General features: G+C 39.3%; 7 protein-coding genes, 4 long non-coding RNA genes and 1 pseudogene across 29 annotated transcripts; 7 read left to right on the top strand and 5 right to left on the bottom strand.

Annotated features, from left to right (window-relative positions):
* Positions 1-62,493: 62,493 nt before the first annotated feature.
* On the bottom strand, positions 62,494-166,870 carry LOC309625152. Its single transcript, XR_014242359.1, has 2 exons — positions 166,694-166,870; positions 62,494-63,471 (listed from the first exon to the last, which is right to left on the bottom strand). It is a non-coding gene; the product is annotated as an uncharacterized lncRNA (long non-coding RNA).
* On the top strand, positions 104,335-106,296 carry LOC309626885 (ferritin heavy chain pseudogene; annotated as a pseudogene). Its single transcript has one exon. The product of its transcript is annotated as a ferritin heavy chain pseudogene (transcript).
* On the top strand, positions 123,169-126,485 carry NFKBIA (NFKB inhibitor alpha). Its single transcript, XM_082384187.1, has 6 exons — positions 123,169-123,526; positions 124,123-124,231; positions 124,569-124,779; positions 125,065-125,153; positions 125,282-125,542; positions 125,906-126,485. Exons 1-6 carry the CDS (start codon positions 123,300-123,302, stop codon positions 125,951-125,953), a joined length of 945 nt encoding a protein of 314 aa, XP_082240313.1. The 5' UTR covers positions 123,169-123,299; the 3' UTR covers positions 125,954-126,485.
* A 5,042-nt stretch (positions 166,871-171,912) lies between the features above and the next one.
* On the top strand, positions 171,913-185,777 carry LOC309625129. The gene is made up of 3 exons (XR_014242337.1): positions 171,913-177,375; positions 178,932-179,024; positions 184,937-185,777. It is a non-coding gene; the product is annotated as an uncharacterized lncRNA (long non-coding RNA).
* An 84-nt stretch (positions 185,778-185,861) lies between these two features.
* On the bottom strand, positions 185,862-207,295 carry PSMA6 (proteasome 20S subunit alpha 6). 3 transcript variants are annotated; one of them, XM_082384244.1, is made up of 8 exons: positions 207,124-207,270; positions 205,043-205,102; positions 193,477-193,571; positions 192,935-193,016; positions 192,050-192,205; positions 189,279-189,457; positions 187,911-188,005; positions 185,862-186,086 (listed from the first exon to the last, which is right to left on the bottom strand). In XM_082384244.1, the coding sequence occupies exons 2-8, from the start codon at positions 205,071-205,073 to the stop codon at positions 186,029-186,031; spliced, it is 696 nt and encodes a 231-aa protein (XP_082240370.1). In that variant the 5' UTR covers positions 205,074-205,102; positions 207,124-207,270; the 3' UTR covers positions 185,862-186,028. The 3 variants fall into 3 exon arrangements, with proteins under 3 accessions (XP_082240370.1, XP_082240369.1, XP_082240371.1); XM_082384243.1 differs by lacking the exon at positions 205,043-205,102 and having other exon boundaries at positions 207,124-207,295; XM_082384245.1 differs by lacking the exons at positions 205,043-205,102; positions 207,124-207,270 and adding an exon at positions 206,866-206,886.
* A 16,706-nt stretch (positions 207,296-224,001) lies between these two features.
* Positions 224,002-343,406, bottom strand: PRORP (protein only RNase P catalytic subunit). Of its 3 annotated transcripts, none has more exons than XM_082384128.1 (8): positions 343,358-343,406; positions 341,744-343,026; positions 339,961-340,008; positions 339,344-339,476; positions 294,885-294,992; positions 229,037-229,185; positions 226,145-226,340; positions 224,002-224,320 (listed from the first exon to the last, which is right to left on the bottom strand). In XM_082384128.1, exons 2-8 carry the CDS (start codon positions 342,730-342,732, stop codon positions 224,189-224,191), a joined length of 1,755 nt encoding a protein of 584 aa, XP_082240254.1. In that variant the 5' UTR covers positions 342,733-343,026; positions 343,358-343,406; the 3' UTR covers positions 224,002-224,188. The 3 variants fall into 3 exon arrangements, with proteins under 3 accessions (XP_082240254.1, XP_082240255.1, XP_082240256.1); XM_082384129.1 differs by having other exon boundaries at positions 343,310-343,374; XM_082384130.1 differs by lacking the exon at positions 226,145-226,340 and having other exon boundaries at positions 341,744-343,366.
* On the top strand, positions 294,999-305,883 carry LOC309625148. The gene is made up of 2 exons (XR_014242355.1): positions 294,999-297,976; positions 305,626-305,883. It is a non-coding gene; the product is annotated as an uncharacterized lncRNA (long non-coding RNA).
* Positions 343,407-343,874: 468 nt separating the features above from the next.
* On the top strand, positions 343,875-368,392 carry PPP2R3C (protein phosphatase 2 regulatory subunit B''gamma). Of its 7 annotated transcripts, none has more exons than XM_082384165.1 (14): positions 343,957-344,068; positions 349,742-349,876; positions 350,307-350,434; positions 353,209-353,313; positions 354,034-354,146; positions 354,551-354,648; positions 355,501-355,571; positions 358,470-358,602; positions 360,142-360,197; positions 360,275-360,350; positions 361,162-361,298; positions 363,758-363,895; positions 366,068-366,127; positions 367,936-368,392. In XM_082384165.1, exons 3-14 carry the CDS (start codon positions 350,342-350,344, stop codon positions 368,122-368,124), a joined length of 1,269 nt encoding a protein of 422 aa, XP_082240291.1. In that variant the 5' UTR covers positions 343,957-344,068; positions 349,742-349,876; positions 350,307-350,341; the 3' UTR covers positions 368,125-368,392. The 7 variants fall into 7 exon arrangements, with proteins under 7 accessions (XP_082240289.1, XP_082240290.1, XP_082240294.1 ...); XM_082384166.1 differs by having other exon boundaries at positions 349,742-349,872; XM_082384167.1 differs by having other exon boundaries at positions 349,742-349,843.
* Positions 368,393-368,899: 507 nt separating this feature from the next.
* FAM177A1 (family with sequence similarity 177 member A1) lies at positions 368,900-390,983 on the bottom strand. Of its 2 annotated transcripts, XM_082384247.1 has the most exons (6): positions 390,856-390,983; positions 390,635-390,758; positions 384,860-385,033; positions 373,808-373,874; positions 372,609-372,706; positions 368,900-370,974 (listed from the first exon to the last, which is right to left on the bottom strand). In XM_082384247.1, exons 2-6 carry the CDS (start codon positions 390,728-390,730, stop codon positions 370,768-370,770), a joined length of 642 nt encoding a protein of 213 aa, XP_082240373.1. In that variant the 5' UTR covers positions 390,731-390,758; positions 390,856-390,983; the 3' UTR covers positions 368,900-370,767. The 2 variants fall into 2 exon arrangements, with proteins under 2 accessions (XP_082240373.1, XP_082240372.1); XM_082384246.1 differs by having other exon boundaries at positions 390,635-390,951.
* Positions 390,984-404,346: 13,363 nt separating this feature from the next.
* Positions 404,347-447,928, bottom strand: SRP54 (signal recognition particle 54). Of its 3 annotated transcripts, XM_082384157.1 has the most exons (18): positions 447,703-447,903; positions 446,646-446,759; positions 442,772-442,908; positions 438,519-438,629; positions 436,173-436,264; positions 435,117-435,201; positions 431,143-431,247; positions 430,275-430,341; positions 430,139-430,196; positions 420,224-420,374; positions 418,998-419,146; positions 418,616-418,716; positions 418,023-418,109; positions 414,426-414,499; positions 414,107-414,215; positions 409,471-409,641; positions 406,229-406,324; positions 404,347-405,356 (listed from the first exon to the last, which is right to left on the bottom strand). In XM_082384157.1, the coding sequence occupies exons 4-18, from the start codon at positions 438,594-438,596 to the stop codon at positions 405,265-405,267; spliced, it is 1,515 nt and encodes a 504-aa protein (XP_082240283.1). In that variant the 5' UTR covers positions 438,597-438,629; positions 442,772-442,908; positions 446,646-446,759; positions 447,703-447,903; the 3' UTR covers positions 404,347-405,264. The 3 variants fall into 3 exon arrangements, with proteins under 3 accessions (XP_082240283.1, XP_082240282.1, XP_082240284.1); XM_082384156.1 differs by lacking the exon at positions 442,772-442,908 and having other exon boundaries at positions 447,703-447,928; XM_082384158.1 differs by lacking the exons at positions 442,772-442,908; positions 446,646-446,759 and having other exon boundaries at positions 447,703-447,841.
* LOC309625142 lies at positions 421,236-429,187 on the top strand. Its single transcript, XR_014242349.1, has 2 exons — positions 421,236-427,314; positions 427,359-429,187. It is a non-coding gene; the product is annotated as an uncharacterized lncRNA (long non-coding RNA).
* Positions 447,929-448,277: 349 nt separating the features above from the next.
* Positions 448,278-497,067, top strand: LOC309625075 (uncharacterized protein). 5 transcript variants are annotated; one of them, XM_082384194.1, is made up of 8 exons: positions 448,278-448,480; positions 458,833-458,954; positions 460,569-460,707; positions 463,640-463,761; positions 465,667-465,777; positions 467,409-467,515; positions 482,477-482,578; positions 493,179-497,067. In XM_082384194.1, exons 1-7 carry the CDS (start codon positions 448,384-448,386, stop codon positions 482,571-482,573), a joined length of 795 nt encoding a protein of 264 aa, XP_082240320.1. In that variant the 5' UTR covers positions 448,278-448,383; the 3' UTR covers positions 482,574-482,578; positions 493,179-497,067. The 5 variants fall into 5 exon arrangements, with proteins under 5 accessions (XP_082240320.1, XP_082240317.1, XP_082240319.1 ...); XM_082384191.1 differs by lacking the exons at positions 482,477-482,578; positions 493,179-497,067 and adding exons at positions 471,008-471,098; positions 472,576-475,217; XM_082384193.1 differs by lacking the exon at positions 493,179-497,067 and having other exon boundaries at positions 482,477-488,347.
* The last annotated feature ends 29,332 nt before the right edge of the window (positions 497,068-526,399 follow it).

Genomic DNA, 526,399 nt, shown 5'->3' on the forward strand with positions numbered 1-526,399 from the left:
ATAATCATGGAAACGTAAAAAGTCAAAAGAGCAGTTATAAAGTGAGAATACTTAATGAAGTAATCAGCATAGAGCTGATATTCAATAAATATTTTTTGAATGAATGGTGCTAGTTATTAAATGGATAGCAAGTGTGTCCATCCATCTATCCACGCGTCCTTCCAGCCATCCTGGCTTCCAGACATCCTGTCTTCCATCTGTACAGCTATTCAATAAAATCAAATAATTGCTCTGTATTATTTCTGTGACAGTCCAGAAACACAGTGTTCAAGGAGTATCTTTATTTTCAGGAAAACAAATTTGTGTAGGAGAGGGCCTGGCCTGCGCCGAGCTGTTTTTATTCCTGCCCATCATTTTACAGAAATGTACCCTGAAATCTCTGGTTGACGCAAAGGACATCGACATCACCCTGGTTGCCAAAGGGTCCGCCCTCCTACCAGCTCTGCTTCATTCCTTCCTGAGGAAGGGCAGACCGTCGGGGGCGCTGCCATACTGTCGATGCAACTCCCCCTCCTCTGGGGGAAACGGCCACCTCCTTCCCACTCCATCCCCTTCCCAGAATGCCTCCTCTGATCTTTCCTCTCCTCATCACCTCGTTCCCTCAATATCCAGTGGATATCCGACCTCCATTAAAGGAGAGTTTCCTGAGTTTCACTGCACACGTTCATCTGCTATTCTCCATCCTCTGTAACACCGGTGTTGGCTACCCTGTAGGCTAATATTATCTAATATTGAGTTAGTATGATGTTACCACTATGAAACAGAGCAAAGAATGATTAGTATATAACAATGCACAGCCATTTCTCTTCTGTGTGTTCAAAAGTTTTAAAAGCATTATTATTTTAAAAAGAAGAAGAATTGCTATCAAATATTTTCTACAGATCCAATAGTTCTAATAGGCCTCCCTCACTTCCCCCCAAGTGTAACTTGATAACAACCTTTCTGGAAATCAGTGTAGCAATGAATATCAGAAGCTTTAAAAAATAGGTATACCCTTTAATTCACCAACTCCTCTTTTAGTAAATCATCCAAAAGAAGGGAAAAGATTTGTGCGCAAAGCTGTTTATCACTGTGTTATTTGTAATTGTACATAATCAGAAACTACCTTGAGTAAATCGTGGTGCAGCTATACTACAGATGATTACATAGCCATAGAAATGCAATGACTCTGACAAATATGTATGTCTTAATGTTAAGCAAGAACAGCAAGATGCAAGGTCACATGTATAATAAAGAGCTCAATTATGAAAATACAAAATGAATAAAACCCTGGAAGGAAATATGCCAGAATGTTGTTGGACTTGCTTCTAGTTAGTAGGGATTTTATTCTGTTATTTTTTAAAATTTTGTTTTGTTTTGTTTTTGCAATAAACACATAGCACTATGATAATCAAGGGAAAAAATAATGTACAAACTGCCTTAAATCCTTTCTGGTGTTAAATGTGGTGCCCCTCAATGACAGAGGGACATCAATGGGAATTGCACAGTTAAGTAGCATTCTCCAGAACTCAGGCCCTAGAATAGAGATGACAAGCCTCTATCATGACACAGGCCTTCCAGTTGAATAACACTTTGGGGAAGAGATTAAGAGTTAAATCAAAGGTAGAAAAAGGACTAAAAGGGAAGAGAAAGAATTTAGATGGATACTCTCCACTTAGCTGTAAACCCAGATAATCCTTCAAGATACGAACACTTCTTTCTCCATTTTCCCACTTAGAAATTATGATAAATACGGTAGTCCCTGGCAAGATTGTGAAATCTTTGCTTCTTTATCTACATCCTTTCTCCTGACAATGTCACTTTTTTTTTTCTTTTAGTGCTCAGGACCTTCATCTGCTCTGTTATACTTTGATAAAAACTCATAAACACTGAATTCTCTCTCAAGCTATTTGCATTTTAAGTTTCCTATTTCTAATTATGGAATAAATTACTTTGATTTAAATTCAGGAATTTTGAGATAATAGCAATCAGGAAATTTTCTGTATAGAGAGACTTCTTGCGCTGAAATCATAGTGTGTGTAAGACAAGCTCAGATAACTGACCTACTTTCTAGTCACTTGAATATCAGATGATTACTCAGAAGGAACTTTATTTCTTCTATTTCTCTGCTCCCTCACCTCAACATAGACATGCCCCTGTACAAGGTAAAAACCAGTGGCATCTACTAGGGGCCCCTTCTCCCCCAAGAACTTGGAAGTCAAACGGCCTCTCATACATCTAATGCAAAGCTCTTGATTTCTTTTCCTAAACCTAACCCTCATCTTGGTAAATGGCATCTCCATTCAATTAGCTGCCTAAACCAAATCCCAGAAACTTTTGGCTCAAGCCAAACATTCCAGGGACTTCCCTGGAGGTCCAGTGGTTAACACTTCGCCTTCCAATGCAGGGGGTGCAGGTTCGATCCCTGGTTGGGGAGCTAAGATCCCACATGCCTTGAGGCCAAAAACAAAAACATAAAACAAAAACAATACTGTAACAAGTTCAATAAAGACTTTAAAAATGGCCCACATCAAAAGAATCTTTAAAAAAAATTACAAACACTCCATATTCAATCCATGAGCAATTCTTGTCAGCTCTACCCTCAAGCATTTCCTGAGTCTGAAGACTTCTCAGATTCCCTCCCACTGTACTCTATTCAGTCTCTCTGCTTCCACTCTTGCCCCTCTGTAATGTATTCCTCATTCAGCAGCAAGATGGATCCCATTACAATCTAAACCTGATCACTTCACTCTTTTGCTCACAATCTTCAGATGACTCCCTACCATATTTGGAATAAAGTCCAAAGCTCTGACTGGGCCCTGCTATTCTTAAACCACATCTCCCACCATTCTCTTCCTCATTTTGTTCCATACACATTGATCTCCTTATTTTCCTCAAGCATGACATGTACACTTCCACCTCAAGGCCATTCATGTTACCAGAATGTTCGTTCTTCAGATATGCTCACGACTTGTTCCTTCACTTCATTCAGGTCTTTATTCAAAGAAGTCCACCTCAGAAGGATCTTCCCAGACCACCTTAACTGAAATGGCAGCCCCACACCCACCAGTACCCTTCATCATTTCCCATCCTTTTGCTCACCTTGCTTTATCTTCATAGAACTTATCACTATCTGTCACCACATTATATATGTATTTGTTTATTTGTTAATTGTCTGTTGTCCCCCGGTAAGCTGTAAGGTCCATGAAGACAAAGATTCTTTGTTTTGTTCACAGCTGTATATCCAGTATCTAGAACAATGCCTGGCATATCCATAAATGAATTGATGACTAAAATAGTGAGCCACTGGATTTTTAAAAAGCGTCTCTGTTTTTTATTACTGCAACCTACAGACCTAGAGCCCACCTTGAGCACAGAGGAGGGAAGGCAAAGTCATAAAGAGCCCCAGATTCTAGACATTTGGGAATCTTGGTGCAGAAAAAATGAGAGGAATAGAAAGGTCTTCCTTGAATTGTTATACCCTTGGAAGATCTTTTCTCCCCACTTCAGCCACTTGACCCATGGCTTGGATCACTCCCATTCCCTCCCTCTGAAGCCCTTCCCTACAAGGAAAATAAATCCCAGCTCATAACCAGAGTTTCTATCTTAAGCTGTTCAGTACCCAAGGAACTAGGAGAATGGGAGCAGAAAGAAGATTGTGAGCTACTTAGATGGAAAGACAAGACTTGCAAGATAAGACTGCCTGTGTGGAAAACAAGGAATTTCAGGCATAGGGCATGGAGGGTAGGATCCAGGTTATTGAGAAGTTTAATCTGGGAGCTTTATGGGGAGATGGCATAGTGTAGTCGTCAAGGGCACAGGCTATAAAGTGAGATGGTCTTGTGTTCAGGTCCAGCTCCACTACTAGCTGTTTCATCTCAAGCACCTTACTTAGCCTTTTGCAGCCTCAGTTTCCTCATCACACAATGGGAATGGTAACAATTATCTCAAAGAATGCTTTGATCATTAAATATTATTATGTATTTTAAAGGCTTAACACAATGTATTGCACACAGTGAGCCCTAAATGAATGGACGGTATTATCATTATTATTATTAAAGTGTCTGGGATGAAGGAAAACTATTGACACTAATGGCAACTATAAATTCTACAGAAATAACAGAATAATTTATGTGACTGGCTGATACGTTATACCCAATTAGGATGCAAGATAGCACTGATTGTGCATGGCATTTAGTATGCTCAAAATTAATTTTGTTTTATTGAAACAAGATTCATGGGACTTCCCTGGTGGCACAGTGGTTAAGAATCCACCTGCCAATGCAGGGGACATGGGTTCGATCCCTGGTCCGGGAAGATCCCACATGCCGCAAGGCAACTAAGCCCATGCGCCACAACTACTGAGCCTGTGCGCCACAACTACTGAGCCCACGTGCCACAACTACTGAAGCCTGCACACTCTAGGGCCCATGCTCCGCAACAAGAGAAGCCACCACAATGAGAAGCCTGCACCGCAACATAGAGTAGCTCCCGCTCGCCAAAACTAGAGAAAGCCCACATGCAGCAATGAAGACCCAACGCAGTCAAAAATAAATAAATAAATAAATAAATATGAAAAAATTTTTAAAAAGAAAAAGAAACAAGATTCACAAAACATACACAAGACGGAAGAAGTGTAGTTCACTGGATTAAGCCCATGATTTGGAGTCAGGCCTCAGTTTGAGTCCTTACTATGCCTGTATGACTTGGATAGGTTCTTTAACCTCTCTGGTCCCAGTTTGTTGTCACATGGGCACAACAGCACAGTATTCTCCACAAGTGAGCCATCAGTCTGATGTCCCTTGTGGTAAGGGATGTGGCGCAAAGTGGAGGAGCTGAGACTGGAAAGATAAGTCGGGGCCAGATTGCAAAGAACACTGTATACCACACTAAACTGAGTGTGGGTATTATTCAGAGAAAGCCACTGATTGTTTTTCTAAAGCATTGAAATGATATGATCAAACCTTTGTTTTGGAACACTAACTCTAATGGCTGTGTTGTTGTAAGGCTCTGGGGTTACGGTGAAGATGTGGAGAAGGTTAGGAGAGTGGGATGAGACCTGAGGTAGGGAGTTCAGCCAGGAGAATATTAAAGTAGTTGATATTTGAAAAGACACATGCACCCCAATGTTCATAGCAGCACTATTTACAGTAGCCAGGACATGGAAGCAACCTAAGTGTCCATTGACAGAGGAGTGGATAAAGATGTGGCACATATATACAATGGAATAATACTCAGCCATAAAAACAAGAATGAAATAATTCCATTTGCAGCAACATGGATGGATCTAGAGATTATCATACAGAGTGAAGTAAGTCAGACAGATAAAGACAAATATCATATAATATTGCTTTTATGTGGAAACCTAAAAAAAATGATACAATTGAACTTATATACAAAACAGAAATAGACCCACAGACATAGAAAACAAACTTATGGTTACCAAAGGGGAAAGGGGAGGGGAGGGATAAATTTGGAGTTTGGGATTAACATATACACACTACTACATATAAAATAGATAACCAACAAGGACCTACTGTATAGCACAGGGAACTATACTTAATATTTTGTAACAACCTATGAGGGAAAAGAATCTGAAAAAAATAGATATACATGTATAACTGAATCACTTTGCTATACACCTGAAACTAACACAACATTGTAAGTCAACTATACTTCGATGAAAGATAAATAAATAAATAAAAATTAAATTAAATTGAAAAATTAAAATTAAAAAAGTAGTTGACAGAAGATGAGGTGGCCTCAATTCAAATATTTTGAACTGTTGTCACATGGGCACAAGAGCACAGTATTTACATGATTGATTGATGAACTATATTATTATACAATCTCTATAAGTGCTTTTCTCCCCATGTTAAGCAGTGAAATAGATAGCTGACACATGCTAAAAACTGGAAAGTAGAAAGAAATTATAACTTGACTTTCACTTGGTCATGAAAGACTGCCTGTTGAAACTGGGATTCACTTCAGAAACTGTAAGCAATTGGAAAAGAGTGAGCTTGAGCTAGAAGAAAAGGATTTTCAATGGCATCAGGTGCTACAATGGAAAGGCATTTTAATTTCTGTTATTCAGGGAACATGACAGCACCATCTCGGTCTTCTAAGGTATTTCTCTCATCAAACTCTTTTAGCCACTTCTTTAGCTCAGTATATAACTCTCCTATACTGTAGACACTAAAACCTTTGTCAAGGCTGCACAAAGATTTCATCTTCGTAATTTTATAGAGATTCTTCTGTAAGAATACCTACCTCCTTACTTCCAGTTTGAAAAAAGTTAAGTATTTTCTGGAGCTGGTTCATTGTTCATAAAACGCGTAGATTTGAATTCTAACACTGTCATTTACTGAAGAGGTGATCTTAGAAAATTTACTTCATCTCTCTGAGTCTCAATTAATAATTTCTAAATTAGGTATAACAATACCTACATCATAGAATGAGAATTAAATTGAATGAGATGAACTAAAATCCTCAACTGCACTGGCTCTTACTCATGCTCACTGTTGGTATTTATGTACTTGGTGTTGCTTGTAAACTCAGATGGGTAGAGACTGACTATCTAACCAGCTTTTCACTACACAGAATAATGTGTTATGTGTCTCAATAAACATTCTGAAATGATAATGATGGTTGCCTACCTGGCTAGGGGGAAAAAAGCCTTATCAATCTTTATCTATATTTTAGATTAAATAAATTCCATTCATATGCTTGAAAAGAATGTATATGTATTTTGCAGTTGTACAAACCAAGTATTAATATATGCCTCCTCCCACATATATATGGTTAATTATGTTATTTCTCTTTGTAGTCTCTCAATTTTTGCTCTATATAGTTTGAGACTGTCATAGGTGCATATAAATTAAAAGCATTATCGGAACTTCCCTGGTGGTGCAGTGGTTAAGAATCTGCCTGCCAATGTAGGGGACACAGGTTCAAGCCCTGGTCCAGGAAGATCCCACATGCCGCGGAGCAACTAAGCCCGTGCGCCACAACTACTGAGCCTGCGCTCTAGAGCCCACAAGCCACAACTACTGAAGCCCACATGCCTAGAGCCTGTGCTCCGCAACAAGAGAAGCCACCGCAATGAGAAGCCTACGTACCGCAACGAAGAGCAGCCCTGCTCACCTCAACTAGAGAAAGCCCACGAGCAGCAACGAAGACCCAACGCAGCCAAATAAATAAATAAATTTATTAAGGAAAAAAGGATTATCTGTTCAGTTAATCGAATGTCTCATCAGTATAAAGTATCCCTCTTTATCTGTAGTAATGCTTTCTGACTAAAGTCTGTTTTGTCTGATGTTTTCCTCTAGACGCATCAACTATCATTTGATTGGCATTTACAAGGTATGAATTTTTCTTTTAATTTCAACCTTTCTTTATCATTATGTTTTAAATGAGTCTCCAGTTAACAGTAGCTGGATTTTTTAAACCAGTCAGATAATCTTTGACTTTTAATTGGAGGATTTAGTCCTTTACATTTGTGTAATTGCTACCATATTTGAAATGAAATCTACCATCTTCAAAAGTGTTTTCCATTTGTCTGATCTGTTACATTTCTTTTGCTTTTTTTACCTTTTAGATTGATTTCTGATTTTTATGTATCAAATTCCCCCTCTCTACTAATTCAAAATTATACTCTTTGCTTATATCCTCTTATTGATAATTTTAAAATTACATCACAAATTTTTAATTTATCAGTTTATTTTTATAATATTAAGGAAGTTAGAACACTTTAAATGCATTTACCCTTTCCTGACATATGCTACTATTGTTGTGTACTTTAATTTTGTATTTTAAAAAATCTACAAGACATCATTATTATTGTTTTTCACAGATAATATTCCTTAGAGTTACCCACAAGTTTTCCACTTTCTTGGCTCTTTCTTGTATCTCAGACATCCCATGTGGGATCATTTTTCTCCTGCCTGAAGTACATGCTTTAAAATTTCCTTCACTGTAGACTTGTTAGGAGCAAAATATCTTAGCTCCAGTGTGTCTTTATCCACGTATAGAGTTCTAGGTTGGTAATTATTTTCTTTTAGCACATTGAAAATAACATTCCACTGTCTTCTGTTTTCCGTTTTTTACTTGTGAAAAGTCAGCTGTCAGTATATTGTTGCTCTTTTGAAAGTAATTTATCTGTTTCTCTGGCTGCTTTTAATATCCGTTCTTTGTCTTTGGTCTTCAGACGTTTTATTTCAATGTGTTTGGGTATAGTTTTCTTTTCATTTATCATGCTTTCTGTTCACAAGACACCTTAAAATCAATGACTTGAAGTCTCGTCAATGTGGAAATTCCTCAGCAGTTAACTCTTCAAATAATTGTTTCATCTCATTCTCTTTCCTTTCCTTCTAGAAATGTGACTAAATCCATATTAGACATTCTCACTATATCTTCTGTGTCTTTTACCCCTCTTTCCCCCCCGCTCCAGGTTGCATTCTGGATCATTTCCCTTGATGTACCTTCAGGTTCATTAAATCTTAAACGCATGTCTAATCTACATTTAAAATCTTGTGTAAAATTTATAAATTTTACTCATAAAATTTATTTTGATTTACAAAATATACATATATTTATAAATTTTACTTAAAATAAAACAACAATACTTAAAATATTTTAAATCAGAATAATTTGGTTCTTTTTTCAAATTCAAACTTGCTGTTTACTGTCTGTAGTTTCCCATTCTCTACAGAGAACGGGAAACGGGTCTTTCATGTCTTTAAACATCACCATCATAATTGTTTTATAGTCCACACCTCATAATTCCAGTGTTTAAAGTCTTCATGGGTCTGTTTTTGTTGTTTGTTGACTCTTGTTCATTTAATGTGGTTTCCTTGTGTACCTGATTATCTATGAGAAGATAATACATTCTCATATTCTGCCAAATATGTGAATGTGCTGAACATCGTATTTGAAAATTTATTTATAGAAATTATTTAGGCCTATGATAAAAGTATCTTACTCAAGAGAGGGCCTGTATCTCCTTCTGCCAAGCGTCTGGAGGCACTGCCAATCCAGAATTATTTTAACCCAAGTTCAAGGCTTTGAGATTCACTGATCCAGGTGATTTGAACACAAGCAGTAAATACTCAAGGGCTTTGGAGTCCCAGTATCTTGTGGAGGAGGTTCTCCTATTAGACCTCCTGTAGTGCACAGCTGCTGGGTTTTGCTTTCTGTTTCCTTTGCACTGCAAGTCTATCAAGACAAATACTCTGATTTTTGCCAATCAGCAAATTCCCTCAGGGCAGAAAAGATCCATATTTGGATTCTCATTTCTCCTTCACCTTTAGTCTGGTAATTCCATACTATCTCTTCATACCCTTTTATGCTTGAAGAATAAATTTTAAATCTAGATCTTTTAGTTATTCTCACTGGAAGAATTGATCTAATTTAACCTAACACTACCAGAACCATTCAGTCAGACTAACATTTTAAATGTTTTTGACAAATATTAAGAAAATGTCCTTCAGAAAGGTTGTACCTGTTTATACTTCTATCAGCAGGCTTAGGAATGCCCTTTCTTTACCTTTTTCCCTTGACTATATATTCTGTCACTTATGAGAAAAAATATTTGCCAGTTAGATAAGTGAAAAGTATTATTTTTATTAAGTATCTGTACTTATTTAATTACCAATGAAGTTTAATGTTTTGTAATCTGTTTATGTAAATTATATTTCATTTTTTATAATTTAACCTATTCAAGATTTCTGTTTGTTATTTTTCTTAGGTCCTTTGGCTATTATAAAGCTGCTACCCACCAAAAAAGCTATATCAGGTATTAAAATATTAAACTACTTCTGTACCAATAAACAAATAGCCACTACCCTTCCAAGTGTTCTCCCCTTGGTTCCCCCAGATGTTACAACCTCTCACAAACGCCAATCACCTGCCCATTATCCATCAACTAAAGAGTTAATGTCCAACATACCAACAGGTCTTTAGGGCCCTGCCCTAGCTCTGCGGCCAATGTCAGTTCTGATTGGTTAGTAGCCATTTTGTAGATATTGTTAAACATTTTATTGCAACCCATGTGCATATATATTGAAAGTATTTTTTTGATGCGACCGACAAGGGCTTAATTTACAAAACATACAAACAGCTCATACAACTCAGTAACAAAAAAAAACCCAAAAAACAAAACAAAACAAAAAACCAACCCAATCGAAAAATGGGCAGAAGACCTAAATAAACATTTCTCCAAAGAAGACATAGAGATGGCCCACAAGCACATGAAAATATGCTCAACATCGCTAATTATTAGAGAAATGCAAATCAAAACTACAATGAGGTACCACCTCACACTGGTCAGAATGACCATCATTAAGTCTACAAATAAATGCTGGAGAAGGTGTGGAGAAAGGGAACCCTCCTACACTGTTGGTGGGAATGTAAGTTGGTGCAGCCACTATGGAAAACAGTGTGGAGGTTTCTTAAAAAACTAAAAATAGAGTTGCCATGTGATCCAGCAATCCCACTCCTGGGCATATATCCAGACGAAACTATAATTCAAAAAGATACATGCACCCCTATGTTCATAGCAGCATTATTCACATTAGCCAAGACATGGAAATAACCTAAATATCCATCGACAGATGAACAGATAAAGAAGATGTGGTACATATATACAATGGAATACTACTTAGTCATAAAAAAGAATGAAATAAAGATGGCGGAGGAGTAGGACGTGGAGATCACCTTCCTCCCCACAAATACATCAAAAATACATCTACATGTGGAACAACTCCTACAGAACACCTACTGAACGCTGGCAGAAGACCCCAGACTTCCCAAAAGGCAAGAAACTCCCCATGTACCTGGGTAGGGCAAAAGTAAAAAGAAAAAACAGAGGCAAAAGAATAGGGATGGGACCTGCACCTCTGGGAGGGAGCTGTGAAGGAGGAAAGGTTTCCACACACGAGGAAGCCCCTTCACTGGCGGAGACTGCGGGTGGCGGGGGAGAAACTTTGGAGCCACGGAGGAGAGTGCAGCAACAGGGGTGCAGAGGGCAAAGCGGAGAGATTCCCGCACAGAGGATGGGTGCTGACCTGTACTCACCAGCCCGAGAGGCTTGTCTGCTCACCCGCCGGGATGGGCGGGGGCTGGGAGCTGAGGCTCAGGTTTTGGAGGTCAGACCCCAGGGAGAGGACTGGGGTTGGCTGCGTGAACACAGCCTGAAGGGGAGTAGTGCGCCACAGCTAGCCTGGAGGGAGTCAGGGGAAAAGTCTGGACCTGCCCAAGAGGCAAGAGACCATTGTTTCATGGTGCGCGAGGAGAGGGGATTCAGAGCACCGCCTAAACAAGCTTCAGAGACGGGTGCGAGCCGTGGCTATCAGTGCGGACCCCAGAGACGGGCATGGGACACTAAGGCTGCTGCTGCAGCCACCAAGAAGCCTGTGTGCAAGCACAGGTCACTATCCACACCTCCCCTCCCAGGAGCCTGTGCAACCCGCCACTGCCAGGGTCCCATGATCCAGGGACAACTTCCCCAGGAGAACACACGGCGCGCCTCAGGCTGCTGCAACGTCACGCTGGCCGCTGCCGCCGCAGGCTCGCCCCGCCTCCTCCGTACCCCTCCCTCCCCCCGCCTGAGTGAGCCAGAGCCCCCGAAGCAGCTGCACCTTTAACCCCGTCCTGTCTGAGCGAAGAAAAGATGCCCTCAGGCGACCTACATGCAGAGGCGGGGCCAAATCCAAAGCTGAACCCTAGGAGCTGTGCAAACAAAGAAGAGAAAGGGAAATCTCTCCCAGCAGACTCAGGAGCAGCAGATTACATCTCCACAGTCAACTTGATGTACCCTGCATCTGTGGAATAACTGAATAGACAACGAATCATCCCAAAATTAAGGCAGTGGACTTTGGGAGCAACTGCAGATTTGGAGTTTGCTTTCTGCATCTACCTTGTTTCTGGTTTTATGTTTATTGTAATTTAGTATTTAGAGTTTATTATCATTGGTAGATTTGTTTATTGATTTGGTTGCTCTCTTCCTTTTTTTATATATATATAGATATATATTTTACTTTCCATTTTCTCTTTTTGTGTGTATATGTGTGTTTCTTTGTGTGGTTTTGTCTGTATAGTTTTGCTTTTACCATTTGTCCTAGGGTTCTGTCCATCCGTTTTTTTGTTTGTTTGTTTGTTTTTTAGTATAGTTTTTAGCGCTTGTTATCACTGGTGGATTTGCTTTTTGGTTTGGTTGCTCTCTTCTTTCTTTGTTTCTTTTTTATTACTTTTTAGTTTTTTTATTTTTAATAATTAAAAAAATTTTATTTTAATAACTTTTTATTGTATTTTATCTTTTCTTTCTTTCTTACTTTCTTTTTTTCTCCCTTTTCTTCTGAGCCATGTGGCTGAAAGGGTCTTGGTGCTCTGGCCAGGTGTCAAGCCTGTGCCTCTGAGAAGGGACAGCCGAGTTCAGGACATTTATCCACCAGAGACCTCCTGGCTCCATGTATCAAATGGTGAAAGCCCTCCCAGAGATCTCCATCTCAATGCTAAGACTCAGCTCCACTCAATGACCAGCAAGCTACAGTGCTGGACACCCCATGCCAAATAACTAGCAAGACAGAAACACAACCCCACCCATTAGCAGAGAGGCTGCCTAAAATCGTAATAAGCTCACAGAGACCTCAAAACACACCACCAGATGTGGTCCTGCGCACCAGAAAGACAAGATCCATCCTCATCCACCAGAACACAAGCACTAGTCCCCTCCACCAGGAAGCCTACACAACCCACTGAACCAACCTTACCCACTGGGGGCAGACACCAAAAACTACAGGAACTACGAACCTGCAGCCTGCGAAAAGGAGACCCCAAACACAGTAAGTTAAGCAAAATGAGAAGACAGAGAAACACACAGCAGATGAAGGAGCAAGGTAAAAACCCACCACACCTAACAAATAAAGAGGAAATAGGCAGTCTACCTGAAAAAGATTCAGAATAGTGATAGTCAACATGATCCAAAATCTTGGAAATAGAATGGAGAAAGTACAAGAAACATTTAACAAGGAACTAGAAGAACTAAAGAGCAAACAAACAATGGTGAACAACACAATAAATGAAAATAAAAATTCTCTAGAAGGAATCAATAGCAGAATAACTGAGGCAGAAGAACTGGTAAGTGACCTGGAAGACAAAATAATGGAAATAACTACTGCAGAGAAGAATAAAGAAAAAAGAATGAAAAGAATTGAGGACAGTCTCAGAGACCTCTGGGACAACATTAAAAGCACCAACATTCGAATTATAGGGGGTCCCAGAAGAAGAAGAGAAAAAGAAACGGACTGAGAAAATATTTGAAGAGATTATAGTTGAAAACTTTCCTAATATGGGAAAGGAAATAGTTAATCAAGTCCAGGCAGCACAGAGTCCCATACAGGATAAATCCAAGGAGAAACACACCAAGACACATATTAATCAAACTATCAAAAATTAAATATAAAGAAAACATATTAAAAGCAGCAAGGGAAAAACAACAAATAACACACAAGGGAATCCCCATAAGGTTAACAGCTGATCTTTCAGCAGAAAGTCTGCAAGCCAGAAGGGAGTGGCAGGACATATTTAAAGTGATGAAGGGGAAAAACCTACAACCAAGATTACTCTACCCAGCAAGGATTTCATTCAGATTTGACAGAGAAATTAAAACCTTTACAGACAAAAGCTAAGGGAATTCAGCACCACCAAACCAGCTTTACAACAAATGCTAAAGGAACTTCTCTAGGCAGGAAACACCAGACAAGGAAAACACCTACAATAACAAACCCAAAACAATTAAGAAAATGGTAACAGGAACATATATATCAATAATTACCTTAAATGTAAATGGATTAAATGCTCCAACCCAAAGACATGGACTGGCTGAATGGATACAAAACCAAGACCCATATATATGCTGTCTACAAGAGACCCACTTCAGACCTAGGGAAACATACTGACTGAAAGTGAGGGGGTGGAAAAAGATATTCCATGCAAATGGAAATCAAAAGAAAGCTGGAGTAGCAGTTCTCATATCAGACAAAATGGACTTTAAAACAAAGACTATTACAAGAGACAAAGAAGGACACTACATAATGATCAAGGGATCAATCCAAGAAGAAGATATAACAATTGTAAATATTTATGCACCCAACATAGGAGCACCTCAATACATAAGGCAAATACTAACACCCATAAAAGGGGAAATTGACAGTAACACAATCATAGTAGGGGACTTAGACAACCCATTTTCACCAACGGACAGATCATCCAAAATGAAAATAAATAAGGAAACACAAGCTTTAAATGATACATTAAACAAGATGGACTTAATTGATATTTATAGGACATTCCATCCAGAAACAACAGAATACACTTTCCTCTGAAGTGCTCATGGAACATTCTCCAGGATAGATCATATCTTGGGTCACAAATCAAGCCTTGGTAAATTTAAGAAAATTGAAATCATATCAAGTATCTTTTCTGACCACAACGCCATGAGACTACATATCAATTACAGGAAAAAGTCTGTAAAAAATACAAACACATGGAGGCTAAACAATACACTACTTAATAACCAAGAGATCACTGAAGAAATCAAAGAGGAAATCAAAAAATACCTAGAAACAAATGACAATGAAAACACGACGACCCAAAACCTATGGGATGCAACAAGAGCAGTTCTAAGAGGGAAGTTTATAGCAATACAATCCTACCTTAAGAAACAAGCAACATCTCAAATAAACAACCTAACATTACACCTAAAGCAATTAGAGAAAGAAGAACAAAAAAATCCCAAAGTTAGCAGAAGGAAAGAAATCATAAAGATCAGATCAGAAATAAATGAAAAAGAAATGAAGGAAACAATAGCAAAGATCAATAAAACTAAAAGCTGGTTCTTTGAGAAGATAAACAAAATTGATAAACCATTAGCCAGACTCATTAAGAAAAAAAGGGAGAAGACTCAAATCAACAGGATTAGAAATGAAAAAGGAGAAGTAACAACTGACACTGCAGAAATACAAAGGATCATGAGAGATTACTACAAGCAACTCTATGCCAATAAAATGGACAACCTGGAAGAAATGGACAAATTCTTAGAAATGCACAACCTTCCAAGACTGAACCAGGAAGAAACAGAAAATATGAACAGACCAATCACAAGCACTGAAATTGAGACTGTGATTAAAAATCTTCCAACAAACAAAAGCCCAGGACCAGACGAATTCTATCAAACATTTAGAGAAGAGCTAACACCTATCCTTCTCAAACTCTTCCAAAATATAGCAGAGGGAGGAACACTCCCAATCTCACTCTACGAGGCCACCCTCACCCTGATACCAAAGAAGATGTGGCACATATATACAATGGAATATTACTCAGCAATAAAATGAAACGAAATTGAGTTATCTGTAGTGAGGTGGATGGACCTAGAGTCTGTCATACAGAGTGAAGTAAGTCAGAAAGAGAAAAACAAATACCGTATGCTAACACATATATATGGAATCTAAAAAGAAAAAAAAAATGGTCTGAAGAACCTAGGGGCAGGACAGGAATAAAGACACAGATGTAGAGAATGGACTTGAGGACATGGGGAGGGGGAAGGGTAAGCTGGGACACAGTGAGAGAGCGGCATTGACATATATACACTACCAAATGTAAAACCGATAGCTAGTGGGAAGCAGCTGCATAGCACAGGGAGATCAGCTCGGTGCTTTGTGACCACCTAGAAGGGTGGGATAGGGAGTGTGGGAGGGAGACGCAAGAGGGAGGGGATATGGGGATATATGTATACGTATAGCTGATTCACTTTGTTATAAAGCAGAAATTAACCCACCATTGTAAAGCAATTATACTCCAATAAAGGTGTTTAAAAAAAAGTGAAATAATGCCATTTGCTGTAACACGGACGGACTTAGAGAATATCATCCTAAGTGAAAGAGAAAGACAAATATCATGTGATATCACTTATATGTGGAATCTAAAATATGACACAAATGAACTTACCTATGAAACAGACTCACAGACAGAGAACAGACTTGTGGTTGCCAATGGGGGCGGGTAGATATGGAGTAGGAGTTTTGGATTAACAGATACAAATTATTATATATAGAATGGATAAACAAGGTCCTACTGTATAGCATAGGGAACTATATTCAATATTCTGTGATAAACTATAATGAAAAAGTATATGAAAAAGTATGTATATATTTGTATAAATGAATCACTTTGCTTATAGCAGAAATTAACACAACATTGCAAATCAACTATACTTGAATAAAATAAATTTAAACAAATAATATAAAAAGAAGAAAGTCCATTTGACAGTAAGACTTTAAAACACATCATGCTGTATTCCTTTTTCCTTCCATATCCTTTCCTCAATTTTTATTTATAATTAGTTTCAGTTTCTCTCAAAATTATCACTATTACTGTAGCTATTTGCTTTTTTTTTTTTTTAATTTGCTTTATTCACAAAACAATTTGTATTGGAAGTTATTCAATATTATGACACATAGATCCATCTATTTCTTTTTTTGTTTGTTTTGTTTTGTATAATTGAAGTATAATTGATTTACAATGTTGTGTTAGTTTCAGGTGTACAGCAAAGTGATTCAGTTATACATATATACATATATACGTATGTAAGTTAGTGCAGCCACTATGGATTCTGTTCTCTTATAGGGTATTACAAAATATTGAATATAGTTCCCTGTGCTATACAGTAGGTCCATGTTGGTTATCTATTTTATATCACCTATTTCTTTTTTTAACTGCTGCATAATATTCCCTAGTGTGCATATGCCATTGTTTATTTTGCTGTTGCTCTGTGTTTACAGTTAACAAAATTCTATGATTAATACCCATGTCCCTGTGTCTCTGTATCTATTTAGGAGTGTTTCCTCTAGGGTAGATACAGAGTAGTAGAAATGCTACTACTACATTTGCTAATGCTACATTCTCAGAGAGAATGCGTGTTTTAAAACTTGCATCAGATGTTTAAAAATACATCCTCCAAAATATAGTTCCAGTTTACAAGCTGTGATATTGTGATTTATAATAAGAAATGTATATTCGGTCTTCCTCCTTATTCCTGGCACCTATAGCTATTTGCTTTTAAATGATCCTCAGCTCTTAAAAATCTATAAAGGAATTTAGTCACAAACCTATAAGATGTTTATCGGATTTTACTATGTTTTGAAAACCTATCAAGCTTATGATTATCTATTTTAATGCTTTTGGCAGATACCACAAATTATCAATTTTCTAAGTATCAGTAGAGGCCAGGATAAAGTAATAGTTCATTTTGGACAAAAAGTAAAGTATTTTGAACTAATTTTAATTTATGATCTGTTACTTCCTGAAGAAAGAGTAAATGAATTTTTGTGGACTAAATCATTTTCATACTTGCTTACAATATTGATCTATAAAGACACCAGCTCTTTTATGGTCTCCTGCCAAATATATCAATTAACTATTATGATCCATTTTTTATGATTACTCTGTTTTAAATCTGATAACCACATCGTTGCATTGTTATTCAGGCAACATCTTCCTAGCATTTCAATTATCTTAAATCTCATGCAGACCCACATCAAAAGCTTTTACAAACATTTAGATACATTGTTTGTCCATGGAGTTTTCTTTATCCACAAACTTGTTGAGTAATTTTATAAGACCAAATAAATCAGATTTGCCTGGCATTATCTGTCTTCATAAACAAATGCTGTCCGCTGCCCATCACATTGTTATCTAAATGATTTCAGATCAATTTGGTTTGCTCTAACTTGGGCAATTGCATTCTGCCAACCCCAAACTCCCTCTGTTTTTCAATTGGAGACATTATTCTTCCTTTCACTTAACAAAGTGTTCTGTAAAGCAAGCAGGCAAGTATCTGAACCAATAAAGCCTAGTTTCCTGAAGATTTGTGTCTGATAGGCTAACTGAAACTATGTATTATATCCATGCCATAGCTTTAACTGGTGACATTATTACCTAAATCATTGTACTAGATGTCATAGTAATATTTTGTGTTACATCAATACGAAAAGTAGGCAACACAAAGAATGTCTGCCTTTCATGTGTACCTCTAGGACATCCTAATGCTAGATTCCCTACAACATAATTAGATTTAGTTGAAATCAAGTTTTACATCAGAGGTTAATAATGAGATACACTGAATGTGATATGATTTCATTGAAAAACTTGTTATATATTGTACTAGGGCAGAATGATCATTGTGCTTTATCTAAGAAAAATGATAGCTCTACAGTTGGTCCTCCATATCCAAGGCTCTGCACCTACGGATTCAACCAATTGCGGATGGAAAATATTCAGGAAAAAAATTCCAGAAAGTTCCTAAATGTAAAACTTGAATTTGCCACACTCTGGCAGCTATTTATTTAGAATTTATATTGTATCAGGCATTATAAGTAATCTAGAGATGATTTAAAGTATACAGGAGGATGGGCGTAGGTTATATGCAAATACTATGCCATTTTATATAAGGGACTTGAGCATCTGTGGATTTTGGTATCCACAGGGGTCCTCGAGCCAATTCCCTTCAGATACCAAGGGTTGACTGTATATTTCAAGGTAAATGAACAAACTATTCATTACTCACCATTTCATTACATAAAATCTATAAATTTATTAATACTATTCCTCTTACATTTATACAATGCCCTTTGAAATCTGTGGCTTATCTCCTTTTGTGACATTCGCCTAAAACTATATGTTAATTTGGGGGCAATCGAAAGAGGCATTAGGCTAGCTTGCAGAGCATGTTTTCAGAAGAAGTAGAACCTTCAGCTTCCTTTGGTGTTCCTATACTTTAATTTCAACCAGGCTTAGCTTGAACTGACATGTACAGTTGTTTGTTTAAAACAAACAAACTCGGGGACTTCCCTGGCGGTCCAGTAGCTAAGACTTCCCCTTCCAATGCAGGGATTGCAGGTTCGATCCCTGGTTAGCGAGCTAGGATCCCACATGCCTTGTGGCCAAAAAACCAAAACATAAACACAGAAGCAATATTGTAACAAATTCAATAAAAACTTTTGAAATGGTCCACATCAAAAAAGTCTTTTAAAAATAAAATAAAATTAAACAAAACAAACGAACCCAGATTCCAAAATTCAGTCATAATGCCCAGGGAATAATTCACACGCTGGAAGCATGTGTGTGTAATTTTTTCCTTGGGGGCCCTTTTGATCAGCATTTGTAGCACCAAACCCACTGGCCCAAGAAGCAGTAATCTGGAAGAAGACACTAAAGGCAGAGTAGATAAAATAAACAGAAAAATTGTCATTATTTACTCACTAAAAGTATCTCCTTTACTAACAGAGTATAGTTAAAATTTCTCTATTCACTAATGAATTAATCAAAACCCAGGAGAAACATGAGTAAAGACTAAATATCTCTAAGATGAAATTATCGTATTCTCTTATCTTCATTGCTCTTATTGTTAAGTTGTTTTGTTTGTTTTGTTTTAACTTAAGAACATGATAGCTCATGAGATCAACTGTACTAACATCTTTCTTGGTTCTTGATTTTTCTATTGCTGAAATATCAACCACGCTTGTTTAATAGAAGACATTAAATACTGCGCGCGCGCGCGTGTGTGTGTGTGTGTGTGTGTGTGTTGGAAATGATTATTAAAGAAGACAGTATTATTGTGAGAGAACAGGCCAGAATGACTCAGGATTGGCTACATTTCCTTTACTTCCTTTCTATTTCTCTAAGGGACCTTCCATAGGGATAATTAGAATATTGGCCTGGCTGTTATCATCTAACAGAGCTGCCTGTCATTAATAAAACCTTACTTGCCTTCATACATTGTAACTACAGTGCTTGTATGTAAGGAGTGTTCTGCTTTCCAATAAAGCAGATTTTACCAAAGGCTTATTTGTCATTAATATTTTGCTGAGGAGGGGAGGTTGTTAAGAGAGGATAGAAATGCAAAGAAGACTAAATCAAGAAAACTTAGCATTTTCAACTAAGATTCCTCATCTGAACTACAGTACACAGAAAATTACTTGACTATTTTCTCAATTCTCCCAAGGATGGTACAAAGCTAGTGCTATTCTAGATGCACAGGAGAAAAGTTAATTTGTTACATATAATGGATGCCTTGGGGCATTAGGGCTTAATTCTCCCCTAAGCCAGGTGAGAAAGACTTACAGCTATATTTAAATATAATTCCTTGGGAGTTTGGGACCAGCAGATGCAAACTATTATATATGGAATGGATAAACAACAAGGTCTTACTGTATAGTACAGGGAACTATATTCAATATCCTGTGATAAACCATAATAGAAAAAAAGAGAATAGATATATATGTGTAACTGAATCACTTTGCTATATACCTAAACATTGTAAATTAACTACACTTCAATTAAAAAAATTTTAATTAAATATAATTCCTTAAATAGTCCATTTTAACTTCAAAATAAAGTTGAAACTCCTATATAAGCAGCTTTAATAATTTCAATCTATCGTGAACAAGGAGATTGATTTGTTCCCCCCAAAAGGTTAATTGTGCTTAATCCTTTGAAACTAGTTTAACAATGAAAGCAGCATTGTAACCTCAAATCTTTTATGGAACAAGACTTAGTGTGCTAGTTAATTAAAACAAGATCCACATAGTATATTCATGAGCACTAACTGCTTGAAAAGTCCTAACTTGGTGTCAAGATCAATAGGTTTTATTCCTAGTTTGGTCAGAAACTTACTGATAGACAACCTAACTGACAGACAAGCTAAGTTTCTAAATGTTTTCACTTCAAACACTCTATTGAAAAATATAAAAACAAATTACTATAAACACAAACTTTCCCACTGGGAATGTTGAGACAGTCTTTACATAAAGGAAATCAATATGTATTTATATCTTTTGTATACATTTTATAAATAAGAAACTAGGACTGCAATATTTATTCATAGTGAGTTACTGTATCTGTTGTCCCTGGGCAAAACTCTTTAAAGAAATTTCCAAAATGAAAGAGAACACAGAAAAAGCAATATATAAAAAGGCAAGGATGGGAAGGAAAAGAAACATGTGAACAAATACACAGTGGAGCCAAAACGTATTAGATACTCATTGGTATATTTTCAGAGTCTACACAACGCCCATAATTATTTAACATTTCAACTGAGAAAGTTTGTATACATATATTCTATAGATATATAGTGTACAACTAGGAATATATTTTGAAAATTTATGTGTGAAATCCTCCTCATGACCATTTTCACTGAACAACTATACTATGAGTGGAGGATTTTCTGAAACTGAAATTGCTATTTGCACGATGTGGTGCATTGAAGCAATTCAAGGCTTTCATTCCACTTCACTGGAAATGAAGATTCACTATATTAATGTTCTCTAGGCACTTATGTGGTGTGAAATTATGCCCCTCAATTACAAATTCTTCCAGCCTTCTCTCTCTTGGCTTCTCTATTTTCAAGTTTTATTTCAAATACTCCACAAAACATTTGGCCTCACTTGGCATAAAAGAAGCAAACCTCTGTGCCGTCTTTTCCCCACCTTTCTATGGAGATAATAACACTTGCCTGTCTCATAAAGATACTGTGAAGCATAATATTTTGTAAAGCACTTTTAAAAACTTAGCTATGAGGGCTAATGGAAATAAAAACTGTATTGTCATCTATTCCTCCATTTCCTCTCAAGTTGGCCATTTTCTTTTTGTTTTTGTTTGTTCGTTTGAAAGTTAAGAAGAAATATTGTTTGGCTATTGAATATTGAAGCATAGTTTTATTTCCTTCAACTTCTTTCCCTTTCGATTTCTTTGTGACCTCTTCTGGTTTCACTGCCATCAAATCAGAGATTGCTTCCAAGAACCCACCTAGAACTGACTCAGATGTTATCTGTTTTATAGCTAAAGCACCTGTAACACGGTCTAATCTCACAACCAAGGATCCTCCCAAATACTAATTCAGGACTCAAGGCTTCATATCGGCCTGGTTACTGGACACTAGCGCCACTACACGACCTTCTATTCATGCTCTGTATCCACCAGACCTATGTTTGTATTCACTGAATAGATTCTCCCTCTCATGACATAAACGCCCTTGAGGGAAGGGACTGAGTCTATCTACAAAGTACCTAGCACAATGGTCTACTCACAGTATTTTAAAAATGAGTTAAAATAATTAAATAACACTACATTTTATACTTCCTAAGCTGGCTAAGCGGCAGAAGTCTTTGGAGCCAAACTGGACTGAGCCTAGAGGCGCTGCTGCCTATTATTTCCAAACCCAAAGTAACCCAGGTGTGGAGAACTTTTTGACAAGCCTCCAGGGGTCCATCTGGATGGTTTTCATGTCTCTGCAAGCCAAATCCTGACTGAACTCTTCTCTCTGGAGCTGCTGATAGAGGACTCCATTGTAAGATTTAAAGATATGAGGCCCTTTTCTATCTACTCTACAGCCATGTCTTCAGAAATGTACTCTTAGAATGCATCGAAGTACGTGATGAAGGAACACTATAAAAAATGAATTGAGGAGTACATAAAGTACACAATAAAAGGATGATGTTGAGTAAGTTACTTTGCTAGAGAGGCCTTGAAGTTGGACAGGCCCAAGTTCCTGCCCTGGCTCTGCAACTTGCTAGCTGTGTTACATCGAACAACTTACTTAACTTCTCTGAACCTCTGTTTCCTCATCCTTAAAATATTACTTCCCTTGGAGAGTTGTGAAGATAGTTTTACTGTAAATAATATGAACACATACCTGACCCAATGTAGAAGCTCAATAAATGGCATTATCATTATTATTAGAAAACACACCATGGAAAATTATGAAAAGAGTCACCTTAACCGAAGTAACAACGAAACACGTACTTCTGAAAACAGCCCCAGAGAAAGCCTAGTAGAACAAGAGGGAGGTTTTTTCAGTGACTAGGCAGGAAGTCACAACTTTCTCTGTTCTAGCTCACTCTTAGGTGGGTTCAGAGGATGAAAAAATTACAAATCAAGAATGTAAAACCACTGAGTTTGAATAAAATGATTTCCAATTTTCCCATAGGGTCGCTCCCTGAGAAGGAGGAGCTCTAAATATCACAAAGTCTTCGATTACCTATCCAGTTTCAATAAAACGGGAAAGAAGGAGTGTGATGCAGCAAACATTTCAACAGATATAAAGTTCCACGTCTTATTCCTGAGGTTCTCTGCAGGAAGCAGGACTAAATGCTGGGCTCCACATTACAGTAATGTTGTCTTCCAGAATCCTGGGAAAAGGGGCGTTTCCCAGCCACAGAGAAAAGGAGGCATAGTCACTCTCCCTCTTCCGCTCCCAGATTCTTTTTCAGGAAAATAGATTGGAGGAATAGCAAAGAATACATTTTAGATGCAGCTGTTCAGGTATCTCAGAAAAACATGATCTTAAATGTCTGGAAAATATGATCCCAAATCTCAGTAGGAGGAGATCATGTAGCTGCTGCTTCCCTCTAAACTGCACAAAGAACAAAATCACAGAAGACATCTTAGAAAAGTTAAAGATACAGACAGACAGCTAGATAGATAGGTAGTAATAGATTGACAGACAGGAATTACTGTTAGTGAAATCCCATCATAGGAGGGCTCTCCAGGGTGAACGATGTTAAACTTAATGCTTCAAAAGAGATTAAAAACATATTTGAAGTGACAGTTCTTGATCGATCAGTCAGATAAACAGGTGATGATTCGCCAGTGGGGAGAAACATAAAGTCTTTTAGTTTGTTTCAATCTACCTGAGCTAATACAAATAACTGCAGCTGACCCCTAAACAACACGTGGGAGTCTACTTATCCACAGATTTTTTTCAACAGTAAATACTGCAGTACTACCACACAATCCAATCTGATACTGGTTGGTTGAAACCGCAAATGCAGAACCACCTATTGGGAGGAACTGCATATAGGGAGAGCAGACTAAAAATTATGTGCAGATTTTCCACTGTGGGAGGGTTGGCACCCCTAACCCCCATGTTGTTCAAGAGTCAACTGTATTATGTTTTCCAACAGAAGCAGTGACAACTTCAAATTCTAAGATTACATAACCCATTAAGAAAAGAGATGGATGTCCACCGACAGATGAATGGATAAAGAAGATGTGGTACATATACACAATGGAATATTACTCAGCCATAAAAAAGAATGAAATAATGCCATTTGCAGCAACATGGATGGACCTAGAGATTATCACATTAAGTGAAGTACGCCAGACAGAAAAAGACAAATATCATATGATATCACTTATATGCAGAATCTAAAAAAAAAAAAAAGATACAAATGAATTTATTTACAAAACAGAAATAGACTCACAGACATAGAAGTAAACTTATGGTTACCAAAGGGGAAAGGGGGGTGGATAAATTAGGACTTTGGGATTAACATATACACACTATTACATATAAAATAGATAACCAACAAGGACCTACTGTAGAGCACAGGGAACTGTACTCAGTATTTTGTGATAACCTATAAGGAAAAAGAATCTGAAAAAGAATATGTATATATATTATATATGATATATATATACATGCATAACTGAATCACTGTGCTGTACATCTGAAACTAACACAACATTGTAAATTAACTATACTTCAATATAAAGAAAAGAAATTGGACAAGTAAATGGGGCAAGAAAGCACATAGTTCAGAACACAGTGCCATTTTTTATTACATGTAGGTTAAGCAGCTGACAATGTGGACATTTGGAAGAAACTGTGACACGAGCTAAATGTTTTGGGAAGTCCTAATCACTAGCATTGCACGAAGCTTTCCTTCTAGTTTTATGCTTAGTGTGTTGCTGAAATTCAAGATGTCATAGGTAGAAAAAGAATTATTTGGCTGGTAGATTATAAACAATGGATATATTGTGGGCTGACTAGTTTTTCTCTCCCTTTTTGTGAATGTATATGTAATGCGAGGATATTGGGAGGAGAGAGAATTTCTAGGCTGTTGTAAAAACAATCAGCTCATTTAGCCTCAAAATTTATTGTGCGGTGTGATATTTGGAAAGTACTTGGAAAATACATTCAATTTTTAACATCTCTATAAAAAAGCAAAACAGTATTCATAGGTCTTTCTGTATTGCTTAATTCTGGAATAGTAAAATTTTAATTCTCTTAAACTATATTTCTCATCAAGGGAATTAAGCAACTCAAATGCAAACTTCCCCATTATTTGAGCTCTTCTCTGATTTTCTACAAAATTTATAAATTTGCACTTTAGCTTCTGCTTGAATACATTCTGGATTGTGTTTTTCTCTTGTTTGTTATTGCTATTGCTTTGCTTTCTTTTTCTTTGTGTGTTGTGGTGGATAGAAGATGATAAACTTCTGTGACTATGACGACCCGTATCTTTCACATTCTGCTATCACCCACAGCCTCTAAAGCAGTTCAGTATTTACTGCATATTCATTGGCTTAAATTGAATAACATGTCTAAAAAGGACTTTAGGGTCCTATGTCCATTTCTCTGCTTTCAGGACCCTACTTCAATCTAGGGAGATAAAATCAGTCCTTTTGTTAAACCCCAGGAAAAAGTGTTTACCACCGCTTATAAAGGCAATCCTGCCTAATGTCAAAATTATTTACCAAAAGGAAATTCTTCATATATGTGAAGACATATACAGAGAGATAGGTAGATACAAAAATCCTTTATCTTTGTTTCACCCAAAAAGCTACAATTGGCATTTGCTACATCAATATTATGTAAGAATGCACCTTATAAGGTTTCTTTCTGCAAAATATCAGAGAAAAATCGAGATAATTAGTGAACAGAAGGTGGAAAATATTCATGAAGCTAGAAGGCAGGAACAGCTATTAAGAATAACATTTTAATTCCTGTCATGAGATTTTAAAGCCCAACATACCAAGTTAATTCCTCTTTCGATACTGTGTTTTTAGTTTAGCAACACCTTTTCACTGAAAAACAAAACTGTGTACCTCAGAGTACATCTTAAATGTTCTCACCACACACACAAAAAAAGGTAACTATGTGAGGTGATAGATGTGTTAACTAACCGCATTGTGGTAATCATTTCACAAGTTATATGTATATCAAATAATGCATACCTTACACATACACAATGTTATATGTCAATTCTGTCTCAATGAAGCTGCGGAAAAAACTGTGTACCTCAAAGTAAATGAAATTGGGGTTCAAGGAGACTTCAGGTAACTCAAAACATGAAGATGCACAGTGACTAAATTACTAAAATTCTAGCAATCTGTCTCTTTTCCTGACATCTGATCAAAGTTTTATCATATATTAATTATTGTTTTGAGCAAAGGCCCTGAATTTCTTTGAGTTCACTAGCTCTAGACACCTACAAATATGTTTTGCTATAAATTACTGGCACTGTTTCTGTTGATATTCAGTATAATCAAACATTTGTAAGCATGCTGTCTTTTCAATCTGTTCAGCTGATGCACTTTACCTGATCTTTCATTAAAGTAATCAAAACACTTGCTGTGTCGCATCTAATGAATGTTGCATGTATGATTAAGTGCTTTCATTCATATTGCAAGTTTGATTTAATGTAATCTGCCTTTCAGACAGCCATTAGCCTAGCTCCAACGTGAATTTGATTAATTGGCTGAATTCTTCCAGATGTCCATTAGGCATTACAGGAATTTCTATGTAGAAACAGCAGGGACTGTCTAGCACAGAACCAAACAATGAAATGTTATATTGCTGCCATGACTTACAAAAAGCTGGATTCATTTTCATTAATAAAACATCTGTACTCCTGCACAGCTATGCATTGAGATGCATTTATTTTATATGTTTATTTCTCTTATGACTGTAAATAGATAGTTAAATAGAAGCACATTTATTGATATTATGTGGGCCCAGGGTTTAGCAGATGCTGATTGACAAAACAGATCAATTTTGAAAGTTTACAGAAGGTCCTAAATAGAAAAAATAACAGACACCTGTTTGAAACAGAGTTAAAGACTGTCTGGGATTACAGCAATAGAAATAAGAGTGTTAAAATGACATGAGAGACTTATTTTGAAAATGGTTTGATTGTCCTACATAGTCCAAACCATTGGATTTCTTTAAGAAAAAATGGCAAATGTGGCTCTTGCTGGGATGACTTACACTGTTGTTTGGAATAGCTTTCTTTTGCTTTAAGTTTTGTATTCTTAGTTCTTGAAGAGCAGGGAGAGATTTAGCCTTGTGCAGATCCTATCTCAGTGTATTTTACCACTTAATAAATGTTATTACCCATCATTTGGGAGGTTTACCACAACAAAGAATTGAAACAAAAGGTAAATTTCAAACAAAGCCAGTATTAGGGACGATCAAACACTCTCTAAAACCAAATATTCATCTTAAAATTAAGAGATTACCACAAAAATGATGTTTTGTGTCTCTTTTACAAGGATCTAAAAACTGATTTTAGCAACTGAAGTTGAAACTCTTTTCTTATGCCTAAAACTGTATGAAATGACTATTTTGTGACTATATATCATCCCTGCTATAAAGACATATAGTGTTTGAACTTTAAGACTAAATGCCTTTTGGGGACTTCCCTGGTGGTCCAGTGGTTAAGACTTAGCCTTCCAATGCAGAGGGTGCAGATTCAATACCTGGTCAGGGAGCTAAGATCCCACATGCCTCGTGGCCAAAAAACCGAAACATAAAACAGAAGCAATATTGTAACAAATTCAGTAGAGACTTTAAAAATGGTCCACATTAAAAAAAAAGACTAAATGCCTTTTATCCTTTCTTTGCACAATTAGACAAAGTATATAAACTTGGTAGGGTGTGGAGAAAAGGGGACCCTCCTACACTGTGGGTGAGAATGTAATTGGTACAACCACTATGGAGAACGGTAAGGAAGCTCCTTAAAAAACTAAAAATAGAACTACCATATGATCCAGCAATCTTACTCCAGGCATATATCAGGAGAAAACCATACTTCGGAAAGATACATGCACCCCAATATTCATTGCAGCACTATTTACAATAGCCAAGACATGGAAGCAACCTAAATGTCCATTGACAGAGGAGTGGATAAAGAAGGTGTGGTACATATATACAGTGGAATATTACTCAGCCATAAAAAAGAATGAAATAATGCCATTTGCAGCAACATGGATGGACCTACAGATTATCATACTAAGTGAAGTCAGAGAAAAACAAATATCATAAAATATCACTCATATGTAGAATCTAATTTTTAAAAAATGATACAAATGAACTTATTTACAAAACAAAAACAGGCTCACAGATTTCAAAAACAAACTTACGGTTACTGAAGGGGAAATGTGGCAGGGAGGGATAAATTAGGCATTTGGGATTAACAGACACACACTACTGTATATAAAATAGATAACCAAAAAGGACCCACTGTATAGCACAGGGAACTCTACTCAATATTCTGTAATAACCTATATGGGTAAAGAATCTGAAAAAGAATGAATATATATATATGTATAACTGAATCATTTTGCCATACACCTGAAATTAACACAACATTGTAACTCAAATATACTACAATAACTTTTTTTAAGGGAAAAAAAAGTATGTAAACTTGGAGAGAAGAAGAAAAAGCAATCTTCTCATAATAAAATAGACATGCAAATCATTAATCATAATACAATTTTTTTCTAAAGTAACTGAACTTTGAAATTTTAAGTTTTACCTGAAATAGCTTCCCTATTAGTAGCTTCTACTTCATTGGGGCTTTTTAAAAAGTGACTCTTTATTTCCTAATAGTTTATTTTAATTATGATCAGGTGAAATTATATTAACTGGAAGAGGGTATCTTTTAGGAATCAGATCGTCAGTCATATGTGCCATGTTAATAAGATGATGTCAACAGGATTTCAAAAATGGGGCTTGAACAGCTAATATCTGCCTTGACCAGAAGTTTGTTGGCAAATTTTTGGAGTATAGAAAATCCTATAAGGGAAAATAATTGATAGTCTTCTTATTGATCTTGGTGCTAAAATGCACACTTAAAAATACTAATTTAAATATATTTATATTATTTATATAATATTATAATAATATAAACTAATATAATATTTATATAATACATAATATTATAGAAGTATAATAGTTTAAATATATGTTTATTAGTTATATTATAATAGAATATATGATAATATAATATTGTTTATATAATACATAGTATTATAAAAGAATACTAATTTAAATATATTTGAGTTTACCATCTTCTTCACAGTCATTCAGCAAAAATTCATCGAACACCTACTATGGAAAAGTAAAGACATACAACCCACAGTCCCTGCACTCACAAGGGAAGCCATGTAAGTATATTCCATGACAAGGACCATAATAAAATTTGTTCAAAGTCCTATGACAGCATAAAAGGAGTGTTCCCCTCAATTCCCTCAAGTTTTACAGAGGAGTTAACATTTGAGCTGCATCTTGAAAGATGAGTGGAGTAAAGCATTCAAAATAAGGGGAGGGAGTAGGGAGCAATACGGTACCTCAGGCACCAAGAACAGTCATATTGTCAGGGGGAGCATTTGCCCCCAACGCCTGATGTCTTCTTTCGTGTCAAGGGACATCTTTTAGAGTGACATTCCTGGACTCTTTCTTTTTCCTCATTCACTCATTCCTCACTAGGGGAAGAGGAATGATGTCATTTGATTAGTGAGTTAGGGACCGGAACTTGGTATGCTTAGCTCAGCCATCTTCTTCCTCTCTCTTCTTTCTGATCAACCTGGTCTGCTCTTGGCCTTACCCAAGCATGGAAGTAATTGGTTGCCCCTGAGAGAAGGGGCCAGTAGTTATCCATTTCTTCCTGGGCAGGATGGGTAAGTGTGTCTAATTCTGGCGTTCAGAATTAAGAAGCCCCTTATTTTCTACATGTAAGCCACATTCTCCAACCTAGCCATCATTAGGAATAAAACTGTGATTTTCCTCTCAAACTGCCTCCTTTATCTTTCTCAGTTGGTTTAGAACTCAGGTCGGAAATTAGGATGCTATTTATTGTCCCCCCCCACCCCGCCAAAAAAAACCCTCCAGACACGTACAAGCATAGAGCCATGAAATTCTCCTATTCAGAGTGTTGAAGCACAAAGGATTGAGAGGAGAAGTGAGAAATGAGACTGGAAAGTAAAGAGGTCAGATTGGGAAAGCCACCAAGCCTGTACAACAATTTGCTAAAATACTTTGTTGTAATTATAAAGATGAAGATGTTACCTAGGAAAAGGGCTAAATGCCCTAATAGAGCTTCACTGGTGGTGATCCTGGGCTTCTCAGGCAGTGACCCTCAAGCTTTACTATGCATTGGGATCATTTGGGGACTTCAGTAAAATGCAGACCTGGAGCCCCATTCTCAAAGATTCTGATTCAGTAATGAGCACAATATGGGTCCAGGAATCTGTGTGTTTAGCAAAGCCCCTGAGTTAGGTGACTCTCATGCCAGAAAATTTATATAGCAGTCTATATATAAACAAGATTGTTTGGGACTTGCCTGGTGGTTCAGTGGCTAAGACTCCATGCTCCCAATGGAGAGGGCCCGGGTTCGATCAATTGTCAGGGAACTAGATCCCACATGGCACAACTAAGTGTTCGCATTCCGCAACTAAGACTCAGTGCAGCCAAATAAAAAAATAAATATTTTAAAAATAAATAAATAAACAAGATTGTTTTAAGTTGCTGGTCTTTTCATTTCAAATGCATTTCCAATATCTTGCATTTGTACTCTCCTCTTCTCACAATTTCTGGTTTTGATATCATAGTTGTGTGCAGATGATTTCCTACATTTACTGTATGCTTGCCTTTACCAGTGAGATTTTCCATTCATAATTTTCTTGTTTCTAGTTGTGGCCTTTTCTTTTCCACCTAGGGAATTTCCTTTAGCATTTGGTTCAAAGCTGGTCTGGTGGTGCTGAATTCTTTTAGCTTTTCATTCTGTAAAGCTTTTGATTTCTCCATCGAATCTGACTGAGAGCCTTGCTGGGTAGAGTATTCTTGGTTGTAGGTTCTTCCTTTTCATCACTTTAAATATTATCGTGCCACTCCCTTCTGGCCTGCAGAGTTTCTGCTGAAAAATCAGCTGATAACCTTATGGGAGTTCCCTGGTTAGTTATTTGTTGCTTTTCCCTCATGCCAGAAGATTTAAAACCACCCTTGGAGAAACACTATTTGAGGGTCTAAGCTTCAGTTTTACAGTTCTAGAAATCCAACTTCATCAGAATACCCAAAGATGTTCAGATTCATGATAACCGAATTCCCAAGATATTTGAATACAAACCAGAACGCTGCTTTATATATAGTGAGAACTCTAACATTAAAAAGACTGGAGTACTTGGGAATGTAGAGAGCACATTCTCTCCCTGTAAGAAACCCCATATGGGCACCCACATTACACCAGAAGGTTGCTTGATCACCTTGGAATCATAGTAGTGGAAGTTAGTTGGGTGACCTTTACTAATGGCATCAAGCTAGTCTGATGTTTCCATCTCCATCATCAAGGTTGACTTGCAAAGGGAACTGGAAGCTGCTATCAGAGGCCCCCTGCCCAGGGCGCTGAAGACATACTGGCAAATTCCTACTCTTGATTTCCCCTTTTTCTAGGCATCTCAACATATTCTTCAGGTAAGATTAAATATAATTGATAAGATTACAGATTTAGATATACCTATATTGAAAATCTATGGATGTTACCTTGATAGAGTTCAAGTGTTCCCAAAATTCACCTCCCCATTTACAGAGTATTGTTTAGGGCAGAATATTTCTACAAAGGAATACAAGCTTCATGAGGTCTGGGATCTTGACTTTCTGTTCATCACTTCATCCCGAGTGCTTAAAATAATGCCTGACATAAAAGAGTAGTCAACAAATATATTTTGAATGAATAAAGGATTATTCTCATGTATTACATGACCATTCTTTTTCTTTTTGATTCTCATAGGGAAAACATAATTCCAAGATCTGCATCCTACAAATTAGTCACACATCTCAACAAAATGCTGAAAGCAAAACTCCATTGCTTTTGTTACACTGTGTCAGAATTTGCTTTGATTTCTAGCGTCAGTCTCCGGGGAGTTCATGTCTGTGAGTTCCCAACTGGTTAAAAGGAATGGGAAATCTCTGCTTGCTCAAGAATAAAAGAGAGAGCTTCCCTGGGGGTGCAGTGGTTAAGAATCAGCCTGCCACCGTCATCAAAAATCTTACAAACAATAGATGCTGGAGAGGGTGTGGAACCCTCTTGCACTGTTGGTGGGAATGTAAATTGATACAGCCACTATGGAGAACAGTACGGAGGGGCCTTAAAAAACTAAAAATAGAACTACCATATGACCCAGCAATCCCACTACTGGGCATATACCCTGAGAAAACCATAATTCAAAAAGAGTCATGCACCACAATGTTCATTGCAGCTCTATTTACAATAGCCAGGACTTGGAAGCAACCTAAGTGTCCATCGACAGATGAATGGATAAAGAAGATGTGACACATATATACAATGGAATATTACTCAGCCATAAAAAGAAATGAAATTGAGTTATTTGTAGTGAGGTGGATGGACCTAGAGTCTGTCATACAGAGTGAAGTAAGTCAGAAAGAGAAAAACAAATACCGTATGCTAACACATATATATGGAATCTAAAAAAAAAAAAGAATCAGCCTGCCAATGCAGGGGACAAGGGTTCAAGCCCTGGTCCAGGAAGATCCCACATGCTGTAGAGCAACTAAGCCCATGTGCCACAACTACTGAGCCTGTGCTCTAGAGCCCGCGAGCCACAACTACTGAACCCACATGCCACAACTACTGAAGCCCACGCACCTAAAGCCCGTGCTCCATAACAAGAGAAGCCACTGCAATGAGAATCCTGCTCACCTCAAGAAGAGTAGCCCCTGCTCACCACAACTATAGAAAGCCCACATGCAGCAACGAAGACCCAACTCAGCCAAATATAAATAAATTAAATTAATTAATTTTTTTAAAAAAGAATAAAAGAGAATAGGAATGGAGCTGACTAAATACCGTTTCTCTTCATGTTTGGAATGGACAGCTAAGCCTAAGAACTTTCTCCTGGGTGTGTAAGTGAATGTCACCCAATACTCCCTCTACCCTCTTTACAACGAATGTGAGGAGGAAGTTCCTTAGCTTCTGAGCTTAAGAAACATTAAAAAATATTGTGACGATCCAGCTAATTAAAAATGAAATGCAGCCAGCTAAGCTCCATCCATTTTTAATTTACAATATTGCTTTGCTTCTGAGGCAAATGTGGACAAGTCACAACTTCTTTGGATGCCTGAGGGATCGAAAAAATTAGATCAGCAGGATTGGCTATTGATGTTTTCTAGCAAATGTTTTGAAATCTCTGCCTTTCATCCATCTTGCAGGAAAACAGGATTGCTTTGTGAGCATTCAAAGATATTAATTCCTTTAATAAATCCTGATTTGTATGTTGAAAACTTCCAACCGTTAGGTTTCTGTAGCAATCTCTACATCAGGGGTAAATGTTGCCCGCAGGCAGACTCCCAATTTTCTTCCAAGTATCATCGCTCTTAGTCTGAAACTGGGGCTAACCAACACCACAACAGATTAAACACACCTTCTGTTCAGCCTCTTTTCATGAGATTTCTTTGTTATATTGTTTGCAAGGCAAATTTCATGACAGCCTGTTTGCTTTCCTGGTGATCAGCACTTAATGAGATAAAGCACAAACATAAGCAGTGACTGTCCCAGTTCTGTGCTTTGATCCCTGCCCTTCTAACCAATGTGAAGAAAAGATGGGGCACAACTTGAGATTCTAAAAATGTAGTGAATATTTGTTATAGAGTAAGCCAATTGGAGCTCCATCTAATAAAAACAATAAAAATCAAGTGTAGCAAGTTAAAGCACAAATACGTAGAGGAAATGCCACGTGTGCATGCATGAAAGGTGGGTTTGAGGGCAGAAGAAAGTTGACTCTGTTGTGAAAATTCTAGCATAGCATCTATTTCTCCAGTAATTTCACCACAGTGATTATCCAAATATAGTAGAAATGAGAAGACAGCAACAAAACTATCAGATGACCCTCTTGAGGACAGCATTATTTTAGGGGGGGTTCTTTTATTAAAAGGAAGCATTCATGACATTGGTTTAAAATGTTCTGAGGCCTTCTCCTTGAAATTCCTCCTTAAGGGAGCAAATAGTAATGTGTCTCTACTGGAAAAAAGAATAAAGTTTTCTCTTTTTTTGTCCAAGCCATTAAAAAAAAGAAAAGAAAAAAAAGAATGACACAGGGAACTATATTCAATAACCTGTGATAAACCATAATGGAAAAGAATATGAAAAAGAATGTATATATATGCATAACTGAATCACTTTGCTGTATAGTAAAAATTAACACAACATTGTAAATCGACTATACTTCAATAAAATTAAGTAATTTTTTTTTAAAGAATGATAAATAGACTGGCTCCTGTGGGAGAGAGAGAGAGAGAGAGAGGCTGAATAGCGATAAATGAGCCAACACCTTTCCCCTGGAGACTAAATTAAAGAGGGAGGGTCTAGATAGCGCTTGACTTTAGAAAGGGAGCTGACCAAAAGAACACTAGTGCAGAGAGCAGTGTCAGGAAGGTTTTGAGGGACAATTGAGAGCCTGTGACTCAGTAGGGTCTGGTGTCTCTCTTCTAGAAGAATATTTATCATTTTGAATTAATGATTTACTTTAGCCTATTTCCTGAAAGTAAAAAGTCCTAAGCACATTAACCATACATAAATAAATAATATTTTCACAATACTGCTGGCTGTAGAACTATACATTTAGAGATATATTTTTTAAAGTTTTCTTTGTTTAGTCAACAATGAATTTTTATATTACACGTTTCTTAGCCACCGATTGATTTTTTTCTGTAAATTGTCTTTTTTATTGAAGTATAATTGATTTACAATGTTGTGTTAATTTCTGCTGTACAGCAAAGTGATTCAGTTACATATATATATATATATATATATATATATATATATATATATATATATGTATACATTCTTCTTAAAATTCTTTTTCCATTATGGTTTATCACAGGATATTGAATATAGTTCCCTGTGCTATATAGTGGGATCTTGTTGTTTATCCATCCTATACATAATGGTTTGCAACCGCTAACCCCAAACTCCCAATCCTTCCCTCCCCTACCTCCCTCCCCCTTGGCAACCACAAGTCTGTTCTCTGTGTCTGTGAATCTGTTTCTGTTTCGTAGACAGGTTCATCTGTGTCATACTTTAGATTCTACATGTAACTGATATCATACGGTGTTTGTGTTTCTCTTTCTGACTTACTTCACTTAGTATGATAATTAGAGATACATTTTATTGTTCCTTTTTTCCAATCAAGGTATAATAATGAAAAATTAAACATTACATTAAACACTTTAAAGATTCTATCTTTTAAAATAACTACCTAATTATGTATGTGTATAAATAGAAATAGACATACATACATATATGTAATAAGTACACAATTAGAAAAATTAATTCAGCTGTGTATTGATACATTAATTTTGTCAAAGTTAATCATTGGTTAACTTTAAATAGTATGTTCTGCCTTTATTGAAGCAAAATATTTAAGAATAAAAATGTTAGATTTTCCAGAAGTAAATTTTTAATTTCATTATTCAAGAATGAACTATACTTACACTTTACAGGCATACCTCATTTTACTGGCTTCAGAGATACTGCGTTTTTTTACAAATTAAAAGTTTGTGGCAACCCTGCATCGAGCAAGTCTATCGGTGCCATTTTTCCAACAGCATTTGTTCACTTTGTGTCTCTGTATCACATTTTCATAATTCTCAGAATATTCAAACATTTTCTTTGTTGTTGCATTTGTTACAGTGATCTGTGATCAGTGATCTTTGATGTTACTATTGTAATTGTTCTGGGGCACCACAAATCGTTCCCATATAAGACAGCGAACTTAACCCATAAATGCTGTGTGGGTTCTGACTGCTCCACCAACCGGCCGTTCCCCTGCCTCTCTCCCTCTCCTCAGGCCTCCCTATTCCCTGGGACACAACAATTTTGAAATTAAGCCAATTAATAACCCTACAATGGCCACTAAGTGTTTAAGTGAAAGGAAGAGTCGCATGTCTCTCACTTTAAATCAAAAGCTAGAAATGATTAAGCTTAGTGAGACAGGCACTTCCAAAGCCAAGAAAGGCCAAAAGCTAGGCCTCTTGTGCCAAACAGTTAGCCAAGTTGTGAATGAAAAGGAAAAGTTCTTGAAGGAAATTAAAAGTGCTGCTCCAGTGAACAGATGAATGATAGGAAAGCCAAACAGCCTATGGTTGATAAAGAGAAAGTTTTAGTGGTCTGGATAGATCAAACCAGTCACAACATTCCCTTAAGTCAAGGCCTAATCCAGAGCAAGGCCCTACCTCTCTTCAATTCTAGGAAGGCTGAGAGAGGTGCGGAAGCTACAGAAGAAATGTTTGAAGCTAGCAGAGTTGGTTCATGAGGTTTAAGAAACATTAAAGTGCAAGGTGAAGCAGCAAGTGCTGATGTAGAAGCTGCAGCAAGTTATCCAGAAGATCTAGCTAAGATAATGAATGAAGGTGGCTACACTACACAACAGATTTTCAAAGCAGGCAAAACAGTCTTCTATTGGAAGAAGGTGCCATCAAGAACTTTCATAGCTAGAGAAGAGAAGAGAATGCCTGGCTTCAAAGCTTCAAAGAACAGGCTGACTCTCTTGTTAGGGGCTAATGCACCTGGGGACTTGACATTAAAGCCAATGCTCATTTATCATTCTGAAAATTCTATGGATTAAGAATTACAGTAAATCTACTCTGCCTGTGCTCCATCAATGGAACTACAAAGCCTGGATGGCAGCACATCTGTTTGCAACATGGTTTACTGAATATTTTAAGCCCACTGTTGAGACCAACTGCTCAGAAAAAAAGATTCCTTTCAAAATATTACCACTCATTGACAATGTATCTGGTCACCCAAGAGCTCTGATGGAGATGGACAGTGAGATTCACATTGTTTTCATGTCTGCCAACACAACATTCATTTTGCAGCCCATGAATCAAGGAGTAATTTTGACTTTCAAGTCTTATTCTTTAAGATACATTTCATAAGGCTATAGCTGCCACAGATGGTGATTCCTGTGATGAATCTGGGCAAAGTACATTGAAAACCTGGAAACAAGAAAACCGTTCTAGATGCCATTAAGAACAACGTGATTCATGGGAAGAGGTCAAAATATCAACACTAAGAGGAGTTTGGAAGTTGACTCCAAATCTCATGGATGACTGTGAAGGGTTCAAGTCTTCACTGGAGGAAGTCACTGCAGATGTGGCAGAAATAGCAAGAGAGCTAGAATTCGAAGTGGAGCCTGAAGATGTGACTGAGTTGCTGCAATCTCATGATAAAACTTTAATGGATGAGGAGTTGCTTCTTATGGATGAGCAAAGAAAGGGGTCTCTTGAGATGGAAACTACTCCTTGTGAAGATGCTGTACAGATTGTTGAAATGACAACAAAGGATTTAGAATATTCCATAAACTTAGTTGGTAAAGCAGCGACAGAGTTTGAGAGGATTGACTCCAATTTTGAAAGAAATTCTACTGTTGGTAAAATGCTATCAAACATCATTGAATGCTACAGAAAGACCATTTGTGAAAGGAAGAGTCAATTGAAGAAGGAAACTTCACTGTGGTCTTATTTGAAGGAACTGCTACAATCACTCCAACATTTAGCAACCACCGCCTTGATCAGGCAGCAGCCATCAATATCGAGGCAAGGCCCCCTGCCAGAAAAAAAGTTATAATTCGCTGAAGGCTCAGATGATGCTTAACATTTTTTAGCAATAAACTGTTTTTTAATTAAGGTACGTGCATTGTTTCTTTATACATAATGCTATTGCACACTTAATAAACTATGGTTTAGTGTAAATATAACTTTTATATGCACTGGGAAACCAAAAAATTTGTGTGACTTGCTTTATTGCATATCCGCTTTATTGTGGTGGTCTGGAACAGAACCTGCGATTATCTCTGAGGTGTGCCTGTATTATAGTGATGTTCATAGTGCTTTACTACATGTTAAAATATATATATATTATTATCCTTCCCAATGAGACTCTGAAGAGAACCCTAGTTGAGTTTATTCACTTTGCTACTCGCCCTCAGAGTTTCAGATTTTCCAAGTCTGAGGAGGATTCTGAGCATCTCTGCTTTTTAAAAACTCCATAGGTGGGCTTCCCTGGTGGCGCAGCGGTTGAGAATCTGCCTGCCAATGCAGGGGGCATGGGTTCGAGCCCTGGTCTGGGAAGATCCCACATGCTGCGGAGCAACTAGGCCTGTGAGCCACAACTACTGAGCCTGCATGTCTGGAGCCTGTGCTCCGCAACAAGAGAGGCCGCGATAGTGAGAGGCCCGCGCACCGCGATGAAGAGTGGCCCCCGCTTGCCGAAACTAGAGAAAGCCCTCGCACAGAAACGAAGACCCAACAAAGTCAAAAATAAATAAATAAATAAATAAATTTTTTTTTAAAGTGCGTTGTTAGGTAAACTACCTCATTTGAAGATTTCTAATTTATAAAAAACAAAACAAAACTCCGTAGACAAGTATAATGTGCAGCCAGGGTTGAGAATGACTGACTTATAGGAGCTTAAATGTAGAAATTATGGTCATAAATATCATATGATATTGCTTATATGTGGAATCTATAAAAGGGTACAAATGAACTTATCTACAAAGCAGAGTTACAAACGTAGAAAACAAACTTATGGTTACCAGGGGGTAAGGGGTGGGGAGGGATAAACTGGGAGATTGGGACTGACACATACACACTACTATATATAAAATAGATAACTAATAAGGACCTACTGTATAGCACAGGGAACCCTACTCAATACTCTGTAATGGCTTATATGGGAAAAGAATCGAAAAAAGAGTAGAGATATGTATATGTGTAACTGAATCACTTTGTTGCACACCTGAAACTAACACAACATTGTAAATCAACCATATTCCAATAAAAAAATTTTAATTAATAAATAAATAAGAAGTTGTCATAATTGGTAACAACATCTTTCATTAAGAGTAGAAATAAAGTGGACAAATAAATAAGTCTCAAATTACTCCACAAACAGACTCACTACAGAAATTAGAGGTGCTCTGTAAACCAAAAATTCTAATGCATTACATGCTAATGATGATGATGTTGTCTGAATGGTGGAGTAGACAGTTCCAAGTTCTCGTTCCCCCACTAGAATATTGAAAAATAAACGGAAATTGTCAGCACCAACTTTGACAGAACTCTGGAAAACAATCAAAGGTTTACAGCAACCAAACGAATGCCTAACCAAGAAAAAGACGACTTGAAAACTAAGAAAGCTTTGTGGCCTTTTTACTTGCACTTGCCTCACCCCACCCTGGCACGGTGGCAGTGTTGAAACAGCACAGCCCGTGCTCCTAGTGTGGACCCTGGTCCTTGGTTCCAGAGGAAGCAGAGCAAACCTTATTTGCAAATTATTGTATATGTCTATTCTAACCTGTGTAAGGCTACCTGAAGGGCCGACTCAAGTGCTTGTCTATTCTTGGACTGAGAACTCAGGCCAGAAAAGCTGAATATATTAGCTGCAAGGCATCCTAGTAACCCACAGATGCCTGAGGTAAAAGAATAGGGTCCAGACATACCACAGACCACCTAAGGCCTGGGAGGAAAAACTGAGAGATTCTTTGGGAAATTAGGACATTCAAAAGTAGCCACGTAGGTGAGGAGCTTCAAGATGGCGGAAGAGTAAGACGTGGAGATCACCTTCCTCCCCACAGATACATCAGAAATACATCTACATGTGGAACAACTCCTACTGAACGCTGAACACCTACTGAACACCTACTGAACACTGGCAGAAGACCTCAGACCTCCCAAAAGGCAAGAAACTCCCCATGTACCTGGGAAGAGCAAAAGAAAAAAGAAATAACAGAGACAAAAGAATAGGGACGGGACCTGCACCTATGGGAGGGAGCCATGAAGGAGGAGAGGTTTCCACACACTAGGAAGCCCCTTCCCGGGCGGAGACGGGGTGTGACTGGGGGAAGCTTCGGAGCCACGGAGGAGAGCACAGCCACAGGGGTGTGGAGGGCAAAGCGGAGAGATTCCCGCACAGAGGCTCGGCGCCGAGCAGCACTCACCAGCCCGAGAGGCTTGTCTGCTCCCCCGCCAGGGTGGGCGGGGACTGGGAGCTGAGGCTCGGGCTTCACTCTGATGCAGGGAGAGGACTGGGGTTGGCGGCGTGAACACAGCCTGAAGGGGTTTGCGCACCACAGCTAGCCGGGAGGGAGTCCAGGAAAAAGTCTGGAGCTGCCGAAGAGGCAAGACACTTTCTCTTGCCTCTTTGTTTACTGGTGCGCAAGGACAGGGGATTAAGAGCGCTGCTTAAAGGAGCTCCAGAGATGGGCACGAGCCGCAGCTATCAGCACGGACCCCAGAGACGGGCATGGGACGCTAAGGCTGCTGCTGCCGCCACCAAGAAGCCTGTGAGCGAGCAAAGGTCACTCTCCACACCTCCCCTCCCGGAAGCCTGGGCAGCCCGCCACTGCCAGGCTCCCGTGATCCAGGGACAACTTCCCCGGGAGAACACATGGCACGCCTCAGGCTGCTGCAACGTCACGCCGGCCTCTGACGCCGCAGGCTCGCCCCACCTCCTCCGTACCCCTCCCTCCCGCCGGCCTGAATGAGCCAGAGCCCCCGAATCAGCTGCTCCTTTAACCCCGTCCTGTCTGGGCGGGGAACAGACCTCCTCAGGTGACCTACACACAGAGGCGGGGCCAAATCCAAAGCTGAACCCCGGGAGCTGTGCAAACAAAGAAGAGAAAAGGAAATCTCTCCCAGTAGCCTCAAGAGCAGAGGATTAAATCTCCACAATCAATTTGATGTACCCTGCATCTGTGGAATACCTGAAGAGAAAACGAATCATCCCAAATTGAGGAGGTGGACTTTGGGAGCAACGATATATATATATATATATATTTTTTTTTTTTTCCCCTTTTTCTCTTTTTGTGAGTGTGTACGTGTATGTGTATGCTTTTGTGTGTGATTTTGTCTGTATACCTTTGCTTTTACCATCTGTCCTAGGGTTCTGTCTGTCTGGGTTTTTTTTTTTTTTTTTAGTATAGTTTTTAGTGCTTGTTATCATTGGTGGATTTGTTTTTTGGTTTAGTGACTCTCTTCTTTCTTTCTTTCTTTTTTTGTTACTTTCTAAATTTTTTTAATAATTATTCTTTATTTGTTATTTTAATAACTTTATTTTATTTTATTTCATTTTATTTTATTTTACCTTTTTCTTTCTTTCTTTTTTTCTCCCTTTTATTCTGAGCCGTGTGGATGACAGGCTCTTGGTGCTCCAGCCAGGCATCAGGGCTGTGCCTCTGAGGTGGGAGAGACAAGTTCAGGACATTGGTCCACCAGAGAGCTCCCAGCTCCATGTAATATCAAACAGCAAAAATCTCCCTGAGATTTCCATCTCAACACCAAGACCCAACTCCACTCAACGACTAGCAAGCTACAGTGCTGGACACCCTATGCCAAACAACTAGCAAGACAGGAACACAACACCACCCATTAGCAGAGAGGCTGCCTAAAATCATAATAAGGTCACAGACACCCCAAAACACACCACCAGATGCGGTCCTGCGCACCAGAAAGACAAGATCCAGCCTCATCCACCAGAACACAGGCACTAGTCCCCTCCACCAGGAAGCCGACACAACGCACTGAACCAACCTTACCCACTGGGGGCAGACAGCAAAAACAACAGGAACTATGAACGTGCAGCCTGTGAAAAGGACACCCCAAACACAGTAAGTTAAGCAAAATGAGAACAGAGAAACACACAGCAGATGAAGGAGCGAGGTAAAAACCCACCAGACCAAACAAATGAAGACGAAATACACAGTCTACCTGAAAAAGAATTCAGAGTAATGATAGTAAAGATGATCCAAAATCTTGGAAATAGAATGGAGAAAATAGAAGAAACGTTTAACAAGGGTCTAGAAGAACTAAAGAGCAACCAAACAGTGATGAACAACACAATAAATAAAATTAAAAATTCTCTAGAAGGGATCAATAGCAGAACACCTGAGGCAGAAGAACGGATAAGTGACCTGGAAGATAAAATAGTGGAAATAACTACTGCAGAGCAGAATAAAGAAAAAAGAATGAAAAGAATTGAGGACAGTCTCAGAGACCTTTGTGACAACATAAAACGCACCAACATTCGAATTATAGGTGCACCAGAAGAAGAAGACAAAAAGAAAGGGACTGAGAAAATATTTGAAGAGATTATAGTTGAAAACTTCCCTAATATGTGAAAGGAAATAGTTAATCAAGTCCAGGAAGCACAGAGAGTCCCATACAGCATAAATCCAAGGAGAAACACGCCAAGACATATATTGATCAAACTATAAAAATTAAATACAAAGAAAAAATATTAAAAGCAGCAAGAGAAAAACAGCAGATAACATACAAGGGAATCCCCATAAGGTTAACAGCTGATCTTTCAGCAGAAACTCTGCAAGCCAGAAGGGAGTGGCAAGACATATTTAAAGTGATGAAAGGGAAGAACTTACAACCAAGATTACTCTACCCAGCAAGGATCTCATTCACATTTGATGGAGAAATTAAAACCTTTACAGAGAGCAAAAGCTAAGAGAATTCAGCACCACCAAAGCAGCTTTACAACAAATGCCAAAGGAACTTCTTTAGGCAGGAAACACAAGAGAAGGAAAAGACCTACAATAACAAACTCAAAACAATTAAGAAAATGGTCATAGGAACATACATATCAATAATTACCTTAAATGTAAATGGATTAAATGCTCCAACCAAAAGACACAGGCTGGCTGAATGGATACAAAAATAAGACCCATATATATGCTGTCTACAAGAGACCCATTTCATACCTAGGGACACATACAGACTGAAAGTGAGGGGATGGAAAAAGATATTCCATGCAAATGGAAATCAAAAGAAAGCTGGAGTAGCAATTCTCATATCAGACAAAGTAGACTTTAAAACAAAGACTATTACAAGAGACAAAGAAGGACACTACATAATGATCAAGGGATCAATCCAAGAAGAAGATATAACAATTGTAAATATTTATGCACCCAACATAGGAGCACCTCAATACATAAGGCAAATACTAACAGCCATAAAAGGGGAAATCGACAGTAACACAGTCATAGTAGGGGACTTAGACAACCCACTTTCACCAATGGACAGATCATTCAAAATGAAAATAAATAAGGAAACACAAGCTTTAAATGATACATTAAACAAGATAGGCTTAATTAATATTTATAGGACATTCAATCCAAATACAACAGAATACACTTTCTTCTCAAGTGCGCACGGAACATTCTCCAGGATAGATCACATCTTGGGTCACAAATCAAGCCTCGGTAAATTTAAGAAAATTGAAATCATATCGAGCATCTTTTCTGACCACAAGGCTATGAGATTAGAAATGAATTACAGGGAAAAAAACGTGAAAAGTACAAACACATGGAGACTAAACAATACGTTACTAAATAACCAAGAGATCACTGAAGAAATCAAAGAGGAAATCAAAAAATACCTAGAGACAAATGACAATGAAAACACGACTATTCCAAACCTATGGGATGCAGCAAAAGCAGTTCTAAGAGGGAAGTTTATAGTTATACAAGCCTACCTAAAGAAACAAGAAAAATCTCTAGTAAACAATCTAACCTTACACCTAAAGCAATTAGAGAAAGAAGAACCAAAAAAACCCCAAAGCTAGCAGAAGGAAAGAAATAATAAAGATCAGATCAGAAATAAATGAAAAAGAAATGAAGGAAACAATAGCAAAGATCAATAAACCTAAAATCTGGTTCTTTGAGAAGATAAAAAAAATTGATAAACCATTAGCCAGACTCTTCAAGAAAAATGGGAGAGACTCAAATCAATAGAATTAGATATGAAGAAGGAGAAGTAACAAGTGACACTGCAGAAACACAAAGGATCATGAGAGATTACTACAAGCAACTATATGCCAATAACATGGACAACCTGGAAGAAATGGACAAATTCTTAGTAATGCACAGCCTTCCGAGACTGAATCAGGAAGAAATAGAAAATATTAACAGACCAATCACAAGCACTGAAATTGAAACTGTGATTAAAAATCTTTCCACAAACAAAAACCCAGGACCAGATGGCTTCACAGGCAAATTCTATCAAACATTTAGAGAAGAGCTAACACCTATCCTTCTCAAACTCTTCCAAAATATAGCAGAGGGAGGAACACTCACAAACTCATTCTATGAGGCCACCATCACCCTGATACCAAAACCAGACAAAGATGTCACAAAAAAAGAAAACTACAGGCCAATATCACTGATGAACATAGATGCAAAAATCCTCAACAAAATACTACCAAACAGAATCCAACAGCACATTAAAAGGATCATACACCATGATCAAGTGGGGTTTATCCCAGGAATGCAAGGATTCTTCAATATACGCAAATCAATCAGTGTGATACACCACATTAACAAATCGAAGGAGAAAAACCATATGATCTTCTCAATAGATGCAGAGAAAGCTTTTGACAAAATTCAACACCCATTTATGATAAAAACCCTCCAGAAAGTAGGCCTAGAGGGAACTTACCTCAACATAATAAAGGCCATACATGACAAACCCACAGCCAACATCATCCTCAATGGAGAAAAACTGAAACCATTTCCACTAAGATCAGGAACAAGACAAGGTTGCCCACTCTCACCACTATTATTCAACATAGTTTTGGAAGTGTTAGCCACAGCAATCAGAGAAGACAAAGAAATAAAAGGAATCCAAATTGGAAAAGAAGAAGTAAAGCTGTCACTGTTTGCAGATGACATGATACTATACATAGAGAATCCTAAAGAGGCTACCAGAAAACTACTAGAGTTAATCAATGAATTTGGTAAAGTAGCAGCATACAAAATTAATGCACAGAAATCTCTTGCATTCCTATACACTAATGATGAAAAATCTGAAAGTGAAATTAAGAAAACACTCCCATTTACCATTGCAACAAAAAGAATAAAATACCTAGGAATAAACCTACCTAAGGAGACAAAAGACCTGTATACAGAACATTATGAGACACTGATGAAAGAAATTAAAGATGATACAAATAGATGGAGAGATATACTATGTTCTTGGATTGGAAGAATCGACATTGTGAAAATGACTATACTACCCAAAGCAATCTACAGATTCAATGCAATCCCTATCAAACTACCACTGGCATTTTTCACAGAACTAGAACAAAAAATTTCACAATTTGCCTGGAAACACAAAAGACCTTGAATAGCCAAAGCAATCTTAAGAAAAATGGAGCTGGAGGAATCAGGCTCCCTGACTTCAGACTATACTACAAAGCTACAGTAATCAAGACAGTATGGTACTGGCACAAAAACAGAAATATACATCAATGGAACAGGATAGAAAGCCCAGAGATAAACCCACGCACATATGGTCACCTTAACTTTGATAAAGGAAGGAAGAATATACAATGGAGAAAAGACAGCCTCTTCAATAAGTGGTGCTGGGAAAACTGGGCAGCTACATGTAAAAGTTGAAATTAGAACACTCCTTAACACCATACACAAAAATAAACTCAAAATGGATTAAAGACCTAAATGTAAGGCCAGACACTATAAAATTTAGAGGAAAACATAGGCAGAACACTCTATGACATAAATCAGAGCAAGATCCTTTTTGACCCACCTCCTAGAGAAATGGAAATAAAAACAAACATAAACAAATGGGACCTAATGAAACTTAAAAGCTTTTGCACAGCAAAGGAAACCATAAACAAGATGAAAAGACAACCCGCAGAATGGGAGAAAATATTTGCAAATGAAGCAACTGACAAAGTATTAATCTCCAACATTTACAAGCAGCTCATGCAGCTTAATATCAAAAAAACAAACAATGCAATCCAAAAATGGGCCAAATACCTAAAAAGACATTTCTCCAAAGAAGATATACAGATTGCCAACAAACACATGAAAGAATGCTCAACATCATTAATCATTAGAGAAATGCAAATCAAAACTACAGTGAGATATCATCTCACACTGGTCAGAATGGCCATCACCAAAAAATCTAGAAACAATAAATGCTGGAGAGGGTGTGGAGAAAAGGGAACCCTCTTGCACTGTTGGTGGGAATGTAAATTGATACAGCCACTATGGAGAACAGTATGGAGGGTCCTTAAAAAACTAAAAATAGAACTACCATATGACCCAGCAATCCCACTACTGGGCATATACCCTGAGAAAAACCATAATTCAAAAAGAGTCATGTACCACAGTGTTCATTGCAGCTCTATTTACAATAGCCAGGACATGGAAGCAACCTAACTGTCCATTGACAGATGAATGGATAAAGAAGATGTGGCACATACATACAATGGAATATTATTCAGCCATAGAAAGAAACGAAGTTGAGTTATTTGTAGTGAGGTGGATGGGCCTAGAGTCTGTCATACAGAGTGAAGTAAGTCAGAAAGAGAAAAACAAATACCGTATGCTAACACATATATATCTAAATATGGAATCTAAAAAAAAAAAAAATGTTCATGAAGAACCTAGGGGCAAGACGGGAATAAAGATGCAGACCTACTAGAGAATGGACTTGAGGACACAGGGCGGGGGAAGGGTAAGCTGGGACACAGTGAGAGAGTGGCACGGACATATATACACTGCCAAATGTAAAATAGATAGCTAGTGGGAGGGAGCCACACAGCACAGGGAGATCAGCTCGGTGCTTTGTGACCACCTAGAGGGGTGGGATAGGGAGGGTGGGAGGGAGGGAGACACAAGTGGGAAGAGATATGGGGATATATGTATATGTATAACTGATTCACTTTGTTATAAAGCAGAAACTAACACACCATTGTAAAGCAATTATACTCCAATAAAGATGTTCAAAAAGAAAAAAAAGTACCCACGTATACAAGGAATATTCATAGGAATTGAGAAAGCCACATACATGTCCAGGGCAAGACATACGCTCAGAAAATATTTGCGAGAACCCTAAATTTTCATCTCAGGCTGATCCCCAAACTCAAGGCGAGCCTGGGTAAGTGTTGGAGTGCCCCAGTACAGAGCCAGTCTGCAAAGACTGGGAGAGATGTTTGGTGTGTTTTTTTGGTCTGTTTTTCCTTTCTGTTTTTTTTCTGGGTGGGGGGGGGGGTATAATTTTTAAAATTTATTTTATTTTATTTCCTGGCCTTCAAAGAAATCTCTGAAGGAACAGAGACTTCAAGGACCACAGATGACAATATATATAGTCTTTGCAAAAAATAGTCTGGAAAAGTCACTAAACCATAGAGTACCATAGCCTTCAATAGTCAAAAAATAAGAAACAACAAATGCTAGAGAAGGCATAAAAGCTGATTTCCAGAGTTATCACATTATAATATTCAAATATCCAGTTTTCAACAAACATCACAAGGCATACAAAGAAACAGAAAATTATGGCCCATTCAAAGGAATAAAATAACTTGACCAAAATCAGCCTTGAGGAAGCCCAGACATTGGACTCCCTAGACAAAGACTTTAAAACAGCTATCTTAAATATACTCAAATCACTAAAGGAAAGCATGGACAAAGAACTAAAGGAAATGAGGAAAACAACACATGAATAAAATGAGAATATCAATAAAGAGAAAAATTATAAAAAGGAAACAAATGTATTCTAGAACTTAAAAGTACAATAACTGAAGTGAAAATTCACTAGAGGGGTTCAATAGCAAACCTGAGCAGACAAAAGAAAAAATTAGTGAACCTGAAGACAGAATAACTCAAATTATCAAGTCTGAGGAACAGAAAGGAAAAAAAAAATGAAGAAAACTGAACAGAGTCTAAGGGACATGTGGGATACCATCAAGCTGACTAACATATTCATTATGGAAATTCTAGAGGGAGAAGAGAGAAAGAAAGGGGCAGAAAGATTATTTGAAGAAATAATGGCAGAAAACTTCCCAAATATGATAAAAGACAAAGAAAAGTCCATATGGCTTCACTGGTGAATTCTACCAAACATTAAAAGAAAAAAGAAAAAAAAAAGAGCACCGGGCTTTCCTGGTGGCACAGTGGTTGAGAGTCTGCCTGCCAATGCAGGGGACATGGGTTCGAACCCTGGTCTGGAAAGATCCCACATGCCACAGAGCAGCTGGGCCCATGAGCCACAGTTACTGAGCCTGCGCGTCTGGAGCCTGTGGTCCGCAACAAGTGAGGCCGCGGTGGTGAGAGCCCCACGCACCGCGATGAAGAGTGGCCCCTGCTTGCCACAACTAGAGAAAGCCCTCGCACAGAAACGAAGACCCAACACAGCCATAAATAAATAAATAAAATTTAAAAAAAAAAAGCACCATTTCTTCACAAACTCTACCAAAAAACTGAAGAGGAAGAAACACTTCAAAATTCATTCTATGAGGGACTTCCCTGGTGGTGCAGTGGTTAAGAATCCACCTGCCAATGCAGGGGACATGGGTTCAAGCCCTGGTCCAGGAAGATCCCACATGCCGCAGAGCAGCTAAGCCCATGCGCCACAACTAATGAGCTGTGCTCTAGAACCCGTGAGCCACAACTACTGAGCCCACATGCCACAACTACTGAAGCTGTGCGCTCTAGGGCCCGTGCTCTGCAACAAGAGAAGCCACCACAATGAGAAGCCTGTGCATCGCAATGAAGAGTAGCCCCCACTCACCACAACTAGAGAAAGCCCATGCACAGCAACGAAGACCCAACACAGCCAAAAATAAATAAATTTTAAAAATTAAAAATAAAATTCATTCTATGAGTCAACCATTATCTAGATACTAATGCCAGATAAAGACATAACAGGAAAAGAAAATTACAGACCAAAATTCCTTTTGAATATAGATGCAAAACTCCTCAACAAAACATAAGAAACCTAATCCAACAGCATATTAAAATGATTCTGCACTGCGACCAAGTGGGATTTATCTTAGGAATGCAATAGTGATTCAACATAAGAAAATCAGTCAATGTGATACATCACATAAATAGTATGAAGGAAAAAAATGATTATCTCAATTTATGCAGAAAAGGCATTTAACACTTTTTCATGATAAAATCTAACACTCTTTCATAATTTTTTTTAAAAACTCAGAAATGTAGGAATAGAAGGGAATTTCCTCAACATGGTAAAGGGCATTTATTTAAAAAAAAAAACAAAAAACAAAAAACATAGCTAACATCTCACTCAATGGTAAAAGATTGAAAACTTTCTCCATAAGATCAGGAACAAGATAAGAACGTCCACTTTCATCGCTGCTATTCAATATTTTACTGGAAGTTCTAGCCAGAGCAAATAGACAAGAAAAAGAAAAAAAGACATCTAGATTGGAATGAAAAAAAAGAGTAAAATTATCTCTATTTGCAGATAACATGGTCCTATATATAGAAAATCCCAAGTAATTCACAAGAAAGCTACCAGAGCTCTAATTAAGGAATTCAGCAAATTTGCAGGGTAAAAGATCAATACACAAAAGCCAGTTGTGTTTCTGTATATGTGTAATGAACAATCCAAAAAGGAAATTAAGAAAGCAATTACTGGGACTTCCCTGGTGGTCCAGTGGTTAAGACTCCGTGCTCCCAATGCAGGGGCTTAGGGAACTAGATCCTGCATGCCACAACTAAGAGCCTGCATGCTGCAACTAAAGATCCCACATGCCACAACGAAGATGCCACGTGCCACAACTGAGAGCCAGCACAGCCAAATATAAGTAAATAAATAAACATTTTTAAAAACCCATAACTCTCAACATTAAAACAAAAAAGCAATTACATTTACAGTAGCATCCAAAAGAATGAAATACCTAGGAATAACTCGTACACTGAAGAACTATAAAACACTGCTGAAGGAAATGGTAGAAGAGCCAAATAAATGGAAATACATGTTTTTAGGTAAGAATACTTTATTACTATTAAAATGTCAGTACTACCCAAAGTGATCTACAGATTCAATGTAACCACTGTGAAAATTTCAACATCCTTTTTTGCAGATATGGAAACACTGATCTTCAAATTTATATAGAATTGCAACGGACCCTGAATAGCCAATTGAGAAGAAAGCTGAAGAGCTAAAAGAATCTTGAAAAAGAAGAACAACGTTGGAAGACTCACACATCCCAATTTCAAAGCTACAGGAATCAAAACAATGTGATACTGGCATAAGGATAGGTATATGGACCAATGGAATAGAACTGAGACTCCATAAGTAAACCCATACACTTATGACCAATTTTTTACAAGGGTATCAAGTCCATTCAATGAGGAAAGAATAGTCTTTTCAACAGATGGTGTTGGGACAATTCGATTTCCACATAATGTTGGACCTTTATCTCACATCATATATAAAAATTAACTCAAAATGAATCAATGACCTAAAATAAATATAAGAGCTAAAACCATAAAACTCTTACATGAAAACATAGGAGTAAATTTTTACAACCTTAGATTTGTCAATGGCATAAAAACCTGAACAACAAAAGAAAAAATATTTACGACTTCATCAAAATTCAAAAATTTTGTGCATCAAAGGACATTAAAGGAAGTAAAAAGACAACCTACTGCATGGTAGAAAATATTTGCAAATCATATGTTTGATCAGGAATTATTATCCATAATACATAACTCAACAACAAAAATACAACCCAATTCAAAAATGGACAGAAGACTTGAGTAGGTATTTCTCTAAAGAAGATACACATATAGCCAATAAGTTGCTCCATATCATTAGTCATTAGAGAAATGCAAACCAAAGCCACAATGAAATACCATTTCATATACCTACCAGGATGGCTATAATTTTCTTAATGAAAAATAGCGAGTATTGGCAAGGATATGAAAAACTCAGAACACTTGCATTGTTGGTGGGAATGCAAAATGGTGCAGTTGCGATGGAAAACAGTTTGACAGTTCCTCAGAAAGCTAAACATACAATTACCATATGGCACACCAATGTCATTCCTAGGCATACATGTAAAAGAATTGAAAATAGGGATTCAAACATACCTGTATGCCAATATTCATTGCAGCATTATTCACATGAGCCAAAAGATGGAAACAACACCAGTTTTATCAACAGATTAATGGATAAACAAAATGTGATACATACATGCAATGGAATGTTATTCAGCCTTAAAAAGGAATGAAGTTCTGAAACATGCTGCAACATCATGGATGGACCTTGGAAACATTACGCTAAGTGAAATAAGCAAGACACAAAATGTTGTAAGATTTCACTTATATAACATAATTAAATAGCCAACAGGTACATGAAAAGGTGCTAGACATCACTAATCATCACAGAAATCCAAATCAACACCACAATGAGCTACCACCTCGCACATGTTAGAATGGCTATTATCAAAAAGACAAGTGATAACAAGCGTTTGTGAGGATGTGGAGAAAAGGGAACCTTTGTGTGCTGTTGGTGGGAATGTAAACTGGTGCAGCCACTATGGAGAACAACATGGAGGTTCCTCAAAAAATTAAAAATATTAACTACAATATGATTCAGCAATCACATTTCTGGGTATTTATCTGAAGAAAATAAAATTGCTAACTTGAGGAGGTATCTACACCCCAATGTTCATTGCAGCATTATTTACAATAGCCAAGAACAGAAACAACCTAAGTGTCCATCGATGGATGAATGGATAAAGAAAATGTGGTCTAAAGAGACAACAAATGCTGGCATGAATGTGGAGAAAAGAAAACCCTTGTGCACTGTTGGTGGGATTGTAAACTGGTACAGCCACTATGGAAAACGGTATAGAGCATCCTCAAAAAATTAAAAACAGAACTACCACATGATCCAGCAATCCCACTTCCGGGAATATATCCAAAGGAAATGAAAATACTAACTGGAAAAGATATCTGCACCCCCATGCTCATAGCAGCATTATTTACAGTAGCTTATACATGGAAACAAACTAAGTGTCCATCAATGGATGAATGAATAAAGAAGTTGTGGTATGTGTGTGTGTGTGTGTATATATATATATATATATATATATATATATATATATATATACACACACACACACACACAATGGATTATTGTTCTGCCATTAAAAAATGTGGAAATCCTATCATTTGCAACAACATGGATGGACCTTGAAGACGTTATGCTAACTGAAATAAGTCAGACAGAGAAAGACAAATACTGTATGATCTCACTTATTTGTGGAATCTACAAAAAACAAACAAACATAACAAACAAACATAAAAAAAGAACTCAAAGAAAAAGAGATGAGACTTGTGGTTAGCAGAGGTGAGAGTCAGGGGAGGAAGAACTGGAGGAAGGTGGTCAAAAGGTACAAACTTCTAGTTACAAGATAAGTAAGTACTAGGGATGTAATGTACAACATGATGACTATAGCTAACACTGCTGTGTGATATATAGGAAAGTTGTTGACAGTAAACCCTAAGAGTTCTCATCACAAGAAGAAAACATTTTTTTGTTTTTTTCTCCATTCTTTTCTTTATGCTTTATCTATATGAGATGATGGACGTTAGCTGAACCTATTGTGTTAATCATTTCACAACAAACCTGAATCAACCATCATGCTGTATGCTTTAAACTTATTCAGTGATATATGTCAATTACTTCTCAATAAAACTGGGGAGGGAGAAAGAAAATATGGTATGTATGTAGGTATGTATATACATGTATATGTGTATGTATATATGTATATACATGTATAAATACATGTGTGTGTGTGTACATATATATATATATATATATATATATATATATATGAATATTATTCAGCCATAGAAACAAGGAGGACTTCCCTGGTGGCGCAGTGGTTAAGAATCCGCCTGCCATACTCTGTTTTCTCTGGGGTGCAGTAAGCCACCCCACCCTGGAGGGGGAGGAGGATGTAAAATTCTAATAAGATGCTTTTTTTTTTTTTAAGAGGACATGGGCTTTCCACTTAGCCTGAGAAGAAATCCAGGGCTAATGACGATCTAAAACCTGGGTTTGCAAGACATACTCATTAAAAAGAATTAATATTATTTAGTGGGGGGTGGAGACAGGAAAAAGAAGGTGATCTAAAGAAAACTACTGCAATTGAGCGCAAAATACAGCCAAAGTCCAAGAGTGAAAATGGGGTTAGTTCTCAAATCTAACATAAGGAAGCGTACCACTGCATCTGGGAAAGAAAAAAAAAGGCAGTTCTTCAATTTTGAGAGCAATTTATCAAATGCGTCTTTATATAAAGGACATTGAACAATATATCAGACATTCTTTCCAAAAGAAGTTTTAATAAAAGATAAAGAAAGAAAATAAAAAAGAATCCGCCTGCCAATGCAGGTGATACAGGTTCGATCCCTGGTCCGGGAAGATCCCACATGCCGCAGAGCAGCTAAATCCATGCACCACAACTACAGAGCCTGTGCTCTAGAGCCCGCAAGCCACGACTACTGATGCCCACGTGCCTAGAGCCCGTGCTCCGCAACAAGAGAAGCCACAGCAATGAGAAGCCCGCGCACCACAACGAAGAGTAACCCCGCTCACCGAAACTAGAGAAAGCCTGCGTACAACAACGAAGAGCCAACACAGCCAAAAAATAAAATTAAAAAAAAAAATACGGATCTTTATATTAAAAAAAAAGTTCTCATCACAGTAAAAAAATGTGTAACTGTGAGATGATGGATATTAACTAAATAGGCAAATTCTTAGAGACAGAAAGTAGCGCTTTCCTCTTTATAGGGAAAGGAAGGGGACACAACTGGGGAGAGGGTCATCGGGGTGATTGTTAATGTTCTATTTATTAATTGTATGATAGGTACATGGATATTTTCAGTATATTTTTATACTTCTATTATATATTACATATTTATAATAAAAGCACAGTGTTATAGAAGCAGTGTTATGGAAGGTGTACTTAAGCCCAAACTGACAATCAGATAAAGATTCTCAGAGAAGCCTAGACACAACATACAACACTATACAATACGTTCCAAGAGGTTAAAACCTCTGTACCAATCTGGCAATAGTAGGTGTTCAATACCTGCTGAATTTTTTTAAAAAGCTCATGGCTACCACTGGAAGAAAATTTAATATCTAAGAAGACCTGGATTCAGATACAAAAATCTAGGAGGTGATACTCACTTTATAAAATATTTCACAATAGAACTCCTGTATAAAACAAGCTCTTCCGGTGAATTTAAGTTTTGATGTGATATGTAAAGATATAATTTGCTTCAACTTTGAATAATAAACCTACATCATAGAATAAAATATAGGATAAGAGTTAAAGCCCTGAACTTTGGAATCCCACAGCCCTAAAATTGATTTCCAGTCGTGTTACTTAGAAGTTATTTGACCTTGAGCAAATCCTTGACCTCTCCTGGTTGGCTTATATGTAAAACAGGGATGATAATAGCACGTATTTCACTGAGTTGTTATGAGTATTAAATTAGATAACGAATGTTAAGCCACTAGTCTTGTGCTTAGTAAGTGGTTTCTCTAAAAAAGTAAAAAAAAGAAAAAAAAAAGTATTACCAAAGGAATAATGTCTTACCACTCATTATTCAACTCTTTCACTCTCTGTATATAACACATTGTATGACCAGGAGTCATACAATGTGACTCTTGGTCATACAATACATAACACATTGTATGACCAGGAGTCATTGTATGACCAGGAGTCATATACAGGAGTGTATGTTTAAGAAACGGCTGGCTAGGATTAATGCTGCAGTCTATAATGGATAGGATAAGGATAACTAACCACCTCTGGAAGCCCTGCCCTAACAGCCCATCTGGGCTTCCTACAAATTTTGAATTGACCATGAGTTTTGACTTTAAGGAATAAGATTGCTCCATGAGTTCGAGAATTCATGGGGCTCTGCTCTCAAGTTTTTTAAAATTAAAAGTAAGCAAGATCCAGAACCCAGAGATGGGACCAACGAGCGCCCAAAGCCCATGGTTGTCAGCGTCCACGCTGTTTCCAAACAACCGGAGCTAAAGAATTTTAAGAGAAGACGACCTGTGGGCACATCAGTGTAGCAGAACCATTTTGAGTCAGTGTGGATGATGGGCACAACCCTAGATATATTTCATTCATCTTGTTTAAATCCCTAAAAAGTAAATTCTTTTTTATGGAGAAAGAAACGTGTGACACTGAAGGAGGTCACTGGGTGTGACATGCAGAGTATGGTAGCGGGTCATGTAAGCAGATTTCTCGGTCCAGGGCTTTTCCCAGTGCTTTCTAAATCGGCTTGCTGAGAATTCCCTCTGTCTTCCCAACTAGATAAATGAGGATCATAATGCATTAGGATTGTGAGAATTAACAGAAGGCTGTATTTGGCGATTTGACTACTGAGCAGCAAACTAGGCTAGAAGTACCATTAGTAACACTGAGTTGAGAAAAGACGTAATAAACCGCAGAGTCCTACTCAGAATGTGGGAATGAAGTTTTGCCTCTTTTTCCCTACTGTTTGGTGTTGTATTCCCATAAGAAGGTTAACTGTTTTAATAGCAGTTACACCCACAGGGGAAAACAGAACTGAATGGTGGATGCTCTGATAACCTCTGTATGAAAAAAAGGGCCACAGCCTCTGCTAAAGGAGTCGCCAGTCATTCAGGAGGGAGGCAGCTGTGGAGGAAACAGTCTTGTCTCTAGGACACACCAACTATCAGGATAATCTGAGGGTTACTGCTGTCTGCAGCTGAGTGCTTGTGAAGTTGACAAATAGCCTGTGTGTGTGCTGCTTGTGTGACTGAAAAGAGACAAGACGGTAAAGTCATAAGCGCCAAGAGTGACCCTTCCCAAGACACCCATTATTACGCAAGGCCATTATCAGCCCAATGATTCCCACACATACAGTAAAATTCACTGTTTTATTAACACAGTGGATTTTATGAAATCCTAACAGAGTAGTGAGGAAAGTAGATTTCCTTTTGTTTTCCTCTTGTACCTGTCATCATCTCTGCAAAAACAACTGTGCCTGCCATTGTGATGGTAAGACCATCAGAATACCTGCAGGTACTAATCTTGCCTTTTTTGGAAATAGAAGCAGTTGCTATATTATGCAGAATAGGTAGAAGCCTATCTGGAAAGGGCACTTGGAAAGAACAAATTTTTACTTTCCTTGCTGAGGACGACATAATAGTACAATAGTTAAAATTTGTAGAGCGTTTTACAATTTTAAAAGCATTTTTCTTAAACATTATTTCATCTAATCTTCAAAATATTTCTCTTCTGTGTAACTGGTGCCAAGTTCCTTAACTCTCAGAAGTTCAGTTCCCTCATCACAGAATTGTTTTGAGGACAGAAAAGGAAGAGTGCATGCATGTAAAGTGTTTAGCCCCATGCCTGCGGTGAAATATCACTGAATCCTAGTTCTCAGCCCTTCGCCACACCAGCCTTCAACATGAAGTCACTCAGCTCCTGAGGACCAGATCTTGGTCCAGAACCCGAGTCTTCAGACTGCCCTGTTGTGCAAAGGAAAGCAAAAGAGAAGGGAGAGCGCTCTACACCCGTCATGCGCATATGCTTGATCTCATGCCCATGCTTCATTGGATCCAACTGGTCAAACAGTAATTAGGATTGACACAATTTAAAGAAAAAGAAGTTCATCTTAGTTCATCTCTCTTTACATCCCCAACCTTCTCACAGCTTGCCTGTAAGTTTCCTTTATTCCAGTTTGGGGTCTAAAACATTAAATGAAATGAAAAATAGTTCCGCATTAGACTCTCAACTGGAGAGAGATTATCTTTAAAGCATTCACATAAAGAAAGGGACTATGAGATAGCCAACTCTGTAATTGAAATGAGAACAAATCACATTAAAACAAAAATTATTATTATTGACTGGGTTTTATTCTTAACACCAGCTAAGTAACTATGTGCAAGGTACAAAACCTTCATTTGTTGATATCTAAGATTAAAATCAATAAAATTGTCTATAATTTATACTTCTCAGGTTTGCCTCTCCATAGTAGATCAAACAGGAGTAATTAGGTTTCTACCTGACTAGCAGGAGGAGAAAACTGTTTCATTTGGGATCAAAATCTTCCTAGTGGATGGATTACACTTTCTTCCTTTACCTATCAGCATGGAGCAATTGCTTCTGTGTTTTATTTGGTTCAAAGTATCAAAATATCATCCTACAATTTTCAGTAGAAGGCTGTCACCAGAGTTAAAGTTTGATTCTAATTCTAGATTTAAGGCCTATTCTTCCCATTTCACTTTCTTCCATAGTTCTCTGCTGGATATCACATTTTATATGAGATAATATCAATCCTCCTAATTGTTGATGGCAGTTTTGCTTATTTTAATAACACATTGATAAGAATAGTAACTACACCTGCACCTGCACTTAAGAGTTTAGAAAATGTTTTCACACACATCATTTCATCTGATCCTTACAATTCAGTGAAGTAGAGAGTGCAGATGTTAATTTTACAAAAGAGGAAGGTGAGATTCAGAAAGGCCAAGTAACTTGCCTAAGATTTCCCAGTCAAATAGACCTAGAACTGTCATTACTACATTGAATCATGTCATTTCATGGTAATAAAACTCTTTAGCAGAGTACTGCAGGGCAAGACATCCTGTGTTATCTGGTCATGAAATTATAGCAACACACAAAGAAGTGCTTGAGCATGCCCCAAAATGCATATGTGTTACTTAGGTGACCAAAAGATGGCATTGATTGTTATCTTGCATATGCATTTATGCAATTCGCATATTAAATAGTGTATGCTATGAACTATCTTGATATTTTTTTAGTGATGGCTGCAATTTAATTTTTAATAAAAATAGCTTTTTTTCTGATTCTAAAAATGATACATGCTTCCTCCCCTTCTAATAAGACAGAAAAAAATAAAAAAATATAATATACCTGAAATTCCAGCACCTAGAGTAAACTTCTGCTCCTTTTAGAATCTCTCAAAGTGTGTGCGTATGCTTGTGTGTGCATGCACACACACACACACACACACAAACACAGTGCTTTATACAGCTTTATATAAACAGCACTATGTAAAAAGCTACCTGACATTTTTTTATTCAACATCCTAAATATTTTTCCATGTCAATACGTGAGCTCTACTTAACCATTTTTAACTGTTGAGAGTATACAATGTAGAGATGTATCCTTTTTTTTTAATCTAACCCTCTATTAATGAACTTTAAAGCTATTTCCATTCTTTAATTTGCTATTACAAACTACACTGTGATGAAAATTTAGGATACATTCCTGAAAGTATTACTAAATCAGAGGGTATTCCAATTTAAAATTATGATACATATTGCCCTCTTGCCTTCTAGAAATGTTTCAACTTGTGCTCACATTGACAATGATTGAGGGCAAATTTCCCCACACTTTTTCACTGATGTCAGGTTTTGCCAAATAATTTTTATCTTTTCCAATCTGAATAATGAAAAATACCTCGTTATTGTCATTTGCATAATTTTGATAACTAGTGATGTCAAACATATTTAATATGTTTCTGTCCTATTTAATTTCTTCATTTTGACTTCCCTTTTTGGCTCTTTTTCTGTTTTTTATAGTTATATTTGTATTTATTAATTTATAGAAATATCTTATAATTAAAAAGTCAACCCTTTTATATGTTTCAGGTATTTTATCTTTATTTGTCTAACAATCTAGAATTTACTTTATTTTTTTTTAACAATCTGGAATCAACTTATTATTTTTTGCAGAGTTGCCAACTTGGAAAATGTTGTCATAAGGCCATTTATTAAATATGCCACTTTATCACATATTAAATTCACATATATTCCTATATCTAATTTAGATTTTCTCTTCTGAACCACTGATCCTTCTATACCTTCTATATCAATATCACACTACTATAATTTTTACGGAAGTTATATATTTACTATTTGGTAGTCACATACTCCCTTATCGTTTTTGTTTTATATAAATTTCCTGTATTAAGTTCATTTTGTCACCTCACATTCATTTCATTGAATTTCTGAATTGTTAGGGAATTGTTGAACCTAGAAAACACTTAAATATTTATCAGTAGGGAGTGGTTATATAAATTACATTCATCTGTACTTACAGAATTATATATACAGCCATAGTAGTTGCATGGAAGAATCAATAAGATATAATTTAGTTTTTTAAAACAGGTCTCAGGATTTCTGCTTCTGATCAAATGGAATAGTCATACTTAACGCTATTCCTCTGAGTACAACTGAAAACCCTGAGCATTATAAATATATAAACAAACATAAGAAGACTCTGAAAGGCAGAGAGAAGGCAAACTGTCTAGAGACCTTGACATACATGGTATGCAGTCCCTGGATTTTCTTTTGCCTCATGTCCCGTACTCGGACATGAAGAAGGTGGCAACCTGGAAATGCCAACGGGTGCAGACAAAAAAAGACCCAGCAAAAGCCTTTTCTCTAACTAGAGTACCAGAAACACAGCAGACACAGAAATCTTTTAGACAGTAATTGCTCTACTCTAGCCAAACACGACAGAAAAAATTGCGATCCCACCTCCACTGACGCCAACCAGGTGCTAATAGGAAGCCTAGATTTCCACTCTTGAAATTGGAAATAACAGTGTGAGGTTTTCTCTGAGATTCAAACAAATCTCACTTAACTCTGAGAAGACAGAAAATATTCAACTATATTTCAGTGAAAACGAAGTACAACTATTATCATTTTCAATATTTCTTTCCCCAAAATGTTTGGGGGAAAGGAATGTAGTCTGTTAGCATTGTTATTGCTTCCTGTTTGGCTCTGTAAAGTTACTAGCAATTTAAAACAAAAAGAAAAAAAGGACAAAGATTTTAATAAGCTATAATTTTTTAAAACTTAAAAAGGATTGGGAGATTGGAATTGACATATACACAGTAGTATATGTAAATAGATAACCAACAAGGACCTACTGTATATCACAGGGAATACTACTCAATACTCTATAATGGCCTATATGGGAAAAGAATCTAAAAAAGAGTGGATGTATGTATATGTATAACTGACTCACTTTGCTGTACACCTGAGACGAACACAACATTGTAAATCAACCATACTCCAATAAAATTTTTTTTAAAAAAAGTATACAGGAATTTGTATGCTTACTTCTAAAACAATTCAGTGGAGGAAATTTTCAAAAACTTTATCCTGCTTCATAGCACTCTTGATAGAAAAAGGAATTCTTCTGGGATTGTATGTGGTGGAATTTAGAAACTAGATCACATCAATGCACAATGTAAGAGAAAGGGTAAACAAACAACTGACCCAGGACTCAGGAAGTGGCCCCTAAAATTTGACTGTCAAGATGCCCTATGATTCCTCTGAGGCACTTATGATCTTTGGGAGGCAAAACTCCACACATAAAATTGGATAGTAAACACACACACACACACACACACACACACACACACACACACACAAAGAAAGCTACTTAGAGTATGAAGGAAATGCAAAGGCATGCATCTTAAGCCCTTAAAAATAAAAGTGAATTGAAGGAAATAAAACAAGATTATTATTATTCTATTCTATATACAATACAGTATACTATTATTCTAGGAGGTGATATTATGGGTAACTTTTTTCTTTCTGCTTTTATGTATTTTGTAAATTTTCTATAATGAATATGGAACATGTATTACATTTACAACAAAAAACTATTTTAAAACATGTAAAAAAGACACATAAGAAAAATTCCATGGGAAATATTGTATGAGATAACAGAGATGTATCTGTATGAAGAAGGTAGAAGATCAGCCTGACTGAAGTCCAAGGGCAATATAGCTGAGAAGTATATATAATAGAAAACGGTGGACTAATGTAGATTCTTGAACAGGGAGTATGTATCATAACGATGCTATAGGAGAGGCAGACTCTTCTGATAGAGATTAGAATACAGAGGAATAAAAACAAAAGGACTAAACAACATGGACCTACTGTATAGCACAGGGAACTATATTCAATACCTTGTAATAACATATAATGGAAAAGAATCTGAAAAGAATATGTGTGTGTGTGTGTGTGTGTGTGTGTGTGTGTGTGTGTGTGTGTGTGTGAATCTCTTTGCTGTACACCTGAAACACTGTAAATCAACTATACTTCAATAAAAAATAAAATAAAATAATAATTTTAAAAGTACACTTGATCAGTGTATGCCTAAAAAAAAAAAAGCAAAAGGACTAGCCACAGAATCTAATGTAATAATATGGATATAATATAAGAGAGACTAAGGATGAGAAGGATACCTTGAGAATTGAAAAACAATAAGGAAAAAGAAAGAGAATAAAATGTAAGACACAGAGAAAGAACCATTTGATGCATTTGAATTTGATGCATGACTGAATATGGGAGGCTAAAGAAAAGGATGAGTTGCAAACAATCACAGGACTATAATCCTAGGCAACCCGGAGAGCGGTGAGGCTAGGAAGGCTCTCACGATGTACACAATAGAAAAAAGTCCCGTTTTTGACAAACAAATACTTTGGTGCTGGCATAATATACAAGTAGAGATACTATATGGACAGCTAGTTATCTAAAGGTATACAACTTACAGTTTGTAAGGCACAAAAACTAGTATTTGAAGCCATGAGAGTAGATAACATTTTCTAGAAATATCTGCCCTGTGAGGACCAAAGTCTGAGTCTTTAAAGAACCACAGATGCAGGTCAGGTAGCATAAGAGCTAAAGAGAAACAATTGACAAACATAAGGATCCAAATGAGCGTCTTTTATTTTGGCTTTAAGAATAGGACAGTCAATGATGGCGAAAGCAGAAGAAAAGTTCAAGGTTTTAAAATACTATCACACAAAAATCTGTACGTGAAAGCCTGTAGAAGCTTTATTCATAATAGCCAGACACTGGAAACCACCCAAATGTCCTTCAGCTTGTGAACGGTTGAACAACTTACGGTACATTCATAGCATGGAATATTACTCAGCAATAAAAAGGAATGATCTAGTGATACAGGCAACAACCTGGATGGATCACAGAGAATTACACTGAGTGACCAAAGCCAATCTCAAATAATTACATACTTACACTATTCCATTTATATCAAAATGATAAAATTATGGAGGTTGGGAGCATAATAGTTACTGGGGATGTGGAAAGGGAAGGAGGTAGAAATAACTATAAAGGGGTAACATAAGGGATCTTTGTGCTGATGGAATTGTTCTGCAGCTTGATTGTGGTCGTGGTTACACAAAGCAACAAATGTGATAGAATTGCATAGAACTATATATACACAAACACACATAAATAGCTGCACCTAAAATGGTGAAATCTCAGTTTCATTATGCAAGATGACCTAAGGTATCATTATATAAGATGTTACTATTGGAGGGAAACTGGGTAAAATGCACGTGGGACCTCTCTCTATTGCTTTTTGCCACTTCTTGTGATTATTCCTTCCTATAATTATTTTGAAATAAAATGAAAAAAAAGCTGGGCCAAGAAAAAGAAAAAAAAAGACTGTTAGGTTTAACCAGGAGCAGTTCATTTTTTCCAGCTTTATTGAGGTATAATTAAAAAATTAAATTTTAGGATCTTCAAAGTGTACAATATGATGATTTGATATACATATACATGGTGAAAGAATTCCCACCATCAAGTTAATTAACACATCCAACACCTCACATATCGACCTTTTTTTTTTCTTTTTTTTTTTTAATGAGAACATTTAAGTTCTACTCTCTAAGCAAATTTCAATTACACAATAGTGTTATCAACTATGGTCACCATGTTATAAATTAGGTCCTCAGACATTATTCATCGTGTAACTGTATGTTTTTACCCTATTACCAGCCCTATCACTATTTCTCCCAACACTCAGCCCCTGACAAACACTTTTCTTCTCTCTGTTTCTATGAGTTTGACCTTTTTAAAAAAAGATTCCACATATAATTGATATCATGCAATATTTGTCTTTCTCAGTCAGGCTTATTTCACTGAGCATAATGCCCTCCAGTTTCATCCATGTTGTTGTAAATGACAGGGTCTCCTTCTTTTTTAAGGTTAAATAATTTTCCTTTGTGTATCTATACCACATTTGCTTTATTCATTCATCTGTTGATGGACACTTTGATTGTTTCCATACCTTGGCTGTTGTAATACTGCTATGATCATGGGAGTACAGATATCTCTTCAGGATATTGATTTTGTTTCTTTTGGATATATATCCAGAAATGAGAGGGCTGGATCATATGGTAGTTCTGTTTTAAATTTCTTGAGGCACTTCCATACTTCATACTTTTTTCATAGTGGCTACACCAGTTCACATTCCTACCAACAGTACACGAGGGTTCCCTTTTCTCTACATCCTCACCAACACTTATCTCTTGCCTTTTTGCTAATGGCCATCTAACAGGTAGAGGGTGATACTTCATTGTGGTTTTGATTTGCATTTCCCTGATGATTAGAGATGTCAAGATCCTTTTTATGTACCTATTGGCCAAAAAATATCTATTCGGGTCCTTTGCCCATTTTAAAATTGGATTCTTTGGGGGGTTTGCTACTGAATGTGTGAGTTCCTTGTATATTTTGGATATTAGCCCCTTATCAGATTTGTGGTCTACAAGCCAGACGCAGTTAATTTTAGAATATTTGCTGTAGAGTGGTGAAAACAAAAGCCAAAAAAAATAAGATTAAAGAAGGAAATGCTATATATACACAATGGAATATTATTCAGCCATAAAGGAGAATGAAAACTTGCCATTTGTGACAACATGGATGAACCATGAGGGCATTATGCTAAGTGAAATAAGTCATACAGAGAAAGACAAATACCGTATGACCTCACTTATATGTATAATCGAAAAACAGAAAACAAAACCCAAGCTCATAGATGCAGAGAACAGATTAGCAGTTGTCAGAGGCAGGAGGTTGGGGGTGGCAAAATGTGTGAAACGGGTCAAAAAGTACAAATTTCCAGTTATTATATAAGTAAGTCATGGGGATGTAATGTACAGCATGATGACTATAGTTAATAACACTGTGTTGCATATTTGAAAGTAGCTAAGAGAGTAGTTACAAGTTCTCATCACAAGAAGAAAAAACTAGAACTACGCATGGTGTCAGATGTTAACTAGACTTACGGTTGTGATCGTTTTGCAATATATACAAATATCAAATCACTACGTTGTACACCTGAAACTAGTATAACATTATTTGTCAACTATTCCTCAATTTTTGAAAAGAAGGAAATGCATGGTGAATAGTCTCTTCTTCCAACTAAACCCAAATAATCCACAGTATTTTTTTAACATTATAATCTATACCAATCAAAATAGAAAAGGTTTTTGGAATAAAGGGGGGAAAAGGAAGGGTTCTTTAGGCTGTAACAAACAAAAGCAAACACAGTCTGAGGAGATTTTGGAGGTGCTACATACCTTAATGTCTGATTTGTCGAAACTGATTGCAAGAGGAGTATAAATAGAAGATTCTCTGCCTTTTTCTAACTCACTGTCCTCCAGGAGAATTAGTTTTTCAACCAGGAATCAACATCCTGCAAAGCCAGGACTGGGGGCTATCAAGGACTTACTACCAAACGGATTATTATTACTGAGCAGAGCCTTATAATTATTATGGCAAACAGCTACAGTTTTTGCTTTCTGGTCCCTTCACGTTGTACTCAGGGTTAGTACTATAAGAAAATAGGAGAGTCCTTTGCAGAATAACTTATGTGATATGAATTCACTAGTATATTTGCAGCTCAGCATGTGGGACCAAAGCAGTTCAACTCACTGCCTGATCTAAAAATAATCACCCTGGATGCAGAATCCTGTTAGGTTCAGAAATGTAATATATAAGACAAAATGTTTCTATTTATCTTAGACGTCCCTACAGTAAAACCTTATATCTGCAGATCTTAATGCCTAAAATCTAATTCATCTCTCTCCAACTCTTCCTTCCCATGTACTCCTTGAAGAAAGAATATGTATATATATATATATTCTCCAAACCTCTAAACCTCCTTCTCCAAATCTAATTATGACCAATTAACTGCTTCTTTTAGCACCGCTCAAGAATGGTTTGCTTCCAATTTCATGATAGAAAGATTTCCTTTGCCTTTTGATAACAGCCGTAACATTTCATGAATAAATGCACTTTATTACTAACTTGGGGGAAAATCTTGCTCATTTGTTTTGTTTCCATATAAATCAGGATTGGTGTTTTGGAATAAAAATAGAATCTTAAGACTTTAGAACTGGAAGGGACCTTAAAAGATTCTCTATCCAACCCCCTTATTTTACAGATAAAGAAACCAAGGCACACAGATAATGAAAGCAACTTCTCAAGTTCATGAAAACAGTGAAGTTAGACAAGAAGTCTGTCTAATGATTTCATCACTATTGTTAGAAGCTGGAATCTGGTCTCTGACACTTTGCCCAAAAAATGCCAAATCTACCACACTACTAACTACTATTTTCACTACTATAAACAATGCAGAAGTGAATATTCTTCCACCTGTCTCTGTGCACATGTGCAAGGGTTTCTTGGGGCCTAGCTCTAGAAATAGAATTGCTGTAAATATTGACAAATTGAAATTGAATTATTAGATACTGACAAACTGCTCTCTAACGTGGTTGTCTGATTTTCACTCCCACCAGAGTTGGAGTTCCCATTTGGACAAGTCAAACATTTCAATTTTGGTCAATCTGATGGGTATGGGTGGAATCTTATGTTTTGAGCTAAATTTCCCTGATTACTAGTTATATTGAACATCTATTCATATGATCATTGCCCATATTGAATTTCCTGTCACTTGTCTATTTTTATTCTTATCCAATTTCTCTCAAAGGTTCATCAGAGGTAGTTCTTTATATAGTCTACATTTACTAATCTTTCGTTGTTTTTACGCATTGTAGGTATCTTCTCTCAGTGAGGCCTTGTCTTATTCATTTCCAGCAAACAGTAGAGTACCTGAAAAGACCTAGAATATAGAAAAATGTTCAGAATGTTTTTAAAGCTAAAAAGAGAGAGAGGGAAGGAGAAAAAGAGTAATTCTACACCTTGTTTTGACTAAGGTATAGGCATTTGAAGAAGGTTCCACAACAGATTAGATAGGACTAACCATCAAACCATTTTAGTTCAAAATATCTGATTAATTGATTTATTAAAATTTTTAAAATCATAAGTTCAGGGCATTCTGTGTTGTTGCTGGTGGCAGTGATGAGGGTAGTGGCTTTTTATTTTATGTGTTGTTTTTGGTCCATCTGGGCACCTATTTTTTAACCAAAAGTGATTTTTTTGGCCCACTTTTTAGCAAGTCACTATAGTTGAAAAAGGCTCATAAGTAAGTTAGTAAGTGTTAGCCTATGATCTCCTAAGATTGTTTCATTGCTGGTTTTTCTTCCCCCACCACTGCGCCTTTTATTCTAGAAGGCACCGGTACATAAAAGATACACGTAGTCCACACTTGCTTGGCTCAGGCATAGGAATTATACGGGGCTATTTCCGTACAGGCAGTGTTCTCCTAGACCTTCTCTATAGATGCCAATTAGAAGATTAGTGTCTTTTCTCTCTCCCTCTTTGCTATTAAATAGTCACACAAAAGCTGAGCTGACAAATTACTCTCTCCATGGTGCTCGACAAAGACAGACAATAGATCATCATCATTTACTATACTCAAATCCTATTAATCACAGATTAATGAGAACATGTCTAGTGGGGAAGAAATTACCAGAATGTGGGCCTATTGGCTTGTTACTCATGTAACATCTGCTCTGCCTTTACCTTTGGTGTCATGTCATCTTTTATCATATTGAAATAATGTTTGCTCCAGAAACATAATTAAGATAATGGAGCAGATTCAGAGCCCTTCCCTTAATAATTAAAGAACTGGGGTTATATTTCTTAGTCCGATGGCTTTTAAAAACCTAATTTTCCTCTGTTCTTGATTATTTCCTTTTTCTTTTGCTCATAATGATCTATCAAGTCTTGTTTTTTCCCCCCTCTCTGTAAACTATGTGATTAATATTCATACCCAAAACTAGGACAAAGTCAGAGTTTGAGTGCCTTTTTCTGTTGAGATAAAATTCACGTAACATAAAATTCACCATTGAAACCATGTTAAAGTATATAATTCAGAGGAGTTCCTTTTTATAATCTGAAATAGTCTAAATTTTAATTAACATTTAGATGATTCTGTAAAACTTGTGAAGAGCATCAAGTACTGTATTTGCTTTCCTTAACCCTCTTCTACAGTGTGTTGTTTTAATTTTTAAGTCAAATACTTTTATTTTTTAAATGTGTGGTTTCACCAATGTTTTAGTCTTTTATTCTTGAGCCAATTTTCTGCTTTACTTTAAAGCATAAAAGCTGAAATTTAGGTTCAAATATTTAATATTCTTGGCGGTCTCCTATTGTCCTCTTGTCCCAACACGGGGCAGAACTGGGGGAACAAACACAAAGATAAGTTTCTTTAAGAAAGGCAATGGCATCTGCAATCAGCTGATAAAGAGGAAAGAAGAATCACAATTTATGATTACAAAATTGAAGAAAGTAATTGCTTGTGTTATTAAAATCTAGAATACGCACTTGTCACTCTTGGAAGGCCGAGGTGATTAGTGCTCAGGGCTGGGTAAGCTGTGATCTAAGGCTTTATGATTAAGCTGTGATTCAGCACCACAGGAATAAAAACAGCTCCACAACCTAGAGCTGGCAAGCACCAGTTGAGGGAGGGGGGAGGAGGATTGCAAAGAGCGTCTTAATTAAATTTTAATTATTGCTAATTAGAACTACTGTTTTTTATATCCCCAACAAGGAAGACAAGAGTGATCTTGCCTTTTTATTACTCTGCTAATTAGTTTCCCAAGGAGAGGTTTGAAAGGGCAGCCTCTGCTTTGACAGTATCCAAGTTGTTAGCTGAACTCAGATCTGCAGGTAGACCCCATCCTAAAACTTGAGCTTTAATATTTCTAGGTAGTTCTTTTCCAAGTCTCAGATTTTATTCCAGACACCTCAGGAAATGAACTATTCCTATCCACTATGTGAAGAAATTCATGAATTAGCTTTCCTTTTGCTTATCCTATCTACCTTATCTTCATACAAGCCTCAAATATTTTTGCTTAATTATTAAAATGGTGAAGCCTCTACATACTATTAATGTACTCATGTAAACTTTATGCTTTTGTGAATTGTTAAATGTTAGAGATGATCTCTGCTGGATTTGAAAGATTAAGCAAATATGCACATGAAAATTGACTGCTAGTTTTCTCTAGCCGTGAACTTAGTGCTTTGCAATAGGTAGCAACAAGAACTCCCACGTTCTATTAAATACTATTTAAGATGAAATGCTCCAGGTAAACCACACTTGAGATTGCAAAGGAGAAACCCTAAATGCAAATTGAGGACATAATCCCAGAAGGTTCCCAAGATCCATTAGCATTATAAACCCTCTGCAAAGCATTAATCCTATTTTATAAGTGCATACATTTCACAAGTCTTCTCCCAAGATAATAAAGTTAAGAGTTCTGAGTTGGTGCAGCTCCCTGTGTTAATTACAGTAAAATCCATCAAATGAAATTACATTTCTGGAATCAACAGCATTTGGCCAAGCACACACACATGCCTTGACAGCCTTCCTATACAGTTGGAGTTACATTAACACATGTGTTTGTTTCCTCACCTTTTACAGACACAAGAGTCTTGTGATATGTTAATTCACACCAAATTCCAATCCTCTCCCTTGTCTTTATCTCCTCAACTCAATGATATAATGTGTCAACACCTTCCATATTGGGAAGAAAAAGTGCTTAGACAAGATTTTGCTTTACTCACTTTAATTAAAATTACAGAAACTAGAATACAAAGAGTAAATAAATTAAATCTGCCTTTCAGTGCCATTCACCATCTGCCCTGTCAATATCCACTCTGATCTGAATTATTCTAAAAAGTCATCTGGGTCTTTCCTACTCTGATTAGTCAATTAGCCACATCTCACACTGGTTTGAAATGTGTTTTTTCAGGTCAGTGAGTTACCCTCACAACCTTAGAGTAGTTGACATACCAATAAATAAAGACTTCTGAGATTTTCCATTAGTACTCAAAGATCTCTGTTGCTTTATTTAGCTTATTCAATATTTGAAAGCTCTCTAATACGTATATCTTTTTTCTTCTAAAATTGTAAACATTACATTATCATGTTTTATTTGTCTTTATTGTATATTTTATGTTAGATATGGAGCAGATTACTATTAACCCTATTTTTACAGGTAAAGAAAGTCCACCAGAATATTATCCAACTCATTACGCTCCTTTTAGAGCTTGCGTGTTATGCTGTTATTACTTCTTCCACAATCACATCCATTAGTCAGCAAGAACTGGTTTTTGTAAGAGATACTTATACTATTCCAACCTCAATGGGTGACCATGGGGAAATCCTCTAGATTGGGTGCCTTTGAAGAGAATGGGGGTGAGATAGGGAATGAAGGGGATAAATAACAAAATAAAATAGGAGAGAGACCTTGCAATAGAGTCATCATTGTGTGCCAAGAACTGAGGAGTCTGATTAATTCAATTCTGTGCACCTGAGCACCTGCCCACCCCACCCTACCTCTCCGCCCCCAACCAAAACAAAACGAAACAAAAAGAAAACCTGTGGCCCAGGTGCACTCAAGGACAACTTGATACATGTAGTTCACAGGCTGGATCCAAGTTCATGACTTCCTAAAAGCTGTAATTCTCTAATCTTTTATTTTAAATTTTGGCAGGTTCAGTGAGTTATAAAATACATTACAAGATACAACACTTACTGCATACCTAAATTAAAGCATATGTAGTGGGCATGATCAAAAATTCAGAAAGCAAGAAATATTGCTTTATTTTATATAAAAACTTAATTTCTGGCTCCAGCCCCCTAATCACTTAGACTAGCAGAAAAATTAAGATTAGTTCTTTCTAAAGCCTTTCCTTCATCTCTTCTGAGTTGTGTCAAGATTCTGATCTTTTGCCTGCTGGGGTGGGACTGGTTCTACAAATCGATCACTTCTGTCACAGGTTACCACTGAGTCTTCCATGGTCTTGTCTAAATGGCACCTTTAGTGGTTCTCCTCTATTTCATCAACATATTCGGGACTTGGAATCTTCCTCAGTACTGACTAAATCCCATATACCTAAAGCTCTGGAGAAGCCTCACTTTCCACCCCACTTTTCCAGCACATTCTAGCTCTACCTGAAACTCTCCTTGTCCTTTTTTCTTTCTCCACAAACTCTCTAAATTTTTCCAAGAGCTTAAGCTTTGGAAACTAAAGCCAAAAAGTCTTGTATAATACTCCTGCTTTCTGCCCTATAGAGACCCTGAGTAGGGTATTTACCTGAAACAGAGGAAATAAAAAAGAAAATTCATAAATATAAAAACAAGGTAATATTACAAAATATTATCCATACCTCATACTAGGAATATTCCAAATAGATCACAGATGGAAGGAAGGAAGGAAAGAAGGAAGGGGGGAAGGAAGGAAGGGGGAAGGGAAGGAAGGGGAGGGAGGGAGGGAGGGAGGAAAGGGGGTGTGGAAGGAAGGGCCAGCCAGCCATAAAAGTGTAAAAAAGTGTAAAAAGTGTAAAAAGAAAGGAGAATTCCTTTATAACTTTGGCTTAGGGAAGGATCTTTCTAACTATGACTTGAAAGCCAGATGTCATTAAAGAAAATATGGATAAATGTAACTACCTAAAAATAGTTTTTAAATTCAGCATGGCAAAAATAAAAAACCAAAACTATATGTGATATCAAAAGACAAATTACAAATTGGAGGGAAATGTTTGTAGTAATTCTTGCCACAGAAAAAAGGCAAATATCCCTTATCCAGGAGGTCCTATAAACAAAAATAGGAAACAGACCATTGACCCAATTCAACAGTGAATGAGCTAAAGATAGGAACAGTTCACAGAAAAGGAAATTAAAATGTTTTTTGCACACAGGAGAAGATATATAATCTCACTCATAATAAGAGAAATGCAAATTAAAAGTATCCTGAGATATCATTTCTCAGCTATTAAATTGGCAAAAATCCAAACATTTGAGAATGCACAGTGTTGGCAAAACTGTAGAGAAACAGGCGCTTTCATACACGGCTGGTGGAAGTGTAAATTAACACAACTGCTATGGAGGGCAATTTGTACTACCTATCCAAATGACAAATGTGTATGTCCTTCAACTGAGCAAATCCACTGCTGGGAATTTATCCTATAGATATATTTGCATAGGTTATTCACTAAAACATTGTAATAGCAAAAGATAGGAAAACAATCTAAGTGTCTATTAATAGGAAATGAGATAACTAAATTATGGTACAACTATATATTGGAATATTTTGCAGATACACAAAAACAATGAGAAAACTCTATATATTGATATGGGAAAATATCTCCAGGATACTTAAAAATTTTAAGTATAGAACAGTGCTATCTTTTATGTAAAAAAGAAGGGGGGGAACATATATTCTACTTGTATATGTTGAAAACTCTGGAAAGATTCAGAGGAAACTAACAACAGCGATTGGTGGTAGGGGTTGGGAACCAGGCAGATGGGGCCACATATGACAGCTGTACTCGTATCTCTATAATGGAACTCTTTAATGTGTACTTTTTTTTTTAATATAAATTTATTTATTTATTTTTGGCTGCATTGGGTCTTTGTTGCTACACGCGGGCTTTCTCTAGTTGTGGCGAGCGGGGGCTACTCTTTGTTGCGGTGCGCAGGCTTCTCACTGCTGTGGCTTCTCTTGTTGCAGAGCACGGGCTCTAGGGCACGCAGGCTTCAGTAGTTGTGGCACACGGGCTCTAGAGCACAGGCTCAGTAGTTGTGGCTCACAGGCTAAGTTGCCTCACGGCATGTGGGATCCTCCTGGACCAGGGCTCTAACCTGTGTCCCTGCACTGGCAGGAGGATTCTTAACCATTGTGCCACCAGGGAAGTCCCTTTGATGTGTACCTTTTAATCTTCAGCCATATGTTCTCTGTGATCTTTCTACCATTTAACTATGAGTCATAAATTATAATAGATTCCAATGATATTTTATCCATTTATTTATAAATTTTGATTCTTAAAATTTTAATCCAAAATAATTGTTTATTTTTCAAATTTTTAAGGTTTCTAGGCTTAAAAAACTCTATTTTTAAAAAATCACATTAGAGTACATACCATAATGCTGAACAGTTTGGTCTTTAAAAAAAAATAGTGTAGGTAACTGTAATCAGATTTTCAAAAAAAGTTTATTAGAGTACAAGTAAATTTTTTTGGTAAATATTGTTACGGTATAATTCATACAGTCAAATTCCACTACAGGAAATTCCAAGAGACTTCTAACTATTTTATTATACTTTCTGTACCAAGAGTGTGTAATGAATAAGCCAACAACTGAAGCTTGAAATATTTGATCAGAAAGAAATTTTTGTTTTAATATTATTTGTGCTACCTGATTTGATCCATATTATTAGTATTAGCACAATGTATTTTTCCCCAGACTTGGACCACACAACTGAGTAGAGAGGTCAAAAGCATGGGCTCTAGGCTCAGACTGTCTGGGTTCACATTCTGACTCTACCACTTACTAATTGCATGACCTTAGGTGAGTTACCTCACTTCTGAGTGCCTCTGTTTCTTCATCCTAAAATGGGGATAATAATAGTACCTACCTAAAGGGTGATTCCGAGAATTAAATCATTTAGTGCCTGCAAATGGAAAGTCCCCAATAAGCTCTAAGTATTATCATTATAAATAAATATATATATATAAAGGGGGAAAAATATCACCTGATTTTCTGGCATAGACTTGAAGGAAGAATATAAAAACACAATGGCATTTTTTCACAGAAATAGAATAACCCTAAAATTTTTATGGAACCAAAAGAAGACCCCAAATAGCCAAAGCAATCCTGAGAACAAACAAAGTTGGGGGCATCATGCTTCCTGATTTCAAAGCCATAACAAAACAATATGGTACTGGCATAAAAACAGACACATAGATCAATGGAACAGAATAGAGAAACCAGAAATAAACCCACATACATATGGTCAGTTAACTTACAACAAAGGAGCCAAGAATATATAACGGAGAAAGGACAGTCTCTTCAATAAACGGTGTTGGGAAAACTGAATATCCACATGAAAAAGGATGAAAGTGGACACTATCTTACACCATACGCAAAAAGTCAACTCAAAATGGATGAAAGATTTGAACATGGGACTTCTCTGGTGGTCCAGTGGTTAAGAATCTGCTTTCCAATGTAGGGGATGTAGGTGCGATCCCTAGACTGGGAACTAAGATCCCACATGCCACGAGGCAACTAAGCCCACGCACCGCAACTACTGAGCCTGTGTGCTCTAGAGCTCATGTGCCACAATAAAAGAGCACGCACGCTGCAACTACTGAGCCCACACGCTCTGGAGCCTGCGCACCACAACTAGAAAGAAGCCCGCATGCTGCAACGAAGAGCCCGCTTGCCGCAATGCAAGATCCCACATGCCGCAACTAAGACCCGATGCAGCCAAATAAATAAATAAATAAAAAGATTTGAACATAAGACCTGAAACCATAAAACTCCTAGGAAAAAACATAGGCAGTAAGCTCCTTGACATTGATCTTGACACTGATTTTCTTTGGATTTGACAACAAAAGCAAAGGCAATAAATGCAAAAATAACGGCATTACATCAAACTAAAAGGCTTCTGCACAGCAAAGGATATCATCAACAAAATGAAAAGGCAACCTTCAGAATGAAGAAAATATTTGCAAATCATGTATCTGAGAAGGGGTTAACATCCAAAATATATAAAGAACTCATACAACTCAATAGCAAAACAACACCCAATTAAAAAATGGGCAGAGGATCTGAATAGGCATTTTTCCAAAGAAGACATAACAGATGAACAACAAGTACATGAAAAGGTACTCAACATTACTAATCATCAGGGAAATGCAGATCAAACTACAATGAGATATCACCTCTCACCTATTAGAATGGTTACTGTCAAAAAGACAAGAAATTACAAGTGTTGGTGAGTGTACACTGTTGGTGGAAATGTAAATTGGTGCAGCCACTACGGGAAACAGTATGGAGGTTCCTCAAAAAATTAAAAATAGAACTACCATATGATCCAGCAGTTCCACTTCTGGGTTTTTATCCAAAGTGGGAAAAAAAGCACTAACTTGAAAAGATATATGGGGGACTTCCCTAGTGGCACCGTGGTTAAGAATCCACCTGCCAATGCAGGGGACACAGGTTCAAGCCCTGGTCCAGGAAGATCCCACATGCCACGGAGCAACTAAGCCCGTGTGCCACAACTACTGAGCCTGCGCTCTAGAGCCCGCGTGCCACAACTACTGAAGCCCGTGCGCCTAGAGCCTGTGCTCTGCAACAAAAGAAGCCACTGCGATGAGAAGCCTGCGCACCGCAACGAAGAGTAGCCCCCGCTTGCTGCAACCAGAGAAAGCCTGCACACAGCAACGAAGACCCAACGCAGCCAAAAATAAATAAATAAATAAAATTTATTAAAAAAAAAGAAGATATATGCACCCCCATGTTCATTGCAGTATTATTTATAAAAGCCAAGATATGAAATCAACCTATGTGTCCATCGATGTATGAATGGATAAAGAAAATGTGTGTGTGTGTGTATATGTGTGTGTATATACATATATAGGAATATTAGCCATAAAAAAGAAGGAAATCTTGCCATTTGTGACAACATAGATGGACCCTTGAGGGTATTATGCTAAGTGAAATAAGTCAGAGAAAGACAAGTACTGTGTGGTCTCACTTATATGAGGAATCCAAAAAACAAACAAAACCCTGAACTCATAGATACAAAGAACAGATTGGTGGTTACCAGAGGCCTGGGGCAAGGGTGATGAGGGAGTGGGGGGGGGGGCAAGTGGATGAAGGGGGTCAAAACACTTTGGGGGCCCTGTCTTCTGCTTCAAATACTTTGCAAAGAAAATTTGTATTTAAAAAGATTCTAATGCTAGCTCTCAAGAGAATAATAAACCTTATCTTGTAATAAGAGTACAGATAAGAAAAGTAACACATGTATTTAAAGATACATTCTAAAAACTTAGTTATTCTACAAACTTCCAGTTATAAAATAAATAAGTCCCGGGATGTAATGTACAGCATGGTGACTATAGTTTGTTTTGTTTTTAAATAAATTTATTTATTTATTTTTGGCTGTGTTGGGTCTTCGTTGCTGCGCGCAGGCTTTCTCTAGTTGTGGTGAGCGGGGCTACTCTTTGTTACAGTGCATGGGCTTCTCACTGTGGTGGCCTCTCCCGTTGTGGAGCACGGGCTCTAGGATGTGGGCTTCAGCAGTTGTGGCACACGGGCTCAGCAGTTGTGGCCCACAGGCTCCAGAGCACAGGCTCAGCAGCTGTGGCGCACGGGCCCAGTTACTCCGCGGCACGTGGGATCCTCCCGGACCAGGGCTCGAACCCATGTCCCCTGCATTGGCAGGCAGATTCCCAGCCACTGTGCCACCAGGGAAGTCCCGATATAGTTAATAACACTGTATTGTATGTTTGAAAGTTGCTAAGAGAGTAAATCTTAAAAGTTCTCAAAGAAAATTGCAACTACATGTGGTGATCAATATTAACTAGATTTATGGTAGTGATTATTTCACAATATATACAACTATTGGATCATTATGTTGTATACCTGAAACTAATATGTTATATGTCAATTACATTTCAATAAAAAATTAAAAAGAAAAATATATAACAATAGAAGTTTTGTCTATATGTCATACACAAACAAACACACTCAAAAACAAAAGAAAAAGTTTCTTCAGGCCAGTATTTTCTTCTGAGAAGTATCTTGGAAAACTTATCATCATTTTAGGGTATGGAGGGCTAGCAAGGAAGAGCAGCACATCTAATTTGAAAACACTGAATTAACTATAGTATAATTTTATATCCAAGAGAAAACAACCTATTGTCCACATAATGGAAACAAAGAAAGTAAAGCTCAAGAAAATTATTTTGTCTGGTGGTGACACAGAAGATACAGTGCTTCCCAACAAGGGGCATGCCAATTCATATTGGAATGTGGGGACAGGCTGTAGGAGAGATGGGATGAGACAGTTACCTTTAACAAAGGGGCTTGAGTTGGACAGGAATTAAAGAAACACTGCTTTAAAATAAAGTAAAACTGGTCAAACTATCAGAAGAAGGAGATCACTTATCAAAAAGAAGAAAGTTTCAGCTTAAAAAAGAAATCATCGTTGGCTTGCATTTCCACCATCCTGTCCCCTCTCATGCAGATGGATTTCCGTTGGCTGTTTGTTTTGAGGCTGAGGAATAATAATTAATCAGAAGGGTAGGCATTTATCTTTCCTTCCCCAGGGGGTGAATTGGAACCCAATCTTCCATCTTCCCAGGCTTCCTATTGCAATAATGAAATTCCATTACATTGAAAATGATGTAATTCCCCCTGGGGTTGGTTGTAATCAGACTTGACCTATATGGATATGGTGGTGATGAGAACCAAAGGATAGAGAAATTAACAGAAAGAAAGGGACAGTACTTAGATTTGCTCTGCTGGCTTTACTTTGCTTTAATTCAGTTATACATGTCTATTGAATACTTGCTTTATTTCTGATGAGAAAAAATAATGCAAAAGAATAAAGTGTCACACAGCTTCAGAATCCAGTGTTCTCTGAGCAGTTATCAGGGTTTGTTCTTCCTCCCTCCATCTCCACCCCTCCTCCCACCACCACCATTGATCAATTCTCATTATTAGCTCTCAGAAAAGCAGACAATCCCTGGGACAAGCCTGGCTTCAGATCAGAGAGTCAATATTCTACTGTAACAGTCTGCCAAAAAACGCAATTCAGGCACATTTAAAGTGTGTTTCCCCAGAGGAAAGCAAGAAACAGAGGCCACTGAGAGGGGCCTCACTCTTTATTTTGATTCAACCACAGCTGCCTCTGACATTTCTAAGCCAGTCAGGGTTATCATCAGAAAATGCGAGTGAGCAAATGCAGAGTGACAGCAGACCACAGCACAAAGTCTGCCTGGTTCAGGACGTTTATCCAACTCCCCTCACCATCCGCCCCTCCCTCTGTCCCCACACCCCCACCTCATATGAAGGGCTGAGTTCATGATGAGGAGGACTCCCAGTGAGTGCCAGCCAGGAGGGCAACATGTGAGAGGAGGTGTAGCAGTAGCGTCACTTAGAAAGTCATTTATGTGGCACAGGGTGAGTAACAGATGAAGAATGCTTCTCTTGAAGAAGATTTGGAGTTGCAAGACACAGGACAAACACTAAATGTGTGTGTGTGTGTGCGTGTGTATGAAATTGTCATTTTTGTAGTCAAAAACGGTCAAGCATCTGCAATTTTATATTGTTCAACCATATATACTTACATTTGACAAATATAACATGTACATAATCAAAAACAGAATAGGATAGAAATGATCTTGGAGAGATAAACTGTTAAGAAACCAGAGGTGAGTAGAGAATAAATGGCTTATTCAGATATTGTTAAATGATTAAAAATCCACCTTTGATTAGTATGATTTAATTATATTTAGTACTTAAATCATCTATATAAAAATTACATTTGTAAAGACTATTTAAGTGTTAGTGATATAGTAGTAAAAAAAAAGGATGCAAACTATGGGATAGAATTCCAATTCTATTTTTTAGATATACAGAAAAAGACTGTAGAATGTATATAAAACATTAACAACACTTCTGGATTCTTAGATTAGATGTAGTCTAAACTTTCCTATACTTTCAAAAATTTTGATCATTTACAGATTTTTCCTTCCTCTTCTTCTCCAACATGCAAACATTGATCGTTGACCCCAAAGAATAAGCAAAATTATTCTGTAATCAAAAATATCTTTTAAAAAAAAATCTTTATATACATACATTACTTTTCTTATCTGTACTCTTATTACAAAATAAGGTTTATTATTCTCTTGAGAGCTAGCATTAGAATCTTTTTTAATACAAACTTTCTTTGCAAAGTATTTGAAGTAGAAGACGGGGCCGCCAGGGTATCAGAAAAAGAGGTAAAAATACCTTGCGTGAGACTGAGTGAGGAATTTGTTGTTCTGGAGAGGAAAAGTAAGGAGGGGAAGCAGTGAAGAACTATTAAGTAGAAAAGAAAACAGAATGCATAAATACAAAGCTATTTATATTATCAATAACTGTTAATCCCACAGATGCACTTGTGCACATAAGAGGTGGGAAAAACAACAGTGGATTATCTTTTCTGCAGATTATTTTTTCCTTCATGATTTACTGTGTTTTTCAAATTATCTATGGTAAACATAGATTAATTTTATAATCAGAATAAAAGTTATTCTAAAAACCAGAAGAGTTCAGATAGATTAAGAAACAGGGAGGGGGCTTTCCAAGTGTATGGAAGGCTTTGAGTGAAGCCATTGGGGTGGGGGGGCATAGCTTTAATATAGCATCATAGGTTAGACATGATCTTGGTGCAATAACTGAGCCAGCCTGACTGATACCAAGAGTTCTCATGGGAGATTGATGGGAGAGAAACTTAGAAAGGTAAACTAGGATCTGATGAAGGCCTTGGATGCCAGTTTAACCCAGGACCTGGTTTCCTGAGACTGGAGTAGAATGGGGGAAAGCCTAGGATGCTGAGCTGCCCTAGACAAGTTTGCTTCTGACAGTAAATCCTAGCCAGGCTGCCCGGCCAAGCCAAAGTAATGGAATATCAGAAGGCCCCATGCAAGTCATAGTGGATGAAGGCCACGAGTCAGAGAATCTATGCAGTCCAGATGCCAGGCTGCTAAAGCATCAGGGAAGTCAGAATGATAAAGCAAGGGAATTATTATGAGGCGGCCAGGCAGGGCTGAGTCCGTAGCCAGGCTACCCTAAATCTCAAATTGAGGTCACAGATTCCTCTAAAGCAAGAATTCTTGACCAGAACATCTAAATCACTTCTGAAGCTTTTAAAAATACAAACAAAGGCCTTCTTCTATCCCCTCTGGATGACAAATTTACTCTCCAGAACTGACCTTATATAAACCCTCAGTTGACACCACCCAGGGCTGTTCCTTCTGGGAATACACACTCAAAGAAATAATTAGAGGAATCTATTGAGATCAAGATCTTAGGGTTTACTGTCTCCTAGTCCAAGAAGTTTAGATGATTGATCCCCATGAAAATCTCCACAATCCTACAGTGGCATCCCTCTTCCCAGTTCAATAAGGACGCTCCTTGGGTTCACTCCACATTTCATCAGTGTGACTACCCTGTTGATGAATCTGTTCTAGGAGGACTATTATCCATGCAGTTCCTGGATGGATAAATCCAAGCTACTCAGCAAATTAAAGAGACTTCACCCATGCTACAGTGCCAACCTCCTTCAGCCTCACAATGCCTGTTCCCGGAAGAATCCAACACTTCTGAACTCTGTCAGGGCTCTTTTTTTCACAAATGAACCTGACACCGGTGATTTCCAAGCCTCCTGGAGGATAAGAACATCAGGTTCCTGGGCCCAAACCTAGATCAACAATTACAACTTCCAGGGAAGAGATCTAGTAATCTGCTCTAGACAAATGCTTTTAGAGCTGAAACATACATCTTCTGTAAATGCATATCTTTGTCTAACCCCTAAGCCCAGCTCATTTGGGTGAAAGAGCTCCTACAGTGATGACTGCCTTCAACACGACCTGGAAGAGGTCTGGCACCTGTAACATCTGAGACATCACCACCGATTGTGGCCTTCCTGCAAGTTGGGTCAAAACAGGCACAACTGTCTCCGTTCTTCCAGTAATCCACATCTAATGCAGTCTCAAATCTTTTTCTGAAGGAAGCAGTCAGTCAGGCAATTGGGTCCTCCTCCAGAAGTGGATTACAGAACAGAATAGCAGGGATCTCAGCACCTGCATCACCTAGCTGGAGATTTCACAGGAATGTGGCCCCATATGGCTCTATTGGCATTTACCCAGCAGGCTTCTCCAGCCATTTTACCTACTATGGTTCTGAGGGCAGCCATTAAGGCCTCCTGTAGCAGCAATATTGTTTTTTATGTACTACTCATTAAAGTCCAGCCTCCAGTCCGGACTTGGGTTAGGGGGGCATACTTGGTCCACCAGTCCTTTCAGTAACCCTACATATTTCACAATATTCTACCCATTGCAGGGTCTATACACATGTGCCCAGATGAAATACACAGACAAGAATGGATAGATCCCCGAGGGTAATGCCTAGGAGACCTGCAGCCTGCCTTACACATATTCCTAATTTTTTGGTAGGCTTCACTTGAATGAAGTTGGAGACACCCAGAATCCACCCCAATTCACAGTGAAGACTGAAAGGAGAGACCAGGAGTGAGACCCCTGGAAGCAAAGACCAAATATAAAAACATGCTACAATTAGGACTTGGCATCCATTACATGCAATCCTATTATGGATCACACCCTTCTCGGCCTGCTTCAAGCTTGATTCTGCCGGTAAATACCATAATTGCTTTAGCATAAAGTGCCTGAACCACCTTAACCAGGCTTTGAATATCTCCCACCATTTTAACCTCCTAGGCCACATTTCACCTACTTCTTGGCTTAATACATCTAGACCAACCACACAGAAACAGACCTCTGCCTTATTTCAGGACTTTCCTCTTGGAAGGTGATTCCAGGATTAAACCAAATGGGGAGTGCTTAGCACACTCAGAAGTTCCCCAGTCTAATGAAAGACCCTAAAGAAAGTATCAGGAGATTTTGAGCAAGAGAGTGGCATCATGAAATTCCGGCTTTAAGAAGGTTAATTTGGCATCTGCAGGATGGATTTGAAGGTAGAACTTACTGAATTCCTGGGAGGGTTATTATAATTATCAAATGTGAGGGTCTAAAAGTCTAAGTTTGCATGATGGTAATGTAAACAAAGATACATATATTAGAGACATCAGAAAGGAAAAAAATCAATGAATTTAGTGAATGAAAGTTTTGCTCAGAAAAAAGAAGGCCTAAGATTATTAGTGAGACTGCCATGACTTAAACATAGAGGCAGAGCAGAAGAAAATTAGAAAAAAAAATTTAAGAATAGGTATTTGTGAATTCACCTATTCTCTAAAATTTATTTGTAACCCCAAAATCAATCATTGCAGTGCTTTTTGTGGTCATTTGTGGACTTGCACAAAGTTGCAAAAAATTTGAGTTGCTCAATGAGCACATTCCCAGCTGAGGTCCAACAAGGTGACAACTGCCTTCTTGTTTCATCTCAACTGTAAATAAGTGTCTTTTCCACAGTCTATTTACTGCCATGTATCTCACATTTTTCGGCTTTTTGTTGGTGATTTCACTGTTTAAAATGGCCCCCCAGGGTAGCACTGAAGTGCTACCCAGTGTTCCCAAGTCAAGAACACTGTGATGTGCCTCACAGAGAAAATACGTGTATTAAATAAGGTTCATTCAGGCATGAGTTTTAGTGTGTTGGCCATGAGTTCAATGTGAATGAATTAACAATATGTATTAAATAAATTGTCTTCAAACAGAAACACATAAAACAGGGCTATGTGTTGATCGATTATGAAAATGTTTCGACCAGAGGCTCAACAGGAACCTAACCCAGTACTTTTCCTAGGAGCAATGGTTCAATACTCCCTAATACATTGTTTGCAGTAACTACAGAACATAACTACCACAAATAATGAGAACTGTATATGTATATACAACATGGAAAGATATATATCAAGATATTGATAGTGGTTGTCTTTAAGAATGTGGTTGATTTTGATTTTTTTTATAGTACTTTGCTATATTTGCCACATTTTTTTTATCAGCAATGTGTGAATATATACAATTGAGGGAAAGTTAGTTATACAATAAACAAATGTAAGACCATGAGAAATAGATTACACCAGTTATAGACCTTAATAACTCAGGAAGCCATTAAGGGTGGGCACTCATGTTTCTAAAGGTGCCAGTGGCGTAAGTAACCATTTTAAAAAACCCACGTAGGTGAGTACACAGGCTCTCCCTTTGGAATGGTAAGTAGGGGCTAGTAAGGAAAGATGACAATAATATTGTGCTTCCTCATAAAAAACAAAATAGAACAAAACTTCATTCTATTCATTGTCAAAGGCATGGAAGGGAAAATTCTTGTTGGCTTGCCTCTTTCAGCCCATCTCCAAACAAAGCTTATTTATGAGCTGGGAGCTGAAAAGGACCTAGAATCCCTGATTTGTTTTCACACTAATGCTTGGTGGTAGAGATAATAAAGCTGCTGCGGGTGGGCTTTGCATAACCAACCCATCCTGCATCATGCCGTGGTCAGGCTGGGCTTTAAGTGAATGTGTTATTCAAAAATCAATGCTAAGACCGTAAAAAAGCATTGCAGTATTGTGACTGTTCTCACCCTCCAAGTTTTCTCTGGGGATCCGTGTGTTATCAACACTTCACCCTCACATTACTCACAGGCAATAGCAGCTGTGGCAGCATTTTCTCGTCCTTAGTTTGTTTGAACTCCCCTGAGAACCATATAGAATACACCTCCCGTTTATGCCAACTTTTCCTTTGTGAAGGATCCCACAAGGCTTCATTAATTTCTCAAGCTAGCCCCAGAGGTCACTGCTGCCGCTTCTGGGGCAAAGCAGTACCTGATAGCACACAGAAACCCAGGATAGCCGTTTGAATTAAGAAACAGAAAAGCATTCCCACTGCAGGGAGTTCAGGGAAATTACGTATGACCAGTTTACCAGGGATTTAGGTATTCTTACCCTGACAAAGAAATAATGGCTGTCACTGGTTCTGAGGTGAGGTCCTCACCCTGGGAGTCCAAAAACCATTTAGAACAGGTGGACTCCGAAGAACAAAGTTTCCATCAAAGGGTACTCTTTGGTTGAGACAAAAATTTGACACATCTTGAGAGGAATACTGATGCAATGGAGCTTCCTTATATAATACACTCAAAACTCCAAAGGAATTAAGTTTCCTCTAATATAATGCAGCTGGATATTAGCAAGAAAGAACTACATGAAAAACCTAAGGTTGAATGCATCAAGCAGGGAGAACACAAAGCAATTAATGTGAGAGAAAGAGAAGACGTTGGCTCTAAAGGAAACGGAAACCGGCTATTATCATCCTTTTGATGATTACAGACGAAGCCCTCTTCAGCAGGGAAAGGTTTCATTAACTAAATGGCCTGGAAGCTCTTAACCACAGATGAATCAGAGAATGTGTTTCCAGGGTAGGGAAGGAAAAAAGTCTATTTAAAATGAGAATCCAAAAGATCTTTCAAAACAAAAATTTCTTATTAACTACCTAAAAATCAATAAGGAAAAGAAAAACACCTCAACAGAACTATGGGCAAAGAGCATGAACAGGCAAGTCACACACACAAATATTGCTAATGAACATGAAAAGCTGCTCGACTTCCTTTATGATTAATCAAATAAAATTTAAAACAATAATGTGGGGGGGCTTCCCTGGTGGCGCAGTGGTTGAGAATCTGCCTGCTAATGCAGGGGACACAGGTTCGAGCTCTGGTCTGGGAAGATCCCACATGCCGCGGAGCAACTAAGCCCGTGCGGCACAACTACTGAGCCTGCGCGTCTGGAGCCTGTGCTCAGCAATAAGAGAGGCCGCGATAGTGAGACGCCCGCGCACCGCGATGAAGAGTGGCCCCCGCTTGCCGCAACTAGAGAAAGCCCTCGCACAGAAACGAAGATCCAACACAGCCATAAATAAATAAATAAATAAATAAAATTTAAAAAAAGAAAAAACAATAAGGTGATTATTTTTACCTACCAGATTGCCAAAGATGCACAAATTGATGATACTTGTTGTTGGCAAGAAGGTAGGAAAACATAAATGGAAAAATACTCTTGTTGGAATTGTATGACTCTATCAGAGGGGGATGTAGCAATTTATATTACATTTTATTTAATTTTTTAACAGCTTTATTGAGATGCAATTCGTATGCCATAAAATTCAGTTCTGTAAAGTGTAAAATTCAGTCATTTTTAGTCCAGTGCCAGAGTTGTGTGGCCATCACCACTATCTAATTTTAGGACATTTTTATCACTGCTTAAAGAAACCTGGTTCCCATCAGCAGTCACTCTCCACCCCCCAGTCCCTGTCCGCTTTCTGTCTCTGTGGATTTGCCTATTCTGGACATTTCATATACACAGAATCATAACAATACACGGCCTTTTGTAACTGGCTTCTCTCGCTTAACATGTTTTCAAGGTTCATCCACAGTGTATGACAAACCCACAGCAAACATTATTCTCAATGGTGAAAAACTGAAAGCATTTCCTCTAAAATCAGGAACAAGACAAGGGTGCCCACTCTCGCCACTACTGTTCAACATAGTTTCGGAAGTTCCAGCCACAGCAATCAGAGAAGAAAAAGAAATAAAAGGAATCCAAATTGGCAAAGAAGAAGTAAAACTGTCACTGCTTTCAGATGACATGATACTATACATAGAAAATCCTAAAGATGCCACCAGAAAACTACTAGAGCGAATCAATGAATTTAGTAAAGTCACAAGATACAAAATTAATACACACAGAGAACATGCCGTATAGCACAGGGAACTCCACTTCCCTGTACAGTAGAAACTAACACAACATTGTAAAACAACTATACCCCAATTTAAAAAAAATTAATACACAGAAATCTCTTGCATTCCTATACACTAACAATGAAAGATCAGAAAGAGAAATGAAGGAAACAATCCCATTTACCATTGCAACAAAAGGAATAAAATACCTAGGAATAAACCTACCGAAGGAGGTAAAAGACTTGTATGCAGAAAACTATAAGATACTGATGAAATAAATCAAACACAATACAAACAGATGGAGAGTTATACCATGTTTTTGGATTGGAAGAATCAATATTGTGAAAATGACTATACTACCCAAAGCAATCTACAGATTCAGTGCAATCCCTATCAAATTACCAATGGCATTTTTCACAGAACTAGAACAAAAAATTTTACAATTTGCATGGAAACACAAAAGACCTCAAGTAACAAAAGCAATCTTGAGGAAAAAAAAAAAAAAGAGCTGGAGGAATCAGTTTCTCTGACTTCAGACTATATAACATTTTAAATATTCATCTCCTTTGACTCAACATTTCTATTTCTAGTAATTTGTCTCACAGAAGTGGTCAAGGGTATTCAGTATAGCATTGTTTATAATATTTTTAAAATCTAGTATAACCCAACTGTCCATTCATTGAGGTTGGTTAAATAACTACTGTACTTATAATGGAATACTATAAAGCTATTAAGAAGAATGAGACATATCTTTACACAGTAGGATGCATTAAATAAAACAACAAGCTGCAAAACACAATGAACAGGGTACAGGGTTTCTTTATGGGATGATTAAGATGTTCTGAAGTTACTGTAAAAATAAAAATATTATTTGGGGTAAAAAAATGTTCCGAAATTAGATAGTGATGATTGTTGTACAACATTGTGAAAGTACTAAAAGCTACTAAGTTGAAAGCCACTAAATGATTGAAATAGGTGAGGAAAATTAAGAGGTGCAAACTTCTAATTATAAAATAAATGAGTCATGGGAGTTCCCACTGCTGTGGCCTGGGTTCAATCCCTGGTTGGGGAACTATGATCCCACAAGCCATGTAGCGTGCCCAAAAATTAATTAATTAATTTAATTAAATAAATGAGTCACGGAATGAAGTATAATATATAGTGTGGGGACTATAGTCAGTAATTATATAGTACCCTTGTATGGTGACAGATGGTAACTAGACTTATTGTGGTGATCATTTTGTAATATATAGAAATATCAAATCACTATGTTGTGCAATAGGAACTATCATAGTGTTGTAGGTCAATTATACTTCAAAAAACAGACAGACAAACAAACTTATAGAAAAAGAGATCAGATTTGTGGCTACCAGAGGTGGGGTTAGGGTGGAGGAGGTCAAATTGGATGAAGATGGTCACTAAATTGAATGCTCAAAAATGGTTAAAATGGTGAATTTTTATGTTATGGGAATTTTACCTCAATTTGAAAAAATAATATGAATAACATGATCCCGTTTTTTGTGAGGAAAGCAATAACATCTATTAGTATGTACATAGACAAAAATCTGGAGAGGGATGTACTAAATAATTGATAGTTGTCTATGGTCATACCATCCTGAATATGCCCGATCTCATCTAATTAATTGATAGTGATTACCTCTGAGGGTGACAGACATGGAGTATTGTCAATATCCATGTTGCATATGTCTCTAATGTTTGAATATTTAGTAAAAAAAAAAAAAAAGCATGTATAACTTTCATATTCAGAAGAAAATATATTAGGGCTTCCCTGGTAGTGCAGTGGTTAAGAATCTGCCTGCCAGTGCACGGGGACACAGGTTCATGCCCTGGTCCAGGAAGATTCCACATGCCGCAGAGCAACTAAGCCCGTACACCACAACTACTGAGCCTGCGCTCTGAAGCCTGCAAGCCACAACTACTGAGCTTGCGTGCTGCAACTACTGAAGCCCGCACACCTAGAGCCGGTGCTCCACAACAAGAGAAGCCACTGCAATGAGCAATCCGCACACCCAATGAAGAGTAGCTCCCGCTCGCCACAACTAGAGAAAGCCCGCCTGCAGCAATGAAGATCCAACACAGCCAAAATTAATTAATTAATTAAATAGGAAAAAAAAATTTTTTTAAAGAAAAAAATATATTAAATCACTTGAAAAATACACCCTTTTCTAGAGAACAAAGGTCTGATTATTTGAGAACAAATAATTGAACTCGTAAAAAATTCCTTTTATCAAAGATATTTCAAGATATCTGTTTCAGTGGTATGAGGTTTAGAACATGCTACCCCTAAATATGGCATCTTGGCATATTAAATATCTTAAGCTGAAGGAATTTTAAAAAACAGCAGAAGCAGGAAGTTCACTTTGACCTCCCCACCCCTCACTCCTTTTCCCTGAAACAAGTCATAAAATTCCCATGTGAAAGGTGTCTTCCTGGACTTCCCTGGTGGTGCAGTCGTTAAAAATCTGCCTGCCAATACAGGGGACATGGGTTCAAGCCCTGGTCCGGGAAGATCCCATATGCCACAGAGCAACTAAGCCAGTGCACCACAACTACTGAGCCTGTGCTCTAGAGCCCACGAGCCACAACTACTGAGCCCACCTGCCACAACTACTGAAGTCCACCCACCTAGAGCCCATGCTCCGCAACAAGAGAAGCCCGTGCACTGCAGCAAAGAGTAGCCCCTGCTCGCTGCAACTAGAGAAAGCCCGCACACAGCAACAAAGACCCAACACAGCCAAAAATAATAAATAAATAAATAATAATAAAAAATTTATAAAATGAAAGGTGTCTTCCTTGTGCTGGGAAGAAAGAAGACATTCTTATCACTAGAGACAGAGAATTTGAGGCCAAGAAGGCTGTATAAACAAACATTGTTAAACTAACCCTTAACTTCCTAGTTACTCCTTCACCATTTACTACCCCTAGCCCAAACCTCTTTGTCTTGTCAATTCTTCACAAATTCATTGTTTCTTTGTCTAAAATGTATTAAAGCTTCCTACTCTGGTCACTTCTGCAGGCCTTTAGTCTCCTGTGAAGGCTCCATATACATGTAAAAATCCAATAACATTTGTATGTTTTTCTCCTGTTAATCTGTCTTTGTCATTTTAATTTTCAGACCCAGCCAGGGACCCTAAGAGAGTCAAGGAAAACTTTTTTCATCCCCTTTAGTGGGAACTGTATTATTTCAGATTTCTGAGACTGTAAAGATTTTGTTGTTTTGCATCTCCTTATTCAATAAAGAAGGAGAACATGTACAAAAAGCATTTGTTCACTATAGTTAGATGCTAAAATCTAACCTTTGAGACTGAAATATAAACACTCATTTGTCTAGAAGAAATTGGGTACTAAGGGCTATGTACCCAGCTTTATGCCTCTGTTTCCAACCAAAGCATTTGCTGGGTCCTGACCTTCAGACAATAAAAGGAAGTAGAAGATTCAGGGTCAGAAGACCGGGATTCCGGTTCCAGTTCAACCACTAATTTGCTATGTGAACAAAGGCAAATCCTTTAACCTGTCTAGGGCTCCATTTCTTCATATCTAAAAATGGGGAGTTGATACTAAATAATTAGAGTGGTGAAATTATGTGATTATGTAAGAAATCAATAAGCCAAACAAACACTATACTCAAAAAAATTCCATTTAGGGCAGTGCATATTATTTTATGTAATCTTAAGAGAATCTGTTAAGGCAACTAAGCAAAGAGCTATGGCTAAATACACATGTTTGTGCAGATGGCCAATAGACTGTGTGCTTAAAAGCCTGGAAGTGAGGTAGCTATCAAAGGGTGCCTATGAGTGCAGAGAAGTCCTTCTCTAAAGAAACGTTTGAGCCTTCTAAGAAGAAAAGTTCATTCTCATTAAACTAATCTAATGTTCTTCTAGCTCTACAGATGCATGATTTTGCAGACAAGAGAAAAGAATTGTATTCCTTGCTGCCCCCTTGTGAGTTTTAAGGAAACTGTTCCTTGGTTTATTGAATTCGTTTTTTAAATTCAGCAAACATTTATTAAGTACTTATTTTGTGCCAGGCACTTTGCTGGTGATGAGAACACAAAAATTAAATAAGACGTGATGCCTACTCTTAAGGAACTCACAAATTAATAAAGGCTATCCGTGGCCAAATATTTATACTTCAGTGTGACAGAGACAAGTTCAAGGATTTACTGGACCACTTACATCAGCCAGTTGTTTTTTGGGAGGTAGGGTGGGGCACTCAAGGAAGACTCCCCAAGGAGTGAAAGGAGAGGTGAGTTGTTTCCAGAAGATATTTAGGTAGTAGAGTTTATGAGACTTGCTTATATGGTGGCATGAAGACATGGTGATAGGAATCAAGGAAATAGAGTCTAGAATAACAACTACGTCTATATGGCCAAACCTGGACTTAACGCTACATGGAAATAAAAGAGACTTTAAAATGGTCAATCTTTTCATTCTTTCAGCTTAGTCTCTGTGAATTATTTCCTGTCAGTATCTCAGCCACATTTCATTTTTAATTTATTCTACTTCTAATCTCAGCTCTTCTCATTTAGTACTTTTCAGGATTTTATTTGGGTATTATTATCATCATTTTATGTTTGATAACTGTAGACTAAGGCCAGGTAATATGCAAACCATAATAACACAAACACTAGTCTCATGGAATAATTTTTCACAATAAACAAAAGCATAGGCCGTGTCAGGAAACAAATTAACAAATTGTTTTTGAATTTCTCACTTTTGTAATCTCCAGGGCCATCATGGGACCTGGCACATGGTTGGCTGGTTGAAATAATAAATTTGAATGAATGACTAAAGAGTAAAGGGATTTGAATGAATAAGTGATTTTGAAATCAGCCTGTGAAGAAAGGGTAAGACTTGGATCACTAGAAAGGATGGAGAAGAATTATTTGAGAAAGGGAGAGCCATATAAACTAAGAGCATTTATCAAAGAAAACATGATAGCAAGTACATGGGTTAATTAATAATTAGTGCTGACTAATTTAGGGGGCTATTTGAGGACACAAGTATCCAGATATAGACACAATCAGACATGGGTCTTTTCCCTGAGCCTCAAGGGATTGTTTACTGTACATCTATTCTCTGCAATATGAAGAGGTTGAAACAGAGTGGAGTGTGAAGGCTTAGGCTGAGACCTCTCTCCACCACTTCCTCCCAAAACGTTGGCCTGTGAATCCCTCAGCTTCAACCACTCCTTTTCAAGAGCTAGATATAAATCTTGTTCAATAAGACAGTTAGCAGAAGAGAGAACATTCAACAGCTGTAATTACCTAAATGTCCCACCATTACCCATTCGAATGACTAAATCCTCTGTATCGATCATTTCAACAAATGATAATTAAACCCAAATAACCTCTAGGCTTATTTGATTTCTACAGTGACAAAACTGAACCTCTAGGCATTATATTGCAAGGCCCTGAATCGAGGCGGGCAGAGCAAAACAAAGCACAAAGGGAACTGGGTGGAAAGGGGCTGGTGCGCTGGAGTGGGAGGAAGGCAGCAGACCACCGTAGCAAATGCTTGTCGGTTACCAGTAGATGGAAGCACCCCCCACTCCCACCCCACCAGTAAAGAAAATTCTTAAATTCTTCCCGGCTTTGTACTGTGTACTGGTGTAGTTACAGTAATAATTGCTTCCCACTATTTCCTACGTGGCCAACCAACATGCAGCTCATTTTTGCCCTCTGAAACATTGCTTCCCTCGCTGTTGAATCATTTACCCAATTCGAGAAGGCCTGCTAGGAATATTATGTGCTTGTCGGCTTAGGTATATGGTTGAGGATTTCTACCTTGTTAGATCTAAGGTAAGAAATTTTGCAGGGCATTTCCTCCAGCCCCAAAAGATATTAGGGACAGACTAAAATCAGACTGACTTTGTTTGCCATAACAGAGAGGGGATATCATCTTGAATACGTTAAAGCAGGGACTGTGTCATACTCACCACTATGTCCTTAGAGGTTAGTGCAGCATGCAGTCAGTTCACAAAAATATTTTTTTTCAACTGAACCTGATACCGAGCAGGACCCTGTGGGGCTCCTTAGCACAAAAGCCTTCCTGTGTCCCCCATTTCTTTGATTACAGGAAACGGGCTTCATTCAGCCTCCATGACCTTCCCTGAGTTCCAAAGGGCAGATTCAAGCAGTTGTTAATTAGGGAAGGGAGGGGATGCGAGACAAAGGAGGAGCAAACAATCAAGAGAAACAATAGTGCAGCCTTGGAGCCAGGTCCTGGTTCCCCATCAAGGGATACACACAACAATATCTTTGAGCTGTTTTGCAGAGACTGAAACCCACACCAGGTGGGAGAAGTTAACTGTTAATGATGGTGTGCTGCCCACAAGCAAGGAGACCCCAGACCCGTTGGAACCAGAAGGCTGATGATGCTGACTCCCACTTACCTCACCGCCAGCCAGTCGGAAGGATGTCCACGAGCTGATCACACCCTCTTTGAACCTTACTCTAAAACTTCTCTTGTAAAGCAATTATACTCCAATAAAGATGTTAAAAAAAAAAAAAAAAAAAACTTCTCACTACCCCCTCCAGGTTGGGACACACAGTTTTGAGGGCACTAGCCTGCTGTGGCCCCCTTTGCCTGGCAAAGCAATAAAGCTGTTCTTTTCTACTTTACCCAAAACTCTGTCTCCGAGATTTAATTCAACGTTGGGGTACAGAGGCCGGATTCAGCTTCAAACTTAACACAAAGTAATTTAAATTAAAATCCAGGGGGCTTCCCTGGTGGCGCAGTGGTTGAGAATCTGCCTGCCAATGCAGGGGACACGGGTTCGAGCCCTGGTCTGGGAAGATCCCACATGCCGCGGAGCAACTGGGCCCGTGAGCCACAATTACTGAGCCTGCGCGTCTGGAGCCTGTGCTCGGCAACAAGAGAGGGCGCAACAGTGAGAGGCCCGCGCACCGCGATGAAGAGTGGCCCCCACTTGCCGCAACTAGAGAAAGCCCTCGCACAGAAACGAAGACCCAACACAGCCAAAAATAAATAAATAAATAAAATTTAAAAAAAAAAATCCAGGCTAGGCCTAACAATATTAATGTATAAATCATACACTAATAAATCTTTCCAAAGCACCATATTTGTTGAGATTTTTAAATACTTAAAACGGCAGGTGAGCAGCCTCCTAACTAGTAGTTCTATGGTGTATGTAAATAGTATTATCTAAGCTTTTCTTCTGCAGGACAAGCACTGCTAGGAAGAAGTAAGAGAGAGACAAAAACTTTGGGTAGTTCAGCACTTTCTGTAACCCATCAGTGGGTTTAGAAAGCATTAACTGTGTGCTAAGCACTGTTCCAGGCCCTGGGATTTTAATGGGGAGTCATGTGGGGTCAGCTAAAAGTATTGGAAGACTCTTCGGACAAAACTATAATTCAAAAAGATACATGCACCCCAATGTTCACAGCAGCACTATTCACAATAGCCAAAACATGGAAACAACCTAAATGTCCATCAGATGAATGGATAAACATGTGGTAAATATATACAATGGAATACTACTCAGCCATAAAAAAGAATGAAATAATGCCATTTGCAGCAACATGGATGGACTTAGAGATTATCATACTAAGTGAAGTAAGTCAGAGAGAGAAAGACAAATACCATATGATATCACTTATATGTGGAATCTAAAATACGACATAAATGAACTTATCTGCAAAACAGAAACAGACTCACAGACGTGGAAAACAGACCTGTGGTTGCTGAGGGGGGTGGGAGAGGGATGGAGTGGGAGTTTGGGATTAGCAGATGCAAACTAGTATATGCAGAATGGATAAACAACAAGGTCCTACTGTATAGCACAGGGAACTATATTCAATACTCTGTGATAAGTCATAATGGAAAAGAATATAAAAAAGTATGCATATATATATATGCATATATAACTGAATCACTTTGCTGTACAGCAGAAATTAACACAACATTGCAAATCAACTATACTTCAATAAAATAAATAAACAAAATAAAATAAGTCTGATTTCTATCAGAAAAAAGAAAGTATTGGAAGATTCTTTCCCAATTAACTACAAATTACCTCCAAATCCTATCTTCTTGGAATTTGTACGAAGAACCTCATATCAAAGAATGCATAAATACCAAGTTCATGCATTCATTATTAATTAGTGCTGATTAATTTAGGGGACACTTGAGGGCCTAAGAATCCAAATGCAGACAAAAAGCAATGTAATATTTTAAAATAGTGTAATTTTCACAGCTTGTGTGTGTTTTTAACAGGACCCCATATACAATGGCATCTATGATGCATGAAAACAAATAAGCTCAAGAAATGCACAGCACTATAAATAAAATAATCGTAGAAAACACAGTGCCAACTTCTCCCTTTGTGATCTTAAATTCAAATAAATCTGTGTTTTTCATTAGAGCAAACCCCTTGGCTCTTTACATTTTTTTTTTTTTTTTTTACCATGTACATGTATTCTCCACACCGCCCTCCACCCCACCCCCATCAAATTTCTACCTATAATGATACTTTTACCTTTGAGGCAACTATTCAGATTTTTTTAAGTTGGCAAAAGCCCTATTTCTTCAGCACATGCAGGCAGAAGAAAGCACCACTATTTTTAAATTAATTTCAGAAAGTTTAAAGGTCTAAATGGGAAAAGTAAAAATTTTAAATGATCAGATGACCATTTAGGAAACTATGACATCCAGACACAAACAAGACCAAAACCACAAAACATAAAGAAAAATTCTGATAAATTCAACTACATTACAATGTAAAGCTTCTGTATGACAACAGTTATCATTTTTTTTAAAAAGTTATGAAAAGCTACAGACTGTGAGATGATATTTAGGAATGTAAATTAGCACAATTACTTTCAAGGCAATTTGCCTAAATCTCACAAATTTGGAAATACACATATCCTATAACCCAGCAATTCTACTGTAAAATGTATATCTAGAGCAGTAATTCTCAAACTTTAGCTTGAACCAGAATAACTGGAAAGCCTGTTAAAGTACAGTCTGCTGGGCCCCACCCCCAGGTTCTGATTTAGTAAACATGGGCGAAGGCCCTGGAATCTGGATTTCTAACAAGTCCCAGGTGGTCCTGATGATGATGTTGCTGATTCAGGCACTACATTTTGAGAGTTACTGCCTCAGAGAAACCATCATGCACGTACCTAAGAGGACACGTACAAAAAATGTTCACCATAGTATTGTCTGCAATTGTGAAAAACTAGAAACCACCAATAAGGAAATGGATGAATAAATGTAGAACATTCAAGCAATGCAGTTACATGAATGAACAACATGTATCAATATGAATAAATCTCAAATCATAATGATGAGTGAAAAAGCGAGTTGCAACAGAATACATTCAATATGCCATTTATGTAAATCTTAAACAATAGTCTCTACTGTTTATGGATACATTCTTATGTATCAAAATTATGAAAACAGGGATAAGAAGGATACATATGAGTGAGGGAGTAGGGAACTGAGACTGAGAAATGGTTCAAAAGAAGCTTCAATGTATCCATAATATTTTGTTTCTTTAAAACTGACCTCAGGGCTTCCCTGGTGGCGCAGTGGTTAAGAATCTGCCTGCCAATGCAGGGGACATGGGTTTGATCCCTGGTCCGGGAAGATCCCACATGCCATGGAGCAACTAGGCCCATGCACCACAACTACTGAGCCTGGGCTCTTGAGCCCATGAGCCACAACTACTGAGCCCACGTGCTGCAACTACTGAAGCCTGTGGGCTCTAGAGCCCGTGCTCTGTAACAAGAGAAGCCACTGCAATGAGAAGCCCATGCACTGCAATGAAGAGCAGCCCCAACTCTACATAACTAGAGAAAGCCTGGGTGCAGCAACAAAGACCCAACGCAGCCAAGAAAAAAAAACAAAACAAAACACTATGATCTTCCTTCTTTTTGTTAAAAGCAGGAGATGCAATTCCTATATGAAAGAGGTCCTCCCTGTGTCCTCCTCATCTTATCACCAAGGATGAGAAATTGAAACCAAGAAAATTCTGTACACTTAGACTCTGTTAAAATTATTCTTCTCTTCCTTTGGCCTCCTCACGGAGGTCAGTCACTTTTCCACACTTGCCTCTCTGTGTTCAAACTAATATAAACGTAAATAGGTACTGCCATTTCTTTGGGTCTTCATTCGTTATGAGGGCTCTGGTGTCACATAAACAATATAAATTTGTATGCTTTCCTCTTGTTAATCTCTCCTCTGTCAGTTTAATACTCAAGCCCAGCTGAAAAACCCTAAGAGGGTAGAGGTAAAAATATGCCTCCCCTACAAATGTATACAATGTCTCTGACAACTTCCTCTGAAATTGGCTCAATTCTTACCTTCCTACGACCTCAGCTCACCAGGAACTTCAAAAGCTATCACCTCCTTGAAGAAGTCTTCCTGGACTTCCCTGGTGGCGCAGTGGTTAAGAATCCACCTGCCAGTGCAGCAGACACGGGTTCGAGCCCTGGTCCGGGAGGATCCCACATGCCGTGGAGCAACTAAGCCCGTGCACCACAACTACTGAGCCCGCATGCCACAACTACTGAAGCCCGCGCGCCTGGAGCCTGTGCTCCGCAACAAGAGAGGCCACCGCAATGAGAAGCCCACACACCGTGGAGAAGAGTGGCCCCCACTCGGCACAACTGGAGGGGGCCTGTGTGCAGCAACGAAGACCCAATGCAGAAATAAATAAATAAATAAATAAATAAATAAATAAATAAATAAATAAATAAATAAGCTTAAAAAAAAAAAAAAAAAAAAGGAAGGCTTCCTGACTATACATTCTGAAAGAGCATCTCCAGTCTCTCTCCAATTCCTTCCCTGGAATTCTCTTTCCAGTTCTTTTATGTTTGTTAATAGCATTTATCACTACCTGACATTATCTTATATATTAACTTGTTTACTGTGTTGCACTCTCTCTAGCATATAAGCTTCATAATTCAGGGACCCTGTCTGGTAGCAAACATCACTGGTGTATCTAGGGTCTTGACTAATGCGTGGCAAAAAGCAGGGGCCCAGTAAATGTTTGTTGGATGTATGAACAAATGAATCTGCCTTTCTCTCTCTGTTCATCTTTCTTACTTTTAATATTCCCTCCACTAACTGTGGGTATGCTCCAGAAGCTGGTGCACTGCCCATGTCCCGAGATATTTCAATCTTTTGTTTTTAATTCAATCCCACATTTCCACCGTCTGAAAGACTGCCCCAGAGTCTCAATGTTTGTTTATCTAACAAACATTATTTTATTTTCTTCAAAAGAAAAAGCCCAAAACTGGGTCCGCTCTTCCCATCCCATCTGCCACCAACTCTTACCACATCTTCTCCTGTTTTTTTTTTTCAGCCTTTTGTCACTGTTTATCAGTATTAATACAACTCACAGTAATATACTTTAAGCTTAAATTGAGCATTGCCATTTACAAGGTATGTTAACGTTAATGATCTTACTTAACCCTTAAAACCTTATAAAACTGGGTATTTATCTTAGAGAAATGAAGCTATGTTCATAAAAACTTATACATGAATCTTATACAGCCATACCTCATTTTATTGCTTTGCTTTATTGTGCTTCACAGATAATTGCATTTTTTACAAATTGAAGGTTTGTGACAACCCTGAGTCAAGCAAGTCTATCAGCACCATTTTTCCAACAGCATTGGCTCACTTCATGTGTCTACATCACGTTTTGGTAATTCTCGCAATATTTCAAACTTTTTCATTATTATTATATTTGTTACGATGACCTGTGATCAGTGATCACTGATGTTACTACCAGGACTCACTGAAGGCTCAGATGACGGTTAGCATCTTTTAGCTAAATAGCATTTTTAGCTAAAATAAAGTATATTTTAAATTAAGATATACACAGTATTCTTTTAGACAATGCTACTGCACATTTAATAGACCACAGTATAGTATAAACATAACTTTTATACATACTGGAAAACCAAAAAATTCATGTGACTTTCTTTATTGCAATATTCACTTTATTGTGGTGTCCTGGAATGGAACCTGCAGTATCTCCCAGGTATGCCTGTAACAGTTTTATTTATAAGAGCAAAAGACTTGAAACCCAAATATCCTTCATTATGTGGATGGATGAACTGCAGTACACCCATATAATGGAATATTACTCATTAATAAAAAGGAACATACTACAATATTAACGAATGCAACAACCTGGATGGGTCTCAAGGGCTTTATACTGAATGGAACAAAGCCAATCTCAAAAGTTTCCATAGAGCATAATTCCATTTATATAACATTCTAGAAATGACAAAATTACAGTGATGGAGGACAGATCAGTCATTGCCTGGGGTTGGTGACAGGAGGGAGGTATGACAATAAGGGGTAGTACAAGGGCGTTTCTTTGTGGCAATGGAACAGTTCTATAACATGATTGTGGCAGTGGTTACACAAATCTATACAATTTTATAAAATTTCATAGAGCTGTACAGCAAAAAAACAAAAAACCAGTACCTGTAGGAACTGTGAAATCTGAGAAAACACCGTAGTTTTTGTTAGCATAGTACCAGCGTCAATTGGCTGATTTTGATAATGCTATCATTGGAGGAAGCTGAGTGAAAGGTACATGGGAATTCTCTCTACTACTTTTGCAACTCTTGTGAGCACACAATTATTTCAAGTAAAAAGTTCAGATTATGTGTAATTGCACAAATTGTATACACAATACAAAATGACTGACTTTAATTAGAAGAGCTATTAGGTAAAAAATTTACATTGGGAAGATCCTCATTGCAAACACTAGAGCCATGTTTAATATCTTACAGATCTACATGTTCTGAATCATTCCAAAAACTTAACAAAAGAGCAACACTCTAACTTGGTACCTGATCATCATGATTAATAAGAAGCAAATTTAATTTTACTAACCTGGAGCTGTAGTCACCAATCAGGGTTTCAAGAATAAATGCTTCCCCTGAAATGCTCTGGTTTTCCTCTCTGGAAGGCAAAGCCTGCCATCTGCTATGCAGCAGTCATCTCGCCTGAAATGGGATTAGAGGGGGGTGGGTTTAATTGAATGCTCATTTAAATAAAACCTCATTATAACAAAATTGTAATGTAATTTTAATCTGTATCACTTCATATGGAAAGTGAATTTTGGCTAAATATGTATATGTTATACAGATAATTTTGTAAATAAACACTGAATCACTGAAAAGAAAAAAGACATAAAAGCTGTGAGCGTAGCAGTGTCAGCAGCAACAGAGACTCATATTATGAGGGCTTACCAAAGGCACTGTGCTAAGGGCTTACATAGATTGCCTCATTTCATCCTCACAACAGCCATGTAAGGAAGTGTTATTACTATTCCTTGATCAAGATATAGAGACACAGAGAGGCTAAGTAACTTGATCTGGGTCACACAGGTGGAAACTGGCAGAACTGAGAACCTCAACTGCTCTTCTAATTCATGTCTACTGCTTTTGTTCCTACATAATAGTGCCTTGATCTTTACTTGCCTCCTCACCTTCAGCTTCCCTTCTCGTCAGTCCATTTTTAGTTTTCCTATTGCTGCCATGACAAATTACCACAAGTTTAGTGGCTTAAACAATACAAATGTATTATCTAACAGTTCTGGAAGTCAGAAGTCCAAAATGAGTCTCCCTGGGCTAAAATCAAGGAGTTGGCAGGGCTGTGTTCATTGTGAAGACCCTAGAGGAGAATCCATTTCCTCACCTCTTTCCAGCTTCCAGAGGCTACCTTTATTCCTTGGCTTATGGCTTCATTCCTCTACCCTCAAAGCCAGCAACAAGCCTGAGTACCTTTTCATGCTGCCATTTCTCTGGTTCTCTCTCTTCTGCCTCCCGCTTCCATTTATAAGGAACCCTGTGATTACATTAGGTCCACCTGGGTAATCCAGGATCATCTCCCCATCTGAAGATCGTTTGGTTAGCAACCTTAATTCCACCTGAAAACTTAATTTCCCTTTACCATGTAACCTCACATTTTCACAGGATCTGGAAATTAGGACATGGACATCGTGGGGGAGGAGAGGGCATTGTTCCACCTACCACAAACCATAATGCTGGCATTGAAATAATTTTTTATTGTCATTTCAGGTGACCTTTCTTTTCCTTTCCTACCAATTCCAAACTTTTTCATTTATATTTTTATGCTCCTGTCTTGTTCTTAAAATTTTGGTGTGATTTCAGAATACGTACTATGGGATAGAAAATTGCAATTTAAAAAAATCAAAGCTGAAGAGAGAATTCTGGGAAGATAGTAGATAAGAAGCACCAGGAATCTTTCTCCCTACCTGGACAGCAATTGCTCAGGCAGAATCTGTCTGATGTAACTATTTTGTAACTCTAGAGTCCATTGAAGGTTTGTAACTTCCAGGAAGCTATGTTGGTCGACTTCAGCTCTCAGCATAGCACAGACTGCTTATCCCCCATTCTGGGAACCAGACATTAAACACCAGGACATTCAAAAGCAACTGTATATACAGCAGAAATCAGAAAGTCACCTTGGACTTTCCTGGTGGCGCAGTGGTTAAGACTCTGCACTCGCAATGCAGGGGGCCCAGGTTCACCTGGTCGGGGAACTAGATCCCACATGCATGCTGCAACTAAGGAGCCCACATGCCTCAACTAAGGAGCTGGTGAGCTGCAACTAAGGAGCCCTCAAGCCACAACTAAAGGAGCCTGCCTGCCACAACTAAGGAGCCTGCCTGCCACAACTAGGACCCAGCTCAACCAAATAAATAAATAAATATTTTTTTAAAAAAAGAAAGTCACCTGACATGCCCAGGGAAAGGCAAGGACTAAAAAAGACCTGAGAATTGGCATAACCTATAAGGGAAAAGAATCTAAAAAGGGATATATATGTCTGAATCACTTTGCTATACACCTGAAACTAACACAACATTGTAAATCAACTATACTTCAATTTTAAAAAATTAAAAAAAATTTTTTTTAATTATACCATGAGAAAAAATTTTTTAAAAAGACCTGAGAAGACCATAAGTCTATATCTCAGGCTGATCTTTGGCAGAGGCAGCCTATAGCAATTTTTAAAAAAGCAAACCAAAACAAAACCAAAAGCCATCAAACCTTGGGGAAGAGAGAGAATCTGATTTCCATAGTTACCATATCATTAGATTCAAATGTTCATGTTTTCAACAACAACAACAAAAATCACAAGGCATACAAAGAAACAGGAATGTTCACCCACTCAAAGAAAAATAACACACCACCAGAACTGTCCCAGAGAAAAACCAGATGGTGGACCTACTATACAATGACTGTTTAAAAACTATCATAAAGATGCTCAAAGAACTAAAAGAAGACATGGAGAATTTCAATTAGGAGATAGAAAACCTAAAAAGAAACCCAAAAGAAACTCCAGAGCTACAAAGTGTAATAACTAAAATGAAAATTTCAAAGGCAGATTTGAGCAGGCAGAAGAAAGAATCAGCAAGCTTGAAGATAGGATGATGGAAATGATCAAGTCTGAGGAATGGAAAAAAAAAAAGATTAAAGAAAAGTTAACAGAACTTAAGGGAACTGTGGGACACCATTAAGTAAAGCACCATACACACATTATAAGAGTTTCAAAAGAAGGGAAAGAGATTATTTGAAGAAATAATGGCTGAAAACTTCTCAAGTTTGATTTAAAAAAAAAAACATGAATATAAACAACCAGGAAGATCAGTGAATTCCAACTGGATAAACTCAAAGAGACCCACACCAAGGGACACTGTGATCAAACTGTTGAAAGACAAAGATAGAATCTTGAAAGCAGCAGTAGAGAAGAAATATATCACATACAAGTGATCCTCAATAAGATTATGTACAGATTTCTCATCAGAAATCTTGAAGTCCAGAAGGCAGTGGACTGATACAGTCAAAGTGCTAAAAGAAAAAACTGTCAAGCAGGAATCCTATACCTGACAAAAGTAACCTTCAAAAGTGAGAGAGAAATTAAGACATTCCCAGATAAACAAAATCTGAGGGAGTTTGTTACCACTAGTCCTGCCCTGCAGGAAATGCTAAAGGCAGTCCTGCAGGTCGAAATGAAAGGACACTGGACCGTAACTCAAAGCCATACAAAGAAATAAAGATCTCAGTGAAGGTAAATACATGGGCTAGTATTATTATAAAAGTGGTTTGTAACTCCATTTTTAGGTTTTCTACATGATTTAAGAGAGTAATACATTTTTAAAAAACAATTATTAGTCTAAAAGCTAGTATTATTATAACTTTGCTTTGTAACTCCACATTTTGTTTCCTATGGAACTTAAGTGACTAATGAATTATAAATAACAATTATTGGGGACTTCCCTGGTGGCGCAGTGGATAAGAATCTGCCTGCCAATGCAGGGGACACAGGTTCGATCCCTGATCCAGGAAGAAGCCACATGCCGTGGAGCAACTAAGCCCATGTGCCACAACTATTGAGCCTGTGCTCTAGAGCCCACAAGCCACAACTACTGAACCCACGTGCCACAACTACTAAAGCCTGTGCACCTAGAGCCCGTGCTCCGCAACAAGAGAAGCCACCGCAATGAGAAGCTCGCGCACCACAACGAAGAATAGCCCCCGCTCGACGCAACTAAAGAAAGCCCCCGTGCAGCAACAAAGACCCAACACAGCCAAAAATAAATAAATAAAATAAGTAAACTAAAAAAATAAAAAATAAAAAAATAACAATTATTAGTTACTGGTTATGAACACACAATGTAAAAAGATATAATTTTGTGACATTAATAACTGAAAAGAATGGGGACCGAGCTGTATAGAAAAAGAGTTTTGTATGTTACTGAAGTTGAACTGGTATAAATTCAAATTAGAATGTTATAATTTAGGTTATCAAATGTAATCTCCATGGTAACCACAAGGAAAATAGTTTTAAAATATACACAAAAGGAAAAGAGAAGGGAATTAAGATGTTTTACTACAAAAAAAAAATCAGCTAAACACAAAAGAAGACAGCAATGTGGGAAATAAGGGACAAAAAAAGTATAAGGCATATAGAAAACAAATAGCAAAATAATTCTATCAGTTATTACTTTGAATGTAAATAGATTAAACTCTCCAATTAAAAGACAGAGATTGAGAGAATAGATTTAAAATAATGATCCAACTATATGCTGTCTACAAGAGACTCACTTTAGATCCAAAGCCACAAAAGGTTGAAAGTAAAAGGATGGAAAAAGACATTCCATTCAAATAGTGACCAAAAGAGAGCAGAGGTAGAAATATTAATATCAGACAAAATAGACTTTAAATCAAAAAAGTTTGCAAGAGTCAAAGAAGGACATTGTATATTAATAAATGGTTGAATACATCAAGAAGATATAACAATTATAATGTTTTAGGCACCTAATAACAGAGCATCAAAATATGTAAAGAAGAACTGACAGAATGGAAGGGGAAAATAGTTCCATAATAATAGTTGAAGACTTCAATACTCCTCTCTCAATAACTGATAGAACAAATAGTTGAAGATAAGTAAGGAGAGGACTTGAACAACACAATAAACCAACTAGATCCAACAGATATATACAGAACACTCTACCCAACAACAACAGAAAACACATTCTTCTCAAGTGCACAAAGGACATTCTCCAGGATAAATCATATGTTAGGCCACAAATTAAGTCTCAATAGACTAAAAAAGATAGATATTATATAAAATATCTTCTCCTACCACAAGGTAAAGTTCAAAATCAATAAGAGAAGGAAAACTGGAAAATTAATAAATGTGTAGAAATCAAACAACACACTCTTAAAAAAAATGAATCAAAAAAGAAATCACAAGGGACATTAGAAAATACTTAGAAACTAATGAAAACAAAAACACAACATACCAAAACTTATGGAACACAACAAAAGCGGTGCTAAGGGTGAAATTTATAACTATTAGCACTTACATTAAAAAACAAGAAAGATCTCAGATCAATAATCTAACTTTACAACTTACAAAACTAGAAGAAGAAAAAACAAATAAATCCAAAGCTAGCAGAAGAAAGGAAGTGATAAAGATTAGAGTGGAGATAACTGTAATAAAGGGTAGAAAACAATAGGGAAAAATCAATGAAACCAAAAATCAGTTTTTTGAAGCATCAACAAAATTTGCAAACCTTTAGCTAGAATGACTAGGAAAAAGGAAAGAAGACACAAATTACTAAAATAAAATAAATGAAAGTGGGGACATTACTAGTGAGTCTACATAAATAAAAAGAATTATAAGAAAGTACTATGAACAACTGTATGCCAAAAACTTGGATAACCTAGATGAAATGGACAAATTCCTAGAAACACAAAACCTACCAAGTCTGAATCATAAAGGAATAGAAAATCTGAACAGACCTAAAATAGTAAGGAGATTAAATCAGTAGTCAAACCTCCCCTCCCAAAATATAAAAGCCCTGGACCTGATGGCTCAGTGGTGAATGCTACCAAACATTTAAAGAAGAACTAATACCAATGATTCTTAAACTTTTCAAAAAATTGACAAGGAGTGAATACTTCCAAACTCATTCTATGACACCAGCATTACTCCAATACCAAAGTCAGACAAAGACACTGCAAGAAAACTACAGACCAATATCCCTTATGAACACTGATGCAAAAATCATCAATAAAATACTAGCAAACCAAATTCAGCAGCATATTGAAAGTATTATACAGCATGACCAAGTGGAATTTATTCCTGGAATACAAGGAGGGTTCAACATATGAAAAATTGATCAATGTAAATATAGCACATTAACAGAATGAAGAAAAAAAAAACCTTCATGATCATCTCAATGATGCAGAAAAAAGTATTTGACAAATTCAACACCCTTTCATTATTTAAAAAAAAAAAAACTCTCAACAAACTAGGAATAGAAAGAAAATAAATAAATAAAAGGTATCCAAATCAGAAAGGAAGAAGTAAAATTATCTTTGTTCACAGATGATATGATCTTGTATGTAGACAACCCTTAGAGTGTTCAAAAAAAAACTGTTAGAACTAATAAATGAATTCAGCAAATAGCAGGATACAAAGCCAACACAGAAAAATCAGTTGCATTTCTCAACGCTAATAATGAACAAACTGAAAAGGAAATTGTAAAAACAGTTCCACTTATAACAGCATCAAAAAGAATAAAATATTTAGGAATTAACTTACCTAAGGAGGTTAAAGACATACAATGAAAACTACAAAACATTTCTGAAAGAAATTAAAGAAGCCATAAATAAATGGAAACACATCCCATGTTTATGAATTAGAAGACTAGATATTATTAAAATGCCCATTGTATTCAAAAAGGTCTACAGAGACAATGCAATCCCTATCAAAATCTCAATGCCATTTTTTTTTCAGAAATAGAAAAAAGCCATCCTAAAATTCATATGGAATCTCAAGGGACCCAGAAGAGCCAACACCATCTTGAAAAAGAAGAACAAAGCTGGAGGTCCCATACTTCCTGATTTCAGAACTTACTGCAAAGCTATAGAAATCAAACAGTGGTGCTGGCATAAAGATAGACATATAGATCAAAGGAGTAGAATAGAGACCTGGAAATTAACCCTTGCATATATGGTCAATTGATTTTCAACAAGGGTGCCAAGACCATTCAATGGGGAAAGGACAGTCTTTTCAACTAGTGGTGCTGGGAAAACTGGATAGCCACATGTAAAAGAATGAAGTTGGACTCTTACCTGACAAAAATTAACTCGATATGGATCATAGAACTAAACCTAAGACCTAAACCATAAAACTCTTAGAAGAAGACAGCAAAAGCTTTACAACATTGGATTTGGCAATGGTTTATTGGATATGACACCAAAGACACAGGCAACAAAAGAAAAAAATAGACATATTGGACTTCATGAAAATTGAAAACTTTTGTGCATCAAAGGACACTTTCAACCAACTATGGTTTCCTTCTTCAACTGTGCTTGGATGGAACAGGCGTTAATCCAGCCCTCCGCCCCCTCCTCACAGTGCTCTCAGACTGCCCCACGGCCCCCCGCTGCTGCCCCAGCACAGGGCAGCCATCACCGTCTCTCCTCGCCACCTGCCCTGACCACCGAGGTCCCTCACTGGTGGGCCAGAACTACCACCAGGACTCAGAGGCCACCATCAACTGCCAGATCAACCTGGAGCCCTAAGCTTCCTACCTCTACCTATCCATGTCTTATTACTTCGACTGCAATAATGTAGCTTTGAAGAACTTTGCCAAATAGTTTCTTCACCAATCTCATGAGGGGTTTCTCATCAGCTGAGAAACTGATGAAACTGCAGAACCAATGAGGTGACCACATCTTCCTCCAGGATATCAAGAAACCAGACCATGAGGACCGGGAGAATGAGGTGAATGCAATGGAGTGTGTATTACACTTGGGAAGCATGAATCAGTTGCTACTGGAGCTGCACAAACTGGCCACTGCACAAACAACCCCCACTTGTTGACTTCATTGAGAGTCATTACCTGAAAGAGCAGGTGTAATCCAAAGAACTGGGCGACCACAAAACCGATCTGCACAAGATGGGGCCCCCAAATCTGGCATGGAAGAGTATCTCTTTGACAAGCACACTCAGGGAGACAATGATAACAAGAGCTAAGGCTGAGACCAGCTTCCCATACCCACTGAGTGATTTCCCTGGTCACCAAGGCAGTGCATGCATATTGGTAAAGGGGTTAACTTTACCTTTTCTCTAGGTTGTACCAAAACATCTACTTAGTTCTTTTGTACCATTCCTTCAAATAAAGCAATTTGGTAACACACCCCACCAAAAAAAAGAAACTTTCAACAGAGTGAAAATGCAACCCATGAAAGGGAGAAAATATTTGCAAATCATATATCGATAAGGGATTAATATCAAGAGTATATAGAGAACTCCTAAAACTAAACAACAACAGAAAAACAAATAACCTGATTCAAAAATGGGCAAAAGACTTGAATAGACATCTCTTCAAAGAAGATATTCGAATGGCCAATAAGCACATGAAAAGATGCGCAACCTCACTAATCATTATGTAAATGCAAATCAAAACTACAGTAAGATACCCCCTCACACCCATTAGCATAGCTACTATCAAAAAATCCAAAATAATAAATGTTGGCAATGATGTGGAGAAATTAGAACCCTTGTGCACTACTGGTGTGAATGTAACATGATACAGCCACTGTGGAAAACAGTATGGTGGTTCCCCAAAAAATTAAAAATAGGCTTAGCAAATGACCCAACAATTCCACTTCTTGGTATATGCCCAAAAGAATTAAAAGCAGGGTCTCAAAGATATATTTATGCACCCACATTCACAGCAGCATTATTTGCAATAGCTAAGTTTTGGAAGCAACCCAAGGGTCCATGAACAGGTGAATGAATAAGCAAAATGTGGTATATGCATACAGGGGAACATTTCTCCGTCTTAAAAAGGAAGGAAATTCTGACATATTCACAACATGGATGAACCTTGAGGATGTTATGCTAAGTGAACTAAGTCAGTCACACAAAGACTAATACCGTATGGTTCCATTTGTATGAGGTACCTGGAGTAGTCAAAATCATAGAGACAGAAAGTAGAATTGTGGTTGCCAGGGGCTGGGGGGAGAGGGAAATAAGGGGTCATTGTTTAATGGGTGTGGAGTTTCAGTTTTGCAAGATGAAAAGAGTTCTGGAGGTGGATGGTGGTGATCGGTGATCATTGCTCAACAATACAAATGTAATTAATACCACTGAACTGTTACTCAAACATGATTAAGATGGTAATGTTCATGTTATGTGTATTTCACAATTTTAAAAGTTTGAAAAAAATCAGGGCTAATTCAGGCCAAATCCAGTATGCAGATATACAGGCCTTAAGTTTCTATGCAGTTAGTAAATTAAGCAACAAATTTGACTTACCATCCCTCTACTACCTCTCAGATTCCTGGGGCATATATTTTACAGTCAAGTTTCCCTAGGCATTCACCAAGTGAGAGAAAAGTATACTTTATTTAGCCAAACTGTCTCAAGCATGAGTGTAGATTAAAGGCATTTCATACATGCAAAGCCTCAAAAAATTTACATCCAACTTGTGGTTACCAAAGGGGATAGCAAGGGGGGGGCAGGGATAAATTAGGAGTTTGGGATTAACATGTACACACTACTATATATAAAATAGGTAAACAACAAAGACCTACTGTATAGCACAGGGAACTATACTCAGTATCTTGTGATAACCTATAATGGAAAAGAATCTGAAAAAGAATATATATATATATATACATACATATATATGTGTGTATATATATATATAACTGAATCACTTTGCTGTATGCTTAAAACTATCACAACATTGTAAATTAAATACACTTCAATTAAAAAAATTTACATCCCAAGCATTGTTTCTTAGCAGACTACTGTATGACAAAAGTCAGTCCTTAATTGCTACCGTGTATTTTTCTCTAATCTCTTCACAGATCTGATCGTAAACTCTCTGAGGAAGGGATCGCATTTTATACTTCTATTACTCAACGGGATTTTGAGACTGTATTCATACCACAGTAGAGATTCCATACATGTTATTTATTCCAGAGGTAGTACAAACAGTACGTGAATCTTCCGTTAGCAGAGAGGAGGGGAGGAACGGAGTCAGCTGGGACATGGGGAGTGTTAAGGCTCATTTCTCCAGCCATTCACCCAGCGGCACTCCGTTATCTGGTCTCACATAGTCCAGCCAACTTTAGTTCTTGCCAACATACACCCTCCCAGAAATAATCATTATTAATATTCTCCATGATCACTAGTCATATTTAATCACAGAATTACAAATGTGGGGAGTTTTTCTTGCTTAGTTTTCAGAAAACCTCTTGGATTAGGACAAGCAGCTGCGCCCCACTTCCAAGCAAAGATTGTCTCTGCAGTTCCACTAAGTCCCGGTAGGTGGCGCTGGCACAGTACAAAACAGTTCGAATTTGATCCCTGTTTATTGAAAGAATCCAGCTCCTTTTGCCACTAAGGTTATAAAATTTATTTTTAGTGTGACTTGATGGGCCTTGTCTGAAATTTAACAATATTGGAATCAAATTCTGATACCTAATCACACGGATGTAAGCTCTATTAGATTTCAATTAGCATTCACTCTGATTTGATTATAAGGCTTCAACCATTAAAATGGCTAATAGGGAGACATTTAGATAATTGCAGCTGCCTGGGGTTATTACATTTGCTATCATTTCCACAGAGTGATTCATGTAAAGACTGGGCCATAAAATTTGTTTTTGTTGGTGGAGACAAGGAACGAGGGCTTATTGGGGTGGAGGCACTATGAAGCCTTTTCCTGGTGTGGTCTGGCATTTGGGACTGTTTTTCTTTTTTTTTCTTTTTGTGGGATTGTTTTTTAATTAGGAGGGAAATATGAGTGTAGGGCGCTTGCCATTTAGCTCTTTTCCAAAAAGATATTGTTGATTCTCCATCTACAATACTGTTTCATTTGGCAAAAGAAAAGCGGCATTAGCCAAGTTTCCTTTTCCTCTTTTTTAATTGAACTGACTTACATTTGAACTGAGAAGATTAACCACATCAAAACTCACCTCCTGCACAAAGGCCTTCCTCAGTAAATGGAACTGGGTCTCCTCTATCACCTAATACCATTCCTAGGTGCAAATGCTAGAGGTGTCTTACCAAAGTTGCCAGACCGCTTGGTGAGGATATTGAGACATGCTTTAAACGTAAAAGGAATAGTTGGACAAACTGACCTTCAAGGTCACTTCAGCCCCCACTATCTAAGATTCTAGGGATCAATGAAAAAATGTCCCTGCCCCAAAGAGCCCCCAGACTCTAGGAGCAGGACCAGTCACCTAGGGTCTTAGAGCAGCCCGCACACGGTATATTTTTCTGGGTGGGACAGCAGAGCTGTTCCAAAAAGGTGAGGAAACTCACCTCCAGAAACTCACCCTCTACTCTATGGGGGTCACTAAGAGCCTGAAATTCAAGTCTGGAAAGAAAGAAGTCATTGGTGAAAACTCATCTGTTTTTAAATCCAATACTTTATCATTTTTACCCACAGATAACTTGATAATTTGCCATTAGGGCTTCAAAACTATATTCCACTCAAGGAAACAGATGTAGTGTCTGAAGACTCAAAACCAGTTTGTGAGGGAAGCTTAGAATTCTCTTTTGTTCTGCTAGAAAATATTTCTCGCATACTGTACCAACATGAAAACATTAATTCTCATAAATACCTCTCCAGTCTCAGAGGCCTAGGATATAACCCCTTAGAGCCCAGGACTGCATCTTTTTAGTCCTATGTTTTGGGGCAGGACCTAGCCCAAGACTCTACAGACAACAGTCAAACACTTTGCTGTGCAAAAGATCCAGTTCTATTCCAGACTATGTGTGTGAGAACATAAGAAAATGCAAAACTTTCTTAGAACAATGATCCATCAAGCCTAGTAGTCTGCCTTCTATATGTTTGAATATAAGTTCAGTAATCTTCCAAAAAGACAAACATCCTAGGCTGTCCTATAATGCACTGGGTCTTTTCTTTCCCCAGTACAGGTGGTTGTGAGGTGGGCCGGGACCGAAAAGTCCTGACCATAAAAAGAATGCAGGCGGACAAGCTGAAGGTCTGAGCCACTGCCCACGGCTCATGTGGGTGGGGTCCATTTTTCCCAGAAGTGCAGACAATGTCATTTGTAATTCAGAAAAAATGTGGCAGACATTGCCAGGGCAATTCTCTCAGCATTGAGTGAAGAGGAGGGGGTGGGGACGGGGCGTGGACGAGGAAGGGGAGATGGGGCAGTGCACAGATACCCAGACAAGGTGGTCAGAGAAACACGTTTCCTCCTAGGACTGTCTCTGCAGACCGGTCTGTATTCAACTGTTTGGGGAAAACAAGCAGCTGAGCAAGCTCCTTAGCCACTCTGTGGAGGGAACGTCTATAACCCTTCAGTGCTGGGAGAGCCACAGCTCAAGTTTTGGGACCTAATATCCCCTCAGAAGTAGATAGTACAGTTTAGTATAAGAGAAATGGAGCAACAGTTTATGGAGGGATTTCCTAAACGTGAAAAAGCCATTCCTGAGATCCCGGCATCGATCTGGCCTTCTGAGATCTCTGACTTCATTTCCTATTACTCTTCCCATGACTCACCCCGCTTCACCCACACTAACCTCCTGCAGTCCAAGAGCACCCACCTCAGGGCCTTTGCACTCACCGAACGCGGTTCTCCCCCTCAGCAGCCACCCAGCTCACTCCCTCCCTTCCTTCAGATCTTTACTTCACTGTTTGCCCTCTCATCTTCCCAGCCACCCTGCTTAAAATTTCAACATGTCCTCCTGCCCTGACATTTCTACCCCTTTCTCTGACTTATTGTTCTCCTAAGCACTCTCACCAGTATATTCTGTATTTTACTTATTTATCTAGTACATTTCTGTCTCCTGCACGAGGTAAGCTCCCTGAGGGCAGAGTTTTGGACTGTTATCTCCCATGCCTAGAAGAGTGTCTAGAACAGCGTGGGCACTCAGAACAGAACTTTGAATGAATCAAGTTCAGCTCCGTATTCATACTTTCCAGAAGGACACCCTGACTCACATGAAGAAAGTATTCTTTCTAAGCAAATTAATATTCTAAGGAGGGTTTCTTAGAGAATGGTTAAGCATCCAGAAACCTAGCTGCTTTCTAGAATCCTTAGTACTTTTAAATGTTAGAGATGAAGAGGCCTCTAGAGCAGTGGTTCTCAAAGTGTGGTCCCCGGCCAGAAGCAATAGAAGACCTGGAACTTGGAAGAAAGGCACTTTCGAGCCCCACCTAGGACCTGCTGAATGAAGATCTCCAGGGGTGGCGCTCAGCAATCCGTGTTTTAAAAGTCCTCTGGAGACTCTAACACAAGCTGCAGTTTGAGAACAAATCACTGATGTAGAGGAAAGAGCAGAGGGCTAAATTATCTAGAGATGTAGATTCTAGTCCTGGTATATTTAATTGCGCGACCTTGGTTACACCCCTTAACCTCATCTACCTCCCTCTCTTCACTTACAAAATGAAAGAGCTGCTAAATTTTTCTTACATGCTTTTTTTTTTTAATATCTGTAAGGTTTTTTTTTTTTAATTTATTTTTTTATTTATGGCTGTGTTGGGTCTTCGTTTCTGTGCAAGGGCTTTCTCTAGTTGCGGCAAGCAGGGGCCACTCTTCATCGCGGCGCGCGGGCTTCTCACTATCGCAGCCTCTCTTGTTGCGGAGCACAGGCTCCAGACGCGCAGGCTCAGCAATTGTGGCTCACGGGCCTAGTCGCTCCGTGGCATGTGGGATCTTCCCAGACCAGGGCTCGAACCCGTGTCCCCTGCATTGGCAGGCAGATTGTCAACCACTGCACCACCAGGGAAGCCCCTCTTACATGCTTTTAATGTACTAATGGTAAATCTTGCAATCACAGCCCTGAAGGACCCCTTTCGTTAGGCTTGTAACTGTATATTAGCGAGTAATTCAACAACCTATCTTAAGTAAAACTTTCTTTTCTTTCAGTCTGGGCTTTCTTTTCTCAAGTTTCCTGAATTGGTGAGCAGTTTGCACAGACACACAATCTTGCCACACGGGACACTTCTTCCAATGACCATATTCTTGTACCTCACACCTTTTTCAGCTTCTGGGACAGCCCTCTATTCTGGTTTCCCTCCCATCTCTTTGGCTGTTCTTAGTTTCTTCTGCTGGCTTCTTAGCCTCAGCTCACTCCTTAAACTCTGGTGTTCCCATCTTGGTTCTTAAAATCTACACACAATTCCGGGTGGCTTTGTCCTCACCCTGACTTTAGCTATTTCTCAAATAAGCCGATGACTCCCAAATATTTCATTCTCTTAGAAATCCCCACATTCAATCACCTGTTATGTAACCCCTAGACCCCCTCAAATTAACACGTCCAAGAGAGAACTCATCACCTTCCGCCACCCCACTCTTCCTCCGATTTTGCCACTAAGTAGCCCAGGTCAGAAACTGAGAGCTCGTAGATGCCTCCCTCTCTCCTTCCCTCTCATCCAGTCAGGCACCAAGACCTGTAGATCCTTCCTCTTGGATCTCGTCAGCCATCTCTCTTCCTCACTTTCCAGTCACTGCCTTTAACTGGTCACCAGCTTCATGCCTAACCCACTTCAGTCTATTTGCCACACAGTCTTCCAAAGCACACTGATGGCCGCCACCATGGAAAACACCCAGGGGCTTCCCTGGTGGTCCAGTAGCTAGGACTCTGCCCTTCCATTGCAGGGGGCCCGGGTTCAATCCCTGGTCGGGAAACTAAGATCCCACAGGCCACGCGGGGCGGCCAAAAAAAGAAAATAAAATTTTAAAAAAATAAAATAAAATCCCCCAGTGGCTCTCCATGGCTTTCAAGGTGCTGTCCCAGCTTCTCTGCTTGGTCACGTGGCCCTGCCCCATCTCCTTCCTGCCTGACACTCTCATCTCTCCCCCCACACACCAAGCCACGTACAACTGCTTGTTTCACACCTCCATGATTTGCCACAGACTTTCCCTTCTCCTGGCACGTCCTTCTCCCTCCTTTTCTAACTAATTCCTACTTGTTCCTTAAAAGCCGTCCTTTATCACCCACACCTGTCAGAATGGCCATCATCAAAAAGAACACAAATAACAAATGCTGGCAAGGATGTGGAGAAAAGGGAACACCTGTACACTGTTGGTAGGAACGTAAATTGGTGCAGACACTGTGGAAAACAGTATGGAGGTTCCTCAAAAAACTAAAAATAGCTACCATATGACCCAGCAATTCCACTCCTGGGTATATATCCGAAAGGAATGAGAACACTAATTTGAAAAGATACTTGCACCCCAATGTGCACCGCAGCATCATTTACAATTGCCAAGATATGGAAGCAACCTAAGTGTCCATATGAATGAATAAAGAAGATGTGATACACACACACACACACACACACACACACACACACACACACACAGAATGGAATACTACTCAGCCAGAAAAAAGAATGAAATTTTGCCATTTGCAACAACATGGATGGACTTGGAGGGTAATATGCTAAGTGAAATAAGTCAGACAGAGAAAGACACATGCCACGGAGCAACTAAGCACGTGCGCCACAACTACTGAGCCTGCGCTCTAGAGCCCACAAGCCAAAACTACTGAGCCTGCACGCTGCAACTACTGAAGCCCACATGCTCTAGGGCCCGTGTGCCGCAACTACTGAGTCCACGTGCTGCAACTACTGAAGCCCGTGTGCCTAGCACCCATGCTCCACAACAAGAGAAGCCACCACAATGAGAAGCCCGCGCACCGCAACAAAGAGTAGCCCCTGCTCACCGCAACTAGAGAAAGCCTGCGCACAGCAACAAAGACCCAACGCAGCCAAAAATAAAATTAAATTAAAATTAAAAAGAAGAAAAAGAAACAGACTCACAGATACAGAGAACAAACTAGTGGTTACAGTGGGGAGAGGGAAGCGGGGAGGGGCAATATAGTGGTAGGGGATTAAGAGGTCCAAACTACTATGTATAAAATAAATAAGCTACAAGGATATATCATACAACACAGGGAATAGAGGCAATATTTTGTAATAACTATAAATGGAGCATAACTTTTAAAAATTGTGAATCACTATATTTTACACCTGTAACTTATACAATATTGTACATCACCTATACTTCAATTAAAAAAAAAAAAGCTGTCCTTGACCAACCCTCCCAGCCCGCCTTAGCGTCCCCAATTCTATACTCCCAGAGCACTTTGTTCACATCTCAAAGTGAGCCTCCTTACTAAAATCACTCCTGTACCTGATTATCTCCCCACCAGCCTATAAGTTCCCTAAGAGCCAAGAGCCTATTTTCTTTTCTTTGTACCTTCAGACCCCAACAGTGCCTGGCACAAAAGTGCTTAATAAAATGCTTGACAAATTAATGTTTATTTTTTTCTCTATATATAATACATTTTTCTCTAGAGATTTCTTTTTTCATATTAGCCAAGTGTGTCAATATGTCACATTTCCTTTAGCTTAACCAGTCCTTTGACTAAACATAGCTACAGGTAGTTAGGGACAGACGTCTGTGCTTGATCCTGGAGCAGGAACTAAGAAAGTGAATTTACGCAGAGGGAAAGCCTCTGATCGGAAGTCTGGGGTGGGAAGGAAGGGCAGCCTGTCTGTGGGAGCCGTGACATTTTGAAAGCACCAAATTCACTGTCACCTCGAGCTTCTCCTGTGGGGCAAAAGGGATGACAGAGGCGGGGGCTTTTGTCCTCTCTTGTGGGCAGATTTCCCCAGTTAGTTTTCCTTTTGTGGTGCCTGTGGCCATGAAGGAGCCTTCCCCAGGAACCCCCCACCTATTTTTAGCCTCAGTTCAACACCCTACAGACAGCACCCCTCCCATATATCTCTGTGTTAATTTTCAATCCTGCTGTTACCAATATGAATCACCTGACATATGAATCTGGCCTGACAAATTGCTAGACCTGAAGTGAGAATAAAGACTTGAAGTGAAAAGGTAAAACCTTTAACAGTGGAAAGTTGCAAAGATGCCCTGACAGCTAACGCATCTAATAGCCTCCCTGTGCTACTTTTATAAAACTATTTCGTGGATGTTCACATGTAGTGTTATTTGAATGAAGTTCTCTGTGATCAGAGATTTAGAGCCTGCACTGGATAACCTAAACTCCTCTCTAGGATTTCCTCTTTAAGGAAGACTCATCTGGGAAATGAATTGTTGTAGATGTTACCTGAGTCAGATAGACTACACACCATATATCATTCTTAGTACAGGCATTTTGTTTTAAGCACTGATTATGTTATAGTTGGTGCATGCTTTGTGAAACTAGGTCAAGCTCTTGAGGTATGATATTTTGTGTTGAAAATGCTGCTGCCTCTGAAAGATCATCCTGGAATGACAGTTACCCCTCCACTGGGTCCAGACAACCATGTGTCCATGGGCCTTCAGCCTTGCCATCCATTGATGGGAGTTCTGATGAGGCATTGCCCTGCTGGGAAACCTCTTAGTCAACCAGATTGATTCCCATTCCGCCTCCTTCCCCTCATCCTACGTCCCTGAAGGATTTTTGCCACAGGGGATACTCTAGGCAAGTGCTTATTGATTCCTCTAAGCTAGAGCTTCTGTCTCAACTTACTTTTCGATCTCTTGGCCTGGGCCTCCAGGACCTCATCTATCTCTGTACTGAAGGTTTTGAGGAGAAGTCATCTGCCTTCTTATCCTGGGTCCCACCCTAGGGGTTACTCTCAGGCTGTAGAGAAGAAAGAAGAGAAGTGGGGCACAATCTAAGTCTATTTGTAATATCTTCACTCCTCTTATTAATGCTCCGGATGGGCTGAGTTCTATGATGGCTCTGTTTGGCCTTCTGTCCTCCTAGTAGCCTTTCTCCCACAATGCCTCCTTCCTCTGTAAAATGAGATTGATAACACCTCACTCCAAGGCAGAAGCTGGACCAGATGAGCTCTTGAGATAATTTCCAGATAGAGAAGTGTTGATTGGATGAAAAGTGAGGTATTAACAGAGAAGAAGAGTCAAAGAACAATTATGTTAGGTCTGAAGAAAAGAGGATACTCATGCCTTAGACAATGGACCGGACAAGAAAGACGCAGAAGAAATGAATTTTCTCCACCCCTCCCAGCAGTGCCCATTCCACCCCATATCCTTGCATCAAGCTAGAGTCAAAAGGGGACACTGAACAATAACTAAGCAGTACAAGGCAACGTGTGACCTCAGGCCCTATGTGCAAGCCAGGCCATAAGAAGTAGAAGGATTCAAAAGAGGGCAGAGTACTCCAGGGAGAGGAAGAGAAGGAAGAGCTCTTGGAAAGGGTAGGTCCTGACAAGGAAGTGGGAAGAAGTTGGTCCTTGGGCAGGGAGGGACGGCCGAGGACGTATCCCGGAGCAGGCCAGAGCCCCTGGAGCGGAGTGTTGGTGCAGGGGAGAAACGGGGACTGGGGTGGCCAAGCTGGGCGGGCTCTGACTCTGGAGGGCTGTAAATGCTGCCTGAGGAATTCAGACTCTGTCCTGCCGGTCATGGTAGGTCACTAGAGGTCCTGTTACAGGAAATAACAGGACAAAAATGTGTGTTTGCAAAAGGAGATTTAATCGTATCGCTGTAACCCTTTGATATTACTTGAATTTTTAACCACTTTTTCAACCACGTGCAAGTGCTACGTCTATGTTTTTTTAATACTACAGAAAATACAACATATAATTTGTGCCAATACCTTTGAAAAACTTTTAAATAGGAACAGTCAAGCCACACTGTTAGAGTGTGGAGAGGAACAATGGGAGGGGTAGCATGGGGTGATGGATTTAAATGCTGGCTTTGGCTTTCTGGTTGAGTGACTTAACCTTTCTGAGCCTCAAATTCCTTTCAAAACAGATAATGATCTCCATCTAAGAGAATGGTTGTGAAGATTAAATAGGATAAAGTATATCAAGTGCCAGCCATGGTAAGTGTTCAGTAAATGTATAAATAACAATTTGAGAGGCTACTACGGTAAAACAGGGGGTGCACTAATGTGGGGAGAGTGGAAATGGAAAGGGGATGGGCTGAAGTCATTTTTTTTTTTTTAATTTAATTTATTAATTTATTTATTTTTGGCTGTGTTGGGTCTTCGTTTCTGTGCGAGGGCTTTCCCTAGTTGCAGTGAGCAGGGGCCACTCCTCATCGCGGTGCGCGGGCCTCTCACTATCGCGGCCTCTCTTGTTACGGAGCACAGGCTCCAGACGCGCAGGCTCAGTAGTTGTGGCTCATGGGCCTAGTTGCTCCGCGGCATGTGGGATCTTCCCAGACCAGGGCTCGAACCCGTGTCCCCTGCATTGGCAGGCAGATTCTCAACCACTGTCCCACCAGGGAAGCCCCTGGAGTCATTTCAAAAGTAGGATAAACTGAACGGATCAGCTCTAGGGATTTCAGGAGAGGGGACACTCACAGCTCTCCCCAGGGCTGTGATAAATGATGCACCATAGTCACACCTAAATACCCAGTCTCAGAGCACATCCTCCAGCCATCTTTCCTGAAATCCCCTCCTTAAGAAAATGTGGGAACTTCCCTGGTGGTGCAGTGGTAAAGAATCCGCCTTCCAATGCAGGGGACACAGATTTGATCCCTGGTCAGGGCATCTAAGCCCGCGTGCCACAACTACTGAGCTCGCGCGCCTCAACTAGAGAGCCCGCGAGCCGCAAACTACAGAGCTCACAGGCTCCGGAGGCCGTGTGCCACAACTACAGAGAGAGAAAACCTGCACGCCACAACTAGAGAGAAGCCCGCGCGCCTCAACGAAGACCCGAAGCAGCCAAATAAATAAATAGTTTAAAAAAAAAAAAAATGTGATTCCTCGGAGAACAGTTATTCCACAGACAACCTGAAGATGTCGCTGCAGGCAGTACCATCCATACTGCGCTCTTATCTTGCCTGGATTCTGCCATTCGTGAAAGAAAATTCCACTGTGGCTCCCTATCTAACCCCCCTTACTCCATGCTCCTGCCCTGTCTGTAGCCTCCTCTTTCTCCTGTGAACACTCATCCTTCTCTCTACCTCCTGCCCTGATGCCCTGGCCACCTGGGGGTGAATCTGAGCCCTTCAAGGCAGCCGAGCCAACGTTGTGACCAGGTTGTACGAGTGCTTCCCTGCCCTTTCTCCATCATCGTGTTCATGTAGATTATTTACCAAGACCTGCACGTACACTCTTACCCCCACCCCATTCCCCTAGCCTCTTGAGTTTCAGTCAATGAAGGTAGGGGCACCCCTATTCCCTATCTCCCATGCTCTTCAACTTCTCTTCTAAATGGCCCAATTTTCAAATATTAGCATTAAAGATTTGATGATGCATTAATCTACCTCATTTTCTGAAAATGTCAGTGTTCTTGGTAAAATAATCCCTGAACCATGGCCTATATAAACAGCTGTGGGAAATAGGAAATGATGAGCATTTCGGAGCCAAGCTGAGTGACTTAGCCAGAGGGAATATGTGACAGTCATGGGACTGGACTCTGACAGCTGAGACCCAGTAACAAAGGAAAAATGTTCCAGGCCAATTTCCCCCTTTCTCTCAGCTCATGGCTTCTGTTTGTGACCCTTCCTCTTACTCTCTCATTTGCTTTCAGCATTTAAAGATCAGCCTAAGAGTGTGGGATTAACAGATACACACTACTATATATAAAATAGATAAGCAACAAGGATTTGCTGTGTAGCACAGGAAACTTATTCAGTATCTTGTAGTAACCTATAATAGAAAATAATCTGAAATATATATATACATATATACATGAATCACTTTGCTGTACACCTGAAACTAACACAATATTGTAAATCAGCTATACTTCAACTGAAAAAATAAAAATAAAAAGCCTAAGAATAACTTTCAGAATCGATTTTTTTTATAGGTATCCCCCATTAACAGCCTCAGAGATAAGACTCCAAGACACATCTCAATTTTTCATATTTATCCAAGTAATCTGGGGCTCTACTCCAGCGAACAGAGGGTCTAAAAGGAGGTTTGGGAAAGACATTATCTTGGTGATTACAAGAAAGGGCTGAGAATCAAGGTTCCTAAGTCTTCACTCTGTTTATAAACTGAAGCGAATCTATGATTCCTCTCTGATTATCTGTGATGCAGCTATGATTCTGTTTACCTTTGTCCTACACCATTCCCAAGACCTTAGACCACAGAGGGGAAGAAATAGCCACATCCCCGTATAGTTTCTGGTGGTGCTTTTGCCTCTGATGCTGAAAGGGATCATGAGCTTCTCCCTTGCTTATGGTGCCCAAGGGCAGGGACCTCCTCTCACGTAGGTGCCCAATCCTGCAGAGTACCAGGCCTTTGTGTCGGAGTGCCCTGGCGCTAAGTCTCCTCCTACCCTGACTGAACTCAGAGTGAATTTACACCCAAGACAAAATAGCAAACGTACTGGCATGCAGAGGGAGTAGTGGGTTCTTAAGCCTCCATCCCCTTCCTAATCCAACTACTCCTCTCTGAACACAACAGAACACGAATCACCCTCACACCTTTAGCGACCACGTGGTTACTGCCGACAAACGGCGAAAAGGGAGAGCCAGGAATTGGGGCCACAGGTGACACCTGCAGGCCCCCCTCCCTCCCCGGCAGCTGCCGGTTACCCAACTGGCAGGGGGCACAAGGTTGAGGCACCAGCCTAGCAGGAACACCTCAAGGAGATGTTTATTGAAAGCATTTGAGTGTTTAAAAAAACCTAAGTAATCTTTGTAAGAAAAATCAGAACTTTGTTGAACTTGTTACCCTTATTTTACAGGATAGGGTTGAAACGTTTTTTGGGGGAGGGTGAACTCTCTTTTCCAGGCTTAGTGATTCCAGCCCCGCCTGCAGGAGCAGATGGAACTTCCTGGACAGGCACACTCTACCCCCAGCCTCCGGTTACAGTTACACGGAGGAGCAGAGATCCCATGATGCCAAGGGAGGGGAAGGCGGGTGCCTTCCCCCAAAGCACCACGAAAACATCGTACCTTGGCTGAAAAAAGAGGTTCTACACTCAGGGCCTGCAGGCTCGATTTAGCCAAAAGATGCAGAAATGCATTTTGTTTGGGTTTTTTTTTACAATGCTTTAAGATTTGAAATTTTTCACATCAAAATCCATTTTCCGATTTTTTTTAACAACAGAATATCAGTGCTGAACTCCAGGTGCTGCTTGGCAAAAATTGTCTGAGCTGAGCGTGAGGGATATACTCTCTCAGTCAGAGATGCCACCACGCCCTCTTGGACTCACATGGCCGGCTTCGCTCATCTGCGAAAACTGCCTGGCCCCTATAGGAAGGTATTTGAGAATGAGACCCTTTAAAACTTTGACCCCCCCTTTAAATTGCAGGATTTACTGCAGCAAAAGAAACCCCTGAAGGCTTTGACAGTCTTATTTTCAGGTCACCACAAATGAAAGTCCTGACAGCTGTTTTTCTGTGGGGAAAGCTCCAGAGCTTGGGAGCCCCAGGTTCTGACGGGGGTGGACGGATGCAGTTGCTAACCACCACAAGAGGAAAGAAAACTAAGCCTGGGATTGGAGGCAAAATATAAATTCAGCATTTCACAGTGGGGCGTCCATCAGCAGCGTGCCTGACTCGCTTGCCCTCTAGGGCTCTGTCGTGGCTCCTCTCTCTTCCAGCCTTGCTGCAGTGAGCCACGGGCAGCCTTCTTCAGGAGTGTGGTTTGCTGGGGCTAAAACAGTTTTTAGCAACTGACACAGGACACCCTGCCCACGATGTTTAAGAAAAGCCAAATATGTTGGACCACCTGGTTGAACTTATAGAAAAATCTCCATGCTGCCAGGCCACTGGGCACCCCAGGCAGAAGGTTCAGTCCACGCTGTGCATCTCCCACCCGGGAAGAGTGCACAAGGTGCCTGCAGTCACACCAGGCCTTGATGGTGCTCCTTTTCCCACAGGGGTGCTCCTGCCCCCACTGAAGCAGGTGAGCATCTCTGGCCATCCTGTCCTTCCCTATGGCTGTATCCTGTGCAGCTTCAAGGTTAACTTATTCATTCTTTTGCCTTTTGCATTTAAGAAGAAAAAAAAAAAAAGGGAATTCCCTGTCGGTCCAGTGGTTAGGACTCCGAGTTTTCACTGCCAGGGCCCGGGTTCGATCCCTGGTCCAGGAACTAAGATCCCGCAAGCCGCATGGCGTGGCCAAAAACAAACCCAAAAAAAGCCAAATGACATTAAAAGGCTTTAACATCTTTAAAATGGTCAAGATTAGCTAAAATGCTTGACAATGAGGTAGGGAGAACTCTAAGTGTGCAAAGGTCTTTCTAAACCAAAAATCAGTTTTGCTGTCTTCTGCTCCATCTGTTTTCTGATTTCCAAGTATGTTCTCTACCACCCAAGCTGTAATGTTTGTTGATTTAAACCATATAGAGCATATGATAGAGGGAAAACCTGTTGGGTCATGTTATTCAAAACTGTCTCCCAGGTTGCAGAAAAACAAAAGGAACCTCCCTGGGAATCCCCACCCCAGGGACAGGTCATCAAGGCTCAGCACCTCCCAAAATTTCCAAAGCACCATGATAAATCAGAGAACGCCTGGACCTGACTCTTACCACTAGGTGTCACACTAAACAATCAGGAATAAAGACCACCAATTGCCCAAGGCCTTCAGCTACAGAAAGCCATCACAGCAGGTGCAAAGAAAACTTATTCCTGAGATACTTTTGACTTAGGCATGATTTTTTTTTCAATGATCATTTTTAAACCTGCAGCTAATAATCCTCTTCTAAGGTATCCTTTGTAAGTGGGAATTTAGAGTTTGATATTTCTGTACCTTTTTTATAGGTGTGAATATCCCCAGATGGGGAAACATCTACCCTCTATTTTACCTAACAACTGGAGTAGAAAATACTTTGCATATCTTCCAAATTACAGTGTATTCAGTCTCATTTTCACAAGGTGTTTTCAAAAGTGTTAATACCATGACTGCTTTGGCCAAATGATTACTATGTTGGGATAGAAATTAGATAAACTGCCATGGGATGCCTAGGTAAATTTCTCTGCATTTCAGTTTCCTTTTAGGAAAGTAGGAACAATAGTTTTTACAAGATTAGTTCTGAGAATTAACAATGTGTTGCAGAAAGTGTTGGAGCCCTTCAAAAATTTATACTGTGATATTTCTAAGAGACACGGTCGGGCTTCCCTGGTGGCGCAGTGGTTGAGAATCTGCCTGCCAATGCAGGGAACACGGGTTCGAGCCCTGGTCTGGGAAGATCCCACATGCCGCGGAGCAACTAGGCCCGTGAGCCACAATTACTGAGCCTGCGCGTCTGGAGCCTGTGCTCCGTAACAAGAGAGGCCGCGATAGTGAGAGGCCCGCGCACCGCGATGAAGAGTGGCCCCCGCTCGCCGCAACTAGAGAAAGCCCTCGCACAGAAACGAAGACCCAACACAGCCAAAAATAAATAAATAAATAAGAGACACGGTCACCCTTAGCAAAGTTACACAAGCATTTGTGGTCAAGTAATACAATTTTTAATCTGGGGAAAAAATCTAAACAGCATTAAATCCAATCTTTTTATTATAAAAGCAGGTATCCCATAGCAAAGGTAGCTAATCTCTCCAACTAATATGCAGTTAATTAGAGGTAGAGCTGGAAATTGAGATCTCCTACTTAAGAGTTCTCGTTCCGCCTTGCCTAATAATTATGCATTTGTATATCACATGCCTGCAGACATACGGTGTCTATCCCTGGGAAGTTTTCATTTTAGTATGTGACCATTACTGCCCTGAAGGTTTATTTCTTGATTTTACTTTTTTTCCCCTCATATTTTGTCTCTCACCCCCATTGGCACAGATTTCCTACATTCAGATATTGAGGGTAGGGGAGTGGGGAAAGGGGAGATGAGGAGAGGTGAAGGGTTGGTTAGTACATGGCCAGTCAAGTTGAAGATGTTTGCAATAATCACCAGAAATCTCTGCAAAACTATAGAGGCTTCCTAGGGCGCATTCTGAAGAACTCTGACCCAAGTTGCTTTATTTTGCCTGGACCAGTTCTAGAAACAGATGAATGCATTCCTCTCATTGGCTAGGAGATGGGGGTGGGGCAGAGGGCATAAGTTCTATTTCTGCAGATGAGACCCGAGGATGGTGAGCCTGGAGTGCCTACCCATATGGCATGGATAGGTCCAGCTGCTGTCCTCCCCCAGGCAGGAGAGCAAGCAGCCAGCAGGGGCAGGATGAAGGCCGTGCTGGGGCTGCCTTGAGCTCCTGCAGTCTGCCTGGCAGTTACTTTCTTAGCCAACCTTAAGGCCCAGTCTTGGATAAGGCACGACTCAACCCATTCTTCAGCCACCTTCTCCAAATGCTTCTGGAAAGTCACCCAGCTGGGCACCCAGAAGTAGGTTAAAGATCTGTTCTCTGCAGCAGCACAGTGCAAATCAGGGAAAATGACCTCAATAATTATTTTGTTATTGCAAGGTGTCTACAACTCTACTACAAAGATTAACACCTCGCTTTCCTTGAAAAATATTATGGTCATATTCAGCATTTTCCCGCATACGGTGCAGAGTGCTTGCCCCTCCCCCAGTCAGCAGGATTGTTAATCCCGAGGAAATGATTTGAGGGTTCTCCAAGCATTTAGGTTTTCAACGCCAAAACTTTCACAACTTCTACCTGAGTGGGGGGCTGGGGGGCTACACGTCCCTGCACTGCCAAGAGCCTGGTATGGGCAGGAACGCAGAGGCAGGCGGCGACCTTCCACCCGCCAGTGCGTCCTTCCTGCAGAGAGGTTTGGGGAAGTGAATCCCTATACCCAGCCAACATTTCCACTCGCGTCTTCAGAAGATCAAAGAAAAAATTTTTTAAAAACCGGAAAAGACCTGCAGCTCTGCAAACCCCAATGGAGAACCGCCCTGCAGGCCTACGTCCTTGGGATCTCAGGAGCAGACGACCCCAAATCAAATCGATCATGGGAAACCCCAGGGAAAGAAGGTTTCTTGCAGAGGGTCAGGATTACTGAGTGCAGGCTTCAGGGAAGTACCGGGGGAGGGGGCCCGGTCGGGAGGACTTTCCAGCCACTCAGGGTTCATCAAAAAGTTCCCTGTACATGACCCCAGTGGCTCATCGCAGGGAGTTTCTCTGATGAACCCGGGCGCGGGGTTTAGGCTTCTTTTTCCCCCTAGCAGAGGACGAGGCCAGTTCTCTTTTCTGGTCTGACTGGCTTGGAAATTCCCCGCGCCTGACCCCGCCCCGGAGAAATCCCCTGCCAGCGTTTATAGGGCGCCGCGGCGGCGCTGCAGAGCCCACAACAGTCCGAACTCGCCGTCCCGTCGGTCCGCGACACCGCGAGCAGTCAGCGCGCCGCGCAGCCCTTGGCCCGCGCACCTGGGGAGCAGCGCCCGAGCCCTCACCGCGCCATGTTCCAGCCCGCGGAGCCCGGCCAGGAGTGGGCCATGGAGGGCCCCCGGGACGCGCTCAAGAAGGAGCGGCTGCTGGACGACCGCCACGACAGCGGCCTGGACTCCATGAAGGACGAGGAGTACGAGCAGATGGTGAAAGAGCTGCGGGAGATCCGCCTCGAGCCTCAGGAGGCGCCGCGCGGCGCCGAGCCTTGGAAGCAGCAGCTCACCGAGGACGGAGACTCGTAAGTGTCGCGGGCCCGGGTGGCGGGGCCGGGCGGGGGCGCCGGGCCTGCAGCCCGAGGCGCGGGGCCTGCGCTGCGGCGGCGGACCGGGGTCCGTGCACCGACCCGGAGGCCGTGCAAAGGTGCACGGCTGCGCGCGGGGACCGGGGAATCGGGGATCGGGGCGGGTTCCCGGGGCCGTGGTCCAGCAGCTCTGCCTTGCAGCCGCGCATACACACCCCCCCACCACCCCCCGTGCGGGTCCCCTCGGCCGGGGGCGGGGCTGCGGCGGGGACGCGAAGTCCCCGCTTGCATAAGGGGGGCGGGAGTTTCTGCCCCGCTGGCAGGCGCCAAGCGGCCGGGAGGGGAAGTACAGGGCGTTCCGGCCCGGCGAGAGGGCGGGGCGGTCTGGCCGGCGCCCGCCGCCTAAGCGGGGGGGCCCGGAAAGTCCCTGGGCGCCTGCCAGGAACACTCAGCTCATAATAACCTCGCGGAAAACACCGCGGCCTCGGCCTCCAGAAACCCCGACCTTGCGCAATCCCCCGCGGGCCGCGCCTCCCTGGGCCTCGCGCAGCGCACTCACCAGCCCTGCGGGGTTTTCCCTCTCTTCCCCTCAGATTCCTGCACTTGGCCATCATCCATGAAGAGAAGGTGCTGACCATGGAAGTGGTCCGCCAAGTGAAGGGAGACCTGGCGTTTCTCAACTTCCAGAACAACCTGCAGCAGGTGCGCTGCTCGCCCGGCCCCGGGCCTCTCTGACCCCGTCATAAAGCTGGATCTAGCTCAGTTCCTCCCAATGATTTCTAAATTAACAATTCCTGGTCATTATCTGACCTGACCTTTTACATCTGAATCAGCCAACATCCTAGAGAGGACAGAAAATTCCACTGATTGGGGAGGCCTTTATGAAGCCCACCTGGGGCCTCTGGTATTTTGCCTTTTGCCCCTTGTACCTGCCTGGGAGGAGCAGTACCCACCACCAGGATTTCTCTTGGGCTTCAAGGGAACACAGACTGTAGGTTGGATCCATGGCTTATACTTTCTGTCCCTCTTCTCTCTGTAGACTCCTCTCCACTTGGCGGTGATCACCAACCAGCCAGAAATCGCTGGGGCACTTCTGGAAGCTGGCTGTGATCCTGAGCTCCGAGACTTTCGAGGAAATACCCCCCTACACCTTGCCTGTGAGCAGGGCTGCCTGGCCAGTGTGGGAGTCCTGACTCAGCCCCGCGGGACCCAGCACCTCCACTCCGTCCTGCAAGCCACCAACTACAATGGTACGTCTGGCTGCCCTGCCCATCAGAGGGCAGGTGACGTGGGGAAGGGAGAGGTGGGCCGACTTAAGGAGTCCAAGCAAGGTTTAAACTCTCAACGTGTGAAAAGTTGAGAACACGTGTATTCATAAAGGCCTACTTGATGCCTTACTAAAGTCCATTCAGAACCCAGATTCTGGGTTCTTCAAATTCAGAAGAATTTGTCCCTTAAAAGAATAGGTAAAAGGTTCTGCTTGAGAAGTGAGGGTTGAAACAAGGGGTTATATTTTCTTACTTTTGGTCCCCTAGGTCACACGTGTCTGCACTTGGCCTCTATTCATGGCTACCTGGGCATCGTGGAGCTGTTGGTGTCCTTGGGTGCTGATGTCAACGCACAGGTGAGTGCCTCACACCTTCAGATGGAGTGCATCAGGCTCCCAGCCCTCTACCATATGATCCCGTGCTTTTGTTGCAAGCAGAAACCCCACACTCAGCCGTAAGCATCTCAAATTCTTTTTGGTTTCAGGAGCCCTGCAATGGCCGAACTGCCCTCCATCTCGCGGTTGACCTGCAGAATCCCGACCTGGTGTCGCTCTTGTTGAAGTGTGGGGCCGACGTCAACAGGGTCACCTACCAGGGCTACTCCCCGTACCAGCTCACCTGGGGCCGCCCAAGCACCCGGATACAGCAGCAGCTGGGCCAGCTGACCCTAGAGAACCTTCAGATGCTGCCCGAGAGCGAGGATGAGGAGAGCTATGACACGGAGTCAGAGTTCACAGAGGATGAGGTGAGTTCCGATTAACTTGTTCGTGGCTCTGCAAAAAGGAAGAAGAGTGGCCATTCTCCCTCTACCTTCTCAGGCCCCCAGAGCGCCTCCTTATTCTGAGGGTCTCAACATAATGAGGCTGTCAAACTTGAGTGTCCCTAAGCAGTATCCCAAGAGTATGTCTTTTTTTTGTTTTTTTTTTTGCTCTTTCTGAAGGAGAGGATCCTTAAAGGAAAACACCCTCAGCCCAGGCAGTTAATTTATATTCAGGTTCTACAGGGAGTCTAAGAATACTTGAGTTATTTCCAGTAGCAGCCCTCACCATCATCCCAGTACCCTTGGCAAAGCTCTGGAAGTTTAACCTACCTTTTTTTCTCTTTTTAGCTGCCCTATGATGACTGTGTGCTTGGAGGCCAGCGCCTGACGTTATGAGCTTTGGAAAGTGTCTAAAAGAACATGGACTTGTATATTTGTACAAAAAAAGAGTTTTATTTTTCTAAAAAAAAAGAAAAAAGGAAAAAAAAAAAAAAAGGATATACTTATAACCACACTGCACACTGCCTGGCCCAGAACATTTTACTTTGGTGGATTAGCCCTCATTTTGTTATTTTCATGAACTTTGGAAGAGGGGCAAGAAGGATGATTGGAATTCAGAGAAAACCTCTTTTAAATGTCACCTTTGGTGGAGTTTTGAGGAAAAGTTATTCAAAATTTGATGAAAGGACTATATTTTATTTATTGTGCTTTTCGGTTGAATCACCATGGATTCAATGGCTGGGCCCAGTTGTATGGAGTAACGTGTAACAGGTGTGTTGTTAAACCTGTCAGTGGGGTGGGGTTAAAAGTCGCTACCTGTCAAGGTTTGTGTTACCCTCCTGTAAATAGTGCACATAGTGTATTTTGTTGGTAATTATTTTGGTACTTTTAAGATGTATATTTATTAAACAGATTTTTACAAACAGCATTATCGTGATCACTTGCTCCTTGCTCTTGCTTGGGCTGCTGTCGGCCTCCTACGCTGAGAGTCATTCGATCCCCGGGTGGAGGCGGAGAGTTGCGTGGGAGAACTCACCGCGGGCAGCCACGGAACCCTTTCAGAGAGCAGCTTCTCCCACTGTCTACATCAGCCTCCCAGCCAGGCTTTGCAGGCGGCCGGGGCCCGGTGCGTGGGCGGGAAGGCTGTTGCATGGTTATAGGAAACACCATTTTCGGGCCACTTGGTCTACAGCTGGAAGGTTCTTTATTGTCACCTGCTTTCATCTTCTTGATTTAAACTATTCCAGGACCAGACTTCTGCTTTAGGAAATTATTTTGGCCAAGAGGAGTATGCTGAATCCACATTTTCTAGAGCTGAGAAAGATCTCCCCTCTGATACTGGAAGTTCCTGAAGACATGGGCTTAGGAATAGGACTGCACTGACAAGTGTTAGCAGGTGCCCACCTCTGAGTCTCTGTTTCCTCGTTTATAAACTGGGCTGTCTGAAAAGTTGCACAAAACTACCCACGTAAAAAGTATAGCAGAGCGCCAGGCCCACAGTACTAAAGAAAAATACAAGCCGTTGCACAACGTTCTGTATTTCACATGGGAAGGAACCAGTCCAGAGAGAATGTCCTGTTCAGGGTTACCTTGCAGGACAGGCAGGTGGTTAACTTAGTTGATAGACTCTTGTCTTCAGGTGGTTAACAGCTTTTAAACGCCATCCACCTGCAAATCAACCTCTCTTACTGTTGAAGTATAAATTTGATAATAAAGGCTGGAAGAGTCTTTTCATCAGCTCAGTCTAATTCTACTGAATGATTCTACAGAAGCAGATGATTTCACAAGACATCAGTAACTTGTGAAGTTTGGGTTTAGGTGCTTTCAAAGTTTTTATCCCTAAAATGCATCTCTTGCCTAGATAGAAAGAGGAGTACAGGGAAGTTTATGGCATTCTGTAAAACGCAGAATGGGGTATCAATACAACTCATGTACTTTGGCTCACGCCTAAGAAAACATTGCCATTATGTTATCCTTTTCCTGACCCACAAAATGATGTCAAAGTCAAGTGAATATGATGATCACCTTCCTCTCAGACCAAGAAGGAGCCAATACCTCGTGGGTCTTTCATCTATGAAGAGTATCACTGTAGACTGAACTGTCTGGTCAAAGCCAGTTCTGTCCCCCTCCTGCAGCTCAGTCATCTGGAGCTGAGCACTGTGGTGGGCCCCTACCAGTCTTGTCTTCTCTCAGGTGCTCCAGGACCCTCACTAAAATTCCTTGTCCCTCTCAGAGCACCTGCACACAGGTGTTACATGACCTAACGCATGAATGTCAGGTTCAGCTCTCCACTGACACACGGAAGAGGCAAGAGGAGTAAGGGGAGGGATATCCACCTCCGATCTCAAAGAACAAAGATTGGAAATTGGCTCCCAATTTTGGAATGACGTGTCTTAATGCACCTCAGTCAGACATGCCTCTTTTTCCCCCTGTAATGGTGTTGAATGTACAAGTCACTCCAGTTCTGTGCTTGGAGGTTGGAGAAACAGGACAAAGGGATGTGACCCACTCTTCCTCGGCCTCCTTGGGGACCGGCTTTTGTGTAGAGGTGTCACCTTCCATGCTCACAGAGGGGCCTCTTCTGACCCATTTGGCCCCAGCCTCCCACCTTGCCAGTCTTCATTCAGCTTTTCTGATCTTCTGGACCCCAACCCTCAGGGTGGATTCCATCGTCTGCTTAAACCTGGAGGTAGCTGGCCCCAGTTTCTTTACTCTCTGGATTGTCTTCCTGTTTCTCCATCTCCTTTCTTTTTTTTTTAAACCTACCCTCTTTCTTTCATGCCATTGGTTGGGTGGCTGGAGCCTGGAGTTCCCTAAAGAAAAAGTTTAGAATTAAAACAAACATTCTAATCCATGGAAAGTCTTCCTTAGACTTTCTTCCTTTCAAATTTCTAAGCAAATGAGAACCAAAGTTTTCAAAGAAAACAGCTCAGCAGACCAGGAACCTTTTATGCACTTTGATTTTCTCCAAGAAGCTAAAGGTCCTGTCAGGACAGGTAGAAGTAAGGGAGTCTTGGGAAAGAGGGAAGTGGCACAAGGGGGAAATAAAAGTCACATCAGCAACTTCCTTGAATTTAGTTCCTTGATTGCTTCTGCCTGCCTCATCCTCAGGATAAATTTCCTTTATAGGTACGTGTACCAAAGTCATTTCCAGAAGGAAGGGTTTTTCTTTAAAGAGGGAATAAATTCCAGTCTGAGCAATCTGAAGACCTTCACAAGGGGCCTGAAGATGTCAAAACTGGATGCTTGGGGGCATTTGCATTGAAAGTTCAATTGCTACTGGAAGTGATTAAGTGGTGACAGAACTGAGTCAGTGAGATGGGTTCTTCCTTCACCCCCTTTCCTCCTGATTTTCATCAGCTCACCCTAGGTGTAGTTGAAATTTCATTTGGCAAGAAAGGTCAGAGTGGAACTGTAGTCAGAAACATACCCAAGAACCATTCCCCAACCTCTGGGACCTGGACAAGAATATCCCAGGTCGTTTCCCCATTTTAAGGGAGCATCACAGAAACTGAAGCTGGATATCCTGTGTGTGTTTCCCTTCTAGAGAAGTGGCTCTGTCTCATTCATTCAATCGCATGATGAAGCACTATTATTCTCCAGCCCCTGTGCCAGGTCCTAGAGACACAAAGAGGAACCAGTCATGGCCTCTGCCTCAAAGAGCTCCTTGCTCAGGTGGAGAAGAAGACAAGCACTTAGAAGACAGGATGGGAAGCCGAAGCGCAGACGTGATGTGAGTTCAAATCAGAGGCCCCCAATGCAGAATGCGGCAGGGGAGGGGGACCAAGAGATTACACCCTAGTTAGCTATTTGCCCACCAGACCAGAACTCTTATCTCATATCCCAAGTGACCCATGGCCCCCTTTCAACAAGTGACAAGAAACAAAACTGTGCTCAGAATAAAACTAACTTCTGGGCTGGGATTAAACCAAGCACCCACAGCATGCTGTGCTGTTCATTTTTGCATCTCTGTATGCTCCTAGATTCCAGAGCTGAGCCTGAAAGCAACTGAATTAATGACAAATGATGTACATGCCTTAGTTCAGAGCTTCTCAAACTCAGCGTGCACTTGAATGTGCACTTGCGTGGCCTGGAGATCTTGCTGAAATGCAGGTTCTGATTCAGTTGGTCTGGGGCTAGCATGACACTCACATTCCTAACAAGATCCTAGACAAGGCCTGTGCTGCTGGCCTGGGGACAACACTAAGGAGCATTTTGAAGAGAATGTTATGTTGGCTATTTATTTAAGGCCAGCATTCTCTGCCATCCCCCTCGGTACCACTGACAAACCTGGACAAGAGTTGCTGCAGCCACTCCTGAGGATGATCCAGCATCAGGCAATGCGAGTCTTTTGAAAAGTAGGGCTGGATTCTGAGGACTGACGTTAAATAGGGGCCAGGCCAAAAACCCTGCCATCAAACCCGGTAAGTGTTATAAGGAAAGCAGCTGACACAATGCAAGGCCAAAAGCGTTATCACCTGAGGTCCAAGAAAAGGACAAAAATCATGAAGGAAATGCATTTGAAGGAAAATTCACTAAGAAGAAAAGCTGGTTTTAAAATGAGGTTATTCCTCCCTTTTATGGAGTTGCTGTGGCGTGTGGGAGGGGCCCTGACCAGGCCTCCACCTGGAAGGAGGGGAGAGGGGTCGGCTTCCCAATGACAAAGTCCCCACTATATCCTTATCAGAATATGAGAAGCCTTAACAAGAAAAAAAAAAAAAATCAAAAAACAAACAAACCCACCCAAAAAAACAGAAAAAAAAAAGAAAAGAAGAGAGAATGTGAGAAGCCTTAACAAGCGCTGACTAAAATGCATCAGGGAAGACCTTAAATAAAGAATAACTTCCCCTTAAATGTTGCCAGCATTTCATGTTTCCTAATTTTAGAAATTTATTGAATATAGTCTATATGGAAAATATTCACCTGTTTAAAGGTAAATTTTTGAAAAGCTTTTAAGTTGCCATATTTTTTTTTTTCTTTTTGGCCTCACTGCCTAGCATGTGGGATCTTAGTTCCCTGACCAGGGATAGAATCCATGATCCCTGATTGAACCCGAGCCCCCTGCAGTGGAAGCGTGGCGTCTTAACCACTGGACCGCCAGGGAAGTCCCTAAGTTACCACATTTTCATTTTGTACAATATATCTTTTTAAAGATTTATTTATTATTTATTTATTTTATTTTATTTTGGCTGCGTCGGGTCTTAGTTGCGGCACGCAGGATCTTTGTTGAAGCATGCGGGATCTTTCGTTGCAGCGCACAGGCTCTTCCTTGCAACGAGCGGGCTTCTCTCTAGTTGTGGCATGTGGGTTTTCTCTCTCTAGTTGAGGCGCAAGAGCTCAGTAGTTGTGGCACGCGGACTTTGTTGCCCCGCCGCATGTGGGAATCTTAGTTCCCTGACCGGGGATCGAACCTGCGTTCCCTACATTGTAAGGTTGATTCTTTACCATTCGACCACCAGGGAAGTCCCTGCATTTTGTACAATATTTTATTCAAAATGTCTTTTAACTGATCTATGATACTATATAACATAGGATAAAATAATAGAATAAATTTACTTTTTATGTATTTCACATGTGCGTAGTGCTTGCTATGTGCCAGACATTATTCTAAGTAGTTTACAAATATTAACTCTGGGGATCCTCAAACCACCCTGTGAGGTAGGTATAATACTATTATTATTTTCATATCTTTTGTAAGGAAGCTGAGGCACAGCCATGTTAAGAAACTCAGCCCAGGTCACACACCCAGTAAATGCCAGTTCTGGCCTTGGGTGGGCTCCGGGTTCAGGTTCCCAATCTGTGGTATAAAGCAGCTTCCAATGTGCGTGGCGATTCCCACTAACTAAAATGACTTCAAGTCATCGATTCTGAATCTGTTTCTTACACATTTGCTACTGATATCCTTCCAAATTGGATAAATATTACTAAGGATGGTTTGAATTTCTGACGGGCTGCTTAATGGAAGACTGTCTGGTAGAAACTACATAATAATGCAGAGCATGCAAGATGTAAGACCTTAGGAAACCTCAGTAAACCAAACAATAGCGTGGGACCCAGGCAGATTTGGACCCGAATCCTAATTCATCTCCTCTGGATGTTCAGTGTCAAGTTTCATATGATTCTAAATAAAAGGAAGTGAGGCATGTCTCTCTTTCCAGGAGTTTCCAGTTGTGTGGTCTATGTTTGCTTCTGACTGAGGCTAGGTCTACCCAAAGTCACCACATTAAACATTTGGTCAGACTTTTTAAAACTTTGCAGTATTTAATATTCATCTCTGGGGAAGCCCAAAACAAACAAGCAAATGCAACTTTTACAGATTAATGAATGACCTTCTTTCAGGTGAAATGCTCTAGTGTTGATTCACTGTTAAGTTGGTTTTTAAAGTTCTCCTTTGAACACCTTCCCACCCCCATCCTTGGGAGGCGACTCTCCAGGGCAGGACCTCGCCACGTGGCCCGCCACGTGTGGCCTAGCCAAGGAGGTAGCCTGGGCTCCAGAAACCTTTCTGTGTATTTGCACTTAATTCAGTTATTCTCTTCCGCAAAACACAGAGTAAACCTCTAGTTTGGCGAGGCCTAAACTATAGATATGTAAACATCATGTAATTTTACAAGTCAAATGGAATAGATAGCTTTCACCTCTTTGAGGCTAGAACTAGGAATCTACCACTGGCAGATTCACCACGGAAGGGTCTGTCTGGGGTCTATGCAGTACTCCCCTGGTCCAGCAGCGATGGTCCCCAGGGAATCTGTGCACTCGGCCCTCCACCCGTGGTCCCCACAGCACCCTGAGTGGGGAGGAGCAAGGTCATACATATCTCAATGAGAATTTCAAGTTTGGCTGAAAGTGGGTCTTTCAATTCAGGGGCTTGATTAGGATTGGGGCAGTTTCATGATATAGCAGTTTGGGGTTGGAAGCAGCAAGGTAAGCGTTTGAGGTGAGGGGTTTGAAGTATCTCAGGCGTGAATTGTCTGTTGATGCTTCCTATTAAGAGTTGATGGGTCTTTCAGGAAATTCCTGAAATGAACAACCAACTTATTTGCCTGGGCAAGAGTGTCCTGGCATGTCATTACTTATCGTAATGAACGATGGAAGAATAAAGTCATGTTAATGTAGACAGTAAACTAGGGGCAGGAGGGGGTAATTTTGGCCTCAATTGATTAGTCATTAGGCCTAGAGTAAGGTCCTGAGGAATATGAGGACACATGACAGGCACATTTTGATAAATTAAAAATCCAGGACATGAATCCATGAGCAATGACAGGTGGGGGGGGGGGGTGTAGGTGAGCTAACAGGGAGTTTACAGAGGAAACTGTACACAGGGAGTCCAGAGGAAGTGGAGGGGAGTCAAAAAGCAAGTTTTACACGTTCTATCACTTTACCCATGATTGGCAAGCCTTAGATACAGTCACAAATTCCCACTGCAAAGTATCCATGTAATCCAGCTACTGGTGACTAATAATAGTAGGTATAACTTCTCAAACAGTGGCTAAATGCCAGGCATTTTACATATGTGATCACTACGGGAGGTGGGGCGAGAGTGGCAGTGGAATTACTATCCCCGTTTTACAGATGAGGAAACTGAGGTTCAGAGTCTAGTAACTTGTCTGAGGTGATGCAACCAAGAACAGTGGCAGTGCTGAGACTCAAACTCTACCCCTTCTGCCTCCAAAGCTCTTTCTCACCAGGCTGGTCAGGGTGAGCCTCCTCATTTGCTGAAGATGTTCGAAGATCCTCAACCACCGCCATTGTCCACTGCTGCTGTTGTTAACCTCACGTAGCTCTAGCTGCCGCATAAACCCATTCTACTCTGCGAAGTCATTTGCTACTAGTACTTCTATTTTATAAAATGTCCTTACCGGAAAAGTTGGAAAGGTACCTTGTAGGACTGTTTGAAAAGTAACTGATGGAGTGCATAGGAAACTCACCCACAGCTGTGGATGCAGTCTTGGCATGCGGGCTTCAGTGCGAGAAGCTCCAGACACCTGATCCAGCTAAGGGGCTGTCCCAGGAGGATTCTTGAGAGCAAATAGGAGGAACCCACCAGCAAAGAAGAGAGAAAACTCCGCCTCCTCCTGGCCCGCTGGGAAACCCTGTTCAAGGCAGTTTGCGATTAAGTTTAGAACACATTTCCAGCTGACTCGGGGATGGAGATGGATACAGTGAGTGAACGTCTGTGGGGCCTGGGGGAGGGGGGCTTCAAGGAGCACTTTTCAAAGGACCAGCAGGCACCACCCTTGGTGGCTATCACAGCAGAGGCAGCCTCCAGAGTGACTGCCCAGCCATTTGAGGTTCATACCAACCCGGATCCCACCCTGCGCCCTGATCCGTACCATCGCATGACCCTGGGCTAGTGCTTAACCTCTCTGCTTCTGTTTCTCATCTATAAACTGGGGCGATGCAGCTGCCTCGCAGAGTTGCTGTGATGCTTAACTATCACTAACGGTGTCTGTAAAGCTCTGGCAAAGTGCCCCACGCGTGGCAGGGGCTCAGTAGCTGACAGCTCCTGCTATTAGGATTATCCTTATCAATAACATTAAGATGCCTACGGCGGGGCATCCCCTCCAAGCAGCACCCCTCCTTCCTCCGCCTCTCAGGGTCACCCAGGACCTGAGGAACCAGACCCTCTAAAGACAAACTGGGGCATCCAGTCTTCCCTGGTGCCCTTCCTGACCTTGTCCCTTGCCCCAGGGCTCCACCCTCACCCAGCCCATCTCATCCTCTGGACATGGCCCCTTGATGGGGGAGGGGAGCCGGTTCAGTGTAGACCTGACCCACAAGAGCCGCCACAAGGTTGGACTAGGAGACACCATCGATGAGGCACCTGACCGAAGGTGGGAAGCTAAAGGTTGCTATGGGCCCAGGCCTGGATGTGAGCTGGAGGCTCCCGACTTCTGGCAGCCCTGTGGAGCCATGGAAAGCGGCACCTCTGCTCCGGTAGTCATGAGTGGGCCAGGCTGCAGGCTGCTCGGGGCATAAGCACAACCTGTCCACAGAGCGTGAGGACCACCCCTCTCCTTGGGCCTTGCCAGAAGCCTCCTGTTGGGGGCGGGGGAGCTGATCAGGAGAACCCGCAGGCTGTCCAGGTCCCCACCCTGCCTCATTAAGAGGAAAGTGAGCCTTTATCATGGAGACCCTTTCTTTCCTTCCACCAGCCCACTTGTGCGAAAGGCAAGGAAGGAGAGAGCCCTTGCTCCTGTAGCAGCATGAACTGTGTTTGAGAAAATGAAGGAGGGAGGAGGTCTGTATACCCATAAGGACGCCTCCACACGCTGTTAAGTAGAAGAAGAGACCACCTTACAGAGCAGTTTGCACAGTAATCCTATCAATATGGAGAGTCAGAGAGAACAGCTGGTGAGCGCATCTCTACAGCCTGGGCCACTCCACTGGGGCCGGAACAGATTCCACACAATCCCTCCCATTATTAGCCTGTGATTCAAGGTCTAGGCATTTTTGCTCCAAGTTAGGGCATCCCCCAAACATTAGAAGTGAGTTCAGATGACAAGTTTGAGTGACAAATGTCCCAAGATGTTAATAGGGGTTCTCTCCGTGTGGTTGGATTCTAGGGTGGTTGGGTTTCTTGGGGTTTTCCGGTAACTTACGATGGAGAATTTCAAACATATACAAATGTTGAATATTAAAAGGAACCTCCATGTCCAGCTTCAGTTATCAGCTCATGGGCAAATTTGTTTTCATTTATGTTTCATTTCCTTCCCTCCATCTCATTAGAAGTAACACAGTCATCATAAGTCCACCCTTAAATACCTCAGTATTTATCCCTGAAAGATAAAGACTGTATTTATTTATTTATAAAAATATTTATTTATTTATTTGGCTGTGCCGGGTCTTAGTTGGGGCACGCGGAATCTTTGTTGCGGCACGCGGGATCTAGTTCCCTGACCAGGGATGGAACCCGGGCCCCCTGCATTGGGAGCACGGAGTCTTAACCACTGGACCACCAGGGAAGTCCCAAAGACTATATTTAAATGCATAACTTTAATGCCATTATCACACTTAAAAAACTAACAATAATCCAGAAAGATTTCTTTTACTCTCTACTTTGTGCATTTCTCTATTACTTTAATTATCAGGAAAAAAATATAAAGCTATTCCCATTTTTAATTTGTTTTCAAAAACATTAACCCACAGTTGAGCATGCCTCAAAAATCCAGTCCTGAGGAGAAAGGTGGGTCAGGGGATGCAAATATAAAACCCAGAGTGACCATGGGCATCGTCTGAGTCACAAATAACAGAAGCCCCTGGAGCGGGGGCTCTGGAGGCTCAGGAAGTGGTGAGGCCCGGGGGCCATCAGAAGTCACCTGGGTCAACACCTGTGCTCCTCTCGGAGGAGGAGCTTTGCCTCTTTTCTCTCTGTGTCACATAGCAGGAGAGCCTGCTTGGCTGTGGCTGCCAAGCTCACAGGTGACGGGCACAGAATGAAGACAAGCCTACCTCTCAATCAGCCCTCATCCCTCTCTCTCTCTCTTTCTCTCTCTCTCACACACACACACACACACACACACACACTCCCAGGGAAAGGACTCAGACGGGTCTAATTATATTCTGAGAAGCAGGGCATGTTTTTGACCTGTCTGACCCTGAGAGCCCTGCCCTGAACTCTGGAAGGGTCTATGAAGATCAAAGACGATGACCAGAAAGGAGGGCCATTGTGAGCTGGAGAGCCAGCCCAGTGGGTGCCCACCTCACACGAGTCTGTGCCGCCAGAGAGCTTGGTTTGGGGGAGAAGACCTGGGTGCTGACAACAGTTAGAAAACCATATGGAGAGGCACGACATAGGGTCAGGGTGGGGGAAGGTCCTGTGGGCTACAGCACCACCAAATCCCAGACTCTGCACAACGGACAGGTCTCGTCTCACGCGGCTGGAGTTCTCTGCCTTTCGTGGGCCTGGGATCAATGGCTGCATCCTTTTTTCTGAGGCCCAACAGCACAAGCCCAACTGTCCACTTGGCTCACAGGACTGTGATGACGAAGGAAGGGGGCAGAGAAAGCAGGGCCTTTGGGTGGTCCCTCAATGACCTCTACCGGGGCTGGGGCCTCAAGAAGGAAAGGGGTGAACAAAAGGGGCAGCAGAGGGGGCCTTGCATAGTATTGGTTCAGTCTGGAACTGTGAGGAACCACCAATGACCACCTGACCCATCCCAGGCCTTCTACAGAAGGAATGGCAGCAGCGGCCCCCAGGGAGGGTCAGGGACCACCCCAAACCCAGGCAACTTCCTGGGAGCACTGAATCAGATCCAGAGAGCCAACCCTCAGCCCCAAATTCTTGCCAGGGTTTGGACAGATGAGTAAGGACAAGGCTTTCCAGCAGCAGGACATGCCAAGGTGGATGTGCACCTGACGCCCCTCAAGGAAAACACAGGGCTCCTATTGTCAGATGGTATGGGCAGGACCAGATTACAGAAGGCTATGGACATCGGGACTCGACCTATGGGCAACAGGGAGCCACACTAGATCCCTGAGCAGGGAAGCCACATGATAAAGTGCAACAGTGCTACTTCGCAGAGCTTAGGGTGCAGACTGAGCTGTAAGGGAACCCAGCTAGGAAGCTGCTGTAGTTGCCCAGGAGTGAGGAAACACAGATCTGGATGGAGATCATCGGGGATGAATTAGGTATGAGATGTACCGTGAAGAGAGAAGGTGGGGCACTCTGGCTGGCTCCCGACTGCCGACTCATCGGATGAGTGGTTGACTCAAGCCCCATGCTTGCGTCCATGAGCCATTAACCAGCTCTTGCTAATTTTAAGCAAAGGAGAATTTAATGGAAGCCCACAGGGGATGAAGCGCTCACAAAACGGACAAGAGACTGGGAAGACCAGGCTCTGGAAATCAGGAATTGAGGGCTCTAGACAGCCAGAAGGTCACGGCCAGGACACCAAAGCTGCAGCCACCCCTGCTGTACCAGCTTTTGTAAATGACTTCTAACCACCCACTGTCCTCAGCTCACTGGCTCAGGATCTGAAGCCCTAGGCAAGAACATCCAATTGGCCAGGCAGAGGCCGTGTTGTCACCACTGGGCTGGGATGGGGGTGGAGCTGGAAGGATTTGGCCCCCTTGGCTCTTTTTGAGGGAAGTAGGGATGAGGCAATCTCCTAAAAGGAGGTCAGAGTGCTCTTACGATTGGGCACTGGACACCCCCAAAATGACACCTAGCTTCCACTTGGCCCACGTCTCCATCCCACTGATTCTGCAGTTTGCTGAGATCTCTGACCACCACTATTCCTCTCCTGATACTGCTTTCCCATGTGACTGCCCTATAAGGGTCTCCCAGGGATCTCTGTGCTCTGTGACTTTTGCGCTGGATTTGATGTTCTTGCAGATGACAGGGAGAGCCTGCCAGTGGCCAGGTGAGTGAGTGGTGGGCTGACCACTGAGCTTCTAGGACTCCTCAGGATGGTCCCTGGCTCCTTGGGTCCCTCCCTCCCCCCTCCCTAGTTCACCTTCATAAAGCCACAGAGTGAGCCTTCCAGCACCCTCGAGGTGAAGCTTAAGGTCTTTTGGTGCGCACAAGGCCCTTTATGAGCTGGCCCTGCCTGCCCAACCTCTCAGTCTCTCTGTGCACCCTTGCTTCTGCTGATCCCTCCACCCGAAAGGCCTCTGTCCCCCACCCACCAGCCCACACATCTGGCTGAGGCTGGCCAACTCCTCTTCAGCCTGCAGAACCCCTTCCCCACCCTCCCCAGGATTCCTAAGCACACCTCCTTTGATTCCATTACATTCGTACATCTCAGTCAAATCATTTCCCCTCCAGGAATATCACATTTTGTGATATTTACTTGCAGTACTTTTTTCCTTTCAGAAAGAAATGGGACTTTGGACGTAAAACAGAAATCCCCTTTAACTGACACCTCTGGCTCCCAAACCATTGTGCAACTTTCATATACTTATATGTAATATAACCAGCGCTTGGTACCAGTCTTTGGAAGAGTTGACTTCATTCTCATTTACATAAGGGTCATCATGCTCTAGGCATTGCTCCATACCTTCATTTCTCCTACTCAGAGTCATCGCAATCAGCAGACTGTGTGGCCTAATATTCAGTAAGTGAATATTGTAATTTACCTAACACATCTCTAATATTAGATATTTAATTTCCTTTTTTTTTAGTACTTGAAATAATGTTGAATATCGAGTGTCTTACGCATTTCAGGTTATATACTTGGGATGGTGTTTCAAAAGAGCATGTGCTAGGTCAAAGGGCATGTGCTTGCTAAGTTCTTACACATATTGCTGCATCAGTGCCCTTTCAGAGAGCAAGCCTCCCTCCCCCCAGGGAGTGGGCTAGTAAGAACACTTATTCTACAGCAGTACTTTGTTCTAATCCTGGATGTTATACATTTTTAAAGTCAGCTAATTTGATAGATGGAAAAGTATGTCTTCTTTTAAATGTGCATTTATTTGATTATTATCTATTTTTCAATTAGTTAACAATCAATTGTGCTTTTATTTGTGATTTGTCTACTCATATCTTTTATTTATCTTGACATAATATTGTTTTTCTTTTCCATTTAATGATACCATAAGAATTTTAATACATTGTCACCTTGTCTATCGACATCTTTTACCAGGTTTTCTTTGAATTTTTAAAAACTTTATAATCACAGCATCAGACTTAGTTGAATGTTTCGTCATGCTGTTCATTTCAGGCAAACCATGTGTATTCTCATGCTGGTTTCCAAGCAGAGTATATTTTGTCCTACATAGTACATACTACTTCTGTGATATTCCTGGGAACGGATTGCATCGCCTAGATTTCAATGGGATGTAGAGGCCATCGGCCTTTGTTTAGAGGTGTACTTCCCTCATTGCCACAGGAAATAGTCTTTACCCAGCTCGGTGTGGCTTAAAATATTTTCTAATCAGCTCTCGCAACCTTTTCTTACATAATTATTTCCCTTTTAAACTTAGAAAGTCTTTTCATCTCCAACGATTGTATTATTTTCTGTTTTGTTTTCCTTTAGATTTTATGGGGGGGTTGTTTGCTTATTTTTTAATATCTAACTCCAGTCCATCTGGAATGTATTTTGGTGGCATGGATCTAGGAACAGTTTGGAAATATGCAAAAAGAGCTGTATATATATACTTCCTGACCCACTTTAGAGAAATGTGGGTCAGGGAGTATAAATGTATTACCTTCAAGGAAATAATCCACAATAAAAGACCTGCAAAGATGTTTTAGCAGTACTATGTATAATAGCAACAGTGTAGAAAGCCCAGATGTTTACCTACTGAGGAAGAGTTAAGCAAACTGTGACATGGAATAGGAAAAAGAAAGGTGTGTATGATGAAGTTTTAAGAGAATACAAAATGTGCCTACCCTGTATTTACACTTACAATAAATCATGTAGGAGTATGACCACAGCCTGGGGAAAAAATACAAATGGCAAGGTTGTGAGTAAATCACTGAGTGCTGCTGGGCAGGTGAGTGGCCCCTGGCTATGTGTACCTTTCTCGAAAGGTATTCAGAAAGGCGATCTGGAGATGGGAGGGTTGCCCCTGGGTGAATTATTTTCCTTTTATATTTAAATTGTATTGATATCAGCAAAAGATTTATTTATTTATTATTGAAGTATAATTGATTTACAATACTATGTTAGTTTCAGGTGTACAGCAAAGTGATTCAGTTATATATATATACACACACACATATATACACTTTTTCAGATTCTTTTCCATTATAGATTATTATAAGATATTGAATATAGTTCTCTGTGCTACACAGTAAATCCTTGTTGTTTATCTATTCTATATATAGTAGTATATATCTGTTAATCCTATACTCCTAATTTATCCCTCCCCCCCAGCAAAAGATCTATTACATTAAGACAGTAGCCACATGACATTTGCAATGGATATGTTTCAAGACGTTTGCTAATCTCCAGATCTGCACGTTAGGAAATACCCAGTGCCTCACCCCCGGAATCATGTCGTCACAGAGAGCCCCTGTGTGTCTTGTGCTTATTCTTGCATCTTTTCAACCATCACTAGTTTTGTCTCTCACATGATGTCCTTTGTTGTTCCCCCACAAAGAAAAAGTATTGATTTCTCCCCCATAACTTGTAAAGTTGTGCCCCTCACAACTTTACCAGAGCTACCCTGTAGCCAAGATGACTGGAGGCCATCCAAGCCTTGGTAAGAGTCAGGTGCTCTGTAGATAGCCAGGCTCACTCACCAGTAAGTGATTCTCACTTCAGCACTAGCCTGGAGGCACAATTCTAATGTCATCCTTGCAAAATCACAATGCCAACTTCAGGTTTACTCTCAAATAATTGAGCCTGAAAATGTCAAATCCATAACTATTACTAGTCTTCTGGAAGAAGAAGGAAGTTGTGGTAGACTATTACATTGTGGTAGACTGTGCCCTCCCAGGAAGCCCGTCTCCTAGAATCTATGCCCTTGTGTAGTCCCACTCACATCCTCTCTGGCCTTGGCCATGTGCCTGACTTTGGCCAAGGAGACTTCAAGGAGGCATGATACAAGAGCAGCCTAGATAAGTGCTTGTGCTTTAGATTTGTCCTCTTGGAAGGCTCCCTCTCAGGACCCAGCTGCCATGCTTTAAGGAAGCCCTGAGTAGCCAGTGGGAGTAAGGAGACACCTGGAAGAAAGAGGCAGCTCAAAAAGAGGAACAGAGGTGCCCAGCTGAACTCCCAGCTGAATGCAGCCACCTGAGTAATACCACATGGAGCAGAAGAACCGCCCAGCCAACCCACAGGATCATGAGAAATAATAAATCAAGATTTTTTTAAGCCACTAAATGTTGGAGTAGTTCGTTACACAGTAACAAATAACTGAAACACATGGAAATGTATGCAGTGTATACTGTAGGATGTTAAGACAGAAAGTAAAATAAAAAAGAAACACAGGATCGAGTCTATATGAAAATACATGACTAGGGCTTCCCTGGTGGCGCAGTGGTTAAGAATCCACCTGCCAATGCAGGGGACACGGGTTCGAGCCCTGGTCTGGGAATATCCCACATGCCGTGGAGCAACTAAGCCTGTGCACCACAACTACTGCACCTGCACTCTAGAGCTCGCGAGCCACAACTAATGAACCCACATGCCACAACTACTGAAGCCCGTGCACCTAGAGCCCTGCGCACCGCAACGAAGGGTAGCCACTGCTCCCCGCAACTAAAGAAAGCCCACACGCAGCAACGAAGACCCAACGCAGCCAAAAATAAATAAATAAATAAATTTATTTTAAAAATACATGACTATATCATGAACCAAGATTGGGAGACACTTTAAAAGTATAGAAAATGTTTGGAGTTCCTTCAGTTACTTTTTTTTTTAATTAACTTATTCATTTATTTATTTATCCTTGGCTGCGTTGAGTCCTCATTGCTGCATGTGGGTCTCCTCTAGCTGCGGCGAGCGGGGGCCAATCTTCAATGTGGTGTGCGGGCTTCTCATCGCAGGGGACTCTCCCAGTTGCGGAGCACGGGCTCTAGGCACGTGGGCCTCAGCAGCTGTGGCACACAGGCTCAGCAGTCACGACTTGTGGGCACCAGAGCGCAGGCTCAGCAGTCGCAGCACACGGGCCTAGCTGCTCCGCGGCATGTGGGATCCTCCCGGACCAGGGATTGAACCCGTGTCCCCTGCATTGGCAGCTGGACCCCCAACCACTGCACCACCATGGAAGTCCCACCTTCAGTTACTTTTTAAGTATATATATTTTTTGAAAGTGTTGCAAGGAATTTCAAAAAGTCTATCGTGGCTCCTGTTCTCAAGAACTCCCAGCCCTTGGGAGAAGCAGTGCCAGGCAGTTCTTGGGAGCAATGCTTGTGACTCCCAGCCCAGAGGGGGACTGGCTGAATGGGAGAGTTTCTGGGGCCAGCTACAGGCCAGTATGGCTTCCAGGAGAAGCAACTGACATCCTCTTTTTACAGAAAGGTAGTTCTCAGTAAGGAAGTAGCTCCACTATCAAAACAAGTATGTATGTGTGCATGTGCGCGTACATGCAAGCAAGAAGTAATCCAGCCTTAGAAACCCTCACAGTCCTGAGTCCCCGGGGTTGCAGCAGGGCTGGGCTCAGTTCCCAGGCTAAGGGAGATTTGAGGGACTCACGGACAAGTCTTGAACTCTCTCAACTCTTCCAGTCAGCTCCAGACCAAACCATGCTGTGGCTGCCATCAGCAAGCAGGTGACATGACATGACATGTACAGCTGGGGTGTTCTAAAGTTGATTGAACTCTTGTTGGCTGCAATACACCATATGTGAGGCCTGTGCAAAATTAGGAAAATTACAGCACTGGTAAGGAGGGCATGACATCTGGGAAAGTACTTTTTAAAAATAAACAACTTGGGGCTTCCCTGGTGGCGCAGTGGTTGAGAATCTGCCTGCCAATGCACAGGACATGGGTTCGAGCCCTGGTCTGGGAGGATCCCACATGCCGCAGAGCAACTAGGCCCGTGAGCCACAACTACTGAGCCTGTGCGTCTGGAGCCTGTGCCCCCACAACAAGAGAGGCTGCGACAGTGAAAGGCCAGCGCACCGCAATGAAGAGTGGCCCCCGCTTGCCACAACTAGAGAAAGCCCTCGCACAGAAACGAAGACCCAACACAGCCAAAAATAAATAAATAAATTTATAAAAAAATAAAAATAAACAACTTAAGTAACTTCGCAAAACAAGCTACTACAGAAACATGAAACTCTTTCCACTCTTCTAATTTCTTGATGAATTATAGTTAATGTTCATATATGTTTTACAAAATACATTTATAAGAGCAAATGGATATTAGTGAATATACTAGAAAACCACTGATCATGCTGCCAGTAAAAGCTTTTTTTGGACACCTGCTTTTGATTGCGATTTCATGTCCTATTCACAGGCAAATTTTCTGTTGGCACTATTGCTTCCGGTCCGTGAAATGGATTCACATTGTTTCAACATTCTCTGGTGTTCCAGAAGAACACGCTGGCTACCAGGCCCGAATCAGTCTGTGATCCTCTGCTGAACCACATCGGGTCACTCAGCCATTCCAGACTCAATCATTTCTGAAAAGGTGAGCGCAATCTTCCTGCCAACCAAGAGTCTGTAACTAAGCCCAGGGCAAGCAGCAAAGAGTTTAGGTGTCACGTTCCTGGTTCAATCCCCCTATTTAGTGAGAACAACGTTGTATTTGTGAAACTTCTGGTTCCCTTTGTGAAATGAAGAAGTGCTGAGTCACCTTTCTGAGGTATTCCTGCAATGAGCTTCCTAGATTTCCCAAGACTTTTTCTATTTCATTTTTCCTAGATTAAGAAATTAGTACAATGAGTGGCCTAGTAAATGCCACAGAAGGTAGAAAGGCACAGGTGTTGACAGCTAGGGCTGCTTCAGGTTCAGGAAGTCTAAGGTGGACGTGCCCTTTCTGTGTGCTGTGAGCTCTACCCACAGACATAGGAAAGATTGCCCAGACCCTGCCCTGGGAAAGGTGGGGACTGCCTACACAGTGCTGACTTTCCTCCCAAATTGTCTCCTTCAACGGCTACTTTGAGTTTTAATTGGAATTTTTTGTTCTAGCTGCTCAGTGAACTGAGCCTCTGTGATCTTGATAAGGGAAGGCAGCTTTCCTATTTTTTCTGGCTTCCTAGCCCTGCATCTTGGCTTGGTTTCCAGCCTTATTGTTTTGCAGTCTGTTTGAATAACCAGGCTCTCTGGTGAGGGTTCCATGACCCCATCCCCCGACCTAGTAGGCAGCACCAGGGATGGGATGAGGGGGCGGCTGGGCGCATTTCCTCATGCTGTCCTCTTAATTCCGATCTTTCACTGCAGAGGCCCACTGGGCACCCAAGGGTATAGTTTGGGCAAGGACTTCTCACAGCTCAAGGGTCATGGAAAAGACACAACAAAGAAAAAACTTCTTGATCTTGGAACCTGCCTTGCCTGGGCAGCTTTTGTGACTTTCTGCTCAGAGGACCCCTCAATGCCCCATCAAGGGCAGGGAGGGCACAGTGGAATCACTTTGGGGGGAGGGGCAGTAGAGCACAGGAGTTAATGGAGGCCTCCTGGCCTCACCACTTGCCAGCCATGAGGCCTTGAGTACATCACTTAACCTTTCTGTGCCTCAGTTTTCTCATCTTTAAATTGGGGATTCTGGGGCTTCCCTGGTGGTGCAGTGGTTAAGAATCCACCTGCCAATGCAGGGGACATGGGTTCGAGCCCTGGTCTGGGAAGATCCCACATGCAACGGAGCAACTAAGCCTGTGCGCCACAACTACTGAGCCCGAGCTCTACAGCCCACGAGCCACAACTACTGAGCCCTTGGGCCACAACTACTGAAGCTCGTGCGCCTAGAGCCCGTGCTCTGCAACAGGAGAAGCCACCACAATGAGAAACCCGTGCATCGCAACAAAGAGTAGCCCCCGCTCGCCTCAACTAGAGAAAGCCCGTGCACAGCAACGAAGACCCAGCGCAGCCAAAAATAAATAAATAAATAAATATATTTTTAAAAAAATCTCTAGGAGCCAATCGGGGTAGTTTAAATAAATAAATAAATAAATAAACTGGGGGTTCTGGTAGTTCCAACCTATAGGGTTGAAAGAAGCAATCCAAATGCGTGATCATGGTAAGCTCTCAATAATATAATTATTAATATTAGTTGTAGGGTAGAGGGGAGAAGAGGAAGTCTTATCTGCCTTGCTTCAGAAAACAACCCTAATTAGCCCCTGTTAATCTGGCACCAACCTCCATCCCCGTCCCCACCCCCATCCCTGTCTGGGCTGTAGAAAGCCCTGTCCCAGGTGGGGTGGCCTGGGCATCGGGACTCAGATCTTCTTTAATCCCAGTCCTTGGATTTCTGTGGTTTCTGTCCTAGGATGACTATCCATCCAAATTCAACACACTCTCCTCAGGTTAGGTATGAAGGAGGATGGAAGGTGGCCTAGGAATCTGCATACTGTGCAAGAAGAAGGAGCACTGACATTACCCTGGAAATGGGGGTTGACATAGGTGAATGTTAACTTACAGTCTACTCTGGGAGATCCCGAGAAACAGAGGATTTCAGAAAAGGGAACAAACACTCCAACAGGGGTCATCAGGAAGGGCTTCAGGAGGCAGCATTTACTTTCCTTAATATGCCAGGATCATTCTCTCCCCAGCTTCTGAACAACCAGTTTTCAACAAAGCGTCTTTGACCTGAGCCTCCAGGCCTTCGGCAAGAGGTTTAGAAAAACTGCTCAGAAAAAAACCTCAGTGCCAGAAAACAGGGCTGGATGCAAGGGTGCTGCTGGGAGCTGGCATTCCCGGTTTCCAGCTTGACTCTGCAATCCAGGTCCCTTCCTTGTCTGTGAAACTAGGATGACTGGGGAGTTGGTCAGAAGTTTACCAATCCCTCCTCCCGCTTACAAAGTCTATGATCCTTTACTCTCCAATCCCTGCCCCACGGCCCCAGCCATACGTCTGTGCACCTGGGGGAGAAACCCCAACAGGATTCAGCTGACTCGTATTACCGTAACAGGATGCGTTTTATATTGCTTTCTGGACCTGGAAAAAACTGAGAGTGCCAAGGTTAGACCAGCCTGTGAGCGTTTCCTGTTTCTCCGAAAGCTGACAGGCCGGCGGTCAGCATCCCGGGAGCAGCGCATGCCAAAGAGGACAGCATCTCCTGGAGTCCCCCCACCTCCCGGCCTCCCCTGTTTCTTGTAGCGCTGGGCGTGGCCTCCGCGCGGCTCGTTGGTGGCTGACGTAGGAGCTGGGAGGCGTCATCCCCGTCCTCGCATTGGTAGAGCTGGTGAGGGGAGAGAAGGGGCTAGTTCGAAGCCTGGAAGCTCCTGAAGGTCGCGTGCGCTCTGCTGCTCGCAGCACAGGCTCTGACCAAGCGGAGGTCTCAGTCGGATCCGTGGGTGGCCGGACCGACCCCGGTGGCTCCGGGAGGATTGCGCTCCGCACAGCTGTCTGTCAGTTTCCTGCGGGACCTCCCCCCAGGATGTAACCAGGCTTCCAGACACCAGGCCCATCAGCTCCTTCACGTACAATGAGCTGGGATCTCCTGGGCTCTGGGCCCCTCAGAATGGAGGGCGGCGTTTGCGGAGGTCACTTTGATAGGATACAGTGGGAGTGAGGACTGGGTCCGAATATCTGTTGTGCACATCAGAAGTGTCACAGGCAGCAACCAGCTGTCACCGCGCAGTGGGTAATTGGAGAGAATTTCATAAAGGGGCTGTTTAGAAAGGCGAGGGCCAGGGCCTGGGCCTCGCAGTAGCCTCCGTGTCCCCTGAGGCCTGGTGGGGCAGGAGGACGGGTGGGGTGGTGGGACCTGAGCCCAGAGAGCCTGCAGAGGGGCAAGGGAATAGGCCGGGCCTCGCTCATCTCCCGCCGCGCATCTCCACCGTGTCCCCCTAGGCTGAGCCCAGCCTTGACCTCAACGGAGAAAAGGGCACTGGTGAGAGGAACCACGGGGGCAAATTTCCGGTGCTACAGTTTAGAAATAACTGTTAAAAAGAGCTGCACCCAGATGTCTCAAGAGTCAAACATAGTTACCCTAAAATGCCTGGCCTCATGCTGGGCTTGCATGTCCTCTGGCCATTCACTGAGATCACGGCCCCAAGGTCACCACCGCCCACAGCCCAAGCAGGCCGGGCCCTGTGTCCAGAAAAGCCCTGGATCACGCGTTCCACCGAGACTGCTGCTCAGTCATTGCCCCTTCTCCAGGACACTCTTGTGCAGAGTCCCAGCTGGTGCAAAGCATCAGTGGCTGCAAATTACTGAAAAATGAAAACAAACATACTTATCCCAACAGCATACAATATTAAAAGGAATTTTGCTTTTACAGAATCCAGTAAACTACCCTCAGTTGTACCTGCCAAGCAGAAGTGCGCCTTTGTAAGCAGAGGAATGAGGAAAGAGATTAGGGACACCTGACCTGATGTTCAGGGCACAGCTTTAGGGACCAGTTTCATTTTCTGCCATAGGAGTCCATAGTCTAAAAAGAGCTGAAGGAAAGTGACATTTATTGGATACTTCCTAGCTGTGTAACCTCAGACATGTTCCTTAACCTCTCTGTGCCTCCGTCCTTTTATCTGTAAAATGGGAATAATCAGACTGCCTTTTAGGGTTTTGTGAGGATTAAATGAGTCCATGTCTGGAAAGTATCTGAAACATGTGTGCGACACTGTAACATGGTCGTGTTACCTCAGTACCTGCTACGATCACGTGCCAACCCAGAGGCCATGCACAGTCTCTGTTTCCCACCCCAGCAGACCACAGCTTCCAGGCTTCCTCAACACCCAGAGCGAGCCAGCCATTTAGTGGACCCATGGATCGCCTGGTTTTTGTTCCCTGGGGAGAGATGTCCCAGAACGAGCCCTTCCTCCTCTAGCCCGCATGCCAGGCACCTGCCTCTGGGTACCTGGTGGTAGAAAGTGGCCCTGAGTTGGCATTCAGAAGACACCCAGAGTAGCAGCTGAGCGACCTTAATCTCTGGGCCTCAGAGTTCCTATCTGTAAATTAGAGATAATGATTGTCCTCCCCACGTACCCACATACAGGGTGTTCATAAAGATCAAATGTGGAATAACTACAAGTTTTTCCTCAGTGTAAACACCCATGCTTCCAACCCCAAACTGCATTCTAATGCTCCGCTGAGGATGGAATGGATTAAAATAAACCAGCCTCAATGGGTGTGCAAAGGCCCTAGAGTTGCTCCCTAGCCACGTGGAGTCGTGGGCTGCCCCCACCGCCAGGCTGCTGCAGGGAGGGGGCCATTAGCCCACGAGAACCCTTGAACTGCTGGAGACCTGGGATGAAGGGAGATGTCCCATCCCAGTTAGTTCCCAGGTTCCAGGAGGAAACAGGGATTCTGCTGAGATACCCTGAGTGCAGTGCCTAGCTCTGGCCCGGCACATAGCAGGTGCACAATGAATTTGCTCCCCTTACACACGTGTGAGCACATACACAACCGCGTTCGGCCTCACCACCAGACTTTCTGCAAACGCCAAGCACCCACTATGTGCTGGGCACTGCACAAGGTTCAGGGGACCAAGCACAAGAGCTGGCCTCAGCTTCTGGGAGCTCCAAGGCTGGTGGTTGAGGCAGCCCTGAGCGCAGGAGAGAAGTGGAGCCCTAACAGGCGTCCTGGGGAGGTGCTTCAGGGCCGGGCGTGTTGGTGGATGGGCCTCTGGGCTGATGGAAGAGCAGGCACAGCAGAAGGGGTCGGGAGCTCCAGGGTGGCTGTGGGAAGCAGGTTAGGAGGAGGCAGGGTCCTCGGGCAGCGTTTTCTTGTGCCACATCTGCTTGATTTATTCCTTTGGTACTTGCAGGAGAGGCAAGACCTTGGCTGCCCACCCCTGCAGGTCTCCCCATAACTGGCACATGGTAATCCCAGCATGGGGCCCCTGTCACGGAAGGAGAGGGCAGTGCAGCCCTTGCCCCAGCTGACAGCACAGGTGGGCTGGAAGAATCTATAAGAGAGTCCTGCCCTCTGGGTTCCAGGGGAACATTCTAACCCATCAGAGTCCTCATGGGGCTGAAGGTTCTTCCAGAGGTGGCTCCTAGGTCTAACTCCAGGTACGGGGCCTGGGGTGCCGCCCATCACTTCTTCCCTCCTGCTCTCCGGTCACCCTTCTCCTCCAGCTTTGGGGGTAGGTAGCCGGTCCCCCTCCACTCCAGAGCTCCCTGCACGATGGCCCTGGGGTGTCAGATCGGAGTGGACAAGGGGAGGGTGGAAAAGAACCCTCCTCAGTGGTCCGCCCGTTAGGGGAGTGTCTCAAGCTAGGCCACCCCTTCACGTTGCCCAGAAGAATCAGCTCCTCATTGATGATGATGAAGCTTCAGTCTCCTCAGGAGCCACACATTTGCATGAAGAGTTGGGAGTCTGGATATGGGGGAGGGGTAGCTCTGAGAGTTGAGCCCTGGGGGTTGGTGCCAATTTGAATTTTGCCTCAGAGCAGGCTTAGAACAAGGAACGTCTATTAGAGCACCAGCTACGTGCCTGGCACTGTGCCAGGCCCTTTGCATATATTCTCATCTAATCCTCACCACAACATTAAGAGGTAGGCATTCTAGGCCCATTTCACAGATGAGGAAACTGAGATACAGCGAGTTTAGTTACCCAGAGTCACACAGCCACCTGAGGGGAGTGGCCTCTGGTTCTACTGGAGGAACTGTCCTTTTCTGATTGAGGGTCCCTCAGCAAGCTCCTGGGGCCAGTGTAGATTCTGGCTGAATGACTGAGGCTGGACTGGGAGCTGCCACCCCAGGAACTGTGTGTGGAAGGCTGACTTGGGGAGTGTGGCAGCTCCGTCACAGGTGGGCTGGGGCTGTGGGTGTCCCGCCGCCAGTGGGGAGCTATGGAAGGGGTTTGCACTGGCCACCTGATTCCCGTAGTCACCAGGACTAACCTGAAGTTAGTGGGGGTCCCCAAGCCGAGCTCCCAGCGTGGGTGAAGGCTGCTTCCCAGTTGATGCACTTGGAAAAGCCCCTGCCTCTACCATGGCCACAGAGTGCTGTGTAATTTCCTCTGTGGGTCAGTCCGCCACCAGGCGCTGTGACAGGGCCATGAGTCAGGCTCAGCTTGTCACTGACAAGCCACCAGCTGCCTGGCTTCCAGCTGACTCGGTGAACACAAGCGGCTGCCCCCTGCTTTCTCCCATCTCTGTTCCATCCTGAAGAGGAGAGGCGGGGCCGCTCCAGGGATGGTCAGGCAGCCATCCACTGTGGGTCACACCAGACCCAGAGCATGTCAGGAGCTGGGAACAGTTCCGGGCTGTGGCTGGCATGGCGGTGACTGAGGCAGACCATCACCAGCTCCCGAACAGGTCAGCCACGAGCTTCCGGGATCAGGAATCGAGGTGCCCCCAGCAAGCTATTTGAACTGGGCCTGATTGCCCCACTCAACTCCCAAGTAAGGACATTCTCTACCTTCCCCTCAAGTTCAGGAGTCACACTGAGGAATTTACTCCTTTCAGAAAAAGGCACTTAGCTTAGGTAGTTTAAAAAAAATCAGTAGTTACTTCAGCTGCCTTCAAGGAATTCACCATGTCAGGACAAGGCCTTGAAACTCAACAGATGGCTTTTAGAAAACGAGAAGGATAATCTTTGGATCCCTTGTTCTGTGCTGACACTGGCTCAGCCCTTTGGGGTGAGGAGCACAGGCTGGGGTGCCAGTCATTCTCCTGCGTAATTTAAAGCCACGCGCTCTGTGTCACCAAGACTGTGATTCAACCTTGTGCTTGCCAAGGCTCATTCACAGAGGGTTGAAAATGCTCTGCAGGCACTTTTCAAAGTGAGGGCTCTCCGCCTCCTTGAGGGAAAACCAGGGTGCACAGGAGGTGGGCCTTTCCAGCTGCCCAGGGGAGGGGCCCTCAGAGCCAGGACTGGGAGGTGTTCGGCTCTGTATCTGTTAGATGACTAAATGAAGAACACAGAAAAATGAGGCGAACCTGGTACAAACCCTAAAGCCCATGCTTTCCCACGTAGGTACTCCCTGCTGTCTTGCTTCTTAGCAAAGAGGGGTGATGCTTGTGTGATCCTCATGAGGACGCCTGGACCTCCGCAGAGGGATCTGATGGTCAGCCGGGGACAAAGAGGTCCATGCACCCCAGGGGCTTGCCCTCCCTCTGCCTCCTTCCGAGAAGGTAGGGGGTGGCCTGGAACCACTTGAGGGAATACGGTCACTCTGTATCTGGGCTATTTCTGGAATGATAAAGTTTATGTTGGCTGAGACCCTCAAAAGAGTTCGTTTGTTTATTTTTAATGCTTTTTTTAACACCTTTATTGGAGTATAATTGCATTACAATGGTGTGTTAGTTTCTGCTGTGTAACAAAGTGAATCAGCTATATGTATACATATAGCCCCATATCCCCTCCCTCTTGCGTCTCCCTCCCACCCTCCCTATCCCACCCCTCTAGGTGGTCACAAAGCACCGTGCTATGCGGCTGCTTCCCGCTAGCTATCTTTTTTTTTTTAACATCTTTATTGGAGTATAATTGCATTACAATGGTGTGTTAGTTTCTGCTTTATAACAAAGTGAATCAGTTATACATATACATATGTTCCCATATCTCTTCCCTCTTGCGTCTCCCTCCCTCCCACCCTCCCTATCCCACCCCTCTAGGTGGTCACAAACCACCGAGCTGATCTCCCTGTGCTATGCGGCTGCTTCCCGCTAGCTATGTATTTTACGTTTGGTAGTGTATATATGTCCATGCCACTCTCTCACTTCGTCCCAGCTTACCCTTCCCCCTCCCCATGTCCTCAAGTCCATTCTCTAGTAGGTCTGCGTCTTTATTCCCTATTTTTAAATTATTGTGCTCTCTACAAAAAAACAGAAGCCTGCTGACAGGTGCTGAGAGCCCAGGCTAGACGAGCATGGTCGTGCCGCCCCGACAGAGCAGGCAGGCAGCTCCCCACACTGCGGGCTCCACCAGAGCCATGGCACCCTCTCCACGGCTCAGAATCTCCACCTTCAGTTGGGCCTGTGGGTCGGAGAGCAGTTGCCGACACAGTTCTTCCCCACTGCAAAGAGAGGACCCAGGCATCATGGCTTGGTTGGCTTTTTTTTTTTTTTTTTTTCCTTTCCTTTTCTCTTCCCTTTTCTTTTTTTGCCTTCTCCTTACTTAATCTAATTATCAGCCTGGCTGGTGGAGACCAGAAGCCAGAGAGGGTGCAGCACTGAACAGAGGCGTCCAATGGGGAGGAGGGCTCAGCGGTGAGGACTGGGTGAGGCCTGGCTCCTGGACCCGCCCACAACGCAGGCAGATCCCGCTTGTCTCCCTGGACACTTGGTTCCCGAGCATCCACCTGGGAGACACCTATAGGGCAGGAGAGAACAGAGGCAGAGGGGAGACACCAAGGGGTGGGTCCATGAGAGAAAAGAGTAGCAAGAACACCAACAGTGTATTAGACTGACAACATTCACGGCTAAAACCCCAGAGTTTGGTGGATCAGAAATATAGCAGAGCATTGGTGCCCAGCTGGAGGATTCAAGCTTGCTCCGTGCTTGGGGCCAGGGCGTCCCCATGGCGGGATTTTTTACTTGCTGGGACCTTCCACAGAAGTGCGTTTTTACCATTCTCTGCACCATAAACAAAAACTCTCATGGCAAACAGCTTTCAAAGACAGTTAACTTTAAAAGGAAATTGGGGCTTTATTTTCCCACAAGAAGTTCAAGGAATTGTGATTACTCAGAACTCCCTCTCGACATTCTTGTGAACATTTGAGAAATTCCCAGCGCCTCCTGTTGCCCCGAGTGCGGGAAGCCAGGGATATGCCGACTCACACACAGCTGCACAAGTGCTTTCGGGCTCACAACAACTGCATAAACCATTGCATAACTGCAATTGTGTGTGTGTGTGTGTGTGTATGTGTGTGTATTTACTTTGATAATGAGAGGAAATGCAAATAAAAAAGTAATGACTTCTGGTAAAATTATGCCTAGAAAATGACTTTCTACTCTCTATCCCTCCCATCCCCTCAGAAGTCCTCCTCTCAAGATCTCTCCTCCAGGAGCTTAGTTCCCAGAGCAGTTTACCAGGATTGCTAAGGGACATGTGACAATCTATGTCATTAGCTCCATGAGACCTCTACTTTGGGGCTCAAAGTTTCCCTCAGGCCCAGAAATGGATGCAGGGACTCTCCAGGCTAGAAGAGCCTCTGGCCACCAGCCAACTTTCAATGCAAAGTGCAACTCCAGTCACGAAAAAGACCTGGGAAGTCTTGCCAAATACTGAAGACTCTGCCAGAAAAGAATAAAGGGTCTGCATAAACCTGCCCCCATCTCCCCACGGAGAGAGCCAGCTCACCTTGGTTACCTACAACCACGGAGGATGAGCTTGTGGGGGCTGGATGTGTCCAGGGGAGTCTAATGAGGGGTCCAGGAGCCTAAAGAAGGTGTCTGCTCACATGTTTGCTACAGCATGCAGGAGGGAACAACCACTGGACAGCAGAGAATTCCCAGGATTTTCTGCTTAGGTGTATGTTGTAGGCAGGTAGACATATGTCTCAATTTCTTAAAAATGATCTGTTTTCAAAGAGAAAGGAAGGAAGAAAGAAAGAAAGAAAGAAGAAAGAAAGAAAGAAAGAAAGAAAGAAAGAAAGAAAGAAAGGAAGGAAGAAAGAAAGAAAGAAAAAGAAAAGATAGATAGAAAGAAAGAAAAGAATGGAAGGAAGGAAGAAAGGAAGGAAGGACCAGAGAAAGGGAGGGGAAGGGGGTGGGGAGGGGGAGGGAGGTAAGGAAGAAAGTGGGGGAAGGGATGGGAGAAGGAAAGAAAAGGAGACACATAAAAGTTCTAGATCTGTGCAGTTTGGTATGGTAACTTCTGCTCACATGTGACTATTGAGCACTTGACGTATGGCTGATCCAAATTGAGATACGCTATAAGCTGGATTTCAAAGATTTAATATGAAAAAAGAGTGTAAAATTTTTTAAAAAATGATTTTGATCAATTACATGCTGAAATGATAATATTTTGGAGATTTTGGATTAAGCAAAATATATTAAAATTAACGTCACTTATTTTTTACTCTTTTTTAATGTGGCTCCTAGAACATTTACATCCGTGGCCTGCACTCCACTTAGTTGCTCCCAGGGGGAACCATCCAGCGCAGTGCGGCCACAGCCCCACTCCTAGTTCCCATCAAACTGTCCAGGTCCTTCGCTCCGCCCCTTTCCCGGGACTGAACGTAACTAGCGCAGGTGTGTGGTGCCTTGATTCTTAGGTTTTCCAGGCGAGATCCAAGCATCTCCCTGGAAAATCCTTTCGTGTTTTAAGCAGCTGTTTTCTGACCTGCCTGACCTTTTAAAATCCTCTGCTTCATCTGAAGGCGCGCAGGGGCTTTCTCGCACTCTTGTTGGAGAGAGCCGGTAGGTGGCTGTGTGATAGTAATGGAAACTTTGAATAGAATGTGTGAGTCGTGGGTGGTTTTGGTTAGGCCTCAGTGGGGCTGAGGCATTGACAGACACTGTTCAAGTTAGAGTTCAGGTTCACCAGTAAATATTTAGGAGAGTTTTTAAAGTGGTACTGGAGAACATCACAGCAATATTAACAAAACATTCTTCCAAAACAAAAACATTCTTCTCTATGCCCGGGAGCTCACTAGGTGAGGAATTCAGCTGGCTGCAGTCGGACCTGAAGGAGGAAGGAAAGGCTGGGTGCGTGATGCAAGTGGGAAGGGTCCAGGTGCCAGCCGTGCAGCTGCTCAGTTTCCCAGGCCCCCGGCCCATGTGTGTGTGCTTCTATAAAGTCATAATTACAGTGGTACAGTTACATGTTTTGCTTTTATACTTCTTTCTCATAAGTGCTCATAAGCATTTTCCATGTTTGTCCTCATATCATACTTTTTAGTAATTAAATAATAGTCCACCAAGTGACTATCATTTTGTAAACTGCTATGGAACATTTAAATAGTTTCAGGTTTGCTCATTTAAATAAGATAGCAGCAAAACTGCTTTTCTCGCTGGTCTTTCTCTTGGATTTATTTTCCTTGTGATTAATTCTCAGAAAAGAAAGAAACTACCGCAAGGGTATGAATGTTTTTCTAGTTCTTGATAGATATTGCCAAGGTGCTGTCCAAAAAGCATGTATGAACTTATATTTCTCACAGGGATGGAGGCTTGTGCTAAAGTTTCTTGCAGCTTTGCCAGGATTGAAGTGTTACAGCACATGTATATTTTTTTCAGCATTTACATTTGTAAGTGTATATATTATATACATACGTATATATATTTGCAAATTTAAATGCTGTAAAAATGGCACCTCCTTGAGAGTTTTGAAGCTCTTCTAAGCAAAATATTTATAGACAAGTAATATACATATATATATTTACCCCCCTAAAAATGCCAAAGCATTGTCTTCCGCCTTTCTGGACTTTACATGAATTTCTGTTTTTAAATTGTTCTGCACAGAAGATACGTCTCTTATGCATTTATGAATTTATGAACTTATTTATTCAATCATTTATTTATATAAATATGGACTTGTTTTAGACTTTGGGTTATAGTCAATACTACTTTATTTATTGTACTGCTCAAAATTTTCCAGTTTAGCCACTGGGAACTCTTTCTGTTGGCTCCTATGCCCCTTTGACACTCCCCTATCCATGTGTTTGTGTTGTGAGCTCATCCTTATTTTCCAGCACTACAAGATGCTCCAGCTTCATCTTATACATTTCCCACCTCAGCCCTAGAATCAGACCATTCTCCAAGGAGCCCCGGTTCCTGTTATTAGAGAATGGTTCTAGAAACCAAGATCTGGGTGCTTGGTGTGCTCATTGCTACTAGGGTGTCGTGTCTCAGGTGACAGAGCAAAGACAAACATGTGTCTACTAGCCTGCCTGCCTGTATAGATACACGTCTATAACTATTTCTATATGTAACCATCTGTGTCTATATTAAGTTAAACATGAGTTCTTACTGTTGCCTCCAACTCTAATCCAGTACCGCATGGATCATTCTAGTCTTGCTTATCTTCCCACTCTGACTCGGCATGCATTAATAAAGACCTCATTTCAGGGAGGGCTGATCACCCCTTTTGAAGAATTCCCTTTCCAGAAGTATGTTGTCTGTGAAGGGGAAAAAAAAAAGTCGTGCCTAATTTCTATCAACAGAGAGAGGAAAATATCATCAATTGAGAAAAAGTTTTAATGTCCTTAAAGTTATCATTGGAATCTGCTGCTGATGGAAACTCAGCAGTCTGCATGGGTCTCCAAAGCACAAGGTCTACACAAGTGGTTCCTGGTCCAAGGCCCAGCTGACTTTGCTCCCAGCATCTCCCTATCGGCACTGAGTACCAGTGGCTCCTGACCAGAACCCACAGGAGGATCCCAAACACAACTGTCCATCTTCCAAAGTCATGTGCTCCTCAGTGTCTCCCTAGAAGAGCTCATGGGTCTCAGACCAGATGGGCTCCCCCTGCTTTGCTCAGTGACACTGGTCACCTCAAACTGCATCATGCCAGCATGATGTCCCACAGAAAGAACTGTCCACACCAGCCCAATGCTGCTCAGGGAGCAGGTCTTCTGTGCCTTCTTAGCCTGGCCTCCTGCCCTCCAGGTGAATCTCCTTTCAACACAAACATATACAGCAAGTTTGTCCCTCCCTTCTCAAGCCCTTGATTGGATAAGTTTGGCCTTGTTAGTGAGGGATTCTCCATCCAAGCAGGCACAGCCTACTTGTGAAACAAAGTTAATGTTTAATTACACAAGTAGTAATAATCGGAACACTTCCCAAGTGTCGGGCTCTGTTCCAAGCATTTTGCTTCTATGAGTTTAATCCTTATAACAAGCCATTATTAGCCCTATTTTCCTTAAAAAAAAAAAAAAAAGTGGGGCTCACTGAGATTTAGTTATGTGCCTCTTATACTCTTACACAGCTAATAACTAATAAAGCCAGTGTCTACACTAACCATGGTCATACATACTGCAGCTAAGCAATACATTAATCAAGGTTCATTGTCTAAAAATAAATAAATAAACAAAAATCCAAAAACACAGAAATGTCTGTAGTACAACTTATAGTCCCTCTTTGTCACCCCCTTCCAATTCTCCTTTCTCAGAGGTAACCAATCTGTGTATGGTATGTGTACATCCTTCTAGATCTGTTTTCCTTCCCCCTTTGGCCACACTGCGCAGCTTGTGGGATCTTAGTTCCCTGACCAGAGATCAAATCCCGGCCCCTTGCAGTGGAAGCTTGGAATTCTAACCAGTGGACCACCAGGGAATTCCCTAGACTTGTGTCTATGTATGATATGGTCTTAGGATTTGGGAAGGACTTTAAATACATAAATTACACTATATGTGCCATGCTTTTGACTTGTTAGTTTCACTTGTCAATATGCCTTAGAGGCCATGCCCTGTCAGTATATGTAAATCTGCTTCAGTCTTTCAAAGATTTTAAGGATTCCATGGTGTGGATGTACCATAAATTATTTATCTGGTCTCTGATTGATAGCCATTTAGGTTGTTTCTAACATTTTGCTTGAAAAACCACGGTGTGTTGAACATCCTTGTACATGCCTTTGTGAGAATGGCAGAGGGCAGAGTCCCAGAAGTGGAATTTCTAGATCAGGGTGAATCCACATTTAACTTGTTGCTACTGCCTAATTGTTCTCCAAAAAGATTGGGGTGATTTTCACTGCCCCCCACAGTGGTGCTTGAGAGCCCCTGTTTTTCCACATCCCCACCAATGCTACTGAATAGTAGCAATCCTTAACATTTTTACTAATCTGATGGATGGAGAGTGAGATCTCCCTGTTTGAATTTGAATTGACTTTGCTTGAATTTATGTTTCTAGTTCCCTCATTGCTCATCTATTACTAGGCTTTGGATTTCTTTTACCTTGTGCAACAATTGCACCCTTCCCAATAACAATCTAAAATGACTCTTTAAAACTCTTTGCTGATCTCACCTTTGAGCTTAGGTAGATTCTGCTAAGAATCCTTATCAGTCCTTCCCAGCCCTGCCTGGAGCCACTCCAGGGCTCCTTTCTCAAGGATAAACTGTTCTGGAACACGTCAGCAATGCCTGCCTTAGGAAGGTTGTGGACTTTTGTCACAGTTGTGACTCAGCCCCTGTCCCTGAAGTCTGAGGCCATCCACGTGGAAAACAACAATTCCCTACGCACAAACCCGCCGCCCACTCGGCCCTCAGCCAGCAGAAGGGCTTGCTCTGCCTTCTTCCCACCGCTCCTTTGCTCTTACCCGCCCCTTTACCTCATAATGCTGTTATAAAAATAAAACATCCACAGATGCTAAACCATTCAAACAGCACAAAATTATCCCATGAGAATATATGGATATTTGTTTAACCTCTGTGCCTCTTTAGAAATGTCTATGCATAAACATGCATATATTTGCATATAGATTCTTTTTTATTAATGCAACTGGAAGACAACTATACATAGTATTCTGCACCTGGCTTTCTTTTTTTTTTTTTTTTGATTAACAGTGTATCTCCAAGATTTTTCCATGTCAGCATACACAGATCTTTTTCATTTTGAATGGTCTCTTAGTATTTCATTGATGTGTCATGATTTGTTTATTTATCTAGTCCCCCATTAATAGACATTTGGGTTGTTTCCACTTTTTTGCCACTACAAACAACGTTACTGTGAACAACCTTGAACAAACATCCTTTTGGACATGTGAAGATGTACGTGCAAGGTAAATCCCTAGAACTGTAACTGCAGGGTCAAACAAAAGAAACGTGTATTTGAATTTTGATAGATTTGCCGTGCCAATTTACCCTCCCATCAAGAATCATGGAGAGAGGCTGTTTCCCTGTCCTCTCTCTCACTAGCATCAGGCTTTGTTAAGCTTATAAACCTTCTCCCATCTGATAGGTGAAAAATGGTATCTCATTATAATCTTAATTTGCATTTCTCTAATTATGACTTAGGAATATGTTTCAAATGCTAAGAAGTCATTTGTATTTCTTTTTCTGTAAACTGCCTATTTATACCCTTTATGAACTATCCTATTTGTTTATAGGAGTTCTTCATATATGAAGGAAATTAATATTTTTGTTATATATGGTGTAATAATTTCCCCCAGTTATTGTTTATCTTTTGTCTGTAGGCTTTTATTATATATAGGTTGCCCTTAGATTCTGGGTTTTCTGTCTTCTAGCAGGTTAGAATTTCACTGCACACATTTAGGTGTGCAAGGATTGATTGTTGTACTTCATCTTCAGTTCTACGTTTCAGTCCCCATTCCCCTGAGGTGGCAGACACTTCATCGTTACAATCCGGAGACTGGCTGGTCCCCTCATCCCCTCAAGGTTCCTGGGGTGGTCCTGAGTCCAGGTGGGCTTACACAGTGGGAGGAGCTCACTGGATCCTCCAGGCCCGCTGTCCATCTGGCATCCACTGGAATTGCCTGCCGGTCACGTCTTGTCCACAAGGCCCTTCCGAGGCTGCGCGCTCCTGCCCGGCCCCGCAGCACAGGCGGAGTGCACATGACTCCTGTGCCACCCGCAGGGGTGCAGAGACCCACCTGCCTGACACCCCACTCGGCCCTTCCTAACCTGGACCTTTGCCACCTCCTCTTGGCTCATGCCAGAAAACAGGGTCAGGGCCCCTTCCTCAGGATCCCACCAACATCTACGTACATCTCACGACACCCCAACTCTGCTCCCAAGCCCAGGGGCTCTGACAAGCCTCGCTATTCCTCCTCCAACAGCTCCCCAATCTGTTCCTGTGCCTTCCATTCCTCTGAGGAGTTGCAATTCTGGACTTCAGAGATCAGGAAGACTTTTTATATGTTTTTCTCCTCCTCTGTCATCACATCCCCAAAGCTCATCAGGAACTCCCAGGTGGAAAGCAGATGGGTGTTAAACCCTGTGCACTGCTCAGACCCGCACCCCTGGCTTCTCCAGACCTGTATCCTCTCAAGCCCCCAGCTGACACAGTCGGGGTTTCTGTGGTCTGAGTGCTGGCGGTGCCCCTTCTCTGGAAGCCCTTTGTGGGCGGGGGTGGCCCGTCTTACTCTCCTTGGTGTCATCCCGCCCCGTGGGCCTCACGCACCTGGGCACTTGGTCAGGTGCGCGGCGCTGAGGCACGGTTGTAACAGGCCAGGCTGTTGTTGTCCTGGGGGTTCTCCAAAAAGGCCAGATGGGTAGGGCACCAGTGAGGGGGGTACTTAGGGTGTCCCCCCAGATGGCCTCCTCGGCTTCTGCTTTCTCCCAAAGGCTTTCCTCAGCTGAGCTCCAAGGAACCAGGGGAAACAGGTTTTCTCCAGAGAGCTCTGTCTGCGGATAAGGCCTCCCCACTTGTTTGTCTCCCCAGCCTCCATCCCTGCTATGTTGGTGTTTCTTCAGGCCAGGGGGCTGGACAGTGTAAAGTGACCTCAGACCTGGGGTCCTCAGGAAGGGCAGCTGTAGGGGCGGAGCTGTAGGGAAGGTACCAGGCACCGAGCTTCATTGAACACAATTGACTTCACTCCTCATAGGGTTATCATCTCATCCCTACCACACCCCCGGCACCACCTTTCCTTTGCCTCCAGCCAAATCAAAGCTCCATCTATAAGCCTTCTGGTCATAAGGGACAAGGTCCTTTCTGCAAGGTCCCACATTTCCTGAAAGTGGAGATTGCAATAAAATCCAGCCACCTGCGCACGAGAGGGTCCTCCCCACCCAGGACCCCCTCTCCCTGCCCCTCTTTCTCTTTCCCGGGCAGGGCCGGCTCTCAGGACAGTGCAAACACGTCCTCAGTTGGTCTCCAGTCCTCCCGCCATTTCTACTTGTTCCCTCCAGCATCCTCCATGAGCTCAGCTGCAACCTGACCTAGTTTTGCTGGCTCCCTTACGCCACCTCAGTGCCGGTTACCCACCGAGGCCGAGGCCTTGCTGCCTGTAGATCTTTTATGTTAATTAATCCTCCCCTCAGTAACATCTCTTTTTTTCTTTGGCTGTGCCGCGCGACATGTAGGATCTTAGTTCCCCGACCAGGGATCAAAGCTGCGGCCCCTGCAATGGAAGTGCAGAGTCTTAACCACTGGACCGCCAGGGAAGTCCCTTGGTAGCATCTCTGAGCAGCACCATCCACCAGCATGCTTGTCGTAGGGCTGAAGGCCAGACTCAGCAGGAAATGCAGACATTAGGGGAGCCCCACCTCTGGAATTGACTGGATGGTCTCTTGACCTCCCTGGGCCTCTTTCTTCATCAGTAAAGTGGTGAAAAATACAGTACTTATCTCACAGGGTGGTGAGGGCTCCATGGGTGACACGTGGGTGTTTATAAAACACACGCTATTATTCATAGTATTTTGCGAAGAGCATTTTTCATTGTAAGTGATCTTGCCCCATCCATCTAGCATAAATCTTGAGTCATATTTTTTTTGGAGGGGAGGGGGGTTTTCTCTACATTTTCTTTTTCCTACAATTCTTTTTTAAAAATATTTATTTATTTATTTGGCTGCGCAGGGTCTTAGTTGTGGCACGTGGGATCTTTGTTGTGGCATGCGGGATCTTTTAGTTGCAGAGTGTGGGACCTTTTTTTTTTTTAGTTGCGGCATGCGGAATCTTTAGTTGCAGCATGTGAACACTTAGCTGCGGCCTGTGAGATCTAGTTCCCTGACCGGGAATGGAACCCGGGCCCCCTGCATTGGGAGTGCGGAGTCTTAGCCACTGGACCATGAGGGAAGTCCCCTACAACTCTTTATTTAATTAGAAGGTGGGGATAGTGGTGGCAGTGTTAGAGAGGAAACACAGTGTAGGGTATGTATGGAAAGATAAAAAGGCTATCGGGCAGCCTCGCCTCCCAAAGTAGATGCCAGCAAATTCAGCTGGGACTGAATAAAGTTTGGAAACCTAGTGCTGAGCTCCTGGCCTCTAAGGACATGGACACGAGCCAGGCCCCCAGCCCCGCAGGTGCAGTGTGGGCACTCCCCAGGAGCCTGCAGTAGGAAGGCACCCCCATGGACGCCATGGGGCCATCCATGCCCTCTTCCATTACCTTATGTCCCTGGTTTGTCACATCTGGAACACAGGCCACCAGGGAGGGTACTGGGCCCAGGAGACATGTGCTGGGGTCACGGCAGAGCCAGGGGTGAAGGATCAGGTAGTCTCCTGAGAGGGGACAGCAAGTCGGGAGCCCAGAGGACTGGAAAGCCCTGAAGTCACAGTGGTTGTTGGTTTCCCCGTGGGGAAGCAGAGCAGGAGATGCAAGCTCATGAATTGGGAGAGGAAACGGGAGGTTAGAAGCAAACCATAGCTATCGGTACCGCAAAAGATTGAAAACACCCTCAGTTTCCATCAGTGTGGAGAGGGCTAAACCCACAGGGAATATCCATACAAGGGAAGGCTGAGCAGAAAGATGAGAAATTGCATCATGTATCGATGTGAAATAATTTCCAAGATATATTATTAAGTGAAAAAAGCAAGATGCAGACAGTGTATAAAATAAGCTACCATTTGTGGTTTTATTTATATTATTTGCTTGACTATGCATAAAATGTCTCCGGAAGGAGTCACAAAAAAACATTTTAGGAAGTTTGTGTTTAATGGTGATGGGGTTCAGGGCAGGCCACCCCCAAATATGATACTTTGGCATATTGATTATTTTGAATTAAAGTTACTTAAGAAATAGCTGGTACAAGAAGGACAGGTGCTCTGACCTTCCTTTGTCCCTCTGAAAGCAGGAAAAAAAAATCTCCCATTTTGGAGATTTTATGCCTACTTTGGTCATTTCTTTGGGTCTCATATCTTTGGGGCCCTGGTACGTACAAAATTAAATTAAAGTAGTTTTTCTCCTGTTAATCTCTCTTTCATTAAAGAGGTGTCTCAGGACTTCCCTTGTGGCACAGTGGTTAAGAACCCACCTGCCAATGCAGGGAACACGGGTTCGAGCCCTGGTCCGGGAAGATCCCACATGCCGTGGAGCAACTAAGCCCATGCGCCGCAACTACTGAGCCTGTGCTCTAGAGCCCGCGAGCCACAACTACTGAGCCTGCATGCCACAACCACTGAAGCCCACGAGCCTAGAGCCCGTGCTCCGCAGCAAGAGAAGCCCACGCACTGCAACAAAGAGTAGCCCCCGCTCGCCGCAACTAGAGAAAGCCTGCGCGCAGCAACGATGACCCAATGCAGCCAAAAATAAATAAATTTTAAAAAAGAGGTGTCTCAGGCAAGAACCTGGAAGCGTAGAGGAAAAAATTATTTTCCTTCCTTACAATGGGTACAGAGTTTCAGATGGGGAAGATGAAAAAGTTCTGAAGATGCGTGGTGGTGATAATGTGAATGCACTTAATGCCACAGAACTGCAGTTTTAAGTGTACATACTTAAAAATGATTACAATGGTAAATTTTATATTACATTTAACCACAATTTTAAAAACCCCAAACATTTCATTAGTTGCCTGTGGGGAGAACTGGAGTGTTCAAGAAAGAGAGGAAGGGAGACTTCACTGTACATCCTTTTGTAACCATAGAAATCTTTTCAAAAAATAAGTAAGAAAGGAACTTCCTTGGTGGTCCAGTGGTTAAGACTCCCCACGTCCACTGCAGGGGACACTGGTTTGATCCCTGGTCCAGGGACTAAGATCCTGCATGCTGCGTGGTGCGGCCAAAAAAAAAAAGAAGAAGAAGAAAAAAATTAAAAATAAAAGAGGCAGCAAACTGATAGGGCCCAAGGGCAAGCTAAGCCTTGCAGAAGGGCTGGCTGAGAGGCAGTGCAGGGTGGTAGCTTGTTCATTGACAACGGAGCTATTTACAAAGATGTAACGGGAGAAGGAGAGCACCGGGGGTGGAGCAGCCCCTGGACTCAATAGCAGTGGTGCTCGGCGTTCGTACTACTTACTGGAATCAAGGAGAAAATCGGTGGAAGAGGCTGCCTGACAGAGGCTGTGACTTTCCTTCCAGGGTCACAGCCAGCGTGGGTGACATTGCAGGGAGGGCATCAGGGGAATTAATACAGATTTCTCTCTTCTCCCTCCCTTTGATCTCTCCTGGGCTCCCCACTGGCCAACACTGAAAGGCAGCCAGTGGGCAAGGGCGCTGGCCCGGGCAGGATTGGTCACAGGGGTCAGCCTCCTCCAGACACAGAACTGGGTGGAAAAGGGTGGGGAGAGCATCTGGAGGGACAAAGGGACAATCTCAGAGACAGCTTGCAAGCTGAGGAGACAGCCTGCCTGGGCATGTAGCCCAGCTACGTCATTCACTACCTGGGCATCACGAGGTAATAATCGTAGCGATCCTAGAAGCTGCTATGAGAATTAAATTTGTTAATATTGACGTCAAGTGCTTAGAACAGTGCCGGGCACAGGGTAAGCACTGTACACGTGAAGTGACTGTCACTTATTACAGCCTGCTGTGTGAGACCTAAAGCTTTCCCTGGCTCCTACCAAGGAAGGGTGCAATGGAGCAGGGCCGTTCTGGGGGGGCAGGAGGCGGAGCCAGCAGTGAGTGTCCGGGTGAGGCCGGCCTCTGGGAGTAACAGTAATACCGATTCATTGAGCACCTCTAACTGTCAGCACTGTGCCGGGCCTGCTGTGTCCACTGTCATGAAACCCTCACCACACGTGCCAGCTGGGTGCCAGCTGGGTGGAATCGTTGCTCCTTACAAAGGGGGGAAAACTAAAGCTTGGAGGGGAAGCCCCTGCCGAAGGGCTCACAGCTAATGAAAACCTTCCTCCCAGCTGGGCTCTCAGTGCTACACTCCTCCCAGCTGCTAAGTGTTCCTGTAGCAAATCAGTCCGTGAAAGATTTACAAGTTGTAATATCAGAATTTAGATCAGTGGGACTTCCCTGGCGGTCCAGTGGGTAAGACTCCACGCTCCCAATGCAGGGGGCCTGGGTTCCATCCCTGGTTGGGGAACTAGATCCCTCATGCATGCCACAACTAAGAGTTCGCATGCCGCAACAATGATCCTGCATGCTGCAACTAAGACCCGGCACAGCCAAAATAAATAAATAACTATTAAAAAAAAAAAAAAAAAAAAGAATTTAGAACAGCCACTATTTCCAGAATCTCTCTGAGCTTACCAGGCACTTATACAAAGGGTAAATTCTCGTTCAAAAATATTATGGTCAATTAAAAGAGTGGATGAAAAGTGTCTGAAATGTCAAATTTGTTAACTTTAAGATGAAAATTTAAAGAGGATTGCAGGCAATTTTATGAAAAATTAAAAATTATAAGCCCGTGTTGAAAGTAATGCATTTTTTCAGAAAACTACCAGTGGCATGGTATTTAGAGACAGATATAGTTAAAGTACAGGAATAATATTAAAGTGATGAAAGTACCAAGAATAATTTTTCTTTCGTTATTTTAAAATATTGGGATAACCAATATAAATAAGCTTTTTATTTGCTTGAATGTACATGTTATCTTTTAAAATAATTTTATTTTTGAAGTTTTAAAATACATTATTTTATAAACACACAAATATAATACACCCAATTTCTCAGTCAATACTTAACAAATTTTTAAAGTCCGAGGCCGCCTCACATGTGGATGGGTGTGTGGGTCCCTCCTTGCTCCCTGTCTCCACCACTTCACAAGAGGAAAGATGATTTTCATCCCTGTTCTTGGTAAACATAAATGAACGAATGAGTGGAGGGAAGATTGATATATTTGAAGGACAAACAGACCTAGGTAGAGTGGTGATGAGGTTGGGAAGACAGTTTGGGTTACGTGGGAAAGGCTTTGACGGGAGGCTGAAGAGAGGATTTTACCCAAGAGGCAGTACAGAGGCAGAAAAGTGATGTGACGCCACCAGACTGCAAGGAAGATTTATCTCACAGAGGGATGAGGAGAGGTTAGAGAAGGAACTGGTGTCAGGGTCACTATTTGGGGGCTCGAGGTGACAGAGGCTTTATTTTTTTTGTTTGTTTTTTGGCCACACCATGCGGCTAGTGGGATCTTAGTTCCCTGACCAGGGATAGAATCCAGGCCCTCTGCAGTGAGAGTGCAGAGTCCTAACCACTGGACCACCAGGGAATTCCTGACAGCGTCTTTAGAAGGGCCTAGAAAGGGAGGCAAGGAAGCCTGAGAGGTGGTAAGAGGACTGACAGGATCTGGTGGGTGCTCAAGTTGGCGGCCTGGGAGAGGGAGGGGTTGGGGGTAAGCCGGCCCCCTTGGCAGTACCAGGGAAGTCAGGATGTGGGGAGGAAGCCTTTTCTCTCTGCATTTCCGTTAAGCCACCTGCTTCCTGAGGGAGGGGGGCGGGTTGCGATTCACCCTCAGGTCACGTCTGAGGCCATCTGAGGCCTCACCCACATCTGAGGCCGACGTCTCCCCAGTGCCCAGAATGGGGGACACCAAGGCCACAGGACCATCACCTCCTCTGATCCTGGCCCTGTTTCCAGGGTGAGGTTCTGCCCCTCTTGAGATGGGGAGCAATTGAGCCCTTTCTTACAGTCCCAAGACTTCTCCCAAGCAGGCAGTCCCTGGCCAGAACGTCCGTCCAGATGTAGTTCTGTATCCATCAATGTATTTCCAGGATACCCCGTGCATAACTTCTCAAGCACCTGCGACCGTCCTGCTGTGCTGAATCCTCAGGGGCTGAGACAGCACTAGGAATCACCTAGAGATGATTCTAGATCATCTCGATCATCTCTCCCTTGCCCTCTCCAGTCCTGCCTTGAGTGTCAAAGTTCAAATAAAACTGGACATCAGGGAGAAGTAAGACAAACCATAGAGGAAGTGGCCGCCCCTCCCATTTGTGCACACGGAAGGCATGCTGGGAAAGAGGCCAAGGGACCGCACACCAGACACTTCTTTTTTTTTTAATTTATTTATTTATTTATTTTTGGCTGTGTTGGGTCTTCGTTTCTGTGCGAGGGCTTTCTCTAGTTGCGGCACGTGGGGGCCACTCTTCATCGCGGTGCGCGGGCCTCTCATTATCGCGGCCTCTCTTGTTGCGGAGCACAGGCTCCAGACGCGCAGGCTCAGCAAAGAATAATTTTATGTATTATTTTTGGCTGCACTGGGTCTTTGTTGCTGCGTGTGGGCTTTCTCTAGTTGTGGCGAGTGGGGACTGCTGTTCGTTGCGACGTGCGGGCTTCTCATTGCAGTGGCTTCTCTTGTTGAGGAGCGCGGGCTCTCGGCTCGCGGGCTCAGTAGTTGTGGCTCGTGGACTCTAGAGCGCAGGCTCAGTAGTTATGGCACATGGGCTTAGTTGCTCCGCGGCATGTGGGATCTTCCCGGACCAGGGCTCGAACCTGTGTCTCCTGCACTGGCAGGCGGATTCTTAACCACTGCGCCACCAGGGAAGTCCTTTTTTTTTTTTTTTAAAGTATTTATTTATTTATTTATGGCTGTGTTGGGTCTTTGTTTCTGTGCGAGGGCTTCCTCCAGTTGTGGCAAGCGGGGGCCACTCTTCATCGCGGTGCGCAGGCCTCTCACCATCGCGGCCTCTCTTGCTGTGGAGCACAAGCTCCAGACGCGCAGGCTCAGCAATTGTGGCTCACGGGCCTAGTTGCTCCGCGGCATGTGGGATCTTCCCAGACCAGGGCTCGAACCCGTGTCCCCTGCATTGGCAGGCAGACTCTCAACCACTGCGCCACCAGGGAAGCCCCTAAAGACACTTCTGTTTCTTGTCTGCAAGGCCAGTGCTGGGCAGATGGGATCTTTATCAGCAAGAATGTAGATCAAGTGGTCGGCAGCCCCTTCCAGCATCACGTGGATGATTTATGATACCTGTGAACATCAGGCTGCTCCTTAGGCCTCGGTAAGAGAAGGAAGGCCCAGGGGTCAAGCCCCTTGCCTGAGGCAGCCTCAGCAGAAATCTCAGGGAGCAGAACAGAAAAGGTCTCTGCCCTTCTGGAACTTACATTCCTGTGGTAGAAGATACATGGTAAACAAATATCTAAGATAATTTGAAATGGTGGTGTGTGCAATGACAGAAACGAAAAGCGTGCAAGGAGTCCTTAGAAATAATGGTCAAGGAATTAATATTTCACCTGAAGTAGACGGAGGCATCCGCCGTGTAAGAAACTAGGGAAAGTCATCCAGGCCGGGGGAACAGAGAGGGCAAAGGCCCTGAGGTGGGACGTAGGTTGGCTTGTTCAGGGACTATAACAGAGGCATTTGTGAACTGTGAGAAATACCTAGATTTCTAGCACCAAAGTTCCTAAATGAACGCTTGCAGGAAAGACCATTGTGTTAAGGGTTTATAAGAACATGGGGTCAAGAGTACCCAAAGCTCTGACCCTCCAAAGGGCCTTTGCTTTCAGGCTGGATGTTTGGGGAGGAGAAAGAAAATGGTGGTGGTTCCTCCTACCTCCTACCTGAAAACTCTGCCTGGGTGGGTTGTGGTGCCCTGGCTGTGGGTTAGGGGAGAACCAAGTGAGAACCAAGATGGACCCCGTGACCGCCCCCAGCTGCCCCAACAGCGAGAAGGGTTTGCTCCTCTTCCTTTCTGCATCAGCCCTGGAGTCACAAGCGAGGGGCCAGGGTTTCTCTAAGTAGGGCAGGGTCCTTGGGGGACACGTGAGGAGACGGCGTATGTTGGGGGCCTCTAGAGGCTTGGGTCATTGCTGGGGAGTGACAGGTTGTTGCTGGAGGCTTGGGCCTCAGAGTAACCCCTGGCTCTGCCCACCTTCCAGAGTTTCGACAGAGCCTGGAATCACTCTAGGGGCAAGGACCATGCATCTGCCAACATCCGTCCAGCTCTCCTCGGCCACAGGAGCCCAGGACCAGCAGCGAGGAGGTGGGAGCCAGGGGCGGGGTGGGGAATGGGGCCGTGGCCAGTGGAGGCCTTGGGACATGCATGGGGCAGGGGAGGCCCTTGAAGTCCCGGGGGAAGGTTCCTCAAAAGCAAAACCACTTGAAACACACCAGCTGGGACCGCTGAGGCCCCTGAGGCCAGCCCCCGACAGCCCCGGGGGCTTCTGCTGTAGAAACCCGTGGCCAGCGAGGGCAGCTGCCCACCCCTGCACAGGGCCCAGGATGGCTGAGGGCTTAGCGGTCGAGGGACGAGGGGGTGACTCGAGAGACAGCCACTCCAAGGCCTACCCTGGGCTCTGGGACCAGCCCCGAGCTCAGACCTCCCCATCTGGGCTCTGTTTCCCTCTTCTCCTGTTCGCGGCTCTGACTTTCCCCCCCGGGTGAAGGCAGGCTGGGAGGCTCGCCTGCCCTGAGTCGCGGCCAAGCTGTAGAAGGCAGGGCCTTGGCAAGCACACAGTGTCGCCGCTCTGGGAGCGGCGGGGCTAATTATACTCAGCTGGCGGCAGTGGCTTGGAGGTGGCCGGGAGTTTCCCAGCTCGCTGGCTCGCCCGGCCTCCTGTGTGGTAAACACGGCAGGGGGGCGTGGGGACAGAGGGCGGGGAGGTGCGGGCAGCAGCCCGAGCCAGGCCTTGAAGGGGAGCCAGGTGGGGCAGCCCGACCAGTCGCTGGCTCCAGCTAGGAATCTCACTTAGAATCCGTGGCCGTGGGGCAGGTCCAGCCCTCTCCAGGGTCCCGGGCCCAGGGTCCTCCTGCGGGGTGGGTGGCCCAAGATCCAGCCGGCTGGGATATGGTGGAGCAAGATGGGATGGAATGCTTGGGGAAGGCCCGGAGAAGGGGCCTGATGGAGAAGGCACTGTCCGCCTTTCCTCTTCCTGCCAATCTTGGGGACTTTCCTGGGGTCAGGGCTGCTGTGTACAGCCATGCAGGTGTGGGCTGATCCAGCCCGTGTTGGCTGTGACCATCTGGACAATGGGTCACCTTTGTCCGAAGCCCACAAGGGCCCTATGCAGGCCGGTACCTGGTGCCCACAGGCCAGGGTCAGAGGGGGGTCGAGCATCAGAGAGGGGCCCTGGGCACTGGGACAGCTGCTGGCCTGGGAGCCCTTCCCCTGAGGCTAGGGTGACACTTTCAGGACTGCACATCTGGCCTGGTCATCAGCGCTTTAGGGGTGAGCTCTCAGCCCAGGAGGTGAGTAGCAGGCTGGCAGAGTAGTCTGAGGGCCCTGGCTGAGGAAGCCCAGACCCCTCGCCTATTCCCCAGGCTGTTTGCTTCCACGTCCTCCCGTGCCTGGGGACTAGCCTCTGCCCCTGTGGCAGGTCACATCCAAACCAATTATATTTCATCCCGAGTGGCCTGAGTCACATAGAATTGGAAGGAGGGGTGAGCCCGTGGAAGTGAGATCAGAAGTCAGTGTGGTACCTGCATCTGACCCGAAAAATGTACACCACGAGGCTAAATTACCTGTCAGATGAGTCCACTGGGGCAGGACCAATGATTTTATGTCACACCTATCCTTACACAATTCACAAGCATGTTTAGATTTACAAACACGGATCTCGAAGCCCTATTCACTCAGTCAGCAAACATGTAGTGAACACTTCCTGGGTCTCACTCACCATCATGTCTGAAGACTCAGTAGGGAAGCAAATACACCCCGTCCTCACTCACATTCTAGACAAATCAAAAAACCAAGAAAGCAAGCAAAATAATTGCAGATGGCAATAAGCATCAGGGAGGAAATAGCCAAAGTGGAGGGCAGTGGGCCTACATGAAGTGTTGAAGGTGTGACTGAGCTGGTCTTGCTTCACCTCTGAGATGAAATAATAGAAAACCCACCCAAATCCTGTCAGAGGAAAAACAAGCCTTGAACCACCTCCAGACCACAAGCCCAACTGAGAACCCCCTTCCCCACACACCTACTCCCAGCTGCGGCTGCTCCCAGAGGCGAGGCCTGCAGGGCTGCTCTGCGGGCTGACGGGAGGCCCTGGGCGCGAGGGGCAGGAGGGTCGTGCCACCTCGCCACAGGAAGGGGACATCGGTGCTCCGTCGGGGTAGCACGACGATTCATAGAGAAGGTGAGGGAGCTGAGGCCGGTTTTGAAAGATGGATCCAAATTTTGCGGGAGTGCAGAGGAGGAAGCAGGAGGAGGTGGGTGCAATGGGATGGGGCGCCGCGGAAGGGCACCCCTAGGGGGAAGGCGCCCCCAGGGGAGGACGCGTGCCCAGCCCTCGGGGGCACCTCCCCTCCTCTGCAGCTCGCACGGGGCTTTCCCATGCCGTCAACCTGGCCAGAGGCCCGCGGGGCAGGGTCCAGGCAGGGCTATGAGCGTGGAAGTCTCTGCAGAGGGGCCCCTGCGAGGACAGGCTGCTTCTCGAGCCTGGCCACTCGTTCCTCTGCGGAGAGCTCCAGGAGAAATGCTGCTCTTCCTGAATATCTGGTCGTTAACACAGACGTCCAGGGGCGGGGAGCTGCTGGGGAAGAGGAAACGGACTCTCTGTACAGAGCCGCCCCCGGTCTGGCTCGGCCTGAGCACACAAGGAGATGATGGTTCCTAAATTGAGGGACAAGAGTCATCTGGGGCAGGGGGGCCTGTTAGCCACACTCCCTGTCCTTCTTCCTCTCCTAGAACGTCTAGGGTTGGACCCAGGATCGTGCAATTTTAACAAGCACCCAGGCGATTCTGGTGCAGGCAGCCGGTGGGTCCAGAGCCCTGGAAGTTGGGCCTACATGGCGCGGCAGCCAGGAGGAGGCTGGGATCCGGTGGCTTGCTGTGGGCCTGGCAGCTCCTGAGACCGCAGGACTTTTCCTTTGATCCATATCAGTTCCACACGCCGCTCTGCCACCAGATCTCAGAAGGGGCTCATCTTCTCCCTGGGATCCCCACCGGCTCCATCTGTGCTCCAACAGACAAACAAAGGCTACTCTAGTCTCGAGAGCCCCCCTCCCCCATACTCTCAGTAATGTTTTTTTCCACCAGGAAAAATGCCCCAACAGAGCACACATGAGCATCTGTGGTTCCCTCCGGTCTGAGAAGCCAAGGCTGAAATGCATTTTGCCTACACGTAAGTCCTCGGCCTCTCGGCACTCACAGCTGATGGAGATGTTGTCAGGACAAAGCTGAACATTCCAGAAGACAGGCTTGAAACCACCAGGCAACAGAGAAGGCACACAGCTGCTGCGAATCTGGAGGCATCAGGGCTTAACGCCTCTGCCCACCCCCATATTAGGCCACAGAGACGGCAGGCAGGGGTGAGTGGCACAGGTGGTGAGAAAAGTCAGAAGAGGATGGAGCGGTCCCAAGGGGGACCTTGGGCAGGTCAAGGATGTTGCCTTCAACCAGCCACCCTCTCCAGGGTCAGAGGCATGCAGCTCTTGTCTGGGGGCAGATGCGCCTCCTTTCACAAGCTTTCACGCCTCAATTAAGATTCATCCCCTCCTGTGGCCTGTCTCCTAGGTCGTGACCTGAAGCCCAGGGGTGGTCTGGGGTACGGGTGTCCCTTCTGTGGGGCTGCCCCAAGGCCCTCACTGAGGGGCTGGGCAGACGAGGCCTGTGTTAGGACTTGCCAAACTGCACCAGTATCTCAGCATCCTTTGTGGGAGACAGAGATTTTGCCCTGATAATTCCCTCCCCTTTCCAGCCCCAGTCCTAGCCCTGGCCTGTAGCCTTCCATCCCCTAAGAGCTGCTGTGGGGAGAGAGGAGGGACCGCACTTCTGAAGGGAGACAGGCCTACGGGCTCAGCCCCAGAGCCCTAAATCCTTCCCTGCTCTCTGGCTGGTGAGAGCCACAGAATGGGCCACATGAGTAAATGTAGCTGGATAATACCACCCAAAATGAGGCCAATTCTTCCTTGCAATCATAAGGCAAAGTTACTTTGGCTTGCCTTCTCATTAGGCCTTATACCTCATTTGGTCTGTGTCCTAATTTGGAGGCTTAATGTGAAAACGGGACAGCGTCACCTGCTCTATTATTCCTTTTTTAATGTTTTTGGCCACAACGTGTGGCTTGTGGCATCTTAGTTCTCCGACAAGGGACCGAACCCAGGCCCTCGGCAGTGAGAGCCCTGAGTCTTAACCACTGGACCGCTAGGGAATTCCCACGGCTCTATTATTCTTATCCAGTCAGTCCCAGGCCAATCCAGAAAGCTGAGCTTTCAAAGACCTGTGGTTTCTAGGGGCCTCAAGGGAGTCTCTGGGCTCCCATTTATAGGTGCAAAGACGCTATGGGACTTGGAGTTCGGCGCTGAGTGAGAATGTGGAGGTACCGGCTTTCTCAAGGCGAGGGCTGTGTATCCTGGTTGACAGCAGCCCCGTAAATGCGAAAGACCCCACAGCCATTGAATACCAAACACACCTGGCTTTGAATCACCACCTACCACTTGTGTGACCTCGGGAATCCCTCTGAGCCTCCATTCCTCTCCCGGGCAATCACGGCCCCATCACGGAGGCAGCGGCCGCAAGAGAGGAGGAGAGCCGGGGACGGGTCACGTTCTCCTCAGCCCCTCAGCCCCGGGACCCTGCGTGATGGTGAGGAGAGGGGTGGGGAGAGCTGAGAGGTTTCTGTCGTCACTCCAGCCTGCCTCGGACACTTCACACTGCCCTACCCCACCCCATTCTCCTGTGGAGGTGGCAGCCCTCACCCCAGCCTCCTGCCCTATGCCACTGGGGGTGCAGGGCATCAGGCCGCTATGACTGAGGGGCGTAGGTCAGGACCCAGCTCCCAGACGCCATACAGCCAGGATCAGCTGCTCTCCTCTGTCCCCGCATTCATCCCTCCCCAGGACTGTGGGCCTTGGAGGTGTTTGTCCCTGTGTCCTCCCTTTCTGTTCCAGGCAGGGCAAGGAGTTTGAATTAGATAAACAGAGATAAACAAATGCTACACACGAACACAAACTTTATCCAAACCATTTTTATATATTAAACACACACACACACACACACACACACACACACACACACAAAGGGTCTGGGAGTGTCTGAGGGTCTTGTGTGGCCTTTCTCTGGGTTGAACTTGGTTCCCTTAGACGACGTGCCAAGGCTTTGTCTGGCCCCGAGGCCCTGCTGTGGCTGCGGCCTGCTGTTGTCGGCTGGAGAGGGGGCACCGAGGGGCGCTGGCTGCCTCTTCCTTCCTCCCCAGGTCTCTGGGAGACAGAGATCGCTGCTGCTCGGGCGGGCAGCCGCAGGAGCACATTTGCATTATTTTGTGGCAACAAGCAAATTTCCTGGAGGGGGTTTTTGGAAGAGCTGGGAGCCGCCCAGAGGGAAAGCTGAAGGAAACAGGAGAGCAGGAGGCCAGGAGGAAACAGGCCTGGGCAGAGGCAGAATCTGAGGCTGCAGGCAGCCGGGGAAAACAAGGCCTTGGCCTGAGGTTGGGCTGAGGGGTATCTGGGGCCCTGACCCCCTCCTCTGTCCTTGCGAGTTCCAGAGAGGAAGCCCGGCCTGAGCACGTCCAGGCAGGGGTGCTACTGCCCGTGCTGACCTGCAGGAAAGCTTGCCCAGCCCAGCAAGCTTGTCGGTGGCAGGATAATGATCTGAGGAGGGGCCAAGCAGGCTGCATAGTCAGATGGAAAATTCCCACAGCGCTCCTGCACCTGAGCTGCGGCCGGGGTAGAGGCACCAGCTCCGGGCAGGCCCCGACTGCATGACGGTTGGCAGGGCAGACGCTGGGGGCAACGGCAGCTGAACAACTTCAGGGGAGGGGAATGGAGACTCGGTCTCTGACCTCTCTCTTTATTCTTGCATCTTGGGAACTGGCCTGACTATGGGCTTGGTTGGTGTGTTTATTGGGTAGGGATGGGGAGGCCATTAGGAAACGAAAGAAGACAGATCTGCTTTCTGCATATAAAGGAGGTCCCGCAACCCTCCAAAAACGGCTGAGAATCGGAAAAAATGGGCTGTGTTTGTTTAAACAAATCAAGCAGCATTCCACAAGCATATCCAGATCTTAAACTTAAGTCACTATTAAAGCTCAGGTGCAAACACTCTCAGGTTGGATTAATACTGATGAATATAAGCCTTTGCTGGGCCCGGGGCCTTGAGGAAGAACGTCCATGGGCACCTACTGTGTGCTGGCGCCTTCACATAGAGTCTCTTGTTTAGTCCTTGTTGGGAAGAGCCCCGCCAGCAGGACATACTTGATGCGGTATGAAGCCAGACTGGAACGTTCCTAACCAGTGTTCTCCCCCAGCTTCTCCCAGAAAGCCAGGCTAGAGCAGGCTGTTTCGAGGCCCTGGAGATGCAGGTGTTTCCCACTTAGTCTCCAGAGAAGGCGCCTCACATTCCCTGTGTCCCAGGAAGATGAGAAGGACCCAGGTGGCAGGAAGGGTATCCTCTGGACACGTGGCTGGGAGCCCAGCAGCCAGGGTGCCAGGTCCAGGAAGGCCTCCCCACCCCTGTGGGACCCAGTCAGAAGGAGGAAGGAAGGAAGCCATGCAAGATAGGATTTCCCCACCCCAGGCCTGCAGTCTTCCTGGCTCCAATCTCCTGATAAGCAAGCTCGTTTGTTAGTTGACCTGTGTCGTTTTCCACAGGTGACAAAAGCCACCGGCAAGTTGCAAAATTCTCCGGCACAGGTAGGCTTCAAGAGGCCACGGTTTTCCAACGAGGATATAAAGAGAAGGTGGAAGAGCCCTGGACGTTCTGTCGGAGCGACTTTCTTCAGGGTCCCCGACTGGGCCCAGAGCTACAGAGAGGAACTGGGCAGCGCAGGTTTCCATCTCTCCACCCCTTTCTGCTGCCCCAGGGCTCCTCCACGTCTGCCCCTCCCTCCCAGTTAGCCTTGACTCACGCTCCCTGGGTGCGGCACCTGCCCGCTGGCTCCCCTCCATTGACCCCGTCCCGGTCCCCAGGACACCCCGGCTGAGGAGCCTGGGGGAGGGCATGCTCCGGGAGCAGGCCAGGGGCCTCACAGCTCCGTGCCGCGGGGGTGGAGACAGGGTGGTGCAGCCCAGCTGAACCAGAGCACTAGGGCTCTTGAGGGCTCTGCAGGCCTCAGGAGGAGAGGGGAGTGGGAGCCCACCCGAGCCCAGGTTCCCCTCAGAGCTCCAGGAGGCTGTTTTGGTTCATGGCAGGGTCAGAAGCGGCTTGCTGTCCGATGCCATCTTCTCCAGCAAGAGAAGGCTTGAGCCAGGGCAGCCCTTGTCCTGAAGGCCAGGGACCCCATGAGGAAAGTTTGCAGCCTGTGTGCGTCATGGGCAAACGAGCAGTGGAGGGCCCAGGAAGGAACCTCTTCACCCAGAGAGAAGCAGGAATTTGGCTCGCAGGCTGAACCGCAAATTTGGTTTTGCAGGTTACCCAAGGCCACACCTGCTCAGCTCTGGCTGAGGAGGGAGGTTTTTTAACCTGTAGGCTGGCTTCTGCCTTGCTGACCCCATTACTTGGGTGACAATGTTCTCAGGAAGTCATATTTTGGAAGGTCAGGGTGCTTTCAAACCTTGAAAGCATTTAAGAGCCATTCTGAAAGAGCTCACCAGCTCCTGCTGAGAGACAGTAATACTGTTCTTTTCTGCACTTTAAATGTGTTATGTCATTTAATTCTCACTGCATCTCTTTGAGATGAATCCTATGATTATATCATTTTACAGAAGAGAAAACTGAGGCTGTAAAGTACTCAGCTGTGGATTGAGAATTGAGAGAGGCTCTTTGTTGGAGAGTTGAAGTCCCTGGCACTTGAATCAGGGATGGAAGCCTGGGGATGCAGGTGGCCCTTTCCCCACCTCTCTAGTCAATGTCTCTGTCACCTGGGTCTCCTTGAGGCCCAGTCTGAAATGGAGCAAACGCAGAGTTGGGACTCTGGTGCTGGTGTGCAGCCTTTGGGAGCTGTTGGCCGTGACCTTCTCAGCAGGAATCTCCCCAATCCTAGTTTTGCTGTATCGTCCAGTGTCCAAGCACCTGGACAGAGGTTCATGTGACTATTTCTCTCTCTCCCTGGAAAGCCCCTCCCTCCAAGGCCATCAGCCCCGCCCCCTCCCCCCCTACTTTGTGTCTTGGGACTGGGGTTTTTCAGAAATGGGAAATTAACAGTGAGCACCTGGAGCCCTTCCTGCTTTAGAAGAAGCCGCATTATACCCTGTTTTACAGTGACATTTTGTTTTTTAAGAACACGGAGAAGAAAAGAAAAGAGAAAAGAAAAGAAAAAACCAGAAAGGAACCGCCACGTAGTTTGTGGAAGGAAAGGAGCATATGACGTATATTAGAGTTTGGAGCTGTTAAAGGCATCCTCTCACTGGTCCTGGGCAGGTGGCTGCCCGTCCCTGGAGGTGCCCCTAACAGAGCTTGTCTGGAAGGAGGCCTGGAGGCTGGTTTTGCACAAGAGGCCTTCATGCCCAATCTGCTTCTGTGAAGGGGCAAACCCTCACCCTGCTGGATGCAGACAGGATGCAAAGCTGCCACAAATCTCTCTCAGCTCACTTGGAGGAGATACTCTGCAAGAGATGCAAAGGCCAAAATTCTTAGTCCCAGGAGAGACTTAGCCCGTGTTGCCTTGTTCATCACTGTGTCCCCAGGCCCCAAGGCAGGGTGTGACTTGTAGGCGGCCCCAAATTTTTGCTGATCAGTCAGAGCTAAGAGGACTTTCCCTACATTGACAGGAGATGATACAATCACATGGCCCTTGCACAACAGCACTCCTCCCTGAGTCCCTCTTGAAGCACATTTTCTCAGGTGGCTGCTGGACACAGAGGCGCAGAGAAGCTGGTGGCCTCCTCCAGGTCACCCTGCAACAGTGAGTCTCTACAGCCATTCTATCAGGATCAATGAGCTACTTTTTTGGAGGGGGGTGATTTTGTCTGATGTTGTGTTCATTCAAAACTTAGAGCTTAGGCTTCCCTGGTGGTGCAGTGGTTGGGAATCCGCCTGTCAATGCAGGGGACACGGGTTCGAGCCCTGGTCCGGGAAGATCCCACATGCCGCGGAGCAACTAAGCCCGAGCGCCACAACTACTGAGCCTGCGCTCTAGAGCCCGCAGGCCACAACTACTGAAGCCCACGCACCTAGATCCTGTGCTCCGCAACAAGAGAAGCCACCACAATGAGAAGCCCGCGCACCAAAGCGAAGAGTAGCCCCTGCTCGCTGCAACTAAAGCCCGCACGCACCAACGAAGACCCAACACAGCCAAAAATTAATTAATTAATTAATTAATTAATTTTTTTGAAAAAAAGAGTTTGACCCGTATCACTTAAGAGACACCAGCATGGGGCTTCCCTGGTGGCGCAGTGGTTGAGAGTCTGCCTGCCAATGCAGGGGACACGGGTTCGAGCCCTGGTCTGGGAGGATCCCGCGTGCCGCGGAGCAACTAGGCCCGTGAGCCACAGCTACTGAGCCTGCGCGTCTGGAGCCTGTGCCCCGCAACGGGAGGGGCCGCGATGGTGAGGGGCCCGCGCGCCGCGATGAGGAGTGGCCCCTGCTCGCCGCATCTGGAGAGGGCCCTCGCACAGAAACGAAGACCCAACACAGCCAAAAATAAATAAATAAATAAATTTATTAAAAAAAAAAAAAAGAGACACCAGCATGGCCATCTTCACAGAATTTTTTTTCCCTTTGGTCTTAGTGGGAACTTATGTAAGCTCCCAGAAACAAGTGTCCACCAGGCCCCTGGAGGCTGACTAAGGATTATGGCCCCAGTTATATGACCTAGGCAAAGCCGGCTCTGATGGGAGTTATCAACTAACCAGCTAGATCCAGTTGATAAGCGAGGTGCTGCTCTCAGCCTTATCCCTGGAAAACCCCAGCTTGGGCGGGCACTCTGAGGCTGTTAGCTGGGGCTCCCCCCAGTTCATCCCTACTCTGCCCAGGGAAACCAGATCTTTCCTGTTCTTCTTCTGCTTCTCCTTTTCACCCTCATTCCAGTGGCCAGTGGAGGTTTAATCACTACAATTGTCGGTAAAACCTATATGACTGGGTTAACTCCGAGGTTTGCATGTCGACTCCTGAATAAGTTTAGATGTTGATGTCTGTAATGCAGACTGTCTTCTTGTGGTAACTGCTCAAAAGAGGCATCAATAGCTTCAGCAAAGTTTCTGCAACACCATTTGCCATCTGGGACAATGGCACGTTCCCTTCTCCTACATGCACATTCCCCTGTGTTCCCTCCATGTCCCTCTGGATCTGGAGGAGTCCTCACATTGACGGGGGGCGGGGGGTGGTCTACAGAAAGCCCTGATGGAGCAGCATCAAGCCTTTGCAAGGGGCCCCCAGGATGAGGTTGCTACAAGCTGGGCTGCCGAGAGATGTTAATCATTGTTGGACATTTGCATTTTTTGTCCCCTGGACTGGCTTTAGGAGTCAAAGATGAGGTCAGCAAAGACACAGATGCCGAGAACCCAATGCATGGGGGTCAGTTCCTGGAAACCTGCTTGACTCCTCAGCACACCGGTAAGCGGCCCACTGACAAAATGAGGGGTAGAGGTGGGATGAGAGCCTCAAATACCCTTGACTGTGACCATGCCACCTGCAGTTACCTCCTACAGCAGCTGTCCCCAACCTTTTTGGCACCAGGGATGGGTTTTGTGGAAGACAATTTTTCCCCGGACACGATGGGGTGGGGGGGGGTGTGGAGGTATGGTTCAGGCGGTAATGCCAGCGATGGGGAGCGACAGATGAAGCTTCACCGGCTAGCCCGCCACTCACCTCCTGCTGTGTGGCTGGGTTCCTAACAGGCTGTGGACCAGTATCCGTCCGAGGCCCCCGGGGTTGGGACCCCTGTCTTACGGTGTTTCCTAAGGAGCAGCAAACACCAGACCTGACTGGGGAGCGCCCTCAAAATACACATGCCCAAAGCAGCATCCTGGGAGCCTGTGATGTGATAGATCAAGGCAGGGGGCCAGGACTCTGCACTTGGGAAAAGTTCCCCTGGTGGTTCTGATGTGAATCCCTGGCTAAGAACTGCCAGTCTAGCACATTTCAGTTTAAAATTCTTCACTGCTTACCCTCATGGGATGTGGGCATAGGAAAGTGGTATTACAGAGATTTCAAACCACACCGATCTCGGTGATTTCCTTCTTGCGTAGAGGGGTCATGGGGCAAATCATGCATATTGTTCCCCAGGAAGCTCTTTTTGAGTCAGAAGCAAACACCAACACCTGATGGTGTGCTTTCATTTAAGGCCAAGAGAGGCGGGTTCCTAGGGCTAGAGGGGGGGGCCGCTAAAATCTGAGGTCAGTCAGATGGATAACAGGTGAGTACGGTGAGATTGTGCAGCCAGGGAACTTTGGAGGCAGCTTTCCCCCTGTGGGGGCACCCTCGCTGTGGGTAGAGCCCAGGGCTCTGCCCCGGTAAATGGGAACGCACTTCACGCATGCGCAGAGTTTGGGCCACCTGGGTAGCGCTTCTCTGTGGTGTGGAACTGAGGAAAGCGACGCTCACGCGTAGGGTTTGCACGAGGAAGCTTGACCAGCACGTGACCAGCTGAGCAAGGCTCCTCTCCAGGTAATGCTAGGATGTGTGAACACTTCAAAAATGGGTAAGAATACCCGTACCTTCACTTCTGGTATTTTATTGGGAAAATTTGGGCCTGTTTCTCTTAAAAGGACTGAAAACTTTAATCAGATTTTTTTAAAAATTCGTGCTTTTCAGTGTAGTTTTTTAGAATTCAGGGCTTAATTTTTGCCTGGTTCTATGATTAATAACTGATCTATCGAAAAACACTTTGAAAATACATTTAAAAATAAGAAATGAGAAATTATTCATAACCAGTATGAACATTTTGCATTTAAAAAATTAATAGGCATTTTTTTTTTAGAATAGTTTCAGATTTACAGAAAAATCTAGCAGTAATTGTACTGAGTTCCCATTAACACCCACCTCCCCACACACACGTTTTCCCTATTATCAGTATCTTGCATTAGTGTGGTACATTTATTACAGTTAATGAATATTGATACATTAGTATGAACTAAAGTCCACAGTTTGTTCTAGGGTTCACCATTTGTGTTGTACCTTTCTTTTCTTTTTTTTTTGGTCGGGCCGCACAGGTTTTGACAAATGCATAATGCCCGGTATCCACCGTTACAGTATCAAATAATAGTTTCACTGCCCTAAACCTGTGCTCCACCGGTCATCGCTCCCCACTCTCCCTCAGTCCCCTTCCAAACTCCTGCCAACCACTGGTCTTTTTACTGTCTCTATAGTTTTGCCTTTTTCAGGATGTCTTATAGTTGGAATCATACAGTAGGTAGCCTTTCCAGACTGGCTTCTTTCACTTACAAGATGCATTTAAGTTTCCTCCATGTCTTCTGTGGCTTGATAGCTCATTTCTTTTTAGCACTGAATAATATTCCATTGCCTGGGTGTACCACAGTTTGTTTTTCGTTCACTTATTGAAGAATATCTTGGTTGCTTCCAGTTTGGGGCATCTATGGATAAAGCTGCTATAAACATTTGTGTGCAAGTTTTTGTGTGGGCATAGCTGGATCTTACGGTAAGAGTGTGTTTACCTTTGTAAGAAACTGCCAAACTGTCTTCCAAAGTTGTTGCATTTTGCATTCTCACCAGTTGCTGCTGCTCTGAAGCATCACCAACATTTGCTATTGTTGATTTCAAAAAAAAAAAAAAATTATCCATTCTAATAGATGTGTAGTGTGGTATCTCATTGTTTGCTTTTTTTTTTTTAAACATCTTTATTGAAGTATAATTGCCTTACAATGGTGTGTTAGCTTCTGCTTTATAACAAAGTGAATCAGTTATACATATACAATATGTTCCCATTTCTCTTCCCTCTTGCATCTCCCTCCCTCCCACCCTCCCCATCCCACCCCTCTAGGTGGTCACAAAGCACCTAGCTGATCTCCCTGTGCTATGCGGCTGCTTCCCACTAGTTATCTATTTTACATTTGGTAGTGTATATATGTCCATGCCACTCTCTTACCCTGTCACATCTCACCTCACCCCCTCCCCATATCCTCAAGTCCATTCTCTAGTAGGTCTGTGTCTTTATTCCCGTCTTGCCCCTAGGTTCTTCATGGCCTTTTTTTTTTTCCTTAGATTCCGTACATATGTGTTAGCATACTGTATTTGTTTTTCTCTTTCTGACTTACTTCATTCTGTATGACAGACTCTAACTCCATCCACCTCATTACAAATACCTCCATTTCGTTTCTTTTTATGGCTGAGTAATATTCCATTGTATATATGTGCCACATCTTCTTTATCCATTCATCTGTCGATGGACATTTAGGTTGCTTCCATGTCCTGGCTATTGTAAATAGAGCTGCAATGAACATTTTGGTACATGACTCTTTTTGACCTATGGTTTTCTCAGGGTATATGCCCAGTAGTGGGATTGCTGGGTCGTATGGTAGTTCTATTTGTAGTTTTTTAAGGAACCTCCATACTGTTCTCCCTCATTGTTTTAATGTGCAATTTATGAGGACATATGATGTTGGACGTTCTTTTCATACACTTATTTGCCATCTGTATATCTTCTTTGGTGAGCTGTTACGATCTTTTGCCCATTTTTAAATTGGGTGTTTCCTTATTGTTGAATTTTGAGAATTCTTTATAGCTAATATGCACACAAAGAATTCTTTATATATTGATATTTTGGATACTAGTCCTTGGTATCCTTTGGATACCAAACACATATGTTTGCAAATATTTCCTCCCAGTCTGTGGCTTGCCTTTTTAATTCTCTTACATGTCTTCACAGAGCAGAAGTTTTCAATTTTAATAAAATCTACTTTATCGATTTTTTCTTTCATGGATTGTGCTTTAGGCGTTGTATCTAAAAGCTCATTGCCAAACCCAAGATTACCTAGATGCTCTCTTATGTTATTGTCTAGAAGTCTTATAGTTCGGTGTTTTGCATTAAGTCTGTGATCCAATTTAAGTTACTCTTTGTGACAGGTGAAGATCTGTGTCTAGATTCATGTTTTTGCTTGTGGATATAGAGTTGTCACAGCGCCATTTGTCAAAAGACTATTCTTTCTCCAGTGAATTGCTATTTTTCCTTTTATCAAAGATCAGTTCATTATATGTGTGTGGGTCTACTTCTGGGATCTCTATTGTTTTATTTATTCTTTCAGCAATACCATACTGTCTTTACTGTAGGTTTGTAGCAAGTCTTGAAATCAGATAGTATCAGTCCTCTAAGTTTGTTTGTCTTCTTTAGTACTGTGTTGGCTATTCTGGGTCTTTTGCCTTTCCATATAAACCTTAGAATCAGCTTATCAATATCCACAAAGTAACTTGCTGCGATTTTAATTGGGATTGTGTGGAAGCTATAGATTAAGTTGGTAAGAATTATTATCTTGACAATATTGACTCTTCCTACCCATGAATATGAACTCTCTCTCCATTCATTTAGATCTTTGATTTCTTACAGCAGTTTAATTAGAGTTTTCCTCATTGAGATATAGTACACATTTTGTTAGATTTATATCTAAGTATTTCTTTTTTTTCCTTTTTTGAGTACTAACGTTAAGTGGTATTGTTGTGTTTTATTTTCAAATTCCAATTGTTCATTGCTGGTATGTGGCAAAGCAATTGACTTGTGTATTAACCTGTATCCTGCAACCTTCCTATAAACACTTAGTATTCCAGGAGCTTTTTTCTCCACGTATTGTTTACATTGTTGAGGTCATAGACTTCGTAAACAATCTTATATCCTGTTTTTTTCTCAATTATATCATAAGCCTTTTCAGTATCATTTAAAATTCTTTTAAAACATTTTTTTAGGGAATTTCTTGGTGGTCCAGTGGTTAGGACTCTGCACGTTCACTGCCTAGGGCCTGGGTTCAATCCCTGGTCAGGGAACTAAAATCCCACAAGCCGTGCAGTGAGGCCAAAAAACAGTTTTTTTTTTTAATGGCAGCAAAACATTCTATTGAGCTCTTAGTTAACACGTTAGCACATCCATCTTTACCGTCTTCATGCATATTCCTTATTGAAAATACAGAAGTGTATAAAGAAAAAAATTAAATATGCTCAAAACTCCACCATAAATAACCAAAATAATTTCTACAAGAAATAATCACTGTTCACATTCTACTGTTTTCATTCTACTCCTTCCTTTCTGCCAGTGGTTATTGGGAAATAGACTTCTTTGAATATCTGATGAAAGCTACGGGTCTCTCCCAGAAAATTAAGACATGCACTAATCTTTGAAGTTTCAGAGTTTTTAGGGGCCTCTATGGCCCATCCCAGAAATGCCCCACAAGAGGCTGGGACATTTATCCACCAGCTTTGGTTGACATTATTTACACCACACTTTCAGGTGCGTTAGGCTTGCACAGACTGAGCAGGCTTTCCTGGCTTTAGAGAAGGCCTGGGACTTCAGAGAAGCAGAGAAATCTACGAATTAGTTGGATATCCCAGAATGTAAAATAAATGGAGGTTAACAGTCATCTGGGATCGCTCCTTGTTTCAGTGGAAGTGCCATTATGATGTTAGCTGTTAAGACTTGTTTCTTATATTTTGGAAATGTAATAGATGATTGGAACATATTTAACCTTAGCATTTCTGACGCTTTAAGGGAAACCGTGAAGATCCTTAATGTAATAATTTGGTTGTGGTACAAATCTGAAAGTTGGATTTGGGGCTAGTGAGGGAGCTGAGCACCTGGTTTGTTGTTCACATATAATCTAAATGGTACAAAGCTGTTTCTTCATGTGGGTACCAAGAGGAGAGCCATGTGTCTACCCACAGGTCTTCACATTCACGAATGTCTCGAATGTCAGTATCAACTGTCATATCAAATGTCATATCCCTCTGAATGTCAGTATTCAACTGTGTATTTCTTACTAGGAGTTTATCAAAATGCCCTTTGGGTAAAGATATTTAAATTTTTACGATATTTTTCTTAGCATTTGTATAAGATTTCCATGTTAACTCTGTTAGCGATCCCAGACTGTGTTAAAAACAGATTTAGAGCATTTAGTGTTCGCATACTTAAATGGATCTCTTCTATTTCTTCCAGTTCTTTTAAGCATAAAATAACCAATTTAATATACTTACTCAAAACCCTTAATTCAGCTAGATTTTGCTTTATAATGTAAAAACTTATTTTCCTAACAAATGAGAAAATTTTCATTTTCTATCAATCACTCGAAGATATTTTCTTATAGAAAAATCCAGTTATTTGCTAGTCTCTCACCCATGATTCCAGAAGGATGAAGACAGACAGTCAAGGCCCTAAGGGTATAGGAGTGCAGAGTCTATTCAGGGGAGCAGCCCTTCATGCAGACCCCCCTTTCAAAATGAGAGCAGCACCTTTATAGAGCCTAGTGGATTTGGATGGGTAATCCCAGGGCAGCAGCCCCTGAATCGGAAGAACACTGCTTCCCTTTTAGGACACTTTACAACTCATGACTCAGCTCTGAAGAGGATGTGGTCGGTGAAGTTTCCTGCTTCTCGTGGTCCGAAGTTCACACGGCCTCCCCTTCTGCGGGCCTGGCGGCTACAGAAACCAGGACAACAGACTCCAGGGACTGGTATCAGACCAGCAGCCATGCTCACCTGCATGAGGTAACACCAACAGCACCAGTCTCACCCAGTGCAAATGAAATGTATTGGCCTTAGACATTCCAAGATTTTTGGATCCTCTATAACAATTAGTGGCTGAGGTCACCAGGGAACTACTCTGGGAAGTTTAAAACCTTAATTCTACACATTAAAAAAAAAAAAAAGATTACTCAGAATATAGTTTGCTCTTCTTTTTCCCCTAAGGTTGTTTATGGTGGTATCTCTACTTTACTATAGGCCAATTCCTTAAAGTCTGCTTTAAATAGTTAATCTCAAGGCAGCATAGAAAATACACATATTCTACAACTTTTCTAACCCTATTGTTTCCCAAAGGTAACTACAATTTCTGCTCTTAAAAATATTGGTTCTTATTGAGTATAGATTAAATGTGTATCTCAACTACTGAAGATCAATAATGCTAACCATTTTACTATAGTTAAAACCTCCAATGCAACTTGGAGTCCAGGTTCAGGAATGAATGAGGAATTGTAAAATAAAGAGGCCTTGCCTCACATGCCCACTTACTATAGTCAGAGCAAGTTTTGAAACCAGAGTTTTAGTTTGCAATTTATTAATTATGCCATATAGCTATAGTTTAAATCTCTGGCTAGTAAGTTCCTTAAGCCAAAGAAACTTGGATCTCTCAACAAAATGAATAAAGCTACAATGTGAAGATGGTGAACATTTATTTAACTGTCTGCATGTACCAAAGACTTAATAGTTAAAACTGGAGGTAAAAAAGACAGGATGCAATTATTTCCAAAAGCATTGTTTTTATTTATACAGAGTCCTAACCACTTCAGTGGCAGGAGGAGTGGGAGAGGTTCCTTTTTCAATTCAGGGGCCCACATAACGCTGGTCTGTTGTTACGAAACACACAGGCAAGTGGCGTCATGGACTTGGTAAACTAACTACAATGTTTAGTCTCTCTCTGCTAGAGCAACAAGGTGAACATCAATCTCTGCTTCTGTAAGAATCCTGGAAGGCAAAGGGAAAAAACCCCCACAACTATTTACTTTTTGAAAACTTTTTATTATGCAAAATTCAAAAAACACACAAAAGTAGGATAGTAATGAACTCCTGTGTACCTATCACCCAATTTCAACAATTATCAATTTATAGCTAATCTTTTAAAAATCAATACACCCACCACTCATCCCTTCAGATTATTTTGAAGGAATTCCCAGACATCATATCAACTTCATCTATACACACTAATGTTTACCTCTTTGACATCAGATCTAGAATTAGGTCTTTTGAAAGAAAAACCCTTTTGGTTGCAATTATGATAGCAACTATTTAAATTAAATATAAAACTAAACTATACATAATGTATTCTATCTTAGCTCCTATGTCAAAATGCTTTTATACCTACTATAACTCAAGTTTGTATCAGCCTAGAGACAAGAAGGCACTCCATGTTGAACATGTTATTTTCTAAATGATGTTTGCCCCAAAGAAATAAAAATTGCTTGGCAATCTTTAATGTGACCCATTACTGGTGAACTTTTTAAAAGTGAAATTTGTCGAAGTGACATTTTTTAGTGCAAACTGGGGCAATGTAAGTAGTTTATACAGTTGTGTATGCTTATGTCATATATTCTAGTTATTATTTAAGTATACTTACTATCACAGTATTTATAAATGATACAAGAGTTTTTCTGAAGACATACGATATTTGGTTTCTTACTTATTTAACTAGTAGATGGATATAAAGATTTTAAAGGTTATAGGAGGGTCTCAGAATAGAAAACAAGAACTATTTGTAGATCCTTTAGAGAGATTGTTCCTGCTGGAATTTTACTGCTTTAAGAAAATTTTTTTTAAAAAGGCAACCTTTTCCTATGGGGGACAGAAGGGAATTCATTTCTGTTTTTTAAAAAAATTCTATAAATTTTTCTTAAATCTTTCATGTTTACATCACTTGCCTGCAAGCAACAAAAAGAACAAATTAGAGAAGAAAAATGTACTAACAAAACTCTTCAAGGTCTGGTTAAGCTTAGTTTACTACCTTTTTTTCCCATCCCTAACAATGACCATGTGTCTTTATAACTGTGACCTAAGAGTAAATACACATAGTAGTCAACATGCGTTCCAGCAGGTTCCCTGAATCTGTGGATTTAACTGAAGCATTTTTTACTATTCACAGGAGTATTCAGGTTCATGGTAAAAGTCAATCACCACACAGGGTTGCTGGGAGGATTAAGTGAACTGATGTATGTTAAGCACCCAGTATAGATTTGACTCATGGAAGCTGTGAAGTTGATATGTGGGAGTTAGTCACTTAGTGAGTAAGAACAGACAAGGATCCAGCATCTGCAATTCAATTAGCTGTATGCAAAATTCAGGGGTTTCAAAGATATCCAAATAGGGTCTGAGGTACATCAGTATTTCATACTGCTCTTCAAAGCTCCACTTAAATAACCACTAAATAATCAAAGCTCCATCTGAAAACTACTAGTTTGGGAGCTGAATTTCTATTGGCCTTAAGCTAAAAAAAACACACAAACACTTATGCTTAGTTTACTTCTCAGATAAAGGAGGTTATTTTACATCATCTCTGGTATTAGATATAAAATAAATGAAATGAGAAGAAAAGCAGTTTATGTCTGTCTTAAGGAGACACCCAGTAAGTTTCAAAACAGATCTCTCAGGTGCTGGAAAAAAAAAAACCTAACTCTAGTTCAAAAAAGTGTTTTCCTCAAGTTACAGGACAAATGAACCAACACACCTCCACCTTTCTAGACTAGAATTTATCACTTGGCAAACTTCTTTAAGTACCTGGCCGACAATATAACTCACCTGAATTTAGGATTTTCAACTGTAACTACTCCAACTTCTATTTCTGAAGGTTTGAAATCAATTGATAGAACAGTAGACAGGCATGTAATTGCAGTCTGAAAAAAAGTATCAACATTAAAGTAATATAGTAGTTTTCAGAGATTCCAAGATTTTTCTCATTCCAAACTTACTCAAGTCATGAGTTAACCACAAGCTATTCATTTTTGCTCCATGTTTGAGGTGATGTAGTTCTACAGCCACACAGATTGCTTAATTCTAACATGTTGCCTGCCAATGACAAGAAACTTGTTTATACCAAGTCGAACTATAAACTAAAGGGCTCCAACAACAAAAATAGGGTGATTTACACAAAACAGTCTGTTTGCCTGGTGATTACTACATGCCAGGCAATATGCTTATTAGCACTTGGAGTGAGATGGGGAGAGGATAAAGATGAATGATAGTCTTCTTTCAAGGAATTTACAGTAATAACAATTTAAGAATGTTTTAAGTGGCTTTGTACCTGATGTGATTAATTACTTATGTAACTATGAATTGCAATTTAAAAAAAAAACCTTTAAGAAACATTTGAACAGTGCCTCCCAGATGAGAACTAGCTTATTTCCTGTTAGTGTATGATAATACTGCCAACCAAACACAAAGGTATTAGATGGTAATTTTTCCTTTCTCGTTTATCAGAATCATGTTGTTAGTCTTTAGAATTGCTGTATCCCAGACCCTCTTTTCCACAATCCACTAAAATTTTGTTTTTAACTTCTTGGCAGTAAATAAGAAACTTCTTTAGTCTAAGGTTACTAAATATTTGTGTAAGAATTTTGTCTTGTCCTGTCAATTTAAAACTTCCCAATCATAATGAACAATCCCCTCAAGAACCCTGAATAAAACAGCTCTACTTCTGTGTCCCAGATATAATTTCTCTGCCAAGTCATCCTGTGAGCATATTCTTTTACTGTGAAGATGTCTGCTTCCTTGAAAATTTGGTGTGTGGCTGCTTTTCCTTTAGGACCATAAGAGCAGCATTACTGACTCAACTTTTTCACTTCTGCTTCCAGTTGGCGTAAGCCTAATCTGAATCACAACCGTGCAGGTCTTTGGACCTGGTCTTGACTCCTATTCTTAGTTATAGTTTCCCATTTTATATGTGTTTTGTTGAAAGCAGTTTCAAATACATTATGAAATGAGATAGGGAATTAGATGAATAAAAACAGTCCTCACTGTTCCCATGTGACATCAATTTTACTATTAACCTGACAAACTTGGATATCATGACATAACCCAGGAATAGCCTATAGAGATTGTCAATTCTGCAATGATCCTCATTATTCTATATAGCATAAAAAAAAGGTCAGTTCCTTTCAGCTAACTTACTTCCACTGTCTGTTCAAATGTCCAATCAAATTTCTTCTTCACTTTTTTTTCAAGGAAGCTGGTTGACTCGGTTTGTTTAACTCCTGCTGCAGTGGCTTTAAACCCACAGTAGTAACCTGCAGGATCACACTTGTACACCTGAGGGCCTTGTTCTTCATCTATACCGATTAAAATCATACCTAAACAGAAAGAAAGACCCTCATTAAATATCTTATGCCTTTATACAACAAGATTTCTTCTCTCTTGGTATTGCCACATAGCTGTTGTTAATCATTACTCTGCCGTCTATTTTAGGATTTTTTTTTTTTTCCCCTGAGAACAGGTTTTTTAATGTGTGACAGTAAATGCTCAATAAATGTGGAAATTAAATGATGTTACAGAAAAGACAACTCATGAAAGCAAAGAAAATCAGGTTAGCCAATTTCACCGTTCTTTTAAAAGTATTTCTTTTTTTTTAAGTATTTGTTTATTTATTTATTTATGGCTGTGTTGGGTCTTCGTTTCTGTGCTAGGGCTTTCTCTAGTTGTGGCAAGCAGGGGCCACTCTTCATCACGGTGCGTGGGCCTCTCACTATCGCGGCCTCTCTTGTCGCGGAGCACAGGCTCCAGACGCGCAGGCTCAGTAATTGTGGCTCACGGGCCCAGCTGCTCTGCAGCACGTGGGATCTTCCCAGACCAGGGCTCGAACCCGTGTCCCCTGCATTGGCAGGCAGATTCTTAACCACTGTGCCACCAGGAAAGCCCTAAAAGTATTTTTTAAAGGATGTGTTTTGTTTTAAGAAAACTAATAACAAAACATAGGTTATCACCACAGATAAATTAGGTTAACAAATTTCTATTTTCCAAAAGGTTTTATCACGGATTTTTAAAAGGTTTTAATGATCACAAATGTAATTTACAATTCTCTAATCCTTGCTATTACCCAAAGCATGTTCCTTTGAACCCTAATGCCTCAAGACGTTAACTGGTCAAATAAATTTGGAAAATATACTTTTCACATACTTCTTTTAGAAAAAATAATATACAAAAGCATATTAAATGTTCTAAAATCTTCTGCTGTAGGTTGACCTACTTTAGCTCAGTAGTTCTTCGGTTTATTTGGCCAAGAAATACTTTTTCTTGTATAATTATGTTATTGTAATGACATACAATTAAAATAAACAACCACCACCAAACTTCTTTCTACTCAGCAGAGCAGGTAACAAAGTATTTAAAGAATAGCTTAACCCCATTTGAACCTTTTTTATATAGTGTCTTCTTACAAGATTTGGTATTATTCAATGACTTTATTCACATTTATAGATGTTTTATAGAGTCTAGTAATGAGGAATTTTGAACCTTATTTTATTGACAAACACTATGACAGTGATCAGCTATCCATTTTATTCTAATGTTATGTTACCCTGTAATTTTCTTTACATTTTATACTTGAGCTGTGATACAAAGTACAAGGGCACCACAAAAGAGAGATCCACTTACTTCTTTGGGGGGAAAAAAGAAACACTTCTTTACTTCAGGGTCTTGCAAAATGAGCAGGTTTAACAGATGATAAGGAAATCAAGGCAAAAGGAACATGCACAAAGGCACACGAAAGGTCAGGGCACACCCAGGGAATGACAAAAGATCCATGTATTACAGGAGCTTCAGGCGAAAGAGAAAGCAGAGCTTCAGGTCCAAGAGGCAACTTGGGAGTAAACTGTAAGGGGCCTTGCACATCATATTAACAACAAAACAACAAAATTTGATTTTAGAATGGTAACTCATGTAGGAATATGGAACAGACTAGGAAAGAGTAAGGAGGAAGAAAGGCAGTAAATTAGGTGGCAGAGGCAAGAGACAATGAAAAAGTGACAGAGGAGATGGAAGGGGCAGATATTCTAAGGTAAAGCTTGATGACTAAAGAGATGACCAGGGAAGGTGAGATGGGGGTAGAACAGAAGTTGAGGATGAGAGTAGGAAAATAGCAATGATTTCAAGTTTGAAGTATCTGTGGGACATGAAGGAAGAGACTGGACTAAAGCTAATGAGGGAGTGACTGGCATATAGGTAGTAAACGAAGCCATCAAAGTGGATGAGATCACCCAGAAGAACAAAGAGGAGAGAAGGACCAAGGAGAGAAACCCGATGAGCAACAACATTTAAGGGACCAGTAGAAGAGGATGAGCTGAGGAAACAGGAGGAGAAGAATATCATTGAAGAAATCAAGGGAGAATTTTTAAGTGACAGGTCAAAAATAGGGTCAGATGCTAAAGAAAAATCGTTACACTGACTGCTTTAATTCTCATAAATGAATGACACAATGTCAGAAACAAACATGTTGAATTTTTCAGGCTAATTTATTACATTAAATCTCAGAGCAGTAAAGCTTATTCCTCTCCCAATAAAATTTTACTTGTTTTTTAAAGAAATTTATTCTAAGTATATGAATCACAGGCATATATGTGTGAGCCTGATTCTTTAGGGTGGTCCAAAGAAACTACATTGTTAAGATGCCAAATTTAGGCATTTCCATCGAACTAGTAATCTGGAATTGCAGTAGAATCTCCATTACAAAAGCCTAATAGCATCTAAAGTTTAAAGGTAGTGCCTAAAATACTGTTGTGAAACCTATCCTTCCATCACTGATTTATTATAAAGATTTCTTCACCTTTTATAACTTCCAAACCACATGTTCCAAACCCAAGTGTTACTGAAATAACTTTCTTTACGCATGTTAGCTAAAAAGAAATCATAATTCATCAATTATTTGGGAGACTTCTTTGCATACTCACAACAACCAAGAGGCCTCATTTCAGCATTCTGTGTGTAGACCTGAGAAATATCAGCAATTCTTTTACACAGCATGTCCACAGGAATCTCGTAACCATACTTGTATTTCCAATTAGCTGCTTCATAGCGTGCCCTCTGTACCTGGGATCTGCTGTCAGCTTAGAGCATAAAAAACAAAGGTTTACTTCTTTAGAAGGAAAGAATGAACCTCAATTCAGATAATTTCCCCAATATATACATATATCTCCATTATAACTTAAGGAAAACAGAAGTGGTCCACTATGGCTTTTTCTCCCACCAACGTATAATGCATGACTCAGCAATAAGTATGTGACAAAAAAGGAAAAACGTTTAAAAAATGAAGTTCTATATCCAGCACTGTTCTTTTATGCTGAGCCCTTCATCAGCTGTCAAAATAGTTTCTAAAAGTATCTAATAACTCCCCAAAGAACAGGTTTTAAGGAAAGAAAATAATGTTTCTCTCAATCTTTTTTTTGTGGGCTTGAATTTTCCCTTGATTTCAGAAAATAAAAACCCAATGTTATTTTTATAATTCTCACCTACTTCTAACCAGTGTCACTATCACCAGGTTTGAGATATACTGACTTATGTCCCCTTAAATTACTAACCATATCTGAAATAAATCATCTATGAGAGGGGCCTCAGCTCAGTCTCCCTGACTGTAGCATAGAGATCTAATTCTATTATACTTATGGTTTCAAAAAAGCTCGCAATACTCTGAAGATATCGATACTAGCCTTGGAAGACTGCAAATCTACTCATATCACCTGAATATCCGACACTAAAGGAAGACTTTTAAAATTAATACAAAACTCAAAAATAATCTGAAGAAAATAACAAATCTAAGTAGGCATTAAGTCAATCACCTGTCATTCCTGTCATCACGCAGCCGATGTTTTCGGTTATCTTGAATAAGTGAGTCACTGTGCTGGAATCCAATAATTTGTCCTAAAGAAAAAAATAAATCAAGATAATTTAAAAAATCACAGGTCTCTGTGTAGTGACAAAAAAATATTATGGAATGATAACAATGAACTATATAATAAATGTCTTCTGCTCATTTTACAGTTAAAACCAATAAAAAATGGGGGCAGTGGCACGACTCTGTTTTCCTTTTTCAGATGATATGTTTCCTGTGGGCAAGAATTATAGCTCACCAAAGTGTGTTTTGAGGTCCCTGAAGACAAAAGACCTAGAAATCCCATTGTGCTTATAATCATACCACAAAGTTCAACATGTCAATTCTGTCTACTCAGTTAAATTGTCAATAAATTCTTCTTGGATGACAGACAGGAAAGCAGGGTCAAAGCAAAAATAATGTTAACATATATAATAATATACCCTTGTACAAACTCATGAAACATTCTTGCATTCTGCAACAACTGGCTATCTTGGCAGTACTACTTACAGGTACTTTCTTCTGTGTGACAATTACTGCACAGTCTTTCCCTCTGACAGCTACTGATGTAAGGCCACCCTGGTTAATAGCCTTAAAAGCATATTCTGGAAAACAGAAGTTTTTTTAAAGAGGTGAAATAAATGATCATAGATTCATACAATGGAATAATACATAGTTATTAAAAATAAAGAGCTTTATGAACTAACACGGAATGCCATCCAATACATGCAAAGTCAAAATAATAATGATAATAATAAATCGTAATTAAACCAACTCCACTTCTTTCCATTTTGATCATTTTCATCAGGTACAAATACCAAATTTCCAATAAACATTTAATTAATTTTTATTATAGCAAATCTTTATCAATTATGTTTTATCATTTAAAAAGTTTGTTTTGTAGCCATTATTTCTACCAAGTCTGGTTTCCCTGGGTCAAATTTTGATGATCTAATTTTCTCAAGATTTACTATTTCTGTTAACTTTTGGTCAATAACTAATTGACCGTATGCAGTTTTAACTGCTGTTAGATTACTTTGCCTTTTTATCCCCCCTCTACCAAGTTGAAATTTTCTGGATCATGTTTTTTGCAATTTTCATGTTACCTACACTATAAGATTCTTTAGTTTATCTATAACAAACTTCAGCTTGTGCACTTCTCTAGCTGCTGTCAAATCATTCCCATGTTAAAACAGCCGAATCAAAGTGACTTATAAAAACAAACTACTTTGGCACCATGTGGTTTAGCTGATAATGACTGCCTGTGGAGAGTAGAATTACAGATGAGACTAACCCTTTCTAGATTGTATATTTCTGTAATATTTAAACAATATAAACATATATTTTGTAATTAGGAAAAGAGCAACAAAAATTAATATATGCTCACTGTAGAAAATATAAAGGATAATGTAAAAGAAAAAAATTACTCACTACTCCAACTGTTATCTACATTTGATGCATAATAGATGCTTTTACTCTGTGCACCAGGTCTGAGGCCTGGTCTTATTTGGTTCAAAAAGCCACTGGTGATGAAGATCATCTGAGGAAGATACTACCTATGACACCAAAGAATTTCCTTTAATAGGAGCTGTGATAAAAATCCTTTGTCAAATATTTATAAATGGCCATATATTGAAGAGAACAAAAGAGTAAAAAGACTCTAGAAAAATCACCTCAAAGAAAATCCTCAGATCTAACTTACATTTAACTAGCTAATTACAACAGCTTGTTTTTACGATCCCATTACACCACAAACAACTTCTAAAATATAATGTTTCATAATGCTTCTCAGTTCTGTTTCTCATATGGTCAATAAAGCCTCTACCAGATCAACCCTCCATAGGTAAACTATAAACTCTAGACAAAACTACCCAAAGACACCAGAAAGAGGCCAAAAGAGGCATATTCCAGAGAGGGAGGCAATGCTTGAAGATGGCAATGGACTGGGGTGAGCTCCCCATTTTCATGACTTAAGCTTGCATGCAGGCCCCAGTCAAGGGTAAATACCCACAGTAAACTCTGTCCTTTTGGCCTGAAGAGCTAGAGAACAGCTTGGGGGAGTAACCACAGCTGCTGGAAAATGAGGGAGAGAAAGGAGAGAGCCAGAGAGGGAGAGCCCCAACTCCTATGTTGCCCAAATCCCTAGCTGATTCCATAACCACACACGCAAAAGACAGACTCCAAGCAGCCTAGCTAGGATAAAAGAATTGAGATTTAAGCTGCCACCCAAATTAACCACCTGCTAGAACAAATTAACGCTCTTTGGAGGAATATAACAGAATCCAGTCTTCACAACCTAACATTCACAAATGCCCAGGATATAAACCAGAATTACTCAACATAGCAAAAAAGAAAACAAACCAAACCAAACATAGTTAAACATGATCTACTTACAAGAGACCAACCCTGAGATGACCCAGATGTTGTATTAGCAGGCAAAGTTATTAAAACTATGTTCAATGACATAATGAAAAATATTAAAGATGAAATAAGAAATCTCAGTAAAGTACAAAAGAACCAAATAGAAATTACAGAACTGAAAAATACAATATCTGAAATTTATAAATTCACCAAGTGAACTTAACTGCAGAAAGGAGATATCTGAAAATGAATCAAACTATCCCCTTTTTTTTTTTTTTGGCCTTGCTGCACGGCATGCAGGATCTTAGTTCCCAGACCAGGGATCGAACCCAAGCCCCCTGCAGTAGAAGCACAGAGTCCTAACCACTGGACCACCAGGGAATTCCCTATCCAATTTTAAACAAGAGAAAACAGATTTAACAAAACAAGTCTGTGGGTCAACATCAAAAGGTATAATGTGTGTAACTGGAGTCCCATATGGAGAGGAAAGCACAAGACCAAAAAAAATCTTTAGAAATAATGGCTAAAATGCCCCAAATTTGGCAAAAGACATAAAATTTCATACTGAAGAACCAGCAAACTCCAAGCAGGATAAATACAAAGAAAACCACACCTGTGCTCATTATAGTCAAATTCCTGAAAACCAAAAGCAGAGAAAATTTTGAAAACAGAGAAAAAGAACAGATTATACACAAGAGAACAATGATTTGAATTCCATGATTGCACCTGAAGACAGTGGAACATCCTTAATGTGTGGAAAGAAAAATCATCAATTCAGAATTCTATATCCAACAAAAACATCCTTCAAGAATGAAAGTAAAATAAAGATACTTTCAGACTTGCAACAAAAATGCTAAAAGAAGTTCTTTGGGCTGAAGTAAATGATACCAAAAGAAAACTCCAATCTTTAGAAATGAGGAACATCAAAATATGGTAAATAGCTGGATAAATATAAAAGACTATTTTATTCTCTTTAATTCTTTAAAAATACCTAACAAGGGCTTCCCTGGTGGCGCAGTGGTTAAGAATCCACCTGCCAATGCAGGAGACAAGGTTCGAGCCCTGGTCCGGGAAGATCCCACATGCTGCGGAGCAACTAAGCCCATGCGCCACAACTACTGAGCCTGCGCTCTAGAGCCCACAAGCCGCAACTACTGAGCCCGCATGCCACAACTACTGAAGCCCATGTGCCTAGAGCCCATGCTCTGCAACAAGAGAAACCACCTCAATGAGAAGCCCACGCACTGCAATGAAGAGTAGCCCCTACATGCCCCAACTAGAGAAAAGCCCTCACGCAGCAATGAAGAACCAACACAGCCATAAATAAATAAATACATAGATAGATAGATAGATTTTATATATATATATATAAAATACCTAACAAAAGTTACAACGTTTGTGGAGTTTATATGTACATGTATTACTTATAAAAAAGAAAGGGAGTAAATGGACTTTCAATGTTTCAAGGCTTGCACATTTTATGTGAAATGAGAAATATTAACTCTAAGACTGGAAGAAGTTAAGCATGTATATTATAATCCTTAGAACAACACTAAAGGATGCTAAGAAGTAGCCAAAAGGCTAACAGATTAAAATGAAATTCTAAAAACTGCTCAAAAAATTGAAAAGGTGGCAAGGGAGGAGGTACTGGGGAACAAATAAACAAACAAACAAAACAAAGACAAACAGAAATAAATAAAATAGTAAGTTTAAATCTAACCATGTCAACAACTGCACTAAATGCTAATGGATGAGGGGACTTCCCTGGTGGCGCAGTGGTTAAGAATCTGCCTGCCAATGCAAGGGACACAGGTTCAAGCCCTGGTCTGGGAAGATCCCACATGTTGTGGAGCAACTATGCCCATGTGCCACAACTACTGAGCCCACGTGCCACAACTACTGAAGCCCGTGCGCCTAGAGTCCATGCTCCGCAACAAGAAAAGCCACCACAATGAGAAGCCTGCACACCGCAATGACTAATAGCCCCCACTCACCCCAACTAGAGAAAGCCCACGCGCAGCAACGAAGACCCAACGCAGCCAAAAATAAATAAATAAGTAAATAAATTTTTTAAAAATGCTAATGGATGAAATACTCCAATTAAAAGAAACTGACAGATGTAGAGAACAAATGCATGGACACCAAGCGGGAAAAGCAGAGGGGGGAGTGGTGGTGGTGGGATGAATTGGGAGATTGGGATTGACATACATATACTATTATGTATAAAATAGATAACTAATAAGAACCTGCTGTATAAAAAATACATAAAATTCAAATTAAAAAAATTTTAATTAAGATTAAAAAAAAAAGCAGAAACCGTCAGAATGGATAGAAAAGGAAGACTCAAATATATGCTGCCTACTGGAGACACACTTTAACAAATGGATGAAAAAACGTATACCATATAAAAGTAAGCATCAGAAAGTTGGAGGGACTATATTAATATCAGATAAAGTAGACTTCAAGACAAAGAGTATTATCAGAAATAAAGAGAAACATTTCAAAATGACAGAAGAAACAATTCATAAGAAAACATAACACTCATAAATGTATACACACCTTTTAAGACTACTTCAAAATACATGAAAGGAAGACTGACCAAGTTAAAAAAAGAAATGGACAATCACACCCAGTTAAAGATTTTAACACTGCCACTCAGCAACCGCTAGAAATAGACAAACACCAAATAAGTAGACATACATGATATGAACTACACCATCAACCACCCTGACCTAGGTGGTATCTGTAGAATACTATTGGCAATAACTGAAAAATATACAGGCACATGGTATTAACAGTACATGGTACATTTACCAAGACAGACCATATGTTAGGCCGTAAAACAAGTCTCAATTTTTAAAGTGCTGAAATCCCTACACTTAGGGAAAATTTTAAATGTGAAAATTTAAAACCACACTTCTAAATAATCCATGCGTCAAAGAAGTAATCACCAGGGAAATTTTTAAATATTTTGAACTGAATGGTAATAAAAATGTATCAAACTTGTAGGATGCAGCTAAAAGTGTTCAGAAGGAATTTTACTGCTATGGTGGACAGATCCTAAGGTGGCCTCCCCTCCACAATACATGCCTCCTGGTGTTCACATCTTTGTGTAATCCCCTCCCCTGAGTGTGGGCAAGATTTCTTAACTTCCTTCTAACAAACTAAATATGGCAAAGGTGATGGGATAGCACTCTACTGATTACATTATATAAGACTCCACCTTGCTAGCAGCCTCACTCTTAAGATTCTTCTTGCTGGCTTGATAAGTAGCTATGCGGCAAGAACCACTGGTGGCCTCTGGTAAACAGACAGAAGGTAGTTGGGGCCCTCAGTCCTACACTGCAAACCTAAGTTTCCACTTTAAGAAGCTAGAAAAGGGCAAAGTAAACCCAGATTAGAAGAAAAGAAATAATAAAGATCAGAAAGCAATGAAAAAGACAAAAAAGAGAACACGAGCAAAGTCAAAAATTGATTTTTTGAACAAAAAACAATAAACCAATGGGACTTCCCTGGCAGTCCAGTGGTTAAGACTCTGCGCTCCCAATGCGGGGGGCATGGGTTCAATCCCTGGTCAGGGAACTAAGATCTCACATACTGCAAGGCGCAGCCAAACAAAAAACCAAAAAAAAAAAAAACAAAATTATACACCTTTTGGTATGTTGAAAAACGGTCCCCAAATGATATCCAGGTCCTAATCCCTGGAACCTGCAAATACTACCATATATAGCCCAAAAAAAAAAAAAAAAAAGAGAGAGAGAGAGAGATCTTTGCACATGTGATTAAGTTAATCTTGAGATGGGGAGATTATCCTGGTGGGCCCTAAATGCATTCCTATTAAGAGACAAAGGGAAACTTTATACACACAGAGAAGGTGCTATGAAGAGGGAGCAGACAGATTTGAAAATGCTGGTCTTGAAGATTAGAGTGATGCAGCCGCAAGCCAAGAAATGCTGGCAGCCTCTTGAAGTGGACGAGACAAGGAATGCATTCTTCCCTAGAGCCTCCAGAGACAGCATGGCCCTGCTCGACAGCTAGATGTTGGTCCGGTGATACAGATTTCAGACTTCAGGCCTCCAGAACTGTGAGAGAATAAATTCTGTTGTGTTAAGCCTCCAAGTTTGTGGTGATTTGTTACAGCAGCCACAGGAAACTCATACAAACCTCTAGCCAGACTAAGAAAATAAGAGAATACAAATGACCAGTTATCAGGAATAAAAGATGGGTTATCACTATACATACTATAGAGATAAAGAAACATTAGGGACAATCAATTCTATACAGATATATATCTGGGTCACCATCCTTGATCTCACCTAATTTCAGTTCCACATTTTCAACTGCTTGCTGTCTGTTATTACCTGATTGTTCAGAACACAATTCTGGCCTAAAAAGTATTCCATCTATGGTTATACAGGGCTATTAGTTTGCAATTTTTACCATCTCTCCTCTTACACTGTACTTTTTGCTTAGAGACCTTGACCCTTCCCACACCCATGTCTTTGCTGCTTCAAGTCCTCTCTGGACTGCCCTATCACTCTTATTTCCACCTAGCCAAAGCCTGCCCTTCCCCTCAAGCCTCTTCCACTTCCCATGGACACTTTCTCTGATTGTCCTAGAAGGGACTCTTCAACCCTTTCTCTGAATTCCCATAGTATTTCCTATCTCACCAGTAATTTTAGCATTTTCAAATGTGTATTTCCCCCTCCACCACCAAAATGGATAGTCAAAGAAAGTAGGAACCAAGGAACTTTAAAATTACACTTGCAACCGGTAGACACTAAGTCAAAGATTGGCCATGGACCCAATCCAGCTTACTCAAACTGGTTTAGAATTCATAGTTTTCTAGAAAGATTTTAATTAACTAAAAGTCTGATAAAATAAAATCAGGGTTTCGTTTTTCTTAGAAAAAAAAATTCTGGTATCTTTTGACCTTCATTCCCACATAGCAACTGTCCTGCAGAGGAAAAATCATCTAGGGCTGGCATGTGTTCTGCAGTTTTTCACAGTACCCATCATTCCTCCTCCTATCACACCAGCCGGTTTCACTCATGTGCATTACTTATCTGGTCTGCTTAAATAATGCAAAAGATAAAAGGCCACAAAAGAAAGAGCTACAGCCCTCACCAGATAATAAAATTTTGTCCCACAAAATATAAAAAAAATATTTTTTACACATAGAAAATGTCTCTCAATAGACAATGTGCCTATGAATTAGCCAGAATTCATTAAAGGAGTCCTAGTCCTCTCTCCCCCTCTATATAGAGTAGTGCTGTCCAACAGAACTTTCTGTGACTATGGCAGTGTTCTATATTTGCACCGTCCAATATAATAGCCTTTAGCCACATGTGGCTACTGAGCACTTGAAATGTGGCTAGTGCAATGAAGGAACTGAATTTTTAATTTAATTTAAAGTTCTAGTTAAGAATATCATTCCTGGGACTTCCCTGGTGGTGCAGTGGTTAATCCACCTGCCAATGCAGGGGACACAGGTTCGAGCCCTGGTCCGGGAAGATCCCACGTGCCGCAGAGCAACTAAGCCCGTGCGCCACAACTACTGAGCCTACGTTCTGGAGCCCGTGAACCACAACTACTGAGCCTGCATGCTGCAACTACTGAAGCCCACATGGCCGAGAGCCTGTGCTCCGCAACAAGAGAAGCTACCGCACTGAGTAGCCTGCGCACTGCAACAAAGACCCAACACAGCCCAAAAAATAAATAAATAAAAAATAATTAAAAAAAAAAAAAAAAAAAAGAATATCATTCCTGGACTTCCCTGGCGGCCAGTGGTTGAGACTCCACGCTTCCACCGCAGGGGGCGCAGGTTCCATCCCTGGTGGGGAACTAGGATGCCACATGCCGCGTGGCGCGGCCAATAAATATATATATATATATCATTCCTGCTCTTAATCTCCTACTTTCCAGTCTCCTTCACTGCTTCCATCTCTTCAGCTGACTCCTTAAATACTGGTATCCCCCAGAATTCTATCATTTCTCCCTATCATTGGATGATTTTATCCTATATAATCACCACTAACTATGTCATCTTTAGCTCTGAACCCACATTTGCAAATGCCTATTTCTCCCACAGGCATGTCTGAAATTAAACTCCTCTTCTCTATAAACCTCCTTCTTTTTTTATAGTCCTTATCTCAAATTACTAACCACTCAAGTTTTCAAGCTGGGTACCATTCTTGACTCTTCACTTCTCTCTCATCAGAGAAATGTCCACTCGTATCTACGATTTGCTTTAAAATACTCCAGCAGAGAGGGGAAAAGTATATGGGAAAACAAGATTGATAAAATTCTGACAACCGCTGAAGATGGATTATGGATACATGTGGGTCATTGTATTATTCTACCTACTTTGGTTTGAAATTTTCCATAATAAAATCTTTGAAAATAAAACTCAAGAATCTCCCCTTCTCCAGCCTTTCTCTCTCAATACCTTAGTTCACTCATTAGGGCTTATATGACCAAAGTGGTCTTCCTGTCATCTGTCCCTTTCTACTCTAATTCTATACTCAACTCTTCTATTTTACTTAATAATTTTGTTGTTCTTAAAGATTTCTGCCGGCTATGTCCAAAACCTATGAGACAAAGTCCAAACTCTAGCATGGCATCCAAATCTTTTCAAAATTTTGCTACAATCTACTCTTCCAGTCATCACTGTCTGCTCCAACCACACTGACTGACCAATACACTGGTCTCCCTGAATTTCCTTATCTAATCTCCATGTAGATCAATTTATCTTCTCTGAGGAAACTTTCCTGGCTCTTCCTGTGAGTGTCACTTCCTAAAGTACCCTTTTTTGCACAGATATTTTAGTAGTTACCATGGTGCACTGCACTGTAATTTTCAATAAAATTTTGTGTAAATGAATCCCCATTATAACACTACCACCAGCATAAAATGAATAAGCTACAAAGACACATATTGTACAGCACAGGGAATATAGCCAATATTTTATAATAACTATAAATGGGGTATAACCTTTAAAAATTGTGAATTACTATGCTGTACACCTGAAACTTATATAATATTGTTCACCAACTATACCTCAATTAAAAAAATTTTTTAATTAAAAAAATTTTAATTTAAATAACAATACCACCATAAAATATATATGTTACAGTAATTTCCACAAAAATGGAAACTGCCAAGTAAAGAATCTAGAGACAATAACCAAAAACTATCTTCTAAAGGAACACTGGTAGAGTAAAAAGTAATGTCACAGTTTATAGCAGAGGTGAACATGAAGCCCAATTAAGAGAAAATAGTTTATAGGCAGCATTTAAAAGGCATGTTTAGTTTTTAAAAGTCAGAATTCACATGTCAGAAATAGTAATTAAACACTTTATCTCCATCACTAAAGATTTGGTTTTTTGGATAAAATTTCAGAAACTTACAAAACTAGCAAACACTGTTATGTTGATCTCAGTAAGCTGTTATTGAATGTCCAAGATTATGCAGGAAAATGATAGCCCATTTCTCATTTTTTAAATGGGAAAAATTATAATGGATTTATTATTTTAAATGGGAAAGATTATAATGGATTTAAGTTACATATTAAATTTCTTAATTAGTAACTTAAATACATAGTAAATTACCTATTATATATGTATTAGATTGAACCACACAAAAGAGCTATTTTTATAGGTAAAAACCAGTCGAACACCAGCAGTTTCACAAGGTTCAACCTAACAACAAACAGGTTAGAATGAAAACTGCTTCCTTGATTACAAATAAAATGGTTAATAAACAGTTGTTTGTATATAGAGACCTCTTTTCCACAGTAGTCTCTTACACACTCTGCTTCCTCCTCTACAATTTTCCTCAACACTCCCAACTTTTCCAGGACTCATTCGTATAACACTAGGAAAAAACAGGGGCTAGATAATATAAAAGGTACTGTGACACAATGTTCAGGACAAGCACACAGTGCCCAGCAATGGCTCACGGTATGAGCTGCTCAGTGTGACGCTAGCGACGGCAGCGATGCACGTCCCATTTACGGACGCTCATTTTGAAGCATCTACAGGTGATTCTGAAAGTCTGCCAACTATAGGAATGTAACTCAAGATTTATCCCACCCATAATTTTGTCTAAAATGCTGTACTGAGATGGAAACTAAATTTTTGGTGGTCAGCATGATGTAGGGTATACAGAAATAGAAACAGATATGTTGTACACATGAAACTTACATAATGTTATAAGCCAATGTTACCCCAATAAAACACAAATCTAAAACTAAAAAAAATAAAAGAGAGAATGCAGCCCTAATGACACCTTAATTTTCAGCCTGTGTGACCCTAAGCCTACCAGACTTCTAACTTACAAGACTGGGAAAAAATAAATAGACGTTTAAAAACAAAAACCTGTACTGAATTTTGGAAAACATGATTTTTTCCCATATAAACATGGGCTGGAAAAATAATGTATGGTCCATACATTCTTCGAAGTTTGGTTATCAAAAAAATAAGAGATGTTCTACTGGGGCAAGGCAGGTATTCTGCAGGATATGTCTACATTCAGTTTGAATGCTGTACGACTAAAAACTCTTTGTTAAGATTTTTTAAAACTGCCATTCTGTCTTTCCCTAACCTTATAACTTAAGCAGGAAGTGTGTCTCATTTCACAGTGCCTCCAAATATTACACTCCTTAAAATGGTGACGTTCAAGCAGGTGGGGTCATTGGAAATCTTGGCGTTTGTGTGTGTGTCGGGGGGGGGGATATGAGGTTGAAAACATAGCAGTGTTTGATCCCATTATTTTTGTGTAGTTTTAATATGTATGTATTTATGAATATATACACGTATGTATACATATACACATTTAATTTCAAATCAGATTCAAGAGGGCATGAGAAGTCTGGGTTGAGAAACACTACTTTAAAACAAGAATTTTTTTTTAACAGCAAAAGAGGCAAACAGTAAGTACTTCTCAGTCCATTTATTTGTGAAACTCCTGATTCCATTTTTATCGGCCACTTGTTTCTTCCTGACAGCATCCCTCACAGAAACATTTACTGAGCACTTACTACGTGACAGACACTCAGTACTTTACATCTATTAACTCATTAAATCGTTAGAGACCTATAAGGTAAGTGGAATTATTATCTCTATTTTACATATGTAGAAAGTTCTCCTAGTTGGTGGGGCGCAAGGACTCCCCAGGAATCCTGGCTTCAGTACACAGTACCACTTCTAGATTAGAAAACTGTCCTCTCCAGTCTGTCTCTACCAGACCATTTCTTTCCTTTCCTTATCAGCATGCTCCCTTCTTAGAAGCAACCAGGCAGCGCTCACTTTCATCTGGGAGGCAAATTCAAGTGATTGCTCCTACCTCCCTTGCCAGGCATATCCAGCAAAAGACCTGCAAGCAGAAGAGAGGCCTGAAAGAAGTCAGGCTTATGGGCCTTCATTTCCCCACTGATAAGTGCTCTGTATATAGCGCTACAGTTTTTCTAAACACACACACACACACACACACACACACACACCCTACCCCTTGAATACATTCACTGAGAGAAAATTTTCAAGGTACAGGTAACAATCAAAAATCTTTCTCTCTACTCCTTGGGAACAAACACTGCCAACAATTTGTTATGATTATAGTTAGCATTGTAACTTTAAATTTATACCTCTATTTTTTTAATTTACCAACTTTAGACTACATTTATCTTTTGAATCCCAACTATGGAAGATGAGGATGCCTTTCCATTCATCTTTCCATTCCTTTGTCATCTCTTCATTTTTCTTGTATTATTTTTCCACTGTTATGGTTAACAATTTGCACTTTATAATTCTTATACGTTTTGTCTTTGGCAGATTCTAAAGTTTATAAACTAATAAACAGTATTTACAACATTATGACAATGTACATATATTTCACTAGAGAATCAAGCATGGATGGACAATGAAAGAAGAAAATAGAGCTACTAATTTAATAGACCAAAAATAAAATAAGCCAAAGAATCAAACAAAAAATAACATTTACTGAGGACTTAAGACTGTGCTAAGCACTCTACATATATCATTTTATTTAATCCTCAAAACAACCATATAAGGAAGGAATTATTAGGCCAACTTTGCAAACAGAAACTAAGGCTAAAGTTACATCACTTGCCCAGGTAAGCTAGTATGGAGGAGAGCAGGAATTTGAATCCAGGTATGGCTCCAGGGCCTGAACTCTTCACCACTATACTGCTTGCTCATACTAACTATTCTTTCACTTTCCTTTTCCTAGCAATGTCTAATTAGTGCCCTGAGTAGCAGAGGGAATGTGTTATACAACAAGACAGAGCTTAAAATTATTCTGTCTAGATATTTAACTTGTTTTGAACTATATGTTCTATTCTGAATCTTTTAAAACTATTAAAATGACACTATATTCAGCCTCTCTACTCACCAAATCTGGGAAGCGTTAAAGCCTATGCTTTATGGCTAGATTTCAAAATATAGTATACAAAAGCAAAGTGTAGGTCTAAGTGACTTTTCCTGTTCACATATTAAAAACCATGAAATAAAACATTCAAAGCATAGTCTAATATAGAAAAAGTCTTTAAAACTCAGGAATGAAACTTTAAAAATGAAACTTCCTTGAAGATACAATTATCAACTCTCTGTTCTACCTTAGGTCATATTTTTCAATTGGGGATGAGTTAAGGGGTTACTGAATTACCCAATATGATGTTGTTTCTTGCTACGTTATATCCAGTATGTAGCCATATAGTAGACTGCTTTCATTCCAAGTTATCTTTATTTCTAAAATTTACAGGTGAAGAGAACTTCATTTATAGGCCAACTCTCTCCTTATGATTTCCAAGCACAGACGATTTTATCACTGTCCTCGCCAAGGCACTGAGGTGCTAAATTCACTCAAAAATGAAACCATCTCCGGCCAGCTGTAAATCAGGTTCTCCTGATACTGAATTCTCCAGGAAAAGGGGTTAAGGGTCCGGGGTTATAATCATACCCTAAACCCTGACACTTTTTCGATCCAACAAAATATATTACTATACTGAATAACTGTAATTACTTTAGGGTTTATTTCCGTTGAAGCTGTTCAGGAAACAGCTAGTTCACCATACCTCACCTACAATTCAGAACCAGCTTTTAAACTATAGCAGCATTCAGACACACGTGGGTTAAGATGCTAGTTTCAAGAGCAGCTCTAGAACTGACAGCCACTCATCCTGTCCACCAGTTTTTCAAAGATGTCCTGAACTCTGTAGGTATTTGTAATTTGGCGCTTTTTATTTTTCTTTTTATCCGTTTGTTTACGTATCTGTCACTCCCTTTAAGCTGTGAGCTTCAGTATAGGTGAGGGTGTGACATCTTTGCATCCCCCAGGACCAGCACAGCGTCTGGCACACACAAGGCTCTGAATGCCTACGCGGAATTAACCACAGGACCAAGAAGTCCATGCTGCAAACAAAGGAAAACGGAGGGGGGACGTTTTAATTGCAAGGTCAAGGAACCAATTACCCATTAGAGGATTACAGACATTGGGCCCACTCACGTCAAACAGCCCTACCTTCCTTAACGCTTTACAGTGTCCAGGCAGTGCGGCCGCTTGCCCTGGAGAGCCCGAGGCCTTCAGCCTTCGGGCTCCCATCCCTGCCTGCAGATATCGGTGGGAACATCACGGGACTCGACCTGGCCTCGGCCCTCCTCCCGTCCCAGCTCCGGCCATGCTTCAGCCCGGGACTAAACTCCGGCCGCGGCTTCCTGCTCCAGGCCGTACCATGACAGAGCAATTCGAGTGGACCAAAGGCAAACCCGGTTCACTCACCTACTTGGTAGAGCCGGCCCTCGGGGGAAAAAATGGTAATGTGGCGGTCAAAACCAGCGCTGGAGCCACGGGACATAGTGTACCACTACTCCAAGCACAGTCCCGGGGCCCCGTAGCTCCCGCACCAGGTGTACAAGCCCCTCCGGAAGTTGCAACGACTGCTTCCGGGGCACTGGCGGGCTTCATCTGCTCTTGCGCCCCGAAGTCACGACTCTAGCGTCAGTTCCCGCGCGCCTGAGAACTCCAAGGCCCCGCCCCTGGTGGAGGGTGGGGAGAGCGGACCAAAGGTTTTCGATGTGCGCATGCGCCAGCTTTAAGATGGCTGGTGAAGTTCTCGTTGAGGTGGCTTACAGAGCTTTCATCTAGAGAATGAATTGACTATAGCAAGAACAAAAAAGCTTTCCGGGGCCATGAGTAGGGAGTTGCCTGTCTGTGGGATCGCGTATTTAACAAGTCTCTCGTTAGTTTTGGCACCTGTATATCCAGCCTGGCTCTGGCTTGCTGGCGTTCTTCTAACCTCTTTACCCAACCACTTTGCTTCCTGCTACTGGAGGGAGAAATAAATGGATTGCAGCTGCTCCCGCAGCAGCCGTTAATTTCAGGTACAGAAGGGAGCGGGTTCTGCTAGCCACTCCAGAGCAGAATTTTCTTCTGGCCAGGCAAGATCTTCCTTTGGCCAACAGCCCCCGACAGTTTTGTCTTAAAAGTGGAACTGGGGTTGAAATATAGGTATAATACAGGAATCAGTAGCCTTGATTGATAATGAACAAGAACCGAAGGGAAAGGCTCATAGCAGGCCGGCGTTAGATGAACTAATGAGAATAATTCCCAAGCAGACAAGGTAGCTCCGGGAGAACAGCAGGTGGCTTTTGGAACTGTAAAATGTGCCTATTTTGACCTACCTCAAGGCACGCTCCTATTTAGTGAATATAAAATGCAAAACAGATGTTAAGCTAGTATCGCCCGCCCCCTCTGCCCAATAGTTCGTGCGCCAGGAAGGCCAGCTATACCAAGATTTCTGGCACTTCAGTACCAGCTGTAATGAATACTGAAGTAGGGATTCTTACCTCTTTAATGTATTTTCTCTTAAACTCACTTTCCATTTAAAAGAAAAAATTTTGTAAGAGCCTCCGAAGGAGTTTCTTATGGAAGTTCCAATTTCTCAAGAGTGTTTATTAAAAAATAAACTTCTATTTCATTACTGAAAAAGAAAATTCAAAACTGAAACTCAATTAAGAAAATACTAAGTGCAGACATCATCTCTGGCACCCAGGGTACTTTCCAGCTCTGTCTGATTCCCAAATGTACTGATAAAAGTTGTCCCTTGCTTCTGGTTTAGGTCCCTATCCTCAGCACCAGCTCCTCCTGACCTTTTTTTTTTTTTAAATTAATTTTATGACAATACTTCGTATATATATAAATATATTTTTTAATTAATTAATTATTTATTTATTTATTGCTGTGTTAGGTCTTCGTTTCTGTGCGAGGGCTTTCTCTAGTTGCGGCAAGTGGGGGCCACTCTTCATCGCGGTACGCGGGCCTCTCACTATCGCGGCCTCTCTTGTTGCGGAGCACAGGCTCCAGACGCGCAGGCTCAGTAGTTGTGGCTCACGGGCCTAGTTGCTCCGCGGCATGTGGGATCTTCCCAGACCAGGGCTCGAACCCGTGTCCCCTGCATTGGCAGGCAGATTATCAACCACTGCGCCACCAGGGAAGCCCTCCTCCTGACCTTTTGAGTACTTTTTTTTTTTTTCTCAGACACTGAGCAAGCCTCCTAAACTGTAATTCCTACAGTTTACCTGAAGAGTCATAGATAAAATGAGTTCTCTGTAAGGCTGCTAGGAGGGTGAACTCATTCAACAGCCCCCTCTATGCTGATATTTCCTCAAAACTAGGTCTCTAGCTGGATCCTTCTCTGGTGCTGAGTCTTCTCTAATCGCATATATGACATTTTTCACATTGAGATACATGGTACCTCAAAACCCAGCATGTTTAAAACAGAACACCTGGGACTTCCCTGGTGGCGCAGTGGTTAAGAATCCACCTGTCTGTGCAGGGGACACGGGTTCGAGCCCTGGTCTGGGAAGATCCCACGTGCCGCAGAGCATCTAAGCCCGTTCGCCACAACTGCTGAAGCCCGCGCACCTAGAGACCGAGCTCCGCAACAAGAGAAGCCACCACAATGAGAAGCCTGTGCACCACAACGAAGAGTAGCCCCCGCTCACCGCAACTAGAGAAAGCCCGCGCACAGCAACGAAGACCCAACTCCGCCAAAAATCAATCAATCAATAAAATAAAACAGAACACCTCATTCCATTTCTTTTCTCCCAAGCCAGTTCCTGTCCCTCATACCACACTTTCCAAGTCCTCAGAGCCAAAACCTTGCAGCAGCCTTCACTTCCCCAAAACTTCCTATTCTGTCCCCATGTAGTCTTTTTTTTAACACAAGCTTTTTAAAAATTATTATTATTATTATTTTTTTTTTTTTTTTTTGGCTGCCTTGGGTCTTCGTTGCTGTGCGCGAGCTTTCTCTAGTTGTGGCGAGCAGGGGCTACTCTTCGTTGCGGTGCACGGGCTTCTCATTGCGGTGGCTTTTCTTGTTGCGGAGCACAGGCTCTAGGTGCTCTAGGTGTTTCAGTAGTTGTGGCGCGAGGGCTCAGTAGTTGTGGCTTGCGGGCTCTAGAGCTCAGGCTCAGTAGTTGTGGCACATGGGCTTATTTGCTCTGCGGCATGTGGGATCTTCCCGGACCAGGGCTCGAACCCATGTCCCCTGCATTGCCAGGCAGATTCTTAACCACTGCGCCACCAGGGAAGCCCCCCCATGTAGTCTTGATCCTTCTTATTCTGCTCTCCTCTTTTCTGTTGTATAATTCATAATTTTGTTCACTGTTTATTGTCTCTCCTCCCCCAACCCAAGTTCCATGAGGGCAAGAATCTTTGTTTTGTTCACTGGTATAGCTCAGGCAGCTTGAACAATACCTAGCATGTATTAAGTGCTCAATAAATATTAGTAGAATGAATGAATCCCTTACAGCATAGGGATTAGGAGTGCATCCCTTTCTATTTAAACCTGAATTTAAATCCCATTTGTGACAGTTACCAGATATGTGATCTTATGCAACCTCCCTAAGTCTGGATTTCCTTATCTGTTAAATTTGGGTAAGATCCACTTTATGGGGGCTGTTGTGAGGATTAAATGAGAGAAGGCAAGAAAGTGAGGTGTTAAACAAAATACCTAGCACATAATAGCACTCATTAAACGGCTGTGATTTTTGCCTTCCTGTCTGGTCAGTCACCAAATCCTCTTGATTATTCCTATGGGGTAACTCCATCTGCTTTTCACTCCCACTGCCCCTGTCTGGATTAAGACCCCTTTTCCAGTTTGCCTGGTCTGGCACAGTAGCATCTCTTCTTGTTGATCCACATTCTTGGATTCATTTTCTTGAGCAAGATCTCAGTGGGTTGCTTCTCTGCCCAGATTTCTTTGAGCTCCTGAATCAAATTCAGCCTTGAGCTTAGCTGACCTTGTACCTATCTTTTCAGCCTTGTCTTCCACTTCATCCTCCTGCTTCCATTGCAGGGCTACATTCCACAGCACAGCTCTGAGAAGCACCACCCGACCCTCCTCAGGCTCTCCCCTTCCCCGACACTCCTGTTCCTCCTGTAAGGACACTCATTCCCATCTCGTCATCTAAGAAGCTCAGATCCACCAATCTGCCTCTTTTCCCCTATATGCCTAGTGCATACAACTTGATTCTTTTATTAGCCTGAACCAAGTGAAATGACCATTTCTGTAGGTCAAAAGCGTCAAGTATTGGTAATCATATGGTTTACCTTAAAGAGTTGTGTGTAGGGGCTTCACTAAAGACTGGCAGGGCAGAGCCTGAATACTTCTTATCTCTGTATTCTCTACCACCCCTGGCATGGGGCTTGGCTCATGAAAGTTCAGTAAATGACTGTCAAGTTGAACTAAAAACTGTAGAAAGACAGGGAACAATTGAGAAATGCTTTCATAGCTGCCTTTCCTTCCCACATAGACACGACCCGCTGTGAAGCATCCCTGGGTGTTCCCTGCCATGCAATGATGGGATATTTAAAATCACACACACTTCAGGCTGTGAAAATTATTTCACACATTCAAACAAATTCTGATCCTCTGTTGAGGTTGCATTTAAGCTGGGCCCTAAAAGAGGCATAGGATTTTGGATGGCATATACATATTAATACCCTAAAGGATAGTTCCTGGAAGGAATCGACCTCATTTTCAATACAACACAAACTGAAAGCTAGAATTAGAACATCAGGCTCCTTGAGGGCAGTGGCCACATCTGTTTTGCTCCCCGGTGTATCCTCAGTGCCAAACAGTACCTAGCATGAAGGAGGCGCTCTGATCATTCACTGAATATGCATTCTCACTATTTGGGTTTTCTACTATGTTGAACTGTTTTTATTTGAAGAGATTTGTGAATAAATGAAAAATCCAAATCTCAAAAACCTAAAAGCCCAGAGATTTTATATTAGAATTTGAGGGTTTTCCACAAGGCCAATGGATTCCTCTGGGAAATCTTTCAGAAAGACGAACCCCTTGCTGATTCCATTGCTAAGGGAAATCCCCAGGAAGCAGGCTTCACGAATATGTGCCTTGGGTACCAAGCAGCAGCTAATCTACTCACCCAGGTGGACTTCCCCCTGGGTTGGGGAGCTTTCACAGAAGTCTGGGGACCAGTGTTCCTGCAGCTTTAACACAAGCCTATGGGGGCAGACTTGCTGTGTCTGTATGGAAAATTTGACCCTCCTCTCTGTTGGGCCACTAAGTTAGACTTTCTGAAATGACTTTCTGGTTTTTTGAAAACTTTTAGAGATGACTTGACATCTCGTGAGTCTTGGAAAATCTCCTGGGGGCCTCCATTTGACAAGGCCCACATTCTCCCCTGGGGGTGGAGGTAGGTGGAAGGTAGGGGTTACCCACAAGGCAAAGGTAAAAACTGGCCGCGTAGATTCCCAGTGACTGCAGACATGCTGAATCACATGGTGTTTAAAGGCAAGATAAGAATTTAGCCCTTAGCTTAAGACGCTCTGCTGGTGGTTTCAGTGAGCCAGGGAATATAAAAATGAAGCTTATCTGTGTTTCCATGTGATATTAGCAGGTGCTGAAACATTGGTAATAGAGTATCTTAGGAGAGTTAGGATTCCCTGATGTTAAGGGGCCCCAGAGGTCAACTGTGGCCACAACAGAGCTAGGGATGTGGCAGCCCTGTGTGGACAGTAGAAGGGAGGTAGCTCCCTGGTCAGACTTTGAGCCATCAGGTGCCTCCTCAGGGGACTGAGGGTAAGAACCTAGTTCCGTTCGTATTTCTCTCTATCTGTATCTTTCTCATACCAATAGAAACCCTAAAGCTCTTCCCGTACCCCAGTAGCTATGGTTGGCTACCTAGGAGTTGTCAATCTGTTTGAGTCTTGGGGAAAAAGAAAAGGGTGATTTCTTTGTACTCCAGTCCTATAATTTATGGGCAAAGGAGAGGGACAAATGGGGCATCAAACGTGGTGTGGGAAGTGCTACCGTGACTTATATGAGGCACTTGGTTATGCTTCTACTCAAAAGCCCTTCAAACCATATTCCAATAAGGCAACACTCCCCAGCGCTCTCCCCCATAACACCTAGTGTGGTTCTCTCACCCTCCAATACCAATGGTGGGTTCAACATAGCAGTCATACAGCTATCATTTCCCTGCTACTCCATCCTTTCCTTTCCAGTCAATATAATTCTGCGTCTGGCTTCTGTCAGTCATCTCCAATAATGATAATGCTGTCCTTTGATTTGAAAGGGAATAAACTTGTAGCAGCTCAACCCAAAGGACATTTAACTAAATCTCTCCAGGAACCCCTTCTAGAGAGCCAAAACCTTTAGCTTTCAGGTCACTCTTGATTTTTAGCTATAACAACTTCATACTGAAGTTGTTATAGCTAAAACAACTCTTACAACTTTTGATGTTTCTCTTGTTTTCCCAAACTGTCCCTTAAATGAAGACCCAATGCTTGACTGATGACTGAGCTCTTGTTTCTGAAAGCTAAGGACTTTGAGAAACACTAAGAATTCTCATGGGTCTCCCCAGAATACTGGAAGAAGCAATGGAAGACCCCAGCTGGCTTGGGCTTAACCGTTGGTGGTTTTTAACATACAACTTCCCCTTAAGCATGATAACACAGGAAGCCTTTCATAGCTTGAGAGAACAGCAAATGTTCCAGTGAAAAATAAGATGGGGAAGGGAGGGGCCTGAGTCCTGAACATGGTCAGGCTTTGCTTTGCGTGTCAGAAGCACTGGATTTGAATCTGAGCCTTGCCAGTGATCACCTGGTGGCCACCACCTCGGTTTCTTCTCTCAAACAGGTGAGCACGCTGTACCCACCTTACAGGCATGGAGGAAAACAATATTAAACACAATGAAAATAAGTCACCTACTAATAGACTTGAACTCAGCTTCTCTCTTTGTGAAAGGAGGGGACACTGGTGAATAAAGCCCGGATCGTTGGCTATTTTGTTTTGATCTATCCCTAGTACAGAAGGAAGCCAAGTACTGCACCAGCCTGCACTGCACTCTGCTATTGTTCAGAAGTGAAACTCAGTCTGTTTTCTTAACTTAGAAAGCAGCCAATTCTCACTCACCCTATCCTGCGTACATGCAGCCTCACCCATGACTGTGGACGGGGATGGGAATCGTAAGCATCAATGAGTTCACTGAGATTTTCACACCCATGGTGTATCCCTACATCTTGGTGTCTTTATGAATGTTATTTGACTTTATTCACTCTGCTCACTACCCCCAATCTCACCCCACACCCATTTCAGCCCCCCGATCAGGTGGGGAAAGGGTGGTGCAGAAGTTGGTCAGGCACCGAGAGGATGAGTCAAGAACAGAGAGGAAATAAGACTCAACAGCCTTCCTTTCAGCCTGGAGACACTTCCTCTTCCTTGAGGTTTCCTAATTGGCTTCCTCTAATTCCTATTTTCTTACCGCAAAATTAAGTCATCTCTGGTGCTCAGAAGGAGCCAAGTTCCCTTGAGATAACTGGGGGAGAGAGCAAATGAATGAGGTGTCTGATCATTATAACCAATATTTTCCGTCACTAATCGAGGAACTAGTTCTTGAGAACCCAGGTATCGATGGGAAAGCAAGAGAGTGCTCCAGTGTTATGTTCTACTTGCTTTGAAAGTACTTGATAAACCGCAACTGAGATCCGTGAATTTCACCCAGTGTGCAATTCATCCATCGTGGTGAAACAAAGGCAAGTTTCAAAAGTCAACCATAGACAACAGACTAAAACATTTTCAAGATTAAAAACTCTGCAATGATGTCTTGCAAGTGCATAGCAAATTTTATTCCAGTTTTCATGGTCCATGTACAAAATAGATGCCTAATAAATAAATAGTTAATTCCTTTAAGATGCGGGGAGGGGCTTAAATGGTATGATTAAAGAGGGTGGCATTGAGAAGTTACCATTATTTCTTGAGGATCCGTTGAAGCATCAGACACCAAAGAGTATGTTCCCGAGCTAGCCGGCACACACACAAAATACCAAGGAGCAAGAGGGGAATTCACTCAAAGGAGAAGTGGGAATCAGAGGTAAAAATCAGGAAGACATTTTCAAACAACTTCTCCAAAATAATTCAACAAACGTCTACTGAGCCTCTTCTAGGGGTAAGCAGCTGGGCTGACTGCTCTGGAGACACACAGATGAACCAGATGGGGAAGAAAGTTCAGTGGGGAAGAAAGATGAAACACAAATGAGAGCAATACTAACACGAGGCAGCACACGATATGTAAGGTAGTGTCCAACAAAGCACTGCAGATGGGAAATGACTTTGGCCAAAGGGAATGCAAGCCGCCTGCTGAAAGAAATATATCCGAGCTCAACTTGGGAGGACAAGCACTCTGACAGTTGTGTTCGCTGTTAGGAACAGTGTGAGTGGCACCACGATGCAACATGGACTCGGGGTGGCAAGAACAGAGAAGCAGAGGAAGAAAAAAAGAGCCTGTGTTTAGGGCATGGCAGTGGCTTAGCTTGACTAGGACACAAAAATGTTCTGGAGTACAAAGGCAGGGAGGAGGCCTTGAATGCCAAGAAAAGGAACTTCTGCTCTGGGTGGAAGGCAATGGGGAGACATTTGACGTTTCTGAGTAAGGGAAATGGCATGATTAGAATTATGCTCTCAGAAGATAAACTTGGTGGCAGTATTTATAATGAACTATAGATGGGCATATCAATCAGGAGGCCATTGCTAATAGTCCCAGTGAACGTTTGTGAAGGCCTGAACTGGGGTGGTAGTTATGGAAACGGAAAGGAAAGAAGATGCCAGAGACTTTTAAATAGCCCTCCGCCCATTATAAAAAGAGATACACTATTCATAGCACTATTTGTAATAGGCAAAAACTAGAAGCTATCCAAATGCCCATCAACAGTAGAACGAATAAATTGTGGTATATTCACACTATAGAACATCATATAGTAATGAAAATGAATGAGATACAATTACATGTGACAATATAGATGAACCTCCCACAATATTGAATGAAAGAAGCCAGCCACAAAAGAGCACAGCCTGACTGATTTCATTTACATAAAGCACAAAAACAGGCAAAAGGAATCTATACTGTTGGAAGACTAGACAGTGGTTACCTTTATGGAGGCAAGAAATGATGGAAGTGAGCGCAAGGGGGCATCTGGGTTCTGGTAACAAGTGTGATGAACAGACTGTGATAAAACTACAATCTGACTTTTGTTCTCCCACTCTTCCTTTCATTTTTCCTGCCTCTAGATGAAAACCCGGGTATGCTCCCTTACTTTTCCGTTCCTCTTAGATAATATGCAGTGCTACGGTTACTTTAACAAATGCAGTATCGATTCAGAAATTAGAATATCCCGTTCTATACCAATAGATTCCAAACAGCACTGCATCATTTCTATTCTGTCAGCTTAGGTCGGTTTCGTACTAAATCTTCCAGTGGAAAGGGGTGGGGGCATGGTTAACTTTTCCTCCTTAATCACTCCTGGCTCAGTTCCACCCTTACCTCCTTCACACCCTCCACACGCCCCGCCCCAGCCAAGGTGGAGGATGGGCAGTGGAGGATAGGTAAGGGTGGGTGGCTCAATGCCTTCTAGGCCGAGCAGATGTTTATAGCTGGAGTCTCTGGTGAGCCTGACAGATGGTTAAAGCTGATGCTTTTCCGCTTGGCCACTCTTCTAAGGCTCTTCAGTGGTTCTCTGCTGAGCCCATCGGTTTTTATATGTAGGTGGCCACTTGCACTCCTTCAACCCCTGGCCATCCCGAAGTTCCCCTCCAGCCCAAGACAACCTAAGGCAACTCTCTTCCCACCCATCTGGCCCCCATCTGGACCTCAGGAAACCTGCAGTGCCAGGAAAGTCCAAGGCAGTAGCCCTCTCTGGCTCGTTTCCAATGTCTCTTGTCAGCCCTGCTGTCATCCTGTAACTTTTGCAGAGTCAGGCCCATCCACAGAGGCTTCAGCTTTCTCTGAAGTTCTGGGCTCCACAGACTGCAAGAGAAGCTCTAAGTATTCCTATTGAGGCATCTTTCCTGGGGTCCTGGGGTCAGAGGGTACCTAAGGAACCAGGAGCCTGGCCACAGCTCTCTACAAGGAAACATCTTTATCTTTTTCCTTCCTCTGACTCTTTGATATCTTTGGCCTGATTAAGGGTCCGGGAGTTGTGAGGCAGATTCTCCTTTATTCTTTTTGTAAATTCTGCATATGTACTGTCTACCTCACATTTACCTGGGAATCTCGGTATCTACTGTATTTGTGCCTCAGTGGAAACTGAGGCAGAAAGAGTCCTATTCTAACATCCTATTACACATGTAACAATTTCAGATTGTGCAGAAGATGAAGACAACTAAAAATCAACCACAATCCCAGCATGCAGAGATACCTATTAACATTTTGGAATCAACAAAATATTATTTCTTTCAGATACTTTTCTCCAAATGTCTCTTTCCTTCCTTCCTTCCTATTTAAAAAATGGGATCATATTAAACATACCATTTTGTAGATGTTTTGTCATTTAACCCATGCCAACACACAAAGTATCATTTTAATCACTGTAACGTTTAAAATTATATTTATTTCTTCCCTCCCTTGTTTTGAACATTTCGTTATTTCCAATTTTGTTATTATTATCAATAACATTATTATGAAGAATACCTTCATGTACAAATTTTTTAGAAAAGGATTATTTCCTTTGGAAAGGTAGTTAAGAGTTGAATAATTAGCCTACAACAGATATTTTGAAGGTGGAATCAACACAATTTGCTAATTGATTAGGTATGTAAGTAGGGGGAAAGGAGCAGGAAAAAATAACATAAAGTAAGGCAGGAGGTCACTCTGTTGGGGTGAAGATGAATTGTTTTCACCGTGGTTGAGTTTGAGGGGCCACAGGCTACCAAGGTAGAAATGCTCAGCTGCAAATGTAGAATTGGAAAGAAAGCTGGGGTAGAGATGGCTCCTTCCTCTGAGAAGTTTGGCTGTTAAATTATCCCTAGGGAAGCACAGTTTTGTCAGGCTAGAAGCCAAAAGGTATTGTAGTTAGATGGGGGAATGAGCCCATGGAAAGAGATTAACTGAGAAAACAAGTTCTCAAGTTAGCAAGAAAGGATAGTATGGAGGCAGGTAGAAAAAGTAACCTAGAAAAGGGAGAAAAGGGTGAGGAAAGAAAGTTGCTAGAAAGGGCAAAAATTGCTGAAGAGGCTCTTAACAGATGGCTTTTAGTTCCTGCTTAAGTCATCTGCTGAGAGTGAGAGTGGCCAGGTTATGATTCAGGACTTAGAATCATGAGTGTTGCACTATTATTATTATTTTTAAATAAACTTGGAGCTCATTTGAGACTACTCAAACTACTACTCAGAAACATGGTCTGCAGCCTTGGCATCACCAGGCACACCAGACCTGAATCAGAATCAGCACTTTAAACAGGATCCCATGTCCATTAGAGTTTGAGAAGTACGCTGGCACCCTCTTCCCCACTGAACAGAAAAGGAAATGGAGGCTGCAGGAGATGAGCTCTTTTCAAGTTAAGATGGCAAAAGTTGGGAGAGCTCCTTCAGGGAATTAACAGGGAATTCATTGAAAGGTGAAACAAAGGACCTTCAAATGGGAGTGAAGTACTAGTAGCATAATTTCGTGACTTTTCTAGCAATACTATGGTATAGGAGAGGAGAAAGTGGAATGGTATGGGGCTACCCAAAGTTCGGTTTAGAATTGATAAGATGGGTACCACAGGAGGTGAAATGAATGAAAGGATCTGAAGTATTACTGAAGTCATCCATGAAATGAGTGGTTTGACGATGGAGTGGGGTGAGTAAGAAGGCAAGCGAAGCCAGATGCGGATGGATAAGAGAGGCCTCTAGGTGAGGAAGGAATAGGCCTAAGAACAGATCTAGGAACTGGTGGTCGGGATGAAGGAATGGAGCAGGTTAAGGAGGTTGTAGTCAAAATGAAGAGCTCAAAAGTCTGATATCCTGAAAGTGGAGCACTTTTGAGTAGTTTAAAAGATCCAGGTTGGCGTCTCACAGGGGGCCGAAAATCATCAGAGTTTAAGTGGATAAGAAACGATGAGACCAGAATATGGATGGTGTTGAAATCTCTGGGGATAATGGCAGTGGGATTGGGAAGGAAAAAAATCTACTGACATTTATAAAGCACAAACTGTTCAGTACCGATTTCCTCACAGAAACCTCCCTTGCTGTATCAAAGAACAAAAAGAGCCAGATGATTTACTTTAAAAAATAAAAAGCTCTCTATCTGTGTCAAGCAGCAAAACTTCCTCAGGCTTTCTCTTCAAATACTTGGTCTGACCAGAGTTTATTTCTTTAGGAGCTGGAGATCAGAGGGCCTAACTTGGAAAAGACCCATTTCTTCAAGGATTTGAGAACTTCTGCCAGAACAGGGCTAAGTGCCAAAGGACACGATCCTTAATTTGAGCCAGTAGCTATCATCAGGGTGACAGCTTCCTGGAACACAAATTTCCTTCTGAACACAAGGAAACCTGGAGGAGTAGTTTGTGAGTATACAACCATGCAAATAGTATTTTATGGTATACAGCAATGCCCTAGCTTAACCTGACTGCCTCATTTTATGAATTTATATTATGATGTTTGGAGTACATGAGGAAGAAATGATAGAAGACTATGAGAACAAGGAAAAGTTTCATTTTCTGTCAGGTGGGAAAAAACTGCATTACAAAAGAGCTTATAGAGAATGAATGATCCTTAAAAAAATTATATATATATGTGTGTATATATATATGAAAGGCATACATGTGTATAAAAACTTAATAGCATTAGACTACTCAGCTTTGGAGCAGAGGATAAAAATATTCAGCTTTGGATTCTAGGACAAGGTCACTGAAAAGAGGAAGAAAATACAAGAATGATTTATTTTTAAAGAATTAGTAATACAGTACATCTTAAGCAATGAGTCTAGGTGAGGGACTTACCTTTCGGACAACCTGCCATAACCACTTCCAAAGGAACCTGTTTCATTCAGCTTTGGATTCTAGGACAAGGTCACTGAAAAAAGGAAGAAAATACAAGAATGATTTATTTTTAAAGAATTAGTAATACAGTACATCTTAAGCAATGAGTCTAGGTGAGGGACTTACCTTTCGGACAACCTGCCATAACCACTTCCCAAGGAAGCTGTTTCATGGAGGTGGAGGCCCCATAGTATCCTCCCAGGCCAGGATGCCACTCTGTCCCAGCGAGCCAAATGAGGAGTAGAATTGTCAGGGAATTCCGGACACTGACATTCTTTGTTCTGATGCAGTCATAGAAAGCACAAGAAATCTGCTTTAATAATGGACTTTCATAAGCAACAAGGACCTACTGTATAGCACAGGGAACTATATTCAATATCTTGTAATAACCTATAATGGAAAAGAATCTAAAAATGAATATATATATATGTATATATATATCTGAATTACTTTGCTGTACACCTGAATCATTGTAATTCAACTATACTTCAATTAAAAATTTTTTAATACATAAAAATTTAAAAAAAGAAAAAAAATGGACTTTCAATATTTAGATGTGAACTAAACTTGATTCTTAGTAATGTTCTAGCCCAGCTGAGACTGGTCTCCTTAAAATGAATTTATGTCTCTACCATATTAGAAATTGTGATTTCTCAAGTATTTGCTTCTTGGGCTGAATTTTAACTAACATCAAAGAGATTAATGAGGTAATCAGTTAAATATGGATGAAATTAATTCTACATCAACTTTCTTGTCAGAAGCTACCAGAAACCCTTTACATAACACTGCTATTTATAATAAATTATCATGGTTATTTTAATAACTTAATCCATTTGATAACAGTGTATTTCTGAGAGTACTCTGGTAGCAAAACAATTTTTAGCTGTTATCAGTGACTAGATAATTGTCTTCCTGTTTATTTCAATTCCTGGTTGAAGGCAAGTTGTATATGTACAGTCTCTGGAAGCATCCGTCAGATCAAGTATTGCCAACAGAGACAAAACTTGGGGAGAAAAGTCCTCAGGGAATCTTTTTTTTTTTTTAATTTATTTATTTTACTTTTATTTTTGGCTGCATTGGGTCTTTTGTTGCTGTGTGCAGTCTTTCTCTAGTTGCAGCGAGCTGGGGCTACTCTTCGTTGCAGTGCGCAGGCTTCTCATTGCGGTGGCTTCTCTTGTTGCGGAGCACAGGCTCTAGGCACGCGGGCTTCAGTAGTTGTGGAGCACAGGTTTAGTTGCTCTGCGGCATGTAGGATCTTCCCAGACCAGGGATCGAACCCGTGTCCCCTGCATTGGCAGGCAGATTCTTAACCACTGCGCCACCAGGGAAGTCCCTTAGATCCTTTCTTATCCTTGTTCCCCTCCGGCCTCCTGTAGGGCTGTGGGCTTTAGAGATGCCTCATTTCCCACTACCCCTCATCCTCTCATCTAATTCCCACCTAGGGTTGCCAGATGTAGCAAATAGAAATATAGGATGCCCTATTGTGAATTTTAGATAGGCAGTGAATATTTTTAGTGTAAGTATGTCCCTGCAATACTTGTGACGTGCTTATACAAAAAACTGTCATTTATCTGAAATTCAAATTTAATTGGGAGACCGTATTTTATCTGGCAACTCTACTGTCACCCTGGGGTTATAAGAGGCTCCAGCAGCTGCCTTGTTCCACTTACTAAGAACTCTTAGTTCTGCTTAAGTCCCAGCCCTGAAAGAACCCAAATCTAAATCCCACAATTTCATCAGAGTGGTCTATGTTCCTCTACTCCCAGTCATTCCCACAAGGGTTCCCTTAGATGTTTCTCACTCTGGAAATTCCAAGTTGCTGAAGGATGGGCAAAGTACCGGATCTAGACTCCATTTAGCTTTGCCCTCAAGTATCCCGATAATTTTGACTTTTAGCAAAGATGAGACTCACCATGATGGGCCAGAATTCAGGTGCCTACATAACATACACTTCCTTTCCATGCCTGCTCTAGAATGAAGCTATCAGGGAAAAAGAAATCTAATGTGAACACATATGCATTTTATAGCACCTTAGGACAGTTTTTTAAAAAGCAAGAAACCTGCTAAAGGAACAGGGAAGCAGTAATTATATTTAAGTGCAAACTTGAAGAGAAAAATTCATTTAATGTGAAGAACAAGGCACCTGAGGTGAGGCAGTCCCAGCAGAGCCCTGAGAGAATGAGCTCAGGTTTCTCCTTTGAGATTTTATCTTTACCGGGTCTGAGAACAGCGGGAGGAAAAGAGAGTATAAATTCAGGAGCATGCCAGAGGGAAGCACAAAGCATTTTAGACATACTTTTCAGTGGCAGAGTCAGTGCCCTTTCAAAGCTTTCATTGTTCATGGCTGGCCGACTTTAAAGATACTCTCAATCCAGGGCACAGGTTTTTAAAGAATTCCTTCTTCCCACTGTGTCTGGGACCTTGAATTCGCTTTTGTCTCACTCAGGTGATCAGAATACAAAAGGCAGCCTAAGTGTTGGGTACCAGCTGCCTCCATTCAGATAATCCCTGAACTCTCCAAGGTCCCGCGTCAGTGCGATTGACTCTGAGCAGCCCTAGAATTCCCCTACTCCCAGACAAATGACAGATGCACCTCAATTTACCTCAAGCAGAAATCAGGGTTTTGTTTTGGAATGGTATTAAAGAGTTCAAAAATAATGTAGTTTCCCTAACACAATTTTCTACCCTGATGAGCCACCGTGTAAACGTGGGCCCTTTAAGAGGTTGTCCTGCCTGTTCCCTTCCTCTCATTCTCCCCACTTTCTCTTATGTGGCTAACAAAGTTTCTAAATCTACATACCGGATGCTCTACCATTCAGTCTGTCTGTGTTTTTATGAACTACTCTAGTCTAAGTTACAGTGTACAGTAGAAGAAAGACTATTTGACTTGAGAATCAGAAGAGCTGGGTTATGGTTGAAATGTCTCTACTAACTAGCTGTGGGATCCAAGGGAGCCATTGCATCTTCCTGGATCTATTCCTCCTCTATAAAATGCGACTGTTGGACTTTATGTTCTTCAAGGTTCACTCCTGCTCTGAAGTTCTACGATTCTTTTTGTATCCTCTCCCATCTCTAGAGCAACTTGTGAGGAATTTGCATTAAGCTTTTAGACAAGCTTATTTAACAAATGCTTTCTTTCCTAATTTTCTTAAAACTAGGATAGTTTCTTTTAAAAAAGTTTAGCTCGCTGAAAGCACAGTGTTCTAAGTAGGTAGTTCATGAAATCTAGAAAATAAACAGGTTGGATTTATGAGAGCTTTCCGATTCTCAGCATCTTTCAATGCCCTCAATTTATCAGGCACTTGTCTGGAGAGCTCCTTCCTCTAGGGGGCAGCAGTGTTGAATCCAACAATGGCGTAAGGAGGTAAAACATCCCCTCCTCTGTTTTTCCTGGATTGTCTCTCTGTGCATAATACACACCTTACTTATATCCATGTACATTGTTTGATATAAATGAAGTCTTTGTTTTTTCATGTAAATAATTTTATGCTAACATACTTTTTTCAGTTACGTTGTCGTAAATGCATCAATTTTAAGTGTTTAGTGTGATGAATTTGACTAATATATACATACACCTATGTCAGCACCACTCAGAACTTTCCATCACCCCCACAAAGTTCTCTTGTGCCATTTTCCTCAGGCAACTAGTATTCTGATTTTTATCACCATAGACTGGTTTTGTCTGCTCTTGAATATCAAATCATATAGTATGTATGAGTAAGGAAAGAACTGTTATGAAGTGTTACAGACACGAATATTTTCAGCTAAAATCAAGATATAAGCTGCCTAGCAAGGGAGTAAAACAGAGAGGCAACAACTTACTCACTTTGGTAAAGTAAGTCAAACTTGATAAAATGAAAATAATCTATATACTTTAGAAAGCCCTCATACCAAGTGATGGAATTAATAGTGTTCACAAAATGTTGAAGTCTGGAAAAGGCATAATAGCATGAAGAAGAAACAATCATAATCTTCCTCCAACCCAAATCATTGGGTGATAAGTAAAAGTTGCTAATACACCTCTGACATCTGGGCCAGCTCATCAGAGAAGACCACAAGTGATTCAGTGTGGGAAGGAGATAACATGTAGAGGATGAGATGATATCAGAAATGCAGAAAGGGTTTACAAACAACCCGGAGCCCAGGGCCAGATGGATTGGTTCTGCTATTGGTGGACCTGGAAGGGTAGCAAAATGGATACCAGAAGACCCTGTTGCCCAAGTAAGTGGAATAGCTGGCTCAATAGGAGAAAGGTAGGTATCACTCTGCACCAAGTTCCCCAACTTTGGCTAAGCCTCAAATCCCAACAAATGTTAGGGGAAAAAATGCAACCGGTTATGAAAAGATATTATATCTTATTTAATTAAAAAATCAATTTATTGATATGCAAACCAACTGGACCAAACAGGACAAACTGGATCAGACAGGACAGAAGCAATGCTCTAAACAAGCATCAACTTAAGAGCTCTGATGCCAACCAGGAGGACACCCAAACACAAGTTTAGCGTGAGGGTAAGCGTCTTTATGTCTTCCGGTGAAGGCAAAGCCATTTGGTTGGCACTTCATAGGAATATCTTTCCACCAGGTCGTCATCGTAAGGTATGTGCCACGAGTCTCCCGTTGTTTGCACCACGGTGTCATAGATGAGAATATGCTGTTGAATTAAAAAGGGAACCACACATTGAGAACAACACTAAAGGAATACCTAGCCATTTCCCTTTCTCTTCTGACAGCTTCTCAGTTTGCTTCAGAGACGTATTCTCTGTCTTACTTAACAATGGATTTTGAAAGAGCAGCTAACTCTGTGAAGATGAATGCCGGGGGTGGGGGCCGTAGGGGGCGGGATAAATTAGGAGTTGGGATTGACACATACACACTACTATATGTAAAACAGGTAAACAACAAGGACCTACGGTATAGCACAGGGAACTATACTCAATATTTTGTAATAACCTATAATGGAAAAGAATCTGAAAAAGAATATATATATACACACATATATATGTATAACTGAATCACTTTGCTGTATGCTTGAAACTAACAGAACATTGTAAATTAACCATACTTCAATTAAAAAAAAGATGACCCCCTACTATTAGGAGTTCTTTTTGGGGAGGTTTCATTTTTAAGGTTAAGGACTCTCTTAAAAAATTTTAAAAAAAAAATATATATATATATATTCCTTTTTTTGCCTTTATTGATTTTGTATGTGAAAGAGAAAATTTTCAGATATACAAAAATATAGAAATAGCACAATGAACTCCCATGTACCTGCCACTCAGCTTCAACCATTATCAATTCATGGCTAATCTTATTTCACCCATTCATCCATACCCCCCACCCAAGATTATATTGAAGTAAATCTCAGATATTATATCATTTCTTCTATAATTCAGTATGTATCTCTGAAAGGTAAGGACTTGTTTTGTAAATATAAGAGGAATATCATTATTATACTTAAGCATTAATAATTCCTTAACATCATCAAATTTCTACTGTTTACATTTTCCCAATTATTATATGTGTGTAACTGTATTTTACAGTTTATTTGTTTGAATAGGAATTGAAATAAGGTTATTACATTGTGACTAGCTGAATTCTCTTGTAATCTAGAGCTTCTCTTTTCAACTCTATTTCTCTTGCAATTTTTTGTTGTTGAGGAAACCAGGTCAGTTGTCCTGTATTGTTTCTCACAGTTGATTTTGCTGACTGTATCTCTGTGGTAATTTGATACCATATTTCCTATAAATGTCGTTTTATATATTTTTTGACCACTGGACCATATTTATCATTGGCTAGTGTATTTTTCTGTAGTAACTCGCCTTTAGATTTTCTCCCTTTGCTTTCACACAGGAGGCATCCTTATACTTACAGGTATTTAAACTAGAATCAAAAAAGAACTCAATTGAGACTGTGCCACAGCAGTGGATTAAACAGGAAAAAGGAGTTATTTAGCAGAAATAGAAGTTATGATGAACCATAAGGAATATGGAATTTTGAGCTACTGGAAATAAATAGGAGAATAAAAAACACATATGAGGATTTGTAATTGATGACATAATTGATGTCACAACTGATGACATTCCAGGTTTTCAATATGTCAATTAACATGGGGTTGGCCTATGAAAACTTTGCTCTGGCAGACTCTGTGTTTCTAGGATCTGGGTAATTCCAAATACCAAACTAAAGCTGAGAAAAGTAAAACATTGAGGGACTTCCCGGGTGGTCCAGTGGTTAAGACTCTGTGCTCCCAATGCATAGGGCCTGGGTTCGATCCCTGGTCGGGGAACTAGATCCCGCACGCATGCCGCAACTAAGACCCAGTGCAGCCAAATACATCAATCAATCAATAAATCAATCAATCAATATTTAAAAGTAAAATAAAACATTGAGAACTAGTTGCAACATTCTTTGACTATGCCACATTCTTACTATCTACTTGGCTCTGCTGACATTATGTAGAGAACAGGTAACATACCTGAAAAGTTATTTTTGATCCTGGATGCCTACTAACAATTGCCAGCTGATGTCCCTGCTGCCATTTAAAGAACAGGCGTTGGGTCTTGGCATCAGGCAGACAGGCCTTGTGGTCCCGCATCAGATCTTTTGTGATAAACTTGCAGTGGTTCCCCGAGTGCAGTGTGGCATACAGAAGGAATGGATCGTCCTCTGAGCTGAGTCGGGCGTAAGAAAGAACACAATCAAGCACACGCCCAAAGAGGCAAAGAATAGCATTCTTCACCATGCTGTTTTCTTCTTACTCTACTTTCCTCAGAAGTGTTCTGCTTTCTTAACTGACATGATCTCAGTGATCCGTAAGAGCCGCCTGCAAGTCCTAGCTGGTAGACAACGCTATCTAGAACACAGATGGAAAGCTAAGGGGAAAGGAATGCTAATGCTAGGGATTCTTAGCAGCTCAGCTGGGCTCTTCCACTAGAATGGAGAACTCTAACAGTAATTCTCTCTTCATACTCAAAAGCTGGGTCTCTGTGTTCCCAGGGTGTTTTTCCTATCCGCTTCATCCACCACAGAGCACACCTTTCCCCGTCTCCTTTCCTCACTCGAATTCATAATACTAACAGGGCAGGATGACAATTTCTTGCAAAAGTAAGGGGCTGACCTCAAAGCTGAAACTGGTTATCCCCAAGCAGCTTCTGGGTAGTCATCCTGATCAGCACCCAAAGGCATCTCCAACGAGAGAAGAGCCAGGAGCGCAAAGTCTCCAATGGGCCCTCAACATCAGCACTGACCACTTGAATACATGTGCTGTAGAAACAGCGGTGGCTACCTTGGCTCAGGAGATTTGGACAGCAACATGTGATAAGCCTTATGCCTTGATCCAAATGACCCAAAGTGGACCCTTTAAAGTTTACCTTATACTGACGTATTTCAAGTGAAATGATAAAACAACTGGGATCTGTCTGAAAAATCTCCAGGAAAAAGAGAGAGGAAAAGAAAAAAGAAAACATGTGGAGGTTGTATGGAGCAAGATTAACAAATGATGGTGACTGCTGGAGCGGGGTGACAGTCACGTGGGGATTCACTATACTGCTCTCTCTACTGTATGGTTGAACAGGCTTCTTTGGCACATTAATGGAAAACAGGGTTAATGTTACAAATGTAAAAACTCAAATCCAAAGCAATAGAATGTCCCTGAATCAATCTTTACAACTGGGTTTGGAACTTCAGTGTATGCAATAAATACAGGCTCCAAACCAAACATGAGACCAATTTCCAACATGCTTCTTGGTTATAACACTGCATTTATCCAGTTCTTCCACCTAAGAAAAATAATGATGATGGTGACAGCAACAAACATATACGCCTTCCATGTACTTGGTGCTGTATGATTTGCAAGTATCTTCTCATTTAATCCCCATGAGGGTTGCACATGAAGAAAAGAAAACACAGAGAAGGGAAACGCCTTCCCAGACAGGAAGTGGCAGGGCCATGATCTAAACCTGGGTGTATTCATTCCCAAGCCTGTGCTCTTAAGGTTTACCCAGTATTGCCTAAGGTGACTGCGTGAAGAGCATTATTATAGTCTTAGAGTCCTGGAGAGATGGAAGCACCCCCCTCCCATGAATAAATAAAAGGACTTAGCTAAAGAAAAATGGGATTTGGTTTGGGATCTGAAGGAGGGGTTAGCTTCCAGCTTTGTGCACTGAGTGCCATTTGACCTTTTTTTTTGGCGGAGGAGGGGAACGCGCTGTGCAGCCTGCAGGATTCTTAGTTCCCCGACCAGGGACTGAACCTGGGCCACGGCAGTGAGTGCCGAGTCCTAACCACTGGACTGCCAGGGAATTCCCCCATTTGACCTTTTTAAGAAGAAATGATTTGGGGAATACTGACAAACCTTGAAGTTATAACATTCAACCTAATGAAACCTAGACTTGGGGCTGAGGTGCGCTCATTATCCGTGCAAAGTCGGAAATAAACCTTTGTCGGCATAAACAGTATGAAAACCTAAATGCATGCTAAAAGTTAATACGTGCTGTTGTGGATCTGTGCTCCTCCTGATTAGCTGCTTTCTTCATACTCTATGGACACTGTATATTTTGTCGCTGACCATCTTTTCCATGTTCCTTTGGCTTCCTGGGAAGCTGTAGCTCATAGCAACATTCCCTTTACATTGAGAATAAAATCCAGAGCCCACGAGGAACTCTGCAATGTGGTCCCTGCCTTTTCTCGGCCCTCAGAACTGACTACCTTCCCTCTTGCTGCCCCCAGCCCATCCACACTGGCCTGCCAGCTTTCCTCATTCCTGCCTCAGGCCCTTTTCAACACTTGCTGGTCCCTCTGCCTGGTAGCTTCTTCCCACCACCCTTCCCCCTTTCTCAAATGACTCACTCGTTCCCTTCAGATCTGCCCCCTCCCAAAGGCTTTTTCCACTCCCCTCTGACCTATCCCCGACCTAGTCCCCTTCCAGCTCCTTACTCTGCTTCATTGTCTTCACAGCTTTGATCACTGCCTGGAATTACATTACCTGTTTATTTGTTTACCTGTTTACTGTTAAGTCGAAAGAGGGCAGGGACTTGGTCTTGTTCACTGCTGTTTCTCCAAGAACACAGAAGGTGCTCACATTTGTAAAATATTTGTTAAATGATCTATTTAGGAATTTATGGCATGCATTCTGTGTACTAATCTCATTTTGGGCTTTAACTCATTTCTCCTTTAACCTGATTTCCTCATCTATTTAAGTTTATCCTGCCGTAAAAACTATTTTTGTAAGCTGTCTCCAATCTTTTTTTTTTGGAATGAGGCTGAGTATACATACATACACACACATGCACTTTTAAAAATGGCAAAAAATAGGTTAACAAGCAGATGACTGGCCTAGTGTAATTCACTTAATAACTTCAATACCTACATGTTGTCAGCAAAAAAAAAGCTGGCTTGCTTTTGCACCTTTTCCATATCATCCTTCCTCCACCGGGAATTCTGCTTTAACATATGCTTCCGGCCCAGGACCAGCACTTGAAGATTCTGCTTGGCTAGTTGAGAGACCACATCCAAGAGCTAAAAAACACAAAGCCAGTTCCCAAGAGGGTCAAGGGAAGAATCTCAAGTAAGGGGAGTGATTCTTGCAGATGGTAATCTCAATGGTCAAATAGTCTTTTCCGGTAAGAGGTGAGAAAACATTCCTTAAAATAACAGTCCATCTTTGCAAATAAGCATGAGGAAAATGCTCCCTTGTCACAAATTAATGTCTAACACCTGCCCACCGGCCAGGCTACACTGGATAGCTGGGGAGGTTTCTAAGCACAGACTGCGTTCCCTAGAGCCCATGGGGATAGAGGTAGGGAGGCTAAGAAGGGTGGGGTTTGGTTCCTACACACTCCCGACCACATTTCAACCCAAACAGCTCAGCTTTTGTATACACTGTTTATATACTGGTATTGTGCATAGGCTTCTATTTGAGTAAAGGGTTCTACTTCTTTTTTTTTAAAGTTTGTAAATGGCCAGAATACTGACTTTTCAGTCAACTTTTCCATGTCATGACTCTGCTGAGATGGCTACCTTCCACTGAAATCCCTTTTTCCTCCCAAAGGTCTGTCAATTTCCATTCTCTAGCTTATTTTCCACTCAGTGAATCTACTCCCCATTCTCTCCACTTTCCACATGTCTTGTGCGCACATGTTTAGACTGGGGGCTTCCCTGGTGGCGCAGTGGTTGAGAATCTGCCTGCTAAGGCAGGGGACACGGGTTCGAGCCCTGGTCTGGGAAGATCCCACATGCCACGGAGCAACTAGGCCCGTGAGCCACAATTACTGAGCCTGCGCGTCTGGAGCCTGTGCTCCGCAACAAGAGAGGCTGCGATAGTGAGAGGCCCGCGCACCGCGATGAAGAGTGGCCCCCACTTGCCGCAACTAGAGAAAGCCCTCGCACAGAAACGAAGACCCAACACAGCCATAAATAAAAAAAAAAAAAAAAAAAAAAAAGTTTAGACTGGGATTTTAGTAAATCTAGTATTTTGGTGAGCTTGCTTACATTCACTCTTTCAGAAGGAAAAGTCCATAGATTACTTTTATGTACAACCTATTAAACTAAGCTATTAATGGATATTACTAAGTATAATATGTAAAAGCTAATGAAAAACTATAATTTAAGTTATATAATAGTGCATCGGAAGTATAAAAGTTCTGTAATTTATAAAAACTGCTGGGCTGGGACTTCCCTGATGGTGCAGTGGATAAGAATCTGCCTGCCAATGCAGGGGACACTCGTTCGATCCCTGGTCCGGGAAGATCCCACATGCTGCGGAGCAACGAAGCCCATGCGCCACAACTACTGAGCCCACGCACTGCAACTACTGAAGCCCGTGCACCCTAGAGCCCATGCTCTGCAACAAGAGAAGCCACCGCAATGAGAAGCCCGCACACCATAACGAAGAGTAGCCCCTACTCGCCGCAACTAGAGAAAGCCCATGTGCAGCAAAGAAGACCCAAGGCAGCCAAAAGGAAATAAAATTTAAAAAAAAATTTTAATTAAAAAAAAAAAAACAACTTCTGGGCCTACAAAAATCACAAGTTCAAAGTCACTGAAGAAATCCTTAATTTTCTTGGGTCTTGGTTAGAAAAGGCATTTTCTTTAGTCTAGCTTCCCCTTACTCATAAATTTCTTCCCATGTAGACTTTCAGGATATTATTTAAAATTCTCTAATCAATAAAATTTCATTTATTTATTTGGTCAGTTGTCAAATATTGCTTGAGTACCTGTTATGTCTAATACACATGCAGACTCTCTGTTAGTCTAATAATGAATTAATAAGGGCTGAATTTTTTAATTACTGTTTAATGCTTTGGATTTATGTATTTTTTTGGCCCATCCAACTCCATTACTAATCTTATTATTTTAGGAAACAGTAGTGAGTTTTATTATCACGAATTCTTAGTTCTAGAATTAAAGGACAGAATAGACACAAGTTGGCCACTGAATGTGAGCTGATACTCAAGCAGAGAAGTGTACCAAGACCAGTGTGAGGACTCTGACCCAAAGCTTTACGACCAGTAAAATAAAATTCTTCCCTTCAAAGCTATGAATAATGGCTTCTGTGTTCATTCAACAGTTATTTCCCAGGCCTCTCTATGTATAAGGCACATGGTAGGTATCACAGCTTACAAAATATTGAAAGACATGGCCCCTGCCTTTAGTGAGGGAGTGCCTAATAATTTTCTTACCCAACTATCAAGCCTGGGAAGATGTGTATGCTGGCTTTACATATACTGGATGGTTAATAAACATTTTCTGATTAGCTGAAGAATATGCCTACCTCTGTTTTTAATCTATCATAAAAGTAACTCATTATTGAAAACTTGAAAAATATAGACAAGAAGGTGAAAGAAGAAATCACTCATACCTCACTACCCAAAGACTGCTAACATGTTTTTGACAGTCTATTTATTCTATGCATTTTTACATAATCTTATAAGCCACTATTTTAAAAGTTGGGTTAGTAATTAAAAATAAACATCTTCACTAAAAAAGTTTGGTTCATGGATTCAAACACCCCAAAAGACATTGAGAGTGCATCTCCTTCAAAGTGCATTTATAACATTCCTTTATTAAAGCTATGCTGAGATTACAGATTATTTTCAATGAACCCAGATACAAAATGACAACTGGATTCATTAAGAGGAATGACGATTGCTTTCTAAAAATTCCTATATGAATTCCCACAAAGTTGTAAAGATACAAAAAAAAAAAAAATCAAACAAAACCAATTTTTGATACTGATTCCATGCATTTGAGAAGACATGGCTTAAAGAAAAACACAATTGGGTCTTCACATCTATACCTTGGTTTAGATAAATAGCCTTGAGTTTACTAATATTAAGTTAAAGGTAGGGGCCCAAGGAAGAGCAGAAAAGGCTTAGCCTGAACTACTCTGAGGCACCATCTTGTGGCTGAGAGGTCTCTACTAGTAGCAGCTCTCTGAAAATGATGCAAACAAGGGAGAATAAAGACACAGGAAAGAAAGATGAGTGTACGGAATAGAGGCACTTGCCTGAAATTCTGTGGACAATCTAGCTATGAGCCTACTTCCTCTGGTGTAAATTCCAAGGCTGGATCCAGTGGGCTGGGTCAGAGTCATCGGTATACTCAGAATAGTAAAGAAAAAGTAAATTCTCCTTAATTCTATGTTAGATCAAAAATAAGATGGGGAGAAATGTCCACTTCTGGGAAGATGGAGTGGATGTACTTTTCCCTATTTCTTCCACCATGTACAACTAAAAACCCCAGATGTTATATATAAAACAAACACAAGACTTCGAAAAGTAGAGACAAAAAGGCAGACTGGCTAGGGACCTTGGGACATGAGGAATGACATGTTGGTGATTGCTTGGATTTTCTTTTTGCCTCATATATCCTATACTTGGAGATCAAGAAGCCAGCAACCTGGAAATGCCAATGGATGCAGCCAAAAAACGACCAACAAAGGCCAGTTCTCACTAGCCAAAGGACCAGAAAAGACGCAGTCTAGCAACACAGAGAACCTGCTGAAGTGATAACACCAGGAGACTGTGATGTTATGTGTGTGTGTGTGTGTGTGTGTGTGTGTGTATACACATGTAATACCTAGAGCAATCATTAAAAATGCTATACAAAGAGTATACTCAAAAACAGTATGATTAAAAAACAAAACAAAATACCCACTATAGACACATAAAAATGGAATTCTAAAAAAAGTTAAAGTAGCCCACAGGAAGGCAGGAAAAACAAAACAGAAACAGAAAACAGAGATGATAGAAAACAAAAAATAAAATGGCAGCCATATAGCCCTAACATATCAATAATAACATATTATATAAAGGGTTTTAATACATCAATTAAAAGACAGAGCACATACCAGAATTTTATGCCTTTTTAAGCCTGAATAGTATTCCATTGTGTGTATATACAACATTTTGTTTACCTATTCATGTCGATGGATATTTGGGTTGTTTCCAAAACCTTCCTTCCTGAACTTATCCTGTAATGAATATTCCTATATACGAGGCATATTGATTATAGCTATCTTGCTGGAAGAACTGGCATAGAACTTCTAATGTCTGTAGACATCAGATCCCAAAGACTTTAGAGTTTTGAAGATCTACAGTCCACACAACTCAGGAAATGTCAGAGACTGCAGAGGGGGAGGTAAAAAGTTAAGAATAGGGAGAGGAAGTTACACTTGCTATTTAGGATTACTCAGAAAAGCTCTTGCTCTCATTGCCCTCTCCCACCTCTCGGGCAGCTTTTCTATTTCCTGAGCATCCCTATGCACTTATTTCTACCACATGTAGCTCTGCCAATTGTATTTTTACCCTAAGCTCAGGAACTACCTTTCAGCAGTTTTATGCCAAAAGTAAGTCACTTATGAGTAATGTCACTTATGAATTAAAAAAAAAAAAACAACCCTCTTATGTATTCCTACCAGAGACAAATCAAATTAGAATAGAAGCCAAACCAGAAAATGTTTGCACCAAATATTAAGCTGCAACTTGTTTTTACTCTTCTGGTTTTTGGAGAATCATCCTTTAGACATCTTAAGGAGCAGTGTGGGAGGGGAGGCGGGTGAGATCTGATTCCAGCTTAACCTTGAGATACTGAGTACCCAGAGTTCTGGAATCAATTTGGAATTTTAAATATTCTCTAGAATCAGCTGTACTGTGCATTTTGCTCTACTGTGTGGCTCAGATTCTAGACCCCTTAGGCAAGTCCAGAACTGTCCTCACCATCTCTGGGTTCTCCAGGTTGAGAACATCCCAGAGTGGATCTTTTTTTTTTTTTCCTTTAGTATTTATTTATTTATTTATTTGCTTGCACCGGGTCTTAGTTGCAGCAGGCGGGCTCCTTAGTTGTGGCTCGCCAGCTCCTTAGTTGCGGCACACGGGGTCCTTAGTTGTGGCATGCAAACTCTTAGTTGTGTCATGCATGTGGTATCTAGTTCCTTGACCAGGGATCAAACCCGGGGCCCCTGCATTGGGAGAATGGAGTCTTATCCACTGCACCACCATGGAAGTCCCCCAGAGTGGATCTTGGCTTCTCTCATCAGGACTGCCCTGAACTCAAGGAAACTCTTCCACATCTCTCTCATTTAAACCTAATCCCTGTTCAGAGTCTCAAGGGGAGGATTGCCTTTTCTAGGATATCGACCATTCTGTACACATGGATATTTGTCACATACTCCTTTATCCTTCCTATGAAGGCCCAGTTTGGTCTTGGATGAACCCTGAAGACGGTAAGTCAGACACAAAAGGACGAATATTGTATGATTTCATTTATATGAGTTACCTAGAGTAGTCAAATTCACAGAGACAGAAAATAGAATGGTGGTTGCCAGGGGCCAGAGAAGGGGGAATAAGGAGTTATTGTTTAATGGGTACAGAGTTTCAGTCTGGGAAGATGAAGAAGTTCTGGAGATGGATGACGGGGGTTGTTGCACAACAACGTGAAGTACTTAATGCCACTGAATCGTACACTTGAAAATGGTTAAAATGATACATTGTACATTACGTATATTTTACCACAATAAAAAGTTTTATTACAGAAAATTTTAAATATAAATAAAAATAAGCAGAATAGCATGATGTGCCCATCACCCCGTTTCAATAATTATCAGGTTATGGCCAATCCAATTTCATCTATATCCGCACCTACTTCTGCCTCGGATTATTCTGAAACAAATCCTAGACATCATATCATTTCAACTGTGAATATGTCAGAATGTATTTCTAAATATAAGGACTCAAAAAAAAAGCATAATACCATTATCACATCTAAAAAAATTAACAATAATTCCTTAATATCAAATATACAATCAGTATTTATATTTCTCTAGGTTACATATTTTTTAAAAAATCAGCATCTAAAAGAACTCCATACATCGCGATTGCTTGATTGCAGTTAAAGAAATGCGGAGGCTAGTCTGATGGAAGTTCCCACATTTAGATTTTGCTAACAGCATCCCGGTGGTATCATGTAACATATTCTCTAGTCTTTCTATGTTTCCTATAAATTGGTAGTTAGACCTAGAGACTTGATCAGATTCAAGGGGTTTTTTGGTATGTATGAGTGTGTGTGCATGTGTACATTTAAAATTGTGGCCCTGATAAAGTGAAAAGGTCAGTTCATTCATCAAAAATGAACGACAACTTCTCTGTCAGTCACTAGGCAGAGGGTACTGGGGATGCAGATACGGATATAAAGACACATTTATCCCTAGCCTCCAGGAGGTTGCAGTCAAATGATTGAAATGTGATGTAAAAAGTGCTAAGGAGGAGGACAAAGAATGGGTACTTAAATCAGACCGGGGGTAGGGACGGTGGTCAGGGAAGTCGCCACAAAGGAAGCAACGGCTGAGCTGCGTTTTCAGATGAATTAATCCAGGCAAGGAATGGGAGTTTCCAAGGACAAGAAGCAGCATGTTGAAGGTGGGGGCTCTTTATTAGTGCGCTGAATTCAGGGAACCGCCGAGGTGTGGGAGGATGACACAGGGAGTGTGAGATATAAGGCTGGAAATGACTGTAGGGGTCAGATCACAGGGGTCCTTGTAAACCATGATAAGGAATCTTTTACCACCTGAAAGCAGTGGAGAAAAACAAAGGATTTAAACAGGAGCGTGACATGACTACACATTTAGAGAGGTTAAAATTGTGGATTGCAAGAAGGCTGGACTAGAATAGGGAGATCAAGTAAGGGGGCTTCTGCAGTAATTCAGGTAACAGATAATGAGAACTGAGGTGCTGGCATTAAGGATGGAGAGAAGAGAGCCCTCTGTGAGTAAAGCAGAACTGATCAGACTTAGTCATTGACTGAATGTAGAAAACAGGGAGAGGAATAAACCAAAGAAGAGTTGGACAACTGGATGGATGATGGCAGCAAGACAGGGTCTATGAGAGGCGGAGCTCGTGATATCCCCAGGCGGGAGATGGCTAATGGGCAGCCAGTTAGGTGACTCATTTAGGAGAGGGCTTTGAGATAAAATAAAGATTTGGAGTCATCAGGAAACACATATTGGCAGGAGCCATCAGCGAGTGGAAGAGGTCTAACAGACTCAGAAGGAAAGGAGCAGAGGATGAAAACTGAGGAATACTATTACTGAAAAGATAGAGTTATAAGAAAAGCCATTAATGAAAGCTGAGGAATGGCCAGAGAGATAGAAGAAAAACCAGGAGACAGTGACCAGTCTCTTCCTGACCAGTCTCTCAGAAAGACTATAAGGAGCATTTCAAGAAGGAAGGAGAGACTAGGCTTCAGCGCTACAGAAACACCAAAACATGGCCTGCACCCCAGAGGCGGCATTTTGATGATGCCATGGGGGGCAGGAGGGTGAATTCGCTTGGTTTCCTAAACTCTATATATAAAGCTGCAGTCTGCTTTGTCCAGAGAGACTGTCTTACAAGCACGGCTCTTTTTTGCTTACCAAAAATCACGATCAATTATGCTTTTCATTTCAGATACTGAGTGGTGTGGCCTCTTTAGAACCTCCAACCTTCCAGAAGCTTCACTGAGCAAGGAGGAGGTTTTGGTTTTGTTGTTTTAAGATGGAAGAGACTTGAGAATGTTTATATTCTGGTCAGAAAAAGTCAACAGCAAGGTAGAGGCTGAAGATACAGGCATAGAAGGGATAATTGCGAGAACAAGGTTCTGAGAAAGGGGGAGATCTAGAGAACAGGCGATGAGAATACCTCTTGCACCGAGGTGAGTTTGAGCACAGGCTCGTTGGTTTGATTGCGTGGTTGGTGCATGTGCGTGCGGTGAATACGTCAACACGTGAGGTCATTCCTCCTGATAGCTTCCATTTTCTGTGTGCCACACGTGAGTCAGTGGCCCAGGGAGACTGGAGGGGGTGGTAGAGGAGGCTTGAGGGCTGCCTGTGGCGCAGATGAGATGCAGCTGGCGTGAGACTGGGGGTGGGAGCCGAGCGGACTGCAGATGTAAAAGCGCAAAAGCCCAGGCGAGGCTGGAGGTGGCAGCAGGGGGGACAATGGGGAGATGTACAGCCCTTTGCATCCTGGCTGCAGTGTGGGATAATGATCGGGATAACAATTGATCGGTTGCCCCTTGCTCCACATAAACATTTGGTCAAAAGGCATTTCCAGGTGGAACCATAATGGAAACAGCAGTCATCTAATATCACTCTCCCTATCTATTTACTATTAAAGATACCAGTCCCAATTGATATTTACATAGTATAAGATCTGTGGTTTGGGGTTCTGGCCTGAGTCAGGAATTCCAAATTCCTATCTCATTTATTTGTTCAGATCTCTTTAATTCTAAAATGTGAATAAGGTGCCCCCCACCCTCCTTAACAGCGTTGTCATTTATCAAGTCATCATCAACAAACATGTAAAATGTCATCACTCGCAATTTCTATAATGAAAAGATTTTTGGAGAAATGATCTCCAAACCACCTGGCTTTCAGGGCAGGCTCTCTCTGATAATGTCTCTTCCTTTTAATGACTTCAGGAAACACCTAAGGGTCTATTTGATAAGGTGGTCCCGGGGGCTGCATTTTAGTGCTGAAGTCTGTTTCCTTCCTCAGCTACCTCTCTCTCCACCTTCTGTCCAACCTCCCTGCCCCCCTTTAATGAATCAGTGGGGGAACTGTGAGAAGCTCTACTTATCTTAGCCCTAGGCGCAGCCCCCCAATTCTCTTCTGCTGTTAGAGCCCAGCACTCCGTGGACACTGCACCCAGTGTCATTCCCTGGCAGCTTCTGATGCTGCCATTTGATGTGTGAAATGAATGTCAGTTGCTCTCAGGAACCAAGGAAAGTTTGAAGATTCTTGCACTCAGCCCTGGATAGTTTTCTTTAAAGGATCTGATATAGAACGGGAGCTTGATTAAAGTAGAAATTATTCTCCCTGGAAACAGTTAGAAGCTGTTATAGGTGCAAATTGCAACCAGGTAGCATGTTTGAGGAGCAAGGCCTCATGCACTCGATGGGTCTAAGCTTTTGGAGGCCTCACTTTTCTCAGATAAAACCATGCAAGTGCTCACACCAAGGAGGACATGAGGTGATTTCATCTTTGACCTGCCCCCTCTTTACACACACACACACACACACACACACACACACACACACACACACACACACACAAACCTGTAGTTTAGCACCTGAGCTGGGGAAGGAAAGCAGATTAATTTTAAACAGAATGTTGACATTAAAGAGACTATTTTGAGTTATTTATAAGTGGAGAAACTTAAAATTCCATAAAAAATCAAAGAGAAATTCTTAAAACAACCACAAATAGCCTGCATATTGTTCCAACATAAAAAGATACCGATTACACACCAGTTACACACTGGTTGTTTGGAATCCTAAAGCCAGGAAACACATGTCCACTTTTCATGCTATTGCTTCACTAAAGACAACCTCATGGCAACATGGGGCGTGAACTAGGATGGATGGTCCGTGGGGGTTTCCTATTTGAGTCTGGGTGTCTTTCAGGATATGATGGTGTTAAGTCAAAGGCAGACAAGAGAAAGTAAGAAAAGAAAATAAAGACTCTTTGGATCATTTTCTTTCATGCATTAATTAATTTTGACAATTGTTTCCTACAAACTAAGACAAAATGAAACCACTTCAGGGCACAATGATTGATGAACTCTATGGAGGCAGTGTTGTCAAACTCAGAAGACCACAAACACAGTGTTTGTAACTGATGCACCGTGCATTCCACAAAGTTTACAGCAGAAGAAACAAGGGAAGTCATAACTTATACCAGAACAATGGAGTTTTCTACTTGTTTCTATGTTCCTACAGTCTGCAGGTAAGCTAATATCCAGTTTCATTCTCTTGTCTTTGTTCCTTTCACTTTTCTTTTGAACTATGTTTTGGAACGAGAATCCCTGTCTTAGAAATAGTCCTTGAGTGAATGCTGAATTCACCATTTTTCTGTGTACCTCTGGAAATGCCACCGAGGAGGAGAGTGCAGGAAACTCACCAAGGTTGTGGCTCAAGGCTCTCACCATGTTTTCATCTGCCAGCTACTCACTGGTAGTTCTACGTTTGAGAGTTACTGCTGCTTGCCAGAGAGAGTGGAAGGGAGAAATATCACTCTTTACTTAAAGAAGGTCAATGATATTTCTTTGCTGAACTGTTCAAGAGCTGTATACCATGTAAGATCCAGATGAGCATTTAATGAGGATAGCAGTATTGGAAGAAGTTGAGAAAAGGAAGTGTTTTAGAGAAGCAGCAGAAGCTGGGGTGAGGAGAGAGGGAAGCTTTCACTGGGTGGTATTCAAGGAGTGGAAATTTCATAAGCCTGGTGGCATAGTTCCAGAGAAGAGAGGCTGACACTGAGCTGGAGTCCTGCTCCCACCTCTGGGACCATGTGCTTTAAGCACAGATTTAAAACTCTGATGACTGACTGAGTCTATAAAGCTCTTTGAATCTCTTGGAAGAAAGTATATACACAAAATACTACTATTTTATTATGATGTCATAAATGATCCCACTGGTTTATATGAGACTCACCGTGTCCTATATCCTGCTTTCGTTAGTCATTGATATTTTAGGGAGATTTCAATGATCTCATGTTGTCTTTAGTCAATGAAACAATTCTACTGAGGAAGAGAAATGCCCTTCCTGCCTTGGGAACATCCTGTCAAGTGTGGGATGTGTTTCCTGCCTGCCATGTCTTCTCCGATGCCATTAGTGCCCACACAGTTATCCAGCCTTTCAGAAAATGATTAAACATTTTCTAAATGTTTAGAACATTTAGCTGGATGGATTTCCCCAGCGAGCTGAGAGTCAGAGCTGTCTAGAAGACAGCAGATTTGGCTCCTGACTCACAGTGTGACTTTTCTCCAAACATTTACATGCATTCTTTGGCCTTTTTAGTTTTTCTGTAAAATATCTGTGTTTCCTTGATCATTGTGAGGCAGGAAAGGATAGCATTTTGAAGATTGAAAACTAATTTCAGGAAGATTAAATTAACTTATTCTGATGCATACTAATTTCCACTTTTAAAAGTTAATTAAAAACTTCTCCTAGGGTTCTAGATCCCGTCCATGTACAGGGAATAATTTGCTCACACTGGGAAAGTATGTAAACACTTTCAGGCTCATAAGCCACCATTTAATGACTAAAAGAGAAAGAATATGATAAGTAGGGCTCTGGAGGACTGAAATTTTGTGTAGCTTCTCCATGGCTGCACTGCTTCACACAGCTTTTGTCTTGGTACAGAGCCATACACAATTGTACATTATGGCAATTTGCTTTGTTTTCTGGAACAACCCTGTCAGTTCAAAACATATAAAACACTTAGGTATATGAAAGATACCTTGGACATCTCCAGTTAATGTTCCAAGCTGTCTATCTGTACAGTAGAAGGGTTTACACAGTAAAACGAAACTAATAGAGACATAAAAGAGACTTTTCCAATTTATATCTACTATTTAATAGCATAGTGATTAAGTAAGAAAATAGTAATAGTAATTAAGAGCACAAGCTTTAGCATCCAGCTGCCTGGGTTCAAATTCTGGTTCTACGAGGTCAGAGCTGTGTGACCTCTGTTACATTTCCTCTTGAGCCTCTGTTTCAACATTGGTAAAATGGAGATACAAATTGGCTTATTATGAAGATTAATTTCAATGCATGTAGATACAAAGCACATGGAAAAGTATTCAATAAATATTAGCTATTATTAGACAGTACAGTCTGGATTAGTAAATTTAGACCTCCCAAGCCCTACTGATCCCCCCAAACATCCCCCCCCCAAAAAAAAACAACACAAAAGGAAAAGGAAAGGAAAAAGAATAAAATTTAAAAAGAGAAAGAAAAGAGAGATTCTTTTGGTATTATCACAGACTTGGGTGATTTTTGTGTTAATCTCTCAACATGTTAAGAGTAGAACATAAACTTTCAGGTTTAGAAAGCAAAAAGAACATGTGCATCTAACCTTAATCCCACTTGAATCTCCCAATAAAACTATAATACAGAATCTTTCTAAAATGACAAACCCACAGAAATGTGGAGAGTAAGAGGGGAGACAACATCAGTAAAATCTGGAAGCTGGAAAGCAGACGGACAAGTGGTAACCGACCTTGCAGATCCAACGGAGTCAAATCTGAAGATGGGTCAGCTAAGATCCAACCAAACCTCTCAAGACTCCAGAACTAGAAGCAAAGGGGTGAGGCTAAATGGGGGTGTGTGGTTAACTAAGGAGAATTGGTAAAAGCTGCTGAAGAAAATTTAGATTCCTAGATTTGTGTGCCCCCGCCCCCATCCATATTGCCCCTGCTGGGGTGGGGGAGGGAAGTCTGAAGATTCATTACGTGGATGTGGTAAGTCAGAGGAAATCTAGCCTGGCATACCAAGCACATGTGACACTGTGATCACCATACTGAAAGTAGAGATTAAGTGAATGCATGCATATTGAAAGCAAAATGCAGAGAAACTCAGATTTTCCCCCCTAATTGGCTCTCAGAACGCTGGCAGGAAGGCCTTTACCCTGCAGTCAAAGGACTGAAAACTCTCCTTTGGGGAATATGACCAGTGAAAAAGGAAAAAAACCCTAAAGCTTCTGATTATTGGGAATTCCCCAACAAATGACCCACCCAGTTCAGCTGGCTGGTGAAGTCAACCGCAAGCCCCACCTACACAGTCAGAGCTTCCAATCAGCTCTTTAGATCATCTTTAACCATAAGCAGACAGCAAAGAATTATCAGACAGCTGTGGAGAGACTGCAAAATGTAAGACTCTAAAAGAACTAAAGAAAACAAAAACCTGAAAAAGCAAAGACTATAAAAGGAGAAGGCAAAACCCCCACAAAAACCTCTCATAAATATCGTATGAGGGAGACCTTCAAGATGGCAGAGGAGTAAGACCTGGAGATCGCCTTCCTCCCCACAAATGCATCAGAAATACATCTACATGTGGAACAACTCCTACAGAACACCTACTGAACACGGGCAGAAGACCTCAGACTTCCCAAAAGGGTCTTAGTGCTCTGGCTGCGTGTCAGGCCTCTGCCTCTGAGAAGGGAGAGCCGAGTGCAGGACATTGGTCCACCAGAGACCTCCCAGCTCCACATAATATGAAACAGCGAAAGCCCTCCCAGAGACCTCCATCTCAATGCTAGGACTCAGCTCCACTCAATGACGGGCAAGCTCCAGAGCTGGACACTCTATGCCAAACAACTAGCAAGACAGGAACACAACTGCACCCATTAGCAGAGAGGCTGCCTAAAATCATAATAAGGTCACAGACACCCAAAACACACCACCAGATGCGGTCCTGCCCAACAGAAAGACAAGATCCAGCCTCATCCACCAAAACACAGGCACTAGTCCCCTCCACCAGGAAGCCTACACAACCCACTGAACCAACCTTAGCCACTGGGAGCAGACACCAAAAACAACGGGAATTACAAACCTGAAGACTGCGAAAAGGAAACCCCAAACACAGTAAGTGAGGCAAAATGAGAAGACAGAGAAACACACAGCAGATGAAGGAGCAAGGTAAAAACCCACCAGACCAAACAAATGAAGATGAAATAGGCAGTCTACCTGAAACAGAACTCAGAGTAATGATAGTAAAGATGATCCAAAATCTTGGAAACAGAATGGAGAAAATACAAGACACATTTAACAAGGACCTAGAAGAACTAAAGAGCAAACAAACAATGATGAACAACACAATAAATGAAATTAAAAATTCTCTAGAAGGAATCAATAGCAGAATAACTGAGCCAGAGGAATGGATAAGTGACCTGGAAGATAAAATAGTGGAAATAATTACCATAGAGCAGAACAAAGAAAAAAGAATGAAAAGAATTGAGGACAGTCACAGAGACCTCTGGGACAACATCAGATGCACCAACATTCGAATTATAGGGGTCCCAGAGGAAGAGAAAAAGAAAAGGACTGAGAAAATATTTGAAGAGATTATAGTTGAAAACTTCCCTAATATGGGAAAGGAAACAGTCAATCAAGTCCAGGAAGTGCAGAGAGTCCCATACAGGATAAATCCAAGGAGAAACACACCAAGACACATATTAATCAAACTATAAAAATTTAAATACAAAGAAAAAATATTAAAAGCAGCAAGGGAAAAACAACAAATAACATATAAGGGAATCCTCATAAGGTTAACAGCTGATCTTTCCACAGAGACTCTGCAAGCCAGAAGGGAGTAGCAGGACATATTTAAAGTAATGAAAGGGAAAAACCTACAACCAAGATAACCCTACCCATCAAGGACCTCACTCAGATTTGATGGAGAAATTAAAACCTTTACAGACAAGCAAAAGCTAAGAGAATTCAGCACCACCAAAGCAGCTTTACAACAAATGCTAAAGGAACTTCTCTAGGCAGGAAACACAAGAGAAGGAAAAGACCTACAATAACAAACCCAAAACAATTAAGAAAATGGTAATAGGAACATACATATTGATAACTACCTTAAATGTAAATGGATTAAATGCTCCAACCAAAAGACACAGACTGGCTGAATGGATACAAAAACAAGACCAGTATATATGCTGTCTACAAGAGACCCATTTCAGACCTAGGGACACATACAGACTGCAAGTGAGGGGATGGAAAAAGATATTCCGTGCAAATGGAAATCAAAAGAAAGCTGGAGTAGCAATTCTCATACCAGGCAAAATAGACTTTAAAATAAAGACTATTACAACGGACAAAGAAGGACACTACATAATGATCAAGGGATCAATCCAAGAAGAAGATATAACAATTGTAAATATTTATGCACCCAACACAGGAGCACCTCAATACATAAGGCAAATGCTAACAGCCATAAAAGGGGAAATTGACAGTAACACAATCATAGTAGGGGACTTTAACACCCCACTTTCACCAATGGACAGATCATCCAAAATGAAAATAAATAAGGAAACACAAGCTTTAAACGATACATTAAACAAGATAGGCTTAATTGATATTTATAGGACATTCCATCAAAAAACAACAGAATACACTTTCTTCTCAAGTGCTCATGGAACATTCTCCAGGATAGATCATATCTTGGGTCACAAATCAAGCCTTGGTAAATTTAAGAAAATTGAAATCATATCAAGTATCTTTTCCAACCACAACTCTATGAGATTAGATATCAATTACAGGAAAAAATCTGTAAAAAATACAAACACATGGAGCTAAACAATACACTATTAAAAAACCAAGAGATCACTGAAGAAATCAAAGAGGAAATCAAAACGTACCTAGAAACAAATGACAATGAAAACGTGACGATCCAAAAACTATGGGATGCAGCAAAAGCAGTTCTAAGAAGGAAGTTTATAGCAATAAAATCCTACCTCAAGAAACAAGAAACATCTTAAATAAACAACCTAACCTTACACCTAAAGGAATTAGAGAAAGAAGAACAAAAAAACCCCAAAGTTAGCAGAAGGAAAGAAATCATAAAGAGCAGATCAGAAATAAATAAATGAAAAAGAAATGAAGGAAACAATAGCAAAGATCAATAAAACTAAAAGCTGGTCTTTGACAAGATAAACAAAATTGATAAACCATTAGCCAGACTCATCAAGAAAAAAAGGGAGAAGACTCAAATCAATAGAATTAGAAATGAAAAAGGAGAATAATAAATGACACTGCAGAAATACAAAGGATCATGAGGGATTACTACAAGCAACTATATGCCGATAAAATGGACAACCTGGAAGAAATGGACAAATTCTTAGGAAAGCACAACCTTCCGAGACTGAACCAGGAAGAAACAGAAAATATTAAAAAAAAAAGTCTGGGGCTTCCCTGGTGGCACAGTGGTTGAGAACCTGCCTGCCAATGCAGGGGACACGGGTTCGAGCCCTGGTCTGGGAAGATCCCACATGCCGCGGAGCAGCTGGGCTCGTGAGCCACAGTTACTGAGCCTGCGCGTCTGGAGCCTGTGCTCCGCAACAAGAGAGGCCGCGATGGTAAGAGGCCCGCGCACCGCGATGAAGAGTGGCCCCCCGCTTGCCGCAACTAGAGAAAGCCTTCACACAGAAATGAAGACCCAACACAGCAAAAAAAATAAAAAAATAAAAAAATAAATTTATTAAAAAAAAAAAAAGTCTGTTTCTGAATACAATATGTTATCTCATAGGATTTTTTAAAAATATCTTTATTGGAGTATAATTGCTTTACAATGGTGTGTTAGTTCCTGCTTTATAACAAAGTGAATCAGCTATACATATACATATATCCCCGTATCTCCTCCCTCTTGCATCTCCCTCCCACCCTCCCTATCCCACCCCTCTAGGTGGTCACAAAGCACCGAGCTGATCTCCCTGTGCTATGTGGCTGCTACTCACTAGCTATCTTTTTTTTTTAATATTATTTTATTATTTTTAAAAATTAATTAATTAATTTATTTTTGGCTGTGTTGGGTCTTCGTTTCTGTGCGAGGGCTTTCTCTAGTTGTGGCAAGCGGGGGCCACTCTTCATCGCGGTGCGTGGGCCTCTCACTATCGCGGCCTCTCTTGTTGTGGAGCACAGGTTCCAGACGCGCAGGCTCAGTAGTTGTTGCTCACGGGCCTAGTTGCTCCGCAGCATGTGGGATCTTCCCAGACTAGGGCTCGAACCCGTGTCCCCTGCATTAGCAGGCAGATTCTCAACCACTACACCACCAGGGAAGCCCCTAGCTATCTATTTTACATTTGGTAGTGTATATATGTCCATGCCACTCTCTTTGTCCCAGCTTACCCTTCCCCCTCCCCATGTCCTCAAGTCCATTCTCTAGTAGGTCTGCGTCTTTATTCCCATCTTGCCCCTAGGTTCTTCATGACCTTTTTTTTTTTTTTTTTAGATTCCATATATATGTGTTAGCATATGGTATTTGTTTTTCTCTTTCTGACTTATTTCACTCTGTACGACAGACTCTAGGTCCATCCACCTCACTACAAATAACTCAATTTCGTTTCTTTCTATGGCTGAGTCATATTCCATTGTATATATGTGCCACATCTTCTTTATCCATTCATCTGTCGATGGACACTTAGGTTGCTTCCATGTCCTGGCTATTGTAAATAGAGCTGCAATGAACACTGTGGTACATGACTCTTTTTGAATTATGGTTTTCTCAGGGTATATGTCCAGTAGTGGGATTGCTGGGTCATATGGTAGTTCTATTTTTAGTTTTTTAAGGCCCCTCCGTACTGTTCTCCATAGTGGCTGTATCAATTTACATTCCCACCAACAGTGCAGGAGGGTTTCCTTTTCTCCACACCCTCTCCAGCACTTATTGTTTGTAGATTTTTTGGTGATGGCCATTCTGACCGGTGTGAGATGATATCTCACTGTAGTTTTGATTTGCATTTCTCTAATGATTAATGATGTTGAGCATTCTTTCATGTGTTTGTTGGCAATCTGTATATCTTCTTTGGAGAAACGTCTGTTTAGGTCTTCGGCCCATTTTTGGATTGCGTTGTTTGTTTTTTTGATATTGAGCTGCCTGAGCTGCTTGTAAATTTTGGAGATTAATCCTTTGTCAGTTGCTTCATTTGCAAATATTTTCTCCCATTCTGAGGGTTGTCTTTTCGTCTTGTTTATGGTTTCCTTTGCTGTGCAAAAGCTTTTAAGTTTCATTAGGTCCCATTTGTTTATGTTTGTTTTTATTTCCATTTCTCTAGGAGGTGGATCAAAAAGGATCTTGCTGTGATTTATGTCATAGAGTGTTCTGCCAATGTTTTCCTCTAAGAGTTTGATAGTGTCTGGCCTTACATTTAGGTCTTTAATCCATTTTGAGTTTATTTTTGTGTATGGTGTTAGGGAGTGTTCTAATTTCATTCTTTTACATGTAGCTGTCCAGTTTTCCCAGCACCACTTATTGAAGAGGCTGTCTTTTCTCCATTGTATATTCTTGCCTCCTTTATCAAAGATAAGGTGACCATATGTGTGTGGGTTTATCTCTGGGCTTTCTATCCTGTTCCATTGATGTATATTTCTGTTTTTGTGCCAGTACCATACTGTCTTGATTACTGTAGCTGTGTAGTATAGTCTGAAGTCAGGGAGGCTGATTCCTCCAGCTCCGTTTTTCTTTGTCAAGATTGCTTTGGCTATTCGGGGTCTTTTGTGAGAAACAGACTTTTTTAAGAGGAAGAGAATAAAGAAAAGCCCTTGAGAATTAAAACATGACTGCCATCATGAATAATAATAATTATAAAAACAAATAATAGGAAGAGAACACTGAGGAAGCCTCCCAGGAAAGGAGCAAAGAGATAAGAAATAAGAAATTTAGAGGACTAGTCTGGGAGGTCTGACATCTGAGTAACAGAGAGTGAGAGAGAACAGGGAAAACAGACGGAAGGAGTCATCAATGAAATAACCAAAGAACATTTCCCCAAACAGAAAGATAGTAGTTTCTAGAATGAAATAGTCCATTGCATATCCAACTTAATGGATGGCAAACAGACAATACTAAGTTGTTCTATAAAATTTTAGAACACCAGAGACAACGAGATGATTCTAAAAGCTTCCAGAGGGGGAAAAAAAAAGCAGATCACACAGAAAAGATCAGGATTCAGAACGTCTTCAGACTTCAAGGGTAACTCTGGAAACATGATAGACTGTCTTTAAAATTCTGAAAGAATGTATCTCCAGGGGGCTGTCATCTAATAGTGACAATACTGCCCTTTCCTTACACAGCTGGGATTGAGTTTTGCTACTCAGGTTTTCAAACCTAAACAACGAAAAACAAGAAAATTATTTACACCATCGTCAGGGTGGTGTTACCTGGTTAGGGCTGGGGGTGGGGTAGGGGAAAGAAGAGGTTAGGAGAAGAAAGAAAAGGTTAGTCAGTGCACTTAGGGAGCTTCCTAACCCAAGTGGTGGGTATAGGGGTGTTAGTTTTATTATTAGTCTTTACATTATACATTTACATTTAAAGTCTTCTTTATACATGATATGTTTTACACACACACACACACACACAGACTTTGTTTTATGAACCACATGAAGCTGCCAATATTCTACCATTTTTGAAGTACAAAAATAGCAACCTCATACGTTTAAACCTAACAGTTCAGGCTCAGCAATGTACCTTGTGCCCTTGAGGCAAGTTAAGAGCCTAAGTTTCCCCACAGGCAAAATGCAGAGTGGAAAAAAAAAACAAAAACCCCAGGCAATTTAAGAGTAATGAACTCTCATAACTGTATAACTCTCCTATTGTGTATGCACAATACTATAATTCCTGTCCTCTAAAAAGTTAAAACATAAGACTCGAATGGGGAAATTCCTTTGCGTTTCCCAGAGAAAAGATCTGGCAAGTACTATATTCACATAACTACAGTTTAATGTAATAACATAACAATGAGGACTTAGGAACAGTTTTTAGAAATCCCCAAACCCTCACATTTCCCTCACTTCTGCTTTTCTTAGCAGAAATGGGGACACAGAAACTGGAAATGACAGGAAGCAATAATGGGGATGTGATGTGAGGGACAGATTCGAGAGGAGGAATTAGATATAAAAGGAGACAAGTGTACTTGATTCTCTAATCAAGGAGGAGACATGGGTGGACCGAGTGGGTTCTTGGGAGAAGAGCTGTTTTGAGGATCTTTTTTCAGGCATATAGATTAAAAATTCACATAAATCAAAAAGTAGAATCTTCAACTTGTCTCCCTTTAGCTCTGATTTACGGGGCAATTATGATGCACGTTACATGTCTTTATATACATCATCACTGCATCCTCATAGATGTCCCATGAATTTGGTACCACTGTTACCACCCTGCTCCAAATACCCTTTTAATATGAGGTAACAGGCTCAGTAAGGTTAAGGAAGTAGCTCAAGGTTACAGGCCAGTAAATAGCAGAGCTAGGTTTCAATCTGAGGTAATTCTAATCTCAAACCCACTTTTGTAATCTGTAACCTTCTTTTACAATATAAACTCTCAATCCTAACTCCTTTCTTTTCAAAACGTTCCCTTCTTAATCCTGCTCCTTATTCTACAGCTAACTGTTACTATGATTTTTCAAGTAGCATCTACTGCCCCATCCTTCCTAAGTGAGTTGTGGGAAATCCCTAGGTACTTTTGTTTGAAAGCCTAACACTGTATTTCTCACACTGGGCTATACATAAGCAGCACTTGGCAGTATGCTGGGGGTTCGTGAAGCCATAGGATAAACAAGGCATATCCTCCTGAAGTGACAATTTATTGCAGGTTTTATTTTGGGGGAGAATCTTGGTTTTAATTTGAAAACAAACAGAGATGCTGTGATATCTTTAAATGTAAGATCTGCACTAACTTTTAGGATAAAACAAGTAAGGTTCCAAGACACTTTGTACTTGCATATGACTTGAGTCATGGGAGGTCAGTCTTCCTTTATTTTCATTCAATATGAAACACCTTCACACTGACACGTGTCAAAAAACAAACCAAAATAAATACTCCCAAGTATGTGAGGCTGTACATTCCATTTCCAAGGTAACAATTTCTCACATTAGTAGCACCATCTCAAAACACTGGTTGCCTTAGAAACGTCTGTGACTATGCACACGTGCAATAAATGTATCCATGTACGAATGAGAATAGACAAGTAAAAAAAAAAAAAAAAAAAATCCAAAACCTGTTTTCAAAGGAATGATTTTCCAAAACAGAAACAGGTAAACTGAAAAACCCACCTGGGTAAATTTTAAAACAAAGAAAAGAACGGTTTAAAAGTTGACCACTATCTAGGAAGTCGTAGCCACAATATTTTTAAAGGATGCTAAAATTAGAATGTGTATGTACAGAATGCAAGGAAATAGTCTGAGTAGTAACTTTAGTGTTAGTGAAATGATTTATGAACCATCAACTCTATGCCAGTCCATATAACATTCCTGGTCAAGCACTCTGTTTCAACAACTTTTCTTTTTTTTTTTTTTTTTTTTACAGAGGCCAGAGCAGAAGACCCTTGGTTTTCTCCTTAGTTAGACAAGGCAGGACAATTCATGTGAGTAGGGAACTTGTTTCAATGTGACATGCCACTGAGTTGGTATGACACTGATATGGCTTCATTTACAAACTGTTAAGAGGCAATGTATGAAATGCAGAAGGAACAATGTGTCATGTATCTGTCACCTGTCAAAGGGAACAAGTATCCTGTTTATAAGACATAGATCAAGCATCTAATTCTTGAATATACTGCGCTTGGGAGTTATCACAAGAAAATAATTTTATGAGCTATCTTAGCTCAGGCTGCCATAATAAAATACCATAGACTGGGTGGCTTAAACAACAGAAATTTATTTCTCACAGTTCTGGAGGCTGGAAGTCTGAGACCAGGGTACCAACCTGGTCAGGTTCTGGTGAGGGCTCCCTTCCTGGCTTGCAGATGGCTACCATCTTGCTGTGTCCTCCAACGGCAGAGAGACAGCTCTGTGTCCCTTCCTCTTCTTATAACGACACTAACCCCACCACAAGGGCCCATCCTCATGACCTCATCCAAACCTAACCACTGGGCGTTAGGGTTTCAACATATAAATTTGGTGGGGGTGCACAATTCAGTCCATAGCATGAATCAGAGAGTCTTTCTTGTGCTCATCCATTCACTGCCTGATCTAACCAACTCGCAACATGCTGTCAAGCTGGCATTCAAATGCTGAGAAGAAAATGGGCTCCAATTTGATCATCAGCTTAAAAAAAAAAAAAACTTCTGTTTTCAGGGAGGCAGAACATTTTTGAAAAAAGCACAGGATGTGGATTCAGTGTGGTACTGGACAGCTGTTACCTCCCTGCAAGTCACTTTTAGCTTCTGAGCCAGTTTTCTCTTACGTAAAATGACAAAAATGCAACTACTTACTCCATAGAGATGTGTGAGGATAAAAATCAGATAATAACTATGAAAGGGCTTAGTAAGCTGTAAAAGACTACATATTGTTATTGTTAGGCCATGAAAGCACAAAAATGTGGTACTGCGAGAAATAAATGTTTGTTGTTTATGAGTAACCCAGTTTATGATCTTTCTATTACAGCAGCACAAACTAATACAAGGACTAAAATATGTCCACTGGAATTGGTAATTAGGAAATTACTGGTGGCCTCAGCGAGAGCAGTTATAATGGAGCAATGGGGGCTAAGCCATCCCTTAGGAGTTAAGGAATAAATGGGTAGCAGGAAAGAAACTGTATGCCAGTCTTTTGAGAAGTTTAGATGAGGAGGAAAGAGACCAGAGCAAGCTAGCTGTTTATGAGTTATTGATTAAAGCAGTGGCAATCCAAGAGATCAGACAATCAGAAAAGCATGTCACAAAGAGCTCAGAGTGGTATTTCAAGAAAGAGGGGATAAATAAATCTGTTACAGAAGAAAGAACATGGATTTTGGAATGAGGTATGTCTAATCCTGTGACTTTGCCACTTACTGGCTGTGAGACAAGATACTTAACCTTTTCTCATCCTTAAGAAGGGAACATCACTACCTATGGGACTGTTGTGAGAACTAAATGAGATACTGCATATCAAAGTGCCTAGCACAGGCGCCTTCTGCTTGATCCAGAGATGGGACTCAACAAATATGAGCTCTCATTTCCCCATAGAAGTCACTGGTAACACTAAAAAGTGTCATTTCAATTTAAGCAGTTAAGATGTATGCTAAGTTGCCCAGGGTTAAGGCATTCAGTTATGAAATATTAAAAATAGGAACAAGAATCGAAAGAGGAAAGGATTTGAGAGCATTAACCATGTTTGAAGTCTAAAAAGGATGAAGCAGGTAAAGTACCAAGAGCGAAGTGAGGCTAGGGGAACAGGAGCCCTCATGTCTTATATGTGATTCGCCCACATCCAAAAATTACTTGAAATAGAGGTCCCTCATTGGTCTATAAAGGATAAGATTTACAACAGAGATGAAGTTTTAGGAGGCTGGACATGGAAAAGATCAAAGGACAAACAAGGCCACTTTAGGGAAGAAAGCTGGTGGAGTTGATGTCTGATGTTGATCATTTCAGCAAAGATCTAGGAAACAAAATATTTGGGAAAGTTAGTTTCCTTAGCAGATTTGAATCCAAGCATCCTTGAGACTAATTATTAGTGAAGGTATAGTACACAGCTAGGGAATTTGTGGATAGAAAACATTCCCTAATTGCACAATCTCTAAACCTTTCCATCAGACTTCAACTATAATGATGTGCAAGTAAACATACTTATCAAATTTTCCAACCCTACATATGCAAAGAATTATTCTCTTCAAACACACATTTCATTCTAATAATGAGTCTTGACATGACAGCTTTCTTAGATAAATTCAGTTATTTTCCAGATTGGTGGGGGGTGGGGGTATTATTAATAGGCATTTTTAACTCCATATTTTGATCACAAGGAAAACCTGAGCTTTAAAGAATTTAGAACTGAGCAGTTACAAGGCAAGATAATGGTATAATGGAATCCAATGCTATTCTTTTCCCAAATGTCTCTTCCTAGCATTGGGCTGGCCAAAAAGTTCGTTCGGGTTTTCCATATTGGGTTGGCCAAAAAGTTCGTTCGGGGTTTAAGTCCGAACGAACTTTTTGGCCAATCCAATACATACGTGAAATGCAACTTTGTCTTCAAAATACAGGGCACAGACTCCTTACCAACTGCACATTTACTGGTCACAAATCAAGGTGGAAGAACCACTACACAGCTCAGGGAAAAAAAAAAGAAGATGCTGTAATTATTGTGAGGGAAAAGAAACTAGAAAAAACATCCTGTGTTTCACGATACAAAGAAAAAAAATTAAAGAACTCCTCAAGGCAAAGAAAAAAAATCCTTCAATTACTACTGAAGATAAAGAAAGAAGCAGTAAGTGAATTTTAGAGTGGCTTAACACAGGTGGTCTGAGGAAAGACAAAGGTCGGTTTCCTCACAAAATCCTCTTCCACCCCACAGGAGAGGAATGCATGCTCTCCTTTAGAAAAGAGTTGTACTCCGGCAAATGTTGGAACATGGCAACTGACTGACTTTACTGTAGGAAATGAATTTTGACAATCAGCTAAATGAAGCATGGTAGACAGGACCACTGTGTGGAGCTGAGCTGGCTGTGCACCATACAACTCTGGGGGCGAAATCTTCACACAGACGGAAACATGACAGGCACCTGTGGAGTTATGCACAGCAGCAACCCTCATGGTAGGTATGTATTAAAAACAACGTGAGCTCCATGAGGGCAGGGAGTTTTCTCTATTTTGTTCACTGCTGTATCCCTGGCACGAAGAACAGGGCCTGGTGCTTAAGATAATCAATCAATATCTGCTGAATGAGGGAGTGAATTAACGAATGAAAGAAAAGGGCAAAACTTAAGTTTGAGAGCAGAGAGATGAAGTATATGTTAGAACAGGATTCCTTACGATTGGAAGATATTAAGTGGGTCAAAATAACTCCAGGACTTTGGAATGGAATTCCTACCTGTTATGAAGGAGGTGGAGGAAGGAACCAGTTTGGACTGTCTTGCCACATGTTACTGTGCTCTGGCATGGACTTACTAAGGGCTGAGCTAAAATTACATAATAAAGAGAGGTGGAAAGACCATGTAGCATAGATGGGAGATTTTCTTCTTAGGTAACAGGCTAAGTATGTCAAGAAAAGTTCACTCAATGGCTTTTTTTCAATCAAAAGCATCTACATGGCCATAACCATACAGGGAGATGGAAGTCAGATGAAAAGATATGATTTTTATTATAATATCAACCCACTCCAAATAAATTCTTGAACACATGATCAAGTAAGATAAACACTGCAGAAGTGATCTGTAAACTGTTATATGCAACCATAATGTTAGCTGTTTTAGTATCCAACTAATAGAAACAGAGTTCATAAAGATTAACCAGTTAATTAATGTCCACCGACCATACCTTGAGCCTTAGCATATATGCATTTATATAAAATAGGTAACTTGTACTATTCCTTGATTTTCATTCTGTTTTATTTATCAGGTTTCAACTAGACCTAAAGCTCTGTTTCTTTACAACCCTCAACATCACCTTTACACGATCCATAAACATACACAGAATTTCTAAGGACATGGGCAATGGCTGATTCAATGGAATTTCTTTTAAAATTCCCAGTATTTAAAAAAAAAATTTCAGCTACAAAAATATATTTCAAGAGAGCTGATGCCTCTATATATGTCCTCTTATGACTCCTCCAATGGCATATCACAAACAATTCATCTCAACAAGGAAATCTGCTAAGTTGCTCTAAATTCTCAGCAACGCATAGGGACTTAACCACATTTTTCTGTTCACAATCTGTTTTCTGCCAGGGTTTTTTTTGGCACACACCATTTGTAATTTCCATTAAAACAATACAACCAAACAAAAACAAAAACACATAGCTCTTCACTGCATAAAACAAAACAAACTAAACTCTAGTAGCTTCTCTGGGAGGAAGCATTCCCACTCACAGCCACTTGATGTTTATCGGGCTATACTAGTTGAAAGCTGTGAGAAACAGAGTGGGAAGTTCCCTGTAACCAAAACAAAAAATGTTACAGATACTTAAGTGATCCTTAGCAATACTTTTCTCCTGTCCAGTATATGTTTAGGCGTTTAGTAGGTTACACAACCTACTAATATAGGTACACTAATATAGGTATACTAATATAGGTATAAATAAAAGACAACTGGTATATATTCTCCTCAGATGTGGTAATGTGATATACCAAAGAAGTAAAGCTTTAATTTCACTTTATTTTTGTATGGGTAATATAGTCACATGGTTCAAACTCCAAAAGAAACCAAAGGTTATTCAATGAAAAGTTTCTCTCCCACCCTATGCCCCAGCCACATAGCTCCTCTCCCCAAAGGCAACCAACGTTAACCATTTCTTGGGCAGCCTTCTAGAGAGTCAGGAACAAGCAAGTGTGTGTGTTTCCCTTACCCTCTTTTACACAATTGGTGGCATAATGTATACCACTTCTAGGTAGACTCTTAGACACTCCTCCCACTATGCCATGGATAGGAAACAGGCTTCTTCTGGCGTGTCTTTTTTGATAGAAAAGCAGCTTCCTCAAGTTCTGTGTTGTGAAGGAGTTTGAGACCAGCAGACTTGCAAAGTATTTTGTGATTATTTTATATCCGCTACAACCATCTATTCCTGCTCTATGTCTTACTGTATCTTCTACATGCCTCTATTATAGGAATTACCACACTTTATAATATACTTGGGAAGGGTGTCTGAGGGTAGGTACCATGTCCTTTCATGTGCATAATGCAGGATACCTACCCAGCACAGTGCCTAGCATATAATTAACATTCAATAAATATTTACTGAAAGAATCCCACAGCAAAATTCCCAATGTTTAGGGAGAACAGGAGAGACTTTCATATTCCTGAATGAGCTTCTTCCCTCCATGCAAAGATAGACTTGATTGACCCTAGAACTATAAATTTGTAATGAAGGTGTATTTGAAACATATGTGACAGTGTTTCCCCGTCCCTGTTAGAATTTACAGCAATGTCATCTGGCACTCAATCCGCTTGGGAAAAACTACTCATACAAAACCACACAGGATCCTATCGTGTGCATAATCAACTAGTTTCCAATCACTGCCATCTAAAGAGAAAATGGTTGTATAACATGTGATTTCTGAAACCAAAGTGGGGTGGGGAGGGAGGTCAGGTGATGGTGGAAGAAAACTGAACAGAAACATCCTAAATGAAAAAGAAAGTTTACAATTGTTTAAAAAAAATCCAGTGAGTGAGAAAAATTAACAAAGAACATTTCAACTGAACTTTACTCATTAAGACTCCATCTGCTAATCATTCTCAAATCTCTTGTATGAACTTATATTTTCCACCCATACTGCCATCTACAGTACATGTAGGAATCATGGTATTTTTTAGGGGGCAAGTAACTGAAATGAAAGCCTGGCATACTATATAGGCTGACATCATCATACCCTTTTAAATATATGCATGTATCAAAGTTACATGGTATATTTTCTCATTACCACATGTAAGGAAAGGCAATAATACTCAGTGGGCTGGTTATTATCTTTTAAAAATTAATATCATAAATCTAGAGCTTATAACCTTAAGTCTTTAAATTACATGTTATGTAACCATGAACAATAAAGAAAAAATAATTTATAATTTTGAACTAGAGTTTAAAGAAATGTTTTAAATATGCCCCAATTCCCATTTATTTCATCTTGCTGTGAGATACAAATTGGGACTCTCCAAGGAGAAGTAAAAAGAGTCCCCGTAGGAAGTAAAAATAATCTCTTATTTTTGGTGGGATTCCTCTTTTCTGACCAGTAGGTTAACCTAGGGATAGACAGGAAAGAAGAGGAAGAAGAATATCAAAAGCGAACAGACTGACTTAGATTTACAGGTGAAAGCTGGAAAAGCCTGAATGAAGGTATCCCAGACCACAGATGATTTTCATGCTCTCAAGAGGACATTAGACCACTGTGTTATGTTATCATAACATAACTTTTAAGGTAAATAAGTGGACTCCATTAAAACTAATTTTTAGAATTAAAAAGAAATTTGATTTTGGAGATAACCAAAGATAACCAATAATATTAAGAGGACAATGAGAATTTTTCTGCTTTGTTTAACCAACTATTCCCAACTGGGTATTAAATTTCATCTTTCTTCTCAAATTACATCACAGTAAGGTTACCATGCGTTGATAACAGAAAAAGAAATTAGCTGATATTTATTACTTTTCCCCCACTCTTCACCCCCTACTTCCTAAGTACTACTTTGCTACATGGTGCTATTTGAATAGTGTTGTCTGGATATGGAATCAGCCCCTCTCCTTTCCCATCTCCTAACTCTAGCTCTGAAAATCTGACCTAATTGTCAAGACCCAAATTAAATGTCAATGTCTCCATAAAGCATTCTTTGATTCCTCCTTAGCTAGAAGAACCTTTCTTTAGCCTATGCAGTTTTTAAAGCTCTTCTCTTAAACATTTCTTAGGGCCCTTATAAATAGTCTACATATTAACAATTTAAGTACTTACAGGATTATAAATTCCTTGACAAAGAGAGAACTGCATTTTATTCATCCTTGCATGTCAGTACCTAGCACAGTGCCTGGCACAGGATAGGAAATCAATCTAATAAATAATATATGTTTACATTTGAAAGTTTATATGGCTCATAATAAACCAAATAGTTCTTTTGAGAAACATCATGGCACAAAGATCAACAACAGAGGATCTTTGTTAAATATTTCTTGGACAAGGAAAGTTAAAACCTATGGGAACTCTAGTAAAATATACACATTTAAACTCATGGTTTTTATGAGAGTAATAATTAGTGTCATTCAGTCACCAGCAGTTTATTGACAACTTAACGTTACAGCTTGGTAGAGCTTTGGTTAGGCTAAGGTATGTGATTTACCAGGAGCTAAATTTCTTAAGCTCTTTTCTAATCATTACTTTAATTTATAGATTAGACAGGTTGTACTGTTGCCAGGGAGATGTCACAACTACCAGAAAGGAAAGCATAAACAAATTTTAAAACATGCCAAATGCTGAGAAGAAAGGCAAGTATTAAACAGAATCCTTAGCCTTATGTTTACTGATTTTGTTTCTTGGGGTACCCTTTGCTAAAGTAGAAAAATGCCCTACCAAAGTATCCAAGCCCTCATAGATTTATTCAGAGCCCCTAGTAAATTTATGTATGTCGTATGTTATACTATATGAAATTAACTATAAAAGTTTCTATTAAAACAAGATTAACACACTTAGAAAAGAAGAACAGAAAATCTATACAGAGACATAGAAAAGAATTAATTTCTGATACTAGCAAAATGTCCATGGAAAATAAAATTAGATGTGAACACGGATAGATAGAAATAACCAGCAGGCAAGAATTATAATTAAGCTAAAAGAGAAATAGATGAAAGGACCTCATTAGTCTAACCCTGGACATAATCAACAAACTTCCCACAATCCCACAATATACCACAACCAACAAAAAGGAGCTTGTGGTCAAAAGTACACAAACAAGAGCTAGATACAAACCATGTCATTTGAAAGTCGGGAAATGCGTGGGAGAACCAAACAGATAACAAATAACAGGGAGGGAACATTATTGTAATTAGGTAGCTTTGGGGAAAGATATAACTATGAAGCTCAAGGTGCTACACAGATGACAAAGTCCTTAATTAGTTTCTTTGTTTTTTTAAGTAATGTTTCATGCTCATCAGGTATTTTCTGGTGTAGGTTGTAACATTTTTCTCCATTGGAATTTTAGGAAGAAAATAAATTGGAGAGGCTGCATTAGGTAGTGTTTAGAGAACAGACTCAAGCCAGATTTCCTGATTTCAAATTCCAGCTCTCTCACTTACTAGCTGTGTGACCTTAGGGATGTTATTTTAACCTCTCTAAGTCTCAGTTTCCTCATCTATAAAATGGGAACTAATACTAGTTCCTCTCTGATAGGAGGATTTGTTTGTTATGAGGATTAAATAACTAATTTAATGAATTAATTTACTGTTTATAAATCACCTTGGACGTATATCTCACAGTAAGTGCCATATGAATGTTTGCAAAATAAAATCTGTCATAAATAGTTTAGATTTCATCTGATGTAAGAAAAAGTTTGGCCCCCATGATTGAGAAGATCTCCAGATATATACATATCATGATGACACTAGGCAGAACTTTAAAAGTTCTCTATTTTTGAAGAAGCCCTGCTTTGACTTTATTTTCTGTCCTTCTTCCCCCACCCCCATGATTTCTAACTCTGCCTCAATAATGATAGTTAAAAGGCAGTTATCCAGGAAACAGTACACCTCCCGCTCAGGGTTCATAAGTGTTCATTTCCTCCAAATCTGCCATGCTCCACAGGAAATGAGAGGGGAAAAGAGGACATATATCATTTCTTATTAGATATATGACAGTAAGCATTAAAGCTGATGATAGGGTGGAGTTTGAGGTCTCAACAAGATTATGTAAAATCAAGAAGAGCTCCAACATAGAGGTGCTGGTGTGATACCTAAAGAATAATATAGTAGAGCCTTTAAATAATTTATCAGCAAAAAATCAAGTAGATGGAGAGCAAGCTAATAGCCTCATTCCTAATAACAATCTCTAGAACATGAATAACAAGAAAAGTAAACTTGAAAGGTTAACACAAGAAGGCAAGTGTCACTGAGACTCATGACACTGGAAAGGTATGTTCTATTTTAATGATGCTATCGTGGTCGACACACCATGATGCTTTCCTAATACGGATTACAAAACAGATACAGACACAATGTACAGTGGTAACGGGAAATGTTACCTCTCCCAGCACTGGGGAGAGGTTTCATTCTGGTAAAAGTAGAGCACCTGGTAAGGTGATACCATATTGACAATTTCATTTCTCAGAAAGCAGAGGAAATGACAGAGAAAACTGCTATTCAGGACTGACAGGGAGGAAACAGTAGGTGATGTAGGAGTGACAAGAGCTTCAAAAGAAGTGATGGTGCTTGCTAGCTTGGACTTTGAAATAGCAAAGGAAGGAAACCTTTCACATGGGAGGACCTTAGACCCTAAGAGAGTAAATGTCAAAGTGTTCAGAGATCGGATGGAGGTAATTCCAAGCTAGAAACTCTTAACTGGGAGTGTAACCTAAGACAAATGGAAGGTAAGGCTTTAAAAACAAAATTATATGCTATTGACTCGAATGAGGGAAAAAGGAGGGAAGCAACTAAAGGAAAAAGAAAAACAAGTAGAGATGCATTTATTAAAGGATGAGTGCATAAAGTGGCACAAACTCACTATAAAAATAACAGGAAAGTTAATGCCCAGAATGAGGTAAATATTTTTTTCCTACCACACTGTTTTTTTTTCTCTTGCAGGTCAGAACTGCTGGTTATGTTCTGTCTATGAATGAAGAGCCCAAAGAATTAGAGCTTCAGCCTGGGAAAAGAACTTGGAAGTCCAAAATGGGGAATAGGCAGTATATGTCAGGATGTTGGCGGTATCGAAAATAGGCTATTTTATGGCCAAAAGAAGAGTCTACAGGGACCTTCAATAGGGACATGCTAACTTGGACTGAGGGTGCCAGGTGCGCTATAGAAATCGGGGAGTTAGGGCCGGTCCCATCAGTGGATCTGGTGAGGAGTACCCATATTTCTCTTGACTTCTCCCTCAGGTAATTGTTATTTTTAAGCTTCTTGTTGCTTTTACCGAATATGTTTGAATTTTTATTTTTTGAGCTTTGCTGAGATTCTTGAACCAAACCTGTAGTACTGCTGCAAATATGCCAATTTGGGGAGCCATTCCTTCCAAAGACTGGAGTTTGGGCACGGGTTCTTACTGAATAATGTCTCTGAATCTTCCAGCTGTTTCTTGGTAAATGCTGTTTCCTCCATGGATGCCTCCGGTACTTGCCTTTAGTGAGATCCTCTGAGTCTGGCATTCATTAATCTCTGCTGTTCACATATTCAGGTCCAATGACTAGTTATTATTATTATTTTTAAGTTATGTACAACAAAAAAGTCTTTTTATTTGTGCTTGGACAGTTAGTGCAATATTAAGAAATGATGACTAAAAATAAATGTTCAAAATTATGTTCAAGTTAGAAATTCTGGTCAAAAGACTGAATGAGAAAAGAAGTACAAGACAAGGGAAGTGACTGAAAAAAAGTTACTTCAAATGAGTTCATTTTTCTAGGCCTGGGTGAATTTCATCCTAAGACACCAAGAAAACTTACATATACAATCATGCAACCATTACTGGTTTTCTCTAAAGAAGGGAGAATGGAAGTCTGGAGATAAACAAACATGATTGTGATTTTCAAAAAGGAAATATGGATCTTGAATACAACACCACCAGCTCAGAAAAGGAGCAAGACCAAGGGGAGCCAGAGTAGTAACGTGACCAAGGTGATGGCACGGGAGGGGTGTCAGACACTGCCTCTGGGGCCAGCCTCTAGAGGCGGGCCTGTGCACGTATGCACACACAGTCACAGTAGGGTAGGATACAGACCTCCACTGCCATTGCTGTGAGATATCTCTAACCACATCTGTGTCTTTACACCCTCTAGGGTCAAAGCCCCAGGAGAGAGAGCCCAACTGGCTAAGCATGGATCTTATGTGTATGTCTTAGCAACAGGGCTGGGACCAGGGTGAGGTGACTGAGGAACTTGCACTGGGCACAAAATTTAAAGGGGCACCCAAAAACTCACTAATCAAGATAAGTAGTATGTTAATGCAATATTTTTAAAAATCAAAATTGATGAAAAAAAATCCATGATGAACAAAATATTAAAATTTAAAGAAAGGCTCAATAACAGTGCCATGCCAAACCGTACTGGTGCCTAAAGCAAAAGGGAAAATCAATACTACTGATCCTTTCTTCAAACTTTTCATATTTTGTTCATCATGGATGTTTTGCATTAATTGTGATTCTTAAAAATACTGCATTAAAACAGTTCTTAATTACTGCGGTTTTTTGGCATTCCCTGAAATATTGCCACTAAGGTAAGTGCCTCATTCTCCCCACCCCAGCCCCACGCCTGCCCCTAGTTGCCAGGGAGCAACAAGAGGGACTGTCCGGAGCCATCTTTGATTCCCCCCACGGGAGGCCTGGCTCTCCAACAGGAGGTGAGTGTGCATACTCCTTCTGCCTGGAACACTAATCTATCCTGCCTCCTTCCTCTCCTTTTGATCTTTAGGTCTTGGTTTAGATATCTCTTCTTCACTACTGGTTTAGGTGTTCCTCCGCTGCCCTAGCATATAATACTACAGCGTATCAAAATACTTATCGCCAAATACTTATCAGTGTTCCACAACTGGTTTACATCCTCCCCCGACTACTACTTTAGATGGCATGGATTCTAGGATATCCACCCCTGCATCACTCTAATACCTAACAGAGTGCCTGGCACGTATTAGGCCCTCCATACATATTTGCTGAATGAATGGCATGGAAGCCGTGTCACAGGGGATAAACTGAAATTAAAAGTGTTGATTTTGGCAGAGAACAGACTCAGGGAAATATAAATAGCTGTCCTCATCTAGCTGAGGAAGGAGGCTGAGATAGCTATTTCTCAATCTTCTGTCCACTCCCACTCCTCCTGGAGGGGATTCATTACATTTCCATCACAACTGGCTCACAATGGCATTAAGTATTCATTAAGTCTGGGATTGCTTTTTTTTTTGGAGGGTGGTGGTGGTAGTACATATGCTAGAGTGGATCTTGTACGTTGGTGAATACCGTGTCAGAATGGTGAAGAAGCGGTACCTGTGTTATTCGCCTTCAACCTGAAAATCATGGCATCAGTTGTTCTTGTCCCCTATAACTCTGCAGGAGAGACCTAGAACCCACTGTGCAATATTATCCTAGAATAGGTTTTGGCTCAACATGAGAATCGTTAACCTTTAGAGCTATTCATAAACAGAATGAGTAGACACGTGAAATGACGAATGAGCCATGACCACAAATCTTGCAACTTCTTGTCAGCATGCTGTAGAGTGAACCTGGCAGAAACTGGAGTGACAGTGGAGATGCAGTATTGAATAGTGAGCCTCAAAAAGACATATCCGTGTCCTAACGCCTGGAATCAGTGAATGAGACCTTATTTGGGTAAAGGGTCTTTTCAATTGCAACCAAGTTAAGGATCTTTGAGATGAGATCATCCGGGATTATCCAGGTGAGTCCTATATCCAGTGACATAAGAGACAAAAGGAAAGACAGGAGGCACAGAGAAGGCGGTCACATGAAGACAGAGGCGGGGGAACTTAGACAAGTACACTTGTAAGGTGTTCTAAAGCTAAGAATCTTTGTTTCTAGTTATTTCCTGCCTAGTGGAAAAAAATAATAATAACAGAGTCCATGTGGAAAGCTACCACTTAGGAAAGTTTTTCTGCAATGTTACCAGAAACTGATACCTCTACTCTCCAGACAATAGACAAGAGGAGATATACTTCGATACAAGCAAGTAGGCATACAGAAATTCACCAATAAATTAACTATGATGTTACATAGTTCACAGTACCAGCCTATCTCTAGCAAATACATGAAGCTGTGTCTAACATGTAGGGTGCCATTAGATGGGTGCCATCCAAATGTCATGGTCACTTAGGGAATGGTGGCTAATCCAAATTATGCAGGTGAGAGCCAAAGTATGCTCTTCTGAGGGGCCACAAAATACTTTCCAAGACCCCAGTGTCTAAACACTGTCAAATGTAGGCCACTAGCTTTCATAAATGTTTTGTGTCCCTTTGTAGAAAAAATGTTGCTATAGGCCCATCTCACTCTACCCTTAACTTGCTGTTAATGTACAAAATGGGCTTATAAAAGTCTGTGAGTACTTCACAAGCTTTTGAAGAAAATGTGAATACTCCAAAATAATGATGTTCCAATTTCACACCTATTTTCTGGTTGTTAATTAAAAAGGGGCATAGTACAACTAAAACAAAGGAATATACCTTGACTATATGGCACCAAATAGTGTTTTTTACATCTCTAAATTATTTTTATAAGACAAAATACTTTGAATAAAAAGGAATATTTTTCTCCTTCCATTAAAGTTTTATTTGCTGATCACAAAACTATTTTATTTAACAGCCTAGTATGTGATGGCGTTGGGTTGCACACAGATAATAAGTGATAGGGGTTGCTGGAGTGCGGCGCCGCCGGGGGACCCGGAGAGCCAGCTGGCGGGTGGGCTGGAGAGGGAGTGGCGGGGAGGGCAAAAAAAAATAAAATAAATAAGTGATAGATCCAAACCCCGATACCTTTGCTCTGAGATCTTAAGCAGTCTGTCATCCTGTCTCTCAAGTTATTATTCGGTTGGTGTTAGAATAAGCTACCCTTGCAATAGGGAAGAGCATATCTAACTCCATATTGGATTTGTTTCTTTTACGTTAACCTTTGTATTCTATTGCTTTTGCAACCAGTTAATCACTAAAGGGATGTTGCCTGTAGCTTAAAGTATATATAATGGTTCATTTCTGGGAACCCTGCCTGCTATGCCTCCGTTAAACTAAAATACCTTTGTTTAAGCTCACAGGAAACATCCTGACCAGGCCCACCTGTGAATGGCTGCAGAAAAGAAGAAATTAAGACGTCCCCTCTAGAGTCTGGCCAGAACCAAGAAATATTTGCGACAACTTACTGCTTTTTTGCTTTACCTCTTCACCTTTCTCTCTGTTCTATACAAGAAACTGCATCCAAACCAGGGCAAGATGGTTCTTTGGGGCACTAGTCCACCATCTTCTCAGTCTGCTGGCTTTCCAAACAGTCGCTATTCCTTGCCCCATAAGTTCATTTTCTATGTCCGTGAGTCTGTTTCTGTTTTGCAAATAAGTTCAATTGTATCATATTTTAGATTCCACATATAAGTGATATCATATGACATTTCTCTTTCTCTGTCTGACTTACTTCACTTAGTATGATAATCTCTAGGTCCATCCAGGTTGCTGCAAACAGCATTATTTCATTCTTTTTTATGGATGAGTAATATTCCATTGTGTGTGTGTGTGTGTGTGTGTGTGTGCACGCACGGACAGACAGAATAGCCCAGGGGTTCTTAACCTTGGCACTGCTGACATTTTAGGCCAGATAATTCTTTGTTGTGGGGTTGCATTATTTATTATAGGATGTTTATCAGGATCCCTGGCCTCTACACAATTAGATGCCAGTAGCATTCCCTCCCCACCTTCCTCAATTGTGAAAACCAAAATGTGTCATGGGGGCAAAATCATCCCTCAGTTAAGAATCCTGGAATTGACAAAGACAAACCAACCATTCTGGTTCCAAGATGTAAATTCCTATCCCAATCCTGTTTTCTTCACTATCTTTTCTTCTCTACTCCCCAAACTAGAACCAAATAAAAGCCTTACTTTCCACCCATTAGCTCTATAGATTGATGCTATATCAGAAGCATCCCTTATATCAGGGGTCCCCAACCCCCGGGCCGTGGACCGGTATGTAGAAGATGAACTTATGGTTACCAAAGAGGAAAGGGTGGGGAGGGATAAATTAGGAATTTGGGGTTAACAGATACACACTACTATATATAAAATAGATAACCAACAAGGATCTACTGTATAGAACAGGGAACTATATCAATATCTTGTAATAGTCTATAATGGAAAAGAACCTGAAAAAGAATGTACATACACACACACACACACACACACACGCACAAATGAATCACTTTGCTATACACCTGAAACACTGTAAATCAACAATACGTCGATAAAAAAATTAATCTTTTTAAAAAAGAATGAAGATGAAAGGGGTAGTGGGTGAAAAAAATTCAGCAGAGAAAAAGAAGAAACTCTGTAGCTCAAAGCTGGCCAATTAGAATGGGAAGCAGAAAGAAAGAAAGAGAGAGAAGGAGAAAGACAGAAAAGAGGGAATGAGAGAGAGAAAGAAAGGTGGGGGGTGAGAGAAAAGAATAACTACTCTTCCTTTTACAGTTTCTGACACATAGAAAGAAGAACAGAGCATAAGAGAGGAAAGTCAAATGAAAGTCATTCTCAGAATTAAAAGTAGAAACAGGAGAATCAAGACTAGTCTTCCTAAAGGAGGCTAAATGTAATGAACTTGAAGTTACACAGTTCTACTGAATGCACAGTTACAGGCATGCGCATAAAATGCTCTTTAACACTAAGTAAATATTGTAAATTACAGCAAGGTATTCTGGTGAGGTTTGTGGGAAAAAAACAAAACAAAAAACCTAAGGGATTAAGATAGATTGAGAATATCTGTGATATGAGTATTATAAAGTATTTTAAATTTTTTAAAAAAATACTAACATAACAGGTCTGTTATATATATTTTAGGAATAAATGAGTTAAAAAATGTAATAATCTACCTTTAAATTAAGTTTACCTAACCTGACTTCCTGGACCAAGGTGGCCAAGATTCACCTACTTTACTAAGAATAAATTTAGGAAGAGGCAAGATTTTCTAAATAAAAAAAGCAAAGAAAAAAAGATTTGACCACTTAAAAACTCAAAACTTCTGTATGCCAAATATCATAAACAACATTAAAAGGTAGATTGGGAAAATATTTGCAATAAATATCATAAGGGCTAATACACTTAATTTACAAAGAGGCATACAAAGTAAATAAATATTAATAAGCCCAACAGAGAAAAGCATAAACACATGAACTGATAGAAATGACATGAATTCACAAAACTGTTAACAAACATGAAAAATGTCACCCTCGTTGTTTTAAAGATGCACATGAAAACAAGATACCCTAGATTCAATGCAATCCCTATCAAAATCTCAGCTGGCTTCTTTGTAGAAACTGACAAGCTAGTCCTAAAAAGAAAAACAAAGTTGGAGGACTCACTTTTTCCAATTTTAAAACATACTACAAAGCTACAGTAATCAAGACTGTGTGGTACTGGCATCAGGATAAACATATAGATCAATGAAATAGAATTGAGGGTCCAGATCCAAACAAAAATAACCATACTCAAAAATCGACTCAAGGGACTTCCCTGGTGGTCCAGTGGTTAAGAATCCGCCTTCCAATGCAGGCGATGCGGGTTCAATCCCTGGTCAGGGAACTAAGATCCCACATGCTGTGGGGCAACTAAGCCTGTATGCTGCAACTACAGAGCCCACGCACTCTGGAGCCCACAGGCCACAACTAGAGAGAAGCCCGTGCGCCACAATGAAGAGCCCACATGCCGCAACTAAGACCTGACGCAGCCAAAAAATAAAATAAAAATAAATAAATACTTAAAAACCCAAAACAAAAACAAAAATCAACTCAAATTGATCAAGATCTAAATGTAAGAGTTAAAATCATTGTGACCTTAGATTAGGCAATGGTTTCTTAAGATATGAAACAAAAGCAAAAATAACAAAAGAAAAAATTAGATAAATTGGACATTATCAATGTTCAAAAGTTTTGTGCTTCAAAGGATACCATTAAGAAAGTAAAAAGAACCAAAGAATGGGAGAAAACTTTTGCAAACCATTTACCTGATAAAGGTCCAGTATCCAAAATATACATATTTTGGATATACATTATTTATATATATATAAAAATAAACTCTTACAACTCAATAATAAAATTATAAAATTAACTCAATTTAAAAATGGGCAAAATATCTGAATAGCCATTTCTCCAAGGAAGATATGTAAATGGATAATAAGCATATTAAAAGATGATCAACATCGTTAGCCATCAGGGCAAATCAAAACCACAATGAGATACCACTTTACATCCACTAAGATGACTAAGATAGATAATAACAAGTGTGAGTGAGGATATGGAGAAACCCTTATACACTGCTGGTGGGAATATAAAATGGTGTGGCCATTTTGGAAAACAGTCTGGCAGTTCCTCAAATGGTTAAACAAAGACTTACCATATGACTCAACAATTCCATTTCTAGGTATATACCCAAGAGAAACAAAAATATATGTCCACACAAAAATTTGTACACAAATGTTCATAGTGGCATTACTCATAAGAGCCCCAAAGTGGAAACAATAAAATTGATGAATGAATAAACAAAATGTGGTATATCCATTCAATGGACTATTATTTGGTGATAAAAAAAAATGAAGTAGTGATACATGCTACAACATGGATGAACCCTGAAAACATTATGCTAAATAAAAGAAGCCAACTGTGGTGATCATTTCACAATGTATACAAGTGTGGAATCATTATGTTGTACACCTGAAACTAATATGGTGTTATATGTCAATTATATTTCAATTTTAAAAAAGATAGAAGCCAGACACAAGAAGCCACATACTGCATGATTCCATATATGATTTGATCAGAACAGGTATATTTCAGGAAAGCAATCTGACAAAGGTATCAAGAATCTTAAAATGTTTATAGCTTCTGACTCAGAAATCTGTACATATTATGTGATAGATTTACATACAAGATATTCTTCATGCCATTATTTTTAATATTAGAAATATGGGAAAAACCTAAATATTCACTAATAGGAAAGTGGCTATGTAAATGATAGCTTCCAAAACACATTTAATTCTATAGGATGTCTCACCAGATGGGAGAAATCAAAAGCAAAATAAATCTCTCTCTCCCTCTCCCTCTCTCTCTGGCGATATGATATGGAAAAAATTGAATGAGACAAAAAAAAAAAAAAATAGAAATACACCAAAATGTTAACACTGACTGGTGAGATTATGTGTATTTTTTATTTTTTTCTTTGAAACTTTCTTATTTGCCAGATGTTCTAAAATCAACATACAAAAAAAAAGTTTTTAGAAGTATCAATAACATCAAGAATTGGTTTCTATCACCTCAACTAAATAAATTTAAGGAATCAGACACTTTTCTCAAAGGTTGGGAGTCTGAAGATACAAAATTAAGCTCAGATTCCACCTCTGTTCAGTTCCTTTCAAGAAAATGCTACAGCACTCAGAAATAACCACAGCACCCTCTTTTGGAAGAAATGCATTGTTCTTCATTGGGAGCCTGCTGAAATCACTAAATTTTTAGAGCTGAGAGTCTTTAAAGATTATTAAGCCTGGTCTCCTCATTTCATATAAGGAAATTAGGGTTCAAAAAGAAGAGACCACCCAAGATCATAAAGGGAGGTAGCAGCAGAGTTGGGAACACAGCCCCATATCAGATCCTAACCAGAGCTTTCTTTTTCTGATCTTCCCATTCTTTATTCAATAAATATTTTAAAGATAAAAAATAATAATACTCTTCCAATCTTGAGTAAGTATGAAGGCCTATACTCAACAGGCACTCTAGGCACCCAGCCTTTAAAAGTATTATTTTAGAAAGACACGTCCATTCTTGCCTATTGCTTGATACAAATTAGAGTAAGAATTTATAAACCTCACAACTTCTGCATTTGTCTATTAATAATACATCTTCTTCTAAAAAGAAGCAACAGGAGATGACAGAGTAAAATCACTCTGTTTAATTCTAGAAAATAAAATCTTAATGAGAATAGACTCAATATTATTTCAGGGCTTCTGAGAAAATCTGTTCCTATATAACTGAACTAGTGTACTGGGATATTATTCTGGAGTAAAGTCCTAAAATTTCATTATTCAGGCTGGCTGATGAATGGCAATTCATAAAAGGAAAGAAACAGTACATAACTCTTTTCCAAAAATATAAAATAGTATAGATATTGCCATTTTGGCTTTTATCATTTTCCTACTCCTAGATCTGGGTAGTACCCTGCTTCCCTGACAGACAGTATTCTTTGAAACACCCTGTGTTTTCCTCTTAATTGAAAGATGATTGACAAAAAGAAACGAATATTTTGACAAGTGATGAGTAAAGGATAATGTGTAGCTTTTATCATTAGCTGCACTGACGGTCTTTAAAGCATACAGAGCAGATGCACTGGGAATAAGATACTTACTCTTGGCTGATAGTTATCTGTCTATTGATGAATCTGTAAAGATAATTATTCATTTTTCTGACAATATTTACTGAGCAGCCATTATGTGCAAGGCATGGTTTTAAGTGCTGGGAACACAGCAGTGAACAAAAGGGGTAAGGTCCCTGCTCTCATGGAACTTACATTCTTGGGAGGTGGGAAGCTGTTAGAAAACAAAAACAAATAGATGAACAAGGCGATTGCGAAGTATGAATAAAACGGGTATCTACGAAAAACATTAAAAATAATCTTTCCAGTGTTATACACCCACTAAAAAATGTTCATCAGTTCCATTGTGGCAACCGAGCCAGTCCTTTACATATATCATTGTCCATTAAGATGCAATGTGATGTGGGCATGAAGCCTACAGTGACTTGCTTTGCTGAAGAAAACTGGAGGAGGGGAACTGTTTTGCTCTTTTTATCAGAAACTCAGTAGGCATGTCTTAGTCTTCCAGAAATCTAAATCAATCTATTTATCCAATATCTAAAGTAGGCAACATTTCAGGTATTTCTAGCTAGTCACATGTGTTGATTTTTCAAGATAATTAATACCTACCAACATGAGCCTCTTCCTGCAAAATTCTGCCACTGTCAGAATACTAGCTATTCTTGTCACTCCTGCTGACTTCCCAGTCTAAGTCTTCCCTATGGGTTGGTCAAGACCCCCACGCTAAAAGTTAAAAATAAAAACCACCCAGATGTATCTGAAATCAGATATATTTTATATGACCTGGGGCTTTTCCTCATCCACTTTCTGGATGAAAGACACCATTTGACAGCAGAGAATGAGGGACTTCCCTGGTGGCGTAGTGGTTAAGACTCCACGCTCCCAATGCAGGGGGCCTTGGTTCAATCCCTGGTCAGGGAACTAGATCCCACATGCATGCCGCAACTAAGAGTCTGCATGCCACAACTAAGGAGCCCTCGAGCCGCAATTTAAAAAAAGGAGCCTGCCTGCCACAACTAAGGAGCTGGCAAGCCGCAACTAAGGAGACTGCGAGCCGCAACTAAGACTGGGTGCAACTAAATGAATAAATAAATTTACATAGGGAAGGAAGGAAATGGAATAGCCTAAACATTAAAAAAAGAGAGAGAGAGAATGAGATGAAGCATCTTCATGATCGAAAACTAAATAAACATTTTGTTAGTGGAGAAAGGAAGAATACAGATTCATTTTTGAGAAATAATTAACAGACTCAATTTACACTTTATAAATAGGAACATTTTTCTAGTTATTCAGAGCTCCAAAAATCCTTGTAATTTCCGAAGTGATAAGGGTACTAAGGTCACCTTTTGTTCTAATATTTGGTCTTTGATCCCAGTTCCTGAAACAGAGCTCCTAAATCCCTTGGGATTTCCAGGGTGTTAGGCATGTCTTTTGTTCTAATGAGGGGGGCTCCTGGATAGCTTCAGGATGGGGGCTGGTCACCAGGAAGACAAGCCATGTTTAGAAGCTTGAAACTTTCAGCCCCAGCCCACTTCTATCCTCCAGGAGGGGAAGAGGAGCTAGAAATTGAGTTAATGATTGATCATGCCTATTATAAAGCTTCTATAAAAATCCTAGAAGATGGGGTTTGGAAAGTTTCTGGGCTGATGAACACATCTAGGTGCAGGGAGGGTGGTACACTCCAACTCCACGGGGATGGAAGCTCCTGCACTCGGAACCCTCCATACTTGGAAATATCTCTTCACCTGGCTGTTCATCTGTATTCTTTATCATATCCTTTAATATGATAAACCAGTAATCGTTAAGTGTTTCCTTGAGTTCTGCGAGCCATTCTAGCAAATGACAGAACTTGAGGTGGGGTCATGGGCACCTCCAAATTATAGCTGGTCAGTCAGAAGTACAGGTGACAACCTGGGACTTGCAGTTGGTGCCCGAGGGGTATGGGGAATCTTGTGGGACTGGGCCCTTAACCTATGCAGTCTGCACTAACTCCAGTTGGTGTTAGAATTAAATTCAACTGTAGGACACCCAGCTGCTGGTGCAGAGAATGCTAGATGTGTGGAAAACCCATACATCTGGTGTCAGAAGTGAAGTGTGGGATGTTCTACGTGAGTAGTAAAAGGGAGACACAGAGAAGTGTGTTTTTCCTATAAACCCCTCAACTCACTTCATTTTGGCTGCTGGTCCCTTCCTTCCACCTCCACAGCTCACTCTGTGGTCACCAATGATCTCCATATCACAGTATCCAATGACATTTCCTGATCCTCGTTCGCCGTGATAGTTCTGCAATATTTGAAAATGTTAACCTCTGCCTCCCTTTCGAAACACTCTGTCCCCTTGACTGCTGTAATAACACACTCTTCTAGTCTACCTCCAACCTCTGCAGCCACTCCTCCATCTTCTTCGCAAGCTTGGCCACTTCTACACAGAGGCAGAAGTGCACAGACCTTTCTTCTGAACTCTAGGCCTATATTCCCAACTATTAGGTATCTCCTTTTAGATACCCCAAAGGCATCAAACTCAACACATCTAAAGGCAGACAGACTCATGATTTTCCCTCCAAACTTCTTCCAACCTCTCTCAGTAAACGGCATCACCATCCATCTAGTTAAATGAGCCCAAGCCTTGGTGTTGTCCTTGGCTGCTTTCTCTAATTCATACACTTCCATGTAGCTCATTATGAGATTCTCTCAGTTTCATTTCCTAAATATTTGAAGATTCATCCACTTCCTACTTGTCTCTCCCTCTCTAAATCTGTCTTTCTGTGCTTCATTCTAGGTGAATTTCTCAGTACCAACTTGCAATTCATAAATTCTTTCATTGTAGCCAGTCTAGAGTTTATAATGTCTACTGAATTCATTATTTCAATGACTGTTTGTCATTCAAGATATCTGATTCTTTTTAAACATCCATCTGTTCCTGTTTCATTTCTGCCTGTTTTTGTGTCATATTCTCTTGCTCGTCTTAAATGGAATATATTTATTTGATCTGAGCATATTAAACACACTCACTTTAAAATATTTGAAACTTTCATCGAATTAATTTCATCTGTAAATTTATCTTCTTAAAATTAAAAAAAATTTTAGTGAATGAAAGATTCTACAGTACTTTACAATTTACAAAAGTTTCACACACATGATTTCATATGATCCCACAATAATGCTTTCTTTTTTCCCTACCCCTATACTGCCCCCACCCCGTAACCCCTACTGTAATTTTATGACTTAATTGTTGACTTTGTTGGTTGTTTATCTTTGCATTAAATTTTTTCACATTTTTGGTTTGCAGAGTCATTTGCATTTCAGGTTAGAGTTTTTGTTTGTTCTTTTTCCTCTTTAACACTTTCTCTCTTCTTGACTTCCTCTACGCTGATCTAATCCTTGCTTAAAAGTTTTGGGGGTACTCGCCTCCTTAGTTCCTGAGTCCTTTGTTGAGACTGGTCACTGGTGCACTGCCAGGCTATTTCTTGCCTTTACTCCTGGGGCTTGCAGCTAGCTACAGGTCATAACTTCAAATGGTAACGAAAAGGTGTTTTTCTTGCCCCAGCCTCCTCTGCCACTTTGAGGAGTCTTGCTCTTGCCCTAGCTTTAAGCAATAAATCTGCCTTTGCCCGCATCTCACATGGCACACTTTTAGTCTTTACTACCCCAAAGGAGTTGAATTCCCTGCCTCTATGCCTCTACTGGGACTCAAGATTAAGCAAGCCTGTGATTTTGGCTCTCCTCAAGATTTTATGTTTCTAATGTTTTGTTTTGTTTTGGGGGTTGGAGGTATCTTTTTGGTTTTCTGTTTCTATATTTCATCTATCATTGGTATGTATTTGGTGCAGAGGTGGTACATCAAAGTATGAATTTATGGAACCATTTTGACTAGAAATCACAGACCCATTCTTTACACTACAGCTAGAATTCTACTTTCAAAAATGAAAGCCTGATTATGTCAATTCCCTGCTTCCTATCACTCTTAGGATAAAGACACAAGTCCTTGAAGTCTACAAGGTCTGGCCCCTAGGCTCCTACCACACCAACCTTCTTTCAGTCCCTCATATGTGCCATGTTCCTACCCCAAAGGCTGTTGCACATGCTCTTCTCTTTACCCAAAACACTCTTTCCATCCTTCTTTGTTATCTTTCTTTACTTAGTTAACGCCTACTCATCCCTCTGATCTCAACTCACCTGCCATTTCTTCAAGGAAATTTTCCCTGATCTCCTTGTCTAGCTCAAGTTTTTTTTCTTAAATGCCTTCGTAGCACCATGTACCTTTTTTCATTGTTTGTTTGGTACCACTTATCATAACTGCAATTTTACATGTATTTCTATGATTATTATATTAATGTCAGGCTATAAACTCCACGGGGGCAATGGTCATGTCTGTTTTTATTTACCACTGTATCCCCAAACTAGCTGCTGAATGACTGAAAGAAAATTCTAATTCTTCAACATGGTATTCCAGGTACTCCAAACGATAGCCACAACCAACCCTACCATACAAGCACTACTAGCTACTAATACCAAACAAGTAAGCTATGCTCCAGCTATTAGTGGCCTACTGTTCTTCAAGTATGCCTTTATTTTCTGCCTCTGAATACTTATGGCTGAAATCATTGCTTCTGCTTAGAACACCCTCTCCACTAACTCAGCCTGATGAAGGTTCATCGCAAATGCCACCTTGTTCATGAAGCCTTTCCCTAATCTCCTTATCTACACTTTATTTATGGTGTTAATATTTCCCCTCATATATATGAGTGATATATATATCTATGATATAGATAGATAGATATATCTGTCACTTCCTCTAGGTTGTTTCTTTTTTTTTTTAAATAAATTTATTTATTTTACTTTATTTATTTTTGGCTGCGTTTGGTCTTTGTTGCTGTGCATGGGCTTTCTCTGGTTGCGGCGATCAGGGGGCTACTCTTTGTTGTGGTGCACGAGCCTCTCATTGCAGTGGCTTCTCCTTGCGGAGCACGGCCTCTAGGCACGCAGGCTTCAGTAGTTGTGTCTCGCGGGCTCTAGAGCGCAGGCTCAGTAGTTGCGGCGCATGGGCTCAGTTGCTCCGCGTCATGTGGGATCATCCGGGACCGGGGCTCGAACCCGTGTCCCCTGCATTGGCAGCCGGATTCTTAACCACTGCGCCACCAGGAAAACCGGGTTGTAAGTTTCTTGAGGGCAAAGTCCATATGGCCATTTCCACAACCACGTAACAGTCACTTAACATTTGTTGAACTGAACTTGGGCATAGATAATTAAGCTTATTTTTGTTGATTTGTAGAAGATACCAATTTTATTAGAAAGTGACTATATATAGCTGTATTTAAACTTCATCAAACAAAATGTTATACTAAAACAAACCCCTTTTGGTTTTGAGTTATATAAAATAAATGTTTGGTTGTTTTGTGCATGTTATACTGAAATAAAAATAAGAACACATGGAGAGAGGCTTCCCTGGTGGCACAGTGGTTAAGAATCCGCCTGCCAATGCAGGGGACACGGGTTCGAGCCCTGGTCCGGGAAGATCCCACATGCCGCGGAGCAACTAAGCCCGTGCGCCACAACTACTGAGCCTGCACTCTAGAGCCCACGAGCCACAACTACTGAGCCCGTGCACCTAGAGCCCATGCTCTGCGACAAGAGAAGCCACTGCAATGGAAGCCTGTGCACCACAACGAAGAGTAGCCCCGGCTCACCACAACTAGAGAAAGCCCATGCACAGCAATGAAGACCCAACGCAGCCGTTAATTAATTAATTAATTAAATTTTAAAAACCACTTGGAGAGGACAAAAGGACATATTTTATGGTTTCTAAAGTGACACATATAAATGTAAATAAAGCTCTATCAATGTTTTACTTATTCTTTCTGCTATTAAAACTTAGAATATCTTAATTTCTAAATGGGTAGCAAGAGCTTTTTTTGTTTTGGCGGGGGGTGGGGGGTAGGGGGGAGCGCGGGGGAGTGGCAGTGTGGTGATAAAGAGAGTGGAGCTGCTCCCTTCCGGAGCTGGAAAGCACACAGGTTAGTGGCCACAGGGGCACTCTCATTTTGAGACCATGCCATATCCCATGAAAATCTGGAGAAGGGTTTCCTTGAGTTGGCAGGTCTATGTTGGTGAATTAAAGGAGAGAAAAAGGACACAAAAGATAAGTAATCTCAGGGTGTAAGGCTCAGCAGGTACAGAATAGAAAACCCAATGGATATAAAGAAAGAAAGAAATCAAGTCTCAGGACAGCATGGAAAAGCAGCAGAACAAAGAAACAGTGGGAAAGATTCCTACCTATTCCTTCTACAGCAACGCACCAAAATAACTGCATGTCTTTTTAAGAGAAATACATAAAAAGTGATCTCTACCTATAATATATTTATAACCTTGCTAAAGAGACATCTTACACACGAGACAATCATCACAGAATTCCAAGTAACCTTTAAATGCTAAATGTAATCTTGCAGTTACATAATTGGGCAGATGTGTCCATTTCACTAATACAGCTAAACTAGTGAAAAACACAGGTAGAGCTAAACAAAATTGATGCAAAATAACCAAAAGTGTTCAGTGTATCAAGTGTGGAAAAAAGGTTTTAAGTTCTAAAGCATTTCAAACCACAGAAAGGGTAAGTTCTTTTCTCTGCATTTCCACTGACTCTAAAAATAAACCTCGATTATTTTCCAGATTATAAAAGAAATATCAGTTCATTATTTTAAAAAATTCTAACACTACACAAATGCATCATAATGAAAACCAACAATCTATATAACTATTTCCTTTGGAGGTAACCAGTGTTATCAGTTGGGTAACAACCACTTTTTGATTACTTGAGACACAGGAATAGGAGAGCTGCTCTGAACAAGTTATGCTATTATTTCAGTTTCTCCTTTGACCAGTACCCTTCCTACTCCACTGCTAAGGAGACAGAAGAGGAAAAAGAACATCCAAAATACATGCTGATCTTCCACAACAGGCAAACCACAAACAAGATTAACCTCCGGAAAAAAAAGAAAAAAAAACCAAAGCTGACTGGGCAAAACTGTTACACTACGTGGCAGAAACAAGTATTACTTGATTTTGAGAAATGGAGTAAAAGCAGAGAAAACACTAACCTTTCCTTTTTATTATCCTCAGTAATCAAAAAAGGGGATAGCATTTTTCCTTCAAAGAAAAAGGTTTATTTTAGAATAGTTTTAGATTTAGCAAAAAGCTACGAAGATAGTATAGGGAGTTCCCATGTACCCTGTACCTAGTTTTCTGTGTCATCAATATCTTCTGTTAGTGTGGTATATTTGTCACAATTAATGAACCAGCATGGATACATTATCATTACCCAAAGCTCATACTTTGTTCAGATTCCCTTAGTTTTCACTTCCTGTCCTTTTTCTGTCATAGCATCCCATCCAGGATACCACATTACACTTAGTTGTCATGTCTCATTAGACTCCTCTTGGCTGTGACAGTTTCTCAGACTTCCCTTGATTTTGATGACCTTGACAGTTTTTTGAGGAGTACTGGTCAGGTATTATGTAGAATGTCCCCCAACTGGGATTTATATGATGCTTTTCTCATGATTAGACTGGGGTTATGGGTTTGAGGGAGGAAGACCACAGAGGTAAGATGCCATTCCCACAACATCATAGCAAAAGTAGACACTATCAACATGACATCACTGTTGATGTTAACTTTGATCACCTGGCTGAGGAAGTGTTTGTCAAGTTTCTCCACTGTGAAGTTATTCTTTTTTCCCCCTTTTCATACTGTAATCTTTGGAAGGAAGTCAGTGTGCAGCCCACACTTAAAGAGGGGGCAGTTATGCTCTACCTCCCTGGGGGCAGAGTATTTACACTAATTATTTGGAATTCTTCTGCTCGAGAAATGTGTCTGTTCTCCTCCACTTAGTTATTTATTTAATCATTTATTTATAGTAGTATGAACTCATGGATATTTATTTTATACTTTGGGTTATAACCTAATATTACTTTATTTTGCTGTTCACTTAGTTTAGCTTTGGCAATTACAAGCTTTCTGTTCACTCCCATGTTCCTTTGACATACCTCCATAATTGTGTGTTTTTTTAAGCACTTCCTCACTTCTGGCACTACAAAATTCCCTACTGGTACAACATTCTTTTTTAAAAGCTAAAAAACATAGTTAATTAGGTAGGTCTGAAATAGAAACTATTTTAAATGGAAAATTTTTATCTTAAAATAAGCATTTTAACACAAAATTAATGATGAATAAAGTGGTACCATTGTTATAATAATTAAGTAAGAATAATTTATATAGATTCAAAAACATGCTTAAGTAAATTTACTACTCACTCTGGAATTGCTGCTTGCCAGACCTAACAAATATTTTAAAAACTTTTTAGTTAAAGTGAGTATTATACTTTCACTCTACCTACCACATTCCTAAGAAGCATATTTTGAAATACTGTCATAGAAGCAAAGTACACACAACAATGATTCACAAAGACAATCTCAACACACCCTAAATAGTTATCACACCAAAATTATCAGTGACACATCAAGAGGAGCATCAACTTGCCATTAAGATTTTGCCAGAGAGAAAACAGATCTGCGAGTTTGGCAATGCTGTTTTCCTAACAATGTTGTTTTAAGATACCCGATCAGTTGACTACTGCAATTGGGGAAATGTTGTTTCAAACACTATGCAGAGTATACCTTTTGGGGATATTTGGAAAGAAAAGGATATGAGGCCAAATTCATTACAGAAACTTTGCCCAACTTCCTTCAAAGTCTTTCTACTTACTTCTTTGATCACTTTACTAAAAACCCACTTATCTAACAGTTGATCATTCACTTCATTAGCAATTGGTACATGTAAGAATAATTCTGAATGATGTAGACTATTCCAGCAGTGGCATGACAAGACAGAATTCTTACCAGTGTCAAGCAGGTGAAATGGGTGGAATGGCACATGGATGGAAGGAAACATCTAGTCAGTTTGGCATTATTTGACCTAGGGCAATGTGACTTCCCTGACTTATCATGTCATGAAAGATAAATAGTAAGAAAAATACCCAAGAACCATTTTTTTGTGTTCTTCGGTGAATTCTGGATTGGCGTCATCCATTAATGCTTATTTATTTCCCCACGTCATTTGGGGGGGGGGTCACCCTTGACTAGCTAGATTAACTATTTTAAACATAAGGAGTCAAGATTAGGTCTACCCCACCCCATGTAATAAACTTATAGATTAGAGAATTCTTATCAGCCCTTCCTGAACCCCAATGAAATAGGACTTAAATGCTGCCACCAGATGAGTTGCCTTAAGATTCACAGTCCAAGTTTATGGTTTCCACTGATTAAAAAAAAAATCTTCAGGCTTTTGAATACATACTAACAGTGACTTATTTGGGTGATTATTTCAGATGCACTATAAAGAAACATGCAATTCCATTGGTTTGATACTCCATATAATTACTTTCAGTCTCAGGTTTTCTCCAATTAACATATTCTCTTTGGGCTATTTAACATAGTTTTTTAAAAGTCATACTCTAGGTAACTTTAACCATCATAATGCTAATATAACTACTTGATAACATAACTGTTGGTTATGGAAACATGACAAACTTCTATTTTGAAAGTGGAAGAAGTATATTATTCTTTGGAACAGGTTTTAGTACTTTAAAATGAATTTCATATATTTAGTTTAAAAAATAGATTCCTAATCTAAGAATCATTTACACTTCTAATAGTTTTGAGTATTTGACTTATACAATTGCTTGTTTTTGTAAAGCAGTATGAGTACACTTCTGAGAAAACATTTTTATGCAATAGTGGTTCTCAAAACGTGGTCCCCAAACCAGCAGCATCAGCATTACCTAGGGACTTCTAAGAAATGTAAATTATCAGCTCTACCCCAGACCTTCCGAATCGGGAACTCGGTGCAGGGCCAGAAATCCTGTTTTAGCAAGCCCTCCAGGTGATTCTGATGCACACTAAAGTTTGAGAATCAATATTCTAAAGTATAGCAGAAACATCAGTGGTTAAGTTTAAAGATTTTAAAGTTTCTTATCTTTAAAAATATGTGAGTTGTTTTTTAAAGAAATGTAATAAGTACTCATAAATATATACAATTCTAGAAAGTAAAAAATGAAGTCCCTTTCTGGATTAGAGTTTAACCTGGAATAACTGGATTAATAATTGTTCCCATAACCCCTAGCCTTAAAAACACTGAAAGAACCACTTTTTAAAATCCACTGGAAAGAAACTATTGATAAGTAGTTGACTAAAATTAGAATGCTTAGACGTAATCTCCGATCACTTATTTCCAATCATTAGTACTCGACAAAATTTATGAAAGTAAACTGGGAAAAATGACAAGTTTTTGATTCTAGATTTCAATATAGGAAAAAAATTACTCAAATACCTTCTCAGAGTAGACATGGGGACAGCCTTCTTTGAAGGCAATAAAAGCAGCATGACCCCCAAGTTTTGAGACCCAGTTACAAGACCTTCTACCTCTAAAGCCAGCCCTTAAGAGCTAGTCTTTAAGCACGAGAAACAATCAGATGGAGAAGAGTACTAAAAGTTAAGAAGGTGTACTAAAAATTTCACTTAATCTAACATTTGCCCTTGCAAACATAGGAAGGAGTTTCCTTGCTACTATAACATTATTGAAACATAATTTCAAGCACAGTTGGTATCAAACTCCAAACATTTCTATAGTTTGGGCAAAAAAAAATATGCCCAGGATTTACAAACACAAAAAAACCCACCGAGCATAGTTTATTTTATTTTAGGTTCTTTATGGTATTGAAACATTTACAAGAGGTTATGTAAATCAACAGAAAGAAATAAAATAACTTGGGTGGCAGGAAAAAAACGAGAACTCACTGCCAAGTAAATGCTACTGCCAAATGACTTTTAATGGCTAATACCCTTTCTTCCTCCATTTTTCTCTCACTGTAGTAAAACCAACTAAGAGATGGCAATCAAAACAAATTCTGCAGTGTTTCTACCCAACTACTTTCTATTCAATGCCCCAAGCATGCTGTAAGAATGAAAGCATTAGGTGCTGATGTCTGGCCATAATTCTTTTAAATTACATTATAAATTTTCTTTCTGTGGAAGCCATTTTAACCAATTCTTAGTTATCTACAAAAACAGGGAACAGAGTTTTGAACAGCTAGCAAGATTAACTAAAATGATGTACTTTTCCCCCTATACACCCTCTACTAGAGGAGCTTATGAACAACTGAAAACCCCAAATGCAACCTGCAAAAGGAGCAAGGGGAAAAAAAAAAGGACTGACTCCTGGGGAGGCCTGTGTGTTGGGGTGGGAGTGCCGGTGGGTGGGGAGGAGATGACAAGAGCAAAAATGCAGGATGAGAAGCTTTCTACTTTATATCCTTTGTTTTCTGGGTGAAAGCTTAGGATGTTGCCCCTGTCCTCTCAAGGCAATCTCATATCACCCATTATTAATAATGACTTGGTGGCTCAAAAGAAAAATCCGTCTAAAAATGAAAGTTGTGAAAGTATGTGTAAAGTATGAGTTATGGAGAGTTTAGAATTCCTACTTGATCATTCTGGGAAAAATGGTCAATAAAAGCATCAGTTCTTTCCACATAAAACCATAGTGAAGGAATTTGATATTGAAAAAAGGAATCTAGGCACAGTTTGCACTGACATGATGAAACTCATATCTGACTCCTGGACTTGACCACTATAACAAGCAAGACATCACCAACTTCAGTGCGGTAGTCATCAGAGCTGTTAAAAAATACTAATCCTCTTTCTCCTTCCAGGCACATGGTAGGACTGCCTTTCCTATGCTGCTGAACTCAGGTGTAGCTATGTAACCTGTATTAACTGGTATCATATCTGAGCAGAAGCTTTGAGTCAGTGTGTGCTTCACCACTTTCCCTTTTCCCTCTGCCACAGTGACTGGCAATATTTCAGAAAGTTATTCTGGGTCCTGGAATGAGAATGGTGATGACAAAGATGACCTAAAATGGACATATAGCATGAACAAAAAAATAATTCATTTTAAGCCAATGAAATTTTCAGTTTATTACTGCAGCATTACCTAGCCTATCCTGGCTAATATAGTCTGTCTTTTGTTTTCTCTATATTGTTAATATATTTCTCATTTACTTACTCTACAGAGAAGTTAGCTATTTATTTAGAGACTCAAGTTTAGGTTCTAAGCATCAGTTCAAAAAGAATGAATGAGGACACGGGGAGGGGGAAGGGTAAGCTGAGACAAAGTGAGAGAGTGGCATGGACATATATACACTACCAAATGTAAAATAGATAGCTAATGGGAAGCAGCCACATAGCACAGGGAGATCAGCTCAGTGCTTTGTGACCACCTAGAGGGGTGGGATAGGGAGGGTGGGAGAGAGACGCAAGAGGGAGGAGGTATGGGGATATATGTATACGTATAGCTGATTCACTTTGTTATAAAGGAGAAACTAACACACCATTGTAAAGCAATTATACTCCAATAAAGATGTTAAAAAAAAAAAAAAAGCATGAAGACCCCAAACTGAAAAAACTACAAGAGTAGTCAGTTATTTAAATTAGGAGACTAAACACATCATAAAAAACTACTATGCTTTTATTTCTACAGAGTTAAGACCATAGACAACTAAATGAACTCACAGGGTTGTTGTGTCTTTTTTCTTTTGCATTTATTGGACTATGTGCCAGGCACTGCAATAGTGCTTTTCAAGGATTAGCTCATTTAATCATCACATAGGAACCAGGAGGTTAAGTAACTTAGCCTAGGTCACACAGCTACTGTGTGAAGTAAGCTGCCAAGAATAAAACTCAAGAAGTTTTCAGTTAATCCTGAAAAGCAGGTAAGTTATTTCTAACAGGTTATCTGAATTACTGTATATCCATTTGTTCATTCTTTCAATCATTCACTAAGCATCTCCTGAGCACTTATGATGTTCAAGGCCCTTTTCTCAGTGCTGAGGATAAAACAGCAAGCAAGGTACACAAGATCTTCAATCTCAGGGCATTTGCATCGTAATGAAGGACAGTAACAAAGTTAACAGAGAAATGTATAGGTAATTATAGATACTAAGTGCTATGAAGGAATTAAATCAGTTATCTACTGCTGTGTGATAAACCACTCAAAAACTTGGATTAAAATAATCTCTTACTTTCTCACAACACTATGGATTGGCAATTTGGGTTGGGCTCAGCTGGACGTTATTCTGTTCCACATGGTATAGGGTAGGCTCATTCATGTGCTCACAATCATTTGGCAGGCTGCCTGGAGGTTGTCGGTCCCAGATGACTTTACTCACACATCTGGCGCCTTAGTTGGGAAGGCTGAGTTCTCTCTCTCTCCCCCCACCCCCCCCCCCTCTATGTGGCATCTCCTCCTCAATGAGACTAACCTCGGCTTATTCGTAAGGTGTAGTTCCTAGAGAGTAACAGCATAGCTGCATGGCCTTCTGAGCCCAAGTCCCACAATGTCACTTCTGTTACATTCGCAAGGCAAGTCATAAGGCAACCCCAGATTCAAGAGATGGGGAACCAGACTCCATCTCATGATGAGGGAAACTGCTAAGAAGCTGTGGCCATTTTTAATCCACCATAGAAACAAATAAGGTTGTTGTAACTGAAAATACAGGCATAGGTTGGGTTAGCAGAGTGGGGTTACTTTAGAAGAATCAGGGAAGATCTTTGAGATGCTGATAATGATCCAGTTGTTTGAAGAAGGAAACACATTAAAGGCTGAAGGAATACCAAGTACAAAGATCTTGAGGAAGGAACAAGTTTGGAATGTCTGAGGAACAGGAAAAATCCTAGTGTGTCTGTAATTCAGTGAAAGGCAAAGAGAAAAAAACCAGAGATCAGGCTGAAAACAGGTAAAGATCAGATGATGAAAAGTACTATAATCCATGATAAGAAACTTGGATTTTATCCTAAGCATCCTGCAAAGTCAATGCGGCAAGGATGAAAAAGCAAGGAGGCCACTTAGGAGTTTAGGTGAGAGATGATGTTAATAGAGATAGAAAGAAGTGATTAGATTACAGGATATATTTGGGAATCATGACCATTAAAACTTGTCAGTCAACTGGATGTGGGGCTAGTGAAAAAGAGTAGTTGAGGTTACAATCCTTGGAGGATGGTGGTGCCAATTACTCACTCACTTGAGCTTAAAAAAATATGGATACAATTTAATTTCTACCTCTCATTATGCAGTGCTTTTCCTCAGAAGTATTTGTAAGAGCCTAAATAACATGTTGTTGGGAGATGGCTGTTCATAAAAAAATCCATGCTGCTCCCAAAACATAGTTTATGAAATTAAAAGAAATCAGATTCAAGAAAATCCAAAACACTACACCTTGCAGGTAATGAAAAAGGAATGTTAGTCTAAGTGCTACATAAAGGCTGGCTCAAGTGCCATACAAGGGTTCATACCTAACACTTTCTAATCTAGTCATTGTTTCTCCCAAATTACAACATGTTCTGGAGAACTGAATGTTACAAAACCATTTTGCAATACTTAAAATTTCTTTTTTTTAATTCTTATCCCATGTATTTTGGGTAAACATTATTCTCCATTTTTACATTCCAAGTAAATTTTTAAGAAAAGAGTCATACACAAACACAAGAATCACTCTCAATAGACAACAAGATGCAAAATATACTATGAATTTCTTGCTTAGATAACATAACCATCAGCCTAATCATGTTCCAGCATTCATAGCATTTATCAGCCTATAGACATACCCTCACATCTTAAAACAGTATCTGGCATGGAACAGTTGCTCGATAAACAGTAACTGATTCTACATTGTAATTCCCTGCTAAGATGCTCTAACTGTTCTTCTCAAAATGGAAGCTATACATCAATAATTAACCTGCCAGTCACTCAGACCCTTCCCTCTTCTCAAAAATAAAAATACAAACCAAAACCTTTCTTCTTCTGAAACACTGCAACCAAATAAATATTTTTGAAAAGCAGAATACACTTAACACTTGAAAAACATCTACAAGGTGAGTAACAAGTCTTACTTTGCCCAGATTTACTAAAGGTTCAACAGATGAATTAGAAAGGGTCAAGGCTAGTCCTGTCTAAATCTCACTATACTCTAAATTATGTTGGTTTATCATCTATTGAAGATTGCTTCTTTAAAAGGGAACCCTCCTACACTGTTGGTGGGAATATAAATTGGTGCAGCCACTATGGAAAACAGTATGGAGGTTCCTTAAAAAACTGAAAATAGAGTTACCATATGATCCAGCAATCCCATTCCTGGGCATACATCTGGAGAAAACTCTAAATTGAAAAGATACGTGCACCCCAATGTTCATAGAAGCACTATTTACAATAGCCAAGACATGGAAGCAACCTAGGTGTCCATTGACAGATGAATGGATAAAGAAGATGTGGTACATATATACAGTGGAATACTACTCAGCCACAAAAAAAGAATGAAATAATGCCATTTGCAGCAACATGGATGAATCTAGAGATTATCATACTAAGTCAGACAAAGACAAATATCATATGATATCACTTATATGTGGAATCTAAAAAATGATACAAATGAACTTATGTACAAAGCAGAAACAGACTCAGAGCCATAGAAAACAAACTAATGTTACCAAAGGGGGACAGGGGATAAATTAGGAGTCTGGGATTTGCAAATACAAGCTACTATATATAAAATAGATATACAATAAGGTCCTACTGTACAGCCCAGGGAACTATATTGAATATCTTGTGATAACTTACAATGGAAAAGAATCTGAAAAAGATATATACATATATAACTGAATCACTTTGCTGTATACCAGAAACTAACACAACATTGTAAATCAACTATACTTCAATTTAAAAAAAAAAAGATTGTTTCTCTAAAAATGCAGACACTAAAATGTAAATAGATAGCAAGTGGGAAGCAACCACATAGCACAGGGAGATCAGCTTGGTGCTTTGTGACCACCTAGAGGGGTGGGGTAGGGAGGGTGGGGAGGGAGATGCAAGAGGGAGGAGATATGGGGATATATGTATGCGTATAGCTGATTCACTTTGTTATAAAGCAGAAACTAACACACCATTGTAAAACAATTATACTCCAATAAAGATGTTTAAAAAAAATGCAGACACTATAAATTCAAGAACTAAAACTATAGAACTTTAGAAGAAAAGATAGGCATAAGTCTTCATGATCCTGGATTAGGCAATGATTGATCGATTGATGCATGCACGCTGCACAGCGTGGCATGTGGGATCTTAGTTTCCCAACCAGGGACTGAACCCGAGCCCCCTGCATGGAAGCACAGAGTCTTAACCACTGGACCACCAGGGAAGTCCCAGGCAATGATTTCTTTAGATAGGACACCAACAACAGGCAAAAAAAAAAAAAAAAAAGACAAATTGGACTTCATCAAAATTAAAAACTTTTGTGCTTCAAAGGATACCATCAAGAGACTGGAAAGACAATCCAAATGGGAGAAAATATTTGCAAATCATATATCTGATAAAGCCCTAGTATTCAGAATACATGAAAAAATTACAACTCAATAAAAAGACAAGTAACACTATTATAAAATAAGCAAAGGATTTTAATAGACATTTCTCCAAAGAAGATATATAAATGGCCAAAAAGCACATGAAAAATGCTCAACATCATACACCATTAGGAAATGCAAATCAAAACTACAATGAGGTACCATTTCATACCTATTAGGATAGCTATAATAAAAAAGACTGGTAATAACAAGTGTTGGTAAGGACGTGGAGAAATTGGAATCTTACATACTGCTGATGGAAATGTAAAATGGTGCAGCTGCTTTGGAAGTTTGGCAGTTCCTTAAAAGGTTAAACAGAGAGCTACCATATGACCTGGAAATTCCACTGCTTAGGTATATACCCAAGAGAACTGAAAACATGCCCACACAAAACATGTACATGAAGTGTTCACAGTAGCATTATTCTTAATAGCCAAAAGTGGAAACAATCCAAATCTCCACAAACTAATGAAGAGATAAATAAAATGTGGCATATCCATACAAGGGAACATTATTCAGCAATAAAAAGTAATGAAGGGGCTTCCCTGGTGGCGCAGTGGTTGAGAATCTGCCTGCCAATGCAGGGGACACAGGTTCGAGTCCCGGTCTGGGAAGATCCCACATGCCGCGGAGCAACTAGGCCCGTGAGCCACAACTACTGAGCCTGCGCGTCTGGAACCTGTGCTCTGCAACAAGAGAGGCCGCGATAATGAGAGGCCCGCGCACCGCGATGAAGAGTGGCCCCCACTTGCCGCAACTAGATAAAGCCCTCACACAGAAATGAAGACCCAACACAGCCATAAATAAATAAATAAATAAATAAATAAATAAATTTAAAAGTTCAAAAAAAAAAAAAAAGTAATGAAGTACTGGGACTTCGCTGGTGGTCCAGTGGTTAGGAATCCACCTTCCAATGCAGGGGATGCGGGTTCGATCCCTGGTCGGGGAACTAAGATCCCACATGCTGTGGGGCAACTAAGCCCATGCGCTCTAGAGCTCGCGTGCTACAGCTAGAGAGAAGCCCGTGTGCCACAACGAAGATCCTGTGTGTCGCAACTAAGACCAACACAGCCAAATAAATAAATAAATAAATAAATAAATATTTTAAAAACGTAATGAAGCACTGATTCATGCTACAATATGGATGAAATTTGGAAGCATGCTAAGTAAAATACGAAATGTCTAGAATAGGCAAATCCATGAAGACAGAAAATAGATTAGTGGTTACCAAGGGTAAGGGGAGAAAGGAACTGAGAGTGACCACTAAAGGGTATGGGGTTACTTTGAGGGGAATGAAAAATATTCTGGAATTTGATAGCAATAATGATTGCAAAACTCTGTAAATATAGAGTTGTCCCTTAGTATCCAGTGGGGATTGGTTCCAGAACCCCTGGTAGATACCAAAAGCCATGGATGCTCAAGTCCCTTCTATAAAAATGGCATAGTTGGCCCTCCATATCTGAAGATGCAGAACCAGCAGATTCAGAGGGCTCACTGTACTAAAACTCACTGAACTGTACACTTTAAAAGGATGAATATTATGGCTTATGAATTATACCTCAATGTAGGTACTAAAGAAATGAGACATTACTTGATCAAAACCCTAAACTGTGCCAAAAGTGAAATCTAGCTGGGGACTTTACAATCTCCAGTTCCATTCAGTATATCCTATAATGGTATTAAGACACCAGAAACTACAAGATGAACCATGGATTTAGTAATAACTTTTAAGCAAAAAACAAAAAAAGTTTTCTTCTTCAGTAACAAACAAAATTATATATTAATCATAGTTCCATGCTGTATTTTTTTTTTCAGAATCACAAGTAACATTTAAATAGGAATCTTCATATCTGAGTTAAAGGCTCTTCTGAATTACTTTTGGCCATAGCAGCTCTATGACATGTAACATACATACTACTCTCCTGAGAACCTGTGTTCTTCACCTTTACTTTTGTATCACTTTTAAGACCAACAGCAAAAACAGAGTGAAGAATACTGGGGCTTTACCTGCATTTCATATTTGATTATTGCTTTTTCTTTCAATGAATTATGCCATTCTGCAAAAATCCGTTCTAACAACCTCTCCTAGCTTTAAAATTCTGTACGTTACTCTGAGAAATGTGTCAATTACCACCACCTTTTACTGCATGGTTAGAAAACCATCAGCAAATATTTAAAGTTAAGATTAAGGTTAAAATTAAACAGCGTGTGGAGCTGCCAATACAACTAACTCAACTGAGGTCACAAGTGGATGAATAGACATAGCTGTGTACAGCTAAATTTGCACATTCCCAGGCAATGACAACCACCAGTAAGTCTCAGCTCTACATGGTGACTGGCAAGTTTCTACTGACATCAATTATAAGACATAATCTGACTTCAAAAAAATTAAAATATAAAAAAGTGTATATGAAAATTGAGAAAATAAATTCACAACCAGAACTTATTTTTAGCTCCTTAAATCACTATCACCCCTAAACTGTAGACTCTGAGATCAAGATATGTGATCAAGGTGTTACTCCCTAAATAATGAATGTAAAAATGGTCTTTTCTAATTTATGAACTTACAGAGAACAATGCTGGATACGTAATTGACCATTAATAGAAAAGGACCAAGAAGAATTTGTCACATATTATGTAGAGGGTTCATGGAAAAAACATAAATGACCTGTACATTATTCCACAGAAAAAACCCTGGAAACTTCTTCACACAAAGATGAAAAATTCTAGAACTAAGATTCCTAATCTTTCCTTTGTGCACACTTAAAGGCAACTGTATTAAGAGAGAGAAAATACTAGCAAACAGAATCCAACAGCACATTAAAAGGACCATACACCATGATCCAGTGGGGTTTATCCCAGGAATGCAAGGATTCTTCAATATATACGTAAATCAATCAATGTGATAAAACATATTAACAAATTGAAGGAGAAAAACCATATGATCATCTCAATAGATGCAGAAAAAGCTTTCGACAGAATTCAACACCATTTATGATAAAAACCCTCCAGAAAGTAGGCATAGAGGGAACTTACCTCAACATAATAAAGGCCATATATGACAAACCCACAGCTAGCATCATTCTCAGTGGTGAAAATCTGAAACCATTTCCACTAAGATCAAAAACAAACAAGGTTGCCCACTCTCACCACTATTATTCAACATAGTTTTGGAAGTTTTAGCCACAGCAATCAGAGAAGAAAAAGAAATAAAAGGAATCCAAATTGGAAAAGAAGAAGTAAAGCTGTCACTGTTTGCACATGACATGATACTATACATAGAGAATCCTAAAGATACTACCAGAAAACTACTAGAGCTAATCAATGAATTTGGTAAAGTAGCAGGTTACAAAATTAATGCACAGAAATCTCTTGCATTCCTATACACTAATGATGAAAAATCTGAAACAGAAATTAAGGAAACACTCCCATTTACCACTGCAACAAAAAGAATAAAATACCTAGGAATAAACCTACCTAAGGAGACAAAAGACCTGTATGCAGAAAACTATAAGACACCGATGAAAGAAATTAAAGACGATACAAACAGATGGAGAGACATACCATGTTCTTGGATTGGAAGAATCAACATTGTGAAAATGACTATACTACCCAAAGCAATCTACAGATTCAGTGCAATCCCTATCAAACTACCAATGGCATTTTTCACAGAACTAGAACAAAGAATTTCACAATTTGTATGGAAACACAGAAGACCCCAAATAGCCAAAGCAATCTTGAGAAAGAAAAACGGAGCTGGAGGAATCAGGCTCCCTGACTTCAGACTATACTGCAAAGCTACAGTAAACAAGACAGTATGGCACTGACACAAAAACAGAAATATAGATCAATGGAACAGGATGGAAAGCCCAGAGATAAACCCATGCACATATGGTCACCTTATCTATGATAAAGGAGGCAAGAATGCACAATGGAGAAAAGACAGCCTCTTCAATAAGTGGTGCTGGGAAAACTGGACAGCTGTATGTAAAAGAATGAAATTAGAACATTCCCTAACACCATACACAAAAATAAACTTAAAATGGATTAAAGACCTAAATGTAAGGCCAGACACTATAAAACTTAGAGGAAAACATAGGCAGAACACTCTATGACATAAATCACAGCATGATCCTTTTTGACCCACCTCCTAGAGAAATGGAAATAAAAACAAAAATAAACACATGGGACCTAATGATACTTAAAAGCTTTTGCACAGCAAAGGAAACCATAAACAAGACAAAAAGACAACCCTCAGAATGGGAGAAAATATTTGCAAAGGAAGCAACTGACAAAGGATTAATCTCCAAAATATACAAGCAGCTCATGCAGCTCAATGTCAAAAAAACAAACAACCCAATCCAAAAATGGGCAGAAGATCTAAATAGACATTTCTCCAAAGAAGATATACAGATTGCCAACAAACATATGAAAGGATGCTCAACATCACTAATCATTAGAGAAATGCAAATCAAAACTACAATGAGGTATCACCTCACACCAGTCAGAATGGCCATCATCAAAAAGTCTGCCAATAATAAATGCTGGAGAGGGTGTGGAGAAAAGGGAACCCTCTTGCACTGTTGGTGGGAATGTAAATTGATACAGCCACTATGGAGAACAGTATGGAGGTTCCTTAAAAAACTAAAAATAGAACTACCATACGACCCAGCAATCTCACTACTGGGCATATACGACCCAGCAATCCCACTACTGGGCATATACTGAGAAAACCATAACTCATAAAGAGTCATGTACCAGTGTTCATTGCAGCACTATTTACAATAGCCAGGACATGGAAGCAACCGAAGTGTCCATCGACAGATGAATGGATAAAGAAGATGTGGCACATATATATAATGGAATATTACTCAGCCATAAAAAGAAATGAAACTGAGTTATTTGTAGTGAGATGGATGGACCTAGAGTCTGTCATAGTGAAGTCAGAAAGAGAAAAACAAATACCATATGCTAACACATATATATGGAATCTAAAAAAGGAAAAAAAAATGGTTCTGAAGAACCTAGGGGCAGGACAGGAATAAAGACACAGACATAGAGAATGGACTTGAGGACATGGGGAGGGGGAAGGGTTAGCTGGGACAAAGTGAGAGAGTGGCATGGACATATATACACTACCAAATGTAAAATAGATAGCTAGTGGGAAGCAGCCACATAGCATAGGGAGATCAGCTCGGTGCTTTGTGACCACCTAGATGGGTGGGATAGGGAGGGTGGGAGGGAGACGCGAGAGGGAGGGGATATGGGGATATATGTATACGTATAGCTGATTCACTTTGTGATACAGCAGAAACTAACACACCATTGTAAAGCAATTATACTTCAATAGAGATGTTAAAAAAAAAGAGAGAGAGAGAGAGAGAGAAAGAGGACAAATAAGAAGGTCAAGAATATTTCCTTTCTGGGTTATTTTATTAAACTTTGTTTACAAATTTTAAAAATGTTTGATCTAAGAAGTCTGGGTTAAAACTGTCCAGCGCTTTTCACGTAGCAGATTCATGGCACAAATGCAACTAAATAGTTGAAGCAATCATGTAATAAGCAACTTTGAAGAAATGTGTTCTATTTGGGCACTTTTATACACTGTTGGTGGCCATATAAATTGCTACAATCATTTTGGAAAGCAATTTGGCAATATGTAGTGAGACCTTTAAAAATATCCTTACCCTTTGACTCAAGAGTTCTATTTCTGGGAATCTATTCACAGGAAATCATCTGAAACGTGCACAGAGATCTTCTTCCCAGCATTATTTACCATGGTGAAAAATGAGAAACAATCTAATATGCCCACCAACAGGGAAATGATTAAAAAATTGTGGTAATCCATAAGATACAGTTATTTTAGAATATTTACCAAGAATGCCTTTTTACTTTTCCTGATGGTGATTTTATTTTTAATTTTAAAGTAATATATACTCATTGTAAAGAAAATTTTAAAAACATAAATGAAAAACTAAAATCCTCTTATTGTCGTATACTCTATCCCCAACTCCTAAAGTTAACTATTGTTAAGTTTTTATGTGTAATTTCTAGAAATTTTCTAGTCATATACAAACTTACCTAACAAACATTTATATATGGGTAATCCTTTGGTTTGCTTTTAACACAAGTGGGGCCATATTCAGTTTGTTGCTCTTCAACTTTTTTCTTACACTTACTTTGGGTATCGTCCCACATCAGTACATACAGATCTCTCTCATTCATTTAAAATAGATGTTTCAACATATATCAGGTCCTAAGTTGACAGATATTTAGGTTGATTACACTTTTCTGCTTACAAACAATGCTATAACTGAGATATTTGGACACATAACTTTATATAGTAGTGTGAATATATTTGTTTCTAAGAGTAGAATTTCAACATTTTAGGCATCCAAAGTTATTGCCAAATCACCCACCAAAAAAACATTGTACTGATACCCTCTTCTCTACCTCTCCAAACCATTCAAAATACTGGATACTACCAACTTTTAAATCTCTGCCAGTCTGGAAGATAAACATTTTAATTTGCATAACTAGAATTATGAATAGGGTTAAGCCATTTTTCTACTGCATGGTTCATCTTTTTCTTGTAGACTTATAAGCGACCTTGGTACAGTCACAAAATTAGCCCTTTGTCACATGTGTTGTAAACAATTTTTTTCAGTTGGTTTTTATTTTTAAACAATGTTACTAGTATTTTTTACTATCTAGCAAATTTCTCTATTCCTCCCATTAGGGTTCCTGAATTTTATATATGCTTCAAAGGTCCTTCCATCTCAAATATTTTTAAAAAGTACATGATTTCTCCTATTCTTTTTACAATTTCATTTTTACTGAGAGCTTTCAACAACTGTAAGTTAAAATATAGATTTATAATTATTTACACAGTTGGAGCCCAATTAGGTAAAAAAAAAAAAAAACAACCGAAAAATACGGCAAGGAAATAAAACATTGACAGTGATTATTGTTGAATGTTAGGATTATATATGATTTTCTTTTCTGTAACTTCCAAATTTTCTACAACGAACAGGCCTTACTTTTACAATCGTAAGAAAATAACATTTCTTAAAATCAAATTTTAAATTTTTCTTAAGTTTTTGATGGTACTGGCTTCAATTCTCAATCAAGTATTGTTTGAGTACCTCACCTAGAGTCTAACACTAATACTAAATCTAATACTAAGGCAGAGATTTGTATTTTCTTTTAGCTCCATTGACATGGATGACACAACAGGAGAAAATCTTAGACTGCCAAACAGGGGTTAGCTGAAAGCAAGATTACGGCTCCATTTGGGAAGTTACTTTGAATAGTAATCACAATAATAGTTACACCTATTAGGTACTTAGTATGTGCCAAGTATTCTTCACTACATCTTTAAGAGATGGGTACTATTATTATGCCTATTTTACAGATTGGGAAACTAAGGCACAGATAGGTTAAATAACTTGCTCAAACTATGAAAGCAATTAAAAGTGGTAGATTGAATATAAAAAGTCTGGTTCCAGAATGCCTGTTCTTAATTTCTAAACTAAAATGCTACTTTAAAGCTATTTAAAATGCTATTAAATGCTATTCAGGTGGTGTCTCTGAGTCTCCAAGCTGAGATTTCCCAAATATAATGCCAGTGCACTACCACACATAACAGTGCTCTGAAAAGCTGGGTAATAACAATTACTTGTCACATAAACTATGGCTTACATTAAATTATTTTAAGAGTAAAAGCTAAAAGTAGTGGCAGATGCCTATGATTTCCCTGGCCCATCATTTGTTCTCTGCCTCTCTGCCAAAATCTGCTAAAATCTTTAAAAATGTGCACATTTTTCTCCCACAATGCTGGGGGATGTGTTTACTACATCATCTTCAACATGGTACCTGCATAAGTTATTCCCATTTGGGCTATATATTTCTGGCAAGCCAATTTTTAGTGCTTTGTGTGAAGCTGAAAGTCAAATAGAAGGTAAACAAATAGGAAACTTCTCATTCTCACAGTTTAGATGGGAATGAACCCTTCTGATTCTGAGCTGTACCATGCATTAGTGATAATAATTTCATGCTTCCTATTCTGGCTTTGCTTTTGTCAATTTTACTGCTTCAAAGGGCCCTTCAGGTACCTAAGAGATAGAAATATTTTCAACTTACTTTTGTGCTTTTTAAAAATAAAGGAGTAAAAAGTACATACTTGACCATAAAAATGTAGGCACAAACGTAAAGGAAAGGCATACAAAAAATTTTCTATAAATCTACCTTGTCCTTTGTTAGTACCTGTAAACTTTTTTGAGTATAAATGGTCAAATTGGACTACTAGCATCTCTGAGAAAAAGCTTTTAAGTTGGCAGTAATTTTTAGGAAATAATAGTTTAACTACAGATGAACGGCCATAGATTGCCAGCAATAAGAGCCACAAGTCTGAAACCCAGGAACTCTCTACAATCAACTTTTGATGTTATGACTGCTTTCTAAGGATTTACTGTACAAAATTGACCTTAATTTTCTAATTTTCTAATCTGTAAAAATGGGGATTAAAATAATTGCTCACTAGTGCTATAAAAAATCACGATATTCCTATTAGAAACTACTAGGACACTTAGAAATTGACAGACCAAACAATTACCTTACAAAAAAAAGAACTGCTTAGGTTAATTTATGAACATAGTATGTTTGGAAAAACACAAATGTGAGTTATGATTAATATCTCTTAATAGTATATGTTGATAAATTTCAAATGGAGGGATGTGATCCACAGGGACAAAATAGAGTAACCCCAAAGAGTAGAGACCTAGGAGAAGGTTAGCTAAAGGTTACACAAAAAGGGCTGAACTGGCCCTTTATTACATAGACTTTTTAATCTCTCACTCTTGCCCTGCCTGTAAGAGCCACTTACTTGCCAGAGATGAAAACACTGAATCTTAGATGACTGGTTGGTCACTTTTGGGAACTTATTTTTAGAGGAAGGTAAAATGGGAAACTAAGAGACCCAAGGAAGATCAAAAATGGGTACAATAAATACTTCTAGAGATTTGGAATAACAAAATAAAACTTGTACTTACAACTTGAGATTCACGAGCTTTAGGAAACATTTTGGCAACATTGAGCCCATCAATGACAATATCAAAAGGAGGATGGTATTTTACAAAGTTCTGAAATCTCTTAAGTTCCTAAAAAAGAAAAGCCAGATAAAATATTAATAAGAACCTAGTAAGGTCTTTATCATAAACACACTGCTATGACTTTCATTATTGTTCTGGTAAGTCAAAATATTCATCCCTTAAAAATACACACACACACACACACACACACACACACACACACAGAGATGCTTTCAAAATGAAATCTGAAAAGACCAGCCTAATAGATGCAACTGCATGTAATTATCTGATACATCTTATAATCTCGCTTTACACTTCACAAAGTACTTCACGTGGTATTTCATTTGATCTGTAACCAGTTATCTAGTGTGCTACACTGACACACATGGTAGTCAGATGAGAATAAAATGTCAAAATCTCTATGCCCTGTTCTATAAGCCAAGGAGATGCGAATCTCTGATATGCCAGTCTATCAGTGCAGCCATGTTGAAAAAACAAGACTCTGTAACTTGTACTCCTCTCTTGTCATCAAGAGGATTTGGTTACTTATGGTTATTTTGAAGAGTTGAAAATTCATTCATTCATTCAACAAACATTTGTTGAAAGCCTCATTCTATTGAAAATGGGCACTGTTGTTCATGGTGTCCATAAATTGTTAATGTGGCTACATTGAGAACACAGGTTTTGCTTCCATCACTGTAATTTTATTGCAGTGGTGACAATGAAACATGTAATATTTTTTGCTAGGCTCATAAGTAAAAATTGGATATAACAAGGCTTTTCAACATTAGAAAAGATGAAGGAATAAATAGCAATGTACTTGCTATATTTAACTTCTGGGAAAAAAAAATTTGTTGAGCACCTACTGTATGCCCAGCAGTTACCAAAGAGACAAAACCCCAACTAATGGAGCTTGCATTTTAATGGGAGGAGACACAAAATAAACAAGTTAATATATTAAATGTCAAATGTGATGAGTGCTATGGATGGAAGAAAAGGAGGAGAGGGAGTTCCACTCCTGGTAATGACGGAGTAGCCCGTAATGGATTACCAGATAATATAATATTTTCTATATAAAAAGTAACTATTTGAAGGTACTAGAGAATGACCAAAAGCAAGCAGAAATTGGAGGGCACACAACATTTGAAAGAAGGTTTGATGGTTTTAAAACATGTCTGAAAATTCTTTGACACTCCTCCCCCCTCAAAAGGTAGATTCTAACTCCCTTCACTTGAATAGAGGCTTTTCTTTGTGACTGCCTCAATGAATGAGTGTGACAGAAGTGACACTATGTGGCTTCCAAGACTGGGTATTAAAAGGCAATACAGCTTCCATCTGGCTCTCCCTCTTAGGATGCCTGCTCTTTGAACCCAACCATCATTAAAAACCCAGGCAGAGGTCATGGGTCATGTACAGGTGTTCTACTTGACAGTCGAACTGAGTCCCAGCCAAAAGCCAACATCAACCATCAGATCTATGAGAGTGAGGGAGATTTCAAGATGAACTTAGCCTTCATTTGATTACAACAGTAGAAGGACCAAGCAAAAATCACACAACTCAGTTTAGTCAAACCCTAGAGATGATATAATCATAATAATAGGTGACTGTTTCTGTTTAATGCCACTACATTTGGGGTGGTTTGTTATCTATTTATGGATAACCAGATAATAAGTGAACTGCAGCAGGAGAAATTTGCCTGTATGTGGCTTTTTGCCAGAGGTCACTCTCTAGTCAGCATGGTTGGCAGGGGCAGCTGGAAATCAAGCAGAAAGCCACAGACTGACTGGTTTGAGAAATCAGAAGACTTTGAGGCTGCCAGAGAGGCTGGGAAGTTACAGAAAGAATGCTAGAAAAGAGGGAACTGCAAAAATCTGTGTATAAATCTGCCCAAATCCTTGGCTAACTCTTGATCTGTACATGCGTGGAGGAGACTCCAAGGAGCCCAGCAAAAAAAACAACAGATGAAAGACTTAAAAGACCCGAACAAAGATTTCAATTATTATCCACTGCAAGAGTGGCAGAGTCTGGAGTCTAAGTCTAACCAAGTTTAACAGTCTGGTAAAGCAGAAAATCAATAACCTCCAGAGGAAGATAATGGAATCCAGAGCCTTTGCAACATGCCCCTCACAATGTCCAACATACAACTTAAAAAATAATAAACATGAGAGGAAATAGGAAAATGTGACCCACAGTCAAGAGAAAAGAAAGTCAACAGAAATCAATCCAGGTCCAGATGCTGGAGTTAGCAGGCAAGAAGTTTAAAGTAGCTACTATAAATAGATTTAAGAATTTAAAGGAAAATATAGTTATAATGAATGGAAAGAAAGGAAAAAACCAAAAATGGAAACTATAAAAATGAACATTCTAGAGCCAAAAAGCACACATGTGGAATAAAATATTCACAGGGTGGACATTACAGCAGATTAGGGATGGGAAAAGTAAGAGTCAGTGAACACAAATGACGGAGCGACAGAAATTATGCAACTGAAGGAAAAAAGATCGAAAGAAAAAGATAAATAAAGCCTTAGTAACCTGTAGAACAATACCAAACAGACCAACATATGTGTCATTGGAGTCTAAAAGTCTAAAAAGTCTAAATGTGTCATGGAGAGGAAAGGAGAAAATAGAAAAGGGAATCTGAATAATGGCCAAAATTTGATGAAAAATATAACTTATCTAAGAAGCAGAGCAAACTCAAAGCAGGATAAATACAAAGAAAATACAAAGCAGGATAAATCAAAGATAAATCAAACATGCAGGTGTGATATATATGACAACAATAGCACAAAAACCAGGAAGTGTTTGGTAAATGGAATTCTACTGCTACAAGGTTCCTACATTTTATGTGAAATGGTATAACCTAAACTCTAAGTGGACTAGGTTGAAGATTCATATTATAATCCCAACTCATATATTTAAAAATAATACAGAAAAGGCACAGATAAAAAGCCAACAGAAGAATTCAATGAAATATTTTTAAAAATTTGATTAACCCATGGGCTTCCCTGGTGGCGCAGTGGTTGGGAGTCTGCCTGCCAATGCAGGGGACACGGGTTCGAGCCCTGGTCTGGGAAGATCCCACATGCCATGGAGCAACTGGGCCCGTGAGCCACAACTACTGAGCCTGTGCGTCTGGAGCCTGTGCTCCGCAGCAAGAGAAGCCGCGACAGTGAGAGGCCCGCGCACCGCGATGAAGAGTGGCCCCTGCTCGCCGCAACTAGAGAAAGCCCTCGAACAGAAACGAAGACCCAATACAGCCAAAAATAATAAATTAATTAATTTTAAAAAAATTTTATTAACCCAAAAGAACATGAAAGTACGAACAGAGGAACCAAACAACATTTTTTTGGATAAATATAAAACAATAGCAAAATAAAATATTTAAATTCGACCCTATCAAAAATGCTGTTTATAAGAGACATACTTTGTTTTTTCTTCCAATTTTATTGTGATATAATTGACATACAGCCCTGTATAAGTTTAAGGTGTACAGCATAATGATTTGACTTACATACATTATGAAATGATTACCACAATAACTTTAATGAACATTCATCACCTTAATATACACAAAATGTTATAAAAAAGAAAAAAAAATTTTCTCTTGTGACAAGAACTCTTAGGGTTTACTCTCTTAACAACTCTTAAATTTGACACACAGCAGGGTTAATTATATTTATCAGGTTATACATCATATCTCTAGTACTTATTTATCTAAATAACTGGAAGTTTGTGCCTTTGGACTAACGTCATCCAATTTGCCTTTCCTCCACCTCCTGCCTCTGATAACCACAAATTTGATCTCTTTTTCTGTGAATTTGTTTGCTTGTTTGTTTTTGAAGTACAGCTGACCTACAACTGTATGTTAGTTCCTCATGCACAACATAGCGATTTGATATTTCTATATGTTTCAAAATTATCACCACGATAAGTCTAGTTACTATCTGCCACCATAGAAAGATGTTACAATATTATTGACTACATTCCCCACACTGTACTTTTAATACCCGTGACTCATTTATTTTGTAACTGGGAAGTCTGTACCTCTTAATCTCCCTCAACCTATTCCTCTCAGCCCCCGCACTCATCCCCTCTAGAAACCACCTGTTTGTTCTCTGTATCTATGACTCTGTTTCTATTTTGTTATGTTTGTTCATTTGTTTTGTTTGTTAGATTCCATATAAAAGTGAAATCATAGAGTACTTGTCTCTCTGTCTGACTTATGTCACTTAGCATAATACCCTTTAGGTACATCCATGTTGTTGCAAATGAAAAAATTTCATTCTTTTTTATGACTAATATTCTGTTGTGATATATACATATATATACACATGCATGCCACATCTTCTTTATCTATTCATCTGTTGATGGGCACTTAGGTTGCTTCCATGTCTTGGCAATTGTAAATAATGCTGCAGTGAACACTGGTGTGCATATATCATTTCAAATTAATGTTTTCATTTTCTTTGGATAAATACCCAGGAGTGGAAATGCTGCATCATATGGTAGTTCTAGTTTTAGTTTTTGAGGAACTTCCACACTGTTTTCTATAGTGGCTGCACCAATTCACATTCCCACAAACAGTGTAGAAGGGTTCACTTTTCTCCACATACTCACTAGCTCTTGTTATTTGTTATCTTTTCGATAATAACCATTCCAGCAGGTGCGAGGTGATATCTCATTGTGGTTTTTGTTTTCAATTCCCTGGTGATAGTGACATTGAGCATCTTTTCATGTGCCTGTTGGACATCTGTATGTCTTCTTTGGCAAAACGTCTATTCAGGTCCTCTGCCCACTTTTTAATTGGGTTGTTTGTTTTTTTAATGTTAAGGTGTATGAGTTCTTTGTATATTTTGGATATTAACCCCTTATCTGATATATCGTTTGCAAATATCTTCTCCCATTCAGTAGGCAGCATTTTCATTAAGTCATCAGTTTCCTTTGCTGTGCAAAAGCTTTTTAGTTAGATGTAGTCCCATTTGTTTAAAATATTTGAATTCAACCCTATCAAAAATGCTGTTTATAAGAGATGTACTTTAAATATAAAGATATGGATAAGCTGAAAGTGAAAAGTAGGAAGAAAATACATATCATGCATCAGTATGCTTAAGAAAGTCGGAGTGGCAACATTAATTTTAGACAAAATAGATTTTAAGAAAACGAGTATTACAAAAAATAAAAAGGTACTCTTTGCAATGACAACAAAATCAATATATGGGGAAATCATATTCATAAATAAGAACAGAGCTTCGAAATACACGAAGCAAAACTTGACAGAAGTGAAAGGAGGAACATAAATGTCTATAATCATAGATGGCAATTTCAACACTTTTCTCTCCGTAATTGATAGAACAAGTAGATAAAAATCAGCAAGGATAGAGAAGACCTAAACTACTATTAACCACTTTGACTTGATTGATATCTAAAGGACAATATATCCAACAATGGCAGAATATTTCTTCCTTTTAAGTACACATGGAACACCAAGACAAACCACAGCTCTAGGCCATAAAATGAGTCTCAATACATTTATAAATATTAAAATCTGAAAAACTATATTTGCTGATTACTCTAACATACACACACACACACAAAAGTGAACCCTTGTACACTGTTGGTGGGAATGTAAATTGGTGCAATGACTACAGAAAGCCAAGAGCAGTAAGATATCTAGAAAAGTTCCAAGTATTTCTGAATAATACTTCTAAATAACCTATGGGTTAAAAGAAAATTACATAGGAAATTAGAAAATACTTTGAATTAAGTGACAGTAAAATATTAAATATCAAAATTCATGCCTGCATTAGAGCAATACTTAGCTTTAAATGATTACATGAAAAGAAGAAAGGTCTAAAATCACTGATCCAAGTTTTCACTTTAAGCTAGAAAAAGAAGAGCAAATCAATTTCAAGAAAGTAATAATAATAATAAAGAGTCGAATCAGAGAAACAGAAAAGTAAGAAAACTAACAAGGGAAAATGTTGGAGAAAAAAATGAACCCCCATCTCTATCTCACATCACACTCAAAAATTATTTTGTTATAGATCATAAGTCTAAACCCAAAAGCCAAAACTATGAAATCTAAACCTAAGAGCCAAACCTAGAAGAAAAGAGAATTCTGCATAACATCAGGATAGACACAAATTTCTTGGGCAACACAGTCCTCACCAATATTCACACAGTGTGCCTCCTGATACGATGCCTCTGACAAGGATACAACAGCATTTTTGTGATATTCTTGCCAAAAATGCATAGTCTGAATCTAATCATAAGGAAATATCAGGTGAACCCAAACGGAGAGACATTCTACAAAACACTAGGTCTATAGTTTTCAAAAAAAAATCAAGGTCCAAGAAAGACAAAGAAAACTGGGATTTTTGTTGCAGCTGAAAAGAGACCAAAGAAACATGACAACTAAACCCAATGTGTAATCCTGGATTGGATCTGGGGGAAGGAGAAACTTACAAAGGACATTATTGTGACAAGTGACAATTGTGACTGAGTATCAACTGCGGATTAGATAATATCATTGTATCAAAATTACAAAGAGGAAGAACCCCCTTTAGGCCAATAAGCACATGATCAGACACTCAACATGATTAGTCATTAGGGAAATGCAAATTTAAAACCACTGAGAAATCATTATCCACCCACCAGAATGATTAAAATTTAAAAGACTGACCATAATAAGCATGTGGAGCAATTGGAACTTTTAAATATTGCTAATGGGATGCAAAATGCAACCACACTATGGAAAACAATTGGGCAGTTTCTTATAAGGTTAAGCATACATTTATCCTATATCTCAACAATTCCACCTTTAGGTATTGAAAGAAGAGAAATGAAAACATGCATCCACACAGAGACTTGTATGTGAATGTTAATAATGGCTTTATTTGTAATTGTCCCAAACTGGAAACAATTCAAGTGTCCATCAACTGGTGAATGAATGGAAAAAAATGTGGTATATCCAGACAATGTTATACTATTCACCAATAAAAAGAAACTACTGATACACACAAACACTTGAATGGATTTCAAAAGTATTATGCTAAATTAAAAAAACGGCAGACATAAAAGGCTAATACATACTGTATGATTTCATTTATATGAAATTTAAGGCAAAACTATACAAACGGAAAGCAGATTAATGGTTCCAGGAAGGAGGGAGAGGGAACTGACTGCAGTGAATACAAGGGAACTTTTGGGGGATGATACACTTGGTCCCATATCTTGATTATAGAGGTTATGACACAACTGCATGTATTTGTCAAAACTCACTGAACTGTACACTGGCAAATTTTATTATATGTAAATTATACCTTAATAAAGCTGATTAAAAAACAAAAGGAAGAAAATCCTAGTAGTAATAAATATTTCACCTTTAAGATAACCATTGGTCCATATATGTGCTTTCATATGTCACTTGACTTCTTTAGTTCTTCTATCCCTGCCAACTGCAGTTGTGCGGAACCATCCTCTTTCCCTTCTACTCAGCAGAACACTTTGTTTTAAGATTTCTCTGCTCAAATATATTTCCTATACAATGTTTAGAAAGTTCCAATTCATATCAAAACTAACTAAATATTAGTTGGAATGGGAATACTATTTTTTATAAATGGAAATAAAACTATCAAGGAAATTAAAACAGTTCACATACAACATGACCATTTCTTGTTTCAGTCTGAACGAACCAAGGAAAACGAGTGCATTAAATTTCTAAAATTCAGGTTTCACTAATAATTAACGTTAAAAAGATTTCCCATTATACTTCCAACTTATCATCTTGGTGCTGCTCTTGGTACCCATTATATTCACTTCAGGAGTAATGACAAACTAAGGTAGTTCAGTATTACTGGGAAAATGGACATCTGTAAAAATGAAGAGTTAAACTAAATAGATAACTTATAAAATCCCCTTCCAGTTCTGATATTCTATGTTAACCACTCTTGGAAATCCCTTAAAACCACAGAATGGAAGAGGGTATACTGGAGAAGTTTTGTTTCAAAGGTGAGTCTCAGGAACCTCTGTGCAATCACAGGATGTGTAAAATATAATCTCATCCAAAGATTATCCTCCCAATCCAGGTCTTCTAATAGACAAACAGAAAAATCCAAGAGGTTGGGTTGTTGTTTTTTTTTTCCCCATTACTAAAGCTCTGCTTAGTAAATATGTTACTAGTCAGGGAGTAATACTTTTACTACTTTGTAATACTTCCGGTGGGTCCCCAAGATGCTCATTTTCCGAACTAAACAAATTTATGTCATTGCACACAAAAGCCCTTGAATAGACCACGCTGAGAAGGCGTGAAAAAGAAAGAGTTGACCTACTGAGACAGCACACTAACTATGGCATAGGGCAATACAAATATGCAGGCTTAGCTGTTCTAATGGATGGTAAATTTAAGCAAAGAACAATTATTTCTTTCTAGGGCTACTGCCAGAGTTATACTTGATTGCAGACTGGCTTATGATCTGGGGTATGAAAATCCACCAACCTTTTGATCACTTGTTTCTTGGCTATTAATAAAAGAAGTTCTAATTTAAAAAAAATAATTTTATGGAGACATAATTCATATACCACACACTTCACTAGTTTGAAATGTACAATTCACAGATTGTGCTACATCACCATCATCTAATTTTAGAATAGTCTGTCCCTCCTAGTAAAACTCCAGGAATTCCCTGGAGGTCCAGTGGTTAGTACTCTCTGCGCTTTCACTGCCGAGGGCCCAGGTTTAACCCCTGGTTGGGGAGCTAAGATCCTGCAAGCCATGCAGCATTGACAGAAAAAAAAGAAACAACTCTATTCTCATTAGCAGTCAATCCTCATTCCCCCACCTACCACACAGCAACCACTAATCAATCTACTTTGTTTCTATAGATTTACCTATTCCGGACATTTCAGATAAACTGAATTGTACAAATATGTGGTATTCTATGACTGACTTCTTTCATTCAGCATATTTTCTTTCTTTTTAAAAAAATATTTATTTATGTATTTATTTGGTTGCACTGGGTCTTAGTTGCAGCACGCAGGCTCCTTAGTTGTGGCATGAGAACTCTTATTTGTGGCATGCATGTGGGATCTAGTTCCCTGACCAGGGATCGAACCCGGGTCCCCTGCATTGGGAGCATGGAGTCTTATCCACTGTGCCACCAGGGAAGTTCCCTCAGCATAATATTTTCAAGGTTTAACCATGTTTAGCATGTATCAGTACTTCATTCTTTTTTATTGCCAAGTAATATTTCACTGTATGGATATACCATATTTTATTTACTTATTCATTAATGGATGAACATTTGGGTTAATTCCACCTTGGGGCTATTATGAAAAATGCTGCTATGAACATTTGTGTACAAGTTCTGCATGGATGTGTGTTTTCATTTCTCTTGGGTATATATATCTAGGAATGAAACTGTCAAGTTACCAAATGTGATAATTCTGTTTAACTCATTGAGGAACTGCCAGACTGTTTTCCAAAGTAGCTGCACCATTTTACATTCCCAACTGCAATGTATGAAGGTTCCAATTTCTCCACATCCTCAACCAAAACTTGTTATTTTATGTCTTTTTTATTATAGTCATGCTTGTGGGTGTGAAGAGGTATCTCCCTGCAGTTCTGATGTACATTTTCCTAATGACTAATGATGTTGAGCATCTTTTCATGTGCTCACTGGTCTAAAGGGAGTTCTTCATTTTCGTAACATACAGGTTTTATAAATTCAACATATATCTCCTTCAATAACTGTCACAACTTCAATCGTCTTAATTCATTTTATACTTTTAAGTTTAAATCTGAGAAGTTTAACTGCATAGGAATTATAAAAACTGTACAAAAGAAGTTGTAAACTCAGATGACTACAGGGACCAGGTAGGTGATATAAACAGGTAAAATAGGCCAAGTCTAAGAAAACATAAGAGCAGGCAAAACGATAATTAGCAAATACTCAGATCTCATTGTCCAAGATTCGACAGAAGGAGGTGACGGCTATGACCAAACTGGAGAATGCAGGTCCCTTATAAAGGAAACAGCCCAGTGCTCGGTCCAGATAATTGTTGCCACACACAAATAAAGACCCAGGGTTAGCAAAAATAAAGACCCAGGGTTAGCAGATTTGATTTTTGAAAGAAAATTTAAAAATCTGGCATTTTGAAACATGTGAAATAACTTTTTAAAAGCGTAAAACACAAAGATGCTCAAACAAAAAAAACTAATATGGGCTAGATCTCACCCTTAGGCCACAAATTCATAATACTTTCACTTGGTCAGTGAGTCAACAGATTTTCATTAAGTACCAAATGTATGTGCAAAATAATGTTCTTATTCCTAGGAACAGAAAAGTGAAAACATTTCCTGCCCTCAAGGAATTTATATTAGCCAAGGAAACAAGCAATACCAAGGTAACAAATACTTAATTTCATGTAGAGAAAAGTGCCTTGAAGAAAAATTAAGCCAGGCAGGGTATTAGCATCACCTTCCCTAGTCCCTCTGTATTTTAGATTTGGTGAAGGCCTTTCTAATGAGGTGACTTTTGAACAAAGACCTGAATAAAGTGAGGGAGTAAACCATGCTCCCTCTGGAGGAAGTGCCCTCTAGGCAGAGGAAAGAAAGAACCATGAAGGCCCTTAAGAAACACCAAAGAGGGCTTCCCTGGTGGCGCAGTGGTTAAGAATCTGCCTGCCAATGCAGGGGACACAGGTTCAAGCCCTGAGCCGGGAAGATCCCACATGCCGCAGAGCAATTAAGCCTGTTGCGCCACAACTACTGAGCCTGCGCTCTAGAACCCACGAGCCACAACTACTGAGGCCCGTGCTCCTACAGCCTGTGCTCCGCAACAAGAGAAGCCACCGCAATGAGAAGCCCGCGCACCGCAACGAAGAGTAGCCCCCGCTCACCGCAACTAGAAAAAGCCCGCGTGCAGCAACGAAGACCCAACACAGCCAAAAACAAATAAATAAATTTATTTTTTAAAAAAAAAGAAACACCAAAGAGCTTGGCATGTTTGAGGATTAACAACTAGGCAATTTAGAAAATTCAAAGAATAAGTATAAAGTCTTTATGTAATTACAGTTTGAGCTTAAATTTTAAAAAAAAACCTCTTGCTTATTGCTACAACATGGAAAAGAGTAAATAAATGTAAAACAATTCTAAAACAGCTAATCAAAAGTTTAAATTCTTTATCTTATTGGCCGGCAGTCCCCAGCCTTTCTGGCACCAGGGACTGGTTTCATGGAGGACAACTTTCCCACGGATGGGGTGTGGGGTGGGGAGGGATGGTTCAGGCGGTAATGGGAGCGATGGGGAGCAGCAGATGAAGCTTCGCTTGCTCCCCCGCCGCTCACCTCCTGCTGCGCGGCCTAGTTCCTAACAGGGGTCCGTGGCCCAGGGGTTGCAGACCCCTGTCTTATCCAACCTCTTATTAGAAACAATGAAGTAGAACTGATATTTGTTGACTTGTGGTTGTCACCTAATCACAAATGAGTAGCAGAAAGATCCAAAGATGAATAGCAAGAAAGAGAAATAAAAGAATGGCCCTTACACACTACACTTGATACATGAGATCTAGAATGGAGGTGACTCCAGCTTCTGCCATCAAAAAGCTGCCTTCATAACTATAAATAACTCTCACGACATACGTGGCAGTATTAACTTGACTCTTCTATTTATTATTTCTTCTACACTATGGATGAGAAAACAAACAGGTTAAGCAACTGATTTTTCTCAACAAATGATATGCAAAGAGACACTAACTTCATTTTTAGCTTTCCACTTAGAAGAGCTTAAATTTTTTCAAATTTTGGGGATGATGATCTATATGTTTATGACAGTTTACTTCTATTCTGAGACTTTGATACAAATTTCACAAAAAATTAAAAACAGATCTCTCTCATTTATTTTGTTTAATTTCCTACTCTAGAATAGCAACTAAGGAGAACCAGGAGGACTACAATAACATATACTCAAAACTGTATTTCATAAAAGAAGCAGTCATCTTAACATGTCAATTATATCCAATGTACTGAAACATCAGATAATATTTTCCAAACTTTAGAAGAAACGGAATATCAAAACAACTGGCTTTAGTCACAGTGGATATGGAAAAACAGGGGAATACCAGTTATTTTGGTTAGAAGCACTGTTCTAAACATGGGAACAACAGTAAAAAAAATGCATCTTTGCATCAAATGGCCAAATTTCTTCATGTGCCTTCTTTAAACCATGGGATCCAAATAAATCCTCAATAGGAAGAACACTAGCATGACTGCCTTAACTTAGCCTGGGAAAAATGAAGTCACAGGTCTGGAAAATGTCACTACAACTTCATAACTAATAATTTTAGAAAGTTTATACTCATTTAATAGCAAGTTATATTTTAGATGGTTTTTTTCATTCAGTAATTATAATTACTATCATGTAGAATCCTATTTAAAAATACTTATAATTTTATGTGAATTTTCTGATTCCAGTAAGATGAAAAAACAAACAAAAAACACTTCCTCCTAGGAATATCTAAAAAGGCTGGATAAAATACTTAATATTCGGTGAACTTTTAAGAAAGGAAGTGAAATAAATCTCTAATTGCCAGAGATGAAGCCAGATCTGAAAATCAGAATGGTAAGGATAAGAGTTGATGTTAATGTTGTCCAGGAAGGAAGCAAAATACAGAAATGGGGCTTCCCTGGTGGCGCAGTGGTTGAGAATCTGCCTGCCAATGCAGGGGACACGGGTTTGAGCCCTGGTCTGGGAAGATCCCACATGCCACGGAGCAACTAGGCCCGTGAGCCACAACTACTGAGCCTGCTCATCTGGAGCCTGTGCTCCGCAACAAGAGAGGTTGCGATAGTGAGAGGCCCGCACACCGTGATGAAGAGTGGCCCCCACTTGCCGCAACTAGAGAAAGCCCTCGCACAGAAACGAAGACCCAACACAGCCAAAAATAAATAAATAAATAAATAAATAAAAATTTTGTGGGCATACAAAAAAAAAACATTATGTTTAAAACTCAATCTAATATATTGCAAAAACAAAGATTATGTTAAGTGAAAAATAAACCCAAAAAATTACAGATTATATGATTCTATTTATACAAAATTTTTAATAAAGGCAAAACTACAGAGACAGAGAGCAGGTCAGTGGTGACTGGAGTTGGGACTAGGAGTAGGGACTGACCTCAAAAGGACATGATGAAACTTTTTGGGGTGACAGAGGTATTCTAAAACTGAATTGTGGTGATGGTCAGACAAGTGATAGATTTACTCAGTCACTGAACTGTATACCTAAAATGGGTCAATTTTATGCTCTGTAAATTATTGAAACATTAGGGGAAAACCCCTCAACAAATGGGTAGAGAGAACAGACACATCTCAGATGAGAAATAGTGAACTAGAAGATAGATCTGAAGATGTTACCCAGAATGCAATTCAGAGAGATAAAGAGATGAAATATATGAAAGAGAGAGTAAGTGACATGGAGGAGAGAGTGAAAGGACCCAACAAAAGTCTAATAGGAATTTCAGGAGAAGCAATATTTGAAGATATAAGGCCTGAGAATTATTCAGAATTGATTCAAGACATGAAACCTTGGATTCAGGAAGCTCAGTGAATCCCAAGCAGGAAAAATAAATACATTCATACATACCCATTATAATATAACAACAGAAGTGAAAAAAAAATCTTAAGAGCAACAAGGTGGATGGAGATGGAACAAAGATTGGACCAAAAGCAAACTTTTCAACAGTAACTAAAACAGAGGCCAGAAGACAATGGAATACTATCTTCACAGTGTTGAGGGAAAATACTAAATTCTCTATAGTTAACCTACCATTCAAGTAAACATTTTCAGACAAAGAATTAAATAGTTTACCACTCTTATCCTGTCACTGAAAGAATGTTACTCAGGAAGATGCCCAACAGGAAGTTTGGGGTTCAGTGAGAATGCGAGGACTGGAGCTATACAGATCTGTGAGTCACTGGCATACAGGTGGTAGAGAGGCATACAGAGGAGGGGATGAAAATGAACAGGGGGAGTGGACTGAGTAGGAAAAGAGGAAGGAAGCTGTGGGAACCCAGAGCCCTGGGAAACACCCAAAACTCAAGGGATAGGCAGAGGACAAACTGTATTATTGTCCTCTTAATGTAAGAGGACAAGTTCAGTTGTATCTGTAAAGAAAGAGCAATGAGCTTTAGGGAGAGAATGGCAACAGATGCAAAGGTATCTGGCAAAAACAAAACAGAAATGCAAGAAAAAACAAAACGCAACAGAATTAAAATCTTCATTGAAAGCATTAGAGATTGGAAGTAATACACAAGAACATGGATTTTGTGAAATGCAGCACAAACTTAGAAAAATTCTATTAGAATGAAGAGGAAAAGAACAAAAAGATAAAAGAAAGAACATTATAGATATGAAGGACAGAGAACAGAAATCCAACTTAAGCCTCATAAGGGTGTTCTCGGGAATAAATCAGAACAAAAAGATGAGAACTAATAATTTTTTTAAAAATTTCCTAAGACAAAAATATGTCTTTAAGGACTCATGAGATTCCGGGAAACTTAATGAAAAAATTCACCTAGTCCTCTTCCCACAAAACTTTAAATTTTGAAGTTGAAGAAAAAAATCCTATAAACATCCAGGCCAAATAATAATAATAACACAAAGATACTTACAGTGCTTTCCATGTGCTATGTAGATCACAGAAATACAGAAAAACAAGAATTCTAAGTGCTTTCCATATATTAACTCTTTTATTCCCTTATCAATGGTATCAATATTATCATTTTCCCCACTTAACAGATTAGGAGACTAAAGTACAGAGAAGTCAAGTAAATCACATAACTAGTAAGTGGTAGACTTGGATTGGAAACCTAGAAATCCATGTTCTCACCTGAGGTATAGTGGAAGAGAGCAACAATAACCAAGCTGGGAACCCTAAAAGCCAGAAGACAACAAAACAACTCTGTTTGAAGATGGTAGAAGAGTCCTCACATGGACCTGAACCTCCTGGCACCTGCCTTGTAACAGTTTTTCCTTTTCCTGAACAGCACACATTAGTAAGCTGTGGCCTATGTTTTTAAGAAGGCATGCCAATCAAGAATACTGCCCTTCCTTACAAGGTACTTGCAAAATGGGAGAGAAATGCAAATGCCGTTCATGAATTCTTTTGTTGAGAAATCCTACTTGCTTTGATGTAGTCTCCCTAATTTATTTAGGGAGAGATAACCCTCCTTCTCCTGCTCCCCACTCCAAAAAAGGCTAATAAGGACTATTGGGATTTCACTGAAATAGAAATCGACTGAGGTATTTTTTCAACTGCAGGTCACAACCAATTACTGGGTCATGAAATCAATTTAATAGGTTGCAACCAGCATTTTTGAGGTTATGATTAAATAAGTTAACATTAAAATGCAGTCCAACACATGTAGCAAGAGCATGTAAATGTTTCTGTCAGTTATAAAATGGGTTGTTACATAGAATGTATTTTGTACTTGAGTTGTGGTCAAAAATGTTTAAAAGACACTGGTAATGGGACTGTCATATATACAAAACACGATTTTGCCCCAGGGAACATTATCAATATATTTTATCATAGGTCTATAATATTTACCCTTGACAGTTTATAAAGAAAGAGCCAAAACCCCAGTTCTAAGGATTAGCTCTATCACATATTAAGACATGTTACAAAACTACAATAGTCAATACAGTGTGGTCATGTGCACAGATTAATGGATGAGAATAGAAAGTCCAGAAGCAGACCCAAATATATATGGGAATTTGATATTTGATGAAAGTGGCATCCCAAACTAGTGGGAGAAAAGATGGGTTGTTAAATAAATGGTGTTGACATAACCAGGTAATTAACTGAAGGAAAGAAAAAAAATCAAGTTGGAACCCTACCACATTTATACCAGAAAAAATTCCAAATGGATCAAAAATGTAAAGGAAAAACAACAAAAGTAGTAGGGGGCAAAAGGAGGCTTGTATTTGTGTTTATTCATCTTAAATAATCTTGTAAAGGAAAAGGCCTTTCTAAGTATGAAACCCAGGAGCCATAAAAGAAAAGTTTGATATATTTGTCTATTTTAAAATGTGCATAAGGAAAAAAGCCTCAAAAAGTTGAAATTCAAATCACAATTTTTCAAATAAAGAGCTGCTACAAATCAGTTAAAAAACCTCAATAACTCAAGTGAAAAATGGGCAAGACCGAAGCAAGCACTTTGCAGAAAAGAAATACAGGTGGCTTTTAAAGCTATGGAAAGATGCCTGACTTACCCATTAAGAAAATGGTAAACTAACCTTATACCGAGGTTCCATTTTTCTCTTCAGATAGGCAAAGATCAAAATGTTTGATGACACACTGGAACACAAGGGTGTGGAGAAACAAGACTTCTCATACTTTGCTGATCAGTATGTGTGTATACTGATAGATTTTCCATGAAGGCCAATCAAAATTGATACATCTCCACTGCCCTAGCAATTCAATCTGCAGGAATCTTACATCTGTGTTAGAATATGTGAGAAATTACAAATGTCTAAGGTGATTCACTGTTGCATTTTTGTAGTAGTAAAAGTCTGAAACAACCTAAATATCTATTAACAGAAGACTGAACAAGTAATTAAATTATGGTCATTCGACAGTATGGAAAACTATACAGCTTGAAAGAGAAAAAAGAGAGGAGGCAGAGGAGAGAGGAGCAGGGGTAAGGAGGAAGAAGATAACCTATTTTTGTCTTGAAATACAAAATGATAGCCCAGTATCAATTACATAAAAGACTGAAAAAGTTTCACTAAAGAATTCTCAACCATCTAGAATCACGAGTTAAAGACATGTTCTCTAGCAGCCAGGTATATTTCCAAGTAGATTTTCCTACTAAATATCCCAGGCAGAATATATTTACTCACAGGATAAAGTTACTTCTTAAATCTTGCCTGGGATTTGGGGAAATATATCTTATTCAGGTAAAGATAGTTTAGAAATTATATGTATAACTGATGCACTTTGCTGCATACCTGAAAGTAACACAACATTGTAAATCAACTATACTCTAATAAAAATTAAAAAAATAAAAAGATAGTTTAGAAATTAAACTAAGAGGTAGAACAAAAAGCTATATTCTTTTTAATCCCACTCCCCTTCCCTTTCATATCATATCCTGACAGACACAGAGAAGAGCTAAAAGAAAGGCAAAAAGACAATATATTTTTCATCATAGAATCTTGCTCCAAAATTAGAAAGGAACAAATCAGGCAAGGAAAGGCAATAACATGGCTTGGATCCTGGAAACCCAGAAATGCTGTTAACCACTTTTTTTTTTTTTTAATTCTGCTTTCAGTTCAAGGAGTTCATCCATGCTTACACATCCTGGAAATCCCCTATGCTTCACAACCAACCAGGAACCGGCTCTAAAACACCAACTTAGTGCCTAATTTCTCCCCGTCCTTGGAAGCAAACACGCAAAATATTTAAGTCCTTTCACTGGATGATCCCAAAACAAAAGAAAATAAAAGTATGGCACAGATAAAATCCACTGGAAGTCTTTTCCCCCCAAAATCAGAAAGTAAACACTTATTTTTCAAATAAGGGAGAGAAAAGTCTTGTAGAAAAACTGAGCACTATACATAGACAAAACTTAACTCAAACTCCTCAAAAAGATTTCCAGAGAAAAGCAATTATGGAGGGTTGCCCAGGGCTCTTTTGAAGAGTCTTTATAGATGTTTCATTGTTCACCCTGAAAAAGTGACCAAATTCAAAATGTTTCCTTTAACAATAACTTTGGATACAATTTTATTATTATCCTCCTCAGGTACATACAGGAGCCCTCAAAGCAGCTGTGAGGATGCTAAGGGAGCCTGGACTGGCAGTGATAAGCCGATTTGGGTTTGCATATTCTCTGCTGGGCCATTCACTAGCTGATATGACTTTGGTCAAGGCACTTCACTTTTCTGGGCCTCGGTGTAAAGTGGGGCTGCCTACTTCAAAGGGCTTTTGTAAGGACTCAGTAAAATTAAATGAGCTGACTATAAATAGTCTATACTACAAAAGCCTCCCCATGTGCTTTGGTAAGCAGGTAACAGTACACGTTCTACCAACAGTTTGTCACCATCTCTAACTCTTTGGGTTTTAAAACAGGATACCAGGAAAATAACTTTGCCTGTTTCCTGTTCCTTGACTAACAAATGGGTTTCTGTCTTCATATGGTGGCAGAATGTTTGAATCCCTGAAGTAGTAATAACCCAACTGCCTCCATATGTGTAAGAAAAGCATGTCTACATGTCACTTGTTCCCATGTATTCTGATTCAAAGGCCAAAGAGACCATTCAGCCCATCCCCTTCAGAAAAGCTAGATCCACTGCCCCTGCAGTACACATGTATGTATAGATGATTCATAGATCAAGTGTTCTCTGATGGGGATTGCCTATAGTGCATCCTTGCAGATTACTCTACGCTTTACAACATGCATATATCTTTGGATTGGATCCTCAAAACAATCCTGTGAGAAAACTGAGATGCAGAGGGGAAAAAAAGACCAAGTTAATGACTACATAAAAAACATACAACCTCTATTTCTGACTCCTATTTAACTCATCACTTCTTTGAGCTGAATGAGCTATTTATTTTGTTTATAAAGCAGGAACAACAATTTTTCAGTTGTATCTGCAAAAGCCACCAAAGTTTAAAATGTTCTCATAGCCATGAAGCAGAATTTACTATCATCTATACTCAATTTTATTGCTAATTTAAAAAGAAAAATGGTTTGAGCTATCTTTTCATCCTCTTTTAAAGAAAAAAAAAAATCAAGAATAGAAGAGGAAGAATAGAGAAGGGAAAAATTTAAATCCTGGAATTTCTAGTGCTTAAGTTAAACAATACTAAGTCTGACTTACGTTAAATAAGCATATAGTAAATCTTTGTGCATTGCAGTAGTAAGAAAGTAGCCTACGGAAGCTGTCCACATGGAGGGCAGGGAAAAAACGGTAAGTGATTTTACTCTGAAAGAAACTCAGAAGGTGAAAGGGTCAAACAGTAAATGGAAGAGGCAAGAAGACAGGTAGAAATCTTGGGGATATCCCGGGAAGTCACAAGCTCAAATGACGTGTCTTGTACATCTCATCAGTGGTTTTCCCTCCCATGTCTAACTTATACAAATATCAAATAACTTAACAGCAATGTACAACTGGAAGATGAGTCATCCCACCAGTAATAAAAGAGATTAAGGGAAATTCTATTTTCCTGTGAACTTTGACACAGTTTGCATGTGTTTCATTATTCCTGCTAGCAATTACTGCTACTTCATGTCTGCACACCTTTTCTTGTGCTGCCGTTAATTAAGCAAGTAAGTATTAAGTATTAAGCACTCTTCCATCCTCAAAAGACATACACCAAACTAAAAGGGAAGTAGAATTACTGGTATAGCGTAAACAGCATGTGTAACTGAATCCAAAGATCGGGGTTTGAATCCTGGCTTCGTGACTTAAACTGTGTGGCTTTGGCGAGTTAATAAACTTCTCTGAGCCTCAGTTTCCTCTCTGTAACGTATATAAAATACTCCTTCCTTCAAAGTTATTGTAATGATTAAAAGGTATAATTAAATAAATAGTAACTATCACATAAGAAATATAAACCTTGGATGATTTACTATATAAATAATACTTATTGCACACCTACTGGATGCCAAACATTGCGGAGAATACAAAGTTGGGTGCCCTGTTCCTCAAAGAGGGATAGGAATGTACTCCTGTACATTTTAGATGAAGGGAAAAAGCAGAGGAAGAAAACAGCAATGCAGTCCAGAGCCAGTGAGTAGCCAGCTCCGGCTGAAACCTGCGTTTGTAAAGAACAGTAGTAAGAGATGAGGCTTGAAAAGTAGGTTGTAGCAAAACTGTGGAGAAGGAGTTACTTTCAGGGTAGGAATGGAAAACTGCAGAAGTTTTTTGGGCAAGGGAATAATATGATTAAACCAGTGTTTTAAAAAGATTGATTTAGCAAGAGTATTAAAAAAAAAAAAAAGATGGAAGGAAGAGTATAGACACAAGAAAACCAGTTAGGAGGTAACACAGACATTGAGGTTTAGATGCTACAAGGCCTAGACAAAATAGAAGTAGTGGGAATGGAGCAGAAGCAGATATGAGAAGTGCCACACAATAGGGTTATTAACAGATTTGACACAAAGGTTAAGGATATGAAAGGAGTCAAAATCAGTTTTAATCTCCTCAGTCTGGGTGGCAAAGGGGAAATCACAAAAGGAAACTCAACAGTGTGTGATTGGAGGCTAGAAAAGAAGCATTTATGAAGAATTTGATCTCTGACACATTGAATTTGGATTCATAATGGCATATTCACATAGAAATGTCTCACAAGCAGAAAACAATCTGGGAGTCACTTGGACAAGAAGGAACTAAAGCTGAGGAAGAAATCCCATCAGGGTCACTCATAAAAGCTCTGGGTCCTCTTCCAGGAGAAAAATATACACCCTCACTGCAGGAAAATGGGTTTCCTCTGGTGAGGAGAGGACATGGAGTCCAGGAAAGCCCAATATTCATAAAAGAGGCACAAAGATTGTGGCATAAATCTTTGTGAACAGTGGTGTCAGCCTAAGTATAAAAGGTCTGTGATGCAACATGAATTAAGATAGAGAGCTTACCTTGAGTGGACACTGTTGCTGCCTAGTCAGCCCCACTGGGGGCTCCAGGGGCCTAGGGAAAGCACGCTGAAGTATACCACACGTGCTTCTTCTCTATCTGGCCACTTTCTGATACATTCCAGCATTCTTAGTTATATAAACTAGGAATTATCTAATTTTACCCTGGATGTTATGTGTGGTATCTACCTGCTAGTCCATAACCCACCTGGAACACTGCACGCATATTTACACAAAATGTTACCAACATTTCTGGGGGTTCAGAATCCCATGGAACAAAACCTGAAAACCAAGGATTAATCATAAAGCAAGGAAAGGAAGAGTTATGGTCCTTTCCTCTCCCCCACAAATCCATTATCGTTCCTTTACTCATAGGGGTAGTCTACTTTAAAAGTTTTACTGGAGTAAAACTCAATATTGAGTTGGAACACAGTAACAAGAAACACATTTGGACTTAAATACTAGTTTAGCTTCACTGATAACACTGCTAATAGTCAGGGACAATGAACGCTGTGCTTTGGATCTGATCATTCGGCTCTGCTAGTTCTGGAAGTGGTTCGTCTGGTTATTTTGGTACTTAACAATAATCAGCTCCTTACAGACAGCGTATCATTTATGTTGTTACATCTTAAACTAATACACTGTTATATGTCCATTATACCTCAGTGAAACTGGAAAAATAAAATAAAATTATAAACGTTTAAAATTAATAATACTCAGTTCTTGCTTTCTAATAATCATATGGTGTTTCTCTGCAGGCCCAGAAACCTTGTATCATCCACACAATAGTGAGCAACCTGGGAAGAGGTCACTTCAACACTTTCTATCTCCAAAGGCCTGGCCCATCTTTAAACGTAGTGCAAGCCCCCAAATATATTTTGAAAAAATGACTCACAGTTATTAGGTCATGAGATATTGACAACAACTGCAGAAAAGGTATTAACTTATGATAAGGCCTTTCATCTTTCACCTAATGTTTAATAGCTCCTGAGCATTTACTAAGTTCTTTTCATTTCCCAGTGACAATGCATGTGGGTACATACCTGATGAGGCCTTATCTCATTTCCCTGAAAAATACCTTCTGCTCACTTTTCTCATTTTGGAGAATTTTACAGGTTAAATACTCAGGTCAACCCCAAACATAAGCATCTATATGGCATGAATCTGCCAAAAAAATATAGTATTTTTATTAATATAGCATAATGTAATTTTGCCATTCTTCATTTTTCAGTCAGCTTGCAAAGAATCACATTGCTAATTACAGCAATGGTCCATCAAGAGGGATGCCTGCCTTTGAAGAAGCCTGGGTTTATCTGCTAATTCAAATCATCTGAGCAAATCTACCACTGGCACAAAAGCAGGGAACCAATTTTTTAAAAACTAGTGTTTAGGGGCTTCCCTGGTGGCACAGTGGTTAAGACTCCACCTGCCAATGCAGGGGACACGGGTTCAAGCCCTGGCCCAGGAAGATACCACATGCCGTGGAGCAACTAAGCCCATGCGCCTCAACTACTGAGCCTGCACTCTGGAGTCCGCAAGCCACAACTACTGAGCCAGTGCACCCAGAGCCCATGCTCCGCAACAAGAGAAGCCACCGCAATGAGAAGCCCGCGCACCGCAACGAAGAGTAGCCCCTGCTCACCGCAACCAGAGAAAGCCCGCGCACAGCAACAAAGACCCAGCACAGCCGAAAATAAAAAAATAAAAAATAAATAAATTTATTTAAAAAAAAAAAACTAGTGTTGAAATCATCTGTGTAGGTAGCTCAATCCATATACATTCCACTCTTTCAATTGTAAGTCTCCAAAAGAAAAGCCAGCACTCCTAAGTGCAGGAAATCACATTTTAGTTCCCTGCAGCTGCTGCACAGCTGAGGAAAATGCAAAAACAAAGAGGAAATGTGCCTGGAGAGCTTATTACAAAGAGTGGAAATCCCCTTCCTCCAGATCTCCCAATTAGCACTGCTGAGGATGTATAAGCTCTCAGGTTCAAATTTCCCTTCATGGAAGGCCTAACCACCCAGAATCAATCGGGAGCTGCTGTCTGCACTAACGGCTGGGGTAGATGCACACTGGAACATTCCAGATTGCCACTTTAGCTATAGTTTTCACTACATAATGGAATAACATGTACAGGATTTTTTTTTAACTCCAGAACAAATATTAATAGCCCTTTTGCAAAGCAAAAACAATGTGGTTCAGTAGGAAATCTCTCTCCAGCTCTGATCTAAATTTCCTCTCTCACACATTTCATAAATGGAAACAGAAATATGTTACCATGTGCAAATGACATGACAATTTTCAGTCTTTTTAAAATACTACTTGATTAAAGAAATGGACTTTCACTTTCTATGGTTACATTTCTAAACTACTTTCATCTTTTATAATGAGTATGGGGAAAAATATTACAGGAAGATGTTGCCTCTGCATGAAATTCACTAAGGATGCATTATTTTATAATCTCCCTCTTCATAACTTCTATCCTGAAAGTACATAAGCATTTATTTAACATGTCAGTTTTCTAAAAAAGATTTTTACAATGGAAATTTCAAACATATACAAAAGTAGACAGAATAATATAATAACAAATCTCAATGAATCCATAAACTAACTTCATCAGCTCATGGCCAATCTTGCTTCATATGTAACCCCACCTACCCCATCCCCCATTTCCCAGTTATTTTTGAAGCATATCTCACCCATCACATCATGTCATCCATAAATATTTCAGTGTGTAGCTCTCAAATATTTATGGTTTTGGGGTTTTTTTTTGGCCGCACCACGCGGCTTGTGGGATCTTAGTTCCCCGACCAGGGATTGAACCCTGGCCCTCGGCAGTGAAAGAGCCAAGTCCTAACCACTGGACTGCCAGGGAATTCCCTAAAATACAGAGTTTTAAAACACAACTCGGGACTTCCCTGGTGGCACAGTGGTTAAGAATCTACCTGCCAATGCAGGTGACACGGGGTCAATCCCTGGTCTGGGAAGATCCCACATGCCATGAAGCAACCAAGCCCGTGAGCCACAACTACTGAGCCTGCGATCTAGAGCTCATGAGCCACAACTACTGAGCCCACATGCCACAACTACTGAAGCCTGTGCATTCTAGGGCCCACGTGCCGCAACTTCTGAGCCCGAGTGCTGAAACTACTGAAGTCCGTGCGCCTACAGCCTGTGCTCCACAACAAGAGAAGCCACCGCAATGAGAAGCCCACCCCACGCACCTCAACCAAGAGTAGCCCCCACTCGCCACAACTAGAGAAAACCCGTGCACAGCAACGAAGACCCAACACGGCCAAAAAAAACCCCACAACTCACTGGCATTATTACACCTAAAAAAAAACAACAATAATTTCTTTTCTTTTTTTAAAAAATTTATTTTTGGTTGTGCCAGGTCTTAGATGCAGCAGGCGGGCTCCTTAGTTGCAGCCAGCAGGCTCCTTAGTTGCGACATGAGAACTCTTAGTTGCAGCATGCACGTGGGATCTAGTTCCTGACCAGGGATCGAACCCACGTCCTCTGCATTGGAAGGCAGATCCTTCACCACTGCGCCACCAGGGAAGTCCCAACAATAATTTCTTAACATCTCCAACAACTGATGTTCAGATCTCTTTGACTGTTCAGATGAGGAATTAATGGCCCAATACAGTCCATACACTGCAAATGACTGATGAATCATAAATTGCTTTTGATCTATAGGTCTTTTCCCTCTCCCTCTCCCTCTCTCTGGCTCTCTTTCTCTCTGCTTGCTATTGATTTATTGGGAAAAACTAGGTTGTTTATCTTATAGTTTCCTAGCTTGGATTTGATGATTGTATCTTTGAGGTATAATATTGGATATGTCCCATATATTTCCTGTAAATTAGTAGTTGGCTTTAGATGGTGATCAGATTCAAGTTTGATATTTTCATGTACCAAATTCTTAACTCTTCTATTTCCTATTTCTTGAAATCCTGAGGGAGAAGAACCACTTGCTAAGCTTCAACCTATAGCTAACAAGTAGTGCTGGATAATAAGGAGGTGTCATGGGCTCTGCTTGAGACCTACCAACTTATACTCTGTAATGACCTATATGGGAACAGAATCCAAAAAAGAGTGGATATACGTATATGTATATGTATAACTGATTCACTTTGCTGTACAGCAGAAACTAACACAACATTGTAAATCAACTATACTCCAGTAAAAATTAATTTAAAAAAAGATATTAAGGAAAGGCACTGAGGTAGTCTAAACAGCTTCATACTATCAAAACGTCAGCAATGATTTGATGTCCCTTTCCTCCTTTCCAGACTGACACTGTGCTAGATACAGATTCTGCACTTTCAGTCACCTAAATCACAGCCTCCTCTTCTACCCTGCACTGTCTTCAGGGCTCTGCCCTCATCTCTGCCCCCATTAGGAAAAGATGACCTTATCTGACTTTTCTTAACACATAACTAGGTTGCCTGGCAACAGTCAGAACAAGAGTCTTGAAGCAACTTTCCCATGGTTACTATAAAGATGATGTTAAATGAGTTAATAGTTGTAAGGTACTTATAGTAGTGACTAGCATATAATAAGCCTTATATAAATGTTTGCTTTAGAAAAAAAAGCATTAAAACAAATTAAGAAGCAGATGTAATATTTGAAAAGATCTCTTAGACTTCTTCAAGAATACAAGTATACTCCCTTCTACCTTGTACTTTGGAGGAATAATGTGTTTTACATACAAGTAAACATTCCAGATAACTAAGGCATGTTCCTTTAGACATCTAATTTTATTTCATTTTAATCTTTTAAAGTGAAGATAATCCAAAATGGAAACTGTTGTTAGAAATGCATTGCATACTTTATCAAATGAAGACCGCTAAACGATATCTTACTACATTTCTTAGGGACCCAGTATTTCATTATGAACATAGGGAAGTTTAACGAACAGAACTCAGATTTTGGAGACAGACAGACTTGGGTTCTAATCTTAGCTCTGCTACTAACCAATTTGGCTCGACAAAGCCACTTAACCTCTCCGAGGCCTAGCAAAAAAGAGATTCTGCCTTCCTTGTAGGATTAACAAAAGGATCAGAAATAACAAAGACCCTAGCACACTGCCTGACACATAGCAAGCATTTAATAAGTGGCAACTATTATTCATTAATTGAACAAATTGAGCATTTTATGCCAAGCACTGTTCTAAATTATAGGAATACTGCAGGGTTCAAACAGACAAAAATTCCTACTCTCATGGAGCTTCTATTCTAATATGGAGACAAGATAATAAAAGCATATAAAATATACAGTATGTCAGATGGTGGTAAGTGCTATGGAGAAAAATAAATCAGGGACAGAAAACAGAGAGTGCTTGGGTGAGGGTATACATGCAATTTTAAATAGGGTGGTCAGGAAGAACCGTTCTAAGAATGAAATATTTAAGAAAAGAGCTGAAGCAGGTAGACGAATAATCACACAGCTATCTGGAGGAAAGGAAATAGCTAGTGCAAAGGTCCTGAGGCACGAGCATATCTGGTAGGACCAAGAAACACCAAGGAGTCCAGTATGGCTGAACGCAGTACGATCCAAGAGGCTAACAGGGGTAGGATTGTGAAGGGCCTTACAGGTCACTGTAAAGATTCTGTGTTTCAGCCTGAGATGGAAAGCTACTGGAGAGTTTTAAGCAAGGGAGTGACGTGATCTGACATGGACTGAAAAGGATCACTCTGGCTGATAACAGGGTGATGGGAAACAGGGAGAACAGTTAGGAGGCTACTGCAGTTGTCCTGTCTAGAAATTATGGTGCCTTGGATCACAAAGTGGTAGTAGTAAAGGTGATGAGAAGTGGTCAGATACACTCTGAAGTAAATCAACAGGATTTTCTGGTAGATTGGCAGTGGGGTATGAAGGAAAGAGGGGAGTCAAGGTTGACTGCCATTTTTGATATCTGAATAACCAGAAGAAGAAAGTTCTATTTACTGAGATAAGAAAGAATGCAAGAGGGGCATCTGTATAAAGATCAGGCGTCTGGTGCTGTAGAGAATGGAGGAGGCCTTTGTCATTATTCTCAACATCTCAGCAGCTGCTCTTTCACACTGGCAGTTTTCTCTTCCCTCAGAAGTAAGCTGTCAGCCTTCAGTACCCATGTGCTATCGTTTCTAATCTTCTGTCTTATTTATACTATTCTATCCTCTAGGGAGAACAAATGAAAAGGCAATAAAAATTGATACCTTTAGTCAACAGTGAAACAAAAACTGAATCAGAAATCTGAGGAAGCATTTTCTAAGCAAAAAAAAAAAAAAAAAAAAAAATTCATTTACAAAACGGTTACTTAGAACTCAAAATACTTTTTCCCATAAATACAAATTTATAAAAAATGATTTGGTTTCCGTGCCAAACTATATCATGGGGCTACAATATAACAATAATAGTAGTAGCCTTGCGCTTTCCTGGTGGCGCAGTGGTTAAGAATCCACCTGCCAATGCAGGTGACACGGATTCGATCCCTGGTCCAGGAAGATCCCACATGCCGCGCAGCAGCTAAGCCTATGCGCCACAACTACCGAGCTTGCGCTCTAGAGCCGGCGAGCCACAACTACTGAGCCCACATGCTGCAACTACTGAAGCCCGTGCGCCTAGAGCCCAAGCTCCGAAACAAGAGAAGCCACTGCAATGAGAAGCCCGCCCACCACAACGAAGAGAAGCCCCCGCTCACCGCAACTAGAGAAAGCCCACGCGCAGCAACGAAGACCCAACGCAGCCAAAACTAAATAAATAAATTTATTTTAAAAAATAATAATAATAGTAGTAGCCTGCATCTGAGGGAGAAAAGATCACAGGGTGTAAAAAAGACCAGGCTTTCTTGCCCTTGGCCTAAGAAAAAAATAAGTTTCTCCTAGCACACTCCTCCCCTGTTCAAACTTCCTCAACTAAAGGTGCTTGTCCCTCTGCCTCCAGCACTGTAATCTACATGAGACCTCCCACTCGAGCATCCTCCCCAGAGCTGCCCCCCGTAAATGTTCTCCACGTCTAAACATCACCCACCCAAATCTAAAACAGCAGCAACCAACCACACCCACACACAATTCTCCTTCCCTTGTAAAGCAGAACTCAGCTAGCCATCAGGAGGAAATGCACTGCTTCAAGCTAATTCTCATGAAAACGATTGGATCCCAAGTGGTAGAATTTCAGCAAGTGCTATCTTAGAGCAAATGAAGGATGAAGAAATGGAAATGTTTGATGTTAAGAAAGCCACTGCAAGGAGTCAGCCTGCTTCTCTTTTCACATTTTTACCCTTCCTGGGCTTCTGAAATCACTGATTTTTCTAGAAGTTTCACATTTTTGGCCACAATTCTTGCACCAATACACCTGGATGATCCAGAGATCACATGCCTGTTTTCTAGTTTTTAATTGTGGAGCTGAAGAAGAGGAAGTGGGGAAGAGCATTAGTGATTAATTAAGTATGTACTGGGTAAAATGTTCACAAGTTGAGGACCATTTATCCATTAATGGGCTTTTTATAAACAGACTTCAGAACACATGGTTTTAAAACTATACTTTGCAAATCGTTAAATTTCTCAGTTTTTTTTAACTACCAAATCCCCAAAGTTTGCCATTTACCACTCAACATTTTTTTTTTAAATCTGGGGGAAAACCTCATATGCATCTTACAGATAACCAAGTCTTCAAACCCACAGAAGATGAGAGTGGAAGGTTCTGAAGACTGTGATGAAGAGCTCAGCTGGTTCACATCTTTCATAGTTTGCAGCTGCCACTCTCAAATTTAAAAAAACAAAACAAAAAACCTACATTAGATCAGTTTTTATACTGACATTTCATTTGGGTCACATGTGCTGTCTTAAATCTGTAGTTAAGAGAAACACCAGAAGGCCTCCCTTTTGTCAATTAACTGAAGAGATATTATCAAGCAGAACAAATGGTTTGATTTAAACTTAACCCTAAAAACTCAATTAAATGTACTACAGGCAATTTGCCTTCCTCCAATTTCTTTTCTAGAAAACAGAATCCCAAGTCATTAAAGTTTTATTTAAGAAGTTCTAAATCACAGGATTATGGGGGACTGCTATCATGATTAAAGTTTCATTAAAAGTTACCCAAAGAAAGAGCTCCACTAAAAGTTCAAAATGAGAGGACCGTGGTGGGCTACTATTTCTTTCTTTTCAGTTGTCTATTTCAACAGAAAATTTTTTATAATTAATAAATATTATTTTTATTTTCCATTTTGGAAAGTGAAAGAAGATGATGAAATAAGAATAAGAACTAAAAGAGGATAAAAGAAAGTAAATACAAGATATGCTGAGTAGTAAGATTGCTTTGTTTTGTTTTTGTTTTAACTTCCTTTGTTAATATGTTTGTATAATAAAATTGAGGAAAATAAATTTTACTTAAACTTTTCAAATAGAAAGAAAAAGGAAACCACATCTAAAGCAGAGTATTTCTGGAGCAGTGGTTCTTCAACTCTGGTGTGAGGACCCCTGAGCATCTTTAAGACCTTTTCAAGGGATCTGTAAGGTTAAAAACTATTTTTATAGTAATACTAAGATACTATCTGCCTTTTTCATGCTCATTTGCTCACAAGTGTGCAGTGGAGATTTCGTATAATATCAGAGAAGAATAACAACAATTATCTGAAAATGCCAATAAAATACTTTCACCCTTTTAGACTACCTATCTCTATGAGCCTCCATTTTCTTCATATGCTTCCAGCAGAATAACAAACCACAACAGACTGAATACAGAAGCCGATATAAAAATTCAGCTGTCTTCTATTGAGCCAGATAATTAAAAAGATTTACAAATATGTAAGACAATGCCTCTCTTCTCACATACTGCTTTTGTTTAGATGACAGAATTATTATTGAGAAAAGGTATTACTTATGTTCACACGTAATAGTTTTTATATTGTTATTTTAAATTAAAAATATCTTTAGGGCTTCACTGGTGGCACAGTGGTTAAGAATCCACCTGCCAATTCAGGGGACATGGGTTCGAGCCCTGGTCTGGGAGGATCCCACATGCCGCGGAGCAATTAAGCTTGTGCGCCACAACTACTGAGCCTGTGCTCTAGAGCCCGCAAGCCACAACTACTGAGCCCATGTGCCACAACTACTGAAGCCTGCGCGCCTGGAGCCCGTGCTCTACAGCAGGAGGAGCCACCACAATGAGAAGCCCGCGCACTGCAACGAAGAGTAGCCCCCGCTCACGGCAACTAGAGAAAGCCCGCGTGCAGCAACGAAGACCCAACGCAACCAAAAATAAATTAATTAATTAATTTAAAAATATATATATATGTTTAAGGTTCTCAGTTTTAATTTCTAATCCCGTAATTATCAAATGGTACAATCCCACATGAACAAAAGCTCTCAGGAGTCCTTAATTTTAAGAATGTAAAAGGGTCTTGGGACCAAAACGTTTGAGAATTGCTATTCTAAAGGACTTCCTACTCTATAAGAAAAATATCACTCTACAAAGGAGTATTTCTTAAGATAAGAGATACAAAGAAAGTTGCTTAAAAATGAATTTACAATTTATAGGACAAATGATTAAGCTCAGATTTGCTTTACAATTATCTGAGTGGCAAGGGAGGAACGGTGGGAGTATAAATGAAATACGAGTGGCCGTGAGTTAATAATCATTGAGCTTGGGACTTCCCTGGTGGCACAGTGGTTAAGAATCCGCCTGCCAATGCAGGGAACACAGGTTCAACCCCTGGTCGGGGAAGATCCCACATGCCACGGAGCAACTAAGCCCGTGCGCCACAACTACTGAGCCTGAGCTCTAGAGCCTGTGAGCCACAACTACTGAGCCTGAGTGCCACAACTACTGAAGCCCACACGCGTAGAGCCCATGCTCTGCAACAAGAGAAGCCACTGCAATGAGAAGCCCGTGCACAACGAAGAGTAGCCCCCACTCGCCGCAACTAGAGAAAAACCCGCATGCAGCAACGAAGACCCAACGCAGCCAAAAATAAATAAATTAAATAAATTAATAAAAAAAATCATTGAGCTAGGATTTTGTTATTCTAGTCTCTCTACTTTTGCATGTTTCAAATTTTCCCTAACAAGAAGATTAAATAAAGACAAATTCATACCTGAACAGCTGAATACGAAAAAAAAGGCTGTAATTTAATGTTATTGTTAGAACGAAGGAAAATGAGAGGAAAAAAAATCTTACTGATATTAAACTAACACTGTCCACATAGCTCCAAATTCACCTTTTTTATCTTCATTGATGTCAATGAGTTTCATGTAGTTGAATCAGTAGTACACAGATATTATTTGGAGTTCTGCTTCACTCACTTAAAATTTACATATACAGCTCCCCTCTTTATCTACTATAACTAACTTGACAAACAAAAATTACACAGATATCTTGCAGTTTAAGAAAGATAAAGAAGCTCATCAAATCCTTTAACCTGACTGACCTGGCTACAACCTAGAATAATCTTTTACATGTTACACTATTGCCATCTGCTGGTTGTGATGTCTAAGCACAGTAAATTAAGGTTTTAAAACAGAAAAACTAACAATTTACCTATGACTATGGTTTTCACCCAAAATTATCCTGTAGAAAAGAAGCTGTCATACACACATTAGGGTTCTTCAAAATCTCACATTAGAAGCAGTGGTTCTGACCCCACTGCACTTTAAAATCATCTGGGAGTTTTTGAAAGTCCTGATGCCTGGGCCCCAAACCAGAGCAATTAAATCAGAATCTCTATTTTGTGAAAATGAAAGGCAAGCCAGACTGAGACAAAATATCTGCAAAAGATATATCTGACACAGGACTTGCACCTAGAGTCACTCTTACAACTCGGTAATAAGAAAACAACCAAATTTTCTAAATGGGCGAAAGATCTAAACACCACCTCACCAAAGAAGATATATGGACAGCAATTCAGTACATGAAAAGATGCTCAACATTGTTAGTCATTAGGAAAATGTACATTAAGACCACAATGAGGGCTTCCCTGGTGGTGCAGTGGTTGAGAATCTGCCTGCTAATGCAGGGTACACAGGTTCGAGCCCTGGTCTGGGAAGATCCCACATGCCGTGGAGCAACTAGGCCCGTGAGCCGCAACTACTGAGCCTGCGCGTCTGGAGCCTGTGCTCCGCAACAAGAGAGGCCACGATGGTGAGAGGCCCGCGCACCGCGATGAAGAGTGGCCCCCGCTTGCCACAGCTAGAGAAAGCCCTAGCACAGAAACGAAGACCCAACATAGCAATCAATCAATCAATCAATCAATCTTTAAAAAAAAAATGCAAAAAAAAAAAAAAAAAGACCACAATGAGATACCACTTCACATCCATTAGAATGGCTATAAGTGAAGAGGCTGACCTTCATGTTAAGTGCTGGCCAGGATGTGGAGCAACTATAACCCCCTCACACTGCTGGTAGAAATGTAAAATGGGACAACCACTTTGGAAAACAGTTTGGCAGTTTCTTAAAAAGCCACACACATACCTACCATAAGACCCGGCCATTCCGCTCCTAGATGTGTACCCAACAGAAAGAGAAGTTGTAGTGGGTTAAATAGTGTCCCCTCTAAAATTCATGTCTACCTGGAATGTGACCTTATCCAAAAGGGGATCTTCACAAATGTTATTAGTTAAGATGAGGTCATACTGGGATAGAGTGGGCCCTAAATCAAATGGCTGATGTCCTTATAAGAAGAGATGACGGGGCTTCCCTGGTGGCGCAGTGGTTAAGAATCCGCCTGCCAATGCAGGGGACACGGGTTCGAGCCCTGGTCTGGGAGGATCCCACATGCCGCGGAGCAGCTAGGCCCGTGAGCCACAATTACTGAGCCTGTACTCTAGAGCCCGTGAGCCACAACTACTGAGCCCACGTGCCACAACTACTGAAGCCCATGCGCCCAGAGCCCGTGCTCTGCAACAAGAGAAGCCACCGCAATGAGAAGCCCGCTCACGTACCCCCGCTCGCTGCAACTAGAGAAAGCCCATGCGTAGCAACAAAGACCCAAAGTAGCCAAAAATAAAAAATAAATTAAAAAAAAAAGAAGAGATGACACATAGAGAAGAGGAGGAGGAGTGGAGTGATGCAGTTAAAAGCCAAGAAACACCAAGCACTGCCAGAAGCTGGGCGTTTCTGAAGCTAGGAAAAGGGAAGAATCTCCCCAGAGTCATCAGAAGGAGACCGGTCCTGCCAACACCCTGATTTCAGACTTCTAGCCTCCAGAAATGTGAGAGAATAAATGTCTGTCATTTTAAGCCACCCAGGCTGAAGTACTTTGTTACAGCAGCCCTAGGAAACAAATACAAAAGCACAAAGTACAAAGACTTGTACAAAATGTTATTAGCTTTATTTGTAATAGCCCCAAACTGGAAATAACCCAAACATCCATTAACAGGTGAATGAATTTACAGCTGTGATATAGCCACACAATGGAATACTACTCAGCAATAAAAATGAATGAATGAGACACAAAACATAAGTGAATTCTCAAAATAATTATGAATTAAAGAAGTCAGACAAAAAAAGACTATATATTATATGATTCCCATGGTGTTCATCTGAGGTGGCAAGAGTGAGTGGTATGTGGGTACAAGAGGGAGTCATTATAAAGTGGCAGGAAACTTTTGACGTTGATAGATATATTCATTATCTTGACAGCACTGACAGTTCCACAGGTGTATACACGTGTCAAAACTCATCAATTTGAGGGGAAGATGGCAGAGAAAAGTGCCCCAGGAATCAATCTCCCTAGACAGACTAGACAACAGTGCACTGACAGAATCTGTCTGATCTTGTAACAATTTGCAACTCTGAAGTCTGTTGAAGGCTTGCAACTTCCAGGGGAAGCCTTAAATGATGAACAGTGGTTAATTTAATCAGTTTTAGCTCTTAGAACAGCAATAGCTACCCACCTCTCATCCCAAGCCACATGGCAGGCAGCTGTACACATGTTCCTGAAGCAGTCTGCTCACAGCTTATGGGAGCCAGGGTGGTCAAAAAGGACCCTGTCCTCCAAATATTGGGGATTTGTGCTCTGATTGCAGACCGCTGCTTCTGATCACAGAGATGCAGACAAAGAGGTATAATCATCAAGAAGAAGAAAATTTGAATATACCTGTAACTAGTAAGGAGAGGGAATTGGTAATTTAAAAATCTCCCAACAAAAAGAAATCCTGGACCTGATGGCTCACAGGTGAATTCTACTAAACGTTTAAAGAAGAACAAATACCAATCCTTCTTAAACTTTTCCAAAAAATTAAAGAGGAGGGAACACTTCTCAACTCATTCTTCGAGGCCAGCGTTAACTGGATACTAAAGTGTCTTTAAACTACAAGAAAGGAAAACTATAAATACTGATGTAAAAATCTTCAACGAAATACTAGCAAGCAAAATTCAGCAGCATATGAAAAGGACTATTCACCATTACCAAGTGGGCTTTATTCCTGGAATGCAAGGATATTCCATATATGAAAATTGATCAATATAATACACCACATAAACAGAACAAGGAAAATAACACACGATCATCTCAAATAATGCAGAAAAAGCATTTAACAACATTTGACACTCTCTCATTAAAAAAACAAACAAAAAATACTTGACAAACTAGGAATAGAAGGAAACTAACTCAACATAAAAGCCATATATAAAAACCGACAGCCAACGTCATACTCAATGGTGAAAGACTGAAAGCTTTTCCTCAGGACTAGATCAGGACCAAGGCAAGGATGCCCCCTTGCACCACTTCCACTTAACACAGTACTGGAAGTTCTAGCCAGAGCGGTTAAGCAAGGGGAAAAAAAATAATAACAAAAGGCATCCAAATTGGAAAAGAAGTAAAATTGTCTTTGTTTGCAGATGATATGATCTTATATAGAGAAAACCATAAAAGTACACACACACACACACACACACACACACAAACTGTCAGAAGTAATAAATCAATTCAGCAAAGTAGCAGGATATAAAGTCAACACACAAAAATCAGTTGCATTTCTATAGACTAATAATGAACAATCTGAAAAGAAAATTACAGAAGCAATTCTATTTATAATAGCATCAAAAAGAATACGTAGGAATAAACTTAACCAAGGAGGTGAAAAACCTGTACAATGAAAACTACAAAACACTGCTGAAAGTAAATGGAAATAAATCCCATGTTCATGAATCAGAAGACTCAATACTGTTAAAATGTCAACATTACCCAAAGCAATCTACAGAATCAATACAATCCTTATCAAAATCCCAATGACTTTCTGTGTGTGTGTGTGTGTGGCAGAAATAGAAAAACCCATCCCAAAATTCAAATGGAATCTCAAGGGACCCTGAATAGCCAAAACAATCTTGGAAAATCAAAAACAAAACTGGGGGAGCCACCCTTAATGAGTTCAAAACTTACTATCAAGCTACAGTAATTAAAACAGTGTGGTATTGGCATAAAAATAGACGTATAGACCAATGGAACAGAAATAAATCCAGACCCTCTCATATATTTTAAAAATGACTTTTAACAAGAGTGCCAAGACCATTCAATTGGGAAAGGACAGTCTTTTCAACAAATGGTGCTGAGAAAACTGGATATCTACTCACAAAAAAATGAAGTTTGACCCTCACCTAATACCATATACAAAAATTAACTCAAAATGGAGCCAGGACCTAAATGTAAGACCTAAAACAATTAAACTCTTAGAGACAAAAACAGAACAAAAGCTTCACAACGTTGGATTTGGCAATGATTTTCTTAGATATGATGCCAAAGGCATAGGAAACAAAAGAAAAAATAAACAAATTGGACTTCATGATAATTTTAAAAATTTTGTGCATCAAAAGACACTATTAACAGAATAAAAAGGCAACCCACAGCATGGGAGAAAATATTTGCAAATCATATATAGGGAAAAATAGTCGAAATATAGAGAAAACTCAACAACAAAAACCTAAAACTCAACAACAAAAACCCCAAGCCCCATTCAGAAATGGGCAAAGGACTTGAATGGACATTTCTCCAAAGAAGACAGCCAAATGGCCAATAAGCACACGAAAAGATGCTCAACATCACTAATCATTAGAGAAATGCAAATCAAAACTACAATGAGACACCACCTCACACCCATTAGGATAGCTACTACCAAAAAGAAAAGGAAAACAACCAGTGTTAGCAAGGATGTGGAGAAATTGGAACCCTTGCCCACTATTGGTGTGAATGTAAAATAATACAGCCACTGTGGAACACAGTATGGAGGTTCCTCAAGATATTAAAAATAGACGTAGCATATGACTCAGCAATTCCACTTCTCAGTATATACCCAAAAGAATTGCAAGCAGGGTCTCAAAGACCCATGTTCATAACAGCGTTATTCACAATAGCTAAAATGTGGAAGCAACCCAAGCACCCATTGATGGAAGAATGGATACACAAAGTATGGTGTAAGCATACTATGGAATATTATTCAGTCTTAAAAAGGAAGAGAATTCTGTAATACGCTACAACATGGATGACCCTTGAGGCCCTTATACTAAATGAAATAAGTCAGTCAAAAAGACAAATACTGTATGATTCCACTCACATGAGGTACTTGTAGTCAAAACCATAATGACAGAAAGTACAATGGTGGTTGCCAGAGGATGGGAGGAGGGGAGAATGAGGAGTTATTGTTTAATAGAGTTTCAGTTTTACAAGATGAAAAGAGTTATGGGGATGGATGGTGGTGACGGCTGCACAATAATGTGAATATATTTAATACCACTGAACTGTACACTTAAAACCAAAATCTCTAGGGGGTGGGGTCTGAGCATCAGTAATTTTTAAACATCCCCTGAACTATTATAACAAGCAGCTGAGGTTGAGAACCATTTCATTAAAGGGTGCCATCTCATTTATTTTGTTTTGAACAAAAGCATACTACTTGGTAAAAACATATAAGCCTGAAACAATTCTGATAATGCTCTTTTTAGATGCTTATGGAGGTGAGCTGAAATCATACATTTTTCTTAAGTAGACAAACTCAACATGGATTAGTACTTACTCCTTGGTTTATACCTCACATTCCCAAATTATAAACCAGCTTTAAAAAGTAATATTGAAAGAAGTTCCAACTGTTTGTTCCCAGTACAAAATAACTTAAAATGCTGAACACAATATAGTTTTAATACATATTTGCAATGAATGGTGTTATAGACTGAACTGTGGCCTCCTCAGAATTTGTATTTTGAAGTCCTAACCCTTAGTACCTCTCAATGTGACTGTATTTGAAGATAAGGCCTTTAAAGAGGTGATTAAGGTAAAATGAGATTATAAGGATGGGCCCTAATCCAATCTGACTGGTGTTCTCATGTGAAAAAGAAATTTGGACACACAAAGAGACACCTGCAGATGCCTGAGCACAGGGGAAGTCTTTGTGAGGACAAACCAAGAGGGGGGCCATCTGCAAGTCAAGGAGAGAAAAAAAACCTCAGGAGAAACCAAACCTGCCTATACTTTGATGCTGGAACTGTGCAAAAATAATTTTCTGTTGTTTATTCCATCTGTGGTATTTTGTTATGGCCGCCCTAGCAAATTAACACACATAGTAAGCAAAAAAAACACAAGATGAAAAATTTGGGGGGAATGACACTCTGGAGCTGAACTTTACCCTGGGGCACATGCCACACCCTGAGAGCCCTACCCTGGATCTGGACAGGGCCCGGAATGGCTTGTCCTCTGAAATCTTAGTCTCAAATTTTTAGTCACCTGCTCTCTGACCTCAGCCTTCCAGTTTTCATTCCCTTATTGTCACTGTACCTTCTCTTTTACTCCACAGTGAGACTACGAGGCCCTGAGCCCTCCCAGACAAGTGCTCTCTGGCCTTATTTCCTTCCCTATCTAGTTTGGGCCCCATGGTGATTGTGTTAACTATTCTATCAGAACTACCTTCCTCTGCTCCCTATTACGTTGCCACATCTAACCAACAAAACCCAAAATCTGAACCAATGCTACATTTTGTCTTCACTACTACTCTGGGTGAGCCATGCTCTGTTGGAAAAATATTAAAGCACGTATTCACGGAGAGTGATGCCTACAACTTCAATGATTCAAGTCTCAGCACCCCACTCCCTGCCACATCCTTCTGCTTGAGTTAGCGTCTCTGCCATTCCTCTCAAGCACCATCCCAAGCCTTCTTCACTCTCTCTAGTCCTCCACTGATGCCCATCTCTCACCTTGCATCCCACTGAACACAGCACATGTCATTACCCTCAGCCTTCTTGCCTCCTATCTATATATCTGTATCCACACCCATCTTCTTTCTATTCTAGTCTCAGAGAGGTTTCTTTCATTTCTAACTTCCCCATCTGTGCTCTTTTTGGCAACCCCTCCTACTTTTGAACCTTGCTCAACAGTAACGCATTCTCTCTACTTGTCCTGCTTACTCAATGTTTTTATCTTTACTGACAACCCTTTCTTCATCTTATGAACATGCACATCTCTCCCATCTCCCTAAACCGTCCCTTGACCTCTACCAAACTCTAGCCACCACTATCCCATTGCCTTCTTCCTGTTTTCATCTAAACTTCTCAAAAGGAGAGTTTAACCTCAATGTGTGTTCACTCAGTTGTTATAACCTGGCTGGCTTTGGCCCTCGGTGTACTATTGACACTGCTCTTCCGAAGATCATCAATGACCCCTTACTTTGTTCTTTTTTTTTTTTTTTTAAGATTTATTTATTATTTATTTATTTTATTTATTTTTGGCTGCGTCACATCTTAGTTGCGGCACACAGGATCTTCCTTGAGGCAGGAGGGATCTTTCGTTGCGGCGTGTGCGTGGGCTCCTCTCTAGTTGTGGCATGCGGGTTTTCTCTCTCTGGTTGTGGCGCGCAGGCACCAGGGCGCATGGGCTCTGTAGTTGTGGCGTGCGAGTTCCAGAGCATGGGGGCTCTGTAGTTTGCAGCACGCAGGCTCTCTAGTTGAGGCATGCGAGCTCAGTTGCCCCACAGCATGTGGGATCTTAGTTCCCTGACCAGGGATCGAATCTGCATCCCCTGCATTGTAAGGCAGATCCTTTACCACTGGACCACCAGGGAAGTCTCCTTACTTAGTTCTGAAGTGGTATCTGCTCATTCTCTCAAAGCATGCTATAGGACTGAGGGGAAAGGAGAGACCCTTTCCTAGTCCCCACTGCGCCTTCAAAGTTGCTACTTCTCCACCTCAGCTGAGGCTTATGATGTTCATATATACCAGGGGTCAGCAAATTGTTTTCTGTAAAGGGCCAGATGGTAAATAGTTTAGGTTTTGCAGGCCCATGGTCTCTTTTGTACCTACCCAACTCTGCGGGGGCAAAAGAAGCCACAAACAAGACAGGCATACATGTTTGGTTCAGTTCCAGACCACCACAATAAAGCAAATATCACAATAAAGCAAGTCATACAAATTTTTTGGTTTCCCAGTGCATGTAAAAAGTTATGTTAGTGGAATCTAAAAAAATGGTACAAATGAACTCATTTACAAAACAGAAATAGAGTTACAGATGTAGAAAACAATCTTATGGTTACCAGGGGGGAAGGGAGAGAGGGATAAATTGGGAGATTGGAATCGACATATATACACTACTATATATAAAATAGATAACTAATAAGGACCTACTATATAGCACAGCGAACTCTACTCAATACTCTGTAATGGGACTTCCCTGGCAGTCCAGTAGTTAAGACTCCACGCTCCACCGCAGGGGGCATGGGTTCGATCCCTGGTCGGGGAACTAAGATCCCGCATGCTGCGCAGTGTGGTCAAAAAGAAAAAAACAAAACAAAAAACAATACTCTGTAATGACCTATATGGGAAAAGAATCTAAAAAAGAGTGGGTATATGTATATGTATAACTGATTCACTTTGCTGTACAGCAGAAAGTAACACAACACTGTATATCAACTATAGTCCAATAAAAATTGTTTTAAAAGTTATGTTTACATTATACTGCAGTCTATTAAGTGTGCAATAGCATTATATCTTTAAAAAATGTACATACCTTAGTTTAAAAATCCTAACCATCATCTAAGCCTTCAGCGGGTCATCATCTTTTTGCAATAGTAACATCGAAGACCACTGATCATGAATGACCATAACAAATACCATAATAATGAAAAAGTTTGAAATATTGCATGAATTACCAAAATGTGTCAGAGACACAAAGTGAGCAAATGCTGTTGGAAAAATGGCGCCAATAGACTTGCTCAACGCACTGCTGCCACAAACCTTCAATTTCTTAAAAAACACAATAAAGCAAAGTGCAATAAAACGAGGCATGCCCGAATATAAATGAGTGACTGTAGCTGTGTTCCAATAAAACTTTATTTACAAAAACAATTGGTAGAGGGACTTCCCTGGTGGTCCAGCAGGTAAGACTCCACGCTCCCAATGCAGGGGGCCCGGGTTCGATCCCTGGTCGGTGAACTAGATCCTGCATGCACACCGCAACTAAGAGCCCATATGCCACAACTAAGAAGTCCATATGCTGCAACTAAAAGATCCCGCATGTTGCAACAAAGATCCCACATGCTGCAGCTAAGACCCGGCACAGCCAAAATAAATAAATAAATAAATTTTTTTTTTTTTTAAAAAGTGGAAGGGTGGACTTGGTCTGTGGGCCATAGTTTGCTGACTCCTCTTTGCTATCACCTTGTGTTGTCCCAGGCATCTGTACGTTTATTAAGAATTTGGCACCGGACTCACAGACTTCATCACCAGCCCAGCAGTTGGTAAGCATTCCATAATGTGGTTGCAGTTATTATTTTTAAAAATTATCATATGGACACTCTAATTAGCTCTGCGGATGACCACCTAGCAATTTAGGCTCTCAGTTTCTTCATCTGCTTAACTCTCATACCCTGGATTTTGTCACCACTCCAGAGCCCTCCGTCTCTCAAATCGAATCGCTAATAGACACTAATCACTCTCACTCCCTTTATGCTTGCTCTCCAACCTCAGTGAGATTCCGGTCCACTTTTATCTCCCTTGTCTCCTAATCTGTGAGCTCCTACTCATCTTTACTTCCTTCTACCAACCTTGATCTCATGGTCCGTTAATTAAGCCACCCTCTCACCTACACCCTCAACTCCTGTCTTCCCTTTTCCCTCGATGGTACCACCCTAGCAAAATCTCATCCCATCCCATCCAGCTGCCTTCTCTCTACCTAGATGGCCCAGGACTGCTGAAAATGGCTCACAGATCAATGCCCTTACAAGTGTAGTTGTTGGGACTTCAGCACCACCCAGCGATACTCTCTTCAGTTCTCCCACAAATAACCCAAACTTCCAAGGCTTAAAATTGTCCTTAAGCGCTCTCAGACTATCAAACATTCTCTCACTTTCAAATGACCAATTTGAAAATTCTCCGGCTCTTCAGAGAAAAACTCTTTGCTGTACCCTACACAGTTAACTTATCCACTATTCTTAATTTGTTTCCTCTAGTTCCAAAAAGAGTTGGTTCTACTTCAATCTACCAGAAATGCTCTGGATCCATCTCTGCCCCTTCTGCTTCACCAATATTACCAAAGCTAAACCCTGAACCAATCCAGCCATATGCCTTCTTTCACTGCCTGTTAACCATGGATATGGTTCTCATCCTGAGCTTCCCCATCTTCAAATTGGTGATATCCTTTCAAGATTGTTGAGTGCTGTGAGTGTAACAGGCCTAGAAGTGCCTGACATAGGGTAATCATTCCATAAATGGTCGCAATGTTATTATTATGTTAAATCTATAGCTTAAAGGTGAAAGGCAGATGACACAAAAATGGGATACAGAATTGGGGAGCTGCAGCGAGGAAAGGGGAGAACACCTGGAAAGAGAAAAGGAGACAATTTCCCTTGTCATAAAATGTCCCAATCCTTCTGTGAATATATTCAGTTGCTTTGTGAATTATGGTAATTAAATGTATGACTACTCTTTGCTATTCTCACCAGTCTGGAGCCTGAAACTCCTCCTGCAGTATAACATTCTCCGAGGGGAAGGTTTGCTCTGGGTTCTAAATCTTTGTCAGCAGAGAAAACTAACAAATCTTCCTTCTATTAGTCTAGAATTACAGTCAGAAGGAATCATTAAGAAGAAATTATGGCAATGTTTAGCCGTTAAGAGTCTTAAACAAAAGTATTCAACTAGTGATTCCACGACTGGGGCAGGAGCAATTCAAGGTGAAAACCTGGGACATCTTGTGCCAGAAAGCACAGAAATGCTCAAAAACTGATTGGGGGGCGGGTTTGCTAGGAGGATGTCAAAGACACACAGGAGCTGGCTTGGCAGGGGTTCCCACAGGCCAAATTTGGGACAATTCGAGCATCAAAAAGAATAATGATGGTAATGGAGTCTAACACAGTTCATCTTAAAAAAAAAAAAAAAAAAAGAACTAGAAAATCATCACTTTGCACCATCCTGAAGGCAGAGTTCATCTCCGTCATGTGAAAAACACTGGGTGAAGAGTTAATGGGTGACAGGATATCTGCATAGTCTTGAAGTATTACTCCACAGATTACTTAATTTTTAATTACAAAGCGAAATTATAAAGGGAAAAACTGCACCTTTACAGTGGAGACATCTGGCAATCACCCTCAATCAAGTGATCAAACTTAGCATCAGCAACAGAGAGCAACCTGATATGTGACTGCTCTGATGCAGTAAGAAGCACACAGCATTGCCTGTGTAACATACCCCAAAAGCTTTTACACTGAATTAATGAAGAGAAAGCCATCAGACAATTAGTCCACAGTCTTGCTACTCAAAAGTGGTCCAAAGACCAGAATCCCATCACCTGGGAGCTTGTTCGAAATACAGAATCTCAGACCCCACTCTAGACAAGTGAGTCATAATTTGCATTTTAAACAGATACTCAAGTGACTCTGAGTTACAAAGTTTGAGAAGCCCTGAACAAGACAAACCACCCAGACTTTTCAAAAAAAATCAATGTCATAAAAACAAAAACAGGCAGGGTTGGGGGGGAGGCGCTGCTCTGGATTTAGAGAGCTATAACAACCAAAAGCAACGAGTGACTCTTGATTCAATCCTGGGTCAGAAGAAAAAAGTTATAAAATAGATTTTGGGGGAACAACTGGGAATTTTTGAATGTGCAGTTTTTATTAAATGACACTGAATTAATGTGAAGGGTCTTAAATGTGATAATAGCATTTAATTACATAGAATGTTCTTATTCTTAGATACAGGGAGTTCCCTGGTGGTCCAGTGGTTAGGACTCCAGGCTTTCACTGCTGTGGCCTGGGTTCAATCCCTGGTCGGGGAACTGAGATCTCGCAAGGTGGGCGGCATGGCCAAAAACAAACAAAAAAAGAAGATACATGCTGAGATATTTAAGGTAACATGTCTACCAACTCACTTTTAAATGGTTCATAAAAACACACATAGAGACAGAAAGCATATGTGGAATAATAACTGGTTACTGTGACAAAGAGTATGTAGCTGTCCCTTGTGCTATTTTTTAACTTTTTCTTTAGGTTGAAAATTTTATTAGATAAAAAGTTGGAAGATGGGAAGAATGTTCAATTAGCCCACAAAAGAAATGTAAAGTCTTTGGTAGCAAACAGCATGATTTACACAACCCTGCATCTATCTTAACACCTGCTTCCAAAGATAAACATTAAGTGTTCAGCAGATATTGGATGAGAGAAAGGAAATTTGTTGAAATCATTTTAGCTGGCAGAAATTCCTAAGGCATTAAGAGCTGCTACAGCCAGTCAGCTGTCAAGTACATATAGAACTACGAATTGAATTTTCATTCAGTGAGAGGCAGCAGAGTATAAAGGCAAAAGTTTTGGGGTCAGTCTGACCTTGATTTTACTAGTGGAGCGTCCTAGGGTATATTTAACCTCCTGAAGTCTCAATCACTCTATCCGTAATACAGAAATAAAATAGTATCTTATAGGGTAGTGTAAGGGTTAAATAAGATATAAGATAATGAATATAAAGCTCTTAGGATCATTTAATAAATGTTAACTATAATTTTATCAATAAAGTCAGCTAAAAGGTATTCCATAAAATGAAGATAATGTTTTCATGGACCAGATTCTGACTTTATTCTGAGGATTAAAAGTCTTCACATTAGGGGCATTTTCTGATAATTTTAAGTCAACGTGAGAAGGCAGAACAATTTTCGCTTCTCGTTTTTATTTGGTATCTTGAAGAAAAAGCATTCAGTGAGACGATAGGCAGCCTTTCCTCAAGGATAACCTTTCCCCAAGGTAAAAGCATTTTACTTCAACTTAATCTTAGTAAAGCCGCATAAAGTACTGAAGATTAGCAAAATAAAGCTATTAAGAATGACTTCGAGAATCAAATTCGATAAAAAGAAGAATTGGAAATAATTTTGTCAAGTTACCTTAAACTCTCTTGACTAGAAAACTTCTGTGAAACCATAATGTTTTCATGGGAGTTTACTGAACAGTTTTCTGGAAGCACCTAGACAAAGAATAAGCATCTATCTTTTTGGCTTAAGTGCACTTGTGTGCAGACAAAATAGGATTGACTTCAATAAATGGATGACAGTCTAACCCAATTATTCTATGAAAGGCGAAAGCAATCTCTCCTAAAGGTTGGCAACCATGGCCAGTGTGCCAAATCCAGCCCGCAACTTATTTTCATGAATACGGTTTTACTGTATTCATTTATGTATTTTTTGTGGCTGTTTTCACTACAACAGCAGAGTAGAAAAGCTGCAACAGAGACGTCACGTACCCCAAAGTCTAAAATACTTACTATCTGGCCTTTTACAGAAAAAAATTGTCGACCCCTGCCCAAGACAAGCAATCCAGGAATCAACAAGACCTGTTCCAGACTCACCTGAGGTGTCGTCTTTTTGTATTGGTCACCTCCATCTATCACATCCCTCATGATTTTTTCCTTGAGAAATTCATACTCTTCTGAACTCAGGTGAATAGACTCTACAGTTTTTCCACAGCCCAAACACTGACCACTGTAATTACAATTAAATGTGTTAAATAATGTCCTGGAAAAGGACTTTTTCTACAATGAATAATTCTAGGACATGAGGAAATTGGAAGGTAGTTTAAAAAAAGAACATTATAACCTCTGTGATCATCATACACATCTCACTTTTTGTAATCCAGATAATGTAACAAAATAGTGTGCCAGAATACCCAAAAGAGTAGATGGCTGGCACCCAGATAAAGTTTTTAAAGTCATTCCTAAAACACAACTGGGTCCCAAATCTCTAGGGAAAAACATTTCGGAGGCGTCACACTAGGCTTACAGCACCTACTGAAAGAAACATTTTGAGCACTACAAATTCTCCAAATGCAAAACGTGACTTTTTTCTTGGCTATCCTAACTAACTTAATTATCCTGTTTCTAAGGTATTCTTAAATTTTTTAAAAATAAGTAACAACAACCTACTAAACCTGAATTGAACAAATTAAAAATAAAACATTGGCCTTTACCTTTGCTGGACTGTGGTGAACTGTCCTTTCCATTGTTCTCCAGGAACACTACAAAAAAGATTGCAAAACCAAATCACCAGAGGGTCAAATCCCTACTGAACAGAAAGATATTCATTGTATTTAGAAACTCCGTAGGAAAGAGCTCTGAGAAGTTCAGGATACTTCCCTAGAACGGTTCAATTAGAAGAGTGGTTGCTTACACTGTGATGGGGCTAAGTAACTGATGGTACTCTACTCTGGATCTCCTTCCCTTTGCTTCTCTCGTCATCTGACCCTCATCTTTAACTCGAAATCTGTCTTCACAGGACCTGCCCAGAAAGCAGCCCAGACCTCTAAATCAAAACTCAACTCTAGGGACTTCCCTGGCGGTCCAGAGGTTAAGACTCTGCCCTCCCAATGCAGGGGGCACGGGTCGTGATCCCGCATGACGCACTGCCCAGCCAAAAAAAAAAAAATTTTACTCTAACTTTCTCCATAAAGCTGCCAGAGATTGTTCCTGGCCCAGAGTAATTTCTTCTCTTACACTATCATTTTATACACCACTCTGAGATAACTGTCTACTATTGTATTCCCAATTAGGTCATGAATGCCATTATAATAGATCTTACATCACAGAACATGCACAGTGCTAAGTCTAAAATTGGAGGCATTCAAAACTACTTATTGATTTATTTGCTCAATCAACTTATCCTTTCTTCTTTCCTCTTACAGATAATACCATCCATTCCTGTTGATTCTACTGCCTTCTCTCCTTTCCCAGTTCTTAATTCAAGATCTCATCATCCCTCATTCAAACCTACAATTGCCTCCAAACAGATCTCCCTGCTTCAAATCTTAATTCCTCTCCAATCTTATTTTCTCACTGTTTTGGCAGTTACTTTTTAAAAACTACTCCAAGACCAGCACTCTTGATAACATATTAAAATCCAAAATCCTTCGCATTCCAAGATTTTCACAACCTAGCTCCTCTGTGGATATTCAATAAATGTGTTAAGAAAGATAATTAAGCATGATTGCTACTTCAAAGCTCTGTAAAGGTAATATATAGTAGAAAAGCAAGAGAAAAACAGAGACAAAAGGAATGAATCTGTAGGAAAGAGCCTGAAGCCAATTAGTGGTAAAGAAATAAGAGAACAAAAGACTGAAGAAATAAATCAGCACGCACACAGCCAGTAACATGAATAAAAGCAAAGGGAAAGCAAAGGAGAGCCTTGGAGAGAGCACTCAAATGATGGTATGATCAAAAACAGGAAGGATGAAGATTTTCTTCTTTAACACATATCAGGTTTGAGCAGGATTCCTCTCTCTCCTCTAACTACTCAAGTTGGTGAAATGCATAGATTAAACAGAATATATATGTGCACATCATACCAGTTACTAGTTTTCAGAAGAACTTCTGAAAATACTAATATGACCCAAAGACAGCTCCAGTTTTCTTGCTATGAACTCCAGCCACAAGTGCTATTTGAAAATATTCACATCATACTAGACACCTCAGAAAACAAAATAAATGATCCTTCTAAAAGGAAAAAATACATAAAAACAAGTGTTCAATTTCCTTTTTATGTGATGAGTAGAGATTAGCACAACTTATTTACGCTGCTACTTTTTTAAAGAGAAAGAAAACTTTGTCTTAAAGGGGAAACAATCTTACTAAGAGACAGAAAAAAGTATAATCTGACTGGAGTAATTCTCAGCAACTAATAAAAAAAAAAAGGAGGAGGCTAGTTTTAGGTAACGGTATTAAAATAAAAATATACATATAAACAAAAATCAAAATTACCTTTCAAACCATGTTTTTATACTGTGTGCAAATGACTCCCCAGGATATAGCTGATTATTTCTTAGATACAAAAGAATGTCTTGCAGTTTGTTTGAATACTGATCATCTTTCATGTCTTTTCCAAAATCAAAGAAGGCTTTTAATGTTTCCAACATAGGAACAATATCATGACCTAACAACTCCTGATACAAATTCCAAGCTACATTTACATCTTGATGAAAGAGGGCTCCCTGGATACAGTCACTATAGTTCTTTTTTGAAGGAATCATGACTTTTTTGATGTCCTCTAACAGCAGCAAGGCCTCTCTCCATCTGTCTGTATGGATTAATCCCCGGATGAGAAGAGTGTACGCTCCAGATTCTAAACGCTTGTATCTGGCTTTCATGATTTCATAGACATCAATAATTTCTGATGTCTGCTTATGAAAAACACAGAGATACAAATACTTGACCAGCAAATCATAGCCTATAATACCATTGTTTTTTGCAGCTACCCAGGCCAGCACAGATTTGGCCACATCGACAGAGCTATGGCATTTAACCATCTGTGAAATGATCCAATTTTCAAAGTTAGCCTTTTCTTTGAAATCTTCCTTAAGTTTATCCCACTCCTCTGAATTCAAAGGTTTTGTCGGGAGTTGAAAAATGTTCTTCACAGGTGGCAAGACGTGCTCTTTACTCAGAGGATTCATCTGCGATCTCTTCTTAGCCGCTCCAGCTGCAAACATGTGAGGAGAATCAGCAGAAACTTGCTTATTACTGCCCTCATCTTTTTTCCTGACATATCTGGCTTTGGCAATCAGCAGATTCATTGCTTTGGCATTTTGTGGAGACACGGTTTTAAGAGAAAACCACTTCTCTTGGTTCCTGATGCCATAACAGTCTTTGAGAAAGAGAGAGAGAGAAGAGTGACCTGGGCCTAGCCCAAGGTATGGGTTGCTCTTCCAAAGTTTAGGAAAGCTTCGAATACCAGTGAAATAGAAAGTCATTATGCAGTTAAATCAGCACCAGATTGTGAGAGAGATGTTCAAAAAGCCCCAACTTCTATAGCATAATTAAGGGATTTGGGGGTAGGGGGCGGAGATTCGAAGCGCAACTTTCTAAAAGATGATTTTCAGCTTCTCACAGACAAATCAAATGCTTCTGGGGCTAGCAGCAACGAAGCTTGGTTGAGTTCTCTCCATTAAACAAGGATATGGGGACATCCAACCTTGGTCGCAAGTTCCAGGACGAGGGGACAGAGAAGGAACCCTCTGTTGCCTGTTATATTCCAGTCCGCGAACCTGAGGAAAATGCACAAAGAAGACCGGCCAGTTGACTCACGTGGATCACAACTGTCCTTGAAAAGGGGCCGGATCCCACGGGAGCCAGGCTGCAGAAGGGGCGAAAAGTCGGAAGCCCCCTACCCCAGACCCACCGGCAGCCAGGGCAGAGGCGAAAGCCCAAGTCTAGGGGCCCTGGCCGCCAAACTCGTCAAATAAGGAAATGGGGGTGGGGAAGGGGCAGAGAGCTGAGCCGAGCCAGCGATACAAGCAAGGAAGGGAGGTCCACGAGGGGACCACCTACTGTGTACGGATCTATCACAAACGAAGTTCACTTGATTCAACCACTCACCGCAGCACTCACGTACCACGCACCACGCAACTATAAGCGCGGCGGAAACTACCCCGCCCACAATGCACCGCGACGGCGCAGCCGCGGAGGCCTGGCTGAGCTGGAAGCAGGCGTTCCGACCGGCCTGGTGGCGAGAAAAAGGCGACTCTGAATCTTTTACTGGCAGGAGGGGGCACAAGCGGCTGCTGAAGGCGCCTACTACATTCAGGGAGACTTTAGGGCTTCCAGATATCCGCCATGAACAATGAAAAGAAATTGTGAAATTAGAGAGCTCTTTCCTCGAACCGGAAGAGCCAAAGGACTTCCGGGGTCACGTGGTGCACAAGTGCCAAAGGGCCAAGATGAAATAAAAGCGCGGGCTCCCTTCTGCGCCTTTAAAATACGACGTGGTGAAGCTGGAAAGCTGCCTTAAGGAGGCTCCCTCTCCGTTTCTTTCACGTCTGCTCTCCCTGCTGTTCGCGTGATCGCCGTATTCTCCGCGGTGGTTACGGTGATCGATTTGGCCGGGTTAGCCGACTTCCGCCCGCGTCCAAGATGGCGATTAAGCGGCCTTCATAACCTTTACGGGGCTGGGCAGTGTTGACGCGGGAGCTGGCAGCGGGTGGAGCGGTTAGTAAACAGCAAATGCGGGAACTGCTGGGCCGGAGTCAGCCATGGACTGGAAAGAAATTCTTCGCCGGCGGATAGCGACGCCCAACAACGGTCCAAACAGTGAGTTTGGGAGGGGCCGCCCGCAGAGAGAGCCAGGCCCTAAACCGCGGGAGGTGGGGGGAGGATGGATGGGGAGGAGGAGCAGCACCTGGGAGCCGTGCCTTTCGCTTCGGTAAAACCTCTCCTGACAAAAGAGGCTGACTGGGATGTGGTTTAGGGATCCAGAGAGTTTTAACCCACACTTCCCTGGGAAGGGATTTGCGGGAATGAAAAGCTACCTTAGCCACGCACTTGCATGGTCCTGACCTAGACTTGTGAGGGATAATTGAGAGTCCTGGCGCCATCAACCCTTTGATCCTACCAGAACCTACCATTACCCCTACTGCCTTTTTATTGTCACACTTTTCACTTCCCTCCTTATCCATTTTAGACTTAATAATCCATTTTTCCTTATCTCTTTCCCTCTACTTCACGTTTGTTAATCAACCTGGTTAAAACTATCTTTACTATTTCACAGCTGCATCCAGGACAGCTGAAAGTGGTTAGAGAAAAACGGAACCTTGGTGAATTTCCTCACTTTTAATTCATGTCCACTAACCTAAAGTAGGTGTTTCAGTCATTCACTTACACTTCTTCCGCGTTTCCTTAGACATTCACTCTCCTACACTCTAAAGCAGTTCCTTCTCATCTCCCAAACCTCCAATCCTCCAGTATGTCCTATCTACTCCTTACCTTTAGCTGATGAACTAGTATATATATTTGAGAAAGTAGAAGCAATCAAAGAAGAATCTCACCTGTTCCCATTTACCATTTCTGTCAGCGCCCCCCACTCCCCACCCCCTACAGGCGACCGTGCACTCTGCCTTCACTGTTAAAATGGTGAACTGGCCAACAGTCCCTGTACTCCAACGCTAGATCGCGTTTCTTTCTTTTATTCACTGACTTCACTCTGGCCTTATCCTCTCCTTTATGCACCATCAGATTTTCTTTCTCTACTGGTTCATTTTCATCAGCTCTAAAAAACATGCTGTAATATCCCCCATCATTTAAAAAAAAAATCATTTGATCTCACATCCCCCTCCAGCTTTTGCTACATTTCTCTGCACCCCTTATAGGAAAACTTCTAAGAAAATTGACCTGTACTTGTGCTTTCTCCTCCCCTTCACTCCTAAACCCACTCCATCGCATGTCTGTTATCTGGATAACCTAGGCTATAGCAGGAAACAGAAATCCTTGTCCTTGTAGAACTTACAATTTGGTGTTGGCAGAGATGATAAAATAGTAAGTAAATCATATAGGTTGTACTTCTGTTGAAGGCTATTTCTTTCATCAGTGTGCTAGATCCCATTTTTGCCTCCTCAAGGGTGTACTCCTACAGTCATCCTCTCTCTCCTGCATCATGAGATTTTCTTTCTCATTCACTCCCATCAGCATATGAACATGGTGGTATTTCTCCCACCTTAGAGAAACTTTCTTAACTTCCACCGGTAGCTATGCCTCGTTATAGCAACACTTGTTAAAAGAGTTGTTGGTTGAATCTGTCCTTGTCTCTGATTCCTGCTTGTCATGATTGTCAGTGATCTCCACATTGTTCCAGTGCTCAGTTGTCCTTATTTTACTTGACCAGCCAGCAGCCCCTGCCAGGAACATAGTAGTTCACTCACTCCTCTTACACATACTTTCTTCTCTTGGTTTCTGGGAGACACACTCTCTTAGTTTTCCTACTACCTCACCAGTCATCCCTTCTCAGTCTTTGCTTTTTCTTCCTCTTCTTCCCAAGAACTTAACATTTGAGGGCCCAAGGCTGAGGCCTTGGCCAGCGTCTATTCTCTGTCTACACTCACCTTCTTACGATTTTAAATGATGTCTATTTTCTAATGTCTCCTAAATGTATACCTCTAGCCTGGACCTCATCCCAAATTCCAGGTTCATATATCTATCAATAATTGTCTACCTGACATGGCCACTTGGATCTAATAGATATGTTAATCTTGTCTGAAATTGAACTCCCGCTCTCCTTCCTAACTTGCTCACTCATAGTTTTCCCATCTTAGTTGCCAGCAATCGCGTCTACTCAGGTCAAAACCTTTGGAGACATCTTTGACTGCTCTCTTTCTCCAATACCCACATCCAGTGTGTCAGCAAATCCTGGGACTAAAAAGAAAATATATCCAGAATAAATTTACTCCTAACCACCTCCATTGCAGCCACCCTGGCCCACACCACCGCCATCTGTCACCTGGATTACTGCATTAGCCTCTTCATTCCTTCTGGTGGCTCTCTCCCTCATCAGAATGAAAGCCAAGGTCTTTCCAAAGGCCTAGTGGCCTGCCCGCCCCCCCCATTATCTGGTGTCCCTCATCTCCTGCTATTCCCTCTGGCTCATTCTGCTGTAACTGCACTGGATGCCTCCCTCTTCCCTGCACACACCAGGGACACTCCCATTTTCGTGCGTTGGCACCGGCTGTTTCTTCTTCCTGGAATGCAGTTCCCCCTGGATATCTGGATAGGCAGCTTCCTCACCTTAAATTTTTTTTTTTTTTTTTTGGTCAATTTTATCTCAGTGAGAGAGTCAGTATCCCTGACACTGTTGAAAGCTGCATGTGTGTATGCACTCATCCACTCACACTTATACTTGTGTATCCTTAGAATAGTTGAATGATGTAATGAAAGTGACTCTTGGAATTTGGGCTCAGGTGATTGGATGATAGTGGTACCACTTACTGAGATGGAAATATGGAATTAGAAGAAGAGTAGTAAGGTGAGGGATAGAGAAAGTTATTCTAGGTATGTTGGAGCATGAGAATGAAAATATTTTGTTTTGAATGCGTGAGTTTAGTGTTCAAGAGCAGTGTCTGGGTTAGTGACATAGGTTTGGGGCTTGGAGATTAAACTATGAAAGTTGAAATGATAGAGGAAGAGGATTAAGAAAAAAGAAGAGGGGACTTCCCTGGTGGCGCAGTGGTTAAGAATCTGCCTGCCAATGCGGGGGACACGGGTTCGATCCCTGGTCCGGGAAGATCCCACATGCCGCGGAGCAACTAAGCCCGTGCTCCACAACTACTGAGCCTGTGCTCTAGAGCCCGCGAGCCACAACTACTGAGCCCACGTGCCACAACTACTGAAGCCCGCACGCCTAGAGCCCATACTCCGCAACAAGAGAAGCCACCACAATGAGAAGCCCGCGCACCACAACGAAGAGTAGCCCCCGCTCGCTGCAACTAGAGAAAGCCCGTGCAGCAACGAAGACCCAACACGGCCAAAAATAAATAAATTTATTTTTTAAAAAATAATAATAATAAATAAAATTAAAAAGTGGATATATGTATATATATAACTGATTCACATTGCTATACAGCAGAAACTAACACAACATTGTAAATCAACTGTACTCCAATAAAAATTGGAATAAATAAAGACAGACAAGTAGATCAGTTAAATAAAAAAAGAAAAAGAAAAAAGAAGAAATAGCCAGAAAATAGGAGAATCAACAGAGTGTGGTCTCATAAAAGCCACAGAAAGTTTAGACTCATTGACAGTATCAAATTTAACAGAGAAATCAAGGACAGGTGTGTCCATTAAACTAAACAATTAGGTCACATGTTGCCCTGGCAGTCTCCGTAGAGTGGCAGGATTGCATAAAGAGATAGTGAGAGGTGAGAAAGTAGAGCTCGCCAACACAGGCCTTTCATTTGAGAAAGTGGATGAGGAAGAAGGAATTATGTGTGGCAACAGGTAGAAAGGAAGGAGTTTTGGGGAGGAGATGGGAGAATGAGGGGTTAGCCTTGGGTGAGAGAAGAGCTACGTCTTCCCCTGAAACTGGCAGGAAGAAAGTAAGATGCAGATTTGATACCTTCCTGTCCTCCCACTCAGATGTTTGTGGGTATCCATGCCCAGTAGACTCAGTTGTTGGTGAACTGGGTGGGATTCTCATCTGTTGAGGGTGAACACAGGGGGCTTGAGGAATGTAGTGAAAGTCTGGAGCAGTCAGTCACCAAGAGGACATCAAGCGCAAATAAAATATGTATTGGTGGTTTGGGGAGGCTGAGTTATTAGTAACTGTGAAATAAATTTGTGGGACCAAATATTTGCAAAATTTGGCAGTTTTCTCCAGCACCGTTGAGCATTAGTAAACAGATTGTAAAATTGGTCCAAGGTTAAAAATCAACAAGGCAGATATGGCAGAAATGCAGGCAGGAGTTTCAGGAACAACTACACGCACGTTGAGAAGGAAGTGAGACCAGGAAGAGGAAAAACTTTTGAGAAAACAGATCACAGAATTGAAGATCTCAATGAGGCTGAGGTGCAGTGAGGTTTTGGTAACCATAAGCTTGTTTTCTATGTCTGAGTTTATGTTTTGTAAATAAGTTCATTTGTATCTTTTTTTTTAATATTCCACATATAAGTGATATCATATGATATTTGTCTGTCTGACTTCACTTAGTTTGATAATCTCTAGGTCCATCCATATTGCTGCAAATGGCATTATTTCATTCTTATGATGGATTAATATTATATTGTATATATATACCACATTTTCTTTATCAATTCATCTGTCGATGGACGTCTAGGTTGTTTCCATGTCTTGGCTATTGTTAATAGTGCTCCAATAGTGAACATTGGGGTGCATGTATCTTTTCAAATTATAGTTTTCTCCATATATATGCCCAGGAGTGGGATTATAGGATCATATGGTAACTCTATTTTTAGTCTTTTAAGGAACCTCAATACTGTTCTCTATAGTGGCTGTATCAATTTAAATTCCCACCAACAGTGCAAGAGGGTTCCCTTTTCTCCACACCCTCTCCAGCATTTATTATTTGTAGGCTTTTTGATGATGGCTATTCTGACTGGAGTGAGGTGATACCTCATTGTAGTTTTTGATTTGTATTTCTCTAATAATTAGCAATATTGAGCATCTTTTCATGTGCCTGTTGGCCATCTGTATGTCTTCTTTGGAGAAATGTCTATTTAGATCTTCTGCTCATTTTTTGATTGGAATGTTTGGTTTTGTTGGGTTTTTTTGGGGTTTTTTTTTTGGTATTTAGTTGTATGAACTGTTTGTATATTTTGGAAGTTAGTCCCTTGGTCTCATTCTTTGCAAATATATTCTCCCATTGTGTAGGTTGTCTTTTCGTTTTGTTTATGGTTTCCTTTGCTGTACAAAAGCTTTTAAGTTTAATTAGGTCCCTTTTGTTTTTATTTCCATTACTCTAGGAGATGAATCCAAAAAGATATTGCTGCGATTTATGTCAGAGTGTTCTATGTTTTCTTCTAGTAGTTTTATAGTATGTGGTCTTACATTTAGGTCTTTAATCCATTTTGAGTTTATTTTTGAATATGGTGTTAGAGAATGTTCTAATTTCATTCTTTTAGATGTAGCTGTCCAGGTTTCCCAGCACCACTTATTGAAGAGGCTGTCTTTTCTCCATTGTATATTCTTGCTTCCTTTGTCATAGATTTATTGACCATAGGGGCATGGGTTTATTTCTGGGCTTTCTATCCTGTTCCATTGATCTGTATGTCTGTTTTTGTGCCAGTGCAGTGAGGTTTTGAATAACAACCAGAGGAGAGAAAATTTTTGAGAGTATATTAGAGTTTAAGATTTCAGAACAGGAGCAGGTAAGATCTGTGGTCTTGCTGAATGAACAGAGTACAGTAGAGGTGAAAGCCTTCAGAGTTGAGGGGGCACCTTCACCCACATAAATGTTTATTCTTCCTTAATGATTGCAGGTGAAGAAAGCTGTGCACCAGTCTCATGGTTCATGATGGGAGAATGGCTAAATGAGATGGCCATCTGCCAGCAGCAAGCGGGTTGGGTAATAGCACCCTGAGGTGTGAGCTTCAGATGGAAGGCGTCTGCTGTAGGTAGAGGAACAGTGACTATGACACTGAAACTCCATGAGGTCAAGGGCTGTGCCTATTTTCTCGCTGCTCTAACCCCAATGTCTAGTGCAGTGCTCTGTTTGGAGTAGGTGCTCAGTGAGAACTTTTGATTGAATGAATTAGAACATGTCAGGTCTATAAGAGAGGCAATGACTTGAGAAAGAGACAAGTATAGTGATAAAAATAAGTGGAGGGAGCATCTGAGAACTGGTTGAAGATGTAGAGGAGGCTGTTTCAGTTGAAGATAGTGATTCTTGGTATTTCAAGAAAGTTAATACAGATGCTTAGTGTCTAAGTACAATTGTGAAGGCCTTTTTTGTACTGTAATTACACCATAGTGTATAGATGTCTTGAAAAAAACATTGTTTGATTTTAAAAGTGCTTTCCCCTCCTTAACGTGTTTTGTTACCAGAAAAAAAAAGTGAACAAGAATTAAAAGATGAAGAAATGGATTTATTTACCAAGTATTACTCAGAATGGAAAGGAGGTAGAAAAAACACAAATGAATTCTATAAGACCATTCCCCGGTTTTATTATAGGGTAAGTGGTATCTAAGCAAATGTCTTGCAGAGTTTGTAAATGAAATGTAATTTTTCAAATGGGATTAAAAATCTTATATTTTATAAATAAACAAATTGATTATATTTTAAATTTTGTATATTTATTGTTTCATTCTAGTTGACCTTATTATTTTTGACCTGATTAAATCTTGGTTTTTCATATAAGTAGGTGTAAGAACACAAAGTTGTTATTTGCCACTTTTTTTGAACTGTAGGCTTTTTCCTTCCTCCTAATTTTTATTATGGATGTTAGTAGTAGGTATTCTTTTGGATTATGTTGCCAGGCTTTCTATAAGACTTAGATTTACTTGGCTAATCACAATGTTTAACTTTGTCTTTTACTCATAAGGTGTAAAATGTTTTGCTCAAGGCTAAACTGAAAAATAGATTGAGAGTGGAAAACTTTAAGAGTTATACTTAATTATGTGTTTCCTTGTGCCAAAATGGTAAAGAAGGCTTTGAGGAGGGTTATAGATAAAACAGTAAGACTTTAAGAAAGATATTTACAGCTGAAATTGAAGGCTACTAAAAAGAATAAGTCCTATTTGGTATTATGGGAAATGTAACTACTATAGAAAAGTTAACTTTGGAATTTTAGCTGAATATCTCTTAAACCTGTTACCTCCTAAACTCAATTAATTACAACATTATTTGCAAAGAAAGTAAATATTTTGTTTTGCTTGCATCAAGGAGTGAGGTAGATTATCCAGATAATTTTAACTTATTTCTTCAAGTACAAACTTTTTTGTACTTGTGTACATGTGAACCATTTTATTGGAAACTTTTTTGTAGTACTATATGTCTCCCAGCCTTTTAAGAATTATATGACTAATCCACGTTTGTCATGGAAAAGAGAAAAAACAGGTAAAGTTGATATTTTCCCATAATAACATTGCCCAGAGATGTAAATAAACATTTTTACATGAATCCTTCTACATATTTCTATATATGTGTGTGTGTGTGTTTAACAAAAATGGGGTCACATCATACATACTGCTGTTGCTTTTTTGCATTTCACACTTTCTTAATCAGAGGCAGTTAGACAACTGAGAATTTTTTATAGTCTGGGGGAGTGGGAAGGGGACTGCCATTTATTGAGTGTCTACGTACCTCAGAGCATTTTATATTCATTATTTCATGTAATCAGGATTGTGAAAGTGTATCTTACTAACCCAGGAACAGCCCTCAGATGCTGACATTACTCCATTCCCAGGACTCAACTTTCCTGTATTTCTAGTACCAACCGTCCCCTTGTGTTTTCTGAGGGAATCCCCTTTTCCCCCATTTCCGTCTCTTCTCTGACCTCTTCCAGATCCCAGATGGTTTCTGGTCTGCAGATGTGGATTTGTGGGATGTTCGTTCCCTTGTTTCTTCTTCCTCTACTTCCACTCCACTGCTTTAGAGAAACCACCTGTCATCTTTGGTCACCACTTCTCTCCTTGGCTGGTTAGCTGGTTGACTAGCCACTGGAGCACAATCCCAGTCTCAGCCCCAGCCTCACCTCCTAATGCATATTCCTTCTCCATCCCTTTTGGTGGGAGGGATGGCATCTTAGTTCTTAGAAATAAAAAGTGAAAACCATAGCCCCCAATTTGGACTGTGGGTTACTTAGCTACATTTAATGGGGCAAAGTTACAGAAAAGTAAGAAGAAATCCTCAAAGCAAATTGTTTGAAGTTGTTAGAATGAGTCATTTTAAAGCCCTGCTTAAGGAAATCACCACAGGAGGACGAACCTCTGCTTTGGAGGCCAACTAGTAGACATTGGCTTAATTATCTCTAAGAAGTAAGATGACCCAGTCTCAGAAAGCATATTTGGCTAAAACTGTTGCTCTTCAGCCAATCCTGATTCAGTTCTATATTAGTCTAAGGTTACAATGGGAACAGTGCTCTACAAATATAAAATGAAACTTGAGCTACATTGAGAAAATAGAAAAAATGGTGGTCATAAAGTAAAATAAGAGCATGACATTCTGACACATTTAGTTTGGGGATGGTTACCCTACGTTGAACATCTGTCATAGTACTTTACTCCTAGCAGTCACTAGGAAATAGCATTAAAGTCTACTTAATTGGGAGAGGTACCTAACTACCCAGTAATGGAAATGAGATGGAGAAGAGAAAATACACTAAATCCCTGATGTCAGAAGACCTGGATTCAAATTTTGTTACTTTAGTTGCACAACTTTGGGCAAGTCATTAACATTAGGTGTGAAATTGAGGGGACAGAGGAGTACAGGGAACCAAACCAAACAACTCATAAGAAATTAAAACAGACTTGGACTCTGAAGATTTAAATCTTTAGTCTGGGACTGGCTAACTGCATATGTGTTCTTGATAAAGTCATCCATCTCTTGATTTCCTCACCTCTAAATTGAGTATGATGAAATGCATCTCACAGGGCTAGTAGGATTAAATTAGAACATGTGTATTGATGCCTGATATATTGTGGGCACATACTAAATGTTGTGTTTAGTTTTTAAGTAAACCTGTACGGATCTAAATAAAGAAACTTGGGCTAGACGGTTAGCCTTTTCCAGGCAGAACTGGCCTCACTGATCACTGAATTCTCTGTGGATCTCTTTTTATTAAATGAACTTTTAAAATAAATGATGATCTGAAATTAAGCAAGATTGAGATACAAAAAGTAATTTTGAGACAGTAGCATATGTAGTTTTTATGAGGCCAAATACATTTTACATAACCCAATAGTCTAGAATTTAAGTGTAGAAATTAACTCTACAGTGTATTTTTAGCTGCCAGCTGAAGATGAAGTCTTACTACAGAAATTAAGAGAAGAATCCAGAGCCGTCTTTCTGCAAAGGAAAAGCAGGGAACTGTTAGATAATGAAGAATTACAGGTAAGAATGGAATAAAAGTTTGCTTTGGAGGTTCGCCATTTCTTATTTGTACTACATGTGTCATGTGGGATCTCGGGGTGCCTAAATGGAGCCAGTAGTGCAGAGTGACTGAAAGCACAGGCTCTGTAGCGATGGTTCCCACCAGAATCAGCTGCAAAGCTTGTGTGTCCCAAGGATAGTGTTGTATTGTTTTTTAAAGTCCATAGGTGATTTTAATGTGCAGCCAAAGTTGAGAACCACTACTGTAGGGAGTAATATTAAGAAGACTATCATCTCCTATTATCCTTTTGATTACTCATAACATGATAAAAATAGCTAGCGTTGGACTTCCCTGGTCCAGTAGTTAAGATTCCACGCTTCCAATGCTGGGGGCGTGGGTTCGATCCCTGGGCAGGGAAGTTCCACATGCCATGTGGCACGGCAAAAAAAAAAAAAGCTAGCATTTATTGAGTGTTTACTAAGTTCTGAAATTTTCATATACAGTTCCTCTTTAATCTGTGTAACTATATGATGTAGACACTGTTATCCTTACTTTACAGATGAGAATTGAAACAGAAACTTTAAGTCTACTGTCCAAGATCACAGAGCAGGGCTGGGATTTAAACCCTTGCATTTTGACCCTACAGTAGTCTATCACTTTAATGGAAATAACACATTTAACTACGTTTTTAAATTTTGTTCAGTTGATTATAACATCTTAATTTCTGCAATTCTCCTAAGAACTTATGGTTTTTGCTGGACAAGCACCAGACACCACCCATGATTGGAGAGGAAGCAATGATTAATTATGAAAATTTTTTAAAGGTTGGTGAAAAAGCTGGACCAAAGTGCAAGTAAGAATAATATAATTAACAAAGGGGTATGTTATGTTAAGCATTTTAAATGCCTCAAGTAAATGTTAATGAAAATTTAAGTCAATAATATGATAATTTGAGTCAGCTTTTCATTAAACTAATAAAGTTTAATAAAATTATTTACAGTCAAGAAAATTACATTGGTATAAAGTTATTAAAAGAAATAATATAGCTTATTTACAGCATTATAGGTCCTCATTCTTAATAGAATTAAAGATGTATGGCTTAATATTTTAAGTTTTGAACTATAGTTCTCACTTTGATTTTTTTCCCACCACTTTGATTTTTAATAGTTTGAATTTATGCTGTTGTCTGCTAAATCATACAGAAGTCATTTTTATATTATATTGGCAGATGATTTAATCTTTATTTCCATTCCTTAGGCAATTTTTCGCAGCGAAAGTCTTTGCTAAACTCCTTCATACAGATTCTTATGGAAGAATTTCCATCATGCAGTTCTTTAATTATGTCATGAGAAAAGGTGATTTCATTTTCATTGTACTTGAACTCCTTCTATCTGGGAATCAAGTAGGTTTCCAGTCAGTGCTTTTATAGTATCCCTTCCATGTCAAACAACTCTTAGTAAATTTGAATAACAGAATTCTTGTCTTTTGACCAAGATTTGTTTTCCTATTATTATGATTCTCTCTTGGAACTTACTAGAGCTTCTACCATACATTTGGGTTCTACCATACATTTGGGTTCATTATTATAAAAAACAAACAAAACAAAAGCCTCATGTATCTTGAAGATACTAGCTAACTAGATATATCAAAAGCTGAACCAAGAGTTTTAATGGATGGTTATTTGAAATACTTTAATTCACTGGTAATTTTATTTCGCCAATATATTACAGGTTGAGTTGCCTGAGAGGTTAGTTTCAAACTCACAACTGTAGCATCATCTCAAGGAGTATTTATTAAACAAGTTGGAATTGTTATGATTCCTATAAGTTCCATAATGACTGTCAAGTCCTGTGTGTACCATCTTTAATATTTGGTTGTGGTAATTAACCTCAGTAGAATAAAAGCTGCTTCATTAAAGGCATAATATCAGAACTCCTGTTTTGGTGGCACACCACTATTCTCAAGGGCATCAACTTTATCGTCACTTTAGGCATGGTAGAATTGTTGATATCTGCAGTTAATTCTATGGTATATTTATTTTGTTTCAAACAATTTTTGGATTAATGAGATAAGTAATACATGTGAGAAAAATATGTTTATAGAGTCATTAAATTAGCTTGTCTCTCTAATCTATCTCCTTTTATGCATATATATATACTAAAGGATAGATCTTAATAATTATATTTCATTTTCTTGTTTATTGTCAGTTTGGCTTCATCAAACAAGAATAGGCCTCAGTTTATATGATGTTGCTGGACAAGGGTATCTTCGGGAATCTGTAAGTATTAACCTACTTTAATAAATGCTAGACACCAGAATGCTCTAGACACCAAAATGCTAAACAGTAGTTATCACTGGGTGTTGAGATTACAGATAATTCTTATTTTGTTTCTCTGCTTTGTTTGTTTTTACAAATAACATGTGTTACTAAAGAACTTTTTAAGTGTATATTGGTCACAAAAATTCCTTTCTAAATTCTTTTTCTCCAACCTTTAAAGAAAAAAAAGCCTTTTAAAGGAGAAGAAAAGAATGTAATGTTTTAACTGGATTAAAAATCATTGAAGAAACAGTGAAAAACTTTTGGTTATTCATGAGTGTTATCAGTGTATGACTGTTTTAAAATGTAAGGGGCAGTAGTTTTTCCTTTTTTAGGAAATATAAGAAAAATAATGTGACTGTAGTCCCACCTGCAGGTTTGGGTTGTAAGGTCAGTTACCAAGAGGCTGTTTATTTCCCATTAGGCACTAATGTACTTATCAACAGGTTATCAACAGAGAATTATGTTATAGCCTCATGATCCAAATCACTATTCTTCTTATAAGTGTGAGTATCTCAATTATATGGGGACTTCCCTGGTGGTCCAGTGGTTAAGACTCCGAGCTTCCAAGGCAGGGGGCCCGGGTTCGATCCCTGGTCGGGGAACTAAGATCCCACATGCTGCGCAGCGTGGCAAGCAAGCAAGCAAATAAATAAATAAGTAAATCAGTCAATCAATCTATCTATCGTTTCAGCTCAGGCTTTTTTTCCCAAATATATACAAAGGGGGAAGGGAGTTATGCATAAATATGAACCAGGTTAATTAATCACTTAAATAAATATTCAGATATAAAACTTAAAAGAGATGTAAATTCCCTGTTATAGTTTATGTTTCCTGTTATAATTTCTTGCACTCTGTTTTATCCAGATTCCTATAGATAGAATCTGTTAGCTCATACTGGATATTTACACTTAAAAACCTTTCTAGGGCCACACTATAATTCTTGTCCTTTAAGGTTCAGATCAGCTTGACAGTAAAAGGTTCTTGCTTCTATCCATCTATCTCTAGCAAGGAAGATGTATTAAACACTGGTTGATACTTACTCAGGTCAGATATTGGAGTACTTCTATAGCTCTGAGAATTCTTGTCAGCCATTAGTTGGTTTACAAAACAAACTTTTCTTGGCTCTTCCCATGAATGGAAACAAAAATTGAAAGAGGAATGGGAGGAGGAGAGAGAAAAGCAACAGAATATCTCTGTAGTTGTGTTTAAAAGGGAGTAATGTTCCCTTCTCTCAATGAAAGAAAACATTTCTCTCAAAGAAAAGAAATAACTCTCCTAACCTTGGCACTTTGCCTTTTGAAACCAGATTTTGTGTCTTCCTTATTTAAAAGACAGTAATTTCCAGAGCCAACATCTGTAATTTGAGTAGTATAGGCAAACTCTCATTCACTTACTAAATCTTATTAAATAAGCAATTACCAAACACTTATTTGTGCCAGGTACATTGCTAAGCCTTACTCTTATGGTGCTTTTTTCCTAGCAGAGTGGGGAGGCAGACACTAAATTATCAGCAACATGATTTCAAAAAGTGACAAGTTCTAAGGAGAAAATAGGGTACTAGGAAAGTGTATGACTGGGGTTTGGGGAACTATTTTAGATAAGATGGAAGAGGTGCCTCTTTGAGATAGTGATTGAGTTTTAGCCATGAAGGATGAGAAAGAAGCCAGCCTTATGAAAACGTAATGCAGAGAGAACAGCAAGTTCAGTGTCCCCAAGGCACAGTTAAACGTGACCTGTTCTAGGAGCAGAAGGAAGCCAGTGTGGCTGGAGCATATGAGCGAGGGTTAGAGTGACAGGAGGTGAAGTTGGAGAAGTAGGCAGGGCCACATATTGGGTTGTTAGACTATGATAAAGAGTTTGGATTTTATAATGAGACTAATGGGGAGCCATCAGAATTTTTAAGCTGAAATCTGTCAGGATATGGTTTACATTTTATTTTATTTATTTATTTTTTGGCCATGTGGCTTGTGGGATCTCAGTTCCCCGACCAGGGATTGAACCCTGGCCACAGCAGTGAAATTCCGGGCTCCTAACCGCTAGACCACCAGTGAACTCCCTGGTTTACATTTTAAAAAATCACTGGATGTGTGGAGAATGAATTCTAAGGAGCCTAGAGTCAAAGAATGAATAATTAGGAAATTACTGTGGTTGTCCAGGTGAGAGATGATAGTGGCCCAGACCAGGGTGATGTCTGTAGAAGCCAGTAATATATTAATTCAGTATATATTTTGGACACACACACCCCAACAATGACAAAAATTTGTTGCTAGATTAGATTTTGGGGGTAAGGGGTGGGGGCCTTGGTGAAGAAAAGGTAGGAACCAAGTTTAACTTTTTTACTTTGAATAAATGGTGGAATAGGGGAAAATGGGTGAGGACCAGGGTTGGGGATAATTAGAGTCCAATTTTGGACACACCATGTTTGAGATGCCATCTGTTCTACAACTTAAATTATAAAGTGTCTCAAATGAACTAGAAACATTATACTTTACAATGGATAAAGCAAAAGTAATGAAATTATTAAAATAAATATAAGAAACCATGAGAGGCTTTTAAATATATAATCTTGGAATAGGGAAAGCCTTTCTAAGTATGACAAAGCTCAGAAGTCTAAGAAGCAATGAGTTCAGCTAAATTTTTAAAAATCTGAGAACAAAGACCATCATAAACAAAGTTAAAAGAAAACAACAAGCCAAGAAAAATATCTGAAACTCAGTCACAAATGAATTTATTTCATCATTCATATAGTTTTAATACTGAATAATTTTTAGGACTGAAATTATATTCCAGTATCTCATGAAGAAACAAGATCAGACATTTAACCCTTTAAAGTTTTATTTTGTTTTGTTCTTTCAGGATTTAGAAAACTACATATTGGAACTTATCCCTACTTTGCCACAATTAGATGGGCTGGAAAAATCTTTTTACTCCTTTTATGTTTGTACAGCAGTTAGGAAGTTCTTCTTCTTTTTAGACCCTCTAAGAACAGGTAAAAGAAAATCTTATCTAACTTAGATATTATGAGATTATCATTACTTCTAAATCTCAATAACTAGAGAAAAGTCTTTAAAATGTTATTTATTTTCCTAACATGTTATTGCCATTAATATATAAATCTTTTGATATGTAGATCTTTTGATTTACTTGTGCCAACCATAATCAGCTGTGTGACAGTGGGAATATCACCTAACCTTTTACAATGTTTTCATCTCTAAAATAAAGTATATTCTTTCCAGTTCTAAGAAGCCAGGTATTCTGATATAATTTGCTATCCCTGATAGGTAATATACTGGAGCATTATTCTTTTTGATCAAACATATGAATTGGGGCTTCCCTGGTGGCGCAGTGGCTGAGAATCTGCCTGCCAATGCAGGGGACACGGGTTCGAGCCCTGGTCTGGGAAGATCCCACATGCCGCGGAGCAACTGGGCCCGTGAGCCACAACTACTGAGCCTGCGTGTCTGGAGCCTGTGCTCCACAACAAGAGAGGCCGCGACAGTGAGAGGCCCGCGCACCGCGATGAAGAGTGGTCCCCACTTGCCGCAACTAGAGAAAGCCCTCGCACAGAAACGAAGACCCAACACAGCCATAAATAAATAAATAAATAAATAAATAAATAAATAAATAAATATTTTTTTAAAAAAATATGAATTCGGAGATAGGAGGACCATTTAGCCATGATGTGTTTTTCTCATTTTCAAGTTAACTGTCCTATATGAGGATCAGATTTGTAAATTTTGCCTCATTAACAGTACATTTATCAACTATTCTAACCTGCTAGGCTTAAATACATGTGTCTGGGACAGAGGCCCAAATCAAAGCCCCTGATACTCCTTCTGTCCTTGAAAATGCAGCTGTGAGTCCATCACAGAACGGGGTAGCTGTCAGTTTTTTTAAACGCCTCCATTATAGGCACACACACATCTTTTTCCTTGGAAATTTACGCAATAATAATAGCCAACAGTTTTGACTGTTTATTATGTACTAAGTACTGTGCTAAGCATTTTACATAGATTCTTTCATTTTCTTCTCATAACTCCATTAGGAAGGTATTATTACCCACATTGTATGTGTGAAGCAACTAAGACTTAGAAGGATTGCATGTCTAGAAGTGGCATTTAAATCCCATCTCTCTACTCTTAACCACGCTTCTATATTGCTTTCTATTCCAGAACCTGCAAAGGAAAACTGAAACAGTCTCTTTATTTGACTACTGACAGTATCATATCCATTACCACAAAAAAATTAACACAACTTTTTTTGGAATCTGGTATCAATGTAATTTTGGAATTTCTCGATTGGATGTATATAGTTGGGGGTATATAGGTAGACATACCTATATGAGATTTTATTAAATATTCCCTGCAGATTTCCCTTTTCACAGAAATGCATAGTAAGGACTTTGGAGCATGAGAGCTAGGAAAGTTTAAAATATCAGTTGTGCGATTGCTTTTCTAAAATAATACCTTTATAAAATTGAGTTGCTGTTGTTTTTAAAATTAAGTAATTGTGTTTATGTTCTTTAAAGGGAAGATAAAAATTCAAGATATTTTAGCATGCAGCTTCCTAGATGATTTATTGGAGGTAAATATGTTTTTAAACTACTTAATTATATCACTTCACAGTTGCTCTCTTCTAATTATGTCTCTATGCTCATATAGTTAAGGGATGAGGAACTGTCCAAGGAGAGTCAAGAAACAAATTGGTTTTCTGCTCCTTCTGCCCTACGGGTGTATGGTATGTTCCTATCATAATGCTATAATTTGAATTATCCGTTCCTCAGTTAATGTTTCATTAACTGGTGTTCAAAGGACAGTTTTATACATAGCCTAATTTACCTTAAGATCAAAGTATTCTGATTTTCTTAAGAGCTTATATTCTAGATTATTAAATTTTACTTGTTTAAATACCTGCGTTTTATAATTTTGTGACTCTTATTTAAGTTAGTACATTTCTAACACTTTAACATAAAGAATGTAGTTTGATTTTTTTATTGTTGACTCAGGAACATTATTATGAACATCACCTGTGATCTTGCATTGTGATAAAATGCTACTCTCAGGGTCCACAGAGGGGTGTGTTTTAGGGCCTAGTTTACTTTTTTTCTTGAATTTCATTAGTCTGTTACATTGTCCTTTTGGGTGGTCTTCTGACTCATTTTGGCAACCTTGACCTCTGCTTTCAAGGGCCAGCCTTTCAGTGCTTTATGTTGGTTGACCCCTACCTCCATCTAATTTAGAATCCTAGGAAAGTTATAAAAGGTTGCAAAAAAATAAAAAGGTTGCAAACTGAAAACGAATAATGATGTAAGTGAAATAGCATAAAGGCATGACCTTTATGATGAGTTTTCTTTGACTGGTTCTGGCTTAACAGTTGTTCTGATAGAGATTGCAGGGATAGCAGATGTCTACCATGACAGTAACATAATTAGTTTAAAAATCAAAATATTAACCAATAAAAATAACTTTTTGTTAGTGTTTATTCTTTTGTCTTTTAGTTAGAATTTTATTTTGGTCCTAAGTGTCCTTTTATCATCTTTCTTCCCAAGGCCAGTATCTGAATCTTGATAAGGACCACAATGGCATGCTCAGTAAGGAAGAACTCTCCCGCTATGGAACGGCAACCATGACCAATGTCTTCTTAGACCGTGTTTTCCAGGAGTGTCTCACTTATGATGGAGAAATGGTAGTAGTTTCAATCTCTAAGTTTTAAAAATTTAGGCTCCCACAATTTCCAAAAGCCTTTTTTTAAAATTGAAATATAGTTGACTTACAATGTTATATTAGTTTCATGTATACAACATAGTGATTCACTGTCTTTATAGATTACATACCAGAGTTATTGTAAAATATTGACTATATTGCCTGTGCAGAGATTTCATTCTTTTTTATGGCTGAGTAGTATGCCATTGTACATGTATACCATATCATCTTTATCCATTCATCTGTCGATGGACACTCAGGTTGCTTCCATATGTTGGCTAATGTAAATAATGCTGCTGTGAACATTGGGGTGCATGTATGTTTTCAAATTAGTGTTTCCATTTTCTTCAGATAAATATCCAGGAATGGAATTGCTGGATCATATAATAGTTATATTTTTAATTTTTTGAGGAACCTCCATAATGTTTTCCATAGTGGCTGCACCAGTTTGCATTCCCACCAGCAGTGCATGAGGGTTCCCTTTTCTGCATATCCTTGCCAACACTTGTTAGTTATCTTTTTAATGGTAGCCATTCTGACAGGTATGAGGTAATATCTCATTGTGGTTTTGATTTGCATTTCCCTGATGATTAGTGATGTTGAGCATCTTTTCATCTGCCTGTTGGCCATCTGATGTCTTCTTCAGAAGAATGACTCTTCAGGTCCTCTGTCCATTTTCTTAATCACAGAAGCCTTTTTCTTGATATGATACAGCATTATTTTCATATCAGTGTATAACAGTATCTTAAGAAGAAGTGTGAACTGATCAAATTATTTGAGATTCAGAGCCTTTGATCCTAAGGTAAATTTGCTTAAAAACATTACTTCCCTCATGGACTCAGGGCAAACAGAAAATTTTAATATTTTTGTTCATTTCATTGTCAGTGCACCTACTGTAGAGGAGTGTGGACTAGTAAAAAAAAAAAATCTGAAAAACAGGCAAATCCTATTGACTATTTTCATATAGATGGTTCATTCATTAAATTACCAGGTCAGATATAGTACCACATATGCCATGATTTAAATCTAAGAATCAGGTTGTGTTACTCTAAGTAGCTAAAGATTTACCTTAGTAGCTAAAGATTTACTAACATGCACCTGTCCTTTTATCACAACAATGCAAAATACTTGAGAAGAAAATTCTAAATAGCATTTTTAAATCACCATTCTTGCTATTAAAAATATGTGTTAAGGATCTGATAACTTTTCCAAACCAATGATGTTTAAGAAATGGTCATATTGTCAGAAGAGAATCAGGGTTTTAGGTTTTATCATTTAGCTTTAATAGCAGTTTTCTAAATAACACCATTGTTAGCCAACTGCAAAGGGAAAGGGGGAAAGGCGCAAAAACTCTGCTTCATGACTCCCACAGCTGCCTACGGTTAACAGTGAGGAGCTTGGAGTATGCTAATAACCTGGTGAATAAAGAAAATCAGAAGCTACAGTTAGGCATGGAGTTTAGACCATGATGAGGCTGCACCTCTAGCTCTTTATACTACAATTTATGCAGAAAAGAATTCTTAATCTTAGCCTAAGAAAATCCTTTCCAAGATTATAAACTTTTCCAAGTGAGAATCTCCCAAATACTTTACTTTTTTTAAACATGCAAAAAAAGTAATCTGTGACTATCCCTTTTTCGTAGAGAAAGCTTTCTGTTCTTTTCATGTCTTTTCAGCCTTCATTTGTACTCTCTTGCCCCCTTTTTGGATGAGAACAGTGTCAGATCACTGTAGGATATCTGGCACTCTTTTTTTTTTTTTAATAAATTTATTTATTTTTGGCTGTGTTGGGTCCTCGTTGCTGCATGCAGGCTTTCTCTGGTTGCGGCGAGCGGGGGCTACTCTTCATTGCGGTGCGCGGGCTTCTCGTTGTGATAGCTTCTCTTGTCGCGGAGCATGGGCTCTAGGCACGTGGGCTTCAGCAGTTGTGGCTTGCGGGCTTAGTTGCTCCACAGCATGTGGGATCTTCCCAGACCAGGGCTTGAACCCGTGTCCCCTGCATTGGCAGGCAGATTCTTAACCACTGCGCCACCAGGGAAGCCACTCTGGCACTCTTAAGATGACTTTTTGGAAATCATCTGAATTAAAATTTTAAAACTATTTCAGAATGACCACACCAAAATGAAAATACAAATTTAGTGGCAACATGCAAAGGTTAGTCACTGTCCTGTCCATTTCAAAAGCCTAATGAATGAAAATTATGGTTTAACACAGCAAATCTCTCATAAGAAAATGAGCTGTGCCCCCTCAAACTGTCCTGTACAGATTAACTGCTATGTAGAATTCCTAGAAACCAACATTAAGTATACATTAAGTATGGATTTCTCATTTCATATTTTAAAAAAATTTGCCATCTTTGATTACAAACATCTTCAAATCATCAGTCACTTGAAAAGTTAATTACAAATAACGCCTCTAATGAATGTCATTTTCTTTTCTATAGGACTATAAGACCTACCTTGATTTTGTTCTTGCATTAGAAAACCGAAAAGAACCTGCAGCTCTGCAATATATTTTCAAATTGCTTGACATTGAGAACAAAGGATATCTGAATGTCTTTTCCCTTAATTATTTCTTTAGGGTAAGTCTCATTTGTGTAAATGTGTCTTTGTTATACAGTTTGGTTTAAATTACCTACCCAATGACAATTTTATCTAACTTGGGATGTTTAAATTTAACAAAAGCATTTACCTAACAGATTTCAGAAGGATATCAAGTCAGGTTTTAGTTTTGTTTTTTTCTATTTTTAAAAACATAAATGGGCTAAATCAGTACTGATTTGATTAGTCGTAGATAGTCAGTGGAGATACAGACATACCTGAGAAATTGTATGCTCTAGGTGATTAAAAACTAGTATGTAAAATCCTACAGAAACTTTAATTATACAGTACAGAAAAGGTAACTCCTTTCCACAGGAGTTTTGCACATCTGGTACCTGTAGATTCTTTTAATTGCTATGCTGTAAAAAATATAAATTTAAAAATTGGCTAGAATTGTGGGCTGCATTTCAGTGTGAAACAGATTTGCTGAAATACTTATTCTGTGCCGTAGGTGGTCTCAGAGAATAGCATGATGAGCTCTGAAGTGGAATTTGATTGTATTTTACCTGATAAGCATTCAGCTGCAGCAGGTGTAAATGTAGGAATGTCTTCCCTTTTAAGATAAATCCGAACACACCATTGTAAAGCAGTTATACTCCAATAAAGATGTTAAAAAAAGAAAAAAAAAAGATAAATCATTCCTCAGTTTGAACGGTGACTTTTCTGCTTGATGGAAAGGTTTTGTACAGTAGTGTTCCATTCCATTGCCACATTTCTATAGCTAGTTTTCAGAAGACCATCTGATTTTTATATGGTTAAGATCGATAGTAAGAAGAAATTTTTTTTAAACAATAAAAATGACATTTTCACATCTTTGTCATAAGAAGTTTTCCCCCAGAGGCTTTTTCTTTTCCACTTAAAAAATTTTTGATACTTTTAAAATAACTTTATCTGATTTCTGAGTTTCAGAGTATATATTTCATAATTTCATGTTAAAGTCCCTGAAAGGCTTTCTATTATGATTTTCTAGGTAGTAATGACTGCAGATTATTATAAGGATAAATTACAATCCCAGTATTAGGATGCATTTTTAAAAAATTGAATGCTACGTGGGCTTATATCAGTGGCTCATCTGAGAATATAATACCACCCATCATAGGGATGCCCCCCACTTTAGGCAGACCTGTTAAAAGAAAATTCAGTTTTAGGAAAACAAAGTAAATACATCTTTTGGAATAAATACACAATCCCTTTTCATAAAGATTTTTTATAGTATCCTCTACTCTTTGAAAATTAAATTTTATTTATTAAATACATTGAAAATATTTCATACCTTTATTTTATCAAAGTTTATTTAGGCTTGGTTGTATGGGCCAAGGTAAAAAGTTACTGGTGCTGAGCCCTGCGGTCCTGGACTGTTGTTAGAGCCTTTGTACATCAGTATCCCAGTGATAAAAGCTGGGCCCAGATGGTGCACTGTAGATCATTCCATCCAGGTCTCCTGCTCTAGTAGCTTCGAGTGTACTCAGATTCTCATCTGCTGCAAAGAGATGCCCTGTGCACATTCTGGTATCAGTGGCACTACAGAGTAGGCACTTGGAACATATTGATTATTTTCCAAGAATTTTAAGCTTCACATTTTCCAGTGAATGACTCCCACCTAAAACATTTGTTAGTTCAACTGGATCACAGTAGTTTCTCAGTCAGTATTTTTTTGTTAAAGTTCATAAAAGAGAAGAGTTTGAGGGAGGTTTACCTCCATTTTTTCTGTCAAGTAGAAGAGAAGGTGTAGGGTGGGAGGGGAGGTGGTGGATTGGGTGCCTTAAAGAATGGTGAAGGTATGAACAGCGTTCCTGGAAAATGGGAGAAGCAGGTCGTAACAGAATTGCTAGGCCTGTTAAAGGCCCATCTGGGGGTGGAGACCATTCCTATGCAATAGTAATCTGTACTCTTGTATACTTTCTTTATGAAGTTCTCCATAGCTAAGGTGTAGGTCTAGAAAGGTTGATGGTTACACTGATCCAGCGTTTAGGTTTTGCTCAACAGATGTGAAGCAAGGTCAAGGAATTTGAGAATATTGGCAAGAGTGGTTAAAACGATGAGGCCTATGGTCTGATAGGATAGGAAATGGAACTGGAAAGGGACCATGGGACAGGACAGGGAATGTTGCGTATTTTGTTTTTTATTTAAAGATTTATTTCTACTAAATACAGGCCATACAAGAACTAATGAAAATCCATGGACAGGATCCTGTTTCATTTCAAGACGTCAAGGTTACTTTTTTTCTTTAATTTACATAACACCACATAATCATTTGCATTAAATGAGGTTTTTACCTGAAAGCAACTTATGAAATACTGAACCAAATGAAGTATTTGCTGTTATTTGTTCTGAATTAATATTTAAGTCATTAGAAACTGAGAACATACTTGGACTAATGATTTGTGCAGTATAAGATTTTAGCATTGTCAGTCTCATGTTCTCATTGGAAGCATTCATTCATTTTGGTTGAAAACTAAGAGAATCAGTACAGCCTGTATCCTTTGGTAGTCTATTCCACTGTAAACTGAATTTGGGGGAGCTATTTAGGTTCAGGCACGTTTTTAGTCTGCTACTTCAAAGGGCTTGCTTGCTTTGGTATTTAAGGAGATATCAATCTTACAGTATGAAAACTACCACTATTTGAAATACATGCTGCTACTTAGCATTTTAGTAATCAGACTTTTACCAGCTATGAAACACTTTGAGTATCCAGTATTGGTTCAGGTGAAGTAATGTAATAAAATAACCCATCCAGTTTTAACCAAGTATAATGAGATAAAGGGCTATTTTGGTTTAATATAAGTGAGACAAATTTGAAATTATGCAACTGGCAACTTAAGAACTAGTAATTTTAAACTGCCACCAACCTGGAAAGGGACGTTTCACATACACACAAGATTAAAAGTTCATGCATTTTGTTCACCTGAATTGTTCTAACCTTTAAAAATGCAATTTGCCTCTTTAAATGCTATTAAATACTGAGTGATTTTACTACAGATTAGAAAACATGTACTAATTCCCCGTAAGTAATCTTATAGTACACTTCATAATATAGAAGAGGTTCTTCCATATATTCCAGTCATTTTTAGCACAATTTGGTGTCACTGTGGATGACTAGTTCTTTAATACCGAGCTCCCCCCACCCATTCCAGGTCCAGAGTAAAAGGTTGACATCATTATTGGAAATGAAGCTTTGTCACTGTCTTGGCTCTAAAGCATTTAAGTTTTTACTTTGAGCCAAGTTTGCACTTAAATCAAGGCCTTGCTTTACCACCAGTTAGAAGACAACAGAAAAATATAAGCAGTTAGTTAACATATATTCAAAGAACACTGCATTCGTTTTGCTGCTAATTAGCTATGCAGCTTAAACTCTGAGCTTCAGTTTCTCTATAAGACACATACAGGCATACCTTGTTTCATTGCATTTCTTATAAATTGAAGGTTTGTGGCAACCCTAGTCAAGCAAGTCTATCGGTGCCATCTTCCAACAGCATTTGTTCACTTGGTGTCTGTGTCACATTTTGGTAATTCTCACAATATTCTATTATTATTATTATTACATTTGTTATATGGTGATCTGTGATCTTTGGTGTTACTACTGCAAAAAGATTACAACTCGTTGAAGGCTCAGATGGTGGTTAGCATTTTTTTAGCAATAAAGTATTTTTTAATTAAGGTATGTATATTTTATTAGACATTGCACACTTAACAGACTACAGTATAGTGTAAATATAACTTTTATATGCACTGGGAAACCAAAAATTTCACATGACTAGTTTTATTGCAATATTCACTTTATGGTGGTGGTCTGGAACTGAACTCACAATATCTCCAAGGGTATGCCTGTACCTAAGGAATCTTCCCAAAAAATTTTGTGCATATAGAGAAGAGGTGGATTCCCTGTTAAATGAAAAACAAAAAACTGGAACAAAAAATTCTACATAAGCTCAAGTGCCAGCCCTGAATTTTAGATCACTGTATGATAGAAATTAAGTGAATCAGATATCAGATTTCATTGTATTTTTTTCCTCTCTTGCAGGATGAAATCTTTGACATGGTAAAACCAAAGGATCCTTTGAAAATCTCTCTTCAGGATTTAATCAACAGTAATCAAGGAGACACAGTCACCACCATTCTAATTGATCTGAATGGCTTCTGGACGTACGAGAATAGAGAAGCCCTTGTTGCAAATGATAATGAAAACTCTGCAGACCTTGATGATACATGATCTCTCAAAGACTAGACTGTATTCATTAAAATAAGCTTGAATGCTGCATGTAAAACCTTTGAAGCAGAATCCTTAGAAATGGTCTAAATAAAACACTTCATATGTCTATAGAACACAGCAAATGTTCTGGTTATTGGAATTTTGGTTGTAGTGGTCTGGAAGAAATGGGACCAAATTAGGAGTCAATAAATTCTGGTTTCACTTAGCTCAAATATGGCAAGTGTGATCTGGTGAAGGTAGGAGTCCACTTTAAATCTGTATAATCTTTCTTTAGAAATAAAGGAAGTTTTAATGGAATAGTTCTGACATTAGTCACTAAGAATTTGAATACTTGAAAGATAGTTTAAATTATATCATTTAACCTTGAATATTCTAAAGTATTATGTATATCAAAGATTATAGACTTCCCCATTCATCAGAGTAGGGCCATTTCATTTCTGGGAAGTATTTGGACATGATGTTTATTTTAATAGAATGTTTCAATAAAAAGTATTCAAGTTAGTATTTTACTTTAATTAAAATCATTGTTATAAAAAAAAATTTGTCTTACCTTTATTAACCATCACCAGGGTTACATTTTACAAAACTTAACTCCATTTTGTTAAGGACTTTTGTTAGAGAATTTGTTAACTAAGTGTAAAGATTCTCAATTATACTGTTTAATTTTTAAGAGATGAAAGAATAGAAGAGGGTAGAATATCATGACTATGATTCAGAAGGAATAGTAACTATTAAAAGGGTTGAAAAGGAAGAAAAAGTGAAAGAGGCTTAAAAATAAGACAAAACCATTTAATGCATTTATGGGAAATTTTATAGTTTGCATAAATAAAAAGTATAAAAATTTAAGGCACAGTGAATAACTATATAAACATTACAAACTGGCCACTGTTGGACAAGTAGAAAAAGTAAAATTCAAGAAATGTAAAACCTTTATTAATCATTATCTTCCTTCTACTACAATCAGAAAAGTTTCTGAGTCAACTCTTTTAGATCTAGTGCCTCTAGGGAGAGAAGATTCAGATTGCCTTTAGATATGCTTGCCTTTACAGGATAACCAAATAAATATTTGAGCTTGAATATCTTCTCAAATGAAGACAAAAAATTATAGGGAACACATCAGATTAGCATTCTTTAGAGCTACTGGTAAACTATAATTTATGACATTACATAATCTGACAATTAATCCTTTAAGCACTAAATTATATAGTTTATACCCATGACCAAAAAAATCACCATCACATGCCATGAACCACCATACCATGAATCCATGTAACTGAGGATTCCTAATGAAGAATTATCTTTCCTAAATCCTTCAAATTTCAGTTGAAGAACTTAGTGGGCAGATGTTCATGTTCATTGCTAACAGACTTCCATAATAAGCCCACTGTACCTATGTTGTTTCTTTGAAGCTATAGAGATATAGTTAAGATTGAAAGCTTAATGCTATTTAGAAGGCTATTAACAACCATTAATCCTAAGAACTCTTTAAGTTTGTGAATAGGTTTTTAAGAGCAGCATATCTGAAATACTCTACATATTTCTCCTTACCCACATTTAGTTATAAATCTAAGTCATATAGATATAAGATTCTGAACACATATAGGAGTATTTTCAAAATTAGTTTCATATTATACTTTTGTAAGGTCTGCTAATGGCACAGTGGGTACAGAGATGGCCAACTGGGTCAGGCAAACCATCCACTGTTGTTGCTTCGAAGTGGTGAATGACAGGTAACTTCATTATGCTACCATTGCACATTGTACAATATTTAACAGTGAGCCCTGGAGGGTTAAGTCTTCATCTGTCCCCCAGTCTTGACCCATAGGAGGCATTCAGGGCTGAAAGAGTGACATAAGCAGCTACTTGACCCATAGGAGGCATTCAGGGCTGAAAGAGTGACATAAGCAGGATGCCATGTGGGTAATCACTAGGTATTACCATTTGAATACAAATACATTAATAAATTCATCCCATAACTAGTGTTTTTAACATTATGTCCAAAGTTATTTAAGTTTGAATAACTACTGAAAGAGAAAGTAAGATGAACCTTCATTAAAAAATGGAAACCCATCTTAATATTTGGTGGTGTTATAAACTCAATCACCTTCCCATGAAATAAAGTTAATTCTCAAGGAAAGAAAATTCAAAATGCTTTCATATTGCTCCTTTTATTACACATTCAGTGAACCATCCTTAGTATGAAATGAATGGTTAAATATATAAATGTAAGACATAACAAGAAGATCTAGGGGAAAAATCCTCATTTTAATCTGAGACTACGAATATCAGCTCCAGTTAGCCTTATTCAGCAACTTACCTATTTTTTTTTTCTTACACAAATAACAGACAAGCTTGATAATTTAACTCTTCTTAATTGGTGGTTAGGGTTCTAGAATGTCCTTAACTTTTTTTAAAAGATCATTTTAAAACCAAAGTACTAATTTGACATAGTAAAAGCATAGTACAAATATCCAAATTTCAGATCTGGCTTTTGCTAGATAGAGCCTAAGAATAAAGGAACATTCTTCCCTTTCCAGATAACTTAATAATTTAAAATATAAATAACTATTAAGTCCCTTTGAATAGAGAGTGTGAAAGTTCCTGGTATAAAAACTACCTTAGAAGTTTGATAGTCATTTCATTCTACGGAGGGACAGAGACTGGATTTTGTTTGCTCTCCATAATTACTTCACAATCTCCCTCCATTTCAAAATTGAGATTCACAAATGAACTGGATACAAGTGTTTCTGGTTGATCTGACTGAACAATGGAATCAGCCTGCAGCTTATTTTGCTGGTATTGTCTTTCTGCTTCTTCAGACATCCTGTTTTCTTCTTCTTCTTCTTCTTCCTAAAAGGAGGAAATATCAAGAATAGTTGAAATATAAATGTCCAAAAGGAATAGTATTTTTCTCCCACTTTCAGCTGCTTATGCCTTTTTTTTAACCAAAACATTAGTGTCATGTCCAATTCAGTTTCATCCAATTAAGACAAAACATACTTCCCCTTCCCCTGTTTCCAAATTGAAAACTATTGTATGAAGTATATGTAGTGAAGCTATTTTTAAAACACAGTATAGCACTGCTTAGCTTAGATGAGACCTGAATTAACTTTGACATGGGCTGGATCTCTTCAGGTTAATTCTAATCTAAATAAAAAATTAGCTAATACTGTATCACTACAGTTACAGGGTGTCAGCCTATTCAGTGGAATAGGGTGGTCTATTCACTTAAGTGGTATAGCATGATTAGTGTTCCCATAAGCACCTAGTAGACAGATAAGGCAGTCCCTGCCCTCAAGAAGTTTACAGTCTAGGAAGGAAGTTAAGACATTTAAGAAGAGTATTAAAACAGAAAGGAATAACCACTATAGAGATTTAGAGAGTAAATAACTTCTAGTTCCAGAACTACTAAATTGATGGAGGAAATGGTGGCATTTGCATTGGTCCCTGTAGTACGGTGAGTCAGTACAGAGTGAGTAACCTGTCAGGATGATTAATCTAGAGATTGCCTGAGAGTGAAGGAGAAAGACCATTTAGGAGACTATCACAATAGTCCAGATGAGGTAATGAGGCTCTAAACAAGGCTGGTAGAGTTAAAAACACTCATTTGTTATAAAACATTTTTGGAACCACATAACAAATAGTCAGCTGAGCTGAGCTTTCCAGATTCATGCCTCTACATCGTAGCTTTACCTGAATTGCCCTCCTTGTTTGCTTGAAGGAGAGTAATGAAAGATTCTAATATTTATTTCAAGCTCACCAATATATACTCGGTGCTGCCCTAAGCATTTTACATATTAACTCATTTAATCCTTAGAGCAACCCTGAGCATGGATGCTGCAATTTTCCTCATTACAAAGATGAGGAAACTGCAGCTTATACAGGTTAAGTATCTTGCCCAAGGTTACAAAGTTAGAAGTGGCAGGGCACGTGGTTCTCGAGCCCACACTCTTAAATGCTAAAGCTTACTCACTCTTTAAAGCTAAACTCATTTCACCCTCATCCTAAGACCTCATGACATCTGCACACAAAATTGCCTCAAATCTTTGTGCCTTAACAACTGGCACTTACACATTTCTAGTACTGGTCATTTCCTGTGCAGCAAACCCATTCCACTTCTCCCACATCCAGTCTATGTGTCCTAAGTACAGAGACCAGGTCTTGTTTCCTCATCTCAAATTTGGAATAATAATTCAAAGAGAGGTGTGTGAAGATTAAATTAAATAACATATCTAAGGCACCTCTCACAGCACCTAGCACATGAAATCTAGCTTAATTGTGCACATAGATCGTAGGGGAATTTCAGTATTAAAAAATTCTAAAATGTATGCTAATTTGATAAAGAAATTAATGACTCGAGAATGAAACGCCTAGTATAAGGGAGCTATCTTTGGGGCAGCTAGAGGATACGTGTCTTCATTACACAACCCATGAAGTCCACAGCAAACCAAACTGAATCAAGAAAATGTAAAAAGGAGACACACCTCCTTCTTCATCCGGTAATACTCATCAATGGCATACTGGTATTTTGGGGTGCTGATGCCCAAAACAGATGCAATCTTTTCTCCGAGAAAGTCACACACTAAAAATACAAAAGTTAAATGGCTTACATAATTCCATAAACATTTCTTGAGCCCTTTCTATGTGCAAAGCACTGTACGAATACAAAAGTTACAGTCCCCACCCTCGGGGAGATAATGAACATTCAGTACATCTCCTTTGTCTATCTTCCTTGATTTCCCCAAGAAGCACTAGTGGCTCCTTCTGGGCTCCCAATAACACTGCTCATACCTCTTACTATAACACTTATCACCAGGTGTCATAATTATCTGTTAGATGTCTATTTCTTCAAGAAAAATGTATACTCTCAGAGGGCTGGGATATCACTGGGCTGGGAGAAAGGAATGGATTATACTATAGCACTCACTGAGTGCCTGCCACATGCCAGGCACTATGAAAGGTTAGACTCAAAGAAGTTGAAGAACTGGCCCAAGCGGACAAAGCAGATCCAAAATTCAATCCAGGTCTGAATGTAAAGCTTATGTTCTTTTCATAACACTAGACTGTCTAGCATATATTGAGTGCTCAGTAAATGTTTGTTGAATGAATTACTATTCACATTTAGATCTAATGAAAGGCATAAAGTAATAGAAGCTATGGGGGAGTTAAAATGGGAAGCAGAGGAAAGCTTTATGATTTAAAACGCATATTTAAAGTTAGCACGATTAAGTCATAAGCTGATAATTCATTTCCTTCAAATATGACTTAGTTATATCTCAACTTAAGAAATGAAATATTAATCAAATAAAACATAAATGAATTATAACTACAGGCTTTAGAATAAGCAGTTAGAATGAGAACAATATCAGGGAATCAAATGGCAAAATAGCCAAATAACTGCTAACAGGAAAGTTTCAAGAACATGAAAATTGTATCTAAATTAATATAGCTATTTTTTAGTCCTTTTTTTAAAGCATATCCAGAAGCTAAAAAATGTTTTAAGATGAAGTACAAGTTAGATTAATATCTTCCAATGTGAGCTAGCTAGCTAGCTAGTTGCTGAGAAGGGAGTGACTAACTCCCAATTGTTTCTCCTTCAATTTTGAAACACCCTATTTAGCAAAGCTCCTGTTCTGGGAGCATATTATAGTGGTTATACAATATTCAAACAAAAAAGTAATACCTGAGAGGGTTGATGTGGCAGCACGAAGCATGTAAAACCATAAGTAGGGGCCCCAGGTAAGTTTTGTCTGCAACGAGAGGTTAGGTTAGCGACATTCATACCTAAATTCATTCTATACATTTAGGCCAGAAAGAAGTAGTCAAATACTTGGTGGGCACTTAGAATATTCTATAGATGATACTATAAACAGAGTACAAGCCAATAAAAAAATTAAAAGCTTTGTAGAGAGAATGTCACAAAGACATTTTACATTCACCCATACAACTATCACCACCTTAAGTCCACAGAATAACCAAAAAAAGCAGCAGCCACTGAAATGGAGTGGGTTAAGTCATAACCTTAATTATTTATGAGTTATCCAGAGCCTTCCTTTCTCCTGTCTTGTTGCTTTTTTGTCTTCATTGTTCAAAAGCACATCAGAGAGTGTGTACAGTCAATGGAAAGGGATCTAAGAAATCATACAGTACAACACACATATGATTTAGTGGGGAAATCAAGGTTCAGAGAAATTAAACAGATTAAGGGCATATTAAATGAACTTTTAATGGTGAGAAAATAAGTAACCAGTAAGTGGCAAGATGAGGTTTTTTGTTGCTGTTCCTTCAAGGATTAAAAAGGGACTAGAGCATATAACCCAAGAAAAGTTTAGTATCTATTTGGCAGGCTAGGACCACTGGCAGAATGCAATCTACACTACACACCTGCATAGTTAACCTTGGTAATTCCATAGAATACTTTTGTGAAGCTTGCCACATAGATGACAGTTTGCCTCTGTGGATGAAATCAGTAATAGGAGCATGATTCATCATACCAATATTTTTGTTTAGGAAAAGAAAACATAGTATAGAGCCTACAATCAATCAGACACATTAGTAATTATTTGAATATTGGTTCCAGGGAGAGAAGGAAAAGATAAACCTGTCCATAATCTTCTTAGATAAGATATGCTGATGATTATAAGGGCGTTAAAAAAGCAAATACAAGAGTATCTGTAAGACTGAAAACTGTAGACACTGGAAATGACTCTTTTTTCTCTATTGGTGAAATGGAAGTATCTTCCTTCTCCGCTGTCTAAAGCTAACGAAGTTGCCAATTTCGGTGTTATTTCCTTTCTTGCTGGTTAAGGAAAATTTTTCACCTCAGGGTTTTCAAAGTCATTTTGAGTGGCCACTGTCTGTCTTATCAACTTCTTATGCAAATTAATTTAAAAATAAAGTTCTATATTTTAAATATTTTTTAAAAAAGGAACATCTGTAAGACTGGGCAGATGGGCTAAAGCAGAGAGGAGTAAACATGTAACATAGTCTTTCAATGAAAAGTAGGTATATCAATTCCTGTGATAACATTTCTGAAAAGACACAAAAGTAAGGTAGCTCCTTAGTCTCTCTTTACACAAGAATGGATGTCCAAGCAAACAAATACATTCAAGAAAACACTGTATATTTCTGACTCCCTGATAAAAATCTGCTATATCTTCTACATTCAGAGCAGGAGGCATCTCTTAGGTGGGGATAAGGGTTAGTTTAGGGGCTCTGTTTAAGATGCTCTGACTTTAGTGTTTACTTTTTTTTTTTTTAACAGCAAATGGGACAGTACAGAAACATAGGGAATGGAAACAATTTCTGTAACACATAATAAGTGATAAGGCCAAGAAACTACTTAGAAAAGGACTCAGCATGCTTTTGGAGAAAAGCATGCATTTCTCAGTGGACCAATTCTCCTGGGGTTGTTTCTAGAGAGAACAATTGCTAATATCCAGGCTGCGACTACCAAAGAGTCAAACCTGCTCCAGAGCTGAGACACTGGATAAGGATTCAGGAATACCATCTATCATTATCACACAGAGTTATACAGAATGAATGGATAGGGCCCTTTGTGCAGACACTGACCCACAGTCTACACTGGAACCCTGCCACCACTGCCAGCATCACTACCGCCACCACCATCCCAGTAACAGAACTGGGACAAGATCTTGAGTCTTTAAGACTTCCAATTTATGAGTGCAAACTCAAGTAGATTCATCTCTTTCTTCAAAAATTTAATTATCTATTTCTTCCTGCATAATTTTCCATCTCTTCCTTAGTAAAGAACTATTAAGACTTGCTATCTTTTGTTTTGAAACAACTTATTTTTAAATTATAAAAGCAAGCAATATTATTATATTTGCTCATTTATTGCAAAACACTTACAAAATGGAAAAAGTATAAAGAAAATTTAAGTCACCCATTTTTCCACCATCCATAGATAATTATCATTAACATCTTAGTATATTTTTCCCAGTCTTTTCCTAAGCATATATGTGTTTTACAACATTGCTATACTTTTTCTATCCTGCTGTTTTTCCCATTTACTATATTGAAAATATTAAGCATATTTCCCAAATGCTTAAATTCCTAAGGGTGGAATAACTAGGCCAAAAATTTAATCATTTGGAAAGCTCTCCCTTCACAATGCAAAACTTCACACCAGAAAATTTACCAATAAATATTCAGCAGTAATGTATGAGATTGTCCATTCCCTTGTACCCTCATTACAGTATATTGTTCTTTTCCTTTTTAAAAATTTGATAGGCAAAAATGAGCCCAGATAATTTTGAGTTCTGACTATATTAAGAAAGGCATCAGTCCATTTATATAGGTAACAGTTATGTGCATAATCTAAGTTTTTAATATGTATAGTTAGATACACACATATACACATATTTAAGGAACCCTAAGTGAAACTAAATCAATGGTTAAATGAATTACTGGAAATATGTTTACTCTTAACGTTCATCTAAGGTAAAAATCTAAGGAAAACAATTATAAGATTGTAAAAAGATCTAGGTCTCCATTTCTTACTTTCTATCAAGTATCATATGCCAGGAGTATTATTCTTTCATTTATTTATTTATTTATTTTTGACTGCATTGGGTCTTTGTTGCTGCGCGTGGGCTTTCTCTAGTTGCGGCGAGCCGGAGGCTGCTCTTCATTGTGGTGCACAGGCTTCTCATTGTGGTGGCTTCTCTTGTTGCGGAGCATGGGCTCTAGGCGCATGGGCTTCAGTAGTTGTGGCTCGTGGGCTCAGTAGTTCTGGCTCGCGGGTTCTAGAGCGCAGGCTCAGTAGTTGTGGTGCACGGGCTTAGTTGCTCCATTGCATGTGGGATCTTCCCAGACCAGGGCTCGAACCCGTGTCCTCTGCATTGGCAGGCGGATTCTTAACCACTGCACCACCAGGGAAGTCCCAGGAGTATTATTCTTAAATCTTTATTTTAGATATCAGGGTTTTTCTTTAATTGGGTCTGTTCTACATATCTACTATGTAAATATACAACAATACCTTTTCCAAATTCCTTTGTCCTATCAGATTTATGATGCATTAGAAGCAAATCGAAATTGGAAAGTCTGCTTTTCACATTAAGTGATGCTAGGTTTGCCTTTAGTTATAAACAGCTGCTAGGATGATTACTATTTTTAAAAAAAGACAAGTGTTGGTGAGTATGTAAAGAAATTAGAACACTTGGATGCTGTTGGTGGGAATGTAAAATGGTGCAGCCATTATGGAAAACAGTAGGGCGGTTCCTCAAAAAATAAAAAATACAAACACCAAATGATCCAGCAATTCCACTTCTGGGTATTTATCCAAAAGAACTGAAATTAAAATCTTGAAGAGGTATTTCCACTCTCCTGTTAGTGGCAGCATTATTTACAGTAGCCAAGATATGGAAACAACCTAAGTGTCCCCATTAAAGAGGAAAAACACTATCTGCAAGTTTGCTTTACGAGCAGAAGTCTACATTAGACTACAGCATTTAAAAAAATGATGACTAACATTAACATGTGCATGCATAAGTAATAAACCAAACGAAGATATTTAGAGTTCAGGCCGCAATTAAAAATATCCAAAAAATGAATTGTATCTCTTTTAGCAAAAGATTTAAGTAATTGTTATTTTTTGGTCTTGGTTAACTTAGCCAACATAGATAGTCCTATTTGCTAATTATAAATTCTTCATGAATGGTACCAGATTTTTTTCTGAAAATTTTATTTAGAAGTCAAGTATAATGTCAGCTCTCAGCTTCCAACTAAGTTTATAACATAAGCTTCCTATTGGCAGTATTTATACACACACACACACACACACACACACACACACACACACACACACATATATATGGTATTAGTATATAATAGCAGCTACTCGTTGCCTAAAAAAATCACTAGGAGACACAATTACCACCAAGGAAAATATAACTTTAAAACTTCAAAATGGATATTTCAGGAATGAAGCCAAACAAGTTAATTTCATAAACTTTCAAATGATTCTTGAATAAGAAATGTAGGGAAAATTGTTAAATTAGTCATGGGTTTTCAAATTCCAATAGAGTTCTAAAATTACCTTTTGAGCAAGATTCCTTGTGCTACCTACTATATTTGCTTTGTTATCTAATACTACCTTACATGTATATAGTTCTTAGTCATTTTTCAATGAGTATTCATATATACTATCTTTTTAATCTTCAAAAACAATTCTTAATGTAGATGAGACAAGGTTATCTTTTTTTTAATAGTTGTGAAACCTGAAGTGCAGTGGGATTAAGTCTTTGTCACAGGGAGGTGACTACTCCAGGACTAAGCCAGAACTGAAACCAGCTCTGACTATGTATGCTGCCTCCCAGCGAAGGAAACAGGTTTCTTATCACCCAGGTTTCTTGTCTTAGTCTAGGCCTAAAAATTCAAATAAATTCGAATGACAACATACTATATACAAGGTAATTAACTATCAAAAAAAAGAGTGGATATAGACTTACAGCACAACAGCAGGAGGAACTCTGTGGACCCACTACCCAGTGAAACTAGTGAAAATTATTTAAAATAAACATTTAAACCCTCTGGAAATGGTCCTAAGGATATACTACAAATGAAAAAACATCTATTCAAGAAAATAAATAAAAATATGACAAGAAAATAAGAGTATGAAGTAAGCGAACCAAGACCATTGGCCTTCCCAGCAAAGTGAAGTGGAAATTCACTGCCAGACTGGTACAGCTAAGAACACAGGGCTCCTTCTACCCCCAGCTTCCAAGTGGAGGGCTTTCCTCCCAGGAGGAACAGGACATCAATCAGCATTTCTCAACCTGCCCACAAGCTACCCATTACTGAGACTAACTTCCAGGTGAGTGCAGGTGACAGGTGAGGGCTCCCTCCTTCCATCAGCCCCCCACTAACATAATGGAGGCTCTACCGTGAGCATGGTGCCACTGAGAATACTGGCACACTGATTGCCCTTACCCCAGTTCCTAAGACAGTGGTTGCATGCCAGAAGAGGTGAGCCAAGACCTAAGGCTTCTGTTCCCAACCCCAACCGAGCGCTCGGCTGCTAAAGTAGGGGTGTCACAGAGAAATGCACTACTATCCAGACCCCCCAATTTCAGAGATCTGGCTAAAAGATTTTGCCCAGGAGGAAAAAGTAGGCCATAAGACAGATAGCTCCTAATTTCTTCCCATGTGAACTGACTTCATTTGCAACAGAAGTGGAAAAGTCCAAGCTTAAGGGTACTCTCAAAATCAGTGGAGATTTTGGTAAAAGGTACTTGGGAAGAAATTCTTAGACTCTATGAAGATACAGGCTCAACTATAGCTCAGCTAGTTTGAAGCAGAAAACAGCAAGTGGGGAGGAGACAGACTTCACTAAAATAACTCATCAAGTCACTAGACAAATGGGCAAATAACAAAATCAAGCCCCTGGGAGGTGAGGGTTAGGGAGGAAGCAGAGGGCAGCACCCAGAGTTGCTACGATATATTATCTAAAATGTCCAGTTATTCAAACAAATAATTATGAGACACGCAAAGAAGACAGGAAAGCATGACCCGTACACTAGAAAAAAAAGCAGACAACAGAAGCTACTTGTGAGAGTGACCAGATGTTGGATTTAACAGAAAAAACTCAAAGTAGCCTTTATAAGTATGTTCAAAGAATTAAGGAAACCATAGTTAAAGAAAAACAGGAAGGTATGGTAACAGTGTTGCATCAAATTTAGAATATCAATTAAGAGAAATCATAAAATAGAACCAAATGGAAATTCTGGTGTTGAAATAGTATAATAACTGAAATGAAAATTTCAATTGAGTGGCTCAACAGAACAAAAACTAACAGAAATGAGGGGAGAAATAGACAATTCAACAATAATAGTTGGAGACTTCAATACCCCATTTTCAATAACGAATAGGGCAACCAGGTAGAAGATCAACAAGGAAACAGAAGACAAACAACACTATAAATCAACCAGACCTGTTAGACATCTATAGAATACTCTACCTAACAACAGAATATACACTAGTCTCAAGCACATATGGAACATTCTCCAAGACAGACCATTTGCTAGGACACAAAAGAAACCTCAGGGACTTTCCTGGTGGTCCAGTGGTAAAGAATCCGCCTTCGAATGCCGTGGACACAGGTTTGATCCCTGGTCAGGGAACTAAGATCCCACATACCATGGGGCAACTAAGCTCATGCGCCACAACTACTGAGCCCCTGCACCTCAACTAAAGAGCCCACGTGCTGCAAACTACAGAGCCCAAGCACTCTGGAGCCCGCACGCCACGACTAGAGAGAGAAATTCGCACACCACAACTAGAGAGAAGCCTGCGCACCACAACGAAGATCCCACGTGCCACAACTAGGACCCAATGCAGCCAAATAAATAAATAATAAATATTAAAAAAAGAAAAAAGAAACCTCAATAAATTTAAAAGGACAGAAATAATATAAAGTATGTTCTCAAACCATAATGGAGTGAAATTAGAAATCAATAACAGAAAAAAAATGTGGGAAACTCACAAATATGTGAGAAGTAAACAACATACTCAAATTACCAACAAGTCAAAGAAAAAAAAGGGAAAAGAGAAAATACTTCGAGATGAATGAAAACGAAGATGTAACATATAAAAACTTATGAGATGTAACTAAAGCAATGCTTAAGGGAAATTCATAGCTAATTAAGAAATAAGAAAGATAACCCAACCTTCCACCTCAAGACAGTGGGAAAAGAAGTGCAAATGAGACCTAAAGCAAGCAGAAGCATAGAAATAATAAAGACTAGAATGGACATTGATGAGATGGAGAAAAGAAAAAGAGAGAAAAATCAATGAAACCAAAAGCTGGTTCTTGGAAAAGATCAACAATATTGATTAACCTTTAGCTAGACTGAAGAGGAAAATAAAAAGGATTATAAAGGAATACTATGAATAACTTAATAATAAATTAGATAACTTAGGGGTAAGGAATTTAGAGTTACAAACTACTGTGTATAAAAGAAATAAGTTACAATGATATACAGTACAAAACAGGGAGTATAGCCAAAATTTTATAATAACTATAAGTGGAATATAACCTTTAAAAATTGTGAACCACTATGTTGTACACCTGAACCTAATGTAATACTGTACATCAACTATACCTCGATTTTAAAAACAAATGGGAAAAAAAAACCACAATAAAACAAATGGGGACTTCCCTGGTGGCACAGTGGTGAAGAATACACCTGCCAATGCAGGGGACACAGGTTCAAGCCCTGGTCTGGGAAGATCCCACATGCCGCGGAGCAACTAAGCCCATGCGCCACAACTACTGAGCCTGCGCTCTAGAGCCTGTGAGCCACAACTACTGAGCCCGCATGCCACAACTACTGAAGCCCGCATGCCTACCCATGCTCCACAATGAGAGAAGCCACCGCAATGAGAAGCTTGCACACCGCAACAAAGAGCAGCCCCCGGCTCGCCGCAACTAGAGGAAGCCCCCGCACAGCAACGAAGACCCAATGCAACCAAAAATAAATTAATTAATTAACTAATTTTTTTTTAAAAAAGGGCAGGACTTCCCTGGTGGTCCAGTGGTTGAGAATCTGCCTTCCAATGCAGGGGACACGGGTTCAATCCCTGGTCGGGAGACTAAGATCCCACATGCCGCGGGGCAACTAAGCCCGCACGCCACAACTAAGGAACCCATGTGCCACAACTACAGAGCCCATGCGCTCTGGAGCCCGTGTGCCACAACTAGAGAGAAGCCCGCACACCACAACAAAGAGCCCGTGCACCACAATGAAAGATCCTCAGCCAAAAATAAATAAATATTTAAAAAATACAAAAACAGGCAAGGGATCTGAATAGGCATTTCTCTAAAGATGATATACAAATGGCCAATAAACAAATGAAAAGATGCTCAATATCACTGGCCACCAGGGAAATGCAAATTAAAACCATAATGAGATGCCACTTCACATCCACAAGGACAACTAGAATAAAAAAGATAGTAACAAGTGTTGATAAGGATGTAGAGAAATCAGAACCCTCATTCAATGCTGGCAGGAATTTTAAATGGTGCAGCCACTTTGGAAAACAATTTGGTGGTTCTTCAAATGACTGAATACAGGATTTCCCTGCTATCCAAAAGTAGAGCATTCCTATGAAACCTTTCATAACGCAAAACTGTGTAAAGCAAAGAAGTGCTTACCATAGGACACATCTTACTAAACAGCTGAACAAAATAAATCGAAACAAAGCACAAATGCTCACAGATACAGTTCAAAGCTATGGCGGCTTGATGCTGTGATGCTGTGTAGTTCCCCAGGGAAGGAGCTTCAGGGTGCCTCTCTCACTGTTCAGGGTGCCCACCACCTCTACAAGGGCTCACTGCAAAACAAATTCTGGACGCTATTTTTACTTTTTACCTTTTTTCATAAAAGTGAAAATCCTCTTCGGCTTTCTTTCAGTTAGCGAAAAGAGGTACTAACGTAGGTTTTTCATAAAAGCGAAGTGGTGTAAAGCAAACTTTCAAAAAGCAGGGGATACCTGTATAGAGTTATCATATGACCCAGCAATTCCACTCATAGGTACATACCTAAGAGAAATGAAAACATACGTCCACACAAATACCTGTACACAAATGTTCATAGCGGAATTATTCATAATAGCCAAAAGGTAGAAACAACCAAATGTCTCTGACCTGACAAACATGGTATATCAAAAAAAGGAATGAAGTTCTGACACATGCTATAACATGGATAAACCTTGAAAACGTTACGCTAAGTGAAAGAAGCCAGTCACAAAAGATCACATATCATACGAGTTCGTTCATATGAAATGTCCATAATAGGGAAATCAATAGACAGAAAATAGATTAGTGGTCATCAGGGGTTGGGGAGATGAAGGGTAGGGAGTGATAACTAAAGGGTACTGGGTTTCTTTTTGAGGTGATGCAAATGTACTAAAAATTGACTGTGGTAATGGTTGCGTCTATCAGTGAATGCTGCAAATTTTAAATTGATGAATGTATGCTACGTGGACTGCATTTCAATAAAGTTTTTTTAAAGAGTAAACCTTTAGGAAAGTAGTAAGGATGTATTTTTTCTATGCAATGTCTTTATTACCGATTCCTATGTAAATAGAGGACAATTTTTGAGACAAAGACTTTTTAAACCATACATATATACACAAATTTATACAGACAAATAAAAACCCCTTCAAAGTAATTTAGAAGAAAGACATTTATTTCAACAATTCTTCCACTGCATGAAACACTTCTACAACATTCTGCATGCATTTGGAATTGCCTTCAGAGTATACTGCACAGTCCTTTGAATACTGTCTATAGCAGAGAATCTGGATCTGATATTTTTTTAATAACTAGAATTTATTTAGAACCAAATCTGATGAAAAATTAGTAATAACATTTTTTAAGCCAAATCTAAATTAATAATTCTCTATTCTGCTACTTTGCTTTATTTTCTTCATAGCACTTTCCATAGTCTGATAATTATAGTATATACTTGCTTATTGCCTTTCTGCCCACTAGCATATAAGAGCAGAAATTTATACTGCCCATTGCCGTATCACCAGCACCTAGAAAGTCCATAAATATTTGATCAACTGAACTCTCAAAATGACTACTTAGAAAGGCAACACTTCTTTTAAAAAAATGTACAGCTAGTCTTATAATTTTACAGTTACATCTTTTTGTTTTGTTTTGTTTTTGTTTTTGTTTTTTAATTTCTTTTTGGCTGCGTTGGGTCTTTGCTGCTGTGCACGGGCTTTCTCTAGCTGCGGCAAGCGGCAGCTACTCTTCGCTGTGGTGCACGGGCTTCTCATTGCAGTGGCTTCTCTTGCTGCAGAGCACGGGCTCTAGGCACATGGGCTTCAGTAGCTGTGGCACGCGGGCTTCAGTAGTTGTGGCACGTGGGCTTCAGTAGTTGTGGTGCACAGGCTTAGTTGCTCCGCGGCATGTGGGATCTTCCTGGACCAGGGATTGAACCCGTGTTCCCTGCATTGGCAGGCGGATCCTTAACCACTGCGCCACCAGTAAAGTCCCCAGTCACATCATTTATAACTTAGAAATTCTTAAATTTCGCTGGTGAGGAACATAAAGTTAAGAACTGTACACTCCTATCTTCTAATCAAAACTTGAGGCAATATAAAAAAGAACTGACAACTTCTAAGCTTTAAATGGAAACCATCATGGTGGTACCATCTTTAATACAAAAGGACTGGAATTCAACTACGCCGTTTAGTGAAATAAATCTTAAAGAAACCTATCCACACTGACAAAAGAACTCTGACACTCAAAAATAAACTATTCAGGCTACTGAAATACAGAAAATACTTCCATCCATATTTTGTAAAAATATTGTTTTCCACCAAAATCATAATGTATAATTTTATAATCAGAATACAGTTTATTTAAACCTCAAAGGTCCCTTCTATTCAATGTTTAAGGGAAACAGGGACTTCCCTGGTGGTCCAGTGGTTAAGAATCTGCCTTCCAATGCAGGGTAGACGGGTTCCATCCCTGGTTGGGGAACTAAGATCCCACGTGCCTAAGGGCAACTAAGCCCGCGCATTGCAACTAGAGAGAAGCCAGAGTTCCACAACGAAGATCCCGCGCAACTGAGACCCGACGCAGCCAAAAATATAAATAAATAAATAAATATATATATATATATTTTTAAATGTTTAAGGGAAACAAATCAGTCAAAACAAAACCCACTGACAAAAGGAACATCAGCATCAAACCTACCGGATCAACAGTAGGCAAAACATCTTTCTTCTCCAGGCCATCAACTTCATCTTCATCCGTGCTGTATTCTTCCATTGTTTCACCACTAACAAAGTGGATGACTCTCCTTGGGACTTTCTTCTTTTTTCCTATGACTCCCAGTTCTACATTTTCAAAGCCTCTTTCATTACTCATCTAATGTCAAATAATAAATTAAGAAAAGAAGAGTTTCAAGTGAGATTAATTTTCTTTCATATAACAAAAAAAATTTTTCGGTTGCTTTATTTTAGGGAATAAAGAAATATAAGCCAATCCTTAAACCATTTTTAAACAATAAAACAGATCGTACACAGAAAAGTGTATCAACAGCATAAACGAAGAGTTTAATGAATAGTAAAGCAAACCTCTGCATACTCACTGCCCAGGTTAAAAAACAGAACTTCACCAATTAAACTTTTTAAGTCAAAAGCTAAGAAATCAAAAAAAAAAAAAAGAAATCAAGCAACACACTTCAAGTCATAGCAATTCCAATGTCGTAGACATGCTGGACATCAATAATTTTAAAGAACAATGCTAATTACGGAGGGATTAATGTGTTGATATATCAAAGGAGAATCATATAGATGCATGTACATATGTTAGATGCGTAACATAAAATGTTTGTATAAGGTAACCCTGCTAAGTCTTTGAATTTGAGCTTAGTTACATGTGGGCAAACCAAAACCAGTTCAGCTTAATTCTGAACCTCTCCTTTTCCAAAATGGGAGTCCCGAAGTAAGATGCCTTTTAGGTCCAAGCAGGTACCAAAAATGAGTAAATACTGCTATAGATTAAAAGTAGACCTTTGAAGAAAAGCATGCTGCAACCAAAGACATTAAAATTCAAAAAAATTTAAAGCACTGTGCAGACCAAATAAAACTCATTTGTAAACCAGATCTGGAAAGCAGGGCATCAGTATTCTATATCTGAACTTCTACATTTCTCAGTCACTAATATATAGATGACAACACAGTTTTCCTGCTAGTAAAAAGATTTCACAAATTTTAAAACTATAATAGTCTATGGAATTCCAATTACATCTAAATTTCATTCCAAGGGAAATACTAATTTTACCTCACACATATAGCCAATGTTCCAAACTCACTGTAAATGCATTTTGAGGGAGAGGATGAAGAGCTTTTCCTTGTCTTTTTGCCTCAAGTTTAAATTCCTAAGAAAGTCTTTGTTGTATCTTCTTACTAGAAGATTTCAAAAAGCACAGTGCAAGTAATTGTAAAGAAAAATCTGGCAACAGTGGTTACCCTTGGGGTTAGGTACAAAGATGGGGGAGGAGGTACAGGTAAAGGAGTGGTCAAGGGGGCTTTTTATTCTTTTTGTATTTTGTTGTTGTTTTACTTCCATGATGAGAAGATGCTCTGGTACAATTTTAAAACTAAACCAAAGCAAAATGATACAGGACTACAGGACTGCCATGATTAGAGTCCATATCAGTGGGATTGTCCAAGACAGTCCAGAGTTCAAAAATTTCATCCTCTATAAGGATTCTTACACTTGTAGATATGACCACACATAATTTAAACCCATGATTGTTGTTCAACCCTAGAAAAGTTCTTTGAACTGCTTTTGCAGAGATGGAATTGTACTGATAAAAATAGTGGACTAGAATTGCCCAGTTATGCAAGTATATGTAACTTTATTTTTATGCATTGTTCCCTCTTAATCCTCTAAGGTTCTTCTTAGAAAACTGATATGGCTGTTCTCTGTCCTTCACTTCCCAAAGGTAAGTTTAGTCATTAGCCAGGATTTGAATCCAGGTATACCCAACCCAAAGAACACACGCATTGTTCCATGATACACATGAACATCACTGACAGCAACTATAATTGCTGTAGAGCAAACTGAGACCATGAAAACCTTGACAGCATGGGCTACCTATGTATTAACCAGAAAAAACAAAAACCACAATTCTCCCTAGCCTGTCCTGAGGTTTCAAACATATCCCAGCCCTTAATAAAGGAACATCAGCCCATTCATTGTGTCCATAAATAAGATGAACAACAAATGGTCCACCCAGGCCATCTTTCTTCTATCACCAGTCCCTAAGCATAGTGAGCCGTTCCTACCCAATCTCATTTTCCCTCATATGAGATTTGGTTTATGGTTGTCCTGACACCAATGTCTCCTTTTGGACCATGACTTTATAGGCAAGGAAAAGTCAGAGGAGCTGGGTTGGATCTCCAGTTATCATACTAACTGGATGGATCTGATGTGAAAGCAACAGTCCCAGTCAATGGACAGAGTTGAGCCCTTTCACAGTACATCACCCTGCCTTATTCCACCCCCACCCCACCCCCATCAGAGCAAGCAGCTTCTCATTCTCCCTCTACCAATCTCTCACTGGCTTAATTTGTCTTTTCTAAGACACAGGCAAAGGAGAAGGGGTGTCTCTCATTGGCTTCACTACTTTGTCTTCCTTAGACAACTTTAATAAATAAAAACATTCTGGCTGGATTATAATAACAGGACTAAACTTATCTACTAACTTCATTAACTGACTCTTGGCTATAGTTTTTCCAAAAGGTAAAAAAAAAATCTACAAAGGTGAAGGCTCAAAGGTGATTCATATTTTTCATTCTAATACCAAAGTCAGTCAATTATAAACAGACCTTTGAGTAATATTCTCTATACATAATACGTAAATGGTATTTTATTTGTTCTAATCATCACATTTCATATAAAGATTTTTATTAAAGAGACATTTAAAAGCTCTCTTTTAAAATTTTAATATTAATTTTTGATACAGTAAAACCCAAGTTTTAGGTTTATCATCTTAAGCAGGAGTGAGTAACTTTTCCCATAAAGGACAGATAGTAAATATTTTAGGCTTTGAGGGCCATGTAATCTCTGTCACAACTACTGAACTCTGCAAAAGCAGCCATGGACAATACATAATGAATGGGCTATATTCCAATAAAATTTTATACAAATCAGTGGCGGGTGGGATCTGGCCCATAGGCTCTAGTTTGTCAACCCCTCATCTTAAAGAACCAGATTGTCAAGTAAAAAAATCTGTGAAAGAATCTATGCCATATGATCCCAACCTCTACTTGGCAAAGAGGTGAGTGTGGGGTTAGTTAAGGGAGGTATTGATGGGTAAAACCAACCAGAAAATAATTTGATTCAAAATTTCCAACAATTATAAATGAAAGTTATTCTCTGAATTTGCAAACATTTCATTTTTACAGATAAATAGTCAACCTGCAGGTCAGAAAATTTTCACTGTCAATTATACAAACTCCAACAAACTCCAAAGATCTGAAAAGACAATTTCCTAACACCAGGAAATTATGAGATGCAATGTCAATTAACATTTTATTACATTTTATGGCTAACAATATTGTAAATCTGCTTATCTTGTTCCTTGGGGCCTGTTTATAGTGGCAATTTTCTTTTCACATACTCCCATAGCACACAGAACTTCATAAAAACATGTATTACACTTGGAATTTATTCTGCGTCACCTTCCCCAAATAGGTGATCGGCAAAATGGGAGTAGGCACAGTGTGTATCCTTCACTGCTATATCCTTTAGCTTACAGCTCCTGGCACATCGTAAGTGCTTGGTAGCAGGGGTGCTAAATAAGTAAATGAACAAGTAGTACTGAAATTTTAACTCCTTTAATAATATTGAAGCTGAGATTCTGGTCAAAAGTCTAGTCAGATAAGCTGCTGAATGTCCTGGTTTGAGGCCTAATTCTGAACACAGACCCAAGCTCCTAACTCTTACTCCCTTCCCTACATGACACTTGGGATTTCTCAGTTCGGACAAACCGATGAAGGAGTACAGGATGGCAGCCTCTCCTGCCACCCAAGTCTCCACCTCACTGGCCTCTCCCCTCTTACTGTGGTCAAGTAGGCATAGATTTGGGGTTCCCGGAAATGTCTCTGCTTCAGGAATGTGAATAAGAGAGCACAAAGGGAAAGTTAGAAAACTGTTTGTATAGTATGAACCCATTTGTGTTTAACAGGAAAGATTATACATGCATAGGCAATCCCAGAAAGAATACACCAGAAACTTAACAGTTACTTTTGGGGAATGTGAATGTGAGAAACGGGTGATGGGAGTATTCCTATGACTTTTTACTTTTTGCTCTATGGCCTTCTTTACGTTTTATTTATTTTATTATTTTTTAACCAAGAGTGTGAAAATAACATTAGCACTAAGCCACAATAAAGAGCCTCTCTTCAAACAACATTTATCTGGTATATCAGTACAGGTTTACTTTGCTATTAGAAAGATTGAAAGCTGAAGTAGTGATGAAAACAATTATAGTAACAGAAGGAAAAATCAAATGGAAAATACATCAAACACTGTGGACTAAAAAGGTTCAGTTCAAGTACACCTGTCAACAACAGGTCTCGACTCAACTGAACATAATAAGTGGGCTTCCTAATCAATTAGTGTTTTCCCTGAATTCCTTTTTGCAGGTTACCTTCCCCCTTCTTAAGTAGGAGAAAAAACAATTCCATATAAAGACTAGCCTGAGAAAAAGCTTTTGTTAATGCAAACTACCTCTTATAATATTAGAACTATACTCACATTCGGGCACCATTCTCTAGGAATCTGTAGTTTGGGGGAAATGTCTTACTAACATTCAGGTAGTTAGTCTCAAAAATGAGGCCACTGAAAAGCTTTGTTCTCACTGAGGGTGGGAAGATTTCTACACAGAAGCAACTCAGGTTTTTAACATCAAAACTGTATACTCCTGAGCCGGTTTCAGGTAAAGCCATTTCTTCATTAGTTTACTTGGCCAAAGATCCTACACTACTACTTCAGACTACCAAATCCCAAACAAAACAAACCTCCAAACCTTACCTAATGCTCTAAACTTACGCTGTCCAATAGAGTAACCACATGTGGCTAATGCTCACTTGAAATGTGGCCAGTTCAAGCTGAGATGTGATGAAATACACAAAGGATTTCAAAGACTAGTACCACAGAAAGACTGTGAAATATCTCAGTGATAACTTTCATATTAATTGCATGTTAAAATGGTTTTTGACAAAATTGGGTTAAATAAAATAGAATATTATAATTAATTTCAATTCATATTAACTACATGTTGAAATGTTTTGATAAATTGAGTTAAATAAAATAGAATATTAAAATTAATTTCACCAGTTTCTTTTTAGTTTTTTAATGTGGCTACGAGAAAATGTACAATTTAAAATGCGCCTGGCATTATATGTCTATTGGACAGCGCAGCTCTGAGCCTTAGTTACCTCCCTGGTGAAATGGGGATAACTCACACCTCATGCAGAAGTTATAAGGATTAAGTGGTGGTAAAAAGCCTGTAAACGCATAGCACCCAGTTGCTATTTGCTAACCAAAGGGCAGATGCCAAGTCAGGCACTCCCACAAGGAGAGACTGAGAAGTGATCGCAGCCGGCGTCACCTGGCTTCCAGCTACTCCAAGAACAGCCTTTCGGGGACACGCCTTCCTTCTCGCGCTCGCAGACCCGAAGCTGCAACCTCACCCCTCGAAATCCTAGGCCGCCCCGGAGTCTGCGGCGCTGTCAGAGGAGGCGATGCCCAGCGGCGCTCCGACTGCGGTTCGTCCGCCCCTTCCCTCAAGCCGACGCTCGGAGCCGGGGACACCGCGAAGAGGAACCCCGGGACGCACCTCCGGCGGGCGGCCTGCTCGAAGGAAGGCCGGGCAGGCCAAAAGAGCAGGCGGCAGGCAAGGCAGACAGGAAGCTGGGCTCTCCCGGCCTCAGCCTCGGCGGCCGCACCTACCTGCTGTGCCGATTCCCTGAACGGAGCGGCGGCCGCAGCTCCCGAGGCAGCCCCTGCTTCTTCTCCCTCCTCAAGGCTCACTGGCTTCCGGTCCATCGTTGTCGCCACCACAGGACTGCTGGCGCTGGCGAGATACAAAGTAATGGCCGATAAGCCCGCTTCCATTCTCCGCGTCCCCGCCCAGGCGCGGACCGAACCCGCTGTCAGGAAGTGGGACTCACCGGCAGCGCCCACCTAGCGCCGAGCCCCGCCAAGCCACGGCTGGAGGGACGGGACGGGGCGAGGCGAGGCGAGGCGAGGCGGGGCGAGGCGGGGCGGGGCGGACCTGGGGGTGGGGCAGGCCTGAGGGGCGGGGCCTCTGGCGCCCCCGCCCACCCGGCTCAGCTCCCGGGGCTCGGCTGAGCACCGCCTGGACTGCGCAACTCCCGGCTCCTGCGGGGCGGGGCGGGACGGGGCGGGACGGGACGGGACGGGGTGGGGCTTTCTGCAGTACAGTTTACGGCCCGGCCCGCGTCCCGAGCTCGCAGACTGGCACCACCAGTGACGTCATGCCTCGTACCTGTACCGGGAACCTGGCTTCTGGATCTTGGCTCAGCCGCTCACCAGCTGCATCCTGGGCAGTCACCTCCCAGACTTTGGTTTCTGCACCGTGAAATGAGAACGGCTGCGTAGTGTGCTTCAAAGGCTTGTGACGAGATGTGGTTGCTGAAAATATATTTTTTAATGAACGGCTCATGCTACTTATTCCATTTCTCATGTGGATGACAGTCTAGTCAAAATACCCTTGAAATAAGACCTCAAAGGCGAATTTTGCTTTTACACCTGTCTGAAGTACTTAAGTATATGTAACTGTAGAAAAAGTTAAGTGAGACCTGAAGGAGAGCAGAGGGCTAGCAAGCTTCCATTTTTAACAAATGTGAGGAATAATTTATTATCTGTTTAGGGTGTGTGTGTGTGTGTGTGTGTGTAAGAGGGAACATTTCAGACTTTTCAGATTTTTCCCAGTGTTCAACCAAATTAAAAAGTCATGATTACAATGATTATTGCATTACTCTAGTTGGAACATTTCCATGTAAATGGTCTTTAATTGTAGTTTTAGTATGAGCGTTTTCAGGCAATTTTCACTAGTTGTAGAGGTCAAAAATAAAATACATTCTTTTGGCCGTGGAGGAGGGGCTTCATTCGATACCCTAGATTCCATTTTCATGCCAGGCAAATTCATAAATGCTCCCCAGAGTTATGGCCCGGCATATCTTCTATTCAGCGTGGCAACAGCAAGCCCAACACCCATACAACCTTAATTCTTCCTTTCTCTCCTGTGCAAAAGTTCTTTTTCCTTACTCTCTGCTTAGTATTTTTGTACACTTTCTATCCTGCATATGACTGTGATAACCTAAAAACCAAACTGAAAACCTTAAAAACAAAAGTTGATTATTTGAAAGTCATCTATATTTTTTTTTAATTGGATGGAAATTCATAATGTATATTCTGGTAATAAAATCAAACTAGCTTGTTGCCAAGGTTCACAAGTGCTGTCTAGTGACATTAGCATGGGGTTGAGACAATCCAAAGCAGCAAAAACTGCATAAGTTGAAAAGAGAAATAAAGAACCAATTGTTAAAGCCTTCATGAATTGGCTTTCATAAACAAGACAGTTCTACATTACATGTATTCAAAAATCCCTTTCCTTTTACTGGCAAGAAGGGTAGTCAACAGCTTTTATCGTTAAAAATTAGTGGAATGTTTATAAATGCATGATTTTATTTTGCAAAATGGCAATTATATATCAAATTACAATTTTCACTGCGGAGGCAGAACTTATTTTCATGGTTTACAAATACATTTCTTAGTTTACTGAAAATTCAAAATGCAAGTCACATTCCAGCATGAACCAGAAGTATTTCCTAAGAAGAGTTATTTTTTAACACAAATATGCAATTGAAGAGCAGTCTTTTGCAAACAAACAACTCATAGCAACAGAAAAGCATAGAAATTCTAATGGTTTTATTTTGGGCATTGACATTTTTGTCATTATTTCCAGACTGTCATAGATCAACTAAAATGGACAACAAAGCAACATGCCAAATCTTTCTCTCTTTCACTTTGTAGTATAAGTTGTACAGTATTACTATGACAAAAAATAAATTCAGGTATTACTATAATTTACTTGAAAACATAACTGTTACCTAAATTTAGTTATCTAATGATGCATATATAGCTAAAAAGGTAAATTTAGATCTACCTATTTCCGTGAATGGCTGGGACAACAAAGCTGAATAAAAGTCAATAACGAGGAGAGTCCATCAAATAAAAAACAAGACTTCCATGTGGTTTTAACATAGCTACATATATATTTTAGTAAAGAATATTTTTAAGGTTAACCCACTCCTCAAATAGGGGGATATAGTTTCATAATCAATCATGCATAAGGAAAAAGATTAAAAAAAAAGGTGTTAAAAATAAAAATGCACTTTAGGTTGATTTAAAGCAATGGCCACTCCTGATTTGGTCAATTTGGCTAATAAGCTGTCTAAAACAAACACACAGAGAAATGCAAGACCACTAAAATCGTGAATTTGCAGCTGCAGCATCCGACCACTGCCACTCAGCAGCTACCTCAACGGAAAGACCAAAATTCTCTTCAGAGTTCCTTCTAAGCCCAGGTCCCTGCCACTATCATAAGTGGCCTGGCCACTGGAAGAATTGCCCAAAGTTGAAAAGAAGGCCCTATTCGCAGCCCAAAGCCACTCACTCTGACCCTTTTCATGAACTTTCTGAGAAATTTGAGAAGCACCTCCCTTTTGTAGACACATGGTGCTCCGAGGAAAGTGTTGGGATCTTCCCGGTACTTCCACTAACACCGTTGGGAGAATTGGACCTTTTTTTTTTTTTAATAGGATCTGAGGCTATTACCACTCTTGTGGACACAGGAACAACTTTGTCTGTCTTGAACCCCACCAGCCTCAAGGCGCTCTTCCTCAGAATACTGAAATGGTCCAAATGGTGTGAGTTCCCAACACGGTTATGAAGGTAAGCAAGTTGGCCCCCTTGCCTTTTTGTTTTTTTTTTTTTTTGGCTGCCTTGGGTCTGTGCAGTTTTTCTCTAGTTGTGGCACATGGGGGCTACATTGCGGTGGCTCCTCTTGTTGCGGAGCACGGGCTTCAGTAGCTGTGGCTCGTGGGCTCTAGAGCGCAGGTTCAGTAGTTGTGGTGCACAGGCTTAGCTGCTCTGCAGCATGTGGGATCTTCCTGGACCAGGGCTTGAACCCGTGTCCTCTGCATTGGCAGATGGATTCTTAACCACTGTGCCACCAGGGAAGTCCCCCCGCCTTGCCTTTTGAGATAGGTTCTTTGCAGGGAACTCATCAGTTCCTTCTTGTTCCTTCTAGGTCCCAGTACACATTTTGGGCCAAGATCTCCTGGAAAAATTACAAGCTAATATTTCCTTTTCCCAAAAAGGAGAAATACACTTGCAATTGACTCCTCAAGGTCTACTTCCAGCTCTAGTCCTGATATTGAGATTCCCCTCCTTGCTTCTGTCTTGTCAATTCCCAATCACAAGGATTTGTTAGATTCTGTTCCTTCTACCTTATGGTCTACCTCTTCAAATGACATAGAACACATTCATTAGGTGCTATCAATTAGGATCCAGGTAGATCCTAATAAACCTTTGCCTCACCTTAACAGGTCTCAGGCCTGAGGCCCTAGAATGAATTCGTCCCACTGTCAAGGCACACTTCCAGAAGGGCCCCGTAATCCCATGCACCAGTCCCTGTAGCGCACCAATCCTTCCCATGGGCAAATCTCATGGCCAAGGTTGGTATTTTGTTCAAAATCTCTAATCTGTAAACAGTAGAGTCATATCACATTACCCCATAGTCCCCAACCCTCACACCACCCTCAATTTAATCCCTCTGAGCACACAGTTCTTTACAGTCATAGATTTACGTGGTGCTTTCTTCAACATTCCTGTCCATCCCGATAGCCAATACCTGTTTGTCTTTACTTGGGAAGGACATCAGTATACTTGGACCACTATGCCTCAGGGCTACACAGAAAACCCTACTTACTCTTCACAGATATTGAGACAAGACTTGGCCAATGTGAATTTTGCCCAGGGCTCTACTTTACTTCAATATGTTGATAACCTTTTGTTATGTTCCCCTACTGAGGAAGCAAGCCTCAAGGACAGCCTATACCTCCTCACTCAGCCAGCACACAAAGGCATAAGGTCTCAAGGAAAAAGCTCCAATCTGTTCAAACCCAGGTAAGATACTTGGGTCATTTGCTAACCCCTCAAGGGCTAACACTGGATGTGTCCAGAGCATATCTCAGTTTCCCGCTTCATGCCACCAAGTGCCAGTGAGATGCTTTTTTTTGGGCTAACAGGGTATTGCAGAGTTGGGTTCCTAATTTCTTCCTGTATGCACAACTCCTTTTTCCCTTCTAAATGACAGAGGCCTGATCCTCTTGTTTGGAATAATGAGGCTGAATCAGCTTTTCAAACTTTAGACACTCGGTTGGCCACAGCCCCTGCTTTAGGACACCCTAATTATTCTCTTCACTTTCTATTCATTCATGAAGTTAGCAGGAAACACCCTTGGAGTGCTCATTCAGCCCATGGGGGCAAACAGAGACCTACTGGGTTTTAGAGCCAGTTGGACCCTATAGATCGAGATCTTCCACCTTGCCTCCAAGCAATAGCAGCCACTGCTGCCCTTCTGCAGGCTACAGAAGAGACAGTTATGGGGTCTCCCTTACAGGTGTTTGTCCCTCACTCTACTGAGGCACTCCTGAAGTCACATCACACACACTTATCTGCTAGCTGACTGACGTCCTATGAAATCTTGCTTTCCTCTCCAAATGTCACTTTGTCACATTGTAACTCCCTAAATCCTGCTACCCTCTTACCATCAGCAACAGATAAAATCTCACATGATTACATAACCACAACTGATCTTTTGACTAGTCCGCATCCAGATTGCAAGAAACACCTTTAGACAACTTTGACATTTCTTGGTTTATCTATGAAATACTGCTGGACAACTGAAATCTGGATATGCTATCACTACTCCCTTCACTATAATAGAATCCAGTGCTCTGCCCCTCAGTTTCTTCAACCCAACAAGCTGAACCATACACACTATTTGCACCTGCACTTTGCCCTCTGGCAAATGTGCTAACATTTACACTAATAGCAGGTATGTCTTTGGAGTAGCTCCGGATTTTGGAATGCTTTGGAAACAGAGAGGTTTCTTGAGCTCAGGGGGAAATGAAATTGAAAACGACCCCTTTGTTAAGGCTTTGCTGGATGCAATCTTGCTGCACAACAATTGGCAATAAGTTGCAGGGCATTCCAAAGACAACACTGAGGAAGGAAAGGGAAACTGACTGGCCGACAGAGTTGCTAAGACTGCAGCATTACCAGATTCAGGCTTCATAAAGAAACCTCCTCCCATTGGTCACTCTGTTCACACCAAGTTAACTATATACTTCTTGGAAGGACACCCAACATTTAAAAGATATTATCAACTCAAAATGGATTAAAGGCCTAAATGTAAGACCAGACACTATAAAACTCTTAGAGGAAAAAGAAGGAAAAACACTCTTTGACATAAATCACAGCAAGATCTTTTTTGACCCACTCCTTAGAGTAATGAAAATAAAAACAAAGATAAACAAATGGGACCTAATTAAACTTAAAAACTTTTGCACAGCAAAGGAAACCATAAACAAGATGAAAAGACAACCCTCAGAATGGGAGAAAATATTTGCAAACAAAGCAACTGACAAAGGATTAATCTCCAAAATATACAAACAGCTCATTCAGCTCAAAATTAAAAAAACAAACAACCCAATCAAAAAATGGGCAGAAGACCTAAATAGACATTTCTCCAAAAATGGGCTGAAGACCTAAATAGACATACAGATGGCCAAGAGGCACATGAAAAGATGCTCTACATCATTAACTAGTAGAGAAATGCAAATCAAAACTACAATGAGTTATCATCTCACACCTGTCAGAATGGTCATCATTAAAAAATCTACAAACAATAAATGCCAGAGAGGGTGTGGAGAAAAGGGAACCCTCTTGCACTGTTGGTGGGAATGTAAACTGATATAGCCACTATGGGGAACAGTATGGAGATTCCTTAAAAAACTAAAAATAGAACTACCATATGACCCAGCAATCTCACTACTGGGTGTATACCCTGAGAAAACCATAATTAAAAAAGACACATGTATCCCAATGTTCATTGCAGCACTATTTACAACAGCCAGGACATGGAAGCAATCTAAATGTCCATCAACAGAAGAATGGATAAAGAAGATATGGTACACATATACAATGGAATATTACTTAGCCATGAAAAGGAACGAAATTGGGTCATTTATAGAGATGTGGATGGACCTAGAGTCTGTCATACAGAGTGAAATAAGTCAGAAAGAAAAAAACAAATAGTGTGCATTAACACATATATGTGCAATCTAGAAAAATGGTACAGATGAACCTATTTGGAGGGCAGGAATAGAGATGCAGACACAGAAAACGAATGTGTGGGCCTGGGGTGGGCGTAAGGGGGGTGGGACGAACTGGGAGATTAGGACTGACATATACACATTACCATGTGTAAAATCATTAGCTAGTGGGAACATGCTGTACAGCACAGGGAGCTCAGCTTGGTGCTCTGTGATGACCTAGATTGGTGGGATGGGGTGGAGTGGGAGGGAGGTCTACAAGGGAGGGGATATATGTATACATATAGCTGAGTCACTTCGTTGTACAGCAGAAACACAACATTGTAAGGCAACTATACTCAAATTAAAAAAAAAAAAAAGATATTATCAGAGATGGGCAAGTGAATGCTACAGCTAAGGAACAGCAGAGGTGGGTTTCTGAAGGATGCATATTTGACCAGCATCCTGGGCTTTGGTATGGGCCAAACAGTTACCCTGCTCTTTCTGGTGTCACTCAACAAACCATCTTAAAATTAATACATGAAATGACTGATTAAAGAACTGATAAAACGATAGCCTGGGGAAAAAAATACTTTTGGAAACCTCCCATAGTAGCGACTGAAATATGTCAAAGGTATCAGATCATCCGAAATATGACCCAGGAAAACCTATTCATATTCTCAAGGCCACTTTCCTTTATCTCTTGGTTCCTTTGCTATCTGGCAACTGGATTTTATCTAGCTGTCTCTCTCTCAGAGATACAAATATGTTCTTGTGATGGTTTGTATGTATTCCCATTGAGTGGAAGCCTTTCCTTGCAGACGAGCAACCACCCTTGCAGTGGCCAAAATATTGTTGGAAAGGATTAGTCCTACTTGGGGAATTCCCTTGGAATTACATAGTGATAAAAGTAGCCATTTCACTGGACAAATTCTAAATGCTGTTTGTGAAATCTGGCCTATACTACAACATTTCTACTGCGCCCATGATCCTCAGTCCTCTGGTCTAGTGTAAAGAACCAATAGGATAATCAAAACACAACTGGCAGAACTCTCTGAGGCTATCAGTCTTCCTTGGTCTAAATTACTACCCACAGTTTTATTAAACTTAAGATCTACACCCTTTGGAAAACACAAGTTGTCACCATTTGAAATAATTACTGGAACACTTAGGATTCTTGACTCAGGGCTATACGAGCCCCTTCTAGTCAAGGGAGATCTTTTACATTATTGCCAAAGTCTCATTAAGACTAAAGAAAAATGAGCACCTGGTTGAAAAACCTTTACACAGTAAAGCGCTCCTGGGATATGAAGACCTAGAACATCACAATTTACAACCAGGGGACTATGTTTATTGGAAAAGACATCTTTTAAAGGATTCCTTGCAGCCCAGGTGGAAGGGACCCTATCAGGTACTCTTAACCAACCTCTGTGCCAATAAAGGCATTGATTCTTAGATTCACGTTTCTCGTTTAAAAAAGGCTTCCCCACCTGAATGGGCCTCTGAAACAGTTGGGAGACCTAAAGCTGAAACTGACCCAAAAGTGAAGCAAATGACACCTGATATAGACAACTCTCCCAAGACTCCATGATCACCATTAATGAAATCTCTCTTCTTACCTTTGTTCTAATTGCCATTATCACAGAGTTGCTATGTCTCCTTAGATATGTAATAATTGATGATATATCAACTTGCCACTCTCCTTCTTATACTCCTTATAGACACATTCTCAAGGAGTGAAAATTTTCATGCACGGGTGTGTGCTTGGAATGAAAGTTTAAAGGAAATGACCCAGGTCCTTTGGTCCCTTAAGTTTGACTATGAAGGACTGGAGAATTGAACTTCTGAGACTCCTCCTTTTGGTTTCAGGTTTATTAATGTTCTTAGCCCTACTACATACAGTGGGCATCCTCCTTTGGCGGTAATTCTATGAAAACCATATATCTTGCCAGAACTCCCCTGGGAAGAAGCCTCTGGCTCCAATTCTTGGCCATTCAACTAATCTATTCAGCTTAGGATTCTTTCTTTAACCAAGGCCATGAGCCACCCTTTCTCCTCTTTATATTAAAATGGCTGATTTTACTTGGATAGTTCTTTCATTAGACTTCTGTTATTATTCTTGCTTAAAATCCATCCAGAACCCTTATGCCTGGAAGAGTAATGCCCTAGTTTGCATTTCCCGAAGTCTAGCCACTGGAGGAAATCTAAGATTGTTGGCTATGCCATTGGCACCCCAAATCATTTACCAAACACTGGGATCACCTTGCCTTAGCTATCTCCAATCTTACTAATATCCCTCCACCATGTCCTGTTCAGAATTCATCTATTCTCCCAGCATACCATGTTTGCCTACTTGAATTCACAGCTCCTTTTTCCTGTTTGGTCAATAGAATCAGACAAAACCCCCAATAGTTCTTAGGAACAATTTGTTCCAACAGTACCCTGCGGTTACCCAGAAACATTGGCTCTCATCTTTACCTTGCTGTGCAGCAGAATATGTCCTCATGATGACCCCCCACATATTTCAACAAGGAAGGCTTCTAGGCTGCTCAAATATAACTGACCCATGGTTTAATTTCACCTTGACAACTCCTTTCTTTGTGCTCCATCTGCTATATCTTTGTGGTTGGAAGATGACCTGCCTCAACCCCCCCTAGCCCCAGGTTCTCAATGTCCCCTAGGATTTTTAATGGCCCCTTTGACTGTGTTAAATTCTCCAGAAATTTCCAAATAGCACACATGCTCTACTTCCTTCCTCTGCTGAGAAATCTCTTCTAAGGGATTTCAGAAATATCTAAGAATTATATTCCCCAAGTGGAGGATTGGAACCCTTGACAAATTGGTTCGAAATCTGCCACCATAGCAGACATAGCTAATGCCATAGTCATAGCATTAAGTGACCAAGTTAACCCCCTAAACTCACTTACTCATGTTGTGTTACATAACTGACTTGTCTTAGACTACCTTCTGGCAGAACATGGAGGTATCTGTGCCATCTTAAATGCCACCTGCGGTACTTGGATAAATACTTCTGGTATAGTAGAAACTCAAACTGAGATCCTACAAAAGAAACCCGCTTGGCTTCATTCTGATACCCTTAACACTCTCCTAATGTTTGTTCAGCTGTTTACCCTCAAACATTGGATCTTGGTTCAGAACTGTTCTGCAAACTGGGTTATTGCTCTTAATAGCTGTTAGCTTCTTTGTGTTGATAAAGTCCTTGCTTAAATTGATTACTTCTATACTTAACCATTCTTCTGCTTGGTTAAGGCTCACACAGACCACTATGCTTGAGGCAGCACAATATCATGATGCCGCCAATGATTTTCCTGATCCATTTATTGACTCTTACACCCAACCCCCACTCTGAGGAACATGATGAATCCAGAACAGGCAACCAAGCCACTCCAGCTATGTGGGACTAAAAGTTGCCCTGGTGATATTTTCTCCAGGAAAAATTATGAGCAAAAGGGGGAAATGTGAAAGGAACAATGGCATAAATGACTGAGACGTGCCCTGAAGAGCTCCAGGTTCACTGCCCACGCTGAACTTTCGCTGAACTCTCTCAAATAAAATTGTTGATATTGGCTGAGTTGCCAAAAGGAAAAAACAATCCTGAGAACTGTACCTTTTCTGTACTAAGGAAACCATACCTTTCCCTAGTAACAGATGAGATGCGCTTGATAACCTAATTGTGTATATAGAGCAAATTTACCCTCCAATCCAAATTCTTGGTAACCTGTAAGAAGGAAACTGTAAAAAATCAAAGGACACACATCAACAGAAGGGCTTCACACTCCCTATATTTCCTATCAAATGGAATGTCAAGAAACAGGTGGGTATTTCTTGTACTACTTCTGCCAGAAATAAAATTCTGAACCACTTAATTGATTCCCAAAGTCAGAAACTTTGGGAATTTCTGGTCCATGAATATATCCAGTAACAACCCTTACCTCTTTTGGGTTACCTCTTTAATTTCCCTCATTCTATTTTAAAATAAAAAAAAGCAAACAAGCAAGATACATAAATTATGCAGATATGCAGACATTACACAGGACTTTTCCCTGGAAGGTCATAAAACTTTTGCGTGTGTTAAGAAAAATAGACCACGATCACAGGATATTACTCACTTCTGCTTCCCATGAGAAGAAAGTCTTTATGTCAGAGGAGTCTCAGGCCCCACATAGGGGATTTTATTAGTGTCAGACTCATCTAAATTATCCCTCCTACAAACAGGTACTGCTGTGCAATTTCTTGATTGTTTTTCCATTTATGATCCAACTGGTACAAGAAATGCATTGTTTTAGGCTAATGAGAGAAACTTTTAAGCCAAATGAAGCTAAAAGATCTAAATGCACTTCAAATAATCATTTTGGATGAAGAGAAAGAAAAGTAATGAGAGTTGCAAACAGTAGCATAGGCATGCCAACCTCAACAGCTTTTATGCACCACATTAATACTACCAAAGGAAATGTGCCATAATTTACCAGCTTCCTTTAAAAGCATCCAAAAATTACCTTGTACTCAATATGCCCATATTACAGACAAGAGGTCAGTAGAGAAGGATACGGACTAGAGGCTTGCGTTAGCAACTACTCAACAATGAGCACAAATAAATTGTTATCTACCCCTAATTGCAAAGTGTTGGGAAAAGACTCATAGCAAAATTTCACATCACATCAACAACAAGCCACAGACTATACAGGTGATCTAGAAGTAAAATTTAAATTAATACCTCAAAATTTGAGATATAAATTCATCATTCCTGTAACTCATGGCTCAGAAGCAAAAAAGGCATTAGGTTTAACTGTAATGCAATAGCTTAATGTTCAGAGCATGGTAACTGGAGTTTAGAGCAGAATTTTAAAGAGGACTACGTTTCTAATCCAGAGAATGCCAGCAATGAACAGAAACAGATTTGGGCTGTGATGATGGCTTTCTAGTTTTGAATATGCACCTTACTTGGCTTTATTAATAATTATTGCCAGGTTTTAAGGAAGACCAAAACTTATTTACATTTAGTTGTTATTTAGCCATGGTTCTCCCTGGCTCATTCAAATTCTGTGGTTGCTATTACTATTTTTTTTTTTTTTTTTTAATATATAAAGTTTCTTTTTTTTTTTTTTAAACTTTGGGTTTATTTATTTTATTTTTTTAATTTATGGCTGTGTTGGGTCTTCGTTTCTGTGCGAGGGCTTTCTCTAGTTGCAGCAAGTGGGGGCCACTCCTCATCGCAGTGCGTGGGCCTCTCACCATCGTGGCCTCTCCCGTTGCGGAGCACAGGCTCCAGACGCGCAGGCTCAGTAGTTGTGGCTCACGGGCCCAGTTGCTCCGCGGCATGTGGGATCTTCCCAGACCAGGGCCCGAACCCGTGTCCCTTGCATCGGCAGGCAGATCCTCAACCACTGCGCCACCAGGGAAGCCCGCTATTACTTTTTATTATAGTAAAATACTTGCTTTTACTGCATACACAATCAACAAGCTGAAATTCCTTCACATTTATTTTAAACACTTTGTTCCATTTTTTACTCAAATTTTTGTTTATATGTACTAGAGCTACCTGTAAAAGAAATTCATTCAATTTTATTTTATATTATGGTTTACTTTTCAGAACCTCTACATTCACTGACATAAGGTATTAATATTATAGTAATATTTCCAACATTAATATGCATGAGGAAACTTTAGTTCTAGTAATTTCCTGGTCTTATTGTCTTCTCTATATCAGTATTTTTGATAACAATACATTTCTTTTTAGCTATGTGCGTTATATGTCTATTCAAGGTTAGTACAATATTACTGCATATCAGAACTTAGGACTTCTCACATTATGACACACTGTATTTATTTGAACAATATAATGGTTTATGTAACACACTTTAAAATTGCTTTTACTACATGATGAAAAGTAATTAATTTTTTCCAAAAAATTCCTCCATAAAGTTGCAATGCATTGTGTATACACCTTATATTTTACATGCTAGCAAATATGATACTTTCAGAACACTGACATCCATCAGATTAAATTATTAATTTGCCTTTTCTAGGTATTGTAGTTTTCTGATAATTAAGCTCTGTTTGGTTTTGTTTTAAAATTACATAAGCATTGTAAATGCAAGAAATTATACCTAATTTTATGTTCGTACATATTTAAGTAACATTATAATAAAATCCAAGAAGAATCCAATGTTGTATGATATTAGATCTAGCTAGTGGTCTAAGTTGGAAATAGAACATATATCAAAAAGCTAAGGAACCAATTTTAACAACAGTGAAAAATAAAAAGACATTTGTTCAAATTATTAAAGAATTTAATTCTGGTATATAGTACTTATGGCTTTCAAAAAATGAGTACTTTGATAAAAACTGTGAGAACTGAAAGATAGCTTTTGTAACTGAAAAGATGCCAGGTTGAGGAATTAATGGAATCAGAATTTCAGAGAACATCCCCAATTTCCTCATTTTATAGAAGAGGCAAGAGAAACAGAAGCTGACCTACATGTTCTGGACCTTTAGTTGTCCTTTGCCACTGTTATTTTTGCTTCTGAAAAATATAATTTGCATCACACCCAAAAATACTAACAACAATGCCCAAAGCCATAAAGTTTGGCCAAGTGCCTCATTTCCTTTTTTGGTCAAAATGAAAAAGTGGTACCCTGAGGATAGAAATCACAAAAATGCATGCCCAGAAAAGGTGGTATGCATCAGTTTAATAAGAAACTAATTTGGAGAACAATATTTTCTCCATTGTCAAATTTCTGTAGCTGGACCTTGTGATGACATTTCTGCAGAATGCAAGATACGTAATTTTTACAGGGTATACCAATATTCTATAGGGATATTAAAGTTTTTGGCTGGTGAAAATGATTTGGTGGTATATAAAATCTTTGCCCAAATAAACAAGAAAATCGGTTGCATTCTCTATGTAATTATTTTCTGAAGATACTTTGGATTTTAAGACCCTTTTAAAACACTTGAGTTATAAAAAATTAATACTATAAAAACTAGCTATTTCTTTCACTCTCTTCTACTTCTACAAATCAATTCTTTGCTGAAGATCAGTTCATCCTAGTTCAAAATCAGTTCACTCTAGTTCAAAATAAACTGTTATACCATATCTATTATCTTCATGATGTCAATAATGAGTAGGTACAATAATTATTCTAGTATTTTAAATTAATTCCATAACTTACTGAAAAGCCATTGTCCTAATTGAACTGTGCAGCAATCCAAAGTAACCAACAACCAAGTCAATCTTGTCATGGTCTCATTATTTTTAATATATAATAGTGACAGCCTAATATTTGCAGTTATATTCCCATTAGGAGGTCTATACATTAGCTATTATCATCAAAGTATATCAATTTCTTCAAGCAGATTTTTGGTATGTAAGAAACATAACAAAATTGGCTTCTCAAGAAAATCAAATATTGCCATTAAGGCTTCAAAAATATGAGGTAAAAAAAATGCAAGTTATATACAAAACATTAAATTGTGAACTGTAACCAAATTCACAATTTCAATTTAAATGGCAGACCTAAGATTTTCTACGGCAAAATTATCTTGATTATTCCAAGTTAAACAAAAATTCCTAATACTAATGGTTAGGTTACTCTATCATATGTCCCAATAAAGTTATACTTATGAGAATAGTTTTACATATTAGCTCCTCTGTCTGCCTTTTAACATGATACACTGATAATTTTAAGCCATAAAGAAAGTTAACAACCCCTTAACTTATAACGACTTTGAAGTTTATTTTACAGCACTTTTATTGAGACATCATGTAACTACTGACCAGGACTGTTTACAAATGCAATGCTTGGCCTTTGAGACAATTAAAAACTTTTAAGTATCAATACTAAAATGTTACATCATGATCTGCTTAACTTAAGAAGTGTTATGATGGCTGAAAACTAACAGAAGAAACTCTAAAGCAAAAATATAATGATTTCCACAAAAACCATATATTCCTCCCTTATATGAAAGGGAGGGAGGGAAAAAGGAAGGAAGGAAAAAGAAAAGGAGGGGGAAAAAAGATGAGAAGAGAAAGAAAAGGCACAACACAGACAAGAAAAATACTTTTTTTTCCCATTTGCAAAAAGGAGGGAAACTCTGAGGTCTCAGCAAACAATGTAATCAACTGAGTCAGTTTATATTAAGGCATCTTCTTTACATGTTATTGAATCCCATCATGCCTTTCATATTGCCAGCAGCACCCTGTTGAAACTGCCTCATCATTGACTGAAGTCCTGCCATACCACCTAAAGTGAGAGTAGAATAAAATCAGATAATTATTAAACACAACTTGAAACATTTGTTACTTTTGCCTAATAAGTACCTGAACTTCTAAAAAATATACTGGGTTCTGACTGCATCAGCCTTAAAGTACATACAAATTTGTATTATAACCAGTATACTCATCTATAAAAGAGAATGAATAACTTACCTCATCACATTATGAGAAATACATACTACATGAAGAGATCTTAGAACAGTACCTGTCACACAGTAGGGAGTCAGTAAATCTAAACAAAAATTTTTTTCCTGGGAAGTCTGCGTCTTGTAAATAGTAATAATTTGGGGCAGCGATCGGGGGTAGTTATTTCATAGGACTTAAAGTAAGAAAACAATTCACCATTATTGAACATCTACTCTATGCCCAGAACTGTACTAAATGCTTTCCTATCTATTAGCTCATTTAATCATCATAATTTCCTGACGAGCTATTGCCTGTGATTTTACAGAAGGGGAAAGTGAGGTTCAGAAAGTTTAAGGAACTTTTTATAGGTTACATGGTAAAAGTGGAACTGGGTTTTCAAAATCGTTATATAGTTCCAAAGTCTCATCAATGAAACTATCCAGATTCTAAACTAAGGCAAAAGGTCACCAGAACAAGCATTAACAAAAGGTGATTAAGTAGCTTGCTCAAAAATCACAAACAGCAGTAGAGGAGTGAATAAAACTTCAGCTTATACAGCACTGTTACAACCATTCAACTTAGAAGTTAGATGGCCCTTTTACTTACATCATACATTGTTTGAACAGATTTTCATATCACAACAAAAGACTTATTAAAACTCAACCCTTATAAACTAAACCAAGTATTAGCAACTGGCAACAACTTTGTATTTACCCATGTGATGAAGAACTCTAGGATCCATCATTTTGGCCATTTGTTGATTCAATTTTGCCATCTGTGACTGGCTCACATTCTTAGACATGTCACCACCTGAAAAAAAAAAGGTTTTGAGTCAATATAGACTGTAATATAATCAGGGTATCATAGAAATTGAGTAAATATAAAGAAAAAAACCTATAATCTTATCACTCTAATACAATGATTTCTATTTGTACATATTCCCTTCTACTCTTTATCCCAATTACATACATATTTTTGAGAAAGAACAAGTGAAATTCAATATTAAGGGACTTTCTTTTTTTTTTTTAATTATTTTATTTATTTATTTTTGGCTGTGTTGGGTCTTCGTTGCTGCGCTCGGGCTTTCTCTAGTTGCGGCGAGCAGGAGCTACTCTTCGTTGCGGTGCATGGGCTTCTCATTGCGGTGGCTTCTCTTGTTGCAGAGCACAGGCTCTAGGTGCATGGGCACAGTAATTGTGGCTTGCGGACTCTAGAGTGCAGGCTCAGTGGTTGTGGTGCACGGGCTTAGGTGCTCCGCGGCATGTGGGATCTTCCCAGACCAGGGCTCGAACCTGTGTCCCCTGCTTTGGCAAGTGGATTCTTAACCACTGCACCACCAGGGAAGCCCTAAGGAACTTTCTTAAGGGCTACAATTTTTGTTAACATTTTTACTTATATCTGTGAATGAGCCACTATAAGCAAAACCATATCCAGTGGTTATTAATAGTAAGCTATAACAATTGTTTAATAGTGACATGGTAGAATGCTGAACAAAAAACTTTATAGATATGGGTTAATTGGGAAAGAGAGTGGATTACTGATAAATGGATATGAAAGAATGAGTATGAGAGAACCTGAAGATGTGTATATCTAAGAAGCTATTATAAATAACAAAAAGCTCCAGAGAATAGAAAGAATAATGTAACTCCATTTATTAATGAATTTCTACACACTCAGTCGAAACTCCACAGTAAAAAGGCAGCCAATGAAAGAGATGCACACTGGGGCAGAAGCGATAAGAGCATCCTTTAGAGAATAACTGCTGTGCTCTTAAGAGACAGAAAGCCAAAGACATCATTGATACAATAGCAATGAATAAGTAGAGCTGCTTCAGCAAAACTATTTATTTCAAAGGAACATTAACTCTGGTACTTCTCAAGAACATTTGTGAAAATGCAAATCAAAGATGACCCTGATTCTCTGATCAAAGCTGGCTAATATGAATAAATTAAATGAATTAAGAACTATGAATGAAAGAAAATGTGTTTTTATAAAAGATGATAAAACCTGTAAAAAATGTTTCATAATTAATAAATTTGTGTAAGATGTGAATTCTACGACCACTGGTGATTTGTGGTAAGAGTTTTTGTCTCTGAGGACTTAAAACTTCAAAAAATTATTAAGACTTTGGTGTGACAAAGACGTGTACCATATCCACTGCCCACTTCACCTTGGTTGTGTCTTTATTGAGCAGTTAATGCTTAGACAAGATCTGACCAACAGATCTGCAGTAGTTCTATCAAGAACAGTCAGGGTCATTTGGGAAAGATGTTAAACTGACTTAATGTGTTTATAAATCACTATCTGAAATAGTATGTGACGTTAGGAATTATAACCAATTTTAAATTTGTTTGCCTAACTTTTCTCCCTGTTCACAAAAAAGAAAATAGGATATAGCAGGCAAGGAAAATAAGGAAACTGTCAAAGACAAAACGTGATAAAAACTTATGTAAATACCCATCTTTTTTAGAAAGCTATTCAGTGGTATTATTCATCTTTGGAGTTTGCCTAATCAGTATTTCTTAAATAATTCATCTTAATAGTGTTTATGATATAGAAAAAAACTTTAAAGAGAGGGCTAGGACAGTTGATTTTAACCCTTTGGAAAAACAAACTTATCTTTTTACCTTAGACAATACACAGCAAAATAAATTCTAGGTGGGATAAAGAGTAAAACCTAAAAAAAAAACCAACAACAAGTAGAAGAAAATATAGGTGACTACTGTGATATCAACATGGGGAAGGCTTTTATGAGTATAAAAGAAACCAAACTAAAAGGCCTGGCTGCATTAAAAATGAAAACTACAGGCACTTCCTTGTGGTCCAGTGGTTAAGAATCCGCCTTCCAAGGCAGGGGATGTGGGTTTGATCCCTGGTCGGGGAACTAAGATCCCACATGCTGCGGAGCAACTAAGCCTGCACGCTGCAACTACTGAGCCTGCGTGCTCTCGAGTCCGCGCGCCACAACAAAGAGACTGCGTGCTGCAATGAAAGACCCCGCGTGCTTCAACGAAGATCCCGCATACCGCAACTAAGACCTGATGCAGCCAAATAAATAAATTAGTTAATTAATTTAAAAAAATAAAAACTTCATTTTTAATTAAAAATATAAATAAAAATGAAAGGCAAATGAAATTTTGGGAAAAATATTTGCAGATATAGTCCAAGAATTTTAAAGAGTTATTACAAAGCAATAAGGAAAAAAATAAAACAAATGGACAAGTAACCTAAGTAAGAGGGGATTCACCAAGAAAATTCAAACCAATAAATGTACGAAGAAATGTTAAACGTGAGTAATCGAAAAAACATTGAAAAACATTTGACCATTAAACTGGAAATACTGAATTATTACAAAATTTATTCTGCATCTACTATATTTCTGATCAAAACAGACAAAATCCCTGGCCTCACAGAAGACTGCACAGAAACTGATACTGATATGAAATCAGCCTAAACATCCAACAAAGATGCATTGTGCTAAACAAAGATACATGCGTAACTGGAATAGTACTCAGTGGTTAAAAGTTATATTCTGAAGAATATCTGACAATATGGAAAAAAAGTCATGATGTTTGAAAAGAAAAAACACTAGTTATATCAAATGTTATTTGCAATAAGACCCATGGGATTCTCTGGGGAGTAAAGGTAATGGGTGTTTTAAATTTTTTTCTTATATTTCCTTATATTCTCTAAATTTTCTTTAATATATACTATAACGTCACAAAAATAAAGTCATTAAGTGTGATTTTTTTTAATATTAGCATTTATTACCTTGAATCAGAAAACAGATAAATCACAGATTGCACTATAAATCCTGGAAGTACTTGAATATAACATGAAATTCAGCAGTATATTTTCTAATACTGGCAGTACTCCCTGGCTTTAATTTTTAGTTTCTCAACCTCCTTCTTTCCTTTCGGTGTGTCAACTAATGATGAGCTTGTTATTTTTCTTACCTTTGAAAAGTCCTTTGATACCTCCCATCTTTTTTACCATCTGTGCAAATTTGGTATATTGTGTCAAAAGTTCTTGTACATCTCTCGTTGACACACCTGATCCTCTTGCTACTCTTTGGATTCTTCCTGGTTGCTTACTGAAAACCTTGGCACCATCAGTACTGTCAAGTTCTGTAGGCAAGGGTCAATAACTTTCTCGTACACACAATTAACGTTCATTGTCAAAGCAGTTACATGCAAATATCTTACACACAGAAAATACAGTGGTCAAACCACCAACCAGATTTAACAAATGTTGTTATCATCTGCTGTGTGTCTGCATCTGGTTTTTAAAAAATAAGCAGGGAATATATTCAAAAGAATATTTATAATATCCATAAGCTATAAAAACAATAAAACAAATACGCATCTACTCACCCTACAGTTTAAGTAAAATAGAACATTCTGAAAATTTTTCTTTGAAAAAATTTTCTTTGTCCACCCTTTCTATATCTCATATCCAACTGCTCCTCAGAGTATATGCCAGAGGTATAAGGTATATTTCAAAAAGGAACAAAAGTGCTCACCTTAGCTCTAAATAACTATTATCCTTTAAATCATAAATTTAGGCATATAAGCAAGTAGAAGTAGGTAGGTTCTATCTATAATCAACAGAATAATTGTATATTTCCTATATAATCAAGTAATTACTACTAGTCTTTTAATGCTTTCTGTAACATAAAGAATGAGTTAATTCCTTCCAGTGTTTTGATAACTCTTAGAATACGAGGTACATTTCTTATGGCATTAGTTGCATGCAATCTCAGGAACAAAATTTCTATTATGTTTGCATTCTCTCCACAATATCCCCCAATAAGTGATCACCTAACTTTGATTTAACGACTCCAGGAGAGATGACCCACTATCCAAAATAAGTCAATCTATGCCATTCTAATATCTGTAATTATGGAAAATCTTTTCACATATTAAAATGAAATATGTTTGCCTGACATTCCTTCCTATTTTGCATACATGTCTCCTTGCCAGGCACAAAGAATAAGGCTTTCAAATTATTTGAGAGCCATGATGACTCCTGTGAATTTTCTCCAGGTGACAAATATCCAACTCTTTTGACTGTTCCTCTTATAACATGGTTTAGCACCCCATTTACCATGCTGATTTCCTAACTACATTTTCTAATTTGTCTATGCCCTCTAAGCATATTGTCCAGAAGTGAACTGAAATCCAGGGGAAGACTAATTACTCATGTAATACAAATAAAGATCAAATTATCTCATAATAAACTTATAGTCCGTTAAAACCTCTAAATCCATTTCATAAATGCAGCTTTTAAGCCACATCTTCATGATAAAACATTTAGAAATGTGTATCATATTCCTTCCAAGAGCTCAAATGGAGTGAGAGAAAGAAGACAGCGAATAACAGCACATCCTGGCAAGCAACAGGACACAGTTAAGCAAAAAGCAGAAGGGGACATAATTCAAAGAAGAAAGGAAGTCAGGAAAGGCTCCATGCTGGTGGTTTCTCTTTAACTGTGTAGTCCTGAAGGACAAGTATAAGTAAAGGAGAGAAAGGAGCAAGGGATATTCTAGGAAGCAGAACATGGATTCCTAGAATAAATGAAAACAGTTTTGTGTAGAAGGAACAAAGCATGGATAAGAGCTGAGAGATTTAAGAGGTTATAAAAGTAAGTAAGGACAAAATTATAACAGAACTTGTACACCAGGCTTAGGAGTTGGGAATTCATCACGAGGACAACGTAGAGCCACTGAAAGATTTCGATCCCAGAACCGTTATGTTTAGAAAGATTATTCTTGTGGCAGTGAGGAAGGCAGATTAAAAGAGGAGTGAAAAAAGAGAAAGGGAAATGTCAGGAGGCTACTGTAGCAATCCAGGTAAGGAATGATGAGTGTATGAACTAATTCAGGGGATATAGAGACAAAGAGGAGAGAGAAGATATGAGAAATATTTAGGAAGTATAACTCACTAAGTCTAAGGTGATGTTAAGGTTTCTATACTGTACCTGAAGTGATGAAATACTGATACAAATGGACTGAGATAAGTTAAATATGTATATATATTGTAATACCTAGAGCAACCACTAAGAAAGCTACTCAAAGAAACAAACTCAAAAACATACAGATACATTAAAATAGAATAATAAATAATGTTCAAACAATCCATAGGAAAGTAGAAAAGAGAAAACAGAAGAAAAAAAATCAGAGTGAACAAACAGAACAAAAGATAAAATGGCAGAACTAAATCCTAATATATGAATAATATATCAGTTAAAAGATTATCAGAATTATTAAAAAAGAAAAAACATAACATGTTGTTAATATGAAACTCACTTCAAATATAATGATACAGGTAGGTTAAAGGTAAAAGGATAGAAAAAGATATACAATACAAACAACTAATTAAAAGAAAGCTGGAGTGGTTGCATTAATATCAGATAAAGTGGAGCAGGACAAAGGAGAACATTACATACATAATGATAAAAGGGTCAGGTCAATTCACTAAGAAGACATAACAATCCTAAATGTGTATGCACCCAACAAAAGAGCTTCAAAATACACGAAGCAAAACTGACACAACTGAAAGGAGAAAAGTTAGGCATCTCAATACCTCTATACCCATGATCAATAGAATGACTAGATAGTAAATCTAAGTTGACCCCAGTTTCTAGCTTGGGTGACTGAATAGATAGATGGAAGTGTCACTCACCAAAGCAGAAGCACTACATTTTTGACCTGATGTACCTCAGAAAACTCTCAGACATGTAATAGATATGTCTGTCCACCATTCAGTGAGCACCTAGACAGGAAGTGATCCAGAGTATAGACTCTCAAGCCAGAAGCCCAGCCTCTCCATTCCCTAACTAGTGACCTTTGGCAGATTACTCAACTTCCCTGTATCCTAATCTGTAACAGCTAGATTGGATTTTGACCCCAGAATTGTCCCTTAAGAGTTGTTGTGGGTTAAAATATGTAAAGTGCTCAGGACAGTACCTAGGGCAGAATAAACACTCTAGATACAGCTGCAGTTATTAATTCTACATGCAAAACTTTTAATAGTGTTGAAGATACAGAGATGAGAGAGGAACATTATTTGGGTTACTATGAAGGCCTAGAGATCAGGAAAGATGTAGAGACTACACAAAATAATCAGGCAGTAGACAAAGCATAGATGTGGATAAATTATTCAAAACTGAGCAGAATGATAAGAAACACTAGCTGAGGACAGAACCCTGTAGCATATATTCATTTAAGAGGTTGGGTGAGGATGAGACCAGTGAAAGAGACTAAGTGAACAAGAAAGGTATGTGTAGTTCCCTGGTGGCCTAGTGGTTAGGATTCCGGGCTTTCACTGCCATGGCCCCGGTTCAATCCCTGATCTGGGAACTGAGATCCTGCAAGCCACACAGCACAGCCAAAAACACAAACAAACAAACAAAACAAAACAAAAAAACAAACAAACAAAAAAAACCAAGAAAGGTAAGGGTAAAATGGGGAGATGGTATAATGGAAACCAAGAAAAAAAGGTGATTAACATCCAATGTTATAAAGGTCAAGAAAAAAACTGAAGAGTATCCATTAGAGTAGACCAGTAGAAGGTTACTGAAAATCTTTATATGATTTATTTCACAGTAATGGTGGGGAGAGATTTCAGTAGTTTGGGAACATAAACCATTCTTTTAAGAAGCCTGACTGAAAAGAGAGATAGAGTAAAAGCATGCGGGAGAAGTAAAGTCTAGAAAATGTGAAATTGTGAACTTAAGAAAGAATGTTTATATATTGATGGGGGAAAAAAGTCAGTAGGTAAGGAGAGACTGCAGATATAGGAGAGGATTTTACTGATGGAGAGAGGTCCTTGAAAAAGCTTTAAGAATGGTTTGTGGCTGTCACAATCTCATAGGTAAATCAGCCAAAGGCTGAAAGAATTCAATGCCCAAAGCCTGTATTTCTTTGTAAATAAGAACAGAGATCAAGAGTAGAAGGCCTACAAAAGGGTGATAAATGTTTGGCATGCCTGCTGGGTTGAATCAGAAAGGGTGCTAAAAAAACTGGGAAAAAGATAAAGAGGTCATGGGTCTAGAAATGTTCATGGGCTGAGGACCTGAAAGTACAGGAGAGAGGGATAATGTAGGATTAGAGATAGAGCAGTGTACTTGAGAAGACCGAAACCTTGAGAGTTACAGAGCAAAGTAAGCTGGTAAACACTGCATAAACTATCTCTCTCTTACAGATTCCCAATTCATGTTAGCATATTAGAGCTCTGAGGAGACATACAATAAATAAACTTACTAGTTTTTTTTTTTTAAACTCATCATTCCCCCAAATTTATTTGACTACAGAACTCCCCTTTTAAGTTATTTCTATCAACACCATAAAGAACTTGTGTTCTCTCCACAGAACTCATTTGGAGAAGCCCTATACTAGACATTTCTCTCAATGAGGAGGTCAACCCAGTAATCACAACCCTTTGAGCAAGAGCTTTCCAGCAGCTAGAAATCTCCCTAACAATAATCTTTCAGTCTAAATTTTCCCCATCTTGTCCACAAGAACACAGTTAAACTCTCAACTTGCTGATATTCAGAACATTGCCCTCCAAGTCAAATAATCTACCAACTTACCTTGATCATTCATACTATCCATTATTGTCATTAATTTCTTTAGCCTTGCCATTGACTCTTGCTCATTTCCTTTGCTCATAAAATCTGTTCCGAAACCAGGGATCATCCCCTAAAAGATATATTAAACATAAAATCAATAATAGCTTGAGATTAATTGTTCAGAATGTTCACATTTAACTAATGGCTTTAATGTTGATACTAAGTTTTAAAAGTATCTATTTTTACCCAAATATTAAAATAATTAAAGCAAGTATATCTGTTCTTAGAAATTTTAACAGAAACAAAAGAGGTTAGAAAAAAACTTTTTAGTATAACTAACCAAGATCTGACTGAAGGGGCCCATTTTCATGATATTTTGAAATTGTTCATACATGTCTCGCAACGTAAACTGACCTGAAATACAATATAAATGATGCAGATATATTAGAGAATGAACATTTCCAGTCAATAAAACTAATATTTTCCTTAATCATGGGTTCATCTTGAAGCACACTTATAAAATATCCAATCAATAAATATTCACTGAGCAGTTACTACACACAAGATCACAGGATGAATACAGCGGAGACAGACAGATCCTATCCTAGAGAAGCTCATATTCTATCAGAGAAAATGGACATAAATACAGGAAATGTGAAAACAAAGGAGACAAACTATACCTACTAGGACAACTGAAATTAAAAAGTCTGACAACACCAAAAGTTAAAGAGAATGTAGAACAAGCAGAACTTTCATATACTGCTGATGAGAATTGTAAAATGGGCAAAAGCACTTTAGAAGATTATTTGGAGTTTCTTACACAGCTTAGCTGTCCATGAACTGGAAAATGGATAGACTCTGGATGAAATACTACTCTCAGCAATAAAAGAACAGGCTATGGGCTTCCCTGGTGGCACAGTGGTTAAGAATCCACCTGCCAATGCAGGAAGGAATCTGCATTGGTCTTCCCGGACCAGGATCTTCCTGGTCCGGGAAGATCCCACATGCCGCGGAGCAACTGAGCCCAAGCGCCACAACTACTGAGCCTGTGCTCTAGAGCCTGCGAGCCACAACTACTGAGCCCACGGGCCGCAACTACTGAAGCCCATGCGTGTAGAGCCCGTGCTCTGCAATGAGAAGCCAGCGCAATGAGAAGCCCATGCACTGTCACGAAGAGTAGCCCCCTCTCACCACAACTAGAGAAAGCCCGTGTGCAGTAACGAAGACCCAACGCAGCCAAAAGTAAATAAATAAAATAAATAAATAAATAAATAAATAAATAAAAGAACAGGCTACAGGTGAGTACAACCACCTGGATGAATATTAAAAATATTATGCTGAATCAAAGAAACCATGTGGGAAAAAAAGATACACTCTAGGATTCCTATAATATGAAGTATTTACTGTGAAGGGGAATAAGCAAACTTTCTAGAGTAATGGAAATGTTCTCTTTCCTGATGGAGTGTAGATTATTGTGCATTTGTCAAAGTTGATTGAATGATATTCTTAGAATGTGAGCATTTCATTATTATGTAAAGTCAGTTAAGAAGAAAAACAAAAAGAACAAGACAAAGGAGAAAGATTATTTTCTATTTTTGTCCTAAGATATAAACAAAAATGGTGTTTGGTTTTAGGCATTCTGAATTTGAAGTAGCAGTACAGTATCTTAAAAGAAATGTTATAGCCGGCAGCTAGAAATGCAGAATAAAACAGTGGTAGAGAAGGTTAAGGCTAAAATACATATTACAGAAATGACAATTGAAGCTATGATAAACATAAGAAATCCACTGTCATGGAACCCAAGTGAAGAGTTTGAAAATATAAAAGGCAGATAACACTGTTAAATATTGGGAGCCAAGAGGAAAGAGAAAGGTCACTCCATTTGGAAATTAGGAGGCCCTTGGTGATATCAGAAATGAGTAGAATGTTAGAAGCAGAAGCAAAATGCAGAGATATAGAGACCTAGGAGTCAGAAAGCAGACTGACTAGGAATATATTACCCAGTTTAGTGTCGTAGTAGAAGCAGTGGTTGGGCTATTTATGATAGAGGAAGGCAGGGGGAAAGAATCAGGCAATAAAGGATAGATTCATTCATTCAACAAATATTTACTAAAGACTTACTAAGTGCCAGAAATTGTACTAGGTACTGTGAACATAAAAGAGGAAGAACACAGCTATGAAACCTACCTTCACTTTCCAGCAGGGAAGACAGACATCAAATCATTGTGATGACTCATACAGCAATTACAGGATCCAATGGAAACATACAGTAGGGTGTTCTAACTTAGTCTAAGGATAAGGTAGAATGTCCCTGAAGCACATTTAAGGAAAGACTTGAAGTATGAGTAGGAGTTAGCCAGTTTGGCTGGGATAAAGAAGCACAGAAGTAGGAAGAAGAGAGGATAACTATCTAACAGGCAGAGGGACCAGCAAGGGCAAAGGCAGAGACAGCAGCGTACATCTGAGAAACTGACAGAAATTCAGCATGACCAGCACACGGAATGCTAAAAACAACATTGTCTAAACATGACTCGGAAGATGTGGGTTACATAGTGGAGTCATTCAAAAATACTCAAAGGGAAATGGGAAGCTACTGAAAGATTTTAAGAAAGGTAATAGGATCAAATTTGCATTTCTGAAAGATCATTTCGGCTGAAGTATAAAAAACTGATCCAAGGGGAAGAGTCCAAAAAACTGGAATATCTGTTAAAAGACTTAGAATAAACAATCTAGATAAGAGATGAACTTGCATAGTTGCTGGAAAGTAGGGGATGGAATGGAGATAATTAGGAGGTAGAATCACTAGGACTACCGACTGATGGGAAAAGGACTGGGCAGAGTGAGGAAGAGATGAGTTGATGACAACATCCAAGTTTCTGACTTTGGCAACAAGACAATGATGTTAAATTCATAGATGATAACATTGGGGTGGGAGGTTAGGGTGGGAAGACAAGGATAAACTGAACTAAACGTCTAAGGAAGATCTAAGCATCGAAACATACAGATAAGAGCCTGAAGCTCCAGAGAAAGAAGATGGCCTAGAATGATCCCTGGAAAACATCAACATTTGAGAAGTAAAGGCATAGGCACCTGACAAGATGAATGAGAAGGAGCAAAGAGGCAGGATAGTATGCGGCCATGGAAATTAAGAGTAATATCATTTTGAGAAAAACAGAAATCGTCAATAATATGTTAAATGCTTCTGACATGCTGGACATTTTACATATATCAGCTAATTTAATCTTCACAACTCTATGAAGAAGATACTTAGTATTATCTACTTTTTACACATAAGAAAATTGAGGTTAAGTAATTTGAACATGATTTTTTTTCAATTTAATTAATTAATTAATTAATTTGGCTTCACTCCGCGGCATGTGGAACTTCCCAGACCAGGGATCGAACTCACACCCCCTGCAGTGGAAGCGTGGAGTCTTAACCACTGGACCAGCAGGGTAGTCCGAGGTTAAGTAATTTGAAAAAGTCACATGTTAGGTTAAAAAACTTGAGCTCTTAATCACGTTTCAGTAGGAGTTGTCTTCAATGTGAGTAAAGAAAACCATGTGTGGGTATTTAATCTCATTCTTCTAAATTTCTTTTTATATGTTTTATTACATATAAATATAAAATTTATAAGTAAACAAACAAATCAGAAGAGAGTATTCTAACGTACTTTTAACCTGTTTTACTCCAAGGAACCCAATGAAAGCTTCAATTTTAATCTTAATGCAATTTGATTACAAGAAAGAAAATAAAAACACTCCATTCTACAATTGCTTAGATGCCTGAGATTTAAAATGATTTGTATATAAATCTAAAACAGTAAACATTTGAAGAATTGACTTTAATGGACGTATCATTTCAAACAAATTATAGCTTTATCAAAAGAAATCCAGGTAAGTCATCTGAGATCAAATGCTTTTTGCTACTCATATACCATGTTTCAACTTCTCTATAAGTGCTTCATTGTCATCCAACTTCAACTCGTTGACTTTATCTATCAGTCCTTCAATGTCACCCATACCTATAAGACCCAAAAAAGTAAAATTAATAACTAATAGTGTATCTGTTTTACATTATGCAAAATGCATGCACATACATAATAAGCCTGTGAGATAGGCAGCTCAGATATTTCTACTGCACTTCACAGGTGAAAAATTGAAGCTAGAGGTTAAGTGACAAAGCAGGAACTGCGGCCCGGGGTTTAATTCCAAATTCCATGCTCTCGAACACCTGGAGACATTATGAAAGTTTTGCTGCCATTATCACTGCTATTACTACAACAACATGCTTCTGGTATTGAGCTCTAAAACTTTTCCAAGGAACTTTCCATCTAATAGCTCATTTTACCACTCTAGCTACAGGAAGCAGATAACCACCATCCTTATTTTGCAGGTAAAGAAGATAAATCATAGAAGAAAATGATTTTCCTGAGCTAGTTAGTGAGAGGGCAGAATTAAAATCCTAATCTGTCCTAAAAATTCACACTATTTCTTGAAGATTTTTCTATATCCCCACCACTGTACACACCAAGAAGTTTGCTGATGAAAGGCTGTGTTTTGAAAGGTTCAAAGTCATCTATATGTTCCCCTGTACCAATGAAAATAATTGGACTTTTTGTGGCAGCAACTCTGCAAAGAAAAAGAAAACACAAAATAACCTCAAAAAGGAAAACAAATTTCTAGAAGATTTCAAAGGTAATTAGACAAAGGTACATAGCTCAAGTTTCTTTTCACTAGCTAAAAGAGAACTACATCAGAGGTACTCCAAAATTCTGTTGGAATATATTTTAAATGATTAAACATATTGGAATATATTGGAATATATTTTAAATGATTAATAAGAAAGCCATAAATACACACACACACACACTAAGCCCAAGACACAGGACAATAACATCAATGATACTTACGCACTGAGTGCACCACCTCCTTTAGCATGACCATCAAGTTTTGTCACTATTACTGAGGCTACATCTACTTTATCTTTAAAAGCCTTAGCCTGGGCTTCACAAGCCTGCCCAATGGAGGCATCCATCACATAAACAATGTTATCGGGTTGCTAGAAAATTTAAATAGAAAAGATATATATTTTTACTGACCTTAAGCAAATTTCATCATTAGAAGCTATAAAAAGTATTTATTATAATTATTCAATCAATCAGTATTTACTGATTTACTATGTATTGGGCACCATTTATGTCCTCAGTCAAAGAGATGAATAAGAAAATCCTTGTCCTTGTGGGGCCTACATTCTAGTCACTGGAGACAGATTAAAAAAATAGGCAAATAAATATTTCAGATGTACAACAATTAAAATGGAACAGAGAAAATCAGTTTTGAGGTGTGGGAGGCTTCTTTTTGTAGGGTGGTCAGGGAAGACCTGTCTGGAGGTAACATTTGAGCTGAGGCCTGAATAAAGAGGAAAAAGTTAAGCAACGATCTAGAAGAATCACACTCTAGACAAATGGAATAGCAAAAGTAAATCAGAGAAAAAAAGTAGAAGAGTGTGCGCTGAAACCAAAATAAAGGACAGATGAGGATATTTCCCTTAGGTCTGCTCACCTAGGTCAAAATAATGGCACAGCTAAACAAAACAAAACAACGTATTAGTATTAATCATTAACCAAAGAATTACTGCCAACACCTCAATGGCAAAACATGGGTTCATAATATGTGCTATAGATTACCTATAAACCACTTCTTCTTCCCAAGTTATTTCCATCACAATTTTAAAGAGACACTAAATGATGATTAATATTTTTAAATGCTTCATTTTAAAAGTCTTTCAAAAATTCACCTAAAGCAAATATTTTTAATTTAATTTAAATAATTTACAGAAAGGAAATTCAACAGCTATTAAAGGCTAATTCTCATTTTTTTTGCTTGTTACTTTTTCTTATACATACTAATAAGATGATTAAGTGAGAAAGGAAACATTTCAATACTCATGAAAATTTCATATTAATGTACAGAAGATTAAGTCCTTATCATACAGATAAAGGAGCCCAAAATAAAAATAAATTACTTGGAATTTGTCTTATAGGCAAAAAATAATTTATATGGTTCATAAACTCAATCAGCGTTTATAATTAATTTAACCAAAGTCTTAATAATGTTGTTAAATTAAGCTACTTACTATAGCATTAGCAACTTGAAGCATTTCTTCAAACAAAGAGTCTTCTTGTTTATGGCGGCCACTTGTATCAACAATAATAATTTCAAAATTTTCATTTTTGAATTTCTCCACTCCTTCAGAGGCAATGATGACAGGATCCATTTCTGTATAGCTATTTAACATGGAAAAATGACTTAGCAGCAAAACTTCCAAATACAAAAAATTTGGAAATTGTTAGTGCACACTTAATCTACTCTGAAAAAGTCATAATGATCACAATGTCAATTTAGAATTATAAAATCTAATACGTATTAAATATAACAACCCACTTCTAGAGCAGCATGAAGCAGTAACCAGTTTTCCAATTACAAAATCCTGTATGATTCTTTTTTCTTTTTAATAAATTTATTTATTTATTTATTATTGGCTGCGTTGGGTCTTGGTTGCTATACGCAGGCTTTCTCTAGTTGCAGTGAGCGGGGACTACTCTTCGTTTCGGTGCGCGGGCTTCTCATTGTGGTGGCTTCTCTTGTTGCAGAGCACGGGTTCTAGGCATGCAGGGTTCAGTAGTTGTGGCACACGGGCTTCAGCAGTTGTGGTGCACGGGCTTCAGCAGTTGTGGTGCACGGGCTTAGTTGCTTCGTGGTATATGGGATCTTCCCAGACCAGGGCTCGAAACCATGTCCCCTGCATTGGCAGGCGGATTCTTAAACACTGCGCCACCAGGGAAGCCAGAAATCCTGTATGATTCTGCTGCGTATCTTTTCTGAATGAGCTGTGAATCCCTCAACTTTTTTTACATTTTCTTTAATAACTGAACTTGTATTACATAGTGTTTTAAACATACTTTCCCACTTAACACCCTCTTATAAGCATTTTTTTAAACATCTTTATTGGAGTATAATTGCTTTACAATGTTGTGTTAGTTTCTGCTGTATAGCAAAGTGAATCAGCTATACATATACATATATCCCCATATCCCCTCCCTCTTGCGTCTCCCTCCCACCCTCCCTATCCCACCCATCTAGGTGGTCACAAAACACGGAGCTGATCTCCCTGTGCTATGCAGCTGCTTCCCACTAGCTATCTATTTTACATTTGGTAGTGTATATATGTCAATGCCACTCTCTCACTTCGTCCCAGCTTACCCTTCCCCCGCCCCATGTCCTCAAGTCCATTCTCCACGTCTGCGTCTTTATTCCTGTCCTGCTCCTAGGTTCATCAGAACCTTTTTTTTTTAGATTCCATGTTTCTGTGTTAGCATACGGTATTTGTTTTTCTCTTTCTGAGTTACCTCACTCTGTATGACAGACTCTAAGTCCATTCACCTCACTACAAATAACTCAATTTCGTTTCTTTTTAAGGCTGAGTAACATTCCATTGTATATATGTGTCACATCTTCTTTATCGATTCATCTGTCGATGGACACTTAGGTTGCTTCCATGTCCTGGCTACTGTAAACAGTGCTACATTGAACACTGGAGTACATGTGTCTTTTTGAATTATGGTTTTCTCAGGGTATATGCCCAGTAGTGGGATTGATGGGTCATATGGTAGTTCTATTTTTAGTTTTTTAAGGAACCTCCATACTGTTCTCCATAGTGGCTGTATCAATTTACATTCCCACCAAGAGTGCAGAAGGGTTCCCTTTTCTCCACTGCCTCTCAAGCATTGATTGTAGATTTTTTGATGATGGCCATTCTGACCGGTGTGAGGTGATACCTCATTGTAGTTTTGATTTGCATTTCTCTAATGATTAGAAACGTTGAGCATCCTTTCATATGTTTGTTGGCAATCTGTATATCTTCTTTGGAGAAATGTCTTTTTAGGTCTTCTGCCCATTTTTTGATTGGATTGTTCGTTTTTTTGATATTGAGCTCCATGAGCTGTTTGTATGTTTTGGAGATTAATCCTTTATCCATTGCTTCGTTTGCAAGTATTTTCTCCCATTCTGAGGGTTGTCTTTTCACCTCCTTTATGGTGTCCTTTGCTGTGAAAAGCTTTTAAGTTTCATTAGGTCCCATTTGTTTATTTTTGTTTTTATTTCCATTTCTCTAGGAGATGGGTCAAATAGGATCTTGCTGTGATTTATGTCATAGAGTGTTATGCCTATGTTTTCCTCTAAGAGTTTGATAGTGTCTGGTCTTACATTTAGGTCTTTAATCCATTTTGAGTTTATTTTTGTGTATGGTGTTAGGAAGTGTTCTAATTTCATTCTTTTACATGTAGCTGTCCAGTATTCCCAGCACCACTTATTGAAGAGGCTGTCTTTTCTCCATTGTATATTCTTGCCTCCTTTATCATAGATAAAGTGACCATATGTGCGTGGGTTTAACTCTGGGCTTTCTATTCTGTTCCACTGATCTATATTTCTGTTTCTTCTGCCAGTACCATACTGTCTTGATTACTGTAGCTTTGCAGTACAGTGTGAACTCAGGGAGCCTGATTCCTCCAGCTCCGTTTTTCTTTCTCAAGATTGCTTTGGCTATTCAGGGTCTTTTGTGTTTCCATATAAATTGTGAAATTTTTTCTTCTAGTTCTGTGACAAATGCCATTGGTAGTTTGATAGGAATTGCACTGAATCTGTAGATTGCTTTGGGTATTATAGTCATTTTCACAGTGTTGATTCTTCCAATCCAAGAACATGGTATTATCTCTGCATCTGTTTGTATTGTCTTTAATTTCTTTCATCAGTGCCTTATAGTTTTCTGTATACAGGTCTTTTGTCTCCTTAGGTGGGTTTATTCCTAGGTATTTTATTCTTTTTGTTGCAACGGTAAATGGGAGTGTTTCCTTAATTTCTCTTTCAGATTTTTCATCATTAGTGTATAGGAATGCAAGAGATTTCTGTGCATTAATTTTGTATCCTGCTACTTTACTAAATTCATTGATTAGCTCTAGCAGTTTTCTGGTAGCATCTTTAGGATTCTCTATGTATAGTATCATGTCATCTGCAAACAGTGAGAGTTTTACTTCTTCTTTTCCAATTTGGATTCTTTATTTCTTTTTCTCCTCTGTTTGCCGTGGCTAAAACTTCCAAAACTATGTTGAATAATAGTGGTGTGAGTGGGCAACCTTGTCTTGTTCCTGATCTTAGAGGAAATGGTTTCAGTTTTTCATCATTGAGAAAAACGTTGGCTGTGGGTTTGTCATATATGGCCTTTATTATGTTGAGGGAGGTTCCCTCTATGCCTACCTTCTGGGGAGTTTTTATCATAAATGGGTGTTGAATTTTGTCGAAAGCTTTTTCTGCATCTATTGAGATTATCATATGGTTTTTATCCTTCAATTTGTTAATATGGTGTATCACATTGATTGATTTGTATATATTGAAGAATCCTTGCATTCCTGGGTTAAACCCCCCTTGATCATGGTGTATGATACTTTTAATGTATTGTTGGATTCTGTTTGCTAGTATTTTGTTGAGGATTTTTGCATCTATGTTCATCAGTGATATTGGTCTATAGTTTTCTTTTTTTGTGACATCTTTGTCTGCTTTTGGTATCAGGGTGATGGTGGCCTCGAAGAATGAGTTTAGGATTGTTCCTCCCTCTGCTATATTTTGGAATAGTTTGAGAAGGATAGGTGTTAGCTCTTCTCTAAATGTTTGATAGAATTCGCCTGTGAAGCCATCTGGTCCTGGACTTTTGTTTGTTGGAAGATTTTTTTTTTTTATAAATTTATTTATTTTTGGCTGCACACGGGCTTTCTCTAGTTGCAGTGAGCGGGGGCTACTCTTTGTTGCGGTGCATGGGCTTCTCATTGTGGTGGCTTCTCTTGTTGTGGAGCACAGGCTCTAGGCACACGGGCTTCAGTAGTTGCAGCACGTGGGCTCAATAGTTGTGGCTTGCGAGCTCTAGAGTGCAGGCTCAGTAGTTGTGGAGCACAGGCTTAGTTGCTCTGCGGCATGTGGGATCTCCCTGGACCAGGGCTTGAACCCATGTCCCCTGCATTGGCAGGCGGATTTTTAACCACTGCGCCACCAGGGAAGTTCCTTTGTTGGAAGATTTTTAATCACAGTTTTAATTTCAGTGCTTGTGTGACTGGTCTGTTTATATTTTCTATTTCTTCCTGGTTCAGTCTTGGAAGGTGGTACTTTTCTAAGAATTTGTCCATTTCTTCCAGGTTGTCCATTTTATTGGCATATAGTTCCTTGTAGTAATCTCTCATGATCCTTTGTATTTCTGCAGTAACAGTTGTTACTTCTCCTTTTTCATTTCTAATTCTGGTGATTTGAGTCTTCTCCCTTTTCTTCTTCATGAGTCTGGCTAATGGTTTATCAATTTTGTTTATCTTCTCAAAGAACCAGCTTTTAATTTTATTGATCTTTGCTCTCGTTTCCTTCATTCCTTTTTCATTTATTTCTAATCTGATCTTTATGATTTCTTTCATTCTGCTAACTTTGGTTTTTTGCTGTTGTTCTTCTTCTTTCTCTAATTGCTTTAGGTGTAAGGTTAGGTTGTTTATTTGAGATGTTTCTTGTTTCTTGAGGTAGGATTGTATTGCTCTAAACTTCCCTCTTAGAACTGCCCTTGCTGCATCCCATAGGTTTTGGGTCGTTGTGTTTTCATTGTCATTTGTTTCTAGGTATTTTTTGATTTCCTCTTTGATTTCTTCAGTGATCTCTTGGTTATTTAGTAGCATATTGTTTAGCCTCCATGTGTTTGTATTCTTTACAGTTTTTTCCCTGTAATTGATATCTAGTCTCATAGCATTGTGGTGGGAAAAGATACTTACACGATTTCAATTTTCTTAAATTTACCAAGGCTTGATTTGTGATCCAAGATATGATCTATCCTGGAGAATGTTCCATGAGCACTTGAGAAGAAAGTGTATTCTGTTGTTTTTGGATGGAATGTCCTATAAATATCAATTAAGCCCATCTTGTCTAATGTGTCATTTAAAGCTTGTGTCTCCTTATTTATTTTCCTTTTGGATGATCTGTGCTTTGGTGAAAGTGGGGTGTTAAAGTCCCCTACTATTATTGTGTTACTGTCGATTTCTCCTTTTGTGGCTGTTAGCATTTGCCTTATGTATTGAGGGGCTCCTATGTTGGGTGCAGAAATATTTACAATTGTTATACCTTCTTCTTGGATTGATCCCTTGATCATTATGTAGTGTCCTTCTTTGTCTCTTGTAATAGTCATTTTTAAGTCTATTTTGTCTGATTTGAGAATTGCTACTCTAGCTTTCTTTTGATTTCCATTTGCATGGAATATCTTTTTCCATCCCCTCACTTTCAGTCTGTATGTGTCCCTAGGTCTGAAGTGGGTCTCTTGTAGACAGTATATATACGGGTCTTGTTTTTGCATCCATTCAGCCACTCTATGTCTTTTGGTTGGAGCATTGAATCCATTTACATTTAAGGTAATTATTGATATGTATGTTACTATTACCATTTTCTTAAGTGTTTTGGGTTTGTTTTTGTTGGTCATTTCCTTCTCTTGTGTTTCCTGCCTAGAGAAGTTCCTTTAGCATTTGTTGTAAAGCTGGTTTGGTGGTGCTGAATTCTCTTAACTTTTGCTTGTCTGTAAAGGTTTTAATTTCTCTGTCCAATCTGAATGAGATCCTTGCTGGGTACAGTAATCTTGGTTGTAGGTTGTTCCCTTTCATCACTTTAAATATGTCTTGCCACTCCTTTCTGGCTTGCAGAGTTTCTGCTGAAAGATCAGCTGTTACCCTTACAGGGATTCCCTTGTATATTATTTGTTGATTTTCCCTTGCTGCTTTTAATATTTTTTTCTTTGCATTTAATTTTTGATAGTTTGATTAATATGTGTCTTGGCGTGTTTCTCCTTGGGTTCATTCTGTATGGGACTCTCTGCGCTTCCTGGACTTGATTGACTAATTTCCCATGTTAGGGAAGTTTTCAACTATAATCTCTTCAAATATTTTCTCAGTCCCTTTTTCTCTTCTTCTTCTGGGACCCCTATAATTCGAATGTTAGGGTGTTTAATGTTATCCCAGAGGTCTCTGAGACTGTCCTCAATTCTTTTCATTTTTTTTTCTTTATTCTGCTCTATGGAAGTTATTTCCACTATTTTATCTTCCAGGTCACTTATCTGTTCTTCTGCCTCAGTTATTCTGCTATTGATTCCTTCTGGAGAATTTTTAACTTCATTTATTGTGTTGTTCATCATTGTTTGTTTGCTCTTTAGTTCTTCTAGGTCCTTGTTAAACGTTTCATGTATTTCCTCCATTCTGTTTCCAAGATTTTGGGTCATCTTTACTATCATTACTTTGAATTCTTTTTCAGGTAGACTGCCTATTTCCTCTTCATTTGTTTGATCTGGTGGGTTTTTACCTTGCTCCTTCATCTGCTGCATATTTCTCTGTCTTCTCATTTTGTTTAACTTACTGTGTTTGGGAATGTATCTTGGCAATTATAAATAATGCTGCTATGAACACTGGGGTACATTATCTTTTCGAATTAGTGGGGTTTTTTTTCGAATGTATACCCAGGAGTGGAACTTCTGGGTCATATGGTAGTTCTACTTTTAGTTTTTTGAGAAACCTCCATACTGTTTTCCGCAGTGGCTGCACCAATTCACATTCTTACCAACAGTGTACAAGGATTCCCTTTTCTCCACATCCTCGCCAACATTTGTCTTTTGTATTCTTTTTGATGATAGCCATCCTTTTGTAAGCATTTTATAAAATCATTAAATATTCTTGTAAAACATGACTTTTAAGTTATATAGCATTCTATCAGATGGCTATGCTATCATTTATTAAATAAATGCCCTACTGTTGGCCGTTTAAGGTTTTCCAATTTCTTGGTCTTAAAACTATAGCCAAAATGAATAGTAAGTAACGTTGTTTCTTTGAAATTGTTATGACATACTCTTACAAGTTGAATTTGGATCAAATGGTCTGATCATTTAGGCTTTTGGTTTTTAAAAGGAAAATGTCCATCACAAAACTTTAATTTCATTCCTATTTTACTACATTTTCACAATCCTCAAAACTCTATTTAATTTGGGACTTCCCTGGTGGTCCACTGGCTAAGACTCTGACCTCCCAACACAGGGCGCCTGGGTTCGATCCCTGGTCGAGGAACTGGATCGCACATGCATGCCATAACTAAGAGTTCACATGCCACAACTAAGAAGTCCACATGCTGCAACTAAGAAGCCAGCATGCCAAAACTAAGAGTCCACATGCTGCAACTAAAAGATCCTGCACACCACAACGAAGATCCTGTGTGCCACAACTAAGACCCAGCACAGCCAAAATAAAAAAAAAATAAATAAATATTAAAAACAAAAAAACCAAAACTCTATTGAACTTGAAAATCAAGAAACAAGATCTCATTTTAATTTGCCTTCCTTTGATTAGTGGCAACTTTTGATATAGTTTAATACTGTCAAATGAAAAGACATATAATGTTAACAAAAAGTTTCCCCCTAAATTAACAACAAAAATCAAGTAGAAATACACTTAATAAGAATATATGTGAGCCTTAAATGAAGAAAATGATTATACTTAAGGACAAAATTTTTTAACAAAAAGGACATAGCAGGTTCCTGAATGGAACTATACACGTATAGTAAAGATGTCAGTTCTCCCCTAAATTAATTGGTTTCACTGTAGTTCTAATCACAACTTTAGGGAGATTTTTCTTTCTAGAACTTGATTAAAAAAATCTAAAATTTACCCAGGAAAATAAGCAGGTGAAAGAAGCAATAAATGTTGAAAAAGAAGACAAAAATTAGCATTACCAGCCATTTAAAAATATGATTAAGAAGGACTTCCCTGGTGGCACAGTGTTTGAGAACTAAGCCCATGTACCACAACTACTTAGCCTGCGCTCTAGAGCCTGCGAACCACAACTACTGAAGCCCATGTGCCTAGAGCCCATGCTCTGCAACAAGGGAAGCCACCGCAATGAAAAGCCTGTGCACCGCAATGAAAAGCCCTCACACCACAACAAAAAGTAGCCCCCAATTGCCGCAACTAGAGAAAGTCCGTGCGCAGCAACAAAGACCCAACGTATGCAAAAAAAAAAAAAAAGATAAAGATACTATTAAAATAAAACTTACAAATGTGGAAAGAAATATTATCAAAGATGTTCATAAGAAGGGGATTGATTAATTATACACATGCATACAATGGAATACAATGATGTCATAAAAAAGAATTATCTTAAACAGTATATTGCCCAGAATTATTAAGATCCCATTTTTAAGTAAACATTTTAATGAAGTATAACATATATGTGGAAAAGCTGTACAATTAAAAACTTGGTGAATTTTCACAAAGCAAACACACCCAGATCAAGAAAACAACATAATTAGCACCTCACTCCCTCCCAAGAGTAATAACTACCTTGTCATAAGATCCCATTTTTAATCAACTGTATAGTGGTACGTTTACATACAAAAAATGCACTATTTTAATTGTTCATTTTAACGAGCTTTGACAAATTTACACAACCCATATATAACCACTACCAAAGCAATCAAGGTACAAAGCACATAAGAGTCCATTTCAGTTAAAAATTATCTATGTATGTCTGTGTATTTGTTTATATAGACACTGAAAAAAGCACAGATGGACATGCTACAAGCTGATAATTGGGAAGTGAAACCGTTAGTGCTTTCACTTCTTTAAAATTTTTAATTAAAATAGTGTTTCTTTTAAAAAGAATGATACTATAACAAACATATCTACCACCCCCCCAATAAATGCTAATATGTAAATTTAATATTGGAGATACAGTTCAAGTCCTCCCCCCAGCCCCATTCATTTCATCTCTTCTGGAGGAAACAATGACCGCTAATACTTTACTCCATATACGTAGTATGTTTTTAAAGTTTACATAAGCAAAGGAGAGATTATTTAATAAACGGTACTGAGAATACTGGTTAAAAATCAATGCTCTGGCTTTGGCTGATAGTTCAAGTAATTATCAGCTAAATTATATCATTTGCAAATTGTGAACCCTAAAGGTAGAGCTGTTTATTATCCCTTGATTTTTAAATCTATGTGAGAAAAAGTTCTTATCCTAAAAATAAAATTCCTAACATTATTCTTTAATCTACTTGCTAGAAATTATCATAAAAAAATAACTAAAAGAGGGAATTCCTTGGTGGTCCAGTGGTTAGGACTCCACGCTTTCACTGCCAAGGGCCCAGGTTCAATCCCTGGTCAGAGAAACAGTAAGATCCTGCAAGCCATGTGGCATGGCCAAAACCAAACCATAACAAAACAAAAAAACCACACTAAAAGGAAAAGAATTTAAATAAAGAACATATCATAGCTAAAGTTCACCAGTTTTTTTGGCCAGCCAAAAAGTAGAAAATAAAGACCAACAAAATGATATCATTCATTTAATTACCTCAAATTTTAGCTTCTTTAAGCCTTCTATATTAATAACCTTTTTATATTGATATTAATAACATTAAAAGAAATGCTATTCCCTCATATAAGTCCTTCTAAATTCAATCTTGACTCGATTCTTTTAATTAGTCATTTTAACATATACAAACCACCTAATTGAACAGTAATGTAGCAAATGAAGGATAGCAATGATCAGAATAAAGCATTTTAGGATGATCAAACACAAACTTTCAAAGATGATGTACTAAAGAAATAGACAATATGGAATTCACCAGTGTGTTGACTGGAGGAATGCTTCAAATAGGTCTTAAACAACTGGAAGAGAAGCAGAAGGATGCTGGAAAGCATGCAAGGCAGGATGATAAGTACAGGCAGAATTATAAACTAAACAACATCTGCTCTGATCTATCAGGCTGGGTCAGAAGAGTCATGTTACAATAATAAAAGATAACAATGTATTAATTATACCTCTACTTTGTTCCAGAAAGGATTTAAGCTTATAAGTATATATTAAAATGTGACCAGATAGCATTAAATAAAGTCAGACAGATAAGGTGAGACACATGAGTATAAAAATAAAAACTGGAACCCACCTTCCATAGAATGGAATTCTCGCTTTGGTTGCATTCTGTTTTAGTTGGTCAAAAGCCCCTAAGAAATAGAGTTAATGAGTCCTCAAACTTGAAAATACAAATTTCAGAAAACAATTTTCAAATTTCAACACAATACCTGCTCTGAACGTGTCTGCACAGATCAAACAGGTCTTCCAACCTTTCCTCTGGTAGTAATATGCTAACTGGGAAAGGAAGATTTTAAAAATCAATAAATACAAATTTATTATACATGTAATTGTTTCTGTTTACACTTGTTATTTACTTAAGGAGTAAAATAAAACTGCTCATATTCTCCTAAAAGTAATATTATTAAATTCTGAATACAGAAAATTTCCTGAAGAGTTTAAATTCTAAGTGCCACACAGTCACATTCAAAAGATATAAAACGATCAAGCAACAAATGACCATAGTAAAAAATGTTATTAACGTTAATTAAAAACGAACAATAACATAACCTTCTAAGAAATAATCCTTTCCCCTTTTTTCTTTCTAAACTATACAAAGTTGAGGCTTGTGAAGTAAAATCTTGTAACAAAGTTGAGGCACCCAATTATGGAGGAAGGGGTGGTATAATGAATTTAAAATTAGCAAGAAGATATGCAAAATGAAGATTCATACGTATTACACTGGGTGAGACATTGTGAAAAGGGAGTCTTGAGCCATAGGAGATAAGGTAAACTTTCCACGTTCACTTCTCCAAAAATCATATCCTCATCTCCTTAAAGGACAGGAACAGTCTTTTTGGTAAAAGAAATAGCATAGTTATATAGAAGTCTACCATTCTTGCAAAAAGCTATCACGAGAAAGACTCTGGGATTCTTTGCTCTTATCCTACAAAGAGCTATTACAAAAACATAATAGATACATCAAGCAACACAAAATTGCAAAGGAACAATACTACAAATCCAGACTTTAACGTAAAACTTGATTTATACAAACATATCTTCTCCATGACTTTGTTTTTTTAATTAAGTATAATTTACCTTTGAACATGTTGTCGTTTTACCACTCCCTTGCAATCCAACAAACATGATCACGTTCTGTTTTCCTTTAGTGGGTGTCCATGCTTTAACTCCAGGGTCTACAAGCTACATACCAAAAACAAAAATAAAATCAGGTTAACATACGCTTACATTCAAAACCCCTCTCCCCACAACTTTTAACTTGAAAAAGTAATTTATAGACATTTCAATGTAAGTGGCAACCATAATCCTACCATTCTAATACAACTCTATTTCCCTTTGTACACACGTAGTGAAATTTAAGAATTTAAAATAGTACACGGTGAAGTCATAAGCAAGCCTATACTCCCAAACCAATTCAGAGGTAAGGATCTCAAAATATTTTTTAGAACAAGCTGGAGTGTGAATGTGAGACCAAGTTTGAGCCAAAGGAGCAAACTACAACAGCACTGCAGAAATATAAAATATATGTGCAGGCCACATATGAATTTTTAAATTTCTAGTAGTGACATTAAAAAAAGTAAAAACAAGTGATATTAATGTTAATATTTTATTTAACTCAATATATCTAAAATATTATAATTCAACATGTAATCTATATTTAAAAATTAATAAGATATTTTATATTCCCTTTTGCCATGCTAGGTCTTAAAACTTGGCGTGTATCTCCTACTTACAGCACATCTCAATTTGGACTAGCCACATTACAAGTGCTCAATAACCACATGTGACTAGTGGCTACCATATTGGGACAGCACCTATCTTCATGTTCAATTTGACAAATGTTTATATATGAACAAAATTACAAATTACATGTGAAAGACTTTCCAGGTCAGTCAAATATTAAATTCTCCAATGCCAAAGATATACTGTCCTATAAAGTTATTATATTTAAAGTGCTAGTAAAAAATAATCACTAATTTTACAATGACAATCAGTGGAAAATTAAGGCATTGATACATATATGGACAGTCCCCAAATTAACAAGCATGAGGCATTTTTAAAGTTCATTTAAAAAAATAATTCATTTCCAAGTCAGTTGTTCAGAGCTTGAAACCTGTATCTCCATATGATAATAAAACCATAATAGTAGTTAATGTCCTAGGACCAGATGACGTAAACCATATTTACAACTATGTGTAAATAAAGTTTTAATAGAACACAGACATGCCCATTCATTTACTGCTTTTGTGCTATAACAGCAGACCTGAGTAGTTGCAACAGAGACCATATGACCCACAAAGCCGAAACTATTTGTTCTTAAGAGAAATTTGCTGAGCCCATGCTAGATGATACCATAAAGGTTACATAATCCATATTATACGTGAATTTCAAGGAAAGCCATGTGGTAGAAAAGGAAGGAAAAGAAAACACATTTTGTTATCTCCCTCCCAGGCACAGGGCTGAAATAAACAAAATCTATCTTAAACATAAATCCACTGCCCTTCCTCCTAGATCCTTTCAGAACACTAATGCTGCCCCATATTCACCTCCATTCTCTATATCCCATGGCAGAATCACTCAGCTCTCTATGAACCTACTATTTGCAACCTATAAGTTTTATTGAATAATGATTTTTTTAAATAAATATATCTTCTCTTCCTCCTTCATCCTAGAACAGCAGTACTGAACTTTCATACTCTATTACATTAAAATCTGTTATTCTATCTTGGACTTTGAATCGATCTTATCCTGGTACATGCTTTTGTAACATCATACATTAGTCACTTAGAGAATATTGGTTCACTCAGTTAGGAAGATCTTCCATTGTTGACACACTGCACTATACAACATCAAAACATTTTATTTATTAATATCAATACTGATCTCACCAGAAAAGTTAAATATTGAAACACTGTGAAACTCATGGTAGAGATTCAAGCTTCTAGTTTTCCCTTGAATGCTGGAATTTCATCACTGGCTACAATACTGTTAGTTATTTGCCTTAAAGTAACAAGCTCACTTTATTTACTTTGGAGAAAATATCTGCCAAAGGCCCAAGTCTAAATAACCACAGATTATGTCTGTTGTTCATTCATGTAAAAATGGCGTTCTATGAAAGAAGTGGCTAGCTCAGCTTGCAATCAAACAATTATACATTTGCTTTCCTCAAGACAACCATCAAATTTCAGTACACAGCAACAGGGCTTTCTGCATACTTCCCATTTCATCACACAAAATCTTACAAACACATGTGTATTCAAGGGTCAAGATTTAATACTACTAATAATCTCTACTGCTCCATCAAAGACATTCTTAAATGAAACTGGCATTTTTTTTTTTTTTTTCACCGCAAGTGTGTGGGAGGAAAGAGTTCAATGACTACTAGTATAGTTTGGTACCACTGCCTTGATTCATGCTAGGGAGTTTTACCCAGTGGTTTTACCCACCATTGCTTTTGCAGTAAAGAAGGCTGAAAAAACGCAAATAATGTCTTAGTGTTATTATGAAAACACTTTTGTCCTTGCTTTGTACACCACTGTCCTAGACCATGAGCTTCTGAGTATAAGGTCAAGTCTTTTTCATCTTTGTTATCAGCAGTATTTGGCATACTGCCTGGAATAAAGTAGGTACTCCGTAAAGCCATCTTAACAAAGCACTTGATGCTCCAGAATTGCCTAAAGATTCCAACCCCTAAAAATAAAAATGTTCACTCACCCTGTGCTGACCTCAGGTGTTAGATGAAAAGCAATCTGGAAATATTGTGAGGAGTTTAGAGATCAGACCTGGGTCTACCACTAACTGTCTTACTTTTCTCAACCACAAACTGAGAAGGAAAACTGGATAAATTTCCTGACCTCTTTTAGGTTCTGAATTTCTTTTTTTTTTTTTTTTTTTTAATAAATATATTTATTTATTTTTGGCTGCGCTGGGTCTTCGTTGCTGCGTGCGGGCTTTCTCTAGTTGAGGCGACCAGGGTCTACTCTTCCCTGGGGTGCGTGGGCTTCTCGTTGCGGTGGCTTCTCTCATTGCAGAGCACGGGCTCTAGGCACGTGGGCTTCAGTAGTTGTGGCACACAGGCTCAGTAGTTGTGGCTCGTGGGCTCTAAAGCACAGGCTCAGTAGCTGTGGCTCACGGGCTTAGTTGCCCCGCGGCAGGTGGGATCTTCCCAGACCAGGGCTCAAACCCGTGTCCCTGCATTGGCAGGCGGATTCTTAACCACTGTGCCACCAGGGAAGTTCCTGAATTTCTTTTTAAATTAATTAGTCTACAGGACTAAACTGAAATGACACAACCATCCGAGGTACTAGACTTTTTCAAAGTACCAATCAGCTCTGCTAGAAACAAAGGAGTTAAGTGAAACTATTCACACAATATAGGGAAAAATACTCGAGACCACTAGCAGATACTTGTTGCTCTTAAAAAATTTTTTTTACTTCCTTTCTTTTTTTCCCCTACAACTGGACTCAAACGTATTTTCTAAAGCTCTAAGACTCTCATCATAATTTTCACAACAGCAGCAGCAATATCAATTCTAATGTGGAACAGGGCAAAAGGCTATATTTACAACTTGCAAAATAAAACTTCACTAATTCAAAATTGCCTAAAATCTAGGCAAGAATAGGGATATCTGATCTTTTCAAAGGGAATTTTTGACACAATGAAAGTGTAGAAAAGAACTCTTGCCAAGAGTGACTTTCTGTACAAAAGCAGGACGCTCAATAGGCAAAACTTGATATTAAAAGAGGATAAACTCAGAGAGGCTCTTCCATCAATTAATATATAGTGAAGTTTTACTTTTTGTAACTTGGCTTTGGCATTTTTTTGCAGGAATAATACTGGCCTTCATACCTGTACTCAGAATTTTGCATTCAGGAAAGCCTATGATAAAAATAAGCCACTTCAGAAAAGTTAATAATCCTTCAATTAATATTTTTAATACAGATAGATATTCTATAAAAACACAAAAAAGTATTCTGAAACAGTATTACTGTTTGCAGTGCTAATGTAGTGAGTCTACAGAAAATCACAGCACAAGCTAGATATACTTTTACCTTCACAAGTTCTTTAAATACTGCATGCTGAATCATTTTCCTTTTGTTAAGACCAGATGCCATCTCTTCAAGATCAATTGCAGACCTTCATGATGACGGTTTTTGAGGGTAGAAGGGGGAAAAGTCAGTTAAGACACTCTAAAAACAAAATTAGCTTTTGCCTCAAAGAATGTAAGAATATTCAATCATCCATATTAATAGTCTTCTAATTAACATGCATACAATTACTACAGAGTCATAAGTCCATACCATAAAGAATTTACCATAAAATATTAGATGCAAGACTTTTGCTAGTTTTTCAAGGCTTTCTTTTGAAAGTCTAAGTATTAATTTGTCCTCATATTACTGTAAAGTATTGATTTTATTTTTCTGGCAGCATACAGAATTTATACATGTTCACACCTAGCAGAAAATAAGACTACTTGCTGTAGTCTAAATGCTTAAATGCTAGTAGTTCTCTATTTAGTACCCAGTCTGACAATATGAAAAGGAGGGATGGCCTGAGCACGACAAGGGCTAGGATTCAAGCAGCTAGTTGAGGTGCTCTCAATTATTCTATGTGCCCTGTCCCAGTCAGTGCCCCTCCCAATTACCACAATTACTGAGACCACACACGTTACTCCTTTATTCAAATATGGACAGAGAAACCAAAAGGGGACAAAAAAGAATACAATTCTCCAATAATGAAGGAGGCTGATTAATGTCATCTTTAGTCTGAAGAGGATTAAAATGGCACCACTTTTCTATGATGAATCTAAATTGTTAACAGGCTTTTCTATTAAAATACTATACGGTATACGATTGAATCCATTCAGATAAAGGAGTAGTAGAATGGAAAGAAATCCATAATTAAATGAAAGCCACATGTAGTTTATTCTCTGAACCATCATAATGGAAATGCACTATAAACAAAGTCTTCCAACATATGAGTTCTGTTATTTCCCAGTGCTGTATAGCAAAAACATTTCAAAATATAGCAGACTTTTCTAGTTAGCTCCTCATCCCAGTAAACTATATTTAGTTTTGCCTGTTTTTTACTTGATTAATTTAACTTACTTTACATTTTCTCTTAGTTGCTTCACTAGTTTAATATTAACATCTGCTTCCAATAATGCTGTGCATACTTCTTTTAGCATAGCATTTAACACCTGCAAATAAATAAATAAAAACTTAAAATGCCCAGTGTATCATTTCAACCATACAAAAACAATGATTGACCAGTAATCATATACTACCATAACTTAATATTAATAAAAACAATACTACACCATTGGGGGGCGGAAAGGTTCTCAGTTAGTCTTCGAGAGAGAATCTTATTAAATGTCTAGTCATTTTGTCAAAATAAGACATTTCAGGGAATTCCCTGATGGTCCAGTGGTTAGGACTCTGAGCTTCCACTGCAGGGGGCAAGGGTTCAATCCTTGGTAGGGGAACTAAGATCCCGCAAGCCATGCAGCACGGCCAAAAAAAAAGACATTCCATTTCGTTTTATTCAACCAGGTATTAACCGTCACAATTTTATCCCTACGTTAAAGTAATAATAGTAAAGACAATATACAAGTCAAAAAGTTACTACACAATACATGTTGCCATTAAAGTTTTCTATGTCATTGAATTCCTGTTGCTGATATGCAGCACTGTATATTCACAACATCTGCTATCATGGACTATCATGGAGGAAAATGTGACAAAAAATGTGACAAAAGAAAATGACTCAGTCTGACCTAGCAGCTTTACTACTTCCACTCAGAGCAGAGGAACAAAGTTGAAAAGGAAACTATCCTCCATTAATAACTCACTATCATCACGTATTTGTTGAGGTGCAAGGCACTGTGGTTAAATGGTCACAAGCTATAAAATCTCTAAAAAAGATAACCCCTTAGCTGCTCATGGAAATAAGTGTTTACAGATTAGAATGTAAGCTCCATGAGGACAGGAATTTTAGTCTACTTTGTTTACTGCTATAGCCCTGGTGCCAGCAAAAATGTTTGCAAAAATGTAGGCCCTCAATTACTTCTTGAATGAATTCTCATCATCAACTTCGGTCATATGTCATACAGCGGCTTATCAGATTTCTCTATCCCTCATTAAAGGGATTGATAAAAATGGAACTGATCTCTCATTAGAGGGATTTCTCCTTGTTAATTCCCTAGTAGCACAGCACCAAGAACAGAGAAACTGCCAATTCAAGCAACATCTGTTATTTTACTTCCCACCAACCTCTTCTCCCTGGTTTCTTTTTTTTTTTTTTTTTCCTACCATAAACACAAACAGCATAAGGGTTATACAACAGGGAAAATTGTTTGGAAAGCTGTTATTTTATTTGTTCAGAATTTCAAAGGCTAAACAATGGTTTAAATTATGATTTATTACTTAATAATAATTATTAGAAAAAGCCTTGGAATTAGGGAAATTAGAAAAACAGGAATTAGAAAAAAGATTCTAACCCTGGTTCTTCCAATAAATAAACACGTGAAACTGACTTTCCGTTGCTGTTAAATGAGAGTCTGGACTAGCCGAGCTCAAAGATGGTCCCCAAATTATTTAATTCCATTAGCTTATTAAAGTGTTGATATCAAATGCTATCTTAGAATTTTCTTAAACCTCCAAGTTAGAAAGTACTTTTTATCTATTATTTCATTTGATCCTTAAAATCATCTTGAAAGGTAAATGCTATTTTCTCATTTTATACATTAAGAAATCTGAAGCTGACTTGCTCAAATTTCTACCATTTGTTTAGTGGGATGTTAAACAAGGTCTTCTAAAACCAAATTCAGTACTTTCCCATTGGTACCACAAAATATAAAGTATACTATAATCTTTTTTCAGTTGACAAACCATTAAGATACAATGTGTGGAGAAAAAAATGGGAGAAAGAAATACCTTAAACTTAAAATAATAAAACCTGGAGGAAAAGTATTTCAGATACCATATAAGGAGTCAGCTTACAAAATTTCCAAAAAACTGAATGAGGATTACAGAGGAAATGAATCAAAGTAGCCAAGATGGAAATACTAGCCTTTCATAAGAATGCTAAATAAAAGTCAAGGAGAAAAGGTCAGATACATGCATGCCTAGCCAAGAAGGAAGAAGCAGGATACTAAAGTTTTAGGCCTATGTCAAGAGAGAAAGCAAAAGTATATTTCCAGGTCTAAGCCATTTTCAAAATACAAAAGGTACGTCATTATTACATGTAAGTTAAGGTGGTTTTTGTTTTGTTTTTTGGGGGGTAATTCATTATTGAAAGTTGAAATTAAGATAGTTGATTTCTCAATAAAAAACGCTACCTAGTGTATCCATTTCTGGGTTTTATCTACTGGTATTTACACAGAGATTAGTAATCATCCATCTCCAATGCTAGTGATGATGTACAATCACATGTATTTTACATATTTTACATACCTCTTCATTGATAATGGTGGCATTGCTCAATGAGCGTAATGCTGATGTTATTTTTCTTCCAAGGTCTGCTAGTACCATCCTGAAGGCTTTAAGACATGATTACAAGAAACTCTAGGAAGGAAAAAAATTAAAACATCTAAAAACAATCAACACCAGTTCCCATAACTGAAGACTTCTAAAGAAGAGTAAATTCAAATTAAAGTACTCTAGTGTTTAGATACTGTAACTTCAACTTTTATAGCCTCAACCTGCATCTTCAATACTGTCAGGTCCAGAAGCTGAAGCTACCACTTGGTTATGATGCCTTATATTTGAATACCTAACTGGAATATTCTGTATGAATCAGCAAATTTAACATGTCAGATAATATGCTTTGAAGAAATGATGACATCTCAAATTAAACGTATTCATTTTGGACATACTTGTAAATATGAATAACTGACTGATGTGTTATATACATTTTTAAATGAAAAAAAGGGTGAGAAAGACAAAGAAAAAGGTGAAATCTCCACCCAGGAATATTGTCTAATTAAAGGACAACTATTTTGATTTATGCTCTAAGTGAAAAAAAAAAAAGTTTTAAAATTTGTAAATCACTTAACTTTTCATGCACATTGCATTATCTCATTTCATTCTTCTAAAAACTAAGGAAAGAGGTGTATTATTAAAAAGCTGTTCTTGATTCCCCAACTCTAAAACAAGATAACCTCCAAGGCCCCTTCCAGCTCTAAAATGTTACGGTTTTATAGAATAGGTAGGTGTACCTATTACATGTAAGTCAGGATGCAAGGATTCATGGATGGTAAGCAAGCAAATATGACTGGTATTTCCTGCCCTCAAGTTGCTTACCTACTAGCTAGCAAGACAAGGCACATGAATGAGCAGCAAAATAAAGTGAATCTAGGAATTCCTCTGCCTGACTGCCTTCTCAATGGGACATAGGCTTTCGTCTGCCTTCAGACTCAGATTGAAACATCAGCTCTTCCTGCGTCTCAAGCCTGTCAAACTGCCGACTAGAAATACACCATCGGCTTAGCTCTCCTGGGTCTCCAGCTTGCCAAGTCACCCTGTGGATCTTAGGACTCATCAGCTTCCATGATCATGTGAGTCGATTCCTTATAACACATCTCTTTTTATGTGTGTGTGTGTGTGTGTGTGTGTGTGCGCGCGCACACATACCCTATTGGTTCTGTTTCTGTGGAGAACCTTGACTAACACCAGAAAAGTAGTAGTTCAAACTAGCAATAAAATTTTATGGTCAACTGCCAATGAATATTTCTGTAAAAATTCAAAGGAGAAAAAAATAAGCTCAAGTAGACAGAACAGGCCTTATTGAGAAGGTTGAACATGAATTTGATCCTGAAATAGGGTAGTAGTTGGATAGGTGGAGAAAAGGACAAAAGGGAGTTTGAAGAAGGTGAAATGGCATAAGCAGAAATGGAGACAGGGAAAAGCCTGGGACATATTCATATTTTATGTATACATTTTACTTATAGATTATTGAGTACTATTTTGAAGACAGTAAATAAAACATTCTCATCAGGACAGAGGGCCACATAGTTAGAAGGAAATACAGGTTGTAAAGGGCTCTGAAAACCAGGTTAAGAAATATAAACAATACTGGCAGAAAAGTTCAGTGTTCAAAACAGCTGTTTTGGTAACTCTTCCAAGCTAATTGGTCTAATTTAGTCAACCAAGATTACCTAGACTAGATCCTATCTATAGAGTAAACAGAAGATTAAAAATAATAGAAACAGGAGGACAAAAGAGCTGACTCATTCAACATAGAGGAAGTGGAAAGATGAGGGGAGTCAAAAGAAGCAGGAAGGGAAAAGACACTCAAGGACCTATCACTGGCAAAGAGATATTCCAGGTTGAGCTCTACATTAAACACTACACTTCCATTCAGGTAAAATTTGGTAAATTATAACCTAAAAACTTATTACCAATACCTGATGGAACTGAAAAGATGTACTTACCATAATTTTCTTTTTTTTTACAATTACATGGTTACTTAAGCTGGAAGAGCAACCACTTCGTAGAAAAAATCCAGAACTTTTAACTTCTTATTCCATACTCATTATACCAAATTATTATCGCATAAGTAAATATTCTTCAGGTAAGAGATAAGATTCAGTTATCTGATAGATGTTTCAGTTTATCTCCTTTACCATTGCATTACCAGGAGTAATATAATCCTAATTATGACATCACAATTAGCTTTTTTAGAGTTCATGTCATAAACAGATCATCCTCCATTTTATTTATTTATTTTTTCATCCTCCATTTTAAAAAGCTACACTAGTTAACTCTTACCTTCCCATGTTGACTGGCTCTTTTAAATTAAAAATTAAAAAAATTCTGTGAAGTTTTCCAATACAGTTTTCCTACGTAAGTACTTATTGGTAGCATATTTTAAAATATATTTGCCTGATTACAAAAACCTACACTTCAGTAAGGGAATAATATCTAATAATACCTTTTATTAATACAGTGTTTCCCCTGCAATTTCCAAGGATGTGTTTCTGAAAACTCTGGTATTAAAATTCCGTCCAAAACCTCAACGACTTCCCATTTCACACAGAGGTGAAGTCCTCAGAATGGACTATAAGGCCCTCTCCTCACCCTCCCCAAGGATTCTGTTACTTGCTGCTGTTGCTACGCATTTCCACCTCAGGGCCTTAGCACCAGCTGGCATGCTCATCCTCTGGTTAACAATATGGCTCCCTCCCTCATCTCTGTCGGACTGCTGCTGTCCAGATGCAACTTCTCAATGAGGCCTTCCCTCATCACTTGTTTAAAACTGCAGCCTCCCTTCTCTTCCTTTTCTCTCATTGTTTTCTTACCAACTAACATGATTTACTTACCGCTAACCCCTGAACAAAGGGAGGTTAGTGGCACTGACCCCTTCCACAGAAAATCCACGCACTGCTTTCTGTGCCTCAAAAACAAAGAAACTGACTCACCCAAAGGCAGGAAGCTGAAACAGTTTGGATAGAATTGACTCAAACCCTAGTTCTTATGATTCCACATATTGTGATCTCTAATTGAACACAAACTTATCCCCACACTTAATTTAAAAGTCTGTAAAATGAAAATACAGGTACTATATTGAAAAAAATCTGCACATCAGGCTACCCACGCAGTTCAAACCCTTGTCGTCAAGGGTCAACTGTATATTATTTGCAGTCTAGCTCCCTCAACTGAAACGTAAGTTGCATGAGGGCAGGGATTTTTGCCTCTTTTGCTCTCTTCCGTGGCTCACTGCTTCATTTATCTTCAGCCTATGTAGTAAGCCTTTAGTAAAAATTAACCTTATGGATGAATGATGTATTTAAGACCTTAGGGAAAAAGCATGACTAGGGAACCAAAGTCATGAAAGGCCTTACAAATCTCTCTCAAAAGACCACTAAAATAAACCAATGAAGATAACATGACAAATCAAAAAAAAAATCAATGACCTAGATAATTGATATTGTACAATTAGTATTCATTTGCCTTATTTATTATAACTTTTCAGAATTTCGAACAAGATTCTTAAAAATTAACTTCGCCTTGTTCTAATATGCACACTAAAATACAAAATATCTTTTTTAATGTTAATAGCTAACCCTATATCTCAAATTGGAATAATTTACTATTTAAGCACCCTCACTCAAAATTCTCTCTGCTAACTAAAAAGATTTATAGAAATAATTATGTGTATACCTGTACTAGAGTTTCACAAAAGAATCTCTACTTAGATGGGGCTGTTAGAAAGGTAAGGGATTACTATATAGTACTTCATATAGTTTAACATCTATTATCTCATTCCACCCTCACAACAATTTTACCATATAAGCAGGTGAAGGAATGGAACAGCCATTCCCTACAAAAAAAGCATAATGACTTCCTACAGTCCCTTGGATACAGAGCCTTAGGTCCTAGAGTATGAATGATGGATGCTTTAGACGATACGGTTGAATACACCTGCTGGCAAACTCCTGGGATGAATTTTGCTGCTATACTACAAGAGAGGAAATCATATTTTGAAAGCAAAGATGCACATTCCTCTTCATGGAAGAGTAATAATTGCAATGTCCAGAAAGAACCGATAAGTACCACTGCAATCAGGATGTGCAAGGACTGATCTTGGCCCATCACATGTTCTTCTAACAGAGTCTGGCTAAGAGTTGGATTGTGAGGTGATGGAAACAGTCTCAAGTTTGGGGTGCCCTAAATAAGGCAAGTACAGGGCCAAGTATCATACTTACCTGCTGTAGTGTGAAGTACTGGAAAGAGCATGGACTTTGGAGCCTGACAGACTTGGATTCAAATCCCAGCTCTGTTACATACTGGCTGGGTTACTTTGGGCAAGTTACTTAATCTTTCTGAGCCTCACTTTCCTCACCTGCCAAATGGAGATAATACCATTATCAAGGTAGTTACCCTGAAAGGTTGTTGTGAGGATTAAATGAGACAATATGTATAAAACTGCCTGCAAGTGCACAGTATATTAACTATTATTTTCCTTCTTTTCTTGAATGATATCAATTGGCTCTCCCTATAACGTTAACTGAAGTGTGAGTAAACTGGAAATTTTCTGAACACTACTAAAGTGACTGTCCCACTACCCAGCAATCACTCCCCCAGAATACTTAACATTTAGTGCGAATTACATGTACCTGGTTATTATTCAATAGAAGCTGGAGTGTCCAAACAGCCACTTTTCTCTACATAAGCAGTTAAAAATAATCCTGCCAGAACCTTGCCTGATCTGAGATTATATAAACAGATCCTAATGATCAGTGATTCCAAATCTTATTATAATGAAAATGCCTATTAAAAAGTTCTTCTAAGCCCGAGTCAATGACTAACTTATTGGATCAATATTAGACTAAAGAACTAAATATACAAATATACTATTATTAGTAAATATCTTTAGAAAAATGACTTCTATATTATATACTTTTCTATAAACTAGTCAATAGCCCAAACCAATACTTGCTTTCCTGACTATAATATTAAATATATATATATATGTGTGTGTGTATATACATATATATTTTTTTAAATTCTGCATAGCATATGTATTCATAGTCTAGAACCATAGAAAAGTAAACTATTTAATAAAGTGGCCTATTGGTATTTTATTTGGTAAAATGATTATATCTGAATAACTAATATAATGTTAATGACTTAAAATTTAGGAATATTTTTTCATTCTGAATATACTTAGTCCTCTAAAGAAATAAGTCACTTTTATGTTTTGTGATTACAAGAGGATACACGTTTGTTATAAAAATTCAAACATTACAGAAACATTAAAGGTAGAAATATAATTCCCCTAACCCTACCCCCTCTTTTGTCCCCTGATAACCACCAATAATACTCTGGAATACATTCCCATAGATTTTATTTTTTATGCATATAATTTAGGCAAATTTTCATAAGAATTATGGTTTGGGGAGAATGAAGAGGAAAGAAGAAATGAGGGAAAATCTTTTGTAAATATTCTTGCTAATGCTAAAAATATGCTTATATGCAAAAGTCAGATTACAAAACTGCATATATCGTATCTTGTATAAACTAATATCCAAAAAATGGCATTAGCCACGAAGGAAATGTAAATCAAAGGCACAATCAGATACCACTTGACCCACACTGAGATAGCTATAATAACAACTGTTGGTGAGAACATGGAGAAATCAGACCCTCATACACTGCTGGTGGGAATGTAAAATGGTACAGCCCTTTGGAAGTCTGGCAATTCCTCAAAATTTTAAACGCAGAGTTACTATATGACCCAGCAATTCCACTCCTAGGTACGTGTGAGAAAAAGGAAGACACACATTCACACAAAGAATTGTACTTGAATGGTCATTAGCAATATTATTCATACTAGCCAAAAAGTGAAAAAAAGCCAAATATCCCTCAACTGATGAGTGGATAAATAAAATGTGGTATACCCACCAAATGGAATATTATTTGATAATAAAAAGAGATGAAGTACTGACACATGCTGCAACATGGATGAATCTTGAAAGCGTTATGCTAAATGAAAGAAACCAGTGACAAAAGAATATACATGATTCTACTTATATGAAATGCCCGGAAGAGAAAAATCTGTAAAGAAAGAAAGTGGATTAATAGTTGCTTAGGGCCTGGGAAACGGGGGAAAATGAGGAGTGAGTGTTAGTGGGTATGGGGCTTTTTCATGGAGTGATGAAAATGTTCTAAAATTGATGGTGGTGATGGTTGTACAGCTCTGCAAATACACTAAAGACCACTGAATTGTACCCTTTAGGTGAGCTGTATGGTATGTTAATTTTATTTCAGTAAAACTTTTAGAAAATAATAATATTTGTCATCTCTGGATGGTGAATAACTAGTAATTTTTATTTTCTAATTTATATCTTTTTGCAATTTTCAAGTTTTTGGTAATGACTAAGAGTATTATTTTTTGTTAAGGGGAAAATTAATTACTTTTCAAAATGCTCTGTGAGAATTAGAATGATATTATACTAGAGGTTGAGATGGTGTTGTGACTTATTCGTTTTAGTCACTCATTAAACACCTACTATGTGCTCCAGGAATTGTACCAGCATGAGAAAAGTTCTAACTCCAAATCAATAAATTACATCAAGTTAACAAAGACAAGACTCCTCTGTTAATTTCAGAAGATAAATTATGCATCATACCACCACTGACTTCCCTGCCTTATTTTGCACCAAAGTAGTATCAGGAAATATTCCCTTTATTAAAATAATTCTGTTTTTGAATTTAAAACTCATTTTAATATAAAAGGTATACCAAAAATTCAATAAGCAACAATGGGTAATAACTCAAAAAACAATGGGAATCAATTCTTTTAAGATACTTTTTGGCTGTCAAGTCCTTCATAAAAAGAATCTTTATGTAAACTGTTACCAAGAGGAAAATTAAAACAAAGTCAAAAGAATTCCTTGGAAATAGTTTGCCTTGAAGTTGAAAAGAACACAGACTGAAAATATGGATGAGGAGGGATGAGGCATATGCTCAAGCGATGGGTAATTTCAGTGACATTCAGCTAACACCTGTCAGCTAAAAATTAAATACTCAATCACAATCTCTAGGGATGGTAACATCACAAGATTATGGGGGAAGTGGCCTCATCTAAATTCATGATTAGGAGAGCAAAACAAGCCATCTACGTTTTGAAACACTTCACTGGCTATACTGATGTGCAGCCAGGGTTAATAATCACTGCATGAAGCAACACTCCTCAAGGGAAACAAGAGAATGAAAAACCTGTTCTATAATTTAAAAATTAGAGACAATGTAGCAAATGCATTGAAGGGAGAGCAAGGAGACTACATACACTAAGCATACTCCAAAAGTCTATTCAAGAGATGTGGGCTTGAAGAACATGAGGGGAAGGGGCTCAAGCCAAGGGCTAACCATAAAGCAGAATTTATAGGACCTAATGACCAAATGGTTATGGAGAATGAAGGAGATACAGAGGCAAAAATGACTCTAAGGCCTCTAGTTTGACTAACCAGGTGGCTAGTGATGCCATTAACCAATGAATGGAAGGCAAAAAGAGAACTGGGTTGAAAGTTAAAGAGTTAATAGAGAAAAGATTCAAGGGGCTTTAAAGGTTATTTGTAATGTTCTTCTACTAGGTTGGATATTGAGTGCTCATTTTATTATCCTTTTTAAAACGGAACAAACAAATATCACAAAATTAACTAGAAACATGGGGCCAAAACTCAAAGGTACACTAGGAATCCCTGCTTTTATGCACTTTTGTGTGTAGGACGTATGTCATTTAAAAAGGGAAGAAAAGGAAGGTGGAGAGAGTGAGTTTGGTTTTAGACCTATTGAATTTGCAGAAACTAAAGAACTATTTCATGAAACAGAGGCTAGAGAAAAAGATGTGGAAATGGTTGGCATACAAGGATAATACCATGGAAGTAGATGAGAGCTCTCAAGGAGAGCATTTGGGTTAGAGCCATGGTGAAGGGCCAACCAAAAGGAGAGAGTCAACGAAGACTGAGAATAATCAAAAGGATAGAAGCTTTTACTAATTCCCTTTCCCTCTCCGAAGGCATTCAGAAGCAAATCAATTGAAAACAAAGAAAAGTGACCACTTAATGGGTATCTTACTGTATTCCAGTGGCAGGTCCAGAATTTCCAGACAGGTGGAGTTACAGGAGTAATCTCTTTGAAGGAGGGCTTGAAGATGTTTTCGCACAGTACTTCACATTCGGTTGGAAAATACTAATTGATCAGATCAAAAAATCAAAGGAAAGAGGTTTGAGGGAAATATTTCCCCTCCCCTTTGGCACCACCACTGCTGTATTCTAGGCACTGTACCAAACACCTTACCTAATCTTTCATCCTCATACTAAGCTTATTAGGTAGATGAGGAAACTGAGGCTAGATCAGAAAAACAACTTGCTCAGGGTCACAAATCTCCTAAGTAGCACACTCTCATCTGTGTTCCCATAGCTCTCATGGCTCTTTTTGCCTTACTAGAATTTCTCATTACTCATCTTGGTGTAATGTGTATTTATTTATGTGCCTCTCTCTCACCGTACTGTTAGCTCTTCAATGCCAGGGTTCGTGTCATTAATTTCTGTATCACTATAGCTAAGAATGAGTAAATATTTTGTTGAATAAAACATATGAAAGAACTAGGTGATAATAGCATCCAGAACGCCAATAGGCGAAAGAGCTTCAAGAAATGGTTAGCAGCACCAAATGCTACGGAAAGAGCCATCAGTATACTTTAAGTCGTCAGTGGCACTGAACTGGTATCCCTTATTCATTTTTGAAAGCCTACTATAGGCGGAACAATGTGTTAATTAGGCACAAGTTAACATGGAAAAATAAAATCTGGTACAAGTCAAAAGATTTTCGGAGAAGTAGCCACATCTAAATCCTTGATCACGACAGCAAAACAAAGTCAAGCCTGCAACTGCTTACGTTTATTTTGGATCGGGTAAATCTGAAGACAATTTTAAAAGGGTCACAGCGCATCTTTTAATAAAACTTCTGATGGGAAATACGAGATGAAAAAGCGCCAGCGCACCTTCCTCTCGGTGACGACAGCCGGTGGCCAAGGACGCCGACTCCCTCCAGTGTCTAGCCCCCTAAGTAGGGTTAGGGCTGCCCCTAGCTGCTAGTCGGTAGTGTTAAGCGGGAAAAAGCAGACACTTACCGCAAAAGGCACCGCTACAGCCGTGACCCAAAGGGGCCGGGGAGTCCTTCGCGAAGCCCCACGCCGTGGGAGGAAACCAACGAAAGCGGGGATCAGACAGAGAGGTGCTACCCCACATAAACTAGGGTCCCAGCGCCCAGCACCGCAACGCCAACTCCCACCAGCTGGAAGACCGATGACTGCCACCGAACCTTCCGCCCAATGAGGTAACGTCACCACTCGGCGTAGTCCAGCCTTTCATGAAGAGGATGCACTTCCGCTTCCGGGGCATCCGGCGCGTTCCTTCAGTGCGTTTACCGAAAGGGTTTGTTGATTTGTTTCTTTGCTTTGACTGGCTTTTGACATGCGTTTTCTATCGCTCAATAACTGCGGCATTAAAGTTAGTATTAAGATAGGAAGCTCTCTAGGAATGCGATCTCAGGAAAGAAGTCCAGCCTCCAGGCGCCACCTTAAGAAAAAATGACTTGGCTGAGCACCACCAGCTAAGAGAGACGGGGGTGTAGGGAGGTCTGAGTGTAGGAATTCCCGGGAGCGAGTGAAAACTCCAAAGAAGGGGCGGGACTTAGGGCTTTCGCAGCCTAGGGAGGCGGGTTCCACCCCGGGTCGAATCAGGTGTCTGGATCCGCCTCTGCCTACGCGTGCGCAGTGCGAACCTTCCCCTTCTCTGCTTTTTCCTCCAACATGGAATTCCGCTCAGCTCGGCAAGCAGTACTGCAGCTACTCCGTACGGTGGCTCCAGCAGACCTCCCAGCTCTGCTCCAGTGGATGAGAACTACCCGTAAGCGATCAGAGCCAGAGTCAGACGGTTGGGGCAAGAATATGCTGTGGGCACTGACCTTGGGGACTTAGGGTGAGGCCAGAAGCCTTCCATGGGGTAGCTGTGCTGGTCTCTGCTCTGCTACGGAGCGGGTTGAAGGGGGGCACATAGCAAACTTTTGTCAGTTTCAGAATCCAGTTTAGGATTGGGTGCAGGAGGACCTGGCTCTGGGTTTGTGATTCCGCTACAGACTTCAGACAAGCGGCTAGAGCCGCCTTGTGTCTCACCTCTTTTCTGAAGGAAAAAAAGGGGGGGGCGGGGGGATGGGTTAGCTCTCCTCCCCATTACTCCCACAAATTTGGGACGACCAGTAGGATACTACCTGAAAAAACCCTTTGCAAGAGAAGTTTCAGGCTGTAGAGCTGAAAGTTTTTACCCTGTAGGCAAAATCACATGTAGCTAGTGCATTTATTTTCTCAATTGTAAAATGGGCCATCAATTTAATAGCAGGTGTTCCGGGGTGGGGAGAGGTAGAAAAGGGGGAGGGGAGGACAGGACTTTGATTTTCAATGATAGTAATACTAAAAAAGCACAAGTTAGAATCGAGGAAATGTGGTTATTAGGTCGAGTTATTGAAGAATGGGATAGATCTGTTTTGGCAAAGTGAAGCCTGGTGAAAGCACAAGAGGATAGGATAGTCCTTGTTGGAGAACTATTCCAAACCATGCTCTGCTTCTGTACCCCTAAACGTTGATTTCCATGTTTATTTTCATCTAGACTCATGACTTGAAATATTCCTGTTTGCTGATGACTCCCAATTTTAGACTTCCATCCGTGAGGTTCTTCCTAGAACTTTCTCTCTTTGTGATGTTAGAGTGAATCAATCGTTTGGGTATTATCATTATTGTTATTACTACTACTACTACTACTACTACTACTACTACTACTACTACTACTACACATTTTGGAAGATCATTTTAGATAAGATGCCAAACTAAAATTAACTTGGACATCTGGTAGTGAGATTTAGCCTGGGAAGTAGAGAAAACCAAAGAGCTAGCTTCATATTTATACACACAGACGAGATTCAAGGTAGGAATTTACAAGATATTTTATTCCAAAAGCCCTGGGTGCCTACAAAAATGCCATCTACTGCCTGATTCTGGCAATTGCACAATTACTAAAACATCCTTGCCCTCAAGATTTCAGTTTTGTGGAGCCATTTGTAATCTAATAAATCTCCAGTTTTAGAGGCATCAGTTGAGACTCCATTTTTCAAACTCGTTGAAAGCATGTTTTGTATGATGATTTTGTAAACAAGAAGACCCAATACCATTGGCTAAAGAAGATGTTTTTACTTTTTCTAACACCACGTTCTGTGCCTTTCTCCAGCCGATCCTGTAGTAGAGAAGCTCAAGCAATTTGTTAAACAATTTAGAACACAAACTGAGTTTCTGGAGAATGTTTATTACATGAATATTTTAAGAAATGAGAGTGTCACTTAGCTTAAAATGAAGGAGTATGTTTTAATATGAATCTTTAAAAGTAGTGTAATTTATTGGTATATGTTTTTTATGTGGTAATATATACATAATACAAGATTTACCATTTTAACCATTTTTAAGTGTACATTAAGTACAATACGTTTACTTTGTGCACCCATCATCACCATCTGCCTCCAGAACATTCTCATCTTCCCAAACTGACACTTATAGTGTACTTTTTTATGAAATACAGCACAAAAGATTCTTCCAATCAACAATTTTTCATTTTCCGAATTAACTTCCTTCTTCCAGGAAAAAAATTATTGCATAATGTCTTACTTGTATGACATTTGCTTAGACCTTTGATAATTATAACTCTCCTTGAATTTTTATACCGTTTAATGGAATAGCAAGAGATAATAATAGGCATGATTTTGGTTTTGAGTTTCACAGAGTTTACTGAAACTGAAAAAAATCTACATATTGCTAACAGGTAAAAATCACAATAATTTTAAATACACAAAAGGAAGAATGATATTCTTGGTCTCTGAAGGAATAGTGGGATAATCATGCCAAGACCTGAGGTCATTTGGGATCAGGCTGAGAACCAAAAGCTTGGACCAGGACAGAGGCAAGCACATGTCAAAGTATGATATAAACTGAAGATACAGAAAAAATAAAGATAGAGCCTGTATTTACCTTGGTACAGCTTAGGCCAAAGTCTAGGAAACAAATGAGCACCAGTAAAGAAGGATGAAAAACGTCTGAGGGACAAAGCACACAAAGACAACTCCCCCCTCAAATAAATAAATAAAAGGAGTAAAAAATACAGCAGGACTTCAGCTCATTGATTCTAATCTTGTGGCAGAGCATCTGTTCTTTTCTACTTCTTGTATATGTATATAGTGGGCTCTTGATCTAGCTTTCAAAGTATAGGAGAGTGACTGCAATCCATTAAGTGAAGGGAGCTGAGAGCCAGAACTGTATGTGAGGTCCCCAATAGGCATATTAAAAATTACATTTTATTAACAGCTATCTGTTAACAAACACCATTCTGAAGCCTCTGAATTTTTCCTGAATATGCAAATACAAATGAGGATGTCAAACCAACAACTCATAAAAATTTCTATTAAGAATCAAGTTATAAAGGATAGAAAATTAAAGTGTGCTATAAGAAAATTAATAAAATAATCAAGAAAATATTTAAGTGCTTAAAGAAGTTAATAGTAGGTGACTAGAAGCTTTTAGAAGCTTTTCTGTTTCCTGTATTTTAAATACATCTTCATTGAGCAGAATTGAACCTGTTGCTGAACAGCAGCTACAGAGCTGTTAGAGGTTCTTTGAAATTCCGACAAATCTAAAAAGCAAAGCCTGGGATCTAGTTACATTTGTCGAACAGCATACTACTGCAGTTCTATATTATATTGCTATTACCACTGAGGAAGTAGCCACATAACTTACAGATTTTCCAATCTTTGTTTCCTGTTTGATCCTTCTGTTTCTCAATTTCTTACCTCCTCTTGCCTTCCTGTGGGTAAATGGAACAGTCTTAGAATTCTGTTCTTGTTTATAGTGTTTCTGAGTATATCTCTTTGTATAGTTTTCTTTGTGGTTACTCTATTACAGTATACATATGTAACATCACCATCTACTGGTATCAATGTTTTATCACTAGAATGAAGTATTGAAATCTTACTTTCATGTAGGTCCCTTTACCCTCCCCCACTTTAAAAATATGGTTGTTTTATGTATTTTCTCTATATACATTGAGCACTATTACAGATGGTTTTATAAATTTTTATTTAACCATCAAATATGGTTTAAGAAGCTAATGAGGAGAAAGATAGTCTAATGAATTTACTCTGTTTTTACCCATTCTGTTGTTCTTTCCTTTCTGAAGTTCCAAGCCTTCTTCTGCTATTTCCCTTCTGTTGGAGGGTTTCCTCTACCAGTTCTTTAAGGGTAGGTCTGCTGGTAACAAATTCTTAGTTTTTCTGCATCTGAGGTTTTCTTTACTTCTCCATTCCTGAAGGATAATTTCATCAGATATAAAATTTACAGTTTGTGGTCCTTTTTTTCTAGCATTTGAAAAATTTTGTAATCTTCTGGCTCCCATGGCTTTTTTGTTTGTTTTGTTTTGTTTTTTGGTTTTTTGTTTGTTTTGTTTTTTGGGGGTTTTTTTGTTTGTTTTGTTTTGGGGGTTTTTTGGATTTTTTTTGGCTGCGTTGGGTCTTCGTTACTGCGTGTGAGCTTTCTCTAGTTGCAGTGAGGGGGGGCTACTCTTTGTTGTGTTGCGCGGGCTTCTCATTGCGGTGGCTTCTCTTGTTGTGGAGCACAGGCTGTAGGGCGCATGGGCTTCAGTAGTTGTGGCACGCGGGCTCTAGAGCACAGGCTCAGTAGTTGTGGCACATGGGTTTAGTTGCTCCACGGCATGTGAGATCTTCCTGGAACAGGGATTGAACCCGTGTCCCCCGCGTTGGCAGGCAGATTCTTAACCACTGTGCCACCAGGGAAGTCTGCTCCCATGGTTTCAGATGAAAAATTCACTGTTTAAATTGGTGTTTCCCTATAGGGAGTGAATCATTTCTCTTTGGTTGCTTTTAAGATTTGTTCTTTGTCTCTTTTGTTTTTAGCAGTTCATGGTATGTTCTTATGTGGATTTCTTTGGGTCTATCATATTTGGAGTTTGCTTGGCTTCTTATATCTGTAGGTTTATGTCTTCAACCAAATTTGGGGAGTTTTTAGCTATATTTCTTGAAATACTTTTCAGCCCCACACTTTTTCCCCTACTTCTGGAGCTCTGATACTAATGTTAGATCTTTTGTTATTCCACAGATCCTTAAGGCTCTGTTCAGTTATTTTTTTTTCTGTCTATTTTCTCTCTGTTGTTCAGATGGAATAAATTTTATAGATCTGTCAACTCAAGTTTACTGATTCTATCCTCTGTCATCTCTACTACTGAACCCATTCAACAAGTGTTTTTGTGTTGTTGTTGTTTGTTTGTTCTTTTAGTTTTATAGTTTCTATTTCTTTTTCTATGACTTCTACTTCTTTGCTGAGATTTCCTATTTTTTTCACTTGTTACAGGATAATTCTTAACTGCTTATTGAAGCATTTTTATTATGGCTGCTTTAAAACCTTGTCTGATCATCCAAATTCTGATTAATTTACATGTTAGCATCTAGATTGCCAGATTCAAATAATGACTTCCTGTTCTTGGTATAAATGATTTTCCATTGTATCCTGGATATTCTGATTGTATGCTAGGATAATTTTGATTTTATCCTGGATATTTTAGATATTATGCTGACTTGATCCTATTCAAATCTTCTATCTTAGTAGGCAGTTACCCTGCTTAAGTTTAACCTGTTGGTTCTGGCCTGCTTTTGTGGGCTGTAGCTCTGATAACAATTTAGTTTTCAGTGCCCTTGCAGTGCTATTCAGGTCTGCTTCATTCCTTGAAATTGCTGGGGCTCCTGCTCAATCTATGCTGGTGTTGCCTGCATGGAGAAAGACAGTTTCTTGGATCACCCTATGTCACTGAGCTACCTTCCACCAGTGGGAGTAGGGGACAAGCAGTACAGGGCCTGGTTTGCTCTTGGCCACTGGGCAGAAGGCTGGGAGACCTCAGGCCTGGGTCTCTATCCTGCTGGGTAGAGGGTCTGAGGACAGCAGTCTCCCCTGTTGTTACCAGATAGCCTGCCACAGCCCCAGGTGTGGACTAGGGATTAGGGCTTCCCAGTACGTCTCTGTTGTTCTTCCCCTTTACAGTCTGGTGAGAGAGAGCAAGCTTTTCTTAGTTTTTATTTTGTTCTTTTTTTTCAGTCTGGCTGTTGGTAGTTCTGAGATGCAGGCCTCTCCAGGGCCCAGTCCAGGCTACATGGAAGATAAAAGGAAAACTCAGGAGGGAATTCACTGCGGTGACCCTCCTTCCTTAAATCCTCAGGTCCCTAGACAGTTTACCTTTTTTCTAGCTTTCAGAGTCCTTTATGGTTGCCTGTTGATTTATTTCCAGGATATTTCATTGTATTTAGAGGGGAGGAGCAGGGGAAAAAGAGGGAAGTAGCCATCTTGTCTAGGACCAGAAGTCCCCTCAGTAAATTTTTAAAATTTGAATAAGAACTTCAGAGTAATATAAGATATGAATGAATAATAGGAAATATATAACCCAATGTTTAATTATGTATTGTAAGTCATCAGAGGTAAGGATAAGGGTGAGTTAAGGCCAGAGTTTGAACGTAAGACTTCATGGAGATGAAGTAACTTGAGCAGGGCCTTATTGCAAAAGGCAGGGTCATAGAGTTGAAAGGAACAGTATGAACAGGAAGGAGTATGGAAAACACCTGAGGAGATTTGCACATCTTGAGCAAAAGTTATGTTAGAGAGTAATGAGAATAGAAAATAGGATGGTTAGCCTCTGGTGATATAGAGGGCCTTGAAAGTCTAGAGTGACACTTCATATGTTGAAAAGTGAAAAGCTATCCCAAAATTGTAAGGAGAAGGAGTGACACAAAGTGAAGTTTAAGCAAGATTAGTTTAAAATCGGTGTGCAGGATATCGTATATCGGGGGGAAACTGATAATTCAGGAGCTAATTGTGAGTTTGTCCTGGTATTCTAAATGTGAGGTGGTGCCTGAGCGTGCCTATGAGGTAGTTGAAGCGGTAATAAAGAGGAAGTGGATTCAAAAGAGAAAGTGATAGCACTTGATACCTGACTAGATGTAGAAAGTGGAGTTCGATTCATAGACTGTCAGCTTTGGTGACTTCTCTGTCCCCATGTATTTAATTAAATATAAGTAGGAAATTTTTAAAGAATGAATTTTGCTCTTTAGTGAAGCTCTTCTTTCTCCGCTCCCTTCCCACCTACATACGTAATTTGAGAAAACCCTTACTGTCCTTAGGCAACTGATTAACACCTTTCTTTAACTTTTTCCAAGCAACGTACTGTTACCACACATTCTGAAATAACTATTATACATGTTAAAAGAAGTTCAGCCTCACTTGTAATTAAAGAAATGCAAATTAAAACAACAAAGTTTGTTTTTATGGTACTATTCAATACTATAAGGCTTTAATGAAACACATATTCTTTTCTGATAGATTAAATTTGTATAATCTTTCAGGAAAGAAATTTGACAATATGTAGCAAAAGCCTTTAAAATGTTTAAGTACTTCTACTTCTAAGAATTTATAGTAAGGAAATAAATACAGAGAGATGATGTATGCCAAAATGTTAGTTGCAGTGTAAATTGCAGTGCAATTTTTCACAGTTACAATTGTATCTAAATGTATAGTAGTAGGACTGAATGGTTAAGTAATATACATATGGTGGAACATTACACAGCCTTTTAAAATAATGTTTTAAGGAATTTGATTTTAATAACAAATACTTATGATGATAGAATGTTAAATGAATTCCAGTTTTACACACTTCAGTAATATCCTATCATATCATGCCTTTTCCACCTGTTTTATAGCCATTATTAGGGCAAAAATGTCTTGCCCTTCTTTTCAGAAGTTATTTGCCAACCACTACAGATAATGAAACTAATTTTAGCCTTCTTGAGCTAAAAATTTCCACAGTGCCTTACGTACAGTGCTCAACAAATATTAACTATTATTATGAAATATCTTTTGAGAATTTTCTTCCTGGAAAAGTATACATATTTATGTATACAACCAAGCATGCAACTTTAGGCCTTTTATGGACTGCATAAAGCCCATATGTGGATCCTGTTAACTAGGACCATGGTGAAGAATCCCTGCTGTAACTGAAGGAATCTCTTTTTACCCTTGAATGTAGTTGAATCAGAGTTTGTTGTCCAGGATAAGAGGTGTCAGTTCTCATTTTCACCTGGTATCCTTGGGAATGAGTCTTCACTTAATACTGCCTTTTTAAAATGACTGAGTAATTTAACACACAATTTCATAATATCTCTCATCTTGCCTGGCGATGCTTACATTAATTGGGGGATTGACTCCCAAATAAAGATATTTAACTAGGGAGACATGGGGAAATCTATTGTGATGGTTCAGAATTTGCAGCCCTTCCCATCTTTCATTTCTCCAGCTCCCTCGATCTTCACATATGACTGTTTAAGATGGTTCACCACCACCACCCCTTCCAAGTCTATTAATAACCCAGTAGCAGTAGCAATCAGAGCCCTAGACACTACAAAGTGATAGAAGAGGAAAATAAGCTAAGGTAGTCATGGATTAGAGAACTAAATTGCCAAATCGAGTTCAGTTCCAGGGCCACATTTAAAGGGGCTGTTGAACAAGTCCAGAAGATGGCAACCAGATGGCAGTGGATATGGTTCCCACAATATATGAGGAACCGTGGTCAGAGCTAGGGAGAAGAGAAGGCTAAGGTAGTGATAGGGGAGCTCTTACTAGCCAGCCGCCTTCTGAGCTCCCTTAGAGAGACTGTATGGTATAGTAACTAAGAGTTCAGAGTTAGACCTACATTCAAATTCCAACTCTACCACTTTCTGGCCAGTATGACCTGAGACAAGTAACTTAAATTCTGACCTCACATTCTTCTTTTGTTATAAAATAGAAGTGATAATAGTACCACATATAGGATTCTTAGGATTAAATGACAGTGTTTGAAAAGCACTGCACAAAGTTTAGCATGCCTTAAAAGTGCTCATTCAATAAATACCGTATAGCATTAAAGATGATGATTCCTCTCGAGCTGAAATTAGAAAAATGAGCTGTTATGGAAAGGCAGATTCTGGCTCAGCACGTGGAAGAAATGCTGTTCCCGAATGTGTTCAGGCGAAGACTGAAAAACAGTCATATGTCAGAGATGCATGGATGGATTCTGCCATTTGGTAATAGTTCGTAATTAAGTTCCCTTTCCACTGTAAGACTCTTATAAGGCCGGCCCTTATGAAAACTATGTTTTCCTAACATGGTTGTTTATGTTACAGAATTAAATCCAAAGAAGTTGGGCTATGAAATATCTTAGTTTGGTATAATGTGATTTTTTTTGGCTTCTTCAGTTATACCATTTACAAATTGAGAGAACTTGCTAAGAATCAATGGTGTGAGTGATATTATTAGAATTAAATGCAAGTCATAGAGGCTTCTAGACAGTTTTCCGTCTACAGAGAGAAGCTAAGCAGATGTTAGGTATTAATTAACACCTTGGGAAAATTTAATTAGATTTTAAGAATACCATTTTAAAAAGGCCAGTTTTTTAAAAAATGCATCACAGGTGCTATTTAAGTTCCACCTAAAACAATTTGGAACAAATCTTCATAGTATTTTCATTTCTCTATAATTTATATTTTGCATTCTTCTAGAAATAATTTGAAGCAACAATTTAGATCATTATACTAGATAGGTGAGGAAAGAAAAAAGAGCTAAAAGGCCTTTCTACATTAGTTCAGGGAGCCAAATAATATATCAGTATCTTCATATTAACTACTATTGCTCAAAAGGAAGTTATACAGAGAAAGAACCTCTGTACGTAGGGAAACAGAATGGAAAAAGTGAAAAAGAAGAGTAGCTTTATTTAGAAGCAAAAAACCTAGATTTGTTTCTTGTGCTGCTGTTGGCCTGCTTTGTAACTTTTCACAGTTCATTTAACCTTAAAAGACTCAGTTACCTCCTCTGTAAATCAGAGAATATAATCTTGCTTTGTCTTCCTTACATGGATGTTATAATACTTAAATGACCTAGTTTCTATGTGAAAGAACTTTGCAAACTAGAAAATATTATCCAAATTTTGTTATTTGTGACATGAAAATTGCATTCTGACCCAACACAAGAATTATTATGTTTAAGAAGGAAATCATGAACTTATTTTAAAACAACCAAAGATTTGGGGGGCAAGATGTGGAGATGGATGATATTTTCTTCAGAATCTCCTTGTTTTCCTTCTATAGCTGTTTTAAAACAGTAAGAAAAACACAACCCCTTCGAGGTCCTTTTACTCTAGGAAGAATCAATATAAGTCTTTTAAGAAAAAAGTAAAATGTTTTCATTAGTAGTCCTTTCCAGTCTATATTTGGCATTCAGGCTATAGCTAATTTTACTAGAGTATTTTACTTCCAGATAAGTCACATTCTAGTTAAAATTATATGAGCTGCTTAGAAATCATACTTTTGTAGAGCCAATTTAAAAAAATTTATAAACACACAGATAAGTTGAAAAAACAGAACAATGAACACCACTTTTATACCCTCACCTAGATTCACCGTCAGTCTCTTACCTTCTCCATCTTTATTGCTATATACATCGGCATGCACACACACTTCCCTTTTTGCCAGATTATCCAAAGGTAGGCCACAGCCATCAGAAATGTGCTGTTTTAATGATCATTTTATCTGCTGTTCAAATGCAGTGGAGCAACATGATTCTGATAAAGTTTATTCTATAGTTGGTGCCATCTGTTAGTGCTTGTTATCCGAAGTCTTGAGTACATTTTACTGGAGGCAGAGATGCTCAGATTAAAGTTATCTTCTTAGTAATCCCTGTGTGGTGCCTCCTAAACTTGTAAGATCTATATGGTCACAAAAGGAATATTTGACTACTTACTGGTAAGTTTAAGACCCTAAAAACTAATGGCAGTACTTTTCTTAAGTAAAAATAAAGTAGAAAAATAATACATATTTTTTAAATGCCTTTGTTGTTCTATAACAGGCTGAAATAGTCAAGTGTTATATTTTCAAGCAGTTTGGAAAAAGGAAAAACTCAATGTTTTCAATGGCACATTTGTTAAAATTTAAATATTTCATTGGTTAGAAGGTTTATTTATTGTTATAAATTGATGCTATCTGATGGAAAATATCCATCCATTGTAATCACTTAGTCTAGGTATGAGTACAACCATAAAAGCTGTATCTGGTTGTTTTTTTTTTGTTTTTTTTTTTTTTGCAGGAGATTTTGATGAATTCATTCAAGACAATAATGACATTATCTTGAAAAACATAGCAGAAGACCTTCGGAATTGCTTACCTCTAGAAACCATGCTTTCTTCAGAACATCTAGCCCTCCAAAAAGTAAATATGTTAAATTAATTTACTCTTGGTGCTACTTGAGGATTCTCCTATTCTCCCCTAACCCCATTAGCCTTTCCAGTCTAATCAGTCCTGAATTCTGCTTCTTCGTTTGGTGCTTCAATCATGTCCCCAGTTCTTTTGAGTCTGTAACCTTCTGGCTCCCTAGTACCATCCATTCAACAGATATTTTTTGAGGGTGTCCTGTTTGCCAAGCACTCAACCCCACCCCCACCCCCAAAATCAAGGCACGACATTAATCTGTCCCTGCCTACATCATTGTCCTGGTTTTCTCTTCCCTGTTCCATTTCCGTGGCTTTTATCAAGGGTGAAGTTCACCCCTTTGTTTCCTTCTCCTACTTTAGCATTACACAATTTTTGCTTCTTCTATTCCTTTATTCCTAGAATTCTCACTTTTCTTCTCCAGACAGCCCCCTCATTCAAGTACCTTCAAAGCCCAACTCTTATGGGATACATATGCTATGAATACTGTTTCCTAAAGCAAAACTAAGAATTAATAATCTCTTCTTCCCCCACTAATCTGAAAGTAGCAGCGTTTGTGGTTTTTCAGCATGTAAATTCCTGAGCAGAGGTACTAAATCCTGTACATTTTTAGTAGTTCTGTGCACACTGTGAGCACTCAGTAAATCTTAGTAAACATCCAGTCATTTACAGGAGGAAAATAGTGGGTAGTATAAAAACAGAGCAATATTTGTAATACAGTTTGGATGTTATTAATAAAACAATCTTAGCAGTCTCATGATATAACACAATATATAAAGAGAGAAAAAAGTATTCATTGCATGTTAATGGTGGACCCACAATCCCCCGTCCCAACAGTTTTTCTCTTCCTTTGTTTCCTTCTGGCCCTTGTATGTGTTCATACATTTTATATACTTATATATGCGTGTGTGTGTATAGATGTAGATATAATTTTGTAGATTTCCAAGCAGATAGGTTGATTCTTTATTTAGTGTTAAAGTAGAAGGAATCAGACATTTTTCTCTGTAGCTGCTTGCTATTATATCATGTACCACCAGTATTAATAAAGTGCTATTATTTGTAAGCATGGAGTTTTACTAACATTGTTATTATTTGAAAACTTTGCTTCTGGGCAAAGATTACTTGCTAAGTATTTTGATGGGTAAGTCACTGACATGTGGGACTCAGAAGACCTGATATTAGTTTCAGTTCTTCCCGTTCTTAACTAACTGGGACTCAGAAGACCTGATATTAGTTTCAGTTCTTCCCGTTCTTAACTAACTAGTGTCATTTCTTGGGAGAAATCTCTCTGGGTATCAGTTTCTTTATTTGTAAAATATACTACTTAGGATGGACAAGATGGTCTCAAAATACTCCTTTCAACTAAAATTTTAATCTATTTCTCATAGCCATGTTTTGCATCATGGCATATCAAATAACAAGTTGCTAGTGTCTGAAAAATAAAGCAAAAGCAGAGCAGAGTTGCTGACTTCCATAATCAAAACTTGTCTTCCTGGGCCTTGTCGTTGCTCTCAGAATTTTAGCATATGAACCACTGATGTTTTGCCTTATTTAGCAATAAAAAGAGACTTCTTTGTACTTTGTTTCTTTTGATGTTTTTCTTCTCTCCACCAGATACAGCAGCAGCCAGAACCCACAGTTCACGTTGATGCATTCCTTTATGATGAAGACTTTATTGATTCATTATGTGAGGAAGGAAAACTGAGCAGATACTACTGTATGGTGTGCGGCTCACACCAGACGGCACCTTTAGGTGGGCACTCAAGCCTGCAAACCTGATGACTTCGTGTGTACTTTTTCTTACATGTCATGAGTATGCAGATTTTTTTTAAATATCTTTAATTAATTAATTATTTATTTATTTATCTTTGGCTGCGTTGGGTCTTCGTTGCTGCACGTGGGCTTTCTCTAGTTGCGTCGAGTGGGAGCTACTCTACATTGCGGTGTGCGGGCTTCTCATTGTGGTGGCTTCTCTTGTTGCGGAGCACGGGCTCTAGGCATGTGGGCTTCAGTAGTTGTGGCACGCGGGCTCAGTAGTTGTGGCTCCCGGGCTTATTTGCTCTGTAGCATGTGGGATCTTCCTGGACCAGGACTCGAACCCATGTCCCCTGCATTGGCAGGCGGATTCTTAACCACTGCGCCACCAGGGAAGTCCCGAATATGCAGATTCTTGCCCAAGCATTCACTGTTTTTTGAAAGCAAAAGGACAACCTGCAGCCTAGCCATTACCAATTATTGCAGTCAGGGAAACTAAATAGAAACATCGTCCAGGGAGGCTAGGCCACTTCATGTCTCTCCCAGGGGGATATTTCTGCTTTTCACTGAGCATGTTTAATTGGAGGTGACTTTTCAGGTCCAGCAACTAGTCAGAGTGAATGAATACAGGGAAACTGACTCATACTTTATATACTCAAAAGAGATTCACATTTAACCATAGTGCTGATTTATTTACAATGAGAAATATAACTGCCAAGGGGGCTGAAAACGTTCTCCCCATAGAAACATCTACTTGAGAAGTCAGATAGTAATCAAATATTGTTGGATGGGCATGGATTCAGAGGACGGATATAGATAATCTTGACAGTCTATTCAGGCCATGATTTGACATCCTGGAGCATCTTCGGTCTATAACCCAGAACAATTCTAGTGACAGTCTCCTGCATCTCTGTCCCTCAGATGCAGCACCTGTGTTTCAAATGGGAAACTAGACTGACTCCATGCTGCTAAGATGTTAACTCTTCTGTTAATATATTTTTTGTTCAAACTGGATATTATTGGCTAGGCTGTTAATTTAAACATGCTATTTCAATCTCCCTGCTCACTTAGATTTAGAGGTGTTGCTTAGAGTGGGTAAGTAATATTGTGCTTGTATTACTGATCTTAGATAATATTATTCTCAAAAATTAACTACTACCAAATTTGTAGTATGTTGCTAATACAAATATATTGTACCTGTATTGTAGTTGGGGATTAAACTACCCTGGTTTACTGATTTAAGATTCTATTTTTAGATAGTACTTATTTCCATTTGAAGTAGTTCACAGAATAGAAAAGGACTTAGACAAGAACAGTAGAGGAAGGGACTTCCCTGGTAGCGCAGTGGTTAAGAATCCGCCTGCCGATGCAGGGAACACGGGTTCGATCCTTGGTCCGGAAAGATCCCACATGCCGCGGAGCAGCTAAGCCTGTGTGCCACAACTACTGAAGCCCGTGCGCCTAGAGCCCGTGCTCCGCAACAAGAGAAGCCACCACAGTGAGAAGCCTGTGCACCACAACAAAGAGTAGCCCCTGCTCGACTAGAGAAAAGCCCACGCACAGCAACAAAGACCCAGTGCAGCCAAAAGAAAAAGAACAATAGAGGGAAAACTAAAAAGTGAATTGTAAATAACACCATATCAGATCTGATGTACAGAAATTTACAGAAGAGCTATGTTTGACACAGAAAAATTTGGAGGTTAGGATGTATTTTCACATAAAAACCAGATTGTAAATAGTGTCTGGACACCCAGACCAGCCCAGATAGCTATAATGACTCTGAAAAAGCTATCACTGTGTGGGCCTCTTATTCCCTATATGAAAGGGGCTTGTCCAGCTACAAGACACTAACGATGACTCTGTAGCCCAGGGCAGGAGCACTAACGTGGCAAAGAGGATCGTGAGGATGAGAGGAGATAAGGACTATGGTGGTCAACCCCCCTCCACCCCATCACCTCCAGTGTTACTTCTGAGGCCTAGTCATCCTTTATTTTCTTCCAAGGGATTAGCCTGCCTGCTTCCGTTTTCTTTGCCACCAGTCATTAGTTATGATCAAAGTTTCTCCCCTTCCTGACCATTATATCATGTAGCATACAGTAGAGAAAGTCTTTGGGTTACCTCCATATCAGAAAAAACAGACTCAGGCTCTCCCAGGTATTTCATTACAGAAATAATGGAGTGAGAAGGTGGGCTAGGAGACTAGAAATTGTAGCAATTAAACTAAGGGAAATAACAGTTTAGGAGTGTCTTAACCTCCTTACATACCACCCCTCTCCTGTACTCCAGAACACACTTTAGGTTGGTCAGGGCTGCCACATTGTTCCACTCCAGAGATGGTCATTCATTGGGTAGTTTACAGTCTATGCAGCAAGAGGTGGAAGCCCTGTGGTTGGCTCTGGGATAGGGTGAGAAAGCCGGATGGTATGGGAGTTAGGAAGCAGTTGCTGGGAACAGCAGGTCAGAGGGAGAAGAGGAAGGGGAAAACCCAGGACACCCTAAGCAGCAGCAGGAAGGAAATGAGGAGCATGGGGGTAGGGACAGGCAGCTGAGTAGCGGTTTTCTAGAGGCCTTTGATGATGATGATGATAATGAATGATGATGATTTTGGCCATGCTGCGCGGCTTGTAGGATCTTAGTTCCCTGACCAGGGATGGAACCCGTGCCCCGTGCAGTGGAACCACTGGACCGCCAGGGAATTCCCTCTAGAGGCCTTTTAAATGTCAGAGACTTCATATTTGTTCTTGTCTAATACAGCTCAGAGTGAATGAATACAAAATTATCACATTAATTTTTTCTAAATAACCTCTGAATGGCTTTCATTGATTAAGAAAAGCATGAAATACACTTTACAGGTGAAAGAATTAGAAATACAGAATGGAATTGTTAATCCCCAAGCAGAATTTAATGTTTACTCTGTTCTAATTCTCCAGGGTTTATTTCTCATTCCTTCTCTCTCATGGAATTGAAGTTCATTTATCATCATGTACTCCCTGATCTGTCGGGAAAGGTCTTGGTTGACGTTGGCTCCAGGCTTGGCATCGTCCTTTACGGGGTAAAGTCCAGCTTGTGGACATACTCAACATTTGGAAATACTTTCTTCTCCTACTAGCATCAGTTTTGCCTGCCACCATCCAAGGTGACAGCTTGGCTTTATTTATTAGAGTAACAGAATAATATGGTTAAAATAGTGTATCGAATTTGGACTTTCAAAGGCCAGCTCTCTGATTTCCTTTACTAGTTTGACTCTGTGACACAAGTGAAGGAATATCAGCAAAACAGCAACAGGTGACCCTCATAACACTTTGCTATTCTGTCACTCACTTACTGCCCTTCTAACTCCATTTTCTGTACTGTGCTAAAATAGTATAGTATACTGAGTTTTGATAAGAGCTCTTATAAAACTGACAAATTTACTTGACCTGGGAAATTGCTTATGGCTATGAGCAAGTCCCTGAACACCTCTGTGCCTCAAGTTCCTGACCTGTAAGTGAGCAAACTAAATGATATCCAGGACACATCGTGCTCTAGTTTTCTATGATCCAAAGTTTGAATGTAGACTTTTGTGTCTTCAATGTGGCTTTTTTTTAAAAATTCAAATCATGAGCATTTTTAATATTCTTAAATGGTTTTATCAAAAAACTGAAATGTGGTTTCTGGTTGTCATTAGCAGATGTGTTAAAACATGTGGCCAACAGCAGTAGATGTTCATGCCAGAAACAGGCCCTATCAGTTCCCAGCATCACTGCCTGCTCTAAACAGAAACAGTTAACTCTTTCATGCTTCATTTATTTTTCAGTGTTGACTTTTATTCTACAATTAGGAAAAATAGCCATAATAGAAAGTACAGTTTATCAGATGGCTTTGTTTGGAGAACATTAGAGATTATGCTTGTTTACCATATTTTGTCCATTCTTGTTAATTTTTTTATTTGTTAGAAAAGTATATAGCTGAAATAACTGTGGCTATGCAGGTATTTGGCAGCATTAATGAATTTAAACATATTGTCATTTTCCTCTATAGTACGTCACTGATTCAGTCAACAAAAATTTTTTGAATACTTACATATGCTCCATTGATCATATTCTAAAAATCCATGATGAGCTATAAATATAAATTTAGTTTACACGTAAGTGTTAGTTGATGTATAATGGTCTTCAGAATATGATTTGACCTCTCCTTCCAGGTTATTTTTTGTGATTACAACCAAAAATAGATACATAATAATATATAGTCAGTTCTTGATGATCCTTGTTAACTAATGGCCAGTATCTTTGGTGGATTGCCAGACACCAGGCTGACTTCTCAAAGTCAAACAGGACACACCTCCAGCCACCCTCCTCTTGTGTCAGACTGTGCATGAGTTTCCATTATATTTCCCACAGGTTAATGCCTTTCTTGTTTTCCCCTGATGTAACTTCCCAAGAAATTACAGAAGTAGGGTATTAAACAAAGAATCTATATGTGATCACTTTCCTCATTTCCAACTTTGTTGAGTGCACAGTTTTATCAGGAAAAGTAAATCAATCTTTAAAAATATGATTACTTTTAAATAACGGAAATTAATAAACTACAATCAAGGTCTCGATGAGTAAGAGTCTAAGTTCTTAAAAGTTGTTTTACATAAATTATAAAATGTTATTTATCTTTCCTTTTTGTCTTTATTTTTACTTTATTGAATTCTATTTTTAAAAGTTTGATTTTTAGGGGCTTCCCTGGTGGTCCAGTGGTTAAGACTTCGCCTTCCAGTGCAGGGGGTGCGGGTTAGATCCCTGGTTGGGGAGCTAAGATCCCACAGGCCTTGTGGCCAAAAACCAAAACATAAAACAGAAGCAATATTGTAACAAATTCAATAAAGAGTTTAAAAAAAAAAAAAGTTTGACTTTTAAAATTTCAAGTAGAAATAAACCCACAACTAGAAGTTAATTCTTTTGCATCATAATGTATCTTCATATTTTAGGGTTATCTTTACAGTTCAGCATCACAACTATATGGAGTAGAATTGAATGGAGACTTTTGCCAGTTGCAGGAAATGGTCATAAAAAAGTACCAGTTCACTGACAGAATAAAGGTACCCTTTTAAATGTTTATTCTGTTATCCACCGTATAGCATAGTTTAGCCAAATTTCTTCCACATTGGAGTTGGAAACTCTTTTTGAATCTATTCTTGATTGCTGTTGTGTGGAAACAGATTGAGTTAACTTAATATTTTAAAACACTGATAATAAAGATGAATTATTATCAATATGTTCCACTCACATTTTTCTCTTCCTCACAAATTTTATTAGAAAGTAGAATTTTTTCTTAATTTTCTTCATATCAACTATAGTTTTGGTAGCAGTAATTTTGAATCTCTTGATGTTGGTCAGAAGTGTATTTAATTAAACTCTGAATGTTGAAAGTAAACAAAAAGGTTAAGTAATGCTCCCAGTTTTTATCTTTTTATAAGCTTTCAATAGGAATTGTGGGTGCCACAGAATAGCAGTTCATGGGAGAATGATGTCCTGGGTTGGGCTATGACAGAAATTTTCTGTTTCTTATATGTAAGGGGAAAAATAACAAAAAAGGGGAAAGGAAGTTTTTTGGTTGATGCAGTAATCCTTGTCATTTCACTAGCGATCCTACACTTCTAATGGCAATGCACAGAAGTATTGTGTATCTAAGGATCTCTGGTATTCAATGCAATCAAATATTGAAAGACATATCTTAGTAAGATTAAGGATCTAGCTTTCCCCTTTCTTATAGAAGGAAAACTTTTCATTCTCTTCCTCCTTCCATCCTTCCTTTTTTTTTCTCTTTGTCTCTCTCATCTTGGAAATTGAGAGGCAAGTGATCAAAGAGAATTCATTGTCCAATAATAAGTTCATGGATTTTTCTCACTATCCCATATTTAATGAACAAAAACACACTGCTCTTACATAATAAGAATCACATAACTAACAGGAATATTGATTTAATTAGAAATCGAGATTTAAACATTCTGGATATTATTTATTTGTAAGGCTAAGTTCTTTTTTGGAAAGAAATCATATGATATAAAAAACTTTTTCTCTTCTTTTTAAAATAAAAGTTATTTGCTTTGCTCTTGAGCAAATAAATGTTTCCTCCTATTATCTTGCCTGTGGTCGACAAGACTTGTTGATTATAGTCGAAGTTAATTTTTTGAGGTATATAGTTTTTTCAATAAATTGTTTTGTTTGCTTTCTTGGATAGATAATATATTCAAGTGAATTTTAGATGAAGAGTCGGACAAGGCCAGTTAACATATTTGTATTAACATTTTACAATTTATAAATTACTTTTTAAATTTTATATGGTCCCATTTGATTCTGTGAATCAGGACATATATTACTCCATTTTATTTATGAAGACACTGACTACCCAAAGGTACAAATCCAGTTGATGATGGAGCCAGAATAGCTAGTGATATAATGGAAAAAGCTCTGAACTGGAAGTGAAAAGAGTGTAATTATAACTATATAAATGATTCCATCTAAAACAAATAAAATTTTCACAAGTTTATGGTTTTTATTAGGTATTAAGTATTTTCCATAGGTAGTAGTATTAAATATACTGTTCTCCCATTTTAAGAAGTGTGAATCTCCCATATTGCCTCACAACATCATTGAATCAATAGCTATTTCTTACGTGATTATATGATATGGTGTCTTTGTTCTCTTACATGAACTCATTCTTTTTTAGGTGCTTCATGCAGACATCTGTACACAAGGTTCACTTCTGCAAAATGCTGATGTTATTATAATGAATAATGTCTTTGAATATTTTCTTAATGAGGCAGAACAGGCCAGGTACGTTATTTATTCAAGCAAGAAATCTGTTGTTAAAATATATCTAACAAAGTATGAAAAGGGATTGGTAGAAGTGTTTTCATATTAAACTTTTTATTTATTTTTTTATTTATTTTTTGCCACACTGCGAGGCTTGTGGGACCTCAGTTCCCCAACCAGGGATCAAACCCGGGGCCCCAGCAGTGATGTTAAACTTCGCAGAAATGACCTCAAATGTCAGGAGTTTATATTAATAAGGAAATGTGTTATGTCTAAATGAAAATCAAAATAAACTTTGGTTGTCTAACCTTGTAAATATTACATCTAATTTTGAGTAGTTATAAAATGGTTTCATGACCCAAGCATTTGCTTTGCAGTCTGGGATGCAAGAAGTTATCAATTCCCAGTGGGTTTTTATACTTATTCTTTTCTGCCTCAGTTTTCTTTTCTTTGAAAAAACATGTCCTATGCTCTCCTATCACAAAATTATGGGAGTTAACTGGTGCCTATAAATGACTATAAAACAAGATATAGGGCTTCCCTGGTGGCGCAGTGGTTAAGAATCCACCTGCCAATGCAAGGGACACGGGTTCGAGCCCTGGTCCAGGAAGATCCCACATGCCGCAGAGCAGCTAAGGCTGTGCGCCACAACTACTGAGCCTGTGCTCTAGAGCCCGCGAGCCACAACTACTGAGCCCATCTGCCACAACTACTGAAACCCACGTACCTAGAGCCCGTGCTCCTCAACAAGAGAAGCCACCACAAAGAGAAGCCCATGTACCGCAACGAAGAGGAGTAGCCCCCGCTCGCCACAACTAGAGAAAGCCCGCACACAGCAACGAAAACCCAACTCAGCCAAAGATAAATAAGTAAAGAAAATTTTTAAAAAAACAAGATATAAGAATATTCAGCTAGGAAACAGTGAATAATGATCAAATTTTTAAAATGTTCTTAATGTGGTAATAGTAGGTTCCTGGAGTTTATTCCACTATTCAAGCAATAGAAAAATTAGCAAATCTCTGATCACTTTTTTTTTTTTTTTAATTTTTGGCTGCTCTGCGCGGCTTGTGGGATCTTAGTTCCTCGACCAGGGATTGTACCCATGCCCTGGGCAGTAAGTGTGGAGTCCTAACCACTGGACCACCAGGGAATTCCCTGTGATCGCTTTTCTGACTTCTCATCAGGACTTATAAGTTCCTCTAATTAGAAAATTCCTGTAGTCTGAGACACTGATTTTCTGGTCAGTTAGGCTTGCTGATTTATTTATCATAATGACATACGTATACTCTAGATGCAGGAAACCTCCTTTCCATATCTATGAAAGGGCATTACACACGTTTGGATTAGTGCATCAGTGAGGTTTCTACTGCAAGAAATAAAAAGACATAATTATAGACCATAAACAGTTAATATGGAGTAGAATCCTGAATGAGTAACCCTCTTTATCCTGCCACCCCTTTACCGTCTATATTTTCTCTCTCACACACATACACACACATATCTATTACTTGTAGGTTAAGGTTAGTACAAAATTAACAGTGTAAATAGTTTAAAAAGAAACTAGTTCAACAGAAAGCTAATCATATCCTAAAAGCTCAGCCAGAATGGGTGATGATTTTTTGGTCACAGGCTAAATGCCAGAAACACAAAATGAACAAGTTGTTTTAATCATAGTGCACTCTTTAAGCTTAATTTCCAGTGGACAAAGTATGTATAGCTTTTTACCTTTTTAAGTTCATGACCAGTAGTCAAAACATTACATAATTGTTGGAGAATGAAATATAGTAGGTTTATGCTGTATAAGAAGTTAAAAGAGAAAAACGCCTTAAACTCTTCACAGATTCATATAGGAAGATTTTGAATGCTGAAGAATGATGAATGCTACCTGTTAACTTGATACTGGAAAGTATTTTCATGTTTGGGTTGTTTTAAAAACTATCTTGGGGGACTTCCCTGGTGGTCCATTGAAAAACCCGCACGCCGCAACTAGAGAGAAGCCCGCCTGCCACAACTAAGACCAGACACAGCCAAAAATAATAAATAAAAAAAATAATCTCAAAAAAAAAAACTATCTTGGAAAATTAATTCACAAACTCTGCATGACTCACCAAATAGGTACTGACCATGTGTTAGTTAGTTCAGTCATTTCTCCAAGTTAATCAAATGCAGTGAATTCTAAATATAGATAGATTATAGCCTCTCATGGTTAATTATCTTCATCATGATTGACAGTACACGGGAGAAAGTTTAGAAGATACAGTAAAGCATTCTGATATTGGAATCGTTCTGACAAAATTGATCATTTACCTATATAATTTTGTATTGTAGCAAGTAGAGTAATTCTTAGTTTAAAAGGTGCCTCTGTATTTTTTCAGTAGGTGAAACATACAGCTACTACAATGACAGCTTCTCAGAAACAGCAAGTGCTATTTTGAGAGCCATGCCCAACCGTGCCAGTATACTCAGCTTCTTCAGTCTTACTAAATAGACTTGTAAAATATATAATTTCTAAGGAACTACATCAAGACAACAAACTCTAGCCCAAGCACAGTGATAAATAAATAAATATCACTCTTAGCTCTAGCCCAAGCACAGTGATATTTATTATCAAACACTGCTTCTTGGTTTTATATCTAGCCTGAAAAAAAGAACATTTGTATCGTTTTGCCTAGTAAGCTCCAGAATATACTAAACCCAATAACCATTGCTGTAACTAAAATAAATGCAAATGATACTGCTGCCCACCTGCCCCACTACAAGGGGTGCACATCCCTGCATTGCTTGACCCTTGCTCCCCAATAGCAGGATGTACTGTCAAGACTCGTGCACAGTGTAGAAATCCCATTCATGTCTGCTCTACAGGTTAATCAGAACTGGTCAGACACTGCCCTCTGACACATATATATGCACATGGCATGCCATCGTGCTTTAAATCTAGTTGATCTCATTAAACTTCTCAGGTGCCATAGTGTCCAGAATTCTTTCCATTGAATATTTCTGACAGCCAAATAAAGTATGATTTCACTCTTGATATTATTTTAAAAGATCTAATCTATATGTTATACTCTTATTTTAGTTTTGCTTGTTTTCTGGCTTCTGTGGCTTTTCTCCATGACTCTTTCCCACTCACACCCCTCAGCCCTGTTCCATTCTGCAGAAAGTTTGACAGTTCATAAAGAATTGAAGAGGCTGTAACGCTAATCCAACTTTGACTTCTGTATCAGTTCTGAAAACTTCCTTTTGGCCTTACTCACAATCCCTTGTGTTAACCCTAATCCCCATCTTGTTAAATCTCTCTCAATATTGTAACTTCACAATTTTGCCAACATCCCTTCAGGAACTGAATTTACCAATTTCTAGCATCTTGCTGTGGTCCTGTTTTCTGCTGGCAAACATTTTTACCCATCTGGATTTCTACATATCACCTGGGCTATATTTTTTTTGTCATCCTCATTTTGAAAAAATATCCAGTGTCTGGTAAAGCATAACATATAAGTTTTGAATGTGTTATAGAGCCTGGGAATATATCAGCCATAATGTAAGGAAACAAGGATCCTTATTAGTGACAGTGCCAAGTCTTGAAGATTCTCTCTCAGGTCTTCAGGTATGTAAGCCTCTTTCCCAGCATTTTTATTGTCAAAACTTTTCTTCTGCTTTTTTCTGATAGCTGTTAAAATATTCTAGAAATGTTCTGTTAGAAAGAATACCAAAACCTTATGGCTTAAGAACTGATTTGTTGTTTGTTCACTGGCATCAAGAGCTCTGAAAGTGTACAGATTCCTTTGCTTCTCCACCCAGTTTTTCCAACTGTGGGGTTACAGTTTTTTTTAGGTTAACAAATGCTATTAAATATTTGTAAGAGACTTAGAACACCCACATCATAACTTTTTCCCTGAGAACAAAAGGAACAGAGCTGTTCAGCTTTCTAGAATCAGTAAGGGGACTGGAGGCCCACATCCTGAACACAGTTGAGCTTCTAGGTCAAGTTTGGAATCTTGCACAAACTGCTTCTATGTTCCTCAGATTCTCCGTACAAAATAAGGCTGATACTTAATAATAAGATTCAGCCCAATAAATTGACCCATAGGTTAATTAATGTTTGTAAAGCTCTTTGAGATCCCTGGATGAAAGATACTGTGGCATTTCTTAGTACAGAGTCGAATTATCATTTTCTTTAATATCTCTTTCCTTGCATATAAGCACTGCCAAATTTAAGTATATATTTCTTCCTTTAAAAAACTAAACAATCATCAATAATACTGTCTTTAAAAATTTTTGTCAATCATCTAAATTACAAAAGTAATTCATGTTTGTCATAACAAGGGAAATAATCCAGAGATATATAAAGAAACGATGTTGATCTCCCCAGTTTCCCCCCACCTAATTCCCTCCCCATGAGATCCCTATCTCATGAGTGGTATGATTCTACCCTACTTTTCCATACTCATAAAAACATACCTTTTAAAATATGTGCTCTCCAGTTTATAATGTCTATATGTATTGAAATAATTCAGTGATTTTCACTTACCAAAGTAAAATATTTTTGAAAGAGTCCTTATATATGAATTCTTGAATAACGTTATTGCTTTCCTATTTAATGAAACTTCTTTAAACAAATATATCCATTGGTGGCTCCAGAATTTCTGTATCCTGGAGACCCAAGTTTGCAGTGTGAAGGGAAGGGCCTGATAAAGGTTATGGAGGGAGATTGCCCCCTCTCGTGCAACCTCTTAGCACCATCATTGTGTGTATATGAACCGTTTCTCTGTGTACTCCCATTGTTGTTTTAATCTTTTATTGTTTAAGCTAGTTTAATTATTAAACTATTTACATTAAAATAATTATACTATATGTTCTTTATTCTTTAAAATTCCAAAATCAAGGTAAATTAATTAAGTCCCTGAATCCACAAACCTACCATTTAATACAACAAAGAATTATGTGGCACCATGTAGAACTTAGTCCCTCTCATTGTAATAAAAATCTTTTGTGTTCAATTACTTAGTCATGATTTCTCGAAATTCAAGAGAATAGGTTCATTCTGCAATTTTCATATTTGTTTATGACCTTTTTTTTTCCAGGTTAATATACAGTTATCTCCCTGGGTTGAAGAGGTACCACTGAACTATGATGTATACCCAGAAAAGGATATTGACAGGGAAGCTCTTGAACAAATACATTTATACAAGATTCTCTAACACTACAATAGTCCTACCTCAGTGTAAAATAATTACAAAATAATTTAAAAGAAACAGAACCCCAGTATCCTAACACATATTTTTTCTGTATATTCCTTTCTAGTCTTTGTACATATGCTCACATATTTGTAAATAGTTGTATGTATATATATACAACTTTGCGTGATAATTTTATTAAAATATTTGTGTGAAAAAATTTTGGTTTTCCCCTGGTGTCTTTTATTTTGTTAAAAATATAAACGTGTACTTTTTTTTTTTTGAATTTTTATTTATTTATTTGGTTGCACCGGGTCTTAGTCGCAGCTCGAGGGCTCCTTAGTTGTGGCATGCAAACTCTTAGTTGCGGCATGCACGTGGGATCTAGTTCCCTGACCAGGGATCGAACCTGGGCCCCCTGCATTGGGAGCGTGGAGTCTTATCCACTGCGCCCCCAGGGAAGTCCCTTTTTTTTTTTTTTTAAATATTTATTTGGCTGTGCCGGGTCTTAGTTGCAGCATGCGGCTCCTTTAGTTGCAGCATGCCTGAGGGATCTAGTTCCCCGACCAGGGATCGAACCCCAGGCCCCTGCATTGGGAGTGCGGAGTCTTAACCACTGGACCACCAAGGAAGTCCCAACATGTGTCCTTCTTTAGTCACTAACTCTATATACCAAGTCCAGATATGGCCCCCAAAAAGACCAGAAGTAGCTTCTATTATGAAGGAGGGGTGGAGGAGAAGGTAGGTTACATTGTACCCCATTTATTAGATCTCTATTCTGTAAGATCCTTGTACACAGCTTTCTCTGAGGAGGCTAGCACAAAGACTACAATAAAAAATAATTGCAGTTGCTAGGAAAAAGCAAAACTAGAAAGATAGCCTCTAAAATATAAATAGAGGTTATATCTAGGTGGAACAATTACTGGTAATTTATTATTTTTTTCTTTTCTGTACTTTTCTGAATTTTCCATTTTTTCTGTAATGACTTTCTTTTGAAATCAGGAGAAGCAAAACTTTTTTTTTTCCAAGAATACAGTGAAACATCAAAACTTGAACACTTAACTAGTTCCAGTAATTTCATATTTAGCATATTGAAATTACTTTTTTAAACTAAACTAACCCACATTTTGGAATTGCAGAACCTTTTGGAGATCTATCTTTTGAAAGGGATTTATCTAATACACTTTTTGTCATCACTTGCTTATGAAAAAGAATTTGCAATGGCAGTCAATTCTAACTTTTAAAAGAAAATTGTTCGTCAGTAGGCAAACAAATGCTAAAAATAAAAAGATAGAAGTTTGGAACTTCACCTTTACTGTTGATATTAATAAGTTTAATATTTAGGATCTGGTGTAATATTGAATATCAGAATAAATGCTGGAATTCCAATAATTTCTTGTTCATACAGGAGTTACTTATTCCTGCTAAGCCATTAAACATTCTTACCATGCTGGTCACCCAAAAAGAAGTCACTATAAATTTCTGGAATTCCCTGGGTGTCCAGTGGTTAGGACTCCATGCTGTCACTGCCTAGGGCCCGGCAGATCCCTGGTCGGGGAGCTAAGATCCCAAAAGCTGTGAGGCATGGCCAAAAATAATAATAATAAAACAAAACCGAAAACCCCCCAGAACTTCTGACATCTCTGAGTAACAATTGATGGATGTTTCCAGGACGCTGTGATTTTCTGAGATTTTTAGAAAGATTTATAGAAAAGGAGAAATTTTAAAGTATTTTAAAATAGCTTGTAGCTGTTATTTATATGATTGTTTTATATATAATTAAAAATTTATTGGTTTATTGTAATAACTTATGTTTAGGCACTTAGATTTCAAACACAACAAAGAATACTAGCTATAGCAAATAGAGCATTACGTAAGATACAAATAGTAATCATAAAAAATGAGTTTATTAGTAATATGACACATAATTATAAACGTAACACTTAATGGAATTTCACTTTATGCTGTGCCTATTCTTGAGAAACTATAGTTGCCAAACTCTGAATCCCAGTTGCCCTAGTGTTGATTTGACTGCTCCTCAAAAGTATGAACCTCTAAAGCAAAATCTGCTGCTATGGCCCTGGGTGAATACCAGAACACCCATTCCAGAAGGCCCTGACAGGACAGAGAGAGAGTACTAGCAACACTCTGGATCATGAGAGGGGAAGTCTATTTGTAAACCTAGTTTCAAATCGTTCAGCCCCTCATCTGTAAAATAAAAATAAGTATTCAGCCATCATTAGTGGAATGTAGTCAAGAGTACAGATTATTGGTGGTTTCCATAGATATGTGATTAAAGTTACAGAAAAAATGGATGATTATTTAAATATTGTTGTCACTGCTATGATTTTAGATGTTAAACTATGGATCTTTAGTTGAAAGAATAAAAAAAAAGGTATAAACAGTCTAACATACTGGAAAATACTCTGTGTGACATGTATATACTTAACACATTTTTAAACAAATGCTTGAGGCAAATATTAGAACTAATAGGATATTGAGGAGACATTCCTATTCCAGTATTAATATTCTGTACGTGGAATTATTATTATTTTTTTAAATTTATTTATTTATTTATTTTTGGCTGTGTTGGATCTTCGTTTCTGTGCGAGGGCTTTCTCTAATTGCGGCAAGCGGGGGCCACTCTTCATCGCGGTGCGCGGGCCTCTCACTATCGCGGCCTCTCTTGTTGTGGAGCACGGGCTCCAGACGCGCAGGCTCAGTAATTGTGGCTCACGGGCCCACTTGCTCCGCAGCATGTGGGATCTTCCCAGACCAGGGCTCGAAACCGTGTCCCCTGCATTGGCAGGCAGATTCTCAACCACTGCGCCACCAGGGAAGCCCTGTACGTGGAATTATTTAACTTAATTTTTAAATGTCTGTATATTTGTCTAGAGATGATTACTGTCTTTAAAAAGGCTACTTGCTTACTTTGGGAGAAGTTTTGTTGTGGGAAGTCTTACACTTCTTTTTTTTTTTTTTTTTAAGCTTCTTTTTTAAAAATTGTTTATTTATTTATTTATTTATGGCTGTGTTGGGTCTTCATTTCTGTGCGAGGGCTTTCTCCAGTTGCGGCAAGTGGGGGCCACTCTTCGTCGCGGTGCGCGGGCCTCTCACTGTCGCGGCCTCTCTTGTTACGGAGCACAAGCTCCAGACGCGCAGGCTCAGCAATTGTGGCTCACGGGCCTAGTTGCTCCGTGGCATGTGGGATCCTCCCAGACCAGGGCTCGAACCCGTGTTCCCTGCATTGGCAGGCAGATTCTCAACCACTGCGCCACCAGGGAAGCCCAGTCTTACACTTCTTGTAGTTTGTCACTCCTAAGCCTCATCCTCCCTCTACACCCTCTGATGTCGATGCAGTCTGTCTCCAAAGGCTCCAGTCTGGGGGGTGGGGGTAGCAGAGTTAAGATATTTTCATATTTCAGCCACCAAATGAAAAGTACACAAAACAAAAAGAAAAACAATTTTTCATACAGCATTACTGGTGCTCAAACATGTGAAAACATTAAGATTACAGTAAACGTTTGAATTATTTAGCTCTTTACATCGTAAAAATATATGACCAATTTGATGAAAGTTAAATTGATAGAAAACAAAATAAAGTTGCCTATTAGAACTATAGAACTTTTTACTGCCAATGTTCCTTTAAAATGACTAAACTTCATAGAGCTTATCCAAATTTTGTCACCTCATTCCTTCATCCAATTTCCAATCTCCTCTACCAATGCAGACCCCTTGAGGTCCCAACCAGGTCCTGTTTTGGGATACCACAGATTAAACATTTCAGAATTTCATGAAAACTTCATCAGTAGACATTTTAAGTTATTTTACATTGATGGTGAATTCCACAGCTATTCAACTATTAATTGCACTAATTACACAAACATATTAAGCTCCCACTGTATACCTAGCACTCTGCCAGCTTCTGCAAATACAAAAATGGTACACTTGGCTGCACCCTGAAGGAACTCACACTCTACGGAGAGAGAGGGATACAATAGATACAGGGTAAGGGAAGATGTCCTTCGTGGAGGGGACAGTATATGCAGAAGCAAAGAGGATAGTATTTTAGTGTGACTAGAGTCCAGGGTGGGACTACATGAGGCTGGCAAAGTAAATGGATGCCAGATCAGGAAGGGTATGGTATGCCAAGGAGATCCCATCTTATGCTGAGTCACGGTGAGCCATTCAAAGGTTTTAAGCAGCATACTGATATGGTCAGAATAAAACTATAGAAACATGATTCTGGAGACATTATCTATGATGATTGAAAACAAGAGGCAAGAGGATACCCTTGTCAGAAAGCCACTGTGGTGGTCCAGTGAATCCAATGAGAATGAACTAAGATAGCATCTCGGGGGCTGGAGGGAAAAGAAAAGAGTCAGAGGTATTTAGGAGGCCTTGGCACTTTGTTGGGGGAGTACATAGACCCAGAGTGAATAGAATTTTTTAAATTACATTTCTAAAGATGCATAAGAAAATCAATGAGGCATTACAGCAAATTTACTAAGTTAAAAGATAATAGCAAGAAATCTAATAAATGGAATCTCATACTATCAGCATAAGAAAATGGTTAAATACTAAGTATATGGCCAAAAAAAAGAACGCTGGGAAGCAAAAATTAAGAAAACAGCTAGAAAAGGAACCTACCAAGAGTGAGAAACACACACACACACAAGATAAACAATATTATTAGCATTGAAGAGAAGGATTTGGTTGAGACATAAAGTTTCAAACATTTTTCATGTAAATTAATAAGAATCTAGCCAGGAGAACAAACAGACAAACAAAACAAAACAAACACCCTTAAGGGTTTCACTGGGGATGTGTTAGCACAGTAACAGTTTTCTGCTTTTAAGAGGAACTCATTTCCTGGATACAATGTTAATTATACAGGCCTTGGAACTTGGGCTGCTGTTAACTTCCCTAGACTTGTCCAGATGCCTTAAGCAACTCAACCATTTTAGGCTGCAGTTCACCCAGTTGTAAAATAAGTTAATTCATATTTTCAAACCATGAGTTTCACAGGAGTATTATGTACATTAACTGAATGATAGATATCTTGAGATACACACATGAAAAAGCACGTAAATAGAATTGGAAATTGATTTTAGTCTTTTTATCTAAAGAAGTGTCCCAAGAAAACTGATAGATACAATAATCATAACTGTATCAAGCAATTGTATCAGTGCTCATTTCTAAGAGAGTCGAATTTCACATTGCTTTTTGTCAACAACTATGATCATCATCTGGTTGTTAAATTGTCTAAAACTTACTGATTTTCTCAAATTTCTGCTTTCTTTGAGGAAGATGAGGAAAAGAAAAATATGCCCAAGATAAGCTCCTAGGAATAAATTCAACATGGATTAATGAAAATGTAATTCTGTAGACTAAGAAGAAAAAAAAATGTATGGAAAACCTCACCTAAATCTAATGGAAGGAAAATATCACAAACTAAGGAATCAATCCTTAACTAGGCTCTGTTAAGACACTTCGATACTGACCTAAATCAAGACAGACTCCCAGACCAGGAAGGTAATATATATTTAAATCCTGAGCCCTCAAGCAACATTTTCAGAAAACAAGAAACACTAAAATTTATTAACACATATTTTAGGCACAGTGTGTCACCTGTGCACAGTGTGTTATTGATCCTGTCAACAACCCAGTGAAGTAAGAGCTATTAACAGATGAGTAACAGATGAGTAAACTGAGTTTTAGTGAAGGTAAGAAACTTTCCAAAGTTGTTCATCTAGTAGATGGCAGAGCCAAGATTCAACCCTATTTTCTATCTGAACTCCAAAGCCTATGCTCTTTTGTTATGCTGCCTCTATATTTTACATTTCACGGCCTAATATTAATGACAAAATCTACAGATTCTAATGGAGAGAAGCCTCTTCATTTTGCCTTTGGATTCCTCATCAACATGCTTGAGTAACTGTCAAACGTATGAGCTACAGCCGTGATGTATAAATCTGTTGGGCCTTCAACCCAAGAGGAAAAATGACAACTAGGTCATAGTTCAAAATTTGTGGCTTTTGAATAAAACAGAAGCACAATAGGGCTTTTACATTTTTATTGTTGTTGCTTGATACTATGAATATAACATCCTAGATGGTAATTATTAATGTGATTCTATTTTCACATTGAAAGTTACCTACATATAAAGTAGGTTCAGTCTCTTCCTTTTCTCCCCCCATTTACTAAATTGTACATACATAATAAAATAATACTTGAGCTTTTCAAAATCAACTGGAAACATGGAAAATATGCTAAGATTTTGGCTTACAGGCAGAAAGGGCAACTAGTAGAGAGAGACTATACATGATTTCCTTAAAACAATGACTCAGTTTTTGGACTCCAACTTTATTTTTCCTTGCCAAACAGACATCATTATTTAGGTCAAACTGTAAGGTGCAAATAACAAGAGCCATTCTTTCTGTTGGAAGATGAAGGATAGACTTTTAGAGTTAGAGGACACCTTAGGATAAACTAGTCTAACTCCATTTTCTTAGAAAAAGAAAAATTATATTTGGAGCTTCTATGCAAAGTGGGAAAAAGCAACTTCCTTAAAATATATCTGTGTTCTGGCAACATGAGACCCACAATTTATGGGATAAAATGAAACTTGAAAAGTACATTAGGTTGTTGTTGAGACATTGGAAACTTTCTGTATTGCTGGTAGGAATAAAAAATGGTGTAGCTGCTTTGCAAAAGTTTTGCTAGTTTCTTAAAATGTTAAACAGAGTTACCATATGACCTGTAATTCCACTCCTAGATACTATCCAAGAGAAAGGGAAATATACAGCCAACATAAAAACTTGTACTATGAACAAATATTCACAGAACATTATTTATGATAGCCAAAAAGTAGGATAGGGGCAACAAATACCCGCCAACTGATGCATAGAATTAATTTATTAAGAATAAAAAGAAATGAAATATTCATCCATGCTACAACATGGATGAATCTTTAAACCATATGCTAAGTGAAAGGAGCCAGTCACAAAAGATAACATGTTGTATGATTCTATTTTTTTTTAAACCACAGCGTTTCTTTTTTTTAATATTTATTTTATTTATTTATTTTATTCATTTGGTTGCGCCGGGTCTTTGTTGCAGCAGGAGTGCTCCTTAGTTGCAGCATGCGTGTGGGATCTAGTTTCCTGACCAGGGATCGAACCCGGGCCCCCTGCATTGGGAGCACGGAGTCTTAACCACTGCACCACCAGGGAAGTCCCTGTATGATTCCATTTATGTGAAGTGTCCAGAACAAGCAAATCTATAGGGACAGAAAGTACATTAGTGGTTGTTTAGGACTGAGAGTGGGGCAGAGGGAGGATGGGAAGTGACTACTAACACGTACGAGGTTTCTTTTAGGGGTGATAAAAATAGTCTAGAATTAGATCGTGGTGACAGTTGCACAACTCTGTGAATATACTAAGAACTGTTTAATTATACACTTTAAATGGTTGAAACCATATATTGTATGGTATGTGAATTACGTCTCAATAAAACTGTTTTTTTAAAAAATAAGGAAATGAGGTAGAAAAAAAAAAAAGTACCTTAGGTTGTAAACAATCTGTGGCTTTATCCTGTAACAGTTGGGTAATTATTTAGCACAGCAGTGTTGATATTATTAAATTATAAAGTGAGAGAACTACCTGTACTTAGTTTAACCAGTACATGCTTGATTTTCAGAAGGCAAATAATTGTATTAAAAATTGTCTTAATCTCAGTAGGCTCGTTAGGAGGAATGAGATAATTTTAGTACTATCACCTACTGTTTCATATATATGTGGACAGAAAGTTGTAAGTCTGAAAACACTGTAAACCAGTGGTCTTCTATTCCTCCTCTCATGTAAGTCCACTGAGGTCCCTGGATGGATATCCAGAATTTTCATAGCTTTCATACATTTTTTAGCACTAAAGATAACTCTTACATTTATAATTGTAGACCTGAAACAAGATTTTTTGAACATGTCTGGCTGACCAAGTTCTAAAAGAGAGCAAATTTTCCAAAAACCAATGAGCAGCAGGCCTAAAAGCAGTGGAATATGCTGTCCTTTTTTCTCTGTATTTTATGAGTTTGCTGGGAAACTGATCATAGGTACTGGGACTGGTTAATGCATGCATACTCAAAACTGAAGGATCAGAGTGACTTGTGTGAGAAAGAGGTGGCACTGATAAAATATATCTTTGATTATGGCAAAAGGACTACAATTTTTGCAGGTAAAACAGTTTGTAGAAACCAATTTGTAGGGCTCTATTAAGATACACATTTAGAATTTCTAACTAGTTCTTCTATGTACTACATCTGATGTTAATATTGGTATCAAACCATACAGTTTTATTGAGGTACAATCAACATACAATAAGTTGCAATAAGTTTAGTAACTATACCATGACATAAGCATACACCTTTGAAACCATTACCACAATCAAGATGATAGACATTTCCATCCCCTCTAGAGATTTCTCTCCCTGTCATCCATCCCTCTCTTGACCTCTGCCCCAGGCAAACACTGATCTGATTTCTGTCATGATAGATCAGTTTGCTTTATATCAATGGAATCATACTGCATACACTTTCTTGGTCAAACTTTTCTCATTCAGCATAAGGATTTGAATATCCATCCATGTTGTTGTATGTGTCAATAGTTTGTTCCTTTTTATTGATGAATAATGTTCCATGGTATGGATATACTACCATTTTCTACCCATTCACCATTTCATGGACTTCAGGTTGTTTCCAGTTTGTGCAATTACAAATAAAGCTGCTATAAACATTTGTGTATAAGTTTTTGTGCGATTATATGCTTTCATTTCTCTTGGGTAAAAACCTAGGACTGGAATGGCTGGGTCACATGAGAGATATAAGTTTAAATTTTTAAGTAACTGACAAACCGCTTTCCAAAGTAGATGTATCATTTTGTATTGCAAACAGCAGTGTATGAAAGTTCCAGTTCTTCTACCAACACTTAGTATAGCCAGTCTTTTTCATTTTAAGCATTCCAATGGGTATATAGAAATATCTAATTTTGCTTTTAATTTTCATTTCCCTAATGATTAATGATGTTGAGCATCTTTTCACATGCTTATTTGCCATCTGTATATTTTGGGGGAAGAAATGTCTGTTCAAATATTTTGCCCATTTTAAAACTGGGTTGTCTTATTATTGAGTTGTAAGAGTTTTTAAATATATTCTGAATACAAATTCTTTTTAGGATATGTTTTGCAAATAATTCTCCCAGTCTATGGCTTGACTTCATTTTCTCAGTGGTGTCTTTTAAAGAGCAAAAGTCTTTAATGATGTCTACTTTATCAATTTTTTCTTTATAGCTTGTGTTTTTTGTGGTCCTTCCTATATAAGAAATCTTTGTCTAACCCAGTCACTAAGATTTTCTACTATTTTTTTTGTAGAAGTTTTACACTTTTGCTCATACATATATATGTGGTATAAGGTAAAGAACTAGTTTGGCTTTTTTCCTGAATATGGATATTCAATTATTCAACACCATTTTTGAGAAGATTATTCCCTCTTCCACTGGATTGCTTTGAAAACTCTGTCAAAAGTCATTTAGCCGTATAATGTGTGTCTATTTCTGGACTCTATTCTGTTCTCTTAGTCTATTCTTCCATTTTTATGCCAATACCACACTATCTTGATTACTATAGCTTTATAATAAGTCTTGACATAAGGCATTGTAAAACTTCCAACTTTGTTTTTCTTTCAAAATTGTTTTGGCTATTTTAGGTCCTTTACGTTTCCATGTAAATTTCAGAATCCACTTGTAAATTTCCACAGAAACGCATGCTGGGCTTTTCATTGTGATTGCATTGACTCTAGAGATCAATTCGGAGAGGATAAACATCTTAACAATACTGAATCTTCTCACCCATGAAGAAGGTATATCTTTCCATTTACTTAGGTCTCCTTTAATTTCTCTCAGCAATATTTTATAGTTTTCAGAGTACAGATTTTGTAATTCTTTTGTTAAATTTATTCCTGAGCATTTCATATTTTTAATATTTTCAATTAATGGTATTTAAAATCTTTTCAATTTCTGATTCTTGGTAGTATATAGAAATACAGTTGATTTTTGTATATTGACCTGTATTCTGCAATCTTGCTAAATTCATTTATTAGTTCTAGTATGTTTCTTGTTGATTTCTTTAGAAAAACAATTTTATTTCTTTTCTTCCAATCTATATGCTTTTATTTCTTTTATTTGCCTTATTGCAGTAGCTATGATTTTCAGTAAAATGTTGAACCTAAGTGGTAAGAACAAATCTCTTTGTCTTGTTTCCGGTCTTGAGGGAAAAGCATTGTCTTTCACCTTGAAGTATGATATTAGCTATAGGTTTTCTGTGCATGTCCTTTATTAGTTAAATAAAGTTCCTCTCTATTCCTAGTTTGCTGAGAATTTTATCATGCGTGGATACTGAATTTTGTCAAATTATTTTTCTGCATTTATTGAGACAATTACATGATTCTTCTTTTTAAGTCTGTAAAAATTGTGAACTTCATTGTTTGATTTTCAAATGTTAAACTAATTTCATATCCCTGGGATAAACCTTATTCGGTCATGATGTTTTACCATTTTTATAAATTATTGGGTTTGATTTGCTAGCATTTTTGAATCCATGTTCACAAGGGATATTGGTGTGTAGATTGTAGTTGTTGTTTCCTTGAAATGTCTTTGTCTGATCTGGTTGTTAGGCTAATGCTTGCCTCTGACAATTTCTACCTTCAAATTGTGTGTTTAGACCACTTACATTTACTATAACTATTGACAGGATTGAATTTAAATTTACCACTTTTCTAGTTGTTTTCTATTTGTCTCATCTGTTCTTTGCTTTTTCCCTTTTCCTACCTTCTTTTGGATTAATTAGAATACTTTCAGTGATTTTATTTTATCTTTATCTGCTAATTAGCAATAGATCTTTGGGTTTTTTAGTGATTGCTCTAGAGTTCACAGTATACATCTTTAACGCATCACAGGCTACCTTACATAATATCATAGTAGTTCCTGGGACTTCCCTGGCGGTCCAGTGGTTAAGACTCTGCGTCCTCAATGGAGGGGGCACGGGTTCGATCCCTGCTTGGGGAACTAAGATCCGGCATTCCACACGGCGTGGCCAAAAAAAAAAAGTATACCAATTCCTGTATAGTATAAAGATTGTATAACCATATACTTCCTTTTGTCCCCTCCCAGACTTTGTGCTATATACTAGCCATATATATTCCCTTTGTCATATATAACCATATGCTTCCCTCTGTCCCCGCCCAGCCTTTGTGCTATTGCTGTCATACATATTTAGTTCCATATAGATCACACGATATGTTGTTGTTGTTGTTGCTTTAATCAGACCATTATTTCAAAAATATTTTAAAAGAAAAAGACTTTTATATTTACCCACACATTTACCATTTCTAGAGCTCTTCAATTCTTTGTGTAGATCCACATTTCCAACTGGTTATAATTTTCCTTGTGCCTAAAGAACTACCTTTTCCATTTCTTCAACTGGACTGCTGACAATGAATTATCTAAGCTTTTACATATCTGAAAATGTCTTTATTTTGACTTCATTTTTGAAAGATTTTTGTTGGATTCAGAATTCTACATTGACAGTTCTGTCTTTCAGTACTTTAAAGATGTTGCTTTATGTACTCTGGCTTGCACTGCTTCTGTCATTCTTACCTTTGTTTCTCTGTAATTGTATCTTGTTTCTCTGGCTGCTTTTTTTTTTTTTTTTTTGCTATTAAAGTATTCTTTTATTTTCATTTTAAATTAATTTGATTAGGAATCCGCACTAATCTCTGGCTGCTTTTAATATTCTCTTTGCGTAACTGGTCCTCAGCAATTTCATTTTGATGAGCATTGGTGTGTTATATTTTATGTTCCTTTGACTTGGGATTTATTGAGCTTCTTGGATCTGTGAGCTTATACTTTTCACCAAATTTGGGGAAATTTTGGTCATTATTTTGTCAAATATTTATTTCATCCCTCCATCTTTCTCCTCCCCTTTAGAGACTCTAACTACATATGTGCTGGGCTGCATGACATCCCTCAGTTCGATGATGCTTTACTCTTTTTTTCCCCCAGTCTTTTATCTTTCTGCACTTGATTTTGAATAATTTCTATTGCTATGTCTTCATAGCAATAGTTTACTAAACCTTGGACTTCCCTGGTGGTCCAGTGGGTAAGAATCTGTGCTCCCAATGCAGGGGGCCCGGGTTTGATCCCTGGTCGGGGAACTAGATTCCACATGCATGCCACAACTGAGAGCCTGCATGCTACAACTAAAGATCCCGCATGCCGCAACTAAACAAGACGCAACAAAGATCCTGCATGTCGCAACTAAGACCCGGCGCAGCCTAAACAAACAAATAAATATTAAAAAATATATATAGTTTACCAATATTTTCTTCAGCAGTGTCCAGTCTGCTGTTAGTCCCATCCAGAGTGTTGTTCATTTTAGACGTTGTTGTTGTTTATCTCTAGAAGTTTGATTTAGGTCTTTTTTATATTTTACATACCTCTTCTTATCACGCTTGTACTTCCCTCTACCTTTTTGAAGGTATGGAGTATACTCATAATAGATGTTTTAATATCCCTAACTAATTTAACTAATTCTATCATCTGTGGCATTTCTGGGACTGTTTCTATTGACTGATTTTTTTCCTCATTACAGATTGTATTTTCCTGCTTTTTTTGAATACCTTCTAATTTTTGACTAGATGCCATTGTGTTGGAGTTTTGTGGAATACAAAGGAATGCAAAGGAATGTAAAGGAATTTTACATATTTAGGGGTTTTTTTCTGGGATGCAGCTACATTACTTGAAAACAATTTGACCCTTTCGAAGCTTACTTTTAAGCTTTGTTGGGCAGGTCCAGAACAGCCTTTAATATAGGGCTTATTTGGCCCAACTACTGAGGCAATAACCTTCTGAAGACTCTATTCGATGCACTACATGTTAGGAGGTCTTTCCACTCTATCTGATTGGAACACAAATTATTCCTGGCCTGTGTGACTCCAAGTTGTGTCCCGTTTATTCTTTTCCAGTGATTCTTTCTCCAGCCATGGTAGTTTTCTCACATGCATGTACTGACCAGTACTCAGCTGAAGATCCAAGATCTTCTGTGCAGCTCTTTCCTCTGGTTTTCACCATCAAAATCTGATGCCTTCACCTCCCAGATCTTCAAATTCTGTTTCCTCAACTCAAAGGGGTAGCTGATCTCTGTTTGGGTTCCTTCTCCTTATGCTGCAGCCTGCAAAATCTCCTGCAGCGAGGGGCAATCATACGACTCAGCTTGTTTATTTCCTTCCTGAGAAATCACTGTCCTGCACTGCCTGCTATCTGCTACCTGAAAAATATTACTTCACACATTTTGTTCAGTTTAAAAATTTTTTTAGGTGGGAGACTAGTTCTGGTCCCTGTTATGCCATCCATACTGATAACAGAAGTGATACCATAAATTTTTTATTTCCTAATATTTTCTTAATTCAATAAACAATCCACATTAAAAAATTTCTGAATCATTTCACAAGATGGAGGAAGCTAAAAACGTGGGAAGCAGAGAAAAAACAAAAAAAGCCTAAAACGAACAACTGAGAAATGAGAAAAACAATCATGACACTTTGCCAAAATATAGTACCAGCTTAAGCGGCTTAGGTAACACCTCAAAGGCTTTTAGAAAACACATCAAAAACTCTTTTAGTCATTTATTATATCTTGATTTTACAGCTTCAAGTATTAAACACATTCTAGGTCTAGCAGCGTTTTAAAAACCCACCGTACAACTGCAATTTTGCTCATAAGTAAAATTTGACAAATTAGCTTACTTATGGAAGCCATTGAGCATAAAACTTAATTTTCAAGTAGTCACTTGTTACTATAATGAAGCCAAAAACAAGTAGAATCATTTTCCAGCACAAGTCACAGAATGACAGGGCAGAGACAGCAACTCAGAAGAAATTATTTTAAAAGAAAAATTTCAAAATGAAATAATAAATACATTTTTCCCTGTGAGATTTTTAAAAAAATCACCTCAGATGGGTTATCCCACATTTTCCAAACAGAAAAATAATCACCTCTAGGTTTTGACAAAAAGCATGGAAAGCTTCAAACACAGTTTTCATATGGGGTGGTGCAACCGAAGAGGGACTATCATACAGTGACCTCTCCAGTAGGCATTCCTAGATCGTAATCACCTAAAAGCTGTATGGTCAGCATTCCTGACAAATGGATGAAAGGAGCCCACAAGGCTACTGATAAAAGTAGAAATGCTACTATATAAGGGTGTCAATGGGCCAGGGATGTGGTTATTACCCTCCACTAACTGCCCAGGAATAAAACATCTTCTGCTCCTTTTTGAGGCTCCTAATGATCCCCACCTCTTAGATTTCACACCTTTGTGTAATTTCTTCCCGTTGTGGGTGGACTGGACCTAGTGTCTTGTTTCTAATGAATAGAATATGGCAAAAGTGATGTCCTATCTGAGATTACATTACAATACACTGTGACTTCCATCTTCCTCTCTTTCTTGATCTCTCACTTACTCATTCTGATGAAGGAGACTGCCATGCTGTGAACTGCCCAGTGGATAGGTCTAGGTGGCAAAGAACAGAGGGCAGCCTCCAGTCAACATGAAGTGAGGAACTGAGACCATCAGTGCAACACCCCGAGAGGAACTAAATCCTCCCAACCTCCTCCTGAGTGAAATAGAAGTGGATCCAGGTCTAGTCAAGCATTAAGAAGACCGTAGCAACAGCCAACACCTTGACTGCAGCCTTGCCAGAGTTCCAGAGTCAGAAGACCCAACTAAGCCATACCCAGCTTCCTAACCCATAAACTCTGTGAGGTATACTTAAAACAGCTATTGTAAATATACTCCATACCTTCAAAAAGGTAGAGGAAAGTACAAGCATGATAAGAAGAGGTATGTAAAATATAAAAAAGACCCAAATCAAACTTTTAGAGGTAAACAACAACAACAACGTCTAAAATGAACAACACTCTGGATGCGCTTAACAGCAGACCAGACACTGCTGAAGAAAAGCTCAGTAAACTTGAAGATACAGCAATTGAAATTATTCAAAATGAAATGAATCTGTGAGATAAATGTTTATTGCTTCAAGCCACTAAGTGGTAATTTGTTGTGCAGCAATAGATAAAACTAATACAGATTCCATTTGATAAATGTTAACTTACCCTTAGCTCAAATCTCACTCAAAGAAGAAATTAATATTCATCTGAGATTTATTCCTTACCCAGTTAAGGTAGTTATTGCCCAGAAAAATCTTAGAAACTTGCCTAGAGATTGTGTCATGACCTCACTTCTCAGTTTAGAAATTAATCTTAAAGAACTGTAGTTTCGGGGCTTCCCTGGTGGCGCAGTGGTTGAGAGTCCACCTGCCAATGCAGGGGACACGGGTTCAAGCCCTGGCCTGGGAAGATCCCACATGCCGCGGAGCAGCTGGGCCCGTGAGCCACAACTACTGAGCCTGCGTGTCTGGAGCCTGTGCTCCGCAACAAGAGGGGCCGCGATAGTGAGAGGCCCGTGCACCACGGTGAAGAGTGGCCCCCGCTTGCCACAACTAGAGAAAGCCCTCGCACTGAAACGAAGGCCCAACACAGCCATAAATAAATAAATAAATAAATAAATATTTTTTAAAAAAAGAACTGTAGTTTCCAGTCACACTTTTCCGTTAAAAAATCATGAGGCTTTTGGACTTCCCTGGTGGCCCAACAGGTAAGACTCCACGCTCCCAATTCAGGGGGCCCAGGTTCAATCCCTGGTCAGGGAACTAGATCCCTCATGCATGCTGCAACTAAGAGTTCGCATGCCTCAACTAAGAGCCCTCATGCCGCAGCTAAGTCCGCATGCTGCAACAAAGAGCCTGCGAGGTGCAACTAAGGCCCAGCGTGACCAAAATAAATTAAAAATAAATAAATATTTTTAAAAATCATGAGGTTTTATTTTTACAAGCCATAAGTATCTAATTAGCTCTCCACTATTCTGAAAAATAGTATACTCCTAACTCTGTAGTAACTATCTTCAATTCTGGAAATAAGTACTCTGCAGTAGAAATTATCAGAGCTGTGGATTTTAATAGACCTATGTATTTAATTAAACCATTCTGTGAAAGCTCAACTGGAGAACAGACAATTCATCTGACAGTTTTCATAAATAGTTAATTTAAGAAATTATTCTCAGGCTTCCCTGGTGGCACAGTGATTAAGAATCCACCTGCTAATGCAGGGGACACGGGTTCGAGCCCTGGTCTGGGAATATCCCACATGCTGTGGAGCAACTAAGCCCGTGCGCCACAACTACTGAGACTGTGCTCTAGAGCCTGCGAGCCACAACTACTGAGCCCACGTGCCACAACTACTGAAGCCTGCGTGCCTAGAGCCCGTGCTCTCCAACAAGAGAAGCCACTGCAATGATAAGTCTGCGCACTGCAACAAAGAGTAGCCCCCGCTCGCCACAACTAGAGAAAGCCCGCGCACAGCAATGAAGACCCAATGCAGCCAAAAAAAAAAAAAAAATATATATATATATATATATATATATATATATATATATATATATATAAAAGAAATTATTCTCAAGCTGGTGGGTACATAGATGTTTCATTAGTCATTATTTTAAAAATCTTTATGTTTTATATGCTCTTTGGTGTATATATTTCATAATAAAAATGAGTTTTAAAAAATCTGCCTTTTTCTGATATTAAAGACTTTCGCTAAAAGTTCAAGTTTAAAGGGTACACGTGGTAGTCATCTGGAAAAAGATAGGGCTTGCTAAGCTTCCATTACGTTTAACATATTTTAATTAATTCTCCTAAAATTATGTAAGTTATCAAGTTACCAAAGATCAGTTACTCAGGTGCCCCGGAGTTAACTGATCCTCTAATTTGGGATGATAAAGGGTGAAAAACAAAAGTTAAATAGAAGCCCACAAAATCAGAAAAAGAGAAATTACTACTGCAGTTACCTCCTTTTTCATCCTCTATAGGCTTAAACACCTGCCCACATGGACTGATGCTCTGTCCTTTCTCAAATGTTCAGTCAGAACCCCAAAGGCTAACTATGACACTGGTATTATGAACCCCTCTATGCCTTTATTAGTCACCTGCATTTTAACTATTACTACTAATATCCAACTACATCATTCATTGAGAACCAGTAATGCGTGCTACCACTTTATTTTTTTTTGTGCTACCACTTTAAGGTTTGGAATTAGATTAAACATGCAACTCTGTTGAAAAATCTGGTTTGTTTTATAACTGGATGCCTTTAGAACTTTTGTTTATAGTACTTTTATAAATTAAGGCCATTTTTTATTCTTTTAAAATTATGTCTATTTTTCATTCATTCAGCAAATATTTGTAAGCCTTTTACTGCAGATCTGGAACTGTTCAAGATAGGAATGCAGCAGTGAACAAGACAGACAAGCTCACAGTCTTTATATTCTACTTGGGGGAGGGGTAGGAGTGGTGAGTGCTAGACAAGCAAAATAAATCACTAGTTGAAATTTTGCTTCACATAATATTTTTCAATAATATATGACCTATTGTTATTCCAGGATTACTATATATACATATATATATTACTATGTACTTCTTTTTTTTTTTTTTTAATTTATTTATTTATTCATTTATTTAATTTTTGGTTGCATTGGGTCTTCGCTGCTGCACGTGGGCTTTCTCTACTTGCAGTGAGTGGGGGCTACTCTTTGTTGTGGGGCGCAGGCTTCTCATTGCGGTGGCTTCTCTTGCTGCGGAGCACGGGCTCTAGGCGCGCGGGCTTCAGTAGTTGCGGCACACGGGCTCAGTAGTTGTGGCTCGCGGGCTCTAGAGTGCAGGCTCAGTAGTTGTGGCGCACGGGCTTAGTTGCTCCGCGGCATGTGGGATCTTCCCAGACCAGGGCTCGAACCCGTGTCCCCTGCATTGGCAGGCGGATTCTTAACCACTGCGCCACCAGGGAAGCCCTACTATGTACTTCTTAATACAGGTTTGTAATAAAGCCACAATATACTTTGTCCCCTATCCTAAGTGTGTCTTAGGTTAAACCACACACATATGACACCTATATATCATACAATCAACATCTTAAATAATAGTCTTGAAATTTCTCAATGATAGGTTGCACTGCACTAAAAATTGAGATATATATACACTTAATGCCATAGTCATTAAAACAGGAGGGGATTAACCCTCATCATGCATATACTCAAATCAAGTTAATGCCACTTGGTTTTCTTTTTCTCTTTTTTTTAATAAAAATTACATAGTTTACAATTAAACACACAAAAAAATCGTAGACCTGATCTTTCAGTTCATGAATATTTAATGAAATGATGAAATAATGAATAATGAATTTGTTATCTTTGAAGGGGAGAAGATTCAGGTAAGAAAGACCCATACTGTCCACTTGTAGTAGACTGCTTAGTATTGCACAGAAGGCATTAAGCACAAGCAAACTGGAGATGAAAAGAACCGCCCCAAACTTTTCTCCTCTTTGATCTACGTATTGTAGCTCACGTGACAAGGGTGTGATACCACCTTAAACACAAACTTACCCTTCTCCGCCCAAACACCAAGCTGGCAGGGTAGAATGGATAGAGCATTGTGTCTTTTTCCTGGTATGACATATCAAGAAGGAAAATCTCTGTTATACAATTTCTGCATCTTCAAAACAAATCAAGTTTTCAAAGAAGGGATATTGTCACCCCTAGAAAAGTTTTACCCATCAGCATAGGAAGTCCTCACATGTTGTTGGTAGGAGTGTCATAAAAGCCTTAAAATGTTTAAATAGGTAACTAAGCAGTTCAATTTCTAGGAACTTAAGAAAATAACCTGATACTTACAAAATGATTTCCGTATGGTAGTTAACAACGGTGTTGTTTATGTTTAAAAATTGGAAACAAACTAAATATCTAATAGCAGGGATTAAGTATAGACCATCCATATTCTGGAATTGACAATCAGATATATAAGACTATTTCAGGATGTAAGTAAATATTCACAAAATATTGCTAGGTTAAAAAATGTTACAGAGTGTTACATAGATAAGATCCCTGTTGTATGTGTGTGTGTTGGTGGCTGTATGTAAATGAAATGTTGAAATGTGTATGCCAAAACGTTAAAAGTGATTATCTCAGGGGTGGGTATTTTTTTCTTTCTTTCTGCTTTTCTGTGTTTTTCAAACTTTTAAGAATGAAAAGCTGGTATTCTTTTTGTCATCAAAGAAAAGAATAGTAATTTTTTTCAAACGAGGTTCTACTTTGCTAAAATCCCACCATTCTCATTTGGAATTGTTCTCTCCTGTCATCACTTTCTGAGTGTCTATTTATTGTCTGTACCTTTTTAATATCATCTGTCAATGTTGGATATTTATCATAGTTTCAAAGTTATAGGATTATGAGTTCTAATTTATCTCACCGTATCTATTTAACAAGTGTTTGCTAAATTAAATTGAATACACTTATAAGGATAACTCTGTGACAGAGTTGCAAGCTGGAACTGTGCCTAATGGGGACTTGGGAGTGGGTTATGAATTAATATTATGCCAAATGCTAGTAGCAAACCCACAGGCATGATATATTTGTTTGCAAAGCAATATTATGAAGATGCAATGCTGCAGGCCGGGAAGAGATAGAAAATGTTCCAGAAAGGAGTGTGGACACTGGGAAGCCAACTGAGTATGAAAGCGTTGGGGCTCTACTCAAGTACAAGAAGAAATGTACTTGCCATGAGGGTCAAAGAAGCCTTTCCTGCCCTGTTTACACCCCTCCCTCAGAAGACATCTTAAGAAACCGGGAAGCCTTTATTTATTTCTTTTTTGCTCCTTCCTCCCTCCCTCCCCTCCCCTCCCCTCCTTTCCTCCCTCCCTCCCTCCCTTCCTTCCTTCCTTTTTTATCTTTTTTCAGTTATTTGCTTTCTTAGGCAACTGTATAGTGAGAAAATTTTTTCTTTCCCCCTAGCCCAAAGGTTTTAAGGTCTTAAGCATGTGAGTGAGCGAGTGCTTGCTCTCTGGGAGAGTACAGCTCCAGGAAATCAAGACCAAGCACAACCCTTATGCACCTGAGGTGGTGATGGAGCTGGGTTCCCTACTCTTGGGAAATTAATATTAAAACGCCCCTCTACAAGTGGAATTACTAAAAAGATAAGACGATCTGCGGTTTAGGGGAGAACAAGAGTAGTGAGAGTTACAGGTACGCATAACAGAGGGCTATGTGATGGTCCACAGCCCCAGCAGAGACATTTGGGGCACGATCAACAGACAACTTTCATCAAAAAGTAGACAGCTACAACTTTAGGGGGCCAATGCATTGTCAGTGATAAGAGCAGCTACTTCCATTAAGGGAACATAGAAACTGAAAGCTGCAAATTACACTTCTTCTATTCAGTGCTTTGATTTCCAGCAAGTCACGTGTTTATCAGATTTCTCTTTATTTAAAAACTGGGTAAATACTTCTTTCCTACCTTACAGGTGCCTCCTGAAATACAGTCAACACGAAGCTGTGTTTCAGCTACTTTTGTTTTTTTAAGAATAATCCCAAATCAGCATTTTTCATCAACCACATTGGACCAGATTGAGAGAGAAAGACTAACGTGTTCCAGTTGCTTTGTTCCCCTTTATGACCAAGCAGGAAGTTTCAGAGCAAACCTCCACCTCTCAGGAAGTGTACGTCAAACTGAGTATTGACATCCTGTTTAATATAGTCTTAAATTTTTCCCTCAATTCTAGATACTCACTATTTGAATTAAAATGTTCGCCTAATCTGTCCTGAAGTTATGTTTCCTTTGACTTTCAAAAGACTGTATATCTGTCCTAATCATAAATGGAATAGCTCTATGACTAATAATGATAAAAGTTAAAGTTTTTCTTAGTATTAAGTGCCTATAGTTATAACTCTATTTATAGCCCTATTCCCTACCCCTTATTCATTTGATCTCTCAAGTAGGTCCTTATTAACCACGTTCTGAGTCATTAGTTATGCAGCTTCTACACTAAAAACAAGCAAATAAAACCTTCAATGGAGCAACCTGGGGCTTCCCTCCAGGACATACAATGTAATATTGGAGTGAGAGAGGTAACAGGACAGTGATTCTGGATCTTCTAGAAACTGGCTGTATGATTTTGGCTAAGTCCCTTAACTTTTCTGGCTTCAGTTTTCTCACCTGAAAATGTGAGGGACGGGTTAAATTTTTTGTACATCCTGTGAGATTGCACTATGGGGAAGTGGAAATCTTTATCTCAGATACTGTAAAGTCATACTTCTTAAATTTAAAAAAAATTGATAAACCATAATGGAAAAGAATATTAAAAAACAATGTACATATATGTATAACTGACTCACTTTGCTGCACAGCAGTAATTAACACAACATAGTAAATCAACTATACTTCAATTTAAAAATTAAAAAAAAAAACATTCTAAGTGTAAGCCTCAGGATAAATATGGTTTTATCTTCCTAGATGTATTTATTAGGATTCGTTATGATTGCAACTAATAGAAATCCAAATGGATCTTTTTTAGATAGGAAGATGGATTTATTATAAAGGCATAGAAGGCTCTTGCAAACCAAAGGATGGGAATTCAGCTGCACATAAGGAGCCAGGAATGTCCAAAGGACTCTCCCTCTCCTGTGTCTCCTGCTTTTTGTACATCTACTTCATACCACCTTTTCTCTGTAGACCAGGTTCCTCTGCTACCCTTGACTACACAATGGAAAACAGGACACTCTGGAAAGCTCTTGAATTCACAAGGTATAGGCACATGAAGAGAGACAGCTCCCAGTCCAAATGCCATTTTTTCAGGAAAAGGCTCTAATTCCCTCTTTAGGATAGATGCCCACCCCTGGACTAATCAACTGCCATCTAGGTTTGGGACCACTTAGACTGAACATAACAGCTTTCACCACAATCCTGAGCGGGGGGAGGAGGGAAATTTCTAGAAAGGGGATATAAGTAGAAAATTGAAAAGATGCTCACATACTAAAATACTACTTTACACAATAGAATTTTTATTTTGAAATAATTATAGATTCACGGGAAGTTGAAAAATCAGTACAGAGAGTTTCCACCCAGTTTCCCCCAATGGTAGCATCTTACATAACTGTAGTATAATATCAAAACCAGGAAACTGATTGCACATTGGTGCAATCCACAGACTTCACCACTCAGACTCAGATGTCACCACTTTTACATGCATTCATTTGTATGTGTGTATAAAAAATCTACAAGACTTTATCACATCTTTGTAGATTTGTATAACTACCACCATAATCAAGATACAGAACTATTCCCTCACCACAGAGATCCTGTGCATAAAAGCACAGTTCAATGAATTTTCATGAAGTAAATGGACCCATGTAATCCAATTCAAGAAACAAAATCACCATCACCTCAGAAGACCTCATTATACTCCTTTTGAGTTACTACCATCCCTTAAGAGTGAATCACATATCATGTACTCTTTTGTATCTGGCTTTTTTTGCTGAACATTATGTTTGTGGCGTTCATCTATGTTTTGTGTTACTATAGTTCACTCATTCTTCCATGAAGCTACATTTTTTTTTTACAATTTTCTTAGGATATATGATGTACAATAAACTCTACATTTTAAGTGTATAATTTGATGAGTTTTGACATATGTACATACCTGTGGCAATACCACAATCAAGATAATGAACATACGTATTCTGGCAAAATAGTCCATGAATTTTTAAAGCTAAAAATGGGACTTGATAAAGATGAACATCTTAGGGCTACCCTGGTTTCCAGATCTTTTGTGGAAAGTTGAGATAGTAATATTTACTTTTCTCTATTGTTAGGAGGACTTTAATGAGAAAGATTTGTATTACATACATTCTATCAAAAAACAAATCTAGCTTCACAAGACCATAAAACTAAATAATTATTCTAAACCGCCTCCTAGAGTGGTTCTGTGAAGTAATGTTATCTATGACTGCCAGAGACAAATGAGAAATTCCGACGTGAGAGCAAAACCAAAATTTACACACGAACACACACACACCCATGCACACATGTGTGAAAGAACTAACTGGACCAAATTTCTGGATTAACCAAAAGGTCAAAATCCCAAAGTGTAGGTATAAAAATGCTGTTTAGAATGATATAGACCAAAGAGGATTTGTTAATTTTGTATACATATAAAATTTAAATAGCACTATTCTTTTCTTAAATGTGTACAATGTTTATGTAGCTGTTATAATGAATGGTTTTTCACATTCATTCACATATCCTCAAAACTTCTTGGTAACCTTACTTAACTGACTTGGCCCATTTTGTGGAGGGGATATAAGGAACTCAGACTAAAGTTTAAGAGCAAGTCAAATGGGTAAACATGGAACTTAGTTCTTCATTTCTCTTCATTGCTTAAGTCATGAAGAACTATCTCTTCAGCTTCAGACCACTTTTGTTCTCCAGAGACGATAAACACCAAACATCTGTAAAGACGATGTACTAAATTAAGTAAGTGAAAATCTTTATACATCCTCTTTTGTTCTGTTCTCTTCATACAGATGATCTGAAAGGTAATGTTTTCATTTATACAAACGTTTACTGAACTCCTCCTGCCCCAGGTACTGGGGATATAAAGACAAATAGCACAAAGTTCTATGCTCAGAGAGTTTATGCTCTAATAAACACATCTACCTAGCATTATAAGAGAATAGTCTTGGCATTTTAATTAAAAACATGGTGCTATACATGCCAGAGGTTTTTAAAGTTTTTCCTTGCTGAAATATGAAATATGTTATAAAAACTAAGAAAAACAAGTTGAAAAATCTAAAAAAATGCAAAGACATCTCAATATCTAAAGAATTGAGGATTTTTTCTCTATTTTTTTTTCATAAAAATATAATTATTAGAAATGTCTATGGCATCTCATTACACAAGTGTCTCTCTCTCTCTCTCTGTATGCAAGTTATTAATGCTGCCCTTAGCAGCTAGAGAGAGAGTTTGCTAACATAGACAAATTTTAATTAAACCAATAATTTGGATGGTACTACCAAGTTTTTAATCATTTAACAAATATCAATTGGAAGCCTACCATGAGCAAGTTTTCCCAAGAGGAGAATAACCATTTCCAAAAATCTTTCTCATTTGACATTTAAAAGTCAGTTTTTAAGGGCTTCCCTGGTGGTGCAGTGGTTGAGAATCTGCCTGCCAATGCAGGGGACACGGGTTCGAGCCCTGGTCTGGGAAGATCCCACATGCCGCGGAGCAGCTAGGCCCGTGAGCCACAATTACTGAGCCTGCGCGTCTGGAGCCTGTGCTCCGCAACAAGAGAGGCCGCGATAGTGAGAGACCCGCGCACCGCGATGAAGAGTGGCCCCCACTTGCCACAACTAGAGAAAGCCCGTGCACCGAAATGAAGACCCAACACAGCCAAAAATAAATTAATTAATTAAAAAAAAATATATATATATGGTATTAAAAAAAAAAAAGTCAGTTTTTAAATTAGTCTTTGTTCAATATCTATGTATTCTTATATTGTGGAAACAGACTAAATTTATAACCTCCACAAATGTTTAAGAGCACCAGTACCCAAACCAGGCATGTACCTAATTGCACCTATCCCACTAAAAGTCTTTCACCAGATTATTTATTAAAAATCATCAAAATTGTAGATTATGCTTCTGTTGCCGTATTTTCTTGATTAATGGTATGAGTATAAACTATTCACATGTAAAAATAGGATTTTTTAGCCTGGAAAGTGATAAATTGTGATAAAAACCTATTCACTGTTGGTTGTGTTGGTTATATATTGGTAAGTCTCTTACCAGTATGTACTTGATCAAAGATCTCTACGCTTCAGAACAAAAAGTTTCCTATTGCTCCTCTAGTCACCTTCTAACTTCTTTGTAGACTTGTAAGGAAGCTAAGTAAATACACAATTAAATTGAAAGTAATGAAATTTATTTATTTTGTACTTAATCATCGATACAGCCTCCACATATACCATCTACCCCGTTCCTCTCACATGATGAAACTACTCTTTGCGTTCCTTACTATTAGTCTCTGAGGAGTTGAATGTGCCTCACAACCCAGCCTGGACCAAGAGGGTTTCCAGATGAGGCCATTCCTGCTGTACATCATCACAATGATTCACAGTTGAGGAACTGTAAGGAAGAAGAGAGGGATCAAAAGACTGTAAAGTCAGAACAAGACAATTTTCAGCAAGGGAAGGAAAATATAGTCTGCATACTGTATTCTGGCAAACTTAATATTAGTACCAGGAAAAAGTCTAGAATGTATTTTCATAGGTGATTTGAGAGCACTTAAGGAGAAGATGTTGATCACTGGCAGCCAGCCTGAGTTTACCAAAAATAACTTAAGCTACACTAACTTTCTTTCTTTTTCAGATAATATTGGTATATTGGTAGATTGGTAGTCAAGGAAAATGCTATATGAAGAGCATAAAACATTGAACTCCTTGTGGACAAGATGAAAAACTGTGGCTCAGATTATAATGCAGTTAGATCTTGTTTGAAGGACTTAGGCCCAAGAAAGCAGATAAATGTTCTCTTGGACAAGTCCTTCAGTTATGCTGCAAGGCTCTGTTACGGGCTCCATCACACTTAACTTTTTTATTAATGATTTGGATAGGAACTCACATGTAATTAAGTGTGTAGATCACATGTAGTTAAGGATTATTAATTTGTTCATTGACATTAAAGAGTTATTTGATAAACCTAATTGTAAAAGCCAGTATTTTAGTTAAAAATCAACTTTACAGTTATAGCTCAGGTAAACATGTCCTTCAGTAGTATTTGGAAAGACAGCAATTTAATAGACTACAATCATGGGCTTCGTTAATTAAAATTCAGTGCTTAGAACCAGAGGAATATTGGCCCTACCTATTCTTGCTTGATCAGGCCACACCACATTTTCAAATAAACATTGATAAAACAAAGTTTTCCACAGGAGTCCAACCAAGATAATAGAATTTGGAACTATATCCTATTAAGCTGCTGAAGAAATGGTTTTGTTTGGGGGAGAGGGGGTCAATATATCTTCAAGTATCTGAAGGAGAGTTATGTGGCAGATATTAAACTTAATATTTGTGACTTCAGAAGACAAAGCCTGGGTCAATGCACAAAATGTAGGCAAAGTTTAGCTCAATATAAGAACTTTCTAGCCATTAGGATGTGGGCTACTTTGCAGGGTGTGGTAGACTAATGGCCCTCAAAGATGTCCATATGTTAATCCCTGGAACCCCTGCATATGTTGCCATACATGGCAGAAGAGACTTTGCAGATATGATTAATTTAAGGAGATTATTCTGGATTTTCCAGATAAGCCTGGTGTAATCATAATGGTCCTTAAAAGATGAAAGAGGGAGGCAGAAAAATCAAAGAAGATGTGATGATGGAAGCAGAGGGCCAGAGACGAAGGAAGATGTGAAGATGCTATGTTTCTGGCTTTGAAGATGGAGGAAGGGGCCATGAGCCAAAGAATGCAGGCAGCCTCCAGACACGGGAAAAGGCAAGGAAGCAGGTTCTACCCTAGAGCCTCTGGAGGGAACTCAGCCCTGCCAACACTTTGATTTTGGCCCAGTGAAACTCATTTTGGACTTCTGACCTCCAGAACCGTAGGACTGTATTTTTGTGTTGTTTAAACCACTAAATTCATGGTAATTTGTTACAGTGACAAGAGGAAACTAATGCAGGGGGTAATGAGTTTCCATCATCACAGGTACAGCAGTAGAGCTGGATTTTTTTTGTTCTGGGGAGTTGAGATTTGTGAAAACGACTGAACTAGAATGATCCATAAAGTCTTTTCCATCTGGATTGAGCTCTCTTTTTTCATTTTTTGAATATTTTCCCACGACTTAAACTATAACCTCTCCATGAGTAACACCCACATTCATAGCTCTAGTCCTAATTTCTCTTGATTTCTAACCCCACATATCTCATTTGCTGACATTTTCATTTGGATATCCTGAAATCCCTTTAAATCCAATATGCCTCCACAAAGAAAAGATGCAGGGATTGAGAGTTAGAATGCAGAGAGGTAAATGTGGTCTTTCCTTGAAGGAGGAACAATAAAGCTAACTTGTCTTCCATAAATGAAAAAAATTGAGCAGAATCCACGATGAAGAATTCTGATGGCAAAATTTCAAGTGCTTTTATGCAGCAAACTATATAGAGGCTTTTTAACCTCAAAGGGAATAAAGATAAAGATTTTTTCCCCTTAAGTTATACTTCTTTAAAAATTATTAAAATATTATGTCCTTAACAGAAACAATAGACTAAATAATATCTGGGCCTGATATGCATGCCTCTAGCCATCTCTCTCAAGGCTGAGCCTGGTGAAATGGTGATAGTTGATAAGCATGAGTTAAAACTGCGGCGAGCCATGTACTATAGTGGCTTAGAGCATAGGCTCTGAGGTCTGCCTGAAATAGAGTCACAGCTCTAATATTTATTGGGTGAGTAACCTTGGACAAGCTGATTAACCTCCTTTGCCTCAGTTTCTTCTATAAAATGCAGAAAAATAGATTACTTCATAGGATTGTTATAAAAATTACAAGAGATAATACAAATAAAGTGCTTAGAACACTGATGGCACATACCAAGTGCCCAATAAACATCAGATTTTTTAAAAAGGAAGACAACTGTGGAAAGCTGTTGACATCAACCCAAAGGGAGATTCTAGTTTCCAGGTGGCATTCGTTTGCATACAAGATTTAATACAAGGATACATTGGCTTTTTCCCATGGCAGCCTGACTCATCTTGGTCCCTAATTGCTGCCCTGGTAAGGCATCATTTTTGGTGTCCTAATTTCCTGGCTCATTTTGGTACTGACTTGATGTCAACATTCTCCCTGACATCCCAGTTACTAATGCTGAGCATACCACAACTCCTTTCTGGTTCCTACCCTACCTGCTCTACTTTGGTAACTTGACCCACCTGTTCTTCAGGGCTTTCAGGAATGCACCACTCCAGTAGCTCTCTACTGCCTTCACCTTTCATCCATTCTAATAGCTGCAACATTCCAGCTCTGGCTTCAACTCCAAAAGAACCTTTGATGGTTTTGGCAAGTTGTTATTAAAAAGAGTTGAGGACTTCCCTGGTGGTGCAGTGGTTAACAATCCACCTGCCAATGCAGGGTACAGGGGTTCAATCCTTGGTCTGGGAAGATCCCACGTGCCACGGAGCAACTAAGCCCATGCGCCACAACTACTGAGCCTGCGCTCTAGAGCCCATGAGCCACAAATACTGAGCCCACATGCCACAGCTACTGAAGCCCGCGCGCCTAGAGCCCATGCTCCGCAAAGAGAGAAGCCACCGCAATGAGAAGCCTGTGCACCGCAACGAACAAAGAGTAGCTCCCGCTCGTTGCAACTAGAGAAAGCCCATGCGCAGCAACAAAGACCCAACGCAGCCATAAATAAATAAATTTATTTTTAAAAAAAGAATCCCTTTATTAAAAAAAAAAAAGTTGAAATTGAGTGAGGAAAGGGCTTTGAATATGTGTTTGTGTGTCTCTATGTCTTATTGAATAAGATATCCAACATATGTCATTAGTAATTAAGTAGGTCATACTTTAGGACTATTATTTTTTTAAATAGATATGATAGAAAAAATTGGCTAGGTTCTAGACTAATCTATTTTCTTTTATCCAAATCAGAGAATATGCTAGCCAGTAAGCCCACACAACCATAAAACAGGCACCACCATCCACTTGGTGGCACCTGAATTGTAAATGTCATGGCTCACAGAAAATAATAAATTTTCATAAGGTTGGCCTTACCAAAATTAAAGTTATAGAACATGATGACAAAAAACCATTTTAAAGTGGTGTGCAGTGACCAATACAATGATGTAGAGAAAAGGAAAAGTGTCAATGTTGATTATAAAGATAAAAAATAGAAATAAGTCGTTCTGGGAATAAATGGCTACAGTGTAAGTTTCAACACACATTTGTTGAAAATTTAATATTTATATAGCACTTTACAATATACTTTTTATATACTCTACCTCATTTATTTCTTGTAACAGTATGATAACGTTGATGCTATTCTTATTCTTATTTTAAAGATGACGAAATTAAGGCGGGGAGAGGTTAGGTGATTTGCCCAAGTCCACAATTTAAAAAGAGGCAGAACCGGGACTCAACTACATTTGCCCTGATTCCAAGTTCTTGACTTTTCCCGTTATTATCACGCTGCCTTACTCGTACATGAACTACATTTACATGTGTTGAAGAACTTAACTATCTAAATAATCTTTTAAAATCTCCATACTTAGGAATCTTCAAGAAGAGAATACGTTTTCTATGATTTTGTCTGTAAGCAGACTTTTTAGGCATAATCATCTTGAGGTTCTTTTCTGCTTTTTAATTTTTGATATCAGCCTACTTCTCACTAAAGTTTATGACTTATGATATCCACCCCACATGTACATATTAACGGAGGAAGCCCGAGCATCTGCTCTGAAAAGGTATCGTTCAGTCAAAGGCAGTGCTGTGTAGGTGACCAGGGGTAGGTAATTGTCTCACTAGGTCATAACCGTCGGACCAGGCCGCGATTCATAACCTCACAAGAGGCTGGATTTGTAAACGTGTTCAGGTCCGTTCTGCTTGCCGCCACCCGTATCCCCATCCCCGTAGCGACCCAACGACCCAGCCTCCCTTGCTCAACCGCGACCTGCCCCACCTTCTGAAGCTCCGCTGGGGGTAAGAGCAGAGTTAAGCTTCTGTCGTCCCGAGTGTTTTGCTTTTGGCGGGAGACACTCCAAATGCTGTCCGCAGAAATCCTGTCCTGAAAGATACACGGTGGTCTGAAGAGGTCTGCAGGTCTCTTGGGGCTCACAGCCACACTCCAGGGCCGGGCCCCACGCCGGAGGGCTCGCCCTGCGGGAGCTGGAACAGCACAGCCCCGCAAACCGCCACGGGGTCATTCGGGGTGGAGCGCTGGCCTCTGCAGCCGAGCGGCGGCTGCGGAGGAGCCGCGAGATGCGCGAGTGCCGCGGCTCAAGAGGAGCGGCCGGCTCCAAGGAGGGGAGGCAGGATGGGAAGGCCCGCGGAGGGGCGGCGGACCCCGGGGAGGATGCGAGGACCGCGACCAGGGCGACCCGGACGCGAGGGGTGAGCGCGGCCCCGGCGGGAGGGCGGCCGCGCAGCCCAGCCGGGGTGAGTGGTAAAATTCCTGGGTTAACGCCGAGCAGAAAACAAAACTGGTCTGCTGCAAACTACCAAGAAATGCCTTTATTCCACAAGAGCATCAGAGGACTCTTCTAGACTCTAATTATAAAAGTCCTTAATGGTAGCTGGGGTCTTAACACTACGTGTCTCCAAACCTATTGGTGAAGACAGCGCTCATCCCTAGAGTTGACTCCTCTTCCTAACAACCCCTGGCGGTATTTTTGTTTGTTTGTTTGTTTAAATTCAGCCCCTGGTCCATTTCTTTTTTCCACACACCTGATGTCTTTCTTTATAGGCCGCTAAGACGCTGTGGTGTAGAGTGTAGTCAACCTACGAAATACAATCAACAAAAAATGTCTTATGGAATTAAAATCTACTTCTTAAATTGCCCACAGTGTAGTCATCTTATTAACAATATGATGTTATATATAATAGGTTTAAAAGAGAATGTAGGATGTAGCTATTACAATCCTGTTTATAAATGAGAAAAATAAATGTTACTAAAAGGCCTGGTGATATCCAGATGCAAAAGAATAAAGTTGGGCTTTTAACTTACACCGTATACAAAAATTAATTCAAAATGGATCAAAGCCCTAAATGTAAGAGCTAAAACTATAAAACTCTAAGAAGAAAATATAGGGGGAAATCTTTACGACATTGGATTTGGCAGGGTTGTCTTGGATGTGACAACAAGAGCAGAAGCAGCAGAAGGAAAAAAAATAGATAAATTGGACTTTATCAAAATTAAAACCTCTTGCACATCAAAGGACACTATCAAGAGAGTGAAAAGACAACCCACAGAATTAAAGCAAACATTTGCAAATCATATATCTGATAAGGAATTAATATCCCAAATATGTAAGAGCTCAATAACAACAACAACAAAAAACACAACCCAATTTAAAAATGGGCAAAGGACTTGTGTCGACATTTCTTTAAAGAAGATATATAACGGCCAATAATCACATGAAAGATGTTAGTCATTAGGGAAACACGAACCACGATTACAATAAGATGCTACTTATACTACTTCACACCCATTGGGATGTCTATTATTATTATTATTATTATTTAAGAGATTCATTCTTTTTTTTTTTAAATTATTATTTACTTATTTATTTATGGCTGTGTTGGGTCTTCGTTTCTGTGCCAGGGCTTTCTCCAGTTGCGGCAAGCGGGGACCACTCTTCATCGCCATGCGCGGGCCCCTCACTATCGCGGCCTCTCTTGTTGCGGAGCACAGGCTCCAGACGCGCAGGCTCAGTAACTGTGGCCCACGGGCCTAGTTGCTCTGCGGCATGTGGGATCTTCCCAGACCAGGGCTCGAACCCGTGTCCCCTGCATTGGCAGGCAGATTCTCAACCACTGCGCCACCAGGGAAGCCCTGGGATGTCTATTATTTTTAAAAGAAGGAAATAGATGTTGGTGAGGATGTGGAGAAATTGGAACTCTCATGCATTGCTGGTGGGAATGTAAAATGGTGCATACTGGAAAACAATATGGCAGTTCCTCAAAAAATTAAACAGAATTATCATAAGATCCAGCAATCCCAATTCTGGGTATATACCTAAAAGAATTGAAAACAGGAACTCAAACAGATACTTGTACATCAATTTTCACAGCAGTATTATTCACAATAGCCAAAAGGTAGAAACAATCCAAATGCCCATCAACAGATGAATAAACAAATGTCATATATACATACAATGGAATATTATTCAGCCTTAAAAAGGAATGAAATTCTGATACATGGTACAACATGGATGAACCTTGAAAACATCATGCTAAGTGAAATAAGCCAGACATTTTTTCTTTTGTTTCAATTTGATTAACTGAACAATCCTCCCCATATTAAATAGCCACTTTTATCATATTCCAAATTCTTTTGTTTTAAAATGTATTTCTCTAATTACTATTCAATTTAATTAATCTGTCTATTCATAAGCCATTGCCACAATGTGAAATTATTATTGCTTTATAATATATTTTAATATCTTTTTTTTTTTCAGAATTGTCTTAGCTTATAAGATAGATTTGAGATGGTCCCTGTTAAGGAATAAATTTCATCTTGTTTATTTCAGCTTATGAAAATATTTTTGAATCTTAATTCTGAGATACTGTTTTGCTATCTCTCTCTTTGTATGATCATAATATTTGATAACCATGCCTATAGATCTTAATCCAATATAAAATTTTCAATAGAAAAGGGCTAGAACTAGAGGCCTATAGCATTGTCCTAGGCCTTATTACTCTAAGTATGGCCTCTGGACCAACCCCACTAATATTGTTTGGGAACTTGTTATAAATTCTGAATCTCAGGCCCTAACCCAGACTTACTAATTCAAAATCTACATTTTAACAAGATTCCCCAAGTGATTTGTACACACGTTAAAGTTTGAGAGCAGTGTACAATAGAGATTTCCCTGTAGGATAGTAATTCACAACCTTCACTGCACATTAAATTCACCTGGGGGAGCTTTTAAAAAATACTGAAGGTTGGACTGTACCCCTAGAGATTGATTTAATTGGTCTAGGGTTGGGACCCTTGGCACTGGTATTTTTAAAAACCCCTAATTGCAGCCAGAGATGAGAAACAGTGCTCTAGAATTACAGCTTGCCATTGTTAGGGTCCTGGTTACTTAAAAACCAGGAAGGATGCCTTTATCATCTGATGCGGTGTCATTAGGAAAAAAAACTGTGATCCAAAAGTGTTATCCATGTAACTTGTATCCCCAGAACTTAGTTGTCATGCCTACCTGGCTTGGCTTTTCCCCTCACCATTTCTTTGGTTTCCTTGATAAATGACTCTTGCTTCCGGATAACCACCTCTTCATCTTTCTGTTCTGACACCCAGTAAAGGTTTCTGACTTGTCTGCCATTTCTAATAAGCAGCCATAGATTGATTCCTGCCTGTGTTTCTGTACTACTGCCTTAAATATTCCTGTTCATGAACCTGATATAATTTGATCCCTGCCTACTAGTTCCAGGTTTGATTTGAGAGATTTTATTTCCTTGTACAGTTAAAATTCCATACTCATGAATGGCTCTCATAGTGGTCAGCTCCTCTTACTGTTCACCCATGGTGATTAGCGAAGGCAGGCTATAGAATTCCCCTGATATACCAACCCAGTAACTTTAGCAAAAGAGGAAAGGGGATTCATTTTGAATTACATTCTGAGAGAATACATTTTAGCTTCTAATAATCACTATGTACTTCCATGTTGCAGGCTATCAGAATCAAGCTTTACATTGTGTAATTATTGAAATACATACTATTGAAAATTTGAAAAGTGACCAGTCTACAGTGTTCCAGAAACCTGCTCACCCCTATCCCTTATTAATACACTATTTCTCAGAGATTACTAACACTGACACTGAAATCAACGGCCAAATTTTTCCAGCATCTAAATGTGTAATTCTCAGGAGTCCTGGAGTCTTGAACTCTGTTGGAATGGCTAATTCTTATTATTTCTTCACATATTGTGAACTTCTAGTCTGCCTTTAGGTTTGTTCACTTAACATACATGAATGAAGCACCAGTGTGCTGAACTTGGACAAACTTGAATAATCAAGGAGTTTACTCTCCATCTGGAGGTGGCAATATGTATGTCCCCCACCAATACACACTCTTGTGTGAATGCAGTAGATTGGATGGGGTAGATGAAATTCTGTGTGTAGCTGGCCTTAAAGTTCTGAATTTCTGATACTGATATTATGGATTTGCAGATTTTTAAAGCTTGTCCTAGGGGTGTGGATAATGCTCCGAGTTTTATCTTGAAGGGGCTGGAGACCCGTTTCCAAGTAGTATTTTGATTTTTTTCCAGCTTGAAAATATTTCTTTTTGCTTAGAAGATGGAAGCAATATAGTAATCAAGTAGCTCAACTCTCTTTTTTTCAGCTACTAAAATCATATCATTTCCCTCAAGCAGTAGGCCTATTTCTTCTTTGAAGTGTTTCTTCCCACAAGCTCCTGAAGAGAATCTGCAGGTGAAAGATAAAGAAAGAATATTTATTATCAAGACAGAAATTTAACATCTTCAGTATCTTGGGCATACAGCTAGAATGCTAAAGGCAGACTTGGCTCAACAAATATTTATCAACAAGTCAGTCGTAACATATTTTATGATCTGCCTCAAAATCTGCCTTTTCCAACTTCAGAATAGTGGTAGGGGAGAGAGTTAATGATGATGCCTGAATAGCTAATATTTACTCCATGTCAGGTGCTTATTTTATTTGATCCTCAGAACAACCCTCTGAGGAAGGCACTAACTTCCATTATTGATCAGGAAATAGGCACAGGATCAGGAAGTAAACACTGACACACATTGTTTAGTCACAGCTATTAAAGTGCCAGAGTTAGAATTCAAACCCCAGCCTGCCAGACTTCAGGGCATAATTGAGGAACCACCATACAAACTGCTCTCTTATATGCTGTTGTTCTTTGCTACACTAGTGGGTAAAGCCTACCTTCCTGCCTGCCTTCAAGTTGTCAGGGGGATATCGAAGACTCAGATTTGAAATGATGCTTGGAAGCTGCTGACTAAGCAATTTCATCTCTTGTTAATTCCATCCTTATTGTGTGTCTGTGGTGGTGGTTTTTGGTTTTTTGTTTTGCTTTGTTTTAATAAAACACTTTGATTTCCTTCAGGGAAATATGAAAAAAAGAAGGGTGGGGGGATGGTCCTTTTCTAGGTCCTCTGCTCTATTCTTTGAGGAGAGCTTCATGGGCTCAATAGTGCCCAGAGGGCCTATTGAATATAGGCTTTCTCTTCTGTCTTTGACATCCCTGCACATGTCTGAAACAGACAAAAATATGGACATATACCCTCCCCCAAATACTTTATCTATATTATGTTTTCAGATTTTGAACTCAACACCTGATTATAGCCCATATATCAGAATTGTGTACAAAGAATAACTGAGAAACAGTAAGAATATGTTTTTCTGCAATAACTTAAAGGTTGAGTAATCTCATCTTTTCTAATAAAAGAGATTAAAAACACATGTATATCTTTACTTCACTGTAACTGACAGTAAATCACCTTACCACTTCAGTATTGGCTCAGCTACTGATTATGGGCAACTTTAATAGAATGTTGAGATTATACTACTGTTTTCCTGTAAGTTACTGGTTTTTAACTGCCAGAAGGAAAAAAAACAGTAGAATAAATATAATACATTCACAGCAATATGAAATTCAGCCTATAACTTTCCAACACCAAAAAAAGGTAATTATTTAAGTATTTCTTAGCTGTTTAGAACTTTTGTTATCTGTAACTGCATTTAGTATTTACAGTTTGACTATTTTGAATACTGCTTGGAATCAACTGTCTAAATACTCCAGCTTATTTGAAAAATTGTGAACTAGGTGAAGTTTTTCTCCATGAATCCTTTATCTCCTTTTCTGTGGCATCTTTCTGCATTCTCCATTCTTCCAGGGACTGCTCCCCAAACTGCCTACTGTCTCCACTGCGGATTCACTAGCCTGGCAGCTGTCCCTTTCTTTCCCTTTCCGCACTGAGCTCCTGTTTCCTGCAAGTCTTACTCGGGTTGGTAACGGATAAACTTATTCAAACTAACACGTCAGTGGCTGACAGCTGCCTTGGGAACCTAGGGAAGAGGTTTGAGAAAGGCCTCTCCCTATGGCTTTCAAATCCCACCTGGGAAACAGATTAATTAGCTTATTTCCAAGAGTGGTCTTGTTCCTAACCAAATTAATTGACAAGTACTTACATTTGGAAAGGATGTATTGTTTAAATATAAAATAGTTCTTTATCATGGGGCTATTGCTTAGCTTTTGTTGTGTCTTCCGTGTGGGAATTTTTTTTTTTTTAACATCCAGATTTGAAGTAAGAATTAGGAAACTGATGCCAAAATCACATAGCAGAAACTCATCTTTTTCCTGGCCTTGTTACTATTAGATATCCTATATGCATTCTTATATTAATCTTTTATAAAATAGGAATAAAATGTGGTCATATTCATAGGAATGTAATGGCAATTAATGATTATTCATTACATTATAAATATAAAATAAATAATAATTATGAGATTAAAATCATAATCTTGTGGTTTTCTACAATACTACCATTTATAAAAGTACACAGATTTAAATATAGCATTATAAATTTCTAATTTAAAACATGTATAATATGTTAATTCATATCAATATTAAATCAGGGTGGATAAAACTTTGGAAGTGTTAGACACTCAAAATGAATTTGCTATAGAATTTAACTTTTGTGTGTGTGAAATTTTTCCCTACTTAGCAAGTCAATAAAATAAGAAAGCGATTGGCACTTTACATTAGCGCTAATTATAGGTTTTAAATCAATACTGCTGATTGATATAAACTGAGTTATAATTTTAAATTTCATACACAGTATATATATCAGTTGTAGACCTCATGAATCTGGTTTTAAACTATAGTACCTAATTTGGGTTTCTCCCTGAGGGAGAAATTGGGGAAAAAATTGACATAGCTTTGAAAGCAGAGTTGTTTTCAGTAATTACGTTGGAGGGTTCTTGTATATGTTTACCATCATCCAGATAGTTCAATTAACTTTCAGTACTTTTGTAGACAATTTGAATCATACGCATTTCTTTCAGTTAAATAAAATTTTTTTTGTATTTTCCCATGAGCATGATTAAATATTGTGTATCATTTTAACATTATATTTGCTCATTTATTTTGCTCGTATGAATGCTGAATCATAACTTTATGACTAATCAGTAATATAGACTTAAATGTGAAGACAGTGATGTTGCTTTTTCATTATTGCATCAAATTGTAAAAATTAAAGTGGATCTATATTTCAGAACTGAATAAATCAGAGATAAAACTCAGAGGTAATTTGTGAACTCTGCTTATTCTTTCTGATCCACTTTAAGCAGATTTTTCTGTTTACCTGTGAATTCTTCAAACATTTGCTGTACAATAATCATTCAGTTATTTAACATGGATTTATTAGGTATCTTTTATAGGCGTAGCACTCGGCTAAATGATATTTGAGTATAATGATCCTATTTTCTAAACCAAAAAAATAGGACACATGCTCTGGCAAATATATCTTTGGTGACTGTGCTTCTGAATCATAGAAATGAGGACTATCCTGGACAATCTAAAACACAATGTTGCCAAATACAAGTTACTTGAAAAAAAAATAAAGACACCATATAAGGCAATAATAAAAAGTGATTTATTGACTACCTATTATATGTCAGGCACTTTATATACAATGTAGTAGTATACCTAACTGTTACAGCAACCCTGCATGATAGGTGCTATTATTTCCATTTTATACTCGTAGAAGCTGAGGTTTGGGGGTGGGAGTGAGGTGGTTATGTAATTTGTCTAAGATCAAGTGGCTGGTCAGTGCCACAGCTGAGTCTCAAAGTCAGAGCTGGTCTAACATAGCCTATGATGTCCTAGTACCTCTTAGTATACTGATATTCGTGGTTAAGAAGTGATGGGGAAAGGAATCAGGAGTCAGACAGATCTGGGTTGACTATTGGCTATACGGCCTCTACCACTTAGTAGCTGTCTGACTGAGCAAGTCAACTTAACTTCTCTGAGCCTTAATTTTCTCATGAGTAAAATGGGTTTAATAATACCTATATCGAGAGTATTATGAAGATTAAATGAGATAATACATATATAGCACTTAACACAGTGCCTGCACATAGTAAGCATTCAATAAATGTCATGTTATTTTTATTATTATTTCATAGTAACAGTTCAAAGGAGAGAGTGACATTGATATGTGCTAGTAAAAATGTTATTACTGGTAAAAATTTTTGTAACATAAATCTTCTGATCTCATGTAATTCTGTATTATCAGATTTAATAATTAAACTAATAAAATTATTTCTGGAAAGTGATTTCATTTTTTAGGATTCTGCTTTTCAAAATCTTTATTTATTACTTTAGTGCGGTGGTAAATCTAGATGAAACATTAATAGAATAGTATTAACAAGTATTTATTGAGCATCTATGTGCCAGACACTGTTTAGGAGCTGGGACTCTAATGGTGAACAAATGGTGCCCTCATGGAGTATACAGTCTAGTGGGAGAAGCAGAAGGATCAAATAATCACTCAAATAAATAGAAAGCTGTCCTTGTGGTAAGGGCTATGAAGAGACGCACATGGTGCTCTGAGAAATTATAGAAAACAGATTTAATTTAGTTAAGAAAGTCATGCTAGGCTTCCATGAGGAAGAGACAGATGAGCTCTGAAGGATGAGTACAAGTAACTAGCAAAAAACAGTGGGAAAAATATTCCCAGCAGAGAAAGCAGCACCAGGAAAGATCAGGAGTACCAGGGAATGAAAGAAGGTGAGTTTGGCAAAGAAGGGCGCCTGAGCAGTGATTGGAATAGGAACCTGGAGTAGGTGAGGGACCAGGATGACCAGGATTTCGAAGGCTGCGCTAAGGAGTGTGAGCTTTAAGGACAATGGGAAGACACTGAAGGCTGTAGAGTTGAAAGTGACATGATTAGGTCTTATTTAAAAAACAAAAAATCTGTAGCATGGAGAGCTGCTAGAGAGAAGGAAGAATAACTACAGGTAGAGTAAGAGGGCATGGAACTATTTCAGGCCAGAGATGATTGGTTTGCGTTTGGATGGTGATCATGGTGATAAGTAGGAAAGTTAAATTTGATTTGAGTGATATTTAAAAGAAAAGTATTCTTATGGATTGGATCATGGGAATTGAGGGACAATGAAGTGGTTTTACTATGAAATATTGGCATGCTTTAGAGATAAAGTAATTTGGGAGCTAACTGTGTTAACAACCACCTCAGCAATAAATCAAAACAAAAACCCTCCTAAAATGTAGCTGAACATTAAGTTCTGTTAACAAAGATAAAATATTTTACCCAGAAGTCATTGACTATAAAAAGCATTAGTAAAAATCTAAATTATTTCTGTTTTTGGTGGTAGCTGTGATGTGGCACGTTTACATGTCTTCTTACAAAATTTGAAATGGTATTTTAGATGTACTTTCAAATTTGTGCATGTAGATTGTGGTTGCCCTGTTGCTAATGATGCATTAGTCTTGATTGTCTTTTATCCCAGCACGGTAAAAGCCTTTGCAGATATTAAGATTCACAACCCCTCTGACAAACAGTTAATAGGTAATTAAATTCTGTGCTCTACCCACTTGATATATGAATCAGTTCCTGGTTAATAAGCTCTCTTACATATTTAAAGTGAAATTAAAAAATTTAAATAACAATAATGGCACAAGCCACAGAGAAATACAAAGGAGTTTAAAATAACCATGAATACTCCTAAATTCAAAAATAGAGCTCCTTTAGAAATATGTGAAACCTTATGCTTGCACTAGTTCAAGGTGGACCTAAGATATTGAAAATTAATTCATTCTTCCAGAAATATTTGTAGAGGCCCACTCTGCATCAGACATGTGCTGGAGGGGGTAATACAAGGATGCATAAGATATAGCAGCACTGGCCCCTCTCCTTGAGGAGCTAGCTGTCTAATGATGGAAACTATCAAGGAGGCAAATAATTATATTGGGTTGGCCAAAAAATTCGTTCGGGTTTTTCCATAAGCTCTTACAGTGAAAAGTGCTATAACAGGGGTATTTACAAAAGTGCTCTTCTACTAATGCACAAGGACAATGTCATGTGAAAAGACAAAATACCTTCCTATAATTAATAACAATCACTCCAAAGACTGTTAATAACACCAATTTCTCTAAAGCACAAAGCTACATTTTTGTACTATGGAATAATGAGGGACCTCACAAAATCTATGAATCAGCTAGTTCTGTGACAAGCATCTGATTTAAACCTCTTATTTGATGGATTTGTTAACCCACCTCCAGAAGTTTGGTGAATAGAGTTAACGGAAGAGACTAAATCTCTTGGCTTCCATTGGTGTTCTTTCCATCCCACCTTTAACATGTATTTATTCCAACCTTGTTCATAATTCAAGAAAGGAAAAACTATTTCAAATTCTCTATAAATTCGTACAATAGAGATGCAAAAATACAGTCCAGATTCTTCATAGCATTCATTCATTTGTATTCCTTCCTTCAGGATCCATTAAGTAAGGGACTACAGTATGTCAGGTCTTGTTTTAGAGGAGGAAGGCACGGTCCCTGCCCACCCCTATCCCAGGATGACTGGCATATAAACAAATGGATACAATGTGTCATAGGAGGTCTGTAGGGGAGTAAGGGCAACAGGAGTATTATGGATGTTTGGGGGTGGAGGTACAGCAAGTGCTTCCTTGAGAAGATAGTGCTTAGTCTAATACATTTTCTTAATCTGTACTTGCAAAACAAGGGCTTGGGCTATGGAAGTATATCTGACTTGTACAAAATTTAGACGCAATAGTAGTTTTTATTCAGGCCAATTAAAGTTATGTAAGAACTTTCCTAGGTCCTGATTATTTTGGAAATTTTAGCCCTACTTATTGCAATTTATGTTTTCTCTGACTGTTGAGACATACTAATGAGCTTTTGTTCTTGAACAGACTGGTTGCAACAGCTTTGGAATGTGTTTGTAAAATTAAAAGGCAAACAAAAACACTACAGTTCAAAATTTGCCTTTTATTAGACCTGCTACTTTGCTTCAAGCTTTAAACTGTACACAGATAATGCAAAAAACAGATAAGTGCAAGTTGCAGAGAACCTTCTGTGCTGATTGCCTCTTGGGAATCTTAACATTTGAATATACTTCCCAAGGTCCAAGCATACAGTAGGAGTAGACTCCAGAAGATACAGGAACCTACATAGTTGAGAAACCCCATTATTATGAAGAACAGAGTTACAGCAAAATTACAGCAAAATTTTAGGCTGTCCTTGAGGACATGCATGGAAAGTTATGCTACTAATAGATGATTTGTAAGCCTGAAACCATTCAAAAGACAGAGAAGCAATATTCAGGCTAAAACAAAACCTCCTACTTTGTTAGAATAGAGAGAATATGCTTTTTGTTGGGAAGCTAAATCCTGGGAGAGTCGGAGACTAAATAAATACTCCACAGAGAGCAAGTCCCAAAGAATCTTACTTTTAAAGTGAGTAGCATTGAGCTACCATGTGACCCAAGGACCTTCCTAGAAAAGTAAAGTTTTGCTGTTGCTGTAGCATAGAGGCATCAGAGCAGGTGTTCTTAGTGAGTTAGATCAGGGGGCCTACAGGAACTCTGAGGAAGAACAGAAACAGCATAGGAATAGAGGTGAAATGTGTGAGTGCAGCTGTAACTTTGAGGGGAGGACACTAGGACAATTTCTAGAGAGGGCTGGGCCCAGATCGTGTTGAACTGTGTGCCTGCCCAACATTTTTTTTTTTTTTTTTTTTGCCCAGCATTTTTTAAAAGGTAAAATCAAGTTAAAATGAACATGAAACCCTAAAAGTAGAAAAGAGATCTTTCAAGTTGCAGAGATAAGGCATGAGTAGTTCCTCTCTTGGTGGGAGGGCAAATAAAAACATTGACCACTTTGATTTTGCTGCTATGTAGAAAGGGTGGTCTATCTATCTCAGCGTGTTTGTTTTTAAGTCCCATTTTTCTCTGGAAAAAACATCCTAGGTGAGTCCAGTAAGGGTCTGGTATACCACAGACTCTAGCAGTTCATTTTCTTAGCTTCCACTTGTGGGCTGTGTAACATCTTAAACTTTTTATTTTGAAATTATGGTAGAGTCACAGGAAGTTGTTTAAAAAAATGCCAGAGAGATTCCATGTACCTTCATCCTCAGTTCCCTTATATTTTCCAAATGTTACTGCTACTATATAGGAAAATTTTCTTGTAACCAAATATCTTTCTGAACCTCTCTTGTTAGTAGTAATAGTCTTTTAGTTGACTCTTCGTCTTCTGGACAATTAGATCATCTACACATAGTGATAAATTTCTCTCTCTTTTTTTAAGACTTATACCTCTTATTTATTTTTCTTGTCTTATTTATTAGCTAGCTTCCTGAACAGATATGAAGAATAACAACAATAGTGGGGATTTTTTATTGTTCTTGATTTTGGTGGAAATGTAACTAAAGTTTTAATGTTAAGTTTGAAATTTGTTGTATAAAGCATAAGCCTTATTGTGTCTTCATTTACACTTTTGTTTGTTTACAAACCAGGAACAGACATTGAATTTGATCAAGTTCTCTTTTGTTCTCTCTCAAAGCACTCTTGGATTTTTACTCTTTTGATCCATTAATGTGTTGAAATTAATTTATTGATCTCCTAATGTTGAACAATCTATTCTTTCTCACAATAAGCCCTCATGGTTAGTGTGTGTTATGCTGTTAATATACTACTGAATTTGGTTGCAAATATTTTATTTGGGATTTTTTTGCATCAGTTTTCATAAATGGTGTTAATCTGTGGTTTTCTTTGTGTGTGTGTGCTATGTGCCTCAGAGTTTGTTCTCAGGTTATGCTAACTTTATAAAACGAGTAATAATAAAGCTTTCCATAGCATTCTATTTTCTATAATAGATTAGATATTATTGATTATAATGTATGTATGCCTCAAAGTTTTGATTGAATTTGCACAGAAACATTTATGAGCCTGGAATCTACCTCTACGCTTTATAGATGAGTAAACTTCATTTCCCAAGGCTTTAGGTGCCAAATGGAAATTTAAAACCCCAGTCTTACCAAGGCATTTGCTTTCTGCAACAGCCTATTGCTTCTCTAGCATAATTAATTAGCCTTAACTATTATAGGGACATCTGGCAAATAAGGGATTCTTCTCATCTGATCGAGCAGAATTTACCAAAATCTTCAATAATCTGACGTGGAGGGGAAATGAAACTTCTGTATTTGTGAATTTCCCATATATGATCACCCAGTGGTTAGCTGTCCCTCCCATCCCAGCCTCCACCGCAGCTTCACTTTTAGCCTATGGGGGAGGACCAGTCAGGCTTATACTCTCTCTTGAAAATATTCTTTCTGGTTATGAGACTCTCTGCTGCTACCGAAAGCCACTAGAAACTGGTTGAAGTCCATTCTTTAAGTTAATGCCTTCTCTCTCCTCAGGCCTACAAGGGGATATGACAAGAGTAGTATCTCTATGGCTGCAGCCTCCTTGTCCTTTTAGACTCCACAAAACTTACAAACGAAGCTTTGAAACATAGTTAAATTTCTCTAAAGCCTGTTGAGAAAATAATATTTTCTCTATATTTGCTGGCCTCAAGCTCAGTCAATGGAAACAATGACTCTCCTTTGTTGTACAGAGCAACTTTTGGTCTTTTCTTGCCTTGCTCAGAGAGACCAGTAGCAAAATTAAAGCACTTTAATGGCTGTTTCTTGTCCCTGTTCCACCTAACAAAATTTATTGTTTATTACCACCTAATATAAAAATCTTTTAAAATGTAAAAAGGATATTCCAAAGAAAAATCTAAATGGCCAATAAACATATAAAAAGATAACCTCATTAGCAATCAGGAAAATGCAAATTTAAGCTTCAGTGAGGCATTACCACATACTCACCAGAATGGCTAAAAAGAGAGCCAATACTAAGTATTAGTGAGGATATGCAGTTACTAGAACTTATATAATGCTGCTGGTGAGAGTGCCGATTTGTATGACCACTTTGGGAGAGTTTGACTATCTATTAAAGCTAAAAATATGCATATCCTATGACCCAACAATTTCACTCTTGTCTATACATTCACGTGTCCAAGAGACATGCACAAGAATATTCATAGGCAAAAACTGCAAACTAATATTCATCAACAGAAGAATGGATAAATTATGGTGAATGCATATGCTAGAATGCCACATAGTAATGAAAATGAATAAACTACAGCTATGTGTAACAACATAGATGAATCTCATAAACATTGGAGTACAGGCTATATTCTCTTTCTTTACCTGGGTAGTGTTTGTGTGCGTGTGTGATAATTCATTGAGCTGTGTATTTATTTTGTGCGCTGTTCCATGTAATTCACAATAGAAAGGATTTTTTTTAAAAGTGTGTGTGTATATAGAGTATATATACATATATATAGTATATATAGTATATACACGCTCAGACTCTTGAATAGTATGTTGAATATAATTTAATCTTTTCTTAATGATTTAGAGGCACTAAATTGTTGGTATTACTGGGCTAGAATACACTTGATTTATGTGGAACTTTTTGTCCTACCATTAAATGACTCCAAATCCATGCTTCTTAAGTTCTTGTATCTGGTTCTGAGTGTGTACCTTGAGTCAGAAGCAGTCTGAGTCACCTTCTGAGTGGTAGAAATGAAATCTGACTTTTATACTAGCTTGTAGTTATCTCTACTTTCCAATGAAATACATGATACAATAAATATGAATTTGTATCTTCTTGTTTGTATTAGAAAGCTCTTAAAAATGTGAAAGGACAGGGAGATCAGCTCGGTGCTTTGTGACCACCTAGAGGGGTGGGATAAGGAGGGTGGGAGGGAGACGCAAGAGGAAAGAGATATGGGGATATATGTATACGTATAGCTGATTCACTTTGTTATAAAGTGGAAACTAACATACCATTGTAAAGCAATTATACTCCAATAAAGATGTTTAAAAAAATGTGAAAGGAAAAATTCCTCTAGTTGATTTCAAGAAAAAAATTCGCCAATTTTCTGACTTATTCAACATCTTACTGCGATGACAGTATTCACAGGAGATGGTCCTGTTCCTTTCTTAAAGATACTCTTATGGATGTAGAAATACAGTTCTTTTAAAGCCAGGATAAGGTGACTTCTCATCAATCACGGAAGGACTTTTCAGGAGTGGTCAGAATGGCATGAGGACTGTAAACAACCTTTCGAAGGAAAATGAGGTAGCAGACGGTTAGAAGAGTGCTGTGGAGTATGGGGTATGGTGTGGAGCGAGAAAAAGGAATGGAAATAGGGACAAGTAGAGTCATTTTTCAAGACGAGACCCGTGTATTTAATGTAGTTGGATGGGTCCAGTGGAAGAGACAATAATTAAGCCAGGTTTCAAAGGAGACTTGCGATAAAGGTGATAAAATCAACAACTTTGGTGGAAGGGTTAATCTTGGGAAAGTAAATTCGTCTTTACCTGTGTAGATGGGCGGCAGGGGAGAAGACAGAGGAGTTGTCAGCTAACAAATGTAGACACCAAGAATGCAGGGATCTTCTGTCTTCTTCCCTGATGTAGCCCAAGTCTCCAGAACAGTATCTAACATATAAAAGGCACTCAGAAGTATTTGTTGAATATATAGACTTTGATGGCTAATCAATCTGAATTCGAATCCCAGCTCTTCCACTTGCACAGTGTGGGGTCTTGAACGATTTCTTTACCCTGATATACCTCAGCTTTATTATCTCTAAGACAAGAATAATAATATAGAATGTAGTTCTCCGATACATATTTGTAACATAGACTTTTAATCTGAGCCATTATGACTTTATTTTTTTTGAATTTTTGAATTTTATTTTATTTATTTTTTATGCAGCAGGTTCTTATTAGTTATCTATTTTATACATATTAGTGCATATATGCATTATGACTTTCTTATATTATACTTAAATATTAAGCTCAGTGCTTGGCAAAGTGCTTTATACCTAGCAGTTGCTCTCTAAATGATTTTTAATTGAATTTTTATACTTAATTATAAGGAATAAACTTGCTTTATTATAGATCATAATATCTTTAGATATTTTTCAGAAGTTTTCTAGCTGCGGGGCCTTAATTTTGTTGAGATAACATAAAACACATATTTTATTGTTGTAAAATTATAAAAATAGCTTTTTCTAAAAGATGGTTATACAAATTAATTAGTTTTTACATAGCTCATTCTTTAGCTCTTAAATCCCAAATACTTAGCAATACATTCTGGCATTTTCTCTAACTTCATCAACAATTAGGAAGGCAGCTATAGTGGACCAGGGTGAAAAGGTAGCTTTTTATGATAGAAGGAGAAACGTAGGTGTATGTGTAGCATACTGAGGGGAAGGCACTGTCAACTTTCCTGCTAGAAAGTTCTAAAACATAAATAACTTCTATGAAGTAAGATTAATTGTATCTAAATTAATAGTGGAAAAAAATTAGTGTTCTCAAGGTGCCTACTAGGTTTAAAACTTGACTGCCCACTTCTTATGCTAACTTCTGCATTTGTTGCCGTAAGGATTACCCAAGACTCTTGCTTACAGCCTTAAATGAGTATAATTGCTATTGTTATAGACATCAGAAAAATCCTGACTTATGACTAAGAGATAACCATCACATGACAACTCTAAGTGCATTTACAATTTTAACTCCTTCGAAACAGATAAAGGCAAAGTAGTATTATATTATTTATTGTTTCTCAGAAGTCAGCATCCCAAATCTCTCACAACTATTTCTTGATTAGTCATAACTAAAAATATTTTATGATTAATTTATCACATGATTTCTGCCCTACTGAAACTTACATTTTGGAGACTATGACACAAACATATAGGACATACTCACATAAGTAAAACTGCTCCAGCAAGAATTCAAACCACTATCAAGATGACATATAGTGGTAAAGTTTATATTACTTAGTAACACCAAAAAGGAGGAATAAGATGGTAGCTCTGAGGAAATCAAATTGAAGGAAAAAAGGTTTTTTACGGATAAGGTGGGCTTGAATTTGTTAGTAGGCAAAAAAAAAAAAAAAAAAAAGGAGCAACTGAAGTGGGGAGATACAAGAGAAAGAAGTCATGGAATAAGAACCTAGAGGTTGAAAGAAATATGATCAAAGGCACAGCTGTAGCCCTGGAAAGGTGAAGACAATAGTGAAGGAAAAGAAGGTGGGGTGAAAAGAAAATTTGGGTTGAGAAAAGAAGTTGTTCTCAATCTGAATGGCCCAGATTTTGTAAATAAATTAGGAGGCAAGGTGTGGCTAAGAAAGGAAGATCAGGTGAGAGGCTTGAGAAAAATGAAAAGAGGTTTAGAAAAACTGTTGTAGGGTATTCAATAGAATGTCAACGTGAGATGACTTTAAAGGAGGTTAGCGTGTCTGTGAGGCCCTAAAATGTGTCTGTGAGGCCCTAAGATTAGAGGGCACGTTTTGTAGTACCTTCCAGTGATCAATCAGGAAGAGGCAACAGAAAGCAAACGCCAGGGGTTACCCATGGTGGGAACAGGAGTGCTGGTGAGTGTCTAGAACATCCTGTTACTTGAGCTGAGCACTTGAGTAGAGGAAAGAATATCAAGAGGTTTATTTATTTAGCAAGAATTAACTATTTACTGTATACCCATCAACTTTAGTAGCTTTTAAAATCATATTTCTGGGAACAGTTCCCTAATCTATAGCCTCAATCCTGATTTCTCTTTTGATTTCAGAGCCCAGTCTTCCAACTGCTTTGCTATTCCGTATCTAAAATCCAATGCTTCATCTTCCTCCCAAACCTATTTCTATACCCGATTACCCCAATTTTGTTAATGTTATTACCTTTCCAGTCTCCCAGATCTGAAATTTTTGAGTCATCTCTGACCTTTCCTCTCCTTTCTTTAATGTGTCATCAAGTTCTGTCACTAAATATGTCCACTGAAATATTTCCCCTGGCTTTAATTCAGCCTGGCAATAATTCAGGCTGTTGTCATTCCACACTCGTACTTTTCATGTGTCTTCTCAATTGGTTTCCCTGCCTCCAGGTTCTACCCAATACAGTCAGTCTTACATACCACACCCAGTTTAATCTTTATAAAATGTCAGTTTGATGACTCATTCCTCATCTCAAAAATCTTCAAGAAGCTGTGGTAGAGTCCCCAAGGAAACAAGAAGACCCTAGAAGAGCTCATATTCCATTGAGAATAGGGGCAGTTAATGTAGTCAGGAGGAGATACTGGTTTAGAACAGGTTTCCCTGAGGAGTGACGGGAGATGAGAAAGGATGGAAGAAAGCTGGGAAACACCAGGGTTTAGGGAAATAGGCTGAGGAGGAAGAGGTGATGCCAAAGAGACTCGGGGCAGTTCAGAGAGGTAGGAGGAAAACCAGGGGAGAGCGTGTCACAAAGGCCAAGGTAGGAGAGGACGTCAAGGAGCAGAATGAATAAGGTGGACTCTTCCTTCGTTAGAGTCTATTGGATTTGGCAATTAGGGATTCAAGAATCAAAAGCAGCTTTAGGGGAGGATGGGGAGGATACAGAGGGTTAAGAAATAAAAAAGTAGAAACAAGGAGCCTAGGTTTCCTTTTTTAAATGTTGGTTGAGAAGAGAAGAGAAATAGTGCTGAAGATAAAGAAAGATATACTTAATCCTCCACCCCCCCACCCCCATGAAAAACTTGCACTAGATTACAGCCTAAGGGCAGAGATCTCAATGGTGAAGGAAAGCCTGATATTGGATAGAAGGAAGATTGATGGAGCAAGATCCCTTTGGAGGTCTGAGGAGATAGAAACTAATGAGGGAAAAAAGTCTTTGTCTGTTTATAATCATCCTCTTACTATATACATGTTCATTCTGACTCTATATATGGTATGGTTGTATATGGTTAAGGTGAAGATGCATTATGAAATGACTAGATGAATTTTTTGCAATTTGGAGGAGTAGCAGTTGGATGAATCATGACAGAAAACTCTAGAAATAGGAGTTGCTAATAACCTCAGCTTGAAAAATCTAAATATTTCATTAAAGTTCAAAGATATCATTTGTTATGATTTTCATTGCTATGAAAATCGGTTGAGAATTAAGAATATTTTCATGCTGGATGTATTCCTTTTCTATTGCGACTTTAACAAATTACCAGAAACTTAGTGGTAGGTCAGAAGTCCAACACAGGTCTCACGGGGCAAAAATAAAGGTGTAGGCAGGTTCATGTTCCTTTCTGGAGGCTTCTAGGAGAGAATCCGTTCCCTTGCCTCTTCCAGCTTCTAGAGACCACCACATTCTCTGGTTTGTGGCCTCCTTTCTCCATTCCAAACCAGCAACATCCTACTCCTCTAACCTTTATTCAATCCTCCCATCTATTTCTGACCACACCCAGAAAAGGTTCTCTACATTTGAGCACTCATGTGATTAGATTGGGTCCACCTGGATAATCCAGGCAGCTTGCCCCATCTCGGGGTCCTTAACCTTAATCACATCTGAAAGTTTCTTTTGCCATGTATGATAACTATTCACAGACTCTGGGGATTAGGCTGTGGACATCTTTGGGGGCTATCGTTCTGCCTACCACACCAGAACTGAGAGTGAGGTCTTTATTTTAAGAGGGAAGTTTGAAATGGTAAAAAGAGAGGTGTTTAGTATTGGGGAATTTGGTTTTTGTACTTGAAATAGGCAAGATGCTTGTTCTGGTAGGTAAACTAGTTCCTAGACGCCAGGTATGTGGTTTCTAGATGCTAAAAAGTTACTGAGAAAGAGTTTAGCTGGTAGCTAAAAAAGCTTTTTCAGCTGAAAAAGATAAATTTCAGTTGTGTCAAGACACAGTGCCAAGATACACCCAAAGATGTTTATTGACCTAAACATTTAGACTAGAGAAAATAGGATAGTAGCATGACTCCTGGGTTCTAGGTATGATGATGGCAACAGAGGTAAAAGGGAGAAAACCCTAAATATTTTATCTTATACTGCCTGTAGCATTAGCACGTGTTTCACCAGGAACTCTTAGATTAGAATTTAGCGGTAATATGTTCAGAACTGGTTTCTGAATTTTAACTGTCTTAATTCTGTCTCTTCATCCATAATTGCCAGGTAGTCCATGTATGCATTACAATATGGGGCTAGTTATCAGTGTCACACTTGCAGTATACCATGAATACCATGCTTCAACCACTTGAGCTAACTGGTAAAAAAAGACATGGTCCTAATTATAAATATTATAAATTTAATATTATAAATAATATTTATTTAAATATTATAAGAAAATAAGAAAAAGGAAAGAACTTAGTACTTTTCTATAATAGGTTTTGAGTGCCTACTGTGTTCCAGGCATGGTAGTAAATCTTTTTTAAAGGATTTAAAAAATTATATAGTAATATCTAAAATAATATCTGATAATAGGTTATAGCCTGAACACTAAAGAAAAAGAGGAACAAAGTAGTATATTCCAGTATTTTGTACTCAGTATTAACAGAAATTAGTAAATGAGATGGTAAATATTAGTGCAACTTTTATCTGGTAGCTATTTTACCAGATAAACTAAAACTTAAAAATTAGTTTTGCAGTTGATAAAAATAAGAAAAAGAACCCTATACTTCAAATTTTAAAACCTTCTACTTGTTCCTTGTATGTCTTGTTTTAAAAAATAATAATAAATCTATTTGGCTGAATATAGTATGACTTGTTCTGTAAATTGGTATATAGCTAATAATTAACATAAACAGTCTAGAGGGAGTTTCTTGGAAATGTGTAATCTAAATTCTATTTCTAGGTTAAGATGAAATCAGCCACCCATATGACTCTGTTTCTTTTACTATAATCAAATTAAGTTTGTATTTTATATATCCATCTAACCGTTCATCCATCCAACAAATTTGTATTGAACTCCTGTCATGGGAAGAGCACTATGCTAGGCCCTGTAAAATATTTAACAGACATTTTTACTTTTTATTTGCAGTTCTAAACTTATTTCCAATTGTTGCATTGAGGACTTTATTATATCAGCTATCTGTCCTGACCTGCCGCTTTAGCATCTAATCTCTGTATCTTAAAAATTTTTATTCATCTTTCTACGAAGTGAAAAGTCTTCCTTTGATCCCTGTCCCCTAGCAACTCTTTCTCCAGAGGCAACAAATGTGTTATTTTCCAATATATCTTTCCAGGTCCATTTAATATATCAAGCAAATATGTATATATATTAAGCCCCCCCATACATATTTTAATGAACTTTTTTTAACTTTCTCATTCTTTCTTATGTCTGCATACCATTCCATTGTATGAACACACCATAATTTTGTTTAATCATAGACATTTCCATTAATTTTAACATTATGCCATTCCTAACAAAGCCAAACTAAAGTTTTTGTGGGGTTTTTTGTTTTGTTTTGTGAATTTTTGACTGCGTTGGGTCTTCGTTGCAGCGCGCAGGCTACTCTTTGTTTCTGTGCGCGGGCTTCTCATTGTGGGTGGCTTCTCTTGTTGCGGAGCAGCGGCTCTAGGCGCGCGCGCTTCAGTAGTTGTGGCTCGCGGCCTCTAGAGCGCAGGTTCAGTAGTTGTGGCGCATGGGCTTAGTTGCTTCGCGGCATGTGGGATCTTCGCGGACCAGGGCTCGAACCCGTGTCCCCTGCACTGGCAGGAGGGTTCTTAACCACTGCGCCACCAGGGAAGTCCCTAAAGAGCCTTATATTCAAATATACTTGTGGGATATCTTCCTAGAGATAGAACGTTTATGTACATTTGTAATTTTGGATAAATATCACCAATTTGCCCTTAATAGAGATTGTGCCTGTTTCTCCGGACTTACCAACATATGATGGTGATCTTTGCAAATCTGAAGGATGAAATGTGTCATCTCAGTGTAGTTTTAATTTGCTTTTCTCTTATTATGAGTGAGGCTGAGAATCTTTTCATATGTTTAAAAGCCATTTATATTTCTTTTTCTGTGTCTCTTAGGTTATTGTGATTTATTAGTAGATGATAGGGAAATAGGAAATTATATATTAGGGAAATTATCCCTTTGTCAGTGAGTTGCAAATAATTATTTTCCCAGTTTGATATTCATCTTCCAACTTTGTGGTAGCTTTTGTCGTGCAGAAATTTTTAATTTTTATTTTATAGAATTATCTTTATGGATTCTGGGCTTTGTGTTATGGTACTTAGGCTTTCCCCACTCTGAGATAATTTTTTAAATTCTCCATGGTTTCCTCTAACAAACATTCTTGATCATTACAAGTTCTAAACCGTTTAGTGCATTGGCTCAAGTTTCCTGTTTCAATTTATATCTGAGCTAGATTAGCAAATCGGTCCCATGGAAATATACAGTAGTACAATAGTAAGGAGCTTGGACTCCAGAGTTGATAATTTTGGCTTTTCTGCTTCTGGGCTGTATGACCTTGGGCAAACTACTTAATTAACCTCTCTGTGCCTCAATGGCTTCATCTGTAAAATGGAAGTGATAAATAGTACTTTGTTGTAAGAATTGCATGAGATGATTCACTTAAAGCCCTTAGCACAATGCTTGACAAGCTGGAAGCATTCATTAAATGTAAACTATTACTGTGATAATGATGATGGCCATAGACATTCTTTCAACCCCTCCTACCATCCCATAATTCATGACTATCCAAGTGGTTGGATAAAAAATGAATTCCAAATTTGCCAACATTACTACTTCAGCATTAACAATCCAATCTCCTCTAAGCATAGTAGTTCTCAGCCTTGGCAGTACATTAGAATCATCTGAGTAGATTTTTAAACCCCAGACGCCTGGGTCCCTACCCCAGAAATTGTTTTAACTAGTCTAGGGTATGACCCAAGCATCAGTATCTTTCAAAAACCCCTCTGGTGATTTCAATGGGCAGCTAAGGTCTAGCACCACTATCCTAATACTAGGCCAATGGTTTCAGATATTCATTGCTTCCAAAGAACAATATATATAAATCTTTTATAGGCAAAATGCCATGAATTAGAAAGACATTAAAAAGAGATCATAGAAGAGTTGAGACAGGTGTCAGGTAAGGATACTAAGGAAAGGAGTTACGAAGTTGAAGATACTCCTTGTATATATTTATAAGACACCTTTCTCAGCTATACTCTAAATACTTGTATCACGGCTACTTAGAGGTAAGGGACATGAAGTGTTTATATTTGTTAGATGTGTTAACTGAAGCATGGAGATAGGATTTGTCAGCTCTTCAATTGGACAAATTTAAGATTCGTATTACTACTATTGCTTTTCTGGATAATTCTCAAAAACTATTATTTCTGATCATGCGTAATATATCTTATCCCCATACACATTTTAGCAGTTCAGGAGGGATTTGTAATAGTATTTTAGCTCATTTACAGATACAGTGCAAGTAGGGTATACAAGAAAATTAGATATTATCAAATCTACAGAAAGAGCAGTGTGGTCTAAAGAGACTAGACAAGGAGTCAGGAGGCCTAGATTTCAGTTCCTGAGCTTCCATTTCCTCAGCTGCAAAATGAGAGAATTAAGAGTTCCCAAAAGTTTCTTTCAGTTCTAAGTAATTATTGTCTCACCAAACCACCTAAGTAAAGCCTTTCTTAATCAGTCAATAGAAGACAGGAAAAGTATACTAGCTCAAGCTTTTACAAATATATATATTTCATAGTCTTGTTTTATCTTTACCTATCCAAGGCAGTATACCTTCTCAAATATTAAACTAGGTCTTGATGATATTAGATTGATATATGCCCTAACTAGTATATTTACATTTTACATTTAAGTGGGGGCTACTGGTGTCTTCACCCAGAGAGGTGACAGAGGGTGGAGGGTTGCATCTTGAGACTGGGGAGGATACGCTGGAACATGAGCTTTATGTTGCCCTTCAAATCATGCCCTGTGGATAACTTCATTTAGGACCGACCCTGGGTCCCGCTTTTATTGTACATTTTCTTTTAATCTTTTCTACTTCTCTTTTTGCATTATATTACTCATGATCATTAGGACTCACACAATCCTTGTATTGTTTGTCTTTACA

The sequence above is a fragment of the Balaenoptera borealis genome, assembly GCF_965194805.1.
Source record: "Balaenoptera borealis genome assembly, chromosome: 3".
Taxonomy (NCBI): Eukaryota; Metazoa; Chordata; class Mammalia; order Artiodactyla; family Balaenopteridae; genus Balaenoptera; species Balaenoptera borealis.

What these genes read in the sequence shown, in the direction of transcription:
- NFKBIA (XM_082384187.1), top strand. Translation starts at nt 123,300, where the DNA reads ATGTTCCAGCCCGCGGAGCCCGGCCAGGAGTGGGCCATGGAGGGCCCC. An exon ending in CTCACCGAGGACGGAGACTC is followed by an intron (nt 123,527 to 124,122) that starts GTAAGTGTCGCG and finishes TCTTCCCCTCAG; the next exon opens with ATTCCTGCACTTGGCCATCA. An exon ending in TCCAGAACAACCTGCAGCAG is followed by an intron (nt 124,232 to 124,568) that starts GTGCGCTGCTCG and finishes TTCTCTCTGTAG; the next exon opens with ACTCCTCTCCACTTGGCGGT.
- PSMA6 (XM_082384243.1), bottom strand. Translation starts at nt 207,199, where the DNA reads ATGTCCCGTGGCTCCAGCGCTGGTTTTGACCGCCACATTACCATTTTT. An exon ending in TCACACAGAAGAAAGTACCT is followed by an intron (nt 193,017 to 193,476) that starts GTAAGTAGTACT and finishes TTTTTTCTTTAG; the next exon opens with GACAAATTATTGGATTCCAG. An exon ending in CGTGATGACAGGAATGACAG is followed by an intron (nt 192,206 to 192,934) that starts GTGATTGACTTA and finishes TTATGCTCTAAG; the next exon opens with CTGACAGCAGATCCCAGGTA.
- PRORP (XM_082384128.1), bottom strand. Translation starts at nt 342,732, where the DNA reads ATGACTTTCTATTTCACTGGTATTCGAAGCTTTCCTAAACTTTGGAAG. An exon ending in ATAAAAACATGGTTTGAAAG is followed by an intron (nt 340,009 to 341,743) that starts GTAATTTTGATT and finishes TCTTTTTTGTAG; the next exon opens with TGTTCCTGGAGAACAATGGA. An exon ending in TTCACCACAGTCCAGCAAAG is followed by an intron (nt 339,477 to 339,960) that starts GTAAAGGCCAAT and finishes TTGTAATTACAG; the next exon opens with TGGTCAGTGTTTGGGCTGTG.
- PPP2R3C (XM_082384163.1), top strand. Translation starts at nt 344,011, where the DNA reads ATGGACTGGAAAGAAATTCTTCGCCGGCGGATAGCGACGCCCAACAAC. An exon ending in GCCCAACAACGGTCCAAACA is followed by an intron (nt 344,069 to 350,306) that starts GTGAGTTTGGGA and finishes TTTTGTTACCAG; the next exon opens with AAAAAAAAAGTGAACAAGAA. An exon ending in TTCCCCGGTTTTATTATAGG is followed by an intron (nt 350,435 to 353,208) that starts GTAAGTGGTATC and finishes GTGTATTTTTAG; the next exon opens with CTGCCAGCTGAAGATGAAGT.
- FAM177A1 (XM_082384246.1), bottom strand. Translation starts at nt 390,799, where the DNA reads ATGGAAGCGGGCTTATCGGCCATTACTTTGTATCTCGCCAGCGCCAGC. An exon ending in TCAGGGAATCGGCACAGCAG is followed by an intron (nt 385,034 to 390,634) that starts GTAGGTGCGGCC and finishes ATTTGACATTAG; the next exon opens with ATGAGTAATGAAAGAGGCTT. An exon ending in TTTTGCCTACTGTTGATCCG is followed by an intron (nt 373,875 to 384,859) that starts GTAGGTTTGATG and finishes CTCTCGTTGCAG; the next exon opens with ACAAAACTTACCTGGGGCCC.
- SRP54 (XM_082384156.1), bottom strand. Translation starts at nt 438,596, where the DNA reads ATGGTACTAGCAGACCTTGGAAGAAAAATAACATCAGCATTACGCTCA. An exon ending in AGAATTCCATTCTATGGAAG is followed by an intron (nt 420,375 to 430,138) that starts GTGGGTTCCAGT and finishes CATGTTAAATAG; the next exon opens with CTATACAGAAATGGATCCTG. An exon ending in TATCAAAGGACTTTTCAAAG is followed by an intron (nt 406,325 to 409,470) that starts GTAAGAAAAATA and finishes TTTTTTTTTCAG; the next exon opens with GTGGTGACATGTCTAAGAAT.
- LOC309625075 (XM_082384191.1), top strand. Translation starts at nt 448,384, where the DNA reads ATGGAATTCCGCTCAGCTCGGCAAGCAGTACTGCAGCTACTCCGTACG. An exon ending in AACATCTAGCCCTCCAAAAA is followed by an intron (nt 458,955 to 460,568) that starts GTAAATATGTTA and finishes TCTCTCCACCAG; the next exon opens with ATACAGCAGCAGCCAGAACC. An exon ending in ATTCTCTCTCAGGTCTTCAG is followed by an intron (nt 471,099 to 472,575) that starts GTATGTAAGCCT and finishes TTTTTTTTCCAG; the next exon opens with GTTAATATACAGTTATCTCC.